This window comes from Stegodyphus dumicola, chromosome 1 (assembly GCF_044657685.1).
Source record: "Stegodyphus dumicola isolate Sdum_Otavi_A_Nest chromosome 1, ASM4465768v1".
Lineage (NCBI taxonomy): Eukaryota > Metazoa > Arthropoda > Arachnida > Araneae > Eresidae > Stegodyphus > Stegodyphus dumicola.
Window position 1 is genome coordinate 135,527,134 of NC_140768.1, and position 576,716 is coordinate 136,103,849.

A 576,716-nucleotide genomic window follows, 5' to 3' on the forward strand; every position below is an offset into this window, starting at 1 on the left:
TAGTAATTTCTTTAAAACGATTGATTACAAAGTTCGACCAATTACCAGGATTTCTGATCCACCATAATGCGACTGTGGAATCACACCATAAAGTTACATTTATATCAAAATCATTAAGAGCTTTACAAACAGAATATAATAATCGGGATCCAATGCAACAGGACATTAATTCCAATCTAGGAATCGTCAAATTCTTAATAGGAGCTACTCTAGATTTTGCTCTTAAGAGAGTAATTTTTACACTACACGAATCAACACTTCTCGCGAAAATACATCCTGCATAAGCATATTTGCAGGCATCGACAAATACATGCAATTCAACTGTTGCAAAGGTTCCAATGAATCGGGGTATTGCTACATTTTTCAACAAAAGTATATCAGATAACCACACAAAAAAATTTACTTATAAAATCATGAGGCAATACCTCGTCCCAAGAAAATTTCAACTTCCATGTTTCTTGTAACAAAAGTTTTGGAAGCAAAGTTATTAGTGCAAGTATTCCAATTGGATCAAAATTTGATTGTACAACAGACAGAGTCAGTCTCTTAGTTACCTTAGTATCACAAGATATCATATTTACATTTAATATTACACCTTAAAGTATCACTGTCTAAATTCTACAATATTCCTAAAAGAGGCGTGTCCCCAGAATGTTTTGTATTATATTTGGAAGCAACATTGCTCTCCCATCCCCGTAAATTAAATCTGCCTCTCGACATAAGAATTTTGGCCTTTTGAATTAAATCCTCTTGTGCCTCAATATTGTAAACACCCGTAATACAATTATCTACATAGAACGAATTTTTTAATTAGTCAGCCACATCTAAAAAATCAGATGAACAATTATCCAAGAGATATTTAATAGACGCACCTAGTAGATAAGGGCTGGAGGAAACTCCAAAAACTACTCTGCAGTGCCTATACACTATTTCTCCCTCATCACTTGGATAGAAAAATCGCAAGTAATCTCTATCCTTCGGAGAAATTCCTAACTGCAAGAATGCTTTCTCTATGTCTGCACTCAGACCAATAGGAAAAAATCTCATTCTGTCTAAAATATCAGGGACTAATTCTATTAAATTAGGTCCTTTCAATAAACACTGATTCAAAGATGGTTTTCCCTTTTCACAAGATGAAGCATCAAACACGGGTTTTACCTTAGTGCGTTCACTATTCATCTTAATAACCGGTCTGTGTGGTAAAAAGTGGCATTTATTGTTTAATTCCTTTTCCGGAACCTTTTCTATAATATTTAAATTTTCCCACTCTCTGAACACTTCTTGATATTCCTTCAAAGAATTATTTTCTTTTGCCCTCTTAATCATTTTTTGATGACATGTCAAAGCAATGCTTTTATTATCTGATAAATTGGTAGATTCGCATTTCCAGGGTAATTCTAATTCATATCTACCATCGAGCCGAATAGATAATTTATTCTGAAAATGAATCTCGTAGTCGCAATGAACATTTTTCGCTTTACTACTTTCCGTCGGGTCGGAAATACCCAAAACTTCAAGCTCCCATAAAGATTTCAAAGAAGCATTATTTACATGTAAGGAAAGACTTATTAGGGCATTATTCCTAACAGTATCATTTTCTTCACCCATAACCGTCCAACCCAGTTTTGTTTTGACTGCAGTTAAACCAGAGATGTAATTCTAGGTATTTGTCAGTTAACAGTTTACCAATGACATCTGCGCCTATTAATAAATCAATTTCACTTTCCTCGCAAAATGTGTCACTGACCTCAATTTTCCTGCTTTTCAATTCCTCTATACTCTGAGCATTCTTGATTGTTGGAACAAATCCACATATCTTTTTTTTCAGAAAAAGCTTCAAAACAACACCTAAAAGTGTTATCTAAACTGCTTATGTAAATAGCAAAAACAGAATGTGTTACAGGCGCAGTTTCCCTCCCCCCAAACAAACCATGAATTACTTTCTCCTGTCGAATAGGATCAGCTTTCATTCGCTTAATAATTTTCTCCCCAACGTATAATCGTTGGGATACCGAATCCAAGAGAATCCTAATTTTTCTCTCTCGATCTTTAACTTTAATTAGAACACATAAAGTTTGCAAATAAACTTTCTCGCTCTTACTATTATTAGAAAGGGAAACATTCAACTTAGAGTCATTTTGTTTTACAGAACTAACATTCTGAGGACACATAAATTTTATATGATCACAACTGCAAATGGGACATTTAATATTGGCTTTACATTGGTTTTTTAAATGACCAATTCTTAAACATGAAAAACAAACACCTTTCTTTTGTACAAGTTGCCTCTTTTCATTTAAGCTCATATTTTCAGCTTTAAAACACTTAGCACTCATATGAGGCTTACCACAAAATATACAAACATTTTGCTTACCTTTACTGGTTTCATTTGTACTTACCAGCGCGGCAGCTGTTGCTAAATCTGAATTACCTGAAATAACATTTTTATTATGACGCTTAACAGAAGGAGCAAATCCTGATTGTGCTAATCTAATCATTTACTCCGATTCTACTTCATGCTTTAAAAAACACATTAGGTTTTCAAGCGTTTTTCAGAACTCTTTTCCTGTCCCTGTTCAGAAGTTCGACTTCGCTACCAGGCACCTAGAATATTCTCAGGTAGGCACGACTCTACTAAAAGTCTCAAGAAATCAGCAAACTTTTCCTTGGTGCGTCCTAAGCTTTCCAGCGCTCGTAATTTACTTTCTATACTATCATAAAGTACTCCTAAGTCCGACGCCGTTCTGCCTGCTGTAGCATTCTTTGTAACAAGCCCAAGCAAATCTCAAACAGATCTGCACCAGAAGGTCTTCTCTACCAAATTTTTCTTTCAGCTGCTCGATAGCTTTGGGATAATTCGCGGCGGTAACAGGAAAACTGTTCAAAAGTTGAGCTGCCTTTGAGCCAGGTACTGCACTTTGCACTAAGTATAAAAATTTATCTTCCGGCACAATATCCGCATCTTTATGAATTTTGGAGAATTGGCTCCAAAAGCCTAAAAATTCTCTTGCATCTCCAGAAAATTTTTTCAGTTCAAGTTTAGGAAGTTTGAACTTCCTGTTTTTATTTTCTTTAGGATCCGAAATCGAAACTAAAGCAATATCTGTAGTAACATTCATCGAATTCAACTGTCCAATTTTATTCAATATTTAAGAAACATAATAACAGGCCAAAAATTTAAAAACAAAATTTTTTAAATACGTCCTGCGCTATAGTGCAGGATCGATCAACCAATCAATCGGCTCGACAATCGAAAATCAATTGACTTGAATGGAGCTCATCAAAATCTAAAAAGCATTTCTATTAATATGCAAGATATGAGAAACAAGTTTGAAGACATTATGAAAGAAGCCGAGTTTATTGCAAATAAAGGGGGCATAGAAACTAAATTTGAAAAATAAAATAAAAATAAAGAACCTAAAACAATGTCATTGTTAACAAATACGGAAATTATTAATAATGTTTCAAAAATACAGAAAACATATAAAGAAGACTTTGTACTGGAAGTACAACTTTTATTATTTATAAATACTTTCAGAACAGAAATCCAAAATTTGAAATCCGTTAAGGATTTAGCTAAATTAGCAATGGTAAAATACTATGACATGACAAGCAGTTATTCGGGAGTGTGCAATTCACTTATATCGTATTTATCATTACTTGTAACCACAGCCACGAGTGAGAGGTATTTTCAATACTGAAACTAATAAAAACATATTTAAGAAACACTATGACAGAAGATCGGTTGTCAAACCTATCACTATTGAGTGTTGAAGCCGAGATGGCTGAGAAAATGGGCGTCCAAGTATAGATAAATAATTTTGCAGAAATGAAGTTTAGGAAACGCAAATTTTGAAAGAAGAATTTTTGTCTTTATGATGAATTTTGGCCACCAATGTTATAATTACACTTATTGAGGGAGGAAAAAATTAGAGAAGAGCAGTACGGATTGAGGAAAATTAAAAGGAAACAGTACAAAATTTTAGCATTCATATTTTTTATAAAAATCATGTATTCAAGTAGTTTAGTGTAACAAAAGGTTTTAAAAAAAACCTTACCATACATATTTTCTACAAAAATTGTATGTTCAAATAGTTTCCTTTATGAAGTTTATGATAAATATATTTTATATTTAACAAATGTATCATGTATGCTTGGATCTTTTCTATGCGAAATTACTTGGATGTTTTATAAGATTATAAATTAGTTCAAATGCTGTACTTGGTTTTTACAAATTATCAATGCATTGTGTATTTTTACAGTTAGGCCATCCAGCAACATTCACATCGGCATTTGTGAGTAATATTTTAAAATCATTCATATTTGATTTATTATTCCTATCATTTTCATAATCGGCCTCAAAGTTAATTTTCTTCAAATGTAATTCGTGTAGTCTTTCAAAAGCACGCTGCATCATTCTTTTCTTGACACAGTATTGGATTTTAAGTTTCTTTTGCGCCAATCCAAGCAAGGCATTTTTCATGTCATCTTATTAATCACCGCATAGAAAATGTTCGCTTCAAATTCTTGCATTCTTCACAATAGAATCCTGCCTTCGACACGTGTATCCATTTTTTTCCGCCAAAAGCAAATAGTTCTTTGGAAAAATATGAAATACATTATTACAATCTTTCTCACTTCTGTGAATTGTATGACACTTTGCTACAATGTAAGAAGACATATTATATAAAGGATACTTTACAACAGTGGTCTCAGACTTAGATTATACACAGGCCAATGCATAATCAGAAAACAGCTGACAGGCAGCAATTGCAAAAAAAAAAAAAAAAAAAAAAAAAAAAAGGAGGGAGGCGGGATATATTTTATTTAACAAACAAAATTTGTTAAACTAAAAATGTTTTACTACATAAAGCATGCAAATAAAAATAATGCAAAGAAAAATATCAAATTTATACTTTGTCAGAAATCTAGAAGTTTTATGAGCAAGAAATTGCTTTGGTCACAATTTGGAGTTCAAACAGACAGCTAAATATTAAAATTTTCATACTAGCATTTAATCAACTAATAGTAATATATTGAACTATTAACTCACTTACTTACACTAAAAAGAAATATACTAAAGCTTCCCAAGAGGGACAGAACTTGAAAATAAATATTAGCTCTACTTCTAGATTTTCTCAAGAGTTGCGTTTGTTTTTGGTAATGAATATAGCGTAAAACTGGACTCCAGACCATTAAAAATCTTAAAAATTTTCTCGAAAATCTTGTCATAATAATGCTAATTAATTCACAGAAAATGTATTAGCAGGCAGCATAAAATTACTTTGAGGGTCGCCAGTTTGACTTTGATACTGCTTTACTATAAAACAATACATGCAATAAAAATTAATTTTTAAACAGGCAAAGTCTGAACAGATGCAACATAAAAGTGATGTCAGACCACTTCCGATTAAACCCCCATTTGAGGATCGCGTCAGCAACGAGTCACACAAAGGAATAAGGTAGCCCTTCTTTTTAACCCTGGGTAAAGTAGGAGCTGCTTTGATTATGTCATAAACATGAAAGCTTTTAAAAATAGGATATATGTTATGACTTTGAGAGTAAAGTCATATTCTGCTCCTCATGTGTTTAAATAAAGATAAAATTTACAAAATGTTAGTAAAACAGTAATATACTATGTGAAAAAAATTAAAACAAGTCTAAATATAATATTTGATAAAATATAATTTTATTTAACTATATTCCAAGCTCTGAAGTCACAATTCATTCAGTCCTTAAAAAATACATTTGTCAGTTATCAAACAATTATCAATTGCAGTCCAATAAATTTTTTTATAAATCATATTCTTTACACTGCTGCTATGTCAGAATTTAAACAAAGTTCAGAGAAAGTAAGTACAAGCAAAAATATTCTGCTGAATATATAATAAATAAAAAATTTAGAGTATTTTTTTCTTCATAACTCAGTTTTTTATCAGTACAAAAATCTCAGTATATGATGGCAAAGATAACAGATTAAGTTTAATCATGAAAGTAATTCACTTGACCTATGTAAATCGGATAATAAAAGAAAAAATAAATATCTGACAGAAAATTATTCATTTGAAATTACAATCCAAATGTTATCCAAATGTTATTCCAAATGTTAATTAATCTAAATGTTAGCTTTCAGCTATCTTCAGTGTCTTTAACATCACTTACAAAGAAATCAATACAATATTTACTATAATTTGCATATCAGAATTTTTTTTAATAGAATTTACAATTAACATGTATTACTGGAATAAACATGACTATTTTAAAATCAAATGTCAAAAATGTGCAGCTAGCATACATTAAACATATTTCTTGATAAATTTTAAAACATACTAATTTAGGCATTGTGAATATTTATGCACATTATGTAACATGGCCCACATCTCATTAATTTTACTTTAGAATAGCAGTTCAGTGTTCCAAAAATTGTCAACTGGAATCAAAGCAAGTTGTAAATAAATCGGTGCTTTCATTTACTGCTGTTCTATGACTCTACTTTTCTTTCACATGAATAACAGCTTAGAAAGTGAAGACAACTCTTGCTTTTGAATAAAATTAAATACGCAGTAAAAATTAAGATGAGAGAAAACTTAAACTAACCTGTAACAAATAAGTTATAAATAACCAAATTTGGAAATTTATACATAACTTATTAATCATCTAACTTACAGACTGACAGAAGACATTTTATTAATCCTTTATGAATAATTGATGCATATCAACCTCTATGCTGGTTGCTGATATGCACCAGCCATTCACAAGAAGGTCAAGACTTGCTAACATACGAAATAAAATCAAGCCAATTCCAATCTAAAAATGAAAATGCATGCCAGCCACAGACAGAAGACTGACAGAAGACATTTTATTAATCCTTTATGAATAATTGATGCATATCAACCTCTATGCTGGTAGCTGATATGCACCAGCCATTCACAAGAAGGTCAAGACTTGCTAACATACGAAATAAAATCAAGCCAATTCCAATCTAAAAATGAAAATGCATGCCAGCCACGATCACATTAGTCAAGATTAAATAACCACATATATTAAGAAAACATAACAAAATAATAAATTATCACAATTTAATTACTGAATTCCCTTTAAGCTGAGTAGCACAATGCAACACATCTAACTTTATGATTTAATTTAACACAATAAATTTGGATCTTGAATAAAAAATAATCAAATTTTTCATCTTCTCATTTGTAATAAAATTTCAAATAAAATAATTATTCATTAAAAATCAAACAATGCAAAACTTATATGTAACCTAATAAAATTTATACTAAGTATATAACAAAGCAAAATTTTGCTGAAAGTATGAAACTGTGGATAGTTTAAAAACAATCCAACAAAACAGTAACATAAATGTATGCAAGACTTTATTACCTTTAAAACTAAAATGCATTTTATTTCAGTTTAATGCTTCATGTGAACTCCTTCAAGCTTAGAATGAGCTCAGTCACTTAGAGCATACAAATTAAAATGAAATAATCCATTCATGATATGTTAAGTAACATATTTATATTGAAACTTGTTATTTCTGACAAAGGATTAAGAATTGAAGGGCTTGCAGAAAGAAGAGCCCAGTTCCACTTATGAAGATTTGTGTTCATGGGTCTTCTTTTGTTAAAAAAATCTTTCTTTGCATTGTAGTAGCCATAGAAAATCATTTTTACTGCATTTTAAATGAGGATTTTTAAATGAAATTTTACTGCATACTGCATTTAAAGTTAAAAAATGAGTTTTTGAATTTTTTTAAAAAATTTTCTGAAAATTTAAAAATGTGCAGTTGGGATCTTCTTTGCTGCAAGCCCTTCAATTTTACTTCATAAAGCTCAGCAATTATACAAATCATGCACAATTTGAGAGCAAATTATTTTTTTTTTTTTTTTTTTTTTTTTTTGTTTTACGAAGTATAAAAATGCTATTAAGTTGGGACAAAGTATCAAATTTAAAGAAATACAATAACTGCATACTTCCTCTTCAGATTATATATATATACATTTTATACAAAATTATTACATAATTATAATACATCTAAGGAATAAGGTACTTTGTCTTTGGCAATAATTTTTATTCAAAAATTTTTAACAAAAAGAAAAAATTAAGAAAAATTTTCACACTGTACACATCTATGAATGCATTTCAAACTATAACTGCGGAGTAGAAAAATTATAATACAAACAAACTCAAAGAAAATGTATTGATTTCAGAATCTGCGAACCCATCTTTGTCAACTGAAATATGGTTTGGCAACTTCCTTGGAACACTGGAAAGGAATAAAAATAAAAAAATTTATGTTTTATATATAAATACACCCAAATCACTAAAAATATAAATTACATTTAAATCATATTTCTATGATGCATATAACTTTTTATATACCCTATTCTCACATTAGGCTGTATGTGTGTATAAGCTACACCCTTAATTTTTAAAATTTCTTTAAAAAAAACAAGGATAAGCATCATGATTGAAATTGTGAAAGCAGCTAAAATAAAAACACTACCTACCACACAGAGACATTTTTATTATCAGTCAAAAGGAACATGTTTCTCTATTTAGCATCTCTTTTTCACAGTCACTGTCAGTATCCCTAGAGCAGTTGCCTGCATTTACCAGTATCTCAGAGCATTTCTTCCTCAAATTTTAAATGTTTGTCCATATTTCTAATCATTTACATGCATAAGCTGCACCCTATTTTCAATTGCTTTTTTGTGAAAAATTGTGTGGCTCACACAGGAGAGAATAGGGCACTATTAAATGAATGGAAGAAAATTTCTGCAGCAGATAATATTAAAAGTTGGTGAAAACTTTTCCCACCTTAAATTATCTAAACTATAGATAATCCTCATATTACTATACTATCATATATAATACAGCACTAATTATACATTATTTAACTGAAAATATCTGAAAAGTAGAACAAGTGCACTACTGCAGAATGAGACATATGAGGCACAAATTAATAGAATGTCAGTCCATCATCTGCATCAGTCAAATCCAGGTGGGAAAAATTTTCACCAACTTTTGATATCTGCTGCAGAAATTTCCTTCCATTCATTAATAAGAGTTACAATGAGTCTGGCCATTAAGATGGGCAGTTTGGTTTAAAATGTAATTGCATTCCAGTTCTTCCCAAAGGTGTTCAGCAGGGTTGAGACTGAGGTTCTGTTTAGGCTAGTTGAGTTTTTAACACCTATCCCTTGAAACAAGAAGCACAGACTTTGCTCTGTGGATAGAACAGTTATGCTGTTTATATAGAAGCAGTCCTTTCTCAAACTATTGCCAATAAACTGGAAATGCTGAGTGGCCAAGAATATCAAAATACATCTCAGCTGTCATTTCTCTAGCCACAAGAAAGACCCAAAGCCATACCACAAAACCAGCCCATAACTGTGATGGAACCATCAACCACAAAATTTGGCAGTTCACAGAATATAATCAAATACGAGATGTTTTCGTACCCACATGTGCATATATATAACGGTTAAAATTGTGCAACAAAATTCAATACTAAAAAGAACTTTTCACTGCTCTATGGTTCAGTGGCAGTAAGCTTTACACCACTGCAACTGACATTTGGCAATGACTGTGCTTAACTTTTTGCTGTCAGCTGCATAAATGTGGATATCTGCTTTTTAGCTCCTGATCAGTCCTGATGCTGCGGCAATGCCAGAAGCATTTCGGAACTCTCAAAGGATTGTTGCTAATTTTTTTTTTTCACTATCCTGTTCAGGGTTTACAATTATGACCACTAATTTTATGAGGTTTATCACTTCATTTTCCTGCTATTTTACAGGAATTCACATTTTAAAATGACATCTCATACCACTGATTTAGACATCCATAGCAAAGCCAATACTTCATGAACAGACAAAAAAATGATGAACCCCCATGAAAATGTCAAGTTCAAAATCACTCAGCTGTGCTAACTTTCTCATTGCTTAAACATATAGGCATGATTTCTCACATATTCTCCTATTCCTCATATATTCTCCTATGCATGATCTGCTTCTAAAAGGGTGTCTGCATATTTTTCCCAAATGGTTTACTATGTAATATTTAATACAATATGGTTAACACTTTGCAGTAGTCCTTGCATAATTTAATATTAAGATAACTTATACAGTCAAAAGTCGTTAATTCAGACACCCATAATCCGGAATGATCTATCCGGACTTCAAAAGCTACAAACTTTCTGCGCATGCGTCTCATTGACGCATGCGCGTAAGACCTTTACGTCTGCAAATATGCGTGTGCACATGCGCAAAATACATTTACGAATGCACGTTTAATGTATAACGGACGGTATAAGGTAAGAATTATTTAATTCAGTTAATGTTGCAGATAGCGTTGTTCCTTAATCTTCGAATTGGATCCGGCTTATTATTTTTTGCAGACTGTTAGAGCAATTTTATAAAAGTAAGCTTGAACTTTCGATTATGTCAAATAGAATTTCTGATATATATTTAATAATATGTAAAGGATCTACAAAGCGAAAGTATGTTTTGAAGTCCATTAAACAAACAGTGGAATTGCTGCAAAAAATGGATAAAGGCATATCCTGTGTTTATTTTAACCATTCCAAAATCTTTATCAATTTCACGCTGCTCTGCGGTGGGGAAGGGGGATGCCTTGGCGCGCGATGAATCGGAAGTTGATCTGTCAGCACTTCTTATTTCAGAGCAGATGTTTTTATTTTATTTGGCTTATAATTCCTTACTAAATGTAGTATTTCATCTCGATGTACTGTCTTTGATGTGATTTAAATCAAATTCCTCGTCATTACAATTCGCTTCTGATAGCGAAGAAAGTGACACAGATGTTATTGAAAACGAAAACATTTTGATTGACAAATTAGTCGGTATTCTCGACACATCAATTATAGGAGATGAACAGCAGAACTTTGTAACTGAACAAGAAATTATGTCTGTTTATAGAGTTAAAGAGAAAGTATTATCACATAAAAAACGAAGCAACTTAAACAATAAACATTGAAAGAAATGTTTAATAAAGTAAACAAATAAATATTAAGCTTTTCTTTTTGTAAATTTTGATACCCTTTAGATCATAATTGTTCTTTATTTCATAAATTAAGGTTTCATATTTTTAATTTTATAATTTCTGCATGCCATCTTACCAGATTTAAACTGATGATCTATAATCCGGAATCGCCGAAGTCCCGACGAGTCCGGATTAACGACTTTTGACTGTATTTTAAATTTGATTCAAGAAATTGGAATTATGAGAAATTGGTACAGTTAAATAGATGACATTTTACACAGACTACTGAAAGGGAAAGTTTAACTGGTGACTCAAGCAAATCTGGATCTTGAATCCTTTTAAAAGTGTTATTTTTAAGAAATTCACTTAATTAACATGAGGGCTGTACAACTTGAGAAATTTACAAATTCTTTTCTCAGAAAATGAAGCACTGACTTTCTAGTACTACAGACAAATGGAAATTTAATACCCTATAATGAATTTTAAAAACAATTTTAACATAACTCAATAGGCTTTTATGACAGACTTCAAAATTAAAGCAAAAATATTTGGCAAAAATGTAAAGGCTGGGGGGAGGGAAAGGGGGGAAGAGAGAGAGAGACAGAGATGGTAGAGGAAGCCGAAATAAGCAGATTTTGCAATGCAATGCATGTGCACAAATGATGCATTGAGGTGGATACGAATGTTGTTGAGCAATGCATTCTTCTAGGAAATAATTCCTCTCACGAATTTTGAGTGGTATGCGTTACTACATGAACATGGAGCATGCTGTTTTGGAAAATTTAGAAAAATTTCCAAAGGTTAATTTCCTTTTTATAATGATGCAAAACTGAATACAGGGAAACCAAAATTAACAGAAATGGACAAAAAGTTTTTGAATTGCAAAAAAATCAAAAATATTTCTTCGAAAATATATGCGGTGGTATCTGGCAAATGTAATTACACTGTGAAGCCTGCACTAAAAATGGAAAATACTTGATACTACTTGCAAGTCTATTGCTGAAGTACTATACCGGCTTAAAGACAAGATTATAGTTTTGAAATCAGAAACATCTATATTGTCTAGTATTTATACTGTTCACTCCACCTTTATAACTTTAAATAAATGCATAACTGTGAATAATCAGTTAGATCCTCAAAATTCTATAAAATATAGTAGTTCTGACATCTCCAGAAATTTTACTTCTTGAATGGAAGGCAAAAAGTAAAAGCTGCTTATTCCAGTGTAACAGTCCATAACAGTAATAACTCAGGAAGACCAGTATAATTCTTTTTAATAAAAGATAAGAAATGTAAAATTATCAGCAGAACTTTTAATAGCTGCAATCAACTAAATAATGTTGGGCTATATACGCAAAATTTTTTCATATGCATTACATTATAATTCCAGAATGCTCAGCCAAACTACATTAGTATCAAAAGTATTAATGAGAGAGTAGTTAAAGAATTGTTTTCAGTAAAAATCACTCTCAAATGAATTTCTGTTCTTATGCTAAGGGCAATTTTGACATCACTAGACCATAAAGAGGAACATGTAACCACTAACATTCACCATTCCATCCAGGAAGTAAAATTATTGATAAGCACTGTACACAACAACAGAATATCATTGCCAGCTGTCTGATCTAGCTGTTACAATAGGTTTAGTCAGGACAGAATGATATTATAAAGAGATTCTACTGAATCTGACTGTAATCTTTCTCCTTTTATGAGAAAGATCTGGAAAAGATTACAGTCAAATCCAGTAGAATCGCTTTACAAATACTGTTCTTCCCCGACGGAACCTATCATAACAGCTATTAGACAACTGGCAGCAATGTCACCACTGACATCTTATGTGACAAGAATGCTCTCAATGTGGCACAAAGGTATGCAACAATGAGAAGTGGATATATTACATCACTCCACTTATATGAATAGTGAAGAAACATTCTGTTAATTCTTAACAGTCTTGTGGAAAACATGCCAAATGGAGAAAGGATTATGTATCTGAATTCAAGATAGCCATTACTTTTCCTGATGCTACTCAACTGCCTTTCATGCAAGAAGTTTCATTTAATACGATTCCTTCATAATGCTTTGTGGAACCTCTATTTTTACTGGGCTTATCTTTGCCAAGGAATGAAATCTGCATCTTTCAATTTTCACAAATGTTTCTTCCATAACCATCTCTCCCCCTTCTTAAAAGGCCTAAGTTACAGATATTAATTATACTTTTCTTAAAAGATGCGCATACCACTAGCTATCTAACAAATATCATTTTTAATAGTATATTATGAACTATGATGATTAAACTCAGTTATGAATGAATAATTCAAATGAAATTACAAATTCATTTCAGCACTAATTACAATTGAAAAATTTATTATGACAAAGTCAGCAAAAGTTATCTGAAAAACCTTTGCTTTCTACCTCTTGGTATGGTTATTTGAACACAGAACATAGGAATCGATTATTTGAATATCAGGAAGCACACAAGGGCCATCAGCCAAATTCTACCACTGAGGAAAAACATCCTAGGATGTAGAATGTAAGGCTGTTTAGCCCTCCTCCTCAATCACAAAACTTTCAAGAAGGCTTTCATATCAATTGATGAGAGAAGACACCAAGTCTGTATCTTACTCAAAACTGTAACTCAATGCTGTGGCAGTCAGGTTTGATTAAACTAAGAGATGTGGATTCCTAAAAGGATATCAACTGATTATGTGCATGCAATGGAAAGTTACAAACCTTCAAATAAGCAGTCTGTCCTAATAGGAAATGAAGCTAGAAAGATATCGAGTACATATGAATAAACAATTTTATTTGTTTATTCATATGGGCAGTGACAGTCCAAAGCATATCTGAATTAAAGCTATTATTTAATCTTCCAGATTCTTAAAAAGCCAAAATAATTTTCTGAACAAGTTAGTCATAAATTTGCTCCTTTCTCTCTCTCAAGTTATTTATATTTATCTTGATCAAGTTTGGGAAAGGGGGAATTAGTACAGCAGTATGACATATGGACAGGAATATTTACTGTACAGTTACTGTCATTTACATTAAATAGTTCTTCATTCCATCCATCACACATATGTAGTGATGTCTAGTGGAATTAATGCACCCATCAAATGCAGGGTATGCTATTGTTAGATTTTTTCAGCTACTGTACAAAAGTTTTAAAAAGAATGAATCCCATGATAAGAAAGACAAAGAGAAAATGTCTTTGATTGTTGAAAGAGTAGACGCAAAATATGAAAGTGCTTTATAGTTTTCTGACCTGTCCTTTGATTTCTCTCGTACTGTGTGGTTGTTTACTCAGAGGTAAGCAAGCAGTCTTTCATGACATAAGCATATATAGCACAATAATATTGTATGTATCCAATTCTGTATGTTTATATTGTAGTCAAGATTAATGAAATCCTTTTCAAAATCATATTTCAAAGCTTATAAGGAATAATTTTATTTACAGCCTAAAATAATCAGATTAACTACATAGAAACAAAACAGAATAACAGAACTAAAAACTTACTTTATAATTCTGGTGAAGTTCTCATACATTTTACAATTCTGTTTCCTTTTTCACACATTTTAGACAACACAGTATTGACATGGTGCCTGCCTACTTGATTATGATTGAAGACAGACGACTCTGATTGTATGTTCACTTGACTAGATAGTTCTTTCAATACACATGACTCTTTGTGATTACAGGAATTTTCAGCACTGCACAAATGACAAGAATAGTTTATATCAGTTACCAGACTTTGAACAGGCTTCTGGAAATTTGGCAGGTTCGTATAAGGGACAGCAACTTTGCCCTCATGTTCTTTATACATTTCTGAATGAGTATTTAGTCTAATTTCACAGCAAATTTGTGAGTTAACCCCACAGCAGTAACATGAGTCATCTGAATAGCATGATGAAGGCCTTTTCCTACTACTTCCGTTAGTTTGTCCACTATCATCTATATCACTTTGTGTATCATTAAGATGTGACTCAGTACTAGTATCTGTTATCCAAGATGGCATATCCTCTTGAGTATGGTAACTTTCCAAAGATAAATCACAAGTACTATTTCGGTCACCAACACTGAAGAAGCCAGATTCTCCAGAGGAACGTCTCAGTTTGGCACACAAAGAAGGAGTCTTTGTTCGAAATGTCACAGTTCCCGGTGATTCACAGTGAGGCATTGAGATAGTATCTAAATGAATCTTATCCAGTCCTTGTAACTGATTGCAAGAATCATCTAATTTACAATCACTCATTTGTTCTTGGACGGAGTTATAGCCCGAAAATGACTCATCTGGCTCAAAAGGTGAAAGCGATGATGGTGGCGAAAATGATGGCCCTGGAGACACAGACCTTGGAGAATCTGGAACTTCAACAGTGGAAGAATTCGAATATAATGTCTGCAATTTTACCGATTTCCTTCGAAGAACAGGTGAAGTAGGCAAAGACTTTGAATGTTTTTTATCAGGTTTCTGGCAAAAAGAAATGGAAATATCTTGATCCTGAGACACTGGTGTTCCAGGAGGTGTTGGTGCACAACGAGGAGATAATAAATCAAAATTAACAGAATGAGAAAGATCAATTTCATTTAAAGATGGTTCTAAGAATTTCTTTCCTTTCCAAAATCTAGGAAGTGAAGCAAAAGGATTTTGAGAGCTGCTGTTTGGTTTATAATGAGGATCTTGCATTGACATTGCTTCTCCAACATGCTTTGGGGTGACAGGAGGTCTTCGAAAATCAGAATTTGAAACTTTAGTTGGAGTTGCACAGTTTTTAGTTTTGACTTTGTTTTGAGTGGGACTGGACCGAGTCCAACCGTGAGCAACTGCAAGCAAACACATTAAAGATTTACATAAATTAAAGCAGAAGGTTAAAATACGATACATAAGAGTCAGCCACATAATATAAAAAAAAATCACATAACATATGGATTATTCATTACTTTAAAATATAACTATGTTTATGCCAGATATTTTTAAAAACATACAATTATGTTAGAGGGGATATCTAAAAAAGATTTAATAGCTAAATATTTCTTTGAAAAGCTGATTTGTAGATCCAGGATTCTAATATAACTAATAAATCATATAAAACAAACTTCTAAGGTACTGGCGATTCTTCATTAAGAGAATAATAAAATCAAACTTTACAAAAATTTTGCTAAACCAAAACTTATAACTCTTAACATCGCTGCAAATTATTTATGTTAGTGTTCCTCTGATGCAAATGATATCAGAAATTTCAGATTTATGAGCCTACATGGTAACCAGATCCCAATTTCTTATACTTTTTACCAAAAGCTGTCATGACTTAAATTGGCATAGTTCAGAAAGTCTATTTTACAGTCATCACAATATCTGTACTACAGTTTTTTTTTTTTTTTTTTATACAGAAACCCTGCATAATTAATGCTTCTAATGCAGACTTTTTAATTAAGACCTTTCTTATGTTTTGAAACTTATACCTTTTCAACATACCAAATAATGAAAACTGAAAACACAATCTTAAAATTAGGCTTATACAGCTCTCTTGACAAGGTCTGATTAAGAAAAATCGAAAATTTGGTCTGGGTTTTCTGGAGCCTCCTACATTAACTTTCCTAGTTTTCATGATGGAGAGGGAAAAACAGATTTGTGAGAAGTTAAGCTGACTAAGTTAGATTCGATCCCCATTAAAACTGGCATCCAAGACCTACAAATTTTGAGCCTATTTAATAAGCAAGCCTTATCAGAGCTTCTGTAAATGGCCTCCCCATTTCTTCAGCTGGAGTTTAAACAGCATCCTGTTTCATCCTTTTTTGCTCTCTTTCCTCTTTCATTCATCCTCCATGCTGGATTCATCAGCAGTTACAACTGAATTATAGTTACCAACTGTATATTCATCCATGGATGAGTTATTTTATTCTTAAGAATGACTGGCCAACTATGATGTGCATGACAATTTAATTCCTGAAATGTACTTTTAAACATATAAATGAGGAATTTTACAACAGCTGATATTATCACCTTCATATTATCATACCCAATTTGTCTTGCGCATCTATGTACTTAAATTAGAATTCTTTCAGAGACATTTTCCATTTGCCAAACTATGGAGAAAGAGCATGTACTGCTCCCCCCCCCCCCGAAAGAAAAAGAGGGACACTTTAATTCATAATTTTTAAGGTAACACAGATGGTACAAACTGAACCAAAATACATAAGTGCATAATACTTAAGTTCTGCCATTGTAGAGACCATTTAAAAATTTTAGGAACAGGGAACCTGAGCAAATCAGCAATGCCCTAGCAAGGCCTCGAACTCCAGACCTTTTGATGCTAACTGGATATGCTTTCCATAAGGAGGTAAAAAAATTCCTTAAAAATTACTATTATATAATTAATAATATTAGCAAGATATACAAATTGGTCAAAGAATCAGTGCCAAACTAGCAGTAAACTGCCAATTCAAATTAGGCATTATTCAACTTTAAACTGATGCTGTTTAAAAATATTTGGATCTTGTTCAAGAAGTAAAAAATTATCTATAAAAAAAATTCAGCGACTTCTGAAAGAGAGAGACGCATGGTCCTTCTTTCTCAAAGAGAAGAAATATTCTGCAAAACATTTTACATAGATCAAAGAGCAAAAATAATCTACTTATAGAATGAAGAAAGTGGATCCTGTAGTTATCCCTGAAATGCACAGAATTTTCATATAAAATCAATCAGTTTAAATTGAGTTTTGCGCATTTTAAAATTTCATATTAACTCAAAGTGGCATGAGCTCATTTATCCAGTCAGGAGATATTTCTGTCATAAAATACTAAAATACAGGTTTCAGGTTCGTACACATTTCTGCACATGGAAATTAAGTACTTTTAAGGACTATTAATGAAAAAAATTAAGGACCTATCAGCCAATAGGAGCTAAAAAATTCAATTCAATTAGCTTATATCTGAATTTCACTTTTGTAATAACATTCTAAGAATAAAATAGATTCCTAAGTAGGATGCATTCTTATTAAACATAACTTTAAAACAAATTTGAGAATGAAATCCACATTATAAAATTTATCAAATAGCATTAAATATTTTACACGTATAATAGTTGGACATATTTGAAAGAAGTTTGGGGACATTTCATTTACATTTCATTAACAACTTTATGCTGATTTTTTCTTTTATGTCTCATTTTGCCATGTACTTACTCAGTATAGAGGTTTAGTAAATTTTATGTCAAATGGCATAGGTTAAAATGAGAAATAAATTAAATTAACCAGCATGATTTGTAACAGAAGATTAGCTGTTGCTAGTGCTACTGCTTGCCGAGAGAGAGATCTGTTGATCAGAAAAAGACCTGAAAGCCTGTCATAGGTAAGGTATTTCTCCTGCATTTCTTGGCATGTCTTCGTGGTGTGGTGGTCTGCACACTCGGCTCGTATTTGAGAGGTCCATGGTTTGATTTCTGGCGAAGGCTTTGCATATTTTTCATCTTTCCTGCTTCCAAAAACTACCTAATGTCTCTACAGAGGCGCCCGAACTAAAAGGGTGGTGGATGATGATTCTCCTCACTCAGGATTTGGCAATTGGGTTCCTAAAACCCAGTCGCCTTTTAAAAGGGGGAGTATATAAGGGATTTCTACTGCCTTCTTGGCATGCCTTCGTGGTATGGTGGTCTGCACGCTGGGCGCGTATTCCAGAGGTCTGCGGTTCAATTCTCGGTGAAGGCGCTTTTTCATTTGTTCCTGTTTAAAAAAAAAATTCTGATGTCTCTACAAGTGTTGTACCTTCATATAGTTTCTGGGATTGTAACCTGGTTAATATATTTTAAGATTCCAATAAGCCACTCATATAGCAGAGGTGATAAGTTGTTTTGTATTATTTTAAGTCTCACTAGATACAAAGAATAAGTTTACAATAGTTTTTACATTTTCGTGCCATATCTTGTGCCCACAGTAATGATTATTTAAAAGCAATAACTTGCTAGATAACTTTTAAAGATGAGCAGTTAGTTATAAATAATTAGATAGTTGAATACTCTCAGTCGTTATAGATTTACATGACCATTATTAAAATCACAATCTAATAACATTTCACAGTTTAAAATACATGATATTTATGACACTGATTCTTAAACAGTATTAGGATAATTTACACATTAAAAGTTACAAAACAAAATATTTATGAATCTTTTTAATTCGAAGTGTTCCTAGACATTTTGGCTAATTTATATCAATTTTCTTCTCTTTAAACACCTTTCTAACAATTAGAAATCTGTTTCAATACACAAACCAATGTTCCCACTAGTTTTTATAAGCTTTATCTCCTAACTTGTAGTCTCTCAACAGAGTACCTAATGAAGTTTTATGTGATCTGGTAAAAGTTAAATAATCCAAAACCTCTGATAGACATAAAGCAAATTATCATTATGTCTAAAGGTAACTACATAAAGATTTAAATATACCTCTTATTTAAAGAGATTTTGGAACATACAGGCACATTCTTATGTTATGTTGACAAAATAAACTACAGCTTTTGGTGATGCAAGTAAACAGGAACAGCCAAATTTAAACTAAAAATGTGGACTAGTATTCATAGACTATGCAATTTAAATTTAATCTAAGGTGACTCAGTAACTGTATTGTACTAACAAATTCAAATATTAGCAATGGTAATACAAAGATGAATAATTACAAATTATCAGATGTAGCAGGAACTAAGGCAACATCCAAGTGGAGGGCGAAAACTTTTTGTCTTACAATCCAAAAATCTCAGTTTAAAAACTATCTGATTTGCATTATGGTGAAGAAATGGAAAGGGAAAGCTATAGTAAACGCTAAAATTGTAAAGAACTGATTAATTTGCATATGTATTCAGTTTCTTTCAATATGTTTCCTCTTCACTTCAGAATTTTTGGAATTAAAGATTTCTGTTATTCTAAAAAAACAAAATGCATTTAGAATATAAAGGAAAAGCTGCTAATTTTATTTCTTTAGTAATATGAACATTCAGAATAAATATGAAATGATATGTGGTAAGGGCTGGTTTGAGCCGATGAGGCAGAATTTTTAGATTTTAGCAACACGCCGAGCAACAAAATCTAGAAATGGCAAAACTTTTAGAATTTACGACAGGGACTGGAAGCAGAATTGAGGAGAGCATTAAGTAGCAGAATTTGGGAAGGCACTAGGCGGCAGAATTTAGGAACTACAGAGATTTCATCAGGTGGGAAAAAGGCCCAGCACCAGCCCTGTGTATGATCCAATGAGACGTATAAGGTGAATCTTTTAAATTGTCAGTTTTCAATTTCTTTATTAATAAAAAAAAATCTTTTTTTTTTTTTTTATAAATGACTCTCCAGGCGAAAAGATTAGAAACATTTTTGGTATTTTCGATGCTTGTATCTAGTGAAAAGTTGAGAAAATACAGAGAAGATAAACAGGTTAAGAAAGAGACTTCTAGCATCAGAAGTACAACATTCAAACATTATATTTTCAGGATCTTTCCAAAAATTCTTCACAATGTATGAAATTCATCATAAAATTTTTGTAAAATACATCCATATTAATATAAATGCATATTTTTGTAAAATACATTATGTTTTAAAACAACGAAGATATTTTTTATTTTGTCACATTTTAATGGAGCCTTCTAGAATTGTGGGTCTGTAAATCTTGTCTTCAAATCTTTCTAAGTTGCAATGTCTAAAATCCTAAAGAAAAATTAGCCCTACCAATTCTGTAATATAAAAAAAGACCAGAAATAGTTTGAGAAAAAAAAAAAAAATCATTGGAAAAAAGTGTGAAATTAATTTTATAGAGAAAACTGATGCATATTCTAATAATTCTGAATATTCTGAAACAGTTACATGGGAAAACTCTTTACCATGAAAAAATTGAAACGAAGAAATTTTTAATTAATTACATAGATATTTTGCTTTTGCTATGAATTGTTTTGTAAACTGTGCTTTATAACATTTATTATCTAGTTTATTTTTCATATTCAAAATACTGTATAATATGTCGCCAAAACGGAAAGTAATGTCTCTTCATAATATGACAGCAAAAAAATATAAATGTTCTATTTTAATTTTATTTCCTAAATATAATTTCAATATATAACCATTAATTTAGTTAAATTCATCAATGTTGTATTGTTTTTTTAAAAAAAAATCGATGAAAAATTCCCAGATCTCCGAATTAAAAATTTTCTATAGAAAGTGGTATTAAAATCGACGAAATGCTGATAAGTCACCAAATTTCGAGCCATTTTATACAAGAATTCACATCCACAAAAGCGGAAAGTTGTTTAAGAGCTCTTCATTAGAAAAAAATATAATTTTGAAATGCTTATGTTTCACTTCTTAATCAGAAAATCCAAGTACCCCACCCTTTATATTTGAAATAGGAACAAATTTTAACCTATGAACTCATTCAAAGATAATCATATTCATCAGTGAATCACCAAAAATAGTCGTCCAAAATGATAATTCACACTCAAAATAGCAGCTGTAAAAACAAGACCGAAATTTCAGATTATTAAAATTAAGGACCTTCTGACGATTTTGGCTGAAATTAAGAACTTTTAAGGACCAAAAATCGATTAAAAAAATTTAAGGACTTTTAAGGACTTTTTAAGGACTGTATGAATCCTGAGGTTTTCATGAGCACTCATGCCACTTAGAGAAATTTTTTATTATATTATATTTTTTTTATTTTATTTTACAATTTCTTAACATCTAGCTTCTGGCAGATCTTGAGTAAATTAAATATAATTGTATCTTAGTGTCTAGCTACTAAAACTTAAAACTATATAATCTTTGAGGAGCATTTTAATATGTATTTTATTTCTATAACATTTTTCAACAAATGTTGTTGCATCTGAAACAGTATCTGCTTTAAAATATAATATGAATATAAGAGAATTCTAATACTTTGCATGCTTTAGGACTATGGGATATGCAAATTAGAGTCATATCTTCGGTATAGTCATATCAGAGTTTTGTTTCCTTTGCTCATATGTAATAAAACAAAAATAAACAAACCTCTTGAAAATTATTTAATAAAGATTTATTGAATAGGGAAGTTTTCCTATGAAAAATTAGAAGGGAAACTAATAAAAATACATCAAATTATTTAACAGACACACACACATATATGTGGAAGATAAAAATATGTAAATAAAAATTATAATTTAAAATGGCCTCTAACTGCTCATTTTTAATTTGGGATACTTCCTCTCTAGTAATAGCTTTCTCAAAACTACGTCATATCTTAAAAGTAATTCTGCATTATGACATCTTAAACTTCTGCATTGCCTGTAAGTTTTAGCCAATCAGATTAATCAAACATTTTACTATATATACCACTGCAATCCAACTACCCTCTCTTTCTCTGCCTATGCTTACTAGCTAAAGGACATCTCTTGCTCAGGAAACGTGGAAAAGAGCACTTGTTGAAAGGGTAATTGAGGACCGCGATCGAAAATGCATAAGATGTGTGTTGATCACAAAACGTGATACAACCAGTGCAGCTGGTCATACTTCTTGAAGTTGGCCAGGGTGGGGAGGATGTCCCAGCCTCTCAAAAGACAATGCTGATCATGATGCAAGTCATGATGTTTTGAGTTTCACTGAATTTTGGAATCTGGCAATCCAAAATTGTAAAAATATGTTTATGTTTAGAACAAATGAATATCCAACTAAGCAGTTAAGGATGTCTGAATTCTACCTAGCTTTGTTTCCAAAATACATCAGAATTAAACATCACTAAACAAAAACTAAAAGGGAACATAAATGTTTTAAGTACTAAAAAGTAGAACAACAAAAAATGGTAAACTAGTAATATACACAAATATATTAATCTCTTTTGTTTGGAGATTCAAAACAGAACTTGTCAATGGAAAAGTGTTTTGAAGCTTCAAACAAAATTGATTAACTAGAACAGCTAAAATAAGCTTCGTTCCAATTCAAATCATTTAAAATTTAGCACTTAGTGCTAATTTTGAAGTATTTTGTACTATCGTACTTTCTTTATGCAACTTCGACTACATTCCTATGTTTAGAACAGTTGTATATGTAACAAAGAAATAAAGATGCAGTAATACTAGCGACAACAATACTTTAAGATGATTGAAGACATATTTAAGGAATGCAACAGGGAGGAACAGATGTATCGTTTTGGCACTCTTGAATATACATAAATTTTAATGAAGTGTTCAGTAAGTTATGTCAAAAAGGTTGCAGTTTGAAAATTATATTTTGATGCCATTTTCTAACTTGTTTAGTTTAATGTCAATGTATTTTATAGTAACACTTAATAATAAACAAAATCTGATACTATTTTCTACATCCATATCATAATTATGATCAGGCCTTTATCACTTAGAATTTTTGCAGTTTGGTAAAGCATCTGATATACGAATTTATGATTATAAATTAAGAAAACATCTTTACTGGAGTAAAATTTGGAGGCGTCATGGCAATATAAATTTTCATAATCTCAATCCCCCCTGACCAAAATCCTGGCTTAAAAATATACACTATATCAATCATCGAAGTTGCTTTCAAAGTAATTTTTATACTTTAAAATGATAGGGAAACAGATAAATCAATACACTGCTTAAACCCAGGAAGTAATTTTTTCCAAATCTGAATTTCTATGTTGATTCTATTATTACATTCCTCGAATATGCAGTTTAATTAATAATACACTGGTAACAAGAAATACTAGAACTGAAATTTTTGATTTATTTAAAGAAAATTTCTCAGTTTTAGAGTCCTATGTGAAATTGTTTTAAGTCTTGGTTATAATAAAATACATAAACAAATGTATGGTAATGTATAATAATCTGCAACCAATCCACAGATGTGGATTACAAGCCATGTAATCTATCTAGCTTGTCACCTATATAATCCATGCTTAGTTTTAAATGTGAGCAAGTTTGTTTTTTGAAAAGGTTAGTATAAACACTTCAAAATATATATATATATATATTTTATATATTTTTTAAAATACACTAAATTTTATTTTGATTATAGAAATGGATTTTTTTTTTAAAATTCTGCATATGTGTCAGTACTGTACTTTAAATGCACATTATGAATCTCTTCAAATATTTTTGTTCAATTAAACATTACTTTTGGGCATATATTTCTTTCTTAATTAATTTTGAATTTATGTGGTTAACATCTGTAAAGAATTTATAACTTTCCAGATGTCGAGTTTCAATTTAAATTCATCATGTCATTGCTTTGTTTTCATTCTGTGGAACAAGCTTATTTACACTGGCAGCAGATAGGGAAAGATTTCTTAAAAATAACAGTTAAAGTGTGTTTTTAGGAGGGCGTCCAACAGATTCCCTTCATTAAAAATTTGGAATTAAAAATAATAGTCACTGGATATATCTAAAACTTATGAATACTCTAAAAATTGAAGTTTTCAAAATTTAAAAAGAAAAATTATAATAAATGCAAGATTAAAATTATTTCAATGAATTAACTCACATATAGCTCTAACACTGTCAATATTGTCACCATCATCCCAACAGGAAGTGTAAACAACTGGTGGATAAAACAAATGAGAGCCTCCAGACATAGAACTGATTATGTTCAATAACTTTTCTAGCTGATGTACTACATCTTTAAAACATGGACGGCTGTCTGGATTTATCTGTTAATTAAAAAAAGAGTACAAATTAGAGAAATCAATTATTCAAGGACGGAAAATGCAGATCCTGTTAAGCATCAAACTTGCCTTTTTAAAAGCATTTCACAAGTATGTAATAAAAAATAAAATACTTTAGATACATTATCATAAACACTTTTTCACCAATGAATCATAAGTAATAAAAACTAAGATAGTACGTTTATAATTGAGGAGTATTTCTGAGTCCAAAACATCTCTGTAAAGACTGCTCACCTTCCTTTTTTTTATAATTTAAGAAAGAAAATTTTTTACGATAAAGTCACTTGAATAATACAACACATCTTCTATAAGTATATATCTCATATACGAAAATGCAAAGAAAAAATATATGTGGCATGGATGCAGTCAGCTGATTATTGTTTATTAATGTTGAACAATGTTTAGCAATGTATTTAGCTGAAACAAATTGAACAAACTGAAGTTTCTGATATATTTTATGATTTATTTTTTGAACTTTTCCTGGTCATTGTCATGAAAGTCTGAGTTATGTTGCAAAATAAAACAATTAAATAATTGATCCAATTTTCTTTATAATCTCTCTGATTTTGTTTAATCTTATCCCTAGAGTCCCCATTCTCATTCCCATGCAATTTATACTGTAGCAAATTCCACATATTCACTTATTTGATTCTTTTGAGAACCAGGGGCTTTCTTGCGTATTATGTTCTTGTTAAAAAATTAAGTAATTTTTTCCAATAGTGCATAAAAAAGCATAAGACTCAAGCTAAAAAATGTAGTATTCATATTCAATGAGATGTTCAGTGCTTTTTAAACCTTACTTCATAATCCAGTACGGTAACTTTTGATGTACGTGTGAGTAACACGTGCATACGAAAATATCCCCAACATTAACTAGGAAAGTCGAAATCTTAGTTAAGATAGACATGTTACAATTAATAATCAAATTTAATAAGGAAAAGTAACAGTTGCCGGGTACATTATAACAGCTTAAGAAATTCAGAGCACAGTACAGATGCGAGTACACAAGTTCACATATCTCGGCGAAGCAGAGACGCACACATTTGTTGAAGTAGTTCCACTTGACTACCGGGGAAAATTCTCTCCCCGTCAGCCTGCAGGTTTGCCAAATGGGTTTACTGTTTCGCCAATTGGCGCTTTTCTGTACAGTTTTTAAGTCCGTATCGCCTGTTTGGCGCTGCCGCTGCATACTCCCTCCGCAGTGTCAACGAAATGTGACATACCGATGTGGGGGTCGGATTAATCGTCCAGAACGGGTGATACAATTGTCCGAAGTTTTTTTCACACTCTTGGAAGCAACTTGAGAAGAGTCCATGGTTACAAAAGCGAGTTTCAGTCTATCTATGGAGATCATTTGCTTAGTCCCTTTTATTTCGAGATCAAAATAAATCTTGTCTTTCTAGCACCTTAAATGGTCCATCATAAGGAGTTTGAAGTGGTTTTCTAACTCCGTCGTGTCGAACAAACACATATGTGGACTTGTGAAGGCGTGGATGAATGAAACATGTTCGCTGGCCGTGGCTAGAAGTCGTGGTCGGGCGGACACTGGCAAAGTGAGATTTTAAATCCTCCACAAACTGTTTGGGGGACGCATCCGGAGGTGTCGGATTGAAAAATTCTCCTGGGAGACGGATAGCCTTTCCATACACCAGTTCAGAAGTGGTTGCTCCTATGTCCTCTTTGAGGGCGACGCGGAAACCCATGAGCAGCGTTGGAAGGGCAGCCACCCAGTCACTGGTATCGTGCGCTTTTAAAGGACGGTGGAATTCCTCGATCAGTCCATTTGCCTGTGGGTGGTATGGAGACGTCCTGATCCTCTTGATTCCCAATAATTGGGAAAGGGCTCGAAATAAGCCGCTTTCAAACTGTCGCCCTTGGTCGGTAGTAATAACAGTCGAACAACCAAATCGAGTAATCCAATGGTCATAGAAAGCCTGTGCTACTGTGCGTGCTGTTATGTCTGGTATGGGTACTGCTTCGGGCCATCTAGTAAATCTATCTATCATAGTTAGACAGTAATAATTATTTTGAGAAGGAGGTAGGGGACCAACAAGGTCAAGGTGGACGTGATCAAACCTCTGTGATTGGTCTGGAAACTTCATTAACGGGGTTCTAGTATGCCTGCTTACTTTTGCTTTCTGGCATGGAATGCACTGCCGTGCCCATTTCGCCCAATCTTTGCGGATGGAAGACCAAACAAACCGTGAACATACTAACTTTGTTGATGCGCAAATGCCGGGGTGAGACAATTTGTGCAAGGTGGCAAAAACTTTCTCACAGAATGCCGGAGGAATGTAAGGATGGGTGTTACCTGTTGACACATCGCAATATATCGGTAAGCTACACTTCGGTAAGGTAACTTTGAGATGTAGAACTTTTGACTCTTTAAGCAATGTTTGTAATTCTGGGTCGATTTCTTGCATTTTAGCGATTTCCTCATAGTCGATAGGGTTAAGCATGCTTATTGCTTCTATACGCGAAAGTACGTCGGCAGCGATATTCTCCGAACCTTTTGTATGGCGAATTTCAGTGGTGAATTGTGAGATAAAGTCTAACTGCCTAGCCTGACGAGGTGAACACTTATCCAAACGCTGTCGGAATGCATACGTGAGCGGTTTGTGATCGGTGATTAAAGAAAAGTTCCGTGCTTCTAACATATGCTTAAAATGCCTAATAGCAGCATAAGTTGCCAATAGCTCTCGATCATACGCACTATAGTTCCTTTCCGCCTGCGAAAGCTTTCGTGAGAAAAATGCGAGAGGCTGTAAATTTCCATCAACTATTTGTGATAGCGTTCCACCGATCGCGAAGTCTGACGCATCAACCTGTAAAACCAACTGGGCATCTTTCTTCGGGTGTGCCAAAAGAACAGCATTAGCGATTAGCTGTTTGCACTTTTGAAATTCACTCTGCGCTTCCTCAGACAAATTCAGGATTGTCTTATCATTTTTCTTAGCCCCTTTTAAATACGAAGTTAAATGTATTTGATTCTGGGCTACGTTGGGTAAAAATTTAAAAATCTTAAAAATCTCTGCAAATCTTTTACCGTTTTAGGAAGTGGGTAGTTAAGTATCGGTTCCACTTTGTTCGTCAGAGGCTTGGTACCACCTTTATTGATTATATGGTCTAAAAAAGATATTTCCGGAACGCCGAAAGCACATTTCGAAGCGTTAATTGTCAATCCATATGAAAATCTTTCAAAAACAGTACGTAGGTGAGATTTATGCTCATCTTCCGTATCACTAAATATCAAAATATCATCTAAGTAGATGTAGGCGAATTTTAGATCTCCAAGAATTTCGTTCATAAACCTTTGAAAGGTTTGAGCTGCTCCGCACAGTCCGAAATCTAAAAACGGAAATTCGAAAAGACCAAATGGGGTGCAAACTGCAGTTTTCGGTATATGATCTGGATGGACTGGTATATGATGATATGCCCGAACGATATCAATTTTTGAAAAAATTCTCTTTCCGCTAAGCGTATTATTAAAGTCTTGTAAATGCGGGATAGGGTATCTGTCGGGTTCGGTGCACGCGTTTAGTTTTCGGTAGTCTCCTACTGGCCGTATGTCGCCCGAACTTTTAGAAACTACATGAAGAGGTGATGACCATGCTGATTTTGATGGTCTACAAATACCTTGATCTATCATAAATTGAAATTATTTTTTTTTTTACTGCTTCGTATAACTTAGGGCTTAACCTACGCGGTTTACTGTGCACAGGAGGACCGTTTGTTTCGATGTAATGAACCGTACTATGCTTTACTCTACCCGAATCGGATTTTAACTTCAGTACTTCCGGAAAGTCTTTCAAGATTCTGTGATATGGTGAATCACCAGATATTAACTTTACTGAAAAATAATTTTTAGAATCGGAAAGAGAACCAATACGAGTTAATTTCGTAGTATCATCGATAAGCCTACCTCGTTTTAAATCGATTAAAAGATCAAGATGCCTTAAAAAGTCGGCTCCTATTATAGGCACTGGTACATCGGCGATTAAAAACTTGCAAGAAAAGTTTCAACTAAGTCCTAAATTCACAGTTAACAATTTTGTTCCATACGTAGAAATTCTGGAATTATTCGCAGCAAATAATTGAAGCGAATCAGGATGCATTTTCTTAAACTTAGAAGTCGGTGTCACACATGAAACATCCGAGCCCGAATCAATCCAAAAGTTTAAATTTAATCTGTTATCGTAAACATGTAAACGACATGCATGTGCGACTGCCGATGAATTTCGATCGACAGCCGCTACTACTAGTTTTCCTGGGCCGTAGTGTTCTGAGAAAAGGAACAAGGTGCTCGACATTTTCGTGCATTATTACCGAATCGCGAATGAAAATAACAATAATTGTTCACACGCTCTCGGGAATGCCCACGCGAAAAACTACGTGCTTTGTTATGTTGATCCCGGGGGAAATTATTCCTCTTTTTTCCGCGGAAGAGTCGCTCGACTTGTTTACTTAGGGCAGAGATTTCACTCCTTAAGGCCTTAAGCTCCTCGGGGTGGAGGGCACCAGAATCGTTAGGGTTTCTGGGGGAACTCGCCGAAGCTGCCTGCACCGCGAACACGCTGTTTTTCGTTGGCGTGCGCACTTCAGCTATCTTATCAGCCATTTTTGCTAAACTGTCTAAGGATTCTGAACTTATTGATAAAATGGCACGTACCTCTGAAGGTAACTTTTGCAGCCATAATGATTTTAAAAATTCGTCAGTTATACAGTTTCCACCTAATTCTCTCATTTTTCTCAATAAATGAGATGGTTTGTCGCCCCCTAAATGCAATTCAGAAATAAGTCTGCGTATTTGCTCGCTTTCCGAACCTGAGAATTCTACTATTAACCTAGCTTTAAGGGCATCATATTTAGCCGTCGCTGGGGGATTAAATAAAATATCTGATACTGCGGAAAGAGTTTCAGGGTCTATCGAAGAAACCACGTGGTTGTATTTTGTACTATCGCTACTAATCTTCGCTAAAGCAAAGTTACTTTCAACTTGAATAAACCAAAGTTTAACATTTTTTTTCCATAAAGGGGGAATTTTAACTGCCACGTGCGAGATTTGTGGCTCCTGAACCGCCATATTCGCTTCCTCGTTGGTTTGGCCTTCCGATCCTGGCATGGTTGCCAATTATAAATATATCGTAAATCGTAAACTTAATGTTTTGCACTATACCTTATCAAAACAGTATCAATTTCAATATCTCAATAAAAGTGTGAGCACAAATATTACCCAAAGATCAATTTTAAACAATCAATAATTAAATTAAAACTATAATTTTAGAGCAAAACATATCACAAAAACATAATTAAGACCAATCACAGATAATTAAAAAAATTTGACCACATACCTGTAAATCCTCCTTAAGTGTGATAAACCACATGTAATCCGTACGATAAAATGAGGAGGAAATAAATAGGGTGCAGCCTTTATCCGTCATAAGGAAGAGCATTGGCATCAAAATAAGGCATATTTTTAGTTTTTTAACAAAGATTGAGACAGATAGTCATTAGGGATCGAAACAGAAGGAGCGAGGGACAGGGTCACCAATGATGTACGTGTGAGTAACACGTGCATACGAAAATATCCCTAACATTAACTAGGAAAGCCGAAATCTTAGTTAAGATAGACATGTTACAATTAATAATCAAATTTAATAAGGAAAAGTAACAGTTGCCGGGTACATTATAACGGCTTAAGAAATTCAGAGCACAGTACAGATGCGAGTACACAAGTTCACATATCTCGGCGAAGCAGAGACGCACACATTTGTTGAAGTAGTTCCACTTGACTGCCGGGGAAAATTCTTCTCTCCCCGTGAGCCTGCAGGTTTGCCAAACGGGTTTACCGTTTCGCCAATTGGCGCTTTTCTGTACAGTTTTTAAGTCTGTATCGCCTGTTTGGTGCTGCCGCTGCACTTTTATCAAACACAAATGCTTTTCTTTATGACACAGTTAAATTTCTTTTCTGTAAGTAACAGTTAAACTTTTTTCTTAAATTAGGCATACATTTTTTACATTAATACAAATAAATGAACAAACATCCAACAACTTACTCGACAACAGCTGAAAGCTAATTCCAGAAAATGGGGTGGACAATCAGGACACATGTCACTAAAAGTAACATAATCTACACCAAAATTCTAAAAAAAAGTAAAGTCAATTTATTCTAAATATATTTTAATTTTATTTTCTCAAAAAATACTTAGATGACACCTATATGTTTAATCACATCAAATATAAACTTATGTGCACCAAAAATAATAAATACTCTAGCTGCATAAAACTTTACATATAAAACATCAAGCAACACATCCAAAGATATACTTCTTAAAATCTTGCAATATTTCAATTTTGCTAGTTGTCATTCCAAATGGCATAAGAAAAATAATTCACCATTTAAATTCTAATAGTATATTTTTTATTGTAAACTAATTAAGTTGAAAACAAACTTTTAAAATACATGCATCCTACTGTACCACACTATTATATGTTTAAGAGTAGCATAATAACAGCAATTATAATATGCACCAAAGATTAAATGACTCAGGAGTTACAAATTTTATAACTTTCTCTCCTGAGGATTTTCTAATATTTTTATATAACTAGTGCCGACGGCCTTTAAAAATTAAATAATGAAATTCTATATTGAGTCCAATTTTTCTTTACACTTTTTTCTGTTAAAACTATAAATAAAAGGTATTCCTGTATTTTGTGCGAGACTGCTCACAGAGAAATATAACTTATTCAATGGCTGAATCTAAATGTGCTTTTTTTTTTTTTTTTTTTTTTTACAGTTAATATGATTAATAATAAAACTATTTCTAGAGACCAAAATTTTTTTTGTATTAGCCTTAATTTACATTCTTAAATTAATGATACTGTCACCAATATATGTTAAGAGTCTATTTTCATAATATTCTTAAAGGTAACACATATACTAGCATATAATTATTAATACATACTACAATTACTTGAATTTCTACAAAATTTGTTTAATTTCTTTTGCAGCAAGTGATTTAAAAATATTAGAATCATTATTTCAACAGGGTAAAGGGAGGATTAAAAATCTAAAGTTCATAGCTTATTTGCTGCACAGATTATGAATCCCTATACAAAACAAACTTCAAAATAAATATGAAGTAGCCTAAAATGCTATAATGTTCTGTTACAGAAAACTTCAACTATTCTAAGCTTATAAACTACAAAGGAAAGTTTTAAATCATTATGAAAAACAAATTACTTTTAAATTTCTTGGTATACACATTTACAACAAAATAAAATTTAAAAAATACATTGGAACAAAATATTTCCATAAGGAGGGGGGACATTAGGGAAGAAATCTATTGCATTTTCTAGACTAAATTATAACACTTCTAAATAAAACTGCTTTTATATGTCCATTTTAAAAATCTTGCCAAACATAATTACCTCAGTTCTCGGTAAAATATCTGGATCAGCTTCCACTCTTGCAATAACTTCACAAAGTATTATACCATAAGAAAATACATCAGCCTGTAAATTAAAATGTGAATTTAGTAACATTGTTTAATACTAAAAAAAAAAAGAACATATCTACAATCCATATACAGTCAAAAGTCGTTAATTCAGACACCCATAATCCGGACCTCAAAGCTACAAATTTTTTTGCGCATGCGTCGCGTTGACGTTTACGCTTGCGTGTAAGACCTTTACGGCTGCGCATATGCGTGTGCGTATGCGCATATTACGTTTACGCATGCGCGTTAAGTGTATAATGGAGGGTATAAGCTAAAATTATCTAATTATATATTTCAGTTAATTTTGCAGACTGCGTTGTTCCTTAATCTTCGAATTGGATCCGGCTTATTATTTTTTGCAGACTCTTAGAGCAATTTTATAAAAGTAAGCTTGAACTTTCGATTATGTCAAATAGAATTTCCGATGCTGGAGCTCCCAAAGGATCTACAAAGCGAAAGTATATTTCGATGTCCATCAAACAAAAAGTGGAATTGCTTCAAAAAATGAATAAAGGCACATCCTTTGTTTCTCTAACCATTCCGAAATCTGTTTATCAATTTCACGCTGCTATGCGGGGGGGGGGGGTGAATGCCGTGGCACGCAATGAATTGGAAGTTAATCTGTCAGCACTATCCTTATCTTCAGGGCAGATGTTTCTATTTTATTTGGCTTATAATTCCTTACTAAATGCAGTATTTCATCTTGATGTACTCCGTCTTTGATATGATTTAAATCAAATTCCTCGTCATTATAATTCGCTTCCGATAGTGAAGAAAGTGACACAGAGGTTATTGAAAACGAAAAAATTTCGATTGACAAATTAGTCGGAATTCTCGACACAGCAATTATAGGAATTGAACAGCGGAACTTTGTAACTGAACATGAAATTATGTCTGTTTATAGAATTAAAGAGAAAGTATTATCACATAAAACAAAGCAACTTAAACAACTTACATTGATGTTTAATAAAGTAAACAAATAAATATTAAGCTTTTTTTTTTTTGTAAATTTTGATACCCTTTAGATCATAATTGTTCTTTATTTCATAAATTACAGTTTCATATTTTTAATTTTATAATTTCTGCATGCCATCTTACCAGATTTAAACTGATGATCTATAATCCAGAATCGCTGAAGTCCCGACGAGTCCGGATTAACGACTTTTGACTGTACTAAGCAATCTTCCAGCAAAGATGTGGCATTTGTTTTACCATGATATTTTCAAATATTCTTGTGTTTATGATCATAACATGCATCATTTATACACAGCAAGCCTTTTCCTTACTTCATTTGAGACTACACTGGAAGTCTTCTCCTTTTTGAGCATATCAGCAAATGCCCAATTGTTTTTAAATACATCAAAGATACCATTTAAAGTTTTCTCCTGATGCTTGGTATGATTAAAATTGATAGCAGATTGTGTAATCAGACAATTCACATTTTAAATTTGCACCTGCCTTCTTGATACACATAATCTGATTTCAAAATAAAATTCTCATTTGGAGTTACATTTAAATAGTTTATAAAATTATTCTTAACAATATTAACTAAAAATAAAATTAACTAGTTGATGGTTATTATAAAATTTAATAGTTATAATATTGACTGCAAAATTCCATGCATAATTTATTTTTAATACTTTGATGTTTCTATTTATATTATTTTGTAAAAATACAAATGCTTTTATGTGGTAATTCTTTTCAAGTTGAGTGTTAATTTTTTAATATTAATGATTTATTTTTATGAGCTGGCAACAATATTAATTGTTAAGAGGAGAAATTTTATGTTTTTGTTTTGTTATAAATCTTTATTCAGAAAAAAATTACTATTTTTATTCAGAATTATCTGGTTATTTTGTTATAACCAAATAATAAGTGTTAACCTGTCCAATATCAATTCTTTTTGGTTTGATCTACCATCTTCTTTATATAGTAACTTATAAATGTTTCTACACTATGGGGAGATTAACACTTTCGATCATTCTTTATTACCAGAAAACCAGTTGATGATCAGTTGACTTGAAATTAATATTTGGTTAGTAGAATAACTAACTCATTGCTCTAGTAATTTTGGTTTTGTGTACAATTAAAAGAAATAAATAAAATGGAAAACAGAATTAGAGGATATGAAATATCTTCAGTGCCAGATGTTAGCATAATTAGAAGAGAATTTACAAGGGAAAGAAACAATCTTGAGATGCCTACTTTAAAATAACTATGATTATATGCAGACTATGGTAATTATTAACAACATTGTGTAATGTAAAAATGCTTACTTTCTCGTTGTACCATTCACCTTTCAGGCATTCAGGAGCCATCCAATATGGTGAGCCAACTATTGGCAAACGTTGGCTTCTGTCCCTATTTAACAATTTATATATAAAATTATTTTTACCACTGTAGTTAGTACATGTATGAAGAAAAATACAACAAACTGATTCATTGTGCAATTTACATACAAAGAAGTCTAATATTACTGGGTTGATTGATTTATTGTAGTTTCTGGCACAAAACCTTTTGAGGTTATCTGTGCCAAACAAAGAGTAAAAACAATGACTACAAAGTTTCACATCGACAATTACTATGCAATTTAGGTGAGGTAAAAACAGATTACATTTAATAATAAAAGTTAGTATCCTTTAAAAACTTGAACAATTTTTGATGATGGTTTTTCCCTATTAAGTTGTTTAAATCCAATTTTAAACATTTAAAATGTTTGAAGATAATTGAAACTATGACATTCTAATAAAATATAGCGGACTGTCAGATTTTCATTACAGTTTGTGCAATGGGGAGTCTTCTTGTCTTTCAGCAGATATTTGTAAGTCAGTCGCTAATGCCCTATTCTCAACTGGGCCAAGATAACTCAGATGGCCAGCATTCAATTGTGGGTTTAACATTTCTCAGATTGTTATTCGTTTGGTCATCCCAATGCCTCTGTCATTTATTAAAAATTTCATGTTTGATCATCGTACTGATATTTACGAGTAAAACCTTAGAATTAGATATTGTAGTAGCAGTTTTAGCTGTAATGTCCACTAGTTCATTCCCTTTTATGTCAGCATGGCCAGGAATCCAGTATAAAGAATCGGATATCCCTGACATTTTAGAGTCTGATTAAGCTTCAGAATTCTGGTAATACTGGGATGTGAATTATAACTTGGGTTCTTTGAATGATGTTAGAACACTCAAGGAATCTGTAGAGATAATGAAATTCCTGTAACGTTGCTTCAACTAAAACGTTAGAGCCTAATAAACTGCACTAAGTTCAGTGGTAAAAACAGAGCAAGCCGGGTATAATTGAAACCCTAGAATAGTTTTTTCTACTACAAAAGCTGCACCAAATATGACTGGGAATATTATTCCTTCTAGGGAAAGGGACAAATAACTTCACTGCATTTCTGTTTTATTTTTAAAAAAAGAGTGTTTGTTATAGTTTAGCAACAGCTGACAAAGTAATGCAAGAAACAGTGGACTTATATAAAGAATGTAACTGCTTTTTAAAACCCAAACCAGCTCACTTTCATCAATAGGATCTGCTTAAGTGGAGCTTCTGAGGAAATTAGCACAGAATAGTGAAAAACTTAACTGACAAGTCACAATTAATACAAAATTCCTGATAAAATATAAGGTTGGTGTATTTAATTATCGCAAAGCACACGAGGGCTATCTGCCTAAGGTGAGGGATGCCTTCGTGGAGGACTTTCTAAGGGAAACTGGCTTGTATACACGTTACACATGAGGGAAACCACGAAAACACACATGCAGCCAGCCCGTTCGCGGAATTCGAAACTCGGAAAAACTAAGCAAAACAAAACTCCAAGATTTAATTATAGCACACGAATTTTTCATTTTGGAAGGTAAATAATATTCACTTCAACAGATGGCACCACCAGCAATGATTCACCAACTTGCATAAGTTAAAGCAAATAAAATGGGATGAGAACACATGGTTAAGAAAACAATAAATCTTAGAATGACACAATGAAATATTTATTTCACCACATTCCAATTAGATCAGAATACAAAGCGTAAAACCTTCATCCATTTGTAGTATTAACAGTTGCTCTAATTTGTGAAAAACCATAGAGGGTAACCAATCTTTAACTCAAAGCAAAGCAGATGAATTCCATTTTATTACCCGGCTAACCTTAAAGAATCATATTTAAGGAGAGTAGCTGTACAAAAAAAGGTAGAAAAAATTAACAAACATTGAACAACCAGAGCAACATAGTAAGACTAACTGAGGTTGGCACAGGTGAATTATAGCTGTAATAATAAACTGGGATATTTAAGAATACTCGATTAGTTAACAAATGTTACTCCTTCGGCCTTGAAAATGGCTACTCCATGACAAAGCATGGATTCAACAAATCTGTGGAGTGTTCTAGAGATTTCATTACATACAATTCATTCATACAATTTCTCATAAATACGTTTACGAGGCTGACTACATATGATTTGCTTCCACATTTCTAAAATAAAGTGTTCAATGGGATTTCAGTTTGGGCTTCTCAGTGGTCATTTCAGTAGAGAAAATTAAGTATACAAGTAGCTAACCAGGATTTATGACAGTAGCAGTTGTCTTACTTGTGCATTCCATTTTATTTGGATGGGAAAAATGCATTACGGGATTTAAGTGATCATCCAGTAATCTACAGACTTAGAATGCAGTGAATTTTTTTGGTACAGCCACCATATTCTTATTCTACCATCACTGAGATGCAATCAGAAATGAGCCCAAATGAGTTGGTGCAAGCTACTTGTTTTCAATCTTTGATGGCCCAGCTAAGATGGTCTATAGATCATGCAGTGAGAAATGATACTTTTGTAGGTCTTCTGCTTCTGAAGTCTATGCAATGAAATGAGCACAACACAGTCCATCAACTGAGTGCTCAACTAGACCTTTAAGTCAAATGTGTGACAACTTGAGCTACGTTTTGGTGTCACTACCTGCATACAATTTCAGGCAAGTCTCTGATAATCATAATCATTCACAGTTGCTTGTCTCTTGCAGTTCACCCACTTACTATTTCTGCTATTCATATATTCTTGCCATACTCTTGATATCATGCAAAAAGAAAAACCTAGTTCTTGAACTACTTCTGAAACTGAACGATTCATGTGTTAACCACCTATTGTTTGTCCTTAATCAAAAGCACCTAAATCGCAAGTTTTAACCTTCATGTTCTTTTAAATATTGTACAACATGTTACTTTGTTTTTTATTGAGATAAATATGAAAGAGTAAATAATAAGAATGAAACTTACCTTGAATCCGGAATTTTTTCTGCTAGTCCAAAATCTCCTACAACTGCAGTCATTCCATCCGCGTTGATTTTGATAAGAACATTCTAAGAAGAGAAAGTTTCATTAAATGAAATTAAGAAAATTAAACAACCGTAATTTAGTCAACAATACGCTATCAAACTGGAATAACGTGCATGATGCAGAACAATGAAAATGATAAAATTAGACATATCAATGATTCAAAGCATAGGATGAAGAATGATTATAAATTTGGAAAATCTAAATAATCGGGCATTCAGACATGTACTGGACAAATGGAATGATTGAAAAATAAAATTGTTTTCAGTTGTAAAACATGCTATTGTTCAAAATAATCCCTTTGTACCACAATGCATCTTCTTCATTATTCTGGAAGCTGTTTGATTCCATATGATAGATGGATATATGATTTATTTTTGGAGATTATCTTTTTGTTGGGTGTTGATCCACTCTCAAAGAGATATAACAACATACTTAGGATAAAAAGTCATGGGAGGCTATATGTGATCTGAAGCAGCATGTCCCTTCTACCTATGTACACCACATATTGGCTGTGAATTCTAGTCAAACTTAACAGCTTGAGTAAAATCTTAACAATAATTCTTTTTCTCAAATTTAGGTACTTCCTGCCTAAGTATTGCAGTAATACAGAAGTAATAAGATCCAGTTGTCATTGCAGTGCAAAGTTTTCCTTACCCCCTGTGGCATGCTTTCATTGTGTAATCAGAAAGCACATCTGGCTACTATCAGAGGGTCCAGAGAGTTTGAATGCCAGCAAGGGCACATTTTATTTCTCATGTTCCCTGTTCAAAAAAACCTAATGACACTACAGTTTCACGGTCAGAAAACTTATAATCACCATGTCACAGAAATTATGACAAAAATACAACTATACAAACCACATTTGAATGTGTTAATAAACTGCAAATCAAGACATGTGACATCAAGAGTATAAATTATTATATTAGGTTGGCAACTAAGTCATTGTAGATTTTGTTGATAGATGGTCTTAGCACATTTTTTTTTTTTTTTTGCCAATGTATTCAAAAGCACTTAAACCTATATTGTCTTGTTGTTGTTTGGACATTAACCTTTAATTAGCAAGAAAGATGCACAGATTAGTTTAATAAGGTAGAACAATGTTTTGGTTTGTTAGTAAAAATGGAAGAACAAAACATATTTATTTAAACACATATTTTATTGTATTACTTCTGAAAAGGCAGAACACATCACAAGCATACAAGAAGTTAATATGCCATATATGACGAAGAAGCCTTGAAAGAAAGGCAATGCCAAAATTGGTTTGCCAAACTTTGTTCTTGTGATTTTCTATTAAAAAAAGTGCAAAATGACCTGACCATCTAGTTAAAGTTGATGAGAGCCACAGCAAGACCATTACTGATTCAGACCATCACAGTACAACAAATAAGACTGCAGAGAAGCTCAATGTATCGCACACATACATCCCCCCAAATAAATAAATAAAAATTAAAATAAAACAGCTTGGCTATGTTAAGAAACTTGATTTATGGGTTCCTAATTATTTAAAGTAAATTCATTTGACACAATGCATTAGCATCTGCGATTCGCTTCTGAAACACAACGACTGTCAATAAAAAGTGGATAGTTTATAATAATGTTAACTGAAAAATATTTTGAATTTTGCCCTTTCATCTTTTACCAAGAAATCAAACAGTAACTTCAAATGTCTACATTCAACAACTCACCAAACTGAGCAATGCAGTTCAAGAAATGTTGCCAAAATTACCAAATCCTAAGGGTATTGTTTTCTAATACATTAATGCTAAGCCTCACACATCTTTGGACACTTACTAAAAATTATTGGAGATAGTGCGAGATGTGTTGTCAAATCCACCATATAGTGCTGGCCTTGCACCTTCAAATTTCCATTTATTTAATTCCATACAGAACTCTTTAAATGGTAAAATTTTTAATGTTGCACTGAAGATGCAAAATCTCATTCAAATAATTTTTTTGCTGACAAAAATCAGAAGTTTTATGAACATGGCATTATGACACTGCCTAAATATGGCACAAGTCAGACAAAACCAGACAATGCCTAATTTATAAAGTTATATTTTAAAATAAAAATTTTGAATTTTCCTTCTTATTTGAAATCTGAAATCCTTGTCAACATAATACATTTAAAAGCTTTCAACATTCATAAACAAAAAGTTTTTGAATGAAAGAAATTATTAATGTACCATAAAATCTTTTTAACCTAAAAATAAGACTATGCCGAGTGTTGGAAACACATAATTATTATCGTCATATTACGACAAGTACTTCTGAGATTACATATGAGCATGGTCAACAGTATCATTCGTATCATGTATGCCTCTAAACACTGTCAACGAGCACTAATGCAATTTTTAGTGGCTGAAAATGTGAATGCTGGAGAAATTTATCATCACGAGCAAGACTATGCCGAGTGTTGGAAACACATAATTATTATCGTCATATTACGACAAGTACTTTTGAGATTACATATGAGCATGGTCAACAGTATCATTCGTATCATGTATGCCTCTAAACACTGTCAATGAGCACTAATGCAATTTTTAATGGCTGAAAATGTGAATGCTGGAGAAATTTATCATCACGAGCAAAATGTTTATTGTACATAGTCATGCAGATGGTGTTGCGAATTTCATAAAGGCCGAAGCAGTACAGACGGCACGGCACGACCAGGTCTAGCACATGTGATTATCACTCACTCAGGGAGCAATTGCAGTGATGGATAGTATCTTGAGAAATAATCGATGAATCACCACTCACGAGATAGTGGATGGAATGTCTATGAGTAAAAGAAGTGTTCACATAACTCTGTATGAAAGGTTGCAATACCAATAGTTTTGAATGTAGTGGGTTTCGAAACATCTGACAGAGGAGCCAAAGAGTTCTTGCATGGTTGTTTCTATAAGTAACTTTGTTTGTTACCACAAAATGGGGAAACATTTTGTTTCTCGGATTACTGCTGTTAATGAAACATAGTGTCATCACTTTGATCCGGCCATCAAACGTATAAGCATGGAATTGCAACACCCTTCATCCCTGCGGCCAAAGAAAGCTCATTCATCTATAGCACCGTTCACATGCAATAATACTCTTTCTCACAACTACCGTTATCAAGAGGAGAAAAAGGAGACATGAAAGAGTTTCGTCTTTAGGACCCGTTCAGAAGACCACCGTCTTCCTTCCCCTTTACACCTAAGCCTCTGTGAACAATCATGTCTCCGAATTGGCAGATTTTTAATACTGTTTACACATTTTTAACGTTGTTTACTATTGTTAATTTTGTAATCCGTACTTTCGCAACTGGGACCTGAACTTTCGTAATGGTTCCTGAAAAATATATGCATTTTAATTATTATTATTATTATTTTATAAGCTGTTATTTAGTTCACTCTTGGTGCTTGTCACTATGGTTAAAAGATGGTCATGGATTTTTAAACTGCTTCCCGATAAGATATAGAACTCAAACTTTGTACATACACTGCTTGTAGATGTGGTGTCACGCTTTTGATTTTTAGAAGATTAGATTTTTTCCAAATTTAAAGTTGAAACGCCTTTTTGCAAATATTAACAAATAAACTGAGAATCTCAGAATAGTATAGTTTGCACCATAACACACTGTGCAGGAAAAAAATTAAATAAAATTTTTAGCGTAATTTGTTTTTAAAAATATTTTGGGAGAATTTTTGAAAATCGTTTATATTTTTAGCCTTTTTGACCCCAATTACTTTTAAAATTTCATATTTAAAAATATATCGGTTACAAACTTCCGTCATTTTCACAGCTTATAAAACAAACTTTTCGCATTTAAAAAAATGATAAAGGAAATTAATTGGATGATTTTTTATACTTTTTTGAAAGATATGCTATGAAGCAGAATGGAAAATATTGGTTCTTCTTGGGCATCAATTCGAAACATCGGTTTCAAAGTAATAATCCCATTATACCACACTATTTTTATGACATTATTTATGCTATATAAGTTGTTATTAGTTGCCAGTTGTTAGTTCAGTGTGAGAGTAGAGATATTTCTGAGTTAACTTTCTGTTAAGATGGGTTTTGCATTCCGTTGTGCTTAACGTTCTTATTCGATTGAAGCATAACTACTGATTATACTTAGTGATATTCTAAACACTTGTACGAGTATTTTTGTGGAAAATTCCAGAACTTTGAAGTGTTTATGTTGATAAAATAAATTTAATTAAGCTATCATGGGATAAAAATTTAAATTAAAAAAAAAAATACTAGCAAAAACTTTTTTTCAGCTTAAAATTATTTTGTCTCACAAAACCATTTAATAATATTCATAAAAAGTAGATCAAAATGCTTAAATTTTTTTTTTAAAATCATTCAAAAGGTACCGAGTCCCTTGTCGTGTTGAAGCCGATATGCACTTGTCTTACCTTTAGTTTAAATTTGAATGATATTTCTGGAATACCTAGCATCAGATAACCTTGTCTCTATTTGTCTATAATTTTCGTATCTTGTACAGTTCTATCTAATTTTTGGGGGTCAGCGCGATTGTTTCGTTGACAGTCCAGCGAGCAGTAACTAAAATTAAGTGAACTGCGCAGTATAGTACGGGAAATCTCCCCATTTGCCCGGCTCCTGAGAGGTAAGGATCATTCAACCAAGTTCTACCTCCAATTCGGCGAGGCAGTTAATGCTTGTCCCATGTGAATGGGACACGTTGAAAGAACCGGTTTTCGCTACCGGTCGAATCTGCTCTTGTGAACGGGGCTTATGACAGCTGAAAAGTCATGCTTACATGCTTCTTTGACGTCAGTGGCTCATTGCTGTTGGAATTGCAGACTCAGGGCACGATTGTTAATGTGCTACTAATAACTGTGCCAAATTGTCATGCTGTCACACAAGGTAATTCACTTGCATGATAATGCTCCTCCTCATGTGGCTATTGCATGGAAAACATTGTGAACCCAATTTCGCTGGAACATACCCCCTACAGCAGCTCTGACATCTCACCTTGTGACTACAATGTCTTTGATCCACTTAAAAAAGCTCTAAAGGGACAGCAATTTGCAGACAATAATGAGGTCCCAGCTGCCATTGAAAACAGGTTCCACCTCTGAGTTTCTTCACCCATGGTATCTGTCATCTTGTAGACCTCTAGAACACATTTCAACCTCCAAAGCCTCTAGCCTGTGCCAATTTTGCTTGGGCACACACATACATGCACACACACACATATATATGAATATATAAGGTTAAAAAACTAACAAATATTTAATTAGTACAATTTTTGATAAGGCTGCATAATACACATGCATAATTTTTGCTAGTGTCATCAAAACTTTTGTATCTAATAAACAGAGGTGTTTATATTTATATCAGTATTCAAAAAAAGATTCTGATAATTAATTCTTTACAGGTTATCCACAAGCTATACTCAATAATAATACAAAGTTTTCACAAAAGGAACTCACTGAAGTTCAATAAGCAAGAATAATGCAGGGGAAAAAAAAAGACACGAGACCTTTATTACTTACTTTTGATGTGAGATCTCTGTGAAATACTCCCCGGGAGTGTAAGTAACACATGCCACGAGCAATATCCAGAGAAAGTTTGATTCTTGTTTCCCATGGTAGTTCGATATGTTTATTCTGAAGGAGTTGCTCTAGACTGCCCCCATTGATGTACTGTACAAAGAAATAATAAATAAATAAAATAAATATTTAGAAGATAGAGGGGAGGGAAATAGGTACACTTTTTATAATAGTTTAAACAATTTTGAAAATGTTAATTAGCCAACAATATATCAAATTACAGTATTTACTATTTAATACAAAATAATGAAGCAATTCCATAATTTAGAAATAATATAATCTAATTATTTTATACAAGCCTGAGAATTCAAAGCCAGTTTTAAACATCTGGTGCAATCTTATTCATGAAACATGTTATTTCACATTCAGATAACAAAATATAATTATCTCATTATTATTATTTCCTCAGAAAAAATTATAATTATTATGTCAGGAAAAGTAAAGGCATAATCTACATAAATTTGTAAATTACTTAGAATATGCTCCCCATTCTGAGAAAACAGATGTACAGATCTCCATAATGAAACTTTACTGATTAAATTTTGTTTTCTGCTTCTATGAATTATTGCACAATTTTTCTTTCCTATGGTTTGCATAGGCTTGCTTGCATGTTTATATTATGGGTATAGGATACGTTCTGCGTAATGTGATCACGGTTACGTATCATTCTGATATTGCCATCAAATTGCTGAAGTACTGCCCGTTTGTATAAGAAAACATGGAATATGCATTGGTTATAGTGATAAGCAAAGTCAGTTAATTTGATCAAAATATTAAAGAATATATTAGTTAAATTGAAATAAATTCCGTGAAATAAGAGATAAAATCATCAAATACTATCTAAGTGCCCAAAAGACAGAGAAACATCATAATGTATGGTACTAAGTTGCCAAATAGCTAGATTTTTATTTCAGTCAAGAATTCATGAAACTTGCTACCTATGTTTTAGGATGATTGACTGGATTAACCACATCATGAATTCTAGATTTACTTGCTTTTTGCACCTAAATCTTTCTTTACTATATTTTGAGCTTTAGATCTTATAAATGTTATGTTCCAGGAAACGGCTTTAAAAAAATGTTTAGTCATTTTTATCATGGCTATTAATTAATGGCATGATTATGTAAGGCAGGGGTCAGCAAACCGTGGCTTTCCAACCATTCAAGTGCGCTTCTGCCACGAATCGAGTTCAACTAAGTGCGGATGAGAGGGGGTGAGGGCTAGATTGACATCAGCTCTGAAGAAAATGCCCTAGATTTGCACAGTGAAGGCAGGCACGATGTTCAGCGTTGGAGGAGGCACACACAACTAATACACAAGTTGTGCGAGAGCGAGCCAGTCGCAACTTGTCCATCGGCGTCTAGCATGCTGAAAGATATCGGGATATTACCTTCTCAGCGCATTAAGCTACTTGTAACTGTTGGCTTTAGTTTTCCACATGCAAATTTTGATCGGAGGTAAGCTAACGTGGTTGCCGCCGATTGGCCGATGACGTCAAGATCGGCGGGTTGGCCGAGTATATATATATGTACGCCGGTATCGGCGAATGCTTCTTGTTTCTTGTTCTCTTGTGTGATTATCAATTAGCATTATGCTAGTTTGCTTTCAATCAAATGATTTTAAATGTAAAGGCTACAGTGTTAGCTCTTTTATTTTATTTACGGAATAAAGCATGAATTTTATTTAGTTTAGTCTTAGCTTTATTTAAGGAAAGCCAAATATGCTTTGCCTTTATCACCACTGCCAACAGGGTTATGGGCCCAGCGCCAACAGCTAATCAGTCATCCAGTTCAACTCAGCTTTGATGGAATGTAGGTGAAGAGGGCCGTTATCCACGAAAAGAAGCTGACCTGTCTTAGAAGTTTGTTCAAGTCGTTGTGTTCACACTTAATTGAAGATGTCATTACTACCTGAAGGTTTTGAGTTGTTAAACCATGACAACTGGGATCGATGGAAAGTCGACATGAAAATGCTGGATAGAAATTGTTGAAGCTTCATTGAAGACAAAGAAGAAGAATTAGATAAAAGTGCAACAAGGCATGAAAAGCAGGAGTTCACACTGAGGGAGAACAGAGCCTTCACTACATTATATTACGGAATTAAAGCTGAGTTCAGGCCGCTGATACAAGAATGTTCAAGTGGTAAAGAAGCGTGGGAAGTTCTACAGAAGCAATTCGAACCCAAAACAAGAGCAAGGATAATTCAGTTACTGGATGAATTTTTTAGTATTAGATATACGCCAAATGAAGAAATCGGATTATTCATCGCAAGAATAAGAATGACTGCAAAGAAGTTGGCTGAAGCTGGTCACAACTTGGCAGATCTTTTTAAAGGATTCCAGGTAATAAGGAGATTACCCCAAGAATACTCCGGCATTGTACAATTGATCTATAGGTGGAAGGACGAAGATTTTACGCTGGAAAGAATTGCTGAAGAGCTGGTAAGGGAAGAAAGCCAACTTCACCAGGTAATTGCCGATTTAGAAGACAGCAAGATAAGCGTGTTTAATACTATTAGTTTAAATGCAGGGAAAGATAAAGTTGAAAATAAAACTAAACCTAAGAAAAAAATGGGGAATATGAGAATAGGACCTTGTTTCAGATGTCATAAATTTGAGCACTTAATTGCTCAATGTAAAGAAAATGTAAGTAAAAATCAGAAGTTTAAAATAGATGATAAAAATGGACAGTTTAAAGATAAAGAATTAATGTTAGTAGAAAATTATGTAACAACTACAGATAAAGGAGGTAACGCAGATAAATTTAATTGGGTCGTAGATACTGCAGCTACAACTCATTTCTGTAATAACAGAAATTTAATGACAAATTTCGAAGAAATAAACGATATACGTATGTCTTCAGCTGTAGGAAATTGTGAAAGTAAAGTACAAGGAAAGGGTTGCAGTAAAAGTAGGCAATCGAATAAATTGGATTGAGTTAGATAATGTGTTATATAATCCAAATCTAAGAAGAAATTTATTATTCGGAGACAGGTTAGAAAAGGCTGGTGCTCATTTTGTGATTTCAAAAGGGAAGATGTGGATATACTTTAATAATTGGGATAGATTATGCTACGCTAAACGATATGACGGACTTTATCACGTAAAACCATTTAGCTATGCAACAGGTAAAATGGAAGCTGGTTACGGTACAGAAATTGGAAAGTTAAATAAAGTAGACGATGCAATGCTATGGCATCGGAGATTTAGCCACGTAAATTTTGATTATATTAAGCAAACTAGTAAGAATCAAAGCGTGAAAGGGTTACCAGAAATTGAAAAACCAATAGAAAGGTGTAAATCGTGTATTATTGCTAAATCTAGTAGAATAACTTTTAAATCTGTTCCGAAGAGATCGGATAAACCATTGCAGTTGGTTTATTTAGACGTTTGTGGCCCACTACCAGTTCCATCTAAGGGTGGGAGTAAATATTTTCTTGCTATTGTAGATGACTATAGTAGATTAGTAACAGTGTATTGTATGAAAAATAAAAACGAATCGTTCTACAACTTTAAGAATTATCATAGGCAAATGGAAAGACTGACAAATAGAAAATTAATAAGTATATGCACCGATAATGGTGGGGAATTCTGTAACAGGCAATTCGAAGGGTACTTAGCCGAAAATGGAATTAGTGTTGAACGCACGAACGCGTACACCCCAGAAGAGAGCGGTGTGTGTGAACGTTTTAACTGAATGGCATTAGACGCAGTTAAAGCTATGCTTAATGACGGTAAAATGGGAAAAGAATGGTGGGCAGAAGCTCTTGGCTGTTTCGTACATACGTGGAACAGAGTATGTCATAAAAGCCACCGAACTCCTTATGAAATGTTCCTAAATAGAAAACCCAGTGTTGTTTATTTTAAGGTATTTGGTTGTAAAGCCTATGTTGGCGTGCCAAAACAGATTAGGAATAAATTAGAAATGAGGTGCAAAGAAGGAATCATGGTAGGATATGCGAAGGAAACTAGGGGTTATAGGATATGGCTGCCAGAAGAACGCAAATTAATAGAAACCTGTAATGTGAAGTTCGATGAAAAACTGTATGCAGCAAATGGCATCCTGGAACAGAAATCAAAACCTAAATTTAAAAGACTAGAGGAATCTGAGCTATTAGATGAAGAACAGGAAATTTCTAGAGAAGAAATAAAGTTGTCGGATGACAAATCTACTCCGAAAGAAGTATCAGACTTAAACTGGCAAAGAAAAGCAATTAAAAGGCCAGATGGAACACGTACAGACATACATTATTATGTAGAGGGAACAGACACCCGTTTTAGATCCTATAATGATATTGAAAAGTATTGTGAGGCAAGAAATATTAAATACGGAAAAGATAAGTTCGATTTTAGTGGAAAAAACGAATACTCGGGGAAAGTTAATTTCGTAGAACAGGAGACTAGCTCTGTGTCTGAAGAGGCAAATTCCGTAGAAATAGTTATCCCACAAAATTTTAAAGAAGCACGAAAATCAGTAAATGCCGAAGGATGGGATAAGGCAATGAAAGAAGAAATCGACACAATAAAGAAAAGGAAGGTTTGGGAATTAGTCGAAAAGCCAGAAAATAAAACTATAATAGGAAACAAATGGGTCTATACGCTAAAAAGAAATTAAAAGAATCAAGTGGTTAGATACAAAGCCCGCTTAGTAGCACAGGGATTCAGGCAGAAAAGAGGTGAAGATTTTGATGACGTTTACAGTCCTGTAGTAAATTTTTCAATCATAAGAATATTTTTCACTATACTAGTATGTTTATATGGATGGACTAATTGTCAGTTAGATGTAAAGAATGCATATTTATATGCAAACCTAAATGAGAAAATATATATGACCCAACCAGAGGGATTTATCGAAGAGAAAAATAAAGTGTGTTTATTACACAAGGCCATTTACGGTCTACATCAAAGCGGCCATGAATGGTTTTGTGAATTTGAAAGTACTTTAGAAAATCTACATTTTAAGAAAATACAATGGTGTAATTGTGTTTATAAGGGTTCAAATGTAATTCTCTTGTTATATGTAGATGACATTGTGATTTTTAGTAAAGATCAATATAGTATAGATAAAGTAATTTCACAGCTGAGTAAGTTTTTTGATCTTAAAGTATTAGGCAACACTAAAACGTTACTTGGAATTGAATTCTTAGAGAATGAAAATGGGTTTTTTATACATCAGCAAAAATATATCGAAGAAATTTTTGAAAAATTTAAACATTTCCAGATACCAATAACTTCACTTCCCATAGCTAAGGGCACTATTCTTACAAAATTAGATTGTCCATCTACAAGTGCAGAAATTGCAGAAACGCATACATTACCCTTTAGAAATCTGTTAGGATGTTTAGTTTTTGTAGCTAACAGGACAAGGCCTGATATTACATATGCAGTGAATATCTTATCACAATTTCAAGAGAATCCTGGAATTAGGCATTGGGAAGCATTGTTGAAATTGCTTGGTTATCTCAATAGTACTAAATTATATAAGTTAAACTTATCGAAGATTAAACATCTAAATTTATATTGTTATTCAGATGCTGATTATGCAAGTAATAGAGATGACCGCATGTCCATGGGAGGATTTATATTATATTTAGATGAAGTACCGGTAATCTGGAAAACTGTTAAACAAAAATGTGTAAGTTTATCAACCATGGAAGCGGAGTATATCGCCTTATCTGAAGCAGCGAAGGAATTAATGTGGACGAAAAATATCTTACAAGATGAAATTTTAAAGTTTAATTTAAGAGAGTGTAAACTATTTTGTGATAACGAGTCTGCCATTGATTTTTCTAGATCGCCAATAGAAAATAGCCGAACTAAGCACATAGACGTAAAATATCACTTTGTTAGAAGACTAGTAAATGATGGAGTGTTTGACCTTGAATTTATCACCAGTAAATTAAATACTGCCGACTTATTTACAAAAGCAGCGACTGCTGTTAATTTAAGAAAGTTTTGTTTAGATGTTTTCAGTGTTTAAAGACAATAAGTGTTTTCTTATAATAGAATTGAACTATGAACTTCTGTGAAAGTTTTATTTTTGTCTTTGCATGGGGAAAAGAGGGCAGTTTTTTGGCTTTAGTTTTCAACATGCAAATTTTGATCGGAGGTCGAACGGCGGTAAGCTAACGTGGTTGCCGCCGATTGGCCGATGACGTCAAGATCGGCGGGTTGGCCGAGTATATATATATGTACGCCGGTATCTTCGACGTTGTACATGGAATGACTTAAAAACGCTGTTTAATAATAAGAATTTTTCTCTGCACGATTTCTATGGAGAAAACATGAAGGACGGAATCAAGATTAAAGTGAAATTGCCCACCATTTATCGGGAAATGGTAAAAGTGTTATAGAAGAAGAAGGCATCAGGTATCACTGCTATGCGCTTCCCGAATCTAAACATATAAAAGCTGTGATACGTAACCTCCCGTCTTACATGGACCCTGAGGAAATTATGATGGATCTAAAAGAACATGGACTCGACGTCGTGCGGATCAACCAACTCACTATCAGGCGTAACGGAGAAGTTATTAAGCTTCCCCTGTTTCTCGTTACTCTCACCCGCAAGGAGAAAAACAAGGAGATACACCAGTTAAAATTTGTGCTGGGAATGAAGATTAGTGTTGAGAGATACCGTGGCCGTAAGGGACCCTTGCAGTGTTATCGCTGTCAAGGGTTCCATCACGCCCAATCGCACTGCAATCACGAACCACGTTGTGTTCGTTGCGGTGAACCTTATGAATCATTTAACTGTGACAAGGATAAGGCAACTCCGCCTAAATGTGCCAATTGTCATGAGATAGGTCATACAGCTAACTACAGATTATGTGTGCGTTTTCCAAAACCAAAAACCACCTCGGCTGTGAAAACGTTCTCTGATCGGGTAGTGCATAATAAAACTTATGCACAAGCTTTAAACACCGGCCTCGCTCCTGAATTTTTAACTGAAGCAAAACAAGTTGCAGCTGAGCTACGTATGCTTGTCTCTGCTCTAAAAGAAACTGGATTACTCTGATGGCAAAATCAAACGTATCTCAAGATCATACTCCTGCAGCCCCTGTTAATGGCTAATTACATGAAAAAGTGTACTCCCGTACAAATAATGATATGGAATGCCTGCGGGCTACCCACCAAAATTACTGAACTGCACCATTTTTTAGGTGAGCACGATATTGACATTGCAATCATATCAGAGACTCATGCAAAACCATGCCAACGCCTGAGAATTGCAAATTATAATTCATACCGCTGTGATAGACTTTCACACAGAGGTGGTGGTGTGGCAATATATGTGAAACGTAATTATGCATCTTGTCTTATATCTGATTCAAGAAATTTTAATTGTGAGCAAACTACTGTGTTTGTCACTCTTCCTGTGTCTAATAACATCAATTTTTGTGCTGTGTATAACCCTCCAACGAATAGACTATGTGATAATTTTCTAAATAGCATTCTACCGGATGACATACCTACCCTTGCTGCCAGGGACTTTAATGCTAAGCATATAGACTGGAACTGTCGTCGAACAAACCTAAATGGTAAAATTCTCCATGAATATATTTTACAGCATCCGGTGGCGCTACATGCCCCACCAGAATACACGCGGCTTCATAATAGAATTGAATTTTCTGATATACTAGACATTGCAGTCACTACAACGCCTATCCCCGTTGCAATGGAAGTATTTCATGAATTGTCCTCTGACCACCTCCCCGTAATCGCAACATTAGGAGTGACAAAAACTTCTGAGTTCTCTACTAAGCGAATTACGAATTGGAATCTCTTCAGCAATATCATGAAAAATTCACCTCCTCGACTGCAAAATCTCAATACCAAACAAGGCATAAACACCATAATTAATGCCTTAAGTGAAAGCACTCAAGGTGCAATTAAGGAAGCCAGTACTGAAATTACTAATCGTGATAAGGCTTTCAGACTGCCCCTTAATATACAACAGCTTATGAGAGAGCGAAATAGACTCAGGAAATGTTATCATTTAGCGTGGGACCCGGCACTTAAACGTGAAATAAATCGTAAAAATAAGCAAATTCAGAAGGCCATTAAAACCTTCAAAGAAGAACTATGGGATGATAAAATGTTAAATCTGGATTCTAGAGAATGTACATTCTGGTCTTTAATCAAAAATTTTAAAACTTCCTTCATAAGTAATCGACCTCTCTATGACAGAGGTAATATTGCCATCTCCAATCAGGAAAAGGCAGAAATCTTCGCAGCACACCTCCAAGAACAGTTCTCGCCAAATGATTGGCCAAAAGACTCTGATTTCGAATTAAAGACCCTCCTACGAGTGAGGGATTGGCTCAACGCCCCTTCAGTCAGACTTCCGATTAAATATGCCACTCCTACTGAAACGACTAATATTATCAAACACCTGAGACAAAAGAAATCTCCAGGAATTGATGAAATCAGCAATACAGCAATTAAAAATTTGCCGCCTAACATCATCTGCAGCCTGACAAGTATTTTTAATGCTTGTCTTGCTCTTTCTTACTTTCCAACACCTTGGAAAATTGCTAAAATTATTTTACTACCTAAACCGGCTAAAGATCACACCCGACCAGACGGATATCGTCCTATTAGTCTACTGCCGGGCTGAGGCAAAATTTTTGAGAGAATTATCCTGAATAGACTGAAACCATATTTTAAGCATCTTCCGCCGGAACAATTTGGGTTCTGTGCTCACCTCTCAACAACGAAGCATCTTGTCCGAATAACCGAATTCGCTGGTGCAGCTCTGCACTGCAAACTTAATGTTGCTATACTCATGCTAGACGTGGCGAAAGCATTCGACCGCGTCTGGCATGAGGGCTTAATTGCTAAATTAATTGACCTTCAACTGGACAGAGAACTCATTCTGCTAATCCATTCTTTTATCAAGGATCGGACATTCAGAGTCTCGGTAAAATTGAATTATCCAGCACTAAAATAATGACTAGCGGTGTTCCACAGGGTTCTGTGACTGGCCCTATACTCTATCTATTCTACGTTTCAGACTTTCCGAGATTGCATTTAAATCATAATTCTATGCTAGCCTGTTATGCAGACGACACTGCCCTGGCAGTGAAGTCTGCTAACATCAATCATGCTATTCGGAAACTCCAAGACACTATTCCATCCATAGAACAATGGTGTGGATATTGGAAGATACGAATTAACGCTCACAAATCGCAGCTCCTACTCATAAGGAAAAGGAAGAAAAATGTTCCGATCAGGCAAAGTGTTTATCTTTTTAACGAGGCTGTGCCTATCGTGAAACAAGCCAAATATCTGGGCATCACCATCAACGACAAGCTCACATGGCAGCATCACATCCAACAAATCAGGAATAAAGCGATTAAAGTCATGGAATGTTTATATCCTATGATAGGGAAATATTCAAAACTTTCGTTGGACAAGAAACGACTTATTTATCTAGCCACAATCCGACCCATCATGACGTACGCTTCGCCAGCATGGACTACCGCTACGAAGGGTGAAATCCAAAAATTACAAGTTGTGCAAAACCAATTTTTAAGAATTATCACAAATGCACACCCGTATGTGAAGAACAAACGTCTCCATGAAGATTTAAAAATGGATACAATAGTGGAATATTTAAGAAGAACTAACACGGCATTTTATGACGCCGCTAAGGAGTGCCAACATATGGAGATTTTCAACCTATTTCACTATGAAATTTTACACGAGGACAGGCACCTCCGTCCATATGCCGCTTTTCTACTCAGTGGAAACCAGGATTTTCCAACATAATTTGTGTTTTTAGTATGTAGTACTCTGAAAAACTTATTTGACTTGTAAATAATGATGTTTAGAAATCTTAGCCGGATGATCATGTGACACACAAAGCCACGCCCACAAGATATTACTTATATTTTTCCTGTATATACTATTTTACTTTTTGGAATCGTATTTTATTTTCTGCATTTATGACTGCAACACACACCTTTTATGAACTGATTTAGTACTATTTTATGTATAACTATTGTAAAACTTCAGATTTACAGCGCTACGATGCTTGGATACCTCATCGCCAACCAGATGTCTTATCGCTCATCACGTGACATTCGTCACACCCCCTGCATCTGCTATCCTGTCTCCACGAGAACTACGTTGGACATTTCCTTACCTGCAGCGCTCCTAGAAGCACCAAAGTTCGATAGCCGGAACACAACCTGCGATTTCGCAGGTTAATCGCGGCAAATAAAGCAAGTTGGAGTTGGAGTTCAACGTTGTCTTTCACGCACCCGGATTCTTGGTAAGCATTTTCAAGCTTTGTTCTTAGCGATTGTTTTCTTTTGATGAAAAATGCCTTGCTTCGAGTTACGTTAAGGATCTCGTAAAGTTTAGGTTTTGTTATGGATTTAGATTTTCTTAGGAATAGGGATTTAATTCATGATATTATTGATAATAGCACTCCGGAGGATAAGTATAAGTTATGGATTAACTTAAATACGCATCGTAATCAAATTCTAAATGGAAAGGTTACTGTTGCTCCTGATATTCTTGATGAAATTTGTAAACTCACTGAAGTCCTTAACTTAGGCATGAAAATGTTCAAAAATGTTGATGAACTTAATGAAAATTTTCCCATTGATAATGAATCTTCTGTTAGTAAGCCTAGTACTAGTAAACCAACTGATTCTCAAAATATGCAAAGCATAATAATACCTCCCGATAATATTCAGAAGGCTACTGCTGATAAATAGAAAGAGGAATGGATCTATCCCAAAAAAAACCCACAAACGCAATCTTAGCGAAGATAGCAATCATTCAACCACATCTGTTAAAAATAAATATTCCGCTCTCCCTAACGAAGACGATATGGATGTTCAAGTCATCAGTTCTCAAAATTCTCAAGATAGCGGAGGATTCGTTAAACCCAGAAAAACCGCTAATAGAATACCTCCTATAATCATTTCGGACGTAAACGATTGGAAAAAACTCCGCGATGAAATTAAGAAACTAACTTCCCAAATGGAATGCAACTTTAAAGGCACTGATATACACATCAAAGTTAAAAGTTCAGATGATTACAGATTAATCACTAAATTCTTAGATGATAAAACTATCTCGTATCACACATTTCCTCTGCCAACTGAAAAACCCATACGCGCTGTGATTAAAAAACTCCCAGCACACACTAAAACAGAAGACATCTTTGAAGAGTTAACTGAAAAAGGAATCCCAGTTAAAGCTGTTAAGCAGTTCACCAAGAAAATTAATGGTGAAATTGTCAAAATACCCACCTTCTTAGTGGAAGTAAAAAGAAGCATCGAAGGGAAAAATATTTATAAAATTACACATATCCTAGATTTAGGAATTAAAGTTGTTAGCTTCAAAACTACGCCAGGTCCGACACAGTGTCACAACTGTCAAAGGTACGGACATAGTAAAATGCACTGCAAGCATAAAACGCGCTGCCTAAAATGTGGCCAAAATCATGCTACCTATACTTGTACTAAAGATAAAAATCTACCTGGTATCTGTGCCCTTTGCGGAGGTCCGCATATAAGTTCTTATCGTGGTTGTGAAATGCACCCTGATAATATAAAAGAGAAGATAGCCCAGCAGAAATCAAGAGAAGAAAATCGTAATACCAGAAGAAATAACCCACCCCCACCTCCAAGGGACTTAGAAAATTTTCCGCCGCTTCCTACTCAAAATCAAACCGAAAATGTTGAAAATAATAACAACGAAAATAATACAAGTCAAACCAATCGGAACACAGAAAGTTCAGGAGAAGCACAAAACTCCGCCCCCGGATTCATATTATGGCTAAAAAACTTATTCAACCAAGGCAAATTACTTTTCCAAAAATTTATGACAGCAAAATCACTAACTGACAAAATCCAAATCGGATTTGAAGCATTTGAACTCTTAAGCAATATTAACTATGAATTCTAATCCTTATATTAATGTTACTAGTTATCATATCACTGCCTCGAGTAGTTTAAATGTCGCATATTTTAACGCAAATGGTATAAAAATAAAAATACCGAGATACTTAATTACATTAATCGTCATGATATTGATATTTTTCTCGCTAACGAAACTCATCTCAGAGCATGTGACAAATTTAAAATACAAGGATTTAGAACTTATCTTTCTGACCGCTCTCATAATAGAGGAGGCGGGACTTTGATTCTTGTTAAAAATTATCTTCGCTCCACTCCATTTAGCCTCAGCGGCAATACCAGCATCGAACACACAACTATCATTGTGCACTCTCGTACCAACGAACCAGTGGTTTTTATCTCTGCCTACAATCCACCAAGGAACACCATCAGTGGTCACGATCTCATCAGCTTTAGCAACATCGCTTTTCCGGTTGTCATAGCCGGCGACCTTAATGCCAAACATAATTCATGGAACTCAAGAATCAGGAACACTAATGGTAACATACTCTATAATTTCGCACTAAATAACGATCTCAGAATTTATGGCCCTACTGACCCTACCCGTTACCACCATACAGGTACAGCTGATGTTCTTGACATTGTCATTACGAAAAATATTCTTCAAATTCCATATCTTAAAGTGAATAATGAAATGAGTTCAGATCACCTTCCAGTCAATTTCGCATTTTATGGATATGAAAGGTCACTCCCTCTCAAAAGCATCACTAACTGGACTAAATTTAAGGAAATCCTTGAAACACTACCTGCACATCCGGTTTTAGCTGATATTTCACACATCGAAGAACAAATCACTAAAATCAACAGAAGAATTAACACTGCTATTATCAATTCTACTACTTTTAAAGAATATCAGAAGCCCAAATTACCTGACTGCTTAATTGATAAAATTAAAGACAAAAATAGGACTGCCAAGCAATGGAGAAGGACGGCTGATCCTACTATTAAAAACGAATTAAATAGAAAAATCCGTGAAATTCAAGAAGCTATCTCTGAATATAGGTCAAATTCTTGGGATGATCTCCTTGATTCCATGGACTTTAACCCAGGAACTGTCTGGAAAATTGCAAAAACACTCCGCAAAAATCAAGACTATAATATTGGTCCTATTAACACTAATTATGGCATCGCATACTCTGAAAAAGATATTGCAGAAGCTCTTGCCGCCCATCTGGAAAATACTTTTACTAACAACAATTATTACAATGAGGAAATAGAAGAGGATGTTTATAATTTTAATATTCACCTCTCGGACCGTATTGGTAATGAGCATATTAATCCCACCTCACCTAATGAAATTTATGACATAATCAAAAATCTAAAAATCAGAAAAGCTCCGGGTTTCGACGGGATTTCAAATAAAATTCTAAAAATTCTCCCTAAAAGGTACATTGTCCTAACAACTAATATCATAAATGCGTGTCTCAGGTTAAACTATTTTCCACAGCAGTGGAAACATGCAAATATTGTTACTTTCCTTAAACCGGGGAAAAATCCAAGAGAGCTTAACTCATACCGTCCAATTAGTCTGCTTCCTGGGCTGGGCAAAGTTTTCGAAAGGGTCATACAAAGAAGACTTACAAAGCACCTTCAAGATAAAAATATCATAAATAGTGAACAATTCGGCTTCAGAACTGGACACAGTACTGTTCATCAACTGCTTAATGTAACAGAGTATATCGCTGATTCATTCGTTAAAAAGAATACAATTGCAAGTTGTTTTTTGGACTTAGAAAAAGCATTTGACAAGGTGTGGCATGATGGTTTAATTTACAAGCTACACCTTGCTCATCTGCCAATTAACTTCATTAAACTTCTAAAAAGTTATCTGAGAAACCGTACCTTTCAAGTAAAAATTAACAACACTTATTCTACGAAGAAATATATCAAAAGCGGAATTCCACAAGGAAGTGTTCTTGGACCCAGTCTTTTTTGCATTTATACAAATGACATGCCCGTCCCACTTAATTCAAAAATAGTTAAGTTTGCTGATGATACAGCGATATTGACCAGATCAATGAAACCACAACTTGCTGTTGATAAGCTTGAAATTGCAGTGAATCACGTTGTGCATTACCTTAAATCATGGAGACTCACCATTAATCCCTCTAAAAGCAACATTCTACTTTTTCGCCGACATCGAAAATTCACCCCAGTTGAAGTGAACATTAAAATTAATAATCAAGAAGTTCCTGTGGTTAACAGCACTAAATATTTAGGTATCTATTTTGATTCACAATTGCTCTTTAAAGAACATTCCGAATATGCACTCAGAAAAGCGACTGTCGCAAAAATTGCTCTTCAACCCTTGATTGGCAGAAAATCCAAGTTAAATGTGAGAATTAAAAAGAAAATATATATTACACTTATTCGTCCGATACTTCTGTACGCTATCCCTGTTTGGGCCACCGTTTATAAAACCTACAGAAGAAGACTACAAATTTTTCAAAATAAAATTCTACGCGATATCATCAGTGCGCCGTGGTTTGTCAGAAACTTACAGATTCATAAAGAATTGAAGATCCGGCCCGTTCCTGATGAGATACTCACTACAAGCCACAATTTCTTTCAAAAAATAGCTAACTCAAGATATGACCATATAAGGGAGCTAATTAATTATGATCCTACCCTGGAATGTGCTGCAAAAAGGCCCAGAAGCATCTTCCATAATGTGAAGTGGTGAATTGTAAATAGTGTATATAAAAAATTTTATTATATGAGACTGTACAATATCCCACAGCATCGGACTTTGGATTAAAGCTCACTTATTCTTCGCATTTTCAACTACCTCAGATGAACATTGCGACATCCTAATGGATAATGGCATTGCTCTCTGGTAGCTTTTTATATTTTTATGTTCAATTTGTTTTCTACTACTTATGATTGACTTTGCGACACCCAAATGGGTAATGGCTTAGCTCATAGGTATCTGCTTTTGTGTACATATTGTGTATGTAGAGAAATTCACCACTTCGCGTTTTGAGAATAACAGCTACAGAGTACAAGACTAAAACCACTGTCTGTTGGTTGATCAAGTGTTCTCTTGCTGTTTCATTGTGTATACATTTAATTTACTATGCTTTACAAGTATTGTGTGTCTTCAAGTGTGAATTCTTCATTTTCACTTTATTATTTGACTGTGCTTACCTGCAAGTACTGATTTCTTTTTCCACCGGAGTGTGAACTTTCAAGAAACATTGGCCGAGGTCAGTTTACGGGAGGGTGACTCCTGTCGTAACTGCCGCCGACCTACGACGTTTCAAGCCACACCCACTGGGTAGAACTCATTGCAATTTAGCCTGGCAAGTGCCATTTGATTTAAATTATGAAATTCAAAGTATTAGTGATTTAATTATGATTGTTCATCACTAGTTTACTACATAACTTAATATATTTTCATATTTGTTACCAGCTCTAACAGCTTTCCAGATGCATTTCTAAATTCTAAATTTCATTGTGTACTCATGTACTATTCTAGCTCCGCCTATAGAGGCGCGGCGGTTACCGCCTTATTTCTCATTTTTCCAAGCCTTAGGGCAATACCATGACAGGCAGTTAAAGCAGTGGGCTGCTAAATGCTGTCTAAATCAGATAACTGAACTGAACTGAACTCGGCGAATGCACAGTTCGATACGAAAGTTGTTTGAGTTCGTATTATTATTTTGCTCTACAAGTGTGATTCTAAAATTTAGGAAGTGAAGGAAATTTATTTATAAATAGTAAGTGTTTTTCGTTGGTCCCTTTCGAGAGGTGTACTTGGAGTAGCTCATCTGGACAAGTTCGTGAGTATATTTTTGATTTCTACGCTTTCATTATAGACATTGTCTTGTATATCGATAGGATAGCTTGACTGGGTAAATATGGATGAGATAAATGATTTAGCAGTCCTTAATAAGCGCGATATTGTTGAGAATATTCTTAAACATGGCACGATTGAGGATTGTAGGCAGATTATGGCTGAGTTTAACTTAGCGTTTAACACGCTTAGAAATGGCTTACGGAAAATCACCCCAGAAATGGAGCAATGGCTCCAAAAAACCTATGCAGAGCTTGAGAAGTGTGTAGCGATTAAACAAGCTGCAGGAGATTCAGTGCAAAATATCTGCGGTAGCATCCCGTTAGTTAATACCAGCAATGATTCGACATCTAACCAAACTACAAAGCAACCCAAACCAGTTTCAAATGTTATTCAAGAAATAAGCAAAATAAATAATTATGATGAAAAATGGATTACACCCAAAAAATACCACAAGCGCACACTTAGTGAAAGCAGTAACGCTTCAATGACGTCAACCAAAAATAAATACGCTTCACTAAAAATAGATGATAAAATGGACACTACAAATGTTAGTTCGCTAAACTCACAAGAAGGCAGTACTAATAATGAAGGTGATTTCATTACGCCCAACAAAAAGGCTAACAGAATTCCGCCGATTATCATTTCAGATGTCACGGACTGGAAAGCCCTCAGAGATAATATTAAGCAATTTACCATATCCATGGAATGTGTACAGAAAGGTGGTGATATCCACATTAAAGTAAAATCGGACACTGAGTATCGTGAAGTAACGAGATACTTAGACGAAAAGGAAATTCCTTACCATACCTTCCCTCTCCCTCAGGATAAACCGATAAGAGTTGTAATCAAAAAATTATCTGTTCACACCAAACCCGAGGACATTATGGAAGAACTAATAGATAATAACATCCCGGTTAAAACAGTAAGACAAGTTACCAAGAAAATAGACAATGGAATTGTCAAACTACCCACTTTCATGGTTGAAGTCAAACGCAGCATAGAAGGAAGAAAATATACAACATAACGCATATTCTAGATTTGGCCGTTAACATTACTCCCTTCAGACCCACTCCAGGACACAAACAGTGTCACCACTGTCAGAGGTATGGCCACAGTCGTGCTCACTGTAAGCACAAGCCCAGGTGTTTAAAATGCGGGCAAAACCATATTACTACTACATGCACAAAAGACAGAAACTTACCCGGCAAATGTTGCCTCTGCGGAGGCCCCCACATTAGTTCGTACCGTGGTTGCGAAATGCATCCGGATAACTTGAAAAGAAAAATTGCAGAAAAAGAATTCCAAAAAGAAGCGAGAAAAACTTCAAAAAATAATCCCCCTGATATCAACTTCGAAAATTTCCCCCCTCTGCCAAGAAGAAACATAACCCAAAATAGCATTGAAAATGTTAATGAGCAGAATGCTTCATCCACCAATCAGAACGCAGCTGTCGAAAGTCCGTTTCCGATTTCATAATTTGGCTGAAGAAATTATTCCTGCAAGGAAAAAATCTCTTCGAGCGGTTCTTAAAATCTAAATCAATATTGGAAAAAATCCAAGTCGGCTGGGAAGCCTTTGAACTTTTATCAAGCATCAATTATGAATTTTAACCACATTAACAGTAACTCAAGAACTCACCTCACTGCCCCCAGCAGTTTAAACCTCGCATTTTTTAACGCCAACGGTATTCGCCACAAGAACGTTGAAGTAGCAAACTTCCTTAATCACCATAATATTGATGTGTTTCTAGTGAATGAAACTTGGCTCAGACCTAATGATAAGTTCAAGATCAATGGTTACAACGCATTCAGGACGGACAGAGACCAACAGGGACGGCTGTATTATGATATTAATTAAAAGGCATCTGCACGCCAACGAGTTTAATATTCCCAATAGCAGCAGCATTGAAACCACTGCGATCGTTGTGCATTCGCGCACAAATGAGCCGATTGTCATCATCTCGGCTTATAATCCCCCCAGAAACATTCTCACCAACAAGGACTTACAAATTTTCAACAATATCACTCACCCTGTTATTATAGCAGGGGACCTGAATTCTAAACATCATAGCTGGAATTCTCAAAGAAATAACACAAATGGCAACAAACTTTATAGCTATGCTCTTACGAATGACCTTAGAATTTTTGGACCAACGGAACCTACCAGGTATCATCATACAGGCAGCTCGGATGTTCTCGACATCGTTATTACAAAAAATATCCAGCAAATCCCTTTCCTACAGGTGATTAATCAATTAACCTCTGACCATCTCCCTGTTAAATTTACTTACCATGGCTTTGAGAAGACCTTGCCTTTAAAGAAAATTATAAACTGGCAGAAATTCAATAATTCTCTGGAACAATTACCTGCACACCCGGCTCTTGCCGATATTGTAGACATTGAGTACAATATCACTAAGATCAATAGTAAAATTAAGAAAGCCCTTGATGATTCCACCAAATTCAAAGATTATAAGAAAGACAAGCTCCCCGACTACATCATTGAGAAAATAAAAACAAAAACCGCACAGCAAAACTTTGGCGAAGAACAGGCGATCCCACTGTTAAAAGAAATCTGAACAGAAAAATTAGGAACATCAAGACCCTCCTCCTAGAGTACAGATCAAATTGTTGGGAGGATTTCTTAGAATTTCTACATACTTTTATTTTTGAAATTGAGATTGATTTTTAAAAATTTAGCATATTTATTAAGCATAATTAACGTTCCAAATAATTATAAGCTATTGCATCGTTTCAGGGCTAGATATTTTTTTAGCATTTCCTATGTTGTAAGGAAATTTGTAACTATTTCCTTTAGAAAAACATATTTTAAACCTGAACTAATAGAAAATTTCAAACAAGCAATTTTCTCTTGCAATTGTTATATGCTTTTATTGATGTAAATAAGTAAAAAGTGCTAAAATATTTAAAAACGAATTTTTGAAAGTTTTGTTTAAAATTCTAAATTGTGCTGCTTTTTTTAAATTATAGATGAGTATTATAGCATAATTTCTATAAAGGAATTTTATTTCAATTATATTTCATAATACATCACAGTGATAAACACTTTTGACTCCTTAAAAGTTTTTTATACATTTAATTCTAATATTAAAATTGTATTTAACCGTACTAATTAATTTTGCTTGTATTTTATAGCGATTATTTTGTAAAATTTATTTTTAGTTCTGTATAACATTTTCTTTTTATTTACTGTTAATTTAATTTGTTAGCCCAAAACGGTGGTAGCCTAGAAAGGCTGTTAGTTTCGAAGCGGAATTTTGCGCTGTTTTACTATAAGTGTCCGTGTCTCCTTGCAAATTGTTGTTACCAAATATTATCGCCCTGTATTATATGTAAGGAAATTAAATAATGAAGAATCTGCATGAATACATGTATGTTTCTTGCACTGTGACAAAAACGACAGTATCTAGAGCCATCAAATTTTGAATAATGTAATCCTCCACCCCATGGGCATCTGGACGGCCGAATTTCGAATTTGTTTTAATCTATTTCATATTTTGTAAGACTTTAGCGAATTTTTGATTAACAAACTCAACGAGTTCAAAGCGAGCGAGCACTGTACGGAAAATAACAGTTTTATCTCCAGTGCGGAAATTCTAAAGATATGCTGTATTCAAATGTATGTGGTTTACGAAGAACATGATATTCAATAAATATAGATAACACACAAAACTTTAAAAAAAGGTTCCTTTTGGGCGTAATATAAAATTTGAGTACTTCTAGATTTTATTTTATCTTTTTCTTCCCTTCATTACGCTCAGAAAATTTTATGCTCTGAATTTTATGAATTCTTAAAGTAACTAATCCACTTTAATGTTAATAACTTAATGATCACATAATTAAATAAATATGATGTTTTTGTAATGTTATTATAGTTTGGAAACTCATTGCCTGAAAATGTTCATTAAATTAAAAAAAAAAAAAATATCAGATCTTGTTTAATTTTACCTTATTTATTTCAAAGCATCACGTACTATCAATCTTATTTAATTTTACTTTATTTTTACGCAAAATTAAGTTCATAAATTTTGTGCTTAGAATTTTTACCGTTTTACCAAAGTAAAGATGTCTGTACAAGAATTACGCGTGAAAAAAATGCGCGAAATGCAGTTAAAAAGTGCTTTAATGAGATAGATTAAATCCTATTCGGAAAAAACTGTGGCTTTCATAATCTCATCACTATACAATATATCCCATTTAATAATTAAAAAGAGTTATGTGATACAAACGCCATAGGTTTCAGTGTTAAAGTTAAACAGATCGTCCCTACTCTTTCTTGCCGACATGTCGGTGACGCGCGCTCCGCCTACTGGGTTAGTCTATCTCTTATAGGTCCATGGTTCGCGCACGCTTTTGTACAGAAAGACAAAAGGCATATAAAAAGCCGCTTGAGGACCTTACCCTAGGCACATTTGACCGCGTCTGGCATAGAGGACTTACTTTTAAGCTCATCAATTTGAATTTTCCACGGGAAATTATTCTCATCCTCAGCTCATTTTTGAACTCCGGAACTTTTTCAGTGCGGCAAGGAGATTCCAGTTCAAACCCACATCAAATTTACACTGGTGTCCCACAAGGAAGTATCCTTGGACCAATATTTTATATTTTATACGTAAATGACTTTCCAAAATTCAGTCAAGACTCTAATATTATGTTAGCATGCTACGCGGATGACACCGCCATCATCGCGAAGTCCAAGACGACCAAACCACGCCTTGGAAAAGATTCAGCAGATTATTCCTAATATTGAAGCATGGTGTCAACGATGGAAAATTCAGATCAACCCGGAGAAGTCAAAAGTTTTAGTTATCAGAAAATTCAAGACCACAGACCCCCTCACCTGTAATGTTACATTCTTCGGGAAAACAGTCCCTACTGTAAGTACGGCAAAATACCTAGGAGTCATTTTAAATCGATCGTTTACCTGGAATACACACATAAACAGTGTGTGTGGAAAAGCGTACGGCATTGTGAAAAAGCTTTACCCACTACTTTCTAAGGACTCTGGATTAAACCTTGCACGCAAAAGAAGGCTTTACACTGCAATTGTCAGGCCTGTTATCATATATGCCTCCCCGGCCTGGGCAAGTGCTAAGGCAAGTGAAATTCATCGGCTCCAAGTTCTGCAAAATAAGATCCTGAGAACTATCACTAACGCCCCATACTATATTAGTAGAAATGAAGATTTACATCGCGACCTTCATATTGATTATATCAAGGACTATATCCAAGATAAATGGAAACTTTTTCAGGAAAGCAAAGACCAACAGTACAGCTAACTTTGAGTATATTCTGAGCTACGAAATCATCCCGGACGATTTGCTCATGCGACCTTATGCTGCACACTCAATTAGGCAAGCCAATAATTAAGTGTTACTCGTCAGTACTCCATGCTGACGCTCCGTGTGCATCTTTCCACATCATCTTTTCTGACAAGGATTCCAATCTAGATTTCGACCAATCACAGTGAAGTGCCAGCAGGCTACGAGCATCTTACGGACTTTGGAGTAATTACTCTGGACTTGTTCTTGGTTGGACCAGTGTTGCAAATAGCTCGCGTCAGCTCCTGAGCCCAGGCGAAAATTGCGCCGTAACCCCCTTTTCTCCCTGTTATTTCTCCCCTCAGAGGAAACTCAATCAGATATTTTCTAATACCAGGCTCCGCATGGAACTCCTTGCATGACTGGGAAGTAGTGCTCCAGCAATAGAAACCCAGTACAATACAGTATATCGCAGTATCGCAGTACCCTAGGCACGTCAGCTGAGATGGCCGAAGTAAAGAACTGAAGTTTTATATTCAGTTATTTTCATTAAACGTTGAAAATCTTTATTAGATTTTTAATATTAAGTTGGCTTCTGGGGCTACACCCAAGGACAACTAGATATCTACAGGCCTCATCCATCGATTTGTGACGCCACAAGCGAAGGCGATCGACATATATTTATGTCACTTTTTATTTCAAACACAAAAGTCAAGTGAAATTAATTTTTACAACTTAATATTTTGAATTTTAGGAATAAATTTTAGCAATCTTTTTTAGAATTTTGGATACTGCTTGGACATCATTAAACGAAAGATATGATGCAATGAAAAATCACTGCGATAATTTTAGTTTCCTGGGTAATTTAGCAGAAATCGATAACGCAAATTTCAAAATAAAATGTGATAAATTAGAAAAATTGTTACAGTGTGATGACAATAAAGATATTAACGCAGAAGAACTCTATGACGAAATAGTAGCTTCGAAAGACATTTTTACAGCCGGTATGAATGACCCATTCGATATTTTGAACTTAATTGTGTCAAATAATTTGTGCTTCTCGAACTTGAAGATCGTACTGAGCATTCCTGTTAGTGTTGCTAGTAGCGAAAGATCATTCTCCAAATTAAAATTGATCAAGACAGATTTACGTTCAAGTATATCGCAGGAAAAACTCATAAATTTAGCTTTGATTGTCAAGAAATAGATGGAAAAGAAATTATAGAAAAATTTGTAAATATAAAATGCAGAAAAATAAATTATTCTCAATAAATTGTTAAAATCAATTTCAACAAATGCTTTCTTCAAAATTTTCTTCTCCAAAACAAAAATTTAGAAAAAAAGGGGGGCGCGACTTCAGCTATTTTGCAGGCGGGCGCCGGATAACCTTGCGCCGGCGCTGCATATTACCATTCTGAAATGCTTTAAAATGTCCTTTACAATGTTGTATTTAACAGCGGCTCCTCAGTTGCTTGCCGCAAAGTTCAGCGGTCATTTCAAAGCTGAAATTTCAGTAGTTTAAGCCTAACTGCCAATCAATATGCAAAAGAAAAACTTGGATAAAATTTACACCACTGTATGACAAATCTTGCCAAAATTTAGAGCGCATTCGGTAAAATTTTCATTGCAAAGCTTTAATTAATAATATAGCGAAGCACCGTTCATATGTTTCGTACTAGCATGTCGTTTCATTTCTCATAACTGCCAACTTTAAAATGTTAAAAACTGAGAGAAAACGGGAGGTTTTCAGGCTGCGGGGTGACACTATTTGAAAGGAACTCCAAACAGCCTTCAATTCACTTTATACAAACTATTTGTAATTCAATTCTGATATAAAATATTAATATTTAAAAGGAGATTCTAAATTTTATATTTTTTGCCTCATTAAAAGAAAATCCCATGTGAAGAAGGAACGCTTCTATTCATCAAATTACTTTTAAATACTATGAAAATAAAATTAATAATCCATGTAAGTCGTATTTGGGTGGATAAATTTAGTAAAATGTATTGAAGTAAACAAAATTAAATACAAATATTAACTGATTAAACATTGTTTGAATCTTCATACAAAAATCTAGAAATATCTACAGTTGATTAAGACAGCCTAGATCAAATGAAATTTGATAAGAAAAATGTCAACAAAATGACGTACAATTCAGATGCAATAAAAAATACAATTCAGATGAAATAAAATTTGATAAGAAAAATTATTCTGAAAATCATGAGAGATAAGGGAATGGAATTTGCCTAATTTAAGTTTCAATAAATTTTATTTATTTCTAGGAAACACTTTCCTTACTAAAGGCTAAAAATTTAAAAAAAAAAAAAAAAAAAAAAAAAAAAAAAAAAAAAAAAAAGAGAGAGAGGCAGAGAGAGAGATTCGGTGATCTATCGGAGGAAGATATGACCGGGAGAGTTGGCAGTCTTGATTTCAGTTTATTCCTATTCATGTTTACGGTAAAACATTTCATTAACAGGAAGCATAATTTGGTTATAACTTTTATTTTACAGAAATTGACGTTGCTTTTCGCAGTGTAGCATACGGAAGTTGTATACACAGCTGGCGCTAGGCACTTTGCCGCCCTGTGCAAACTCTTGGGAGTCCTAAATTTTGTTGAGCGTTGTTTCCCTAAATTCTAAAAATTTTGCCTTCCTTAAATGCTGTCACTCGGTATTTCTCTAAATTTTAATAATTTCAACGTCCTTAAATTTTGCCATCCGGTTGTACGCGCACGGGTTGCACCGGTTCTGGAGCAGACCATACGGTGAAGTACGAAGGGTTTGGGGTTTGGTTTATGTTCATTATGGCAAAACATCAAACGGCTTATCAGCCTGGAGAGAGGGATGCCTTCGTCAAGGACTTCCTAAAGTCCCAATCACATTATGTTTCGGCTACGCGGGACTTGACGTCAAAAGGGACAATTCAGAGAACCCGCACAATTCCAGGAAACCCATGTAGCTAGGTTACCATTTTCACTTACTACAAGACTTGAACGCCAAACACTAATCGATTATCGCTCAGATTAGGTTCACGTGATGCTTCAGAAGCAGAACTTTGCCTGATTGGTTGTCTCTACCCGGGACAGAGGTCCAGCCGAGGCATTTTCAGTGAGGTTTGAAAAAAAATCCTGCGTAGCCGCAACATCATTTCCGTAGCTAGGTGGGACTTCGCGTCAGGCGGAGCTCTTTTTTCTAAGAATCCTCCCGTTCAAAACCAGTGCTACCAGAATCTCGTTTCTCAGAAAAGTTCCGTCTAGCAGGAACTGTAGCTAAGTGTGATAACCTCTTAAGGAAACAGGTATACACATTACACATGAGTATACACGTTACACATTAGGAAAACTATGAAAATGGCCATGCAGCCAGCCCGTTCGCCGGGATTCGAGTCCTGGACCGAACTACCAGTGTTCAGGGCTCAATCAGTGGCGCTCGATCAGTTTACCGCTCGATCAGTGGCGGGTCGGAGTACGAAGGGAAGAACGGATAAAGCTAGACTCGACATGGTTTCAGATCCGGCTAGTGTATAAAATGGAATCACCTGCTGAAAGAAGACCAGACAATAGAGTCTGCTGACAAAATAGGTCTGTTGATGAAAAAGATTTCATTCTTGAGTCATTTGCTTTAAGCGGTTTGTTCGAGTCTCAAAAGCAAATGGGCACAACAGATGAGATTTTAAAATTTTCCTTTAGAGAAAAATTCAGACGCTAGAATAAATAAAATAAAAAAATTATACAACATTTTTCAAGAACGTTATGTTTTAAAGATGTTCAAATGAAATGTACGTACCATTCTCATTTTTATATTAAATACTAGCAGCTACGCGACCAGCCTTTGTCTGGCTTTTAAATGTACCGGAAAAATGCCTGAAGGAAACACCAAACGTTCCATTTAAAAACTGCGCAGAATTTTACTCCAGTCTCGCGTGCTGAAGATAAAAATGATTTTTCTGTACAACGTTGCCATTACTCGCTGTCGCGCCACGATCAAACTCCAAGAGAGGTAAGTTTATCTGTTACGGAATGGCAACGAGAGAGAGATTGTTGTTCAAAAAGATGGATGATCGAACTGCGTTGTAACGATCATTTTGTGGATGTTACGTATTGTAAAATGAACCTATTATGCTGTGCTAAATAGTATTAAAATGCTATATCTTAAAAGACCTTTCATCTGATCTAAATTTTAACAAACCGCTCATTATTTTCTCTTAAACTCACAATGATGTTCACGACATTTCTGGCGCCCCCGGGTGGGTGTGTTTGTTGGAAACATGTCGGATGAAAGAATAGATAGGCTAAGTTGATTATGCTTCCGTTTTGAAGTTATTGATTATTGTTTTACTGAAGTTTAAAATACTATTCTTGCCTAATTTTCATCTGAATATTTTAAACTTAAGACAAAATGGAGGTGATGAAAAGAAACAAAACTGCACAACGTTCAGCTTTTACTGAAGCATATAAAAGACTAGATGAACTTTTAAATGTTAATGTTGATTATGAAGAAGCAGAAATGTGTTTTTATTTGTTCAAGAAAAAGGCAGAAACATTAGAATTGACGCACAGTGCTTATTTGGATACTATAACCGATGATAAGGAATTCGAAACAGAATTTGAAATAACAGAGGACTATCGAGAAAAGGCTGTTAGGATACAGTTAAAATTGGAACGATTTCTCGATAATATTAAGAGTTAAGTTAAACGAAATCCAAAATACATCGTCAGAAAGTAGTCAGAAATTAGTTACTGATGAAAATACATGTAAAACTTTGTGTCAACGCGTACCGAAAGTAGAACTTAATAAGTTCGCAGGTGATTTAAAATATTGCCTTACGTTCTGGAATCAGTTTAAAAACATACATGAAAATAATAACTTAACGAATGCAGAAAAATTCCATTATTTGATACAGTCAACAAAAATTAAATCAGAAGCTAGAGATATTGTAGAATCTTTTGCTGTGCCGAACGAAATTTATCCTTTGGCTAAGTCTAGTGAAATGCATAACCAGGAAAATGATGAGAAAAAAGAGAAAACAATCGATTCTTTGCATTCGCGTGGTACGAATGAAGTTTTCCTTCAGACCCTGGTTGTAAACATAGAGGGTAAGAAAAAGAGGCGTAAAGTTAGATTAATGATTGATACGGGAAGCTCAAAAAGTTGTGTTTTAAAGTCTACCGCAGAAGAAATGGGTTTTGACTTGCAGTGGGAGGAAGAATTTAGTCACTCTTTATTTGGTGGAACGAAAACTAAAATTTATAAACATAAATGTTACAAGATTTATTTGAGTAGCTTTGATGGTAATTATTCGTGTAAATTAGATGCTGCAGACCATGATGTTATTTGTAATGATATTTCAAGCATAAGATACGGTTCTTGGATTCGCGAATTAGGAAATAAAAGAATACGCTTAACTGATACCCAAGGGAATCCAGGCCCTATTGAAGTACTGTTAGGGGTAGACGTTGCAGGGAAGTTATTTACTGGCAAACGAGAAGAACTAAAAACAGGTTTAGTGGCTATAGAAACAAAATTGGGTTGGACTTTGATGGGTAAAGTACCTCAATCCGAACATCAGCACAATGTAAATATGACTGTAGTTTCTATGTTATCTCAAGAAGACCTGCCTATTTCATCGTTGTGGGACTTAGAATTATTGGGTATCCGAGATCCTGTTGAACAAAATACTAAAGAAGAGTCGAGAAGAGCTATTATGGTTCATTTCCAAGCAACAGTTCGTCAATTAGAAAATAGTAGATACGAGGTTGATATGCCTTGGAAGATTAAGCATGCAGTCTTACCTGACAATTATGACCTATCTTTGAAAAGACTCGAATCTACTACGAAGAAGTTGGAAAAAATCAGATATCGTGAAAAGTATCATGAAGTATTTAATGAATGGCTGCAGGAAGGAGTGATTGAAGATGTTCCGCAAAGGAGTTGTCTTTAGCCGTTGCTCATTACCTCCCACATCGTTCAGTCATTAAGGAAACGTCCTCATTATCTTCCATGAAAATAAGACCCGTTTTTGATGCTTCGGCAAAGCTTCCTAATCATCCATCTCTAAATGACTGTTTAGAGACTGGAATTAATTTGATTGAAACTATTCCTTATTTTCTAACACGATTTCGCTTGCAGGAAATTGGTGTGATTTCAGACATCAGAAGAGCTTTTTTACAGATATCTCTAAATGAAAGAGATTGAGATTTTTTACGATTTCTTTGGTATGGTGATGATGGTAGAGTGAAGACATTTCGTCACATCCGTGGGGTATTTGGCATTACTTGTAGTCCATTTTTGCTGATGACGCTTATTGACCATTATTTATCCAAAGAATCGCGGAAAGAAAAATATTCTGAAGAACTTCTTAAAAAATTACAAGATAGTTTCTATGTCGATAATTGCGTAACTAGTGTACAAAATAATGCCGAACTAGAAATATTAATCGAATCTGCAACTAATGTAATGAAAGAAGGAATGTTTGATCTCAGAGAATGGGAAAGTTCTTGAATTCCTGCATTTTCAGAAAGTAAAACATCACAGGTATTAGGACTTATTTGGGACAAAGATTAAGATACCTTAGAAATAGACACCGAATCTTTGAAATTTGATGAAAGAGAAAAGGTAACCAAAAGGAAAATACTTTCACTAGTTAGTCGAGTATTTGATCCCATAGGTTTCCTTGCACCTGTTATGATTCAGCCTAAGATTTTGCTGCAGGCCGCTTGGAAGAGCAAAGAATCATGGGATGATGAAGTGAATGATGAAATAAAGAAGAAATTTTTTAAATGGGAAAAACGAGTGAAATACTTCAAAAATATAAAAATTCCAAGATGGTTAGGTGTGATGAAGGAATCCAATTTAAGTATCCATACTTTTGTCGATGCCAGTAAGACAGCTTATGCAGTATGCATTTTCTTAAGAAGTGAATCCAGTATGGGTTCAGTGACTGTTCGATTACTTCAAGCCAAATCATGATTTACTCCAACGAAGACTATAACTATACCACGTCTTGAATTAATGGCCGCTACCATAGGTGCTAGGCTGTTTAGTTCTGTGAAGCAAGCTCTGAAACTTTCCAACGTCAAACTTACTTTTGGGCAGATTCTTTCAGAGTTCTTTTGTGGATATCTCGTCGAGAACAGTGGTCGGTATTTGTTACAAACAGAATAAGTGAAATTAGAAAATTGACAACTTCGGAAGATTGGTTCCATATTTCAACTGACCAGAATCCAGCAGACATTTTATCAAGAGGTTGTGGACCTAGGTAACTTCAGAAACGCAAGTGGTGGCAAGGGCCAGCCTGGTTGAAGAATCCGAAGGAGCAGTGGTCAAAATCAGCTGTAAATCTTAACGAGAAAGAAGTTGAGATAGAGAAATGAAAGTCAGTCATTTTTGTTAGTAACACAGAGCTAGAGTCAATTCCAATACAGTTAGCCAGAAGATTCTCTACATTTTCAAAGATGATTAGGGTTATGGCTTGGATACTGTGTTTTCAACCAAAGGCCAAGGACTTAAGAAAATGTACGGAACTTAAAAATGATGAATTGTTAAATGCACAAAGAATTATTTTCTGTGTAATAAAAAAAAATTGCTACTCTAATGATGAAACACGAAAAAATTTGAAAGGTCTTCTAATATTTGAAGATGAAGGAATTTTACGATTGAAGTCCAGATTGATAAGTGAGGAAGAATCGAAAGATTTTATTTCTCCAATAATTCTACCATCGAAACACCTGGCAGTGAGAAGATTTATAGCCCAAGAACATACTGCTAACAAGCATGCTGGGACATTAACTCTACTGACTATTTTACGAGAAAGATTTTGGATAGTGAAAGGGAAAAGAACTGTCCGGAGTGTTATCAAAGAATGCTTAACATGTAAAAGGCAAAAGGTAAAACATCTTGAGGTACCTTTTCCGCCTCTTCCAAAAGACCAAACAGAACTAGCAGCAGTTTTTCAAGTATCGGGTGTAGATATAGCTGGACCTCTGTTGACTAAATCTAAACAAAAGGTGTAGATAGTACTTTTTACTTGCGCCGTATTTAGAGCCGTCCATCTTGAGCTAATACCTTCACTGAGTACCAATGACTTCATCCAAGCTATGCGTAGGTTTACAGACAGAAGAGGAAGAATTTCTGTGATGTATTCAGGTAATGGTACTAATTTTACAGGATTAAACAACGCTCTGAAACAATTAGATTGGACTACAATTGAAAGTGAATTTAGAGTCAACGAAATTCGTTGGAAGTTTAACCCACCCTCCTCTCCGTGGTGGGGAGGCTTCTGGGAACACTTGATTGGGATTTTGAAAGATCTTTTAAGAAAAAAACTTGGAAGCTCCTGTTCGTGTTATGAGGAATTTAAGACTCTTGTCTGTGAATGTGAATCTATCATGAACAGCAAACCGTTAACTTACATATCCGAGGAACAAGATCCGAAGACCTTGACCCCCTCAATGTTTTTTCGGAACATTCCATTAAATGATGTTCCTGATTTAGATCAAATTAAAAAGACTAATATTGCTTCAGATGGAGACATATTCAAAAGGTTCGTGAAAATCTAAAACGAAGGTTTAAAAGGAAGTATATCTAGGTTTCCTTCGTTCTTCAGTTAACAAAAGAGAAGATAAAATACATGATTGTGACATAGTGTTAATTGGTACAGATGATAAAAAAAAAAAAAAAAAAGACTCCATTGGCTGCTAGGGAGAGTACTGGGACTCTTTCCATGAAAAGATGGAATCATCAGACTTGTGAAACTGCGAACTGAAAAGGGAAACATATTAAGACCAATACAACGACTGTACCCTTTGGAATTGACACCAAATTACGAGCAAGTGCATCCGAACCTCAGAAGGTTCAGGAAGTGGTAGCTGAAAATACTGAGCTTAATACTGACTCTAATGAAACTGTTCGCGTGTTTCGCTCAAGACGAAAAATAAAACCAGTTAAAAGACTCGATTTATGAACTTCAAACAAACTTTTGAACTTTCTGTGTTTGAACTCTAAAATATTTATTCAGTTTGTGTCCTAATATTTTGAAATATTTCTATTATTATTATGTACGTAATTGTTCTCAAAATTGTATGTATTATCATTATGTTACTGTTTTGAGTTTGTATCCCCAAACTCAAGGTGGGGAGAATGTCGCGCCAAGATCAAACTCCAAGAGAGGGAAGTTTCTCTGGCAACGAGAGAGAGATTGTTGTTCGAAAAGATGGATGATTGAACAGCGTTGTAACGATCATTTTGTGGATGTTGCGTATTGTAAAATGAACCTATTGCACTGTACTAAATAGTATTAAAATGCTATACCTTAAAAGATCTTTCATCTGATCTAAATTTTAACAAACCGCTCATTATTTTCTCTTAAACTCACAATGATGTTCACGACACTTGCTTTGAAATCGTTGAGTCTGTTAATCAAAAATTCATTAATCCATAATACAACATTAATATTCATTAATATAAAATCCATAATACAACAAATCTCAAATTTGGGCTTCCACATGCCCATATTCGCAGCAGGATTAAGTCATTCAAAATTCGATGGCTCTATGTACCGTTGTTTTATCACAATGCGAGAAATATACATACATTTATGCAGATGTTTCCTTATTTAATTTCTTCAAATATAATCAGGTCTCTAACATTTGGTGGCAACAGTTTGAAAAGTGAAACGGACATTTATAATGAACCAATGCAAAATCGCAAAGCGAAAACAATATTCCTTCAAGAACAAAGCCCCCTTTACACTAAAAAAAAAAAAAAACCCACAAATTGTATATATAAAAAAAACAAAAAACAAAATTACAATGAAATAAGCAATATTCCTTAATACAAATATTAATTATCCTAATAAATAATTTAACTTCCCACGTCCACTATCCAATATTCCTTAATACAAATATTAATTATCCTAATAAATAATTTAACTTCCCACGTCCACTATCCAAGAGAAACATTAAATTTAAAAACTGTACAGAATGATCGCCCTCATTTTTCCAAGTGGCAACAGTTCTATTTTTAAACAGTCAGCAGTCCAGTATACAATTGAATGAAAAACTGTTGTCAAATCCATATTTCTAAAAGAATGAAACTATTCAAAATGATGAGATAAAATCGAAAAGATAAAATAAAAAAAAAAACTGATTCGAATTTTGAAAAACTCGCTTCGAGGTGCTATGGCTCTTGTCTAGATGCACCTATATACCAAATTTCGTAGCCCTGGGTCTATTAGCTTACGCGCAAAAGCACGAACGAAAGACACAGACTCTTTCTTTTATTACATGTAGAGAAGATTATATAATTTCAATTCTTATGCATCTTTCATCTGTTAAAAATGAAATAAAAATAGGTTTTAAAAAGATATTTAAAAAAATGATCTTTTGAACTTTAAAAAATGAATCAAGCTAATTCAATGCCATCTTTTTCATTTATTTTTTTTTCGAATGGCCCCTTTAAAGACGTAAAAACGGTGCTTCAGAGAAATACTGAAGTTTGACCTACTGAAGCTCCCTTCGCATAATTTCCAGAATGTCAGTTTATGAGATTTCTGTTATATCTACTACAGTAGGTGATAATGATTTAAAATATCTGTTCAAGTAAACATTTTTTATTCATAAAACAAATGACCTTCAAACATTTCACGATCTGAAAGCCTCTAATCTAGTTGATATGCTTACGCTATCTAGAAACAATTTTTATGCTAAATAAAGTTAATCTTAAAACAAATTTCACGTCAGCAATAGAAGCTGGATAAGAAAATGGCGAGAATTTTTTTTTTTTTTCTTAAATAGAAAACACCTTATCACCAAGACTCGTCTGTTTACATAGGGCACGGTCACAGTAAACAAATAAAAGAAATGGATTGCTCTTATTACCCCTTATATCATATTTAATCAAGAAACTGGAACGTTATATGTAGGTTAAATAAATTCAAGGCTGTTAAAAATAACTACAACTACATTATCGAATGCTCAAGAAGTGAAAGTTCTTATCAATTAAAGTGAAACAAAGCAGAAAAAAACCGTAAGCAAATTCCTACGAAGAAACAATGACGAATTAATCCGTTTAAGAAAAGACCAATGACCTTCATAAAAAAATTAAAAGAATTTAAATACTCGAAAGATTTAGAATAGAAAGAAAGATTAAATATTCATTTTTATTTCGATTGACATTTGTGGCCACAATTTAATTGACACTCTAATCATGCCTATTCAAGAAAAATTAGTTTTGATACTGCTGTGATATGAAGAGAGCACAGCCAAATAGCGTCATTACAGAAAGCTCGGCAGAAGCTAAAGTGCGCAATTATTCAATATGGAAGCTCACTAAGAGAAGGTCTTGATTTATAGGTTCTCGATATTTTGAGTTTAGGCTCCGAATCAGCTATGCCATCAAGCATTACGCAAGTCATGTGACACACATTAATCTAGAAATGGAAATCCAGAAAAGTTATTTTTAGAAGAAATACCAAAATTAAAAAATACGGAATTAAGTTATAAAGCTCATTTACATATTTTTTATCATACATAAATATATATATGTGTATGTGTAAGATAAAAATATGTAAATCAAAACTATAATTTAAATTAGCAATAGCCTCTTAATTCCTCACTTTTAATTTGGGTATTTCCCTACAGTATTCTAAAAATTGTAATAACTTTTTCTAGACTGCGTCGTTTCGGGATCAAACCATGTCATACGACTGGCATAACGCCGCTTATGTCAGTCGGTATAATTATAATATTACTTATCGGTACAATTATAATTTACAGTAATATAAATATATACAGTAGACTCCCGATTATCCGTGGGCGGATTATCCGCGCCTGCCGCACACAGTTTTTTTTTTTTTTTTTTTTTTACAAGCGTAAAGCAAAGAAAATAAAAATTTTCAAAAAAACTGAGCGAAACGTTAAATTTGATAACATCGTGCTTATTTATAGCAAAAATATCCCAGGCCTTCTCGGAACCTTCCCCTCCGATGAGTATGTCATTTCTTACTCCACTTCCTCCCACTCGCCATTGTTAGTTTAAGCCTGATAGTGTTTGCGAATCGGTCGGAGTTAATTTCTCATCTTTTATTGTGTTCAGTGCTTGTGCTTTTTGGGTTTGTGTTTTTCGTTACCGATTTAAAAATGTCAGGAAAACGAAAGAAGGTTGTGTTGACGATTGCGCAAAAAACTAGAATTAATTTCTAAAGTAGCAAACGGCGCTACAAGGCAGCAGATGGACTTGGATTACGGAATCGCGGAAACAACATTGCGAGACATTCTAAAGCAAAAAGACAAACTGGTGAACTTTGCATTAATGTCGGACAGTGCTTCCGCAAAGAAAACGCAAAAAACTATGAAGGGTTCTACCTTTGATGAGCTAGACACGGCATTGACAGAGTGGTTAGCTCAAGTTCGAAAAGAGGGTACTCCTGTAAATGGTCCTATCATTGCGGCGAAAGGAAGAACATTTTTTGAGTTGTTAGGCCTGAAAGGAAATTTTGATGCGCCTTCTGGCTCGTTGACTCGTTTTAAGCAGCGACATGGAATTCGAGAAATTGGACTTCATGGGGAGAAACTAAGTGGTGACCAACAAGCAGCCGACGATTTCCACCATGAATTTGAAGAATTTGTTTTAAAAGAAGAGCTATTTTTTGAACAACTTTACAATGCCGACGAATCGGGACTTTTGTGGAAATGTCTTCCCACTCGCATTATAGCATTTGAAAGTGAAAGTAAAGCGGCGGGTCATAAAAGCAGCAAGGAAAGGTTCACTATCATGTCTTGCAGTAACGCTACCGGTGGACACGAACTTAGACTTGTTGCCACTGGAATGTAAAAAACCCGAGATCTTTCAAAGGCACAAGGATAGAAAATTTGCCCGTTGATTACTTTAAACAAACAAACAAAAAAAAGGATGGATGAACCGAAACATTTTTCAAGAATGGTTCGAAAAAATCTTTGTTCTTCAAGTGCGTAGACATCTTGAATCGAAAAACCTGCCTGAAAAAGCTGTGCTATTGATCGACAACGCACCTTCTCACCCAGTAACAAGCGTGCTAAAGTCTTCTGATGGACAAATTTTTGCGAAGTTTCTCCCTCCAAACGTTACTGCACTAATCCAACCCATGGACCAAGGAGTTATTGCAACAATGAAGAGAACATACCGAACCAAGCTGCTAATGACCAAAATTAAGTAAGGTTATGATCTGAAAGGAGTTTTGGAAACACTACACAATCTTGGACAACATCTATGATATTGCATCTGCATGGGACTCAGTGAAACCGTCAACCCTCATAAAATCATGGAGAAAACTCATGCCTAATGTTGAAGCCTAACCCCTTTGGGTTGCGAAGAAGAGAATGAAGATGTAGACACGCCCTCGGCAACTCTTGCCGATATGATGAAAACAGTTCCGGGGTGGTGAGAACGTCGATGCTGAAAACATTAACGAGTGGTTGGAGTGTGACGTCAACGAACCTGGCTTCGAACGCTTGACAGAGGACGAAATTGTGAAGAAAGCAAGGGGAGAGACCGAGAATGAAGGAGAGGGAAGTGAAGGCGAAGAAGAGCCCACTGTGCAGATCATGGAGGTAGGAAAGGGAGGAGGGGCCATTCCGAGCTAGAAGTGAAGCACTGCTTTGAAGCTTGGGTCACCAGACGGGGTGTTCTTTGTTTACATTCAGAAGCTCGCTTGACAAGATTCTGATAGTATTTCGACACACGACAGTTCCATAGAAATCGAAAAAGGGTCACTCTCGCATGAAAGAAACATTCATAGTGTAATGGATAATAGCAATTTGTATAGTTTACTGACATTTACGCAAAAATCACATCTTGGTTATTTTTCGATAACTAACAACAGCGATTTTGATTATTAATTTGTTTTATAAAATTCTAAGCTGTTGCACTACAAAAGTATAGATTTTAAGAAAATTGCTAAAAGAGATCTCCCAAAATTTATTTTCTAGAAGATTTGAAAAGTTTGAAACTTGATGGCTAAATGTAAATATAAAATTATGTATGTTAAAATATTTGTAATGGACATAGGTCAGATTAAGTTTTTATTAAATAGAGTAACGCATGCAAGGGCTATCTGCCTAAAGAGAGAGATGCCATCGTGGAGGAATTTTGAAGAAAAACTTACCTTTGAGTGGGTATTAAAAATAATACTTATAATTTTCATTCAAATTATATTCATATATATTTTTTATGTAAAACTTTCGGGTGCATGCTAAATTAGTGTAAATTACTTTACACGAAAAATATAGTGAATGCACAGAAATTAAAGATTTGCACATGCCGGTGTGTGTGTGTGTGTGTGTGATTATGGCAAAGCCTCGAGGGCTATCTGCCTAAGGGGAGGGATGCCTTCGTGGAGGACTTTCTAAGGGAAACTGGCTCGTATACACGTTACACATGGGGAAAACCACGAACACGCCCATGCAGCCAGCCTGTTCGCGGGATTCGAACCTCGGACCGAACTACCAGTGCTCAGCGACTTTACCGCTCGGCCGCTGGTGGGCCCTTTGCACATGCCGGAAATGATAAATAGGAAATATCTATGGGTATTTATGCATGTGCTTGCAAAAAGCATGTATCTGCCTTTGACAAAATACTTAAATATTCATTAAATTATTTATAAATGTATTTGAAATGAAGAATTTATTCACTTATAAACAACTGTGAAAGTACTGTGAAGAAATCTAATGATTAAATGTATCTAATTTATAATGATTATAAATGTTATCTAAATATATAATAACCTTAATATTGAATTGTAAACATAAATTGAAATCCTGTTGACAAATACGTTATAAAACTATTTAAGCAAGAATTGTTCGTATTGGAAAGCAATCTCTTAAAAGGTATTGTAAAGCAAATGCTATGAGATGCGCACTTAAGAACGTAATAAAGAGTTTTGGAATATGTATTGTTGAAATGAAGGGTTTAAAAAAAAATCTGATAAGTATAATTAAAAGAATTATTCCCTTTACATTTTATAATAACTCAGTTACAAGTTTTAAATAATACTTTTAAAAAAAAAAAGAACTTATTTTATTCCCTTTCAGAAATGTTCAGAGAAAGTCAAATACTATTTAATACCTATTTAATTATTAGGAATTAGCGAAATACTTCTTTAAAGTATTTCGCTAATTCCTAATAATTCTCTAATTTAAAATGAACCGAATAGAGCATTAATTATAAATTGACTTACATTTTTCGATTTAAAAGAAGCCAAAAAATCATGTCATATTTAAGAAAGTATTTTAGGAAGAAGCTCTATAAATAGAAAAGAAATAATGCATAATTTTAATATTAATAATACAATAAACTTTGATCTTAATTTTTGTACCTTAACCGAATAGAATCAAATTACCGTAATTTTTTTTTCTAATTTAATTAACGAAAACTTGTGAAAATATTTCATTCAAATTAAACCATTCTGAGAAAACTGTCCTGTGAAAAGTATAGCATTTAGTTCCGTTCAGAATGAAATGTTGTTTAAAAATATGTTGTTTTCACATACTTAGGACTCTGAAGTGTTGTAGAAAAAGAAAATACATACATTTATATGTATATTTGCGACGTAATTACAAAATATTTACACCCGAACGCGTCAAATCTCATAGAACTCAATGGTAAATGACCCAATGTTTTGGTCACCACGTAGGGATCGCCAGTGCTTCAGAGCAGGGTACGGAGAAACTTGTTTAGGGCGACTCCTTCTTACTTCCTACCTCCATGGTGCAGATGCGGAAGACTCACGAAGCGGCTTTGTAACAAGTCGACGAACTGCTGAGCTATTTGGAAGGACAAGACGACGCAGAGGTGGCCAAGAAACTTATGCTACGAAAAAATGCAATCTCGGATCAAGAGAAAATGCTTCCAAAGCAAGAAGCAAACACAAATGATTGATTTCTTCAAAAAGGTGTAGTTTTACAGCTATGCTTTTGTAATTACCTAATACATTTCAGTATTAAAACAGTACATATATATTAATTTTTCTGTGTATCCTTGACGCCTCTCGTAAGTACAAAGCACTTTTCTGTTTTCATTAACAAAATGAATTTTAGGTTAGTTTTGAGTGATATATTAAAATATTAAGCGTTAGTTAAACATTTCCTGCTGTTTATTTTACGTTTTATTATACATAAAACGATTTTTCAAAGCTAGAATGACTGTTTTCTCTTTTGCTGTACTCGCTTTTAGCTTTTTTCGGATTATCCGCGATTTTTGTTATCCGCGGCGGCCGCGCCACCCAATTTCGCGGATAATCGGGAGTGTACTGTAGTTGAAATGTAGTTAATTCGGAAGCTAAACTCAAAATATCGAGAACCCACACTTTCTCTTGGTGAGCTTGCATACTGGATAACTGCGCAATTTTGCTTCTAGCTCTCTTGCTGTTAAGACGTTTGGCGTACTGCTTTCCTTCCTATCGCAATCGAAAATGTAAATGTTCTTGAATAGGCATAGTTAAAGCGTCAAGTGAATTGTGGCCTCAAATGTCAATTCAAATAAAGATGAATATTTAATATGCCTCGACTGCCAAGTTTGCTGTTCATTTTACGTTCTACGCCATCAATAATTGCAAAGTCTTTTTCATTACATTTATATACACGTATCTGGCATTTACAGGATTATTTGAAATTTATTACTTATGAATTTCAATCTTTGGCCTTTGTGAAAAAGAGGTTCTAAATTTCTTATTTTGTTTTTACTGATAATTTTACAGAGCTTAATACGCGAAAATACTAGGCACGATAATTTATTAATTGTTTTTGGAATTATATATATATTAAAGCGTACTGCACCTGAAAAGGGGAGTTGCAAAACTACATGTTATAGCAGTCACATAGACAAATTTTCAACGTTCTGTGGCTAATCGTTTTTGAGTTATGCGACATACATATACGTACGTACAACCATTTCTGAATCAAATTTTAAGAACTGAACACACACACACAAAAAAAAAAAAAAAAAAAAAAAAAAAAAAAAAAAAAAGAACAAAAAGTCCTTCATTTTGTCCGTACGTACAGATATCATGCAAAATCGTTCAAATGGATTGGAGAGCGGTCAAAGTGGATACTTTGAAATATGATAACTGAAATTTTTTCCGATTACCTTACTTTCCTTTACAAGGAAGTGATAATAAATTACTAAAAAGTCACGACCTTTTAAAATCACATACATATGCTCTAATTTTGAATAACATGCATGATTTTTCAAGTTATATATTTAATTTAGGCCGATATGTCGAAAAACATGAGCAATTTACTTCGCATGTTGCAATTTCTAGAGATGGCATCACAAAACAGTACATTCCAAATTAGCCGGAAAAATTCTGGTACTTGGGTGTTATCACAACCAACTTAGCAGAAATCGCCAAAGCTTTAGACTACACCAAGCTCTAGTAACCACAAGCTTAATAATTATTCAGAAAACCACGCGCATGACAAATATTCAGTTTTTAACGTAGCCATTTTCATATGCGTTCTTTTTGTTGTATTCTACGTTCCAACGGCTTTTACAGAAAAATCACGATTATTTTTTGTCTTAAACACGATTTAAAAATTTGCGCTCGTAGAAGTTTCCTATTATAGAAGAATGAGAGATTAAACATGATTTTTAAATTTGCGCTCGTAGAAATTTCCTATAATAGAAGAATGAGAGATGAAATTTCTCCGGAAATACATTATTTTGCGGCAAAATCGCTAAAAGAACATTGCTTCGAATTCGGTAACGGTTAAATCGCTAAAGAAGCAATGCTTCGAATTCGCTATAGGTAAAATGGGAAAATCGCTAAAGGAACAATACTTCGAATTCGCTAAAGAAACAATGGCAAAATTGCTAAAGGAACAATGCTTCGAATTCGCTACAGGCATAATGGTAAGTCGCTAAAGGAACAAATCTTCGAATTCGCTAAAGGCATAATGGTAAACCGCTAAAGGAACAAAAGCTTTGAAATAGCTAAAGAAACAATAGCAATATTGCTAAAGGAACAATGCTTAGAAATCGCTAAAGAAACTATAGCAAAATTGCTAACGGAACACTGCTTCGAATTCTTCCTCAAAGCGATTGCTACGAAATTTTCACAACAAAAACCCATTTGTAACGTAATTAAGTTTACTGATTGTCTTTTGGAATAAATATAGTATGTACGTAATGATAAGTGTGCATGCAATATATTTTATCATTTTTACAATAGTAATTATTTTTATTATAAAAATTAACTTTTTCTATTGCAAAGGTAAACTTTTTCTTCCTTAAAATTCGCCTAACTTTGTCGAGGCAGTTGCAATGTTATCCGTAAGTGCCAAAATTCTTATCCGGAATCCTCGAAGTCCGATTAGTGCCGGCGATAAGAAATTATACTATACTCGTGCAAAGTAATCTAATATAGTACTTGTATTACGACACTACACGTTGTCCTACTTCAGAAATCAACTTAATTAGCATTGCACATACATAAATCTAATTTATAAAAATCACATAACGTAATTACTCAAATTATTAAATCAACCTCCTGAAATATTGGTTTATTTAACGATTTCTAGATCAAAGAAACTTTGAATAAATCATAAATGCCCTGTAAATGTTTGTAACTTGATTTTGACCGAAATAAAAATTAAAAAATTCTCATTCGAGTAGTAACTGAAATATATAAATTACTACAAAAAAATCGGAAAAAATTTTCAAATTTTGTAAACGGTTAATGTAAATAATGACAGAAATTAAAAAATTAAATATATATTAAACGTAACGCTAAAATTGCTGAAAATGTACGCCGAAATTTGATAAATATGCTCATTAAGAATAAAATAGCTGCGACTGTAGAAAGATAATTATGAAATTTATTATTAATGCCATTTCGCAAATAACCAATTACATCTAAAGAGCGCATGTGCGATTCTCTGTCACTGAGCCGTATAGGATTAGTGGCGTAACCTATTGTTTGTTACTAACGTAATTAGGTTTTGTGAAGCATGTCTGGCATGCTAAGTAATTGATGATCTCACTGTATGTTATAGCGTGCTTGCTGTGTATAAGAAAAGCTGCTATGCTGCATTATTCTGCAACTCATTTCAAAACAGTCATTAACGGTGAAATGCAGGTAATTATACCGGCGGAAGCTTAAAAGTCTTTTCCTAGAACAAAGTCAGGAATTTCATTATCTCGCTTCATTAAATTATTTTGTGATTATGGCGTGCTATATTAACCTTAATATTTGAATAATTTTATCAAGGATCTTTGAAAATGAACTTTCAGCTCTTTGTACAGGTCAAGTAATTATTAACAATTAGAATATACTCGGGTCGCTAAGCTCATTTCAAACATAAACGACAATTCTCTTTCCACTGTTTATGTTTTTAGTTTTAAAGAAAAGACTAAATTAAAGACATGTTTAGCAAAAAATACATCAAGCGTTTATTTTAATATTTATCACCATATAAACATATTCGCATTTAGCCTTTCAATTCCAAATGTATTGTACTTCAGATAGCAAACTCCTACTCAATTGCCGTTCGCCCTTGAATTGCATAGACAATTTGATGATAATTGGCAATTAGCCATTATAACTAAGTTATGTTATATACACAATAATCCAATAGTAAAATAAAACTCTAAACTAAAGGTCTCTTTTTTTTTTTTTTTTGAACATATAAAAGACAAATTTTTTATTACATAAATGCAAATAAAAGGCTTGAAATCAGTGAGAAATAGAAAAAAAAAATTAGTTAATAAACATGGAGATATTGCATTTGTTGATTTTGAAACTGCCAGGGGATAATTTTCAGTAACTACATCGCAATTTCTAAAACATGACGTTCTTTAAAAACGAATCGCTACTTTTAAGGAAACTGCCAAAAATCACATATTAAAATAGTAATGATAATATTAATAAAAGAGAGAAAGAAAGGTGGAAATATACGAACTGTTTCAAAACTTTGGGTACAGAATTTATTCATGCTTAAGCACATGATGTGCGTCCAATGCGTAAGCCATTTGGAAGTTGCACGTTCTAGATTCTTCGCACTTAAACCATAAAATTAATTTCAACAGGAATATCACAAAATATTTAAAAAGAGCATTTCTTTAGAATTTCCAATACACAGTATCGCATGCTGCAGATAATTCCCCCTCCCGTACCGTGTTGCCATTGCTCGCTTTGAATCATTGAGTTTCTTAATCACAAACTAATAAATGCTTTACAAAACATGAAATAGATAATAAAACAAATTCGGGCTTCCAGATGCCCATATTCTAGTGGAGGAGGACAGCTTATTGAAAATTTGATGTCTCTAGGTATTGTTGTTTTTTCACAGCGCGAGAAACATGCATACATTCACGCAGATTCTCCATTATTTTATTTTTTTTTTAATATAATGCAGGGTTCTAATATTTGGTGGCAATAATTTGAAAAATGAACCGATATTTATAGTGAATCAACGCAAAATGCCAAAACAAAATTAATAGCCCTTTGGGCTAATCATGAGAAACGCAATCAATGAAAACTCTTATTTACCATTTACAAAGCATTTTCTTCAATGATATAAACGCATATCGAGACAGGAAATCAAATTTCTAAACATTTTTAACATTAGTTATTTTTAAAATGTGACTTTACATTTCTGCTTCCGTACAATTCCGTTATCCGGACGGTAAAAAATTGGTAAACTATTGTTGAGGCCATTGATACCAAAAGTAATTATAGTAACCGTATAGTAAGGAAGGAAGCATAACAGTAAAGAGCTATCAAAGAATATTATTTTAATTTAGAAGAAAGTCTACTTGCATATACTGCATTTTTTTTTTTAAATCCATAAAAATAAAACAGCTTTGCACAACTGAAATTAAACGGGAAGAATGAATTTAGAGTTCTCAACCCTCTTTTCATTACAAAATTCTTTCCTGTAGTACGATTTCGCTTTAAATTATCGATAAAACACAAAACATCAATTCCAGAGGTGCTGATTCAGATAAAATTGAACATCGTAAACCTTGGTGGAACTGACCTTCAATCTTACGAATAGTAGTTGATTCGTACATTATTGTGTCTCAGTAAAACTTACATGAGATTTAGCGAAAGGAACTAAAAGAGCTAATCCAATCAAACTGTTGTGGTGAATAGTAACTCCCACATTTTCCAGCTTTGTAATTGAACTATTAACTACTATTCTGTTTTATAATGCTCTAAATGTTACAAATAATTATTCTAAATTATTGCATAGTGTAAGTTATATTTTCAGGTTCATAACTTCAACTGTATATTCCTTCCAGTAATTTCGGCCCACAAGCGGCCGAGCGGTAAAGTCGTTGAACACCGATAGTTCAGTTGGTGTTCGAATTCCGCCAAACGGGTTGGCTGAAAGGGCCCCATGTGTAACGATAAAAGTTAAAAAGGTAAAAGTTTTCTCCATGTGTAACGTGTATATGATCCAATTCACCTTAAAAATTCTTAAATTAAATATATTATGAATTTCTATTCTAATAATTTCTTATTATTTAACAGTTTGTATCCCCACATATTACAAGTTCCCTTCCTATTCCATACTATACCAGAAAGCTCAAGCTTATATCATTTCGACATATATGATTCTTGAAACGCAACTGGTTACTCACGACAGTAGTTTTTGTCAGCATTAACACAGTATACGATATCAACAGCATATGCTATTTAGAGATATTTATTTCCACTCCAGTGCCGTTAATACTATATTTCATCAATGTCATACGTAATGCATACTTTGTAAGCATAACGTAATTCGCATGCATTAAAAGTTTGTCTGAAAGGTTCTGCTTAGACAAGGATTTAAAATATCCCGCAAAGAATCACTAAAAAAATCCTTCCATTAAGAACTTCTTATGCTAATTTATACAGGAAACGATTTAAGAGCAATTTAAAACAGCTATAGTATAGCTAGGTAGATTTAAATTTACATCCGTACCACAAGCGGAATATCTAATACGTTTCTGAATGACTCCAAATAGTTCCAACTGTTGAAAGAATTAAAAACTAGGATTTGGATTATCAGATCATAATACAATTTTTTCTCCAAAAAACTTATCTCTACGTACTGATTCTTACCTAACTCAGACTTTTAAAACCTATTTTCGGAAAAAACTTTCTTGCTTCTGTTGTAAATTAAAACCTCAATATTCGGATTCCTATATTTAAATCATAAAATAAAGCGTTCCGAATAAGATTGATTCAAATATAAAGATATTTTGAAAGTTAACATTATTATTCATACAAAATTGAAACTTTCAACAGAATATTATGGGAACAGTTCCTTTTCACATTCAAATTGCTGCATAAATTCCTTTTCTTTACCTCTTAACAAAAATTCACTCTGGCTTTCTCTCACGCACACTATTATTGTTTCAGAAAGTGGCATTAATATTTGAAGGTAAATTATCTTGAAAAGCACGTTTTGAGGCCTTTTTCTTCGCCGGAATACTTGTTTTTAATAATGCCTCTAGAGGCATTACTAAAGGGACAAGATCAGAGGCGCATTTCTGTATCTCTAATCCGGGGTCCATTGAGGGGCATTATTCAATTTACCTAAAATCAATTTTCTGGTTGTTTAAATAACTGAAAAAATATTCCTCACAATAGCTAGTAGATGACAAAATATCTTTATCTTGATAATGCTGTTTGATGAAATGAAAAACATTTTTTTTTTAATGCATGTATTCAAGTGAAGGGAATAATTTACAGTTCCCTGAATTCCTTACACTTTATCCAAAATAACAAACAATCTAGTCATAAAATGTTGAATGTTCGCTCAAATTACGATCAAAAACAAAATACGATTCATCATCCATTAGAAGTTTCCACTTACTTCCCGCTATAATCTTATAAATACAGCTTATAAATTTTAAGATAATGTTTTTCCTTTTGGGAGGGCTCTAATTTCTTGAACATTTTTGTATACTGGAGAAATGAATTGACATAAAATTTAGCCCAGATCTTTTTAAACGTGGAGACCAGATAATTTCGATATCGCCAGTTTTTCAGCAACTTGATAGCACAATTTCAGTTTAACCATTTTTCGTGACTTTAGTTAAACTATTTTCATGGCTTCTCTGCTTATTTTTCGGTTGCCTTTTCCAAAATTTTGATTACTACCAAACTGCCCGAGGTCTGATAACTTTTGTAATGCTTAAATAGACCAATTTTCTTTCTGTAAGCATCTCAATTACGACAACAAATGTTTCCCATTTTTAAAATTTTACAAATGGTTCTAGCATTTAACTGGAACTGCTATCGTTTTGAAGGAAATTAACGGCTTTATGCAACTGTTTATGTTATTTATTAACTGCTTAACTGCAACTTTGAAATTTTACGTATTTATCTTTATTGCCTCATACTTAACACGCTGAGTGCTACGCGAATTGATACGGAAATTCCCGTCAAGCCACGCGCGCTGCTAGGTGCGCTGGCATTGTGGTATAGCAAGCGTACTTCTAAGATTGTTAGTTAAGATTAGAAATTTGTTACGTTTATATGCATTCAGTTTTCTGTGGTTCTTGGTCCAATGCAGACAAAAATCTTTCTTTAGCCTAGAACGTGAAACTGTCAGTTAAAAAGCATGAAGAAGACAGTAGTGAAATCTTTTTTTTTTTTTTGTTAAAAAACGGCCTAAAGTGGTTGTTTCTTCGTCATCAGGAAGAGAAGGAGAATGTTGAAAAATGGCATGACCCAAAGTGATCAACCAAAGCTTATACCTTTTACTCTCCTGGGTTTATAATTGAAAATCTGAATATAAGGTCAGATGTAACAATAGAAACCTGCTATAAACTATTTGTGCCGGATCAATTGTTCCAGGAAATCGCCAAACAAACTTATATGCAGCACTGCAATTAGAATGTGGATACTCGCAGGGCAAGTGGATGTTGCCGTGTTTCAATAAATTCCATTGAAAGTGCATTTTTTTAAAGTTTTATATTGCATTTATCATTGGCAATCACCGACGACTAAAATGGCTTGAATGGAAAGTGCAATCAATGGCGATTGACCAGACAGGAACGGAAAATTTAATGGCAGTCACCGATGACTGCCGTGGCACTTAACGTAATTGGAAAAACCCTCCTTTAGTACAAGAACTGATTTTTGAAGAACCAATTAATTGCAATGAATATCTACGGTTTGTAAACTGGTGTAAAAATTTTCTTCAATGTAACCTACATGATATTAGTTAGTGACAGTACATAAAGTTCGAGATACAAGAAAATTTCTAGCATTAATGATAGTGACGATAGCGGAATGGATGAAGATCTGGAAACATCACATAACAAAGCATGTTTAGACGACTTTGGAAAAAAAATTTAAACAATTTTATTATTTCAAAACTATTAGTACTCTTAGTTCCCCTCCCTCTCTCCAGAGACTCATTCCTTAAAATTAAATCACCAGAACTCCACAGTTTAAAACGATTTCGGCTTTTGTTTACGTGGAACATTGTTTAGAGAATTTGGTTCCATAGTGTTTGTCAACATTTCCAAACATATTGCCCAGGTTTATAGGTGGTCGACATGAAAAAATTCACTCGTATTTATTATCGAATACATACGGTATTGCTGCAGTTATTCCCAGTAAGTAGAATTCAGTAAGTGAAATTTTCTAATCTTATTTTAAATGAAACAGACGTGTTTGTTACATTAATTTTAAACTGTAAGAAGGAAGTATGTACAATTTGTAGTCAAATACAATTCCAGATGACTAACTTTTATAGATATTTACTAATATATTATTTTCATTTTATTCTATGTTTAATTCTGTTAAAGAAATAAAATTTCTAGAAATATAGTTGTACGTATACAGGGGAAAATGCATCTGATAACTCTATAAAAAATAAACTAGAATAAAAAAGTACTTTCATTTTTTCTCAGCCTGTAAGTCCTCATACATTTGTACTAAGTTATTTTTTCTCAAAGGGATTTACTGTAATAAACAGTAGGTAGCATGAAGTTGCCTAAATAAACATTTAACTACCCTTTTCTCACTATAATACATGGTGTCATTTCCTATTATTTCTAGTTATAATTGTACTGGTAGAAAAATTTCAGGTAAAAAATAAGTACTTTTTTAATGCGTTTTGCACCCTAGTTGTGCTACTTTCTTAATAAAGATCTGAAATTATTCTGAAAATTTTAAATCTTACCTTAACACTAAACTCCTTATTCCTTAATATTCTAAAAATTCAGGGCATTTGATCTATTTAGATCTTTTAAACGTTTCTGCTGATTATCCTGATAAAAAATTCCAGTAAGTGTATATCAATTATACAACTTCATATTTATCATTTGCTAAAAAATTCTTAGATAAGTTACAATTAAATGATTTTCAGGAACAAAAATTTACTAGTTACAAGAAAATTATATATGTACATATTAAACAAAAGGGATGTTACAGACATTAAATGATAAGAATGAAATTTGAGAATTTTGAATTCCAAACAAGTGTAAAGTTTGTTGAATTTTTGCAATTTTCCTTTTTTGTTATTGAGAAAGATGTAATTACATATTCTTCAAAAAATAGGAATCTAATTGAAAAAGCTTAAATGTACGGAATTTTTTGCGCCTATATTGAAAATTAACACTGAATAAATACCAATATATGCTCAAAAATAGTATTTTTCATATTGCTCAAAAATAGTATTCAAATCATACTCCAGGTTTATTATGTGTTACGAAATTCAATCCTACAGTGAAGTTAAAAAAATCAAAACCGGAAAATTACTAAACAAATATGTGTAAATAGCAAATGTTGTTAAAAGCTGATATTGCAAAAATAAAACATGATTAATAAATTTAGGATTATAGGGATTTTTAGTTTTAATTCAACTGTTAACTTGTCATTATGCATTATTGTTGCCTTTTTATTAAGGAAGAGGATATTTAGTAAAATATATATTCAAAAAAAAAAAAAAAAAAAAAAAAAAAAAAAAAAAAAAAAAAAAAATAGGTACTTTTCCGTTTTGCCGGCGCAAACGATAAAGTCGCCAATAATGGTTTAACTGATGCCAGACGGAATATCTTCGCTGGTAACTTTTTACGCCTCAGTTTCAAAACAAGTTGCAGCCATTTCTTATCAGATTGTTTCTTTCAGTACTAGCATACAATAATATAGAAATTTTACACGATATTTAAATTTTATCCCCTAAGACAATTCACGGAAATTAAGTCAATTAGAACGCAATTACACCGCTCATCCGAAGGCGAAATCAAGTGTTAAATTCATCAATTGTAATGAGAATGCACTAGCGAAGTAAAGCACTGCGGTTTTACATAATTTCTGAGTAAGCTATTCGTACGAATTGAAATAATTCTTGCATTTAAACTTGTATTCCAAATTAAGATTTAACTTGAAATTAATGTAGATAATTACTGAGGGAATTAGATTTTCGTAGCGTAGTTTACGTGAGACGAGATCATTTGGGTCACGTGATATGAATCGGCGAACAGGATGTTGAACCTTGAAAGCATAGTAAATTCTTAAATTAATGTCTTTTTACAAATTTATTGTCTTTATTTATTGGCTTTTTACAAAATTTTAAACCATATTAAAATGTTTATGCCTTCAAAATAATAATAAAAAAAAATTCTTAGAATTAACATTTTTTATGTGTATACTGTATGTTGTCGCCAACAAAGTCTGCTTGGCGAGATTTGCGCCGGCGAAACGGAAAAGTACCAAAAAAAAAAAAAAAAAAAAAAAAAAAAAAAAAAAACCAGCAACAGCCAGATCTTAAACATGTATTTTATTACCACCATCTGAAGTATGTTAAATCAATTTCTGTTCTATTATCTTAAGTGTAAAATTATTTAAGAAAAGTTAAGATACGTATTTGAAATTAGGAAATGCAGTCGATGAAGGGCAAATCGGATATACATATTTATTAATTTAAAACCAAATGATATAAGTCTTTTGCAAGGGGGGGGCTACATTTCATTTTCTCTCGTCTTAAGGGAATAACAGCGATAAGTGGCTTCATGTGGCAACCATGCTGTCTGTAGATAAGGACGACTTTAGTGACGTAGTGTCAGCCGTGCCGTGGCTTTGTATGTAGGAGGTACTGGGTTATAACAACTCAGATTGTTATCTTATACCTCTCTCTGCAGGATTCACGGCTTTTTCTTTTCAATAAAACGACCTCGAAAAAGACACACACATCCTAACACAGGAACTCAAAAGGAAAACAAAAGTGAAAGTCACGTGCCGGCTGTTGGGAAACAGGTGACAAATCCTTAGTTGGCATAGATGATACCATAGTTGGAACACACAACAAACGACGCTACCATTTTCCGCCGTCATAGCATTACGCGACATGTTGCGCAACTACTGCCAAATATGAGACGATAATTGGGCATAAAATAACTGGTATATTCTCGTTCATCCGGTGGAAGTTGAGTCCAAAAGCAAAACAGTGTACATTTAGCGGAAAATTCTGAGCCCACCCCCACTTAAGCAGGTGCAAATAACAGAACACTGAAGAACTTTGGTTTAGATTTAGCACTTTTCCTCGTCTCCAAACTATCCATACGGACAAATGTCTCCGAATGTTCGATTTCCTTAAGTTTGGTACATTTGGCGATAACTTGGTAAACTTGGCTTATTAATGGGCAGCACTTATTTCTTCGATACAACAGTCGAACAACAGTTAAAGAAAATTCATATGAAGTTAATTATGTTTAAAATTAATTATAATTTAAAATTAAAATGAAAGAGAAAAGTCTTCAGTTTCGCTATACTATAAACAAAATTACCCAACAATGGTGAAATGAATTCGTGCGAATTTGAGATTAATTACAAATAAAGTTATTTAAACTTAAACCGAAAACAAAAATCTTTCACACAGATTCACTGATCCTGCATAATCTGGCTAATTATCTCATTTTATTTGAAATCGGACTAACTGAAAAACTAAATATAAATGCACATAAAAAATAAAAGGTAAAAAAATACCTTTTTGTTCCTGTTTTTCAAAAAATAAAACGCAATTTAGAAATTCAGATGTCTTTATTATGACCTTTTTTTTTCGATGCATATTTATCGCAATTCACCTTTTATTATCTAAAAATTTAAATATTGTCTGCAGATGTTTATTTGGTCGAAGACATTTTTCTGTAGCAACTAATTTTGTCGGTTATCTTTCATCCCAGGGGATCGACCGGTGGGAATTTCCGGAACCGACAATTTATGGGAGGAGACCACTGACTGGACTTGTGTCCAGTCAGCTTCAATTTGTTGGGTATATAATCAGACTTCACAGGACTAGAACCATAGGTCCATCCCAGGAGGGGCCCAAGAGCGATGCGCAGTGCAGGGAGAAAGTTATGCCACATACGCATGACGTCATGTGGGTGACAGCGTTAGTTCTTGGCGTTTGTTTACTTTCGTTGCATCAACAGTTTGATTTGATTTGTGTTGTTAATTTGCTATTATACCTAGGAGGAAGTGTCAAATTGTGCTATAGCGTTGTGTCAGAATTATACACGTTAATACGTTTCTTGGCGGAAAACACTCTTTACAACCAGATAAAATAACTATTTTTTTAATGAATTTATGTAGTTTTCATGCATAACTGTGATGTAATTTTACATTTATTTTTCATTTTACTGCTATTTTACCTTTAAATTGAAAAATTTCTCATTTTAAATAATTTTTTATCATAATCTTCATTTTGTGTATGAGACATCGTAGTGAGATATTTAAACTCAGTGTCATGTTTACTGAGTACCAATACTGAGTGTCATGTTTACTGAGTACCAATACTGAGTACCTGAATGATTAGTTAATAAATTCGAGTATCCAACTTCATTCACATGTTTTGGTTACTTTCTTTACATCCCAAACGTAATTCTATGTATTGAAGCAGCGTCTGGGTTAAGCTTTGCGAACTAAGTAAACTGATACATGCCTCACCGTGAGGAAAGAACAATTTCTCGACCACACTATGATGCAAACATCGAATGAGTGAGTGACATATTTCCTTCAGTGTTATTTAACTGATGCATACAGGTATGTGTGATGTAATTTAATTGATATAACTTACACATGCTTGAATCTGAAGGAAAACAAATCTGTGTATAATGCTAGCGAAAAAATAGCGAAAGTGTAAGTAAGATATTCTGTTCAGTGTTATTTAACTGCTGCATATGTTTTAATTTTGATTTCATATAACTTGTTTTTAATTATAAGAGAAAGAAAAATAATTCAATATTGAACACATACTTCGAGTATAACAAAAGTATTTTAAGAAACAACCTGATAAAAATACATTAGTAATTAAAAATATTTAATTTGTGTACAGGCTGAATTGAAATTAAGATGTGGTGGTGTATTTAATTATGGCAAAGCACACTAGGGCTATCTGCGCAATAGGTGTGATGCCTTCGTGGAGGACTTTCTCAGGGAAACTGGCTCGTATACACGTTACACATGAGGAAAACCACGAAAACGCCCATGCAGCCAGTCCGTTCGCAGGATTCGAACCGAACTACCAGTGTTCAGCGACTTTACCGCTCAGCCGCTGGTGGGCCGAAACTAAGATGTAGGGCAAGTTTATTATTATTATTATTGTGCGTATATGTGTAAGAAAATGTATTTTAATTGTTCCATTTTTAATGTATGGAAGGAAGAATAGGATGCCAATATCGAAGATTATTTACTATAGCAAATAATCACGTCAGGATAAATGTTATATAGAAATCTTGGGAGTGTAAGGGATTATAAGAGTACTTTTAGATTATACTGAAAATATATGCACTTCTGCTAAAATCTGAAGTGAATCAGTATGAAGTGACTTTTCGCTTTAAAAGGAATGTGATAAGTATACTATTTAAAAGTATAATGACGGATATTAAGAAATTTGTAGAATTTTATGGTATTTAAATATGAATTTGTTAAGTCAAATCTTTTTATATATATTTTTGCTTTAGATATGTAAACTTAAAATCACGATCATATATTTCTCATGGAATGTCAAAGTTCATTTGTGTTAAAAAAAGTGCATGAGCAATGAAAATAAATAGAATAATACTTTTTGATTATGTTTTTACCATGGTCTTAGCAGTTATGCCATCATGTGTTCTGTTCAACAAGATTTATTTAGTGCAAACAATACTACGAAAAAATATTGAAAAATACCTTGTTTTACAATATTTATTTCCCTTAATTAACTTAAATATCGTTTTTCATTTTCTAATGCTTTCCTTTACGAAAAGAATTTAATGTTTACAATTATTTTCACCATTCGTACGAATTCTGTGCATAAAATAAACATTTTCTTTAACAAAATACTTAATCGGAAAGTATATACCCGGTATTTCTGGTGTATCTACCACATATAAAATATGATCATTTTGCTTTAGTTTACATTTTTTCCATTACCAAAATCATGTAGCAGACGCGTCGGCCGATGCGTCTTGTCTCCCGGGTGACGTCACTACCAGCAACCAATGGCACGCTTTTTCCGTTCCTGGCCTAACCTTAGTATATTAAAGAACCTTGGGTCCATCCTATGGTAGGTGCGGGCTTGGCAGGGACCGTGCTGGTGCTGTCGTGTCCGTTGCCTTCGCTGTGGGGACGCTCTCGTGTAGATATTAAGCGCTGTGCCGGGGGGGAAGGCTCCCCGCGCAGCCCTCAGTGTGATGGATTATGGCGATGAACATGAGAAGTCCTGCGGGCTGTTCGGTGGGTTGGCGCCCCGCCGGCACAGTCGTCTGAGGGAGGCCGTATAAACATGTTAAGGCGCTCAAAGAGCTGCCAGGTAATGTAGCCCGACTTGGTGTTAATGTCGGCGAAATCTTTCGGCGAAATTTAAAGTTATGTTCAGCTTTGGAATCGTTTCCCACTACATGCTGTAAGTTTCAATGATCCCAATAAAGTTTTAAAATTGCTCTGCTCTTAATAGTGATAATAATGATAGTTATGCATTTTGGAATTATTATACTCATAATACTGTTATCAAAAAATTAAGTTAGTGATCAGTATAAACAAATATCGTAACGCGAAGATATTTTCGTTAAATTTTAATTATATGCTTCACAAATGCATCTGCTTATTGCAAAGTGAGCTGCATTTAAGGGTGAAGAGACGCATGCTGCTTTCCAGTTTGTTGGAGCAAATTTTGAAGAATTATAAAATTTCCGACCATACCGCAACAAATTATGAGTAAAAGATTAACTCGAATTTTAAGTTTCTTTAATACCTTACGGAACAACATTATCTGTCTAATAGGGAGGATGCCTTAGTGGAGGACCTTTTGAAGAAAACCTAATTGCCATTCTCTAACGATAAGGTCTCTATAGAAGACTAACGGTAATGAAGTTGATGGGAAGTTTGGGCAGCCCGGTAAAAAAATGGACTGAGCTTTAAGAATGCAAAACTGAGTTTACAAGAACATTTTATGTACCCACTTGAACTATCAATTCCACGATTGAGATGAACTCGGCTACTTTCACATTCATCACATATTGCATAATCAATGCGGCTCTGTTGAAAACAAATGGGGGCGTATACATTTACACACGGCTGACATGCTGGAATCTCCCACAATTTTACTAACAGAAAAAGCGAAACCAACCTGACCCCAAACTCTCTTTTCTGGCAGATAATAGCCGACAAACAAGGGTGTGGACGACAGCAAAACAAACCATTCGGCAATCAGATCTCCCTTTTTATCTGCTTTGTCGGGCGCATCCTGCCATCGAATGTCGAGGATCAATCACCGATGAATCTCTCTCACTCTAGAGGATGCAGGAAATGAGTCATCGGCAGCAAAGCCACCCCCCTAAACATCTGCGCACAAACCCGGCAGTAACAAACGGATTGCGCTTGTCATCCCATCCGTCTCCAAGTGACTTTTCCACCCGGGTCGCAATTTCGGATTCAACTGAAACACGGAGGAGAAAAGGCACATAATTGAACAATTTATTTACGAAATGGACGTCAGAGGAAATAAGAGAATTTTTTAGAGAAAGCTTTAAGTCTTATTTTTCTGGAATAATGATCTGAAGTTATGAAGAGAAAATACATTTCCGCAAAAGGAATAGTTTAATCTTCAATTCCGTTTTTATGAATTATTATTTGAAAATGAATTCAGATGATAAATGCAAACGAAACTCTGACTGCCCATCATTTCCATACGCTTAATTACGGAAAAAATACACTATATCACAGTAATTTTATATGTTATGTTACGTCAAAATTATGCTACATTGAAAAATGAGGCAAAAGAAACTGCATGTGCTCCCCCTTTGTCCAAGGACGCTGATGTTATATTAGCAAATGAAAATGCAACACAAAATCGATTAATCTAGTTGGTTACTTCAACAGTTACGATAAATCATTCGAGAGCTATCTGTTTTAGAAAAGATGTCTTCAAAAACTTTTTGTTTGTGTGGGTGTGTGTTTCCCCATTTTTAAGAGAAAAAGTCATGCTATATATCATAAAGCATTTCATTAAATTTCGAGGTCAAAAGCCCCCAAAAATGTCAAAACAGAATAAAATTCCGAAATTGCTAATTCTCTTCACAAGTTTAGAGAGTCTAAAACTTTTCTTAAATTTCTAAATTTGAAAAATTATAGTTTTCAAAAATCCCTAACAGCACATAAGGTCAAAAAACATTAAGGAACTTGTATTCTTTAACGAACAGAATAATAGTAGCCGATTATTTTAAACAAATACGCTTATAAAAGTAAAATAAATGTGCTGAAAATACCTACGAAAATTTACAGTTGAAAACTCCCATTATTCCGAAGAGAATATTTACATTTATTAACAGTAATACACACAAGAACAAATATTGAAAGTAAAATAAAGCATATGCTAATTCAAGTTATCTTTCTAATGGATATCCGCAAGCGGAAATTTTTATCAGAAGCAAACGATTTTAAGATAAGTTTTACTTATTTAGAAATTATAAACAGCTTCAAAAAAATTCATCTGTATACGTTAAAATTACATGTCCAGTCTTACATGTGTTACACCAGTAATAAACTAAAACAGATAAAGTTTAAGTTGTCCTTCCTCAGGCTTTAGAAATGGTAGATGACCTTAAAATTCTGTTGTGAAAACTGCATGCATCAAATATTTGCAGTCTAATACAAACGCACACATATAATTAAAAAAAAAAAAAAAAAAAAAAAAAAAGTTTATCCCTTAAGGAGTCGTGTCCATGAAACTTGCAATGCCCGAATTTGGCTATCAAACGCCAATATAATAAATAGTATGGAAGAATATCATCCGGAATAAGGTAGTTTGTATTATATTTTAAACAGAATGAAAGCATCATTCTACTATTTGATACGAGGTCAGATTTGATCAGACAGTTACCAACTCCGAGGCCAAAATGAGTACGAGGTAGGAAATGGAAAATCAAAATCGTGCTGACTATTTCCCTCGATAACTTAAGCATCATATTCGAAACATCTTGAATTTGCGCCACCGAGTTTCACAATCAATACTGTATACGGATGCAACTGCTTGAGTGTCTGAATAAGAAAAGGAGGAACTGAAGAAAAGAACTGGAGTGCCAGATGGATTCTGTATTATCATAAAGCTCTTAGGCAATACAGCCGTGTCAGTTAATAAATTCTTAGAGCAGATTTTTAGATCCTCATCATGCGCAACTTTCATTTTATCAGGTTTCTCAATCTCTAACTTCTATTCTTTTTTAAAGATAGTTCTATGGTATCGCTGTTCTCAAATTATTTAAACCAAAGGATACGACGGCCAATATACACCATATATCAAAAGGTATGCTCTCCAGCAAAAGTAAAAGCATTCGAGTGATAGTTCATATATTCGAAATTGTCAACTCTTAATGCAAGCCTCACTTTCCGAAAATCTATCAAGAGAATATGATTTTATGCAACTTCGTCACAGAATTATATTCTGTCAGCAATCGTTTAAGTATCTTAACGGAGAATTTATGATCACGAATGGCGACAGTAGACATGCAGGTATACTAAAAGAAATCTTTAAATTAACTTTACTTTTCACTGATATAGTAATGAAGCAGCGCATGGATAACATAAGTAATCACACACGGCATAAGCGATACTTCATTAGTTGGCAACTTCACGGTGTTAAAGCACAACAGAAGGTACAATATCAGTGGCATACGCAATTCAATATTCATACAGCTCTTATGTCAAGAAGCACTACGAATTTTGAAGAACCAATCAATCACAGCAAAAGTAAATGACTTCATTCTGGACTGTGAGAAATGCGAGAGTGGCTAAAGCTGCGAAACTCTGGGTATTCATACTTCACTGCGGAATAGAAGTTTCACTGCGGAAAACTTGGCTGCACGCGCATATGCACTATTATGATTTTCCTCGGATGTATCGCGAATAGAGACCAACCTTCTCTACGAAAGCAACCCTCCTCATAAGCAGAGAGACCTGATATGCTTTGCCATATTTCTATCCTTCAGGTGTGATGACAACAATTGGTTTTTATGTGAATCGGAAATGTCAAGTATTTCAATACTATGTTTTTGATTTTTATTTAAAATATAGAACTGTTATGTGCTTTGCTGCGTTAACAGTTTATTTTATCGATTTCAAGGAGCAACTGAAAATACAATTGAAATTTAGATTAGCAAGAGTGAATTTTAGAACTAGCGTGAGAAGTAAAGTACGTAGCAGATCTGCATCAGAATACATCTACTTATATTCGATTCCCGAAATTTTTCCTAGTCTAAACGCTCGTTGCGATGCCTATAATACCTAGCTATGACGTTAATGTAAACAGTGTGTAGTGATGTTGAACCTATAAACTAAAGAAGACAATCGGGCGCAATTATGTTGCCATTATTTAGCGACTTCGTATTTACACTTGATATATAAAAGTAAACAATTTAATTTCTCTAGTATCCAATCTCAGTTTCAGAAACAACTCTATATTTTTAGCTGTTCTTTTCTGAATGTGTTGAGAAAAACACAGGATCCACAACTCAAAAAATGGGATATTTATTGAATACTCTCAATATAAATTCTTTCCAGAAAACAATCTGAAAATAATAAAAATATATTGCAGTTTGCTTCAAAAGCTTCACATTGTCTCCATAATAATGTAGTAGCCCTCTGATATGAAATTACTGAAACTACATTGGCAGGGGGGGGGGAATATAGACAAGTGACAAGACAATACAGATATTTTCCTCGTTACATCACTGTGCGGCAGATGGTTCGAACAAAAATATGTCGGTAAAAAAGTGAATCCGATACTGTTTTGCTACCTATGTAACAGATGTATTTATAAACAGGTTTTACGCGGAGAAATTGTTTATGATTTTCAATATCACATACGCAATTCTTTTTCCCAGAAATACTGCAACTACTACGAAATTGCAGTTATTTTTTCTTTAAAAAGAGTGTTGATATAGCAAAATCGTAGACTGAAGAATACACATGAAACACTGACTTATATTCCGATATTTTAATTTCCTGTAATTTTTCTAAGAACTTTATTTTATAATAAAAACTAGTTACTTATCTTCTCATTTGTATAACCAGAGACCTAAATACACCGGAATTGAAAATTAGAATACAATGTAAGGAGGAGAAAAAATTAGTAATTTACTGGATGGTTTCAAATCAAACTTGGGGGGGGGGGACGCTAAGAATGAAATGCTTTACCCAATAAGAGTTAAAAAGTCACTATTTTCGGAAGAATATGTAAACTACGAATAGAGAAGTACCTTAAAACATTGATAAATTAATACATTCATTCTAGAGAACGCAGATTTTTTTACTACTGCATACGTGAGTATATCAAGAATGATGCAGAAAATGACTACGATAAATAGAAGACGGGCAGAATTATTGAAGAGGTATATAAAGCGTTACAAAGATTACGGAAAGTATTCAAGAATACAAGTAACTCAGTGCTTAAGAGAAAGTCACCCAAGGACTACAACACAGTTGGGACTACTGTTTCATGGCTCAGCAGTGAAAAAAGCACAAGCAGGTACACTACACACAGCCGAAATGGCTTCTGGACCCTGCGGTAAACCGTACTGAATTTGTTGCCACCCTAGTGAAAAGTAATAACAGTCTGGTAAACCACATCCCAGGGCCACGTTAACAGACCAAATGATAGTTATTCACACTGTACTGTATAACTATTTATATAAGCAAATTGGGATCTCGTAGATGTCAGTAGTACAGTTCATATTCGAGTGCTGTTGCATAATTTCAGAATTAATTTATACAACGGATTTCTCGCAAAGCATCTGCAGGGATGCATATTACGAAAATTACTATGTGCATCAAGTTGCATGAAAGATAGCTCTAAGCGAGAAAACGCACGCTCAGTGCTTCTCTCATTTCAACAGCAAGAAATGCATAGCTGACATCGTTGTGGCTGAAGATAAATGGAATGCGCTCAATTTCTTTCCAGCATAGAGACCAAACTATACTTGAAGTAATTTCAGATATATATTTTTCTACACAGCATTCCAGAAGGGCACCCATTTAAAAGAGAATAGGGTTTGATATGGAACAATGTCAAAAGACAGAACAGACCAACGTGTCTTTCGAAATGATTCCTGAAATGCTCAAATATAATTATAGACAGACATCTGGGATTCATGTGAAACTTTACACGTATGGATCGTGCGAAATTTCATGAGCACACAGAGGATCTGTCGACAGCAAATTCCTAATTGCAAACATTTATTGAATTCCTCTTAACTTTGTAAGCGAGTCTCATCCTTGAATATCAGGAAAGTAAGAGTAGCCACAGAATGATATGTCGATTCTTCGGATATTAATCCGATTGAAGAGAATTAGAACTATTAAATCAAAATTCCAGCCTTCGTTCAGGGAAGCGAAATGCGCGCTTCTAGAAACTGAACTTATTTCTACGAAACATTTTCAAAACTCTTCTACACAGCACGAAATCAAACACATTCATATTGTGTTTTTATCAGGATAAATCAAAATCTATCAATTTTCTCCTTTTCTTTTAGATATTTTTGGATTTACTGTTATGAAAATATAAAATGGAAAAATTTAGTACAATTTTCATGCTTAATAACGAGCACTCACAACGACTTCAATTTAATTGGAAGATAATTGGGGCTATGTGGCAAAAGTCAAATTTTACAGAAGCAACAAAAAAACTAGACAACGTTTGAAAAACGCTGAATTACATGGATTTTACCTATACCGATTGCATATTTTTTTGTTGTTAACTTCTGACATTCTTGAGAGAACAGTCCTTTTTTATATCTTCCGATTCAATTATTCTTCAATTTTCACTAACATGAAAATTGGAAAAGAAAACTACTGAAAATAAAAGTGCAAGCGCTTACTCCCAGTGAGATAAAAATCAAAAAGTTTTGGAAAACAGTGTGATTCTGATAAGCTTGTACAAGTTTCTAAGAGAAAAAGGTAGAACGAAAACAAACCAGAATTTTTTAGCAATCTCGGTCAGAAATGCCATTTTCATATATACAAGAAGTATGCCGAAATAAGAAATGAAACAGCAGCACGTAAAAAAATGTTTTTTATTACTCACAAACATCAGCGAAATGTAACGAGGTGACAGGTCGGTGTCCAAATTAGCAACTATAAATTGATATCGGTGCGTGGAATAACATAACGTACATTTCTGAAAATTTCTGGCGTGTTTCGGACTTACGAAGCAGATACACTGATGCGTGCTACAAAGTCTTAATCACTTTTAAGTGTCATATATCAATCCTTTGATGTAACCCCATGAAAAACACTCAAGACATTAAATCCGGCGATCTTCCAGGCCACTGAATGACTAATCTCATGTTTGAGTGACGATTAAAACGTGAAGATTTCCGATCTTACATTACCGTACGATGCTGATTTGTCTTTATACAAAACAGAAGTCTGTACACGCTGAGTTGTGTAATATGCATTCTATCAACTGTATATGTCTGTCACATGACAGTTGATGCCACCAGAATGTTCAACCAACTTAAGTACGACAATAAGCATAAGTACGACAATAAGCATAATATGGTCTTCACGTCTTAATGCATTCGCGACCAGCATTTCAAAGTTTAAACTATATGACTTCAGAGCTTACTATGCAACTTCAGAGCCCTAAACTATACGAAACAAGCAATCGCAGAAAGAAAATAAATTAATAAAATAAAAAATAACCTTGTTAAGCACCATTTACTCCGCGGCAGCAATCTTTTGTGGATATTTCAGTTAACTTCCCTCCTGACGAGTCGTCATAATAAAAATAATTTATATTAAGAATTTCCATAAAAAACGAAAACGGAAAAAGCTGCCATATATTTCAGGAATCTATACCGTAGTAGTAACATTCACAGATCATGGGACGTCTGACAAGAACGCGCACCATTGCATGGCAATATAATACTGTAGTGACTGGTCGGTTGGCATTTCGCAGATAAGTGTTGCCATGAAAGGTGAACTTTTTATTCCACAGATAACTCAAACCTTACCTCGTACTACTAACGAACAGTAAAGTTATGCTTACGTCTGTGAACGCCCCGTATAAGTTCGTTATGAAAATATGCATGCACATAGGATGGATACAAAATATAAAGTGTCCATACTTAGCATTATGTATTTATGCGAATTATTAAGCATACGAAAGTATTAAGTATACGAAAGCTATCTGTTTGCAAGGTACGCTCAAGTCCAACATATGGTGAAATTCTACAGAATTTATTACATGTGTAACCCTTTTCACACTACATAAATTCAGCCGATGTTACTATTCTAAAACGCGCTCACTGACGCTACGATCAATCTAATGTGAGGATTTTTTTTTCTTTCACTGCCTTCCTGGCGTAAGACTATCACAACTGCATTGGTAAAATTCCAGGTTTAACAAGTCTCGGGTTCATGAAGACAAAAGTTTCAGTTAGAAATCCTCAGCGAGCAACGAAGTACCCGGAAAACTAACGATCAAATTCCCATTCTGCTTACTTACAGAACACCGTTGAAAAGTATGAAGCTACGACACAATTTCTGATAAAATCTTGATACTAAATCATTTAGGATTTGCTACGTTTATTTGTTTCTCCCGTCGTCACTTAAAATTCTATTATTTGTAAATATTTTTGTATCCATTACACTTTAAGAAGCGGTTAATTATGATAAAGAGCACATTAGAGCTACCTGCCTTGGAGAACGCAGCCTATGAAGATGCATTTCTGAACACAAGAGGATGAGCAGACGCAAATTTTATTAGCAAACGCCACTTTATAGCCAATATCTCCATAAATTTCCAACCCAATGCCTAATATGAACAAAGGTAAGAGTTATGTATGTTACAAGTGACGGAAATAAACTAGCTTTAGTTCAAATTGTAGATTTCACATTCAACTCCCACTACTAAACGAGATCATAAGAGTATTTTACTCGACGTGTTCCGGCTGAAGGAAATAATGCCTTCACGGGCACCTAACGATAAAAAGTCCTAATGAGAGTTGCGCCAGGGGTGGGCTGGAAGGTGCAGAAGAGGATGCAACGGTTTGCCACGTGAGCGCAAAGATTTAATATATCCTAAGTAGATTAAATTATAAGCATTTATACTGCCGGCCATTAAAATTGCAACACTAGGAATGAATGATCTGACGAACGCCAAAATCACATGAAAGGAAGAAGATTGTGGCATATGCAAATGATTAGTATTTCAGCGCATTTAGACGATGCAGGAGAGAGAAATGACATCTGAAGCACTGCATAAAAGAATTATATAGTGGATTTCTTATTTGGAGAGCGCTTTTGTAAGGTTGGAGTTTGCTCAGAATATCGTGCTATGGCCTCGAATAAGAGGAGGAAATGCACACCAGCAAGTTTCGAAATGCGATAGCGGCCGGATCGTTGTCTATCGAAAGTGTAGATTACCGTTCCGAGACATCGTCGGTCGCACTGGTCGACATCCAACCACTGTCATGCGAATATGGAATCAATGGATTGCTGAGGGTCATACTGAACGGCATGTAGGATCTCAACAATCTCTGATGACTATCGCCAGAGAGAACAGACATATTGTGAGGTCAGCACTGCAATACAGTAAGACCACATCACGGGCCATTAGTCAGAAAATGGGCATGTTTGCAGCACGCCCAGTGTCAGCTCGTAAGATGCGTCGACGTTTGCAGCAGCGAGGACTATCAGCAGGGTGACCATTACTTTGGCTTCCCTTGACAATGCAGCATAGAGAGAGAGAAGGCGACTCTGGTTCGCCAAACGACAAAGCTTGCTACAAAAAGTAGCATAACGTCGCCTTTTTAATCGAGAACCGGTTCTATGTGTAGTATTTTGATGGCCGTGCTTGGTGTGTCCGAGGAGACCGTACGTCGCCTGCTTACATTAGATATCGGCATAGGGGCTCTGCGCCTGGTGTGATGGTTTGGGCAGCGTTTCGGTCCACGATACGCACATCTCTAATTCGGATCAAAGGTAATTTGGACGCAGATGGGTACATTTCTGACATCTTACGTCAAGTGGTTGTGCCCTGTCTTAGAGGCCGACAAACGCCATGTTTCAACAAGATAATGCAAGACCACGGGTTGCACGTCGTGTTCTGACCTTCCTCGACACACAGGGTATTCGATTGCTGCCCTAGCCTGGACGGTCTCCAGATCTGTCGCCCATTGAAAACATCTGGTCATGGGTTACTGAGAGACTAGCCCGCCACCTCTCCCCAGCTAATACAGTTGATGAAGTGTGGTATAGACTTGAAGCAACATGGAATGAGTTGTCCATCTCTGTCATCCAAGCCCAGTTTGACTCCATGCCTAACGGGGTAAGGGCCATTTTAGCTGCCAGGGGTGGCAGCTGTTTCTTCTAATTTCGCCCCCCTGCTGTAAACATACAAAATGCTCACAAATTTAATCATTTTTTGTCTTCATGCCATACTGTTTACGTGCAATAAATACCTTTTTTGTACTTGCTTTCCTTCAGGGTACTGCAATTTTAATGTCCAGAAGTGTATTTTGTTAGTTTACTAGTGATTACTAAACATAAGAAGAGGTTATGCGACAAATCGAAAATATGATTTTACAAACACATGATAGCTTGAAACACAAACCGAAAGCGTACAACAGAAATTTACAAGACAAGATTTACGATAAATTTTCACGGGTAAACATTCACACGGAATAAAATCGATTATAAAGGCAAATACCACTTACCTCTGTAAGCGCGTGCAGCTGACCTTCGTGGACACACACTCCCATGAACCTGAAGAAGAAATTGCAAAATCAGAACACAGCCTTATGGGTGGTACAACAATCATCACAAGTAAACAAAAAACTAGAAATTGTTGGGCAAAGAAGCATTTATTTAACATATAAGACAGCAACACCTTCAAAATTTAAATATTAGGTTCTGATAGCGTTTAACCTCTACCGACCTTCACATGTATTTCAAACGATTCTGGAAACTGCGAAATAAAAATATTTATTGAAACTGGTAGCAAATAAAAATGTGGAAACAGTAAAATGCAAGGTCACTGTGATCACTTACGAAAGGAAAGGCACCGTTGAAAGCACGAAACCAGTTGAAAAATTTTATGCACATTCTTATTTCATTTTCCCAAAGCAGAAAAGGAATTCATTAAACATGAAGCGACTCTGAATCGACTTCAGAGTCTGACGCAAATGCATATGTTTTCATCTTTAGTCTTTAAAAAATTACATCATCATTTCTTGTCTATTTCAAATAATTGGTTTCAAAGATTTTTATAACTGTTTGAAACCGGAGTTATTCGAAAAATTATTAAATTGGTAATCGGTCTCGAGAAATTAATCTTCATTTTTCGATTATCGATATATTAATGATGTTTTCATGCCTAAAATGAAGTGAATGAATGTAAATGTATATAAATATTACTAACACATATATTTTTAAAACTCGTATTTTATGTACATCGTTTTAGCCGTTTTAGCTTTCACTTTTCGAAGACTGTACAGAAAATTCACGAAAATTGATGCTGCTTCTCTCCACCTCGCCATTCTGAAATGGAGAAATGTGTTAAGCATGATCCGAGTATTCTTAGCATTCAGTATACTAATTTTGCAAGAAAAATATAACATGAATAATGAATATTTGGGGTAGGAGGCACATACTCGACCTGTAGAAAAGGTCTTAATGAAGTACCGATTTAATGCAATTTTTCGTCAAATTTAAGAAAAACAGAAACAAAGCTCGTACAGCGTTGAAGCAGATGTATGAGAGTCTATGACGCAGCAGTCAGCATCATTCATATGGGTTAAATATTTTTAAGAGGGGCGAGATAATGTGAGAGCAGAACGGCCTTCATTTGAGCCCACTGACGAAAACTTCGGTCGTGTTGTCTTGTGTAATGCCCCTCAACAACTAACTGTTAGAATGATTGCTGAAGAGTTAAAGACAGGAAAAACTCACGTTCACACGATTTTCACCTAGAAATTCCGAATGAGAAAATTATGCACGCAAGTCGTCCCAGAATGTTTTGACTTGTGGGGGGGGGAAAGCTCAAAAAAGTATTGCGTTAACTGGTCAAATCATTTTTTCCATACAGTTTCTTTGGTTTAAAAATATGATTTGATACTGAAGTCGCAGAGCAAAAGAGTAGAAGACTGCAGAATAACAACAACAAAAATATCTCACAGAAGTAGATCCAGAATCAAAATCATGTCATTAATTTTTCGACATTCAATGAACTGTTACCATAGCTGCATTTCAGAAAAAAAAAAAAAAAAAAAAAAAAAAAAAGTCAATTACGCTTACTACATAAATATGCTGGGATGCCTACAACACTGTATAACAGCAGCTGGGTGAAGAAAGTGGATGATTATGCATCATAAATCCAAATCTGTAACTGAATCGTGTTAAAACATCTTCCCACTGCTTTGATCTCGCCTTCCGTAACAATTTTCTGTTTCCAAGAATCAAAATCGAATGAAGGGGCTGCATTGGCGAAACATGACGAACACCAGGACAAGTGTGAGTAAGCAGTTAATGAACCTATCAGAAACAAACACCATCCGATAGGTTCATTAATTACTTGCAGCATCGCTTCCATGGAATAAAGGTACAGCATTTGCGAAACATGACAACCACCAGCACCAATATGACGAAGTAGACGATGAACCCATAAGGTATTTTCTCTCTCTCCTTCCAGCATTCTTTCGTGGTGTAACGGTTAGCACACTCGACGCGCATTCGAGAAGTCCAGGTTCGAGTCCTGGCAAGGGCATTGCTCCTTTTTTCATGTACTCCTGCTTCAAAATAACCTAATGACTCTACAAACCTATCGGGGGGGGGGAATTTCATATTTATAGGTTCGTTAATTACTTGCAGCATTGCTTCCACAGAATGAAAATATAACATTTTCGAAGTATGATAAACACCAGGACCAATGTGACGAAACAGTCGATCATGAACCTATCAGAAACAAGCTATGATCGATTGATTAACTATTTGCAGCATGGCTTCTATCAATACAAACTATGAGATAAAAATTAATATTGAAGAGAACTATTCTCGAAGGTGATCGACGTTGTTGCAATACCTAAATCAAAGTTTTTATGCATTACAGAATGTTACTGAAAGCATAGTACGCAATTTGGATGGTTCAGAATTCCCATCATAATCCTTCTACTTAAATGCAGAAAAATTATTTCTACATTAAATCATTTAAACTACTTTCAATGAATTTCATTAGCCCAGTAACAGAACTCAAATTCATGTGTCTCGTAAAAAATGTTGCAATGCATCTTGAAATCGGTGTCAGACGTGTGTTCTGGTGTACTTAAGATTTAAAGGAGAATTTTCAGCTTTCGAATTTTGAAGTTTTATTGTTCGCTCAAAAGTCAAAATCTAAAAAAACTAGTACAGAATACATTAGGGAGAGGACCCCTAAAAATCACATGCTAAAGCATGCATATTAAAAACATATTATTTGGAGCAATATACAAGCAATCGCACGTGTTCGGGAACTAGTTTGGGTCATTTGATAACAAAACGTGCATTTTTTTAACATCTTTCCTTGACAAGGTTCATTAAAAATTTACACGCACGCTCCGGCTTTCATATGTAAATAATGACGAGACCGACATTTGAATGACGTTCCGAAAATGACCTGCAACCCCCTCCCCTCAACTATTTTCCAAAGCAGTAATCACTTTGGCCACAAAGAAAATGCACACGTGCAACTATTTCGTAGCTCATGCAGGTTTCCAGCGAAAATAGGCCCTGAGAGTTTATTTTCTTAATTTTCTTTCTTGTTGTTGGTAAGAAAACGAAGTGACCATGGTAAGTTAGTCATCAATTTTTAGTGAAATATTGGAAGAGGTCGTAGAACATTCTATTTCTTTTCCTTTAAACGATACGCTAAAAGCCAATAGGTTCTCACCTTGTACTTATATATGAATATTTCGGAGATGAAGATTGTGGGGTTGGAAACAAGCTTCTTGGGTGGATGCCCTTTCACAAAAAATAAAGTTTATGTCAGACGGAAGGAGTGCCAAGAAAAAGAATTACATACCAATGTATTTAAACCAAAAACCAAACGCAGGGTGTTACGACCAAAGTTTGGTAACTTGGACAGCTTGGTTACTCAAGGGACTATATCAACGAACAAGAAATTTTAATTTATTTTCTGCATCAGTATCATTAAATGCATTTCTTTACCGATTTCAGATGTTGAAAATCACAATGAAACTGATAGATTAGTTAACAGTTGCAAATGTAATCTGAAATGAAGTAACCATGGACGATTTTGCAAATTTAACAAACTTTTTAATGAAAAATGATGCAATCTGGAGTCCTAAATAAAATTTACATCATTTACGGGAATAACTAGCCTTTTATGGGAAACTTTTCATTTACTACGCCAGTTTGCGTGCGCGTTGTTTATGTTACAGAAGAGTTAATTTTCAAATCAAAGTTGAAAACAAAATTGCCATGTAATAGACTGGTTCAGAGAATATCTTCGCATCTAATTTAGGACACAGCCAAAAACTGTTTCTTGCAAAATAAATATGAAATAAAAGTATACAAAATATCTACGTTTTTCACAATACAATTTAGATGAAACTAATAATGAAGAAACCATTATTAGTTCGCTTCCATGGATGCAACTTCTAACTATGGTTAAACACATTCTTATGAATCTTCAAAAACTTCAATTACTGAATAGTTTAAATTATTACATTCGCAGTGGACAAGCCAAAATTAGTATAATTTGATTGCCTTTTTTATAACCTGTTTTTGTTCGAAAAGCAACTTCATAAAATTCATTAAAAATGCTGCAAATATTTTACACAATCACTGTATAAAAACTCAAAAACTTTTACCACTGCAAATGCTCCTTATGATGCTGAAGACCATTACGATATTTAGACCATCATTATAAAGACACCATTACAAGATTGCCTGTAACAACTGTTATAGTAAACCGCATTTTTGTTTTGCGATTGCGAAAGTCTTATTCTTGGGATTTAAAGCAAACGGGAAAAGCATTTAAATCTACAACTGACACGCATCTTTCCGAATCACTTGCTTATCTGCAAATTTTTCATAAGAATTTAAAAAAAAAAAAAAAAAAAAAAAAAGATAAAAAATATTACAATATTTATCTTTACAGCTTATAATACTTTAACAAAAACACTTCTGGCGGGTCTTAAAATTGGTGAACGTAAAACTAAAATAATGTATTGTTGAATAATCCAATAACCTATACAGATGGTATAAAACTTAAAATAAAAATTTCCCGACTTACGATAAATTTTTATTGGGGCAATACCTAAACGCAAAATGGAAAAAAAATGGGAGCAAACACACAGGAACAAAGAACTATTTCCAGACAGATCATAAAGTTAGTAGCAGACGTCATAAAAAAGATAACGCTTATGAAACAATCAGTATTCGTAACTTTATGGTTTGTCTCCCGCGTAGATCTTACTTAAATTGAGAAACCGACACGAAAATGATGCAACTTCATGTAACAAAGATAGATAAGGGGATTACAAACTCTTCACAAAGCCAAGAACACAAGAACTAATCCTAAAAATACCTATATAGAAATGAAGTTTCAAGGAAAATTAAGAATTTAGATGTCCTTTCAACCTTTTAAGGAAATAGGGAAATTTCTGCTTTTGAATCAATTCTTAAGCAGAATGAAAGGATATCATGACCACTTGATATTTTTCTTGACTTTTCAACTCAAATCTTTTACCTAGATGAATCCAGCCACGTCTAGGGGAGGACAAGCGGGAATTCGCCTTACCTCCAAATCCTCTACTTAATTGAACGCCACTGCAAAAACCCTTAGGCCGTGGTGGTTCAGAGGGTGAAATACTTATCAGCAAAGACGAACGTTCTATGTTTAGTTGGTGTTGGTGTATTTAATTATGGCAAAGCACGCGAGGGCTATCTGCCTAAGAGGAGGGATGCCTCCATGGAGGACTTTTTAAGGGAAACTGGCTCGTATACACGTTACACATGGGGAAAACCACGAAAACGCCCATGCAGCCAGCCCGTTCGCGGGATTCGAACCTCGGACCGAACTACCAGTGTCCAGCGACGTTACCGCTCGGCCGCTGGTGGGCCGTTCTATGTTTAAGTTTAAGACAAGGTCTTAATTTGTTGCATTTTTAGGTTATTCTCAACATTTAAATGTAACAGCACTCGTTGGACAATGCCACAGAAACAAGAGCTTTCCACGGATGTCTGGAAGTGGAACGATTTACCCAAAGGATATGAATACAGCCATGAAGTCCCTGTCACACTTAGGAAACCTACAACGGCTAGAGAAACGTATTAGGGAACTCGCTTGATATTCTACTGCCAATAATAAATTGCTGGCTGATTCGGATGCCAGTACCTTGATACTGATCAAGTTATTACACATATTTTGTCGCTATTAACTAGTTGGTCTACATGCTACTCGCAGCTAACGGCTAGAAGGAGATATTTTCGAAGATTAAGTAAAATACTTCTCTGCGTTTTTGACTGCTTCAAAAGTTGCCGAATTTGATAAGGCTTCGAGCATTCTTCCTGTAGTTTCAGATATCTGAATATGGCAAAGCGCACGAGGTCAATTTCTTAAGAAGAGACATGCCTTCGCGGAAGACTTTCTAAGAAAAACCTTTTCTTGGGGTAAGCAAACAAAACCAACCATGCAATCAGCTCGTTCGCCTGGATTCGAATCAGAGACGGAATTTAAGAGAATTTTGAAATCTCAGAATTTAGGAGTCTAAACATTGGCCACCCCCTTGAGGCTCCACAGTTTCGGAAATCCATCTTATACAGAAACGCCTTTTTAAACGTCTTTTTCAGTTCTTGGTGAAAACTTCGTTAAATCCAAAAATACCCTTGGAAAGTTTAATGGAATGATGAATGAAATATAATGAAAAGAAGTTACGTTTTGATTCCATTTTACACAAGGAACCCCCTTTAATCACTCACGAATTTAATAACATTAAAGAGCATTAGAAAAAGGTTTTTAATTCTTAAGTGCTTACTTCTTGTCTGAAAAAGGTTTATACTATAAAAGAAGATTTTTCCTACAAGCGTCGCAGTGATGTTCCATACAACCGATTCAACGTTAAAGGAATAATCTGATCTGTTATTTCTGTACAAGGGCAAGTTTGCAGCTCTTGGAGAACTGAAAAGGAACTGATAAGAGAAGACATTTTTCAGGAATCTTCCGAAGATTTTCAATGGAAATGTTAACCAGAAAATACGTTAATGTCGGAAACGACTCCTCGGTGCCTTTTCTGTGACGAAAAGTGTTAACTTTCGTCACAGAAATGATATGATGAAAATTTGAGCCGATTGGCTAAGAAGTATCACCATGATTTCCCAAGTTCTTGATCCCATCACCTTTTCCCCTCGTCACAAAGCTTACCCACCCACACGTTCTTTGAATAAAAGCAGAATAATATGTTATACCAAAGAAAATCCATGCTTATCATACAATCATGATTAAAAGTGCAATATTCAATGATATTATCGAAATAATGCGAATTGCGTATTCTCTCCAAGCTTTATTTCTCTTATAACCTAGTGATACCACCCTTGTATAAGTCTGTTGTATTATTCTGTAAATCCTTGTATAAGTCTTATATAAGTATGTTGTTTTTATGTTCTTATATAACCTAGTGATAACACCCTTGCATGACTTTTCAAATCAAGTCGCATGTTAATGACAATTCTTTAAATGTGCCTGTCAATCTTAAGCGCTAAAAAGGACATTGACTGAAAGGCAATAGGCATAAAGTGTTTTGCTATTTAATATCTATTTGGATACTTGCAAATATACATTTTCCTGGTAGGCACAGCTGAAAATGTTGGTAAGATCGTTTGGTAATTGTGTTTGGCCAATAATTCAAGAACTGGTAGTTATCTCAGGATACTCTGGAACTGGCTTATGGCTAGCTGTCCCAAGTTTGTAACTGTTCCTATTAAAGAGCAATAGCAGAACGGTCCACATAAAGAAAACCTGATCTTGTCTCATCTGCAGCAGCTGTGTATCCTTCAAATATATTATTTGCGCCATAAGAAAGGTAATCTAATTCAAAATTTACACTTTTCGGAAAAGCTGCTTTGAAAGTGAAAGTTCTTAGGCACAAATGTGTTGCTTTGCAAAGATTTTGCATGTTCTTTCAGAAGCAAACCTGCTTTTTGGCAATCATTTGATATCTCAGTATATCAATCTAGGACACCGATAGGTTTCTCCCATAAAATCCACGGGTGCCCTCGCGTACTGTGTGCCTATCTTTGGAGATAAGTGCATTATTTAAGCCATTCGCTTAAATAACGCGCATATAAAATTGGCTGCTAAATTTGGAGAGATGTATAGACTTTAATCTTGTTAGAAAGGTATTTCATTTTTATCAATCGGAGAGACATTTATGCCAGCGTGATTTTCCATCTTTGCAGTTTATTTGCAGAACTCGTATTATTTTATTCAGCGAATTAATTATGCAAAGATACATCGATCACTTGAGTGACTGCCAGTCCGTATCGTGCGATGTAAAAAATATAATAAAATTATGGCTAGTTCCGTGCATGTAGAATTTTCATGCGGACTACTGGGGACCAGCAATGGACTATGTTTGCACGATACAATAATTACAGTGGTCTCAAACTGGCAGCCCGCATTGAGTGCCCCAGGCAATTTTATTTGCCACGCAAATACATTTCAATTATGTATTTCTTGCAAATACAATGTGGCAAATATTTCAAGACTGTCCGCATTATTTTCATTTCTATTAAAAACGAACATGAATAAAGCACCAGAAAGTTTATAGATGGAGATAATTAATTTATAATGCGATATAAATCTTATTCGAACATTTGGTTAACTTTTATTCCCACTGGTCAAGAAATAAGTAAGCTCAGTTACGAATTTTTGCACCATGAATAATCACTTTGCTTTGGAATACATTTTTTTTTCCACAGTTGAAAATTAAAAAGAAATGAACTGAATTGTCGATACGAATTTACAGTTCAGGAGGAAGATAATTTTTAGTAACTTCTTGCCAAGACTACACACTTTATAAGAATCGAAACGTGATCAAGTGAGAAACCATAGTAAGAAATAAAGAAATTTATGATTATTTAACATAGACATACGCACTTTTTTTGTTGTTGTTTGTAATTCTACGAAACATTTATTAAATACTAGGTTGTTTTTATTTACACTCAAGTTTTATCCCACTTGTAAATTTTCTCTGAAAATTTTCATAATTTCATCATTTTTAGCTTAAAGCAATTTAAACACTCATTATATATTTTAGGATTATTTGAAAGAAATGTCAGCGTAATAATTTAACATTTAGCTGTCAGTATATTTAAATTACACAGTGTAGCCAACTAAACTTTAGATTCCAGGAGGAAAATTAATAGAATCCCCCCCCCCGATATCATTTTTCATGCGTTAAATATTTAGTATGTGAAATATAAAATGTATTTAAAGAAAAATCTGGTCCATCAACTGTTTTCCGAGCGTGCATTCGACCCGCATGCAATCTGAGAATCCTGCTATAATACAGAACATGAAAGTTAAGTCAAAAAGTTAATGGGCCGCAAAGAATAAAGTTGCAGAGAAAAAGTAAAATATGAACGAGGCTATGAATACAGCAATTCAAATGCAGCCTCTCACCTTTCTTGACTTTTTTTGGAAAAATGGCTGTAAAATGCTTAGTGTATTTTTTTTTTTTTCCTTAAATGATATATTCGAACACTTTACAATAAGACCCTCTACTTTTAGCCAAAGAGGAAATAAAACAGTTATTAAAAGCACTTTTTATCATTCGGAAAATGAATACGTGACAGTCACTGTAAATATCCCAATTGTTTAATTCATAGTGAAAATATTTTTTGAAACCATATACCACATTAAACAGAAAAGTATAACGGCAACAAGAAATACAAGGAAAGCACTTTTAATTTATATCAAGAAGAAATGAATAGTGATGTAGTGACAGGAAACTTTGGTCCTCTGGTGAAAACTGCAATGAAAACAGGATCAAATACTAACTTGCGCGTGCACGTATTGTGGGAACAGGTTTTAATTTGTTAAGAAAAATGAAATCTAGCGCCAAATTGCGCAAAAAACACTAACGACGCATCAAGGCGATTGAAATACGCGGCTACCTTGAGAACGCTTTCCAGATCAGATCAATACGTTTCAGAACTAAATGCTTTTCACGGATAACAGGAAAAATGATGTCGAAACATCAACTTAATTTTTCCCTTATTATGGAAAATTTGTTAGAAAGTTTTTTTTTTTTTTTTTTTTTTTTTTTAAAGAGGGAGTTCAGGCTGATTCAAAGGCAATCTAATTCGGAGAAAAATAGGCGATGTTCCTTCTCTCTATCACTATTTCTTTTTGTTATTTATTTAGCGTGAGCGAAAAATACAAAGACGAAACTTAATTTATTCCTGAAAATTGAATCAGCAAAAATTTAATTTTGTAGTATACTTGCACGAAGAAGAGTAAACAACATAAACAGAAAATCACGAGAAAGATGCTTAGTGTTTGAATGCAAACATTTTTTAATCTCCTACCACCCTCTAAGAGCCACTCAGATCTGCTTAAAACTCTCTGAGCCACTCAGAATTTGTTGAATGCGATTTGTTACGTTTGTAGCGAGCTTACGTTTTGTAAAAGAAATACTGCCATTGCAAATGCTAATACTATAGCTTGGAACTGCTTTATATTGTTCCGTTCTAAGGGTTCGTGGATTTGGAATGATTAATGACAGCACTTGATGAAGAATCAAAACACAATTTCTTAGCCAGTATTATTCAGGGCAATTCCAGAAAGACGTTTATAGTCGTTGAAAAGCTACGACAGACACGCTGGAACAAAAGCAACACAGCAATCAGGCTTCTACAGTGAAAAAAGCTTAACGGTAAAGCACTAAAGTACAGCCCCAAACTCGGTTGAATGTTCGCAAGCTAATCTCTGAACTCAAATCACTAATATTACACTATTCAAAATACTCTGCGTACAGGCAAGATTATATATAGCTTTTGACTTGCCTTCGATTATCGGGAAAATAGGTAAGAATTCTTTCTAGAATGTTCTCGCTTCGTCTATGGCATATCGCCACTTTTTTCGCCAAATGGGCGATTTCGCATCACATCTGGCAAATCTGACTTTCCTTACCACTTTCTGGCAAACCTAAACCCGCTTTGCGGAGAAGCTATATTACCACAGCAGGGTATTTTGCAACAATATGATTATATCATGACGTGAAAACTTTGCATCTTATCCTATTCAGCAAAAATTTCGTGCAGCAAAGAACAAGGATTTTTTCCCCTTCCTCTGAAGGCATTTCTTCCACAGTGCCTTTGGTTGCTGCTTCTACAGTTGTTGTAGCTCTTTCTTGTTGCGCATTTTTATGGCCTCGTAGTACCTTTTCTTTCCTTGCTACTAACTTCATAGCTCGTCGTTTGGTCTGGGGCAGGGGTTTTCAACCTTTTTTACCCATGCACCCCTTTCACTACTGCTACAATATCATTTCACCCTCGTCTTTCCAAAGGTTGAAAAATGCATATATACATTTATTTCGATTTAGATTATTTTCTAACGTGATTTATAACTTAAACAAAAAGGATAAAAGTAAATAACGAATAGTAATTTAGTAAATAACGAAAATTTGAATAAAAATAGTTTCTTTATATTGATAAACTAAAACCAAATAGTTCACAGCTAAGTAAAAGGCTCACCGCATTTCTCCATCTCTGAAACTATGAAATCTTCCCTGGTTGAGAATTCCTGGTTTAAAGACACAATATCATGGATTAAAGAAGAAAGTCCAAAGCGCTGAAAGTGTCTTCTTGTAACCCAATCTGGTCTTAGTTTTCTTCAGGCCGAATTCATGCTTCACTGTAAGTCACTTTCTTCCAGGCATCAGCAACGGAAAATATTACAACTATGTTCCCAAATATTTCTGTGCGAGAATGTTACATTAAAACACGTATGAAAATCATATGTGGCCGAGATGAATGTTTGTAACTTGAGATACTGCTTGGCATTTGAGGTTTTTTTTCCACATAATTTGTTCGTGAACAAAAATGTGAGACGTGATCCGAGATTTCATTGCATTCAGATTAATTTTGTACAAGCAAAATTGGATGTTTTTCAGTTAACAACTGAAGATTCCGTTACGTAGTTTGTGAAACAAATCTGTATTCCAGAACAAAGATCTATCGGCCCAATCCGAAAATACAGTCTTTGATAATTCTTCTGTTAAACAAAATGATTTAGCTGCAAGTGCCGCAGTTAACAGTATGGGCGAAAATCGATCAACACGTCACTGCCAAAAGAGAAATCAGAATTACTAGTTAATCAAATTCACTGCAGAATCAACGATTTCTCATTATAAAACTCAGTTTTCTTCTTCGTGACTCAGAAATGAAGATTCCTTACGTCCTCAAGCAAAAGAAGTATTATGAATAAAAATCTTAAATTTCAATACCAAATGCTGTTCTGGACCAAGAAACTTGATGGCAATACCTTGAAAATACATTTATGTATGTTTATGATTGGCACACGTATGGTCTTGTTAATGATTGGAATATTTGCGCTAAAAGGGCATTCCTTCTCTTGGATCTGCAAAACAAGCATTCCTAAAACATATGCGGGTCTTCTGCTCACGAAACTGTCAAGAAGTCAAAAATAATTAAGAAAACAATGGCCACAAAAAAAGTAAAATATAGTTGATAACCACGACTGTTCGCTAATACAAATCGATTTCCTGTTTCTTTACATCAAACTAAGCTAAGCTTTGTTTCTGCAACGGATGTGAAAGATGTAGTTAAAAAAGTTTAATTCAATCAAAATAGACGAAAAACAACATAATATAATTTCTTTTGGACCAGATGAAATTTTATTTATGTTAATTGTTAAATACTATCGGTGATTTAGGAAGCTGAAAATTTAAGAACTTGAAATGACAGCATGTTGACTGGCATCAAAAAATGAATGTCGACTACTTTTACAGTACTATTTCCTCTAGTCATTTGCAGTTTTTTTTTTTTTTTTCCCCTTAATTTAGATGATGTAAATGACGCGCATGGTGAGAGACTTCAATAAGACATTTATGCGACTGAATCAAGATATCAAAGTTATGTCAACGTTAATGAGATGGAAGATTATATCCGATTCTTATGAAGATATTTATTTTAGCCATTTTTTATACGCGCAGAAGTACATGCTCAATATATATCACACTGCAAATGCCTAACATCCTACGAAAGATTTTATATCTTTCTTTTAACTAAATTCTAATAAATTTTTACTACACTTATTGAAAATAATTACAACATGCTTAGACTGCTCGTCATTCACCACATATGTAAGCGAACACAAGCCAGTTTCGTTAAAAAAACGAATCCTCAAAAAGGTATCCTTTATAGATAGATAGATAGCCTTCCCTGGAATGTGCTTTGTCATAATCAAATCGTGCTTTGTCATAATCTAAAAAAAATTAAAATACCTATGTTCTCTAAACCTGTAGAGAATACTAAAAATCATCTTGAAAATCAGAATACTGTTCTTTTAGATGAAATTCCTGTACAAAAGAACTAACGTAACGTAAGAATAAGAATTCTTTGAGATTTGGTATTGTTTCATTTCATAATTGTATCATGTGATGCAAAAATTATTGAATATTTAGCCTTTACCTGGTATGGTATAGGTTCCGGGAGCTCCAGTATTACATTTTACATAAGAATAATATATACCTGAGGACATGATGTAATGTGTCTTGTTCAACACACTTTCTACCTCAATAAAGCGGCCAGTTCTCTAACAGAACACTCGGATTTTACACATTAATTCTGATAGCATATTTAGAATCATCAACGGGAATTTATTCCCAGTACGCATCGAATTAGTCAAATAGCACGTAACTGCTTTACTGAAAAAGGGAAGAATTGTCTAGTATGATTTTTATTCATTTCCCAGTCGAACATTTTTGCATTTATACAAACTCACGGAAATGATTCCTCATCTATAAAGATCCTTCTCTTCTTGCACTTACAGCAAAACAACTGAATTTTACATAAACATAACGCTGACGAGATTATACTGTTTTGAATACATATAAATATGAGTATTCCGACGGCACATTGTTGCTTTTTTTGCGTAGCACACTAGATACGAAAGGCCATTACTCCCTACTGAACTTCTTTTAAATGTAACATACAAAAATTTATTTTGTATGTGAGGTAGTTAATGCCAGTAAAGGATTTTTCAAGATTAGATGATGGCAGCAAACTGTATAAATATTTAAAGATAACATTTCCAAAGGCAAGTTTGCAGAGTAAACAAGTTCTTAAAGGTAAAGAATAGAAGACATTTAATTTCAACAAACAAATTAGAAAGTGCGTTACATAATTTAATGAAATGAAAGTTAATGACGACTGGCTGCTTTACTTTCATTTAAGTATTGGTGATCAGCACCGTTGGTAAACAAATGAAGAGTGACCTCCTTAGGAGGCAGGTAGATGTTTTGCCAGACCTTTCATTTGTATGCGATTTTGAAAAAATTAACAAATTACTTTAACGTTTGAAAATACATATGAGAAATCAGCAGCGAATTAAATATAACACTCAGTACTGCTTTCCCCCTTTAAATTTCCGTAAGCAGATTTTTTACAAGCACGCATTAATTAAAATTAGTGTACTTAGTACAAAAGGAGGAAGCGTACGAAGGCTTAAGCGGGAGGGCAACTTCGTCAGGGAAATTGGTAATATTGTTACGGATTTCTATAAATGTATATAATTTTAGTGAAATTATACGTAAAATTGTATCTTTTGTATACCGTAAAGTGAAAATCTAAAGAAGGCGAAGCCTTGGGGAAAAAATAAGAATACAGAGCCAAGTCTATTTAACATTGGTTAACTGGTTATCTCGTTAAATTGGCGAGATATTGCCAAGCTGGCGACGGTTTCGCCGACATTTTCGTCCGGCCCCTGTATAATCGCATTGAGTATTATAAATGAATAAATATAATTGATCCTGTAACAGTATCCGGTATTTCGAGAAATGGAATTTACTAGTGTTGAAACTCTCAAGTGTTTCTTTTGGTAAAATAAATTTTTATCAAACTATCATCGATTCTGTGTGCATTAAATCTATTAGGAACCCGTACGCATGCAACACTTCTAATAACGAAAGCAAAAAATGCACAGTCTTAATTCCCTTATTTTGAGGTTCAAATTTTACATTAAGCGCTGATAATTATCTTGTTTCAAACCAAATGTAATAACGTTATACAGTGTCAACAGCCAATTCGGCTAACATTCGAATTTTTGTTCAATTTTACTTTTAACCCTTTCCGGCATGCTACCTTTTAAAGTCGGAGTTTTGATTTAAAAAAAAGTAGGCAGTCGAATTAGGCCTACAGGGGTACAGAGGTAAAATTTTGTGAAAATAGCACTAATCGTTTTAATTCTGTGGGTGTGCCCAAAGTGGCACACTGATTGAATAGAGCTTCGAAAAGAGTGCTGAAACGAGCATTGTTGTCAATGAAATGACCGACGAGATGCGGAGAAAAAAGAATACAGACTCTCAGTTGTCCTAGATTATCGGTGAGCCCGGTCTGGGCACACCCGTTTGATTTTAGGCAAGATTTCAAGGTAAAAATTTAAAACTAATATAGAATAAGAAGATTAGCATACAGCCAAAAAATAACATAGAAATTTTTTTTCAAACAATTCCTTTTACAGCCTAAAAAAATCTGGAAGATTTCTTTGAAAAATAAGGGTCTTAAAAAACTACATATGGCTAAAATATATGGACTGGTTTGTGTTGAGCTGCCATCTACTATAAATAAAGAAGGTTCAGAGTAACCTATAAGTAACCTATAAATCATTTTTCATTCAATGTTTCTGTGCGTACAGAAGGAAATTTTTAGGTGTGTCCAGACCGGACACACTGTGCCGCAAAGGGTTAAACGCTTGTACTGTATTTCAGTACTATGCAAAAGAAATCTCTTCTTTAACCTTCGAATGATATTAATTCTAGTAGTTTATTTTAGCAAGCATTTCCGTAACAATATTCACAGATATTCTGAAAACTCCGAAAACAAAATTTACTAAGCATCAATTAACCCCATAAACTTCAAAGTCGTCATGGTTTTCTCTTAAATTGCTTAAAAAAGAGCCGGCTCCAGAGTAACGAGCTCGTATTACCATTAAACAAACGCTCCCTGTTTGAATTTGCGCACCCTCAGTTGCTCAACGAAGCATGCAAGAACTCGCTCGATAAATGCTTACTGACGTCGGCTTTAGGAACGACTTGATCGTTTCGAAAATTTCAACTTGACACCCAATTAACCCAATTAGGAGGCCTGGTCCTTTTTAAGCATGGTGGTTGGCTTTGGGTGATAACCGTGACACGACCTTGTCGGGCGGTTTATTTAATTGAGAATGAGCTGTTGATTACGTGAGCCTTATTCGTGTAATATAACCTGATCTGATTAATTTTCATTTTTAATTGAGGGTGGTAATTCGATAGTACAACTTTGATCAACTTTGTTTATTAGTTAAAGCTGGTTCTCAATGTCTGCTGCCAAACATAAATGGCGCGTGTATAAAGAACTCGGCTTCAAATAACGCGAATAAAAGTCTATAGGATCGGCTCCTGATTTAATGATGGTAATACCAGGAACGAAGTCTACAATCACGATTAATCGAAAGGCACTAATTAAAAGGTAATGGATCAATTAACAATAAAAAATTAATGGAAAACAATTAACGGAAAATATTAACAAATTACCTTTACTATCAAGCAGTTTAGCGAGTAAGTTGAGTTGTTGACAGCTTTGTTTTACATAGATGGTTTGCAAAAATAAATTTTCGATCGTTCCGCAATACACATATTTTATACATATTGTTACGAAATTTGTACTTAGATAGGTAATTTTAGTAGAATTATAAGTAAAATTGTTGTATTTCTTTTGTAACGTGAAAAATGTAAAGAGAAAGCTATACCGGAAAAGTAAGAAAACAGGAGCAAGTGCATTTAACATTGAGTAAATGGGTATCTCGGTAATTTGGGATGATATCGTCTAGCTGACAACGGTTTTAGCGACGCTTTGGTCCGCTCCCTGTATCACCATAATATGTATTGAAATTGAATAAACGTAATTGACCAATATGTTAGCTGTAACCGTAATTCCACTCTCGTATTGCTTTCCAGTAATTTCGAGAATCAGAAAGTACTAGAAATATCTCAGCGGCCGATTTAAAACTTTTAAGGCCGAAGAGTGAGCTCTCAGTTGTTTAGTTATTGTTGTTGTTACTTCCACGTGAACTGAGATATATGAGTTAGCTTTCTCTTTGGATGCGCTTTGTATTGCATTGTGTTTACAGTTATTACTAGTTTGAAGTATAACTACGGATTGTACTGTTTGATACTGTGAACATTTGTATGAATATTTCAGTGGAAAATTCCAGAGATCTCAAATATTTCTTTTGATAATGAAATAAATTTTATTAATCAATAATCAGACCTGTGTGCATTCAATCTATTACGAACCCGTACGTACGCAACAATATTGTTACAAAATGTACAGGAGCGGTAAGATGGCTTTCCGCAAAGCAATTTCAGGGTTGCCACATTTGGCGAGAAATCGCCCATTTGGGGACAAAATTGGCCATATGCCTTGGACGGATTGAGAACCTTTGGAACGAATTCTTACCGGAACTCCAGAATTATTAACAGAATGTTCTCGAACACCAGCCAAAAGCTGTATAAACCCTGCTGGTACGTGGAGAGTAAGTTAGTATCGTGTGTGTGCCTGGTCTAGCGAGCTGATAGTCAGTCACTGAGCGAGTGTCTCGAAGTCTAGCGCCGAGTTGGTCGTCGAGTGCATCGAAGTCTCTTAGTGTATCGCGATTAGTGCATCGTCGAGAGAGCGTGTTGAGATCCGGGAACGATTGAACCGAAGAGTCGGGTAGTGTGCACTGTGTGTCGTCGAGTGCATCGTGAGTTGTAGCGTGGAGAGTCTCGAGAGTACGTGGAGTTCCGAGAGCGACCAAGCAGAGTCGAGAGCTGTACTCTAGTGCTTTGCCATGAAGCTGTCTCCCCCGTGATAGTTTGATAAACCGGAGGCTGTGTCGCTGATTGTGTCAGCATGTTTATAGTAGTTCATTGACGCCTGTAAAAACGTGTTTTGGAGCTGTCCTGACAATACTAGTCAATAAAATGTGTTTCGATACTTCATCAAGTAGTATTGTCATTATTCACTCCAAATCCTCACGAACCCCGTACGAACGTGAAGGGAGAAAATAACGTAACAACTGGTGTCAGGAAGAAAACAACGTAACAATATATTTAACAAGATCCAGTTAATCCACAGCCTGGTCGAACGGGAGTCGAATACAAAGAGTTTAGCTTCAAACAGCATATTTGACACATTCGTCCGTTCTAATAAATATGATTGTCTTAAAAATATTATCGTCATACTTAATAATTATTTATTCAAACTTAAAAATTTACTATCATATAAATGACATCGTATACAGCGAGATAAAAAAGAACACTGAAGAATTTCATTTTTCCTTGAAACTCGTGGAAATATATTATAATTACCTATCTAATAATACATATAAACTCTATACAATATACCTAATAATACATATAAACTCTCCTACTTTTCTGAAGTTTACGATTCGGCTTTCACTAAAGCTGTACAAAAATACGTACCCGCAATTTGCAGCTCGCTGTATCACACTATGACGCCATTCAATTTAAATTCCATTTGAAAAGATAATGATGAATTTTATATAGCATACTCAAGAAATAATTTTCAAAAATCATTCAAGGAAAGCTTTTCATATCAAATTAATTTTGCAACAAACAAACAATAGTTTAATATGAAAAACATTCGCTTCTGACGTCTTAAAAAGAAACATCTCCATTTGAATAAGCTTAAGCAATTATCTCCGTAAAAAATTGCTAGAATGATATAAATAGTTTTTTCAGTTGATTTTCTAAAATGGTATATTATGTAAATGAAACACAGACATTCTTGGGTAATTTTACGAGGTGCAATCAGGTAAGTGGTAATGCAAGATACAGAGATTCTACATGAATTTAACGAAATGGCCGTTCAACTTAATCGATTTAAATTAAGAAACAATAATAAACATGTATTACTTAATTGTATATAACGTTTTTATTCTTCTTCTAAAAATTCAATTAGATTTTAGGCAGTACGAAATTTGTTTCACACATTTCATTTAGTCTACTGTAAGATGATGGAACTCTTGTAACAGACTATAATTAAAATTGCCTCTAAGCTTTTCCTTTCATGAGTTACAAAGCAGACTAATTTTATAATCAGAAAGCTATGTATCATTCATTCATTATCTTTCAAAAGGAAGAAAAATCCTCATTCGAACTGCTGGTCACTGTATCACACTAATCGGCAAAAAAGACGGACGGTCTTTTATCTGCGGGAAGTAAAACAACGCCCTTTCAATTTTTGAAAGGATAAAGATCGCTCTTATTCTTTAGACACAGGTGATTTACTTTGCCTTCAACATAGAATGCATTGATGTTCCATCTCTTATTTTCAGGAAGAATCGTTTTGGAGGATCTTTCAGTTTGCTTCTCACGGCTTATTTCGTTGTCCTTCCTCTATGTGGGCGTCGTCGTATGGCAAAGTTTCTTCATTCTCTACTCACGCTTCTTTTGCATAATAAAGCGCCAGAATAGCATTATATTAATTTGTAATTGGATTTTTCTCAGAATACAAAGCAACCTTTGGCATAACGAACAAAAAAGGCTCACTCAAGAAGACAAGATAAATGATTTGTGAAAATAAAATTACGGAAGAATTTTCAAGCAGTGAACTATTACTTACTTCCTTTCTTAAGAACACATTTAAACTTTCAAATTAGTTAATATAATCATGCCCCGCTTTCAAAAAAATTTTATACCATCTCTTTGATCCGCTATTAAGAATCAGAAAATCGCAGTTCCGTTCCGTATGCTAACACTTCTAGTATACCGTACTCAAGATTTCTTAAAACACCATTTTGCAGAACAAAGCGGCATTATTTGCCACAGCAGTCTGCTACGTCTGTTAAATATTACAATGGGCACATTAAGCAAGAAAAATGGCCAAGCGTCTTTTGTCTCAATATAACAAGTGAAAAGAAATAAGCTCACGACGAACAGTTGAAAATATATCTCGGTCGAACATTACCGAAATATTACATAAATATTTCATATGTACGATATGAATGAGAATACTAAACGTAACGAATGAGAAAATAACAATGTTTAAGAGAAAATACACATCTCGTATAAACGATATTTCGGGTTATTAACATTAATAAAAAAATCTGATGTGTATACCACATGACTTCCTTGTACGGAATATTAAATTATATGAATGTACGAATACGGAATATTATTTTTCTTGCTATTTTTTTCTTTTTTACCACTCTGGTGCTAGGTTCACTTAAAAGCGTTACATTTCATTCATTTTTTAACTCAAAATGCACAAAATTCACATCATTTGCAAAATTATCTAATCGTTGCCACATATTCTATTCAAATACAGTACATTCCCGATTATCCGCGGAATTGGGCGGCGCGGCCGTCGCGGATAACAAAAATCGCGGATAATCCGAAAAAGCTAAAAACGGGTATAGCAAAAGAGAAAACAGTCATTCCAACTTTGAAAAATCAAACAGCAGGAAATATTTATTAACCCTTAATATTTTAGTATATCACTCAAAACTAACCTAAAATGCATTTTGTTAATGAAATCAGAAATGTGCTTTGTATACTTACGAGAGGCGTCAAGGATATACAGAAATATTAATACGTATGTACTGTTTTAATACTGTAATGTATTATGTAATTACAAAAGCATAACTGTAAAACTACACCTTTTTGAAGAAATCAGTCATTTGTGTTTGCTTCTTGCTTTGGAAGCATTTTCTCTTGATCCGAGATTGCATTTTTTCGTAGCATAAGCAGGGCTTTAATTTCTAAGATTTTAAGTGCCGGAGCCCTATAGAAGACCGTCAGCAGAGAGGAACAAGAGTAAATAAATAAAATGACTGTTAAACTCTTTAATAAATTTTAAATTACACAGTTAATTTATTATCAAATTAATTAATAGATATTTAATTAATGCTAATAAATTGTTATTTAATCAATAATTATTATATAATTAATTATAATTCAATTGATATTTATTAGATAATTATTATTTATTGAAATAATTAAAGATTGAAGTAATTAACTAATTAAAATTAAATAAAATGTAAAGAGGTAAATTGAAATTTAATACGCGATTTTTAATACAATTTTATTGTTAAAATAAAATTTTCGAGATAAAATTTCTACTGAAATTATTATTCAATTACATAAAAGAAGTGCCGCATCCTTCTTATTCAGGGCACCGGTGCATTCCGGATAGAATTATGATTTATTACAAAAGCTAAGAAGCACCGGAGCCGAGATCCGGCCCAATTTAAGTTCTGATCGTAGGGGGGGGGGAGTTTTTTATCATCACAAAAATTAAATATACTTAAAGTATAGCCGATGAAAATTCCAGGGCGAAACAGAATGAGGGTATGAGTGGGTGGAAACAAAAAATGAGGGAAATCTTGGTGAGAGAGAACGATCTCTTTGACCGCGGCTCTGTTGATATAATTATAGCCATCAAGCAGATGGGTGTCAGGGGTAAATGAATCGGACTGAATTGGACTCCTAAATGTTGTCCCCCCCCCCAATTAGTGGATACTGTGGGAAGACGATATTTCAAAGGACTTGCTTGAGCAGTTTATCTCAGTATTTCACTCTTATTGTACTCCCTGTCACTGAACGCACATTTAAGAACACAAATTTTCCTTCCTGCGAGGATAACTAACTGTAAGCATCGGTAACAGTACACTAGATACAATAGCGTGGCGAGAAATTTAGGCGTTCTTAAACTCCCCAAATTTATTCCATGGAGGTAGGAAGTAAGAAGGAGTCGCCCTAAACAAGTTTCTCCGTACCCTGCTCTGAAGCACCGGCGATCCCTACGTGGTGACGAAAACATTGGGTCATTTACCATTGAGTTCTATGGGATTTGACGCGTTCGGGTGTAAATATTTTGTAATTACGTCGCAAATATACATATAAATGTATATATTTTCTTTTTCTACAACACTTCAGAGTCCTAAGTATGTGAAAACAACATATTTTTAAACAACATTTCATTCTGAACGGAATTAAATGCTATACTTTTCACAGGACAGTTTTCTCAGAATGGTTTAATTTGAATGAAATATTTTCACAAGTTTTCGTTAATTAAATTAGAAAAAAAAATTACGGTAATTTGATTCTATTCGGTTAAGGTACAAAAATTAAGATCAAAGTTTATTGTATTATTAATATTAAAATTATGCATTATTTCTTTTCTATTTATAGAGCTTCTTCCTAAAATACTTTCTTAAATATGACATGATTTTTTGGCTTCTTTTAAATCGAAAAATGTAAGTCAATTTATAATTAATGCTCTATTCGGTTCATTTTAAATTAGAGAATTATTAGGAATTAGCGAAATACTTTAAAGAAGTATTTCGCTAATTCCTAATAATTAAATAGGTATTAAATAGTATTTGACTTTCTCTGAACATTTCTGAAAGGGAATAAAATAAGTTCTTTTTTTTTTTTAAAGTATTATTTAAAACTTGTAACTGAGTTATTATAAAATGTAAAGGGAATAATTCTTTTAATTATACTTATCAGATTTTTTTTAAACCCTTCATTTCAACAATACATATTCCAAAACTCTTTATTACGTTCTTAAGTGCGCATCTCATAGCATTTGCTTTACAATACCTTTTAAGAGATTGCTTTCCAATACGAACAATTCTTGCTTAAATAGTTTTATAACGTATTTGTCAACAGGATTTCAATTTATGTTTACAATTCAATATTAAGGTTATTATATATTTAGATAACATTTATAATCATTATAAATTAGATACATTTAATCATTAGATTTATTCACAGTACTTTCACAGTTGTTTATAAGTGAATAAATTCTTCATTTCAAATACATTTATAAATAATTTAATGAATATTTAAGTATTTTGTCAAAGGCAGATACATGCTTTTTGCAAGCACATGCATAAATACCCATACATATTTCCTATTTATCATTTACGGCATGTGCAAATCTTTAATTTCTGTGCATTCACTATATTTTTCTATAAACTTTCGGGTGTATGCTAAATTAGTGTAAAGTAATTTACACTAATTTAGCATACACCCGAAAGTTTTATATAAAAAATATATATGAATATAATTTGAATGAAAATTATAAGTATTATTTTTAATACCCACTCAAAGGTCAGTTTTTCTTCACAATTCCTCCACGATGGCATCTCTCTCTTTAGGCAGATAGCCCTTGCATGTGTTACTCTATTTAATAAAAACTTAATCTGACCTATGTGCCTAATTACAAATATTTTAACATACATAATTTTATATTTACATTTAGCCATCAAGTTTCAAAATTTTCAAATCTTCTAGAAAATAAATTTTGGCAGATCTCTTTTAGCAATTTTCTTAAAATCTATATTTTTGTAGTGCAACAGCTTAGAATTTTATAAAACAAATTCATAATCAAAATCGCTGTTGTTAGTTATCGAAAAATAACCAAGATTTTTGCGTAAATGTCAGTAAACTATACAAACTGCTATTATCCATCACACTATGAATGTTTTTTTCATGCGAGAGTGTCCCTTTTTCGATTTCTATGGAACTGTCGTGTGTTAGCGCGGAATGGCCCCTCCTCCCTTTCCTACCTCCATGATTTATTCCTTTTCTTAAAGGGAAAGGTTTCCGCATGTGAGTGAGGGGACTTTACTTGAACGTCTCATGTTCCATGAGTTCGTATTTCAAGGGAAATAGGGTATTGCAAAGTCTGCTTATTGTTAAACTATAACGTTACGAATTCGAAACTTTTTTCCCTTTAAATTGTAAATCAGTTTTATAAAAAGAAGTACCGGAGTTCGTCTTATTTAGGGCTCCGGTGCGCTCCGGCTAAAATTGTAATTTATCTAAAAAATTGAGAAGCGCCGGATTAAGAGCTGAGCATAAGTTTCTCGGGCAACTCCGCGTCGTCTTGTTCTTCCAAATAGCTCAGCAGTCCGTCGACTTGTTGCAAAGCCCCTTTGTGAGTCTTCCGCATCTGCACAATGTCTGACAATGTGCTCTTCTTCGCCTTCACTTCGCTGTTCTTCTTAAAGACACGCATAAGTGTCGCCATCTACATTTAATACCTCGCACTACTTAAATTATTCTCACTACCATGTCTTACAAAATATCTTTATTTTCCAACATAATAATTGTTTAGGCCATCTTATATTATCTCAGCTCATGATCCTTTTATTATCATATATATTTTGTATTTAAATCTTACAGTATTAACTTCACTTTTTTCTGAATTTACGCTAAGTTAAATTTATAATTAAACCCCTCCCTCAACTAATGCCGACTACCGACGAGCAAGAAAATGCACTCTTTCCAGGTCAACCATTGGCTCACGTGACCCAGTAGCTCCTCCCAGCTCTACATAGACCTGTTCCTCAATCTATTTCTCCTTCATTTGAGCGCCGGAAAACGAAGCAGTAGTTTCTACATTTACATCTCCAACATATGAACCTACTGAATCTTAGAACTGTACATACGCAAGGCTCATCCACTGTTTATATTTTTCATTGCCTTTCACGACATTCACTGTTCTTCACGAGGATCTTTCTCAGTTATGAACTCTGCCATGATATGTAAAAAAAAAAAAAAAGATATGTCATCTTGCACGTGCTGCACACAGGATGTGGCTTTTCCAGCCTAGGAGCCTGTTGAAGTGCCCAGCACCTGAGCCTTCGCTGTCCTTCATTCTCGGTCTCTCCCCTTGCTTTCTTCACAATTTCGTCATCTGTCAAGCGTTTAAAGCCAGGTTCGTTGACGTCACACTCCAACAACTCGTTAATATTTTCAGCATCGACGTTCTTACCACCCGGAACTGTTTTCACCATATCGGCAAGAGTTGCCGTGGGCGTGTCTACGTCTTCATTCTCTTCTTCACAACTCAAACGGGTCAGGTTGTTGTTGGCTTCAACATTAGGCATGTGTGTGATGTATGTATGTGTGTGAGAGATTATGGCAAAGCCTCGAGGGCTATCTGCCTAAGGGAAGGGATGCCTTCGTAGAGGACTTTCTAAGGGAAACTGGCTCGTATACACGTTACACATGGGAAAAAAACCCATGCAGCCAGCCCGTTTCCGGGATTCAAACCTCGGACCGAACTACCAGTGTTTACCGACTTTACCGCTCGGCCGCTGGTGTGCCCCTAACATTAGGCATGAGTTTTCTCCATGATTTTATAAGGGTTGACGGTTTCACTGAGTCCCATGCAGATGCAATATCGTAGATGCTGCCAAGATTGTGTTGTCTTTCCAAAACTCTTTCAGATCATAACCTTCTTCAATTTTCGTCATTAGCAGCTTGGTTGGGTATGTTCTCTTCATTGTTGCAATGACTCCTTGGTCCACGGGTTGGATTAGAGCAGTAACGTTTGGAGAGAGAAACTTTGCAACAATTTGTCCATCAGAAAACTTTAGCACGCCTGTTGCTTGGTGAGAAGATGCGTTTTCGATTAATAGCACAGCTTTTTCAAGCTGGTTTTTCGATTTAAGATGTTTACGCACTTGAAGAACAAAGATTTTTTCGAACCATCCTTGAAAAATGTTTCGGTTCATCCATTCTTTTTTTTTTTTCGGGGGGGGGGGTTAAAGTAATTCAACGGGCAAATTTTCTATCCTTGTGCCTTTAAAAGATCTCTTTTTTTTTAACTTTCCAATGACAACAAGTCTAAGTTTATGTCCACCGGTAGCGTTACTGCAAGACATGATAGTGATACTTTCCTTGCTGCTTTTATGACCCGCCGCTTTACTTTCACTTTCAAATGCTAAAGTGCGAGTGGGAAGACATTTCCACAAAAGTTGTGATTCGTCGGCACTGTAAATTTGTTCAAAAGATAGCTCTTCTTTTAATACAAAGTCTTCAAATTCATGGTGGAAATCGTCGGCTGCTTGTTGGTCACCAGTAAGTTTCTCCCCATGAAGTCCAATTTCTTGAATTCCATGTCGCTGCTTGAAACGAGTCAACCAGCCAGAAGACGCATCAAAATTTCCTTACTAGCCTAACAACTTAAAAAAGGTTTTTGCCTTTGCCGCAATGTGATAGGACCATTTACAGGAGTACTCTCTTTTCGAACTTGAGCTAACCACTTTGTCAATGCCGTGCCTAGCTCATCAAAGGTAGAACCCTTCATAGTTTTTCGCGTTTTCATTGCAGAAGCACTGTCCGACATTCATGCAAAGTTCACCAGTTTGTCTTTTTGCTTTAGAATGTCACACACTGTTGTTTCCAATATTCCGTAATCCAATTCCATCTGCTGCCTTGTAGCGCCGTTTCCTACTTTGGAAATTAATTCTAGTTTTTGCGCAATCGTCAACCTTCTTTCGTTTTGCTGACATTTTAAATCGGTAACGAAAAAAACAAAACCGAAAAGCACAAGCAGTGAACACAATAAAAGATAAGAAATTAACTCCGACCAGTTCGCAAACACTATCAGGCTTAAACTAAGAATGGCGAGTGGGAGGAAGTGGACGTGTCAGTAAGACGAGAGAGGGCGGTGACGCGGGCACTGCAAGGGTGAGTAAGAAATCACTTACTCATTAGAGGGAAAGGTTCCAACAAAGCCTGGGATACTTTTGCCATAAATAGGCCCGATGTTAGCAAATTGAACGTCTCACTCAGTTTTGTGAACATTTTAATTTTTTTTTGCTTTACGCTTGTAAAAAAAAAAAAAAAAAAAAAAAAAAAAAAAAAAAAATTGTGCGGCAGGCGCGGATAATCGGGAGTCTACTGTACCATAATAAATCTAAAAGGATGTATAAAAGAAATTAAGCAAACAACAACAAAAAGAAACAGTTTTTCAACTCAGACGATTCAGTATTACTCATTCAATTAATTCAGTTTTCACTTCGCGACAAGGCAAAAACACATAAAAACTCAAAATATCTATATTGAAAATTACGAAGTAAATCTTAAACACTTATTTCCTCGACTAAATTCCGGAATGGATTAAGCATGATTTAATTCGCAATAGTAAAAGAAGGCATTATCTTTGTTATTGCAAAGCTTATTTTCTTTAGATTGAAAACAAATCTACTATTCTGCTGTTTCAAATGTAAACAAGCAATGGCCGCCATCCCAAAAATAATTAGGCTTAGCTGCACTTTTAAATAGTTCATAACTCCACAAATATTGAATGCAGATTTACTAAAGGCATAGGAACCTTAACCGGAAGATAATAAGAACAACATAATTCAATCATTTTTAAAGGAAAAAAAAAACTTACAATCATATAAGAGTAAAGAAACTGAGATCACTGAGCCGATTAACAGAATAGAATTTATATATATATATATATATATACAACCAAAATACGAAGTGCACATCTACGTGTTATAGCAGTCCTATGTACAAAATTTCAACGTTCTGAGGCTACTCGTTTTTGAGCTATGCGAGATACGTACGTAGTTACGCACAGACGCCACGAAAAATTCTTTTCAGAATTCATTTTAAATCAGTTTTATATTTTTTTTTGGGGGGAAACAGTCTTTTATTCTGTCCTTACGTACGGATGTCACGCAAAAACATCGTTAAATTGCATTCGATAGCGGTCAAAATGTATATATTTATTCTCTCCGTATAGTATCCGAACGTAGTTCATATTGAAGTATAAAAACGGTACAGATCGAAACTTGCACTAAGTTTATTGATAAATTTTATTCTTCAATTTCAAAATTTATAATATATATTTTCATCGAATTGCCGGCAGTTTAATCGCGAGAAGATTTCCGAGTGCAAAAGGTTAAAAAGATTAAATAACACAAACAAAAACGCACTTCAAATTTTTTGACAAGCGTGATTTTTAAAGAGTGCAATCTATCATTGTCAAACAAGAGTTCCTGTTCTTTTAATACGTAGTCAAACTCAAAGGAAAACTTGAACAGTAACATGCTAATGAACCAATGCAAGAATGACTAGCAGATTTTAAGAATGTTCAGCTACTTAACTCATATTTCAACGTTATTAATAACATGCTAACAGCAGGTGGTTTAAAGCCAGTTACTGAAATTTGTGAACATTTCAGTAAATATATATATATATTTTAATTACAACCACTTTCAAAACATCTGTATTGCATTATGTTATAAGGATTATTATGCATAAAGCCAGAATTAAAAATACAATTTAGATTTAAAGTGAATGCAATTCCTAAATGTCCAATGACATATATGCATGCTCGTGATGCTGAAAATACGTTTATTACTAAGGTTGTAATGATTTTCTCTATTCAAAATACAAATGCAATAAAAGACTTCGCATTATGTTGAGTTCAATGCTTATACTTTTCTTATTTGAATGTTTTCATCTAAAAAAATATGCCAATACAATATACCCTCCCTCGATCAGTAACGCCCACAAAACAAACACACAACTACCATTGACCAATACTGCTCATATGTAATATTTTAAAAGAAAGCTTTTAAAATACTTTTCCCGAAAACAGAGCAAGGAACCGTTTGAAACAGGTACGTCGATGTATCAAATTTATTCGTACAAGTAAAGCGTAAACACGGAAGTTCTGAAATAAAACCAGCAGGACATGATTAGAAGCAAAGAAATCTAAGACAGATCAAAATGGCGTAGTTCTGGAGCTGCCCCAGCAAGACTACAGCCAAGAATGACTAATATGTATCTATTGTGATAGTTCAACGAACTTGTTTACATTTTCGTGGGTTACAAATACAACACAGTGTATTCATCTTAATTTCTAATCTCTACCAAAGACATGAGACGACAGGCTTGCTTTTACTTCAACAAAGCGCCCACCAGCGGCCGAGCGGTAAAGTCGCTGAACACTGGTAGTTCGGTCGGAATCCCGCGAACAGGCCGGCTGCATGGGTGTTTTCGTGGTTTTCCCCATGTGTAACGTGTATAGGAGCCAGTTTCCCTTAGAAAGTCCTCCACGAAGGCATCCCTCCCCTTAGGCAGATAGCCCTAGTGTGCTTTGCCATAATTAAATACACCACTTCAACAAAGCAGTTTTCTATTTAGGATTAATCATAATAATCACCAGAATCTTCATGGTATTAATACAACGTAATGAAAATTAACAAAATATAGCTAATGACGCTCAATTGAGAAAGAAGTATTTACATGTTTTACATATAAACAAATTCTCTATCTGTACGTCCATCGTGACACCACTCATGTCTATTTTGTAATTCAAAATGATCAACACTCATTTCAATGCTACCTAATTTACCTCAGTAAAACCTATGCCAATGTGTATTTTAGTTCCATCAAATCTCAGAGTAAGGGCGATATAAACATCTCTCGGTAATGTAGGCCCAAAGGCTATAAGTCTGAGGATTAACGCAGCTGATGCATGGTTACTGTATTACCTAGCTAAGTTCCAGTTAAGTGCAGATTATCCTTTGAAAGTAGAACGAGCTCATCTAGTTGCTAAGAGATTTAATGGAGCTGATATAATGCATTACCACGGCTTTCACTCCAATGATGAATGCAGCAAGTCTGACCCAAACTGAACCATGCGAAGTACGTTTGCTATATAAAAAGTAGCCCTTTCTAATGAGTTTAAATAGCAAAAATGTCGACCATTAGCCCTAAGTATCACAAAAATCAAAAGTTCAAACTAACAAAACCTCTGAGCACATGTTCTAAGACACAACTAATCACAAAAAGCAAATCTTGCGCATACTGAATACCCATCCAAATTTTTAGCGAAATCTAAATACCTTCGGTACTTCTTTGATAAGGCGGCTATTGCCTTAGCATTTTGCGACATTTAAAATTCGCCCGCAATACACTAGACGATTAAGATTGCTTCAGCGAATACGCGCTGTGGCTGCTTTAAACACGGAAGTACTCAAATTTCATATTTGCTTGCCCTATATATTCTGTACCAGCTACCATTAGCAGTAAAAAAAAGACACTCTAGGCACAGTAAAGCCTTAAACAGTTGTATAGTTTAACGCATAAAAAAACATTAAAATTTTTCAAGTTTCTCGTCAAATCTCCTTGCTGTAAGTAGCCAGTCTCAGTATTACATTTGCATTGGATTGTTTTGATTATGGCAAAGCATATTCGGGCTATTTGACCTAACGGGAAAAGCGACTTCACGAACACACAGAGAAAACAACAAAAACGTACACGCAACAGTTCAGCCTCGACACGCAGTCAAATTCGACGGTCTTGCAGAATGAGATGATGTATTAGCATGGTAAAGGATGAATTCCCCGATATTCACTTCTTGAAGAATTTCTGGAAGACAGTGAAGTACCCAGCTGGCTTTCACCAGCACTCTACTTTTCAAGGAAACAGCATACCTTACTTTTTCCAATTTTCGTTGTCTTGTTACCATTGTTGACTAGGGATCATTTTCAAAGACCCATATTTTACTTTCTTGATATGTTGGAACATCAAAATACGGGATGTATATTTCATTACCAGAACGATTTAAGAAATAATGCAACGGGATGTATATTTCATTACCAGTACGATTTAAGAAATAATGCAATGTTCATCATTACTAAGTTTAGTTTTAGGATTTCTCTACCGATTGCGACATGCTCCGGTTTTCGGTGTTCTGTTAATTTATGCTAGGGGGGGGACAACAACAAATTAATTTTTCTATAGGTTGTTCTTCGTGAATAATTTTTGTGTATTTGAAGATCCAATATTAAGTTGCTTTCTTCTGTATCAATTGGTAGTTACACCTATTATCCCTGATCGCATTTTTCGTGTAGTCGACACATTTTCTGGTAATACTGCTGATCAAAGACTTCTATGTTCTTCATCCAGGAAAGAATTCCGCCCTCCACGGAATTTTATAAACATATGAATATAGTAACATGAGATGGAGCTTCATTTTCGTGTGATATTGAAGTGCAGATATTGAAGGGCAGATATTTCCTGCTTCAGCCAAACGTTAAAACCGTAGAAAATCATATTGCGCTAGTCAACTTCATTTTTCTTTCTTTCAAAAAGGTACTCTACGATAGATAAATTTCACTTATTGCTACAAATTATTGTCCATGGACATACAGAATTCAAATTTACACAGTGTTGCGGGCGTACGAGTTCGTAATGGCTTGAATGCACACAGCACCCATGACAGCGGGATAAAATGCATTTTCCCAAGAGAAACAACTTACAGTTCTGGAACTTTCCACAAAAGTGTAACCGTACAGCTCTTCCTAGTATGACACAGTACGGTTAATCTTCAGATTATGGCAACTTGGCGATTTTTTGGAGAAAATTCGGCCCAACAATCTGCTAGCCGAATTACGCTTATGCTAGAACTTTTATGGAACAAAAGTGCCTAATCATGACGAAGATTAGGTGCGAAAATTTTGAGAAAGTGCTGAATCGCCCACTGCTTGCCGCGTTTTTAAGAATTACACATACACGGTATCCATGTACACGTCGACCTATTTTCACTTAAAAAAAATTCCAGAATTGCACAAAAATGGCATTGCGCACACTCTTGACTTTATCCATGTACATTGCTAAAATCCTAGCTAGTAACCTTTATCGACTTACCAAAATGCCGCCAAACTACCTGTTACCATATTCCAAAGATTATCCCACAGTACTTACCATTTCAAACTAATCAGAATGTTAAACACAACGCAATGCAAAAAGCATCTAAAGAGCGAAGGTCCCAAGAAGAACCTTTCAGTACTCTGAAGTCTACACTGAACTAAAAACTACCGAGTACTCATGCTCTTTCCGCTCTTCTATAACTTTCCTCCGGTCGCCGAGAAATTTCCAACAGCTTCTATTTCTCGAAATTACTCGAAGCATATTCGATTAAAGTTACATATAAGCGATCAATTACAGTTATTCAAGTACAGTATCAATTACAGATAACAGGGACTGGGTCAAAATGACGACAAATGGACGTCAAGTTTGGTGAATTTTCGCGGTTTCTCGCCAAATTTTGCGACAAAAATTGCTCCCCTAAACCATCATCACCTTGGCGATACATCCGTTAAATGGACTTGCCCCTGTATTTTTATTTTTTCGGTAAAGCTTGGCTTTTCTGAGCCGTTCATGTTACATTATACAAAATTCATAACAATACCTAATTGTTTAGCGCATATTGCCTGGTCCTATGTAAAAATTTCCCACTTGCCTATTTATTATTTTTATTTGCCAGACTAGCGCAATATTTCATTTTCACTCTTTGCTAAAGTGCATCTGCTACTGAACGGCAAAAAATAGCGATGATTAGCAATGATATAAGTTACTCACATTCCACTGACATCAGTTAAAAATAACGGAATAAAAACATTTAATTGGTAAAATTTTAACAATTAAAAAATAACACCCCCCCCCAAAAAAATCTGAAAGGGTTTGCATTTTAACGGTAGCTCAAAAGGGCTTGTTAAGGTTTTTTTTTTTTTTTTTTTTTTTTTTTTTTCCGCTCTTGCTGAGCTGGCAGTCCATCAGTCTGCTGCTGCACTTACTCCTGCTAACTCATTTCTTTTTGTCATTTTATCTTTATTATCAAGGATCGTTTTCTTCGCACTTATGTCATATACAATTCAACAACAAAATTGCAAAAATTTTAAAAGCAGCATATGTTTAGAATTCCCGTTGTAGCGTTAAGTGTTGGCATACAGTTTTATATTATTCTCAATATTTTCTCTGTTCATTTACCAATGTTTAAATTTTCTTAAGATGGCTCGCAAAACGTAATTTTTATTTATTTTTTTATTTATTTATTTTTATTAACAACTTTTAGTGTGTTACCTTTATTTATAAATGACATGTTTGCACTTACGCCACAAAAAATTCAATTCAACAGCGAAATCACAAATATTTAAAAACAGAATTATCTTTAGAATTTTCGATATACCATTTCGCGCACTGGAGATAGAAATGTTTCATTCCGTGCAGGGTTGCCACTGCTCGCTTTCAAACTAAGTTTGATAATAAAAAATTCATTTAAATTTTACAAGCCATGAAATAGATAATAAATTTGAAATTCAAATTGGGTCCAGGTACAAATCTTTAAGGTGGAAAACTACGTTATTCAGAACTGGATGGGTCTAGGTACCGTCATTTTTTCACAGTGCGAGAAACATACATACATTCCTGCAGATTCTTCATTATTTAATGTTTTCAAAAGCAAGGCAGGGCAATAATATTTCATGGCAACAATCTGAAAATTGATTCAGACATTTAAAGTGATACGCGGCAAAATTCCGTTTCAAAACTAATACCGTTTTTGAGCTAAAAACTGCCCAAATGATTCGTAACTTTTAACCTATGTGTTTCTTCTATCGATGGGGGGGGGGGGAGAAAACCCGCTTTTCAGGTTGATTCTACATTGCATCTAAATATATAAGGATTTTGTAACATTCTGGTTAGTGTGATTTAATACACTAAAACTGGACGGTTGACTGAATATCAGAAAACAAACCAGAACTACCAGCCTTAGATTTCCTAAGGGCCAAATAGATCGTACTTACATATGAGGGAAATTTTCTAAAACCACAAAGCAGCCAGCTCATTCGCTGAGAACCTAACACGGAACGTCCTACCAGTTTCAGAGATCTCGTATATTTAAAAGAACTTTGAAATTTCGTGTTATCAATTCCGAATCTTTCTTTAATATAACAGACATTTAAAAAAAATTTTCGTCGCTTAATCATTATAATTTCTCGATCTCTACCAGTCTACTTTGAAAGCGTCTGCAAAACTTCACTTGGTGCTCAACCAGGTCTTAATTTCTAAAAGCGTCGGAGCTTTATGGAAGATCGTCAGAAAAGAACAATGGTAAATAAATAAATAAAACGACTACCAAATTCATCAATAAATTAAATAGTTAATGGTAATCTAATTAATAATTAATATTTATTCATTATTATTTAATTGAAAATTATTGTTCAATTCATTCATAATTAACTATTATTTAATTAATAATTAAAGACTGCAGTAATTAAATAATTAAAGTTAAATAAAATGTAAAGAGATAAATAAAAATTTAATAAGCGATTTTTAATATAATTTTATTGCTAAGAATAAAATTTTTGAGATCAAATTTCCACTGAAATTGTTGTTCACTTACATAAACGAAGGGGCGGAGCCTTCTTATTTAGGGCTCCAGCGCAATTTAAACTCTGAGCTCAACAGATATTACCCACTATTTTGTTAAATGGATGGAACCGGAAATTTGCTTTACTATTCCGAGTTAAAGAGAATACGCAGGACTATTCTAACTTGAAAGGAGCAGGCAACGCTGTTTGCCTCTGAAATAGTTAGACCTTTTCATCTGAATTTTAACCACAACGAAAAATCTATCAAAGAATTCAAAATGCTGCCCTGCTTTAATATTGTTGCGTGCGTACGGGTTCGTTATGAAATGAATGCACAAGTCCGATGAAAAATGAACAAAAATTTATTATTATCACAACAAAAATGCTTAAATTTTCTCAAATTATCATGCAGTATTACAATATCTCACAGTAGTTATCTTTTAACTACTCAAATGTCCAATAGAACGTCATTCAAAACAGCTAAAGAACGCTAATCCGCGAATTCGCTACAATCAACAAGAGCAGTTTTCTAAACAACAACAAACTAAGCAACTACTACAAACTGAGATGTTTTCCTCCTTTTATAAGATTTTAAAATCACGCGCTAGAATTTTCCAGCACTTTCTCGAAATCAAAAAGAGATATTTATTTATTTAACGCACGTGCTCTTGTATTTTTAATTTTTCTGGCTTAGCTTTCTTTTAATATTCGTCACGCGCTGCACTGCGCGAGAAATAAAACCATTTAATTTCTAATTGAACTAACATTAGCTTTTTAAATACCAAATTCGTAACACTGCCCCCTTTCCAAGGACTGCACGTCCCGGGCAGTACAATCCCTGGACAGGAAGCTAAACTTACAACTGTGGCATAAATGCAACTGAGGCATAAACATTACATTACAATATCAAACAATATAAACAATAAATGCAATAACTAACTTAAACAAATCAAATGCTATCAAATACTAAATACAAAACAAATACTAAATACAAATCAAATACTAAATGCAAATCAAATACTAAATACAAATCAAATACTAAATGCAAATCAAATACTAAATACAAATCAAATACTAAATGCAAATCAAATACTAAATACAAATCAAATACTAAATGCAAATCAAATACTAAATACAAATCAAATCAAATACACATTTATAAACAAAAAGGACCATGGTCTGATACTATTTACAATTATTTACATTACGTACTATGGCCATAGTAATGAGCTAACCTGTCGTAATGAACAACTTTAGGTTTAGAGTTCGAAGACTTACGAATCCGAACCACGACGTCATTCAGCCTTTTTAGGACTGTATACGGGCCATCCCAAGGTGACTGTAATTTCGGACAAAGTCCTTTCCGTCGAGTCGGATTCCACAACCACACCTTGTCTCCTTCGTGGAACTGATGTTCAGTAGCTCGTGTCGTAGCGGGTCTTCATCTTCTCCGTCGCCAAGTTGACTCGCTCTCGTGCAAAACTGTGCATCACTTCAAACCGGGCCTGGAGATCTTGAATATATTCCTGACGATGAAGGAGCATCCGGAGGGCGGCCAAACAATAGATCACAAGGCAGACGAAGGTCACGACCGAAGAGCATCTGTGATGGAGAATAGCCGGTAGTCTCGTGGACAGCACTGCGGTAAGCCAGTAAAAAGAGTGGTAATTTCTTGTCCCAGTCCTGTTGGTTTCTGGAAACCACTAATGAGAGGTTATTAAGGATGGTTCTATTGAACCTCTCTACCATGCCGTCCGACTGGGGATGCAATGGCGTCGTTTGAGTTTTGTCAATGCCGAGTAGTTTGCATAGTTCTTTGATTACTGCCGAGGCAAAATTCCTTCCCTGATCGGAATGTAACTGAAGAGGCACTCCGAACCTGGAAATCCAGTGCTGTATCATTACCTCAGTTACTGTGACAGCCTCTTGATCAGGAATAGGATAAGCTTCAGGCCACTTGGTGAAGTAATCAATGACAACGAGTATGTATTTGTTGCCATCAGCAGTTCGTGGCAGAGGTCCCAGGATGTCAAAGGCGATACGTTCAAAAGGCGCCCCTACGTTGTAACGTTGCAGCTTGCCTCGTCTGCGTCTCCTCGGTCCTTTCCGGCCTGCACAGACATCGCAAGATCGGCACCACTTTTACACGTCATCCTTTGCATTATTTCAGTAAAAGCGCTCACGAACTCTCTGCAAGGTCTTCATTATTCCAAAGTGACCTCCAGTAGGGGTGCTATGTAACACTTTAAGGACATCAGGAATGCGGGATCTTGGAAGTATAAGTTGCCATCGGAACGTCTTCCCATCATCCGATTCGAATTTCCGGTATAAGACGCCGTTTCGAATGTGAAGTGAATCCCAGAGTGCCCAATATTGTTTGGTTGTAGGACTACAGATAGAAATGTCCTGCCAGGTAGGTTTTCTGTTTGATGACTCCATTAAATCAATTATGGGTTTAATGTCGCGGTCTTCCAGCTGGTCTTTCCTGACTTCATCATCACTCCACAATTCTCGATCAGCCGATGTTGATGTTGTAATTTGCCTTGCGACCGGAGTCAGCAGCTCGTATTTCGCTTCCACCCTGGAACAATATCGGCAGCTTTCTTGGCAAGGTCTTCTAGACAGGGCGTCGGCGTTTCCGTGTGATGATCCCTTACGATGACGGATAGTGATGTCATATTCTTGGAGTCTCTGTATCCACCTGGCTATTTGACCCTCAGGATTCTTGAAATTTAAAAGCCAGGTCAATGATGCATGATCGGTGCGGAGCAGGAATTTTCTGCCGTATAGATAGTGATGGAACTGTTCTACAGCTTTGACTATGGCGAGCAACTCTTTCCTGGTGACACAATAATTCCTCTCCGGTTTAGACAGGCACTTGCTCCAGTATGCCACTACACGTTCTTGGCAGTCTATTTCTTGGGACAAAACAGCACCAACACTTTCATTATTCGCGTCGGTGTCGAGAATAAATGATCGGTCAAGCTGAGGATACGTCAGGATTGGAGCAGATGTTAAAGCCTCCTTTAAGTTGTTAAATGCATCCTCGCATTCTTTTGTCCACAAGAACTTTTGGTTGCTCTCTGTCAGCTTGTGTAGGGGTCTTGCGATGGAAGAAAAGTCCTTCACGAATCTCCTATAGTAGGTGCAAAGCCCTAGGAAGCTTCTCAGCTGATGGACATTTTCGGGACGTTTCCAGGATTTAACGGCTGATACCTTTTCAGGATCCGTGCGCACACCTTCTGCAGAGATGACATGTCCCAGGTAAGTCACTTCCTTTCGGAACAATTTGCATTTAGCGGGACTCAGCTTCAGATTGGCTTCTTTCAGTTTCTGAAGCACCTTCCTAAGATTTTCTAAATGTTCTTCAAAACTCTTTCCGACGATGATGATGTCGTCCAGGTATATGAGGCAGGCTTCGTAGGAAAGGCCATTCAAAACAGTTTCCATAAAACGTTCGAATGTTGCCGGCGCATTACACAGTCCAAACGGCATCACCTTGAATTGCCAAAGCCCTTGTCCCGTAGTAAATGCCGTCTTTTCTCGGTCTTCAGGCTGTATTTCTACCTGCCAATACCCACTCTTTAAATCAAGTGTTGAGAACCACTTGCTACCAGAAAGAGTGTCTAGAATGTCGTCAATTCTAGGAAGAGGGTAACTGTCTTTCTTCGTAACCTCATTCAAACAGCGATAGTCGACGCAAAATCTTGTTGAGCCGTCTTTCTTTCTGACTAGGACGATGGGAGATGCCCATGGACTTACTGAAGGCTCGATGACATCGCTTTCTTCCATATCTTTTAACAGTGTTCGCACCTCTTCCTGTTTAGCAAACGGTAGACGTCTTGGATGTTGCTTGATCGGGGGATGATCGCCGGTATCTATTCTATGTTGTGTCAAACTAGTTCGACCCACGTCAGAAAACGAGCGGGAGAAAACAACTTGAAGATCGGGAGAAAACAACTTTAATGACGCGATCGGCAGCATTCCTCTCTTTATCGTTTAATTGCGCATTCTGCAATAACTCCAATGTAATTCTCTCTTAGGACACGGATTCTTGGATGTTACTCTTTCTTTCAACGGTGGTTACTGGAGTACATGCTGCAACCACTTCACCTTTCTTAATAATTCTCCCCTTCTCAGTTACATTGGCGACTCTCACCGGGATAACCGTTCTGGATAGGTCGACGAGTGTTGAGGCTACTAGTACTCCTTTTGGGCTATTACAGTTATTGGGATATTCTATGATGCCGTAGCGGAAATTTCTGTTTTCGGCTATGGATCCAGGAAGTAAAATTTCTGTTCTTGCCGGTTTGTGATATTGTCTTGTGCTATGATTTTATGGACAGATTTAACTTCATCATTGACTCCAAATAACGCTATGTCCTCAGATGTAGAATGCAATTCGTTATTTTTAAAGTCCAAGGACAAATTGTATTTCCTTAGAAAGTCCAATTCGAGTATGCAAGAATCAGTGATCTCTGCTACATATGCCGTGTGATGGTAAGCGACACTTCCAAACGTGATGTTAGCATTTACTTTTCCATCGATGTTGATCTTCTCACCGGACACAGTCTGTAGGGTAACGCAGGGCGGCGTCCAGATAAGTTTGCTTCCCAGTTGTTGAGCCAAATCTTTTCGGATGATGGTAACGTTGGCTCCTGTATCTATCGTCATATTGCAGGGAACTCCATTAATATGTCCTATTATGAAAAGTCCATTACTGCCGCCTCTCACTGCAGAAATCTGAAGCGCTTTAAACTGGGGCTTTTCATGATCTGGCAACCTCCGCCCCGCGAGATGGCCACTAATTAGTTTCCCTGCTGTTTGTTAGGAGCGGTCTTAGCATCCGTGACCTGGGGTGTTCTGCAGTTTCGTCCGATGTGTCCTTCAGCACCGCAGTTCCAGCACTTTACGGTCGGTTTCTTGTCACCAATATTCTGTCTCAAGGCGTTCAGTTGTCTAGTTAAATCGTCTAGACGAGCAGTGACTTGATCCCCTGGCTCCTGGACTTGAGCAGCTCTGACTGGATGGCGGTCTCGACGGGTGGCTTGCTGGGCTGCCTCAAATTTCATGGCATACACTAAAGCGCTTTTCAGATCTTTAACATCCGCCATTCGCAGTGCTTTCTGTATTTCAGGGTCCCGGATGCCATCGATGAAATATTGCAGGGACAGGATTTCCCTTGTTTCTGTCGGGCACTCCGAAAAGGCGTGATGTGACATCCGTGGCGAGTTCCTGAAGTGTTTCGGTGAGCTTCTGTTGACGGGATTTTAATTGGAGCCTGCTGTAGTCTTTTAAACATTTCTCCCCGAAGCGCAGCTCCGAGGCGCGGACAGAGCTTCGAAATCTAACCTTTTGTTTTCGGGAAGAGTCTGAAGGATATCCGCTGCGTCGGCTCTTAAAGAAGCGGCGAGATGACAGGCCTTAGCTTGGGAATCCCATCCATTCGCATCCGCCACGATAGAAAATTGTGTCTTATACACCTGCCAGGAGGTCTTCCCATCATATGTCGATAGCTTCAGAGAGGGACGAGCAGGCATGGGTAGAAATTTTAAACCATCCGAAGTGCTCCCTGCCGTCGCTACGAATTTCTTTAAAGTGTCAACTTCTTTGGCGACGACAGCAGAAATTCTGTCTTCGATTTGTTGTTCAATATGTCCTTGGACGGCAGAAACTCTTCTTCAATTTGTTGTTGGAAGGCCGAAACTCTTCCTTCGACTTGTCGCTCCACAGCCGACACTCTATCTTCTATTTCATCTTTGACAGAAGAAACCTTTTCTTCAATTTGCCCAACTTTATTTTCAACCACATCTATTCTACCTTCCATAGCATCGAATTTGGTTTCTATTATGCAGGCAATTTCTCTTTTCATTTCGTATTGACTTTCTTCAATCTTTACTTGTACGGCTTTTATTTCGTCTTTAAAAGTTAATTAACCAGCTTGAATGGCCTTCATCTCTTCCTTAACGGATTCTTGGCCCAATTTCATCTCGCCTTTAATTTCTTCTTTAACGGAGTTGACGGCTCCTTCCATCTTTTCTTGGAAAGCAGCAAATGCAGTCATCATTTGCCTGAATTGTTCTTCCATCGCTCTTGTTATTGGCATTCAAATCCCACTTCTGACACCAAAAATTGTTGCGTGCGTACGGGTTCGTTATGAAATGAATGCACAAGTCCGATGAAAAATGAACAAAAATTTATTATTATCACAACAAAAATGCTTAAATTTTCTCAAATTATCATGCAATATTACAATATCTCACAGTAGTTATCTTTTAACTACTCAAATGTCCAATAGAACGTCATTCAAAACAGCTAAAGAACGCTAATCCGCGAATTCGCTACAATCAACAAGAGCAGTTTTCTAAACAACAACAAACTAAGCAACTACTACAAACTGAGATGTTTTCCTCCTTTTATAAGATTTTAAAATCACGCGCTAGAATTTTCCAGCACTTTCTCGAAATCAAAAAGAAATATTTATTTATTTAACGCACGTGCTCTTGTATTTTTAATTTTTCCGGCTTAGCTTTCTTTTAATATTCGTCACGCGCTGCACTGCGCGAGAAATAAAACCATTTAATTTCTAATTGAACTAACATTAGCTTTTTAAATACCAAATTCGTAACAATATTGTTACGAAATGTACAGGCGCGGTAAGATGGCTTCCCCGCAAAGCAGTTTTAGGGTTGCCATAAAATAGCAAGGAGGTCAGGGTTGCCACATTTGATGAGAAATCGCCCATTTGGCGACCAAATCGGCGATATACCATGAACGGTTGGAGAACCTTCTGGAACGAATTCTTACCGTTTAAGGCCAGAATGTTCTCGAACACACGCCGAAAACTAGTATATAAACCCTGCTGGTTCGCAGTCTGTCTGTCATTGAGCGAGTGCCTCGAAGTCTTGGCGAGCTGGTCGTCGAGGGCATCGAGAAAGTATTTCAGTGCATCGCGAATTAGTGCATCGTCGAGTTTAGTCTTAGACTGTGCTGAGTCAAGAGCTATACTCGTGTACCGTCGAGTGCATCGCGTGGAGAGTCTCGAGAGTACGTGCAGTTCCGAGAACGACCAAACAGTCGAAAGCTGTACTCGGGTGCTCTGCAGTGAAGCTGTCTCCACCGTTATTGCCCGACAGTGTGAAGGCTGTGTCGCTGATTGTTCCAGCATGTTTATAGTAGTTTTTGAACGACTGTAAAAAGTGTTATTGGAGCTGTTCTGATTAACATTAGCTAAATAAAGTGTGTTTCGATACTTCATCAAGTGTCGTCGGTATTCACTCCAAATCTACGAACCCCGTACGAACGTGAAGGAAGAAAATAACGTAACAAGTGGTGTCAGGAAGAGAAAAACGTAACAATATGTCAAAATAACACGTCGTTTTGAACTATTAAAATACTATGACGAAACAAGCAGCAGTTATAACAAACAGATCCTTATAATAACTTTTTAAGCACGAACGGTACTCAAACCCACTGTTTTTATAATTAAATAAAGCAAGATTTTAAAAACAATGAGAAAAAGTAATACCATTACAGTTGAGTTTTCCTTTTTACAAGAAACTAATATTTACGTACCTGAGAATATTTTCGTGGGAAAGCCTGTTCATCAACTGAACCTCCCGCAACATATTGGGTCTGTTGCTGAGAGAAGTATTCATCTTCAATACCATGACTTGTCCTGTCGTACGATGGGTAACCTGTAGAGAAAGTAAAAATCGTTCAGCAAAACTATAAATGAATATAATAAAAACACCAGATATTATTTGGCAGTTATATAAGAAATGCTTAAAATTCTTCTGCATTTAATATAGGATGACTAACGGATGGACAGTTCAACAAAATATAAGTGATGCCTGAAAGTTCAGCAAATGGTTTGAAGAACACATCGTTGTGAAAGTTATAATACCTATTTCACGTAAAAATTCGAAATAATAGACTTAACATATACAACTTTTGAACAACATTAAGAAACTAACAAAAAAAAATCATATGCTTTTTCGATACCAAATCTTAATTATAATTAGATAGCATTAACAATTGACAGCTAGCTTATTTTACACAATTTAAAATTAGAAAATTAATAAAGCGCTTGAAATTAAAATTTATTTATCCATGTTATTCGAATACTAAATGTTATTACTTATTTTTACATATAAACACCTTACAAAACTTTACGCAATAAGCTGGAGGATTTTTTTAATTTCTATATTACTGACAATATGTCACTGCACAGTCACGATGCAACATCCAGATGATACATTTACTAAGTCAGCAACAAACTGAACTTCTATATATGTATTACGCCCAATTCGTATCCAAATTTAACAATGCCAAGATACTACAATAATTTCTCCAGTACCTAGATTGCTCTAAAGTACCTCTTTAATCTGAAAAAAATCTCATCGCCAATTACGTCCATTTCTAATTTCACGAACTCAATAAATACCTTAACGATCTAGGATATCACATTTACACATTTTTCTGACTCATATGTTAATGACCCTAGCAGCGAAAACCTATGACAGTTATTAAACAAAAACTTATATACTATACTTTCAGAAGTAAGCTACATTTCTTATAGAGCATATCATCTTTGATTATCTTAAGCATCTACCTCATTTAAACCCATGTAAATAACTTAATTACGTCGAAAGAATGAAATACGATGGGCTAAGAAGAAAATTAAACAAATTTATAAGTAAATAAAAATTAAATAATAAAACAATCAGACATTAAAAATATGTCACATCCGAAAAACACATTTAGCACAGTTGAACTCTCTGCAAAATGTGTTATACCACGTTGCCTTGAATGTAAAATGACCATGTATTCGGAAAGATGTTTCCCAACGAAGAAAAAAGGCTCCATAAAATAGCTTCGCAGCATGATTACTAAATTGAATATGTTCCAATGCTAGACAGAATAGAATTAAGAAAATATTTTTCATTTGAATGCTAAAGTCAAGGATTAAATCATGAAATATCTTGATACAATTTTTAAATGCCTATGCTGCAAAAGTGCAATTTTCAACAGACGGGGAAATGTCTACATGGTATAGTATACGAATATTCTTCACATCTTGATTCTAGCCCTAAATGCAATGCCAAAATTTTTCAATAGTACAAGCATTAGACGTAAGAGATTTGCTTTAAATTATTGAATTGGGCTGCTTTTCTCATTTCTGAAAATGTTTTCCTTTACTCTGCTAACCAAAGTAAAAAAATAATTTGTTACCTTTACAAATAAAAAATAATATTCTTTTGATAAGCTGTAAAATTAAGAAAATGCCCAAGAAAATACAAAAATTATGAAACGAATTTCATTTCTTTGCTTTAAGAAAATCAAAAGGCAATCAAACATAAACTTATATATATATAATAGCATATAATGATCCACTTAAAAATGTCAAATCTTCGGAAATTTAATCTAAAAACAGAACACAAATACGTGAGCTGAATTCGCTTTACTGTCTGAAACAAGCAGTTCTCCCAAATACGCAAAATCTGTTTCGGCACGCAGTGGAATGTATGCGAGATAATCGGCAGCCATTATGTCAAAAACAGACGATCAATGTCAGACGAACAATTCCAATTCGAGAGGCAAACAAATCGATCGATGAAAATCACGAGAGCTGCTTTTTTAACTCAACTTCCAGTGTAATTTTAAATGTAAGGTTCATTATTCAGGGTAGAAAAGAGGAAAATTATCTTTAATAAGAATACAACTCTTACTTTAAGATGATTCATCAGTTCATCATGAATTTGGTCAATTGAAAATACATATTCGGTTACAGCTCAAAGTTATAAATCAGAAGAACCTAAATTTAAAAAAAAGGGGGGTGAAATACAGTAGGACTACAATTATTTGAATGATTTGTTTTGTATTCCAAGACAAACATACATAAGCTTAGTGTCAACTTTTTATACTTTCTTTCTGGTTAAAGGAGTGTACAAATTAATACAAAATAATGCATATTTTTAAGAAGCTATTAGATGAATTTAGATTACAATATATGACACACAGATTAACCAACAATGTTGGACAAGCATTGTTTAATTAATTGTAACAAAACATACGAGAGTTATCTGCCTAAGACGAGGAATGCCTTTGTGGAGGATTTGAAGAAACCATCTTCTGGTCGCGTTACACACAAGTAGTGGGTAAAAGCCGATTCTGGAACAATAGAAGCTCCGCAACTCCGCAACTTCTCCACCCTCACCTCCCCCTCCCAAGCACTCCTCTTCCCCCACCCCTCCCACTCCTTTTCATCCCCCAACCCCACCCTTTCCCTTCCAAGTGCTTTGCTTCTTCCCCCTACCACCTTCCATGGAGGTCCATGCCACCTTCTACTAGGGTCAGAGGGAAAGTCTTGTCAAAGCGGTTTTGTCCGAATGTTGATGAAAGGGACATTAGTTATTATTTTACTTAACTGCAATAAATTAACTGAATTTCAACAACAAGATAGTCTTAACGAAAGTTTGCGTTATATCATTATACCGTGTTAATTAATAACTTTGCATTTTATCTTCACAGAGAAAGTTTCTTCCATTTACTTTAATAATTGTAATTTAGAGGTTTAGTAACGATATTACATATTTTTTCTGTTTAAATTTTATTTTATTTTTAAAAACCAACCTTAATCACACACACAAAAAAAAAGAAAAAAAATCAAAATATTAATTTTGGTACGATGTATTATTAGGTTATTTAAATAGGTATAATAACAGATTGTAACGTATTCGCAAAGGCACATTTTTTTAACATAAAAAAAAGGAGCATTCCCGAATATTCTCTATTTACATGCAAAGGAGTATTAATTTTATTTTTAGACACAAAATTGCATTAAAATGTATATAGATTTAAATTTTTCCCACTATCAAATTACATTTCATATCAAGAGCAAGTTATACTCTACTTTTCTGAGAAAAGTATTTGGGTGTGTATTTAATTATGGCAAAGGACACTAGGGCTATCTTCCTAAGGGGAGGGATGCCTTCGTGGAGGATTTTCTAAGGGAACTGGCTCGTATGCACGTTACACATGGGGAAAACACCCATGCAGCCAGCCCGTTCGCGGGATTCGAACCTCGGACCGAACTACCAGTGTTCAGCGACTTTATCGCTCGGCCGCTGGTGGCCCGCAAAGTATTTCGGAGTGTTCAGTAGTAAAAATGTTCAGTGAACAAGTGAGGGTATATTTTGCTTCTACCTTTACAAAACACACCTATTGTAAATATTTCCATTTTCCCGCGCTTTCTCCGTTTTGTCCCCGAAATAAACTTTGTTGCTTTTTGACTTCGGACAGTTACTTTTTACCATGCTTAGGATATATTAGATATACTGGTATTAGGGCAATAAAAAAAATTACTTAAAAATTGTGTTCTAATGAAGAGAAAAAGAACGTGAATATTCGCATTTGGTGTATAAACTTGATCAAGAAATATTACTTTTTAAATACTCCAATTTACTCTAATTTATGAGAGAAAAATGTCTATTTTATCGTAAATAAGTACGCAAATGTATTTAGTTCTTTTTTTGTGTGTGTGTCTATATGTAATGTCTCAGATTATCTATAAACATTCTCAGTGAATATCTATTAAACGCTACAGTCAGATTATCCTTCTCAAATTGAAACTGCTATTCTAATGAAGAGGGGAAAAAAATGAGTATTCGCGGTTTGTGTATGAGTTTGATCAAGAAATATTACTTTCTAAAATGTATTTGTGGGAGCAAAATGTCCATATTATTGTCATTAAGGGGCCAAATGTATATATTTTGTGTATATAATGTCTCTGGTTATGTATAACTATTTAATTGAATAGATATTGAATATCTATTAGACATAACAATTCGATTATCCCTTTCCAATTGAAATTGGTAGTGCAATGAAGGGGAAAAAATGTGTATTCGGATTTTATGCATAAGATTAGTCGATAAACATTAATTTAATAATATTTATGTGAGAAAAATGTCTATTTTACTGTCAACTAGTACACAAATATATTTATTTCCCATTTATCTTGTGTATATAATGTCTCAGGTTATCTATAAATATTTTAAATGAATAGGCATTGAATATGTATTAGATACTGGAGTCATATTATCTTTCTCAGATTGAAATTTGTTTTCTAATGAAGAAAATGAATGAATATTCATATTTTCTGTATAAATTTAATCAAAAAAATTTTACTACCTTTTAATAAATATATTTGTTTTCGATATGTTTGTATTTTTTATTTGTTAGTTAAGTATAAAACAGAATTTATGTTTATTTATTTTTCTATAAATAGACTTCTCAGAGTAAAATGATATTTATCTGATATGGAGTTTCCATATTTGAAACCACCTTTCTCAATGAAAAATAGCGGTCCGTCTATTCAGGCAATTTTTTTTTTTTTTTTTTTTTTTTTTGTTTTTTGTTAAAAAAATAACAGATGAAAAAAAATTATAAAACCATTTCCTCGTAAAGTTATTTGGTTCTATGGAGCATATCAAAATCTGTTGCATGAAATAACTGGTGTAGAATTTTATAATGGGTTGCCCTCAGATATCAATCGAATATCTGGTGCACTTATTATTATTGATGATCTTATGTCTGAATTAGGAGATGATTCTATACCATCCAAATTATTTACCAAAGGAAGCCATCACAGGAATTTGTTATTTGTATAGTACAAAATATGTTTCACAAGGGTAAAGAAATGAGAAATATTTCTCTAAACGCTTCCTTATTGCGCTGTTTCAAATATATAAGAGATAAATTACAAGTTAACTATTTACTAAGGCAAGATGTATCCAGGTGAAACGAAATTTTTTCAGGAAACTTTTTACGATGCACCTAGTTTACCTGATGGTTATCTTTTCATATATTTAAAGCCGGAAACAGATGAAAAAGTTGGCTTACATACGGTGTATTATTTTCTCTGGTGATAGAAACTTCACGCATGTTCTACGGAGATCAGTTTTGACTTGAAACATCATGATGCTTGCCGGTATTGATTTCGAAGGATTTCAACTCAGACCAGAATTTTTCATTATTAAAGAATTAGCGTTTCAAGGCACTGGTAATTCCTACTTTGGATTCCTACTGGACATTTCTGCCTCCCAAGCCATGGGAAAAGCTCAACACAAAGCAGAAAATCGTTTTTCCATGAGTGGAACGCAATATACTTGGAATGCTATGGAATTCTGTTGAATTTCTTTACGAAAACCTTCAAGCCATTCTACGTTATTTATTAGATCGCTATCATAGCGCATTTGTAAAAGGATATGAAAACTGTAAAGCTCGTGAAATTTTAAATCTGGATAACTTTTGTTGCCCTAAGGTGAATAATTTACTGGCAGATCCCTTTAAATGCAGATTTCATTCTCCAAATCACTCGTACTGTGCTTTATTCAAGGCAACTACTTTTTCAAAATTTATTTCAAATATATACCAGTGACTTAAGATACATGATATCTTTCTCCGTCAATGTGCCAACGTATGCAGATCGACATTTACATGAATTAGAGCTATTATCTAAAAGTAAAAGGAAAGCAAGTATTCTTCGAAACTATATAAATCCTGTAATTAAAGCTGTCCGTGAATACGTTTTTAATTTATTGCAAGGAAACTTTCCTTTGACTTAAAACCAGAAACAAAATCTTGCGCCTTCCAAAAAAGAACTGCGCCAGTTAGCGAAGAGAAAAATTCCATTGTACAAAAAGCGTTAACTTCTGATTCAAAGGGGCGAAGGGTTTTTAAGTTTTATTATTCCAGCAGCAATAACTGCTCTATCCTCGTTATTCAATGGAACACGCTAGAAAGCTCATCCTAGTTCCTGCAGATAAGCATTTTGAGCATGAACAACGTCTAGCAGATAATCATTTATGTGATTTGGATAAACAACTGAAATCCGCCCTCAAAAATGTCTAATTTAAACGACAGTGAAAAGGTCACTCTTTATACGCAAGCGTTTCAAAAAGTACATCGAATATCTTATACCTGAGACTTTATCGAAAGTAAATAAAACGAGTACCACAGAGAAAGGAGAAGTTTATAAGGCTGAAGGCGGTGTGGTGTGGTGTATTTAATTATGGCAAAGCACACTAGGGCTATCTGCCTAAGAGGAGGGATGCCTTTCGTGGAGGACTTTCTAAGGGAAACTGGCTCGTATACACGTTACACATGGGGAAAACCACGAATACACCCATGCAGCCAGCCCGTTCGCGGGATTCGAACCTCGGACCGAACTACCAGTGTTCAGTGACTTTACCGCTCGGCCGCTTAAGGCTGAAGGCAAAAAGGAATTAAAAGAGAAAGTTTCAGATGATAAACCTGATATTTCTTTAGCCATTTTACACTCAGTTGCCCGTTAATGAAAAAAATTTGGTTAAAGATATACTTCTCTTTCTTCAGCAGCATAGTGATAAACTCTCTTGGAATGCATAGAAAGAGTTGATAGTGCATGGAAAAGTTATAACAGGCACCAACATCGTTGAACTACTAGTTAACGACTAGCCTCGAAGTAGAAGAAAAGCTCTTTGGGGTCGTTTAGTGTTTTATGATATTTTAAAAGATATAAAATTTCCTTTGATGTATGCTCTACCTTCACAAGCCGGGTAAAATTTTGCAACCTAAGTATTGTAAAACATGTTTACATTGTAAAATTATATTTCTTGGGGGTGATTTTGGACGTTTTAAAGCAAAGGTTTATTTCTTCAAAAGAGGCTATTTTGTCCTCTAACAGTTAAACTTTTGTAATAAATTAAAAGGTCTTTTATCACTGTTCTAAGTTAGGATTTTGTACCGCATAAAGATGGTGTTTTTCGACTTATTATTTCTTTCTTTTGATATAATAAAAGTAATTTTTGAATTTTAAAGTCATTTGTCATTAAAACACAACAAAGCAAAATTAAAAATAAAAAACAAGAAGACAAGTCTTAAATTAAAATCAGTTTTAAAATGAAATCCAGTTATTCTTTCTTGCATACAATCTCGTTACATGCTTAGATTGCAAAATTTTACCCGGCTTGTGAAGGTAGAGCATACATCAAAGGAAATTTTATATCTTTTAAAATATCATAAAACACCAAACGACTCCAAAGAGCTTTTCTTCTACTTCGAGGCTAGTCGTTAACTAGTAGTTCAACGATGTTGGTGCCTGTTATAACTTTTCCATGCACTATCAACTCTTTCCATGCATTCCAAGAGAGTTTATCACTATGCTGCTGAAGAAAGTGAAGTATATCTTTAGCCAAATTTTTTTCATTAACGGGGAACTGAGTGTAAAATGTCTAAAGAAATATCAGGTTTATCATCTGAAACTTTCTCTTTTAATTCCTTTTTGCCTTCAACCTTATAAACTTCTCCTTTCTCTGTGGTACTCGTTTTATTTACTTTCGATAAAGTCTCAGGTATAAGATATTCGATGTACTTTTTGAAACGCTTGCGTATAAAGAGTGACCTTTTCACTGTCGTTTAAATTAGATACTTTTGAGGGCGGATTTCAGTTGTTTATCCAAATCACATAAATGATTATCTGCTAGACGTTGTTCATGCTCAAAATGCTTATCTGCAGGAACTAGGATGAGCTTTCTAGCGTGTTCCATTGAATAACGAGGATAGAGCAGTTATTGCTGCTGGAATAATAAAACTTAAAAATCCTTCGCCCCTTTGAATCAGAAGTTAACGCTTTTTGTACAATGGAATTTTTCTCTTCGCTAACTAGCGCAGTTCTTTTTTGGAAGGCGCAAGATTTTGTTTCTTTTTTTAAGTCAAAGGAAAGTTTCCTTGCAATAAATTAAAAATATTCACGGACAGCTTTAATTACAGGATTTATATAGTTTCAAAGAATGCTTTCCTTTTACTTTTAGATAATAGCTCTAATTCATGTAAATGTCGATCTGCATACGTTGGCACATTGACGGAGAAGGATATCATAAATATTAAGTCACTAGTATATATTTGAAATAAATTTTGAAAAAGTAGTTGTCTTGAATAAAGCACAGTACGAGTGATTTAAAGAATGAAATCTGCATTTAAAGGGATCTGCCAGTAAATTATTCACCTTAGGGCAACAAAAGTTATCCAGATTTAAAATTTCACGAGCTTTACAGTTTTCATATCCTTTTACAAATGCGCTATGATAGCGATCTAATAAATAACGTAGAATGGCTTGAAGGTTTTCGTAAAGAAATTCAACAGAATTCCATAGCATTCCAAGTATATTGCGTTCCACTCATGGAAAAACGATTTTCTGCTTTGTGTTGAGCTTTTCCCATGGCTTGGGAGGCAGAAATGTCCAGTAGGAATCCAAAGTAGGAATTACCAGTACCTTGAAACGCTAATTCTTTAATAATGAAAAATTCTGGTCTGAGTTGAAATCCTTCGAAATCAATACCGGCAAGCATCATGATGTTTCAAGTCAAAACTGATCTCCGTGGAACATGCGTGAAGTTTCTATCACCAGAGAAAATAATACACCGTATGTAAGCCAACTTTTTCATCTGTTTCTGGCTTTAAACATATGAAAAGATAACCATCAGGTAAACTAGTTGCATCGTAAAATCATCTCCTAATTCAGACATAAGATCATCAATAATAATAAGTGCACCAGATATTCGATTGATATCTGAGGGCAACCCATTATAAAATTCTACACCAGTTATTTCATGCAACAGATTTTGATATGCTCCATAGCACCAAATAACTTTACGAGGAAATGGTTTTATAATTTTTTTTCATCTGTTATTTTTTTAACAAAAAAAAAAGTTTTGCCTGAATAGACGAACCGCTATTTTTCATTGAGAAAGGTGGTTTCAAATATGGAAACTCCATATCAGATAAATATCATTTTACTCTGAGAAGTCTATTTATAGAAAAATAAATAAACATAAATTCTGTTTTATACTTAACTAACAAATAAAAAATACAAACATATCGAAAACAAATATATTTATTAAAAGGTAGTAAAATTTTTTTGATTAAATTTATACAGAAAATATGAATATTCATTCATTTTCTTCATTAGAAAACAAATTTCAATCTGAGAAAGATAATATGACTCCAGTATCTAATACATATTCAATGCCTATTCATTTAAAATATTTATAGATAACCTGAGACATTATATACACAAGATAAATGGGAAATAAATATATTTGTGTACTAGTTGACAGTAAAATAGACATTTTTCTCACATAAATATTATTAAATTAATGTTTATCGACTAATCTTATGCATAAAATCCGAATACACATTTTTTCCCCTTCATTGCACTACCAATTTCAATTGGAAAGGGATAATCGAATTGTTATGTCTAATAGATATTCAATATCTATTCAATTAAATAGTTATACATAACCAGAGACATTATATACACAAAATATATACATTTGGCCCCTTAATGACAATAATATGGACATTTTGCTCCCACAAATACATTTTAGAAAGTAATATTTCTTGATCAAACTCATACACAAACCGCGAATACTCATTTTTTTCCCCTCTTCATTAGAATAGCAGTTTCAATTTGAGAAGGATAATCTGACTGTAGCGTTTAATAGATATTCACTGAGAATGTTTATAGATAATCTGAGACATTACATATAGACACACACACAAAAAAAGAACTAAATACATTTGCGTACTTATTTACGATAAAATAGACATTTTTCTCTCATAAATTAGAGTAAATTGGAGTATTTTTTTTCTTTTTTTTTGTGTGTGTGATTAAGGTTGGTTTTTAAAAATAAAATAAAATTTAAACAGAAAAAATATGTAATATCGTTACTAAACCTCTAAATTACAATTATTAAAGTAAATGGAAGAAACTTTCTCTGTGAAGATAAAATGCAAAGTTATTAATTAACACGGTATAATGATATAACGCAAACTTTCGTTAAGACTATCTTGTTGTTGAAATTCAGTTAATTTATTGCAGTTAAGTAAAATAATAACTAATGTCCCTTTCATCAACATTCGGACAAAACCGCTTTGACAAGACTTTCCCTCTGACCCTAGTAGAAGGTGGCATGGACCTCCATGGAAGGTGGTAGGGGGAAGAAGCAAAGCACTTGGAAGGGAAAGGGTGGGGTTGGGGGATGAAAAGGAGTGGGAGGGGTGGGGGAAGAGGAGCGCTTGGGAGGGGGAGGGGAGGGTGGAGAAGTTGCGGAGCTTCTATTGTTCCAGATTCGGCCTTTACCCACTACTCACACAAGAAAACCAGGAGAAGGCTAAAACAACCGGGTCGAACTACTGGTGCTCAAATGTTTTACTCATCTGGCCAATGGCAACACCGCTTAAATAAGCATGGTAACATTTCATCCGTTGTCCACATAATGAATATTTCTGTTAGCATATGAAATGAAAATGCATGTAACATCTCGTTATTTTTAAATTAAAATGTTAAATTTAATCTATATTTTTTGTATTTTAAATTGTAGTTGTTTTTTGTTGAAATATAATATGGTGAAATATATAACGCTTTCTCTTGCGAGCAAATATACGGTCTGTAAGAAATATAATCCAGTTAGCCAGTATCCTACGCCTATCTATAGATAGCTTAAGGTATATTCATCTTTAAAAAGAAAAACTGGAACTACATTTGATTTTCATGAGAGTTACACGGATGATCACAGGAGCTGTGATCGAATCGTTGGGACCCCAGTCCAGTCCATTTTTGTAGAGAATTTTGATCAGAATTAGACGTTTATCTAGCAACAGCCTCAGAAATTGTGCGTATGTTTTTTAATGGCAGTTGATGTAATTTTCTCGCAAAGCAACTTACTGTTATTAAAATAACAGTAGAGATTTAGGAATGAGTTGCCTCTTGGAAGCACTGCACATAACGCTGGTGTGGTGCATATTATGACTGAAACCTTCGACCGCGCAGTCGCTTATGGCTTTATGTGTAGTTAGTTACCTGTTAATCATGTTGTCCATATACAAATACAAAATTTATTTACTTGCATTTCAGAAAATTATGTTTGCTATTTGTTATAACAGCATTCATAAAAAATATGATAGCTCTTTATTATTATTTTACTGAAGTAACTCTTGAACAAGCAAAGTACAGAAGGCTTTCGACTTAATTACTCCTGAAATCCTAGATAGTCTGTTATAAACGACTTATATAACCTTGTACGTTCAACACATACATGTTGTTCTTTATCAGATTATCTATGGTAAAACACTCGAGGGCCTGCCTAAGTGGAAGAATATCTTTGTGAAGTGCTTTCAAAAATAAACTAGGTACATATTCACGAACACATGAATGAAACCACGGAAATGCCCAAGGAGACAGCAGACCACATTAGAACCCGGGTCAAACTACCAGTGCTCAGCAGTCTCAACTGATGGGCCAGTGATAAGGCAGTAGAAAGAGAATACGTGCATTCTTAAATAATTCGCCAAATGACTTTTCAGCATCACATCAAATTATAAGGGTTTCTGACAATGATAAAAGGATTACATCCAATCTATTCAATGATCTAATTTATCCCTCTCTTCACAATATATTAGACCACTACTTTTGAGTTTTAAAAATTCCTTTTCATCTTTCATTCATTAACAAAAGTAATTAACCGGAAGAGAGGATCTGCATAAAAATGAGGGTTGGTTAGAAAAGGACAAGATTAGAATTTTCGCCGATTCACGATTCACTTTACGAATTCCAATCGGTCTAAAGCTAAGACAAATTTGCTAAAGCATTTTATTTCTTTGAGATTTCATGCAGACACAAGCAAATATTTAGATTCCATTTCTCTCTAGGTATGTTTAACCGACATGAATGACTAGCATAACTGCTGTTCAGCAGATAAGATTGAAGTTAGGCAAGAAATACTAGTATTCATTACTCTTACTAGTATTCTTACATCATTAAAAAAACGTGTGAAAGGCAGCAGAAGGATGTAAGCCGTAAATGCTATATTCAAATATATTTTTAATTTGCTCAAGGCAGTCGTTACATACATGTTGATTATCAAGAATAGGGTAAAAATAGCTTGGATGATTAATCTCACATGCCCTAATTTACGAAAACAGTTCTTGGACCACAAGGTCGTTCTTGATTTTAAAAGTTCTCTGAAATAATACAACATATGAATGAAACGACAACAGAGTAGTAACACTTGTTGAGAAGTTCTAAAATTGTACAAGCGTAGTCATCACTGTATGGTTTACTTCACAGATAACTAATGTGAAAACTGCATGGAAAAGAACACAACGGAATACGAGCATTCGTTAACGACTCTGATGCAGTGAGAGTTATGCCATTAAAATAATCATCCGCAACTAATGACACATGGCGTTTGCAGTAGATTATGCATGCCCAGACTAGATTCTTCACAGAAAGTTTGAATGCTAAGTGAAATTTTGCAATAAACGCAACTTTCCCATCACCTTCTAATGATGTGCCAAAGATAACGGGCAGTTCGACCGTATTCTATGAAGTGTGAAAAGTTACTATTCTCTTGAACTTGACCATCATGTTTTCTTAGATACACGCCTGATGACTGAAAAACAGCTATTGGAAAAATCACAATAAGTCGTAAAAACCTCAGTGATTATTATAAGTAACCATTAATCAGAACCAAGCTATCATTACCGAACTAAGCTATCAGTTATTTAAAGATGTTATCCATTCTCCCAAAATACTTTGGTACCAGTATAAAAAACGACGATATTCTTTGACTAAAAATACAACTCAGCTTTATATTTTTATTAATAATCTACGATTATTTTATAAAAGCAAGCTCCAGCAATAAATTTAAATGCAGCAGAAGCCCACTTAATAGAAACTGCGAAAGAAAATGGCAATGAATCTCAATGTCTAAAACAAGTCCCGCGCATTTTAGAGAACATTTCAAATTTCTCCGTAATTACTTCATCCTTTAGAAGAAAACACATACAATGAAGCATCCTTAAGACGACAACACAGAATTCCAGATCACTTATGTCTTCGATGGACATGGTTGTCTTAATATCAGTGACTATGTGTGATATTTAATACAGTTATCTAATTATATATGTTCTCTGACATAGTGATCACATTTAAAGATGGACGTCTTAAAAGTAAACACCGCGAGAGATTCGCTGTATTTTAAGACAGGAAAAAAAACATATATATATATTACATGCGAAAGAGATGAAGTCTTTAGCGAGGAGATGACTCACTCAGATCCTTCATCAAAAGGTGAAAGTTGGTCATAGACAACTTTCATCTTTTGATGAAGGATCTGGCCCAGCTGGAATTGGTCACAGACATTGCGAATAAAAGAGAATTCAAAAATGTAACTCACTATTTTAAACAATACAGATGCACCGTCATACATGCTTTTGCTTGAATGGAAGTATGTTACTGGGTACCTAATTTGGTTAATTAGTTAACTAAATAATTCTTTGCATAATGTTTTGCAAATGACTGCATAAATAGAATTCAAAGCACTTATACAATTCCTGACCAAGAACGCTCAAGATTAGAGAAAACGCTCCTACTGCATTATGTAAAAAAGGTGTAATTCAAATTACCTATTTACTATTATGTTTTGTAAATAAACACCTAATTTTGATATCGCATCACAGAAGATCCCATATAAATGCAGGCCATAATTGGATAATTTAATTCGGATATTTTGCACCAAACTGCTGAGCAATCTTTTGGTGAAAATAGCCCAGCTGGGATTTTTAGTTCCCACATGCTCAATAACATCCTTGACAAGAGTTTCTGGAATTTAGCATCAATGGTAATAAAATTCTAGAAAAGCATCACCTACAGAAAGCAGGTCCTCGTACTTCACTTCCATAGTAGATAAAGGTTTTTTTTTCGATATCTCCCGTATTTTCACTGATATAAATATCTAAAGTCCAACTCAAGTTTTTAAGTTTTTCCGTCGTTGGAAAAATTTTAAAACTCAATTTTACATTTTCACTCATGGATCCAACTGATATTTGTTTTTCTAGATAACATAGGTGTATACATTCCGCAATAATCTAGATAACTGTAACTGAAGATTATTCGTGATCCTAATGTACAGGCTCGTGTTGCCGAAAAGAATTTGATACTTGAAGGAAGCATAATATAAGTGTGGTCTTTCATATTAAACAAGAAATCAACTTAACTAGTATGAATTCCAAAGAACCAAATAAAATAAATACAATCAAATAAAATTAGACGGATATTCTTTTTTTCTCAAGGAGCAACACTATTTTTTACGATTTTATCATACTGCTTAAAACATAATTATTTAAAAAGTTTCATTAATAGAACGTATCTGGAGGAAAATAACTCTGTGTCTGTATTGTATGCATTCACGAGGTTTAAAATAAAATTCTTAGTAAGTATTCTGATATTTTCTAAACAGCTTTTAACAGCCTGAACAAAAATATTTAAAAATGAAAAAAGTTGATATTCATCAACTTGTAAAGCATGCGAAAGAACATACACCAAATTTTATGCGCGAAAATTTGCGCTTACGCACTAAAACTCCAGAAGTTTTTTTTAAACACAACAACAGTTCTTTTTAGAAACAACTATCAAATCAACATAACCATTGCAATTCACATTTCATTTGCATTAACTTTATTGTGTTATAAAAGGAATGACTTCTGTTGTTCTGTAGTACTGGACGCAGTGAATGTGCTTAATTTTATGTTTTACAAAATTTACAGAGCTCGCTGCAAATTGCTTACTACCAAGATCGCTGCAAATTGCATACTGTCAACAACAACAAAATTCTGAAAGGTTTCAGATTTTCAATTACGTCCAAAAAGGCATTTTTTTTAACATTTTGTGTGTTACTTTTATTTATTAAATATTACGTTCTTCGCACTTAAACATCAACGTAGCAAAATAATTTTAAAATGAGCATATCTTTAGAATTTCCGATACACAGTCTCACGAGCTGGAGATAAAAATGTTTCTTCTGTACAGCGTTGCCATTGCTCGCTTTGAAATCCTTAAGTTTGTTAATGAAAAATTAGTTAATGTTTTACAAAATATGAAATCGATAATCAAATAAATTCCAAATTTCAAATTTGGGCTTCGACATGCCCATATTAGCGAGGATTGCGTTATTCAAATATTGATGGCTCTAAGTACTCTTGTTTTATCTTAATGCCAGAAACTTACATATAGCCATGCAGATTCTTCATTATTTAATTTCTTTTAAATATAACACAGGGCGATAATATTTGGTGGCAACAATTTGAAAAGTGAAACAACGCTTATCGTGAATCGACGCAAAATGCCAAAATGAAATTATTAGTCCTAGGCAAATTGCCCCTTTGAACTAAAAAATTGTTTGTTATTCTTGTTATTATTTTAGTAAAATGACCAATAATCACTTCAGATTTCCCTTCTACTCTCATTTACTTACTTACAAAACAGCGATATTCAACAATCAGACATACTCCAACAGTAACTAATGGTTTCAGACTTCCCCGTCCAATGTGAAACAAAGCAATATAAATAAAATGCGCATTCAAGCATATTCATGCATAGAAGTTTTATAGCCAGTTTTTAGGTACTACTTGAACCAATTCACTGAAGTCGAAAGCAATGATCTTACAGGAATTTCAGAATACTCATTTTCTGAGTGACACGAAGTATTTATGAAACCTAATACTTAAAAATTTTAAGTCTAAAATTATTGCTCAAGCACGAACCATATTTATTAACATTTTTATCCAACCGGTTTTGATTTCCATTCGTTCATAACTTTTCTGCTACCATAGAAGTTACGTATATTTCCGTCACACTTGTAAGACCCTAAGTAAAATCAATAACGGTCGATTTCCTTCTAATAATTTTTTCACAGTTTCTGTAGTGGACTTCGAATGCTTTGGAGTTAGTTGAATGTATAGATTAGTGCACACAGTAGTGGAACTTCTAAATTTTAATAGCTCAATTACTAAGCTTCTTTAATTAAAACAAATACAAATACACTGAACTGTTTGCTCAACTGAGAACTGGGAAATAAGAGACTTGTGTTTATAGCTGTGGGATAGGAGAATTTATTATGTCCATCCAATACGTAATTTTCTCAAAATAAAATGAAAACAACATAAAAGAGTAACAAATGAAGAACACAAGACTTCCAGACGATGACTCCAGTCTTGAGACGGTGTCGTCGCAGATGCGGTCAAGAAGGGGAGAATGACGTTAATTACGAAGAAGAAAGTAAACGGGTGTCTTAGAGGTCATATGGGGTGATAAGACATTAAAAACAACTTTCTTTTTTAATATACCAATATGTCAGGAATAAAAAAGTAGAATGGAACTCTCATCCGTTCTACACTACTTAAAACAGCCGAACGTTACAGCTGCTCTGCTTTCCTTCCCCTTAACTTAGCTCCAAGCATAGATTAACTATTATGAGACTTAGATGTTTGGACTATTTTGTTGTTCTTACGGCTGAGAACTCCGCACTAGGTTGTTTCAAATGCTTTGTTTTGAAGCTGCCCGGTAGTTATGCCAAGTTCGGGCGCAATCGAGAGTCCAAGGACTAAAAAAACAAAACAGAGCTGTATACGAAAAATAAAATCACGGATTTGATAATTTGCGTACCACACAGAAACGGGAGACATCAGAGAATATATAAAAAAAAGATGGTAATTAACGGAATAGTTTTCGGTCTACAGCTCATCACCTTGTCCCCGAAATCAATATCAACCGAAGCATGGACAAGAAAAGGAGGATGGTTCAATTTCGAACAGAAAGCTGTGTGTGCGAGCATGTGGAAATTAAAGGAAAAAGAGAATGGATAATTTTGTTCCCTTCCTTGTCCTTCAGAAGGTTTATCTGCACGAATGCTGTCGAAAATTAAGGGGGTAAAGGATAATCCAGAAGACTTTAAATCACAACTCAAAAGGCAGATGATTAGGTACATTCAGAATATCTGTGTTCCAAATGTACCTAATTATTTAGCTTTACTATCGATGAAATTACAGAAAAAGCAGTAAGAATTCCAGATTTGCAGATTACAATTACTAATGAAACACTGGTACAAAGATATTACGTTTATGCTGAAAACTTTACACCTTACGTTAAGTACGAAGAGGAATAAGCAAATGACAATCACATTAAAATTGACAAATATACATATTTGAATTAAACTTAAGGTACCTATTACAATATTTTAAAAGTTCCGGCCACTATAAAAAATAAAGAAAGTTATGTAACATATAACGTAAAGCATTCGAATTTATCTGCCTCATGGAATGGTTTCGGGAAAGATTTTCTAAGGTTTACTGACTCGCACTTTCATTATACACCGAAGAATCTACAGCAATTTTGACTAAGTTCCCACACCTGAACTTGCAAAAATACCTTACTACTGTACATTTTTTATGTTTCATTGTAGTAAACTTCTTTTATTTATTTATTTTTTTAAAGTACATATTTGATTTTTTAGGTATTTTTGATTTACTGCAAATAATATTTCAAAATAAGTGATTTTTTCCCCCAATATTTTCACTGAATTTTATTAGGAATCGGGCCTGGGTATTTTTGTAATCTGCTTGAGAATCAAATTGATTTGAATAAGAATTTAATTTAGATATTCTATTCAATTGAATTTTCACTCGAGCAGGCCGAGAAGACGAAACACAATTCAGATTTCTTTAATTATTGATGATCGTATCGAAAAAAAAGTAAGTCGGCTCTTTTTTTACGGAATCGGCAATAGTTAATATTTTTTATATTGTATCTTTAACAATATCTTAAATGAGTTACAAGAGTTTGGCTACGTTAACAAATGATTGGCGACCTTAAAATTGACTATTCTAGATTTTATGTTCTCCCCCTAAATTCACTTGTACTTCCAAATTCGCTATCTTTCCACGATACATAACACTGCTCGCAAAAGGGAACTAAAATCTAAAATTAACCAATTGCAGAACGCCATATAACCAGAATATCACACCTTAGACAATCCAGCTATTCGAAAAATCCGTACATACCTCCTCCAATACATGTTACGCCACGTAATTTCGTTTCCTTCACTTTAGACAATATCATGCAACTAAATTTCCGGTAGGAAAAGAAACTGACATAACATCACCACGTTTCTTTAAACCATTTTTAGTAAAAGGGTATCTGTTAAGGCTGAGCAAAACAAGTTAATAAAAAGCAAGTCTCTAATAATAGCTTTTCCATTTATGCACACTGGTGAAATATTTGCCCAACACTAAAGACTAACTGAAGCGTCGCATACATTCATCTAAATTAATGTGAAGCTACTCAACGTAATTAAGTAAGTTATTTAAAAAGTATTACATTTATGCTTAACATGACATACATAAAAAATTCTCGTAAACTCATTTAGCCGTAACAGTGCACTTTATTTTAAAGAAAAGGCAAAGTTTGTCCAATTTCTTCTCTACTGGTCTTAACTTTTGCGCCTGGTATGCTACATTTCATTTAGTTATGTAACTCAAAATAATTCGTAGTGCTTCAATATTATTCGTGAGATAGCAATTGGGTCATTGCAAATTTTATTTTGGGACACATAATTTCATTACGCAAAACGACCAGACGTCAGCACACAGAAGGCGGCTCCAGCCTGTCTCTACAAACCCAACCACAACAGATGGTGGACGTAGCTAAAGAGACGTAAAGGGTTTGGAATGTTAAATAAACAAGAACACCAGATGGTCGTTTCGCGGTCAGATAAGATCCCCTTCCTTGCTATGGAAGTTGTAAGATCGAAGCAACAAGCGTTTTATAGGGGGCGGAATAAAATTTCAGACAAGTCATAAAACTGTAGAGGTTAAACAGCTGGCCAACTTGGTAACAGCACCATTCTAGCGCTCTTATTAGTTACGTAAGTCCCAGTTTTATTAACGGCTGGCCTTTACAGACTTAAACGCATAAAATATTACATGAGATATTTTTATGTCTCATGTACACTGGAATAATCAAATAAAGTGTTTTTTTTTTGGGGGGGGACTAACGTAAGAAAAAAAAATCTCTCCAAGCGTTCTGTCAAGGGAAAAAAAAAAAAAAAAAAAAAAAAAAACAGGATTTCAAATTTTAGTTTCCCTGATGTTCAAGTATCAAACGAAACCGTTTTGCAGCCAATCCAAGAAAATAAAGTTATTAAATTTATTACGAATGATTTAACACGTTTACTAGAAAATACAGTGCAAAAACTAAGAACATTAAAAAAAAAAAAAAAAAAAGGTATCTTGCTTCTAATTGTGAAGAAAAACGGCAGAAATATATAAAAGAAATACGCATATTAACCATTAAAAAAAAGTAGATAAGATTTTTAGAAAGAAAGGCTGGAAAAAGACTGTTTATTCTACAAAAGAAATTTATAACAGCACAACATTCATAATATTAATTTTTTCATTTAATTATGGCAAAGCACACGAGGGCTATCCGCCTAAAGGGAGGGATGCCTTCGTGGAGGACTTTCTAAGGGAAACTGGCTCGTATGCACGTTACACATGGAGAAAACCACGAAAAAGCCCATGCAGCCAGCCCGTTCGCGGGATTCGAATTTCGGACCGAACTACCAGTGTTTAGTGTCTTTACCGCTCGACCGCTGGTGAGCCCCAACATTCATAATAAAAATTCTTCCTTTGATAATTCAAAATAAAATTAAGAATATTTGTACGCTAAACAAAAGTATTTAATTTTTAAAGTTATTTATTATAATGTACAACTAGGTACACACCATGTCTGCAAAGTTCAGAGACAAAATTTCTTCCTGTCACACACCAAATACGTCAGTTGTAATTCCAATAAAAATATTTACCGGTCCTTTTCAATAGTGTTATTTGAAAATCTGTTACGCGAGCAATTTTAGTCATAACATGTATTTGACCATAATGGTTTTTCAATGGGCCGAACAATTTGCACAAAGTTGTTTTGCCATAGGAATATTTCGAAATTTGAAATTTTTCACTGTAACCGCGAAAAAACGGTTGTAGTAAAACTAACTCTAAGAGGTATATTGTTTTAAACCATCACAACCATGAGCTCAAACTTTCAAATAATATCTGAAATTTTATTTCGATTTGTTAAGCGGATTGGGCCGTTAGGGGTTCATATATCGGGGGAAGTTTTTTTACGATCACAAAGAAAATTTTCACAAAGCAGCAAGATACCTACGTAAGATAGTTAAAAATTACACATTTTGCACTGGAATTTGGTACATACCATAAATCGCACTTTTTCAGAAAGATTCCTTGAAGGAACTACAAGATTCAGAAACATGTTCTCATAATTCATAATTTACCAATTTGGCTATCAGACATTAATAGCCTGAAACAAGGTTGCTTGGCGTATAACGCCATATTTCAGAAGTTACGCGATGCATCACGAAGTGCTTGTTCTCTTCTCATCAATTTATGTTACTTCCCAATCCGAAACAGACAAGAATTCAGAACCAGTAAATGTTAGGTTAGGTAAATGATTATGATAAAAGCCTATTAGAGTTACCGTCATGGTTGACTTTCTACGAAACGCCGATTCGTATTTTCCTTACGCAACAGCAAGATAAAGAAAACCATATATCCGGAAAGTTTAGGAAAATAAGCATCGACTGCACACAGTACTTAACGTAAGCTTATTAGTGGAACATCAAAAATTTAATAAAAACAAGTGCTAAAAACGGTAAGCTTTTTTTTTTAGCTTCCCGATTTTAGCACTTGGCCTTAGCCCAGAAGTGCAGTTAGTATCAAAACGGCAAATTGCGTTGAATCACTATGTCAAAATTCTGAATCACTTGTTGCCACCAGGTATCATCGCCCTATATTATATTTAAAAAAAAATAATAAATGAAGAACCTGCATGAATGTTTCCTGCAATGTGAAAAAAGGACGGTACCTTCTTCCACCCGAACATGGCCACTTGGAAGCCCGATTTTTGAACTTCGAATTTGTTTTATTATCGCTATTTTATTTTGTAAAACTTTAATGAATTTTTGAGTAACAAACTCAACGATTTCAAAGCTAGTAATGGCAGCACTGTATGGGGGGGGAATTATCTCCAGCACGCGAGACTGTGTATCGGAAATTCGAAACCATAGCATAAAACATATGCATACATAAATTATTTTGTGATATTGCTGCTGAACTGAATTTTATGGTTTAAGTGCGAAGAACATGATATTAAACAAAGGTAATCGTTCCAACTTTAGTGTTTGTTAATTAATTTGTTAATTCTGAAATAGAACTTCTCCCTATAACATTTCATTAACAAAGGTTTTGAAAAAAAAATTTAGTTATTATTATTATACATGATATGTATATTTGTCAAACCATGCTGAAAAAATGAACCTTAACATTCAACAGTTTTACTACGTAATTCACTTTTTAAACTCAAGTTTTATTTTCATGATAAATGTAGGTGCATTTTTAAAAGGTACAATCTTAAATTAGATTTTTATTAAACGCGGATTTCAAATTTTGCTTAATATTAAAAATAGGCAAAAGTATTTTCTTGTTTTATTATTAATACTTTTATAAGAAAAATTCTAGGTAATTCATATTCGAAATACTCGAGAAAATTTAGGATTCAACCTTTATATAATTAGTTTTTGAATTTTTATTATATTTTATTTCCTTCTATACGGTTTTTATTTCCGACAAATTCATTTGAAGACGAATGAATTCACCACTTTCGGAACTTTTAATTAATTGTTTATATTAATACCAAATTTCGATAAAAATTACAGCACACAATACATGACTATCAGTGAACTTCGAATCCTAATATCTATATCAAACAAACAATTCTTTAGTTGGCAAAATTTCGCAATGAGTTACGACCGATAAAGGCTTCAAGAAAATAATTCTAATTTCAGTTCGGTTAGTGCATTTTCTATCTCCATACAAATTGGGGGAAAAAATTATAAATTAGAATTCAGGTAAAATGATGAATTCGACAAGTAGAAGAGAATTTCATAAGCATTACCTCGCAGCATAACGTGGTGCCTGTTCCAAGTCGGAAAATTTTATAGTTCTAGTTGGAAATAAGTTACTTCATAAATACTGAAGTAATACGATATCATCATGAAATACTTATTTTAGCCTTAATACAGCTTAACATATTTCTGATGGTACGATTTTGATACTGAATGCAATGAGGATAACCAGAGGTGGTATACACATTCTCCAAAGCGCAAGGTTATAAAGGTACTGACAACCGGGTAAGGGGGGTAAGAAACTCAGTTGCGAGAGGAAAGCAACTCACATCGCCGCTGCCGGGAAGCACATGTGAAGGTTTCATTTTTGGCGAACAGTCACTAACTTGCATAATGGTACAGGCACTTTCCCATCTTTTTCAAGCTGGCAGTCACTCGCCAAGACACAATGATGGTGTATGGTGTATTTAATTATGGCAAAGCACACTAGGGCTATCTGCCTAAGAGGAGGGTCGTGGAGGTCTTTCTAAGGGAAACTGGCTCGTATACACGTTACACATAAGACACAATGATGCTCTGGTATAAAGGCAAAAATGTGACGGCACTCTTTAAGAAAATCGGTTTTATGACGAAAGCAACTCTGGTTAAGAACGCTGGAGCATCTACGTAAAGATTTTGGAGCACAGTACCTGCTTGCATAAAAGTGCCAATATCTTTATAACAGTTTATGAAATCATTCGAGTGGAGAGACATGAAAATTCAGAACTTTTATGCAACGAAGTTGTGATGGCCCACGATGAGGTTAAGATATTTAATTTCATACCGTTGCCGTCTACCGTATTGAATTCATCGGGGGGGGGGAATCGAAAAGGGTGAAGTGCAATTAAATCTTTTTTCTTGCTATGACATTATTACTTTTAAAATTATGATGAATGTTTGATTTTTTTTAAATAATCGATATCAAGTTACAAAGCGTCACCGGCACTAGCTCTCCGGAAATTTTCCGAATTTCTGATAGCCCAACCGCATCCGATGATAGCACGAGTTTTAAGATTTAGACAGAGGTATAAATACTAGGAAGACAGAATATGACTTTATAAAAGAAAATTAACTTACATTCATGTCACACATATGGAAAACCAAGAAAATAACAAATTGATCACCCTATTGGCCGGGGTTCAAGCTACCTGTGTTCAGCGGTCTTGCCAATCGGGCACCGAGTAGGCGAAGAAAAAGGAAAAATGAAACTTGATTAGAATGCGGATACTGTTTAGTTCCTCTACGCTTCCTAGAATGTTTTAAATCACATCACACGTAAGTAAATAACTGACCTTTTAATTCTGATATTTTATAGGCATCATAACTTTGATTATTAACGTTACTTTTAACATATTAAAAAAATCCATTCTTTTTAACGTATACCCTTCTATAGCATATATAAAAGATACAAATCACAAAATAAATGTCAGCCGAACAAGTCGAAGCAAATAATAATTTCGCTGTCTCCAAATGGCCGTACCCTTCTTAAAATGCATCGATTTCCAACTCTTACTCATCGTCTTTGATGCAAAAAAAACAAAAAAGTTGCTGCTAGAAGAGACCAAACGAATATAACATAACCATCACTATTCTAAACAACTCCCATTTCCTAGAAACTACAGCACATATGCTAACTAGCCGGGTGGTAGGACACGCTTGGAAGACGACGAGACGATGGAGCCGGATGGCGAAGCGTTACCAAGGGCCGGAACTGCACCTTTACCAACACCGCGCCCAGTAAAGCAGCTGGAAAGCGTATTTCCGCAAATGAAAAGGAAGACCTTTCAAGTGAACAGATAACCCTTCTCTATCCCGTCGAAGGATTTCTGAAGAATACAAGAATGCCACAATGCAAAAGTCCAGAAAAATTGGTGAAGGAAACAACCTTTACGTTCACTCGCGAATGAAGCGTCTTTTGACCTTCGCCTGCACAGATTACAAGGGAAGATGCTAGTCGAGATTACAAGAAAGCGGGTGGGGAAAGATTCAAAGCTAGAGAACCCACTTTAAAAACTTTCACATACGAGGGCGTATATTGCAAATATCATCTACGTATATCTATCTCTTGTAATATTCTACAACTATATAATTACCTTAACTGCATTAGAATTAGTAAAACAGCATACCGGGCGAAAGGTATTGCACGTAAAGACTACGTGATTATCTCCAAATGGCGCAGAATAAGCGACGAGCCGTTACATCAAATAGTGTATAATAGATATGAATTGCAAAGAACGATGCGCCAAGATGACGAGCATTAGGTATCTTCCACATTTCAAAGTTAATGAAAGAACTTCTAGAAAAATGAGATCAAAATGTAGGGATTTCTAAATTGTAGAAATATGCTATGCTCAGTGTGGGAAAGAAGATAACAATGAATGGTTATACTTAAGTACAATATTACTCATTAATTCCGCATCTTGTCTGATAAATTTAATGCCACTAGTCACATGAACATTCAAAGAACACGTTGATGTTCTTTCATCGAAAACACTTATTTGAGGAAGAGAGCACTTACTTCAAATTTAGCAGAACAAGTATATCAATAGTTCCAACTATAAACTGTTAGTTTAAGATACTGCCCACCAATTGCTTCCAATTACACACTAAACTATCGCACATTATCCGCAAGCGATATTAATTACATTTTTAAATTAAGATATAGAATCATTACGATTTTTGAAGGCGAAAAGGTGAATAATGAGCAATGTCCTCGCCGGGACTCGAACCTGGAACTCTCGAATACGCGTCAAGTGTGCTACTGTTACACAACAAAGGTATGCAGAAAGGAGGCAAAAAAATTGAAAGGGCGACTGGGGATTAGGGGACCCAATCGCCAGATTCTGGTAATGAAGAATCGTCATCCACCACATTTTAGTTCGAGCGCCACTGTACAGTCATTAGGTATTTTTAAAGAAGGATACATGAAAAATGAGCAATTCCCTCGCCAGGGATCGAACCTGGACTTCTCCAATACGCGTCGAGTGTGCTACCGTTACACCACAAGGCATGCAGAAAGGAGGGAGAATACCTTATACAGATATTCATAAATATTACGCAAGCAACTTCAAGCAATAAAAGAATTATAAGCATAATTGACAAAAAGCGCAAAAGTAGAAATATTTTTGCATTTCGTGCAAGTTGTATGAAACAAATCAAAATCATTACTTTATTACGAGGATACCCTCTATCAAAATTAACTTAGGGAACTTTAGGGAAAAATAGGGATTATTAATGATTGACGTAATTTGCTGAAATAATGATTAGGGACTATAAAATCTCAGTTCAAATGCTTCGAAGGCAGTTCTTTTTAAAATGTAAAATATTATAACCTTATCAATTTCGAAAAATCCATCGAAATGCAAACTTTTTCCAGTGCACCATACTGGAAGTAGTGAAGAAATTGCCGCTCTTCCGTGTTTGCTATAGACTGGCCGTTACATCGTTCTTAGTAATTTAAATTTCCTAAAAGTGTGGAACGTTTTAAATAAAGAGAAAAGTGGAATCGGAGATGAGATATCTTCCCCCCCTTCCCTAATCGATTAGCGGGCACTTGCCTTTTCAGCATTGGCCAATCCTAGGCCAGAAGTGGTGGCCATTTTATTGTAGAGGCACCTAATAGGCGACCACCGTTACCTCCTATGAAGGGACAGGCAATTTACATACATGCCTTCTGTGGGATTCGAACCTGGGCCCTTCGGTATAGCAGTCATCTCCCCTAACCGTCTGGGAAGCAGATTTGTTTAATAATTCTAATTATACAAATCTAACTTTCGTTGATAAGAATACGACCTCACGCCGAATGGTCGAAAGAACTTTTAACTTTGTCCGTACTCTATCATGAACTAAGCTGTCTCAAGTGATATTTCTTTTATAAAAAGTACACTACCGTCATTTAGAAGAATTAGAAAACGTGCGTCCGAAAATAATTGTATTAATGTGGGGAAAGGCAACGACCGTAGTTGATAACACACATTTATTACTATTTACAAATATAGATTACATTAGGATTACAATTAATGAAAATGGTATACGCGCGATCGAGCGACGTCTGCTCCGCTCGCCAGCTACTCCTCGTCTTCTCCCGAAGGCGGGAAACACATGCTGACGCAATGCATACGTCACACAGTAGGGGATTAGGGAATATCATGACATAACATTTCCCACATTCGGCAATCATGACCGGACAGGCGACCTCGCCTGAAGCAACATAGTATATCATCAAATTAAAAAAAAATTATTATAATATAGTAACATAGGTATGAAAAAAATAATCTGTAGATACAAAGCTGAGGATACTTACACAAATGGAGCAAAAAAATAGATTAAACACACCACAGCAGTTAACTATAAATAAAAAGAACATTAGTTATGACAAAATGAATTAAAAAGTTGATATGAGGAAAAAACAATTATTAGAAAGTTCTCAGGTGTGATCTATCCAAACACAGGAGGACCTACAATGCTCACAGTTGTATAAAAATCAAGTGATAAGTTCAATATTGTTGGACCAGGGCTTCATGTATTCAGCATAAGTGGATGTTTTGTATGGTCCGTCGAAAAATGCACTTTTCCACATCATATGTGTCATTTTGTTTGAGCCTGGTGACTTTATAAAGTCCGAGAAATTTCTGTGAGTTTTAGACCAGGGCCAAACTGAGTTCGTCTGATAGCCACGAGGTCATGAAGTTGAAATTTTTGTGCCTGTTTTCGTCGCAAATTATAAATACGGTGATTTTCGTCTTGCACTTGCTGTTTTGCGTCCTTACGTCGTCACGTTGCTGAATGAATGCAGATTTGATCTCCTCGTCGATTAGAGCAGCGATATATATGTCGTTTTGCGATTTCATTTTAGTCCCAAAGAGAAGTTCAAAGGGAGTGGAATTGATGCTACGTTGAAAAGTTGAATTAATAATTTGTTGCACGGCGGGAACATGGCGGTACCATTGCTCAGGGTTGGTTATGGAGAGTTTAGAAAGGACAGCAATAATAATGGAATTCAAACGCTCAACTTGACCGTTCGATCGTGGGAGGCCAGCTGTAATAAGAACGTGCTTTATTCTCTGTGTGTCACAATAGTTTGCAAATGCAGTGGATTTGAATGCAGGGCCTCGATCAGAGATAATCCGTGAAGGATTTCCGAAGACTGATCTTTGAGATTCCAGCCGACTGATAACTTCATCTGCGTCTATAGACTTTGTCGGATAAAGCCACACGAATTTAGTAAACGAGTCTATAACTGCCAAAATATGTTTGTATTTCTTTGATGTGGTGGCAAGGGGACCTAAGTGGTCGATATGGTACGTGTGCAAGGGTGCGTCGTTTTTGTCAATGGGGTGCAGAAGTCCGTCTTGTTTGCCACGCTTTCGATTATTGAGGATGCATGGGATGCAGTTATGGATACACCGCTCAGTTTTTTCTTTCAGATATGGGATAAAATATTCGTTGTTTAAAAGTTCTTGAGTGCGGATTACGGCGAAGTGGCCTCGTTCGTGAGCTGTTTTAATGACATTTGCCTGCATATCCTCAGGCACCACAAGTAAGTCAATGCCGTTGACGTTTTTGTACAGGAGATTGTTCTTAACGAGAAAATTATCATACGAAGGCGTTGTTTAAAGGAGTGCTTTAATAGCCGTAATATGCTCGTCGGTTTCTTGTGCTTTGCGAAATTGGAGGACACTGTCTTGGATAGTCATGCAACATGGACTGCGACTGAGGGCATCCACGTGAGCCATCTTTGAGCCGGTACGGTGCTCAATTTCGTAGTCAATATCTTGGAGATATAAAACCCATCCGGCTATTCTCGAATTGAGTTTCTTTTTATTTAAAGTTTGTACAAAAGCGTTGCAGTCAGTGATAATTTTAAAATGTGAACCAAGGACGTAAATACGGAACTTTTTTAAAGCTTCAACAATTGCAAGGACTTCGAGTTCATAACTGGTGTATTTACGCTCGTTGTCCGATGTTTTCTTTGACATGTAGTAGACAGGGTGAAAGCTGTTATCGTTCATAGATTTTTGTAGTAAGACTGCCCCCAAGCCATCAATGGATGCGTCGGTATGAATTTCGATAGGACTCTTTTGATTAAAAATACTTAAAACTGGTTGTTGAGAAAGCAAATATTTTAATCTGTGAAATGCCGCTTTCTGATCAGCATGAAATTGAAAGGGGGTGTCCTTACGAAGGAGATCACTAAGGGGTTTTGCAATGCTAGAATATGAGGGGATGGATTTCCTAAAATATCCCGTGAGACCGAGAAAGCGTTGGACGTCTTTCGTACTCTTAGGTTCGGGGTAGTTAATTACAGATTTTGTTTTCGAAGGGGAAGGAAAAAGTTTACCGTCTTCAACGATATGTCCAAGAAATTCGATTTTTTTTGTGAAGAAATTGACATTTACGAAAATTAACTTCTAGACCATATTCACTAGCAACTTTGAGTACTTGATTGAGACGATGAATGGCCTCATTTTCATTTTTGGCGGGAATAACTACATCGTCCATGTAGGGTAAAACATAACCTTTGACAATTAAATCACGAAAAACATAATTTATAAAGCGCTGGAATACTGAAGGGCAATTTCAAAGACCAAATGGCATTCGAAGAAACTGGAATTGTCCGTTATGAGTTACAAAAGCTGTATGTGGTTTACTTTCGTCCGCTACTGGCACAGGAAAAAAAAAGTCGTTACGTAGGTCAAGAGTACTAAAAATTTGGGCGTCTTGCAGTTTATCCAAAATGTCATCAATAAGAGGAAGAGGAAAATGATCCTTAATTAAAAGTCGATTAAGTTTCCTATAATCGATGCAAACACCGGGTGTACCATCTTTTTTACGCACCACGAGAACTTGACTGGCATATGGAGATGAACAAGGTTCAATAATTTTAAGTTTCAACCATTCATTTATTTGTTTGTCAACAATTTCTTGTTCAACAAAAGGAAGGCGTCTAGGAGAGTGAAAAATCGGTTTATCATTGGATAGAGTGATATTAAGTTTAATATCTGTCGTCTTTGTTTTATTTGGGACATAAGAATTCAGCAAACGTTCTGCCGCAGCACGAGTTTCTTTGGAAACATTTGAACCAATATCAAAAGCAGGAACATCGTCATTTATTGCAAAAATGAAAGATTCAGGAGCAGTTTCAAAGCATTGCTCGGAAGGTTTTGAAAAATATATACCGTCTGGTGTAATAGTTGATTTAGCATTTTTAATTACGTCACATCCTACAATAAGAGAAAATTGCATAGAACGATTTGGAACAACTCTAATATTAGCCGGAAAGTCCTGGTTATCAATGTTGATAATGGTTTGAAAACAGCCAATAATAGGAATTTTCGAGAATCCGAAGCCAGTTAACACTCCAGAATTATTTGAAAGTGGTGGGGAACACCAAGTTGAATCCATGTGTTTTCGTTCAGTAATGTGACCTCACTTCCAGTGTCAATTAATCCAGAAACTGTGCTATTGAGTATAACGACTATTTTACACATATTACCATGAGAGGTTTGTACTGTATTTACTTCGGCAGGTGGAGTGGAAGTCTCATTTGATGTAGTGGGGCGGCAATCCATAGATTTATGTCCAACACGACCACAAGTTAGACACTTTGGGCCAAAAGAACGATTAGGACAGGACCGTGAGAGGTGTCCTCGACCTCATTGCAGTTAAAACAAGTTTGTGGCTTAGTTTTAGATGGACCGGCATTATTAAATTTCGTGTCGTGTTGTTGGTCTGAATTTTTTTGTCCAGTACCACGTCTGGGGCCATTATTCGTATTTTTAAAATTTGATGGATGAGAGATATTTGTATGTCTAGTCATAACTACATATTCATAAGTGCGTAGCTTTTCCTTGAATTCAGAATATGATTTTGCACCGTAGAGAATAATTTTATCGGATGGGGTACCTAGTATTCCTTGAATGGTATACTGAATGACAGAAGCCTCGTCGATAACACCGTCACCACGATTCGCAATTTCGCGCATTGCGATAAAATATTGCAAAGAGCTTTCATTCGAACGCATTTTTCTTCTTTCGAGTTGTTTATGAATTTCAATAGACGTAATTTTATCGGAGAACTCATTAAGTAATACTGTTTTAATTAAACATGTCGTATGAATTGAGATTCCGTTGTGAAAACAAAAAAGTTTTAGCAGTACTCACAACAAGTCGTTTCGCAAAAACTAATTTTTGCTGGTCGGTAAGATTTGGAAATAATTGGAAATTATCCTCTATATCGTTGAAAAAAGCACGGACTGAATAGGAATCATTGCCTGAAAAGTTTCTGCAAGTGTTTGAAAGATCGCTCAAAATAAACCATAAATCATGACTCATCTCGCGAATCTCGGTGTTCCCCGTCATATAAACACCGGAGCGACTCGAATTCAAATTTATTACTTCCGCGTCAGAAGAAATAACGCGATTTGGGCTTGGCACCGTGGAGGGAGGGGAAGGGGGAACAGAAGAACTTAGACCTACAGGCGTCGGTGCACTGTCGGTGTTTGAAATTGAATGATCGTCATCGGATAAAAAACTAACATCTAGGGAATTGTGAAAATCCGTCAGATTAGTGAGCGCATGAAAAATTTTTTCACATAAAACATCTTTATTAGTGGAAGCTTCCAAATGTAATAAATTCGCCACTGATATAAATCTGATAAAGAGAATTCTTTTAATAGAAGTTCTTTATGTTTTGCCAAATCGAAACTGTCCGGGAACGCGGCAAAATTTCGCATTCGCTTTCGCGAAGAATGATCAAAGTCGGAATATCCGAGCACGGTATGATATAATTTAATAACTCGTGTTGTGCCATATTTAAGAGAATTCGCTATCAATGGGATATCACCAAATTTTAGGGCCATAGTTCTTTAAACAGTAAAATAGGACAATATGAATATGAAATAGGGTATGTATGAATGAGAATTAAACAGTAGAAACACAGCTTAAAATCGTAATACTAATAAATTATGAACGAATCAGGGGAAAATGGGCCTACCTAACGTCGGGGCAGTCCTTATAATCCAATGTAATCCAAAATCGAATTTCGATTTAACGTCCAAAATCAGAACAACGGACAAGTAGCATGTAACATCATTCACATATGTCGTCCAGCTTGAAGAATATTAAATCGTCATAAAGGCACGTCTTCATTCACATACGTCGTCTGGCTTGAAGAAGAATATTAAATCGTCATAAAGGCACGTCTTGCCTTTGTTAGCTTTCTGAACGTCAGTGATTGCTGGTGTCTAGGGTTCGATTATAACGCATGCACAAAAGGCACGGTCGAGCCTCCAAAATGTGGGGAAAGGCAACGACCGTAGTTGATAACACACATTTATTACTATTTACAAATATAGATTACATTAGGATTACAATTAATGAAAATGGTATACGAGCGATCGAGCGACGTCTGCTCCGCTCGCCAGCTAATCCTCGTCTTCTCCCGAAGGCGGGAAACACTTGCTGACGCAATGCATACGTCACACAGTAGGGGATTAGGGAATATCATGACATAACATTTCCCACATTCGGCAATCATGACCGGACAGGCGACCTCGCCTGAAGCAACATAGTATATCATCAAATTAAAAAAAAATTATTATAATATAGTAACATAGGAGTGTTCTAGTAAACTAGGAGTGTTCAACTACGCCAAAGTGCGTGGAAACAGAGCAGCAGCAAGGCATTTCGGTCCACCACCTACCGAAAAAATGATACGTACTTGGCGACTGCAGGAAGATCAACTGAAAACTGCTAAAAAACAAAAACATAACCTTAGATGCCCAGCTCCGTCTTGGACTGAACTTGAAAATGTCGTAAAAATGTGGGTGATAGATAAGAGGAAATCTGTGATAAGTGTTTCAACTAAAATGATAATCAATGAGGCCAAAGGATTTGCAGAAAAACATGGGAATCAGAACTTTTCAGGGTCTGAGGTCTGGTGCTACAGGTTCACGAAAAGGCAAGGCTTATCAATGCGCACAAAATCAACTATTGCACAGAAAATGCCAACAGATTATGAAGAAAAAATACTAGCATTTCATAGGTTTGTGATAAATGCACGCAAGAAAACTTCTTTTGAGCTCGGCCAAATAGGAAATATGAATGAAATTCCACTCATATTTGATGTACCATTCAAGAAGACTGAGTATTAAAGGGTCTAAATCGATAACCATAAAAACAACAGGTCATGAAAAAAACCAGATACACGGTAGTTCTAACATGTTGTGCTGATGGCACAAAACTACCGCCGTTTTTCATATTCAAAAGAAAAACTCGTCCGAAAGAAAAACTTCCAACGGGTATAATAGTTCATGTTCATCCGAAAGGCTGGATGGACAAAGCTGACATGAAACTGTGGTTACAGAACGTATGGGCGAGGCGACCTGGTGGACTCTTAAGAAAACCCTCTCTTTTGGTTTTTGGATCAGTTTAGCGCCCATAGAACTGAAACCATAAAGAATAAAGCGAGAGGATTAAAAACCCAGATAGCTGTCATTCCTGGTGGACTGACTAGCCAATTGCAGCCTTTTGATGTATCGGTGAATAAGCCATTTAAGGAAAAAGTGCGAGATCGATGGAACATATAGACAGGAGAGCCACATCACGCCCTCACACCCTCAGGTAGAATGAAGCGGCTCTCTAATTCACAAGTGTGCGAGTGGGTAAAAAGATCTTGGGAGGACGTAAAGGCTGAAGTAATTGTTAAGTCCTTTAAGCGACGATTGCATTATTTGAATTTACGCGCAGCACACGAAGGTGAAAATTGGAATAGATCTTAGGCAGATAGCTTAAGCTCGAATTCACTTTTAACAGAAAGTATCTTTAAAGACTCTTTCTTCTCTTGGAACCACTTCTCGAGAGCGTTTCATCATCACCGCAGAGGGAATTAGAAGATTTCAGCAAATTACATTTTCTACACTTTTTTCGTGGCTGCGGTTACCATGGTTTGGGGGATGGCCTACGAGTTACAGAGTATAGTGAACTAAGTGAGTTCTAAAATTATAGGGTTATACTTGATCTGGTGATGTTCCATAAGTCTTATAAGTCTAATTTTCATTAAAAAATAATTTGGAACATAACGGCACGCTTTTGTGGTACAATAACCATAACTCCTAGTATTGCAAATAACAGGCACAGGAAAATGGAAGGAGCACCAGAGCTTCGTCTACGGATTTACAGGTTTTGCTCCGTCGATACTGTTCTAGCACACCCACCACCACCACGTGGCGCCCAGCCTCGTTAATCAAGCCACAAGCAAAGAATTCACTACACAGTATACAGTATTCTCACTTTCTTCCTACTGGGCGCCCCCTCCCCGTTGCTGGTCTCCGTCATGCATTCTGTGATTCTTTATATACAGTTTTATTTTATTTTGAAATACCAATTGATTTCTGATAATGCCTTGGTGTCTATAGCATTTCATAAGTGCATTGTTCATAAGTGCATTATTCGTTTCATAGAGGATCTTATTGGATTGCATGCATAACTATTTCATTTGATTAGTTTTGGCATACTTTTGTTCCGTATGTGCTATATGCTCCACTAAAATTTTCAAGATTTTCTGTCTTGATTGCCTCACATTCAGGATATATCTGGTATGACTGGTAACCTGATTTTGCAATGGTTTTCTTTTGAGACTTTTTTCGTTTCTTCACGAATTGACAGCTAAGTATATAATACTTGGAGTCGCCCTTTCCCCACATATGCATATATCTATTTCGCTAAAATAGTATGTGGGAAAACAGCTATGTCCTGTTATGAATACATTTATCGAAGAAATGTATCAGATGTGGTCGTTCGAGGGGGACTTATATATTTTATATACTCTTCTTTCTTCTTAGGCTTCATTCCACTTCTTTTTCCAGATTTCAAGTGTTCTTAATGAGCTTTCGATATGTGCTCTTGGGAGTAGTATTTCTACTGTAGGGTGCAATTCTTTCTATGACTGGACGAAAGGTATCTGGGTCTGATGGATATTTATCATATCAAGTTTTTTTAATAATATGGATTGGCCTATTTTAAAGCGTGATGGAAACATATGAAAGTTCAGACATTTGTTGTATAATTAAGACACAATAACACGCCGAATAAATACTAATTCAGAAGTCAAACAACAAAAATCAGCGTTATATTTACAAAATTTTCACAGGAATAGTTTCGATGGTTTTACCGAACCATCATCTTCAGCTGCAAAACCGGGAAAAAAAAAAACAGCGGTTTTGCAGCTGAAGATGATGGTTCGGTAAAACCATCGAAACTAGTCCTGTGAAAATTTTGTAAATATAACGCTGATTTTTGTTGTTTGACTTCTGAATTAGTATTTGTTGTATAGTTTGATAAAAATTGTTGGAACTGTGTGATGGACTATTTTAATAATTCTATTGTCAATAAAATCCAGCCCTGGTGCTTTAGTCATTTAAATTAAACATTGAGCAGTTGTCAAAGACTACACAAATAAATACTAAACTAGAAACTGGTTCATTAAATTTATAGGCGCGTCAGATTTAAAGAGCGGCAGCGAGAGAACAACAAAACCAAATACCGTATTTACGCGAATCTAATGCGCATCGTTTTCGGCTAAATGTAGTATTCAAAATTGGGGTGCGCATTAGATTCGAGTGCAGAGTTCGCCGATGACGTCAACCAAATTTCTCGACTACATTTATCGTTGACACATTATTGCACAGAGGATACAAACTACTGAGCGCGTAGTCACGAAATGGAGGGCAAACAGTGTCATGTGACGCTACTTTCAAACGTAAAGTAATTCTTTATGCTGAAAAAAAATGGCAATAGAAAGGCAGGGAGAGGAGCAATGTTCGCTTGAGGCGGCAACAGAATTGGCACTGTTTGCAACTAAAGCTAGTAGAAAGAAATTCACTGGCCCTCACAAAGGAAGACACCCTCAAATTGAAGATTGGTTTGGTTTGGTTTATTTAATTAGGCAAAGCACACTAGGGCTATCTGCCTAAGGGGAGGGGAACCTTCGTCTTATTGGATTGCATGCATAAACTTTCCAAGGGATTGCATGCATAAACTTTCCAGTTTTCCTTTCCAAGGGAAACTGGCGCGTATACACGTTTCACATGGGGAAAACCAAGAAAACGCCCATGCAGCCAGCCCGTTCGCGGGATTCGAACCTCGGACCGAACTACCAGTGTTCAGCGACTTTACCGCTCGGCCGCTGGTGGGCCCCTCAAATTGAAGAAAAGGTTTTGGAATTTGTACGTGAAAGGAGGAAGAATGGACAACCTGTGACTAATGACACCATAAGAAATAAAGCAAAAGAGGAGGCTGAAGTTCTTGGAATACCGAAACAAGAGTTTAAAGGTAGCCGTAGATGGGTGGATCGGTTTATGAAGCGGATGGGCTTATCTCTAAGACGCCGTACAACAATATGCCAAAAGCTTCCTGCAGATTTTGACGGAAAACTACTAACATTTCAGCGGTATGTCATCACACTTCGGAAGGAAAAGAATTTTTCAATGGGGCAAATTGGCAACGCTGACGAGACGCCAATTTGGTTTGATATGCCTCGTAACTACACCATTACGGAGAAGGGGACTAAGGAAGTTATCATCAAAACTTCGGGATGTGAAAAACAACACGTAACAGTGATGCTGTCAATAACAGCAGACGGGTTCAAACTTTCCCCTTTCTTAATCTTCAAGCAGAAAACATGAAACCCCTAAGAATGAAAAACTGTTCCCAGATGATGTCCTGATTCGAAACCAAGAGAAGGGGTGGATGACGGAATCATTAATGCTTGATTGGCTCCAAAATGTATGGGAACGCCGTCCCGGTGGGCTCTCCAATCCACCATCCATGCTTTGTCTGGACGCATTTCGTGGTTATCTCACCGACGACGTAAGAAAGAAGATGCACAGCCTAGGCAGTGATCTTGTTATCATTCCTGGAGGGATGACGTCTGTGTTACAACCCTTGGACGTTAGTATAAATAAACCTTTTAAAGGGTACGTTCAGGCGGAGTACGAAAAATGGTTTTGTGGGCCAAACCGTGAATTGACCCCGACAGAAAAAATTAAGCGTTCTGCACCGCGCATTGTTGCACACTGGGTTTCTGCTGCTTGGAAAAGCATCGAAGCACCAATGATTGTGAAATCTTTCAAGAAATGCTGAATTTTAAATTCATTGAATGGCAGTGAAGATGACGTGCTCTGGAACGCCGATGATGACGATGATGAGGAAAGAAGAAATGAATCTGCTTCTGACGAAGAGAGCTGCGAGGATTCCAGTCATGAAAACATTACTGAATAAAGATGTTTACTATTAATCACTGATTGTAGAAACCGTTAGCTAGATAGATAGAAATGTTACGATTTATTTCATGTTCATATTTTACGATAGGTACCGTATATATGGTAGTGGTAATTAACAATGATTGTTTCACATAACGATAGCCCACTAATAGGTTAATTCTATGTTCTGCTACTTTATGTATAAATCCATTGTTGTATAAAATATGGTATCTAAATTTTAATAAAATTATCATACCACTGATTGATAGTTTATATACAAATCCATTGTTGTATAAAATATGTATCTAAATTTTAATAAAATTATCATACCATTGATTGATAGTTTATATACAAATCCATTGTTGTATAAAATAAGATTCAATAAATTCTTCATACCATTGATGCGCATTACATTCGCCGACAAACAATTTTTTTTATTATTTAAAGTGTTCAAATGGGAATGCTCATTAGATTCGCATAAATACGGTATTTACAACTGCTAGAGCTAGAGAAAGTAACGATGTAGTGCGCAAAATGCCAGAAACACTGACTGTCTCTGTCTCAGATCCAAAAACCTCAATTTAAATACTCACAGCTAATTTGCTTTCTAGGAAGAAATACGGAAAGAAGAAGTTGCAGTAAACATTGAAATTATAATACCTAATTAATTAATATAAGATACCCTACAGAACGGTAAACAGACGACAATAAAAGTCATTTGATAAAAAGATGCTAACCGGAAATGACGGGATTATTTTGCATACAGGGAAACTTACGAAAAGAGTCATTTACGCAGAATGTTCTTGTCCAGGGCTGAATTCAAGATAAAATGTCCATCAACCCTCACCTTTAATTAAACAAGTAACCTAAAAGCTAATTAAGGTTGCTTTTAAAAAGTAATTATAAAACCTAATTATGCCGAACAATGGTGCGTTTATCAGCATATTGCATGTATGTTATATAAAGTAACATTATATAAAGTAACAACAACAGATATAAAGTAACATTTCCAGCTACTTACGAGGATCACTGAAAATAAAACTTAACGTTAAAAAATAATTACAGAAATTAAATAATTCTTGAATGATTCTTTAATATATAAATGCTCATCATGTTAACCCCTCAACACTTCCAAACGCCATTACAAAGATGTAGGTCCAATTCAAGGATCCACTACGGCGACATTGAAAACGTGCTCAGACCGTCACTAAAATCGAATTCCAAAAGAGTCTACTACAAGCACGTTAGTTTAAAATTTTAGGTAAGGCCAAATGAAACCCCAGGAAAGAACATTTTCTAAGGATTTCGCCTTGATTTGGAAATGCGAAACAAGATCGATATTGCATAGAACCGACAATCTTGCGGCCAACGGCAAGGTTGTTAAAACAGGTGGTCGATCCTATGCATATAACCTAAAAAAATAATATCCTAATCAAATCTTTTCCGTCTTGATAATTGCGCTATTACTAATTATAAACCTTGGTTATATTATGTAATGTCCATTGCAGTGCATACCTACGACGTGTTTGTACTATGCTGATGTCCATACTACAGTGTCAATCATATGCTTGTGGCAATTTTGTGAAGGTGATAAAATGCTCATTATTACACGGTTACGAAAATTTCTATTTTATCATATCGAATGTATTCCGGTCCATATATTCGGGTGTAGATCTTGTAGGACCCTATTATTCTTATATAAAATAGGATCATGTTGACCTTACGCAGTGTCGCTCCGAATATCAATGTCTATCTGCGTAGGATAGGTGTCAGTTCCTGTGGACAGGGTCATCTGACAAATGTAACACAGCCTATCACCGCTCAGAAATTTTAGTCCAGTGAGGACAAGGTGAAACCCCGTTTATACGAACATCATATTATAAAAATCTGACGTGGAAATAACACAATTTCCTTCTACGGCCTGTTAAATTATACATATTTTTCGCTGCACTCCATTTAAACTCATTTCCTCGAATTATTCTAACTTGGTCGATTCCTCAGGGTAAGTGTATAATTATATCAAAAATTGTAAATTTTGTGATTAAATATCTTGGTCAAATTTTGTCGTACGGGATTCAAACTTCTTATAATCTTCCTTTCTCATAACAGGTATGAAACTTTTCCCAAATATAAGTGTAGGAACCGGAAGACAGCATTAAAGCATTACGGCTAATCAATTTTTGAGTTAAACGAGATAAATACGTACATACTACGTACTGATGCACGAAAAAAATTCATTTTGATTCCATTTTAAATCCATTTGACAACCCGTTTTGGGAAAAGGAATCCTTTATTCTGTCCGTACTTAGGCACGTCATGCAAAAAAATCGTCTAGATGGATTAGGGAACGGTCCAAATGGATATTTCCATTGAAATATGCTGCCCGAAATTTTTCGCAATTACATTACTTCCCTTACTTCGTACAAGGAAGTATAAAACGAGAATATTTTAGAAAGAACATCTATCATATTAAAGGTAGAAAACGCAGAACAAAAAGGCCCCGACTAGTTAATATCCGCAGAGTTTAAAAAAACAGTTTAAAAGTGCAAAGTGGAAAGGATGTACGTCAGAATTAATAAGCGATATATTCGGAAGAAATAATGCACTCATAAATCACTTCGAGGTACTTAAACCACTTAGCAATGACAGAGCGAAGGGAAAAATATTGCATCGCGTAGTCAGCCAAACTGCAAAATCAATTTAAAAAAAAAGTAAAATAAGCAAAAAGAAAATATCTACTAGGAAAAGAACTGTCACCATGAAATCCAAAACTCAAAGCATTCGGCCATAATGGTGGAGATGGTACGAGAGGTTGAAAATGCAAGGTCATCCATATAATTGCATAATTTGGAAATGATCTTTGTCGAAATGATACGGAGTGGTGGAGTATGGACCACCATCGTGAGAAGAGTAGAGTTGAGAAAAATAAGAACAAATGATGACTACGCAAATGAGCTTTTCAATTTCTTCGAGTGCCTAACATCGCGTGACGATTTCAAAAGATTCTAGACGATGTTTTCAACCAGGAAAAAAGCAAGCGGCGACATCGAGAATACCTTCAGAACAGATAGACGTGATAGAGATTTATCGATACATAATCGACTATTAAAACTTAAGCACTACTCTGCCTAGCAGGGTTCAACGTTTTAATTTCAGAAGTGTCTGCGGATATGATATTCTTACATACAGCGAAAACCCGCGAATAAACTGAAAGGTCAATTAGACATAAGCTAATAAAACTGCAGCATTCCAGAAATAATGAATTGCATATAAATTTACGCAAGATGAAATAATTTCGAAAAATGACCGTCACGTCACCTTGAGATTTTATCAACGTACGAATGAAAATCGTTATCTGCCCATTCACGTTTTTGTTACAGATAAAAGAACGTGATGGCAATGGAAGATTGATTACCTTACCCTCTCTAAGTTTTAAGGCCGTTGTAAATAAAATTTCGCATAAGCTTTTCATAATTTTCTGAAATTTGCATGTTTTTATATAATGCTACGAAAAAAGTTTATTCACCTAAACTGAACAGACATATTATTAAAAATACCACATTTTCTCCTGTAAAAAGGCAAAATTTATTCACCTGAAATTTTATTGTGAAATTAAATATCGAAATTTCTGAACGAGGAAAATTGATTAAATTTTGTTGTTTAATTATTTATTTATTTATTTATTTATTCCAGAACTATAAAATCATGTCTATACGTTTCAATTTTAAATAATTTATCTGATTTTCGATATTATTTAATTATGACCGATTAATCAAAAACACGACCATCGGACTTCGAATACTGCAGTTGGCATCGCAAAACATGAACATTAAGTTCTTAAAATATATATTCAATTATCCGAAAAAAAGAATCTGCGAAGTCCCGTTGCTGCCGGTTAAAAGGGATTGTACTGTACTTTTTCAGAAAAAAGAAAATGGCTGTCAAAAAAAATTTATCCCTTTAACGAATTTTCTTGCTAAGCCTCTTTGAATAGTTATCTACAATAAATACTACTTAAAAGTCTAATTTCATTACAAAGCAACAAATCAAGACTAGAAATGAATGGCAAGAAACTTTCAGCGAAAAATATTCACAAATATGTGCTGTAAAAAATGTTATACTTTCTTGATACAGCATGTACAGACCATTAAGTATTTTAGTCAGGAGAAGGCGTAAAAATGTACAATGCCCTCGCCGGGATTTAAATTCCAAACCTTTCAATTGCTAGCAGAACATACTTCCAATTACCTCAAGAAGGTCACGCAGTAAGCAGACAAATTCCTTACAGTCTCTCTCACTTTAAAGGGTGACATGCTAGAAGGGGGATACAATCATTAAATCCAAGTTTGTATCGAATTATTACCCACCACAGTTTATATCGAGCACCACTGTAACGACCATTTGGCATTTTAATTTCGGAGCAGGAGACTTGAAAAATGTACAATGCTCTCGTCTGAATTCGAACTCCGGACTCCCGAAGGCTAGAGTTAATTGCAAGCGCCAATGAATCGTCTGTGAAAATTTGCTTGCTTTCTTGATTAGTTTAATTTCTGTTTTATATCGTTTGAGTTTTATTAATGATATTTGCATCTAATGCTCGGCAACGATTTAATAATTCATTGTGATATATTTCCTTGAGCATTCTATTTTTGTACGTAATTGCGGTTGAATGCTGACAACAGCGCTTGAGCGTCGCTATACTGAAAATAAACGAAAAGGTACGAGTGATTAAATTTATTCATAACGCGTTTTACGTGTGTGTTTATCGATGGAGTGTTTCAATTCCCACACGATAATAAATCAAACTAATGACAAAAAGCGTTACGAATCCATGAAATAAACACCCATGATATTTTCGTAATAAAAAAATTTCGAGTGATTCGTGGCAAATTTCAATTATAACTTTCCTTCCTAAGTTAATCTATTGACAACGGAAAACAACACATCCTTTAGGTCTCTGCACTCGAAGCTCAAATTGCATTAATGCGCCTATTTCCATACTACATATCTGACAGATTGACTTAAAGCGTTTAACGATCAACTGATTACCATACACCACAAAGTAGGTTTTTTTTTTTTTTTTTTTTTTTAACATGCTGATTACTGTCTGTACCTTTAATGGTTTCTTTGGTTATCAAGATGGTTCTAACTACCCGATCACGCTAACAGACCAAGAAGCAGCTTCGTAATCAGAATGAATCACCAAAGATAAACGTAATGATGGATTACATCTGTCGACAAGAAGCTTATTTTTAAGATCTTTTCTAAACAGGGAAAGTAGGCACGGAAACAGGATTCCTCCTTTTTTAATGCCCACGCGACTTTGTGTCGTAACAGACCACTTGATTTCGAAAAGCAAACAGTTGCGTGCCCGTTCGGTGATTTATTTTTGTAAAGCTTGCGGTATTCAAAAGTTACCGCTTAAAATACTATATTTAGACCTTTTTTTATTATTCAAAATAACTAATGCTTTTTTTAATAAGTTTCTGTCTTGAAGAAGCTAGATCTATTAATTATTTTCTTTCTTCACGATCGTACGGGGTTCGCAGATTTAGAGTGAATAACGACGACACTTGATGAAGTATCGAAACACACTTTATTTACCAATATTAATCAAATAGCTCCAAAATCACTTTTACAGTCGTCGAACTGTTATAAACACGCTGACACGTCCAGCGACACGCCTTCACACTGTCAGGTAATAACGGTGGAGACAGCTTCAATGCTTGCAAAGGACCCGAGTACAGCTCCCAACTCTGCTTGGTCGTTCTCGGAACTGCACGTACTCTCGATACTCTCCACGCGATGCACTCGACGATACATTAGAGTATAGCTCTCGACTCAGCACAGTCTAAGACAAAACTCGACGATGCACTAATTCGCGACGCACTAAAAGACTCTCTCGATGCTCTCGACGACCAACTCGGTGCTAGACTTCGAAACACTCGCTCAGTGACTGACTATCAGCTTGCTAGACGAGGCACACATACTCGATACTAACTAACTCGCACTCCAGACGAGAGACTCAGACTCACAATCTCGATAAAGCACACACACACTGACTGCGAACCAACAGGGTTTATATAGCTTTCGGCTTGTGTTCGAGAATATTCTGGGCTGAACCGGTAAGAATTCGTTCCAGAAGGTTCTCCATACGTCCATGGCTTATCGCCAAATACGGCAACCCTGCCTTCCCTTGACATTCTTATGGCAACCCTAAACCTGCTTTGCGGGGAAGCTATCTTACCGCGCTTGCACATTTCGTAACAATATCGTTTCTAGTTCGGAAATCCTATCAAAAAAATGTCGATGTCCACAAAACGTAGCAGTTTGGAATTTTGCGAGGGAACAAATAATGTATGAATAACATTAAAGTGGAGATGGATCGATAATGAAAAATCCCGCTTCATATGGCTTTATAATTTTTGACGAAGATTTGAAGTAAAAAATTCAGGAAGTTGAAAAGAAAAAGAATGATGATTTATAGTTATTAAAGTTATTATTATTAGTAAGCATTTGTGTTTGCTTAAAATATTATTAAGCAACACAAATGCTTACGTATTTTGTAGAAGTCGCCAAATTTTTAAAACACGCCAAACTGAAGCAGTTATACACGTAACGGTTCTTAATGTTAATAAGATCGTCACCATTTTTTATGCGCATTCTTTTTGTTGTATTTCACATTCCAAAGGTTTTTATCGACAAACTAATATTTTTTGGTCGTAAACTCAATTTTAAACTTTGCACTAATGTGTTGTCTAAAATGTAAAAATTTCCAGTAAACGCTCCGCGGGAATACATAATTTTGTTGCAAAATCACTTGAAGAATAAAGTATCTTTAAATCTAACTTCCAAGCGTTCCTTACGAAATTTCCAGCAAAAACCTCATTTGTAAGTAGCTTCATTATAGCTGATATTTCGTTATAAAAAAACACTTAAACGTAAGAAGATACATAAGTAATTCTTTGTGAATATAAATCATCACACATTTCCTTCTGCAAAAAAATCACCAAACTGCGCCAAGATGGTTGAGTTAACACGTAAATACCAAACATATTATTACAGCTATTTTAGGTTTTAATTAGTTTGCTTTCGCCTTTATGAAAATTTCGTGGCGACTGCTTTACAGACTGAAGCAAATGTCCAGAAAAATACTGTATTTCCGCAGAAATTTTACCGCAGTTTCTTCCACTGCAGCAAGCATATGCTTTAAAATTGATTTTAAGGCAATATATATTACGATTTGTCTATAAACATCGTAGGAACTCGAAATACAATACAAATAATACATATATGAAAATGGCGACGTTGTTTGTTAATACCGAAAGATTGTTATAAACATGATTTGGCGTTATTCGGCGCGTTCTGAAAACTTCGAAACTTATAATGACTCATTCTGAAAATTCCGTGAATTTTACTGATATGGTTGCCATGACTCATATTCCAAGCAAGAATAACTTACTTTGTTGTAAATTAATTATTTCTACGTCCCGAATTAGTTATTTTATTTTATTTTACTTTTTTAGGAGGTTATCTGCCTGATTTTGAGAATCTTTACAATTACAGTTCCTAATTTAAATTTCTGAAGTCCTAAAGCACACCAAGTCAGCATTATACCCATGTGGCTTCAAGAAATAGTGACATTTCATTCCTTAAGGAATTTCAATTTGTCTCTAGAGATAAAGTCTCTCACAGCAGACACTATAAAAGTAGACTTTGAAACGCTCTCAAGAGTAAATAATTTGGGTTTGGTTTATTGAATTATGGTTAACACTCGAGGGCTATCTGTCTAACGGAACGGTTGCCTTCGTGGAGGACTTCCTAAGAGAAACTGGCTCGTATAAACATAACGCAAGTGGAAAAGAAATACAGACAGCCCGTTCGCCGCGAATCGAACCCCGGACAGAACTACCAACGTTCACCGACTTTACCGCTTGGCCGCTAGTGGGCCCTAAATAATTTGGCGGTCATCCAGTAAGGTCCATTTGCTTCGACAACACATACATAATAAATTTTTACGTATGAAAACGTCAACATCAACGTGACTAAAATTCGGAAAGTTACTTAATCTTGAAAAAGTCAATTTCTTAAACCCTGCTATTTACTGCTCATGCATGAAATCCTTTAAAAAATATTTACAGTTTAACAATATTTTGATTATTTTGTATTCGATTCTTTAAAAGAGATTTGAGCCCAAGGAATTCTGCTTGTGCAGACTGCCAGGATGCTATTAAAATTGGCAACCATTCTGATATCATTTCTATTTAACCTTTAAAACACAGAGGTGGGGTCTGTATTAACGCAATAATATTTTAGAACTGCGAAACTGCTTATAAGTTATATAGTTATTCTCCTTTTCAGTACTTTCAAGTTGACATAAAATATAACTTTCTAAATTTTTATTAAACTCTATGCATTAGTATTTAAAAAAAAAAAAAAATTAACTAGGCCGCGGTCATATGGACCTCACTTCTGCGTTTACGTTACTTTTTCTCCCATGAAGGGGAGATGGCTTTATTACTACTTTAGTGCCGAGCTTGTACAAGAACTTAACTCTAGAGTTTTGACATATGTCGGCACTATGAAAAAAATATAAGAGAAATACCAGTGGAATCTTTGACAAATAAAACGAAAAGTGAAGAAACTTACCTTTATGCATTCACAGATAGAATGACTCTCCTTTCATATGTATCTCAAAAATTCAAAAATGTTATTCTCATTTCTTCAATGCATCATTCGAAATCAGAAGACCTTCAAATTGGGAAACCGGAAATACACTGGTGCGCAAAACTTAAGTAACAGGTGTTCTCTTTGCCATAACTCCACGAGAAATCTTCTGAGAGACATTAAATTCAGAAATGTGAGACAGCAGTTTGTATTTAAACGATGACGAAACCATGGGTGCACAAAAATGAATACAATGCAAACAGTATGGAATTCAAACAAAAAAGGCTTTAATAAACTCACAGTATCGTTACACATGACTGTCTGTACAAGAGGAAGAACAACAAGCAGATATTCCTTAGCACGGGATATGCTCTCCCATTACTGCAATGGTTGCTTCGCACCGTCTCTCCATACTCAGCACCAGACTGTCCAACAGATCTTGAGGTAAGAGTGTCCATTCCTCAATCACCATCTGTTTCAGTTGTTCGGTGTTCCAGGAGAATGTAATCTTGCCGCAAGCCATCTCCCCAAAGCATTCCACGCATGTTCTATTGGATTTAAATCAGGGGAGTACGCTGGCCAATCCTTTCGAGTGATATCTCCACTTTTCGGTAGCTTCTGAACAGCAGGAGTCCGGTGTAGCCGTGCATTGTCATCCATAAAATCGGTCTGCTCCAATGGCACCACAGAACTGACGCGTAAAGGAAAGGATCACCTCCTGACAATAGCGATCTCCGGTTACAGAAACTCTGTCGTAAATAGGGAGCTCTGTGCGCCCGTTCAGCATAATGCCTCCCCAGACGAAATCTCCAGAACCACCGTAACGGTCTCTTTCCGTGATGTTACTGGAATGAAACTATCCTGGAATGAAACCATTACTGGGATGAAACCGGCCTATCTCCAAATCAGCTGGCGTTGAGAATCGCTTGTGACACTCATCCATAAAGAGGCACTACTCCATTGATGAGATGCGCAGTTTTCGTGCTCCTTGCACCATTCTAAACGGTATCGTCGATGGCCAACTTTCAAAGGGATGCAACATAAAGGATGGCGGGCGAATAGGCTACCTTTGTGAAGGCGTCTGGACACAATAAACCGCGACACTTGTCGCCCCGTTGCTGCATACAGTTGTTGAGCTATGGCGTTTGTTGACTGGTTTCGGGCTCTTTTTACCTGCAGGACAATATACCGGTCATCCACTGCAGTTGTTTTCCTGGGACGGCCACCAACAACCTTTCTAACAGCTGTACTTACGGTTTGGAAGGATTTTCAAGCGCGCGAAACGACACTTTTGTCCATCCCAAACTCTTCAGCTACACTGGTCACACCACGCCCCACCTCCAGCTTTTCCATCATTCTTCCCGGTGTGAAGTCCTCCAGGTGATTGATTTCTTCTAGCCATATTTCACGAAAGAACTCACTTGCAATGAATGTCTTTAATTGCGTCTACGTCCTTCCTTTTTTTGTAGACTTGAGTTGAGCCCGCCGACCGCACGTGTTTTATGTACGCTCACGTCGCCTGTGATGTTTTGTTCCCGACATTTGCATACGTATGAACTTTCTACTAAATTGCGTGTTCAGTGTACTCATCCCAAGAACCTCTTTTCTGCAATTTCATGGCTATCTGATTAAAATTTATATTGTTGCTTAAGTTTTGCACACCAGTGTTATAACGTTTCACAGTTTGACTAAGATGTAGATGCATTGGATGAAAAATGTTCTAAACATTCTACAAGTCGAAGAAGAAGGTGATAGTCAATGGCCACATTCGTTAGGTTACGTGATGTAAGTGGAATTAATGCACATGTAATACATCAATCATTAAAAGATAGTGCCAGATTGGAAAAAAACTGATTTTCTTGATGGATCATCAGAATTAGTGAAACCACATATGGAACGAGGCTTCGAAAGCCAACCGTGAAGTGAGAAATAAAAATGTGCATTCAGAGAGTGCTAGGAGTTTCCAGCGGAATATATTCTAGCTCAGATGTAACGCCTACCCTTAAAAAGCATAAAACATGCTGTCTTTGTCCTCCTAGACTGAGAAGAAAAACTGCCTATCTATGTTTCAGCTGCAAGAATCCGATATGTAATGAATCTGCCAAGAGAATTTGCAAAAATTGTATTGAAAGTGCTTAAAATAATGTGCTGCAGTTTCTTAATATTCTTTATATATTATCCTTTTTTTGCATTATTTTATATAATCCAGATTCTGTAGATGGAAAATTTATTAAATAGTTTGTACGCATTTGTAAGTAAGTAGTGTTTATTTTTTTACTTGATTATGTGTTCTGTACTTTTTCATGTGATTTAAAAATTAATTTTAATGCATTAATTTTAGAGTTTTAAAAAGAAGTAATTACTTCAATATAACAAGCAATGTGTATTAATGCTTATATAATAACAATAGTACATTATTTTAAAATATTCTATTTTTAAAATGCACAAAATAAAGCGCGGTATGAAAGACACCTCCTCTGTGTTTACGTAACAGAAAATGAACGTCTGTACTTAAGAGTTAAAGTGACAATCTTAGGCTCTACCGTTTTAAAACCCTTGAAAATAAGTGAGCAAAGGGCTCCGAAATGAGAGAAGTTTAAACCATTATAGTGAGTCCTTAATTTGGCCAGGACGCAGCATCCTCCACAAAGAGTTTTCACTAAAAACACCAAATAATGTGAACTCACACATTATACGTAATAAAAGTTAATACCATTAAATCGTTTTTACGACGCAAATGAAATTTCTAAAATGTTTGCAGTTCCTAAGTTATTAAGGCGTAAGAGTTACTTAGAAAACTTAAAAACCTGAATTGCGTCTACGTTATTCAGTAAAAAAACCCTGGATAAAGAGGCAGTCAAAGCTCAGATTTAAAGCAATTCGAAATAAAAAGGCATTGAACAACTCCAGGCCGTTTCCCGGCAAGCGAGAAAGCGCCCTGTTGCTAATCGCATTTCCCCGCTCCTTTTCCATGAATAGGGCATTAACGTCGAAAGATATATTGCCAATAAAATCCCTTAACAGCTTTGCTAAAACGTTGGAACGCGGATAGCAGGGATAAACATCACATCTTTTTCGGATCTTCACCCTGCCGTAGAGTAATGCCGCTCCGGTCTACGTTGAAGGTCAAAGTGAGCCTCCCGAACCCTTCCTTCCAACACTACCTTTTCACTCTTCATTACGTGCGCGGTAAATTTTTTTTTTTTTTTTTGCTATATATCACTTGTTGACCACTCCTACAACATTCCCGCTAGGGTTCCAAGTTTTGAGCAATTAACCATACTCTCACACTCTTCACAAGTTGTCTTTCCGGAAATTTTCCAGGGTTGTCTATCGTCCGCGCAGACAAATCAAGTGAAAGATGAGTTATATGCCATTATAAGGAACTGAAACTATAGGTAATTAATGAGAAACTCATGTAGCAAAGTTCATTGTGCTCGACTCCTTCAACATTGCTGCATTTCTTTTCACAGTGAAGAGAATTTGAGTTGTTTTCCGTAAGCAAAAGAAATACGATGTATTGCGGTTTGATATATTTATGTTAAAAAATGCAAAGCAAAATAATAAGCGAGATTCTTTTTCAACCGGTTACCAGTGGTGAAGTTCTAAACCCCTACAGATTGTATATCCGGAACATTTCGCTGATGTCTATTATCCGTTTGAAGATCCACTGTAGTAGCCAAAGAGGTACGTCAAGTTCGCAACTCGCTGTAAGTTAGAAATTAATGCGGATATTCTAAAATTTCTGCAGTTCTTTGATCTCCGGGAGGAAATAAAAGTTCACTGCACTTAACGTCGGTTTTTTTTTTTTTTTTTTGGTTTGGTTTTATTAGATTACGGCAAAGCACTCGAGGGCTATCTGCCTTGCACTTTAACGTCGGACTATGGTGTATAGAAATAATTTTCAGGCACAATTCTTTTCCAGGAACAGATCAAAGAAAAGAAACAAATATCGCATTTCGTGGGTTTGGTATGCCTCGAACCAAGCAATGGAATACAAAAGCGAATCGATTATAGAAATGTGAAGGCATTTTATTTTTCTTCGAAGGGCATAGTAAGTTAGTTCGATTTCGCTATAAACTACTGCTCGAACGCGAACTAGCAGGTTGGAAAAAAAAAAAAAAAAAAAAGTTTAAAGCTATTGCGTTTTAACTCTAATAACAAACATTTTGACTGCTTTTAAGACTAACTTAACGCATTAAAGGCGGGGGATCTTGACGAAAGTATGCTAGGTAACGCGGCAACCGCTTTGCCTCGTTTTTCGTCCTAGAGCGGGCGATATTTTGTGTAATCATAAAAAAATTTAGACTTAAAAAAGTTTATTTAAACTCTTAAAACTACAAGAAATATTAAAAAGAACTAAACACTAATTACAAAAAAATTTTTAAAGTACATATTTATGAGAAGAATCTAGTATTTTTTTATGAGTGTGATAATGCTGATAACGCTCACCGCGGTGAAGAGGTGCATTGCAAAACTCGCATTTGAAACAAGTCAACTTTCTTTTTTTATGTGCCGCACAAACTACGCAGTTTCGTTGGGCATATAGCTTTTGGCCTTTATTTTCTATCCGAATTAATTTGTGCTTTTTGATGTCTAGCGAAAGACGTCCAGGCGGATCAATTTTATATCGTGGAGCCCTTGGTGCCGAGTTCGATGTACCAGGTTGTGGCTCTTCAATGTCCATCAAATCGTCTGCATATATATCTTCATTTTCACGTGAAAACATATTGAAGGATTTCAAAATTTACTGTAAGTAGAATTTGAACAACCGAACAACTTCAAACAAACCATACTGCGCAATCCATGCACTAGCTACAGTCGAGATAAATACGCAAGCAACGTATTACTACGATTCCCGCCTTGAAGCCACAGTCGAGATAGATCGTATTACTACGACTCCCGCCCGCCTTTAATGTGTTAATGGATTTTCGGTAGCTTTAAAACAAATATTGGGTTGTTCCAGGGATAAATAGAAGGGCTAGGTCATTCCTTTGTTCGACTCCTCGCCGACGCGAGCCTCATGGAGGGGGTTAACTGGAAGTAATCTGACGTGTCTGTGTTGCACCTGCTCTGACTTCGCGCGTTTAAAACTGTAATCTCATTCAGTTGCGAGACGATTTTCTGGAGGTCGCATATCCCAAATTAATTTTAATCACACATATTTGTTTTCTAATAATGCAAATACTATTTAATACGTTATGTATATATATATATAGTTTTAGTCAGTTTTCCTTTTAAATTCTATGTTTAAAGTATCCTTTATGCAATATGGTTTCTTGTGCTGTAGCAACGTGCCGTAACACTTATAGAAAGGAAGAGATATTGTATTTCATGCTTTCCCAAAGGACAGTTTGCTTTTGTCGAAAGAATGGATACATAAATGTAAAGACAGGATTCTATTAATGTGAAAAACGCAACATTTTCTGTGCAATGATTATGAAGATGACATGAGAAATCGCTTCCTTGGATTGCCGCAAAAGAAACCGTTGAAATGCAATACTGTTACGGAAGTAAATTTATCATGTGCAGTAAACGAAATAACAGCAAGAAATCGGAGACATTAAAAAAAAAAAAAAAAAAAAAAAAAAAAAAAAACTAATGTAGAGTGCTTTTGAGAGACTACACGAATTAAGCCCAAAGAAAATTTATTTTGAGGCCGATAACGAAATTGAAGCCGACAATAATAAATCAAATGTGAATGATTTTGAAATAAAACTCACAAATGACAATTCCCTAAGTGACAATATCCCTGAATGGCCTAAGTGTAAAGATAAACAAGAACGTATTGATAATTTGACAAAATAATATCCTTAGAAAATTGTAATAAAATATTGAAAAATAGAGAAAAGAAAAATTTTAGAATGTTTGCTCAGCGACAAAGAAGGTGGACGACATCTAGAAAGAAATTTGAATCGGAAATTCAGAAATTAAAATCCCAAACAGCGAAATTTAGGAAAAAACAGCACAGATCGGTGAATTTGGAAAAACGTCTAAAGCATATTTTTACAAAGACGCAGATTAACGCATTGCTAGAAAAGATGGAAAAAATCAGGTGGCCTAGTGAAGATATTTCACGTTCTTAAGTAGAAATGCATATGTTTTTTTCTCAAAGTAAAGCAACCCAAAAGGCAAAAAAGTGGATTGCCTCGAATGTGGTAGCCAATAAATAATATTTCAACAACTTGTAGTTGCATTGTGACTGTACAAGTAAGCATATATAATATGTTTTGATTTGAAATATTTCTAGATGACATTTTAGAAATTAACAGCGTAAAGCATATTTCAAATGAGGACTAATTTTGTTAAGTTATTGTTAAAGTTATTTTTATTGTATCCTGTGTTATTATTGATTCGATTTTGTGCTAGCTTAGCATTCTAGATAAAATATAATAGTAAAACATTAAAGTAAGTGGCATAAGAAAACCTGCCTCCTTAACCCCTCCTCTTGAAAACTTAAATAATTTTTTTAGATACTGTGAGTAAAGTTGTTTTGTCTAAATTAAGATAACAATCTTACACGCATTTATTTTAATGTAATATTGATGTAAGCCTAAGTTACAAAATTATTTAAAAAATATATATTATTATATTGAATCGGGAGAAAAATATACCAATGGCTAAAACTTATCTGTTACTTTAAAATTGAGTAAGTACTATTAAATTTTTTAATGTTCAGTGTAAAATGCATACAACAGTAACATTGTCTCTTCTAAATTATAGCCATCTTTCACACACAACTCATTTTAAACGCTGGTTCTTCAGATTTAAAACGCTAATTTCTATGTTGTCAATTGCATCTCCGCGCTCAGAGTCATCATGGCTACGTCATCACTCCCCACTGCTTGTTTCAAGGGGAAAAGCTCTATGAGCTAGCCCTTCTCTTTTAAGTCCTGGGGTTGTTCGGAAAGTAATTTCGTTTCCCCCCCCCCCCAACAAAGGGCTTAATTGTATTTTTTTACAACCAACTTCACGCTTAAGCCGCACAGTCATTATATATTTTGGCAGCTGATATATTAAGGCTTGTTTGTGAAAAAGTTCGATTGATAGTTTTTGGTTGGTGATCTTTCAACTAATGAAAATGCAAAGCAGCATTTTCGGCATATTTTACTTTTTTTACTATCGAAAAGGTTAAAATGCTGTTCAAGCAAGAAGCAAATTATCCGATGTGTATGGAGAAGATGCATTGGCAGAACACCAGTGCCAAAACTGGTTTGCAAAATTTCGATCTTGAAGATTGAGAGCTGATGGAAAGCTTAAAAACACGAGGAAGCCATATGTCGAGCTTCGAGATTAAACCTAGGCATTTCAAATGACCATGAATGATTGAATTCGATAAATTTAAATTCTCAGCGTTCTCACGAGTTGATATTTGCTTGTTTGCCTAAATTAATGCCTTTATCAGCTTCAACTGGCCTTCCAGAACATTGGTAAAGGTAATTATTATGGCGCACAACCTGGACAGGTTATTAGCACCAGACACATGGTAGTTAGAGAAAAACAAGTTGCAGTCACATATAAATTCAACGCAATCACAAGTTTAATACAAAAGCAGGCTTATAAGATGAAAAGAGGTAATAAAAATGGTGAAAGTTAAAATGAAGTAATTCATAAATTGGGTAATGATATAATTATAAAATGGATGCGATGCATGTATGAAATCATAAAACATGATGTAGAATAAAATTAATAGCACTAAAATCCAAATATTCATCAAAAGAAAGTCAAATTAAATAACAAAACCCACTCTCCTTGAGGTACTGAAATAAATTAGAATTGGCCTCTTTCCCGATTTTACGGTCAAGAGGTAAGTCAGAAATGTTAAAATACTTGAGTCTAAGAGAGTTAAAATATGGACATTCAGTTAAAATATGACGTACTGTAAGAAAACTATCACAGTAGGAACAAACAAGTTCACTTTCAGCCTCCAAAAGGTAACTATTCGTTACACGAGTGTGACCAATACGAAGACGAGTTAGAATAACATCCTCCCTTCGGTTTCCTATTGAGTCCCAGTATTCAACTAGAGGTTTTACGGTTTTAAGCTTATTGTTAACCTGAGCATCCCACAACAGTTGCCACTTCTTTAGGTTTTTTCCCTTGATAAGATTTTTAATGTCCATCAGAGGAACATGCTGGCTGCACAGACCAACAGCAGACTTAGCTATGATATCTGCGAGCTCATTTCCCTTGATCCCTACATGTCCAGGAACCCAGCAATACAGAACCTGATATCCAAGCAACTGTAAGCTTAGATTTAATTTTAAAACTTCAACAACAACAGAATTGCGAGTATTCGAAAAGGTTTCTAAGGCTTTCAATGCACTGTGTGAGTCTGTATAAATTATGAACTTTTTCTGGCGTAGCTTTGATATGTAAATAAGCGCATAATATATGGCAGTAAGCTCAGATGTCAAAACTCAGCAAGCGTAGTGCAAGCGTCTGCCCTCCGTGGTCATCCATAACAAATCCTGCTCCAACACGGCAAGCTGTTTTTGATCCACATGATATATACTGCCACATGACTGCTATATTCATATCTGTGGTTTAAGAAGAGTTGTTGATATACGATCTCGCAAGTGTTCTGCTTATTATAGCGCTGGAAAACATCAAGGACCTTGATTTCCGTATCCTCCCACGGTGGGATTTCAAGATGATGTACTGCTTGGGTGGACGTATGAGATATGGAATATTCCTCAATACAACGAACGAGCTCTTAAGGAAAAGGAAGGAATACAAGATGGTCATGCTTGAAACAGAAGGTCACACATGTCATTAAGCAAACATAGCTTATTAGGATGGTCAGGTTGAGACAATATATTAAAATATTGTAGAAGAGACAGCTGCTCACGCCGCAAATGGAGGGCTGGTTCATAACAATTAACATACAGGCTCTGGACTGGAGATGTCCTGTACGCCCCAGAATAGATCCGCAGTGCCTGATGATGAACAGGGTCTAGCTTCAGCAAAACTGATGGCCACGCAGATCCATAAACAACTGAGCCATAATCTAGTCTAGAGCGGATAAGTGCTCTGTAAACGCGAAGTAAAGAGCAACACTCTGCGCCCCAGGAAGTGTTCGCCAAGGCCTTTAGAAGATTCAATATTCTGGTAAACTTCTTCCTCAGATGTAACACATGAGGGAGAAAGGTAAGCTTTCGATCGAAAAATCACTCCCAAAACCTTCACCTCATGCTCTACTGGAATCACAGATCCATTAAGCTGCAACTCAGGTTCGGGATGGAGACCTCGCTTCCTGCAGAAGTGCACACAAACAGTCTTATGCTTCGAAAACAAGAAACCTTGTTTGTCTGACCATTCCTGAATCCGGTTTAAAGTAATTTGCAGTTGTCGTTCTACATGCCTCATATCTGCCCCATGACAGCTGATCTGCAGATCATCAACATATAACGATCCTGAAACAGTGGGAGGAAGTTGCTTTAAGACAGAGTTGATTTTTAATGTGAACAAAGTAACGCTGAGCACAGAGCCTTGAGGCACACCCTCTTCTTGTACAAAGACGTTTGATAAGACAGCACCAATCTTGACTTGAAAAGTCCTTGCCCTTAAAGTGTTTAATGAAAATAGGCAGGTTGTCACGCAAGCCACAGTCGTGAACCGCAGCAAATGTTTCAGTATACCATATTTCCATGCCTTATCATAAGCTTTCTCAATGTCAAAAAAGACAGAGACAAGATTGTTTCTTCTCACAAAGGCTTTACGAATGGATGTTTCCAAAAGGAGCATGTTATCCATGGTCATTCTTCCTTTTCGAAAACCGCTCTGATAAGGAGATATGATATGGTTCTTTTCCAAGAAATAGACTAGGCGGCTATTTACCAGTTTTTCAAACACCTTACACATGCAACTGGTAAGTGCAATGGGCCGGTAGTTGGAGAGGTCCTTTGAGTCTTTTCCCGGTTTAGGTATAGGAATAACAATAGCTCTCTTCCAACATTGGGGAAACTATGCTCCTTCCACACGCGGTTATAGAGCACAAGAAGGGCAGTCAATGACTTATAGGAGAGATGCTTCAGCATTTCGTAAGTAATAGCATCCAGACCGGGACTAGACCAACGTGTCTGAGATAAAACTCTTTTCAGTTGGTGCATTGTAAACACGCTATTATAAGGCTCGGAGTTGGAAGAGTTAAATGCAATGGGAATTTTTTCAGAATGTAGCTTAACAGAAAGGAATGCTGGTGGATAATTATCGCTGGAAGAAACCGCAGCAAATGTTTCACCAATAGTGTTTGCAATTTCTTCTACGGACCTTATCACTCGGCCATCTTTTTCCAGAATGGAAAGTGAGTGGTCATTATATATTCCACATGCTTTTCTAACTCTTTCCCAGACTCGTTCAGATGGTGTTGATGATGTTATCCCAGACACATAAGATATCCACGAATCTCTTTGGCTCTTACGTCTTACTTTCCTTGCATTTGCTTTGGCTCTTTTGAATGCTATGAAGTTTGACAGAGTTGGGTACCTACGGAGAGTACGCCAAGCTTTTCTTTGCTGTCTCAGAGTTTCCTGGCACTCACGGTTCCACCATGGCTTTGGATATTTCCTTACTTTTCCTGATGTCATAGGTATAGAAACTGTAGCTGCCTGTATAATAATATCAGTAGCCGATCACTGCTTCATCGATAGGCACATCTGTAACCATCTCTTCCGTCAACTCTGAAATAAATGAGAAAAGTTCCCAGTCAGCCCTGTCATATATGAAGCGAGGGGTTCTAAACATGGGATTTACTCCTTCTTTTGAGAGGGTAACAAAAATGGGAAGATGATCACTTTTATATGGCTCATTCCCTACATTGAACGAAGCAAAAGGCAAAAGAGATGGCGAGCAGATGGCAAGATCAATAGCATGAAAGGTTCTAGTAGGCTCGTGGAAATAGGTATTTTGTCCATTGTTGAGAAGACAGAGGCAGTGATCTTCAATCATTTGCTCAATCTGTCTACCTCGAGAATTTAAATCCTTACTTCCCCAGAGCGGGCTATGGGCATTAAAGTCACCTATTATAATAAAAGGTTCAGGCAGCTGTTCTATTAAATTATCTAAATCTCGTTGATCGATGTGTTGGCTTGGAGGCAAGTAGAGGCAGTAAATTGAAACTAAATTTTGGATATTGACTGTCATAGCTACAGCTTGGAGGCCTGTATGCAAAGAGATATAGCTGGAGGGGTAGTCTAGTGACGCTAGAATTCCTAGGCCTCCACAGACACGATTGTCATCAGGATTATCTTTCCTGTTTTAACTGTACCTCCGTAGCTTAACCTGATGTTCTGGTTTCAACAGAGTTTCCTGAACTGCCAAGCACACAGGATGATAGACATCAATCAGATGTTTGATATGAACGAGATTTTAGTGGAAACCACGACAGTTCCATGATATGAGATTGGCCATTTATGAATGATGTTTAGTCTTTCTGTGCTGCGTTTTGGTTTTGCGTGGAAGTAGATGTTTGGGAATTTCTAACCCTGGCTCTACTTCCATGTTATCTGAATCAAAGGAGACGGAAATCATTTCATCAAATGAACTATTACTTGCACTTGTTTCTTTGTTTGCTGCTTTTTTAGTGAGGTTTTTTTAATTTGTTTGTGATTACTGTTTCAGTTTTCTGCATTTCGTGTGTTGGTTTGTCTATTTTTGGCTTGCTTATTGTGGGTTGAATTTTTGGTGCTGGTGTTTGTGTGCTTACTGAAGTTTGGGTACCAACAGATCGCTTTGATTTTGATCGCTTTGATGATCAGATCGCTTTGATGATCAGATCAACAGATCGCTTTGATGAAGTTTGAGTACCAACAGATCGCTTTGATTTTGCAGCACTAGCGAAAGACATCCCTGCTCGTGGTTGAGTGCCTTCGACTATCCTTCTGGCTTCTGCATATGATATATTTCTCCTATGTTTGACAGCCTGGATTTCCCTCTCTGCTTTCCATTTGGGACATGAACGTGAGAAATCTGCATGTTCACCCTTGCAGTTTATGCACAGTGGGGCAGCAGTACACGTGTCACTATCGTGGCCAGCCACGGAGCAACGTGCACACGTGAGTTTACCACGGCAGGAGATCTTAGTGAGGCCAAAACGCTGGCACTGGAAGCATCGCATCGGGTTTGGGATATACGGGCGTACAGGACAATTGAGATAGCCAGCCTTAATATTCTTAGGCAGATCAGGCGACTTGAAGGTCAGGATCACATGTTTTGTGTCTATCAACTGACTTTCCTTACGCATCTTGATCCGCCTGGCAGCACACAACTTCTGATTGGCAAGCTCGGAAACTTTTCTTCGGAAACAGACAAAAGATCAAATTCCGAAATTACACCTCTACAAAAGTTTAGTGTTTTATGTGCAGATACAGTGACATTAATTTCCCCGAGCTTGGTTAGTCGAAGAAGGGAGGCAGACTGTATGGCCGTAGCTGCGTCAATCAGCAAGTCTCCACACCGAAGACGTTTTATGTTTCTTGGTTCACCTATGGAAGATTAAATATGCTTGCTAATTACGAATGGAGATAACTTTTGCATTTCGCCAGAAGGGCTTCATACTACAAGGAAACGTGGACTAATGTTAGGATTGTTTACATCGGGATCAGTACGTATATTTTTAACAGTTGACTGTTCAGAAGAATTAGTCTTTGGAGCTACTTGACTGACTTCAAAGTCTTTAATTAAAAATATTTGAGAATTTGCCATATTTGAGAGAGAAAAGATTCGGGTCCGACGGCCCCGCCCACCACGGAGCCCAACAAGGGAACACAGATTTCTGTGTTAGGGCTAGACGGACCTATACGCAAACTGAAGCCCCACAGTCGGCTTTCCCGAAAGCAGGTACTCCCGAGAGCTTATCCCCAAGCCACTGACACAAGGACTAGTGACCAGCCGATTGACACCCGTGAGGACAACTAAGGTGCCTCCCATTTAGCTGAAGCAGAGGCCAAAGTAGTGTGTTGGGGACAGTACCTCGCCCCTCAACTACCAGGATCCTCCTTTTCAGCGACACGGGTCTCCACGCACGGCAAACACGTGGGCAGTTTTCTGGCCACTCGAAAACTAGAGACAAGGGCTGTTCCAGCCTCTTGTGACGAGCCCCAAACTCCGAAGAGAGAAACCACAAGGGAGAAGGGAAGGGAAAAAGTTCCAGCCAAGAGGAGAGGAGACGGAAAACAGGATAGATCACTGGGGCTCCAAGATCGTGACACCCGTCTCACCAAGATGATTCCCTGAAGGGCTGGGTACCTCGGGATTGCCACACCCGTACTCACAAACGTGAGCCCCCTGAGGGGCCTTCCAGAACCTTATGCATCTTCAAGACCGCCGGATCGAAATTTTGCAAACCAGTTTTGGCACTGCCGTTCTGTTAATACATTTTCATACACATGGGATAATTTTTTCCCTTGCTTGAACAGCATTTTAACCTTTTCGGGAATAAAAAAGTAAAATATGCCGAAAATTCTGCTTTTTACTTTCAATATTTGGAAGAGCACCAACCAAAAACCAGTGCGTAGAGTCAATCGAACTTTTTCACAGAGAGCCTCGCTATATCAGCTGTCAAAATATATTATTATTATGCTGCTTAGTGTGAAGTTGACTGTGCAAAAATACAATTAAGCCCTCTGTTGGGAAAAAACGAAATTTTTCTCCGAACAACCTAATACATAATATACCGCTTTTTTAACTTTATCATATGAATTTTTAGAAAGAAAAGTTATGTAAATAATTACATAATTTATTTTTCAAAGGACGCGGTTACAGCCCATCGGAACTAAAATCATAACAAATTAATATTCATGGATAAACTACCGGTAACTCTCACAATATTATTTATTTTAAAAAAAACTATATTCAAATAAGAATACACAGTAATATATCTTCATTTCTTCTTCCCTTTATCTTAAATCTCTTCCGCATTGTCGTCCGTAACTACACCCTAGGCCTCAAATCAAACGTGCTGCTGGAATTGTGTCGTCTGCTGTAGCTTGCAAGTTGTCGCCATCATCACCGTTGTCATAGTCTTCGTCGCAGTTCAGTCTGTCTTACCTCGTGCAATACCCCGGGCAGTCGCTTACGGTACTGGCCGGGATATGTACTCTGATATGTACAGAGATATGTACTCTGATAGTGTCCATGCTCAGATATCTCCCTACTCGACAACGGGGGATAAAAATGCTAACCTGGCAGTTCCCTGTTGCATATGGGGGAAGGGCTTCATCCCAACGTTCTGCAGTTCAAAGTGGGGTAAATCGCCAATTTGGTGGTACCAGTAGCGGTACGTAGAGCCGTTAGATCCGTATTGTGGTGTAAATCGCCAGTGTGGCGTAGTACTCGTAGGTAGCAAACCATGACCACGCATATAGTAGCTGAACCCCGCCGTGGTCTCTGACCACAAGATTGTCCCACCACCCCGTAGATACATGAGTTAAGTCTAGCTAAGTCTTTTAAGTTATAAATTAAGTCTTTGAGATGCCTTTCTTAAAAACAATATTACTAAAAAACTGCTTTAAGACCAACTTGTTCACGATAAACTCTCAACCCTAGAAGTAACTACAGGCAAAGTTTAAACCTGAGTATTCTTCTTAACAATCTAAAGATACTAAATCAAGCAACATTTTTTAATTTTTGAAACTTAGGTCTAGAAGTACACAAAAGCCCATATAAGCTAACAAGAATTAACCCTTTGCACACGAAAACTGACTTTCGGTCACGACTTGATTTCATGGGATAACTCGAGAGGCGACTCCCGGTCACTACTTCAATTTGATGCAGTATTTAGATTTCATTAGGGCAATATCCCTTCATGAGGGTATTCGATAACGACGCGTATAATTCGACTGCCAATTGATAATCTTAAGTACTTTTTTAGATTTACTGTTATATATGTGTCTTCGATGAACAGTCGTGACAACAGGAATATTATTTTCAAAGTTATGGAGCCCAATAAGCATGGAATACGACGAAGGAATCAGTTTCAGGGAAGATGAGTTCGCTTTTCTGATGAACAAAATTACATATCTGCATAGACTACTAGATGAGAGAGAGGATGAAAGCAGTGACGAAGATAGCGATGAAATAAATATTAAGAAGGCGAAAAATCAGGATAATAGATAGTGAATGTGAAAGCGACAGTGGTTGCGCAGAAGAGACAGAAAATTCAAAATGTATAACGTGAACAGAATCCGAAGAAATACCGCTGAGAATACCGTTTGTATCCATCGGAAGAACCAACCGCAAGACCTCAAGTACCTTCAGACATAAAAGAACCATTAGATTTTTGCGAAATCATTTTACGTTAGTTGAAAGAAATTTCACCAAATCTGTGGAAAATCATCTCCCGTTTGCTTGTTCGCCCCAGCGAAAAGGCCTCGAGTGCAAAGGGTTAAACTAACATTTTCAACTTGCATACACCATAGTGCAATCTGTAATCATCTGAAATAATCTACCATAGTTTACATTCTATGCAACTGCATAGCAATAAGTAATTGCTCTTACACTTTAACTATAAGTTTAACATTCCACCACTGGCCAACACAACTTAGGATAGCGACACTTACTTAGGTTACTGACAGACAAATATATTTTCCTGGTAGTTGTTGTTACTACCAAAAACCGATTGAAATTTCCAAAACGTCATTACCGCTTTACCCCAAAGGAATAAATGCGAGAAAGAAACTCTGATTCTTGCGAATAAAAAATGAATTTGAATACGGCAATTCAGGTCATGCATCTTCAAGCACGTGTTGGTACTGCATGATTTTTTTTCCGCCGAGAGATATCAAGAGATAGGAGAGAGTTGGGTGTGGCAGGAGAAATCAACAGTAACACTTTCTAATGTGTCGCTAGGGAGGGAGGAGGTAATGGCGATGAATAAAAAGAACTGCAGGAAAAGTTTCCGCGATAAAAGAAATATCTGTGTCAGGTTTGATGGAATTTTAAATGCTTTGCCTTCGCTGAAATGAAAAGTTTTGTAATAGCACATTTGGAAAGGTTGTTTCAATATTTCTTAAATGATGACACAAAAGAAAACGGGCGGAAATGAAATTACGCACACAATATAATCACGCAAGCATACCAAGTCTTCGCATTATACTTGAATCATAAAAAGTACGGTCGTCATTAATCGCGTTACAACGCATAATTATCACATAAGACTTAAAAATCAGATCATTTTTACAATGATAAATCGCAGCAGAATCCCTATGCGATGTGCAACATCATATCACTGTGTTTTTTTCGCGGGGGGGAGGCGCCAAAAAAGGTATTTTGCCCAGGCGCCAGTTATGCTCGCTACTCCACTGGCGATGTGTTTCTATTTCAGATGCATGACAATACAGCTGTGAGCTTTCCAAAAGTGTAAAGAAAGCATAGAAAAGCTAACATTTTCGTAAAAGTTTAAAATGCTCAAATATTATGCCACTTTTTTAACTTTTAAACCTGTAAAATAAACTATTCGCTGTTTTAAAAAAATACAGCGGAGGTATGCCTTCGTGGAAGACTTCCTAAGGGAAACTGTACACTTTTTTAACTGTGGTATATTTAAAATGACATTCCACAAATATTAGAGTAAACGTGTATTTTTCTCTTTTTTCTTAATAACGTTTAATTCATCAAAGCATTCTGTAAACTGTATCATAAATTTTTAATTTGAGATGGCCACCGTTAGAATCATTTTTAATATCTGTGCGGAACGAAATTTGAACTGCGCGGTATAAGATCATGGCTATCATAAGACATATGCATTTTCTGGATTATAGTTAACATTCCATGTTAAATGCAGGAAATAAAGATACTTGAGCAACTTCGCAAAAGTCAGCGCGCAATTTCGCAAGCATCCGACTTGCAGAAAAATTAAACTTCCACTTTAAAGATTCTGGCACCTTCATGAAGATTAAACCTGCACAGTAATTTTTACAAAGATACAAGAATTATGGAAGCATGCTCTGCCTTGACGAATACTGGCCAACCTGCGCAAAAGAACAGGGATATTTATCGTTGAGCACCGCTATGAAAACGCGCCCCAAAAGAATAAACAGCAAAGTTCATAACGGTGCCAGCACATTATGCTGTGGCACGCTTTAAAATAGGATTTTTGTTTGCTTTATTTCATCAGAGTAATACACCGAATCTTTCTTGCGTATCGCCGCTGGTATTTTTATACACGCAGCTTTTGTAAAGCTTAAAAAACTTACCTCTGTAAGCTGTTGAAACTTACGTTAGGATAACTTTAACTAAAGTTTCTAGTTTGGAAATGCTTTCATAGCAGTGCTCGGTCATTAATGTGTCGGTACCTTTATGAAGGGTGACTACGTTAGAGCATCACTGTAAAGCAGAAATCTGAACAATTGTGCCTTCCTCTAAAGGTGTCCGCTTCGCTAAGGCTGGATATCATTATTCAAGGATTTTACACTGCTATATCGATTAATAAAGCAAACGAAAATAATGCTTCCATAAACAGGGCCAAACCTTAAGAAAGAAGTCCGTTTTAAAAATGAAAACTAATTTTAATGCCAACATCTCTATACCATAACCATAGCGATCGTAAACGCTGAGAACACAGATACATGCATATTCATAACTGGTCACCATTATGCAACAATTTGGCTGTTTTGAAGTTAGAAACTATCCTTTATGACAGTGGATCGCTATGAAGATGTACTTGAAGTCCTTATAAAACGCTGGGAACATAAAATCATTCACTTATTTTTCAGCTTCTAATTCGGTGAAAAATATTTTCAGACATTCTTTTTCTGCAAAGTTTAAATGAACTGCAATGTTGTTAGAACCCCAGAATCTCGAATATTATGGGCAAAATGAAACACAAACAAAAGTCAGTAGCTGAAACTAAATATTTTTCATTGACCAAAAACAAAAGATAACGTTATACATATTTATGTACGAGCGTTTAGTGAGAATTATAATACAAAGTCATGATGATATGATTCAAAGACAGCCCTGCATGTACAATTTAAAGCTTCCTACTCAGCAACAATACCCCATGATATTGGAATTCATGAAACTCTGATTTATGTCGCAAAAGTTCAACAGCCAAGGAGGAAATCAGACTTCTAGGAAAAGGAACAATACGAAATCGCGAGTAGTGGTTCTCAGAAAAATACTCTCTGAATTGACATATTTTTAGAAGCACTATATTAAAGAGTAAAGAGCTTGCGATGTAACCTCAGGGGAAAAATTGATACTTCAACGATTTTTGCGAACACGCGAATCTAACAGCGCCGCTAGTCAAAGGTACAACTGCATGTCGAACATTTTAGGAAGGAGAAGATTCCCTTTCCTCCCCTCTCCCTTAAATTTTCTCTGAAAAATTCGTATTACAAAAGCTCATTTCCACAAAAATCACGTATGTGACAGGAAATGCACAACGGCGTCACATTTAGTTCGTCACGATTATGCAATACTAGTCGTGATGCCCTTCTACGCCCGCATTTTCGAAGAGATGTATGTGGGGCAGGGTCAGTTTATCTGTTTTGAGTCAATTTTGAAAGGGTGTCTCTGAAAAATAAATGTACTGTTCATAAAAAAAGGTCACTGATAAGAACATCCATTGTTCATGCGCTTCTTAAATGCAGAGGAGCATTACAAGAGCGGTATTACGCGATTTCTATGAGATGGATCTCAAATTTTCCAACTTCAAAAACCGCAGGAATTACATTTCTTACGGCCCATGTTTCTACGAGTCTGTTCGTCAACACGCAACTCAGGACCAGATTAAGACTTTTAGAGACCCTACGGATTTAAAAGATTTTAATCGTCACATTAAATTATGCGGGTTTGTTTTCATTCCTTGTCTCTCCTTTTCATTTATCTGTATCGAACATTCCATGATAAACTGGGAAATGGAAATTTTTTGCCTTCCTCTTAGTTATTCTATTTTAACCAGGCACTATTATTAACGTTCTGTTCCGAGAGACAACAGAATCGAATCTTCTGAATCTGCAAATAATTGCCTAGATCAGGGGTCGCCAAACTTTTTTGATCATCGGCTCCTATATAATTTTTCGAAATCTCCATTGACCCCCACAAAGGTAATTTTCAGGTAATTAAAATAAAACTATATATTAGCCTAAATATTTAATAAATCAGAAACAGTAAGTAAAGTAGCTACAGAGTTTTTACTTCTTAATGAGATGAGTGTGCCTGGTGTTTCTTGGCAAGGTTCGCTATATTGGGTTCGAAATTAGTCAATTTTAACCGTAAATCCCCTCGAAGCTCCACATTTAATTTATTTCTGTTTTAAGTTAAAATTGAATTAAGGTGACTGAAATCGGCTTCAACCATATACGAACTTGGAAACGCCAGCATAAATGGCTGAGCCATTTCGTAAAGTTTCACATATTTTTGCTTTATATTTATATTAGTCCAAAATTTATGTATTGTCAAATTTTTAATAAGCGTTTTTGCTTCAAGATCGGACAATAGTTCAGCAAGCTCATCTTGTATGTTGATGTCGACGTTATCAATTTGCGCCGAAAATGGCGCAATAATCCAATCAGGGATGTCGATGTTTTCCAAATCAACAAAACGTAGTTTAAAATCGTCGCTTAATTTTTGAAGATGATTTGTATATATTTCCAAGTCTTCTTCTTTTATTTTTAATTGTTGCAGATTTGAAAAATACTTATAATCCTTACGTAGCAATGAAGATCTAAATAAATGAAATTTTACTTGGAAGCCTAACAGTATTGTCCGAGCTTGGATAATTGTTACATCTTTTCCTTGCAGTTTTGTTTGAACGTCATTAAGTTTTCCAAATAAGTCTGCTAAATAAAAAAATATGGTTCTTATTGTTTTGGAGTTCATTGCTTAGAACAGGATTTATTTCGTTCAGAAATTCTGTCGTGGAGTCAAATAAATTTACGAGCCGTTGCAAGCATACACCACTAGACAACCATCTAACCTCGGTGTGCAAAGTAATTAGTTAAATAACTCATTGTTTTCCTCACAAAGTTTGGCAAATAATCTTGATTTAAGAGGTTGGGCTTTAATTTGGTTAATAGATTTAATACAAAACTGTAAAGCTTCATGTAACTCTGAACTCGGATATTTTGCTACTAAGTTGTGTCTATGCAACACACAATGAATAGTACGAATACCGGGCACTTTTTCTTTGAGGCATGTAGCAAAACCTCGGTAACGCCCTACCATACAAGGTGCGCCATCTGTGGCTGCTGCTATTATATTTTCAAGCGGAATGTCATATTTATTTAAATATTCTTGTAAACATCTAAAAATTGTCACTCCCTTCCCATCGGTTTCAAGATATTTAGCAAATAAAAATTCATCAATGACTTCTCCTTTAATTTTACTGAAATATCTAATATACGCCATAAGAATAGCAGAAACGCCAAAAACAGATTCATCAAGTTGTATAGAAAACTTGCAATTTTTTAGCTCCAAAACTACTGTGTTTTCTATTTCTTCGGCCATTTCGTCAGTACGCCGTTTTACAGAATTTGCACTTAATGCAAAGACTTTAAAACATTAGTAGAGTCTTTTTTCATCACATTCTCAATGACGTCTTTAATTCCAGGTACTACAATTTCTTCTGCGATTGTGTGGGGTTTTCCCCTCTTTGCTATATTAAGCGAAATCTTGTACGAAGCAATTAATCCTCCTTCATTTTCAGTTTCAGTAGACTGTTTCATAAAACTTTTTAGAGTTGGTCGACATGTGAATATTTCTTTGAGTTTTTTGAAAAATTCTAATTCTTCATTTTTTTTTTTTTTATCTGAATGAAGCCTTTCAAGATGATCTTTCATTTTTGACGGGTTCATGTATTCATTTCCAAAAGTATTTTCGCATATAAGACACATAGGAATAGTTTCATTTGTCGGTGAACAAATAAATCCAAATTTTAAGTAATCCAATGAATAATACCGACATTTCTTTTTAGATACTGAAGCTGTCAATTTTAAATTAGGGTTCTGTAAATAAGTTAAAATTAAGTTGACACTAATCCACATTATTAAAGCTTACCTTTTCACAAGTAACAATAATTAAAACTGATATCAAAACTAAACGAATAGTTTTATAGAAACAATAACTCATTATCCAATGGTAGATATAATAGTAGTAATAATGACACTACAAGCATTTAATACTGTTCACAGTTCACAAAGATAGCTGAAAATACATATGATATTTGCGTTTGTAGCATCCAGTGTAGAATTGGACAAGCGCACATATGCAAGGCTCGTATGGTTTGCGATGGAGACAAAGGGCGAACCAACGACACGATGCGTAACTGCCGTATAAAAAAGAAAAGAACTAAAACAACACACATAGGAAGAAAGAAAACGGAGTACTGAAGATTCCCTTCGCGCTTAATGCACAGAAAGCCAACGGCAGTGTCGTCACAAGCGTCTACGGAGAGAAGGCAACTTTTGGGATCATGAATCTGATCCTCCCGTCTTACGCGCATCTCAGTTTGCGCATCATGTGACGTTAACAGATACGTCAAAAATGTGTCTGTTTACATTTTGCATTTGACTTCGTGCGTTTTATGCTTCGTAGTATGTGAATTTTGCTTTCACATATTTATAATGAACTGAAGAATCTCTCAATAAAAGACCCTTCTCACGGCCAAATACTTAGGAATATTGTGAGGATTCTGCTTCAGAATATTAGAATATATAGCACCAATTTAAATGAGCTGGGTGGTGATATCAATGATCATTCAAGACAATAGATCTGAAATTCACATTTCCGCTTTGATTACGATTGGTAACATCTTTCAGAAAACTGTAATTTCAAAATCTTACAACTGTTCTATTTGCAAAAAGTGTTTTTCAAATGCCAGCAATTTATAGCATCATTTGAAGAACATACATTCCAATAAAAAGCATATTTCTACTGCTGAAATATTTAATTCCAATTCAGATCATGCATTTTATAAAGTCGTCAATGGTAATTCGATTTCATATACTTTTGCTTCAAAATCCAGTATAACTTCAAAAAAGTTTTAGCTGCCCTGATTCCAAAAAAATGTTTCTCAAGTAACAGCAATCTAAAATGTCACTGCATGAAATTGCATATATCACAACAAACAACATTACTCAAAGCAAGTAAAAATAAAGTTTTCCAATTTAAATGCAGTTTATATAGTCGTCAGTTCAACAATAATAAAAATTTATTATTTTCACAATCAGATAGTGCATTTACTGCCCTTGAGTGTTCATCATTAAAAAATTATATAAATGCACATTATGTGATGAAGGTTTTCCAAAGGAAAACTTTTCATTACATTTGCAAATGGAACATGAAATAGTCATTTAAAAAGAAGAGAGAGATTTCTCTGTGTTTAATGATTTCATGTTGTGAAAGGAGAATTTTGAAATGGAAACATAATCTAAATTTTTTTAACTTACAGAGAAACATGACCCATTACATGTAAAAGATATTTATTTTGTATGCCATTATTCAGGACATTATTTTATATCTAAAGTGCAAGGCATGGGACATTTAAAAATACAAGGGAGTAACAAAATTAATGCTTATTGCCCAGTAAGCCAGTTTAATAATGGAAAATGTACTGCTTATATAGAAAAACCCATTGTAAGTCATAGAAAGGGTATAGGGCATCTGTCTCTTACAAAATTAGAACGGCAGTTATACCATTCTAATGTTAATTTATGTAACTTAAATTGCTGGAAAAGTATCTTTTGATGAAATTTTAGATAAAATTCAAGATTCTGTATATGATACTGCATCTTTTGACAAAGAATGATTTATGGAATATTGAAAATTCGGTACTCTTCCGTTATCAGAACCAGAATCAGAAATGTATGCATGTATGGCTGGATGGATGTGTTCATGTATGCATATATATGTGTACATATGAATGTATACATTTCTGAATCTGGTCCCAGTAACAGAAGTGTACCGAAAATTCTTATAATCCACAATCAAATGCTGTAAGGCATAAAAATGATTGTATAAATGTTAATGAAATGCCTGGGGTTAATGAAATTACTAGTGAGGATAACAACTCTTATTTTATAAGCCTTAAAATAAAATTTTAGAAAGTTATCCTGAATTTTGAAATGATGATTTCACATTAATGAAAATGAATGACTCCCAGAGGCACTTTCTTCAGAAGTTGGGATCAGACTATATATGTATAAATGGTACACATAGGTTGAACGGTTACAGAATTGAATTAATCACACTGCTTTTACTTGATGCTTTGCTTCACGGCTTTCCCTGTGCATTTATTATTACAAACAGAACTGAGCAGGAAGTTTTGTCTGTTTTCTTTGCACATCTGAAAGATAAATATGTCAGTTAACACCCGAAATATTTATGAATATGAATACAAGCTAGTTTTGGCTCACCAGGGGCCGAACGGTAAAGTCACTGAACGCTGGTAGTTTGGTCCGAGGTTCAAGTCCCTCAAATGGGCTGTCTGCATGGGCATTTCCATGTTTTCCCCATGTGTAATGTGTATACGAGCCAGTTTCTCTTAGAATGTCCTCCACAAAGGCATCCCTCCCCTTAGGCAGATGGCCATCAAGTGCTTTGCCATAATAAAATAAACCAAACCAACAAACTAGTTTTGATTAAAAAGTCTTCCATGAAGGTATTTCTTCCCCCACATGATCTTTCCCATATTCCAGTTCCAACAATCAAATCAACACATTGTTATTTAACTACTTAATTTGAAGATTTTTGGGCCCACCAGCGGCCGAGCGAGCGATAAAGTCGCTGAACACTAGTAGTTCGGTCTGAAGTTCGAATCCCGTGAACGGGCTGGCTGCATGGGCGTTTTCGTGGTTTTCCCATGTGTAACGTGTATAGGAGCCAGTTTTCCATAGAAAGTCCTCCACGAAGGCATCCCTCCTCTTAGGCAGATAGCCCTCGAGGCTTTGCCATAATCACATGCACACATTTTGAAGATTTTATAGCAGATTATGAAATATACAATATTATATTGATGCAAAAATATATTTTTTACTCAATTCTGGAGGAGGGGGAAAGTGTTCATTTTCCCGTTTCCTGCAGATTCCTACAGTCTAGCATTTTCAAACCTAAAACATGATAACCCTAAGTAACATATCACCATCATTGGTACGCATTAGAGCAAACAGATCACTAGAATTTGCATATCTTCTATGTCTATTTGCTTCAATATTAAATCAAAGTCTGTAATAGTTAATGTGAAAGGCTTGAAATAAAGCAGTATGCATGATTGTTTAGAGCTCATATTAGCAATATCATTATTGTTTAGAGCCTGTTCTCTGGAAGTAATTTACAGACTTGCTGGGAATTTTATTAAAAATGATATACTTTTCTGTAGTTGCTGCATAAAAAGTAAAAGCCGTGTGTTGGCCATGCCTGGTGTAGGACGGTAAGGATAAAAATTGCCTTTCTCTCGACATGTTGCAATGCAGTGAATATAACTGAGCTTTAACTTCAAATATCTTGAGTTATACTTTGTGCAGCAAATGAATGACATATGTGTTATCCCTGTTTCATTCTTACTTTTAAGCAATTCTACTGCAGAACGTAGCTTGAGAGTTATACACCAGAAATATGAAATACTTGTCAGCTGGACTAACACCACAGATTTACACCAGTGGACAGGGCCGTCTTTAGGCCATTGGCTGCCTGTGTACTTTCCTAAGAATACAGTGCCCAAATTAAAAAAAAAAAAAAATTCTTAATGATTAGTTGAATTTTTATTTCATACTCACTAAGTACTTATATGTGACAAATTGTATAAAAAGTATTTACATGTGACAAGTACAATGAATTAAAAATATTTAGTTGTGGTATCGCGAGTGTTCAGTTGTTGCATAATTTTACAGCTGCACCGCGCTAGGAACGGCCCCGACAGTGGAAGATAACCATATTCAAATCATGACAAAATTACTTTGGCAACAACACAATCAACTGGCTATTAAATTGCTGGTGAAGGTTACTTATCAAGTTCCTATAATTAATAAATATCCTTATTCAGGACTTAATTTCTAAACTTAGAAGTGCCAGAACCCTATGCTAAACTGTCAGCAAAGGGGAAGAAAAGTAAATAAATAAATAAAATGATTGTTACAATCATTAATAATTTAAAAATTAAATAGTTAATTAATACCAAATTAATTCATTATTATTTAATTAATATTAATAAGTATCGATTATTTTTAATTAATGATTGTTATTTAATTAAATAAATTATTAAAGTAATTAAAATTAAGTAAAATGTAAAGAGATAAATTAAAATTTAATAAGCGATTTGTAATACAGTTTTACTGCAAAAAATTAAATGTTTGAGATCAAATTTTTGTTCGGTTGCATAAAAGAAGTGCCGGAGCCTTCTTATTTAGGGCTCCGGCTATATTTATGATTTATTCCAAAAACTAAGAAGTACCGGAGCCAGGCTCCGGTGCAATTTAAGCTCTGTCTCTATTAACTTTTTAATAAACTTACACATTTAGTCATTATGAATATCTTAAACTTCCATTAAGTTATAAGGTTATTCTTGGTCTAATAATGGAATTTTAGTCTTATAACCCTAATATAATTATCACTTGAGATATTATGACAAAGCTTTATGAAAGATTTTAAAACAACCTTTTTATTTAAACTGAACTTTTAACAAAACAGAGCATGGCCTGAACTTAGAGCATAACCACGGCTAGTGGCGATGCAAATAAATGCGAACAATCAAATAAATGAAAAATGCTGATCAGTAGTCTAAGACTACATAGTTAATTATTAAGCTAGCCACTAATTTACTGGCACATCAGATTAAAGTATCGGTGGCATGAGAACACAAAGCTGATACTTTTAATTATACTAGAGCTGGAAGAATCTGACCATCCAACACAGATGCCAGAAACACTCTCTAAAGATCCAAAATCCTCAATTTAAATAATGGAGGTAGAAATAAGAGGAGAGGTCTTAACTGGTTTTCCTCGTGTACTGCCCTGAAGCAGTAGTGCACCTCTCGTGGAAACCAAACTATTCAGTGACTATCCATTAAGATCAATAGGTTTTAACATAATCGGCGGTAAACATTTTGTAATTACATCGTAAATATACATATAAATATATATATTTTCTTTTTCCGTAATACTTCAAAGTCATAAGTATGTAAAAAGAAAATAATTAAAACAATGTTTTATTCTGAGCGGAATTAAATGCTATACTTTCCCAGAAAAGTTTAATTTGAATGAAATATTTTCACACGTTCTTGTTAATTACATTACAAAAAAATTTTAAGTTAATTTGATTTTATTTGGTTAATAATTACAAAAATTAAGATCAAAGTTTATTATAATACTAAAATCAAAATTATGCATTATTTCTTTCCTATTTACAGAGCTTCTTCCTGAAATACCTTCTCAAATGCAGAATGATTTTTTAGCTTCTGAGGCATCCTTTAAAAATCAGAGTTACTTTATAATTAATGCTCAGTTCAGTTAATTTCAAATTAGAGCAGCTGTTATTTCCATAGTAAAATACGTTAAATATTGCTACTGATTTCCATGTACTTAACTTTCTATGAGTATTTTTGAAACGGATTAAAAAAGTTTATTTTTAATATTGTTTAAAACTTGTAACTGATTTATTACAAAATGTAAGGAAAGAATTCTTTTGATACTTACAGTCAAAAGTCTTTAATCTGGACGTCCATAATCCGGACCTCAAAGCTACAAACTTTCTGCGCATGCGTCAACACAGAAATTATGGTTTCATATTTTTAATTGTATAATTTCTGCATGCCATCTTACCAGATTTAAATTTATGATCTATAATCTGGAAAAACCCCTAATCTGGAATCACTGAAGTCCCGACGAGTCCAGATTAAAGACTTTTAACTGTATTATATTTTTTTATATCCTTAATTTCAACAATGCATATTCTAAAAATTATTTTTTACTAATTCCTTAAGTACACATCTGTCTACCTCACTTTTATGTACTTTGTGTGTTTCTGGACAAGTCATGGACACTGCTCATCTGGACATGTGCTCTGCACTTTAATGGTCAATAGCCAGGCATTTGATAGATAAAATTAAGTACACATGTTGTAGACTGTGCTTTACAGCACTTTTTAACAGATTGCTTTCCAGTATGAATAATTCTTGCTGAAATAGCAAATAAAAAATTCCTGCTAAAAATTTTCAATTTACAATTAAATTTGTTTACAATTAAATGTTAAGGTTATTATATATTTAAATAATATTTATAATCATTATAAATTTAGATATATTTAATAACTAGATTTCTTCACAATAACGTTAACAGGGGTTTATGAAAGAATAAATCCTTCATTTCCAAATACATTTATAATAATTTAATAAATATTTATGTATTTTATGCTTTTCACAAGGATAATGTATACTCATATATTTAATATTTTTTGAAATGTGCAAATCTTAAATTTCTGTGTATTTACTATATTTTTCAAGTCAAGTAATTAACAGTAATGTAGCATATATCAGAATTTTTTACATATGAAATATGTATAAATTGAATGAAAATTAGATGTATTATTTTTTAATATGCACTCAAACGTCAGTTTTGCCTTGAAATTCCTCCATGAAGGCATATTTTCCTTTAGGCATATAGCTCTTGCATTCCTTACCTTATTTAAAAAGATTAACCTGACCTATGTGCCTAATTACAAAGTATTTAAACATCCATAATTTTATATTTACACTCAGCCATCAAGTTTCAAACTTTTGACTCAAAACATGTGTTTGGATACATTCATTATGAAATTCAAATTTTTTAGTAAACATATTTTCACGTAGCATTCAATACCTTCCTTGGCGATTATGCCCAGTTTAATAATTCTCTGATAATATAATAAATAACAACTTTCCATTTCATATTTAAACATTAATCTCATTGTCATCAGATCACAATCTTGATTTCCTTACTCTGCATAATATTGCTTCATTTTTTAAAACAGTTAAAACAACTAATTGATCTGAATTCACAAGTGCATACATTATACAAGTAATTAAAAATATATAAATTATACAAATTTTCACACTTAATACTATTTAGATGTAAGGAAACTGAGGTTTAAAGAGTGTTATATTTTTCCGAAATTTTGACATTTTAAATGTATCTTAAGGTATTTTTCATTTTTTACGCATAACATGAACATTTTGCTAAAATCTATATTTTTGTTATCCAGTAGCTTAGAATTTCCTAAAACAAATTTATAATCAAAATCACTGTTGCAAGTTATTGAAAAATAACCAACACATAATTTTTACATAAATGCCACCAAACTGTACAAAGTACTATTATCCATCCAACAATTGAATGTTTCTTTTATGTAGAAGTGTCCCCCGTTTTCGATTTGTGTTGAACTGTCATGTGTGGAAAAAACACTATCAAAGAGCTCTGGATGTAAAAACAAAAAATAATGCCTCTGGAGACAGTAAGTGAAAATACATGCAAGATCGAAGTACTGTAGGCAGTTCAGGTAGAATGTTATAGCTAACATTCAACCTGAAATGGTCTTTACTAATATCTCAACTATGAACTAGCAATAAAAATGTTGCAAATTTACTAACTGTAGTCTACTACTATACTGTTATGTTACATAATCCTTAGCCATTGAAAGGCTCCTCAATGATAAAATCACAAATATCTGAACTATTAAGTAAACTGCAGCTATGGCTCTTACAGTTATTTTAAAATTAGATACTTCTATTTAAGCTTCATGTCTATTAATTTCATTTTAAAATCCAGGTTGATGTATGTTTTTTAAGACAAAACACAGAGCATCAATGATAATTCTGAGCACCTTGTTCTCCAGCTGTTACACAGACAGTCGATTCATTGGCAGCAACCATCCAGTAAGATAATGTACATAAAAACACGTTATTCATGGATTGATAAACCTCTTTATTTTAGTACTGAGTAGTGAATCATGTTTAGTTACAGAAAGAATTCTTATACTTTCTTTGTCAACCTTGTCCTTGACATATAATATACCTCTTTTAAAATGATAAATTATCACAAATAATACTTAGGTATTATTAGCTTGACATTGTAAATATATTGAGAATAACATGATGAATATGAATGTCTAAAGTATTTATTTTTTCCAAAAAGTAACAGTTTTTTCAAAGAAATTGACTTTAATTTTCTTGTTTTCACACTATTGTAATAACAATTTAATGCATTTGTCTCACATGCACGACTTAATGATATAATTAAAATCTCTTGTACAGATGATGAAATGTCAATAGTTTAATTCATAGTTGAAATGCCAGTTGTAACACCAACTTATCACATAGCTGATGCAACAGAATGTGCTCATATGTGTCGTAAATAAGCTTTTTAATACACTTTAACGCATAAGCTTAGTATAAGCAATAAAGAAATTTCAGGAACAAATAATAGACACTCTCTATCATGGTCCTGTGATTACCTGCTAAGAAATAAACTAGCATAACATATATTTCCTCATTATTTGCACATGTTTTAGCAATAATTTACAGAAGATAGGCATGCTTAATTAACAACAATCATAGGTAATATTTCATTATTTTTTAATGTATAATTAATTTAATGTTTAATGTATAAAAAGAAATGAACTTTTTTAATGAAAAGTGCACTACTTAATAACTTTCATTAGCAAAAATTTTATTTTTTTATCTCCAAGCATAAATTAATTTTTTTAACAAACACCAATTTATTAATTGAACTGTATTTCACTGTAGATCAAATACAGATGTAATACAATTTCATCCATTCTCAATACATAACGCAAATTTCAAAACCACAAAGTACTTCACGTAAATAAACAAAATTTCACGAAGTGCACGGCAGCATATGCGCAAATTGAGATGCGCACAGGAGGATCAGATCACGATCCCAAAAGTTGCCTTCTCTCCGTAGACGCTAGTCAGTGTCGTCGCTCGCCAAGTCTGCGCCAAAGGCTCCTAATTGGTTGATGGATTCGCCAGCAAGAGACACGGATAAGCCTCAATCGCTCTTCTGGCTACATACTATGATCAGTCGTGCAAATTACAAACTGGTCACAAGGTCAAGTTGTGACGTCACGGTATACATACGAAAACCCATAAGGAAAAAAGGGGCAGATTGTTTTCTGATTTATTATTTTATTTTCTATAAAGAATATAATATTAAGTCAATTATAAAAATATTTTAAATTTTTACGTACGCAGTTAGATATGTGTGATTTGCGTATTAAGAACTGTTTTTCCTTCGAGTCCCAATAGATCCCCATTCGACCCCTTGGGTCAGATAGACCCCCTACTGTTGTTAAATAGACCCCTAGGGGTCTATATAGACCATTATTCATACAACTATTTCATCTTCTTCATATTATTTCCTACGTCCGGATATCTTCACAAGTTAAAAATAGTGGTCTTCGATTTCTTAAAGTTTTATTATTTCTGTGTTAAATCTGAAGAAATTTGGAAATAATATAAGCAAAACAAATAACTCAACAAAAAGATTTCGCGCACAATCTTAAACGATATCTCTCCAAAACAGGTTCTACTTTTCTGAAGATATACTTCATATGGAAATAAATCTTCTTCGAAAGATTCTTCAAGAAGTGAATCATCAAACCAATCGATTACACCACGAAAATCTCCCAACATACAAGATACTCAGACTTATTACAGAAGATTAAAAAATATATTTTTTCGATTTTTTTTGCAGTAATTAATCTTAAATCTTTTCTGGAAAGCTGAATTGTTGGATATCGATTAAAAATACGTATATAATGACAGGTTGATTGGTAAAATCTTTAGGACAGAGCAGTGAATGGCTATAAATCTTAGTCGGGATGCTTATGAGAAAGATTATTCCCACAAAAACTGAATTGCTTTCACCTTACAATGGGGAAAACAGTTGTAACAGAGATATTTCTGTAAGTTCAAAGCACTGACTTAACTTTCTTAATTTATGAAAAGAAATGTAAAAATGAAAAATGTGATAAAAATGAGATGAGGGAATAATTTCACATCGGGCTAAGTTGGGAATAAAAAAATTAAGAATTTTTCTCTACAGAATCGGTACTAAGCAGAGGCGATTAATCATTACTCATTCCGCTACTAGTATGTACTTGGGTGATCTGCAGTCTGGCTTAAATACAATTTCTTCGCAACTTAGCGTAAAGATTTCGCTATCCCCCCCCCCGTTTAGAAAGAGCTGGTTAGGTTAGGTTATTTGATAACGGCAAAGCCCACGAGAACATTCTGTGTAAAGAGGCATGCCCTCGAAGAGAACTTTTTGGAAAGACGAAGAGGACTTCTTAAGAAAGACTACAGAACGTGTTCACATTATACTTAAGAAAACCACGAGAAGCAACTAACCCACCGTTCGCCTGGTTTCGAGTCTGGGTTGAACTACCAGTATTAAGCGGTCTTATTATGGTCAGCATGATCTGGAACGATCAAAGAATACATCTGAATATGGCAAAGGACACAAAAGCTATCTGCTTAAGGAAAACAGTACCTTCGGAGAAAACATTTTTAGGGGAACTGCAGAAAAAAAAAATCACAAACAACAATGAAGCCAGTTTTACTAGTGTTCAGCGGTCTTACACCAATCATTTTGACGAACAAACAATGTTCAGGGAGTTGAACTACTCGGTCACTGATAATTCTTTAACATTGGTGGGCAACAGAAACTTGAGATGATTAAATTATTACACGAAGTTTACTGAAAAAAAAAATACATACTGTTTTATTATAATCGTTAGATTTCATTGTTAGTAGAGAATGGTAATAAAGTTCACAAAACTCCTCTCCTAGTTGGTATCTGTGAGTGTTCCCTCAGTGCCAAATCGGACTTTAAAAATCAAATCGAGCTCCTCTCCGGCTTTCTTCCGATCAAGAGCCATTTCCGTTGACAAATATACTCTTCAGCGAAAATATTTCAGTTTCTCCAGCTGATACTGATTTTACCGTATGTGACAACAAGGAAGAAGCTGTGTCCCTAATGTATGATGAAGGTATTAATTAGGACTACACACGTACAGCCTGCTTTGATCAAGACAAAGCGGCTTTTTTCAAATTGGAAAATTCCAGATGCACAGCTCAGTTATTATAAGGATTTACGGTAAGTGTGAAATTTAGACGCCATCGACCACCCTAACTGCTACCTACTTAAAACACACACAAACCTCTTTCCTAAGTTTCCTAATTCTCACCTCTGATTAGTTCATTACGCAGAAGGGAATGGATTTTAATACTTCAAGCGAGTTGAATGTTAATCAATATGAAAAATAACCTAAGATTAACTCGACCTAAATCAGTGTGTATTTAATTTAAATTCTCTAGTATTTAATTTAATTTACGGAGATAATTTCACATTTATCTTAGACGATAGCTTTTTCTCGGTAAAAGGTGTACCACTTAAGTTCGAAAATGTTTTGATACATTTAAGTAGCATAATTTCAAGTTTAAAAAAAAAAGGGGGAGATAGTTTGGTTTTTCGGCAAGTCATTTTAGCAGGTTTTTACTTTACTGTATTACGACCGGCGTCCTGTCTTGCAAAACGAATAATTACTGATTTATTGAATTGGGCTGATGGCGGGGGGGGGGGAACAGGGAAAAAGAAAATTTTCCCTAATGAATAGTGATAATTTCAGTAAATGTGAAGTAGTGCACTCGGAATTTCATCACAAACGAAAAAAACTTCCTTTTTCCGCCCTTTAAATACCGCGACGGAAGACTGTCACCATTGTAGGCTCACTGCCAATCTAGTTTTGTCGCCCTCCAGTTTTGAAGGTCTTTATTTGTTACAAAAGAATACAAGACAAGGACGCACTTTCATCTACATGTGCTTCCCGTTATTTTGGACAATTTCGTTTTTTCTTTTAATTCCTTTTTATTATTCTGTGGGAAAACTGACACGTGTGTGAATAGGGAACAGCAAGCTAGATGACGGGGGAAAAAATTTTGGCCCGCCATGTTTCTATCTTGAATGAAGTTTTAAAATTGCTGATTAAATTACCTCGAGCGATTTAAGAAAGTTACGCAAGTTACGTACTTAAAAAGTATGACATGTTTCTGTAGCATAAGTTGCGAAATCTGTAAAGCGCCAAGCACTAGTCGTTCGACTAGGGTCCGAATCCTGACGAATCGGCCGATTTCAGTAGCATTTCCATTATTTTTTCCATGTGAGACCAATTTAGGCTGAATTTTAAAAGTTTTCCAAGAAGGCATTCCTTCTCTTAGAAAAAGTGCATTCACGGTGCTTTGCTTTAATTAAATAAAGAACAGTTGTTCATACCTAGTAAAAGAATTTAGTTACTGGTAAGACCGGCCTAACGCTGTAGGGCGCTGAGAGCGCCATTGAGTGTGTGCTGAGTCTCGATGGAAGGTGTGACGCAGTGATGATGTGCGATTTCTGAGATTGAGATATTATATTTAATTAAATCAATTTATATTTTATTGATTGGTGATTATTGATTTGATTTATTGATATGAGATGTGATATTGAGTGTTTTGCTCAACCACCACACTTTCGACAAACTTGGATTACCACTGAATCTCAAACCCACCGATGCGCATTTGGTCCATCGACCGAGAATCGAACCCGGGCCGCCCGCGTGGCAGGCGAGCATTCTACCACTGAACCACCGAGATAGGAATAATGAGTGAATTTGAATCTCGAAATACATATCAAAATAAGCGATACAAAGTGAAATTGCCCTGGAAACCAAATATGAAGACATTATTAGAAAATAACCAGCAGATAGCAATGAAAAGATTTTTGAGATTGAAATCATCTTTTAAAAATGACCCGTCCTTATTTTGTGAATATAACACTGTTCTAAAGAATTATCTTTCGGAGAATATTATTGAACCTGTCCCAGATGATGAAGTAAATTTACGCTAAAATACATTTTATCTACCTCATCGAGCTGTAATACGTACGGATAAGATTACAAGCAAATTACGCATTGTGTTTGATGCTTCGGCGCATGCAAAAGATCAATTATTCTTTGAACGATTGCTTATACACGGGACTTAATTTTATGACTAACCTATTTCTTCTTTTGATCAGATTTAGAACGAATCCGATAGCATTTGTTGCAGATATTAAGATGGCTTTTCTCCAGATTGAAATAGATGAAAATGAACGAAATTACATCAGATTCTTCTGGGATGAAGATCCATGAACTGATGGTAAAAACAAGAAATTGGAAATTTTTCGGACGACAAGTGTGTTATTTGGGGTGAGATCTAGCCCGTTCCTCCTTGCAGCCACAATCAAACATCACATCACTTGAAAAGGTACGTAGATATATTTCCTCTGACTTCAAAGCATCTTAATGAATCATTGTACGTCGACGATTTTATTGTGGGCAAATCACTGTTCAACAGGCTCTAAAGACTTGTAAAGAGAGTGTAGACATTCTAACAGAGGCAAGCATGGACCTTCGAAAGTGGAGAACCAATTCTCCTGAGCTAAGTAAAGAATTAAAGAATTTAAACTTCAATGTAGATCAGGGTGAAGAGTCTTTAGATACAAAATTGATAGCTTCAAAAGTATTGGGAATTAGTTGGGATGAACAAACTGACAAGTTTTATTTCGATACCAGAAATCTGGAAACATTTCTTTTAAAAAGAACTAACAAAAAAGACACTTACTACGAGCAGTAAGTCGACTTTTCGATCAAGTAGGTTTTATAGGACCACATAACTATTAGAGCTAAGTACTTGATGCAAGAAATTTGGTGTTTAGGATTAGACTGGAATGAAAAATTGCCCAAACAGTTAGAAATTGCTTGGAATAAATGGTGCGATGAGATCCACGATGTAAAGGAAATAATTATTCCCGATATTATTTTCAAAGTTCTTTGCCCAGTCATGCAATCACTATTCAATTACACTGTTTTTCAGATATCTTAGAAAGCTTGTGGTACTGTTACGTACTTACGCATAGAATTAAAGAGTGAAAATATCATTTCTAGGTTTGTAGCATCAAAGAGCAGGGTAGCTCTGTTAAAAACCCTTTCGATTCCCAGATTGGAACTCATGGGTGCACTTTTGTCTTCAAGATTGAGCAATAAAATTGTAACTGCACTCAGTTTTCCAGTTACTCGATATTTTGGGACGGATTCCTCAATAGCTTATTACTGGATTAAAGGTGATCCAAATAGACATAAGGTGTTCGTTAAGAATAGAATAAAAGAAATACAAATATACAGCAATCCAGAAGAATGGCATCATTGTATAGGAAAGAATAATCCCGCCGATTTGATTTCTAGGGGTTTATCCTTAAGCGAGCTCAAGAATAATCAGCTCTGGTGGCATGGACCCTGTTGGTTGACAATGAATAATACAACATGGCCATCCTCCTTAGAATCAATGGAAGAAAGCGAAGTAGATGTCGATAAGTTAGAGTTTAAGAAGTCACTTGTAAATGCAACTGTTGAAAATAGCCAAAATGAAAACGATTTGATCACAAGATACTCCTCATTCAGTAAATTAATTAGGATAACTGCTTTATGTTTGAGATTTATAAATAACTGTAAAGCAAACCCAGAGTTGAGAACAGACTTCATATGCGCTTCTGAGTTAAGACATGCTACTGAAGTTTTAGTAAAACTCGTACAGTCAACTGAATTTCAAAGGGAAATAAAGTGCTTGAAAAACGGACAATCTATTCCAAAAATAGTAAAATATCATCTCTGAACGTATTTCTTGACAAAAATGAGGTACTGAGAGTAGGAGGAAGACTGGAGTATTCTGAGTTTTCTGAATTTCAGAAACATCAGATACACTTCCCAAAGGCTCATCATTTCACTAATTTAGTTATTGAATATTATCATAGAAAATCCTTACATTCTGGCATACAGACTACATTATCTTTAATAAAGACAGTCTTATTGAATACCGTCTGGTCAAGATCGAGTTAGAAGAGTAATAAATAAGTACATGACTTGCTTTAGAACACAAAATCAAACGGTAAGCCAGATGATGGGTAATCTACCTAGGGACAGAGTCGTGCCTTCTAGACCTTTCGAGAAGGTCAGATTAGATTTCGCAGGACCTATAATCACGAAACCGGATTTGAAAAGGTCAAAGGAGACTTTAAAGTCTTATATTGCATTATTTATCTGTTTTTGCACTAAAACAGTGCATTTAGAAGTCGTTTCTGAGTTAACAACAGAAGCTTTTCTAGCCTGTTTACGACGATTTATTGCCAGAAGATCCAAACCAGCCGTTATCTGGGGCGATAACGCCACGAATTTCAAAGGTGCGAGAAATATTCTTAACGCATATAATGATATTTGCAAATCTAACCCAATTGAAGGATTTAGTGCAGAAGAAGGCATCCAATGGAAATTTATCCCACCAGCTTCTCCTCACTTTGGCGGACTGTGGGATGCAATCATAAAATCAGTGAAACGGATTTTGTTAAGGGTAACAAAATCGGCTATCATGAATTTTGAAAAGTGAACTACTTTAGTTACTCAGATAGAAGCAGTTCTGAATTCCCGTCCATTATCAGCTTTCTTCCGATCCGAATGACTTACAGCCTTTAACTCCGGACATTTTTTAACAGGAAGTGCTATGTTGTCCTTTCCTGAACCACATACTGCTTCGGATTCTCTCTCTCTCTCTCTCTCTCTCTCTTTTTTTTTTTTTTTTTTTTTTTTTCTTCCCCAATTCCATGTGGGAACTAGTTCAGAGACTCCAAGCTACAGTATCTAAGTCAACTACAGAATCGTGCCAAATGGAGCAGTTCGCAGCAAAACATGCAGATTGGTCAACTAGTACTGCTGAAGGACTCCAACCCCAATCCTTTGCATTGGCCATTGGGTCGCATCCAACAAGTGTATCCTGGTGCTGATGGTCTGGTCAGAGTAGTTGAAGTTAAAACCTCTACACGTGTTCTTCGGCGAGCCATCAACAAAATTATTCCTCTACCATTTAAAGACTGAATGAACTTGAAAAACTTTTATATTTAATAGTTTACCAATTTAATATTTAGTTTAGTGTAATTTTAGTGACTTTAAATTTATTTGAATATCTGGAAATTGAAATTTAAACTCCATGGGAGTTTAAGCGGGGAGAATGGTAAGACCCGCCTAACGCTAGAGGGCGCTGAGAGCGCCATTGAGTGTGTGCGGAGTCTCGATGGAAGGTGTGACGCAGTGATGACGTGCGATTTCTGAGATTGAGATATTATTATATTTAATTAAATAAATTTATATTTTATTGATTGGTGATTATTGATTTGATTTATTGATACGAGATGTGATATTGAGTGTTTTGCTGAACCACCACACTTTCGACAAACTTGGATTACCACTGAATCTCAAAATCACCGATGCGCAGTTACTAATAATTTGATATGCTGACAGAAATGTTACTGCACCAACAGCAGGAAAAACCTCCCTCCATTGCGTTTAATTTCAATCTTATATTTGGATATAGTTAACTTTTCGGTTATTTTGTATCTTTCTCAACATAAAATTTCACTGACAATTGCGTTTTCAGATAATAACCCTTCAAAATATTTCCATTTGTATGCTAAGCTTTCCCCCCCCTCATGTGTTTGCATTTTACGATATTTTCAAAAGGCGATCCATATAAAATTATTCAGATGATTTAATTTCATTGCCTATTTTCGGAGCGCGAAACGCAGCTGAAATAAAAATCATTAAAATTCGCCCTGAAATATAAATCGAGAAAACAATATTTGATTATTGAACATACTTCCGATTCCACAAAAATATTTTCACGACAGTAAGCTTAGAACGTGTGTGTGATTATAGCAAAGCCTCGAGGGCTATCTGCCTAATGGAAAGGATGCCTTCGTTAAGGGCTTTTTAAGGGAACTGGATCGTATACACGTTACACATGGGGAAAACCACGAAAACGCCCATGCAGCCAGCCCGCTCGCGGTGCGACGGGTTCTACCAGTGTTTAGCGGCACTAACCACCAGCGGCCGAGTGGGCTAAACTTAGAACGAATAAAATTTATGTAAACTCTATTTACAAATTGCGGCACGTTTACCAAGATTATTTATGGTACAATAACCACAATACGTACATGTGGAAGCTGCCCAGACGCAGAATCTGAACATACCAATCTCAGCTTTGAACTGCCAGCTGTCAAAACTGAAAAGATATATCATACTTTACATAATAATATATTTTTAAAATTTCTCTTAAATATGCCTTAATGGATAAATGTATGCACTTACACCCATTACCATGTTAGAGACTAGCCTCTTTAATTCTTGCGGAAGAAATTAGCAAAATCATACCAGAAGTACAGAACAGAAATTCAAAAACATATGAAATACGAATCGTATACTGTTCAACTACAAAAATATTACTTCGGAAAATGGAAAAGTATACGGTGGCACAAATATTATAGATACGTATCCACTTACCGTTCCATTAAATAAAATAAGGTCGTAAGGAAGCAAAATATCGAAAATATTTATTTAACACATCTGCGTTAAAAAACACCAGAAATCATAACAATCAACACTGATAACCTAAAAAAGAATCATGATAATTCTCGTTCTTGAAACGTCAGTTGAAGTTATTTTCATCTCAACGAGCCCATTCGTGACAACTAACTATATTCATGCTGTTTTAACTACGCATTAACACTGTAAAAACAAAGTTGTGCGTGCTTCAAAAAGTTAAATTTTAATTTCGAAGAACGATTAATTCACGAAAAATACCGAAGTTCAATAAACGATCCAGATATCAATCACTAAATGCGAAGTCAAACCTTTGGATACCCTGCTGCGATGGAACCCATTTTCAATCATTTTAGCTTGCATAATGAGTTTATTGGCCTCGGCCGGTGAGGCGCATAGAAGGGCACAGAATCAAGGGAACTAACTGCGTGCTCAAAAGCAAAGTGCTTTGCCTTTATTTTTTTCTTGTAACCTCGAAACTTCGAAAATTAAATAGGTTGTTAAAGTTAGGCCCGATGCAAGTTTGTAAATCTTTCTTGAAAACATTACTTTAAACCTGCTTGCTCCATCCGAGACGTCAAGGGCTAGGGATAGTTACTTTTTGATGATGCTTTAGCGCAAGGGCAAGCAAGGAACATCCACGGCTAAAGAGGTTATCACTTCTAGGGACGCACGCGGCTATGCGGGACAGTTGCGAAAAACGCGATTCTAGTAGCACAGCTTTAAGCGGGATGCTTTCGAGAAATGTTTCGTCTAGCTGGGAGAAGCATATCCCGACTATGAGCAACATTTTGAAACTTTCCCGAAAATGTTCTGTATGGAGACGTGTTCCTCGTACGTTCAACCAATCAGACGAATGTTCTGCTTCTGAAGGATCACGGGTAACTTTCAATATGGCGATGGCTCTCAATGTGAAGTCATGGACGGTGAAATAGAGGCCTATTTAATTATTGCTGTTTTGTTGTAATACAACTGAGTCATTTAAAAATGTTTATATATTCATTAAATATATAATCGTGGAAATTTCAGACTTGACAGTATTTTACGACGTTCTTGCAGTTCGGATTTGTTTACAAATTGTTCGTCGCCAAAAGTTCGCCAATCTTGTCGTATTTCGTGCCGATCGTGTATTATCACTGTTATGTAATAGAATTTTATTCCTTAAATTTAAGTTGAATAATTTGTTAAAATCGTTTGTATATGCGCGGCTTTTCTCCTAATTACTTATCTTTGAAATTGTTAATTGCATAATCAGTGACACATTTTAAACATAAAAGATGCATAAAGAAAGAAAAGCATAGTTTATGTAATAATGAGAGTACTCATTAAATTTGTCTATTATTTTCATGTTATTAATGAAATACTTTTTGCATTATAAATACATTAGAAACTACACTTTTATTGTAAATGCTACATATTGAAACATTGGAAATTTATGGATTTATTATTACGGATGATGAAAAACATTTGTACATACATTCATTAATATAAATCTTATTCATTACATTAATACTAATAAATATATATCAGCAACTTCTAAACCATCTCATTTCTCTATCTGTATGTAAATATATGATTTATTAGATGTGTGGAATATTATAGAATATTAGAATATATGTATGTATAAATACAAAAATGAACATTGCCAAAAAGGTTTATTTCTAATTCATATAACGATCATGTAATTGGCAGCAACTGTAGTCATCAGTTCTTTGCAAATTATTATGAATATGTAATAATCAGTTGAAAAATAATTGATTAGCATTTGAGTACTAAAGAGTGTACACATTTTGTTTTTGGGTTAATTCATAATTATATCATATGTATGATATACGTAATATAAACATGACTAATAAATAATAAGAAATGTAACAGCTATGCATTATATTATTTGATTACTTAAAACAGTGCGCAACTGATTATAACCTTCATGTGTGTTTACATAAAGAATTGTACATTCCAATTATGTGCACGGGCCTACTAGTGGCCGAAGCGTCGTTGAACACTGGTAGTTCTGTCTAAGGTTAGAATGCCGCGAACGGGCTGGTTATATGGGCGTTTTCTTGGTTTTCCCCATTTGTAACTAATATACGAGCCAGTTTAAAAAAATATTCTACAAAGTGATCTCTCCTGTTAGGCAGATATTCCTCGAGGCTTTGCGTAATCATATAAAACAAACTCATGATTTCTAGAGTTGGTATAATTAATGTGTTTTAGATACATTACCGATTGTTCTATGGGACAGAAAACAACTCGCGCATGTTTGATTGCTCATGTATTCATATGCTTTATTGAATCTTCATTTTGCTAAATAGTATCTGCTGGCTGTGAGGATGTAAATATCAGCTATATAGATTTTTGTCATAGTTTTTTTTTTTTTTTTTTTTTTCCCTGTATGTTTATACTTATGGTCAGAACAGTAATTATGAGCCTTATAAAGTTAGTCAAGAAAATGCTTTCACCAGGTCACAAATTTTCCAGTGAGCCATCAAATTTTCATTGGAATGCAGACATCAGAAAATACACATAAGTAATGTCTGATAAACAGACTTATCCAGCACAAGTTTTAAACTAGTCTTAGTGTATACAGAATTTGGCTATTACTGATGTAATTGATTGCTATAACCAGAAGTGTGTTTATCTGTTACTTGAAATGCCAGAATGGAGATCAAAGTGATTAACTTGATAGCAATCACCTTTCTATTATCTTCCATAACTAACAATAAAGTTTAAAAAGAAAAGAGTGTGAGCGATACAAAACAACACGAAGAAGCAAACGTCACTTGAAAGGAAACGTCACTTTCGCCAATCTGAGCGATAACTGATTCTTGTTTGGATTTCAGCCTGTTTACCAAGTGAAGATGGTAACCCGATTTCGCGGAAAAGCGATTCTCAGAACTGTTCCTTCAAACGTTTTGTTCCGGCAACAAATATCGTATGTGATAACGCTTTAAGGTTCCAAAAAATCTTTTTATACTATCTTCTATTCAACAAGACACAGAAATGCTACGATTTGTTCCGCTTATAGAATGGTGAGACTATCTTGAGATAAAGACCAGGTAATCATTGCATCGGATTGCATCCTAATGCTCACTGGATATCTTAATTATTTACAACACAAAATCCCGCATTGTAAAAAAGTGGTAATTCCTTACATTCCTCCCTATTTAAACAGTGACTGGGGAAAAGCGCGAGATCGAATCGATCATATCTAAATGAAGAACTCCACTACGTTTTTAATTCGAGTGCCACTATATGAAGTGCGAAAAAACAAGGACGCTCTAGCAAATATTCGAAAGAAGAGTCTTCCTATTATTACAGCGCGCTAGCTCCTGACATTAAAAGAAATTGTGACAGGATACGGTAATTTCTAAAGTTACAATCTCGATGTAGTTTAGATGCATATAGCACACAACGACTATCTACAGAAGTATCTAGAATTTATATTAAACGTGCCAAGAAAATCCATTTGCTGAGTTACTGCAAGTGATTGGTACCGGGCAATAACCATAATAAAGCTTTAATGCGTGGTTCGGACAGCCTACGTCAGGAGCTTACTAAGAGTGGCATATGTTTCATATCTAAATCTGTTCAATAATTCAGTACTGCTGAGTAAGTTTAGAAGGCAGGTCAGAATTTCAGATTAAAAATACGAATTTTATGCCTGATGGGACAACCCACATAGGAAGCTTGCCAAGAGTAAGTAGCATCTGTGTTGTTTTTAAGTATGCTTAATAATTCAGTATTGATGATTCAGTCGTCTGATAATGCGTTAAGATACCAGAAACCAGGTTAGAAATTCAGATCAGTATAAGAATTTTAGGTAGTCGTCTGATATCGGGGCCGGATTCAGAAATGTACTATGTATGTGCATATATGCGTCTGTGCAAGCATACACACAAGTACGTACATAAGCCCTGATTTCAAAATTAAATATCTCTACAACAAAGATCGATAGAATTATGCGGTAAACTGTACGTTCATTAGCAAAACTGCAAAAATGGTGTACAAAAGTTTAGAAAATTTAGTTTCGAAAATCGTTAACAGATCACGCTCTGCGCTGAAAACTTTTCCTGAAAAGAGTAAAAATAAATAAATAAATAAATAAAGTGAAGCAGCCTTTGCAATCAGAATACAATTTTTTCAAAATGGTCACCGTTCGAAACAATGAGGTGGCGTAAACGAACAATGAAATTTGAAATCACGTCTTGCAATGTCTCAACGGAAATGGAATCGCATGCAACACCAATCAACGATTCAAGCTCGTCTAGAGTAGCGGGATTGTTTTGATAGACAGTGTCTTTTAATGCGCCCCACAGAAAGTCACAGGGACTCAGATCGGGAGAATATGGAGGTCAAGCTATTCCTGTGTCAGTAAATTGCGGATAATCTAATGCAATTACTCTATTCCCAAAGTATTCATGAAGAAAGCGAAAAACTTTATCTGTTTGACGTGGTCGAGCCCCATCTTGCATGAACCAGTCGATACCTGGTCGATCCTCCAACGCTAGTTGAGTGCTGACAAATTGTTCCAAAATTGTAACGTAACGTTCAGTAGCTATCGTTTCTCGTACGAAAAAGGGTCCGATAATGCCTCTGGAACCCATGCAGGGACCGCAGCCCATGCAGTAACTTAGGCGAATGCAGTGCTTTTTCTTCACACGAATGAGGATTTTCGGAACCCCAACATCTCCAGTTTTTTTTATTAACGATTCCACTCAAATGAAAATGTGCCTCATCTGTGAACCATATGCAGCTCACATGAAATCTGTCGTTGTCGACCATTGATGGAATCTGATTCGCAAAGTCAACCCTTTGTTGCACAGCTTTCATGGGTATGGCCTGATGAATTTGGATATTGTATGGAAACAGCCGTAGGCTATTTTTTAATATTTTTTGCGTGCTCGTGTACTTCAAACCTATCTAGTATTACTGATTCAGTTTTCTAATAGAAGCGTTAAGGTCTACTTTAAACCATTCACACTAAAATATAAGATTTTTGTGCTTTACTTCTAATTTGAACTTATAAACCAGCTTCAAACAGATACTGCTCTAACCTCAGTAATATTTTAACGTTATTCTACGGCAAATTAATCACATCTTCCATTATCACATGTACACAGAAATATTTAATAATATTAATAATAAAACTTATTTTCATCAAAAAAAATTAGTTCAAGCCTTGAAGGAAACTCCGGTTCATTTACATTATGAAATTATTCTTAAAACTAATACGCCAATAAGCATGAACAACCAAATTAATATGAGTATACAAGATACAACGCAAGTTATACTTATTCTTTATCTTCTTAATTTTTTAAAAACTATCTTAGCTTTAGTCACGACTGATTTTATTTGAATTCACTGCGTTTGCTTGCACTCTGTTTCATACCTGAAATATTCCATAACAAAACTCTAAATTTAAAAAACAAATTCGAAATCTGATTTACCCCCATATCACTGCATACCTCGAACAGGCGCAGTGAATATTCAGAAATAAATTACCTGAATCGCGATTATCTTCATACACGGAGCATTACAGTTTTCCAAAGTCAAGATTATTGGTTTCATTTCTTAACTTATTAATTAACGCCAATACCAAATATTTTACATACATTTAATTCACATTAGTAAATTGTTTTCTTAAGTATCAAACTTTCATTCGATAAAGCAATTATAAGTGCAGTACATATCGCTGAATTCTGGATAATTCTTTTTCATGTCCACGTCGGTAAAATGTAACATAGTATAATCTTTTTTTCCCTAACATGAATTCCTAACTTGTCTATTTTAGTTTTAGCATTCTCTGAAACTTAATATTACGCCACTGTTTATTAAAATTAATAACACATCTGCATCACCATGAACGCTTTTTGCAGAGGTAAAACTTTGTAGTCTATGTAGGAGGAAGTAAAAGCCACTAGATAACTCTACGGAAACTAGTGACTAAATGCACACAGAGAACATTTACTGGTTCCATTAAATGTCTTGAAATATGCAATTCAGCCCTTCAATTATTTAAATCATATCTAAATGATATCTTCGTAAAGAAACTTATGTTAATGATATCTTTATTTCTAATTCGTTATGGTATAAATCCTAGCTTTTGAATTACCCGCTATGTTGCCATGATGTTAGGGGTGCCGGCTGCCAGTATTACATTGAGTGAAGAAAGAGAGGCTACGAAACCTCCGGATCCGAGAATTAAAAAAAGACGAGGCTCAATACCGACGTGCACAAACGCCAGGGATTTACAGGTAGACAGGCCACCCCATACTCGACACAGAAGCTCTTGAAATAAATAAATTTATGTCTCATTGTAACCAAGCTCTACTAACAGCTTTAGTATAACCGGTAACCTTCAATTTAATTTCTCTATGCGCTTCTTTCCAAAAGGGATACATTAATGAATAATTCCTTTTGATGACGCCCGACTACTCCAAAACGAATTACTCAAAAGGAAAGTAAACGAGGCATCTTAATCTCAGAAGAAATTAGACAGTAACAATCTCCGAAAATGGCTCATATTAATAGCAGGTATCAAATAAATCCCATTATTACCCATTTTAGCTCTTCAGGATACGCCTATTTACAAGACTGCTTTTATTGCCAGGAAACTTGACTGCAACGGATTCTTCTTCCCTATATTACCCCCTACAGATATGGCATCCTATGATTCATCTCGCAGCAAGCACAAATCAAGAGAGGAATGAACGTCGTGGGAACGGTCCACCCACTGCAACCGTCATTCCAACCACTCCTCAAGAGGGTTTCGCTTTCAGATCTGGATACACCACAGAGTAAGGTACCTCTGATATGTGGAGTATGACGTGGCCCACCTTCAAGGAAATAAATGATCACGCTGTGCGCAGCGGTGGTCAACGACTATATTGCAGTGATCGAAACGGTAAGTAGCAGTTATGAGAAAGGGGGTAGTCTAAAATAACTTCTGCATATAAGATTTTTTAAAAAAATGTTATGAAGAAAATTAGCTTTGCAATCATTTCGGAAGTTTTAATGCGCTTTATTTTTCAACAGTTAGCACGTAAAGAACCTGCAGAAATAAGACAAGTTACTTGCGTTAAGACATGCTTCGTATAAAGCAATCTTCTTTAGCTAGTTTAATTGTAATATAATATTCCGAAATAACACATAATTGTTTCACCCATATTCTTTTAATAAACATTTATGGAAATGTCGCATAAAATTGTGATTTTTTTAAGTTAATGTTTTCGCGGTTCCTTTAACTGAGGATAACTGATTATGGTAATCCTAATTTACCACTTAACGACTTGACCACTAAATTACCACTTGATACTAAGTTACCATTTAACGGCTATCTGCCTCGAAAAGAATGACTTCATGGAGAACTTTCTATAAATAATTACCTATATATGTTATGCATGCACATGGAAAATAAGGATATCGCCACGCTAATAGCCCATTCAGCGATCACAAAAATAATCCCAGAATAAAACAATGATGCAGAGTGTTACGTTGCCGATGAATAAACCAGGATTACATTTCTAGAAAAAATTTTATAATGCAAAGAAATATATATATAACTGAATTTATTAAGGAAATAATTAATGGCATATTAAGTCGCGACGGAGTGGAAAAACCTAGCGTCTGTTCTCACTACTCCAAATTTTTCGATAACTGCCTCTTTTGTGCTACTGATGACAGGAATCTTTGCACCATGCCAGACAGTGTGAAACAAACCGGCACAAAGTTGTCATCGAATAGACATATTTAAGATTAAACAGCTGGAAAAAAACGTTCATTGCAATTTACTGCGGAGAAGTTCTCCTTCTTTCCAACAGCACTCCTTGACAAAGAAGTTATAATTGCTTTAACTACTCGGTTAATGCTTACGGAAATTTGCTATCAAGGGTGAACAAATCTACTACACAGTTATGTCTTTATTAGAAACCTTCATATCAAATTTTCTCGAATAATCAATGCTCCGTGTGGTTTGGGTACAAAATGACACCCGAGAAACCAAACTCTGCTGTAACACAGGAAAAACTTCATTATTAGCGTGACACAAGTAAAACTGACTGATCACTGTGACACAAATAAAATTTACAGCAACGAGCAAAATCTGAATGAAACTCTAAAATGAATGAAATGGGAATTAAAAGAGAAAGATAAACATTTGGTACTTATTTTGTGATGGGGGCAGGCAGTCAAATGTTTTTGTGATGGTATTTTTTTCGTGATAACGCACACAAATGCTTTTCATAAAAAGGATCGTCCGAAGTATCCAAGGAACTCTTTTAATGATATAAGAATGCAACGTTTGTTTGCTAAGACGAAAAATTTCTTTAACATGAAGAAAACCATCGAATACAAACGAAGTTAACAGGACAGGAAGTTAACACTGGTGTGCAAAAATTAAGGACGAGACGGGTCCCCCCTCCTCACACACAATATAACGTTACGCAAAAGCTTTCCACAACAAAAATAATACCCTAAGATAGCCAAAATTTAAGAACATAGGAAATGTACGCAAAACTTCCCAGAAAAAAAATCAAAATAATAGAAACTTTATTCAAAAAGCAGCAGAGCACAATGTAACAGAAGGCCGAAACATCCATGTGACAGGTGTCCAGCAATAAACATCCAGCCTTTAGTACGGGATATCATCTCTTTTGATTTACTGTGCAGGTTTCATATCATTTGCCCATGCTGAATATGAGGTTGCCAATAAGCTGTTGAGGCACTGCTGGCCCATTCTACTTGCAGCATCAATCGCAGATCCGGTATCGTCACTAGCGATAAGTTACGTGCTGCCACACGTCTCCCTAAAAGGTCCCATACATGCTCAACGGAATTTAGATCCAGAGACCTTGCCGATCAGACCATGTGTTCAGTATTCTCACTCTCCATCAGCTCTTCGACAGCAACTATGCTATGAGGTGGAGTATTGTTGTCCATGAAGAGGACAATATGGACCTCTTCTTAGAGGCGCTATTGAGGACCCAAAGCGCCTCTATAAAGAAGGAAAACTTCGTTACAATACCAGTCCCCGGCGACTGAACCTCCTTCGAAGATGTGAAGGTCGGTACGGCTACTAAGTATGTCTTCCCAAATGAGAACTCCGCGGCGTCCAAACCCGTCCCTTTTGATGATGTTGAAGGGGTTATTGCGTGTTCCCCTCTCTCTCCAGACTTTTATGGATCTAAATTAGCAACTCAGACTAAATCTGCTCTCATCCGTAAACAATACTCCATAAATTATCTATCCAATTCTGATGTTCCCTGCACCACAGAAAACGCCTTCTCAAATGAGCAGGCGTCAATGGTATACACTGTACAGGTCGTCGTGCAAACAGACCACCATTGTGCAAGCTCCTGCCCATGGTACAACGAAATATCGGTCATCCAAACATCTTGTGTCTTGAGGTTTCTTCCACTGTTTGCTGACCGTTTCTTCTTGCCTATAGGGAATATACCGGTCGTCCGCTGCTGTGGTTGCTCGTGGTCGATCACTGCTGGATCGTCAGACAGCTGTTCCTGTAGTTTCAAATGCTCTCCAAATTCGCGAAACAATGCTGTGAGCAATACCAAACTCCACAGCCATACTTGTCACACTTCGACCTCCCTCAGACTTTTCAATGATTCGACCTCGGGTAAAAGCATTCAGATGTCGTCTAACAGATTTATTCTTCGGCATTTCACACTGATGCAGCAACTCGACGTCATTTAAACTGATATGTGGCGTGCAATAACTTCCCCAAAATGCTGCGCTCGCACCTCCAGTGATCTTTACACACCTTCAACAGTCCCCTCCATTACGTCTAACTGCATATATGCACATATGCTAATGTACCTGACCCTAGTCGATCTTCTGATTAGACTTTGAATCCGCTCTGCCTCTTCGTTCTTCTGTTAAGTTAATTTTTCAACTTCGTCCTCAATTTTTGTACACCAGTGTATAAGTCAATACACTTAAGGAAAAGAAATAGAAGAATCAAGATGAAGGTTTGAACCTACTGGGTAACCGGCTACTACAAACTGGTAACTAAATAACTGGCCTAAATCTAATATTCCAATTTAAAAATTCTGCACAAATATTATTATTATGCATATTAACGAATATGAAGATACTATGTGCAAAGATAAAAACAACAAAAACCCACATGGAAAAGAACAAAATCAGCCTCGAAGCTATTTGAGAGAAATCCATTTTAAAACAGGCACTTCATTCGAAGCAATAAAATGCACTGGTCAACAATAACTATTAAGGAAGATAAGCTTCAAATTTCAATTGTTGAGAAGGTGTTCAATGATGGGATTATTATTTGTTGTACAGAGTTTTGAGAAGTTTAGTGTGAAATCTTTCGTATTATTCAAAATGTAAAACGCCTATTAAATTACCGTCATTGCCTTAAGTTATATTTCAGCTTAGTACGTAGTAGCTTGCATAATATTTAAGAAAAAAAAAAAAAAATCTGAAAGGATTCAAATTTTAACGACCGCCTAAAAAGAGTTTGTAAAAGTTTTTACCCTATCGCTGAACCAACATCGCCTCGAAAATATCTAAAAGTGTTGACTGGACTCGCAGTATACCAGTCAGCCGTAGCGCCCTCCTACTACCCCTCCCCTTTTGAGCTTTATCATTAGTCATCGTGTTCTTCACATTTACACCATTTACTATTCAACAGCAAAACCACAAAAATTTTAAAAACAGTATAATCAGCATATGTTATGTTAAGAATTCCCGTCTTTTCTTGGTTTACAATATCAATGTTCAGTTTTCTTAGTACGAATGCTAACAAAACTCTTTTTTTTCTCTTTTATTATTAACCTTACGTCTGTTAACTTCATTTATTAAATAAACTTACGGCGCTTAATAATATAATTTACGCCACAAATTTCGATTCAACGGGGGGAAAAAAATCACAAAACATTTAAAAACAGTACATGTTTAGAAATTCCGATAAACAGATTGGCACGCTGAAGATAAAAATGTTTTATTCCGTACAGTGTTGCCACTACTCGCTTTCCAATCGTTCAGTTTGACGTTCAAAACGTTACACATATTCTTTGCTACAGACACCTTTCGCGGACAAAAGGTTAAATAATCTCCGCTATGCAAGGGGGAAAAGTAAAACGACTATACCCAAACGTTGCCACATTAATACTACGGAAGGAATTTTAAAATTAACTTCCATCATCACTTTCCAAGTGCAGATGTGCCAGATTCCCAAGTAAGTTATAAATGGCTTATAGAATATCTTAAAGAAGTCTTTATCTTAATTAGATCTTTAATTCGATATATAGGATGAGTATTATCTCAGATGGGTGATGCTTCATCGTTCGCAAAACAGGTTCCGTTTTCTTAACGACATGTTATCTAAGCAACAATTAAATGCTCATTCTGAAGAATTATAAAATAGTCCTCATATTCTAGATATTGCTACAGATTAAGGTAATATTTCAGTATTATTTTTATCTTCGCTTAAATTCGGCAAGCAAATACTTTAACGGGTTGAGACAAAGATGATTAATGAAATACTTATGATTTCCATCTCTTCCCACACATTCGCGCACATAGGTTTTAATACGATGTTCGTTCCGAACCGATGTATTTAATAAATAAGGTATACAACTAGGCCTGCTTCATTACGCACGATTTTATTGATCTATTTCTCTCTAATGCAGTAGCTGAATAACTAAAATATAAACTAGTCGACAACAATCCCGTAAAAGACTACAATAATAATGCCGCAATGCATCTCGTTAAATCAATTAGTAAATACCCCTTCCTCAATCTCCAGAAGAGTGCTTTACCGAGAACCTTTAGATTTAAAAACTGGATTCTGGAATAATTTGGTTATTTGAAATTCGTAAGACATTTCTATTTCGGTTATATTTAGGATTAGGTTTTCAGCTTCATAAAGAATTTCTATTATTCTATCTTCTATTTAGGATGTCTTGCAAAAGGCTGTCTAACAAAACCTGGTACAATACGGATAATGATTACTTAGACTATGGCTAAACTCTCGACGGCTATTTGCTTAAGACGACTTTCTGACGCGAGCTACCTCATACACTCATTACATACTTTGAAAAACCCGAAAAATCTCCTATGCAACCAGGCCATTCGCCATTGAATTTTATCACTCGACGCTGGTAAGCCAGAGGAAAAGTAACCTTTTTCAACCACTGGCACAAATTAAGAGGCGGACTACCGGTGTTCCTCAGCTTGGTGTCGTCACATATGCGTTCAAGAAGAGGTATGGTATGGTATGGTATATTTAATTATGGCAAAGCACACTAGGGCTATCTGCCTAAGGGGAGGGATGCCTTTCGTGGAGGACTTTCTAAGGGAAACTGGCTCGTATATACGTTACACATGGGGAAAACCACGAAAACACCCATGCAGCCAGCCCGTTCGCGGGATTCGAACCTCGGACCGAACTACCAGTGTTCAGCGACTTTACCGCTCGGCCGCTGGTGGGCTCAAGAAGAGGAGAATGACGTTAATGACTAAGAGAAAAGTAAGAGGTCATGACTAAAAGAAAGCTGTTTTTTTGGTCTCGTTCAATATCAATATGTCAGGAATAAAAACTAGAATGGAACTACTGACAGAGCTCTCATCTGTTCTTTACTGTAAGTCAGTGGTTACCAAAATGTGTACACGGTACCAACATGCAGATAAATTATATATGCTTTTTCCTTTACGTATTATTAAGCAATTTAATAATATCAGTATGCACATTTTTGGCTACTTAATAACATATATCTACTTCTAATAGTGAATTCAAGTCACTCGACCGACCATTAATTGGGCCCTAAATAAGGTTACATGTTTCGGTAAGGTTTCGAGATAATTGGTTAAACTTTCAAATTTCAAACAGGGATACACTGGAAACTCGTTGCCCGTCACTCACTGACAGTTTCTATGATCCATCAGTCACCGATAGTCTCATAACCAGAGCGAAACCACCGAAAACAAAAGTAAGTACCAAAAAATCGTAAAATCCACAATATTGTGCAATAAAATGTGATAGTTTCGTCACTAAATTTAGAATACAAAGTTAAAATACTGTTCCAAAAAAACATATCAATGATTAAAATTGACTTCTTGCACAATAAGAAGTGATAGTTTTGGCACTCCATTTAGAACAAAAAGTTAAAATATTGTTCCACAAATAGCAGATTAAAAGTGACTATATTGTGCAACAAGTAGCGATAGTTTTGTCACTACATTTAGAATAATAAGTTAAAATATAATTTCAAAAAACTATAGATTAAAATTGACCATATTGCGCAATAAGAAATGACAGTTTCGTCACCATTAGAATAAAAATGTTAAAATAATGTTCCAAAAAATTGTACATTAAATTTGATTATATTGTGCAATATAGGAATAGGCATGGAAATATAAGAATATTCCTACATAGCACATTTCGTTGCGTATAAAAAAAATCGGCTATTTTGTTAAATTTATTCACTAAAATTTAAAGGAAACACAGATATGAATTAGAGCAATAAATCAATACCAAATATTCCGAAGCTGAAAAGGACAAAGTTCAAGACTACGTGGTTTTGTACTTCGTACTTTTGGGCAAACTACAGCGCTTTACCGAAAACGTGACTTAACTATTCTTTGCTAATTATGACAAAGCACTTGAGATCCCATCTGGATAAGGAAGATCCTCTCTTCTCATTTCTTAGAAATCCTCTTTTGTGCCATTTTAGGAAATGGAGATAGCGCAGGACTTTCTAAAGAAAACTGTCACGCATTTATGATAAATAAAGGGTAATCACGCAAACGTCCATGCAGCTATCTTTTACGCCGCCGCGTTACCAAGCCAGGACAAAGCTGTCGATGTTTCACGACCTTCGGATTTGGACATTAGTGAATTTCAATTATTGAATGCCATACTGATGCAAATGAACGATAATAAATGCCCTATTGATGCAAATGAAAGATAAACAATCATAATTCTTCAAGCTTAAAATACTGTTCACTTTGTTTTTTATACGGAAAAGCATACAGTTTGCACACTATTTGCTATTTCAAACGTCTGGCTATACAGAAGCCTAATTCATTTTACAGATTCTAGCTTTATTAATTATTCCAAGAATACAATCAAATTTTTGAAAAAAATTGGATTTCCACATTTTAGTATCCAAAGAATCCTAATGTATTGCTGTAATAGCAAAGCCATCTCGAAGGCAAAATTCAAATCAATAATTATGTACGAATTATGTAGGAAAGAATTATTTAAGTACGTCTACACCCATCTCCTCCAATTTCCAAAATCTTTGATTCTAATTGCCTGATATATCTAAATACTCCGCTTTACAAAACGGTTATTTTATCCGTTTTGTAATGACTACGATCAACGATTGCGAAAACAAAGGCCACGCATGGACGTTTAAGCCGCGTAAAGGGAGTCAGTATATAATGTATGTATACACGTTTGGTAACGCCGATTGCAATAAAAAGGTGTTGATGTATTTAATTATGGCAAAGCACACTAGGGCTATCTGCCTAAGAGGAGGAATGCCTTCGTGGAGGACTTTCTAAGGGAAACTGGCTCGTATACACGTTACACATGGGGAAAACCACGAAAACACCCATGCTGCCAGCCCGTTCGCGAGATTCGAACCTCGAACCGAAATACCAGTGTTCAGCGACTTTACCGCTCGGCCGCTGGTGGCCCGGATTGCAATAAAAAAGGGAAGTAAATAATTCAATGTTATAGCAGTCCCATTTACAAAATTTCAACGTTCAACTGCTAATCGCTTTCAGTTCGGAATATATTTTCCGACATCTAGAGAAATCTAACTTTTAACGCGGTCTCTCGGTTTCTATATTTACATCTGTGAAACAGATGTAAATATAGAAACCGAGTATTATTTTTATTGATCTTATAATTTTATTGTTTCATAATATGTATTATGAAACAATAAAATTATAAGAAGTCCGATTCCCGTATTCGGATAAAAAAAAAATGGACTGGGGAATTTAATTTCAAAACTTGCGATTTTACATACATTATATACCTACAGACGTCACAAAAACGTCCCTTTTGAATCCATTTTACAATCCGTTTTGGAGAAAAGAGTCTTTTACGCTGCCCGTACGTGCAAAATGGATATTTCCGTAGAAATACCATAACCGCAATCTTTCGAGATTACAATACTTCGTACAAGGAAGTAAAAAGCACCCTCGTGGAGCGACATTTTTTGGCTTGGAATCGCCGCAATCGGACAAAGTTAATGAAAAGCAATATTGAAGATGTAAATCTTTCACTGAAGCTAATTCAAAGGCTGCCAGTTCATTCCCAAACATCGAGATATGCCTAGAAGACGGATGTTTTGATCGATCAGGTAGAGAAAATAGGAATTAATCTGCCTTCACCACTAACTGTTCCTTCAACTTTCCAATTCAACAATTTGCCAATTCCCCACTTCAAGGCCAAAACGTTTCAGGTAAGAAAATATTGCGTTAGGCCGAATCCGTACCTGGCTGCAGAATCTCAAATAATAATAATAATAATAATAAAACCAAGGCCTGAGAACTACTTTCCTTCCGCCTCATTCCCATGGTAGAAGGGAAGTTCACAACAGTGTCGCCTGCCCGACGAGCCACCAGTCCACAATCCGGCATTCAGGTAATCCTCGCGTGCCCCCTGTCAACAAATCCTCATCGTAATAAATCATATCAGATTTCATCCACGCCTGCTACATCCCCACCACCTACCTTTCTTCCAACCATGGAGGTAGGAAAGGGAGGAGGGGCCATTCCGAGCTAGAAGTGAAGCACTGCTTTGAAGCTTGGGTCACCAGACGGGGTGTTCTTTGTTTACATTCAGAAGCTCGCTTGATAAGATTCTGATAGTATTTCGACACACGACAGTTCCATAGAAATCGAAAAAGGGACACTCTCGCATGAAAGAAACATTCATAGTGTAATGGATAATAGCAATTTGTATAGTTTACTGACATTTATGCAAAAATCACATCCTTGGTTATTTTTCGATAACTAACAAAAGCGATTTTGATTATTAATTTGTTTTATAAAATTCTAAGCTGTTGCACTACAAAAGTATAGATTTTAAGAAAATTGCTAAAAGAGATCTCCCAAAATTTATTTTCTAGAAGATTTGAAAAGTTTGAAACTTGATGGCTAAATGTAAATATAAAATTATGTATGTTAAAATATTTGTAATTAGGGACATAGGTCAGATTAAGTTTTTATTAAATAGAGTAACACATGCAAGGGCTATCTGCCTAAAGAGAGAGATGCCATCGTGGAGGAATTGTGAAGAAAAACTGACCTTTGAGTGGGTATTAAAAATAATACTTATAATTTTCATTCAAATTATATTCATATATATTTTTTATGTAAAACTTTCGGGTGTATGCTAAATTAGTGTAAATTACTTTACACGAAAAATATAGTGAATGCACAGAAATTAAAGATTTGCACATGCCGGAAATGATAAATAGGAAAGATGTATGGGTATTTATGCATGTGCTTGCAAAAAGCATGTATCTGCCTTTGACAAAATACTTAAATATTCATTAAATTATTTATAAATGTATTTGAAATCAAGAATTTATTCACTTATAAACAACTGTGAAAGTACTGTGAAGAAATCTAATGATTAAATGTATCTAATTTATAATGATTATAAATGTTATCTAAATATATAATAACCTTAATATTGAATTGTAAACATAAATTGAAATCCTGTTGACAAATACGTTATAAAAATATTTAAGCAAAAATTGTTCGTATTGGAAAGCAATCTGTTAAAAGGTATTGTAAAGCAAATGCTAGGAGATGTGCACTTAAGAACGTAATAAAGATTTTTGGAATATGTATTGTTGAAATGAAGGGTAAAAAAAAAAAAAATCTGATAAGTATAATTAAAAGAATTATTCCCTTTACATTTTATAATAACTCAGTTACAAGTTTTAAATAATACTTTAAAAAAAAAAAAGAACTTATTTTATTCCCTTTCAGAAATGTTCAGAGAAAGTCAAATACTATTTAATACCTATTTAATTATTAGGAATTAGCGAAATACTTCTTTAAAGTATTTCGCTAATTCCTAATAATTCTCTAATTTAAAATGAACCGAATAGAGCATTAATTATAAATTGACTTACATTTTTCGATTTAAAAGAAGCCAAAAAATCATGTCATATTTAAGAAAGTATTTTAGGAAGAAGCTCTATAAATAGAAAAGAAATAATGCATAATTTTAATATTAATAATACAATAAACTTTGATCTTAATTTTTGTACCTTAACCGAATAGAATCAAATTACCGTAATTTTTTTTTCTAATTTAATTAACGAAAACTTGTGAAAATATTTCATTCAAATTAAACCATTCTGAGAAAACTGTCCTGTGAAAAGTATAGCATTTAGTTCCGTTCAGAATGAAATGTTGTTTAAAAATATGTTGTTTTCACATACTTAGGACTCTGAAGTGTTGTAGAAAAAGAAAATACATACATTTATATGTATATTTGCGACGTAATTACAAAATATTTACACCCGAACGCGTCAAATCTCATAGAACTCAATGGTAAATGACCCAATGTTTTGGTCACCACGTAGGGATCGCCAGTGCTTCAGAGCAGGGTACGGAGAAACTTGTTTAGGGCGACTCCATCTTACTTCCTACCTCCATGCTTCCAACCCCTACTTTCCACAGAATTTTTTGGACCGATGCCTGATAAGGAGTGAGTGTATCATCCCATGTTGTGGTGGTGTGAGAACGAATATAAAATGAAAGTGGGGGTGCATCGAACTAGACGGAAAATAAAATTATTTATACTTTGGAGAACGAACGCGATGCGTGAAGGTCTAATGAAGGCGAAGGCGAAAGTTTCAGAAGAAAAATATTTGATGAGACATCTTTTGGTGTCCCAAGAACGCGAAAGTAAGATGTGACTAAAAATTGGATTCAACCACTTAGGTAAATGAATACTTGAGATTCCGTATCCCCTAAATAAGATTTTTCCGATAAATTTCAAATTATAATTAGACGTTTTAAGAAATGTATTTATTAAATACTAATAAATTATTTTAAATTTTAAATGGAGCATTTCACGCTGTTTTTTTATTTCAATATAAAATCTCATAAACTATATTAACTTTTTCATATTTAAATATTTTTTAGAATATTTAGCACATATGTATTTGCAAAATGAAAATTTATTGAGTAAACTACAGTTAACAAAAATAACCGATTGTGCAGAAGCAATCTCCTGTAAATTTTGATTAAGAATACTAACGTTTTCATAAATACACAAAACTGCTGCTATACAGATGCTACACCTCAAACTCTTGCCAAAAATAAGCAGAAATACTATTATCGAAACTTACACGTATTTAACCCTATTACTACGAATTTGAAAAAAAAAAGTCTTTTTTTTTTTTTTTTTTTTTTTTTTTTTTCCAAACCGAAGGCTCGGACACACATGCCCCAAGCGTAGCTAACGGTGGGATACATATGTCCCACACATAGCGATCGACTTAACTACAAGCACACCTATTCTTCTGGAAAATTTTACTATATGAAATAGATTTACATCGTAGGGTAAAAAGCATTCTTTGCATAACCCAATATTACAATTGGGCAACTCACTGGGTTCTTTCCTTTGTGTACAATGAGCACAGCGGCGTCTTGATTTTCCAACTATTGGAAGATGATTCCCACTATTCAGGAAATTCGAAGTACTTTTTAACCCAGCAGTAATTTTTTAACTTTTAGTAGGACACTGTCCCGTTAGTAGTAAAATGGTTAGGGTACAATCCCTAATGCGTAAATAAAAACTGCTAAATACAGAGTTGTCGTTAAAACCTTCACAGATTCATTGGTATATGAGCCCCTAGCGACATATCCGCTCAACCAGTCGAAATGAAGTTACAGATATTGTTATTTGAAGGTAGGAACTCGAGACTGTGATGATTAAAAGAATACAACTCTCACGGTTACGGTGACAGTGAAAAAATTTCGAAATTTTCGAATGGCAAGACCCAATTTTTTCCAGCGCAAATGGATCAGAGCACAGAACAGCATTAGAACGCATAAACACCATTTGAACGATACATGTATGACGAAAACTACCAACATAAAACATCTTCAAAGAACAGCATTGTACTTTACAATGATAGACCAATGAGAACAAAGAAGAACTGAAGGAAAAATCTTTTATTGGAATTACAAGTTTTCAAAGCGCCCAACTTCGTACACGATAATACGGGAAACTGTTGACAATGACAAACCTAACACCATAGCAAGAATCTGTATAACTTCACGTTTTATGGCGCCTTCCAAATTTTGACAAAATCTCGTGTATCTGATTGCGTGCAACTTAGATTTCAGATAATCCCGAATCAGAAATCTATCGGAGTGCTCTCGGGGTTTCGCGGTGGCCACGAAACTGGTAAGTTAAGCGCAATGATTCTATTTTGAAACATTATGCACACTGAAAGCTTGCAATTCCATTAAAAGTCCTTCCAACCACTCCTGTGCTGTCATTGGTCCTTTACAATGCTCTTCTTCGCAAATGTTCTTCAATATGCGTATCGTTCCAACGCTATTTATGGTTTTTCAACGCCCTGATCTATTTGCTAGTGGATGTTGCAATTGGAAAATTCCGAAATCTATTCACTGTAACCGTGAGAGTTGTATTGTCTTAAATCATCATAATCCCTAGCGCATATCTTCAAATAATAACACTACAATTTCATTTCGATTGGCTGAGTGGATAAATCCGCCAGAGGTTCATATATCGAAATCTTTTCACTGTAACCGTGAAAGCTGAACTGATTTAAATAACAGTCTCTAGTGCTTACCTTTGGAGGGCCATCTACTTAAAAAAAAGGAATGTGTTCATGGAGTAGTTTCTAAAGAAACTCGAGGAAAACGTTCACGCATGCGGCCCCTTCGACATCGGATCCAATGATTACAGTTTAGCAGTCTCATTTTTCGACCACTCTTAGACCTTCCAGTTTTCTGCATGAAATACGAAATTTACATCTTTCGCTTCATCATCATCAGGTGGTTGGTGCAACGAAAGATCGTAATCCGGGTGGGGTATGTGCATAGAATAAGACAAACTTTTAAAGATGATATTATGTAATTCATTTAATTTCCTACGCTCAAACGAACACATACACCCGATCTCAAAATAACAGAACACAAAAACTGAAAAAACACTGTGAGGTATCAAACCTGCTGTCTAATTTGTATACAGTTCTCTGCAGTATGAGAATTTCATAAGCCGAAGCTCTACTCTGACAATTGATATAAAAAAAAAAAAAAAAAAAAAAAGAGAGAGAGTTATAAAAATTATCCACAGCATCTTGTCTACAATTAAATTCTGGATAAAAAGTCTTGACGAGTAACCAAATTCAAACGCTTTTAATCTAAAAGGCAGAACAATGTCTCGCAGACAAGACGGACATTTACAAGACAAATATTGGCAACGAGTATTTTAAATTTTCCTTCATTGTCTGGAACTATGGGGCCACTACACGTCAAAGGCCCATTATAAAAGGTGCCGGTATATCATAGCAAGGTGAACCGTCACTTTTGTGCTTTGCTAGTCGAGTGTTCGTTTGCTCTGCTGTTTACTTAACATGAAAATTTTATTTGCATAATTAAAAGAAATATTATGTGGACACCACATGATTTCCATGTACGACCTAATAAATTATACACATATTTTGCTGCATTTCATTTAAACTTATTTCCTAGAATTATTCTAACATGAATAAACGATCTTTCAAAGCAAATTGAAAATGACATCAAAAATAGCAAACTTTTGAAATTAAGTATCCCAGTCGATTTTTGTTGTACGACAGTCAAAGAAACTTCTTATAATTTTATTCTGTCATAACGAGTATAAAATTTTCCTAAATATAAGTATAGGAACTGGAAGACCGAATTAAAAGTTGAATATCCCTGTCAATTTTTTTTTTTTTTTAATTTGATAGTCGCCAAAACATTAATACTTCGTCATTTAAGTTGAAATCAATAACTGCGACCGATGATTGCGAAAACTAAGGCTGGGTAAGGGGGGGGGGTATATATCTGTATGTTTGGTACTGTCGACTGCAATAAAAAACGGATTTGAACAACTAGGTGTTATAGTAGACCCACATACAAAATTTCAACGTTCTACGGCGAATCTTTTTTAGCTATGCGAGATATGTAGGTACATACAGACGTCATGAAAAATGCTTTTGAATCCGTTTTGTAAAAATGTGTCCTTTATTCTGGTACAGATGTCAAGCAAAAAAACTGTCTAAATGGATTCGGAAACGGTCAAAATGGATATTTCCGCTGAAATAGGACATCCGAAATTTTTCTCGATTATAATACTCCTTTTACTTCGTACAAGGAAGTTAAAAAACATTAACACACCTTTATGAAAATCTACTGCATCTTTATGAAAATCACTTTCTTCAAATTAAAAGCTGATTTTCGTAAATGATGTATGTAATTTCATTATGCATTTTTCTGCAGAGTGCCTCCACAGGTTTGTGAAAGTTTGTCTTATCGAACAGTGGTCAAACTGCATATGAAAGCACCGACACCCTTATGGCTGGGCACTAGGCAAAGGAAGCTTCCTTCACTTAGCCGAGACCATAAATTCTAATCGATTTTTCTCCTTCTTTCTTGGTAAAAGCATTTAATGCTAATGAAATGCAAATCTGTTCATTTTTTCTTGTATGCTTCGACAGTATATTATAATGCTGAATACATTTGACAGTCAGTAATTTTTCAAATTATACCTGTTTTGAGTGTGAAGTGATTATTACAATTCACACAAACGAGCAATATGAAAACTAATGCATAAACACTCGTAATATATATTACGTATATGTATTCGCCCTTCCGCTCACAAATTTTTTGCGAGAACATGTGAGCAAAATAACTTAAATTTCATAAAATATTATTCCTTATATTAATCAAGTTTGATGACTTACACATTCCATTGTTTATCATCCAGGCAAGCAAAAGTACAGAATATTAAGCAGCGGAAACACTTCTGAAAAAAGTGCTCATTAAAACTCGGGAAAAAGTTTTTCAAGTTTGCAGTTCTCGTTTGAACTCCGCTAAGGAGCAAAACAGCAATTAACAGAGCACAAATGAATGATAGCAAAAGACTTCATTCAACTTGAGACTGATAATCGCTATAACAGGCTTGAAATACCTGAAAATTAGTGATGAAATTTAAAATACTTAATATTCTCTAAAACCAATTATTCAAAACGTCTGGAATATTTGAAAATTCAACTAAAGCGGCGAATACGATACCGCAGATTTAGCGATGGCTAGAGCTTCTCTGCTTTACGGAAGCACAGCGTTCTTTTGAAGTCTTCCATAAGCCAAAATGGCGCAACATCGAAAGTAGTTACCATTCATTTGCACTGAAAAGATTTCTTGACCATTCCTACACCTTCAAGAAAAAAGTTTCAAATGATATCGTAATTAAACTATGAACTTCCCGATACACACGGATACTCCAAAATGTCTAAAGTCTTTCTATAGCTGAAATTTGCCAGGTATGGATATTATACACAACGTATATTCTCCACAAATCCCAGTTTTATAGAATATCCACGCAGGTAATGCATCACATTTTCATGATTTATTTATTATTTTTTTAATTGACAGTTCCCTGTCAAAATAGTAAGTATTATTACAAAGACAGAGATGCTGAGAACTTAAGAATTAATGGCATTGACAACCAAATCTGAAAAGATTAAGGGATACAAATACCACGCCACGATTAGAGTAAAATTTGTCTTTTTCTGTGACTGCTAAATTTTCTTCAGCAGTAACTAACTCAAGTCCACGGTTCCGTATTTCCGGTCCGAAACAATAAATATTTGACGCATTTTCCGTCCACTCCGTCATTCCCCCAGCAAATAAACCAAAACATCCAATGAGTTAAGTTTCACCTAAATACGAATGATGAATGATGGCAGTGAAAGTTTCTTAGCTGGTGAGAAAGGAAACTTCAGCGACGCTGCCACCTCTGGGGCTCCGCAACAACAAACAACGCATTAATTGTGATGAATGGTCATGGCAGTTGTAAGGCGTCAATTGCCGCAAATGGGTCAGCGTGAGATAGATACAGAGTTTTAATGACGGTATCCGAGTCATGATGGTAGTCCGGCACCAAACATAAAAGCAAAAACTTTTTTTTAATTGGAAATGAAACCGCAGGACACACATCATAAAAAAAATTAATGCATGTTTTATCGCAGTAATATTGTGAATTACGCTTTCCGCATATGTAATATTTTATAAAACAATACGTGCACACGGAGAATATTAAATGCGTAAGAACATTCACACTTACACTGCTTCACCTGCTCACATCTGCTTGATACTGATTGTTATTACAAAGCCTAAAAATAAATAATCTAAAGGGTTTGAGATTTACGGTCGCCCAAAAGGGTTTAGGCATTTTACACTCTCGCTGAGTCAATGAGTCTCCTGTTACACTCATTGTTACTTAAAAAAAAACTCCCGAATATTTTGATTAAGAAGAAGCTGGATTAGATATTTAATTTAATGTGACGGCTATTCTCATAGACGCATTTCAGTTTTGAGATACTAGTAACATAAGACCGGTAATCTATTGGTATCTAAACGCTGCACACATACAAAATCTATCTATATATACAAAAAATTTTACTTTTTGACAAAACAAGAAACTTCTATTTCAATACTAACAAATTAATAAATTGGAATTCCAACATATCCAAAAAGTAATTAACAATACAATAATAAAACAAATACAATGCATTAAAAATATCTTCCTTATTAAAATTCTCAAAAATAATCTAATACCTAATCAATTTATTAAACATTGCCTCAAAAGAGCAGGCGTTAAATACTCACTCTAAATCATTTAACTGATAGGGATATGATAATTTGTTCCTAAACCTGAGAAGGCGGTATAAGTTGGATGACTATCAGTTGAAGGATTTGTACATAGCGTAAATACAAAGCTGTATACACTGGTGTGCAAAAATTAAAGACGAAGTCGAAAAATTAGCATATCAGCTGAACGAAGAGGCAGAGCGGACAGAAAGACCAATCAGGAAATTAAGTAAGGTGATGTACGGTAGCACATGCGCAGATATGCAGGTAGATGTAATGGGGGAGTGTCTGAGTAGTATATAAAGCATGTTGTCGATGTACGATCAGTATTTCTGGCAAAGACATTGCACGCCGTATAGCAGTTAAAATCACACCGAGTTGCTGCCTCAGCGAGAAATGGAGAATAATCAATCTGTTAGACGACATCTGGATGCTTTTACCCGAGGTCGAATCATTGGGAAGTTGGAGGAAGGCCGCAGTGTGGCTGCAGAGTTCGGAATTGCTGACAGCATCGTTTCACGACTTTGGAGACAATTTCAAACTACAGGAACAGCTATCCGGGGGTTTAGTAGTGGTCGTCCACGAGGAACCACACCCGCAGATGACCGGTATATTGCCTTACAGGCCAGAAGAAACAGACGGCAGACAGCGGGAGAAATCACTAGACACACGACACAGGCGACTGGACGACCGATATCGCGTTTTACCGTGGCCAGAAGACTGCACGGTGGTGGTCTGTTTGCACGACGCCCTGTACGGTGTGTACCTCTAACGCCTGCCCATCGGAGAAGGCGTTCTCTGTGGTGCCGGGAACACCGGAATTGGAGAGACAATGAATGGGAACGAGTACTCTTTACAGATGAGAGCAGATTCAGTCTGAGTAGCGATTCTCATCGCATACTCATCTGGAGAGAGCGGGAAAGCCGCAATCATCCCTCGAACATCATTGAAAGAGACAGGTATGGAGGTGGCGGTGTTCTCGTTTGGGGAGGCATCTTGGTAGTCGTACAGACCTTCACATCTTCGACGCAGGTTCAGTCAACGGGACCCGTTATTGTAACGAGATTCTTCTTCCATATGTGCGTCTTTTTAGAGGCGCTATGGGTCCGCAGTTCCTTTTCATGGACGACAATGCACCATGTCATCGCACAGTAGCTGCCGAACAGCTCTTAGAGAGTGAGGATATTGAACGTATGGATTGGCCGGCACGATCTCCGGATCTCAATTCCATCGAGCATGTATGGGATTTTCTAGGCAGACGCTTGGCAGCTCGTACCTTACCACCAGTAATGATTCCGGAGCTTCGATTGGCGCTGCAAGACGAATGGGCAGCAATGCCTCAACAACTCATTGACACCCTCATTCTCAGCATGGGCAGACGCTTTGAAACCTGCCTAGCAGTCAGGGGAGATCATATCCCCCTATTAAAGAACGGATGTTCTTGCTGGACACCCATCACAGGGATGTTTCGGCCTTCAGTCGCATTGCGCTCCATGCTACTTTTTCAATAAAGCTTCTTTTTATCCCTCTGATTTCTCTTTTAGTAAGTGTTGCTTACATTACTCATGTCTTTACGTATTGGGGATCTTACGGTATTAAATGTGTTGATTTGGAAAGCTTTTGTACAAAGTTATATTGAAAAAACCGTCTCGTCCTTATTTTTGGCACACCAGTGTATAATGTAAAAAGCTAAATGTCTTCAGACTTATGCTGTTACTAAAAAATGGGCATATTTCATAATCTTTAGTCTGTCAAATAGCTCTTTGACAGTAAAAATTTTTTTTTTTTTAATTTCTTCCTCGTTATGACACGACAATTAGCCATAAATTAATTAATTTCCATTCACTAGTATTTTCAAAAAATTTTAACAGACGGTTTCACTCAAATAAGAACTCCACAACATACGTCCCTCAAGAATTCCTAGTCACTCCCACTCCCATAAATTACTTCACACTAGACTCAACGACTGATATAATTCAAAGCCCCCGCTGCCGATAAATAATTTCGGAAACACAACCCTTCTGAGTCAGACGCGAACAAAACACTTTGCCCACTTTCCACTAGAAAGAACGTAAGTTAATTAATGCTTTTTCTGGCCTTTTATATTTTCATGTACATTCCCTTTTCTTACTATATATATTTAAAATTTCAATTTTTATTTTTTATTTTTTGATTTGTTTTTGCAAAGATCGCATTAGAATTCTTATATTTCGTAATTTTCTAATGTTTATTTCAATTACTTTGAGTTCTATTTCATAATGCCAATTTCCAATGTTTAATTTTAACAAATAGTTTTGAATTAAAATGCATAAACACGAAGGTGTCGGGGGACAATTACTCGAGTAATTTATCAATTTTACTGCTGAAATTGCGTTTCAAATTGAATTAGCAAAAATGCTTAATCGGAATGAATTCTTTGGTGCTCTGCATTGGTTCTTGATCCCTTCTATTCACGGAAATATTTGACCTAGCTTGAATTGCCGGTTTGGCATCGCCTTATTACTTAAGTAAAGGACGAAACACCTTCGTATTTATTTCTTAATTAATGTTCATTGAACGGGAGTCGGTTTGTTCTCCTTGAAAAGTCAACTAATTTTCGATCAATAAATAGCAATGATTACTTTAATTTAATTACTTGCTTTTAATTTATTTCTTTTTACAATTGAAATTTTGTTATTCATGATTTAATTCAAGTCCCCGTTAAACATTTTTAACAATTTACATTCAAGTTACTTTAAAACAATTTTCGGAATTGAACTTACCAAGTATGGATTCACTCTTTTAAGATAATTCTACTAAAATTAATCTTAGGAGATAATACAATCAACATTTCTTTAGTAAATAAATTATTATTAACTTATTTTGCAGCAATTCCGCAAGTAGTAGAATAATATTCATGATTTAATTCAAGTCCCCGTTAAACATTTTTAACAATTTACATTCAAGTTACTTTAAAACATTTTTCGAAATTGAACTTACTAAGTATGGATTCACTCTTTTAAGATAATTCGACTAAAATTAATATTAGGAGATAATATAATCAATATTCTTTAGTAAATAAATTAACTTACTTTGCAGCAATTGGGCAAGTAGTAGAATAACTCGATTTCGCACTAAGTGAATTTAAGATCATACAACATATATATATATATATTGTTACGAAATGTACATGCACGGTAAGATAGCTTCCCCGCAAAGCAGTTTCAGGGTTGCCATAAATTGGCAAAGGAAGGTAGGGTTACCACATTTGGCGAAAAATCGCCCATTTCGCGACAAAATTTGCGGTATTCTATGGACGGTTGGAGAACCTTCTCGAACAAATTCTTACCAGTTTATCCCAGAATGTGCTCGAACACAAGCCGAAAGCTATATAAACCCTGCTGGCCCGCAGTTAGTCAGTTTGCCTAGTCTAGGGAGCTAATAGTCGGTCATTCAGCGAGTGTCTCGAAGTCTAGCGCCGAGTTGGTCGTCGAGTGCATCGAAGAGTCTCTTAGTGTATAGTGCATCGTCGCAAGTTAGTGCACAGTTAGTGCATCGTCGAAAGAGTGTGTTGAGCTCCAGGAACGACTGAACCGAAGAGTCGGGAGCTGTGTGTCGTCGAGTGCATCGCGAGTTTCAGCGTGGTGAGTCTCGAGAGAACGTGGAGTTTTGAGAACGACCGAGCAGAGTCGGGAGCTGTACTCTGATGCTGAAGCTGTCTCCAACGTTATTGCCTGACAGTGTGAAGGCTGTGTCGCTGAATGTTCCAGCGTGTTTATTGTAGATCTTCGACGACAGTAAAACTGTTTTGGAGCTCTCCTGATTAATATTGGTAAATAAAGTGTGTTTCGATACTTCATCAAGTGTCATCGTTATTCACTCCAAATCCACACGAACCCCGTACGAACGTGAAGGAAGGAAATAACGTAACAATATGCATATAAAGAAGAAAGTCTGCGAGTTTGTCCTCTAATAACTCAGTCACTACTATAGCTATTATCATCAAACTTTCTAGAAATCTTTTCTGGGTCCTGGAAAAGATCGACGTCCACTTTTCTCAAAAAAAAAAAAAAAAAAAAAAAAAAAAAAAAAGTAGCTAAAATTAAAGCTATTAATTAAAAACTCTGAAAAAAGATTATTTTCGCCCTCATTTTTCCGCGTGGCAACAGTCTCGCAAGCTGAAGATGAAAGTCTGCTTTATTTCGAAAGCTGTTGGCCACTGCTCGCTTTTAAATCCTAGAGTTTGTTAATAAAAAATTTCTAAAATATACAACGAAATAAAAATAGCATTGCCAAACATTAATACATTATTCACGATTCAAAAAATTCGTGGGAAGCCATTTCGACTATTCCCATCTTCGTATGACTTTAATCAGGCGAAACACTAATTAAAAACGCTGAAAGTGCTAATTTTCGCACTCATTTTTCCCAGTGGCAACAGTCTCGCACGTTGGAGATAAAAATGCTTTATTTCGAAATGTGTTACTCCTGCTCGCTTTCAAATCGCAGAGCTTGTTAATAAAAAATTTGCAAGTTTTACAAAATCTATACATATAAAGAATGTCAGTTTGTGTGTTTGCGTTATTGATTTCTGATCAATTATGATAAGTTTTTTTGCTACATTTAATCGACTAAAAACTGAATATAGGTGAAATATTGGATGGAACTTGAGCTTTATGACCATTTGATTAGAAAGACGAGAATCATTAAAAACTGCCTGCCATTGTTGCCGATATAATGAGACAGAGTTAGTTTCTTTTTCTATCGAAATTTTTTATGTGGGTTCCATATCGCATCAGACTGAAAAATGCATGACTATGAATCGTACTTTTTTTGCGTCGTAATTTACGCAAAAGGATTACAGCGGTATCGTTCTCTCTGTTGTTAGATGCATTACTCTCAATCTAACCTAACTGGCATCGGGTAATTCCGCTAGTACGAAAATAAATATATGAAATAAGGTAAGTTAGTTTTAGGCGTATCCATAGCCTTTACTTACTTTACTCACTTTACTCAGAACAAGACTCCACCACTATATAAATAGAAATTATCCCGAAATTCCCTTCGCGAATTCCATAGCGCAGTTTTAATAGGGAAAATTCTACATTAAAATCCTTATTTTTCAGCGCATTATCAGCAGTTTTGCGGGCACGCAATTTCAAGTGTGTTTGGCAAAAACCTACAAACCATTTTATCGAAAAGCCTAAAATTAGATATTCAAATAACTCAACATGCATATTTTTTAAGCGGATTTATTTAACATTGTTTGAAAATAACAAGTCTTTTTTTTTATAGTAATTTGCAATCTAAACTTAGTTAACTGTACTTACATTGGTATTTTCACGCAAAAGAACAGTTATGCACCATTCTCTACGTCAAAACTGCAGAATTTTAATATTTCAAGCAACAGAAAGCACAAAATTTCTTACCTGAAAAAGAAAAAAGAAATAAATTTTATATTTGATACGAAATTAAACACTACTATGCAAATTTATGAAAATGCCGCATAATCTCAAATATACAAAATCTATAAAAATAAATCACAATAATACACTGGTGTATTATTGTGATGGTGGTAACTTAAGCAACAGCAACTTAAGCAACTGGTGGTAACTTAAGCAACAGCAGGGTTTTTTGCCATAACTCCACGAGAAATCAACTGAGAGACGTGAAATGCAGAAATGAAGGAGAGTATTATGTACGTAAAGGATGACGAAAGCATCGGAGCTGAAAAAGGAATACAATGCATACGGTATGGAATCAAACAAATACAAGCTTTATTGAACGCATAGTATCGTGACTCATGATTGTCTATCCAAGAGGAAGAACAACAAGCAGATGTTCCTTAATATGGGATATGCCCTTTCCTCACTGCAATAGTTGCTTTGCACCGTCTCCGCATACTCAGAACCAGCTAGTGGAACATTTCTTGCGGTAGGAGTGCCCATTCCTCAATCAGCATCTGTGAGTTGTTGGGTCTTCTCCGGAGGATGTAAGCGTGCTGCAATGCATCTTCCCAAAGCATCCCACACATGTTCGATGGGATTTAAATCTAGGGAGTACGCTGGCCAATCCACTCGAGTGATATCTTCACTTTCCAGTAGCTCCTCAACAACAAGAGTCCGATGTGGCCGTGCATTGTCATCCATCAAAATTAAGTCTGGGCCAATGACACCTTGGAACAGACGCACATGGGGAAGGAGTACCTCCTCACAATACTGATCCCAGGTTACAGACCTTCTGTCGAAAACGTGGAGCTCAGTTCGCCCGTTCAGCATAATGCCTTCCTAGACAAGAACTCCAGGACCACCGTTACGGTGACTTTCCTTGATGTTACCGGGATAAAACAGAGTCCCGACCTCTCTCCAAATCAAAACGCGTTGAGAATCGCTTCTGGTACTGAACTGACTCTCATCCGTAAAGAGGAAACGACTCCATTGATAAGTTGTCCAGTTTTTGTGCTCTCTGCACCACTGTAAACGGTGGCGTCCGTGGCGAACTTTCAACGGGAGGCAGCGTTCAGGACGGCGGGCAAATAGGCCCCCTTTGTGAAGACGTCTGGCCACAGCAAACCGCGACACTTGTCGCCCCGTTGATGTACAGAGTTGCTGAGCAATGGCGCTTGCTGACTGCTGTCGGCCTCTTTTCGCCTGCAGGACGATATATAGGTCATCCCCTGCAGTTGTCGTCCTCGGGCGGCCACCACCAACCTTTCTAACAGCTGTACCAGTGGTTTGGAACGCTTTCCAAGAGCGCGAAACGACACTTTTGTTGATTCCAAACTCTGCAGCTACACATGTGACAGCACGCCCCTCCTCCAGCTTTCCGATCATTCTTCCACGTGTGAAGTCGTCCAGGTGATTTCTTCTAGCCATATTTCACAAACTGACTCACTGGCACTTGCAGCGAATATGTTGAATTGCGTCTCCGTCCTTTCTTTTACTCTACTGTTGAGCTGCGCGCGCCGAAATCACGCGTTTTGTGTACGCTCACGTCGCCTCTGACGTTTCGCTCCTGATATTTGCATACGCATCACGTTTCTATTGACTTACGTGTTCATTGTACTGATCTCCAGACCTCCTTTTCTCCAATTTCATGGCTATCTGCTAAATTTTTACATTGTTGCTTAAGTTTTGCACACCAGTTTAATTTTCTTATGAATTTTTAAGGCACAGAATGAATTGTGTGCCAGAAAAAAATAACATCAATTTCAAACAATTATTTCTGAAGCAACAGTTTCTAAAAAGCAGAAAACTGCTCCAGGGTTAAAGCCTCAATCGATATCCTGAACTACTGAACCAACTTTAAATTCTTACCTGAAATACGATTTTAATGATTTTTTATCTTTGACAGCAATTTCTCCACGCAGACTTTTTATAGTATTAGAAATTATATATATATATATATAAATAATTTTAGTGAAATTACTCGTAAATTGTAGTATCTCTTGTATAATATAACATGAAAGGCGTCAAAGACTGCGAAGTTTCGCTAGGGCAAAGTCCATTTCGCACTGAGGTCGCCAGCTAATTTTTGTCGCCAATTTTGGCGAGAAATCTTCAAAAGTTGATAAATTTAGTCAAATCCCTGTCTAACTAACTGTATCAGGCCTTACGTAATTGTATTTGTAAATGCTTTCCAATAATTTCGAGGAATCGAAGGTACAGTAAATTTCTCGGCTAACGCAGGAAAGCTATCAAACCCGTACGCACGTAACAGTGCAATATAATGCACTGGCATTATAATACATCTACTTCATATTTAGTGAAAAACACATTTTCAACCTAAAATTTAGAGATAAAATAATTCTCTTAATCTTTTATTAACGCCATATCAAAGTTCGAGGGTTATCTGCCTAAGGAGAGGGGTGGGTTCGTGGAGGACTTTCTAAGGAAAACTGGGCTAGTATCCACGTTACACATGGGATTGGGATTATTCAATTATGACAAAGCACACAACGGCTATCTGCCTAAAGGGAAGGGTGCCTCTTCGTGGAGGGCTTTGTAAGGGAAACTGGCTCGTATACACGTTACACATGGGAAAAAAAACTCGAAAACGCACATGCAGCCAGCCCGTTCGCGGGATTCGAACTTCGGACCGAACTACCAGTGTTCAGCGTCTTTACCGCTCGGCCGCTGGTGGGCCGTTACACATGGGAAACACAGAGCAGCCAGCCCATTCGCCTGATATCGAATGCAGATCGATATACCAGTATTCAGCGATTTTTTCGCTCGGCCGCTGGTCATCATTTTTAATACGGAATTCTGCATAGTTTTAAAATTGATGTCTTCTCACCGATCCGTTATAAAATATATATCCAGATCCCCCGCCTTCGTATTTAAGTTTAGTTTTGTTTGTGGCAATGGCAAAGCACGCAAATGCCATCTGCCTCAGCGGAGAGATCCCTTCGAAGAAACTGTTTTAAGAAAATAACTTGGATTCACTTAAAACAGAAAAAAACCACGAAAACACTCATGAAAGCAGGTTGTTCGTCGGGATATGAACCTGGGTTGTAGTATCTGTGTTTAAACGATTTAACGCAGGGATTCCCAACACTTTTCTTGCATAGATTTACCGGCAAAAACAGTCGTAAGTTTTGTCAAAAACAGTCGTAAGTTTTGTCAAAAACAGTCTTTTATTCTGTCTGTGCGCATACAGATGTCACGCGAAAAAAAAAGTTGAAATGGATTTGAGAGCGGTCAATATGGATATTTTCATTGAAATTCGACACCCGAAATTTTTCGCGATTACAGTACTTCATTGTACAAAGCACAGGAAGTATTGTAATCTCGAAAAATTCTCGGTATCATATTTCAGTATATATTGCGGTAAAATATTGCGGCTTGTCAACTGATTTCATGTGGTGGTTCGGCCCGCGTGAGTTTGAGACCACTGCTGAAACTACTCTGGTTTTGTAGCGACAGTCCTAACGAGTACTGGAGATTTGGCTACACTTTCTATTGATTGGCCATTTGATTGTCTAAAACCTTTCCTTCGTAAAAATCTTAAGCTTCATTTAGAAACCTAGAAATAAAGTACTTGGAATAAAATAAGAATTCGTTAAAAAACTGTTTGGTAGAATGACCATTACGAGGTATGAATAAAACTAAATTTTTCACTGTCCTGCTGTCTCGAATACAAGGGGGGCCCATATGGGGCTCGAAGCATGACTACCTAGATTGAAGTCCTTTAATCATGACTCACACATCCCCTCAAATAACACCCATGAGGGGAGCTAAAGTGAGGTGGGTATGCACGGAAGCGTAAACGAAGTCAATCGCGTTTGATAATATTAACTCTCAGAACAGTTACTGCATAGTAGAATGTCACAGACCTTATCAAATTCTCAATTCGGCACCAAAACTGTTATCTGCCACTTTCTTCCGAGCACACTCATCTAAATTCATATGACGTTTCATCTGCTGGATCATTTATTCTGTTGAAGACTTAGGAAGTGGTTATTTCCTCTTTATGGACTAAGAGCTTCAACAAACTGCTCGTGCATACGGAAATTTGGAATAATTATTACCTAACAGTTAATAGTGAAAACTAGAAATCGGTAGGATGGACGCTGCCATACTATGCATTAATTTTTGGAAGTTAAAATATTTAATTATCAGCAAAAGTCCCAAACAACCGTTAAGAAGAATCTGCCATTCGCTAACCTGAGCATTGCATTAGGGAAATGAAGACAATAACAGCTAAAAAAAAAAAAAAAAAAAAAAAAAAAAAAAAAAAAAAAAAAAAAAAAAGACTTGCAAGTGTTGCCTTTAATTTCATGACGGAAAAATCTGTTTTTCGAATCTGCAAATGCTCAGAAAAGTGAACTGAAATCGGGAAAGAAGTGCAAAAGGGACACATTTATTAGAACAAGTATTCCAAACCTTTAATAACCACATATCAAAAATAGATCCCTTTCGTAGAAGAGATTTATTTCTGTTCATATTTCATCCTCATCGAACAACTACAGGTTTTTGACCGTTATTCGCGATAACCTCGCTCACGGTGTAATTGGTTTCGATGTTCGGCGAAGCCTGAAAATACAACTTAAACAACGGATTTTTCTAAACCCGTACAGCAGCATCAGCGATGCCGTCGACTTTTCTAATGGATGCATTGAGAAATCAAAAATGTATCGTAAAATAAGTTGGTTCAATGTATTAATGCATTACTAGCATTTTACAGCCAAACCTCATTAATTCCTTACGGAAAGAAGCTGGAAAGCATTAAACCGAATCGTTTCTTCCCTGAGGAGTATAGAAGAGTTATTCAGAAGAATCAAATGCACTTTTAAACTAACAAAGGAATTAAATCGTTTTTGATCGGATTCAGTAAAAATGAATATGATTAAAAATATTCCTCTAGATTCAATTAATGTTGATGGGTTTTCCCTTAAGATACTTCAATAAGCGCAAGTATTAATCCTAAAGCATTAACTCTTGGGGGTAAATAATACCATGAAAGATGATTTTACATTTTTCGAACGACAACAAGATGAATAAAACAAATTAGACAAGACTTTTTATTCCTTGATTTGGCTTCTTTCAAACCAAAGTAAGATGGCATGAAAGATATTAGAATAAACTTCCATTTGGTATCATTCACAAATTTTAAACATATTCGCCACGAAATACCAAAATAATATCCTATTTACACTTAACTCAAACTCAGCCTTTTCATATCTCCCTCCGCCCTGTCTTCCAGCATTAAAAAAGAAGGGGGAGAGACGAAGAGGACATTAAATGGAGGTAACACACGCCGAATATATTTCAGTAACCAAACGGAGAAAATGAATTTGCATTTGCGTTTTTTAAATCCTTGGATTCCTTTCCTTGATTCTAATTCAGATTCGATTCTTCTTGGATGTCGACCTTATTGATTCAACTCTCCTTAACAACGCTGTCGTAAAATGTCTGAATTTTAATCCTTTCCACGTTTTTTATAGAATCCGTTACTGTTTGTACCACAAGGTTAAAAGAAATTGAAAAAAAAGGGGGGATCGGCTTTAAAAATCGCAGAAAACCTTGGAATATTTCATGGCGAAATATTTTCCATCAATTCCACACACAAAAAAAAAAAAAAAAAAAAAAAAAAAAATGACGAAAAAAACTCTTCATTAAATTCAAGCTTTTACAAGTTTATTTGATATGATCTTTGTTAAAGAAAAGATTTTTTTTAGCTATAACAAAAGATTTAATCTCTATTCTTCCACGATGCAAAACTCTTACCCAGAGCATTGCAGTTTCCAAACTTTTTTTAATTAGAAAAGCAACGAATAGCAAAATTTAGTAATGACGAATGTTTTACAATTTATGGGAGGTGTCGGACAGCAGAATTTAGGAATCGCACAGACAGCAGCGAGCAACGGACTTTAGAACAGGCAGAGATTGCACCAGGCGACAAAATGCCAAGCGCCAGCCCTATCCTTACCTCTATGTTAGACAGCGTGCAAGCCAATAAACAATGATTTATTAGATGTGAAGAATATTATCACTACACTCAGAGTTTCTTCAAGAAAAGAAATGTTTATTATTATATTATTAACGGTTTATAGAGTTTCTGTGAATAGCTATCGTTTAGACTTCCTTAGACTTATTTACCAAACGTAAAGTATGTATGTATTGATGACATAGATAAAACTATGGTTCACGAGGCACGTGACTTTAATCACTACTGCATCGAGCCATCCAGCGTATTTTCGAGGCCCAAACATGATTTCTAGACAAATTTTTACTCCGTAGCCTCCATGTCGGATAGGATTGGATCAAAATGGCTGAGATATATGCACAATATAATTTCCAGCTCTAGTATCGTTTTGTGTAACTCCCAGAGAATAAACACAGCATTCCAATATTTTTGTAAAGTTGGCCATTCTCGATGAATGCTTGATCCCGTATACGTGATCTCGATGAACGCTCAATTCGGCTTCCAGGGGTGGATTTTTGTTAACAAAAGGAATACAAATAGAGAACTTTGTATAAATCTAGACAACTGATGACTTCTGTCATTAGTATGTGTGCAAGGAGTTGAAGAATTTTAAACTCTTAAACAAATATTTCTTCCAATTTCGATTTTAAATTTATTATTCAGAAAGAATGCAGATTTCTGGTGCTAAAATTAAGATGCCTCACAGAATAAATATTAGAATTACTTTTCTACAGCTACTGCAGTAGTAAAGTTAATGTATTTTCAAATATCTTCACAGTAAGAGATAAAATTCATAAAACTTCATGTATTTATCGAATTTCTTACATGCACAAATTTGGCTAGCAAAACACTTTAAACACTAGATTATGCCTTCAGTCTACAAGCTTACAATTCATCCAAGAAACAGATCATTATCCATTTAATTTTTCATTAAATATCTGTGTATGATAGCAAAGCGATATTAATCTACAGGTCAATATTTAAGGCAGCTCAGGAATGAAGATAAATATATCCTGAGACTGATAACATTTATGTAACGATAACTCCAGTGGACTGGATAATTCAGGCAAGATATCATACAAGAAGTCTAGTTGTCTATGTTCCATCTCGTTTTCAACCAGTAGCATCCCAGAGATGGAATTCGAGGAGATACACCTTTTTTCCTAAACTTATCTTTCGAAAAACTTTTGGATCGCAATTTTAAATGCCTCTCTTCGTGCAGGAACGTGCAGGAAGGACTATTATACGTCTTAAATGCCCATATCTTAAATGGAATTCAAAGGAAAGCTCAACAGCGTACAAACAACTTCCGTTAAGTACCAATATCATCCGAGCCGACAATGATATATTGAAATAGCGATTTTATGATATCTCAAGACTGATAATTATTTTTTGAATTAGTTATTAAATTTTTCTTCAGTTCAGTACAAGATCACAAAGCAATATTAAGATACAGATCAATATTTGAGGTATCTCGAGGTTGATGGTAAATATATCTATTAGAGGAATGCCGTTTCGGTAATTCGAGTGGACTGGAATACTTAATATACAAGAAATTGCTAAACAGCAACGTCAAAGGTCTGCTCCATATCAATTTCACCTGATAGGCCCTCATGAAATGAATGTCAACAGGACCAAACTCCCAAAAGACTTAAGAAGGCGATTTTAGATGCCTACATGTAGAAAAGGCTTGATGAGGACTCAACGAAGGGCCCAAAGGTGTGTGAAGTCAGCCTCTCTAATTACCATTACTGTCTGAAACCGCAATGACAGCCCTTGAGATTGACAGCAATCTTGTAATGGCATCTCGAAACTGACGGTTATTTGTTAACAGCATCTTAAAATTAATGGCAATCTTGCTATTTTCAACGACTAAAATATTGAATATTAAGAGTGCCAAATTAAATTCCATACTTACACTAGGAAAAATCAGCTTCCACCTAATTAGTTTCCTTGCATGTGTAAGTAGAGGAATCTAATGAAAATGCAACGGAAAACAACCTGTTGAAGCACCGCTTCATTCAGGTGACATCTTTGAAGGCCACTCGATTTCGGGAATTTGGCAAAAAAAAAAAAAAAGTGCTGGTTCGGAATCAACTTTCTAAGAACTGGCGACAGCACAAAAAGAATTGTGTTTGAGGAAAAAATCTCAAGTCATTTTGTATTCGAAAACAACTTCGAAAGTATAGTTGAGAAAAGAAATGAGTACCCAAACAGAGCAGAATGACAAAACAAAAAACGAGTATTAGATTACAGTGGCACGTTTTCTCTCCAAAAGTCGAAACGGGATGCATCTTCCTCTTGGCTGGCTTCCCAACTGGCTCACGGAGAACAGGGGAGAAGGTGACATTCAGAGTAAAAAAGAATCTAAAACTTTGAACAGTTCGCGATGCACCATTCATCCTGCACCTTTCGCACACCATAGCTCTGTTCAGACTCAGCCGATTCGTCATCAGAGGTTTTACGAATCGCATTAAGGAGGAGGGGGATGACACTCTGTTGGATGGGGGAAGAACAGGTCTGCTGTTAGATAAATATCGCTACTCAGTTACGCGATTGGTATGAAGATCACGCTTTCGGATGATGAGTTTTTCTCTGATTCAGGTCGGTATTTGCTCCTTCCCTCATAAACATCTATCCTTCCGCAAGTCATGATTTCACAACACAGTCTACTTATTCTCTTTATTTTAAAGGCTAAAGAATCTCTTCAGTTTTCCAAGCTAGGAAAACACGAGCATAATTACAGAACTGAAAAATTCATTAGATAATAAAAAGAGTCATATGTGAAATTATGACTTGCCAGTTAATCAACAGTTTGGTTATTTTATCATGCCATCATTCAGTTGTCATTAGCCAAATTATAACTAAAAAAATAATTTCCCATAAACTTTATAATTTGGGATTTCTGTCTATATAATTTCAGAATAAATTAAATAAAACAAGAATTCAAAATTAAAGGAAAACGAGATAACAGCTCGTTATCATATGGCCAAATAATTGTCTACTTGGAGATAAATATTTTGAAGCACGCATTCGTCAATTTCTAAGTATCTAGAACCGTAGTCTCTTGATGCCATAAAGCGTATCCAATACTGTCTACTGAATTCGAAACTTTGCAATTCCAACTAACGAGATTTTAAAGCAATCCCAAAATACCTCAAAAACTCTGAGTAAATTTACACTGAAATGATCACTTACAAAGCAAGTACACTGAAATGATCTTATCTTGATACTAGGAACTCTCAAAGCTAGCACCAGTTCTTATACCGTTTGGTTAGTTAATTCTGGCAAAGCGGAAAGGGCTGTTAGAGGAGATGCTTTTGTGAAGCAGTCTACAGGAAACATCTTTTATTTAAACTAGGAAAAGAAACAAACTATAAAATCTGTGTGCAGCTACGAAAGCGAAGCAGGACGAGCTATCGAGGTTCAAAAATATTATTTACTCGATCGCTGGGATGCATCAGAATTTCAATAAAAGAGGCTACAACAATCCATAAGAAAAATGAAAATCTACATGTGCAAAATGAAGCGTCTTTTCAGAGCCAGTCACCTCCACCAATGATTAAGGATGAAAGGATTATCTTTAGAATGAATGGAATCTTGATGGATTATCTTTAGAATCACCCTGGGGCTTCATTTGTTCTCAAAAGAATTTCAGAATTTTTTTAAATTGCAATTCTTTGCTTTTTGATCTAAAAAGGTTGCTTCCAGGTGCTGAGCTGCATACAGTTCCAATAATTAAAATTGAAGATAAGTTAAAAGACCACAGGAACATGTTTATAATAATTTGGTCAGTTGCTCTTAAGTGAGCTTTCTATAACATTCAAAGAATGTCATAACGAACACCGTACTCTCCCGTTTTGTATACGAACTTCACATTTGCACTATTTTATAACAATTTTTAATATTGTGATGATTTTTACCGTAAGATCAAATGTTTACTTCCCCAACACTAAGTATTACAATTATGGTTTCTCAATGAAGAAAATAGCAACAGGAAACCAATTAAAAAATTTAAAGATGATTTAAATAGAGTTTTGATTATTCTAGTTTGACAATAATTGCGGCGATTTGGAAAAAATCCAGTTTAATTAATATAATTCAGATATAACAATTAATATGCAAGATTCGTAAAGCACATATCCGTAATGCCACAATTTAAACAGCACATAAGCATTTTCGATGCACTAACTATTGAAAAGTTTAAAAATAGCCATCTGTTTCATACAGTACACAACTGTTGAAAAATCGCATTCGAAAGCGAAACAAATCATTTAGAGAAAATAATTTGTGCTTTTTAAATTCATTATTTATATTTGAGAAGACTAAGACAGTCTTTTCATTTGAAAAATTAAACAGCTAAAATTTCATAATAATAATAATAATAATAATAAAAGACTAAACCAATGATGATTTTGGATCAGTCCCATCAAATTCGAGAACCACGAACCTTTCAGTTCAAATAAACAAAACAAAAAAAAAAAAAAAAAAAAAAAAATGTCAAACATTTAGAACACAGTTGCAACATTCTGACTATGTGGAAAAGGAGCACAGTGAAGATGATTTATTATCGGGATAAAAAAGCAGACGCTCTAACACAACAAAAGAAAACATTTTCAAATGGCTTTAAAGGGAAAGACTGTGAATATAGAAACCAAAATATCATTCAAGGCTTAATTACAATAATTTAACGTCCTGCTTGGCTAATGGTTAAAGTTAAGGGTATAAATAAAAAAACGCATAAAGTTAAGCGTAATAATTACGAAAGATAATGCGCCAAAGATGGAAGTTCAAAAATCTGATTAATTGGATTATGGCAAACGACAAGATTGTCAAAACCATCTTGTTCTTAAATTCATAAAAATCGAGATCAAGAACGTTACGAATAATGCATCCAATCTCGGAAGATTTTCAATCAAATGCGTTACGTATATACGAACCTGTTTCCCTTAGAAAGGTCTGCACGAAGGCATCCCTCCTTTTAGGCAGATTACCTCTCGAGTGCTTTGCCATAATTAAATAAACCAAGCCAAGAAATTCAACTGATTTTATTGAAATGGGTTGAATTCATCTAATGGGGAGAGGACTCGTACTATTTCTATAAAATTTTACGGAACTTTTGAATCTGTTAGGGAATTTCTGAAGTTCAGGAACTAACTTGGCAAGATGAAAGATGCGCGATAAAATCACTATGTTAACAAACATGAAATTTAAAATCCAGATTGACACTAGCTTCTGAAAAGTGTGAATACAGTTCATGAACATACAAATCTGCCGCGGAATACTCTGTGTGATGGCTTATGTTAGTAATGCTGAGGCAAGAAGATAGCTCTTCGTGTACTCTTAAATTTTTAAATAAAAATTACACCTGAACCTTTTTTCATGACGTTGTGAAAATCTTTGTAGAACTATTTGCTGGCCAAAAAATGCTGTAAAGACTTCCCCGTATCTTACGAAATTATAGAAGGTTATACCGGATGATATTTATCCCTCAAATTTAATCATCCGAGATGACATCGATGACTTGGATCGGAAATCTTTATTGCGACTTGAGTGTCAATAAAATTTATCTTCCCCCTTTCTTTCTATTAAAGACTGACTTCAAATCGAAATTTTAATCAGGCACACAAAAAAATTTTGAAATAACATGAGGATTATATTAAGGAATCCTGCTTATGCAATCAAAAAACGTTACTAATACAATTAAACTACACAAATTTACGCCGATAAGACAATAATTAAATATTCAGACATTTTCACAGAGACATTCAACTTCGCATACACTAGATGTAACAGAATTTAGACGGTTATTATGCTACCACTATGAGAGGAATCTAACACTATTTGCACTAAACAGAGTGGTCCGACACGATGTTGTCAGACTGTCTTTAAAATGTGATAAGTGCCAAAAGAAACGTTCAGGTTTTGGATATGATGGTTGCCAGAAGTGTACGTGAATCTCAGGTATTGCGTACTATAAAATTGTCGCTCAAGACAACAGAAGCCAAAATCCTATCGACAAATTTTCTTTCTAAAGTGATGGGTGCCAGAGGAAACATCAGCATTTCGGACTCAGTAGTTGTCAGAATGAACGTGATTCTCAGAGACTCAGTATCAACTTCAGAACACCGTCGCTTCGATACAATAGATTCCAAAACATTAAGAGATATAACGAAACGTCACAAAATTAGAAAAACGCAGAGGTGTGCGTGAGAAACTTATTTTAGGGCAGAATGATGCAAGTCAAGGATATGTACACACACACATATGTATAAAATATAGATACATATATATATATATATATATATATATATATAAAGTCAGAGAAATTTATCGCTAATAATGAGAGAACATATACTGAAATTTTTAGATAGGACTCGATAAGATATACCAGGTCCTGAATATGTCATGGAAAAAAAAAGGAGGGTCGCTTCGATTCAAAATTACACATTATGCAAGTCAATTTATTTGATGTTGTGAAGATTATTTTATGCAACTATTGCGGTAAATGCATTTTAAAAACGATCTAGGTGAAAATAACGATAAAACTGGAAGACCAATTACAGGTCTCAAATTAAGTTCCGCAAAACTTCATTCTGACATCAAAAGTTGGTTGCAAATGATTCTTATGAATGCCTTTATTATTAATATTTTGATATGCTGCAAAGTATCTCATAAAATTAAGCCTCTTCCTCCCTCCCCCCCCAAAAAAAATCAATATCTGCAACAAGCAAGATCGTTACATCAGTCTTTGATAAATTAGCCTGTACAACTGATAAGTACATATTCATGATTATTTTATCCAATACGAATAAAAACTCACTGTTTTTATATATAATAAATACTATTTAGGTGTTAAGTCCAGCGAAATAAATGCTTTTTCAATGCAAAAAGTGCAGCTCCTTTCCTAACGCGATTAAATACATCCGAGTTTGAAATTACATAACTTAGTGATTTGAGTAAAGATTACGTACTGTTACGAATTTTGTATACATGTAAATAAGTTTGGAAAATTATATTTAAATTTGCAGTACCCCTTGTATATAACGTAACATGAAAGGCCTCAAGAGCGTAAAGTCATGAAGGAAAGTAAGGTTACAAGGGCACTAAAGACATTTGATTGCACTGAAGACTATTAAACACTATTATTACATTAGTAAATGGCTGCCAAGCTGGCGATGACTTTGTTGGCTATTTTTTCCACCAAATTTGGCGATAAGTCGGGAAAACGTCCCAAGCTTGGCAACCATTTGGGAACATTCTGGTCCGGTCACTATATGTAAGTGTATCCAGCGCAATGTAACTACACTGGTTATCATAAATTAAGGAAAAATCACAAAAATAGCGATAACTCCCCAAAAAATAAGCCAAACCGTGTAAAACTTGAATATGTTGCCAAGTAAGAGTAGCTGAGTAAAACTGCAATATGCAAATTAGTGGCGCTGCACTCGGAATACGTCATCTGCGAGGAGAATAAAAGTACATGTTTGAGAGCAAGCCCTCATATTTCACGGTGATAGTGACATCAGAAATCTGAGATAGCCAATTCGTAACAATGACTTCCAGGCATCATTTGCCTGCAGAACTACGATGGAGAGCCATTCGGAGACTAGAGGCAGGACAAAGTGGCCAGATGGTTAAATGCGAGTCCTTCTGTGGTTCATAGACTTTGGAGGCGATTTCAAACCACAGATTCAGCCTCTAAGGAGGTTCAGCCAAGGACAGCCAACTGCTACGACGAGCGCTGATGACCGATATTTGACATTATGTGCACGCAGGAACAGAACCGCTACTCCGACTCTTCTTAGATCCTCCCTTGCTGCAGCCACCGGAAGGTTGGTGTCAACGTCAGCTGCGCGTAGAAGGCTTCACTAAGGTGGTCTGTATGCGAGACGACTAGCCATTTGCGTGCCGCTCACGTCACGCCATAGCAGGGACCGTTTGCAGTAGGCACGACAACATGTTAACTGGACGCTTGATCAGTATAGGGCTGTTCTCTTTATGGACGAGTCCAGGTTTACTCTAGAAAGCGATAGTAGGCGTTATTTGATATGGAGAGAACCTGGAACCCGTTACCATCCATAAAACATCCGTTAAAGAGATGCATACGGAGGAGGCAGTGTCTGTGTTTGGGGTGGCATCTCTTTAGGTGGACGCACAGACCTCCATGTCTTTCCAACGGAAACCATGAATGCTCGAGTTTATAGAGATGACATCCTTGTTGCTTATGTGCGCCCATGTGCCGGGGCAATAGGTGATACTTTCCTGTTGCAGGACGATAACTCAAGACCACACAAGGCCTGTTGCAGGACGATAACTCAAGACCACACAGGGCTCGCATCGTAGATGATTATCTTCAACAGGAAACAATTATGCGCATGGAGTGGCCAGCTCGATCCCCGGACTTGAATCCTATCGAGCACGTTTGGGATGATTTAGAGAGACGTGTAGCTGCTCTCATTCTGCCCCCTTAGACCCTTGCCACGCTTGCAACAGCTTTGCAAGAGCAATGGCTCTCGCTTCCTATGGAACTGATAGACCGCATCACTGTATGTGCTGTATTGCTTCTAGAGGCGACCATATTTCCTATTGAAGGTACTTTTCCTACAGCAAACTGACACCTTCGATTTGTTCATTTTATACATGTGCTAATTTCTATACTACCATAATTGTCTGGCAATTTATTTTTATGTTATTTGATACCTTACTGTGTGTTGTATATTGTGGGTAAGTTTTATTAAATTCTACACGTAACTTTTTCAGTAATCGTGATTTTTGTGATTTTTCCTTAATTTATGATAACCAGCGTAACTGTATATGCCTTCAAGCAATTTCAAGAAATCGATGGTACTGGAAATTTCTCGGCGGGCAAGGGAAAACTAGATAAAACTAGACAGAGAGCATTAGTTCTCAGTTTAGTTCAAGTTTGAGTTAAGAGTACTCAGAGTGCTGAGGGATCACACTGCGACTTTACGCACTGAGGCTTTGTATATTATCTTCTGTTTAATGTTCTTAGAGGTTTGAACTGGTAAGTACGTACTATCTGTGCAGTGGTACTGAGAAGAGCTGCACGAGTACTTTTGTGAAACGTTCCAGAACTGTAAAGTGTTTCTTTTGGGAGAATAAATTTTATCAATATATCATCGGCTGTGTATGCATTCAATACATTACTAACGCGTACCTACGTAACAAAATAAACAATCTCTCAGATGTCCACCGAGATGAATAACCAGTTTTAGAAACATTATTAGTAACTTAAATACGTGCTAGGTTCTGAAAATCCTGTCCACTCCGATGGACATGACATCTGACCAATGCCGTGCGGTAAGTTTTCATGCAGGGTGTGCAGAGAACAACAACAACAACAATAATAATAATAATAATAATAATACCATAAAATGTACATTAAACACTTCTTTAACTTTTTATTATTCATTTGTACACAAAATCCATACGTCTATCCGTATTACTGACAAAATCATCAATTACATGATCATAAACCTCTGGTTTTGACTGTAATAAGTGTAACATTTCTTTTTCTATTGTTATTAGAGATAAATTGCTTAATCTATCCTCGCTCATTGTATTGCGTGCATAATTTTTTACTCTTTCCAATGCTGAAAATGATCTCTCCACCGAAGCAGTTGAAAATGGAATTGTACAAATTAAATGTGCCAATTTATTTACTTCGCTTAGGGCATCTGTCAAATCATTCAGCATTATATGCTAAATAAATTTCGATAAATTCATTTCGAGGTATGACTCACTACGATAAAGAACGCATAATTTATTGGTTAGCTTTACAAAATCGAAATGTTTTGCATAAGCGTTCTTTAACGAATTAAGGCATTTATCCGGAAATTTACTTAATATTTCTTAAAAAACTGAAATAGTTCAAAAAATTTGAGCGAATTTAATTTTTTAAAACGGACATCTAACTGACAATAAATAGTGTCCATTATTTCATAATATAAATTTTTAAAGTGTTGGTCTTGGTCTACACTTCAGTTTTGTAAATTTACACGACGTTTTTTTAAATTTGGGGGAACCCCATCTCAAATAGTCTCTTCATAAACTTCATCAAATGCTACAGAAGTTCGCATATTTTGAATTGCATCTTTTACTTCCTCTACTTTTTGACTAGAATATGCTATATCTAATTTAGATTTTTTGTAAAATATCAAATAGAACATCAGTATAACTAAACACTTTGGCAAAAATATTTAGGAGAAAATTACCGCTAAATTCTTCAAAAAACATGTGATAAGTCTTTGCAATATTAATTGTATCGTTATCCCAGCCTTCTGGATTCTCAATAATATTTTCAAATAAAACAGATCGGCCTTGCCTTTCGCTTTTTATGGTATTTACCAAACGACATGAATAGTTCCAACGTGTTGTAGCTAATTTTGGAAATTTTCTTTTAATAATTTCTTTTAAAACATGATTTCTTTTTGTAGACACCGAAAAAAATGAGGCTATGCCAAAATTGTTGCAAAAAATAATTTGCAATCTTTTATAAACAATACAGATTGCGACAGAACTAAATTAAGTACATGTGCGCAACAATGCAGAAACATAGATTCTGGGAAAATGTCTTACTTTTTTCTGCGTCCCATTCAATGCTCCTGCCATAACTGCCGCCCCATCGTACGTTTGAGCAGTCAGTTTATTCTCACACCCCCAACTCAAAATCGTTTCTTGCACAACATTACACAAAGCTTCCGCTGAACGATCACCACTAACATCTTCAAAAAAAACAAAAATCTTTTCACTGGTACACTACAATTATTAACATACCGTAGCACAACCTATAATTGAGATTTGTGATATGTCAGATGTTTCATCCAGCATAATAGCAACGAATGGCGTTTATTTTACCTCATTTCTAATTTCTGAAATTACAATAATTTTTATCGATGCAATAATATTTTGTTCTATTAAAGGTTCCAGAAAATACAGTTGCAGTTCTTAGATGGGTTGCTAAAAGGTTATATTTACTGATTAAAGTCATTAATTCTATATAATTTCCTCTATCAAGGGAATTTATATTCTCATTGTGTCCACAAAAAGCATCTTGTTTTGCTAAGTAACAAGCTACATCTATTAATCTCTTGAGAATATTTCTATTTCTTGTTACTTTTTCATTGTGTTGAACAATCAATGAAGCCTTTTGCTGATCTAACATTAAATCTATCCTGGCGGTACCAAATGTTTTTAATAGTATTACGGCATTTATGTGAGATTGCGTTTTTTACTGTTTCTTTGCAGCTTCGTGGAGATGATTTAAATCACTGCTACCTTGTTTTGTCCAAATATTCTTGTCCTTTTCAATTACAACAAAAAGTAAACATGGCCAACAGTACAACTTATTCAATTCACTACAACCGGTTAACCATTTAAATATTTCATACATAGATTTTTGAAAATATCGTCCTTTAATCTTCACGTTTTGCGGTAGAGTAATATCCGGTATCGATCTACTTAATTTAACTATTTCATTTTTAGTAATGTCTCGTCTCGAAAATGGATTTTCCAATAAATCTTTAATTATTGAGACATCCGAGTTCTTCATTCTGAAATGGGTTATTTATTATGAATATAAATTTAAAGAATACAATAAATAAAATACTATGAGTAGTCGAGGTATAACTATAAAAACAGCTAAAATTTACGAGAATTCTACTAGCACTGAAGCAAAAATCATGTCTTGTGTTGTATGCTGTCATATCGGTGACGAAAAAGCAACGCTTCGGGCTTTCACGATAAAAACTTGTATTTTCACAAAACGTAGCACCACACGGCACCCGGAGTCATCAGGATGCTCATTGGTGCCGACAAACCTAACGTCTATTCCACGTGCAGAGGATTTCACTGCACGCTGGCACAACAGAACGAACTGTTTCTTGTTCGGTCAGTGGATTAAATTATATTTATTAATTGTTTTTAACATTTGGAAATCATATATTCTGCAAAAAACATCTTGACAATTTTTAAAAACAAAACCAGGAATATGGTGTTAGACAGATAATAACTTATACACTGTCTGTAAGACACAATGAATGGTAAAATTTGGACTGTTCTGTTAAAATTAGTTTCTTTTTTGTCTAACAAAATAAAATTGTTTTTCGGCGAATTATTTCTATAAATATAATACATCACCGAAATTACTTTACCCCACTAAAACATTTCCCTTTATATTGATGAAATACTTCTTTTATAGTTCCATAAAAACAAAATCTTACAATATATAAATTTAAACATTAACCGTCTGCAAAATCGTATGACCAGTTAATCAGTTAAAAAACCAAAATCGCTTCAGCACGTCAGTCCCCGCTCTAATACAACGCTTAATAAACCGTACCTTCGGATGATTCTGAATGCCAAGTGCAGGAAAAATAGCTGCACTTGCCTCAGTGCTAGTATGCTGTGCTTCTCGAGTAACCCATACATATAAAGCGTGATTTTCTACGAGTATTAGTGCGCAGTGCGTACACATCAAAACTTCCTATGTTCGTTTGCTTTTGAACGCGCTACGTAGTGCAACACCTAGTACCGCACGCACTGCCGGGAATACAAGCAAGCAAATCAACATAATATTTGAATATATTATAAATAATATTTATTATATACCATATAAAGATAGGTGGAGAAAATTATTCTCTCTCATAATTTTGCCAGGGTGTGCACACACCCTGCACATATGGATCGCACGCCACAACATCTGACAAGGATAAACTGCTGAGAATAATACTGTTACTCTCTTCAGTTTTGGTACCAACCCTAAGAAGGTACCGTAAATTTTCTTCGCTACTGTTTATTCCAGTACACTTGGTGTAATGTCTTATTTCTGCAGAGCAAAAGAAAATAGTCAAAGTATTCCCGAATTGGAAGGGAGGATTGACAAAATTATAAATATATTTTGATACTTTTAATAAAAATCACAAAATAAAAATGTATTGCGGAACAAAAAATTAAGCGGGTATCGACCATTGCAACCAGTAATAAAAAAACCAAGGGAGCGGGAATACAAATCCAACTCAAAGGCCAGTTTTAGGGAAAGTGCGTGCCATTTACCAAGGCCAAAACCTACCTGACCCTATTTTAGAGTCACATGGCACGCAATGTTTATTCCTTTTTATCATGGGGATGGACAGCTGCCATAACGAAGCCTTTGGGACACGAATGAAAAAGCTTTCATTTTAAGAGCGTTATAAGCAGACTACAATTCAGAAGAATTCACCGATTTCAAATGGAATGAAATAGGTAAATTCTGGCAGCGGTATACTTATCACTGGGAAGGAGTTCACCATGTTTAAAAGAAACCCTCATTTTCACTTAGTATTTTAAATCTTAACTTATAACTATTCACAACATTTTGGACTATGTTAATTCCTCTTCAGATTTTAGTACCAATATTAGGACTTACAAGTATGCGAAGCCGTATTCAACACCAGGAAAACTTTTGGGCCATTAGCAATGGCGTTTCAATAATAAATTCAAAACTTTCTCCAAGAACTTCTGTGAATTATATTTCAATAAGAGATGTCCCACGTTATATTTTTAAATAAAAATAAAAGACAAAACATACACACACAAAAATATTGTAATACATATTAATACTTTAAAATGCGACAGTTCTTTGTTTTACAACGACTCTTCTTTACCTCGAAGTTCCCAGTCGTATTCGCAAAATGGACAGGTGTGCTTCCCTGCTATTCGACATGTAAAAGTGTTGGTTGTTTCAATGACATTTATAGGGTCTGTATGAGAAATCTCATGTAGATTTTCTGCACTTTCTATGCATTTTGGGAAGAATAAAATATAGATCCGCGTCGAATAACGCAGAACTTCAGGTAACCGAGCTTTTTAGTGATTAATTACAAAAGCAACTCACTAAGCCTCTGAATCATTCATCCATTTTTGGTATTTTAATATAAGCCCCAAAAAACTTGCACTTATTTTTAATTTGTACAAACCTGCAGCTTAAGTTCTTAACTGGGGTCAAACATTTAACCAACCGTTAAGAACACTTAATATAGAGGTTTAATTTTTAATACGTATATTACAAAATCTGAAATAAATAAATAAATAAAAATAAAATGCCCTACTGGTAACCGAGTGGTTTAAGACTGCTCAATCACATAATTCATTCCGGGTTCGAACCTAGACGAATGACTTGGCGGCGTGACTGATTTTCGCCATGTATAAAACATGAATATGAGCCAATTTTCCTTAGAAAGTCCTCCAGGAAGGCATTTCTACCTTTAAGCAGACTTGACTTTAACCCTAAAAATAAAACTGAATTCTAATCAAAGTTGCAGAACCCACGGTAATTATGTTTTCTTAATCAGTTCACTTGATTACGGCAAAGAGCACAAGGGCCATTTGCCTAAGCGTGTGAATGGCTCCGCGAAAGACTGTTAAATGAAAACCAGTTCGTATTTACGCTACACACAGGGGAAAAAAAAAAAAAAAAAAAAAAAAAAAAAAAAAAACCGAGATCATCTATGCCGCAGACCATTCGCTGAAACTTCAACTCAAATCGAGCTACTAGTATTCAGAGGTCTTAACTGCTCGGAGCTACTGGTGAACTTTCATTCCTAAACAACTAAAAGTCAAACTGCTTTTCACGAATTTAAAAATTTCCCATTAAATTAATATTTTTTAATAAGAATGGTTTATGATTCTTCGCTGCCCGAAATGTCTAGGGTAAGCTATCGCCTAATATTTGTATACGCAATGTACACGCCTCTTATACAAGTTAGACAAGTTCTGTTTGTTTGAATTCACAAAAATAATATTAATTCTCCCCCCCCCCCAGTCAACAGTTTTTATGTAACTGAAAAACGTCCATCTTATCCCTCATTTTTCTTCCATAAGTTTCTCTTCACTTCTTTTACAAAAATAGAATGATAAAAGGCATCTTAAATCAATGTCTTCAGGTCGCAATGACCAGAATAAAATCAAAATTAAAGCTTTAAGCGAAGAAATCTAGCTATGCAAAACGTATTTTATTTTTAAAAGCAAGGCCAATTTCTAAATACATTCATGTGATAAATGAAGAGAATTTGCATATTATGTCGATTTTCTGAAAAACTAACGGGCAGATTATAATGAAATTCGCTATGGATATACATTTATAACAGAGAAGGAGGCATACCATTCGAAAGTAATTTTATGTACGCATGGTTATCAGTAGAGCTCATAATGCAGGGATGTCTAAAATTCATGTTGTAACATTCAACTGAAAATGAGTCTAATATGGGGTATGGTCACCTCCTCAGAGCCAGTCATGTCACTCAGCATGAGGGCATACTGAACAGGAAGCTGTTGAGAGTCTATGACAGTCGATCCTACTGTTGCAGCAAAGCGGTTTTCAACTATGAGATGGTTCTCGGAGTGGCATGGCGAGATAAAATTACACTTAAAGAGCGTCCCAAACATGCTCTATAGGATTAAGTTCAGGAGGTCTGGCTGGCCAATCCATTCGGCGAATATCTTCACCTTCCAGCTAATCCCCGACCAGCTGAGCCCTAAGCGGACTAGCGTAGTCGTTAATTTACAGGAACCAGGACCAATGCGTCCCTGCGAACATAGGGCTCTAAGTTCTCCTCTCGACACCTCATAACAGCCACTGAGCCTTTGTCATACATATGCATGGGTGTGCGGCCGTCCAACACAATTCCTGCTGAAACCGTTATGTTACGTCAACCACCGTAACTGTCCTTTACCCAGATGAGGGAGGGTATCTTCTAGGTTCTTTCCAAATACAGATACGTTCAGAGTAAGTGTCCAAGATGAATCTCGACTCACCTGTAAAAAGCACGGTGCTCCTTAGAAGTCTAGTCCAAGGTGCATGTTGTGTGCACCATGCTAAACGCGCTTTCTTGTATGCTAGAGTGAGCGGGCCGCAAACAGCGGGTCTTCTGGCATATAGCCCTATCTCATAAGGCCTTCGGAAAACTGTAAACCGTAAAATTCGAATTCCAGCGGCTGCATATAGCTCACGTTAGAATCGTGAAGCCATAGCAATCGAGTGTCGCCGCGCTGAAACCATAGCAGTCCTGTTCCGCCGCCGGCAAATAACGATCCTCGTTCATCGTTGTGGATCTTGATCGACTTTGTCCAGGTCTTCTCGATTTGGATCCAGTGTTCTAAATTTTTTCACGACCTGCAAATGACAATGGGCGCTAAATTGAACTCGCTAGCCACTTTAACTTGTGACTGTCCAATTTACTGATTATTCTCCATCTCATTCTGTAATTAACACGTTCGTGGCTACTCGTTTTATGTGATAACCTTAAAAAATTTACCCGACTGCGAGACACACGCCGAATGTCGTGAAGGAGCGAGCACTCAACTCTTTCCCAATCACAGCTCCGCAGACACGCACGCGTACGCTTATGTATTCGACTAGGAATATTTGCATAATCTTTTTGGCCCCATAGTTGATTAAATACTTTTCGTAAAAATACACATAATTTTCAAATTCTCTTCATTTTGCATATAAGTGTACATTACAATTAGCAATTGCTGTAAAAAACTGCTTTCAAGCCATTGGTCATTCACATGTGATTAGAAAAGTATCCGCTTTAATTCGATTTGGACGGATCTTTCAACATTACAACCACTTTCATTTCCAACCAGAAGTGAAAAAATAAACAAGGTGAATCAAGTACGGTAATCTTTGATTGAATATTTTTTAAAAAATGCATATATTTCGTACCTTACTGTTACTAATCTTATTTTACTATAGGCGCCTTAATGAAAAGTGATGAGTTGTGAATAATCCTTTGTACGGACAATAAATTAGAGATAGTGCGGACAATAAAAATATATCCTTGTGCGGACAATAAAAAATAAACAGAAAATAAGTAACTAGAATTTTTGTTTGATTCTTAAGTTTCAATAACGAACATACATTTCTATTTTTGTATAACGTAATTGTAAAATTTAATTTTTTAAACGTAATTTTTGTAAAACGTTACTATAATAAATAACTAAATAAGAATAAATAAGTAACTAAATAATAAGAGAAAATAAGTAACTAAATAATAAGAGAAAATAAGTAACTAAAATTTTGATACACATAGATAATTTTACTCTTGATAAAAAGAGTAAAATTATCTACGCGTATCAATATTTTGATGCTACTGGTTGAAATGCGCTGATTAAAATATTGGCTGCTCTTTGATCCTCATTGTCTTTCAAAAGAAATGAGGTTGGGATCTTTTACACTGAACACTTTTACAGTACACTGAAACAATACGGCAAGTTACGAAATTTCAATCATGCATTAAGCACCATCACACAGCGATGCTAAAAGCACCTTCCAGGAAGCTAAACAAATCCGTTAAACGATGCCCGAGTCGGTTTTAAACGATTCTAAATTAAGACCAACCAGGCAGAGAGAAAGAACAAAAACCCACCCGTAACTGCCTCGTAACCGAACTTAAGCGACCCCAATCAACGGAACAGGACTATAACGGGTACAACTCGACCGACAAAGTGATATAAAATTTATCGCCTTCGATAAGTAACACGATGTAAAAAGGCCGCTTATCGAAGGTTAGTCGGCCTTGTGAGGAATCTAAGGAAAGCTGGGAAAACAAGTTTAATTGAGAAGGGAAACAAAAACACAAAACTGATAAAGGGCAGGATAAAACCTGCGGGAATAAAAGCCCGAAATTGGGTTGCGAAATAATTAACCGGCGAGGGAAATGGTTAGAAATTACCAGTTAAAAAATTGTCTGGCGCAGAGCGGCGCGTAAACGACAGCTATGAGTAATTACAACATAGCAGTAGTGGATATCTCATTTGTGTTCATCAATATCCTTGAATTTTATACCAATGAAAGTCAATTTTTCAAAAGGGCATTACCCATTAAGCGTCATCGTTAACTACTATTAGAGATAAATGAATACGTGGATAAATATATCTGCATGAGCAGAATATTTCTTAAAACTTTTTTTTCTTTTCCTGAGAAATAAGAAATGCATATTTTTTTAAACACTTATTACATGAAAATCGGTAAAGTCTGAAATTCTGTGAATTCAATCGTTGACAATAAAGACACCGAACAGTAAAACTACTCACAAATGTCACTTTTTCCCCATTTACACATCAATAAGACCAAATTACTGAAATGCCAAAAGTTGGATTTCCTAGAGTTGCAGACAGGTCTTTCTTGGTGAATACTAAGACAAACTGAGAACATAATTACAATACGCTTTAAACTTTTAACATAAAAATTATATTTCTGATTATTATAATAAAAACAAATATAACTGAAGGAACTTTATTTTCGATAACAATTGCTTCCCTGATGTTGAACTTATGACGTCTGTTTAGTCAAGTCTGGCTTATACGTTAGTCGTCTTAAGACCGAATACAAGCATGAATTTTGGATAGTTACGCTGGTCCTGTTCTTATTCAAAATAAATTTTATGTGAGAAAATATTTGCTCGGATTTAGAAGTTAAACCAAATGCGGACAAAATGCAAAGTCAATTTTTTGAAATTATGGATAGGCGTTGCCCTCCTTGAAATTACGTTACAACGTATTACGATAGTTAACGTTTTACAAAAATTACGTTTAAAAATTTAATTTTATTACGTTATACAAAAATAAAAATGTATGTTCGTTACTGAAACTTTGGAATCAAACAATATTTTTTGGTTACTTATTTTCTATTTATTTTTTATGCATTCTTCAACTGCTCGTTTCATATTTAGGTTTTATAGTCTATTTTTATAGATAATACTTTATTTTCGGAACTCAAGTGGGTCAGTTGAAATTATGAAATGGGTCCCTCGGTGACCCGCGTGTCATACGCTGCCGAAAACTTCTCTATGACCTCTCTACAGGGGCTGTATTCATCTGATCTTGCTCTAGCACACTCTTATTCCCGCACCCAAAACAGACCTAAAATGAGAAAGCGCTTCGGAATAGTCCAGACATTCAAAGCCATGTGACGAGGGTTCTCCGTGCGATGACTTTTCGCAAATTTTACGCACTGGATAGTCGTTGACAAAAGTTCATTTCAAATGACGGATAAAGGAATATAAAACGCTTTTCCTGATTTAGATGGCAAACTTTTTTTTATAAACACATTTCCCGAATTTTAAAATTAAGTACTTAATATGTAATACGTAATAAATCAAGTACATTATTGCAATATACTAATAAATTAAACACTTAAATACTTTAAAAGTAAGAAAAACTACAGTCGTCTACGTTTGAAACGTTTTATTAATGAAGAGTTGTTGTTATAAAGGTGCAATTTGCCCAGAAAGACTATTAATTTCGTTTTGGTATCACTATAAATCTCGGTTCACTTTTCAAATTGTTGCCACCAAATAATATAGCCCTGTATTATATTAAAAGAAATTAAATAATGAAGAATCTTCATAAATGTATGTATGTTTCTCGCACTGTGATAAAACAACGGTTACCTAGAGCCATCAAATTTTAAATAATGTAATCTTCCACCGAGCCGTCACATTTTGAATATTGAACGTTTCCACCCGAATATGGGCATCTGGAAACCCAAATTTCGAAAATTTTTTTATCATCTATTTCATATTTTGTAAAACTTTAAGGAATTTTTGATTAACAAACTCAACAATTTCAAAGCGAGCAATGGCAACACTGTACGGAAGAAGGAGGGGGAAAAAAAGTTTTATCTCCAGCGAGCGAGATTGTGTATCGGAAATTCTAATGATATGCTAATTTTAAAATTATTTTGTGATATTGCTGTTGAATTTAATATTATGTTTTAAGTGCGACGAACATGATATTTAATAAATAAAAGTAGCACACAAAAAGTTAAACGCCCCTTTGGGCGTAATGTAAAATCTGAAAAGTTGTCAGATTTATTTAGTTATTTATTTTTAAAGGGTTATATTTTTGATGCAGATAAAAATACATAGGTAAATTTCAGAAATTCTGTAACCGAAGTACAAAATATTTGACGTCGAAAACGCTTCTTAGTAATTATACTAATGTTATAAATGTTAATAAACCTTGTCATCGAAAATTATCGGAACATAAAGTATACGTTCTATTTTCAAACGATTAACTTTTTTACATTGATACGCAAAGTATTACGATTATGAAAGATAAACGAAAGGTGTTATATGCACGATTATTAGCAATGGCATTATTCTAATGTGATCGATCGCGATTAGCATAACGAAAATAATAACAATTTTCTTTTTAAATGTTATTAATCAACTTAGGTAACACCAATTTCTATGTTAATCACAAATCACACACTCCTTTCCGAGTATTACCACAGGAAGTGTTTCAATCTCTAAGGATCACGTACAGTTCATCAAGAAGCAATTTAAAATTGAGGTTGAAGAGAACCGAAATCTAAAATAATTGGCAGATACACCGCCGAGCAAGAAGAGTGGGTGATGAAGCCCGGAGCGCCTCACAGCCTAAATAAGGCAAATAGCAAACAATAGATACTCCAGAAGCATACAGGATGGATGCAAGACATCATACGGATGCTCCACTGATCACTAATGTTCATCGATTGTGGTGAAAGAAGAGTTCTTCGGTTACGGTGATAGAAGCAAAACGGAACTGCCTGCGCCCTATTTTAGAGAAACGTTTAAGGTTCACGCATACAATTATTGGAGAAGTTAGCTTGACCGAATGCTCTTGTTTTGGCAAATTGGCCGCAATAGCTGCTTAACGCACACATGCATTCCTGAAAGAAAACTTGAAATTATCTATGAAAGCAATACCTAACTTTTAAAACCTCTAGGCATGGGTTACGAAAGCATATTGATCCCATTATGATTATTTAAAATTCAGGTCCATTAGAATAAAGTTAATAAATATTTGAATATTGAGTAGGGATTAAAAATAAAAATATCGTTCGGCTACACGAAGATGAATTTCAATTCGATAAGTTTTCCATATATAACAATTGGTATTTTTACGAACCCATTTAATGAAGTACCCATCTTCAGAAGACTAAACTTTTCGGGACCAGTATCAATTGGTCCTGAAAAGTTTAGACTATTTTTAAATGCATCCCCATTTAAGAATTTTTGGTTTGCAAATTCATCTCCCTTTCTCTGTATATGTTGAAAACAAATCGAAAATCCGTTACATACAGAACTTCGGTAAGTTATTTACAAAAATGTGCAAGTCTAACTTTTGATCACATCCCGGCAAATGAGCTAGCTGACGAGGAGTTGAAGACTTTTCCGATAAGTAACGTGAATATCAGCCAGTTTGCCTTAGAAAGTCCTCTCAAAAGCATCCCTCTCCTAAGGTAAATAGCCTTCTCGTACTTCTCTATAGTCTGATCCAATCTAATTTTTGATTACTCGATATTTTTTCCTGATACTTTCAGCTTTGACTTGTTAGAAGTTCGATTGTATTACATTATCGAGAGAGGAGAGAAAATACAATCTGAAAATTTGAGATTAGAATTTGAAACCTCGTAGAGTTCGTCGTTAAAGTTTCACAAACTTTAAAAATTTTGCTATCTAATCTTCGTACTCTGTTTCAACGCCTAAAATAATTTTAAGCTGAACAGTCACAATTAGTGAACTAGTTTGAGAATTAACCCCTTAAAAGTTTTAAGATTTAGACTATGCAATCGCATATTTAAGATGAACTGTTAAAAATAACAATCCCAAATAACTGCGGGAAGGTTTAAACGCCAATTTAATTAAAAAAAAAAAAAAAAATACGGTAAGCTCTCTACTCCAAACGGCCGCTGGGTTTTAATGGAGAAACTTATTATTCCTTTCATGATTCGGAATTCACCCCCCCCCCAAAAAAATTGTTACATAATGTAAATAATATTTATTTATGTTTCATCACAATTTCTACTCTATGCAATGTAGATGATATTCTACACAACTATTTTATGCAATATGTATTGACGATACGAGAAATTCAAAAACTGTGCAGTAGTATTTCGTGTAAATGTAAGATCTATAAACAAGTTGCCAAATGTACTAGGATATTTCGAAGATACCATTTCAGATTGAAGTGTTGTTTTAAGGAATCGAAAGCCTTATTATATTAAAATATTACTACATTAAAATTACTACAGTACCTTATTTACTACATTAAAATCTCTTATCATAATAATCGGTACGTCTATATCTATATCAAATGTTTCGTCAATAAGCAAACAATGCGAAATTGAGGTTTCTTTATTGATATGAATGTAGTCAATAATGTTGAATTTCTTTCGCGTTTTCTATTCATAGTAGAGTTGTGCTCGTTCTCTGGGCAACTTATTTGCTTTCTTTTCTTTCAGCTGTTTTCTCTCTTCTCCGCTTCAACAAGTTTTTTCGTTGTCTCATTTTTAAATTTTATTAACTTCAAACTTCAGAGAAACAACATTCACGACCGCATCCAGCAAGCAACTGAGCCGGAGTCGCCGGCCAGAGGAAAGTGAACCGGAGACGAACGTGAAGATGCACGGCCACTCCCTGTGCAAGCAGGCGCACAGCATGGACCTTATAAGACCTTCTTATAAAGGTCCATGGCGAACAGCGTATGACGTCATCAAAATTCCCGTTATTTTCGTTAAATTTGTCACTGGTTGCTGAACCGTAATTACAAATTCTTTTTGTATTTTGTAGTGCATACCTTCCTATATCAAACGAAACATAAACCAACTGCATGTTTCGTAGCTGCGAAAATCTAATGTCATTTTTGCTTCCCACACACCACCATCGGTAAGCAAAAGTCTACGTTAAAATTATTCATGAAAATCATTATTTATATTCTTACATTATATTAAGTTGACAAAAACTAGGCTTCAGAAGGCTGGTAAACAATAACCAACTGGTTCAGCTCCAAACCTGTAAACTTCTTTCTAAAGAAACCCCTGCTTCAAACAGTTAACACCATAATTAACAGTGGAATCCTCGTTCGTCGACTGACGAATCGATCATTGGAACTAATTACGGAATATAAAATGCCATAAACCATCAGTTGTTAAAAAATTAATTGTTACCCTTTTTTCCAGACACTGCGCACACTTCACCATGTCCAAAAACGTGACTTTCGCAAGGATGAGATAAAGAAAACCGACAAAAAAGGCTTCAAAAATTTCAATGGAACAGTGGACTAATTTCGCAAATCCACGACGAGTAACAAATCTAGCCTTGAATTTAGGGAACAATTCCGTTCGAGGGATCGTATCCATACCGAGTTTACCAAAAGAATGCAAGATTACCAATTAATGCAGATATTATTAAGAAATACATATTTAACTCAGTTTGTTATTGTAAATGGCTCAGTTTGTCATATTGCACTGAACAATGACCAAAACAATTTTGTACAGACGAGTGAACGATCGTCTATCGTTTGGAACGGAAGTCTTCCTTTGGATAACACCATGGTAATTTTCAATGGAAACAGCCTCGTATTCGTGTTACCACATGAAAGACAACCCGAAAACCCAATGCAGCCGCAGCCCATACACCGATGATCGATTCCGGGAAGAGCTCTTATTCATTTGGCGCTAGTAGATCTCAGCAATTGTCATCAAGCGTCAATGCTTGCAGTTACCACAGTGATACTTTTCTATATACTTACAAATCTTTGAATGCTTTCCTTAGAAATGAAATTTATCTCAATCCAACAAGAAATCCAACGGAGAAAACAGCAAGTATAAAAGTGATAAAAAAACGAGTAGATTAAATATTCGACTCATTCGCCAAATTTATCTACAAAATTTTGTATAATTTTTGCTACTATTTTAAATGAACCTTTTTATTTTAACACTGAACGGCAAAAAAGCAATTCATCTGCAAATCATGGACCACCCCTGAAAATACCAACAGCCTCAAAAAGGTCAATCATGCGCGATGAATGATAATTAAGCAAGGATTTCTTCCTACAGCGAAAGAAATTAGCGGAGACGGCGTTGACCCAGCTTTACATGCGACGGAAAAGAAGATTTAAAAGCGTAAGATGTTTCTCGTTCAACTTTCAAAGAAGCGGTGAAAATAGCACCGCCTTTTGCACGTTCTAACAAAAGCATAGAACATGGAAAGTGCGCATGACCTGTAAGGATTTGCAAGGGAAAAGACTTAAGCAAAGAATAAGAATACACGCTCCGAGTTAAAGAGTGGAATCGGCCTCTAAAGATACGCATGGCCAAGGTTTCGGTACAATGCTTTTGCAACGCAGGAAATGACAAACGAAGATCTACCGTCATATTTGTTATCCTGTCACTGTATCATCAAAAGCGATTTAATATTATCTGATCATGTTGAGGTGGATCTGAAACAAAATGGCGAAACAAAGTACTTCAGTATTAACACACAAGTGAATATAATAACTTAAAATTACTTTCTACAAAGTGGTTAACTTTTAAATAAGGAACAGCTAGTGTTCCTTAATCAAAAGTTTAAAATGTGTTAGCATGTTGGCATCCAGAAAAATCAACTTAAATGCAATACGATACCTATATTTACTAATAATTAGCCGTTAGTCTTTAGATAACCATTCTTTTCAAATGAAAAAATGGCCACACTGCATTTTAATTAATTCCTGTCACTGATTTTGAGGACCCATCCAATTATCAAGTGATTAAGATAGCTGAATGACAGCATTCCAACCCGGGCGAACATGCACCGGTGTTTTTATTCATGTATGTAAACATGAGGTAGTTTCCCTCAAAAAGTTCTCCCAAAGGCTTCTCTCCCCATAAGCAGATAATCCTGGTGAGTTTTGTCATGATTAAAACGCTAATTTTAATGATTGAAAGAACTGAAATTTAATGAACAAAAGAAAGCAATGTGTAGCCATCGTATGACACAGAATGTTCATACTTGATATTATTCAAATAATAAATATAATGAAAAATTATTAGACAAAAATAAAATTATGATTTTAAGGAAATTTATTTGCTGCAGTAATGCATGATTTCACACCCTACTTGATGCGTATGTTATAAAACCTTGCACACTACATATAAGACAGAAACTGTCCAAAATTTGTCCAGCCTTTCTTGATTTGCATTAAAAACTTTGGTCTGGGTTCCACACAGCTCTCTAAATTCCGGCTTGATAATACTATAAATACCGATTGATACTACAAATATTACGGAACTTATCGCCAAATGCATCGATCTACACTCATGTCCATAAATTAAGGATAATTCGGAGTCCAGTGGAAATCGAACTCTAAAATAAATATATCACCTGTAAAATCACTACACACATTTTCAAGAATGATATGCAAATTTCAGGAAGTAACCAGATGACACCGATGTTACGTCACAATGACGAGAGTGTAAGAGAGTGATATACAAGGAATACAGGCAAAGAAGTAAAATTGTTCGCAGGCGCTTTATAAGCATTTCAGTCCAATAACCGAATAGTTATGACACAAAGGACGCATTTGGATGATTTTTTACGTGGTAGAATTATCGGCCGTCTGGAATGAGGGCATACCCAACTGGAAGTATCAGACGAACTTGGAATTGCCCAGAGTGTCACCTCCAGGCTTTGGCAACGATTCCAAGATGATGGTAATGTGAGTAGAGGTTACAGCACAGATCGCCTCAGAATTACAACGCGGAATGAGGACCGCTATTTGGCAGTTACTGCCAAAACAAACAAGCGGAGCACAGCCTCAGACCTGTCTCGTCAGCTCTCTTCAGCCACTGGTACGACAATTTCAAGGCAGACCGTGTACAGACGCTTAGGGCAGATTGGTCTATATGCTCGTAGACCTGACAGATGCGTTCCACTTATTACAACTCACTGTCGCCTGCGGTTAGCCTGGAGTAGAGAGCATGCATTGTGGACACCGCAACAGTGGGCTTGTGTGATGTTTTCCGACGAGTCCAGGTTTAGCTTGCAGTCTGATTCTCGCCGGACTTTCATATGGAGAGCTCCAGGTACCCGTTACCACCAAGAAAACATCACTGAACGACACCGTTACGGTGGTGCAGGAGTGCTCATTTGGAGTGGAATTATTCTGGGTTCCAGAACTGACCTGCATGTTCAAATTGGAACCATGACAAGCCAAAACTATCGGGACGTCATTCTGGAACAACATATACGTTTGTTTCGGGACGCCATGGGCGCACAATTTGTGTCTATGGATGGTCTACAACGCCCGTCCTCACCGTGCAAACATCGTAAGCGAATGCCTTCAATCGGAGGATATCACCCGTATGGACTGGCCAGCATTCTCACCGGACTTGAATCCAGTAGAGCACGTGTGGAACATGCTTGACCGAAGAGTTGCAGCCCGTCAACCTCTTCCTACATGTCTACCGGAACTTCGCAGATCAATAATTTGATACTCAGCATGCCTAGGCGTTGTACGGACTTTATTGCATCATCTGGGAGACATACAATGTATTAATCAAACCAACCATGTAATTTTTTTTTTTTTTTTTTTTGTAATCTGCTCCAGGGAGAAAAAATCGCTAATTTTTTTAATATCAAACATATAGCATCTTTTTTTGCTCTTTACCTTTTGTTTAATAAATAAGTCAAATTTGTTTTGCTTCTAACACTTTCTTTGCCTGATTTTGCATTATCCTTAATTTATGGACATGAGTGTAATTGCATTGATTTAAAATGCATCCTATTCTCAATATGGATGATAATACGAAAAAATATCTAGTAATGCCACAAAGATCTTATTTTTAACAGACTCGCAGACGATTTTTCCAGTGATAGAAAATCATTTAATTCATTTCCGCTTTCAAATACGTTCTGCATTTAAATGGAAAAAGGAATTCGTGACACTGGGACATTAAAACTTTTACTTCAAAACCGCACTTTTGCACACAAGGTCACATAACAAACTCCTATCCCTGATAATATCTAAATTTAAATGAAAAATACCGCAAATTTATTACTGTTGCTAAATTTGCTAAATCCTAGTGAAGCAATGTTTTATCTTCCCCATGAATCAGTGGTAATAAATTTGGCAGCACGCCTGCATAACAACTAGAATTCAAATTATAGTTCTCCTTGATTAATTCAAGGTAAAACTCCGATACTAATCTATGCCTTTTGTTTAAAATGTAATTTACTGTTGCGAACATTTATGGTCAGATAGAATCTTCATGTTTCTTAACTGCATTCGTAAAACACGATTGCACAAGGAGCAATAATTTCTATGAAGTAATATTTCTAAAATTTACCAGTTTATATCACCGTTCAAAAGAAAAACTACGGTATACCTACTAATGACTTTTTCACCACTGTACACCAAAGAAAACAAAAAATTTGATGCGGACACCACGACTTCTTTGTACGGCCTATTAAATTATACACATATTTCCTTCATTTCATTTAAACTTATTTACTCGAATTTCAATACAAATATAATTCTCATACAACCAATTCAGTTCTTATTTCGCGGCAAGGCAAAAATACTCAAAATATCTTCATTGAAAAATCATAAAACACAGGAAAACATATATACAGTCAAAAATAGTTAAAAAATTAATGCAATATTACCATTAAAATGTGACTAAGATATCAAGTTATTAAGATAGCTGAAAGACAACAATCTCCCGGGCGAACGTGCACCGGTGGTTTTCTTCATGTATGTAAAAGCAAAGTTTCTACGCAAAAACAAGCAATTCGGCCAGCGGGCAAGAAGAAAAATTTTTCGGTGAAAGTTTACTTTTGGTTCCACTCAGCAAAAGGACACTGACATTGCTGCACAAACTGATTTAATTCCCTATTCTACTAAGAGATTCAACTATAAACAAATGGCGGCCTCATTAGGCTTAGTACTCCTTAAACTTTCAAACTCTTGACAATTCTACAACTATTGCATGCAGATTAACTAAAGACGTAAAACTCTTAACCGGAACATAAAAACAACATAATTCAATCATTTTTAGAGCAAAATATGCACAATTCACTGTGTCCACCGACTCGGATGGGCACAGTATTTTTGTTATAGCCGAATAGGGTAGAAATATAAATATAGGTATATATAGTTTGGTGCGACCGATTGCAACGAAAAAAGGAGGTGCTCAGTTTGAATGTTTTTATAAACAAAATTTCAATGTTCTACGGCTACTCGCTTTTCTAGTTATGCGAGATACATAAGTATAGACATTAAAAAAAAAAAATAATAATAATAATAATAATTCTAAATCAATTTTAAATGCACTTTACAACGCGTTTTGGGAAACGTCCTTTAAATCAAAATGGATATTTTTTTTTTTTTTTTTTTTTTTTTGAAATATGATACCCTAAATTTCTCGCGATTACGATACTTCCTTTATTTTGCACAAGGAAGCAAAAAATTTCAATGGTTTTTAAATTTATTACAGTGAATTTATGCAAGCAATATGAGGAACACATTACATTTTCTCATACGAACACACAAGCTGAATAACTTAGCTTTGCCACTCTACAAGACTGATTGTTGAACGAACTATCTAAAACCCGATTTTACAATAAATAAATTAACACTGCATATAATTAATTATCTCTAATATTATATAAATGTTTCAAAATTTGCTTCCCCATCATCTTAGAGAAAGCCGACGAGTTCTAACTAACCGCATCCATGGCTTCTTTGCAGGTCGGAATGAGGAAACTCCTCAGTTATGTTCTTTATCAGATGTCTCTGTACATTCAGGATGCCATACTGTTCTTAAAATTTCTTCCTTTTTTTATTACCCCAGACGCAAGATAATTAACAACTGTCAGACGATGTTCATACTCTGAAAACTTCATTCTGTAAATTAACATCGACCAAATAACATGTCAAATTTTTGACATCGACATTTAATCGTAACCTTTAATTCTGTAAATTAACATTTCCTCTCGCTGGTAAGAAAGATTTAAAGGTACACAAATTTATGTTGAGTTATATTAAACAGAAAATCATTTTGCGATGCCAAGTTAATGCGCTTTTCTCCGCAGCCCAATACATTACAATAACAAAAAATGTTAATCACGATTTATCCGATATTCGACACAGCAAGCTGGTTTGCAACATCTGACAAGCACATTGCGGAAATATAACCAGATAATGATGCAGTAAATACTATCAAACTATTCCATAAAGAGAGTAACTATAACTAATTATTACAACAAAATATTTTACTATGTGAAAGACTTTATACATACACAAAAAACTTCAAAAAGCCCAAAAACCCTATTAAAAAAAAAGCGACAAAAGCCATTTTCCCACCACAATACCAGGCGTTATGAGGCTGTGAAAACCAGCGCAGGCACTTTTTTCATCGCAATGGTTTATTGTCCGCAGAGGATATGACGTACACTCATTCAATGATTTGGTATACTCGGTTACTGTGTTCAAGGCCCCTGCATGTTCATTTTTTTTTTTTTTCCCCCTCTCTCTCTCTCTCTCTCCAAGAATCGTCTAATTTCAAGCGAAGGACGATTATGTTTCCATTGGATGCGATCAAGAACCTCAGAACAATCTGTTGGGATTTTTTTCAGTTCTTCATCGCATAATGATTTAAAATTTGTGCCATGAAACGATATAATGAAACATGGCTATGTATTCTGTGTAAAACTGGAATACAAACCGACTGTATTAATGTTTGAGAAGAGAAGCTCTCAAAGCAAAGGTTTTATTTTATGGTATTTAACAACACAAACTTTTTTGAAGTTTATACGCTTGTTTACGATCGACTTAGTAGATGAAGTTCGTACATCTACAGTTAAGTGAATTTTGATTCAATACTCGTCTTGACACTAAATTAGTAGCCTTTTAAAATCCAGTCAAAACGAAATAATTACTAAATCATTCTCAGAACCTTCAATACATGTCCAATTGTCATCGCTGTGATTATCAACAGCAATGTTTACTTCGAATTCAACATTATTTATCCTACCATTTCAGTATTAGACCATTAATGCTTTTTTTTATAATACTAACTTTTTCTCCTTTACCAATTACACATACATCTTTAAAGAAATTGGAAGAAACAATAACAACGCTATACGCAACAAAACGATGACTTTCGCAAAGATCTTAGTTTCTAAATTTCTGCACAAATCTGCTCACATGGGCATATGTCAACAAGTGAGAAATCAGCCATTAAAATCCTCTGACTGACAAGGCCGTATATATACGGCCTAGAGTATTTTTGGTGATGTCTGTAAGAACGTATACATACGTGCATCTTAAGATATGTCCAAAAAAGTAAGACAATATATTAAAAATACATAAATCCAGGTATAAAGCAGGAGGAACATTTTGACAGTAAAATCAAGAAAATAATTCTTTTCCATGGTAGTATTGGGAAATTTGTCCTTTCGTAGCGAAAACCAGGGCTGAGAAGAGGGTTAAAAGATGCTCCACATAACAGAAAAAATCTGATGTGTACACCACATGACTTCCTTCTACGGAATATTAAATTTTACGCATTTTTTCTTGCATTTCATTTAAACTAATTGGATTGAATTAAATCTACTTCGCCGACAGCGCATAAACCACAATAGAATCAATGCATTCTTTAAAATTCACTCTTTGTTTACCATAGCGACACTCTGGCGCTAGGCTCACTTAACATTATTATATTTCGTTCATATTAGAACTCAGAATGCACAAAATTTATCATTTAAAGAATTATCTAATCGTTGCCACATGTTCTATTCAAATACTATAATAAAGCCAGAACGATGTATAAAAGAAATTACGCAAACAAAAAAAGAAACAGTTTTTCACAGACGATTGAGTATTTCTCGTTCAATTAATTCACTTCTAACTTCCCGACAATGCAAAAATACATAAAAACTCAAAATATCTGTATTAAAAATTTCGAAGTAAATCTTAAACACTTATTTGATCGAAAAAATTATAGAAAGGATTAAGCATGATTTAATTCGCAATAATAAATGAAGGCGTTATCTTTGTTGTTGCGAAGATAAGTTTCTCAAGATTCGCAACAAATCCACTATTCTGTTGTTTCAAATGTAAACAAGCAATGGAGGCCATCAAAAAAATTATTAGACTTTAAATTATTAGACTTTTTAGCGGCACCTAAACAACTTTAAAATTGTTCATAATTCTAAAAATATTGCATACAGATTTACTAAAGGCATAAAAACCTTAACCGGATGATAAGAACAACATAATTCAATCATTTTTAAAGCAAAAAATGTACAATTTACAAACATATAAGAGTAAAGAAACTGAAATCACCGAGCCGGATAAGAGTCGTATACTTTTGGTGCGGTCGATTGCAACTAAAATACGAGGTGCACATCTACATGTTATAGCAGTCCTATATACAAAATTTGAACGTTCTGAGGCTACTCGTTTTTGAGTTATGCGAGATACGTTCGTACAGACGCCACGAAAAATTCTCTTCAGAATTCATTTTAAAGCAGTTTTATAATTTTTTTGGAGGAAAAGAGTCTTTTATTTTGTCCTTACGTAAAGATATCAAGTAAAAACGTTAAATTGCATTCGATAGCGGTCAAAATGGATATTTTCATTGAAATATGCTGCCTGAAACTTTTCGCGATTACAATACTTCCTTTTTACTTCGTACAAGGAAGTAAAAAGGCCTCCCGTCACTAAATCGCTTCAGTTGTATGAATTATTAACTATATATCGCGCCATACCTACGTTTCAAGGAACAATCTGAGAGCCCTAGGCAAAGCATTCTTTTAGTGAACCCTCCATCCCAGAGCCCATCCTTTTTACTTCCTTGTACGAAGCAAGGTGCTTGTAGCGAATAGTTTATCCAACAGATGGCAGTATCTGCCAAGCTCCTTTGGTAATTGTCATTGCGCATGCGCAAGCGGAGTGTAAAAAGAAGTATGTTATTAGGAGAATGAGCTTTCGTTAATAATGTTGCTGCGCGTTTTCGCTGTGTAAATAAAAGTATATTTTTATATCATAGATGTTCTTTACTCTCTAATGCGAAGCACTAGGTTAGTGCACGAATCTCTTCTGATTCAGAAACCATTTTCAAACCGTGGATCACCACAATAAAAAGTGGCGTCCGTCTAACAGGACGCATTAGTTGGGTAAAGGACACTTTTGATGGTTTAACAGCAGAAATGGAAGCCTTGAAAGTAAGAAGAATACCACTGCGTGCAGCCTTCACGAAAGCATATAATAGCCTACATGGACATTTGAATGAGTCAGAATTGAACAGTGATGTTCTATTATCGTCCCTGGAAATCCTGGAAGATAAAGGAATTCGACTACAACAGTTGGATGAAGAAATATTGGATCTCCTATCAAAATCGAAAGAAGTCTCGCAAGAAGAATATACTAAAGAATTTGAGTCATGTGAGACTTACAAGGAGAAATTAATAGCAGCCAGGATGAAAGTGAAGCAAATCACTGTGAAACTAGAGAAAAATTTGCTGACTCATGCATCGGTAAATGAAACCAGAACTGTTGATTCAAGAACAACGGCAACGAATTTGAAGCTTCCGAAAATAAATTTGATTGAATTTACAGGTGATCCACGACAATGGTTGAATTTCTGGAATACCTTTAGTAAGATACACGAAGATCCAGTGCTAGATGATCATTTGAAATTCGTATATCTGATCCAGGCTACTGCTGCCAAATCGAAAGCACGGGAAATAGTGCAGAGTTTCTCGACAACTAAAGAAAATTATCCGAAAGTCATCGAACATTTAAAGAATCGTTTTGGACGTGAAGATATTCTTATACAAGTGTACGTTCGGGATTTAATGAATCTTGTGTTGATAAATAATAATGCAACCAAAAAGGACTTTGCGCTATCATCGTTGTACGACAGTTTAGAAACAAAATTGCGTGCTCTGGAATCTCTCGGTGTGACTGAAGATAAATACGCTAGTGTTATTTTTCCGTTAGTTGAATCTTGCCTGCCCCCTGACATCTTACGCGTGTGGGAGAGGGAACGGGAGAGCTCGTCACAACAAGGTAAGAGCGACCTTGAATCTATTCTTCTGTTTTTGAAAAATGAAGTGATATCTGAAGAGAGAATTAAATTAGCGCGTTTTTCTTTTGATAAAAGTAGAAAATCTAAAAGTTACATTAATGATGAGTCTAATATTCCTACTTGTAATGATTTGTATACAGGAGACAAATTTAAAGAAAATGCTCCTATTAAGAAAGTTGAGGAATCGTGTTTATTTTGTGATAAGCCACATTTAACAGAAAAATGTTTTAAAGCTAGTACGCTTACATATCAGGATAAAAAAGATTTAATATTTAAGAAGGGTTTATGTCTATTATGCTTGAAGAAAAACCATATTTCTCGTAACTGTAAGTCCAAGGTTAAGTGTTTAATTTGCCAGAAAAGGCATTTGGCAGTAATGTGTCAACAAGTTCCTTCTCAATTGAAAGAGACTAAACAAGTAGAGCCTGTGGCGAAAAATGAGGTCAATGTTTTGGCTAGCAGATCCGCGAGCTCCGATGTGTTACTACAAACATTAATCGTAAGGGTAAAAAATGGCAACAGGGAAAGGTTAGTCAGAGGGATTATAGATACGGGTTGCGAGAGAAGTTATTTAACGAAAGATATTACAGATTCTTTGAAATGTAACAGTGTTGGTGAAGTGAAATTAGTTCATAAATTATTCGGAGGTGTAGAAACAAAAGAAAAATTGCATTCTAAATATATAGTTAATTTGAGTAGCCTTGATAATAAATATGTATGTAGTGTGCATTGTTTAAGTGAATCTGTTATCTGTTCTGATGTTAAGAAAATACCTAAAGGTCCTTGGTTGAAAGAACTTCGTAAATTAAATATTCAAGTGTCAGATGTAGAGGGTAATGCTCCCGAAAACGAAAGTGACATTAAATTGTTGATAGGTTCTGATATTGCTGGAAAATTATTCACCGGAAATATTAAATGTTTACAAAGTGGTCCGGTCGCGATGGAAACAAGGTTGGGATGGATTTTAATGGGTAAAATTCCAGCGAAGGAATCTTCAGGTATAAATGATTCTCTTGCATGTGTTTCTTTATTGCTAAACGAAAGATCAGCAGAAAACTTGTGGAAGTTAGACGTTATTGGTATAAATGACCCAGTTGAGTCTAAAAAGAAAGCTGAAATTTATGAGGAGACCATGCAATATTTTGAGGAAAATTTGAATTTGGATTCAGACGGGAGATATGAAACTGCATTACCTTGGGTACTGGACCCCTCTCGCTTGTCTAATAATAAAACGTTAGCAGAAAAACGCCTGACTAATACGCGAAGGAAATTATTAGATTCGAATCAAATTAAAGTTTATCAGGAAGTATTTAAAACTTGGTTGAAGGAACGAATTATTGAAGAGGTAAATGAAGGCGAAGTAGATAGAGAGCACTATTTGCCTCATAGGCCGGTTTTTAAAGAATCTAGTGAAACTACGCGAGTAAGGCCAGTTTTTGATGCTTCGGCACACGCCAAAGGAGAACTTTCCTTAAATGATTGTCTTGAGAAAGGTCCCAACCTAATAGAAATAATTCCAACATTGTTGAATCGTTTTCGGAAATATCCTCTTGCAGTAATTTCAGACATTGAGAAAGCCTTCTTGCAGATTGGTATAAGAGAGAAGGATAGAGATTATTTGCGTTTCTTTTGGAATGCAAAAGAAGAGAATACTAAAATTTACAGACATTGTCGCGTGGTTTTTGGGCTTAACTGTAGTCCATTTTTGTTAGCCGCTACGTTGAACTATCATTTAAATCGTGCCCCAGATCAGTTTGCAGTTACAGCCAACATTTTGAAGGAGTCCTTCTATGTTGATAATTGCCTGACTAGTTTTAAGAATGTTGAAGAATTGAATAGATTTGTACTAGAATCGAGAATGTTATTGTCACTGGGAAAGTTTAATCTTAGAGGATGGCAGTCGAATTGTGAAACCGAAATAATTCCCAACTCTAAATTAGATACATTCGTTTGCGTTTTAGGGTTAAACTGGGATTTGAAGGATGATACTCTTTCCTGTAAAATTGAGTCACTAAAGAAAGAGGAGATTGTCGCGAGTAAACGAACACTCCTTTCTTGCGCGCATAAGTTATTTGACCCAGTAGGCTTCCTTTCTCCCGTTACCCTGTTCCCAAAGGTGATATTGCAAGAGTGTTGGAAATTACGATTAAATTGGGATCAAAAATTGCCAGAACATTTAGAAAAGAAGTCCATACAATGGGTAAAGGAAATGAAACTGCTGTCTGATGTCAAAATTCCTAGATGGCTTAATATTGACAGATCGGTTAACGAAGATGTAAGTCTTCATGTTTTCAGCGATGCCAGCAAGCATGCCTATGCTACCTGCATTTTCTTAAGAGTGAAGACCGAAAATAAGGTTTGTTTAAATTTTGTGCAAGCACGCACTAGAATTAAGCCTTTAAAGAGTATATCCATTCCTCGTTTGGAATTATTATCCTGCTTAATCGGAGCACGCTTGGGACGTATGGTCTTTTCAGATTTGAACATGCCAAATTTAAGAACATTCTTCTGGACTGACTCAACAACCGCTTTGTGCTGGATCCAGCGAGACGTACGGTGGGGAACTTTCGTTTGGAATCGTGTCCAAGAAATCAGAACACTTACAAAAATAGAAGATTGGCATTACATCCCTTCGGAGCTGAATGCCGCCGATCTCCTTTCTAGAGGCTGTTCAGTTAAACAGTTTTTGCTGTCGAAATGGTGGGAGGGCCCATCATGGCTGTTAGAACCAGAATCGTCATGGTCAAGAGGCACCGATTTGCCGGACGAAGAGATCATAAATTCAGAAAGGCGTAAATCAGTATTGACAACTCTTAACAAAGATTCTAAACCTGACAATTGGTATTACAGGTACTTTTCATCCATAAAGAAAATTGTACGCATGTTAGGTTGGATTCTTAGGTTTTACTTTAAATTACGAAGAATTACAAACGAAACCTCCAAAATTTTGTCAGTTTCGGAAATTGAAAGAGCTGAGATAACTCTTATGTTATTGGTTCAAAGAGAATCATTTAAGAGTGTGAACGATGATAAAATTAAAGACCTCAGACCTATAGTTGATCGTGATGGTTTGATCAGAGCTAAAACCAATATTTCTTATCGCGACGATACTGATGACTTTAAGTTTCCTGTCATTTTGCCATCTGATCATGCAGTAGTAAACTTACTAATAATGAATGCACATAATGAGCTGCTGCATGCTGGTACTTCTATGGTGATGTCTCATTTGCGGGAAAAGTATTGGATCCTCAAAACTCGTAAGACAGTACGAAACTGCCTTAGAAAATGTGTTAAATGTCAAAGATTTAAATCCAAAAGTTGTGATGTAACTCCAGGAATTTTGCCGAAAGATAGAGTACGTGATGCAAATGTTTTTGAGATAGTGGGTGTCGATCTGGCAGGACCCCTCTACCTTAAAGATGGTCGAAAAGCTTATATTGTTCTTTACACATGTGCGGTCTATAGGGCCATTCATCTGGAGTCAGTAACATCCTTGACAACTGAAGCTTTTTTCCAGTCATTGAGACGTTTCATTTCTCGTCGCGGAAGACCATCTATAATATACTCAGACAATGGCAGTAATTTTAAAGGAGCGGAGAGCCTTCTGCATACAATTGATTGGGAGAGTCTGCGATCAAAAGCCGCTGAGCAAAGAATTCAGTGGAAATTTATTCCTCCTTCCGCACCTTGGTGGGGCGGTTGGTGGGAACGTTTAGTTCAAATGGTGAAACAGATTCTGAGAAAAGTTCTAGGTCGTGCTGCCCTGGATTACGAGGAGTTGCTTACAGTACTATGCGACTGTGAGAGAGTAAACAATACTAGGCCACTTACCTACGTGTCGGAAGACGTTGAAGATTCATCCCCATTAACTCCAGAAATGTTCTTGCGGGAGATTTCCAAATCAGGAGTACCTGATATCGATACAGTGGATAAGGAAAAACTGAGTAAACGAGCTAAGTATCTACAAAAGGTGAGAGAACAACTTAGAGCAAGATTCCGTGTGGAATATCTAGGACAGTTACGTCAGCAGTCCATTAAAAACTCTATAGCTAAACCTCTCCAGGTGGGTGAAATTGTTCTACTTGAAGATAACAACAAAAAACGTGGTTTTTGGAACCTGGCGCGTGTCATAAAGCTGCTACCTGGTCGTGATGGACAAATAAGACTTGCTGTCATAAAAACAGAGACTTCTGAGTTTCTGAGACCAGTGCAAAGACTGTACAGACTTGAGCTGGATAACCCAGTCCAAAAGGATATGACTGAAAATATTCCTATGACTACCAGCAGTGGTAGAACTGTGAAACCAGTGATACGTCTGTGAAATGTTTTGTACTTGTTTGAATACTTTGTAATAATTTGATTTATTTTTATTTTTCTAGGTTTAGTATTATCTGTTAATATGTCTAGAAAATTATGGAATGCTGCATCTCCAGGTAAATTTGTATTTCAATTTAATTAGAACATCTTGGTAGGCATAATTTTATACTTCAATATTGTATACTGTACTGTTATGCATATATTATACTTAACAGATGTGTGAATTTACCTCCCAGTAAATTCAGGTGGGAGGAATATGTAGCGAATAGTTTATCCAACAGATGGCAGTATCTGCCAAGCTCCTTTGGTAATTGTCATTGCGCATGCGCAAGCGGAGTGTAAAAAGAAGTATGTTATTAGGAGAATGAGCTTTCGTTAATAATGTTGCTGCGCGTTTTCGCTGTGTAAATAAAAGTATATTTTTATATCATAGATGTTCTTTACTCTCTAATGCGAAGCACTAGTTTAGTGCACGAATCTCTTCTGATTCAGAAACCATTTTCAAACCGTGGATCACCACAGTGCTACTTTGGTAGACAGTTGCACGAATTTTTGGCGATTTACGTTGGTGCAGTTTTTACAATCGTCAGCCATCTTGAAAAACGCTGTTTTTACGCATATAGTATAAAGTATTTGAAACTGATATTCGAAAAGTACGAAAAAAATAAATATCGTTAAAAGTAATGGACTAATTTTTTGTTGAAAATGTCGTTTTTTAAGATGGCAGGCAAGTGTAAATAAATACATTTACTATGAGTATAAAATTCAGGGTTCATACACATTTCTGCACACGGAAAGTACTTTTAAGGACCATTAATAAAAAAAATTTAAGGACCTGTGAGCAAATGGGAACTGACTAAATTCAATTAAAAATATTATAGCTATGTCTTAACTTCGCTTTTTAATACCCTCCTAAATATAAAAGAGATCCATAAGTAGGATGCATTATTTTTAAACATAGCTTAATTAACATAATTATTAATGCGTTTGAGAATAAAATATCAAATTTATCAAGTATCATTAAATATTTTACACTTATAAATAACTAGACATATTTTGACATTTTAGTTACGTTTTACTAACAGCTTTTTTATTTTTAATGTCTCATTTTGTCACATACTTGCTCAATCTAGAGGTTTAGTCAATACTAAGTAGGTTTTATGTCACGCAGCATATGTTAAAATGAGCATTAAAATCATATTCAGCATGGTTCATAACAAAAGACTGGCTGTTGTCACCGCTCCTGCTTGCCTAGAGAGAGACCTGCTAATCAGAACAAATCTGAAAGGCCAGATGTAAGCACAGTTAGTAAGTTTTGAAAGTTAGCTGAGCTCTGTCTGACGCAGTTAGTGTCGTAGCTTCGTGTAGAGTTCCAGGGATTGTAACTCAGTTAATATACTTTAAGGTGCTATTAAGCCACTAAAGCACTAGAGGTGATAAGCTATTTTTCATTATTTTAAGTTTCACTAGATGCGAAGAATAAGTTTTACATGAATTTTTATATTTTTGTGTTTTACCTTGCGAGTACTGTAAAGGTTAAAGAAAATCAATAACTAACTTTAATATGCAAAGATAATTTTTAAGGGTAACTTAGTTATAAGTAATTAAATTAGGTATTAGATAACCTTAGTCATATGGACTTACATTGACACTATCAAATTAAATTTATTTTTTAATAATATTTGTTAAAAAACCCTATTAATATCATATTCTAATAAAATTTCACAGTTTAAAATACATGCAATTTACGACATTGAATTTTAAACAATGTTAGGATAATTACACATTAAACATTTATATTTTGTAGCAACAAAACAAAATAATTATGAACCTTTTTAATTTGAAGCCCTACCCAGACATTTTGGCTGATTTATATCGGTTTCCTTCTCCTTAAGCATCTTTTCTAACAATTAGAAATTTATCTCAATACGCAAAACAATGTTCTCATTAGTTTCTGCCTGTTTTATCTCCTAACTGTCAACCTCTCCACAATGTACTACCTATGAGGGTTTACTTCATCTTGTAAAAGTTAAATAGTCCACCCTCCTCGACAGACGTGAAACAAATTATCGCTATGTCTGTAACTATAAATTAGAGGTTTAAATAAGCTTCTTATTTAAAAAGAACTTAGAACATAAAGGCATGTTCTTATGCTAACAAAATCAATTACAGCTCGTGGTGATGTAATTAAACAAGAAGAGTCAAATTCACACTAAAAATATGGACTAGGGGTCAAAGACAAGTGGTCAATTTAATTTCAATTTAACCTGGTTCAATAACTCATATATCGTCATAATAAACTCAAATGTCAGCAGCGGCAATGGAAATTATCAGAGCTGATAGGAACTAATACAAGGAGCAAGCAGAGATCAGAAATACACTCTTGTCTTATACTCCAAAAACTTGCTTAAAACTGTTTCGTAAATTGTGCTTTATAGCATTATACCTTGCTTATTTTTCAGATTCGAAACATTGCATAATATGTGGCCAAAATGGAACTTTATAATATGACAGTGAAAAATAAAAATGCTTTATTTTAATGTTATTTCTTAAATATAATTCCAATACATTGCCATTATTTTAATGAAATTTATCAGTGTTACAATGTTCTAAAAAAGTCGCCAAAAATTTCCCAGAGTTCGGAATTAAAAATTTTTTATAGAAACCGATCTTAAAATTGCCAAAATGTTGATAAGTCACCAAATTTAGAACCATTTAATAAAAGAATTCACATCCACAAAAGCGAAAAGTTGTTTGAGAGCTCTTCATTACAAAAAATGAAATAATTTCAAAATTCTTGTGTTTCACTTCTTGCTCAGAAACTCGAGTATCCCACCAGTTATATTACAAATAGGAACAAATTATAATCCATGAACCCATTCAAAAAATAACCATATTTGATGGTGAATCACCAAAAATATTGCTGCAAAATGCTAATTCACACTTAGAATGGCAGTCGTAAAAACAGACAGAAATTTCAGATTATTAAAATTAAGGAACTTCTGCCGATTTTCGCCGAAATTAAGGACTTTTAAGGACCAAAAATCGATTCCAAAAAGCTTAAGGACTCATAAGGACCGTACGAACCCTGAAAATACTAAAGTAAGGTTATTATTACTTTCATATAGCAAAGAAGAAAATAAAAACACTGCTATAAAATCATTGTGCCAACGTTTAATTAGATTAAAATAATACTTAAATTGAATATCGAATTAAAAACCTTATACCAACATTTAAAAGAATTAAAATCGAATGGAACAGCTATCGAATGGAATTTCTTTTTTTGCGTTACATCTATATGTAAGGACAGGATAAAGGACTCTTTTTCCCCAAAACAATTGTAAAACTAATTTAAAATGAATTCTAAAGAGAATTTTTAGTGGGGTCTGTACGTACGTATCTCGCATAATTCAAAAACGAGTAGCATCAGAACGTTAACATTTTGTATATAGGACTGCTATAACAAGAAGATGTGCACCTCGTATTTTGGTTGCACCATATAAATATATGTATATATATATATATAATGTTGTATGAACTTAAATCCATTTAGTGCGAATACAAGTTATTATTACTTGCGCAATTAATGGAAAACCTACCTAAAATGCACACTTTTTCATAACTACATCAAGTTTCAAAATCAACTTTTTAAACAAGTCAGAGGATTGCCAATGGGCTTACATTCCAGCACCTCGATCTGTAATATCTTTTTATTTGTCAAAGAATTTAACTTCCAAAAAAATCTACAACCACAAGAGTTAAATTACTACAAACACACCTACAGATTTATTGATGACCTTATTACAATTAATAATTTTGGTAAAATTGAAAACTCCGACATTTATCCGAATTGTCTTAAACTTAATAAAACTAATAATTCACAAAATAGCATAGACTTTCTAGATCTTCAAATCATTAACTACAAAAAAATTTTACTTTTTAACAAAACAAGAAACTTCAATTTCAATACTAACAAATTAATAAATTGGAACTCCAACATATCCAAAAAAGTAATTAACAATACTATAATTAATCAAATACAACGAATTAAAACTATATGCACAGATACAATAGATTTACAACGCGAAATTTTGATCCTTATCAAAATTCTCAAAAATAATCTAATTCCCTTTCAATTTATCAACCATTGCCTTAAAAGAGCAGGCGTTAAATACTCACTCTAAATCATTTAACTGATAGGGATATGATAATTTATTCCTAAACCTGAGAAGGCGGTATAAGTTGGATGACTGTCAGTTGAAAGATTTGTATATAGTGTAATTACTCAATTGTATATATTGTAAAAAGCTAATTGTCTTCAGACATATACTGTTACTATACTGTTACTAAAAAAAATGGGCCTATTTCCTGCCTTTAGACTGTCTACTAGCTCTTGGATAGCGAAAATGCCTTTTTCCTTTCTTAAATTCTTAATCATTGCGACACGACAATTAGCCAGAAATTAATTAATTTCCATTCACTAGTACTTTTAAAAAAATCTTAACAGACGGTCTCTCTCAGATAAGAACTCCACAAAATACATCCCTCAAGAATTCCAAGTCCCACCCACTACCATAAATTTCTTCACCCAAGTCTTGCCGACTGATATAATTCAAAGCCCCAACTGCCGCTAAGAATTTTCGGACACCCTACACTTCTGAGTCAGACACGAAGAGAACACACTGCCAACTCCCCCACTAGAAAGAATGTAAGTTACTTAATACCTTTCTGGCCTTTATATCTTCATGTACATTCACTGATCTTATTTATATTATTTTCTATTTTATTTTTATATTATTTTTATGTTCTCTTTGATTTGTTTTTGCAAAGTTTGCATTATTTATCTTTTTTATAATCTTCTATGTTTATTTCAACTTTACTTTGATTTCGATTTCATAATGACAATTTCCAATGTTTAATTTCTACAAATAATATAGTACTCAAATACATAAAGATGATAGTGTCGGGGACGATTACTCGAGTTTTACAAGATTTCTCTACAGTAATTGATTTTTACTCCAAATTGAATTGACTAAAATGCTTCATGAGAATCAGTTCTTTGAGTAACAACTATTCGCGGAAATATTTGGCCTGACTAGAATTGCCGGTTTGGCTTTAATTTATAACTCGAGTAAAGACGAAACACTTTCATATTTACGTATTTCTATCAATTATTGATCATTGAACGGGAGTTGGTTTGTTCCCCTTGAAAAGTCAACTAATTTCCGATCAATGACAATAATTACATGTTTTAATTTTTACTTTTACAATTGTAATATTATTCTTCGTGATGATTTAACTCCAGTCCCCGTTAAAACATTATTAACATTTTGCTTTCAAATTACTTCAAAACATCTTTCAAAATATAACTTACCAGTATGGATGCACACTTTTAAAATAATTCTACTTTAATTAAACTTAGGAGATAATATAATCAATTAATCAATACGGTTTAGGAAATAAATTATATATACAGGGTGATTATAATTAAAGTTTAAGTTTCAAAACGCTATAAAAAAAGAACCACTGATGAAAATGATGTGAAATTTGAAAGGAATGTTATTGAAGAAGGCGGAAAGCGTATGGCAGAAGAAAAAATTTAGTTTCAAAAGTTAGCAACAGATGGCGCTGTAAGCGGCAAAATCACGACGAGAAACGAGAAGCGATTCGTAAAACAATGGCTAAGGTGGAAGTTACACATTAAAATGCATTGACAAATTAGATTTGTTGAATAATTTTATTTGCATGACTGTACATATCACATCGAAAGGGACAAATCGGTTTCAAGAGTTTTGCGGCGACATACCGCATAAGAACCATTCATCAAAGAAGTTCGGAACTGTCGCGAGACTGGCACAAAACATGTTCAATATGGTGTTGTGTGCAACAAGTTGAAAGCGACAAACAGCATGTTCCACAACGGATCGCAGTGTCTCCGGGGTGATGTTCAGAATGTGTTGCGAAATGCGTGCCTTTAATTCCGCTAAATTTGCAATTGGAGCACGGAACACAACATCCTTCAGATATCCCCACAGCCAGAAATCACACGGAGTAAGATCAGGCGATCGGGACGGCCAAGCTGTAGGGAAATGACGGCTGATAATTCGAGCATTTCCGAAATGGCGCCTCAGCAGCTGCTTCACGGGATGTGCAATGTGCGGAGGAGCGCCATCTTGCATAAAAATGATTTCATCCACACATCCACGCTGTTGCAGAGCTGGAATCACGTGGTTGCGCAAAAGAGACGCATACCTCTGACCAGTGACGGTTGCAGTAACAGGACCGGAAGCACCCGTCTGTTCGAAAAAATATGGTTTTAGGATGAATGATGCCGTAAAGCCACACCATACCGTGACCTTTTCAGGATGAAGTGGTACGGGGTGCGTTGCCAGTGGATTTTCTGTTGCCCATATTCGACAATTCTGGGTATTCACGTATCCTGTCAGATGGAAATGGGCTTCATCTCTCCACAAAATTTTCCACGGCCATTCATTATCCACTTCCATGCGAGCCAGGAATTCTAACGCAAACGTCTCCCTAGCTGTCAGTTCAGGCGGAAGCAACTCCTGCACATGGCCAATTTTGTACGGATAGCATTGCAGGATGTTTCGTACAATTTTCAGCACCGTGCTCGTAGGCCTGTCCAATGTTCGGGCAATTCCTCGTGCACTGCACGGTTGCACACCACCGGCCGACCCCTCCTGTAATGCTGTGGCCACTTCTTCAACTACCGTCGAATGCACTCGTTTTCTCCCTCTACCAGATTGCACATCAAACGAACCTGTCGTTTCGAATTTTTGCATCATTTTCTTTAGACCTACGACACTCATTGGACCAACGCCTTCTTTTATACCCTTCAGTGTCCTGAATTTTTGCAGAGCTACTCTTGCACAATCATCATTCTTGTAATACAGCTTTACCAGCAGAGCGCGGTCCTGCAGTGAAACACCCATGGCGAACGTCTGAGACGCGAAATGAGGAACAGCCTGGTACCTGGCGGCTTTATAACACTGAAATTTAACTAACATTTTAATTTGCCTTCTTCCGCTTGCAGCGCCATCTGTTGCTAACTTTTGAAACTAAATTTTTTCTTCTGCCATACGCTTTCCGCCTTCTTCAATAACATTCCTTTCAAATTTGGCGTCATTTTCATGAGTGGTTCTTTTTCTATAGCGTTTTGAAACTTAAACTTTAATTATAATCACCCTGTATATATATATATATATATCCACTCTGTTACTCAGCTCAGTGATCTGAGTTTCTTTATTCTTATATGTTTGTAAACTGTGCATTTTTTGCTTTAAAAATTATTGAATTATGTTGTTCTTATCTTCCAGTTAAGGCTTTTATGCCTTTAGTAACTTTGCCTGCGATACTTTTAGAATTATCAACAAATTAAAAGTTGTTTAAGTGCCGCTAAGCCTAATAATATTTTCCATGGCGGCCATTGCTTGTTTACATTTGAAACAGCAGAATAGTAGATTTGCTGCCAATCTAGAGAAAGCAAGCATCCTAATAACAAAGATAACACCTTCTTTTATTATTTCGAATTAAATCCTGCTTAATCCAGTCTGGAATTTATTCGAGGAAATAAGTGTTTAAAATATACTTCATAATTTTCAGTACAGACATCTTGAGTTTTAATGTATTTTTGGTTTGTGGCGAAGTGAGAATTGAAATACTGAATCGTCTGTGAAAATCTGTTTCTTTTTGTTTTGTTTGCTTAATTTCTTTTGTACATTGTTTTAGATTTATTATAGTATTTGAAAAGAACATGTAGCAATGATTAGATAATTCTTCAAATGATATAAATTTTGTACATTCTGAGTTATAATATGGACGAAATATAACGGTGTGAAGTGAAACTAGCGCCAGAGTGTCGCTATGGTAAACAAATAAAGTGAATTTTAAAGAGTGCATTTATTCTATTGTGGTTTATGCGATATCGACAAAGTAGATTTACTTCAATCCAATAAGTTTAAAGGAAATGCACGAAAAAATGGGTATAATTTAATATTCTGTACATGGAAGTCATGTGGTGCACACATCAGATTTTTTTAACGAAAGAAAGCAGAATTATGGATATTTACAAAATGATTTGGGGAATTCTAAAATTTACGGTCCTAACTGGTAATCAGGCTCTATTCACGCCTAGCCTCGTGAGCCTGACCGATAACCAGGTTAGTAATCCATAACTCCGATAACCAGGTTATTACGCCTAGCTTTGTCAGCCTAGCACGTAATGAAGCTCTGGTGGCGCAAATGATGGCTCAAGAATTAGAGAAAACTCATACTGCCATATCAGCGACGATTCTACAATGCAACGACCTCTTGCTCTTCAGTGCACAAAATACAAAGAATCTTCAATTATAAGAACACCTTTTTATGCACGAAAATTCTTTTATTCCCCAGTTGCCAAAATATGCCTGCACTCCTGATGTAAATAGTCTTTTTTTTTTTTTTTTTCCTTAAATATTTAATCACACTCCAGGTGGCTACTAAGAAAATTCCAAGCAATGATTTCTTCTGCTTTAGCAAAAATACAAAAGCAAAATTTGAACGAAGATTCTTCGAAATTCTGAAAACACCAATTAAAATTATCAGGCCAACCTTCGGGCGGAACCGTGACCATTATTTCATAAGACGCTTGAATGGCCAAGAAGCCGAAGTCGGTTAGTCGTCGCAAGGTCCTGCAGTGAAAACAGCTGCAACCAACTTCCTTTCTCTGCAATCAAATTCACAGAAAGCCGCGGGAAAAATGAAAGAACATGCGATAACGGGCACATAGCATTTACAGCTGTTCAAACAAAGCTGCATACGCACTGACAAGCATGGATTTGTATCATGAATGAATGTATCACTTCCCAAGAAATGATAAAGCAGAATCGTGACACGCTATAAGCTGCTAAAAGGAACTTCAAGCAGAATAAATGAGCCCTTAGGAACATTTGCATTATTTGACGGGAACTTTATTTCTTCCACTGTTACAGTGCATTCCACTTTTTACGTGGAACTCGGTAGTTACCTGTAAGAGACAAGAACCGATACTATTAATTTTGCCCTTTTTGAAAGGAAATATTACATTGGTTTAAGAAAAGGCAATGAGCACTTTTGTGTCATATTTCCTTCTTGGCCCATTTCTAAATTTCTTAGAGTAGAAAAATTACCCGAGATAAATTATTTTTCCTAGTAAGCTATTTTACAAATCAGAGGAAATGATTTATTACATAAAACGAAATGAGATGCTTAAAATTTATTTTAGCGATAAGATGATTTTTAGAAAATGAAAATAATTGGACATACAATTAATTTACACACATTTACTATATAAAGTTCACAACTTACATTTACTATATCATTCTAATACAATATTAAAATACTTTTACTGTATAGTTTTACCGTAAACAAATATGTTGTACAAAATTTTGCAACTGTATTAATGAGCGGCAAATATCAAATACTTTTACTGTATAGTTTTAGCATAAACAAAATTTACGTACAAAAGTTCGCAGCTGTAATAATTAATTAGCAGCAGAAATAAAATACATTTACTGTGTAATTTTAGCTTAAACAAAAATTTTGTACAAAAGTTCGCAGCTGTGTTTTTAATATTTTTGTTTTTAACTGTAACATTTTTTCCCCTCTCTCTTTAATGGAGTTTCCCATAATCGATTCTTTTTTTAAAATAAAAGATCTCATATTAAGAGATAAAAAAATTGTATATTTGCACAGATGCTCAAATTTGTAGAGACATTAGGTTAACTGGAAGCAGGAGAGATGAAAAATGAGCAGCCTCCTCGCCGGGGATCGAACCACGGACCTCTGGAATACGCGCCCAGCGTGCTGACCTACTACGAAGGCATGCTAAGAAAGGAGAAATTCCTTATATACCCCCCTTTTAAAGGGTGACTGGGGTTTTTAGAGGACCCAATCGACAAATCCTGGGTGTGGAGAATCCTCATCTACCACCCTTTTAGTTCGGGCGCCACTGCAGAGACATTAGGTATTTTTGAAGATGATATGAAAAATGATCAATGACCTCACCGGGACTCGAACCACGGACCTCTCGAATACGCGTCGAGCGTGCTGACAACTACACTACAAACGCATGCTAAGATGGCGGGAGAAATACCTTATATACTACTTCTTTTAAGGCGCAACTGGGGATTAGGAGACCCAGTCGCCAAATCCTCATGGTGAAGAATCCTCATTCACCCCCTTTTTAGTTCGGGCGCCACTGTAGAGACATTAGGTTAATTGGAAGCAAGAGAGATGAAAACGAGCAACGCCCTCACCAGGAATCGAACCACCGACCTCTGGAATACGCGCCCAGTGTGCTGACGACTGCACTACGAAGGCGGGAGAAATACCTTATAAAGTATCCTGCGGGTGCACAGAGATGGCTTAATACGCTATAGTAATTTCACAATATCTCTTGAATCAATTCGGAAAATAAATATTTCAGACATTTTTAAGCGAAAATGAATTCTTTTAGTGTAATGGTCGTTCAATTAATATATACATGGAAGGCTACTGTAGACAAAGAATAACATTATGCAATAATAATTGTAAGAAAAATTACGAACACGCGTTATAACGCAAAGAAAAAAAGGGCGTGGTATCATTTGATTGAATGAAATACAGAAACTATTTCCTTTGTCCGACTTAAGAAATAAATTCATCAAATGAGCAATAGTAAGCTGCAATGCAGTTTTTGACGACTAAAAAAAAAGATGGTACCGAAATCCACAGAAGAGCGATAGTGGTATTTTCACCATCAAAAGTCTCTACATTCTTTTTTGCCATTCTTCCTGTAATAAGTCCACTTCTCATATCCCGTATGCACTAAAGGCTGGGCGCCTGTCATTTCAGAAATCTTCTTGTAGCATTACACGGACTTCTCCTTTTCCTATGACTAACTACACCTCCCAAATAGCGTTACTGCCTGTTCCATGGAGGATTTCTCACTCTAGTCCTCCTCACATTTTTTATTGACTGTTGATTATATTTCACGCCTTTTGATTTTTCTTCAACTGACATTCTTGTAAATAATCTGCAATGTAATTTTTTTTTTTTTTCCAACAACTCTTTCCAAAGCCAACCAGCGACCGAGCGGTAAAAGCCGCTGAACACTGGTAGTTCGGTCCGGGGTTCGAGTCCCGGCGAACAGGTTGACTGCATGGGCGTTTTCGTGGTTTTCCCCATATGTAACTTGGATAAGAGCCAGTTTCTCTTAAAATGACCTCCACGGGGCATCCCTCCCTTTCCGTGTATTGCCTAAGGGCAGAGCACGTAATAAGCAAAAAAAAAAATTCCAAATCTGCTAAAAAAACAGAAAGATTACTTCGTAAGGAGATAATAGAATTACAGATAATTAATGTTTCATCAGCACATCATGTAGTGGAACGAAGGACTTAATTCGATGTGCAGGGTGAAAGCAGAAGCGGCCTGCAGCAACTCTAGAAAATCAATTATACGAAGAACACGTCCGATGGCATTCCAACATACGTTGCAGACTACCGTTTAGCTCACGGACATGGAAGTATTAGAAGGAAACACTTGCGCCAAAACCCTCCCGGGTATATTTTGAAGATCCAACACACACATCGGAATCAGCTTACGGAGTCGAAAACAATTTGTAAGTTGAACGCACCAATACAGAGAAAAGCATTTTTTCTTGACCTTCAACTATGACGCGTTTTCCCCAGCAAAATCTTCATTCGACTTCCAGAAATGAAAACATGACCTAATCCACAACACTTTGCGGCGCTACGATAATTTTATCCCTTTTTACTTCCGAAATATGCTTCATCGTTTCAAAAATTTTACTTTTTTTTTTTACTCCGAAATAAGCTTCAGAGGAAAATTATCAGTGTGTCGCAAAATGTAAAACAATTCATCAAGTAATGATGTGAATATTATTAGGATTACACTCCAAAAAATAAAAAATACTCCCCAAGCAACAGATGAAGTACCACTTGTAAGTAATAATCATTCCTTCGATAATATGTCATCCAAATGATTGCTATGTTTTGTTAGGGATTTTGTATTTAGTTAGCTATTTTCAGTAGAATTGTAATTAAAATTGTTTTATTTCCCCGTGGAATGGAGCGCGTGACGAGTTTTAAGAGAAAGCTACGCCGAAAACGTAAAAATAAATGGAGTACGCGCATTTAATAAATAGATATCTCGTAATTTATATTTAAATTGAATTTTTGCAATTGTGTGTTAGCTGTAACTGTAATTCTACTCTTTTGCTTTCCAGAAAATAGAAAATTACCAAAATGTTCTCGCGCACGATTAAAACGATTTAAGAAGCCGGAGAAAACCATTTCAGTTCAGTTGTTTAGATAACCGTTGTTGTTGACTGTAGCAAATTCGCGGTGAGATCGGATTAGTTTTCTCTGCGCTTTAACGTTAGAAAACTTAAAACGTTAAATAGAACACATAACGTTTTAAGTAGTTTAAAATACAACTACTGTGTGATATTGTGGTATTGAATGAATATCTGAGAGAAAGAACTTCAGCATTTTGTTTTATTTCTTGTGATAAGAACAAATTTTATTAACTTTTCATCAGACTTGTGCATTCAATCTATTACGAACCCGCACGCACTCAACAGTATAATTCGAAATTAATATTACAACAGAATACTTAATTCACAAATATGATGTGGAAACCACAGAATACTTAATTCACAAATATGATGTGGAAAACACGAGTTCCTTGTACAGACTTGTAAATTATACACATTTTTGGATGCATTTCATTTAAACATATTTCCCCGAATTATTCTAATTAGCTGATTTCTCAAGACAAGTTGAAAATGAAATAAAAAATTACTAATTCTGAGAGTAATAAGCCGCTCATTTTTTGTCGTACTGAAAAGTCAAACTTTTTACAATTTTCTTTTTCCATAACGAGTATAAAGCTTTAACAAATATAGGTACAGGAAGCGGGAGATCGCATTAAAAGTTAGATTTTCATTATTTGTCCAAAATTAATTCTTTCACGCATTCGAAATCGCCAAAACATCGCTCGCGCACATACGCTCACACACTTTCGGTACTGCATATAGCAATAAAAAAGGGAGGTGCACAACTAGATGTTAAGAATTCCCACATACAAAATTTCAAAGTTCTACGGATAATCGTTTTTGAGTTATGCGAGATAAATACGTACGTATTTACGTACTGACGTCACGGAAAAAGTTCATTCTGAATCTATTTTACAATCCTTTTGGAAAGAGATGTCACTCAAAGAAAATAGTCAAAATGAATGTGGTAACGGTCAAAATGGATATTTCTGTTAAAATATGATACCTGAAGTTTTTCACGATTACAATACTTCGTACAAGGAAGTAACAATGAACTGGCACTATTGGGGGAGGGGGATTTTACAAGTATCATGCCGGAAAATACAGACCAGGGGTTCTCAACCCTTTTTTTTTGTCTCATGCACCTCTTTCGCCAATGCTGGAAGATTATTTCCCCTGCCCCCCCCATTCCAAAATTTAAAAATACATATAAACATTTATTTAGATTATTTTCTAATGTGTTTTATAAATTAAACAACAAAAATCACAGAAAATGTTGGTAAATACGAAAACTTGACTAAAAGAAGTAGTTTTTAAACCTCAACAGGACATTAGGTTTGACGTTATTTTAACCCTTTGTTTCATCATGTCCACTCTAGTAAACAAAGTTTAAATTTGTTTATTCTTCTGTAAATGCCTTAACAGATTCCATTCCTGTGTTTATTCATTCTATATTATTAGAACTTTGAACTGTCGATCATAGATGACTGTATAACATCACTAAGTAAAGCGGTACTTCTATTTTCAAGTTAGTACAATTTCTCATAGTAAACATTATATAATATTGCTTACATTTTCTTATACTGCCATTTTTTATTCATAATTAGTAATCTTAGACTTTTTTTTTTTTTAATGTCAGTTTGAGAAAATTGTGGAGTGGGTAGATAAAGATCTACCGAAAAGAGTGAATTGAAACCCAAATGTACCGCTTATCAAGCCAAAACACCACTGGAAATGTTTATGTTTGGCAAGGAATTTCTAGAACATTTGAAATTTGAAGTAGCAAAATGAATTCAATCATAATCGACGAAATGAAGGTACTTTGGGGGATCCGTATATACATGTCAGTTGTAGATTCACCATTTAGAAGATGGGAATGATCACTGCAAACAAGGCCGGAAATAATTTTAAATGCAATGACCGTAAACCGTTGGGAAGATATTTGTATGCATGCAAGTATATGCATGCTGTCAACTGTAGTGAACAAACTGTAGCAATTATTTAAAACGAAATTTGAATAAAATAATTTTATTATTATTATTATTATTATTATTATTATTAAGGTTATTTAAAGTAGAAAAAATACTAAAATTTTCGTTTAACTTCTCTAGATTATTTGTATGCAACAAAAGGTTAAGTGCTCCCTCCCTAAGACACTATATACTTTCACCACATGCATACCTTCTCCGGGATTAGAACCGGGCACAAAGATGGGGCAACCGGCTTCCCTATCCCACGCCAAGAGGGCAGAGGCAAAGTTTTGAATTAAAGTATTCCGTAATTATGTAAACTCCCAAACTTACTGACTCACATATAACATACAAAAGAGGATACATGTATCAAACGGTCTTCATAAAATAAAAAAGCATTAATAGTTTTTAAAAGAAAGTTACTTAAAAAAACTTGCTTTCGACTGCAGTCTTGGGGCAAGATCATACTACAGTAAGAAAATTGCGATATCAGCTTATATTTCTATTTCACCTTGACAAATTAATGCATCACGGAAAATAATTGCAGAAAATCTTAATAAACTCGAGGCAAAACGTCAAAATATTGCGCAATTTGAGATGACTAATAGAATAGGAAGAGCACTAGAAATTAGAACGTTCATTACGATCCACAAAAACGATTGCTAAATTCTTCAACCAGACAATTGAGGAACTTTTGAAACAACTTTTTTCCTGAAAGGTCGATTCCAATTTATTTCCCTGAAATCCTTTGAGAAGACGCTAAGAAGAACTAAACGTAATAATTTCCTGTAAAACTCGATAGGTCATCAAGAAAATAAAAGCAAGTGTGCTTTTTGCGAAAACAATGGAACCTCAACTCAATTAACAATAATCAAAGCAATCTTTCCGTAAAAGCAAATAAAAAAGAAGATCCATATACATTATGCATTTCTTAGAGCATCATAATAGCCTTAAAAAAGGAATTCCGCACGTGTACAGAACATGCTTCATCTATATTTAACAAATTCGATATTTCTATACAGCCTTTTAGAAGTTCCCAATGTGGTTTTTGGGTATTTATAAGCTTTGCGAAAAACAAATATACCGGAACAATTTTAAGTTCTTTAAAAAATTGGCGACCTCCAACTCTTCTCTGATGTGTCAGCATGTCTTGGCAACTTCCTAAACCCAATTTTGGGAGCTACCTCTGACAAATGGCCAAACGCAGTTTAACTGTTTCAGGGTATTTGTTGTCTCAGCCAGTCACGACGAGAATCGCAAACAAACATGGAGTTAAGAATATTTATCAAATAAATGGTCTTTGGAAATAAAGGCCTCTTTTTTTGTATATGTTTGTTTCTTTATTTTACACGTTTTCAAAAAGCAAAGAATTAGTAGTTTATCCGGTGTTGTAACCTTATTAAATTCGGTTTAGCTCGGTTTATGCCATTACGGAAAAGTCTTAAGGGCTATCTGGCTAAGGAGAGGAATGCCTTCATGAAGGATTTTCTAAGGGAAACTGGCTCGTATATACGTTACACATTAGGAAAACCACGAAAACGGCCATGCAGCCAGCCTGTTCACGGGATTCGAACCCAGCTGCCAATGTTCAGCGACTTTACCGCTCGGCCGCAACCTTATTAAATAGACTCGGGGAAATTGAGTTTTTTAAATCTTTCAGACGTTTCTAAATCGCCAGGATACCGAAAGCAATGTAGCACCTTCCATGGCTCGTTCTTACTTCAACAATATTCCAAAGTGCGTGCTTCCGATGATAAACGAACAGAATAACTTCTCATCAATACCATGTAGAAAATCAAAGGCCGTCCAACTGGGATAGGGGTTAGTGACTCTGACTACCTAACCGAAGAGCCTGGGTCCGGTCGAAACCCAAAGAAAACATGGAGGCACTCTAAATACGAGTTGAATCGAAATCCCTCTCGAGAGGTTGATGATAGGAGGGAAAAGGGGTGGGGAGATCCTCGGACCCGTTTCCCTCCTGGTGTGTTTTCCATCAAAATTGGGAAGGTGGTGGAACTGAACAAAGTTAGGGAAAGTTCAAGATCATTTAGTTTAACTTTTAAAAACTAACCAATTCTCACTTGTTTAACAAACAACTATTTAAAAGGTATAAACACACATTTTAATAATTTATGTTTCATTTTTAATAAATGTAACTTAATACCTTCATCTCATATCTAATTCATCATTTTTAGCAATATTTCAAGTATTTTAACAAATAATGTTCCTAACTGATGCACAGAGCACTTCTAAATAAAACTTTTAACCAACATACTAAAAGTTTTTACGCTTTCATTTTTGCTAGTTTATTTCTACCGTAAAATAATCAAATGGAGCCATCAGTAGCCAAAAATAAAGCGCCTACATAACGGTGCCTTTATGCAAATAAGCACTGTTCAAAAACAAATTCTCACCATGTTACGAATATACTCCGCCGGAAGAATAATATTACAGAGGGAAGTCTATTTAAATTTAGGATACATGGCTGTCAAGCTGGAAATGGTTTTGGAACTAATTTTTGTCACCAAATTTGACAAGAAATCGTGGTGACCATTTGGCGACATTTTGGTTTGATTCCTGTGTAACTATAACTATTCCTATGATTATGTAACTGTAACCATAACCGGCCCTATGCAATTGCTCCAATTCCAAGAAATTTCGAGAATCCAAGTTACTGGAAAATTCTTGGCGGCCGGGAAAACGTAAGACAGAAGACAGCCTCAGTTCATATTTTGTATTTTCTGTTTGATTTACAGTATTGATTTGCTTTGTTCATTTGATTGTTTATTTTGTATTTTAAATTTGACTTTATTATATGGTTACTTCCATGTTTTGGATTCGTGGGAAGCAGGCATTCTTTAATGATTTCTTTGGATTTGTTCACGAGACGTTGGTCTCCCCCTTTTAATAACTACTCCTGCTCTCCCCTTTGGGGATTTTCACTTGCAATGCTATGGGCCTCTTTGAGGAAAAATTATTGAGCTTTACATGGCCGATTTATTTGGCCATATATATATATATGCCAAATAAATATGCAGTAAGCATATGAATATAGAAAGTTCTCAGTTTATAGTTTCCAGTTGACTTCGGAGTATTGAGAGATCTCCGTGCGAGCTTCGCTCTTTAGTTGCGCTTTGCACTGCGTTGAGCTTGATATTCTTAGTAGTTTCAAGTGGTAACTACTGATTGTGTTCCACAATACTGAGAACAGTTGCACGATTACTTTTGCGGAAAGTTCCAGAGCTGTAAAGTGTTTCTTTCAGGAAAATAAAATTTTATCAAGCTATCATCGGTTCTGTGTACATTCAATCCGTTACAAACCCAAGCAACAATAGGAATGCTTGCATTATTATGCCGTAGTAAAATAATGAAGATTGTCCGTCTTTCCCTACAAGAGCCAGCTTGCATAAAAATGCCGATGTCTTCCTAAGGGTGAATCGTCATGTAGCTGTCCCAGCAAAAACATCATCTTTCTTCAGCACCCTAGAATCAAAGTTTTCTTCTGCACATAATATAAGGAAAAGGAAAACCAAATCACAGTTTTAAATTCTGATCCCTACTTTTTAAACCCACATTCCCAACCTCCAAATTACACCCTCATCCATCCAGCTTTGCATTTTCTACGTACATCCCCAGCAAAATAACTATTCAAGCATGAAGATGAAACCGTTCCTAGATGGTTGGTTATACGCCAGCACACGTATATTTTAAGCGTGTGGAACAAGGATTATAGGAAGCGATAAATCCGTTATCCCTTAGTAAGCATAGATAATTTCTGATTCAATTTATACTTCTTGCAGATACAGCACAGACATTATATCATCAGATAACAAAAGGTTAACTCATTAGATTTAAAAGCTTTTCGCAAGTTTCAGGTCAAAGACTGCTAGTGAAAGTGCTAGGTGTAACAGGTTTTGAAAGGAAGATATGAAAATTATTGCATACGCATTAGTAGTTACAATAAAAATAAGAACAGCGCAGTTGATGATAAAACGTGTATTCATTTAATTCATTGTTTTGATGAAAAAATTTTAATCAAGAAAAAAAGTTTCGAATTGATTAACTTTCCGATGTAAGAACAAAAAGTGAATTCCAATGATAAAATTAAATTTTTATATTTCTAGTGCTTCAAAGAATTTTTAAAAATGTTGCTAGGAACTGACGCAGAATATTATGGAAATATTCTCGAAAATATTACTAAATAAACTTCAAGTAAATGTTATCGGAAAAATTTCTTGCTCTTTCCACGGAAAGGGGAAAATAAAAAAATTTCAAATATTTACAAGGTTTCTTTTATTATTTCAATGGAATTCTTTTTAATAGAAAGCGGTATTAAATATTATACACAGTTTTAATTATCCAGTTTAATCATAAGCAGCATGACTAATGCATTGAACTTTTGAAATTTTGTAACTTATCAGTTCTAAATCAAACACTAATTTCCGGTTTAGATACACTCGTGTACAAAATTAACAGAATTTGCAGATTATGTCTAGTTTTACGAAAAGTACTAATTATGAGTACTAATTTTACTAATAAGCACCAATTATTTACTATACATTGTTGCAACCCCCTTGTATTGCGCTGTGGCGCGATTTATTCTCACCAAGTATTTAATGTAACCTGTAGAGATATTAGGCATCTTTTTAAATCAGGAAACTGAAGAAATGAGCATTGCCCTCGCAGGGACTCGAACCTCGGACTTCTCGAATACGCGCCAAGTGTGCTGGCTATTACATGAAGGAAGGAGAGAAATACCTTATATACTCCTCCTTTTGAAGAGCTGTCCTTTGGGGTTTAGGGGAACGAATCGCCAAATCCTGGTGGTGAAGAATCATCATCGACCACCTTTTAGTTCGGGCACCACTGTAGAGACATTAGGTTATTTCTAAATTAGGTTTATATTAAACATTAGGTTTTTAAGTAGGAAAATACGAGAAATAAACAATGCCCTCGCGTAGACTCGAACCGCCGAGTGTGCTCACCACTACACCACGAAGGCATGCTAAGAAGGCAGGACAATTACCTTATATACTCAGCTTTTTAAAGGGCAACTGGGGATAAGGGGACCCAATCGACAAATCGTGGTGGTGGAGAATTATCATCCACCTTTTTTTAGTTCGAGCGTCACTGTAGAGACATTTCGTATTTTTTTAAACCAGGAAACTGAAGAAATATGCAATGCCCTCGCCGGGACTCGGACTTCTCGAACACGCGCCGAGTGTGCTTGCCATTACACCATGAAGGCATGCTAATAAGACGGGAAGAATGCTTTATAAACCTTATGTATTTTTTCTTTATGTAGTATTAGATTAGATAAGAGCTGGAAGCAAGTCTCCAGTGCTATATCCGGATTTGAACAGAGATTAAATCCTCGATAATAATAATGATGATTTAGAATTTAGTTGGTTAATGAAATTCTTTATTTTTATTCCGAACAAGAATGATGAGACCTTACGCATCTTCATTTTGTGGCGGCCTGCGGATTGGATTGTTCCGATTTTGAGGCAAGCTGTTTCTTCATTTCTTTGACAATTTATTGATTGATTGATTAAGTTAAGTTGTTAACTCAAAACGACGACGGCTTCGCCGAAGAATTATGCAAATATTCGGGAACCGGAATATTCGGGTACGCGAAACCATACGCGTACACGTTCGTATCTGCGGGAGCTCTGATTGTGCAGTAACTGAGCGCTCGCACTTCTTCACGAGACGTTTCTCGCAAGAGCTGGGTAAATTTTATAAGGCATCAGGTAAAATGAGTACCAACGAACGTATGGATAACGGAATGAGGTGGAGAATTGTCGGCACATTGGAGGCAAGCCAATCATAAGCGCAGGTGGTTGCGGAGCTCAGTGTAACGCCCAGTGTCGTCTGCAATTTATGAAAGCAATTTCAGGACACTGGATCCGTACAGAGCAGACCTCGACAAGGTCCACCAAAATCCACAACAACGAACGACAACAGTTATTTGGCACTTTCAGCGCGTCGACACAGGACTGCTACAACTGCACAGCTCTCATGTCAGCTGTATGTTGCCACTGGAAGCAGAGTTTGATGGTCCACAGTCACCCGACTGCTTCATGAGATACAACTGTATGCCAGAAGACGCACTGTGTGCCCCGAGCACAGCAGCAAGAAAAGCGCACAAGGAGCACACAAGAAAGCGCGTTTAGCATGGTGCAGACTACATGCACTGTATAAAACTTGTACGTTATGATCACGATTCTATTTTTCACGAGTTGGGAGAGCATCAGATTAGTCAAGAATATACTACGTAGTATAATCAAGAGTCAATATAACCATTTTCACGTAAAAGACTCAACTTGAAAATAAGAACTTCCAGTTGAAACACAGAAATATTTAATGAAGAGCTTATGTACATTATTTACATTATTGAAAGCACAAAATATACATATAATATAAATTTTCCCATCATAGGGCCAAGATTAGTTTATCAAGAACAATTATTATAATTGTTGATTACCGCTATGCGACCAAGAACAGATCATTTCAAACGTCGCACTCAAACTTAACTAAAAGAGTTATTACATTCTTTCTCTGCCGCCAGTCACGTGACCTAGTCGGTGACAGCCGATAAATAATAAAAGACAAATTGGCTCCATCGGAGGGAAAAGAAATAATTTCAACAACCCCCTCCCCCGATGAACAATAGGTTCATCACAAATTTAAATAACCTCTACAATATTACTATAAATATAAGGAACAAATAAAAATTACTTACATATACAGGTCACATTATATCAATAATTTCTTAATACCAAGAAAACTTTTTTCTGAAACTATAGAGAAAACAAAACATTTAAATTACCATTTCTCATGATCACCACAAATCATTAAACCAAGGAAAATAATAAAATGAATAAATGAAAACATTAGGAAAGAATATTTTGTTTTGTCTATCATCAGTCATTCAGTCTATTTTTTGACCAGTCACTGATTATTGCAATTACTGATATCATCAATTTCTAAATTGTACAATAGCTGCACTGGACGTTTGATTACCGAATTACCAGTTTTCACTTCACACGATCTTATCATTCCATCTCTACCAATAAAGGTTTTGGTTATTCTTCTTAATTTCCACCAGCTTCTAGGTAAGCTTTCATCATGAACAAGCACTATATCATTTACGTTAAATGCAGATGGTTTCTTCTGACCGGTATAATGAGCAGATCTCAAGCACAGGAGATATTCTTTTTTCCATCTGTTCCAAAAGTGATTTATTAGATTTTCCGTTCTCGTGTACGGAAACGTTTTAACATTACTTCTCTGGAACCTGGTAAATTCAAGTCATTCCTCCTTACAGCTGACAAACTCAAGAGTCGTTTACCAATCAACAGGTGGGCTGGAGTAGGTGCGGAGGGCTGTTCAAGATCAGAAAAGACATATGTTAATGGACGCGAGTTTATCATCGCTTCTATTTCAGGGCAAAAGCATTTCTAATTCACTTTGAGTCAAAGATGATTTCCCAATGTTCTTTCTTAAACTAGTTTTTACACTGCGAACTAAGCGTTCATAAAAACCGTCCCACCAGGCAGCACGTTCTACAATGTATTTCCATGCGATTCCATGCGAAGCATAAAATTTTTTAACTTCAGGATGGTTAATCACTTTCCACATTTGCTTTAATTCAAGTTCGGCTCTTTTAAATGTTCTAGCATTGTCCGAGTACACAGTGGAACAAATCCTCTTCGGGATACGAACCTGCGGAACGCAAGTAAAAATTCTTCAGTGCTCATGCCTTTTACGAGCTCCAGGTGAATAGCTCTTGTAGTAGCGCAAGTAAACAATAAAATGTAGTATTTGTTGTCATTTTCTTTTACATACAAAGGACCTGAAAAATCAAGTCCACAAATTGCGAAAGACGGAGATTCATTAACCCTATCCGCTGGAAGAGGTGCAGTGACTTGTTGTCCAGGACGTACATTATATTTTTTGCATATTATGCATTTACTCAGGATTGATTTGAAATATTGTTTTCCTCTTAAGAGCCAGAATTTTTCACGTATATGCACTAGACTATCAGATACTCCCGCATGATAAACCTTTTTATGAGCGTCTCGTACTACTAATTCACTTAATTTATGTTTTGAAGGGATTACTATTGGATGTTTGTTGTTAAATAATAGGTGTGACTTTTGTAACCGACCTTCATCTGATAATATGGGATTTAATTCAAACAATTTTGAATCCTTTGGAATATGCTTGTTTTCTCTTAGGGCCTCTATAACTTCAGGGAAACTATCTTCTTGAGCTTGTTTTAACCAAAATCTTTCAGATTTACTGATTTCTTCGGCTGAAATTTCCGCAAAATTTCTGCTTCCCCTTTTTGCTTTTAAATTTGATATAAATCTGAAAATCCAAGCAGTCACACGATAAAGTTTTTTCAAGGAACTAAATTTTGTCAAATTCATTAGTGGAACTTTTTCAGTTTTGTCTGTTTTGATCAAACACGTTAGGATAGCTTCCGATTTTCGAGATTCTTCTGATACATCATGTAATTTTGACGTTGATAGTTTGGGTTTTGGCCTTTGACTTTCAGGTAACGAAAGAAATGCAGGGCCAAGCCACCATTTCGAAGAATTTTTCAGTTCTTTTTCAGAACAACCTTTAGTTATTAGATCTGCAGGGTTGAGTTTTCCTTCGCAATGTCTCCATGAACAAGGATCTGAAATTTCATGTATTTCTGAAATTCTATTAGCAATGAAAGGTTTCCATCTTTTAGCTGTACTTTTAATCCAATGTAGAACTATTTCCGAATCTGACCATAAAATGACATTTGAAATATGTAGAATATTTTTCAGGTAGTTGGCAACCCTATCACCCACCAGTGCTCCCATCAATTCAAGGCGGGGAAGCGTTAATTTCTTTAATGGTGCAACACGTGATTTTGCCAAAACAAATGTAGTTTCAAATTTATCTTCATCAGTTCTGTATCTCAAGTATGCGACTGAGCCATACGCATTCGGATTAGCGTCACTAAAAATGTGTAACTGAACAGTGTCCCTGTCTAAATTTCGTACATGAAAATAATATCTGGGAATTTTCAACATTTTAAGTTCTTTTATTTCAGAGAGCCATATTTTCCAGTCATTTTCAAGTTCTCCAGAAAAGACCTCATCCCAAGGTACCCCTTGAAGCCATAGCTGTTGCAATAAACATTTAATTCGAATTACAAAGGGTGCGATAAATCCAGATGGGTCAAAAATTTTGGCTGCTATTTTTAATACATTACGTTTGGTATAGTCAGTGTTTATATAGGACAGTAAGGGTGTTAATTCTAGTCCTAAGACATCTTCATCATTATTCCATATTAAACCTAGTACATTTAAGGATGTACATGGAGTGTCACTATTGAGAGAGATTAACTTTTCCTCAAGCCATTTCTGCTTAAGCTCTAGGGAATTGGTGTCGAATTTTCTCAGATTTAGACCTCCTTCAGCAAGAATTTTAACAGATTCATTTGATAGATTAAGCGCTTCTTCAACAGTTGTCGCTCCAGAAAATAGGTCATCCACGTAAAGATTTGAGCTAAGCATTTCAAAAGTCTTAAAGTTAGAATTCTTGTACTTATCAATGTGATGTTTTATTGTGCAGGCAAGGATGAAAGGACTACAAGTTACACCAAAGGTTGCTCTTGTCATTCTGTAAGAAATTACACTCTCTTTTCTATCAAGGTTTTTAAAATAAAGAAATCTCAGATAATCTCTTCTTCTGCGATTGATATTTGAAGGAATGCCTTTTCGATATCTGCCGAAAAGGCGATCCTATTTTCGCGGAATTTCAAAATCACGTCCAAAACATTTGGATTTAGATTTGGCCCTGGGTGAAGACAGTCATTGATAGAAAGAGCATTATTTGATTTTGAAGAAGCATCGTAAACGATACGTACCTTTGTTGTTGTTTTGTCGTCTCTAATTACAGGATGGTGAGGCATATAATAAGAATTAAGTGTTGAGCTGTTTTCATCGCATACCTCTACAATTCCTAAATGTGCTTGTTCCCTGAGAATATTGTTGTATTCCTCAAATAACATTTCATTACACTTAAATTTATTTTCTAGACCAGCGAATCTTCTTTCAGCCACTTCAAGATTGTTTCCCAATAAATCGCGAGATTTGTTCCATAGTAAGTCTCATAACGACCATTTTTGAATTTCAAATTATTTTGAAAGTCATTTATAATTTCTAAATCAGTAGAATTCTTTTCGTTATTCTCAACAATACCCATGACTTCTAAATCCCAAAATTTCTTCAGTTCATTATTTTCACTCTCAACTGATCCAGTACAACAATTTATTTTTCTATTTTTTTTATTCTATCTGCCCCTGAATAGTATGTCCGAAAATAGTTTCTGCAATGTATAAATGCTTTCCAATTTTTCCTACAATACCTAACTGAATTTGCCACAAAAAGTCTGACCCTAGTAAAATAGTTATTTCCCGTTCATGCCCTGTATCAGCAGGATTAAATCCTCTCATTTTCAAGCGTTGAATCAAACCTTTGTCTGGAATTTTGACTGTAGTGCCAGTTAAAATACCAAGGCTTCAATATTTATGGCATTGCTTGATTGCGAAACATTTTGTAATTCAAGAAAAACTACGTCAAATGATGATTCTTGTGGTTTTCGTCCGCCAAATGAATATACTAATAAATTTTCTTTTCTAACGGACTTTAAATTCAGTTTTCTTACTAAATTTTCTTTTATAAAGCATTTTTCTGAACCACTATCACACAAAACCCTTGCATGGATTCTGTTTTCACCACCAGAGACACATACAATACAAGTTCGGAGTAATGTAGAAATAGTTTTATTTTTCTGTTCAGAAACGCAAGATACTAAGGTTGTGGATTTATCTGTGTTAATATTTTCAGGACTTTCATGTTTTTCTGATTTGTTACAGAACAGCTCATTGTGAAATTTATTACCACATTTCGAACATGGGGTTAATTTACTTAATGGGGTTAATTACTAATTACAGTTAGAAGACAGGTGTGATTTTAAGACACACTTGTAACAGCGTCCTCCCTTGTTTAATTTAAAACGTTTCTCTTGGTCTGTATACCTTTTACAACCCAAGCTTGTATGATCTGAAGAATCACAAAATACACAATACATTTTTATAGAAGTGTTCAAGGCAGCAGCAGAAGGAACACTTTTCTTAGAAGAAACGTTCTGATTATATTTTTGTTTGGAATTAAAATTAGTGTAAGTGTCATGTATTTTATTATAAGAAGAATTATTTACTAATAATGTGGCCTCACGGGCACGTAAATCTTCTCTTATAAATTCCAACAGGTCATTGATCTTATACTCATTTTCTGTATTCTTTTTATGAAATTCTAGAACCATGTTTTCTGGTAACAATTTTAACAGTATAGGCAAAAGTAGATGACCGTATGAACCTGTCGTTACCCCCATTGACTTGAGATTTCTGATATGTATTTCACATTTATCATACAGATTTTTAAGTCCCCTTATATTATTTGATGATTTTACTGGCTCTAAGTTCAAAATTTTATTTATATGACAGTTTATGATTGTATCCCGCCTACCATATCTTTCGTTTAACAATTTTAGGCATTCATCATAATTTTCATCAGTGAGATCAAACCCCGATACAACATTATATGCAGTACCTGTCAAAAGAGATTTCAGGTATTGAAGTTTACTTATTTTTGACAAAGAATCATTGTTATCCACAGCATTCTTGAAACAGTTAGTAAATTCTAAATAAGTGCTGGGATCACCAGAAACCTTTTCAATATTTAATTTCGGCAACTTACCTGCCGCAACAAATTTATTTTTGATTACAGGAGTTACAGGTACATTTTGAACTACGTTAATTTCAGTATCTGCTTTACATTTTATTAACCTATTCTTAATTTTGGATTTCATACTCAAAATTTTATGAGAGTATTCTTCAACCGATTTTAATTCTTTTTCATATTCAGCTTTATCTTCAATCAATTTATCCATCTCTTTATCAATTTCATTTAAAGAATTTTCTTTTTCTGACAAAATATCCTGACACTCTAACAAGGAATATGTGTCAGTTTTTCAATCGCTGCTACCAGCAAATCTTCTGCCTTATTTATTTGTTTAGTGATTGCAGATCTGATAGCAGATCATTTCGACTTTAATTTGTCTATATTTTCCATATTTCAAGTAATGGAATATAACCTTATAAAATTCAACAAGTAATTGTAATAAAAATTAAAGTACAGTATTTCAATATTTAAAGCACTTCCTTTAAAAACAATATATTTATAGTCCACAAATTTCCTTCGATTAAGACCAATTATTTTTTCAAGCATCAATGAAGTATTATTCTTTTAAGTAATATTTCAATAAATCAACATAAATATTCAATACTTTTATTTAACTCAATCATTATTTTTCAAGGTTGAATACTTCAAGAATGAAAGAATATGGCTTACCTGATATTTTCAGGTATCCTTCCATTATTCCAGCATAAGACGAATCAAGAATTATATTCACTTTCGATTTGGTAATATCTAAAGGTCCGGGAATTTCGGCACCAAAAAATGTATAAAACTTGTACGTTATGATCACGAATTTACGATTCTATTTTTCACGAGTTGGGAGAGCATCAAATTAGTCAAGAATATACTAGTATAATCAAGAGTCAATATACCATTTTCACGTAAAAGACTCAACTTGAAAATAAGAACTTCCAGTTGAAACACAGAAATATTTAATAAAGAGCTTATGTACATTATTGAAAGCACAAAATATACATATAATATAAATTTTCCCATCATAGGGCCAAGATTAGTTTATCAAGAACAATTATTATAATTGTTGATTACCGCTATGCGACCAAGAACAGATCATTTCAAACGTCGCACTCAAACTTAACTAAAAGAGTTATTACATTCTTTCTCTGCCGCCAGCCACGTGACCTAGTCGGCGACAGACGATAAATAATAAAAGACAAATTGGCTCCATCGGATGGAAAAGAAATAATTTCAACACGCACCTTGGACTAGGCTTCAGAGTAGCACCGTGCTTTTTACAGACGAGTCGAGATTCAGCTTAGACACGGGACCTGGGCGTATCTGTATTTGAAGAGAACCCTGGAACACGATACCCTCTCACATCTGGGTAATGGACATTGCGGTGGTGGAGGTGTAACGGTTTCGGCAGAAATTATGTTGGACACCGCACACACCTTCATATGTTTGACAAAGGCTCCCTGAATGCTATAAGGTATAGAAAGGAGATCCTAGAGTCCTATATTCGAATTTCCAGAGGAGCGCATTTCTTCCTGGGTTCCTGTTTAATGGAGGAAAACGCTCATCCACATAGGGTTCGGCTGGTCAATTATTACCTACAAAGTAAGGATACTGTTCCCATGGATTGGCTAGACTGATCTCCTGATACTAACACATTAATAAGCGTGTTCTGGGATAGTCTTAGGAGGGCAATTTCATCTTGCCATACCTATCCTACACCCATCCACAGTTGATAACTGCCTTATTGCAGAAGTTGTGTCAATTGCCACACGGACTCCTAACTGCCTCCTGTCCAGTACGCCGTCACACTGCACGACTTGTCTAACTGTGAGGGAAGCGGACTATAACCCATATTAGACTCATTTTCAGCTAGATACCACAACGTGGATTTTGAGCATTTAGCATGACAGAATCTTTTCCAAATAAAAAATTTTTACAAGACTCCCTTTCACCAATTCATTATAAATAGTTACTATAAATGTTAAATCATACATTTTCTTGAAGCATGACTTCCACAGTTGCCAAGCTGTTACCGTTGCCTCCTACGCGGTAACAGCTCTGAGCTTTCATTCTCCTCCAAAAGTGATAATGTGGTTAAAGCTTTAGGCATTACATGGAATTCTCAGAAGGATGAATTCAGCTTTAAAGTCTCAATCAAGGAGTTCAAAAACTGAGTTGGGATAAACCACTTTTTGCAACTATTGCTCACGAATGGCAACACATAGTTTCAAATTTAAAGACTGTGGAAAACATAAAAATTAATCGTTGCATTCTCTCCAATCATCCAAGCAAGATTTCACTCATTGGATATGCAGATGCTTCGGAAGCCGCTTATGGTGCAGTTGTCTACTTGATTTGTGTCGATGAAGATCACGGCTCGTCATCTCATCTACTAGCCAGCAAATCTCGTGTGGCTCCATTGAAAACTTTATATCTATTCCAAGATTGGAACTTTGTGCATGTTTGTTATTGGCTCATCTGATTTCGAAAATTAGAAATTCATTTAAGATGCATTTAGATGACATCATTCTGTGCACTGATTCAACGATAGCACTGTCATGGTTGAAGATTTCTCATCTTTTGAAGAATTTTGTTGCAAATAGAGTCTCCAAAATCCAAAGACTAGTAGAACCGCGACACTAGAAGCACGTATCATCAGCAAATAATCCGGCAAATCTGATTTCTCGTGGTGCTTAACCTCATGAACTTGTGACATCTTCCTTGTGGTGGAATGGTCCTGAACAGAACGAACTTAGTAATGCATCTTTATTTGAACTTGACAAGACTCTCATAGATTCTCCTGCTTATCAGGATGAACTTAAAAAACCTTTAGACGTTAATTTGAACTGCAATTTAAACTTGTTTTGGAATACCTTTTTTGAATTAACAAATAATTATGTTAAATTAATTAGAATTTTAAGTCTTATTTTCAGGTTTCTGTCCAATCTGAAAGGTCCAGTGAAGAAAACAGGCCTCATTAGTAGCACGGAATATCAAGATGCGGAAATGCACTTGATAAAAATGGTTCAGGTAATAGAATTTGCAGAGGAGATTAAATCACTTCAAGATCAGAGAGTAATCAAAAGTCAGGTAAAAACTTTAAATCCATTTTTAGATGGAAAAGATATTTTACGTGTGGGCGGTTGCTTAACTCATGCCACAATTAATTATGATTCTAAACATCAAACTTTATTGCCAAAAAATCATAAGCTTACCAAGCTAATATTTATTCATTATCATTTGAAACATTTTCATGCTGGTCCTCAAGCATTATTACATTTTGTTAGAGAAAGGTTTTGGCCCATTGGTGGCAAGGACTTAGCTAGAAAAACAGTTCATGAATGCTTAATTTGTTTTCGTCATAAACCTATCATTTCAGATCAATTAATGGACGATTTATCTCCTGAACGTGTAAATCCAAATCTAACCTTTCATAAAACAGGGATAGATTTTGCAGGCCCTTTTCTAATCAAATATAGAAATCAAAGGAAAGGTAGTCTACATAAAGTTTATATAGCAATCTTTGTTTGCTTAGTTACAAAAGCGATTCATTTAGAAATAGTATTTGACTTAACATGTGAAGTCTTTATTGCATGTTTAAAACGATTTTTTTCGCGTAGAGGTAAAAGCTCATGTCTGTTTAGTGACAATGCAACTAATTTTGTAGGAGCTCACAATGAGTTAAAGAAACTTGCTTCTTTAGTTACTGTCCCTGATAAAGTTTTGGGTAAGTATTTGGGATCTGAAAATATCTCTTGGAAATTTATTCCTCCTCGTGCCCCCAATTTTGGTGGAATTTGGGAGGCCGGAATCAAGTCTTTCAAATTTCATCTTAAAAGAACTATTTCCGATGCAAAACTAACATATGAAGAATTTTTAACCGTAATTGATCAAACTGAAGGAATACTCAATTCGAGACCTCTTTCTCCTTTATCGTCTGAACCTTCAGATTACGAACCCTTGACGCCAGGTCCCTTTTTACTAGGTAGACCCATAAGCTCAATTGTAGAACCTCAAATTTTAGACTTGTCAGAAAGTAGATTGTCAAGATGGCAAAAATTAACTAAAATGATACAGATTATATGGAAACGATGCATAACTGACTTTCTTAATCACTTGCAACAACGAAAGAAATGGTATTTTTTAAAGGACAATATAAAGAAAAATACAATGTTTATTATTAAAGATGATCAGTTACCTCCATTTAAATGGTTACTAGGAAGAATTAATTGATCAGACAATTCCTGGTAAAGATGGTAAGATACGAGTAGCAGTCATTAACACAAAGTTTGGTGCAATTAAAAGGCCAATATCAAAAATTTGTTTATTGTCTATTGAGGATAACTTCAAGGATTAAGTTTCATTGTTAATAAAATATACATTGTTCTTTATTATACTTATAGTTTGGTAAATTTGATGAAAAATGTGAATTTTTTTTACTGTTTGAAATGTTAATATACTTACCATAATTATTGAAAAAAATTTGCAAATGTTCAAACTTTATGGAATTTTCTGAATTGTTTATTTCATTCTGTAAATGATTTACTAACTTTAAGTCTTTTGCTAATGTTTAAAAAACTGAATAGCTGAATTGTTAGCATTTGATATTGAATTGTATACTTAGATTTAGTTTGCATATCATAGATATTGCAACGTGGGGGGGGGGGTATGTTGCCTCCTACGCGGCAATATAAGTTATGTACAGCGCATTGTTTCTGCGCAACTTCAAAGTTATGTACAGCGCATTTTTTCTGCGCAATTTTAGTTAGTTAAGATTCGAACTCCTAGCGTAGCATACATGTTTTGATCCCGTATGGTCGGGAATTTATCATTTTCGATTTAGATTTTTTAGTTATAATACAGTCCACGAAATAAAATTGTTGTTGTTGTAAATTTGTCTTTAGTATACAGTCTAACCAGCGACCTCAAAACAGTTACTATATAACAAAATTCTCTCCCAAAAAATCAAGTTTCTTATCGCACATATGTTTACAAGGCGCATCTTAAGATTTCAAAGATTATGAATGAAGGATAACTGTATGACGACTCACAACAAAGAAAAATACATTAATCTTAAAGTTCATTAACCTAAAATAAACCTTAAGTCCACAGAAAAAAGATTTTGTTAAAATCATCACGTGATGATTCAAAATTCCTACAGTGAACATTTCATACCACAGCCCGCAATGCTCGTATGGATCATATATGTCCATTTTGTCAAATTAATACTAGTTTATTTTGTATTTCTTAGTTTATTTGTTTGAAACTCCTAGATTTTCGACTTAAGCCCTCTTTTATATAGTAGTATGCGGTACAATTTCTATTGTCAATATATTCTACGCCCATGTGGATTATGTCTTGGCCTCAACTGCAAAAGTTTCCAATTCCTGGATCTGAGTTCCCCCCCTCCCAATTGGGCATCGAAATGACAACCATAGTTATGATTATGTGACCAAACTAAATTCTCATGCTTTTCCCAATAAACATAACAGTAATTCAGAGTAATTCGTGCTATTTTTAAACCAATCGACATAGATCATTCGTAATATTGCGCGAATAATTATCAAAGCAAACTAAAAGTAATTTTTGATTTCATTATTACTACTGCTTTTTAATTTTTGACGCATGGGGGAAAACTGGTTTTATAGTATGACAACAATTACATAACAGCCATGTAAACCTCTGTAATTAACTATGATGGAGCAACAGCAGGGGCTTTTAATTTCGTAACTCAAGAAAACAATGTACTTCCTCAAAAACTGAAAAATTAAATGCAATTCTAACAACGTAAGCGACTAGGAGAAAGTACCAAGTAAATGTCTGAAGACAGTTGATCTTAACGTTCCCCAGCGTGGCCTTCTGCATGAAACAGTTCTTCTGCACGATTGGCAGCCTTCAGCTGAAAGATACCCAAAACAAAACCTCCGAACATGATCCCTTTCGAAAAGAAAAAAGGACAAAGCGCTCTTCTGTTCCGCTTGATGAACTGCAGGATTTGTTTATTGTGCTTGAATCACAGCCGCTAGCTAACAACGTACGCCAAATCGACCGACCTGAGGCAGATGTACTAGAGAATTATGACAGTGCAAGGTAATAACTGCGCTTGCTTGGATTCGTTTCACCTAGTATTTTACAAGTTTCTCAGAATTTATAAGTCTTGGATTTCTTTCCGTCTGTAATCTAAAAAAACCTACCAGTGGATAAAAATGAATTTAATATATTTACCGCATTTATTATCAAAACACGGAAATTCCCAAACGCAGACGCATAACTACTCCCAACTTACATATTCATCGTTCTTTCTCAAAATCTTGAAATATAATTCGAAAAACTAGAAGAAGCAAGGGCCATTCATATTAGTTTTGCAGAGGCCTTAGATGCAATATCCCATTACAACAGTTCTGAGGGTTTACACATGGCATCCAACATTAATTTTCATTGATTTTCAAGAGCTAAAAACGTGATTATTAGGAATTATCGGGTGATTTGAGGCCCGCTAAAATCTTAGGCCTAGGCGATAACCAGGCTCTACTTAACTACTTCACATAATATTGCAGATGAAACACAGCATCGTTTCCAAACAAGAATTCAACTGAATTATATAATTACGGCAAAGCACAGAAGAGGTACCTGCCTATGGAAAGAATGCCTTCGCTGAAGATTCTATAAGGCAGATAGCTCTAATTCAAGACACTCATGAGGAAAGCCACGCAAACGTTCATGTAGCAATCTAGTAGCCGGACATTGAATCTGCGTCGAATTAATAATATTTAGTAGTATTCGCAACTCGGCCACTAGTGAGCTTTAAGCATGCCCTGATCATGTGTTGTTGAATGCCTGAGATAAGGCCACAACAGAAAGGAATGATCGGTCGCTGTTCTAACATGAAAAAATAAAAGATAATATAGGAGATTGTAGCTAGTTCCAGATTTCTGCGCATCTGAAGAGAAACTATCCCTAAGGAAAATAAATTTTAGGTTTCATACAGGTAATTTTATTTCGAACTGGCAAATTCATAACCGACATTCTGTTTAGGTCATTTCAAAGAAGGGACCGATTCAAATGGTCTTTGAGAAGTTCTTCTAACCAACTTCAATTTGGCCTCGAATCTCAGTAAGAAGTAATACCATCCAGCAAATACTTCAAGAAAAAAGTTCAGAGGGAATAGATCTTCATCATAGACTTAAAGCACAATATCTACACATACTTGCTTGTTTCCAAAAAATCTGAAAGATAAACCACAGTGCTTGACCTCATGCTAAGAGTTTTCTTACTGCGAAGATACTACATCGTGTTGCACAGAGAAAAAATCTTTAAGGTAAGCAACTCACGATTCCTCAAAGCGCATCAAGCTGTTTTATAAAACGAATAATATTTCAGTTCCATTTTTTCGAATTTTAAAACTATCATCATCGTAGATGATATTTTCGGGTATTTCTATGTTCTTCAAAACCCATTTCCACCAGAACTCCACAAGAACGAGAGTAACGGCTGAAATAAATTTGCTTAGATTACACATAATGTACTTCTATAATTTACACGAAAGAAAAGTTCTGAAAAAAACCAAACGATTCTGTAATCCAGGTATATAAGGCAAAATATCAGAAACAGTTTTATTATTTATCATAATGCAGTAAATGTTTATAAAAATTATCAGTTGGGCGTACTCAAACTAAATTTATTTTAAATTATATAAATTAGCCAATTTATAAACATACAATATAAATGTAAATTATTAAAACATCGTCAGCTGCCTTTAAATAGCTCAGTTTCTTTAATAAACACAGTCTAATTAAATTCTAAAGAAAAACGTTTTACGCTTTGCCAAACAGTCTTACGCTTTGCACAATGCATTGCAACAGATGCATTGCCCAGATGATCAATGTAATAGTTAAAATTTTTTTTTAAATTCCAATAAAAATGTTTTGAATGTCCTAACATTTATTCCCCTTCCCTAAATATTATTATAACCTTGAAAGCTATCAAAATAAAAAAAAAAAAATCACATTAAAATGATAGCAAAGCAAAAATATACTAGATAAACTGATAACATTATGACCATCACAGAATACTGTAAAAAATTAAATGGGGTCAGCCAATACGTTTTTCAAATCTACAACAAAGTTAATACGGCAGGAAACTCCACTGATAGCGGCTTAAAGTGCTAAATACAAATACGACAATCTTGAAATTATTCTGTCTGGAGCACAAACAATGTCGCCGTTTCTCGAGAACACTGTGGAAAAATTCAAACATGCAATCATTGATGATGATGATGATGATGATGATGATGATAATAATAATAATAATAATAATAATAATAAATAAAAAACAGACTCCAGATATTGTTTCTAAAAACAGCTTTCATTCATTACCACCTGGACGAAGCAACTCAACGAAGTACATGTCACAGGAGAACAATAACGTCTTGCTGTTCCTATTAAATGGTGGGAGATTCCGTGTGGAATGTTAATCACCAATTTTCTTTTAACAACAGAATCGTGTCGTGCTTTTAAGATTCATTTTCTAAGGCTGCCTAAGGTTCTTTCTTCAGACAATGGTAATTTTTTAATGGCAGATATAAATGGCTTTGAATAAATTCTCGTTGCTGAAACTTCACAAGTATCAACGATATTAATGCTTATGTATTGGCACTAGAAAATCGAAAACGAGGAAACGATATGCAAACCGCATAGTCACGATTCGTAAACTAGTTTCATATAATGTAAACAAGTTTCGGGAAAGAAAAAGATTTCTGTTTGAATGAAAGCTTCGACGAGCAGTTCCCAGACAACTATTATATCGGCTTTTTCTACCAGGCATCGCTACAGGTTGATATATATACCGTCCTAAATCAAACCTTAGGAAACTTTATTCAGCTTTAATATATGTAACTAAACATCCACCTCAGTTTTTGATCTATACAATGACAGGCGTGAAAGTCTGTATTTCTGTATTTATAATTCATGAAGATGAGATTAAAGAGGGGAAGAGGGGGAATGCACTTCGATAAAATTTGCTAATCGCGCTAAATCGTCCCTTTCTCGGTTATTTATTAAAAAACAGCAAAATTCTTTATATTGCTGCGGGCGAACGGATTCGTAATAGACTGAATGCACACAGAACCGATGATAGATTGATAAAATTCATTTTACCAAACGAAGCAATTCACGAGTCTGGAACTTTCCACAAAAATACTTGCACAGCTTTTCTCAGTATGACAGAGCACAAGCAATAATTACCACTTCAAACTACTAAGAACGTTAAACACAACGCAGTACATAGAGCAGCAAAGCAGCAAAGCTCGCACGGAGATCTCAATACTCCGAAGTCAACTCTGAACTTACAAAAATAAGAGCCGATGCTCTCTTCGGTCTTGCATAGATTTCCTCCAGCCGCCGAGAAATCTGGTACCCCCCCCCATTTCTCGAAATTACAAGGTATATACGGTTACAGTTATATATAGGGATCAATTAGATCACTTAGTTATACAGGAAAATATCGCGAAATGGTCAGTAAATTTGGAGACTATTGGCGATTTCTCGCCAAATTTGGTGACAAAAAACAAGTTGCCAAAACTGTCTCCAGCTTGGCGATATCTCGCAAATTTAGCGAGATAGCCATGATGTTTAAACAGACTTGCTCCTGTAGTCGGTATTTTTCCTACAAAGCTTCGATTCTTCAGATTTTCATATTACATTTCAAACATAACTTCACTAAAATTATTTAAATATATATAAAATTTCGTAACGATATTTTGTATTCCTGCTGAAAACTAGCTCCAAACATTTTGCTCAATATGACTGAAGTGCTCCTGTTCTTTACAAAAATAATTTATGCCCTTCCTACAAAATGTGTTGATACATACACATTACAGTCAGAAGACTATTATATTTTGCGTCTGAAATTCTATAATAAAGGTAAAAGAAGCCTACTCTTAAAACTGAAAGCTTATGCATGAAACTTGATCTCAAATGGCATTATAAATATGCCACTTCCATAGCAAATATCAATGCAGAAACCTTAGAAACCTTAGTGCAGAAACTTTAGAATCCGATTATAATTAAAAATCACAGCCACATTTAAATTACACCATTTTTATATACACTGTAGAACAATCAAACGAGAGAAAATGCATCTCAATCAATTTTAATTGCTTTACTTTATGCATAAAACACAAACTTAAATCAATAGGAAATTATAACAGTTATTGCCATATAAATGCATTTTGCAGAATACAACAGCATCCCCAGAACACAACAGCTGCTATATGTGCACGGGTAGATTGTTCAGACAGAGTGTTACACGAACTGAAATATTTCTAAGATGAACGCTGTTAATACCGAACGTTATTTATAACGACGATATTCGTAAAACACAAATATATACAATGAAGATTAAATTGAGCACAGTACATTAAAAATCACAAAAATGATACATCATCAATAAGCTGCCTCTCTGGAGAAGATTTATAGTTTTAACAACTAAATCAAAATATACGTTATCTACCTTCATTCAGGAGATAAATGTCTTCGTGGAGAACTTTCATATAGAAAGATGGTACATTGTCCTCAAGCGAGATGAAAATACACACATACATGAAACTAGCTCATAACTTGAATACACGAACATGAAGCCGATGACAAAAATATGCATGAAGCCAGTCCATAATTCCAACTAGGGTTGGATTCATAAAACTTTCCCTAAGTCTAACCTGGGTCAAATTAATAACGTTTAGGAGTCCTTCAGCGTTTGAGCAATGGGAATCCACTCGGCAAACATGAACTACGCTCTGACTGGGAGGTTTATTCCTCGAAGATGATACCGCAATGAAACATATTCCACTCGTATTTCATATAAAGTACAGTTTCAAGAGATCGGAGAACAAATTCCTACTTTCCATCACAGCACTGCATATGCAATGAATATCAATTTTAATTACGAATGCATATTCCTATTGTTAGTCACGTATAAAGAACTGGGACTGGAACTATTTGGATACAATACTTCACTATGTTATAACACAATCTCTCTCTAAGTGTGTTGACTCACCAGTGGCAAAGTAGTGAAGACCTCTAAATACTGAAAGTTCGACCTGGGCTCGATCCCAGACAAACCAGCTGACTACATGGTCGATTTTCCTGATGAGTAACGTGAATACGAGCCAGCTTCCCTTACAAAGTTTCCCCATGAAGGCATTCTTTTTCCTAATATGCTAGTTCAAATAAGTTATCCTAACCCTAAGCGTGTATTTTGAAACTTATGAAATGTCCGATTAGGCCACTATGGAACATGATGGTATTTAATGGTCTATAATTTAAATTCAAAAGAATCACATACGGTTTAAATTAAGTGAAAAATTTTAATGCACGGATCAGCAAAAGCTTTTCTAACAATTATGAAATAACAATCTACGAAAATTCCCAAAGAAGTTGCAGTTTCGAACTTACAAGTTAAAATGCTTATATATAATCAAATATAAAAGAAAATAGATAAAAGCATACATGCTAAATATGATTTATTGATATTTATCTGCTACCTAAATCCCGTTAAAACGATGGATAAAATGCGCTTGTTAGTGAAGCGCCAAATGACTTTCGAAACAGACTTGGAGTTCTGAAAAGAAAGGAGGTACTTTCTTATTACGTAAGATAAATTAAAATTTTGCGAATTCATATCCTCAGGAAAGCATATCAAAGTAAGCACACATTTGAAAAAGTCAGTCTTTTAAGAAATAACGTATTTACACAAGATGCTAATTATAACTGCCATTTAATGATGCAGGTTTTTTTTTTTTTTTTTTTTTTTTTTTTACCGATTCATTACAAACAGCTATTCTGCAACTATACGAAACCCTTGCTTTGTCATTTACTTCGTTATATCGCCATATATACCTATGACCTTCGAGCTAGATTTACTGAAGTTTATTTTGTATGAAAAACAAAGTTTCTTCTTCTTAAATTTTAGATAATAGTTCAAATTCATCACATGCCGATGCTGTTGTTCTCATCTCCGTAAAAAAACGATCCAACAAGCAATTTATTGCAATGATTTTGAAAAAATACTGTTAAGAACTAGAAATGAGACATTCAAATAATGAATACCCGCGAATCTGAAAATTAGAATTTTCGGTCCCTGCCCCCGTCATTTGAATCCTTGCCTAAAACACCAATAAACTTATTAACACAAAACTCTGAGAATATTAATTTTAACATCTGAAAATTTACCATTTACAGATTGGAATTAACGAACAGAATCAACTCATTAAATTTAACAATTATTTAATCTGAAAATTTACCATTTACAGATTGGAATTAACGAACAGAATCAACTCATTAAATTTAACAAGATTAAAAGATTAAAACTGTTTACTTGACATTTTGCGATTATTAATAGAGGTTAAAAATAATGTATTAATGGAAGTTACGTAACTCCTATCCAACGCAATGTCCCTAAAATTCTTCTTGCTAGTACACAGTTCTCGCGAATTCCACTAAGCCAAAACGTTAACCAACTTTTGCATGATCAAGTATATCTACCTATTTTTCATCCATATTTCATTTGTGTTAAAATATATCCTAGAAAGCTTGTTAACGTATACTTAACACGAATTGCCCGATAAGTCCATTGTCGCCACTTTTTTTTTTTTTTTTTTTTTTTTCGTTCAACTTCCAAAAAGCCTCAATTTCGTGCAAATAAGTTCTTACGAACTTTATTCAACATAAAATCATCAACTACGTTAATTCATTTCAAACATCTGACACAGCAAAGCATTGAAATCTAAATACTGATTAAGGAAAACAATGAGGCCCTACAGTTGACTGCTGGGGCTGCACTTTTAACAAGGCTGGCCTTTTCGAATAAAAAAACATACACTAACGAAAATATCTCCTCATCTTTCTTGGGAGAAAGTACTGTCGCCTTCCCAAAAATGAAACCAAGACCTTATCGCAACTGGTATTCAGTCACTCAGTATGACAAATTATTTGGAGAGCTTTACAAGAATTGGACTTTAATTTCACACGCCGCATATCATCTGCCGCGGCTTCAAAATCAAAGCCGCAGAATCCTTCTGTCTGCTACATTACGTGAAAAATAAATCGCCTAAAAATAGAAATCTCCCTACAATGAAAAACTCAACCTTTCGCCAATTTTGTCTTGTTACCACGATACAAATAAATACAAAACGTTACAGACGCATAAACAATAGAGGTTGTAGAGGATGAGGGACATACTAGGCCACCAGACCGTAAAGTTGACCACGAAAAGAACACAGAAGGGGAAATGCCCTGTCATCAGGCCAAAAGATCACTCACCGCTATTGCCAGCCCGTAGCTGATGGAAATAACAGTTCGGCATAAGTACTTACCGATAACAAGGCCCAACCAGACGCCCCCCTTTGCCAGTTAGAAACAAAAGATCTATTGGGAGAAAAGTTCTGTCACGAAAGCTGTGGCAGGTTGTCATAATGTAATAAGGGAAGTCCGTTGCGGGTGGCATGCAATACCACAACGTGGAAAAGAAGTTCGATATCCAATAATGGAAGTAATGTTTTCACTTTCGGCCACCAAAGAGTTCCAGGCTATATGTGACGTGATCAGTTTTGCTAGCCGATATGAAATATTTTCCTTCTATCACTATGATATGCAGCGCTATTTCGATATAACGCAGAGTGGTGATGCATACAATCACACGGACGTTAAAGTAGAGTTCTCATAAAAAATTCAAGCATCTACAGATAAGAAGCAAATGATATGCTGGTCCTTAGAACTGTAAGATATTTTCGGGAAGTCCATCCGTTAGAAAAAATACACTGTAAAATAATAATTAAAATAGATCGGTATAGTATACGACTTTATGTAAAGAAACGTATTATATTTTATGCAAAGTAAATTTTAGCATAAAATTAATGTAATTTGCTTATTATTAACAAGATTAACTCGGGCTCTAGATAGCGCCTATCTTTGCGTTACATTTAGTGACTAGGGTGTGCTCGCGTTTTTTTAGAGAAGCTTTCGAAATCTGGGTCTATTGATGTTCTCTATTGATAATCTGGCTCTATGTTATCTGCAAACGCCTTTCATATTCTACATTTAATTTGTTCCCATATTTTGTTTTTGTTAACATATACGTTGAGAAATAATTTTCACTTAAATATATTGTTGCAAATGGCGTTAAAATGTTTATACAGACACAGTTGTGTCAAGACTGAATTAATCACTAAATAACATTAGCACGTGCTTAGGTTATCAAAGAAAGGGGGTATCAAAAAATTTCCCTTTGCCGGTTTTAAAATGGAATACATAATGCGGCTAATCAAAACCGAGAAAGAGAGATTGGTTTGGGGTTTATGTGATTATGGCAAAGCCTCGAGGCCATCTGCCTAGGAGGAGGGATGGATGCAGGATTTTCCAAGCAAAACTGCCTCGTATACACGTTACACATGGCGATAACCAAAAAACGCCCATGCAAGCAGCCCGTTCGCCGGGATATGAAAAACTACTTGTGTTCAACAACTTTATTGCTAAGGTCGCTGGTGGACCTAATAATGAGCCAGGTGTATTTACGTAGTAATACAGCCACCTTGACGCAGTTCAGCGACTTTTTACATTACTTATCGGTTGCAAGTTGGTTATCTTCACAATTTTTATTTAATTATGGGCATCTGGAAGCAAGAATTCGGAATGAGTTTTATTATCTACTTCATATTTTGTAAAGCATTTATCATTTTTTGATTAAGAAATTCAACGATTTCAAAGCGAGCAACGGCAGCAGTGCAAGTAAAAAAAATTTATTATTTTTAAATATTCTGTGATATTGTTGTTGAATTGAATTTGATGGTTTAAGTGCGAAGAACATATTTAATAAATAATGGTAACACGCAAAACGCTAAAAAAAGGCCTCTTTGAGCGTAATATAAAATCTGGAAGCTTTCAGATTCCCCCCCCCTTAGTGTTTTGGTCACCGTAAAATTTAAGTCCCACCACTTATTAACAAAAAAGCCGTGCATTTTTCCTTCTTACTTGAATTTTGAATCAATTAAAAGTATGGCTTTTCTACACTGAAAATGTTTCATTATCTGCGTAGCTTTAACTATGCAGAATTAAAAAACACTAATTTTCGTAAACTTTCGTAAAATTGTTTAAAGCTCGATCCACGTTGATGCTTATTTTTATCTTCATCTTTCTTGCAAACGCAGACTGAAAACTTAACCTTGAAACTCCCGAAAACTAACAGGAATAAACTAATCAAAATAAACTGATTGCAAGCTACAAACGAAATAACATTCTGAAACGCAGTTAATAAACGAGGATGCGAAGCTGAAGAGTCATGACTGTAGCAACAAATTTATAGTCCAAAAGAGAAAGAAATAAAACCGTGCGTTGCTTTACATTTTTTTCCCAAAAAAATATTTTCAATGGAAGAATATAAAAAATGCTGCGCCAAGAACAGAATTTGCAAACGATTAATGCGGTGAAATAATAGTTGGGCAAAAGGGGAAGGGGAATGCTCTGTTATCAAATAATGAAGAATTAATTATTCCAATAACATCCGGTGGCAACAATTTGAAAAATGCTTCGGACACAAAAATTGATACGGGGAAAAAAAGTGAATAGAACCTCTGGTGCTAATAAGAGTTTTATAAAATAATAATTTGTGTGGTTTCTCATATAACAGAACATTTTAAATAATCCCGCATATTAAAAAGTTACAAACGGTATCAGATACAATGCATTTCAACAGACTTGCATAAGATGGCCAGTATGTGAAACAAAAGAAGCAAACTAGTTGGCTAAGATAAAACAATAGCTTTCAATGCTTCTAAAAACTCCAAAATAACAATGAGGATCAAAATATGTCACTACCATTCAGGGAAACTTTTCGTAACAGCTTGCTCGAAGTGCTCAATTTGAAGAATAAAAACTGACGTAATCCCCGAATACAAACTTGCGAGAATTCAGCTAATCAAATAATTTGAAAATGTGTCACTGACAAAAATATGAAAAAAATTAATTTTTAACTTAAAGTTATCATAAGTGAATCATTAACGAAATAAGAAAAATCTGATGGTGACACCACATGACTTGCTCAGTCTCTGCCCTTCATTTAAACTTATTTCCTTGAATTACTCTAACTTAATCGATTCATTTATGAAGTTAAAAATGATGTTTAAAAGTTGAGAGTTTTAAACATGTCTGTCAATTTTTTTGTCGCACGAGAGTCAAACTTCTTGTATTTTTATTTTTTTATAACGAGCATAAAACTTTACCAAATATAAGTACAGAAATCGGAAGACCGCATTCAAAGCTATTTCGTTATTTGACCAAAATATTTTTTTTTTTTTTTAAGATTTGAAACTGCCACAACATGAATATTTTCATCATCTGAAACGCTTTCGTAACTAGAAATATACTATGACAACGACCGATGATTGCGAAAATTAAGACCAGGCAAGTACTTCTAAGCCAGGTAAATGGGTGGTATACACACACACTTTTGCCAACTGGTATTGAAAAGGGAGGTGCACAACTAGATGTACAGCAGTACCATATGCAAAATTTTAACTAATACGGCTATTCGTTTTTGAGCTACGCGAGATACATACGTACATATGTACTGACATCCCGAATAAATCCCTTTTGAATCCATTTTAAATTCACTCTGACTTTTTTTTTTAACACTGTTAAGCAAAGTCACATCTAGATAGGGAATACAAAGGACTACCTTGAATACATATGACATTCTTGATGGCATAGATTAAAAAAAAATACTTAGAAGTACAAAGCTGCATTGATACAAAACTGGTAAGGAGAAAACAAAAACAGTAAAATTTAAGACTATCAATGGAATTTCAAGCCTGCAGTTATACATCACACTGACTTCCTATTATACACTTACTATAGTTCCGCACATTACTAAAAAAAAAACATATTATGCAATATATTATTATAATACTGAACAACACACTAACATAGTAAAACTGATACTACAAATAAAACACACCATATACACTGCTCGTATAAGAAAAGTACACACTGACATAGTAAAGCTGATACTACAAATAAAACACAACATATACAGTGCTTGTATCAGAAAAGTAGACTATTCTGTACATGATGCTGTACTGTAACGCTAAAACTAATCAAAAGAACACTAGACAATAACCTTTGGAAACAGTCACACTGATAATTAGGAAGATAATATCAGAGTTAGAATACGAGTCATTTCAAAACATTAAATCCAGCAAAACTTTTCAATACATATTTACAAAGTTCTACAACCAAGAAAGTCTGGTTCAATACTACTGTTATACATCACACTTACTTATCATTATACAACCCTGAACTATTATACTCCACATTAATAGAAAATAAATTATACAAGATACATAATGGAATACTGTATATACACTGAAATGAAATGGCGAATACTACAAAATAACAATCAATATACAATGTGGTTCTGCGGCCACGAATATTTGTGAGAAACTGTTACATTTTGCACAATACTAGAAACTGTAACAAAACATTTGCACACAATATTTCATGGTACTAGCCGAAAGCTCTATATATGTATTTACTATTATACCGTAAACGTAATTTGAAAACATAACACAACCCACTTACTACTTAACAGGTCAATACACTAAGACAATATGTAAATTGAAATACACAGAATACAATACAAAAATTAAGTAAACACAATAAAATTAAAGATTAATTTAGAGAAGCGAAATTTGCGCATGCGTGGAATGTGGCTATAGCTTTCCCCTCTGTTTTCCCATTCAGATTTCTCGCGTTTGCTCTGACTGGTGGACGCTTATTGCAAGTCGGCATAAAGTTGAAAACTTCGAACTTTATGCCAAAGAGCCCTAAACCAGATTTTGTGACGTAGCGCAGACTGGTTACCTGGCAGCGCCCAGCTCGGCATAAACCACTTACGTCCTTTATACCATCGTCTGATCGCAGCTTTATTCTATCCCTGCGTACAGACATCATGAAAAAAAAAAAAAATGTTCAAATGGATTGTGGAACTAACTGTCAAAATGGATATTCCTGTTCCGAAATTTTTCGCAGTTACAATACTTCTTTTACTTCGGACAAGGAAAAAAAAAAAAAAAAAATAATAATAATAATAATAATAATAATAATAAAAACTTACCATATAGTTTCATGGAAACAGGATATCAATTCTCTTTACAAAATTCGTCTCAATTTTTATCACGTTTTTCATATAAAAGCGTGGGCTTCTAAATAACCAAATAGAATAACCGAAAGGTATTTGTCACCATGCTTGTCATTTATCATGGGCGCCCCATGCTTTTATTATTCGTGATATGTAATAAGTACGTGAATTTTGTAAACAGAATAATTAAATCTTTTACTCCCATTAAATTAACTACATTACATTTTTTTAGTTCATTATTTTCCCGAGTTTTAAACAAACGCTTATTTTATATGAATTTTATTTATTCAAAGCTTTTGACTTCAAAATTTATAATGATGATATATAAGCGGAAGTTATTAGTTTTCGCGATATTTAAACGTATCTCAACAGAATGATTGCTGTGCAGGATTTAGTTCTTCTAGGTTCTAGGTGCAGGATTAACTTGATATTTGTTTTTACACATTAAAAATTTTTGTACATTAAGGTACGAATTAAACCGTAATACTGGTGAATTCCTTGTTAATCTGGGATGCCAGGAGAATGGGGCAGTTGTTTCACTCACGCGCCTTTGTAAACGTTTCCCTCCCCTGGGAAATTGGTTTTATGTTACGCATGGGGGGGATCACAAAAATGCTCATACTAACACTCGTCAGGATTTGAATTTAAGTTGAACTATCAATGTTCAGAAACTGGCCACCTACCAATTCGCAAAACCAAAAATCTGCTATGTAATTAATTAAATATTAACATGACAACAATTAATAAATGCATTCAAGGCCGCAAATTTTGAAATTCGTCACAAATGTAAAAAATCTCTAAGAATGACTCCGCTCTTTACTAATATAATTCGTTTTGTTGCGGGATTATGCATCTACGAAAAGGATGTCACCCCTGAATTCCTAAAAGTTAATAATAAGTTTGACATAAAATCTTTCATAACACAACTTATGATTTCAGGAATTCTGCAGACCGCAGTAACAAATTCATAAAGTCATAATAATGCGGCATAGGAATTCGTAAGCTTTTCAAAACCAGCGTCACGTTTAAAGATTCGCTGTTATAATAGTTTCGAAGCAGGTTGATAACTTTCGCGGATAGAAGCCATAAGAGCAACTGTTTATTTAATTTATGTGCTTTTTCAGATGAGGACGATGTCTGCTGAAGATGTATAACCATAAAGTCACTTCTCGTTGCATATTCATAAATACAGAGAGAATAAATGCTAGGTTAGAGTTGAGGTCAACGTATGGAAACGCTCATCAAGGAGAGAAAAATCAGGCCAAGAAAAAGTAAGAATTCATTCAATATTAGGATTATAAAAAATAACTTTTAAATATTTTGTTTAATGTTTACAATATGTGTCTAAACCAAATTTAATAATTAAAATCTGAACTGCTGCAAAATTTTGGTTATAATAAAAGTTTTAGTTAAGCTGTTAAATAAAAACTTAAAAGTTCAGCAGGCTTGCTATGAATGTTTTATTACTTACCACGATAGGTATTTTAACTTCATGATCGGAGACCTTTCACAATCTAAGTACTCGACTGCCTCCTATCCTAAACATTTAAGCTTTCTCTCTCTCCCATAGAATTGACACAAATCTTCAAGCCGAATTACAAAATGAAAAGCAAATTTATTTCATTAGCAACACAAAAACCTTATATGAACCAAATTCAGGGTTTATCAGACGGATGATGGCCGTAAAAGTCTTGAACATAAAACTCAATCCACATTACTTTCCCACAAACCTTGTGGTACCGGTCGGAAACCTTCCTACACTTGCCCAACTGTTCAAGTCATACTCCTTGTTCCCGTCATAAAATATTGCTGAAACAAACAGATTTCAAGAAGGAAGTACGTCCTTGATTTAAGTAATCAAAGTCACCCAAAGCAGGATTAGTCATGAAAAAAAAAACAGAAACAAGCTGGTTATTGATCATCTACACATGCTCTTACACAGACCTTACCAATGATTAAATTAATATCCAGATACTTTCGGATTTAATTCATTATTTCGGTTATTATTACTAACTAGTTGACCTAAGTTCTTTTCAAATTTAAAACAGGGCTTAATTTGAAGTTGTTGGTCAGGAAGTAAGTGTTGATATTTTTTAAAAATGCTTGGAATTTTTAACTGATCGTAAGAAGGGTGCTTGAACTGAATAGTACAAAAAAGTTTTTTGTGAAAAAAATTACTATTCTTTAGTTTAAAATTGCAAAAGTCAATTATCAGATCTTTAACTATTTGGAAACATTGAGAGTGTTGATCAATTATTTTAATTAGATTCCATAAGGTAGTATTCTTAAAGGTATGAAGAAGTTTTATGGCATTTTAAGCAAATTCTTTATGTTCAAGGTAGGAATTAAGATTTTTAACAATTAATTTCAGATCGAGAATGAATATGCGAATCTTTTAAAAACAGTGACATAAGAAATACGATGAAAAATTGTTGCCAAACCCATATTTCTAAAAGAATGAAACTATTCAAAATGACGCTGTTTCATCAAAAATCTATCAACAACAATAAGACAGGAAAATTGTTGCCAAAACCACATTTTTAAAGATGTGAGAAGTGTACTCGGAAGCTTCATTTAAAATATTGTTTAAAAATACAAAATATTATCATTTTTCCAAAATTCTTTTTGCAAAAGCAGTCGCAAGGATGAAAGTTTAACGTGTCCAAAAATGAAAGAAAAATAAACTGCACATTTTTAGAAATAAACTTTTTTAGAAAAAATCCCGCTGAAAAGGTGTTAAGCTCCTTTTGTTAAATAAATTCGTATTTAATCGATTTATTAAAACACGAAATTTATTTTAAGTTCGTAAAATAGCTAAGTGTCTACGTTTCATGACGATGTGAAAATGGAGTGTGTAGAGTAAAATCTCGCTTTTCTATAGCCTATAATGTCTCAAAATGACGCGATTTCGTCACAAAACATAAAATTAAAAAAATTCTAATTCGAAATTCGAAAAAAAAAAACGTTTCGAGGTGCACTGGCTCTTGTCTAGATGCACCTATGTACCAAATTTCGTAGCCGTGGGTCTATTAGCTTACGCGCAGCGCGAACGAAAGACACACACACACACACACAGAGACTCTTTGTTTTATTATATGTAAAGATAATATTAAAACAGCTGTTACTTTTTAATAATTCGTGAAATTAACAATCGGTTTCAAAGCGTTTCTATACAAAAAAACAAAAAAAAAAAAAAAAAAAAAAAAAAAAAAAAAAAACCTACCAGTAACAAATTTTAAGAAAACATCAACACTGAATTCTCTATTGCTGCTGCTAACGTTAGCAATGTCCTTCAACTTTCGAAGCATGCTGATACTGAAATAAAACTAGCCTAGTGATTACCTGATTCAGTACGGATGCAGTGCTAGTAGGTCCAACAATATAAGAATTTATTTCATTGTCAAGACAATAGATATGTAGCAAAGGAAAAGTTGGTGATCCATATGAAACGCAGATATAGTTGGACATTTACTCATTAAGTAAATTTAAATTCTTGGTTTACTCCGAGAAAACTGTAGCACTCGGAAGAAAAGACCGATTACATTTGTTGTCAAACTGATCCTACAAGTTATCGAAAGTGTTAAGGGATAGCTTCGACTGAAGACGCTTGATGGAAGTAATATTAAAAGGTTGTCTTAAATTTTCGAGGACACTGAAGTAATGAGACATCTCGTGCAGTTCCCATTTTCCACCATAACAAACCAAATAAATATGCATTAATAAGTTTTATAGAGATATTTTAAATAATTTATATATTTAGAGCAAGTATGTTCATTTGACTTTCTAAATTTTTAACAGATGTAACGCAATTTAGAAAATTATTACTGTAAGTTATGTTACGAAACCATTACTTTCACGAAAAAACAACTGTCGACATTTAACTGCAAAAATTCAACACTATTACTTATTAAAAATTATTTTATCCTCTCTTCGGATCAGTTAAAAAATAAAATATTCCTATCAAAAATAATATTCCTATCAAAATAAAATATTCCTAGCAAAACCGACAATTTTGCTATTACTCTAGAAATTAATTGCTTAATAGCTAAAAATACGATACATTCTTATCAGGAGACACGCGAACTACAAACAAAACACGTCATGAAACAAATGTAACTGGACCGATCCGACTGCTTACTGATAACCACCATGCATATCAGAAGCTGATGAAATAAATGAAGTAGCAGGTAACCAGACTATAACGTGGCGAGAGAGTCGGCCAAACACGAGCACGCTAGCCAAGCAGGCTGTCAGATCAGAAATAACTGTCCTGTGACACCTTTCGCCCAGACAGGAGGAAGGAGAAAGAGAAAAAGAAAAGAAAAATGACCAGCACCAACTAGATTCAGGGCAAAACCACCTGATGGAAATTCGCCCACACTCACCGCGGTAGAGAGCCTCATAAAGGTCAGTGGCCTAAGGTCCAGTCGTGTGCACCCAGACATGAGTGGAATCGCTGCATAGTAAAGTTACTTCTTCGGAAGTACACCGACATGAAGCCCAGCAAGTATACTAGATAAATACCTTTCAGATCTTTAATACGTCCAATCAAATCGGTTTATAACAATTCCTTATAACAACAGAATTTATTCACTACAATCTTTATCATATCAGTCACTGCACAATTGCGTTAAATTACAATTAAAATTAATTTCGCAGACGATAAAGAAAATAAAGATCGCGATGCAGTAATAAAGAAAACAGTTATGCTTTGCCGGAATGGCAATTTCAGAAGAATATTATAAGGATTTGATAAAAAAAATGTACTTTTTAAAGTTTTATAATGTTTAAGATTAAGTAGTTGTACGTTTATACTTTCAAAAGTCTAAATTTATTAGTGTTACCGAAGACTGATTTTTATTAAGAAGGATCTACTTCTTATTTTATTTAAGCGCGAGAAGATGGATTTCATTTCTGTACAGAAAGAAAGAAAAGGAACAAGAAATCTTAAAAGTTAAATTTAACTGCCATCTTTTTTAGCAGAAGTTGTTCTTATTTCAGACGCAAATCGCATCAGATATTAAGAAACTCCTGCCAATTGGCTTAAATACTCATTTGCCTTCCACGCTGATTTTTCGCGGTTTTATCAATGGTACAAAGAGAGTTTTTTAAAAAAAGATATGTACAATAGCGTAAGAACTCTTCATACCTGGATTCAGATTACAAACTATTCAAATATTCGAAAAATTCAGATATCATTTCAGATTCAAAACATTTTGTTTTAACAAATATTATACTGTGAAAAACTACAGTGGATGGACAAAAATATGGAAACACCTTGTGAAATGCATGTCTGAAAAGAAAGATTGATTTTAATGAAATATGTAGGTGGCGCTGGCGTTTTTGACTACTGACGCCACCTATACAACTTCGTAAATGTGCTAAACAGTTCAGTTGTTGTCGGAGTACTGTTATGTGAGGTTGTCATTGCATTATGTCAGAGTTAACAGACTTCGAACGTGGGCAAATTGTTGGAACACGTATAGTAGGTGCTTCCGTAAGCAAGGTAGCCGAGGTGTTTAGTGTTTCAAGAGGTACTGTATCGAAGATTTATTCCGCATATTTGAAAAGCGGAAAAACATCATCTGCTAAATCACAGTGCGGACGAAAGTGTGTCCTGAGTGATCGTGACAGACGATCATTAAGGGCAATTGTGACGAAAAATAAGAAGAGCACAGCTGCAAAAGTTACTGCTGAAATGAATGTTGTGTTACCGAACCCTGTGAGTACCAAAACAATTAGAAGGGAGCTTCATAAACAGGGAATTGCTGGCCTTGCTGCAATTGAGAAGCCACTCATCAGTGATGCTAATGCCCGTAACAGGAAAAGGTTTTGTTTAAGTCATAAAGCCTGGACTATAGAGCAGTGGAAGCGAGTAATATGGTCTGACGAGTCTTCTTTCACATTGTTTCCCACTTCTGGCCGAGTTTACGTCTGGAGAACTCCATCTCAAGCCTATAATACAGACTGCTTGTTGCCAAGTGTGAAACATGGCGGGGGTTCTGTTATGGTTTGGGCAGCCATATCGTGGTTCTCTGCTAGCCCCATGATAACTGTGTCAGGGCACATGACTGCCAAGACTTATGTGAACATTCTGGCCGATCAAGTTCATCCCATGGTACAAACTTTGTCCCCCGATGGTGATGGTGTCTTCCAAGACGACAAAGCCCCTGTTCACACAGCTCACATTGTCCAGGACTGGTTTTCTGAGCACGAGGATGAGTTGTCCCATCTCCCCTGGCCACCACAGTCACCAGACCTGAATATTATCGAACCTTTGTTTTTTGAACATTGGAACGAAAAGTGCGTTCTCGTTATCCACCGCCAACATCGTTATCTGAACTTGCCACCGTTTTGCAGGAAGAATGGTATAATATTCCCTTGGCAAACACACAGGAACTGTATTTATTCATTCCGAGAAGACTGCAAGCTGTTTTGGATGCCAACGGGTTTCCTACACCATATTAAGCAAAGAAACATGTTTTTTTAAAGGTGTTTCCACATTTTTGTCCAACCCCTGTATTTCTGTACACCTAAATACAAAACACTTATCCATAGATTCAAACAATGAAAATAATTTGAACTAAACAAAATCCTCATTTTTATTTACCTGAATTCAAATACTAACCTTTTTTTCATTAAATCCTAACGCTAATCTCTCCCCTTCCCACGAATAGATGACCTCTTGCTTCTTTCTCAAAAGTTTGAATGAGGGACGCAGGCTTGTATACAAGTTACATAGAGAGAGAAAGAAAAAAAAATACTACAGCCCCAGATAATTACCTCAGCTTCCTCGGTTTATATATATAGCTAGACATTATATAGGTAGCTCGGTTCATTTCTCTAACTGCTCTAAAATTTAACACCTTAAATTCATTTTCTTAACTTGTGTACAACGAAATATCTATTCAAATAGCTATTTAAATAAAATTATATTAAAGCATTATCTTTTATAATACACTTATACAACTGCTTTTAAGTTAATGCTTTTGAAGAGGGCCTGATTACCGCTTACGCACACAAGGCCCAAGTCTATCCCTTTCCAGACCATTCTATTATTCTTTAGAATCCTCCTTTTTTCTAATAAAATAATAAGGAGTATGGTCTTCAAAACGATTCAAATCACTAAATCTCAATTGAGGTTTGCTAATGGGCTAAAATGGGTATTACATATTGTACGCCAATGCTGTATACACTTACTTAAATTAATGCCAAATAGTTAAAGATAGCCACCGTATTATATTATATTTTTATGATATTTAAATCAAGGAAAAATTATAGAAATATTTAAATAAATTAACAAGTTTAATTCATTTATAAAGAAGCAATTCGGTTAATTAAGAGTTTCTGAAGTTCAGATAAACGAAATTTCGCTTACCTCAATAATATTTTATTTTTTAATGGTGAGAAGATTAATAGGATATTTCCCATTTAACAAACGGATTCTTGCCCTAACTGTATTCTTTGAACACATTTTGCATCAATACGCAACCTAGTTCTGAAATTCTAAATTTGATCTTTTCTTTTTATTTTTTTTTTCCGGGAGTGGGTGCTGTAAGTCGTCCTTAGTTTTACTCGCCGGATATTTCGAAAATAATGCTGAAGCATAAAACACAATCATGATGTTTACTGAATAATTTCCGCATGCCAAAATATGCTGCGAAATTCAATAAAATCTCACTGACATGCAAACTTCTTCCACTCATTGTGTTTTTTTCTGGAACTAAACGCGTAACAAAAAAATTAATAGAAACTGAACTGCAGCACTCGGATTGTAGCAAATGAGAGATGAAATCAGAAAATTAAATAAAATCCAAAAGTCTCATTTTAACACAATTCTATCCCATTTTATTTTGTTTATAAATTTGAATATATTTGAATAACTTACTATGGTTTTACGTATATAACCATTTGGCGCTTATTAATAATTCTGTGAAAAGTATGACGTCGGATTTCGAGTAGACACACGAAATTCGGTAAAGGAAGCAAACGGATGATGAAAATAATCAAATAATCAAATAATCAAAAAAATTTGATTATTTGAAAAATTCAACTTAGTTAGCATTAGTTTTGAGTTCTGTATTTAAAACAATTTAAAGAACTTTTACCACATTTTGAACTTGCTGACAACTGGAAATCGTATGGGCAAAATAAGCCAGCTCTGACAAACTTCTAGTACCATCTCGAATCTTGACGGAGCAGGAAATTATAAAATATCGCCCTGTTTGTGACTAACTCTCTACAAAAAAGAAAGTTCAGTATCCTTACTTCGTTCACTAAATTCAGTAAAAACTACTTCCAACTTTAGTGCTATTTCTGGCTTTCGATTTTGACAACTCTGAATGTCCGTTCCCAAATGTTTTTTATTTCATTTTCAGAAACTTTTTAGGAACTAATATTTATTCTTTTTTTTTTTTTTTTTTTTTTTTTTTTTTTTTTTTTTCCAGGGGGGAGGGTTAAAATCTGCATTGCACTGGAATTATTATCTTTTTTCTACCTGTTTAGGGGTGTACTCCAACTGCGCAAATGAAAATCCCTCCCGGGTCGAGCTATAGTCCAACTGCGCCAATCAAAACTTCTTCCCCCTGCTGCCTACAGGGTTACAAGTTAACTTTTCGAAACCAATTGTAGCCAAGAGGAAAATAAAAATAAATAAAATTACATATCACAAGAACAAGTAAAAAATATCTAACAAGCAGGCTAATTACTTGAATAACAGTAATAAATGCGAGAGCTAATAAAGAAAATAAAAGGTATTGGTAAACATGCATATTAGCATTACAAACATCTTTCATTTATGATAATATCATAAATTAAATAATTATAAAGCATACAAATTATACTTTTAATAAATTACATCAATTATAGTCAAGATGTCTGAACTAGACTGGAAAATTTAATAAGTGCAAAAAATTATTCCACATCAAATTGTGTTAAAGTGTGCTAGAAATATTTTTCGTTCATTAAAGCAATCACGTAAATGTTTGCAGAAATTAATAGTTAAATTTAAAAAAAAAAGCTTAGCATGAAATCTATTATAACAACATTACTATGCGTTTGGATCACTGACGTATAATTTGTAAATAAATTTAAATTATTATGCTAAGAAGTTTTTCTAAAATTTATCTAGAAGAAAAGAATTAGATAAACAGTACTGCAAATTAATATAATCAATCAGGCCTCTCAATAAATAAAAGCTTATTTTTTTAACCAAAAACTAAAAATTAGGATGCAAAAGTTTGTGTAATATACTTGGAAATATCTGAACATATAATTAGTTAGAAACATACAATTAAATTAATAACAAGCTAATTAACAGTAACATTAAGCTTAATTTCATTCAATCTAAAACAAGCAATCGATCAGAAGCTTCGCATAACTGAAGTTTTAATGCTATTTTACGTAGATTTGCGTATAAAATAAAAGTTATAATATGAAAAATGAATAATAAAGAATAATGTACTGATAGTCAACAGGAATTTAAAATACAGTGGTTAAAAATATAACTACTTGTCAGAAGGTATGCAAAGTTGCCATGGCTAGAGAAATTGAATGATTATAGAAAACTCATAAAGTTAAGCACTACAGTGTGAAAAGAAAATTCTGGAATAAACATGTTAAGAAAATTAGATGGAGAAATAATCCTTATCTATTCATATCCGTATAAACTCTATGCTTTTGGAAAAATGTTACATATAATTTGCACCGAGGTATGAATCACCGAAACCGAGTTAATTTCTTTCCTTATTTTTTCTTATTAGAGGGATTTGTAAAAAGATATGCTAAGGTTAAGGTGAAAATTTTTGCAATATTTTTAAAGAATAAATTAAAAAAGTATTTTTACTTCATGAACTGAAATTTTTACGCTACATTTTTATACAGTAAATAAGTACAAAAAAAAAAAAAAAAAAAAAAAAAAAAGGAAAAGAAAAGAAAAGAAAGAACTGGGAAATCACTGGGACTAGAAACTCGGGTCGAACTACCAATGTTTTGTGACTTCTGATTTTAAAATTAGGCTGAACAATATATTAAAGAAAATAGAAGATACAGCATACGTAAGAACAAAAGTGGGGTGAATTAGAGATTTACATGTTTGGTGAATGAGTTAAACTTACCTGTATGCCATTATGAAATATTAGGATTGTAGCATACAAGCATGAGTGAAGAAGGCAATGGCAATCTAAATGTATATCATTATCAGTATCTGCTATTAATTTCAATACTGCTGAAAAATTACAAATGAATTATATTATAAATCACATGAACTCGTTGCATTATAAATTACAACAGTTAGAAATATTATTAGCGTGATTTAGCGACCATCTTTGTTAACAAATAATTTCAAGTAATTAATTTTACAAATAATTCAGCCTGAAGCTAGGTTGGAAAATAAGCTACATGCTGAAGATTAAGCTTTGCCAAGGTGTTAGAAACATCTTCTGTTAACTAGAGTTGTGATGCAAGAATTTGTAAAAATTATCATTTAAATATATATTGGCATAAATACAATACAAAGTATATAAATTCTACATACATGAAAACTTGAGTACAGTGCAACAATATGTGAAAAAGGAATGAATTAAAAGGGAACTGAAAATCCCAGGATATAAATATAAGGGAGTTTTTTTTTTTTTTTTTTTTTTTTTTTTTGTTTTGTTTTGTTTTGTTTTGTTAATTATGAAAATTCTGCTGACGCTCATAATTATTAATTGAATGTGTATTAGAAATTAAATGTATGCCAAAGTACATCAGGTGGAACACAGAATAAATATTTAAACGTTTCTAGTATTAAAATATGGAATTTGTAACAAAGTTAAATAACCTTAAAATAACTTCAATGATTAAAAATGGAAAGCTTAATACGGGAATATATTGCAATAATATTAGTGTGAATTTAGAACAACTTAAGAAGTCCAATTTTTAGATTTAATAAAGATAATTTTTATAATTAAATTAGAACTGTTTACCTAAAGTGGTAAATCTGAAAGTTAAAACCATTCTGTTATCTAAGAAGATTTGTTAATATTTATCTAGACAAGAAACTTATTTAAGGTGAGCTACAAATCCGATATTTGATACGTTGATTATGTATCAGTTTAGTGTATGTCATTAATCTATCAATTTTACTATTCATAGCTGATATATATATATCAGCGACTAATATCTACAACTTGGAAAGTTTTTAATTCTTACAAAGAATAAAAAAGATCTGGCTCATCATTCCTTTAAGCATCATAAAACTTTAAAATGAGTGTAAAAGAAATTTATTTTTTAGCCCACGCCAAACTTTAAATTAATATTTGTTTTACATGCACAATTTTTACAATATTGATAAACGAAAATAAAGGCTTGCAGTCTCAATAGAATGTCCCATTAATGGCGATAAACGACTTTCTAACTTTCTAACAACCAATCTTCTTGGAAAGAAATGGGGGACAGGAAACGTCGCGCAGTTCGTGGATTAGAAAAGAGGGGGAAGGGGATTTTCGATCAAATTTGGCGCAGTTCGTACCCTACCCTGTTTAGATATTATACAAATACTAAAAATTTTTTTCAAAAGATTAAATTGAATAAATACATTGAATAAATATCAATTTAATTAATTCTTTGCGCCACTGCTGCAAGGAATGAAATTTAAATTTTAACAAACATGAATATACGTAAAAAAAGAAAATTTAAAGTTAAAATAATTAAAAAATGTGCAAACATATAAAAGATTTAATTTTCGAACTAATCTACAATATCATTTAAATTCAGATAGCATAAGTAAATCAAGTGCAAAACCATGAAAATAAATTCACCAATTTAGCAAATTAAAATTAATCTAAATTTTTTTTAAAAATGCTTAAGTGAATGACTGTTGAGCAGGCAGGAGACAGACTTATCAAGGGGAAGTTGCCTCCAAACCTAACTCTTCAATCATTCAATTCGTGTTTCTTCATTCATGCAGGCAAGGGTAAAAGTCAAAACTAAAAGTAAATACACAGTGAAGAATGTCCAAAAAGAAATACCAACAAAGTGTTACCTTGAGTAATTAGCAATTAAAAATTAAAGGTCTAAAAGGAAAATACCAATAATGAAGTATTTTGAGAAATAAGCAATGTTAAGTCTAGTATTAAATTAATTATTTTTAAATTAAATTTTCCAGAAAAATTAATTTAGAAACCAATGCATTTTAGAAACCCTTCTCTACAGAAACCTCCCCGACACAAATATGCATATTAATTAAAAAGAAACTAAAAAAACTAAAAAGGAACTAGACAAAATTAATATAAACCATAAGAAACTAAAAAGAACTAATTCATAATTTATAAAAAAAACAAAATATACTTAAAAATATAATTACATATTTAGAAAATACTTAAATACTACATAAAAAATACTTAAAAGCAAGTAAATAGTAAGTTTTAATTCTAACTTACCTACCATATAAGCATTGGGGTCTGCAAAAGTATTTCCTAAGTGATGTGTGTTTTGCAAATTATATAGATGGCGCTAATGTAAATAAAGTTGAGTGCCAAGCTGCAATCTTTGTTTTATTAAAAATTTTGTAAACTTTAATATTAAAATATTTAAATAATATAAATCTAGAAAAAAAATCAAAGAATATCCTAAAAGTATGCAACTCAAGATTTAATTTTAACTGACCAACTATTTATGGTAGGGAGTTTAGTAGCTGAGGCAATCAAGTGGTTATTGTGAATTAATTTTAAGTATTTTCAAGTAGTTTTTAATTAATTTTTTAAGTATTTTTATGTAGTATTTAAGTATTTTCTAGATATGTAATTATATTTTAAGTATATTTTGTTTATATATTATGAATTAGTTCTTTTTAGTTTCTTATTGGTTTATATTAATTTTGTCCAGTTCCTTTTTAGTTTCTTTTTAATTAATATGCATATTCGTGTCGGGGAGATTTCTGTAGACAGGGGTGTCTAAAATGCATTGATTTCTAAATTAATTTTTTAAGAAATTTAATACTAGACTTAACATTGCTTATTTCTCAAAATACTTCATTACTGGTATTTTCCTTTTAGACGTTTAATTTTTAATTGCTAACACTTTGTTGGTATTTCTTTTTGGACATTCTTCACTGTGTATTTACTTTTGGTTTTGACTTTTACCCTTGCCTGCATGAATGTTGAAACACAAATGATTGAAGAGTTAGGTTTGGAGGCAACTTCCCTTTGATAAGTCTGTCTCCTGCCTGCTCAACAGTCATTCATTATGCATTTTAAAAAATATTTTTTAATTAATTTTAATTTGCTAAATTGCTGAATTTATTTTCATGGTTTGGTTTTGCACTTGATTTACTTATGCTATCTGAATTTAAATGATATTGCAGATTAGTTCGAAAATTAAATCTTTTATATGTTTGCACATTTTTTTAAATTATTTTAACTTTAAATTTGCTTTTTTACGTATATTCATGTTTGTTAAAATACTTCAAAATTTTAGTATTTTAGTTTATATCTTCATACCAATAAAGAAATAACGCATCACAGAATATGATAATTTTTCAAGATACGCGTACGGTTTCATATTCTAAAAAAAACTTAAACAGCTATAATGAAACTTCACTTTCCTTGCAACACACATAAAGAACGCTTTTTTGACGCTGATAGCAAAATAATAAAAATGTGACACAGATTCGCAACTGCCCGAACATGCTGCCTTTAAACTTACTCCGCTACATTTAAAAAGAACTATTATTAACCGCAACCCAGTGAGTTAAATGGCTTATTAACTCTTTACGCAACACTTGCATGATGATATGTCACGATCAATTATAACGCACATTCAACCGCTCATCCATAACATTCTAGCAGAGAAATCCGTAATCTCCAACCATCATTAAACACGATTACTCCAACAGGAATTACATCTTAATGACGACGACTGTCCTCCAAAAATACAATGAATATATTCTACGACGACACTAAAATATGAGTACATATTTTGTATAGAGGATGAGACAAATATAGCCATACCTTTATTCGCCGAATACGAACTAGGCGACAGACACTGTCAAAGATTAACTCTACACCGGTTTCGAATTCAACCAGCGACAGTTCTAATCAAACCCAACAGACTCATCAGTGGACAATAAACAGATAAAGGGATCAGGAACAGGTATTGTTCAAATGTATAACAAACAATGTCGAACCTTTTTTACTTCCTTGTACGAAGTAAAAAGGAAGTATTGTAATCGCAAAAAGCTTCAAGCAGCATATTTCAACGAAAATATCCACTTTGACCGCTTTTGAATGCAATTTAACGATGTTTTTGCGCGATATCTATACGTAAGGACAGAATAAAAGATTGTTTTCCGCCAAAAAAACTGCTTTAAAATGAATTCTGAAGAGAATTTTTCGTGGCGTCTGTACGAACGTACGTTCGTGCATATCTCTCATAACTCAAAAACGAGTAGCCTCAGAACGTTGAAATTTTGTATATAAGACTACTATAACATGTACATGTGCACCTCGTATTTTGGTTTCAATCGGACGCGCCAAACGTATATAAATATATTTATAAATATATCCACTCTGTTACCCGGCTGAGTGATCTCATTTTCTTTACTCTTATATGTTTGTAAATTGTACATTTTTTGCTTTAAAAATGATTGAATTATGTTGTTTTTAATCTTCCGGTTAAAGTTTTTATGCCTTTCGTAATTCTGGAAGCAATATGTGTACAATTATCAACAATTTAAAAGCTGTTTAAGTGCGGTTAAGTTTTAAATAACATGGCGGACATATTTGTTTACATTTGAAACAGCAGAATTGTAGATTTGTTGCCAATCTAGAGAGACTAAGCTTCGCAACACAAAAATAATGCCTTCATTTATTATTGCGAATTAAATCATGCTTAATCCTTTCTGGAATTTTTTCGAGGAAATAAGTATTTAAGATTTACTTCGTAATTTTTAATACATATATTTTGAGTTTTCATGTATTTTTGCCTTGTCGCGAAGTGAGAACTGAATTAATTGAATGAAAAATACTCAATCGTCTGTGAAAAACTGTTTCTTTTTTATTTTGTTTGCTTAATTTCTTTTATACATAGTTCTAGCTTTATTATAGTATTTGAATAGAACATGTGGCAACGATTAGATAATTCTTTAAATGATATAAATTGTGTGCATTCAGAGTTATAATGTGGGGAGGGTGACCCCCAACTGACTACCACTGTCTAATCTGTGTTTTACAGCAAGGATGAATTTGAATATTTTGTTTAGCTAATCTGTTGCACTTAGTTGTGCCATTTGTCTTCATTTAGATCGCGATATTAGTTTAATTATTCCAATCTGGATAACCTGTTTCAAAACTTGATAATTATTAATATATCCAATATTTCTCATTGCACGCGGAAGCTGCTTTGCTCGGAGTCTGAACTTGGGTGAGTGACCACCCACGTGACAGGCTCCTGCCAATCATCTCCCTCCACTCCACCTACATTTCATAAAATTTGACAAGTTTTGCCTAGTTGGCGCGGCGTAAATCGCCTTAATTAAAAACTTAAGTACCAACGCCTTAGGGCAATTTACCAACAGGAGACGGTTAAAATAGCTGTTGACTACTAATTGCCGCCTAGGCATTGACTCGATTTCGTTATAATGTGAACGAAATATAATACTGTTAAGTAAACCTAGCGCCAGAGTGTCGCTATGGTAAACAAAGTGAATTTTAAAGAATGCATTTATTCTATTGTGGTTTATGCGCTGTCGGCGAAGTAGGTTTAATTCAATTCAATAAGTTTAAATAAAATGCAAGAAAAAATGCATATAATTTAATATTCCGTACAAGGAAGTCATGTGGTGTACACATCAGATTTTTTTTATTTTGAATGGCTACTATTTATTCTTCGAAATAGCTAACAACACAATAAAATATTATAAAGATTAACTCTCCTTGCTTATTAAAACACAAAGATAAATGACACAAGGGTATAAAAGCGTACTTATATTTTTGGGCTTCATCGTTAGCTTCCAGTTAATCGATGAAAAATGTTACAGAATAAGAAGATCATAAGATGTCTAAACTGTATCAGGCTATTCAAAGAGAAACGCTTTTCAGTTGTTGGCGAAACGTTCCTAAATTTCAAAACAGACTCGTGATAATTCATAATAAATAATCTATGTACTTCATTATTAACAGAGCAGAATATCAAAAAATAACACACAACGTGGCGAAAAATATACATTCGTGTTTTTAGCACAACGTCTATAGCACATTTAATTAAAATATAAATAAATAATGCATTATATTTTAATTGTATTAAAAACCACAAAATCCTAGTATAGGCAGCCTATCCCTATCATAATTTTCATTATAGGAAAAATAAGTGCAATTTGTAAAATTAGAGGGGAAAAAAAATCGAATACTAAATGATGATTCGACAGAGAATTTTTGCGAATTAGAACGTTTCAGAACTTGTTAAATAAAGGCACTGTTAGTATTCAAATTCAATAGCGGATTTATTTTCTGAAGAATCACCAACACTCATAATTACCAGAATTTGTACAAAATAAAGTCGTCACAAAGATAATTTTGATTGAGCAATATTTTAAAAAGTGATCTGAAGAAAAGTTAGGATGCTGCAAAACTCTTTGAAAAATAGACCACTTAAAAATCGATATAGGAGCATTTGATAACAGTCAGAAAGATGGTAAGGATAACGTATAATTCTATCCCTCTGAGATACCAATAATCTTTCAAAGAGTTTTCTTCGAGGGCTGATTATCAAACAAAAGTGTTTCTTGAGTGCACAACATTCGCTTACGACTACAATACTGAAATTTCTTGCTTCAACATTGTATCGTAGAAGAATGGTCGCATTTTGAAACAAATTCCTTATCGCTTATTTGTGATTGAAGATCCGATGATCTAGAATTCATTTCCACCATTTTCGCTTCATTTCAGGTGAATAATCAGCTAGAAAAATTTCTGAAACACAGAATGTTACCCTAGACGTTTAAAGAAAAGTTAAATATCCTGAATATATCACACTTAATCAACGGCATGTATTTTAAAAATACAAACATTCTAAAGTTTTCTACATGTCTAATACAATTAAGTATGAAATTCAGTGGCATCACGATGAAGGTCCAATTGATTTAGAAACTGCATAAAAGAAATCAACATGGCATCATTACAATGTGGTTTCACAAATACTTTCCAATTCACGCTGCAAAGCAACTGTACTGTTAGGTTAAAACTGCAGCACAGATTCTGTTGCATAAAATCACGCATCGACTGATCTGCAAAGAACGCTTACGACAGTCTCTAACATGCATTCTACAAGGCTTACCGATCATCTCTCAAACCATCTTAAATGATGATCCAAGATATGACGGCATCAATGCCACACAGAATGAGTTATTACCCATCTTGTTAAAGTATTCCTTCTGACAGGTAGGGATTGATGCATTACCGTAATATAATCGTTATTTTAGTCCATTTTTATGAAATAAAAGGAATCACCGCCCCCAATCATTGTTTCTTAAATTTTAAGATCTAATTTAAGATGCTTATGACCGGACGTGGAAAATTTATAAATTCCACAGTTGCCCTTTATACCGGGGCATAGATTTCGTCATGAGAAATAAATGTCGCGTGTTATAAACTTCTTTAATATGAGCTTGCGCGACCAGCCGCTTTAAATAATTACTGTAAAAAAAAAATAATGATTTTAATGAGCCCAGCAAGTATATTTCACGGATCCAGCTTGCAAATATGTAAGTATAATAAAAGAAAGAGTCTGTGTGTCTTTCGTAGGGCTACGAAATTGGTTTAACCCTTTGCGGCACAGTGTGTCCGGTGTGGACACACCTAAAAATTTTCTTCTGTACGCACAGAAAAATTGAATGAAGAAGGATTTATAGGTTACTTTGAACCTTCTTTATTTATAGTAAATGGCAGCTCAACAGAACCAGTCCATATATTTCAGCCATGTTTAGCTTTCTAAGACCTTTATTTTTCAAAGAAATCTTCCAGATTTTTTTAGAGTAAAAAAGGAATTGTTTGAAAAAAAATTTCTACGTTATTTTCTTGGCTGCATGCTAACCTCCTTATTCTATATTAGTTTTAAATGTTTACCTTGAAATCTTGCCTAAAATCAAACGGCGAACCCTAAATGTGCCCAGACCGGGCTCACCGATAATCTAGGACTACTGAGAGTCTGTATTCTTCGTTTCTCCGCTTCTCAAAGGTCAGTTCATTGACAACAATGCTCCTTTCAGCACTCTTTTCGAAGCTCTATTCAATCAGTATGCCACTTTGGAACATCCACAGAATTAAAACGATAAGTTGCTACCTTCACAAAGTTTTACTTGTGTACTCCTCTAGGCCCAGACTGCCTACCTTTTTTTTTTTTTTTTAATCAAAACTCTGACTTTAAAAGGTAGCGTGCCGGAAAGGGATATAGGTGGATCTAGACAAGAGCTAGTGCACCTCGAAGCGATTTTTTCAAAATTCGAATCAGATTTTTTAATTTTGTCTTTTCGATTTTATCGCATCATTTTGAATAATTTCATTCTTTTAGAAACGTGGTTTTGGCAGCAGTTTTTCATTCAATTGTATACTGGACTGCTGACTGTTGAAAATCAGCACTGTTGCCACTTGGAAAAATGAGGGCGATCATTCTGTGCAGTTTTTAAATTTAATGTTTCTTTTGAATATTGGATATTAGTTGAGAGAAGGCAACAGGAAGTTGGTTAATTTATTTATTAGGATAATTAACACTTGTATTAAGGGATATTGCTTATTTCATTGTAATTTTGTTATATGTGATAAATTTTTAAGTTGTTCTGCAGAGTAAAATTCTACGCAGTTTAAATTTAACGTCTGGTGTTCCCTTCAGGCATTTTTCCGATACATTTAAAAGCCGGACGAAGGCTAGCAGCGTAGCAGCTAGTCAATAATAAATTAAAAGAAAAATATTTTACGCTTTGCCCAATGGCAACATTAGAATATTAAAATATTTAATTTCGGGTACATTTCTTTTAATCTGACAACTTCGTTCATTAAATGTGGGGGGGGGAACTTTTAAATATACACTAGTCTTACACTTTAAATAATGGCAGCCCATTTCTTTTAAATTGTTGAGTTTTCCGGTTAAATTCGACAATTTTAAAGACTGCCACTCTTAAAGTGCGAGTTCACGAGTTTTCTGATTAAATTAAAACTATCTTAAACTTTGCTGAGCGAGTGCACGCTGTTGCTTTTAAATTACCGATTTATTCATCAGAATTCCGCTAATCCAAATTTGGACTTCGATTGGAGGACTAAGTGTATTGAAAATATGATGGCTCCACGTGCCACCGTTTGCAGCGAATGCCAGGAAAAAAATATACATAGATTCTTCATTATTTAATGGTTGAGATTATATCGGTACGCGGAACCCTTGTATAAAATATTGTTCTTTATTTATTTATTCACAAGGAATTGCTCATTAATTTAAAATATAGCATTATAAAATATATTTCGCTAAAGCTCGTAACAAACAAGTTATTTTTACACAATCATCTGCAAAATCTCTCTATTGGCAAGGAAAAATAAAGCTTAGAAAGAAAAAAAGCCGTTTAAGAATTATTATATTATTTTTTGGCTATATAAATATTATTCTTGCACCAGTTTGCAGGATTTTAACCCAACAGCAATTTCCCCTCTCACCAACAACTTATTTTTACTTACAGTCCAATATTTTAAACAATGTCACTGCACTAATAAGTGATGAATGACTAAACCAAAATACAATTGAGATGGGAGATAATCAGCATTTACAGTACAATTTATTACATTCACACAAAAATGCCTTAGCTATAAAATAAGGAAAGAAATCAGAAACCTTCTTAACATTGTTAACGTTCTAAAATATTACATTTAACATTAAATAAGGTTTTTAACATTAACTAACGTTTAAATATCTTATCATCACGGGCTGGATCCAGGAGCACGAATTTCATTTACAGCAGCCTTTTTGCACTTTGGACCTGTTTTCTCTAATTACAGACTTCATTATCTAATAAAACCCGTTCTATAGCGAGTTAGATTTGCCCTGGAAATTGGCTAATTCCACTTTATGAGGTTTCTCCCCGTCTGTAACCATACAAGCATTAAAACGACCTGGAAAAACGTGAGATTTAAATTTCGTTCTTCTTAATCTGAAGCTATAAGCACACGGGTTCAAACAAAAAGCCCCTTTATTACATTCTCCAGGCCTAATGAGCTTCGAGAATGACAATTTTTCGACATTCTGACGAGTTTCGACAGAAATCGTCTGAAAAATTACTTCGCAATGAAAGTGAAAAGGCGTTTCTCTAAAGGTATAGAAGTGGATCAGGTCACTAACGACCCATCTTTAACTCGAAATGAATAGAATTTTTTCCATTCTTTGTTTCTAATGAACAGCTGCAGACGAGGGAGGGAGAATTTGGTTCCGCGTACAGATAAGAATTCGATATTACACAAACCGAACAACGGGAAGAATATAATGCAAGATTTCAACAGGAAGCAATGGTTTCATGACATTCCACGAAAAACATTTTTCCGCATCAGTTTTAATCATTTCAATTAACAAAATCCCCAAACAGGTACTCCCAAAATTTAGGTAACAGGGACATTGATATTAAGAAAATACTTAAGCATACTATTATAAGGTATTTCTGTCGCCTTCTTAGCATGCCTTTGTGGTGTAGTGGTCAGCAAATTCGGCAAATATTTGAGAGGTCCGAGGTTCGAGTCCCAGCTTGGGGCATTGCTCATTTTTCACGATTTATGCTTCCAAAAAAATCTTTGTCTCTACAGTGGCGCCTGAACTAAAAAAGGTGGTGGATGATGATTCTCCACCACCAGGATTTGTCGATTGGGTCCCCTAATCCCAAGTCGCCTTTTAAATGGGGGATATAAGGTATTTCTCCCGCCTTCATGGTGTAGTGGGCGGTCAGCACACACAGCTCGTATTCGAGAGTTCCGAGATTCGAGACCCGGCGAGGCATTGCTCACAATTCAACAACCAAAGTAACTTGAGTTTCATGTTTTGCTGGAAAGCGGGACGAATTTTCCATGTGGCCATCCTTCAGAAACAAACACTTCTTGGGTTAGATAAAATATTAAGCATCGTGGTATGTAAGGAGCAGTCTTATTTACCGGTTAGAAAACCCCTGCAAAAGCAAGAAGAGACCTTATGGTGAAATACATCAAAACAAAGTATCCTCTCTTTCCACTTCAGACCTGGCTTTATAAGAATAACCTCACCACACTTAAATCTACAGTTCCAACTCAATTTTGGCGAAGAACATATTTGAGGACGATTCCAATGGCATCCCATTCCTTTACCCATACCATCAAACTCTGATTTTCGGATCGCCAATTTTAACCCCTTCAACTTGAGACTATTTTCGCATACTGGACGAATTTCTTACAGCTAAAATAATTTCTCATAAATCTAATAGTTTCAAAATTTTTGTCTATTAGCGCAAATTGCGATCGAATAATTGTGAAAAATTTCAAAAAGTACGGTCTGAAAATAATAATAAATAAATTTTAAAAAATCTAAAAGTTTTCAGATCTTAAATTATGTGTATTATTTTTTAAAGTATTGTGTGTTACCTTTATTTATTAAATATCACGTTCTTTGCACTTAAACCATAAAATTCAGTTCAATAGCTATGTCGCAAAATAATTTTAAAATGAGCATTTCTAGAATTTCCGATACACAGTTCCGCGCAAGGAGGTTAGAATAGACAACCTCCTTGCTTCCGCGCGCTGAAGACAAAAAGGTTTTTTTTTTTTTTTTTCCCCGCCGTAGACTGTTGCCATTGCTCGCTTTTTAATCGTTGAGTTTGTTAATCAAAAATTCGTTAAAGTTTTACAAAATAGGAAATCGATAATAAAACAAATTCCAAATTGGGTCTTCTACATGCTGATTCGTAGGAGAATTACGTCATTCAAAATTCGATGGCTCTATGTACCGTTGTTTTATCACAATGCGAGAAATACACATACATTTATGCAGATTCTTCATTATTTTTAATTTCTTCAAATATAATGCAGGACTCTAACATTTAGTAGCAACAGTTTGAAAAGTGATTCGCCGTTTATTTAACGCAAAATCGCAAAACGAAAACAATAGTCCTTCAGGGACAACCAAAGACCAATTAAGGGTTCTATTACGGGGCTCTTAGGCATGTAGCCTTTATCCCCACATCGTCAAAGAATTATCTTTATCGCCAAAAAGAGGGTTCCGCAAAGAGGTAAATTTAGTGCCAAAATGTTAATTTAACAAAAAGAGTGAAAAAAGGTACACACAGTGAAAAAAGGTAAAAACACTGAAGGACTTAATTTAGTAATTTTGGTGTCGAATAAGGGCCAGAATCAATTTGGAGGGGTTACATCATGAATTTTGAAAAGCATCTGTTTCCTTGATCAATGGTCATGTGGTGTTAACAACACAAGAGCGGAAACACTCGCGAAAAGCTTCATGTCGCAAGTGCTTCGGGTCTGGGGGAGGGGAAAAGCGGGAACTCGTTAGGCGAGTTTGAATTAAAGAGACACGGCCAGCAATGCGTCTGAGGAGAAACTTTTAAAAATATAATAAGATTGCATTAACTTTAAGTATTATGATAACTAATGAAAAAGTATTAAGTTCTCTTACAGAGATTAAATTTAAATTAAGTAATCCTTGCACTAGAGAGAACCCTTTTAAAAAGGTTTGGTTTATTTAATTAAGGCAAAGCACACTATGGCTATCTGCCTAAGGGGAGGGATGCCTTCGTGGAGGACTTTCTAAGGGAAACTGGCTCGTATATATGTTACACATAGGGAAAACCACGAAAACGCACATGCAGTCAGCCCGTTCGCGGGATTCGAACCTCGGACTGAACTACCAGTGTTCAGCGACTTTACCGCTCAGCCGCTGGTGGGCTAGACGTGCTTAGAGCCTAATAACAACCTCTTACGGTTGAAAGAAGTAAGATTGCTCGATTATGGGACAAAGAGAGAATGACCCTGAGGGAAGCTGAAAGATCAGCGAATTCACTCAGGCGGGTTGGGAGAAGCGAACGAGCGTATTGAAACCTTCGAGGCGCCTCGGCTCCATAGCAAAGCCTCTTGGAAGAAAGGAAGCGCATTATACAAAGAATATGTATTGTTAAGAAGGAAAGCTTCGCAGTAGCAGGAGTGGCTCCCTCCGAACGAAAGGGACACAACTGCGCATGCGTGAAATATATGTCGCCAAAAAGCGCCAAAGCTCGAAGCTGATGTCGAAGTCCGAACAGGTTCGACGGTCACGTTTATCAAGAGTTTAAAGCTGTGTGACTCCATTTTGTTTTCCTACATATTGACAGATATAAAATCAGACATCAAACTGCGGTATGGATAATAGAAGTTCAACTAGTAAAGCAAAAAAGCACGAAAATTCGAGTTTAAATTATCGCGAAAAGTCAAAGAACCATTCATCTTACACGTGTTCCTCAATTTCCTGTACACGTGGCGAAGGTGGAAAAATCTCGGCCAAGTACATCACAAAGGGGGAAATTCTCGCCAACAGGTTCCGTTGCCAAATCCCTTGGCGATTTGTCCCTTTTCTTTCTAGCGGCGTAAAAGACAAACTGGTTTACATTACGTCTATGGAGCCTTTCCTTCTCTACATAGACTTTCTTTGCATTATATGCATTCTCCAGAATAGCTCTGGGTCTCTTTTTTGCCGATGCAATTCCCGGATGATAAACAGGGAGGCTGTGGAGTACGGGGTTTCCGATCGAAGGAATCTTTTGGAAAAAATTAGCCGAAAGTCGCTGTATAAAGCGATTTATGGGAAGAATTTTGGCTGAATTATGAATGTCCTCGCTCGTAACAAACCAAGGAGCTTTATAAATTTGCCGTAGCATAATGGTCTGAAAAATGCAGATAAGTTTCTTGTTAGTAATTACTGCTGCGCCCCAAACCGGGCTAGCATATGTCAGAATTGGCCTTATCATTGATTTAAAGAGCAAAATCCTATTTTTCGTGGACAGGTCGCTATGTCTAGCGAAAAAAAGGCAGTAATTGGGTTTTGACAACCTTCTCATTGGAAATTGTTTTTTGAATGTGAGGTTGCCAAGTTAATTTTGAATCAAGTATCACTCCTATATACTTATAGGTAGGAACCCAAAGAATTGGTTCTCCGAAGAACTGCAAATTAGGTAAATTTGGGTAAGTACTTCGGATAAATAAAGTGGCCTTCAGGGACAAAGCCCCTTTGGAGTACAAAAAAAAAAAAAAATTAATTTCATGTTTGATCGAAACTGAGAAAGTAAATAAAACCATGTAAAACTAACTATAGCTGTATCATACAATATATTTTTAAAGATACATTTCCCTCATAAGTCGTTTATACTTCCATTCTGATGTACAGCTTTCTTAGACGAACACTCCTGCTGGAAACCCTATTTTCTAATCTGCATTTTCATAAACTACAACTACAGCATCAAGAACACAAAAACTTAAAATACGTCAAATAATCTACGGACAACATCAAGATCTTAGCACTAAAAATCATTTTCTTGGGCAACTGCCAGAATTAGTGACAGCACAAAAAGACCTGTGCACTCTTCAGCTGAGGAAAACTTGATTTTCCAAGCAATAAATTCAGGAAATGATCGAAAAATTACCTGCAACCTTATAATGCGCGATTCTGGACAAATCTAGTTTAGCATAGTCGTAAACTTATTCAGAAGTCAAAAAACAAAAAACAGCGTATATTTTCAAATTTTCACAGGAACCATTTGCGCTTTTGCAGCTGAGGATGGTGGTTCGGTAAACGCATCGAAACTAGTCCTATGAAAATTTGAAAATATAATGCTGATTTTTGTTGTTCGACTTCTAAATTAGTATTTGTTCGGCGTGTTATTGTGTCTTAGTCGTAAACAGATTTTAGATGGATTAAAGCTTTTATTTTTTCAGTAAAAATTAGATAATTTCTATTATTCAGTAATGTTTATATTTTGTACCTATGTTCCTTGTACTGTGAAAAAATGGCACGATATGGAGCCACTAAATTCTGAACGCGCAGTCCTCCACCAGAACATTATGCAGCTTGAAGCCGAATTTTGAATTTATTTACTTCACATTTTCTGCAAATTTAATGCATTTTTGACGAACAAATTCAGCAATTTGAAAACAACGTCTCACCACTCGCCAAGATACTTTTGATTCCAGTTTATCACGTTGAGCGCAAAGCGTATTTCTTAGGCAATCCCGTTCAGGCCACGCGCGCCGCTTAAAAGCGTTGGTATTATAGGGCCAGCGAATCTTATCGCAGTAGAAGATAGTTTACGTTTGGAACGTGATTCCTACAGGCATTCATTCAACACGTTACGCGCAAAGTCTGTTTTGTAAATTGTTACATTCTATAAAAAGATATTACGAAGCAGAAAATTAGCATTACTGAAGTCCGGAAAGAATTAGCGCTATCCCTTACAAGTTGTGAAAAAGAAGATATTCCATCGAACAGAAATGTAAGAATATCTAAAAAAAACGACAGCATAAACTCCAAAGAAAACCGGGAAAAGCCTCTGAGGTACGGAAATATTATAAATTATGTTATGATAAAAATGCAACTGAAGCTGGCATAGTAATGGCCAGAAAAAAGACTAAGGCAGTTGTCACAATTTGTAATAGTTGTAATGGAGAAACGTTTTTATGCTTACTGTGTTTCAATGAAATCCATTAGTCCTGTAATGAATCAAAATTAAGTAAATTTTAAATAATTTTTCTGTAATTCCATAAAGCAGGGTAAATTGTATAGTTATATATCATGTTACACGCTGTCAGCCAGCAGAAGTTGACGCGGCCTAAACGGAAAATCTAGTGTCAGCCACAGATGGCTGACGCGGCCTAAACGGAAAGTCTAGCGCCAGCCACAGATGGCTGCCGCGGATGGCTAAACGGAAAATAAACAGCCGTTAGCCATTCTGTTTAGACATCTGTGGCTTTACCACAGATGGCTTAACGGAAAATCTAGTGTCAGCCACAGATGGCTGACATGACGTTCAACGTTTTAATCAGAAAACTTGGCAATTTGCACTTTGGCAGATGAGATTGATGGTTCGGTAAAACCATCGAAACTAGTCCTGCGAAAATTTGCAAATATAATGCTGATTTTTGTTGTTTAACTTTTAAAGTAATACTTTTTCGGAGTGTTATTTTAGCTTTATGCGCAATATGTTTGTTTTCAAATTTAATCAACAAAAATCAGCGACTAAAAAATGTGTTACCACTGCCCTAAATAAAGCATTACTATCTTCCACGTGCTAGGGTGTCGCCATCCAAAAAAATGAAAGAAATTGAATTTCCTTTCAAATTTAATCCGCCTGTTAATGAAAAAAACTAATCACACACACACATTATATATATATATATACACAAGGAGGTTTAAATTAAAACACCCCTAGCTCTATACATCGAATTACTCAGTGTAAAGGCCCCACAATTGTTGAACATACTATTCAAGACATGTGGAAACGGATTACGTGCAAAAAAAAAAAAAATAAAGTTCTAGAAACACCGATAGGTGGCGCTGTGCAACGAAAATATGCTTAAAAGACACAAATAATCACCCCCCCCCAAAAAAAACGGGACGCATGAGGTATGGAAATATTGCTTTTTAATTTCTATTGCTGATATGAAGGGAAAAAAACAAAAAAAGTTAAGAAATTTAAAATTTTATTGTAACTGCAATCTCTGGCCATCTCGTTCTTCAGATCTTAATCCATGTGATTTTCGGCTGTGGGGTTACTTAAAAAAAATCTTGTTTATCGACGACGTCTGGTAACTTTGGCAGATTTGAAAGACAGCATCACTCTGCATGTGAGAAGCATCTCAATCGACCAATTACGATCCGCAGTTGAACAAGCTGTCCACAGACTACAGATCTTACATCTTGACGAAGGAAACCATATTGAGCAGGTTCCCTTGCATCGATAAGGTCTTTGTGACATGAAATATTTGGTACGTTCAAATAAAATGTGTTAAAGTGTATTTTGTATTTTTTCAGCATATGCTCTGTTGTACAGCGCCACCTATCTGTGTTTCTGGAACTAATTTTTTTTCCGCATGTAATCTGTTTCCCCGTGTCTCGAATAGTATGTTCAACTATTTTGGGGCCTTTATACGCAGTAGTTCGATGTATAGAGAGCTCAGAGTAGGGGTGTTTTAATTTTAACCACCTTGTATACAACAAGCCATTTTTTATTCTGTAATATCTATCGTTCTTACATTATATGATAAAATATACGATTTCATAACTCCTTCACGATTTTAGAAAGTCTTTCAAAAATATAATCGATTTAGATTAAATTAGTTTGCATATATATTGATGAGGCAGGATCCTTGTGACAAAGATTTAAGAATAAATTCTAATCAAGCGACCTTTCCCACCTACCCTCTTACTAATTAGGAAGAACAGGTCGGGTTTTTAACGAGCTCAAGAAGTAATTTTTTCCTCAAAAATCACTGGATTCAAAAAATAGTTTAAACATGAAAATAATCCAATAAGTACGATAAAAAAAAAAGAAAGAAAGGAAAGAAAGAAATGAAATTCGTGGATTTATCTGACCACAGAACTTCTTGATACTCAGCCTCCATAATTTCTAGACTCAGTCTCCTAAAATTCGCGAAAATAATTCTGGAAATTTTCGGCATGACAAAAGTTACTCTTCTATCTCACAGCTTACGCAAATAGACCTCGTGTATTCTGGCATTACCTAAGTAATCCAATCCTAGTTAACAGCCCGCTACACGGAAGTATTTCGTTTTAAATATATATGGCATTTCCACGCCAGCCTAAAAAACTAACACCTACAGAACGACAAACATTAACCCTCATAATTACAAAGGGGGAAAAAAAAAAAAAAAAAAAAGGTAATTTCCGCAAAGCTTTTCCTTACACTTCATCAGGAAATGATGACATTTTTGAACTTAAACGTGCGACTTCAAAGAATGAGCGCCGAAATGTTGAATCAGTTACAATACTTCATGCAGAAACACAATGAAGATAATTCACTTTCTGCATTTAGATTTCAGAGCTGATTTTCTTCAGTCACAGCTAATTAAATCGCATGACACAGTACTTTGCAAAGATACTTTCAGCAGATCAGTTTACTTAACAATGTGCATGTTTGCTACGTAATTGCTCACACATAAGCATTCTCTCAAAACATTTCTTGGGCAACAAAAGAAACAGATCTTATGTACAAGAAAGAGAAAAGCAACATACAAACTAAAACTATGATTATTACTAAATACACATTTAATTCTTCGTTATGCATTCTTTGATTTATGTACAGCTTCATAAAACATTGGTTTCACACAGATTTTTTTAATTTTAGAAATGAAGCTTCAGGTAAGTTCGCATAAGTTTTTTAAATATTTTATTCCCGATATGTTCCACAAATAACTGAATTAAGTAGAATAGTGTCGCGATATCCAGAAAGTGTAATAGTAGACCGTACATTCAGTTAGCAATATTTAAAAAAAATTACTTACTGCGCATGTTCAGTGGAAAATCTAGGCGCAGCAAAAAATATTGGCGGTGAGAACTGTTTTGACTATGTAAAACGACACGCGTTACCAAATACGATATTCTCTTAACTACGATAAAGTAATTAAGTTATATGCAGTAAAAGCCGCCCAGACGGTATAGTGGTTAGGGAAGCCTGACTGCGATACCGAACGGCCCGGGAAGACATGGATCTCGGAGAAGACATGGATGTAAAATTGTCTGTCCCTTCATAGGAGGTAACGGTGGACACCTATTAGGTGTCTCCACAATGAAATGGCCACCGCTTCTAGCTTAGGAGTGGCCAATGCCGTTATAGGTAAGTGCCCGCCATTGGAAAAACAGGAGTGCAGTAAAACATAAGCAATATTAAAGTAATAATAAAATGGTACTTAACGTATTATCACGTCGACCGGCCAAGCAAAGCGATTTAGCGCCAATTATGAATAAATAGTTCCTTTAGAATTCCGCAATAACGATTGGTGAATTGCAACCGTTGCCGACGGTCGACAGGAGAACACGAAAATACAAATAAAATCACTGCATGCTTATACACAACGGTATACTATTGCTGTACAATTCCTCAGTACTTAAAAAAGTGATTTACATTTTAGCGCAATAGTCCAAAGACGACAGAAGAATGACAAAATGTTGCACATGTAATCAGACTCTGCTTCAGCATTTAAGACGCCCTAGGTAATCAATACGGTTAGCGTTTCGTATAAATTCAATTTAAAATCAAATTTATTTAATTTTTGCGCATGTGAACAACTTAACCGAAGAGTGTCCTAGGCGGCTGCCTACATCGCCTATGCCTGGTACTCGCCCTGCCTGTAACTAATAGCAAATACAAATCCAAATCCAAAGGGACCCATTTTCTTCTGAAGCACGTTTCATATTTCACACAATTTTATCTCTATTTATTCAAAAACTTTTGAAGCAGGTACAGGTAGAAGTGGGCGGGACACCGAACTTCATCATTGTTCGTACAGTCCGGCAGCAATGTGTCATTACTCCCCAATTTTGAGGGAGAATACCCTGGGGCGATCTGAGGGTCTCCAACTCCTCTTCCCCTACCACAAACCTCTCGAGAGGTCTTTCGGCTCGTGCATTTTGAGTGTCCGCTTGCCGCACAGAAATTACACTCTTACAAACATCCATGTCTTCTCCGGGATTCGAAAAAGGGCCCATCAGTAACAGCAATCAACGTCACTAACAACTATACCGGCTAAGATGAACAGAATAATCAGCACCGCGAAAAATACAATCATCTTCCCCTTCTTTTTTTGGCCTACTTTAAACAAGATTTTACAAATCAGGAAAATTTTGAAAATCATTAATTTATGTCACTCAGGATTTCAAATAAAGCAATTTCTCCTTACTCAATGTGTGATAAAAGAATGTAGTGCTTTAGCGTATAATTCAAGCAAAGTTCATAAATTGCTAAATTAAGTATATGCAATAATCCTTGGTTCTAATCAACTTTCTATACGAGCTGCAGCAACTGTAAAAATCTAAATTTAAGGCGAACTCAAAATCTGGTCCATTTTATACAAATATTTTAAAAATATTTACTGAAATCTGAAAAGAATACACTACGTTGAATTAGAATAAATTTTACGCCCGGCACTTCCCTTTCGCCATAAATCGTTCGTAATTCTATAAACATGCTGAATTTGTTTATGTTTCTATGATCAATACATACATTTTATACTAGATAAATCTGTAATTCTTTGCATTTCCCTCCCATGCAAATTGTAATCAAAATAATTCATTTAATTCGTTAGAGAATAACTGAAAAGAAAAAGGTTTAGAAAACAAAAGGCGTTTCTTTAACAAACTGTTTGAAAGAGTAGGCGTCAAATAGTGATAATACAGCAACGTTATCAGTTTTCAAATAATAGCAAGATAATCGAATTTTAAAACGCACTTGCAAATAATTCTTGTGTAAGTGTAACGAAAAAAATAGTTCTATTATTCTTTAGATTAGCAAGAAATTCCTTAGAAATCCAGCAGGAAATATTTAAGTAATAAAACATATTTCCGAAGCAAAAAAGTTAAAAACATACGCAAGTAAATTAAGGTTCCATATTCGTAGTGAATACGGTTTAACATACATCCTCGTTTATGTGAAACTGCTTGTAACAAACGTGATAAAGTAGCTTCAAAAAACTGGGTAGTCGTCATTTTCTTACACATTATGAATTTTGAAGTATATGTAAATAATTTGGGTGAAATTATATATGAAACTGCAGAATCTTTTGTTTAGTGTAACATGAAATGTCTGAAGAGAATGTGCAGAGTCTAGGATTTCTTTTTTCCTTTGAAGCAAGAGAGACTGAAAAATTAGCAAACGCCTTCGCCGGGCACGGACATCTGGAATACCAGCCCAGCGTGCAGAACCACTACACCACGAAGGCAGGCTAGGAAGGCGGGAGAAATACCTTATAAATGAAGCTATTGCCGAAAAAATGTTACAGGGTCATTAACATTGAGGAAAATAGCCAACCTTGGCGAGAAGTCGTCAAATATGGCGATTATTTGACGACATTAGGGTTTGGTCTTTGTATACCTTATTGGTACAGTAAATTAATAACTGAAATTGTTCCTATATGTAAATGTAATCATATCTGGCCTTAAATGTAACGTTAATCTTATATGCCTTCCAGCAATTTCGAAAAATTGGAAGGTCCTGGAAATTTTTCAGCGAGCGGGGTAAAACTATTTAAACTCGGAGTTCAGTTCATCAGTTCTGTTTTTAATGTTAAGTTCTGTTTGGAGCATTGAGAGATATCCGTGCGAGTGTCGCTCTTTAGACGCGCTTTTCACTGCGTTAGTTTGAAGTGCAACTACTGATTGTGCTCTTATTCTGAGAACAGCTGTACAAGTACTTTTCTAAGGTACTTGTAATCTTTTCACTAGAGATGCAGAACTGTAGAGTGTTGCTTTTGGGAATGAGAAAATAAATTTTACCAAGAGATTATCCGTTCAGTGTGCATTCAATCCGTAACGAACACGTACGGTACGCAACAATATTTATTTAGATATGCACTTATCGCTAAAAATCCTTCGAAAAAATGTAAGAAATTTTAAGAAAACTGAATATGGTGGAAGAAGAATTCTGTAAATAAAATATGGTTTTCATAATATAAAAGGTCCAAATATCTATACGTATATAAAGAAGAAAGTCTGTGTGTTTGGTTGTCCTCTAATAACTCAGTTTCTACTATAGCTATCGTCTCCAAACTTTCTACAATTCTTTTCTGGGTCCTAGAGAAGGTCGACGTCCACTTCTTCAAAAAAAAAAAAAAAAAAAGCTAAATCAAAGATATTAATTAAAAACGGAGAAAAGCGATAATTTTCGCCCTCATTTTTCAGAGTGGCAACAGTCTCGCAAGCTGGAGATGAAAACCTGCTTTATTTCGAAAGTTGTTGCCACTGCTCGCTTTCAAATCCTAGAGTTTGTTAATAAAAAATTTTAAGATTTCTAATGAAATAAAAATAGCATTGCCAAACATTAAATACGTTATTCCCAATTAGAAAAATTCTTGAGAAGCCATTGCGACTATTCCCACGTTCGCACGACTTTAATCAGCCGAAATACTAATTAAAAACTATGAAAGCGCTAATTTTCGCATTCATTTTTTCGAGAGGCAACTGTCTCGGGCGTTGGAGAAAAAAATGCTTTATTTCGAAAAGTATTGCTACTGCTCGCTTTCAAATAGTAGAGATTGTTAATCAAAAATTTGTAAATTTTACAAAATCTATACATAGAAAGAAGAATGTGTGTTTGTTCGCGTTATTGATTTCTGATCTATAATGATACATTTTTTGCCACATTTAATCGACTAAAATTGAATACAGGTGAAATACTGGATGGAACTTGAGCTTTTACGACCATTTGATTAGAAGGACGAAAATCATAAAAAACTGCATGCCATTGTTGCTGATATAAAGAGAGAATTAGCTTATTTTTTCTATCGACATTTTTTATATCGGGTTCCATATCGCATCAAACTGAAAAATGTATGACCATGAATCGTATTTTTTGCATTGTTATTAGAGAAGTATTACAGCGGTATCGCTCTCTGTTGTTAGATGCATTACTCTCAATCTAACTTAACTGGCATCAGGTACTTCCGCTAGTGTTATCTCTACATATAATAACAGAAAGAGTCTGTCTGTGTGTGTGTGCGTGTCTTTCGTTCGCGCTTTGCGCGTAAGCTAATAGACCCAAGGCTACGAAATTTGGTACATACAGTGGTGGCCAAAATTGTGGACACTTTTGGAAATTTTTATGTTTTTGAACTTTGTATGCTTATAGAAAACGTTACGTTTCACAAAATGCAAACTTGTACATATCATTTTAAAGAGAATTTATAACTGAATTCAATACAAAACACAAAATTCAATTATTTGCAATACAAAAAAAGTTAAACGATAATAGTTATCGATATACATTAGATAGTGATGATTGCAGTGAGTTATCAGTACTTAGTAGGGTACCCTTTATTTTTTATTACAGCTTCACATCGACGTTTCATTGAGCTGACAAGACTTTTAAGCTCTTCTTTCGTTATTACATGATGCCAGGAAACAATTATAGCCTCAATTAGTTGCCTTTTATTTGATGGACGCCACATTCGGACAAGAGTTTTCAAACGGTGCCACAAATTTTCGATAGGATTGAGGTCAGGACTGTTTCCTGGCCATGACAACAATTTAATGCTCTTTGTATGAAACCACTCTTTTGATATTTTGGCCGTGTGGCAAGGAGCAGAATCCTGCTGAAAAATAAACGAAGCATTGTTGGGAAAGAGATCTCTGATGGAAGGTAGAAGTTTTGGTTCTAGAATAGTGTCAATGTATTTTCTGGCATTCAGTGTTCCATCGATGACATGAAGACGACCAATACCATCTGCTGACATGCATGACCAAATTATAACACTAACTGGGTTCTTCACAGTTGCTTGAATGCAGCCAGGATGTAGCTCTTCTCCTATTCAACGTCTTACATATTTCCGCCCATCACTACCGAATAACGATATCTTAGTTTCATCACCCCATATAACTTGCGACCACTGACCATCTGTCCAATTAATGTGTTCCTTTGCCCACTGTAGTCTTTTTTTTCGTTGCTGAAAATTAAGATAAGGCTTTTTTCGTCTGTTAATCTTCTCCTGATTGTTCTTGAACTGACAGAAACACCAGCATCATTCAGATCACTTCTGATGGCCGCTGATGACATTTTTCTATCTTGGAGACATAGTCTTTTTATTCTTCTGTCATCAATAGATGTGGTGCAATTTTTTTCGGCCTTTTCCTTCTTTGCTTTTTATTGAATTTGTCTCCTGATATCGTAAACAAAACTTTCGGACTCCAGATGTAGTCACTGAACCACCCACCTGTCTTGCAATTTCAGCATAGGAAAGTCCACTTTCTCGTAACACAATAATATTACATCTCTTTCTACGTGTCCAATCTACTCTTTTATTTGATGTCATTGCTTCTTGACTAAATATTAAAAATTGTTACAAAAATTCCTACTTGTAATTGCAAAACAAGAAACAGGTCCTCCTTCTACAGAACAAAGCAAAATAATGAATTGTTTCAAGTGTAAACTGATGTCAGCTTCTACTGGCAGTTACTAACATTTGATTGATTCTCAGAACAAGAACAGTGATTGGCCAGGAAAGCTAGACATTACAAACCACTTCATAACTGTGTTTTTTATTTATATGAAAGTACATATAACTTTTTTGTATTGCAAATAATTGAATTTTGTGTTTTGTATTGAATTCAGTAATAAATGCCTTTTAAAATGATATATACAAGTTTGCATTTTGCGAAACTTAACATTTTCTATAAGCATACAAAGTTCAAAAACATAAAAATTTCCAAAAGTGTCCACAATTTTGGCCACCACTGTAGGTGCATCTAGACAAGAGCCAGTGCACCTCGAAGCGATTTTTTCGAAATTCGAATTCGAATTTTTTTTTTTTTTTTTTTTTTTTTTTTTTTGTGACGAAATCGACGAAATGTTGAGACATATTAGGCTATAAGAAAGCGAGATTTTACTCTACACACTCCATTTTCACATCGTCATGAAACGTAGGCACTTAGCTATTTTACGAACTTAAATTTCGTGTTTCAATAAATCGATTAAATACGAATTTATTTAACAAAGGGAGTTTAACACCTTTACAACGGGATTTTTTCTAAAACAGTTTATTTTTTTAAATGTACAGTTTATTTTTCTTTGATTTTGGGGACACGTAAACTTTCATCCTTGCGACTGCTTTTACAAAAAGAATTTTAGAAAAATGATATTTTGTATTTTTAAAAATTTTTTAAATAAAGCTTCCGAGTACACTTCTCACATCTTCAAAAATGTGGTTTTGGCAAAAATTTTTCTGTCTTATTGTTGTTGATAGATTTTTGATGAAATCGCATCATTTTGAATAGTTTCATTCTTTTAGAAATATGGATTTGGTAACAATTTTTCATCGTATTTCTTATGTCACTGTTTTTAACAGATTGGCATATTTCATTGTCATTTTTTATATATATAATACATTTTTATTATTTATTTATTTTTTATTGATTGATTGATTGATTGATTTGTGTGTGTGTGTGTGTGTGTGTGTGTGATAAAGTTGTTCTGCAGAATAAAATTCTGCGCGGAATTTTATGTTTTTTGAGTTGCTGTTATTTTTTGCTTATTTCCCTGTTTGTAAGATATTGAAAAGTTTTGCATGATTTTTTTTTTTTTTCTTCAACGGAAAGTTGGTTAATTTGGTACTTTTCCGTTTTGCCGGCGCAAGCGATAAAGTCGCCAATAATGGTACAACTAATGCCAAACGGAATATTCTCGCTGGTAACCTTTTACGCCTCATTTTCAAAACAAGTCGCAACCATTTCTTACCAGATTGATTGTTTCTTTCAATACTGGCATATAATTACATAGAATTTTTATCAGATAGTTCAGTTTTATGTCTAAGGCCATTTTCGGTTATTAAGTCAATTAGGATGCAATCACAGCTCTTACCCGAAGCCGAAAATATAGAAAAGGAAATTCAAGGGTTAAATTCATCAATTCTAATGAGAATGCATTAGTGAAGTAAAGCACTGCAGTTTTACATAATTTCTGAGTAAGCTATTCGTACGCATTGAAATATTTCTTGCATTTAAACTTGTGTTCCAAATTAAGATTTAACTTGAAATTAATGTAAATAATTACTGAGAGCATTAGATTTTTGTAGAGTAGTTTACGTGAGATGAGATCGCTTGGGGTCACGTGATATGAACCGGCGAATCAGGATGTTGAACCATGAAAGCATAGTAAATTCTTAAATTAATATCTTTTTACAAATTTATTGTCTTTATTTATTGGCTTTTTTTAAAGTTTTAAGCGATATTAAAATGTTTATACCTTCAAAAAAAGAGAATTCTTAGAACTAAAATTTTTTATGTGTATACTGTATGTTGTCGCCAAGTCTGCTTGGCGAGATTTGCGCCGGCGAAACGGAAAAGTACCGTTAATTTTTTTATTAGGATAATTAATATTTGTATTAAGGGATATAGCTTATTTCATTGTAATTTTTTCTCATGAAAATATAAGATAAAATATCATTAATTATACTTTGCTTTTCAGAATTTTTTGTTTTTTGTATTCTTTTATGCTATTTATTGCTCATTTCACTGTTTTTCAGATACTGAAAAGTTTTGAGTGATTTTTTTAGGAAACAAAGTTCTTGACCTCCTTTACACTATTTGAGTTCTTAAGATTTTGCAAAGGGAAGTTGGTTAATTTATTTATTAGGATAATTAATATTTGTATTAAGGGATATTGCTTAATTCATTGTAATTTTGTTATACGTAATAACTTTTTTTTATGACGTTGTTCTGCACAGTAAAATTCTACGCAGTTTTTAAATTTAACGTTTGCTGTTCCCTTCAGCCATTTTTCCGGTACATTTAAAAGCTAGACGAAGGCTGGCAGCGAAGCTGCTAGTGATAAAATAAATGCAAAAATCCCTACTCATCTACGCGCGAAATTTCCGGGGGGGGGAGAAAATTATTAAATTTTAACTAACTTGTGGCACTTTTCAATACACACTGAATGGATCTAAATATTTTCCGTGTTAAGGTACACCATGAATGATCAGAACTTACAATTTTAGTTTTGTAATTCCTTTCTAAATACTATCTTTCAGAATCTTACCGAAATTGCTTAAAGACGTTAAAAAATAATGTAATTCAGTAAAATTCGACTTCGAATATCTCCGAGATTTTTGTATTAAGTGAACGCACAACGAATATTTTATTAAATGGAATTTTTCGATCAACGGAAACTGTATAAAAAAAAATGTAAAATTTTAATTCACATACACACAGAAAAAACACTTCTTCAAAAATTTTTATATATTCCTTAAAATCAATTTAATTAAAATAATTAAATTTTTCCTTGTGTCTTTCCGACTTTTTTATTTCACAAAGAAAACCATTTTCGATTTTCTTTTCATTCCAAGGATTTCGTGTTCTCGCAAAATGTGCCACTTTGTAAGACATTTTTAGGGCAAGCTTCTTGCACCAGCAATCCAATGAAATTAATGCACAACAACGTTTCAATTTCAACAATTTATGAAGACTTTTCTTTAATAAACAAATGATTACTTACTTGCACATGGCATTAATTTATGATGAAATAATATAACAATCATATTTTTCTTATCATTTTGTTTCTTTGTGATAGTTAATTTCAAAAGTAATATTTTATGTTCGATATCTTGAAACACTAATTCTCAATTATACGCGTACATAACTGCATAGCTGAAAACTGTTAATGGCGGAAAACTGAAAAGATCAGATTGCAATTTCTTTTTAGGTTATGATTATTTTTTTAACTTCTTGAAACTTGAATGATAAACTAGGAAATAACTGTAATTCGAAGTTTTCGAGGTGGTACAATTATGCTGATATTCGTCTAATAGAGCTCTGATTCTCAACTTTTTTTATCCCATGCGCTCCTTTCAACCAATTGCCAGATAATTCTCCCCACCCTTTTAAAACTAAAAAAAAATGCATATACATTTATTTAAATTTAAAATTATTTTTTGTACTTAGGTGTTATTCCATCGATGGTGAAACTGTCGCCAAGCAGCGCAATTTGGATAAGCATGACATAACAATACACTTATAGCATGTTATTTCGTTTGAAGTAACCCCTACTGATTTCCGATCGGGAACTTTTTTTTTTTAAATAAAGGATATAGATTAGCTATTTTGGCCATTTTTTCGGGGGCGGCGGTATGGGGACCTGCTTTCTACAGAACAGCAAGCAGGGAATTATTATTAGTTATGGGATTCTACCATAAAAAAAGTGTATTTAATGGAGACGATATGGCCGACAAAACATTAATAGATTTGAATAATTAACTGCGGGAAGTAAAGATTCCGAGAATATTACTATTTTAGAATCACTATTACTTAGAATATTACTTACTGTTTTAGAATTATTATTCCTTAGAATATTATTTACTACTTTACAATTATTATTCCTTAGAATATTACATACTATTTTAGAATTACTATTACTTAGAATATTACTATTTAGAATACTACTTCGAATATCAGTATTTTGTTAGACCTTCCGATTATCCGAAGACCTAACAAAATAGTAAGTCTACGAAAGCCTTTATACGAAGCGGGTCAAATACTGAATGTTTATTCAACAAAAACATGCAAGTTATTCAAGTTTGAAGGACTGTCTTAATAGAACTATTAGATGCATCTGATATTTTTGCTGGAAAAAGTAAGGTCGCAAATATACGCAAAAAGCTCTCATTCCTTGCAGCTTGCACTTCAAATTGCACATGCTCATAAACATAACGAATATCAAAATAAATTCGGGAATATTCTGGCCTTCACTGGATTTTTCAGAAAAAGGAATATCTGAACTCGGATACAAAGATTAACTGAATTGCTGTTAATTACGGAACTAAAATTCTCAGCAATTCCAATTTAAAAAAAAAAAGTACATAAAAAAAAAACTGCCTTTGCACCAAGATAAAATAGATAACGAAGAAGGGAATACCAAGCGATTTTCTAAACTTATCGCCATGGGGGGGACAAACTCCCCAAAAACCCGCCGAGATGAAAACAAAATATACGCAAAAACGAAATTCGAAAGAAAACGAAGAATAATAAACAGAACGTGAACTCGAAGCAAAGAGATACCTAAAAATAACCCTAAGCGTCGAATGAGTCTAACATACCAGGTGTGGGGCGCCGAAGGCCCAAAATTAACCGCTTTTTTACTTTACACGTAATGTGTTCGCGCTTCCTCTTCCACTTCTGTAAAACACTCATCACACTTATCTACTCAAATGCATTCGCACTTCACACACGATATACAAAGGCAATGAGATCTCAAGCACTTCAAGAATTAGATAACTACAATAACCGTTTAACCTGACCCGGTCAATTTCCTGGTCGCGGAAGACGGCTGAAAAAATAAAAATAACTTTCATGTGTAAAACAAAACTGTTACTTTTACCAATAAAATTAAACTATAAATTACATTATGAAATACCATTTTCCTATATCAACCATTTATGCATCCAAATTTATACAATTTAAAAAGTTACACTTCCAGGTATCATTTATATATATATATATATATATATATATACTCAAGGAGAAAAAAAATTAGCTCTCAGCTCTTTTGGACAGTTTTCATATACGGTAGGAAAATCCGTAATCCGGACTCGTTGGGATTTCGGCGATTCCGGATTAGGAGTTTTTCCGGATCATAGATCAATTTAAAATCTGGTAAGATGGCATGCTGAAATTATACAATTAAAAATATGAAACCGTAATTTATGAAATAAAGAGCAATTATGATCTAAAGGGTATCAAAATTTACAAAAAAAAGCTTAATATTTATTTGTTTACTTTATTAAATAACATTTCTTTCAATGTAAGTTGTTTAAGTTGCTTCGTTTTTTGTGCTAATACTTTCTCTGTAATTCTCTCTTCTATAAACAGACATAATTTCTTGTTCAGTTACAAAGTTTCACTGTTCAAATCCTGTAATTGCTGTGTCGAGAATACTGACTAACTTGTCAATCGAACTTTTTTCGTTTTCAATAATAAACTCTGTCACTTTCTTCAGTATCGGAAGCACGCAAGTGTAAAAGCTTTACTGGCTTTACCGGCTTTATGCGCATGTGTAGCGGACGCGTGCATCAAACACGCATGCGTAAGTTTGTGACTTTGAGGTCCGGATTATGGACTTATTAGAGAATTATATTATGCATGGAAAATACAATGAAATAATTTTTAACAGATGTAAGGTACTTTCCTACAGATGCTAATGAAGTTATTAAATAAACTCTTCATATTTATTCATTAAATTTTCACCTCTGGAAATACAACTGCATTTTATATATATTTTTATTATTTTTTTAATTCATTTTATTATGATTCACCATATATTTATGAGAAGTATAATTTACTAAGGAAGAAATGGAAAATTTAACATTTTTCAAATATGCATACAAGTATGTATATTCTTTTGCTAATGAATTTATTTGTAATGCATATATATTATAAACCTAATGTATAAAATCTCATTATAAGTATCTAGGAAGTAATTCTTTTAAATTGTCAAGAATTCAATAGAAGCAAAAACAATTGTTCACAATTTCTAATGAATTGGATATTTTTGGGTTGAAGCAAGTTATTTAAAAATGAATTCCACTTTTGAAAGAAGCAAATTATTTTTGAAAAGTATATAAAATATAATTTAAATAACTTTTTACTTCCTTCTATGAAGTAAAGGAAGTACTGTAACCACGAAAAATTCCGGGTTTCATATTTCAAAGAAAATATCCATTTTGACGGCTATCAAATGTAATTTAACGATATTTTCACATGACATCTATACATAAGGCCAGAATACAGAACTCTTCTTCACCAAATGGATTATAAAATTGATTTAAAATGGATTCAGAAGAGACTTTTTTGTGATGTACGTTTTACCTATACATTTTTGTTTACCATAGTAGCCATATTTTTTTTACATTTGTAATTTAGCAGAATAGTGAACTTAGCACCTTCAACTTTTTTTGCTGAGTGGGACCAAAAGTAAACTTTCAGTTTTGTGCATCGAAAAATCTGCCTTGTTGTCTGCTGGCTGAATTGCTTGTTTTGGGGTGAAAACTCCAATTTTAAATTAAAAAGTTGGTTTTTTAATTATTTTAACTGCATTTCTATACATTTTTCAATTTTTAATTAAGATATTTTGGGGCTTTATGCATTTTAACCTTACTGCGAAGAAGGAAGTCATGTGGTGTACCCATGAGGTTTCTTTTTTTTTTTTTTTTTTAATGTTTCAAACTGGAAATATTAGAAAGAATATTATTAGATCTTGATATATTTCAAAATTAAAACAAACTATTCTGTTTACACTATTATATTTATTAAACTATTATATATAATGGCAGAAATTACCTAATATTAAGTACAAAAACAGAACTGCTGAAAATCTCCAGGAGCCAAACGAAATGTTACTTAGCTTGTCTAATTTTACGGCAAATATCAAAAATTGACCAATTTCAATATGTAAAGCTGCAATCAAGAAATATAAATATAAGTATTTAAGGATGACTTATAACCTTATTTCATTACATAAGTGCTCAAGATGTTGATAATAAACAAAAATTTCAACTTTGGCCTTTTGTTAATTTTTTTTCATTAATTCCTATATAAAAGATTTTATCGATTTTTAAAATTTAGTAATTTATAACATGCTTTTCTTTGTAGCCACATAAGCAAAGAAAAATAATTAAAAAAACAAAAGATGTTCATTTTTCCACATTTTTAATAACCCTTTTTACTCAAATCAGCATTATTGAAGATAAATTTATTACTTTAAAAAAGCTCCCTTCTGCTATTATTATACAATTTATAAGCAAGATAATAACATATTTTTAAAAAATTTATTCAATTCAATTTTATTTTGTGATTTATGAAGCCTTTTCCTAGAACAATTTATCTTACATACCAGAAATTTTTTCAGATTTCTACAAAATGGCAATTTTAGTTTTTTAACAGCATTTAAAGTATTTTTAAAACCAGAACTATCATCCTGTCAAAACGATGGGAATCTTTCCCTTATTTTTTATTATCATGAGTAGATATAGCATTAGCCTAAGAGTTATATATGCATTACTAAAAAAACTCAAATACATCTGAACAGATTAACGCTTTAAAAAGTTTATATTTACACAATTTCTTAACTTCTTCAAAATAACGATACTTCTCTTACACAGCAACTTTTTTCTTTCAACGCAATAATGTGATGCCTTACATCACATTTAAAAACCTTTACAGTTAAAAACTTTTAACCTTACCTTTGTAAAGCTGTTTTAAAAATGTATATGTTTGAAGCCTTTACAAAGGCTATTTGCAGCTGGAGATTTTTATCCTTGCGTGCTTTAAACTAAATTGAATTCACAGTATTTAATACCCTTCTCAATGCCATGGAATATAAATTAAAATATTTTAAGGCAATCATTTTTCTATCATTAAGTATGTGAGCAGAAATATCTTAAAATGATAATAAAGTTCTTTGAAAAAGCATATTTACTTCTGTAAGTTCTAGTTTGATAACAAGCAAACACTGTTTAAGAAACATTTAAATTTGAACAATTTTCCAGCATACATATTACTCATGTGCATGTTGCATATTTCTGATAACTTCACATGCATATTGCAAATGAATGTAGAAAAAGATATTTAGTTTCCCCATTCTCCTCCTTCTGATACATATTGCCCAGTTCATTTGATAGAATGGTCGAAAATGTAAAAATCTTTTCTATCTACCCAAAATGAACATGAAATTAAAAAATTTTCTATTTTGTATAAGTACAAAATCTTCAGTTTTAAGCCTTAAGTTCATTTAGCAAATGTTTTTGGATTTACATAAACTAACTACAGTCTGACACGAATTTAAAAAAAAAAAAAAAAAAAAAAAAGATTTAATGTACTTTACTTATTGCAGGCTTAATAAATAATGCTGAATTGCAGAGAGTTGTGCTACAGGTACCAGCATCATATAGAAATTTAAGAAATTAAGGAATTCTTGGAAGAAAATATTAACAGCAATAAGTATAAAGCAGGGCCCGTGCAACCTACAGTTGCACCAGACAGTAAAATTTAGGGATGGCAAATCTTTTGGAATTTATGAAGAAAACGGGCATCAGAATTTAATGCTGCAAAGTTGCAGAGTTTACATCAAGCAGCAAAAAGACTAGCACTGGTTCTGCTAATAAGTAAATTATGTTAGAATGTAATCGTGTTTAAAAAACCAGATTATTATTATTCAATGCAATAAAATTGATAGGAGATCAAATATTACACATTAACTGTTTGAAAATGCATCAAATTAAAATTAATGCTTCTTTTAGTTGCTCAATTTTTTTTTAACCTGAATTATCTAAAAAATATCTGCTCTTTTTACTTCAAATATGTACACTGTACAATAAATAACCTGTCACCCTCTCAAATTTCACCAATAGAAAGTTGTTTAAAACAATCCAAAAATACTAAAGAAAAAAATAAAAGGATTAACATTTGAAAAGTTCATATTAAGTCAGCTTTTACTTTCTTTTTTCAGTAAGAAATGTAAAAATCTCACTTTTAAGGAATTTGTTAAATTTCTAAAAAATGTTCAAATTCTTAATTTATCTTAATTACATGCCGCCGACTAAAAAAACGGTGAAAGTTTATACCTTCATTAAGGAAGGGAATACTGACTAACAAATAACAATGACATACAATGCTTAAAATATTAAGCCTGTAAATAACATTTTGAAACAGATACAAACAATTCATAAAAAATAAAAATGTACCTTGAAAACTTCGGAGAAAAATCCAGCGCCAATTTTTTCACAATTAAAATCATCCAAACGATTTAATGCAGCTACAGCATATCGCAGTGCCTCATACGAGGAACTTGGAACACAAGCTGATATAGATCTTGAAGGTTTACACTTTTTAACACTATTATTAACATGTTTCAATCCTCCATTGTGCACAGACACTATATGTGGATATGTCGAAGTAGTCTCTGGACGATCCAGGACGCGACAGTTATAAATCAATGCTTCTCCTCCAACAGACATAATGGATATTTCAAGTGATAAAAGGAAATAATGTAGGTGTAAGCCAAATATTTTGGCCCATGCTAACTCCACAAAACAATTTCCTAGGGAAAAAAAATAAACTTTACTTAAAATATATACACATAATAATACTAAAATAAGACATAACTATGATCATGAATTAATGAAAATAAAAAATTATTTTGAAAATACAATAATTATGAATTTAAAATGTTTAACACACAATATTTTAAATAAAATAGCAGCAGTCGTCCAGTCAATCATCATTTCAAATGCATATTAGTCCAGTCAATCATATTAGTATAATTTCATATTAGTCCAGTCAATCATGATTTCAAATGCAGGGCATGATTACAATAGTATCCCCAAAGAATATTTTGATATTTATTGAAAATATAACAGTAAAAGTTTTTATTACAAAAACATTGTTCCTTACCATTAATTACTTTAAAATTTTGAGGCAAAAAACTGAATTTACAATAAAGAAATCGAAGTTGGTTAAATTAAGAACTGATGTCACTGTTAAATGAATGATACCAGAATATAATGGCCCAAGTTAAATTAGAGTAGTGCAGACTTAAAAATATTAAAACATGGAATTCAATGATGTACAAAGATACTATTCTAAAAGATTTAACTTTTTAACATATAAAAAGTCCGATAAAAGTTTACGATTGGATGCCCCTTGTTTTTTGGAGATTCTTTTTTTGATGCCAAGATCGGCACCAGGAAGGTACAATTTCTTCATAGTCACTACACAAAACCAAAATAAGAGGTCAAAGAATTGCACAAACTCTGTGTCCATGTACACATCGATCTGTTTTCACTTAAAAAACATCCTACAATTGCACAAACTAGGCATTGCGCACTGCTTTAAATTTGTCCATGTACACATAAATTTATTTTCATTTAAATAAAATCAGGAAGCTAAAACAGAGTTAAAACTATCATGGTAACCAGAAGTGAAGTTTCATCACCAAAATTTAAAAAAAAATTGTCGCTAATCGAAGGGGCACCGAATTCTACACTAGAGCCAAAAGTCCTATTAAATTGCTGAAATTAAGCTCTATAATAACAAAGATACACACATTTTTATTTAGATAGAGAAAAACTGTAAAAAAATTATTCTTAATGCATACATAACTTAAAAGATAATAAACAACTATGTGTTCATTACGGGTAGAGTAGACTTAAAGGTACTCCTTGTATTATGGCGAAGTTGTTTGATTTATCGCCAAGTTGTTTCATTTATGGTAGCCTGAGTAGTTGAATGTTATGGAAACCCTATTGTGACGTAATCGGGTGCACGATTCTGGGAAATTTTGAATCATGGGATGTTTTGTAAGCGTTTTTGTGGTGTGTGTTAAAACTGTTTAGATGGATTTGAATGGGTTTGTAGGAAGAAAGGTTCAGATGGTCACTATGTGAAGCATTCGTTCAGAAAGAGTACCTGGTTTGAAAAAAAGTCATTTGAGTATGATTGATATTTTGACTTTTACATGGCTCTGGGTGTACGAAGCGAACTCGAAAATCATGGTAAGTGAATATTTGCTTTTGGTAGTGCTTAAATGTATAACATGTTTTTTTCTTTTTGTTATTGTTTGCTTTAAAATGTATTTTATTAAGATTATGTATTTTTTGTTTGCCTATATTGTAGACTTTGGTGCTCCTTTGACTTTTTAAGTGAAAATATATCGATGTATACATGGACAAAGTAAAGGGAGTGCACAATGCAAGTTTGTGCAATTCTGAGATTTTTTTTAAAGTGAAAATAGGTTGACGTGTATATGGATAAAGTTAAAAGAGTGCGCAATGCCATTTTTGTGCAATTTGGGTTTTTTTTTTTTAAGTGAAAATAAGTCAATGTGTACATGGATAGCGAGTTTGTGCAATTATTTGTCTTGTTATTTTGGCTTTGTGTAGCGACGATTTTTGGCGCAAAAATCACCTTTTCGCAAGCCAAAATAACGAGTCAAAGTATTGCACAAAATCGGTATCCATGTACCGCCAAAAATTGCCAAGAGGTACCCTAAACTATACTTTTACCGTTCATTACATTAACTAATCAACAGAATTTAATAAAGATTGTATCACAGGAGTTCTCAACTAGAAGGTAGTTTCATAATTTCAAACTAGGGGGGAAAAGCAGACAGCCTTTTGTTTAGTTATTAAGTATTTGATACTGATGTGTTTACACAGAGTTTTTACTACATATGGCAGTACTACTATGTCAGGTCCATCTAACCAGACATATTTCCACAATGGGCCTTGTTTTGAGATTTTTCCTAATTGGATCTTTGAAGTAAGAAGCCTTCACAAGCAATCCCCTATTCCTGCCTTGGGAGTTAAAAAGAATACGCTAATAGGCTAAGTCTGGTTGTTAAGCATTTAGTTTTTGTTCATGAATATACAATACTATTTTTATCCAAGTTTTAGTAGTTGTAAAAATTTTTCATACTTTTTGCTGTTTGATTTATAAAACATGTTAAAAAATCTAAATGCAAATAAATGTACATATGCATATTTTTAATTTTAGAAAGGAAAGGATCTAATAATGGTGAAAGGGATACATGGAACAAAACAGAACGAGAGTGGCAAATATATCAATTTAATATATTATATTTCAAGTATTTAAAAGCAAGATTCCTTTTATTTCTCATCATTTGAAAAATACAGTCAAAAGTCGTTAATCCGGACACCCATAATCCGGACCTCAAAGCTACAAACTTTCTGCGCATGCGCATTTAATGTATAACGGACGCTATAAGCTAAGCTAAAATTATCTAATTATCTATTTCAATTAATGTTGCAGATTGCGTTGTTCCATAATCTTCGAATCGGATCCGGCTTATTATTTTTTGCAGACTGTTAGAGCAATTTTATAAAAGTAAGTCGGAACTTTCGATTATGTCAAATAGAATTTCTGATGCTGGATCTACAAAGAGAAAGCATGTTTGTTATGATTTATCAATTTCACGCTGCTGTGCGCGCGGGGAGGGGGGGCGTCGCGGTGTGCAATGAACTGGAAGTTGATCTGTCAGCACTGTCCTTATCTTCAGGGCAGATGTTTTTATTTTATTCGGCTTATAATTCCTTACTAAATGTAGTATTTCATCTTGATGTGGTCCTTCTTGATATGATTTAAATCAAATTCCTCGTCATTATAAATATCACGAATACAAATGAAATAGTTTTCTGGTTACAATTTTCTAATTTCGACTATGCGTAATGTATGCTTTATGCATGCGCGCGTTGAAAGAAATGTTTAATAAAGTAAATAAATAAATATTAAGCTTTTATTGTAAATTTTGATACCCTTTAGATCATAACTGCTCTTTATTTCATAAATTACGGTTTCATATTTTTAATTTTATAATTTATGCATGCCATCTTACCAGATTTAAACTGATGATCTATAATCCGGAATCGCAGAAGTTCCAACGAGTCCGGATTAAAGACTTTTGACTGTAGTCATAAAACAATTTTTCCATCATTTGCTAATCACTGAACATTTGATTTTATGCTAATGAAAGTTTGGATGAGAAACACACCAAACCAATACTGAAACCAACTCTAATTATGGCTTACAGTTTATACCGAGGTAGAAAGCTATGGCTAAATTCACAGTACTGTTAGCTTTCAATGAATATTTTGTAAGGAAAATATATTTCCAATATGCACGGCGGTAATTATAAACCATACAGTCATGCAAACTTCATTCAGCTACCTCTTTCCATACTTGGCCATCAAGCATGGAACAAACCTATCAATGATTTTTTTTTACTTTAAAGGACTTCTAATAAGTTACAACTGACAGTAAAACTGTAATATTACATGCTCAGTACATTTATAAACTGTCAAATGAAAAATTTTATTCATATTTACATTTTTTAACAAGAATGTCAGCATTATATATTTGTCAACGGCAATTAAGGAAATTCAATCTATTTGAAAATGATTTTATGTCAAAATCATAAATGTAATGTAAAACCCCAAAACAAACTGACAGTTTTAAAATTTGCTACATACTACATCAACTTTATTACACTTATGAAAACTGACTGCCAGAGAAAATTTACTCATCCACCTTAGACTGAGTGACTCATAATTAGCATGAAAAGGTTTCAAGAGGAAGTATACATTAAATTACTAGCCAAGTCGGCATCAAATAATAGAAATCTATAAATATATTCATTAATTTTCCTTGTATGCTCATGAAAGTATTAGTTTACATTTATCCTCACAAATATATGAAGACAACGAATATAATGTCACATCTTTCAATTTTTCTATATAAAAGACATTTTGCCGTCATTTTTAATTTTCCCAAGCACCATTAACTATTATAAAAAAATATGTTCAGTTTGTTTCTATAGAAACAAATAATAAAATGCAATCAACATTCATATAAATAATTATGGAAATTTGTGAAATATTATAAATAAACCTACATCTTTACTTAAACCCTAAGCAAACATAAACTTGGCTCTTGTCAACAGGAATTAGTAATATAATATAAAATAACTGTAATTGACGAAGTTCATAAGGGCAGTGCAATTAATTATAATTATTATTATTTTATGCTGTCAGCACAGAAAAAATTACTTAAACTGTCTCGCTCATTTTCTACACCAAATTTTTAAAATGACTTTAACACAACAGTCAAACTTGCACTATAATCTCACATATTTTAAAAAAAGAAAATATATATGATATATATATATATAAATATATTTAAAATGCGTGAAGGATAGTCTTTAAACAATGCTGCAGTGCACATACTTAAATGAAAACATTCCAAGTTAGTTCAAGCCGTCTACAAACAGACAACAAACATAAATTAAAGATTGACTGTAATGATAAAAATAAAACACCGCGTACCTGCACACTAAAAACGTAGTTCCAACACTAAACAGTCTCAGACAGTGCTAAACTATTACCTAATAACGCTTGCCTTCACCGGCAGCGGCACACTACACTAACTCTGGGACCTTACGAGCTTAACATTAAAACATCATCTGTCATTTGACTGAGCTAAACAGCATCTATCAGAAAGTATGTTTCATATAGCTAGCACTAGAGGGCGCCCGAAATTGCAATGTTATCTTCAAAAATATTATTTCACACACACACACAGAGAGTATGTTATTCATTATTATTTCAAAATATAAAATAAATTTTTTATTCAGTCTACAAAATACAGATCTCAACTTCTCAAAGTAGTTAAAATTATGTTATATGAAAGAAAAGTCTCTGTCTAATTTTATTTTAACTGATTCCATTAGTTACTGAATTCATACCAAATTATTAAAATTCCCAAGATTTTTAAATTGCAATTAACTTTTTACTTTTAAATGAAATAAATACATTTTTAAAATTATAGATACCATAAGATTGGCATATTCCTCTTCAGTGGAAAATCCCAAATTATCATGGTGGCGTAGGTACTATAGTTACTCCAGAAAAGACATTAGAAATGATCAATATTAAAAAAAAAATTACTAAATAACACTGGGATTAATGAAGTTTTATAACTTATGTATATAAAGAACTCAGTTTGAGTTTTCGCGATTCCAGCGCTCTCATGCGCTATCTAGTGGCTAAAGGTGGAAACCTTATTCATTAGCATTGTCAAACGTAAATCGGTATTTACGTTTGACAATGCTACGTAGTTTGTGAAGCGTGTTGTGATCAAAAAGTAATGAAACGTTTCATTTTTTATTGTTGTGGACATTATGTATAACTCAGAAAGAAGTACAGACCACACGTTTTGTTGTGTACACCAGTGTAAATCACGAGCTTGCAAGGAATCTGAGTTATGCTTCCATCGCATTCTTGGTTCGAAAAATATCGAACGAGATAGCAAAACGAAGAAGGGAGTGGATTCGCGTATTTCGAATTGGAAAGAAAGTTGAACGTTATATGAACGTGCGTTCTAAGTATTTAAAAAAAACTGATTACATTTTTTCTCGTAAGATTTCTCGTAAGTTTTCTTTATATATGCAAAATTTCTTTCTCGTGTATTATGTATATAAATGTGTATGTGTGTTCTTCGAAAGTAAACATGCATATCTGTGTACAGAAGTATAAATCATTATAGCTCATCAATCTCTTACATACACTGAACTGCGGTGCTTAACCACCAGGGTGCCTGGGCGCCATAGCCCTACCCCTCATCGAATAACATGATAAAAGTTTCGAATTATGAAAAATATAACTGAACGTGCTAAATAATTAAACGAGTAAGAGTTTAAATTCATACTTGCTAATAGTTAAATACATATTTTTTTCCTTAAGTACCTAATTACTAATCCATTCATAATTAACTATTTTTTTAACAACTATTTCACAGAAGAATACATGTACACACAAGAGAAACAAAATACGAAGTGCGACGCCTTAGTGCCACTAGTAAAAACTGCGATGAGGAAAAAAGAACAATATACAATAAAGAATCTGAGCAACAATTTGCATAACACATATACAAAATTACATATTATTAACATTTAGGATCGCCCTTGGGCGTTTACTGAAATTGGGGTCCCTAGTATCATAACAATAGTTAACAACCACAGGATTGTCCAGAAGTTCCTGTTTGTCATAAAATGCCCTGGATAGGCGGCAATAAAAATCACAAAGATCCTCTATTCTTAACTCTTTAGGAATTTGGCTATTCCGAATGTACCAGGGGGCATTACATATCATACGCAATACCCCGTTTTGGGCAGCTTGTAACTGCCTTCTCAAACTTTTGCACGAGTATGCCCAGACGGGGCATGCATAACTAAGAATTGAACGCAACATGGTTTTGTAAATGAGCAACTTATTATCAATAGATAGAACACTGTTTCGAGCAATTAAGGGGAAGAGTGAAGCTTTACTAGCTCGAAACTTCCTGAGAATATGTGTAACGTGTGGGTTCCATGTAAGAGATTTACTGAGGATCACCCCAAGATAAGGGACCTGCTTGACCCAGGGAATGTCCACACCATACATTTGTAGGTGAGTCGGGAAATTCTTCTTAGTAGTAAACAGTATGGCATGTGTCTTGTCGAAATTCACTTTGACTTTCCATTTGGTCAGCCAAGTCTCTAGCGAGTGGATGTGGTGTTGTAGCTGTTGTATTGCTGAACTAACAAATGCACTTTGCGTAAGGATCGCTGTGTCGTCTGCATACATGGCTAGTGTTGTGTTGTGTGTAGTGGGGATGTCGTTCACGTAAATATTATCACGTAAATAGGGTAGGGCCCAGAAGGGATCCCTGTGGAATACCAGCCCGTATAGGCCGGTTTGTGGATAATGAACCAGAAACATGAACGGCAAAGTGTCTACCGGTTAGGTAGGATTTAATTATGTTTGTGATGTAGCCTGGGAGTCCCAGGTTGTGTAATTTATATATGAGAGCATCCAGCCATACTCTATGGAAGGCCTTGGCGACATCTAAGAAAAGTCCACCAGTGACACGATGTTGTTGCATCCCACTGCTTATTAACTCAACAACTCTGTAGAGTTGATGCGTTGTCGAGTGCTTCCACCTGAACCCAAACTGATAGGGTATGAGGATCTGCTTATCCAGGAAGATGTTTAGTCTATGGAGAATAACTGCTTCCACGATTTTGCTAATTGAGCTTAGCAAACTGATTGGTCGGTAACTCTCAGGAGCAGTCGCAGGCTTGTTGGGCTTTAGCAGAGGGACAATCTTGGCAGTTTTCCAACAGGTTGGGAAGTATTGCCATCGTAGTATAATATTCACTAACTTGGTGAAGTAGAGTATTATCTTGACAGGGGAGTGCTTGATCATCTCATTTGTGACCCCGTCTACTCCCGGGCTCTTCCTTTTTGCAATTCGCATGATATAGACACAGACCTCCGATGGCATGGCTGAGATAATGTTGCCTGTGCATGGCTGTGTTGTAAAATTGGAATGGAAGTCAGCAATAAGCTGTTCAGTGTCTGAGTCTGAAATGTTGTTAATGCAGAACTGAGATTCCAGATGCTGAGCTAAAAGTTCTGCTTTCTCAGTTCCGGTGTAATGGATCCGTTGAGGGCCGTGAAGGGGCGGAATGGCGTTATAGCATTTTTTGTACCTCTTCACTGCTTTCCACAAGGAGTTATCCTCTGCAGAAAGAGATCTGAGGAAGTTAGTCCAGCGATCTTGTGAGAGTTTATTTGTAAGAAATTTGACCGCTTCGCACAGGCGATTGAAGTTCCTTTTATTATCACGGTGTCTGGTACGTTGATACGCTCGTCTTGCAGCATTTCTCTCTTTAATCAATAATCTGAGCTCTTGAGGCTTGTGTTTCATACCAGGTTTAACTTCAACTTGTGCTTTCTCATAAGCATTTTGTATATTTTCAGTGAGGTCCTTGACCAGACTATCAATGTCACTCCCCCTGTGTATCGTGGGTAAAGTGTACTGTGTGTTGGAGAGGGCTTTGGCAAAGACCTGCCAGTCTGTACGAAAGGCCCTGGTGTCTGATGTAGTATATCTGCTGAGGTCCAGAATAATCCTACTAGGATTGTGATCACTTGAAAGTTCGTCCAGTGCGGAAATATCCAGTGGAGAACTGGTGTTCCGCAACAGAAAAAATCAATAATTGCGGTGGACCCAGCAGCATACCGTGTTGGGGTACTTGGAACTGCCAATTTAAACCGTGCCGACGCGGCCAAGGAATAAATCAGTCTACCTGTTGCATTAGAAGTGTAGCAGTTCCATGCGCGGTGTCTTGCGTTCAAGTCTCCACCAATAATAACATGTGTACCAAGTGTGAGTAGAATTTCAAGGTCTGCCTGAACGACAGCCACAGGTCTCATGGGAGGAATGTAGGTGGAGACAAAAGTGTATGGAATGTTAGTGTCTGTTGTGATGCAGGTAGCTGTGGCCTCTACGGCTGAAAGCTGTGGAATATTTACGTGATAATGGGGAATGCAGCGTTTGACAAGAAGTGCAGTGCCACCTCCACGTGGGCGAGGAGCAGTAGTACTTCTGTGCGACTTGTAGGTATAGTAATTTGCCACACACAATGAAATTTTAGGGTCAAGCTTGTGTTCTTGTAGGAAAAATAAGTCGGGACTGTGCTCACTTGCAAAATCCCGCAATTCATTAATCTTACGGAACAAAACATTTGCGTTCCAAGTAATAATACTTAAGTACCTATTGTTTACACTATACATAATTATTCAACATTGGAAAAAACACTGTCAAAAACATTAAATAATATAAACAACTTATCGATTGAATGCTCCGCAGCCCGCAATTCAGGCATGGCTGCCGAGATTTTTTGAAAAACATTCATAACTGTGGTGCCTTTAAAAACATCACACACCTCTTTGATTATTTTGAGAAAGTCCATAAACATACCCGAACCAACAGTAGCACTAGCAGCACCACCACTGCTGACAGTCTGTTTATGCATATCAACATTAAAATTATTAACAGTATTTACAGATCTTCCTTACGTCACCCTTGGCTACACTAGCATAACTGCGCCCGGAGGCAACAGCAGGATAACTCAAATTTGCATTAGAAGTACTAGGCATTTTAACACCATTATTTACATTTTCCGAGTTTGCACTCTTATTCACAGTTTTATTTCCGACAATGCGTCGGGGGAATTTCGGACATCCGCGATAATTGGCGGTGTGTCCTTCTTGCAGGCAATTACAACAAATAGGAGAGTCTAATTTTTTAACATTACATTTATCAGTACGATGTGCACTTGCACATTTCACACATCTTGGTTGTAGTTTGCAATTTTCACTACTGTGGTGAAAGTGTTGGCAGTTGTGACACTGCACAACATTTCCACGCACTTTATAAGGATGTATTTCAACAAAAAAACATAGCAGTTTTTTAACATCATAAATAGATTGCACCCCTGGTACATTCTCTAAATGAACCTGAAACAAAGGCATAGGAGCCTTAGATTTGGTTCTGTGCATTTGGGTAACTTTTCGAGGTTTATACTTTAAATTAACCAGCTCTTCAAAAATGTCATCTGAGGGGCAATCGATAGGTAAACCTCTTATAACTATTTTGATGGGCCTGTCCATCTTTCTGGTAATTAAATAATGATCTACACATTTTTCATCCAAATATTTTGTTATCTGACGGTGATCATTTTCCGTTTTCGGAAAGACTTTTAAAAACTCGCCAGTAACTTTAGCTGCAAAGTCTAAATTAGTTTCAGCCCTAAATTTTTTAGAGAAATCCGAAAATTTAATTGGAGGCCTCACCATTATCGGTTTCACCTTCGGTTGTTGCATTTCAATAACCTCAATCTCTTCACTAACTTCCATATCATTATTAGTGGCAGTATTATCTGCATTAGCATTTTCACCTAGCTTATCAAATTTATTGCTAACATTAATTTCTGCATTAGCTTTGACTAATTTAGCAGGCCGAGCCGTATTACGCGGCTGTGTAAAGCCTTATGAATCCTGAATTTCGCTCACACATCTTTTTCCTATTTTCGAAGGCCGTTTAAGAAAAATTTTTGTTTTTCTCCGTTAGGAGTTTGTGCAATTACACCAGATATATCACTAACATTTTTTACACTTGATACAGTATCATTACAGTTAACAGAATTAACAGTAGATATAACCTGCATCTTAGGGACATGCTTAACAACATTCACATTCAACTTATCACATGATAAATTTACAATACTAGGATTTTGTGCACTAAAAACGTCGCACTTACCCTGAAATAACAAAGCCAGTCTTTTGGCTATTCCACTCCTTTTTTGGTGTATATCCAGACGTTTTTGCTTATCCTCCTCACTGGATAATGCATTGAGATCATCTTCCGTTAACTGCTCATCTACATGAACTGCAACATTCAGAAGCAGAATTTGCTGAAGCGCGAGTTGATAATCCTCCGCATCGTAACAATCCTTGTTTAATAGCTGACTCCAACCTTTTCCTAACACATATCTCCTCGGGTAAACCAGAAAGATTTTCTTTAATAACGTTCACAACCTCGGGCGGAGGAAGCGGCGGGTAATCCTTCGGATCCATTGCTGACACTAGCACGTGTTAGGCTTAACACCCACAACGCACACCATAGCACAAAACACGGTCAAAAACGTATTAATCCACAGTAATTAAGACCAGAATTACAACTTAAACACACTCAATAATACCAAACACTAATCGGAGCCCGAATAATCCACTCTTCATAAGAAAAAAACAAGCTGAACACGGGAGCGCGTGAAAACACGACCAAACGTAATTCTAACCATGAGCTCAGATTCCATCAATGTCTTAGATATTATTAATACAATCCATATACAACTATGCTTACATGCATATTTTACCTGCAGAAATTTGTGTTTCAGTTTATGTGTATGTGTGTTCTTCGAAAGTAAACATGCATATTTCTGTATTGAAGTATAAATCATTATAGCTCATTAATCTCTGAAATTTTGTTAATACACATACATATACAATTATGCTTTCATGCATATTTTACCTGCAGAAATTTGTGTTTCAGTTTATGTGTATGTGTGTCTTCGAAAGTAAACATGCATATTTCTGTATTGAAGTATAAATCATTATAGCTCATTAATCTCTTAAATATTATTAATACACACACATATACAATTATGCTTTTATGCATATTTTACCTGCAGAAATTTGTGTTTCAGTTTATGTTGGCAATGATTTAAATGAAAATTTATAAAATGACACATATAAAAATAAAAGTTAATTATTTTAATGTTAATGATAAACTTTGAATTTCATATTCTAGTAATGTTGAAATTTCTGGGTGTGAATCATTTCCTGTTAAACTATTTAGAACTGTTTACAGTGGCTGAGGATAGTTAGAATAAAAAATTTCAAGTTCGGAAAATAGCTATGATGATCTGAGTAATAGTATAAAAAGTATTACAGATATCAAATCTTTTCCACTATGGAATAGCATGCACCAAACAATTTCTTATAGAATGATATACATACCATTGTTACTCGCTGAGCACAGTTAAATGTTTTTTTCTTATCTTTTACAGCAGTGTTCGTTTCGAAGTAAGTATTAGTAATACAATTTTTTAAAGTAGTTTAGAAAAATTTCTCCATGGTGAAAATTAGCTAATGATGAAAGTAATTTTTCTCACTTGAAGTATTAAACGAGCACATATATCTTTTTAGAGAAAATTTGTTGTTCTGTAATGTAAAACACCCAAGTATTTGTTCAGTGATAAATATTGATAGGGGAGAGACGTTTAGGTAATTTCATTTCTCAGCCATTATTCAAAATATGATTGCATATAACTAAATAACTTTGGAGTAAATGAAACAGCGTGCACAGACATGTGTATGCAGATATACAGGTTAGTAAATAAAGGCAAGGACAGTGGATTTGGATCAGTTCAGTAATTTATTAGATTGTTTATGTATTCCTATTTTATTTATAACAAGCTTTTATTTAGTAGAATAAGAACATGTAGAACATTTAGTAGAATAAGAATAATACATGAATACACAGCCTTTTAATTTCAAGAAATAAGATTTTGCAGTGTTCATACCTGTGAATATAAGCCTCATCAAAAATATATGCATATTGGATGCCTCATCAGTGCTAAGAAGATTTAGCGTTTTTTTTTTTTTTTTTTTTTTTTTTTTTTTTTTTTTTTTTTGCTGGCACAATCTCAAAACTTTCATTGCCAGTATGTAATTGTTTGCATACAGCACTTTTACTAAGAAAATTATAGTTCATATAAAAAAATGCCAAGGATAATAAAACCTTTGGTAACACCAGATATACATATTGATTTGATATTATCTGATAAACATTGTAAATGAATGAATAAATTTGTCATTAAAATATTTCGGAGGAGCAAAAATACATTAAATCATTAAATGAAGAGGTTAGATGAAATATTCAAATTGTCCAGCTTCTACATTTAGCCCACATAGCACAAAAACATCCTTGGGATATCCCGAGGATGTTGCTCGCGGGATATGCGCACATCCTCAGGACATCCCGGAATATCCCGCGAATCTCCTAAACACCTCCTCCCGAGTGCTTAATGTCACATCCCGGGATATCCTCAGGACATCCTAACTAAGTCCCATTGACAGCGTGCGGGATGTTATTAGGATATGAACTCCTGCTTACTACATCCTCAGGACATCCCGGGATATCCCACTAACCTCCTAAACACATCCCATTATATCCTAAAAACGTCCTATCTATGTCCCATCGACAGCGTATGGGATGTTATTAGGATTTAAAGTCTTACTTACTACATCCTCAGGACATCCCGTAATAACCCAGTTTCCTCCTAAACTCATCCTCCCTAGTGCTTAATGTCACATCCCAGTATATCCTTAGGACATCCTATCTAGATCCCACCGACAGCGTATGGGATGTTATCAGGATTTGAAATACTAGTTACAATATCCCTTTAACCTCTTAAATACATACTCTCAACTGCTTAATGTTACATCCCAGTATATCCCCAGAAATCTTCTTTATATTCCAGTGAAAGTGTGTGAAGGTGTTGTGATAACCTGAAACTTGCTTATTTTCCACAGACAGTCTCAGGTCCTTCATCTGTGGTTACTATGGAAAAATAAGAAATGTTAAGAATATTTATACAATTTATTTTCTAATTTGAATTTCAATTTATTTAATAATTTGTAAATATATATAAAACTGAGCAAGAGACTTGAAATGAATTATTAATACAAAATATTATAAGAGAAAATTTTGCTTTAAAGTATTAAAAATCTTTCGATCATTTTTAACCATTCAATAGCCCAAAACTGAATTCTTCGATATATTCATAATTAAATTATTCTACAAATTCAGTTCTGACTTCAGTTAATTTGTATTCAAAATTCAATAATAAAATTAAGCATTTAATAACCTTTAAGTAGCGGACCAGATGTGTGTAAATTTTGAAATTCTGAACTTAAGTCGGTTATGTTGATTGAATCATTATTCATGGCTACAATATGATTAAACAGTTCATGAGTTCGTCTTGCTATTTGCTGTAATGGAGCGGAAGATTTTCTAATCAATTTTTTAATAGAAGATATATAGCTTTCAAATTTAAATGCACTGTAATTATCTAACGGCCCAAACATTTTTACATCTTCGCAAATATGCAGTAGGCCGTGAACATTATGAGCAAATACTGTTTTTCATAATAAAGCCCAAAATTTACTACGAAGAGTTTTAATAGAGACTGTGCGTATTCATCAATTGCCGTCTGATTCTGTATTTTACATAGGAGTCTAATCGAAATATGAAGTAGTAAAAAATGATCATGTAGCTTTTTGTTAAATTAAAAAAAAAAAAATAAATAAATAAATAAGTGGGCTAGTGTACAGTAAAAATTGACGGTATTCTGTAGCTTTCCAGTGTTTCAATTCTTTTAGAGTTAGTTCCTTGGTTTTCTTGCAAATTCAATTGGTACATAAGGCTTTAAAAACTGGTCATTAAAAAAAAAAAAAAAAAAAAAAAATTAGTTCAACATTTTTTATGTGGTAATCGTGCTTGTAAGGTGCCTCCGCCTATCCTAATAGTAATCATTTTTTGTACTACTCCTAAGCACAGAAGGGACATAAAGTCTAACGGAATATTTATTAGTCCTATATTTGGAATATTCCTTAAAATGGGATAATCGTTTTGGTAATCGTCGTCAGTCAGTTCTTCTTGAGACATAAAAGTTCATATTTCGAATCACAGTTTGAAATGGAACTTAAAGAATATTTGCTAGCGCGAAAATTCGACACAGTCCTTTTTCATAATTAAATACTACTTCATCTTCTGACGAATCCGATAATATACGTTGATTTATTCTGCTGTAAATCCGTCTTTTAAATATCTGAGATAATTTTTTTTAGTTCTGATCATTTTTGTAGAATAAAGGAAACATTTAGAAACTTACTTTTCACACTCTGTCAATGTAACGCTTGCAAGCGTCAGCAAGTCAGTTCGTAACTGAAAGAGAATTTGGAACGACGGCTATTAACGTTTAGCAGAATAGCTGAATTCTGGAAATCAGAAAGTAAGTACGTATACTTTCCACTTTGTGGGGTTCTTCAAGGATATCACTATTACGAAACAATTAAAACCGTTGGGGGCGTTTTGCGACTTTGTTGTGAAGGGGGAAGGGGTGTGAAGGGATGTTTTCCTCTTAGGGGGATACAAAAGAAGGGAAGGTCTGACACATAAATCTGCCACGTTAACAAAAGAGAAATCTTCTTGGGGCATCGGCTACAGAAAAAGTGCTCAGAGGTGTTACATTCTGAGCGGAGCTCGGTTTCTCAAAAGAAAAGAAAATTTGAGAAGCAGTTTTACGACCAATGATAATGATGATCAAAACTTAAAGATTTTCAACTTCAATTGTTATTTATAGTATAAAATAAAGTAATAAAACTGTTGAGTTTAAAGAACGCGTTTAATTTAAAATTAAATCATTTTAATTTAAAGTTTGAACATCTATTTAATCCGTTATCTAATTTTGAGTTTTCATAACAACATTTAACTTTGTGTTATATACCTTGAAGAAACGTGTTTACTGCATTTTCTTACAAATAAATTAATAAAGCAGCAATTATTGTTAAATTATGAGGAGTCATGTAGCATTGTCGGCATAACGTATAAGACTGCAGAGCGCTGGATATATATTTTTCGCTCTTTGTTTAGCAAAGACCGAATATTTGTATGGTTAAAGAGGTAGCAAAGTGAGGTTTGAGGAGAGTAAGAACTTAATGTTAGTTCTTCCCGTTCTCAAACCTTATTTTCCTATTACAGAGAGGTAAAAAATAAGTTACTTCTTACATTAGTCGCTTTGAAAAACTAATTCTCATTATTAAAGAACTTACCAGAAAATGAACGAAGAAACTGCAATGAAATTTTTAGCCCAATAAAATTATTCTTCTGTTTATAAATTCAAATTAAAGCAAGTTAAACCTCGTACAGACTAGTTTTTAACTGCGTCTGTAAACTAAAATTTCGTTTGTTTAAAAAAAAAATATTGTTACTTATTACTGCACAGCACTAAACATCATTCATTACTAATATAATAGTGTAACAGATCAAAAAGTATTTTTTTTTCTTTTGCAGTTTCAAAGTATAGTTATTTCTATGCTAAGAACTATCGATGAATTTAATAGAATACTTTTATAACTTGATATTTCTGATTAGTGCCTCAGAGACGGGTAAGTGATTATATTGACCGATTGCCGTGCAGAAGGGCTCAAGTTCGAATGCCATATAAGACATGGATGCACATCATGCCCATCTGTTCATAGGATAAATGTCTTCGTAAAAGATTTTCTGAGTTAACCTGTAATGTACATAATATTTGTGTTCAAAGATATTAGAAAAGTATCTAAAATAATGTTTACAAAATATATTATGTAGCAATTAGAATTTAATCGTAAACACATTTTCAATATGAAACTCAAAAACTGATGAAAACACGTGCCTATAACTTGTAAGAAAGTTCTCTGATCAACTGTGAAACAACAACAAAAATTTGAAAATATTATTACTTAATATTTACAGCCAACATATACAAGACGAAATCCAGTGTAAGAATAACAATTAAATTTTCATATGCAGAATAGGTAATCCATAGAGTAAGATTTCGATTCTTATAACATGACTTGCGTGTGATACAAGGTTACTTTAATATTTTCAGATATGAGCTTCCATAAAAAGTAAGTACTGAAGATATCTGAGAAACAACATTCTCAGGAGATCTTCATATATCCCGGGACATTACGACTTGAACAGGACATCCTTAAGATGTTGATTTACGATGTCCTCAGGATATCTGAAAATCAACATCCTGAGGAAATCTTCATATATCCCGGGACATTGAGACTTGAATAGGATATCCTCAGGATGTTGACTTAAGAAGTCCTCAGGATATCTGAGAATAAACATCCTCAGGATATCCTAACTGCTTCCCGGGAGATTGCGACTTAAATAGGATATCCTGAGGATGTCTTGTGTTATGGGGGAGTGCGACAGTAAAAAGTCTGAAAATAATATTAATTCTTTGGTAAAAATATCTTTATTTATACCAAGTGTTGCAAACCAATCTTATTTATTATATCATTTTATATATTTCTCAGAATGATATATAAGAATCTGCATGTGTATCGTGTATGCAGTGTCTTCTGGATGCATATGCGAATAAAGCTGGCGCAGCCTGCGCAAAACCGATGAACACTGGTAGTTCGGTCCAACTTTCGATCCCGGCGAACGGGCTGATTACATGGGTGTTTTCTTGATTTTACACATGTGTATCGTTTGTGCACTATCTTCTGCATACATACGTGAATAAAGCGCTGAAAACTGGTAGTTCGGTCCAATTTCTGAATCCCGGCAAGCGGGCTGACTGAATGGGTGTTTCGCGATTTTTCGCATGTGTAATGTGTTGGGAGTATCTTGTGGATGCATACGTCAATAAAGCGGGCGCAGCCGGGGTAAAATCGCTGAATACTGGTAGTTCGGTCCAACTTTCGAATCCCGGCGGACTGTCCAGAAGTTGTGGATGCATGTGTGAATACAGCGGGGGCAGCCCGGGAAAAAAATCACTGAATGCTGGTAGTTCGCTCCAAATTTCGAATCCCGTCAGACGTAAGCGGGCTTCACTGGTAGTTCGGTCCAACTTTCGAATAGAGGCCAACGAAAGCGAGTTTCAGCCCGCTCAGCTGGCGGGCTTGCCCGATTTTCCGCATGTGTATAAAGCGGGCGCAGCGCGCTTAATTGGCAGGCTTACCTGCTAGCAATCATGCAAGCTAACGTACATCTTGTGAATGCATACGTAAATCAAGTGACCTAACGTGAATAAAGCGGGTGCTCCACGAAGGCATCCCTACCCTCATGTAGCGGGCTTGCCCGCTAGTGATATATAAAAACTGTCCCTCTCTAGCTACATCCCTGAAAGTAAGCATTAATTCAAGTATTTAACAAATAGATTTGATCGTATTTTATGCATCATGCAGACTATATTTCCAGCTCTTTCATTTAAGTGCAATTTATTTCCAATTTATGAACATGAATACTGTACAAACTTGGTCACTTATTCGTAATTTAATTCAGTTTTCATATAAGAATTAAAATTTACCAGGCAATTGCTTTCTTAACATCTATTAAACTTAAAAAAAAATAGTTTAATATATGTTGCTAAAATTTAACACTTTTGATTTTAATGTTTTCAGAAATTTACTAAATCAAGTTTATCTTTGTGTGACCTTGCATCAAAGGCACAGTTAATAAATTTGTTTTGGCATAAACTTTTAAAATTTTTAAGGAAAAACTTATTATTGATCTAAAAGAAGGAACAAATTATATTTATCTTGGTAATATGTCTTATGATATGCTTATTTATGGTGTCATGATATTGCAGTAACTTAAAGGGCATTTCATATAACTTGTTTCTTAAGTTGCATAACCTGTTTTCGTAACTTTTTGTTATCAAATATATATAAACGGTAAATTTCTAATCAAATATTCTTCCTTTCACAGGAGTGTTATTTACCGTGATATAACGTGTGTTCGCAATTATTATACAGTTATGGTGATTATTCATTAAAGAGTTTTTTATATATTTGTTATATAAGTCGGTCACAAAAGTATTCGAACACCGATACCCTATCAGAAAATGACAAGATGGCGTTTTTTTTCTCTCTTTCTCTCGTGTTATTCCATCCTAGATGTTTCTTCTTTCCCCGTCTTGGAGAACGGACATGACCACTCACCCCGCCTCTCACTCTGTTTGAATGGGGACGCCATTTTGAGAAAAGTGGACGACCCCATCTTCGAACAACGGGAAATTATAGCTTAGCACGCCTCTCACTCCCTCTCTCCCTTTGAAACGGGAATCCATTTTTGGGGACTTTGGAAGTCTGCACCCCGCTGTTTCTGAATTCGGAAAGCCATTTTGGGAAAAACGGACCCCCTGATCTTGGAGAACTGGGAAATGAACGCTCTACACGATATATCTCTCTCTTTGAATTTAGAAGGTATTTAGGGACCTTCTAACCTTGGAGAATGGAAATGAACATTCAATATACCCTCTCTCTCTCTCTCTTTGAATTGGGTAGCCATTTTGAGACTCCCTAACCTTGGAAAACTGGAAATGAACGCTCTACGCAATCTCTCTCTCTCTCTTTGAAATGGGTCACCATTTTGAGACTCCCAAACTTTGGAAAAAAATGAAATGAACACTCTACACAATTTCTCTTTGAAATGGGTCATCATTTTGCGACTTCTTTCCCCCCAAACTTGGGGAAAAAAACTGAAATGAACGCTCTACACAATCTCTCTTTTGAAATGGGTAAGCCATTTTTGGATCCTTACTCTTCTAACCTTGGAGAATGGAAATGAACGCTCCATACCCTTTTTCTTTGAATTGGGTAACCATTTTGAGACTCTCCCATCTTGGAAAACTGAAAATGAACGCTCTACACCCTCTCTCTTTGAATCGGGTAGTCATTTTGGGATCCTTCTATCTTGGAAAATGGAAAACGAACGCTTTACACCTTCTCTCTCTGAATTGGGAAGTCACCAAGATTGGTATATATATATAATTTTTTTTATTGTTATCATGACCCTCTTACAATTTGTTACAAAAAAATTTTACAACATTTCCGATGTTATTTCAGAAATGCAATCCCATAACAGTTCAATTTCATCCGAGGATAATTGATCTAAACAATCTTTGACCCACCCATCCGTATTAGTTTCTTCTTCAGGATCCATCAAACGTTGTAAGTACATATAATAATTCCATACGGGAAAGGCTGGAGCCTTACCAGATTGTCTTGAAACTCTTGGAGTCTCTTTCGGATGAGTTGGGGGATCCACGATGTCTGAACCCGGCTGAGATTCTATCTCAATGACCTCTGGAGACGTTGGAACTTCTGGACCCGGCTGGGATACTATATCTATGATCTTTGGACATGTTGGTACTTCTGGGCCCGGCTGAAGAAGAAGAGGATTCCAGGTTCTTGAATGAATCTTCTCCGCCAGGCAAGTTGCGATAAGTCGACCGTTTTTTAATCGGTAATTTTTTATCTTCTTTTCCTTCCTCCTCCTCCTCATTTTGAATGGTGATGACTTCGATTTCTTTCCGTTGACTCGTTTCTGGGCCAGGATGGTTTGATCCATCTCCACTTATCATCTAAAAAAGGGATGGGGGAAAGTGGCCGTGGGTTCTTCTCCTCTCGAAACGTCATCGGCGTTTGAAAAGGAATCTTCTTATCTATTTGTTTCCAAAGTGTCCACGGGCATCGATCCACGAGAAAGAGGCTCTTCTGGATCGTGAGGATGAGGTAGCACGTTTTCGGAGGGATGACGAAGTTTTGGAAACGGTCTTAGAATATCTTTCTTAAATCTCGTCCTGTCGGCGATGTTCAAAGTTCTTTCCTGGAGATGGGGCGACGTGGATTCGTAATAGACGATGGAGGAGGCGGTGGTCTGAACAATATGCACTTCGTCCAAAGCCGTCGTTCTCACTCCAAACGTAAAGTATCTTTTCGTGAGAAAAATATTCCTCCATCGAAAACTCATGCGCGGATCCGTATATCTCCGATCTGTTTGAATAGGCCGTCTCAAAGCTCGATCCAACCTTTTCCAAGAGATGGGAGATTCCTCTTTCGTTTGTTGAGATTCGAATAAATTCCTATACAGGTTCTGAACGAGCAGGTCGGAGGATTCGACATCCTGCTTGAAAGAGAGGATGGCTCAATAAGTTGGTAAATGTGGAATAAATTTCGCACAATGACACGCCAGAAAGATTTTGAGGTTTGTGATTTGCATGAGCGACTTAAAATCCTCTAAACCCGAAATCGGTTGAGTCGGAAAAACATCGAACAGCGACATGGCTCCTAATGGAATAATGTCGCTCAGTGCTCTCACCTTTTTATATACAAACAGAATCTCTATGACGTCATAGTTTCATTAATTTTTTTGTTTATATATATCTATCTTTTCCGAGAAAATTTTATCGCCCTGACCTTATTTTTTTGAGTGGGTTGGAATGCGGAAGTGAAAGTCATCATGAACCAACCATGAACTTCCCATTTTTTTCAGTTACCCTTTCTATCCCAAGGACGTCCAGAGATATAGACAGGAAGAAGGGGGAATTCTCTCTCTATATATATAAAATAGAAAAAGAGAGCCAAACAGTCGTATTGTTCAAGGGAAAAGTCGATCATCATGAGCAATCCCCAGCTCACCACACATATCACTATCAAATATAAAAATTTTGAACTTTCCTTTTATACCATCCAAGGAGTCATTTACTTGAAAACCTCCGATTTTTCAAAATGTGCAGGGTATCATATCGTGGGGAGCTACCACAAGATGCGGGACCACTTTCTGGCCGACGAAACAGTTTTCACGGCTCGTGAAATTTCGACTTTGAATTCACAAATTTTGTCGATGAAAGGAGCCAAATATCATTACACATCTACCTTTCTAACCTTCCCGCAAATGAACCATATCATGAATCGTCTTGAGAAGAAAAAGGGGATTCTCGTTCATTTTAGCGATTGGTTGCTCAAATTTCTGCACGAAACTCTCTCGATCGTGAGGACTGGGAAGAATCCATATTATATTCTCGAGGACAATCACCTGAACGAGACGACGACTTTTCAAAAAATTATTGAGCAAGAAAAGATAGAATGGTTGAAATGTTACCCCATCTCTCTCACCGATGATGATGAGGAAGATGAGGCTGTGCAGAAGAAGAAAAAGTCTTTCCGAAAAAAGTGTATCCTCATTAATGAGGACGAGGAGACGAAGGAGTCTGTTCCGATTCATCTCCTCCCTTTGTCAAAATCCCTCGAGGATGAAAAACCTCTTCATTTATCTAGACTCCTCGAGAATGAGGAAGGACCTGCCCTCCCTTTGTCAAGACCTCTCGAAGAGGAAGAACCTCTCGATTTGTAAAGACTCTCCGAGGGTAAGGGAACCGAAACTTCTCTCCCTTTGTCAAGACCGACAGCTCAATTTCTCAAAACAGGATTCTCTTATGTCTCTTGAGGATCCGAGAGAAACCATTCCTACTGAAAAACAATGTAGGGACGATCCTCAGAAAAGACCCTCTGATGAGACTAGGCTTCTTTTCAAAAAACGACTCTGTAATATGACATCCTCTCCTTCTCAACAGGATCCTAGAGAATTTGCAGATAAATGCATTCAAACCAATCCCTTTATAGTAAGCCTTTTGATTGGAGAACCTCTGTATTAGCTTCGGGAAAAAAATGAGATTCCACAATGTTTCTATGACAGTTTAGGAAAAAGGGAGGAGATGGGGAGTAAAAAACTTCTGTAAGTCAATGGGTATATCTGGTTCAGAATGAAAAAAAAAATAAATAATAAATAACCGAAAGACTGTTCTTAAAAAAATGGCGCTGTCTTGTCAATCGAAAATCGAGTCGGCTGGGGAACATTTCTGAGAGCTGGAAAAAATTTTCTCTGGCTCAGATTAAAAAAAAAATAATTTTTGTTAGACATTATAAGAATTAACTCTACCACCCTTTTTTCTCTGGGAATGATGCCTCATCCTTTCTAAAAAGAGATTTCTAAGAATGGAATGAGTCATCTCTTTCTTGGAAATCTGATTTACAAACATGTTGAAACGTGTTGAGGTCTGATTCGAATTCTTAGACCTCATAAAAATGAATTGTACCCTCGTTTTTTTTGAAAGAGGTCTCAACCTGTTGTCATGTTTCTAAAAATAGATTTTCAAGAAAGGAATGTTTGATTTTTGAGAAACATCACGGCATATTGGAACATATTTGCAACGAAAAGGAGGGTTGTCGTTAATTTTATAATGTCTAAAGATATTATAAAAATTAACAAAAAGTTTTTTTTTAATCTGAGCCATAGAATGATTTTTTTCCAGCTCTCAGAAATGTTTCCCAACCGGCTCGATTTTTGATTGACAAGACAGCACAATTTATTTTTAAGAATGGACTCTTCCTGATCTATTTAAAAGTTCCAAGTTTCGCTTCCAAACCATCCATGTTGTTGAAGAGGTCATGTTATATTTTTCTAGGAGTTCTGTCAAAATTGAATTGTGCAGGATCCATCTTGCGAATTTCTTCTCTGTGTCTTTAAATAATAATGATACCGAATCGCTTTAAAAAGCCTTTTGTGTGGTTAGGGCAATTCATGCGTTCGATCCCATTCTATTTGAGAATCTCTTGCGTCAATCCCGAAATGCGACAAATGGATCTTTGCAACCATTTCTCTAGAAACCGCCGTTTCGTTTCTCCTCGCACCCAAATTACGGAAAAGGGTTCCGTCAACATCGTTAACACCCATGGAAAATAACTGTACGGAATTTCTCCTTCATACTACGACAAGCCGTGATAATAATCACTCGCCCACACAGCGGTTCGTTTTTCTTTTCCAGTGAGAATTTTCCATGGAAACGGGGGTTTAAAAGCAAATACCCCTCGAGAAGTGCCGTCCAACGTGAGGTAAGCCAATTCTTTCACAATAAAGGATCCTTGAGAATCGTAGAAACCTTCAAAGTCGAGGACGAGTTCCATATTATCCTTTTCTTTCCAAGGTGTCCTTTATTATTTATTTATTTGTTGAAATGCTATTATAGTATATTAAAAAATGTGACCTTTTCCCAGAATTCATATGACCTGTCACGTGCTCCCTTGCATAGCTCTCTCTATAAAAGAGGAGATCGCAGAGAGAGTGCTATCCTTTTTTCTTCAGGTCAGAGAGAGAGAGAGAGAATTTTCTTTTGTTCCATTGTTCCATTGAATATGGAAAACCTGAGTGCCAATTCTCTCAAATGTTCCTACATTGTTTTGAATATGGAGTCCTTTCTCTGCCATGATCCAAGGACTGGACATATATGTTTCATCTTGAAAGAGCTGGGCTACATCACCTATGATTTAACTTTATGCGGATCTATGATTTTTCTCCCTCCTGTCCATTACGATGACTTATCGTCCCGCGATCGAGCTGCCATCAACCAGACCAAGCGGAACCGATACGCCCTGCAATGGAACGAAGGTCGTTTTTCCTACGAACATCGTCATACGATCCTGAAAATGCTAACGGAAAATGTGGAGGCAATCTACGTCAATGGATACGATATAGCCAAATTCTTCAGCCAGCTCTGCCAGCGGCCCGTTTACGAGTTTTACGTCACGGGAAAAACCGAGTGGCGATACAAGACGAAATGCACGTGACACCAATTGTTCCCCAAGCAGCAGTTGATTCATTGCGCCCAGAACAAGGTGAAGAACTTTCGAACTTATTTGAAGGAGGGCAGTTACGTTCTCCGGAAAGTACACTCTTACCCCCCAGAGAGCAAAACCGTCGAAAAGGGAGAAGAGGAGGCGGAGCCGGCGGTGGAGGAGGAAGAAGTGTACGAGGTCGAGGCTCCCCAGGACAATCCATGTGATGACGAGGAGGAGGAGGATGAACTTTCTACGAAATGTTTAAATTGGGACGCTTTAGAAACCCAAGAATATTGGTCTCAACCTCTATCCCACCTAGACGTGAAAGAGAATCCACAAGAGTACTCTTTGTGATCCTCTTCTAAAATTTTGTCTTGGAAAGATCCCCTGAATGTTCATTAATGGAAGAGTAAGGGCGTTTTTTTATTTTATATATATGTGCATCTCTAGAAAATAATAAAAAAAGAGTTCCTTTTTCGTTATGTGTTGATTTCTTTTTCAATAACTCCACCAAAGTCTATACGAGAAGAAGAAGAAAAAAAATCTTCCAAGTTACACAGAACATATATATAGAGAGAGAGAAAAGATTTCACAACGATTCATGAATCCCAGTCTCTCACACTGTTCTCTAGCTAATCCCTTTTCCCTAAACTAAGAGAGACGATGAGTACCGAAGAAACCTTAGCAGAACAAGTGGAAAGGCCTTTCAAAGAGATTAGAGGAATTAAGACGGGACTGGTTGAAAATTCCGCCGGCTAAAGAGGAAACTGTCATCGATTTCAACAAACCGCTGTTCTTTGACCCTCTACCCCAAAGAACGAGACAAGTGGACTCGCCATGGAAGAGTTCCAATGAAAAACAGAATGCAACTCATTTGAGTAGTTCATTTCAACACATGAATATTTCATAAGTATTTTTTTTTTCTCTAAAATGGAGGGAAATGGGATCAGTCTTTTTTCTCCCTTTCCATCGTCGGAGAAGAATGGAAAGCGATCTCTCTGAGCTATTTCAGAAAAAAATTCAATAACCTATTAACAAAACGCTCGACAATGTTCACACAAGGGGCGAGAGAGAAAACCTATCTGAACGGTCAACACAACATGTAGATTCCTAAAAATATTTCTATCCCAAGTGACAGGATATTTCTTCTACAACGGCGTATACTCATCTAAAGCCAAACTGACAATGTTTAAATAGATAAGGGAAAAGCTATTCTTGAAAAAAAATGGCGCCGTCTTGTCAATCGAAAATTGAGTCGGCTGGGAAAAAATTACTGAGCTGGGAAAAACATTTTCTGGCTCAGATTTAAAAAAAAAAAAAAAAAAAAAAAAAAAAAACTTTTTGTTAATTTTTATAATGTCTTTAGACATTATAAAAAATTATATTATTAATTTATTATTATTATATTATTAATTATATATTATTAATTTTTATAATGTCTTTAGACATTATAAAAATTAACTACATATCCTTTTTGTCTGGGAATAAGGTCTCTCCCCTTTCTAAAAATAGACCATGACTTATTCTTTCTAAGAATATAATTCCAAGAATAGGCTCATGATCTATTTTTAGAAAGAGGGAGACTTCATTCCCAGAAAAAAGGAGGAAGATACTTAATTAAGTCCTTAGAATTATATTCCTAGAAATTGGAATGATTCCAATGGGTCATGGAATGATTCCAAGAATGGATCATAGTCTAGTTTTAGAAAAGGGAGACTTTCTTCCCAGCGAAAAGAGGGGAATAGAGTTAATTAAGTTCTTATAATTCTATTCTTAGAAATTGGAATGCTTCCAGGAATGGGTCATATCATTATTTTTTCCCTTTCCATCATCGGAGATGAATGGAAATCTGTATAAATTAGTAAATAATGGGAGGTATAAATAAGTAAATAAGCAAATAGGGGGAATAATAAATAAAAAGCAAATAAGGGAAGGTAGAGTTATTTTTTATAATGTCTAAAAACATTATAAAAATTAACAATTTTTTTTTGTTTTTTTGTTCAATCTGAGCCAGAGAAATTTTTTTCTCGGCTCTCAGTAATTTTTCCCAGCCGACTCGATCGACAAGACGTCACCATTAAAAAAAAAAAAAAAAAAAAAAAAAAAAAAAAAAAGAGAAGAACTCTTCCTGATTTTTTTCAGTATTCATAGTTTCGCTTCAGTTCAATCTGTGCTAAATACAAACTACTACATTGTGTATGGAAACAGATTTTATCCATCGATCCCCATTTCATGAAGAGTGGATTTTCTGTTAACGCATTTTTCGCTGTAGAACCCATTTCTCTCTATTGCTTTTCATGAAAGATATATATCCATTGACTTCTCATAACCATCCTCTCATAGCCAAGATTGGATTCAAGAGGTTATCGAAAAAAACTGGGTTGAGTAAAGGAAAAAGTACATTGGATAAGACCATTTTTTTTCTTTTCCAATGTATCATTTCCTTCACTCAACGCGGTTTTTTTCGCCTCCTCCCTGACAGAAAGGGAAAAAAACGAATAGGAAGAGGTCCGTATATCATCCAAAATTACCATCCCTTTTATATAGATCGCGTGATGCCACCTCTTTTCATCATGATTTCTTTTTTAGGGAAAGGGAGGGGAGCTCGATGATGAAACTCCAATACAGAGGAGTTCATGATGGGCTTAAAAAAACGTTTTTTTTTCCGGTGTAGAAAATAGTTCTACTCCAAAGAATTTCAAATAAGAATATAAAAAAGGGAAAAACGGGGAAACGAATGCGTCCTTTTCAATATTTCTCTCTTTTTGGAAATATTCCAAGCCGACCCGTTCTTTCGAAAAGTCCAACCAGATTAGGATTTTGTTCCCCTCCGAGGTGACCTTTAGAGGACAATCCCTTCGGGGTCCATTAATCATCTGATGTAAATCGGTGAACCTGTCGAAATCGAGATAAACCAGTCCTGTGAGTTGTTTTGTGACTTTAACGCGATCCAAGAAAGATTTTTTATATTTTTTGTTATAGGGGGGAGGATCATGAGGGAGTTAAAAAAACACAATACGTTCTCACGACCCTTCCATATCATATCATTTTCATAAACATATTTTTTATATCAAAGTGTTTCTTTCATCACGATCCTTTTAAGAAAACGTTTGGAATGATCCTGACATTTGGATGGGATCGCGATCACGATAGATGTCGCGCGAGTATAAAAGTATGGGTCCTCCGCGAGATTTCTTCAGAACAGAAGAAGACGTGAACTGAGCTGGTAAGTCCATTTTGTCCTATACATATGTATATATAAAATCGATTTCATTCTTTTCAGACGATCATCAAAATTTATTTAAAGATTGATACGACTTGAAAAAGGTTTTATTCTTTTTTTTCCAGATCTTCCCTGTTATTTTTTTGAGATTCTTTTCTTGTTTGTGGAAGAAATAACCGTATTCATTTTTTTTTCATCGCCATGGAGTGTCCAAATAACTTACTCGTGCTCGATCTAGAGGGTTTCCAATCCTACAACTGTAAGGATCTTAAGTTTTACTAACGTTTATTTTATTTTAAATCTTTACTATCACTTCTTATTTTCTACTTCCGGCCAGAATTAAAAGCTTTAACTTATTTATGCAAATTTGTCTGGCGAACGCCAAGTACTTAAGTTGTGGCTTTTTGCCAAGCAAGCGGAGAAGAAGGAGTTAGTAGAAGCAGGCGGCTTGCCTTAGCAGTTTTACTCGGTTGCTGGTTGCCTTCCAGGCCAGAGGTTTAATCCTCTTAATAATTTTAAACGTATTGTAGTGTTAACAGTTCTCTGTACTACATACGGCTTCCGGTTAATATACGGCCAATCTTCCACGTAGACCCTTGTTTATTATTCCAAAGTTAAGTTAGAGTTTAGTTAATATTTTTATATTCTTACGTTCAGACCACAAGTGGTTGGTCTCTGTATTCCGAAGTCCAGAAATCTTTGTAAAGAGAGAAAAAATAAAGGGTTTCGTATATCCTTCCTGTGTGTCTTGTCTACTTCCCACATTTATTGAACATAGCTTTAGTAAGCTCCGTGTTCCGAGTCAGGTTCTTGAATGTTCCCCTAGCAAGTAAGGCGGAACACTGAACCTGATAGTGGCGCCCGACGAAGAAGAATAACCATGGCCGAGTTTCAAGAAGAACCTGTGCTGCCTGCAGAAGCGGCTCAGAATCCAGAAATGCCAGCTGCCGCCCTGGAAGGATTTGCTTACATCGTCCAGACCATGCGCGCTTCGATGAAACCAGAAGGAACATTTAATGGAAACTCACCGGTAAGCAGTTTTTTGGAAAAATTGGAGGACCACTTCATGATGTATCCCGTGCACGAGTTCCAAAAAGTCACCTTAGCCACCAGCGCTTTGAGGGGCCAAGCGCCTAATTGGTTCAAATGAATAGGCAGAAGTCTCTTGGGTCAAGCAGGAAGTCCCACCTATACTTACGAAAATTTGAAAACTGCCCTAGTAAAAGCCTTCCCTGTCGTAAGGGATCGTGCGAAATTAGAAACGGAACTTTTCAGCATATATCAGCAAAGAATCGAAAATCTTTCCACCTTTATTTTAAGAAAAATTCACGTTTTCAAGCTCTTGTATGGAAACCGTCCGGATCCTGAAATAATTCAAGTGATTTTGCCGAGGTTACTTCCCCAAGTACAAGACTTTATTGAATTAAGGAATCCGACTACACTGGAAAAGTTATTTGAGCTAGCAATCCAGTTTGAAAGTAGAAGAACGGCGGACATTGAAAGAAGACGCCAATATCAACAACGAAACCAATTTGGTGAGCCAAGACCACAGCAAAGTCAAGCACACGGCTACGGAAGCAAAGCGAATCAGTGGGCAAGGAAACCCGAGCATCCAAAAACAGCCGGCGAACGTCGACAGTTCAATAGCAATCCAGGAAAAAAGTCTGAAGGCCAGTGGAAAAAGAAGGAAAGCATGGAAAGAAAAAAATATTTTAACTAAAACGGATTCCTGCTGATGGGAGGGTGCGGAAATCCGAAGGCCAAGAAAACCCCTCTTCCTTCAAGTTAAATACAGTAATGGTGAAAAATTTGACTCTTCCGAAGATTGAAGTGTTGATGAATAATATCCCAACCACCGCACTCCTGGATACAGGCGCGCAGTGTTCCTGTGTGGCAGAAGATTTTTTAGGAAGTATTTTCGTAAATATCGCATATATAATTCGGATAATACGACAGTGTTAGCTGCGCAAGGAGAGAGATGTAAGTGCATAGGTAAATTACCGCTATACATTCGTATCAAGGACGAACAAGTAAAGGTTATGTTTTTTATAGTAAAGAATCTGCAAGCACATATTATCTTAGGGATAGATTTTCTTTCAGAGGCAGAAGCAACGCTGTATTTTAATGAAGCGTCCCTTAAGCTGACGATGAAACCAGTTCGAGAAGAAAAAACGGAACCGCCAATGTTAAATCTTGACCACCTGCCTAAGGAAGAGCAACAAAGAATCCGACAAGTGGTAAGTGAATTTGCTTCGTTATTTTGTGATATTCCAGGATTTACTCAAGTTACTAACCATAGTATTGACACCGGAGATTCAATGTCAGTTCGCCACAAAGCATACCGGTATGATAAGAATAAGGAAAAAATTATAGAATGGCATATCACCGATATGCTACGTAAAAAGATCATAACGCCCATCTCAAGTAGTTATGCTAGCCCGGTGGTTTTATGTAAGAAAAACAATGACTATCCATTGACACATCCAAAAATGTGGCGTTTCGCGATTGACTATCGTAAATTAAACTCCATAACTAAATATCCGGTATATCCGTTACCTATTATTGAAGAAATTCTAAGGAACATAACGTCTACCAAATATATGACGACTTTAGACTTAACGACTGGTTATTTTCAAATAGGGGTTAGACCGGAGGACGTGCCTAAGACTGCTTTTATAACCACGTCTGGCACTTATGCATTCCTGCGTATGCCGTTTGGCCATTCAGGGTCACCGGCAACATTTCAGCGATGTATGGACATGGTGCTAAGGCCTGTTCTTGGAAAGTCCACATTTATCTATTTAGACGATATGATTATTACTAGTGATAATCTGGACCAACATGTACAGGATTTAAGACAGGTGTTTTCATTATTAAATGAGGCCGGTCTAAAAGTTAATGTCGAAAAGTGCAAATTTGCAGCCCCTGAATTAAAATAGGTTATAAAATATCTCAGAAAGGAATAGAGACAGACGAATCAAAAATAATCGCTGTGCAAAAGTATCCGCCGCCAAATACGGCGAAGAAGCTCCCTTCTTTTCTAGGACTTTGTTCATATTATAGGTCCTTTATAAAAGATTTTGCAGCTATTGCTGAACCATTGTTAAAATTAAAAAGGAAAAAGGCAAGATTCTCGTGGACGGCCGAAGCCAATAGTGCTTTCGAAAAATTAAAGCAAGCATTAACGCAAGCCCCTGTGTTGAAATTTCCTGAAAAGGATGAGAATTTAGAAATTTCAGCGGATGCTTCGGATTATGCGGTAGGAGCGGTACTTTCGCAAAATCAGCAGCCCGTGGCATTTTTTAGTCGAACTTTAAATCAAACACAAAGAAATTATTCCGTGACCGAGAGAGAGGCACTTGCAGTTCTGTTAGCAGTGCAAAAGTTCCGAGTCTATTTTGGAAGAGCGCCAATAAGTGTATTCTGATCATGCGGCGGTAACTAGATTGTATTCAGGGAAAAACTTATCCTTAAGGTTAATAAGATGGGCACTCAAGCTACAAGAATATAATCTGGTAATCAAGCATACCCCCGGAAAGGAAAATATCGTAGCAGATGCCCTATCCAGAATAAAAATAGATGAAGAAGGTAATACTGTAAAGGTGGCAATGCTCACAGCATGTACAATAAATCCCCAAGAAACTGTAATAACCGAACTGGGTAAGGATCCTGAGTTTGGAAACATTTATGAGTATTTGAAGGATCCTGAAAATTTTAGCCACCAAGATATTGTGGCGATAAGAAATAGGGCGGCCCATTACGAACTAATAGATGGTCTATTATTTTATACAAAAATTACAAATTCCAACAACGAATTTCGACATGTTATCCCAGCTAGTCTTATATTAAATATCCTGCAGAAATTACATGACAGCCCTTTAGCTTCTCATGCTGGTATTCGAAAAACTATCCAACGCGTACGCGAGGCAGTCTATTTTCCTGAACTGCAAAAGTTAACAAGGGCGTATGTCCAGTCCTGCCCAACATGTCAAGCAGTTAATTATATTAATTTCCGCCCGGCCGGGTTTCTAAATAGTATTAAATCCGAATTTCCAAATGAAATAATTGGCATCGATTTATTGGGCCCTTTCCCAAAAAGTCAGTTAAATAAAAGTCGGTATCTCCTTGTTATGATTGATCATTTTAGTAAGTGGACCGAAATTGTTCCCTTAAAACCAGCCTCCGCGAAATTAGTTACTGATTCTATTTTAAGTAAATATATTTCAAAATACGGGGCGGCCCTAAAAGTTATATCGGATAATGGTCCTCAATTTGTAAGTAATATATTTGAAGACATGTGCCAAAAACTGGGCATACGTCATTTAAAAATGGTCCCGTATAGGCTGCAACCAAATATAGCGGAACGCGTCAATAGAAATACAGTGAAAATTATCCGTAGTTATGTTAAAAAATTTCATAAAAGCTCGGATAACTATGTCAATGAATTTGCTTTCGCCCTTAGGACCGCAAAACATGATACAACGGGCAAAACTCCTGCTGAGTTATTTTTAGGCAGAAAGATTATAACGCCGTTAGATAAATTATTTTATGTGCAACAAAGAGCCCCAGAATTTAAAATGGGTGATATCGAAAAACTAATTAAGGAAGCAAAGAAGAATACGGAAGTAGCACAAAGAAAACAGAAGCTCTATTATGATTTGAAACGACGGGGAGTAACTTATAAAGTAGGAGATGAAGTATTAAAAATTAAGCATTCACTTTCTTCAGCACCAGAAGATAAAACCGTCAAATTTTTTCCACGATTTGACGGATCATATGTCATAGAAAAAATAACTCAGGCTGTAGTGGTGTTAAAAGCCAGGAATGGGGAAACATGCTCCGCAAACATTGACGAGATAAAACCTTACTATGACCGTAATAAAATGCAAATATTTAAAGATCTTTTGCAAGATCCGGCACGGCAGGCACAAGCTCCAGAGGTGGAACAACGACAAGTACAAGGGCAAGCCATTAGGAGGCAGGAGCAATTGAAAAGAAAGTTTCCCCGTTGGAAAATTGAAGGTAACAGGAAAAAGAAGCCGTTCCACCGACCAGAAAAAAGAGCGCACGACCACCCCAGAATGAAGAAGGCAGAAGTACGACGAATGCAAAGAGAGCCAGGAGAAATAACGGCAACTATAACCCGGCTCCCAAACGGAAGATCTACTCATCGGACTCTACGCAGCAAATGTCGCCGAATTGCGGAAGGACCACCAGCGGCGGAGGAAAAGATACAAGGAAAATTTGAACGGCCAGCAACGAGATCCAAGCAGGAACGAGAGAGGTGTCCCGGTTCCGCCAAGACCAGCGGCCATCAAACGGCCAAGACCACAGGCAGAGGCAAAAAAGAAGGTATTCAAGGGTGACCGAACTGGAGGGAAAAGAAAGCTCCTAGAGGAAGGCACTGAAGGGCGAGCCCGCACAAGAAGGAGGATAAATCAAACACGAATCTTTGCTACCTTCCAGGACTGGGCAGAGAAAAGAATGTCCGAATATCACAAAGATAAGTAAAACTTTATGTTACTTTGCAAACTTAAGTTAATCTTTCATTCTTACTGCAAGTGGCAGATTTCAAGACGTTTTACCTCATGTGAGGTCTACCTTTATCACCAAAAAGGCGAGAAATGAGTTGCTACCTATTTTGGTACTATGTTTTTCAATTACTCGCGAGTAAAACTAAAGTTGATGTATAATAGGAATGTGTAAATACTTGAATATTGTAAAAGTTATTGTATAAATTTTATTTAAAACATTCTGGCAAGAAAGAAGTTTTAGTCTGAAAGACTTTTGAAATGTAGTATTTCAATGTAGAAAAATTGGCACTTGCTTGGAAAAGAATAGAAGTTAACAATGTACTACTAATGTATGTTTTAAATTGCGTAAAATTAACGGCATGTTAATATGTTCAATACAGTGTGAACTGTTATTTTAAATGTTAAGAAATACTGTGATATGCTAAAAGTGAAAGTAATGCCAAAAATTTTATAAACTTATTCGTGTGACTGAAAAAAAGAGAAAAGTATTGTGAATATGTGTTAAAGGTTGAATGAATGTAGTTAGGCTCTCTGACGCTACTTTCAGAATAGTACCTCAGGGTTTAGAGTTGAAGATAAGGTGTGTTACGAGGTCTTGTTATGTTGAATTTTAACACGTTAGTGTTTTGATTGTAGGCGGCAGTGTTGAACACGTATACATAAACACATTCGTGTTTGGTGTTTTCTTTTACAACACATGTCAGAGAGCACGGGGAGAGATAATTAAATAAAAGTCATGAATGAAATATAATGTTAGGAGAAATATAAATATTCATGTGACTTGTCACATTTAATTGTGTAACATTTCATTAATTTCCTTCCAGATCTCTGGAAGGAACCAGATTTCAACTAAAAGCTCCTGTTTAGATGTAGTACAGATGAAAAGTAATTGTCCATGGAGCTGATAATGTAAAAACAAATTTTTTTTTTTTTTAATTTCTAGTTTCTAGTGAGGAATGTTTGTAAAAGATTGGCCTCGCGTTAGATTCTAGAGCTAAAAGTTTTCAACAAGGTCGTTTTAGACCTCAGTTTCAAACTAATTAACTCTGGGGGGGGGAAGTATGTAAGGATCTTAAGTTTTACTAACGTTTATTTTATTTTAAATCTTTACTATCACTTCTTATTTTCTACTTCCGGCCAGAATTAAAAGCTCTAACTTATTTATGCAAATTTGTCTGGCGAACGCCAAGTACTTAAGTTGTGGCTTTTTGCCAAGCAAGCGGAGAGAAAGGAGTTAGTAGAAGCAGGCCGCTTGCCTTAGCAGTTTTACTCGGTTGCTGGTTGCCTTCCAAGCCAGAGGTTTAATCCTCTTAATAATTTTAAACGTATTGTAGTGTTAACAGTTCTCTGTACTACATACGGCTTCCTGTTAACATACGGCCAATCTTCCACGTAGACCCTTGTTTATTATTCCAAAGTTAAGTTAGAGTTTAGTTAATATTTTTATATTCTTACGTTCAGACCACAAGTGGTTGGTCCCTGTGTTCCGAAGTCCGGAAATCTTTGTAAAGAGAGAAAAAATAAAGGGTTTCGTATACCCTTCCTGTGTGTCTTGTCTTCTTCCCACATTTATTGAACATAGCTTTAGTAAGCTCCCTGTTCCGAGTCAGGTTCTTGAATGTTCCCCAAGCAAGTAAGGCGGAACACTGAACCTGATACAACCACAACACGAGCAAATATACTTACATTTAAAAAGAATTGGGTTATGCGACGAAAGATCTTTTGACCGTGGAATCGTTGACGTTCGGAACTCCTCAACCCTTCAACCAACTGAGTGCCAAAAACTAAAAGACGAATGCCTGGCTGACCAGAAACCGACACGAACTTCTTTGGAGTGCGGGCCATATTCCCTACAACCATTTATCGCCGATTTTCCAATCGCTCACTCACACCTTCTCCACGATTTATGTTATAGGATGCCAGAAAGCCAAATTTTTCGCTAAAATCTTGGACTATCAGAAACCCGTGACGGAAATTTATGTGCCAGGTGGAATTATTTGGAGGTACCGATTAAAATGTGCCCGACATCATCGAATGCGGAGATCGTTGCACTGAGCCGAAAGCAAAGTGCGCAATTATCGGTGGCACATTATGGAAGGGGATTTCTATATCAATCACATCTATCAAGACGGAACAGAGGAGGAAGAAGAGAAGAAGCCCGAAGAGGAGGAAGATTTTCTGCAAGCTTTTGATAAGGCTTACGATGAGTTGGAGAAGAATCCGTCTCCGAAAACGTACAACAACCTCCTCCAGAAATGGGAAATTCTGACAGGTTCCCAAGAGCCTCCGGATGAGCCGACGCTTTTCCACTTGATGAATGCTCCTTCGTGTTCTTCATCTTCTTCTCTCCCTATCTCTACCGAGACGGAGGGTTGGGAAGACCTACCTGAAAATATTCCTCATTACGATACAGCAGCCTGTTGCGACGACGAAACCCCCAAAGGATATGCTGAGACTTTAAAATTATCTTTAGAGGATTCAAAAGCTACGCAAGCCAAGGGTCCGACCTCCACCGAGACTTGTCAGAGTGTTGGGATAACGAACGGACAACAAATGCTCCAAAATCCACTGCGACTCTATCAGAGTGTTGGGATGACGATATAGAAGAGACGACCCAATCCAATGGCCCGATATCTACTGAGACTCTATCAGAGTGTTGGGATAATGAAATAGAAGAGACGACAGAGAATTGGGATGACCGTTCTAAAAATATTTGAATTCGTAAACTCAGAAAAAAAAGAAGTAGGAGAAGGTTCCCCGCTTTCCCTATTGGATGGAATGCGGTCGCGGACACTTAGCCGACAGGACACTTAACCGACAAGAGTTAGCCGACAAGATATTTAGCCGACAGGGACATTTAGCCGACAGGGACATTTAGCCGACATGTACACTTAGCAGACAGGACATTTTGACGACAGGACATTTAACCGACACGGACACTTAGCCGACACGGACACTTAGCCGACACGGACACTTAGCAGACAAGACACTTAGCCGACAAGACACTTAGCCGACAAGGACACTTAGCCGACAGGAGATTTAGCCGACACGGACAGTTAGCCGACAAGACATTTGGCCGACACAGAGAGTTAGCCGTCAGGGCATTTAGAGCTACGGGACACTTACCTGTCAAGACATTTAGTCAACAGGTTACTAAGCCGACAGTGACGTTTAACTGACACGTACCCAAAAATTATTTAAACTATGAATTACAAAATTTCTTGACTTCTCCATAAGTTCAATATTTAAGTTATTTTTTCACTATCAGTAAAATTAATTTTTCGATTCTTAAAGATCTCATGTATATTTTTAATTTATTGTGTTAATGTAGCATTGTTTGATATGTATCCATGGACCTTATAAGAATCAGACCAACCCAAATGGGTTTTCTCCCTTGTCTTGGCGTATTGTCGGCTGTCACCTTGCCCACATCCGGAGGAGTATGCAGCGAGTATAATTTTCAAGAAAAAGCTGGTGATAGCATCTCATTTCACAAATTAGAATTTTTAGATATTTTTATTTTTGAAACTGAGATTGATTTTTAAAAATTTAGCATGTTTATCAGGCATAATTAATGTTCTAAATAATTATAAAGGTGTTGCACGCTTTCATTTCTGGATATGTGTTTAGTTTTTCCTATGCTGTAAGGAAATTTGTATCTCCTTCTCTTAAAAAATAATATTTTAAATCTGAACTAATAGAAAAATTCAAACAAACAATTTTGTCTTACAATTTTTATGCTTTTTTATTGGTATAAATAAGTAAAAAATACTAAAATTGAAAAAATGAACTTTTGAAAGTTTTTGTTTAAAATTCGTATTTGTACTGCTTTTTTAAAATTATATCTGAATATTATAGCATAATATTCTACAAAGAAGTTTTATTTCAATAATATTTCATAATACATCATAGTGATTAAGACTTTTAACACTTTAATAATTTTGATACATTTATTCTAACTTTAAAAATTGTATTTAACTGTAATAAATAATTGTGCTAGTATTTTATAGTGATTATTTTTTCAAATTTATGTCTAGTTCTGCATAAGTTTTTGAAGAAATAAATGGGCCTAAATAGATTGTAATATCAATGAACATTTTTTAATGACAGAGATTAACTTAAACATAGTTGCGTACAGCAGAGAAAAAAAGGGCGAAGAAGTAAGAATGGTTTACATATACATACATACGTAATAAACAGTTACGTCATCATCACCGCGCGGATAAACGCGAACGGCGCTTGCGTCAGGAGAAGCTCTCATAAGCTAAACGTTGTATTATAATTTATGATACAACAATCCCCCTTTCGACGTTTGGCGGCTGAAAAAAAAACTAAACATTAATCATTTACAGTTATTCCAATTAATTTACAGCACTTAGAATGTTTCGAAGCAGTCAATGTTTTTGTCAGTACATCAGCAGGCATTTTCTCTGTTGGCACATATTTAACGTCTATTTCATTTCTTTCATAAATTTCACGAATGAAATGATGTCTAATATCTATGTGTTTAGTGCGTGAGTGATAAACAGCGTTTTTCATAAACTTCTGTGCACCTTGATTATCACAATATATAATGGTTGCATAATCAGCAGTAAAATTTAATTCTTTAAGGAAACGACGTAAATAAACTGCTTCTTTGGCACTTTCTGAAAGACTGATGTACTCTGCTTCAGTACTTGATAATGCAACAGTTTGTTGCTTTCGTGATTCCCATGTTATTGGATTTCCAGCAAACTTGAATAGGTAACCTGTATACAATTTTCTAGTATTAACATCAGACGCCCATTCGGCATCGGTATATCCAATAAGTGCTTTTCCAGTCTTTCGAAATTTTAAACAATAATTTTTAGTTCCTTTTAAGTATCGAAGAACGCGCCTTGCAGCCAACCAGTGTAGTTTTCCAGGATTGTTATTAAATTGGCTCAGGTGACTGACGGCATATGTAATATCCGGCCTAGTAAACACAGAAAGATACATAAGCGAACCAATTAGACGGCGATAAGGTACATTGTTCATTTCTTCCTTTTCAGTTTCAGAAGGACACATTTCTTTACTTAATTTTACACTAGGATCTAAAGGAGTTGTTACTGGTTTTGCATCTTGCATATTAAACCTTCGTAGAATATTATCAACATATTTCTACTGAGATAAACTAATAGAATTATTATTTACATCTTGATTAAATTCTATTCCAAGACAATAATGAAGTTTGACTAAATCTTTAACATGAAATTCTTTAGAAAGATAGCCTTAAAGTTCAGCATATAAATCGCAGCTATTTGTTGCTACTATTAAGTCATCCACATAAAAAATTAGAATTAACTCACCTTGAGATATTTTCATCCTGTATACACACTTATCTGATTGTAATGGTTGTAATCCAAAGGTTTTGAGTTTTTTGTCTAATTTTTCATACCACTGTCGTCCACTTTGTTTCAAACCATAAAAAGACTTTTGCAAAGCATAAACATAATCAGGATTATTTGGGTCTTCAAAACCTTTAGCTTGTTCCATGAAAATTTCTTCTTTTAAATCTCCGTTAACATAAGCCATAACAAAAGGATTGGGGAAGATTACTTTGTAGCAACAAACATCTGGCCATTTCAGTTAAAGTGCGGTTCATGCGTTCAGCTCTCGAATTCTGTTGAGGAGTCATTGATGCAGAGAATTCTCGTTTAATCTCGCATTCTTGAATATATTTATTAAATTCTTCTCCGCGATATTCGAGACCGTTATCAGTCCGAAGGATTTTTATTTTCTTTTCTAGACGATTTTCGACCGCAGCTTTGTATTTAATGAATGCATTTTTCACTTCATCTTTAGTTTTAAGAAAACTGACTTCGACATAACGCGATTTGTCGTCTATGAAAGTAACAAAATAACGCGAACTAGCATGGCATGGGACTCTCATAGGTCCACACAAATCTGAGTGAATCGAGTTCAGTAATTCATCACTTTTGAAATTTTAATTCTTTTTGAAAAGGTTGCACAGTTTGTTTACCTCTGATACAGACTTTGCAGTCTTTTAGAGATTCAGTGTTATTAAAATTTAAATTTCTAACTATCTTATCAGACTTAAGTCTTTTCAAATCAGACTCATTTAAATGACCTAATTTAAGATGCCACTTTACAAAATCACTTACTTGTGCTATTGCAGCTGTTTCAGTGCTTGGATGTATATAATAAAGATCACCATGACGAATAGCCTGCACTAGTATAGATCCATTTGGTTCTATTATTCTAGCATGTCGTTCTGTAAAAATCACTGAACGATTATTTGCAGTAGCTTTAGATGTTGACAGAAAATTACATTTTAATTCCGGAACACACAACACATTTTTGAGCGTAAGTTTAATTGTCTTTCCGTTAGGTACTGTTATAAGGACAGTTCCAATTCCTGTAATTTTTGCTGTTTTGTCAACTGCTAACTTTATGGTTGAATTCGTTCGAGGGTGAAATTCTAAAAATAACCTTCTGTCATTGCACATGTGAGATGTACAGCCACTATCTAATCACCATGAGGAGGTCTTCTGATAAGCATTGTTTACAGCTAAACTAATCTGCTCTTTATAATTAGAAGCCATCATAGAACCTTGATTTCCCTTATTTGATTGCGCATATTTTCTATCAGCTATTTTCTTTCTGCATTCAGATGCCTTGTGCCCAATTTTCGAGCAGTAATTACACTTCAAGTTTCGAAAATTTCTTTCAGCAGGAAAATTTTTGTTTGAATTTATCTTCCATTTTTCATTTTTCTTCTGTTCTTGATTTCGTCTTTTATAATCAGTATAGTATGCATTCTGTGAATTTTGAGACGATTTCCCTTTTCTTGCTTCCCATTCTTCTAACATTTTGATTTTCAAAGATTCGGAACTAGGTAACTGATCTCTTGATTCGATGGCGCATCTAAAATTTTCAAAGTTTTCTGGAATACTATAGAGCAGAAGAATCGATAATAAATCATCATCTATGTCGATTTCCATTTGTTTAAGCTTATCAACTATTTCGAAGAAATTATTCAAATGTTCAGACATCGTTTCGCTTTCCACCATTTTTCTAAATAAAAGCTGTTTTAATAATGTAGCCTTCTTCGCAGGTCCTTTCGATTCATATACGGCTTTGAGTTTATTCCACACAGCATTTGATGTCACACAATGCTTTATATGACACAGTTCACTAGGATTAATAGCAAGAATTATATCTGCGCGAGCTTTTTGATCAGCTTGGAGCCATATCTTTTCGTCTTCGGTTCCTTCAGCAGGTTTTAGCGCTTTACGGGTCACATAATCACAATGGTCGTTTTTAATCAATACTGCTTCTATTTGTAATTTCCAACTGTCAAAATTATCTTTTCCGAGCTTTTCTATAGTAGTCAAATGCGACATAATGTAATACAGTCTCTCACAGCCAAAAAAAAAACAAGATTGAGCGCTATAAAAATAGGCTTAACTGAACGCTGATCAGTTCTTACCATTGATTAGACGTAACAGTTCTTGCACTGAATTAGGCTTAAGAGTTCAATGCTCGAAAACTTCAAAATGTTCATTTTAAAATAAGTATTTTGCTAATTAGGCGCAGTTGAAACGTTCCTGGGCCCATAACCATTGAAGAAATAAATGGGCCTAAATAGATTGTAATATCAATGAACATTTTTTAATGACAGAGATTAACTTAAACATAGTTGCGTACAGCAGAGAAAAAAAGAGCGAAGAAGTAAGAATGGTTTACATATACATACATACGTAATAAACAGTTACGTCATCATCACCGCGCGGATAAACGCGAACGGCGCTTGCGTCAGCAGAAGCTCTCTTAAGCTAAACGTCGTATTATAATTTATGATACAACAGTTTTCTTATTTATTGTTAATTTGTTTTATTAGCCCAAAGGGGCGGCAGCTCAGAAAAGCTATTAGTTTCGAAACGGCATTTTGCTTTGTTTCACAATAAATGTCCGCTTCACTTTGCAAACTGTTGGCACCAAATATTATTGCCCTGTATTATATTTAAAGAAATTAAATAATGAAGAAATCTGCATGAATGTATGTATGTATCTCTCGCAGTGTGAAAAAAAACAACAGACTTTAGAACCATAAAATTTTGAATAACGTAATCCTCCACCCGAACATGGGCACCTGCACGGCCTAATTTCGAATTTGTTTTAATCCATTTCATATTTTGTAACTTTAACGAAGTTTTGATTAACAAACTCAACGAGTTCAAAGCAAGCAATGGCAACCCTGTACAGAAAATAACATTTTTATCTCCAACGCTGAAATTCTAAAGATATGCCATTTTTAAATATTTCGTGATATTGTTCTTGAATCGAATTTTATGTGGTTTACTTGCGAAGAACATGATGTTTAATAAATAAAGGTAACACGCAAAACGTTACAAAAACGCTCTTTTGGGCGTAATATAAAATTATATTGCTGAGTGCTTCCAGAGTTTATCTTTTTTTCCCCTCATTACACTCAAAAAAGTTTATGCTCCGAATTTTATGAATTACTAAAATAAATAATCATCTTGTAATGTTAATAATTAATGCTCATACGTATAATCAAATAAATGATCGTTATGTTATAATAATTTTAAAAACTACAGCCTGAAAATACTCATAAAATCAAAGAAAATTATCAGATCTTGTTTAATTTTACCTTATTTGTTTCAAAGCATCATATGCTATCAGTATTATTTAATTTTACTTTATTTGTACACAAAAATAAGTTCATAAGTTTAGCGTTTAGAATTTTTACCGTTTTACTAAAGTAAAGAAATTTATACAAGAATTACGCTTGAAAAAGTGCTTTTATGAGATATATTAAATCTTGTTAGCAAAAACTGCGACTTTCATCACTTATGCATTGTATCACATTTAATAATTAAAAACAGTTATGTGATACAAACGCCGTAGGTTTTCGTAAGCCAGATCGTCCCTACTCTTTCTTGCGGACATGTGGGCGACGCACGCTCCTCCCGCTGGGTTAGTCATTCGCTATAAGATCTATGTATGCATGCATCGTGCTGTTTGGTGTATATTGGCGAAATTGATAAAGCGCTGAAATTTCTCGTCAGGGAATATGAATGAAATTTCGAAAGAAAAAAAGAATTTTTTCAGCTAAGTACGGCGGTCACTAAATTACATTTTAATGTGAGATATTTAAAAAGTATCCATAAAGCTTATTCATTGAATCAACTGGGTTCTTTTGAACACTTTCACATCATTAATAATTTTTCTTGTTTACTTAAGGTATCTGCCTACGTTCGGAGCACTTTTTTTAAAAAACATAGAATTCTGATGAAATATATATTTATTTAGTAAAAATATGATATCAAATCATGAAAATAGGTAAATTTTTAGGAATATTTTTATAAATTTTTGATATATATGCAATTTTATGCAAATTTTTAGGAGAATTTAACACTTACGTTAAATGCCGTATATTTTTTCTCACAGCATATATTTCAATTTTTTTTATACTGTATACTACTACAACACTTATCTGTGTTATGAACTAAAATGTATATGATATTTCTAAAATTTACTAAAATATGTGTAATTACATGAAAAAACACAGTTTTTTGTAAAATATTTCTTATTGTTTTATATAGAAATATTTATAAAACAATCAAATTAATAAATATTACTTAGATTGTAGCTTAAAACCTAATAAATAATATAGAAAACATTTTAGTGAAATTTAATAGAGATATCTTTAGAACATTTTGAGTAATTACATTTCTTGTATGTAAAAACACTAGAAAAATTAGTTTTTCAGAAAACGCATTTAAAGATTTCACATTAACAGAAAAACTGTTCTGTTGTATTTACACACTTAAAATTCTCCACATTTGTACATCACACCCTCCATATCTTTATACTTAAGTAATTTTGATTTCCTATTTGATTTTAATTTTTTTCAGGCTATTTTTGAAATGAGCGACGAATGAATTTTCGAGTTCTTTATTCTTTCGTTATCAATTCCAAAGTAATTTTTAATCATTTCTTGTTCAATTGATATGCCTAAATGTTCAAACACAGGAAGTAATCCAAGATACCCTGAATTAAAAATTAAAACGGCTATATATGCACCCAGCAACATAGTCTTTATACCTAATCGCAATGTTGCCAAACCCAGTTAAAAAAATCGCAATGTTGCCAGTCCCAGTTCAAAGAATTAAGGCAAATAATTATTGCCAGAAACAAAAAAAAGTACCCAGAATTAAAATGAAATGTTTTAGCACAATTTTACACACAAACAGTTAAAAAAAAACACGGATAACAACATTGTTTACCTTTTAGTTACCATTGTTTACCATTGTTTACCTTTGAGCCTTTTAAATGGCACTTCCGGTCTTTCTGCTTTCACTTCCAGTGCAGTTAATTGGCTATACCTTCTCCTCTAATTATCGCAAACGTAAAAATGAACCATTTTCGGAATCCTACAAAATTGACCTTTCAAATTGGGCAATAAAAAAAAATCGAATTTTTTCGCCGAAATCGTTTTTTTAACGTAGATACCTTAATGATATTAATTTTCCAATCTTGCTCTTCCAAATGCTTTCAAAATTTAATATCTTTACGTTTAATTAGTATTTTACGCATCACATCATGTTACATTCTTCCCTTGCAAAATCGTTTGGCTTCCACTAATGAAATTTCCTTTCCCTGCCATGAAAAATCTGAATAATGCAATAAAAATTATTGTTATTCTTGAATTATACTTTTTATGGAAACATATAGTGGTGAGGGTTAGTTTAGCAAATGTATTTTATTTTGTTATTAAAAACAATTAAAAAAAGTGAATTATTAAGAAAAACAAAGGTATAAATTATTTATGACCTCTATAATTTGCAGTTCATGCCACCATTCTTGAGATAAAAATTCTGTAACATTTTTTTGACCACTCATCATGCTTAAAATACTTACTTAGGTAAATGTTTATAGCCCTAAACTAGTGCATAATGTTTAATTTAGAAGTAAAATATTCTTTAAGGTCTTGTTTTATTCATTTTCGAGAAACTTCATATCTTTTTTTTTTTTTTTTTTTCAATTTGGCCAATGTACAAAAAACAGCCCGATACATATAAAAAAATGCTAAATTAGCACAATAATTAATAGCACATATGAGATCTTTAAGAATCGAAAAAGGAATTTTACTGATAGGTGAAAAAATGACATTGAACTTATGGAATAGTCGAGAAATTTTGTAATTCATAGTTTAAATAATTTTTGGGTACGTGTCAGTTAAACGTCACTGTCGGCTTAGTAACCTGTTGACTAAATATCTTGACAGGTAAGTGTCCCGTAGCTCTAAATGTCCTGACGGCTAACTCTCTGTGTCGGCCAAATGTCCTGTTGGCTAACTGTCCGTGTCGGCTAACTGTCCGCGTCGGCTAAATGTCTTGTCGGCTAAGTGTCCGCGTCGGCTAAATGTCCTGTCGGCTAAATGTCCTGTTGGCTAATTGTTCGTGTCGGCTAAATATCCTGTCGGCTAAGTGTCCGCGTCGGCTAAATGTCTTATCGGCTAACTGTTCGTTTCGGCTAAATGACCTGTTGGTTAAGTGTCCGTGTCGGCTAAATGTCCTGTCGGCTAACTGGTGTCGGTTAAGTGTCCCGTCGGTAAAGTGGTTTTCGGCTAAGTGTCACGGACCCGATGGAATGGACTAAGAGAGACGAATCAGGAGACCAAAAAAATGAGTCTTGGAAGGAATGAGTGCCAATGCATTCTATTCCTTCCGAGACCCATTTTTTGGGGGCCCCTCTCTCATCCAATCTTGGAAAAAGAACTTTGTCATATTTTTTCTCCCCTCTATAGATCCATCCAAAAAGAATGAATCATCTAATCTATTTAAAAAAAAAGATGACTCACCTCTTGATGAGTCCAAAATTGGGGGGAAATCTTGAAAATATCCTCCACTTTAGACAAATTCAAGTCCCTCTCCAGAAAATCTTGTATGCGGATCTGCATTCTTGAACAGCTCGCAGTCATCTGATGCGAAACTGGGAATGTTGAAAAAGATAAAGAAAAGTCCATTCTTAAAGCAAAATGGTACTGTCTTGCCAATCGAAAATCGAGTCGGCTGGGAAACATTTCTGACAGCCGGGAAAAAAAATTCTCTGGCTTAAAAAAATAAAAAAAAAAAAAAAAAACTTTTTGTTAATTTTTATATTGTCTATAATGTTTTTAGACATTATAAAAATTAACTACCTTCTCCCGTTTCTCTGGGAATCATACTCATCCTTTCTAAAAATAGATTTCTGAGAGAAGAATGAGTCATTTCTTGGAAATCTGCTTTAGAAGCATGTTGAAACATGTTAAGACCAGATTCGAACCCAAATAGGGGGCGTAAAGTTAATTTTTATTATGTCTAAAAACATTAAAAAATTAACAAAAAGTTTTTTTTCCCCTTTTTTTAAAGCCAGAGAAATTTTTTTCCTGGCTCTCAGAAATTTTCGCGGCCGACTCGATTCATCAGACGAGACATGATTCAATTCTGTCTAGAATGAGCTTTCACCTACCTATTTAAACCATTCAAGTTTCGCTTCAAATCATTCTGTGTTGTGGAAACAGTTGGTAAGTTATCCATTTCGCAAGTCATTCCCCCCTCCCTCTTTAACTCTTTATGGGGGTTTATCTAAAGGATTCTGTGTAGGAAATGTTATCGCTTTAAAATTCGGCTAGAAAACATGATTGTTTTTATAAAATCCAGTCTTGAGAGAAATGGACGCAAAATATATTGTGTTCATCTTCCAAGATTGGCTTAAAGAAGTGATAAAAAAATGGGTCTGGAAGAAAAAGTGTGCATTGGGAAAAAAAGATAATATTTTTTCTCAATGCACCCGTTTCCTTCCAGACCCATTTTTTTTCCCCTCTTCAAAACACTCTTTCTTTTCTCCTCCCTCTCTTGAGAGGGATTGAAGAAAGAGGCTAGATGTTAAAAGTTCCTTTTTTTTCCATGGAAAAAAAATTTGGAGGAGGAACAATTTTTTTTTTTCTGTTGTTGTTGTGGATGCTTTAGAGGGTGATGACTTTCGAGATATTCAATGACACCACCAAGGGATCCACTTCAGTCTCGGCGACCTTATCTTCACGAGGGTCTGTTTGCGAGTGAGTCGTTGCATATTCTTTAGAATAAGCAGAAGGTTCCGTCATGCCTGGATGCGGCGGTATATAGCGAACTCCCAGGTTCCACAAGGTAATGAAGGGAAAATTCTTCCCGGCATAGAGCAGTCGATAGACGGGCAGGTTCGGAACGACTCGAATCAGCGGCTGAGTCAACACACTGTACAACAAGGCCAGAAGATGATTGTTCTTAGGATTCTTTTCCGCTAGGTAAAGCATCTCTTCGCTGGAGAGGACATCTCCGTCTTGAGAACTGCCAAGACTTTCGAGATCTTCGATTTTTCGGAAGACATGTTGCTCATCAAAAAACACGGAGAGAATGTCCCAGGTTCTTTTGCTAGAAGTATGAATGAGCGGCAAAATGTGCGTCGCGTTCCAAAACAATCTTCCATCATCCACATAACAGGGAACACACACAAACTCATTATATAAGACACGGATCATCATCTTGAATAGAGAAATACGGATAATAGCTACGCACAGCAGTCTCTCTCTCTGGGAAATAGAGTATGAAGCGCTGTGTTCCACTCGCCTCTATATATACGAGAAAACCACGTGATGTGGGACGTGACTGTTGACTTCTAGAAAAAAAATTATCAACTTTGTCTGCGTCTCTCTATGACCTTCTAATTTTTTTTCTAAATGACTCCCTTTTCAAAGGTCATGAAATAAAGATTGAGAGGAACGAAAAAACAACCATCCTTTTTTTACATATGACCTTCTCCTAAGGAACCCTGTCATCTACTCGAAAGCTACGCGATAACTGTTTTTTTTTTTTTTTGTTGTTGTTCTAGTGTTTATGAACTTTGTAGACACTTGACCCCCTGTCACCTTCTCAAAGGCCATGTCGTATGGAATGTGACCCTTTTGATTTTCTTTTTAAGAAAATAAACTTAAAAAAAAAAAAAATGATATTCACCTCTCTGTGACCTTCACAAATACTCATGTTTTTTATATAATTCTATTTTAGGATCCATCAACCTTGTTCTTCTCCTGTTCTACGCTCCGCCCACTCTCTCTCTGAGGAGTCTATATAAACGTTGGGAGTCTATATTTTGGGACATATTTCCAAAGAAAAGGGTTTGTCGTTAATTTTTATAATGTTAACTTTTTTTTTTTTTTTTTTTTTTTTTTTTTTAACTTTGAGCCAGAGAAATTTTTTTTCCAGCTCTCGTGAATTTTTTCCACCCGACTCGATCGACAAGACATGACTCGTTTTTCAAGAATGGATTTTCTATTATTTATTTCAGCATTTTCCGTAGTCTGACCCCCACCCGGATCCTGCTTCTGGAAAGGGTTTTTACGTTTCATTTCATAGCTGTCACTATGAATGGACTCACCTACCGTGGGAAAAGTAGAGAGGGAATGAAGCTTGTTCCTCATGTTAAGTCTATGGGCGAACAACGGGTCGCGAAACAAACAGAATGAAAACCCGTTGTTCTACCCTAGGAAAAGGTGAGAGAAAATGAAGATCGCTTCCCAAGTTAAGTAAGTCTATGGGCGAACAACGGGTCGCGAACACAACAAAATGAAAACCCGTTGTTCGCCCATGGAAAAAGCATAGAAAGAAGGAATATCACTACCTGTATGGCCGAACAACGGATTGACATGGTATTCAGTGAATGATCTGTTGTTTTACCCTAGAAAAAAACAGAGAGAGAAGGAAGATCGCTTCCCATGTTAAGTCTATTTGCGAACAACGGGTTGCGAACACAACAGAAATGAAAACCCGTTGTTCGCCCATCGGGAAAGCATAGAGGGAAAGAAAATCACTCCCAATGCTTTGTCGATGGGCGAACAACGGGTCGTGAATTGAATACAGCGACAACCCGTTGTTCGACCCTAGGAAACGGATCGAGAAACAAATAATTCATCTCCATGTTAAGTCTATGGGCGAACAGCGGGTCGCGAAAGGAATAGAATGAAAACCCGTTGTTTGCCCATAGGAAAAAGCATAGAACGAAGATCACTACCCGTATTTGGTCTTTTAGACCTTATAAAAATGAATTGTACCCTCTCTGTTTTTGTTCGAAGGAGGTCTCAACCTGTTGTCATGTTTCTAAAAATAGATTTTCAAGAAAGGAATATTTGATTTCTTAGAAACATCACGGCATGTTGGCATATATTTCCAACGGAAAGGGGGGGGGTTGTCGTTAATTTTTATAATGTCTAAAGACATTATAAAAATTAACAAATTTTTTTTTTTTAAAAAAAGCCAGAGAAATTTTTTTCCCAGCTGTCAGAAATGTTTCCCAGCCGACTCGATTTTCGATTGGCAAGACAGCGCCATTTTGTTTTAAGAATGGAATCTTTGTCTTTTTCAACATTCCCAGTTTCGCATCAGATGACTGCGAGCTGTTCAAGAATGCAGATCCACATACAAGATTTTCTGGAGAGAGACTTGATTTTTTTTAAAATCTGAGCCGGAGAAATTTTTTTCCAGCTCTCAGGAATTTTTCCTAGCCGACTCGATCGACGAGACATCACTCGCGTTTTTAAGAATGGAATTTCTGTTATCCATTTCATCATTTCCCGTGGTGCGACCCCACCTGCGCACAAGTATTGTCCTTCTGGAAAGGGTCCACTCTTTTTTGCGTTTCATTCCATACCTGTCATGATGAATTGACCCTATTTATTTTAAACCATACCTCTGACGTGGGAGAAAAGTGCTGAGCTTTCATGTTTTTCTCTATGGGCGAACAACGGGTCGCGAACAGAACAGAATGAAAAACCCGTTGTTCGCCCGTAAGAAAAAAAGCACAGAGAGCATCCATATCGTGACTCATGTTTTTTGTTTAAGAGAAGAACGATGAGTTACCATGATATTCAGTGGACAACCCGTTGTTCTACAGTAGGAAAAAAAGAAAAGAGAGAAGGAAGATCGCTTCCCATGTTAAGTCTATGGGCGAACAACGGGTTGCAAACACAACAGAATGAAAAACCCGTTGTTCACCCGTAAGAAAAAGCACAGATAGCATCCATATCGTTAACTATGTTTTGTCTAAGAGAAGAATAATGAATGGCCATGATATTCAGTGGACAACCCGTTATTCTACCCTAGGAAAAAAAAGCAAAGGGGAGGAAGCAAATCGCTTCCCATATTAAGTCTGTGGGCGAACAACGAGTCGCGAAAGGAACAGAATGAAACTTCAAGTCATCAATCATTTTAAAATAGAGTCCATCCTCCTCATACAGGTTTGTAGTTGCACGAAGAACAGAAAGGTTTTCCCCATGATCCAGAGAAAAGGCGTGTTGCTTCCATTAGAGTTAGTATGCATTTAAAATGAAACTTCGAATGTTTAAATAGATAACGATGAGTGTCTTCTAGGAAGAATTTGAAATGTCTTGCCTTGGAAATCGAGAGGGCTGGGAAAAATTCTCAGAGCTTGGAAAAAATTTTTCTGGCTCAGAGTTAAAAAAAAAAAAAAAAAAAAAAAAACTTTTTGTTAATTTTTATAATGTCTTCTACCACCCTTTTTCTCTCGGAATGACACCTCATCCTTTCTAAAAATAGATTTCTAAGAATAGAATGAGTCATATCTTTCTTGAAAATCTAATTTATAAACATGTTGAAACGTGTTGAGACCCGATTCCAACCAAATAAAGGGAGGTAGAAAAGTTTTTTTTTTTTTTTTTTCTGAGCCAGAGAAATTTTTTTCCCCGGCTGTCAGAAATGGTTTCCAGCCGACTCGATTTTCGATTGGCAAGACAGTACCATTTTGCTTTAAGAATGGACTTTTCTTTATCTTTTTCAACATTCCCAGTTTCGCATCAGATGACTGCGAGCTGTTCAAGAATGCAGATCCGCGTACAAGATTTTCTGGAGAGGGACTTGAATTTGTTTAAAGTGGAGGACATTTTCAAGATTTCCCACCAACTTTGGATTCATCAAGAGGTGAGTTTAGATTAGGTTATTCATTCTTTTTGGATGGATCTATAGAGGGGAAAAATATGACAAAGTTCTTTTCCAAGATTGAATGAGAGAGTGACCCAAAAAAATGGGTCTCGGAAGGAATAGAATGCATTGGCACTCATTGGTATTGAAATATACTGAAAACGGGTGTTTGAGTCAGTTTCTAGATTATATCTATACAAATTCCACCGTATAAAGTGACGTCATCGTTGAGTCCAAACAGAGTCCTCCCCGGACAGAGTTGTCACCGGACTGCATCTTGAGTTTTATTTCCATTGAATCTATGCTGTGAACCCCCTGAAAACGGGCGTTCAGGTCGGTTTATAGAATATTTCTATAGAAATGGAGCTCAATCCAAGAAAAAGGATATCTTTTTTTTTTATTTTCTGGACAGCCAATGGGTATTGGAATATACTGAAAACAGGCGTTTGAGTCAGTTTCTAGACTATTTCTATACAAATTCCACCGTGTAAAATGACGTCATCGTTGAGTCCGAATAGAGTCAACCCCGGACAGAGTCGTCTCCGGACAATCTTTACAACCGAATTTGTATATATAGAAAATGAACTGAAAATAATCTTGAGGGTTGGTTTCTAGACTATTTCTATACAAATTCACCCGCATATAGAAACAAAAAATATAGAATGTCTTTTTGGATGGACAAGATATAAAGTTCTCTCTCTCCCAAGATTGGATGAGAGAGGGGCCCAAAAAAAATGGGTCTTGGAAGGAATCATTGAATGGAATGAAATGCATCTTGACATGCACTCCTTCCTTCCAAGACCCATTTTTTGGTCTCCCGATTCAACTCTCCAGCCTATTCAATAGGGAAAGCGAAGAACCTTTCCCTTTCACCCATACACTGGAGAATAGAGCGCATCATCATCATCATCATTATCCTCGTACCTTTCCACCAAGGCTCGTTGCCTCTGGATGATTTTGGGGAGGTGATGGACCCCGAATCGAGTGAGGAAGAAGAGAGGGCACTTTTTTCTTTCTTCTTGTCTTGCACCGTGTCTCGGAGGGTGATGTAAGTTTCCCCGTCCTCCACGATTTTCGTCAGAGGTCCCATGAAAATCTTACACGTCCAAGGGAAGAGCAGCTTGTTATGCAGGGATCTAGAGGCGACGTAGGCCGCTTCATCCGAGGTCAGGACAATCTGGTTCGTATGACCCCATTCTTTGGAGTAATTGCCCAATATTCGCCTAGTCGAAGAAAATGGTCTCGATAGGGGAAAAAGACTTGGAGAATACTCGTCGTATGCGAGCCGTTCGTAGGCAAGAGAGTCAAAATATCTTTGGCACTCCAGTACAAGAATCCCAGATCCACATACACATGCACGTAATAGTCATCGTTATACTCCAGTTTGATCAGCATGGCTTTCTTATTCTCGTTCTCAAGACGAAAAAAACTCGTCTGATATGAACAAGAGTTCGCTGGCGACCCGTTTATATAGACTCCTCAGAGAGAGAGTGGGCGGAGCGTAGAACAAGGGAAGAGCAAGGTTGATGAATCCTAAAATAGAATTATATAAAAAAAAACATGAGTATTTGTGAAGGTCATAGGGAGGTGAATATGAAATTGTTTTTTTTAAATTTTTTTCCCTAAATAGAAAATCAAAAGGGTCACATTCCATACGACATGGTCTTTGAGAAGGTGACAGGGGGTCAAGTGCCTACAAAGTTGATAAACTCTAGAACAACAACAACAACAAAAAAAAAAAAACAGTTATCGCGTAGCTTTCGAGTAGATGACAGGGGTCCCTAGGAGAAGGTCATATGTATAGAAAGGATGGTTGTTTTTTCGTTCCTCTCAATCGTTATTTCATGACCTTTGAAAAGGGAGTCATTTAGAAAAAAAATTAGAAGGTCATAGAGAGACGCAGACAAAGTTGATAAATTTTTTTCTAGAAGTCAACAGTCACGTCCCACATCACGTGGTTTTCTCGTATATAGAGAGGCGAGTGGAACACAGCGCTTCATACTCTATTTCCCAGAGAGAGAAAGACTGCTGTGAGTAGCTATTATCCGTATTTCTCTATTCAAGATGATGATCCGTGTCTTATATAATGAGTTTGTGTGTGTTCCCTGTTATGTGGATGATGGAAGATTGTTTTGGAACGCGACGGACATTTTGCCGCTCATTCATACTTCTAGCAAAAGAACGTGGGACATTTTCTCCCTGTTTTTTGATGAGCAACATGTCTTCCGAAAAATCGAAGATCTCAAAAGTCTTGGCAGTTCTCAAGACGGAGATGTCCTCTCCAGCGAAGAGATGCTTTACCTAGCGGAAAAGAATCCTAAGAACAATCATCTTCTGGCCTTGTTGTACAGTGTGTTGACTCAGCCGCTGATTCGAGTCGTTCCGAACCTGCCCGTCTATCGACTGCTCTATCCCGAGAAGAATTTTCCCTTCATTACCTTGTGGAACCTGGGTGTTCGCTATATACCGCCCCATCTAGGCATGACGGAACCTTCTGCTTATTCCAAAGAATATGCAACGACTCACTCGCAAACAGACCCTCGTGAAGAAAAGGTCGCCGAGAATGAAACGGATCCCTTGGTGGTCTCATTGAATATTTCGAAAGTCATCACCTTCTAAAGCATCCACAACAACAACAACAACAAAATTTGTTCTCCTCCAAATTTTTTTTACAGAAAAAAAAGAACTTTTAACATCTAGCCTCTTTCTTCAATCCCTCTCAAGAGAGGGAGGAGAAAAGAAAGAGTGTTTTGAGGAGGCAAAAAAAAAAAAAAAAAAAAAAAAAAAAAAAAAATTGGGTCTGGAAGAAAACTGTTGCATTGAGAAAAAAGAACATGCTTTTTCCCAATGCACTCTTCTCCTTCCAGACCCATTTTTTTTGTCACTTCTTTAAGCCAATCTTGGAAGATGAACACGATATATTTTGCGTAAAGTCCATTTCTCTCAAGACTGGATTTTATAAAAAAAAAAAAAAAAAAAAAAAAAAAAAAAAAAAAAAAAAAATGTTTTCTAGCCGAATTTTAAAGCGATAACATTTCTTACACAGAATCCTTTAGATAAACCCCAGTAGTAAGCCGGGATGCGTATTTCCAAACCCTACCCCACTTTTCGAAATTTTGACGTCATGGACAAATCGCCTAGTTTCGCCTGGATGGTAATTCTTGAGCATGCGCTGAAGGGCGAGAAGTAACATAAACAGAACTTGTGGCTTGCACTTGTATATTGTCTGAAAGTGCATTCGTTTATGTAATGGCATAATTTCACTGTTTCTGTAATAAGAAAACTTCATTCATATAAAATTTATTTCAATATTATTATTATCTGGTTATAGGATTATACGATATGCTGAATACTCTAGGTACTATCGTAATCTTCGCAAAACCTTTCACACTGGAGTTTGCCTTATCATTGTAAAATATATTGTATTATAAAGATTAAAGCAATCCAAATTACTGTTAGAGATGTGAATGTTCTAACTGAATTTTCTTTTTACAACTTATTATTTATTTTCGCTTGAAAACACATTCATATTTGACAAATAATTATCTCCGCAGAAAATTTTTTGATTGTTTAAAAACTATATTAGTCAATAATGCAATAAAAACTCACTAATCTAGTGCTTCATAGATCAATATGACAACGAATTCAAAATGTTTTAAAAACAGTTCTTTAATCTTTAGTTTGTAGAAGTTGCAACTAATGTCACAGAGAAAAAAATATTTCAATAAAAAAGTTCTCCATGTTGATTGAGTAGAAAAATTATTTCTAATTCAGTGAGAAAACCACTTTCAATGCTTATATAACCGAAAGATGTAATATAAGCATTTTAGAAGTTTTATGTAAAAAACGTAATAATTTACTTTCATTCCTTTTAAATCGGCATATTCGTTTCCAGTAGATAGCTAAAATTTTTGGCAAGTTAGAGACTTAACTTGAACACACACTATTCTGTCACTTAAAATATCAATTAATTGTTCTTTTTCATTTAGATATACATGGAATTGAAAATACCAAAGGCAAAATGGGTCACAGATCCAACCTAATTTCTTTATTTGGAAATTTTTTTGTCAGTTTTATCATATGTTGTTTTCAACAAGAAATCTGTATTATTTTCTTTAGTAAATTCTGAAGAACATGTTTCTGTCGTTTTTGTTCAATTCTCCTTGCCAAAGTATTAGCTTAACCCTTGATTTTGCCTTTTCTATATTTTCGCCTTTGAGTGAGTGGTGTGATTGCATTCTAATTGACTTAATTACCATGAATGGTCTTAGGGCATAAAATTTAACTTCTTGTAAAAATTCTATGTAATTGTATGCCAGTATTGAAAGAAACAATCAATCTGATAAGAAATGGCTGCGACATGTTTTGAAAATGAGGCGGAAAAGGTTGCCAGCGAAGATATTCCATTTGGCATTAGTTGTACCATTGTTGGCGACTTTATCGTTTGCGCTTGCAAAACGGAAAAGTACCGTTTCTAAATGTGTTTTTAATTTTGCAGGTTTCATGCTTTCCATATGCCAAGTTTTTACTGCATTTAACACACAATGGCTATTCATTTTTCATTACTAATGCAACATGTAAAACAGTATAAAATAAACTCTTCTTGATATTTACTCAATTTTTTTAGAAGCAGAAAGAGAACCAGTGGATTCATTTTTGTTTGCATTTTCATTAATAGTTTTTCTCTAAGTTTATTTGATGTTGGTACATCCATCCCGTTTCTCTTGTGAACATTGGGTATCTATTTTGGGCCATTTAACCACCAGGAACAAAATTGAAACTAAAACGAAATTGTTTTCATTATCCTTAGACACTACTGAATTTTCCAATACTTAGGAAATGTTAAGTGCTTACTTCACAACAAATTTGATTAGAAATAAGAAACATAGTTTATAAATGATGCATATTACAATTACAAATTGCATGCAAGACACTACTAAGATAGTCGAAAAAAACTACATCTTAGCTGCGCGTATGCAATTGCTTTGAAATTTGATTCGAGCTGTTTGGAAATCATCAAGCTTAACACACAAATTAAGTGGAAAGCAATAAAATCAAAATTAAAATATGGAAATGTTAAAAAAACATCAAAAATTCTCTTCAAATTCTGTATATCTTTTATTGTCAAATAAATTTCTTTGAATTTGGTGACCCCCACAAATTTGTTCATGACTCCCAGGTTTAAATTTTGTAAAAAAAAAAAAAAAAAAAAAAAAAAAAACAATACAAGTTATCAATTGCATTTTGAAAAGAAAAAAAAAAAAAAAAAAAAAACATTGGCTATTCAATGTGAAAAGTGAATTATGGTTTAATATGTTATGCCCATAGTTGTGTATTTTGATTATCTAATTAAATACAGAATGATCAGTTCCTTCAAACTTCTGCTGGAATAACTGCTAGAAAATCTATCCGATTTCAGATGAACAGAAAGCAAGTGTTGTATTCTTATTCAACAATTAAAGTACTCTCTCATAATTTTTACAAGGAACAAGTTAGGTTATTTAACTAAAGTGCAATCAATTTTATTCCTTATTTGCATGAATGACATATTACACAATGCTGTGTAGGCTGGTGACCTAGCGATGATGACTCAAAATGCATCTCCGCATTCAGGCATACACTCCTTACAAGAATATTACTATGCACTGGAGTCCTAGCTTCAGCAGGTACATTTCGTTGTGCTATGCAATCTCTGTGGGTCCTAAATTCTAAAAACTTTTTCACTTTTTTTTTTAATTTCAAAAATTTTGCTACTTGATATTTCTGTGAATGCCAAAATTTTGCACACCTGCCATAACCACACTGGCTGTGGCCTCAGTTATCCAATGTTCTAGCAAGATCAAATATTGTAACATTATTTTAGACCAGACTTTCTTAAACTGTAGATCGCAACCCCCATCTACAGCAGGGGTTTGCAAAAATATTTAGTAGTTTTGTTATTTTTTAAACTAAATATAATAATTTTCAATTACCCAATATGTTTACACAATGTATCTGAAAATAGATAAAGATAAGACAATACAGACAAAAATGTTTCAATGCATTCCTTTTATAATATAAATGTTCATTTTACTTGCTTTGCACGTGACGCTGTCATTTCATCTGTTACTTAATTAAAATTTTAACATTGTCTTAAAATGAGAAATTAAAGATAATGACCTAAAACTGCAATACTATCTTACAGTACAAGTGAAAAAATTGACAGTTTCACTCGCGTGTTTCAGATTTTGCAATGCTTATGGGGTCCCACAAAATTTTCCTAAATATTTTGGAGTCATGAAAAAAATATGTGATAAAAAAGGGTCACGACTAAAAAAAAGTTTTAAGAAGCCCTGTTTCAGACCAGTTTCCTGACGGTAACCCATTTTTGGCCTGTTTTGTTTCTCAGCCGAATTATGTTTCTGTGGGAATTTTTCTATATTTTTACTGTTTCAGCTGAATGGAAAAACACGCTAAAATGTTTGAAATGACTATAAGGGAAAGAGGATCAAATACCTCACATTATTATCATCTCTATTAATCTCCTGTTTTGGTTGAGTTGAATTATGTTTCTTGATAGAATTTTTCCATATTACATATTTCAGTTAACAAAAAATCAACTTTTAAAATATTGAGGAAAAGCATGTACTAAAATGTTTCAAAATGAAAATGTGGGATAAATAAATATATGAATTAGTTTTTTCTAGGAGTTCTTATATATATATATGTATAAAGAAATTTAGAATCAACTTTTCACAAAGACTAAAAAATTGAAGTTCAAATGATCTTCATAAAATTCTATTTAATTGTAGAATAAGAATACTTTAAAATGTAAAAATTAATACGTTGACTGCCGCGTGCATTTTACGTGATTTGCCCATGATGCCAACTTGAAATTTTTTATGCGATATATATTATGTTGAAATATTAGCTATAGAACGTAATGTTATATATAATCGTGCTTAATGCATTTTTCATGCTGAGGGTCACCGGCGACCCCCAAACATATGTAGACCATTTTTGTGATTTATAATTTAAACTTTTACGATTTATTATTCTTCAAACCATTATAGTAACAATGGTAGTATTTAAAAATTTATCAGTATCAGTATTTATTCTAAGTTTGTATTTTACTATTGGTCGCATTGCCGGTGGCACCTGAGGCGCTGTAGCCAAATCGAGTGCTGGTCACCGGTGATCCCCACAGCAGTCAACATGTTAAAATAAACCATCACAAGAAAACCAAAAAAGAAGTATAAAAGAACAAGAAAGGCGAGGAATGCAACCACCTTCAACATAATATCGTCAAGAGGAGGTATGTCGAATTTAATTACATTTCCTCTTCTAAAGCAAAATGCTTGCTTTTCTGTATCCAGAATCAGCTGATGAACCATTTCAATATATTTTTTATCTTAATAGTTCACCTGAAAATTCTAGTCCTCTTCAAAGCGAAGGAAAATCATTAGAAATAATCTTCCAATTTAAAAATATTTTTTTAATCTAAAAAGAATCTTCAAAAAAAAAAAAAAGAAAGAAAAAGAAAACATGCCCTTAAAAATGTAGAAAAAATTATAATCCTGCAGTGGAAAGGCTTTGAAAGTTCAAAATAATCTTAACACAAAGCTTTACTAGAACCTCTTATCAAACAGCAGTAGCAAAGGAAAATAAGGGGGAAAAGAAAGTAAAATCATTAAAAAATATCTTTCAAAAAGATTTTACTAGTCTAAAAAGAATATTTGATATTCTACATTTACAGGATTTTATCAAGTTAATTTGAATTTCAATTTTTATTCTTTCTGAAAAATTGGTTCTAAATTTCTTTCTTTGTATATTTACTGATCAATTTTTAGCAGCATAATGCAAGAAAATTTTTGGAAGGATTATAAATTTTCCTTTAAAAAAATATTTGTATATACATAATCCAAACACATCTGTATACAGTGGAATACGTTTAATGTGAAAACGCTTAAGGCGAAATATTGGTTAACACGAAATAATGCAACGGTCCCGACAAACTACTATATATTTTCATGCATTTTGTTTCAACAAAAATTACAACAAAAATTGCTTAACATGAAAAGGTATCCTTTCTGGAAATGAACAAAATACAGAAAACACTGGCATCGCAGAAGAGATTTAAGCGGGGTGTGAATTGAAAGAGAGGTGGTTTCACGTTTCCTTAGAAAAGAGGCTAATTTGGCTTTGAAATACCCTCGAAATAGCCTGTGATACAAGCCAGTTTTGTTTATCTATGCTACTTTTGCCTTCCACCTCTACAAACATCTCATCTCTCATCAGTTAGCTTTGGAATTTGGTGACGAGTACATGATAGTGTGAGTAAAAATTAATGAGTTTGGTGCATATGATGCATTGCATGGAATTCAGTGATTCTAAGGATGAATGAAAATTATTTTCATTATACACGATTCTCAAAAGTATCATTCTTTGACGCCAAAAGAAATGGAGAAGTAGGATATTGAAACTGAGCTGACACTTAATGAAATGTTTGAGAAAGTTTCTGTATTAATGAACTGTCTTACTGTCTATCGGAAGAATTCGTTGCAGTAGTTTACGATAATGTGTGTACAGCCCCAATTATGGCAGACAAAGTTATTTTAGAGTTTGTTCAAAGGTAAAAAAATATCATTGATGCAGATTCTGATGACGAAAATAAATGAATAATGCAGTTTCTGTTCCCACATCATCTTAAATGAGGAACATCATAAAAAGTACGGACAATTATATAGACGCACATTCCAATGGTGAAATGAATAACAAAATGTTCACTCAATAAATGTTTTGTTTTTCAAAAAACTTGAAAATTTTGTATTAAATTCCATTAAGTTCTTGTGGATGTTTCTGTTTCATTGATTTTTATTAAAAATATGCATATATACATATCTATGTAAATAATATGTACTCTAATAAGCTTAATTTTGTTGAATATATTTTTTTTCTCAATATTCTTTAACACGAAAAAATATTTCCGTCCCCTCTGTTTAGTGTTAAATGATTTTTACTGTATATCTATTGCACATAAATCCCTTTCTTACATAAAATATAAATGTACATATAAAATAACTAAATAAATTGTAAAGGAAGTTTAATTAGGGAAAATGAAATCTTAAAAAAGTAGTATGAAATTTATAATGGCAAATATTAAAATAGATGAAAGTAAATAAAATTTAAATTATAGAATTTACTTTATAAAATTAAAAACAAGTGGTTAAAATATGTATTTTAATTGCTTAAAACATGGAAGTTATTTGGCAGAGATTGTTGGATATAAAATTACAACTTCATATTTTCAGATTACTATTGTTCATATTTAAAGTCTTAACAACCATTGTAAAAATAACCTGTTATTATATTCCAAAAATCAGCAGCATACATTTTTTTCAAAATCGTGCATAATATTAACTATTGGCTTTTGATAGTCAAGTTGATACAAATAAGATGAACTGTTTTTATGATTTTAGACTAGTAGTTTATTCTTCCATTCCCTTATTACAGTATTTCATGTTTTATATGCTCGACTATCCAAAATTTCAAGAGCTTTCTGGATATTGTTTAGTTGAATTTTTACTGTACACACATTTCAGTATTTATATCGTCAAAATTGCACAGACACACACTTGAACTGAATTTACTTTTACAGCTAAACACAAGAACTGGAAAACAAAAAAGTACGTATTCGGAGATTGTATTTCTTTTTCGTTCATGAAAATCAAAGTTCATTACACAAACATGCAATCACACTGCACAAGCATGTATGGAAATTCTTAACACATCTAGTAATCCTGATAATGGATTACACATTTAGTAAATAAAACAGAAAATATTTTAATGTATAACAAATGAATAAAGTTATAAAACAGAGCATAATACTACAGTTACGAAGATACTTAATGTTATAAAAGTTAAGTAATTTTAGTTTTTCACCAAAGCAATGAAATATTTTGATAATTATGAAGTTCCTTGTATATCTTTATAAATGAACTTTATTGCTGTTTTAAACAATTAAACAACTGTCGAAGTTATTTTAATACTTTTGAAATATATACACTAAAAGAAACATAAAAATTTATTAATCTATTTGTCAACCTTGATTTTGGTATAAAAGTCTGCAGAATGCTTCTTAGTTTTTAAGCACACAGAGGCACTGCAATTCTTTCTTATTCCTTGATCTAAATTTTTTTTTAAAATTTATTTATTTATTAAAATATCTGGGTTGGCACACATACAATTTTTGTATAGTGACTTCAGATGTGGATAAGTTTTGCGAACACTCGTTTGTTTTACTGCCTTCGCTGAATTTTGCGATGAATGCATCACATTTATTGCCGAGTCTTCCAAATTTTTCATACTGTTAATGCATCAGCAGTGAATTATTCTCCTCTTTCCTCAAGTACACTACAGCGATAAACAATAACCATTCACTAAAGATTTTGCTTAAATTTCCACTCATAATAATTTAAATTGCGAAAATCTCACAATTAGCACCCAAACACCCTAATCAACACCACAATTCTTTCGAAAACGCGCCGTAGTAATCAAAAGTGGGGTACGCCGTCTTGCCAGGTTAAACTAGTCGATATTTCCGTGACGTCAAAAATTCGAAAATTAGGGTAGGGTTTGGAAATACGCAGCCGGGATACTCGGTAGGCGGAAGTGACGTCACAGAAAAGGGGCGTGGTCGCCGCCATCTTGAATCACGTGACAAACGGAAGTGACGTAGATGGAAGGAATGATGTAGACGGAATGACATCATCAAAGTTTCGTTTTGATTCTGTGGCAACGATTTTATGTTTCAAAGTTTTTGTTTTTTGTGACAACGAACAATTTTTATGTTTATGGCAACAGTATCTTGAACGACGTGCATGACGACGTGAATGACATCACTTTTAATTTATTATTTTTAATTATTTGACATGTGATTAATTATTTTTAACTATTTAGTATGTCATTAATTTTAATTATTTACTTTTTTTAATAAGTATTTTAATTATTTACTACGTTATTATTTTAATTATTACCTTTAATTAAATTTATTGAATTTTAAAAATAGCTCCACGAGCGGGATTCGAACTCGCATACTCTAGTTTGGAAGGCGATTTCGAAAACCACTACGTCAGCGAGATCTTACAAGCTAAGTCACATTATCGCGTTGAGTACAAAATCACCATGACGTCAATAGGCTGGGGGGGGAACAGGCAAACGTCATCTCTTTCACGTTGCAGCATGCCGAAATCCCTTCACGCTTTCTACATCTGCCCTGGCGAACGTATACAATCTTGACAACCAATCAGCATTTCGCTAACAATATCTATCTTATTTCAGCCAATGTTTTCATTTTTCATCTTATTCTTACTATTTTTTTAAGTTATTAGTTAATTTATTAATTTTTGATTTAATATGTCTTTCCTTTTACAAACATAAATTTTATTTTTAACTTTCGCAAATTGACGTTTACTTCCACAAAAGTGAATTTAAATTTTCTTTTTACTTTTTATCTTGCAATGTTTATTTTTTTATATTTAATTTTCTTTTTGGTTTTACAAAAGTAATATTTATTTTTACGAATTGAATTTTCCTTTTCATTTTTTATTTTCCAAAAGTTTTTCCTTTTCGTATTTTTACTTTATTTAAATTTTTTGTTTAACTTTCTCTTTGGTTTTACAAAAGTAATATTTTTATTTACGAATTGAATTTTCATTTTCACTTTTTTATTTTGCAAAATTTTTTTTTTTTTTCCAATTTTTTTTTCCTTTTCGTATTTTTACTTTATTTTAATTTTTTGTTTAAAGTTTTTTTGGTTTTACAAAAGTAATATTTATTTTTACAAATTTAAATTTTCCTTTCCGCTTTTTATTTTAAAAAAAGGTGTTACTATATTTTTAACTTTATTTTTTACAAAACTAATATTTAGTTTCATAAGTTTAATTTTTTTTTTTTTTTTTTTTTTTTGAGTTTTTTTGTTTACACAAATGCAGTTTCTTGTTTTTTCCCTTATGAACTTTACTACCAAAGTAAATTTTATTTTTTTTTCCTTTCCTTTAAAATTTTTTTGTTACATTTTTATTTTACACTTAACTTTTTCCCTTGTTTTAAATACAACATGATGTTACATTTCCATTTCTTGAAAAGTAAACTTACCTAAATTTTTCTGTCTTTGAAATTTTAAGCTGGAATTTACATGCATATAACTTCACTAGATAATATTTTCTGTAACTTTGGACCAATATACACGATGCTCATTCTATATAGTTTAACTGGAATACTAGATTTCTTACTTTTTTACTACTAAGTTAGGAGATACTCAGAACTTTTCCTTCTCATGTATTGTAGTAACTATTAATGACTGCATTAACTTTTTGGCCAACTATACAAAACTTCGCTGATTCCCTTTTACACGTCTTACTTTTATTCAAAGGATTCACCAAACTATGTAATTATGTCTGACAAATGTAATTTTTACACTTTCCATTTACACATTTACCCTTATATTTAACTTATAAAACATATTGATGCTGTATTTCTGATTCCTTTTCCCCATAATAAATACAGACTTACACATGTTTCGTTATTCTCAGACCTACTGACTTTATACAAAATCCTATAAGGAGCAATAAATTTTCATGGTATGAAGTCCACTCAAACCAATGCATAGGGCATTTCTACCCAGTTAACTTTAGATACATACCAATAGTACTTCATTTCTTCTTATTTTACTCTACAGACATTTATACATATATATTCAGAACACTCCCTTTTATTCAATAAGATTCATTTATACTACTGACACAAATTTTGCTAACTCTTTGAAATATTTTACAAAAATATCTTGTATTTTCATGCTCACATCCTACTTAAATCACCAAACATACATTGAACCTTGATTTTTCCTTCATGTGAAAACGTCACTCGGATTCTTAATATGATTCCACCATTTACAGCAGAACATTAGAAACACTACTCTATTTGAATTTATAAACAGCCTTACTCTCTTAACAAGGTACAGAAGATTGAATTATATTTTAACTACAGAGAAGAATATCCACATTGTAACGTGTAATTTTAAATTTTAATTATAGTCACATTTTGTGAAGAAGAACTTAAAGTCACATGGGACACACGGAATTAATATTCATATACACATGGAATTAATATTCATATACACATGGAATTAATATTCATATACACATGGAATTAATATTCATATACACATTGAATTAATATTTAGCCATGGAAATGAAACTTTATCGCCTTTTTCCCAACTTAAAATACAAAAATTTGTTAACTTGGAATATTTTTAACGTATTCAATGTAACTTAACTGAAAAATACCCATATTTCACATTGTCAATAATTTATTCAGCACTGAACTCTTACAGCCTTTGGAGAACGAAATTTAATTTATCATACGTGACAAATAACTCCTGCATAGTTATGATACATTACACGAAATATTGAGCAGAGTTCTAAATAATGATCCAACATAGTAATTAACTTAAAAGACCTAACACAAATAATTTTAAGATAGAAATTTCTAACTGACATTGCTTAATAATGAACTTCTACAGCTTTTTTGACATTTAACTTCTCATAGATAGTAAATAAATTTACACACAAATAATTATAGAAAATAGGTAATAATGACAGAAACTCCATATAATGATCTACTATAGTCAGCAATTTAAAAAATTTTAACGCATTTTAATATGTTATAAGAAAGATCACACTTTCAAAAAGCATTATTTTAATTAAACATAGGAGCCACACAGTCCTGCGCACATGTATAACATTTTTTTATTTATCATGAGCATGACACATAATAAGTAAATAAAATTTTCACAAAGTACGAAACGCATTTTCTCTTGTAACTGATTGTACTCTTAAGAAAAATGCAGTATGGAATACTTAGAACACTCAGTGCCACAGTTCCTCATTTCCCCACGCATTGATCAAAATATACATGTACTTTAAAATCAGTTAAACAAATTCAAATGTTAGTATTCAAACAGGAGTACTTCACAAATTAGATAAAAGAGAGGTACACAATGAACTTGAGTGATAAATACAGAAAATCATGTAAGAACCGTGAAAAAGATGTATTCATGGAGAAAATTTTAAGATAAACTTGCTCTATTTTTGCTTATGGGTTACATTTTGCATTTCAGATTAAAGAAACATTCAAGATAATTCCTCTATAACTAGGGATTTTATTCACACTTGTTAGTAATGTAATTTTTTAGAACAGTCGCAGATATATAGGACAAGTATGTCATTTCCACGGAAAACAATTTTCCCAAGCCAGACTTAACAGTGAAATATAAAATGGAATAAGAAAACGCCATATTTCCAACAAAATTAGTATCTGAGTATGCAAAAACATGAAGAAGAAACGAATATTTTTTTCTGAAAATGTTCCGAATGGAATAAGTCAGGACTAGTTTCATGAACAGTGCATGAAAAATAATGATGAATTTTTAATTTTATTTTGTCTGTAGTACATTTACTTGAGCTAAAATTTTCCATTTGGTTGACTGTACATTTAGACGCAAGTTGATAAATCAAAGTGATTTTGTGTTTCAAAGCTTCAGATTCAGAAATTTTACAACTTCAGAAATAATACAACTCAAAAGCAAAAAGATTAAAACGACAAGAGAGAATATACTGCAAGCAAGCGAGCGTGGTAAATGACATTTTTGGGCTGATTTTCATGAATTCATAGATCGGGTGCAAAATTTTAATGCACTGTATATGAACTATTATTCAAATGTATTACGATCACTGTTTTCCAACTTTACATAGACGTTAAGGAAACATTTCATGTTAATTTACCATTTTTCCTGAGATTTATCTACGTATTTACTAAATTTTTGCATTTTTTTTTTATAAATATAATACCAAAAGGACATAAGAGAACATTTGTTTCTTGAAAATGTCCATAATTTTACCGAACTGGTATTTCTTTCATATCTTTGAAGTAACCTATTAAACACGTAGTTATCTTGTATTGACCAGACAGCCGTTGGTCTTGCCAATGTCTGAGGGAAGTCACAAAGCTAGAGAATTTAAGTAATATTTTACCAGTACGGAGAACTTCTAACGGCGTTTTTGATGAAAATTGACCGAATTTAGTAGTTCATTACTAACCTAGGAGCCTTTAACTATTTTTTTTATTCAAAAAGAAAAAAAAAAAAAAAAAAGAAAACACACACACACAGAAATTATCATCAAGATTTTCCATACAGATATATTGTACTACTTTTCATTCCATTACATTTCCAATGAAATTTGATTCATTGTCAGATAGTTAAATGTTTGTTATTTTTTCACATACGAATGCATTTCGTGTCTCACATACGCTATTATACAAAATTAGTTATAAAGCAGGTTTTCGTAAAAAGTGATTCCAGCGTAGGAAACACGCCGGCAGTCTCCTTCACTGGAATCACTTTTTACGAAAACCTGTTTTATGACTAATTTTGTATAATTACCGTCCTGATTTTGAAGAGTACTTGATCTTCATTATATCTCCTTTTATTAAATTTACATTTTATATTCTATGTAATTCAAAAAATAAGCTTCGAATAGGACGAATATTTGCACATTCTACTGAATTGTTTATATCTGGAGAATTTCTTTTACTTCCAAATTTTTTACCTTATATCTGCATAACCTGCATGTATTCCATTCGTCTTCCTATTACTGATGCGAAAAATTACATTTACGTGAGATATTTGGAATACTGAAGTTCATATGAATGTTGAATATAGAGGACTAATCCGGCATTCTGTCATAATTGACTAATACTCTGAATAATAAAATTTTAAGAAAACATCAGCTTAATTCACGTGAGTAAAATAAATACATTCTCAAAAACAAACGTCCAAAAAAATCTATCACAAGTGTCAACATAAACGATCTACAAATATATATTTAAGTATTTAAATAACTCATAAGTTGAAGGTAAACCAAGAGTAAACTATATTCATTGACATATATCAACAGCAAAGATAAAATAGTTTCCAATAGCAAAGAGAAAACAGTTTCAAAATGTCTAAAAGACTACCGAGAGCACACTCTCAAAACTTTTGCGAAAAAAAGATGACATCACAAATACAAAAATTTTACGGAACATAACATTAGTTAAAAATTTTCGTTCGAAATTTTAGTTCTGATATAGGAAAATACACATTAAATAATTAAATGTGGGTATTCGTGTAAAAGTTTGTAAAAAAAAACAAATATATAAATTTTTAGGAAAATTTTGCATGTTTTCTATTTTGGTAATGATACTGGTAAGTTGGGAAAATTTTCTGTACTGAACATATGTGTCTACGAAATTCTTTGGAAAAAGCGGAATGTAAATAATCATTTCGGTACTTCACTAGAAATCAAGTGTTATAGTTGAACAACGATTTAAAAATTAACCAAGAGCCCAACGAAGTACATATATAAATTATTTTGCTAATCGGTTATGAACTTTTAAGTAGGATATACCCAGAATCTTCAAAATTAGTAATGAAACGTTCAATTTAACGCGTGAAATTTTACTAAAGAAGTCTCTGTAATAGTAAAATGTTGGTTAAAATTGTGCCAACAGAAGGAAAAAATATGCTTTTTTTAAAATATTCGCATGATATGTAATAAAAATGAAAGCATGGCCCCGGTTCAGTAATGCAATAATACAAGGTTTTAATACAATTTTCATTCCTTTCCGGAGCTTCTTGCGTGTAGGCTGCTTTTTGGCAAAGCTCCGGCGTTTTTGCTGTTTGTAAGTATTCTTGTACGTTTTTTCAATACTTTCTTGCTGATTATTTTCTTGTATTAGTGACTTATCTGCTAATATTATGTATGGCTTTAGTTACAGGTGAGGCACCCGACCACGTGGTAGACGTTCCGCCACGTGCTACGAAGAGAACGTTGGATCAAAAAGTGCCCCCGAACGGACAACGGGCTTGGCTTATTGTGTTCATAGTCTATCTTTTGTCCGTAGTGGTTTCGGGCCTAACTTCATCTAGATGACAATCCTTCATAATTGCAGCCAATAACAACCACCCACAAATAACTTCCGTCACAAATGAAAATTTTATACTCAAAATTTACATTGAATTCAGGAAAAGAAACATTAGGGGTTTCAAAATGAAAATTCTCATGTAAACTTTCCGGGATGAAATGTACAGTATTTCAGGAAATATTTATTTAACTTCCAACTTGTTTGCAATTTTGTTAAATCATATGTAATGAGCGTATGTGAGACATGAAATACATTCGTATGTGAAAAAATAACAAACATTTAACTATCTGACAATGAATCAAATTTCATTGGAAATGTAATTTCTGTTTTTTTTTTTTTTTTTTTTTTTGAATAAAAAAAAATAGTTAAAGGCTCCTAGGTTAGTAATGAACTACTAAATTCGGTCAATTTTCATCAAAAACGCCGTTAGAAGTTCTCCGTACTGGTAAAATAGTACTTAAATTCTCTAGCTTTGTGACTTCCTTCAGACATTGGCAAGACCAACGGCTGTCTGGTCAATACAAGATAACTATGTGTTTAATAGGTTACTTCAAAGATATGAAAGAAATACCAGTTCGGTAAAATTATGGACATTTTCAAGAAACAAATGTTCTCTTATGTCCTTTTGGTATTATATTTATAAAAAAAAAAATGCAAAAATTTAGTAAATACGTAGATAAATCTCAGGAAAAATGGTAAATTAACATGAAATGTTTCCTTAACGTCTATGTAAAGTTAGAAAACAGTGATCGTAATACATTTGAATAATAGTTCATATACAGTGCATTAAAATTTTGCACCCGATCTATGAATTCATGAAAATCAGCCCAAAAATGTCATTTACCACGCTCGCTTGCTTGTAGTATACTCTCTCTTGTCGTTTTAATCTTTTTGCTTTTGAGTTGTATTATTTCTGAAGATGTAAAATTTCTGAATCTGAAGCTTTGAAACACAAAATCTCTTTGATTTATCAACTAGCGTCTAAATGTACAGTCAACCAAATGGAAGATTTTAGCTCAAGTAAATGTACTACAGACAAAATAAAATTAAAAATTCATCATTATTTTTCATGCTCTGTTCATGAAACTAGTCCTGACTTATTCCATTCGGAACATTTTCAGAAAAAAATATTCGTTTCTTCTTCATGTTTTTGCATACTCAGATACTAATTTTGTTGGAAATATGGCGTTTTCTTATTCCATTTGTAACGAAAGTTCTAGATCAAAGTCGAATCACTCATAATCCAAAAATGAGATGCATGGCCTGGAGGGTTTTCCATAAATTTTAATTAAACTTAATATTTACATATATACAATGTAGGCTAAAATGCCTGAATCGAATATTTAATGCTCAAAAGGCAAGAACTGAATAGTTCCAACTAAAATCTAAATCGAATTCTATTGCGTAGTGCATCGAAATTCTACCGTCAAGAAGTAGTATATTTTTTCAAGTCACGTGTTCAGAAAGGGAAAGGTTAAGTAAGCCAATAGATGGACTCCTAACGCCATCTCTTGGCGATATCAAAGAATATTCCTTAACACACTCCCCACCTGAACTCTGACAAGAGTTCATCTAACTCAGTTATACATACAATCAAGTACATAAATCACTATTCTATAAAAATATTAAAAAATACTAATTAGTCAAACACTTCAATTCCAATACAGGTATCAAATAATAAATGTTATAACTAATAAATGAACTAAATTTTAAAATATTTTCCACTTAACTGAAGAAACTTAACTAAGGATATTCAATTTAATCATTAATAGACAAAAAAAGAAAAAAGCATAACTAAATCGTTAAAGTTCAAAATATCTAAAGTTCAAGAGGATATAGATGTTGAACAGTACGTTTTAAAGTGCCATTACCAGTTTTTAATTCGAATGATCGGACTTTATCATCACGTCCAGGAATAATTTTTATGATTCTACCAAGTTTCCATAAGAGTTTGTTTTTATTATCTCCTTCGACTAAAACAACATCTCCTACTTTTAGTTCTGGTTGAAGTTGCAGATTCTTCAAGAAATGGGCAGTTCTAAGATCTCATAAATATTGTTGCTTCCATTTCCACCACAACTGTTTTAACAGCAATTCTTGATAACGCTTTCTTTTTAACAGCGTTTCTCTTGTCGTTTCGCTACCGATGATTCTAGCAAAGGTCAAAAAATACTTCAAATCAGTTTGTCCAATGTTTAAGAAGTGCATTGGAGTCAACGGTTGCGGCTCGTCATTGTCGTTGTAAACGTAACTTAGAGGTCGTGAATTAAGAACTGACTCCACTTCGACAAGTAGTGTAGACATTTCTTCGAAAGTCAACAATGCTTTTCCTACGATTTTTCTTAAACATTCTTTAACAGATCTAACAAGTCTCTCATAAAACCCTCCCCACCATGGGGCTCGTTCGATTATAAATTTCCAATGGATTCTTTCTTTGGCAATGAAATTCTTGAATTTGTCATCTTTTAAAACTTTTGAAAAATTCTCAAGTTCTTTCTTTGTCCTCTTAAAGGTCTTGGCGTTGTCAGAGTAGATGATTACGCAGTTTCCTCTTCTGCTCAAAAATCTGCGAAATGCAAGTAAAAAGGATTCTGTTGACATATCTGATACAAGTTCTAAGTGTACAGCTCGGGTTACTGCACAAACGAACAAAACAATATAGGATTTTCGAATGTCTTTAAAATTCTTTACGTAAACTGGTCCGGCGAAATCAATTCCACAGACTGCAAATGGAGGCGATTCTTGGATTCTATCCTTTGGTAAGGGTGCTGTCATCTGGTCTGCTGGTTTAGCTAAATATTTTTGGCAAATTATACAACCTTTTAATGCTTTTTTGACTAACTGTCGTCCTTTAGGAATCCAGAAGCGTGATCTGACTTTAGCTAAAGTTGCAGCAATTCCTCCATGCATTATCTTCTCATGTTCTTTGCTTACAATTAGAATCATTAGTCGAGAATTTTTAGGTAAGATTATTGGATGTTTATTATCTAGTGAGAAGTCAGAAAATTCCAGTCTTCCTCTCAACCTCATGATTTCCTTTTCATCAATGTAAGGAAGAAAATTATACAAAGGAGAATTTTTTCCAACCGAATTACCTTCTTTGAGGGATTCATATTCTTCGGCAAAAAACTTCTTTTGCTCTGATCTTATCCAGAAATTTTCTGCTTCTTGTAACTCTTCAGCTGTGAGAGTTCCTTGAATGTCGCTAGTTTTTCTTAATTTTTTAATGAAACGTGTTGTGCAAGCAGTGACTCTTAACACCTTCTCTAATTCTTCTAACACTATATTTTGATATGTCGAAAAGATCATCTGCACTTTTTTCGATTGTACATTCAAGTTGATGTATATCACCGGATCCCTTTCGGTATTCTAATTTGTTTTCATCTATTGTTTCTTTAATATCTAATCTTGGCCAAAGTTCGTGAGGGAGTTGAAGCCATTGGGGACCTTGCGTCCAAATGGTCTCATTTATTAACTTGGAAATCTTCGTTCCCCGAGATAAGAGATCTGCAGGGTTGTCGACACCTGGGCAATAATGCCAATCTTGAGGTGAACTCAATTTTTGTATTTCTTCGACACGATTCCTGACAAAGGGTTTGAAGGCTTCAGGTTGTTTCTGGATCCAAAAATAAGTAATTGTTGAGTCTGTCCAAAAATAGCACGGAATTCTCAATTTCAGTGCTTTCAGAGTATTGCTGACTAACTTAACTGATAACAATGCCCCCATTAATTCTAACCTCGGTAAAGTAAGGAATTTTAGTGGGGCTACCCTATTTTTAGAAGAGACAAAGGCCGTTTTGATTTCTTTATTTTCTGTCGTGAAACGTAAATATGCGACTGTACCATAGGCTTTGACACTTGCATCTGAAAAGCAATGTAGTTCGAGATTTTTGACATTAATGTTCGAGTGCATGAAAAGGTAACGAGAGAGGGAGAATTCAGCCATTTGAGGTAGCTCTTCACACCACTTTCTCCATTCAGAGGACAAATCTTTAGGTAACGGTTCATCCCAATCTATTTGTGACAACCAAATCTTCTGCATTAAGCACTTTATTCTAACAGTGAAAGGTCCTAAAATTCCAATCGGATCGAATATCCGACCCAACACTTGTAGAAGAAATCGTTTTGTTTCTATTGGTTTAGATGTGAAAGACAATAAGTTCCGAACATCAAAATACAGTAAGTCTTTTGAATTATCCCATGCCATACCTAAGACTTTAAATGGGAAATTTTCTCTATTAAAATCTTCAGGATTTTCATCTGGAACGATACCCTTTTTTACCCACAATTCGTGTAATTGTCTCGAGTTACTATGCCATTTGTGAAGCTGAATGCTTGCTTCCTTAAATATTTGGACCGATTCTAGACTCGTAGTTAATGCTTCATTGATCGTTGGTTGGCTTCCAATCACATCATCTACATATACGTTCTCATTCAAAAAGTTAACCGTTGTAGGATAAAGTTTATTATAATTTTTCAGATGATGTTTAATGGTAGCGGCTAATAGAAATGGACTACTATTTATTCCGAATAAAACTCTAGTGAACCTATATATGTCAGGAGAAATGGTTTCATCATTAGGGAAATCGGAAAACAGAAACCTGGTTGCGTCTCGATCTTTTTCATGTATGAGAATCTGTAAAAAGGCTTGTTTTATATCTGCGGTGAAGGCTATTAGATTATACCGAAATCTTAACAATATTTCGAATATTTCAGGGTATAAATTTGGCCCAACATGTAGACAGTCATTTAAAGAAATGGATCCTGGGGCATGCGATGATGCATCATAAACAATACGTAATTTACTTGTAGGTCGATCCTCGCGTATAACTTCCCTATGTGGCAAGTAAAACACGACATCCTCTTCAATTGAAATTTCTGAAACTGGTTCGATAATATTTTGTTTTAACTGATGTCTTAATACGTTCCTGTATTCGTAAAATAGATTAGGATCTTTTTTAAATCGTTTTCTAAGTCGATGAAATCTTTGTTCTGCGATTTCCCTATTATTATTTAGATTTGATGTGTCATGTTTCCAAGGCAATCTAACTTTATAGCGAGAATTTTCATATGTTATATTTGATTCGAAATATTCGACGACTTCATTTTCAGTTGAATCGAAGTTTTCCCTCTTATCAATAAGTCCTGAGTTTTCCAAGTCCCAAAATTTTGTTATTTGTTTGGAAATCAAATCTTCCCCTACAACTACATTGAAAGCTAAAGAGACATCATCATCACCTTTTCGTCCATGTAGGCACCAGCCGAAAATAGTTTCCACTGCAACAAGATTTTTGCTTAAGCATTTAACGTGTCTCAGTACTATGTTGTAATAATAATCTGCACCAATTAGAATGGCAATGGGTTTTTTACAATCGGGAAAATCTGCGAGCATCAAATTTTTTAACTGTCTGTTTTGCTTAATTTCTTCTGATTTAGGAGGAGGAATATCTGTACCTGATATATGATCAGTTACTAATAATTCAACTTCTATTCTAGAATCGGGAGAACTTCTATGTCCTAAAGTTAATTTAACTACGTCATAATTTTTTTGGATTGGAGAAGTATTCCCAAAAGTGTAGACAGTCAATTTTTCTTTTCTTATCACTTCGAGGTTTAATCTGTCCGCTAACTCGCGAGCACAAATCTTTTCATACTTCCACTATCCAAGAGAAGTCTGGCAAACACCTTTTCTTTAGCTGTTTTAACTTTTATCGTGCAAGTCTGTAAAAGAATTGTATTATTTGAAATATATGAAACGGCCGAAACGAAACAATTTCTTCTTTTTGTTCCTTAGTTTGTGTATCATGTTTCGAAATTAATATACTATCCTTTTTATCACTTGGTGTATTTTTAACTATCGAACTGGATTAAAACATATGGCTTCTGAATGTTTACCTTTGCAAATTTTACAAACTTTAGTTTGGCGTTGTCGGCACTGTGAGATTTTGTGTTTAGGGGCCAAACAAAGAAAACAACGCGCTTGATTTTTCAAAATATCTCTCTTCTCATTAACTGTAAGGCATAAACAGGACTCTGAGTCATGGTTTTGAAAACAAAAAATGCAGTTTCCATTTGATGACGCGGCTGCCATAAATTCATGTGTGGTGACAGTTTGTTTATGTTTCGGCGTCGGTGGATATCTGTTAATACCTTTCATTTCCGGGTTTGACTTGCGTGGAAAGGATAACGAATTAATCTTTTCTCGCGATTCTATTTCTAATCGGAGAAAGTCTAGAAATTTGCTTAAATCATAGGTTGAAGGATTTTCAGTATTTGTACGATGAAATTCTAAAGTTATATCGTTCGGGACAATTTTCATCAAAATTGGAATAAACATGTTGCAATATGTTTCTGGTTTCACACCGAATACTAAAAGGCTTCTGACTTGAACGTTAATTGTATCATAAAGTTTCCGCAATTTTGCCACTTGAACTTTGAACGGGATTTAAATTTAAGAGATTAGAAATGTGTGTATTGATAATAAGGTCACTTTGACCGAATCTATTTTTAAGAATGTCTATAGCAGAGTCATAATTAGCCTCTGAGATTGAGAGACCTTCTATGGCTGATGCTGTGTTTCCACATAAATAAGTTCTCAAATAATTAAATTTTTCGATCTTCGAAAGTGTAACATTGTCATGAATAGTGACCTTGAATGAATTCCAAAAATTCATCCAATCGTTATAATCTCCGGAAAATTTGTGAATTAACAGTTTGGGCAATTTCACATTGCCTTCAATCTGGCTTTTGATTTCAACTTCTGTAGATGAATTATTTAAATTCGTGTTGATATTTTGAGTATTGTATTTCCTTAAATAACGGTTGATTTTAGACTTCGCTATTATTATTTTATCGTTGTATTCCATATAAGCGTTAATATCTGAATCTAATTTTGATTCATCTTCAATCAAATTTTGTATTTTTTCATTTAAATCATGTAGTTCCGTTTCTTTACTATTTAACAATTCCAAACAATTTTCAAACTCTTCTTGATTTTCTTCTTTTAAATACTCATCTACATTTTTAATAATCTGAGTTACAGAAGCACGTATATGTGCTCGGTTCTTAATTAGTGTCTTCTGTTCCATTTTAATAAATTATCAAAGGAGACTTACCGTGAGAAGTCTTCGCTTACAAAGCTAATCCAAAAGGCGAAAAACACAAATTTTCAAATTAATCAGATTCTTTCCCGGCCGATGCACCATTATGTAACGAAAGTTCTAGATCAAAGTCGAATCACTCATAATCCAAAAATGAGATGCATGGCCTGGAGGGTTTTCCATAAATTTTAATTAAACTTAATATTTACATATATACAATGTAGGCTAAAATGCCTCAATCGAATATTTAATGCTCAAAAGGCAAGAACTGAATAGTTCCAGCTAAAATCTAAATCGAATTCTATTGCGTAGTGCATCGAAATTCTACCGTCAAGAAAAAGTATATTTTTTCAAGTCACGTGTTCAGAAAGGGAAAGGTTAAGTAAGACAATAGATGGACTCCTAACGCCATCTCTTGGCGATATCAAAGAATATTCCTTAACATCATTTTATATTTCACTATTAAGTCTGGCTTGGGAAAATTGTTTTCCGTGGAAATGACATACTTGTCCTATATATCTGCGAATGTTCTAAAAAATTACATTACTAACAAGTGTGAATAAAATCCCTAGTTATAGAGGAATTATCTTGAATGTTTCTTTAATCTGAAATGCAAAATGTAACCCATGTGCAAAAATAGAGCAAGTTTATCTTAAAATTTTCTCCATGAATACATCTTTTTCACGGTTCTTACATGATTTTCTGTATTTATCACTCAAGTTCATTGTGTACCTCTCTTTTATCTAATTTGTGAAGTACTCCTGTTTGAATACTAACATTTGAATTTGTTTAACTGATTTTAAAGTACATGTATATTTTGATCAATGCGTGGGGAAATGAGGAACTGTGGCACTGAGTGTTCTAAGTATTCCATACTGCATTTTTCTTAAGAGTACAATCAGTTAAAAGAGAAAATGCGTTTCATACTTTGTGAAAATTTTATTTACTTATTATGTGTCATGCTCATGATAAATAAAAAATGTTATACATGTGCGCAGGACTGTGTGGCTCCTATGTTTAATTAAAATAATGCTTTTTGAAAGTGTGATCTTTCTTATAACATATTAAAATGCGTTAAAAATTTTTAAATTGCTGACTATAGTAGATCATTATATGGAGTTTCTGTCATTATTACCTATTTTCTATAATTATTTGTGTGTAAATTTATTTACTATCTATGAGAAGTTAAATGTCAAAAAAGCTGTAGAAGTTCATTATTAAGCAATGTCAGTTAGAAATTTCTATCTTAAAATTATTTGTGTTAGGTCTTTTAAGTTAATTACTATGTTGGATCATTATTTAGAACTCTGCTCAATATTTCGTGTAATGTATCATAACTATGCAGGAGTTATTTGTCACGTATGATAAATTAAATTTCGTTCTCCAAAGGCTGTAAGAGTTCAGTGCTGAATAAATTATTGACAATGTGAAATATGGGTATTTTTCAGTTAAGTTACATTGAATACGTTAAAAATATTCCAAGTTAACAAATTTTTGTATTTTAAGTTGGGAAAAAGGCGATAAAGTTTCATTTCCATGGCTAAATATTAATTCAATGTGTATATGAATATTAATTCCATGTGTATATGAATATTAATTCCATGTGTATATGAATATTAATTCCATGTGTATATGAATATTAATTCCGTGTGTCCCATGTGACTTTAAGTTCTTCTTCACAAAATGTGACTATAATTAAAATTTAAAATTACACGTTACAATGTGGATATTCTTCTCTGTAGTTAAAATATAATTCAATCTTCTGTACCTTGTTAAGAGAGTAAGGCTGTTTATAAATTCAAATAGAGTAGTGTTTATAATATTCTGCGGTAAATGGTGGAATCATATTAAGAATCCGAGCGAGGTTTTCACATGAAGGAAAAATCAAGGTTCAGTGTATGTTTGGTGATTTAAGTAGGATGTGAGCAAGAAAATACAAGATATTTTTGTAAAATATTTCAAAGAGTTAGCAAAATTTGTGTCAGTAGTATAAATGAATCTTATTGAATAAAAGGGAGTGTTCTGAATATATATGTATAAATGTCTGTAGAGTAAAATAAGAAGAAATGAAGTACTATTGGTATATATCTAAAGTTAACTGGGTAGAAATGCCCTATGCATTGGTTTGAGTGGACTTCATACCATGAAAATTTATTGCTCCTTATAGGATTTTGTATAAAGTCAGTAGGTCTGAGAATAACGAAACATGTGTAAGTCTGTATTTATTATGGGGAAAAGGAATCAGAAATACAGCATCAATATGTTTTATAAGTTAAATATAAGGGTAAATGTGTAAATGGAAAGTGTAAAAATTACATTTGTCAGACATAGTTTGGTGAATCCTTTGAATAAAAGTAAGACGTGTAAAAGGGAATCAGCGAAGTTTTGTATAGTTGGCCAAAAAGTTAATACAGTCATTAATAGTTACTACAATACATGAGAAGGAAAAGTTCTGAGTATCTCCTAACTTAGTAGTAAAAAAGTAAGAAATGTAGTATTCCAGTTAAACTATATAGAATGAGCATTGTGTATGTTGGTGCAAAGTTACAGAAAATATTATCTAGTGAAGTTACATGCATGTAAATTCCAGCTTAAAATTTCAAAGGCAGAGAAATGTAGGTAAGTTTACTTTTCAAGAAATGGAAATGTAACATCATGTTGTATTTAAAACAAGGAAAAAAGTTAAGGGTAAAATAAAAATGTAACAAAAACATTCTAAAGGAAAAGGAAAAAAATAAAATTTACTTTGGAAGTCAAATGCATAAGGGAAAAAACAAGAAACTGCATTAGTGTAAACAAAAAAAACTCAAAAAAAAATTAAACTTACGAAATTAAATATTAGTTTTGTAAAAAATAAAGTTAAAAATGTAGTAACACCTTTTTTAAAATAAAAAGCGGAAAAGAAAATTTAAATTTGTAGAAATAAATATTACTTTTGTAAAACCAAAAAAACTTTAAACAAAAAATTAAAATAAAGTAAAGTAAAAATACGAAAAGGAAAAAAAAATTGGAAAAAAAAAACTTTTGCAAAATAAAAAAGTGAAAATGAAAAACTCAATTCGTAAATAAAAATATTACTTTTGTAAAACCAAAAAGAAAGTTAAACAAAAAATTTAAATAAAGTAAAAATACGAAAAGGAAAAACTTTTGGAAAATAAAAAATGAAAAGGAAAATTCAATTCGTAAAAATAAATATTACTTTTGTAAAACCAAAAAGAAAATTAAATATAAAAAAATAAACATTGCAAGATAAAAAGTAAAAAGAAAATTTAAATTCACTTTTGTGGAAGTAAACGTCAATTTGCGAAAGTTAAAAATAAAATTTATGTTTGTAAAAGGAAAGACATATTAAATCAAAAATTAATAAATTAACTAATAACTTAAAAAAATAGTAAGAATAAGATGAAATGTGAAAACATTGGCTGAAATAAGATAGATATTGTTAGCGAAATGCTGATTGGTTGTCAAGATTGTATACGTTCGCCAGGGCAGATGTGGAAAGCGTGAAGGGATTTCGGCATGCTGCAACGTGAAAGAGATGACGTTTGCCTGTTCCCTCCCAGCCTATTGACGTCATGGTGATTTTCTACTCAACGCGATAATGTGACTTAGCTTGTAAGATCTCGCTGACGTAGTGGTTTGGGAAATCGCCTTCCAAACTAGAGTATGCGAGTTCGAATCCCGCTCGTGGAGCTATTTTTAAAATTCAATAAATTTAATTAAAGGTAATTAAAATAATAACGTAGTAAATAATTAAAATACTTATTAAAAAGAGTAAATAATTAAAATTAATGACATACTAAATAGTTAAAAATAATTAATCACATGTCAAATAATTAAAAATAATAAATTAAAAGTGATGTCATTCACGTCGTCATGCACGTCGTTCAAGATACTGTTGCCATAAACATAAAAATTGTTCGTAGCCACAAAAAATAAAAATTTTGAAACATAAAATCGTTGCCACAGAATCAAAACGAAACTTTGATGATGTCATTCCGTCTACATCATTCCTTCCATCTACGTCACTTCCGTTTGTCACGTGATTCAAGACGGCGGCGACCACGCCCCTTTTCTGTGACGTCACTTCCGCCTACCGAGTACTCCGGCTTACTACTAACCCCCATGAAGGGTTAAAGAGGGAGGGGGGTAATGACTTGCGAAATGGATAACTTACCAACTGTTTCCACAACACAGAATGAATGGTTTAAATAGGTAGGGGAAAGCTCATTCTAGACAGAATTGAATCATGTCGCGTCTGGTGAATCGAGTTGGCTGAGAAAATTTTGGAGACCCGGGAAAAAACTTCTCTGGCTTTAAAAAAAAAACACTTTTTGTTAATTTTTATTATTTTTTTTAGACATAATAAAAATAAACATTACATCCCCTATTTTGGTTCGAATCAGGTCTTGTTTTTTTTTTTTTTTTTTTTTTTTTTTTTTTTTTTTTTTTCTGAGTTTACGAATTCAAATATTTTTGAGAACGGTCATCCCAATTCTCTGTCGTCTCTTCTATTTCATCATCACAACACTTTGACAGAGTCTCAGTAGATAACAGGCCATTGGGTTGTGTCGTCTCTTCTATTTCGTCATCCCAATACTCTGACAGAGCCGCAGTGGATTTTGGAGCATTTGTTGTCCGTTCGTCATCCCAACACTCTGACAAAGTCTCGGTGGAGGTCGGACCCTTGGCTTGCGTAGCTTTTGGATCCTCTAAAGATAATTTTAAAGTCTCAGGAGATCCTTTGGGAGGTTCGTCGTCCCAACAGGCTGCTGGATCATAATGAGGAATATTTTCAGGTAGGTCTCCCCAACCCTCCGTCTCGGTAGGGATAGGGGAAGAAGAAGATGAAGAACACGAAGGAGCGTTCATTAAGTGGAAAGGCGTAGACTCATCCGGAGGCTCTTGGGAACCTGTCAGATTTTCCCATTTCTGGAGGAGGTTGTTGTACGTTTCCGGAGACGGATTCTTCCCCAACTCATCGTAAGCCTTATCAAAAGCTTGCAGAGGATCTTCCTCCTCTTCGGGCTCCTTCTCTTCTTCCTCCTCTGTTCCGTCTGGATAGATGTGATTGATATAGAAATCCCCTTCCATAATGTGCCACCGATAATTGCGCACTTGGTTTTCGGCACAGTGCAACGATCTCCGCATTCGATTATGTCGGGCACATTTTCCTCGGTACCTCCAAATAATTCCACCTGGCACATAAATTTCCGTCACGGGTTTCTGATAGTCCAAGACTTTAGCGAAAATGTGGCTTTCTGGCATCCTACCACATAAATCGTGGAGAAGGTGTGAGTGAGCGATTGGATAATCGGCGCTAAATGGTTGTAGGGATTGTGGCCCTCGCTCCAACGAAGTCCGTGTCGGTTTCTGGTCAGCCAGTCATTGGTGTTTTGGCTTTTGGCACTCAGTTGGTTGAAGGGTTGAGGAGTTCCGAACGTCAACGATTCCACGGTTAAAAGATCTTTCGTCGCATAACCCAATTCTTTTAAAATGTACGTATATTTGCCCGTCTTGTGGTTGTAGGACTGGAAACCTTCTAGTTCGAGCACGATAAAGTTATTGGACACTCCATGGCAATGAAAAAAAAATAATACGTTATTTCTTCCACAAACAGGAAAAGAATCTCAAAAGAATAACAGGGAAGATCTGGAAAGAAAAAAAAATAAAACTTTTTTTAAGTCATATCATTCTTTAAATGAATTTTGATGATCATCTAAAAAGAATAAAATCGATTTTATATATACATATGTATAGGACAAAATGGACCTACCAGCTCAGTTCACGTCTTCTTCTGTTCTGAAGAAATCTCGCGGAAGACACACACTTTTATACTCGCGCCAGATCTATGGTGATCGCGATCCCATCCAAATGTCAGGGTCATTCCAACCTTTTTCTTAAAAGGATCGTGATGAAAGAAACACTTTGATATAAAAAATATGTTTATGAAAATAATATGATATGTAAGGGTCATGAGAACGTTTTGTGTTTTTTTAACTCCCTCATGATCCTCCCCTGCATTCCAAAAAATATAAAAAATCTTTCTTGGATCGCGTTAAAGTCACAAAACAACTCACAGGACTAGTTTATCTCGATTTCGACAGGTTCACCGTTTTCACATCAGATGATTAATGGACCCCGAAGGGATTGTCCCCTAAAGGTCACCTCGGAGGGGGAACAAAATCCTAATCTGGTTGGACTTTTCGAAAGAACGGGTCGGCTTGGAATATTTCCAAAACGAGAGAAATATTGAAAAGGACTCATTTGTTCCCCCCCCTTTTCCCTTTTTTTATATTCTTATTTGGAGTTCTTTGGAGTAGAACTATTTTCTACACCGGAAAAAAAACTTTTTTTAAGCCCTTCATGAACTCTCCCGTGTATTGGAGTTTCATCATCGAGCTCCCCTCCCTTCCCCTAAAAAAGAAATCATGATGAAAAGAGGTGGCATCACGCGATCTATATAAAAGGGATGGTAATTTTGGATGATATACGGACCTCTTCCTATTCGTTTTTTTCCCTTTCTGTCAGGGAGGATGCGAAAAAAACCGCGTTGAGTGAAGGAAATGATACATTGGAAAAGAAAAAAAAATGGTCTTATCCAATGTACTTTTTCCTTTACTCAACCCAGTTTTTTTCGATAACCTCTTGAATCCAATCTTGGCTATGAGAGGATGGTTATGAGAAGTCAATGGATATATATCTTTCATGAAAAGCAATAGAGAGAAATGGGTTCTACAGCGAAAAATGCGTTAACAGAAAATCCACTCTTCATGAAATGGGGATCGATGGATAAAATCTGTTTCCATACACAATGTAGTAGTTTGTATCTAGCACAGATTGAACTGAAGCGAAACTATGAATACTGAAAAAAATCAGGAAGAGTTCTTCTCTCTCTTTTTTTTTTTTTTTTTTTTTTTTTTTTTTATGGTGACGTCTTGTCGATCGAGTCGGCTGGGAAAAATTACTGAGAGCCGAGAAAAAAATTTAACAACTTTTTTATTAATTTTTATAATGTTTTTAGACATTATAAAAATTAACTCTACCTCCCCTTATTTGCTTTTTATTTATTATTCCCCCTATTTGCTTATTTACTTATTTATACCTCCCATTATTTGCTTATTTATACAGATTTCCATTCATCTCCGATGATGGAAAGGGAAAAAATACTGATATGACCCATTCTTGGAATCATTCCAATTTCTAAGAATAGAATTCCAAGAACTTAATTAACTCTATTCCCCTCTTTTCTCTGGGAATGAAGTCTCCCTTTTCTAAAACTAGACTATGATCCATTCTTGGAATCATTCCATGACCCATTGGAATCATTCCAATTTCTAAGAATATAATTCTAAGGACTTAATTAACTATCTTCCTCCTTTTTTCTGGGAATGAAGTCTCCCTCTTTCTAAAAATAGATCATGATCCTATTCTTGGAATTATATTCTTAGAAAGAATAAGTCATGGTCTATTTTTAGAAAGGGGAGAGACCTTATTCCCAGACAAAAAGGATATGTAGTTAATTTTTATAATGTCTAAGACATTATAAAAATTAACAAAAGTTTTTTTTTTTTTTTTTTTTTTTTTTTTTTAAATCTGAGGCAGAAAATTTTTTTTTTCCCAGCTCAGAAATTTTTTCCCAGCCGACTCAATTTTCGATTGACAAGACGGCGACATTTTTTTTCAAGAATAGCTTTTCCTTTATCTATTTAAACATTGTCAGTTTGGCTTTAGATGAGTATACGCCGTTGTAGAAGAAACATCCTGTCACTTGAGATAGAAATGTTTATAGGAATCTACATGTTATGTTGACCGTTCAGATAGGTTTTCTCTCTCGCGCTTTGTGTGGACATTGTCGAGCGTTTTGTTAATAGGTTATTGAATTTTTTTCTGAAATAGCTCAGAGAGATTGCTTTCCATTCTTCTCCGACGATGGAAAGGGAGAAAAAAGACTGATCCCATTTCCCTATACTTTAGAGAAAAAAAATACTTATGAAATATTCATGTGTTGAAATGAACTACTCAAATGAGTTGCATTCTGTTTTTCATTGGAACTCTTCCATGGCGAGTCCACTTGTCTCGTTCTTTGGGGTAGGGGTGAAAGAACAGCGGTTTGTTGAAATCGATGACAGTTTCCTCTTTAGCCGGCGGAATTGTCAACCAGTCCCGTCTTAATTTCTCTAATCTCTTTGAAAGGCCTTTCCACTTGTTCTGCTAAGGTTTCTTCGGTACTTACGTCTCTCTTAGTTTAAGGAAAAGGGATTAGCTAGAGAACAGTGTGAGAGACTGGGATTCATGAATCGTTGTGAAATCTTTTCTCTCTCTATATATATATGTTCTGTGTAACTTGGAAGATTTTTTTTCTTCTTCTTCTCGTATAGACTTTGGTGGAGTTATTGAAAAAGAAATCAACACATAACGAAAAAGGAACTCTTTTTTATTATTTTCTAGAGATTCACATATATATAAAATAAAAAAACGCCCTTACTCTTCCATTAATGAACATTCAGGGGATCTTTCCAAGACAAAATTTTAGAAGAGGATCACAAAGAGTACTCTTGTGGATTCTCTTTCACGTCTAGGTGGGATAGAGGTTGAGACCAATATTCTTGGGTTTCTAAAGCGTCCCAATTTAAACATTTCGTAGAAAGTTCATCCTCCTCCTCCTCGTCATCACATGGATTCTCCTGGGGAGCCTCGACCTCGTACACTTCTTCCTCCTCCACCGCAGGCTCCTCCTCCTCTTCTTCTTTTTCGACGGTTCTGCTCTCTGGGGGGTAAGAGTGTAGTTTCCGTAGAACGTAACTGCCCTCCTTCAAATTGGTTCGAAAGGTCTTCAAGCAGTTGATTCATTGTGTTCTCGGCACAATGAATCAACTGCTGCTTGGGGAAGCGTATTTCCAAACCCTACCCCACTTTTCGAATTTTTGACGTCACGGAAATATCGACTAGTTTCACCTGGCAAGACGGCGTACCCCACTTTTGACTACTACGGCGCGTTTTCGAAAGAATTGTGGTGTTGATTAGTGTGTTTGGGTGCTAATTGTGAGATTTTCGCAATTTAAATTATTATGAGTGGAAATTTAAGCAAAATCTTTAGTGAATGGTTATTGTTTATCGCCGTAATGTACTTGAGGAAAGAGGAGAATAATTCACTGCTGATGCATTAACAGTATGAAAAATTTGGAAGACTCGGCAATAAATGTGATGCATTCATCGCAAAATTCAGCGAAGGCAGTAAAACAAACGAGTGTTCGCAAAACTTATCCACATCTGAAGTCACTATACAAAAATTGTATGTGTGCCAACCCAGATATTTTAATAAATAAATAAATTTTAAAAAAAAATTTAGATCAAGGAATAAGAAAGAATTGCAGTGCCTCTGTGTGCTTAAAAACTAAGAAGCATTCTGCAGACTTTTATACCAAAATCAAGGTTGACAAATAGATTAATAAATTTTAATATTTCTTTTAGAGTATATATTTCAAAAGTATTAAAATAACTTCGACAGTTGTTTAATTGTTTAAAACAGTAATAAACTTCATTTATAAAGATATACAAGGAACTTCATAATTATCAAAATATTTCATTGCTTTGGTGAAAAACTAAAATTACCTAACATTTATAACATTAAGTATCTTCGTAACTGTAGTATTATGCTCTGTTTTATAACTTTATTCATTTGTTATACATTAAAACATTTTCTGTTTTATTTACTAAATGTGTAATCCATTATCAGGATTACTAAATGTGTTAAGAATTTCCATACATGCTTGTGCAGTGTGATTGCATGTTTGTGTAATGAACTTTGATTTTCATGAACGAAACAGAAAGTTCAAGCGTGTGTCTGTGCAATTTTGACGATATAAATACTGAAATGTGTGTACAGTAAAAATATCCGGAAAGCTCTTGAAATTTTGGATAGTCGAGCATATAAAACATGAAATACTGTAATAAGTGAATGGAAGAATAAACTACTAGTCTAAAATCATAAAAACAGTTCATCTTATTTATATCAACTTGACTATCAAAAGCCAATATTTAATATTATGCACGATTTTGAAAAAAATGTATGCTGCTGATCTTTGGAATATGATAACCGGTTATTATTACAATGGTTGTTAAGACTGCAAATTGAGACTTTAAATATGAACAATAGTAATCTGAAAATTTGAAGTTGTAATTTTATATCCAAACATCTCTGCCAAATAACTTCCATGTTTTAAGCAATTAAAATACATATTTTAACCACTTGTTTTTAATTTTATAAAGTAAATTCTATAATTTAAATTTTATTTACTTTCATCTATTTTAATGTTTGCCATTATAAATTTCATACTACTTTTTTAAGATTTCATTTTCCCTAATTAAACTTCCTTTACAATTTATTTAGTTATTTTATATGTACATTTATATTTTATGTAAGAAAGGGATTTATGTGCAATAGATATACAGTAAAAATCATTTAACACTAAACAGAGGGGACGGAAATATTTTTTCGTGTTAAAGAATATTGAGAAAAAAAATATATTCAACAAAATTAAGCTTATTAGAGTACATATTATTTACATAGATATGTATATATGCATATTTTTAATAAAAATCAATGAAACAAAAACATCCACAAGAACTTAATGGAATTTAATACAAAATTTTCAAGTTTTTTGAAAAACAAAACATTTATTGAGTGAACATTTTGTTATTCATTTCACCATTGGAATGTGCGTCTATATAATTGTCCGTACTTTTTATGATGTTCCTCATTTAAGATGATGTGGGAACAGAAACTGCATTATTCATTTATTTTCGTCATCAGAATCTGCATCAATGATATTTTTTTACCTTTGAACAAACTCTAAAATAACTTTGTCTGCCATAATTGGGGCTGTACACACATTATCGTAAACTACTGCAACGAATTCTTCCGATAGACAGTAAGACAGTTCATTAATACAGAAACTTTCTCAAACATTTCATTAAGTGTCAGCTCAGTTTCAATATCCTACTTCTCCATTTCTTTTGGCGTCAAAGAATGATACTTTTGAGAATCGTGTATAATGAAAATAATTTTCATTCATCCTTAGAATCACTGAATTCCATGCAATGCATCATATGCACCAAACTCATTAATTTTTACTCACACTACCATGTACTCGTCACCAAATTCCAAAGCTAACTGATGAGAGATGAGATGTTTGTAGAGGTGGAAGGCAAAAGTAGCATAGATAAACAAAACTGGCTTGTATCACAGGCTATTTCGAGGGTATTTCAAAGCCAAATTAGTCTCTTTTCTAAGGAAACGTGAAACCACCTCTCTTTCATTTCACACTCCGCTTAAATCTCCCCTGCGATGCCAGTAATTTCTGTATTTTGTTCATTTCCAGAAAGGATACATTTTCATGTTAAACAATTTTTGTTGTAAGAGAAACAAAATGCATGAAAGTACATAGTAGTTCGTCGGGACCGTTGCATTATTTCGTGTTCACCAATATTTTGCCTTAAGTGTTTTCACGTTAAACGTATTCCACTGTATACAGATGTGTTTGGACTATGTATATACAAATATTTTTTTAAAGGAGAATTTATAATCCTTCCAAAAATTTTCTTGCATTATGCTGCTAAAAATTGATCAGTAAATATACAAAGAAAGAAATTTATAACCAATTTTTCAGAAAGAATAAAAATTGAAATTCAAATTAACTTGATAAAATCCTGTAAATGTAGAATATCAAATATTCTTTTTAGACTAATAAAATCTTTTTAAAAGATATTTTAATGATTTTACTTTCTCCCCCCCCTTATTTTCCTTTGCTACTGCTGTTTGATAAGAGGTTCTAGTAAAGTTTTGTGTTAAGATTATTTTGAACTTTCAAAGATTTTCCACTGCAGGATTTTATTTTTTTCTACATTTTTAAGGGCATGTTTTCTTTCTTTCTTTCTTTCTTTTTTTTTTTTTTCTTTTTTTTTTTTTTTTTTTTTTTAGATTAGAAAAATATTTTTAAATCGGAAGATATTTTCAATGATTCTCCTTCGCTTTGAGGAGGACTAGAATTTTTTGGTGAAGTATTAAGATAAAAAATATATTGAAATGGTTCATCAGCTGATTCTGGATACAGAGAAGCAAGGATTTTGTTTTAAAAGGGGAAATGTAATTGAATTCGACATACCTCCTCTTGACGATATTATGTTAAAGTTGGTTGGATTCCTCACCTTTCTTGTTCTGTTATACTTCTTTTTTGTTTTTCTTGTGATGGTTTATTTTAACATGTTGACTGCTGTGGGGATCACCGGTGACCAGCACTCGATTTAGCTACAGCGACCCAGGTGCCACCGGCAATGCGACCAACAGTAAAATACAAACTTAGAATATTGATACTGATAAATTTTTAAATAGTACCATTGTTACTATAATGGTTTGAAGAATAATAAATTGTAAAAGTTTAAATTATAAATCACAAAAATGGTCTACATATGTTTGGGGGCGCCGGTGACCCCCAGCATGAAAAACGCATTAAGCACGATTATATATAACATTATGTTCTGTAGCTAATATTTCAACATAATATATATCGCATGATAAAAATTTCAAGTTGGCATCATGGGCAAATCACGTAAAATGCGCGCGGCAGTCAACGCATTAATTTTTACATTTTAAAGTATTCTTATTCTACAATTAGATAGGATTTTATGAAGATCATTTGAACTTCAGTTTTTTAGTCTTTGTGAAAAGTTGGTTCTAAATTTCTTTATACATATATATCTCTAAGAACTCCTAGAAAAAACTACTTCATATATTTATTTATCCCACATTTTCATTTTGAAACATTTTAGTACATGCTTTTCCTCAATATTTTAATATTTAAAGTTTATTTTTTGTTAACTGAAATATGTAATATGGAAAAATTCTATCAAAAAACATAATTCAACTCAACCGAAACAGGAGATAAATAGAGATGATAATAATGTGAGGTATTTGATCCTCTTTCCCTTATAGTCATTTCAAACATTTTAGCGTGTTTTTCCATTCAGCTGAAACAGTAAAAATATAGAAAAATTCCCACAGAAACATAATTCGGCTGAGAAACAAAACAGGCCAAAAATGGTTTGCCGTCAGGAAACTGGTCTAAAACAGGGCTTCTTAAAACTTTTTTTTAGTCGTGACCCTTTTTTATCACAGATTTTTTTCATGATTCCAAAATATTTACGAAAATTTTGTGGGACCCCATAAGCATTGCAAAAATCCGAAACACGCGAGTGAAACTGTCAATTTTTCATTTGTACTGTAAGATAGTATTGCAGTTTTAGGTCATTATCTTTAATTTCTCATTTTAAGACAATGTTAAAATTTTAATTAAGTAACAGATGAAATGACAGCGTCATGTGCAAAGCAAGTAAAATGAACATTTATATTATAAAAGGAAGGCATTGAAACATTTTTGTCTGTATTGTCTTATCTTTATCTATTTTCAGATACATTGTGTAAACATATTGGGTAATTGAAAATTATTATATTGTGTTTAAGAAATAACAAAACTACTAAAAATTTTTGCAACCCCCTGCTGTAGATGGGGGTTGCGATCTACAGTTTAAGAAAGTCTGGTCTAAAATAATGTTACAATATTTGATCTTGCTAGAACATTGGATAACTGAGGCCACAGCCAGTGTGGTTATGGCAGGTGTGCAAAATTTTGGCATTCACAGAAATATCAAGTAGCAAAATTTTTGAAATTAAAAAAAAAAAAACGTGAAAAAGTTTTTAGAATTTAGGACCCACAGAGATTGCATAGCACAACAAAATGTACCTGCTGAAGCTAGGACTCCAGTGCATAGTAATATTCTTGTAAGGAGTGTATGCCTGAATGCGGAGATGCATTTTGAGTCATCATCGCTAGGTCACCAGCCTACACAGCATTGTGTGATATGTCATTCATGCAAATAAGGAATAAAATTGATTGCGCTTTAGTTAAATAACCTAACTTGTTCCTTGTAAGTATTATGCGAGAGTCCTTTAATTGTTGAATAAGAATACAACACTTGCTTTCTGTTCATCTGAAATCGGATAGATTTTCTAGCAGTTATTCCAGCAGAAGTTTGAAGGAACTGATCAATCTGTATTTAATTAGAAAATCAAAATACACAACTATGGACATAACATATTAAACCATAATTCACTTTTCACATTGGATAGCCAATGTTTTTTTTTTTTTTTTTTTTTTTTTTTTTTTTTTTTTTTTCTTTTCAAAATGCAATTGATAACTTGTATTGTTTTTTTTTTTTTTTTTTTTTTTTTTTTACAAAATTTAAATCTGGGAGTCATGAACAAATTTGTGGGGGTCACCAAATTCAAAGAAATTTATTTGACAATAAAAGATATACAGAATTTGAAGAGAATTTTTGATGTTTTTTTAACATTTCCATATTTTAATTTTGATTTTATTGCTTTCCACTTAATTTGTGTGTTAAGCTTGATGATTTCCAAACAGCTCGAATCAAATTTCAAAGCAATTGCATACGCGCAGCTAAGATGTAGTTTTTTTCGACTATCTTAGTAGTGTCTTGCATGCAATTTGTAATTGTAATACACATCATTTATAAACTGTTTCTTATTTCTAATCAAATTTGTTGTGAAGTAAGCACTTAACATTTCCTAAGTATTGGAAAATTCAGTAGTGTCTAAGGATAATGAAAACAATTTCGTTTTAGTTTCAATTTTGTTCCTGGTGGTTAAATGGCCCAAAATAGATACCCAATGTTCACAAGAGAAACGGGATGGATGTACCAACATCAAATAAACTTAGAGAAAAACTATTGATGAAAATGCAAACAAAAATGAATCCACTGGTTCTCTTTCTGCTTCTAAAAAAATTGAGTAAATATCAAGAAGAGTTTATTTTATACTGTTTTACATGTTGCATTAGTAATGAAAAATGAATAGCCATTGTGTGTTAAATGCAGTAAAAACTTGGCATATGGAAAGCATGAAACCTGCAAAATTAAAAACACATTTAGAAACGGTACTTTTCCGTTTTGCAAGCGCAAACGATAAAGTCGCCAACAATGGTACAACTAATGCCAAATGGAATATCTTCGCTGGCAACCTTTTCCGCCTCATTTTCAAAACATGTCGCAGCCATTTCTTATCAGATTGATTGTTTCTTTCAATACTGGCATACAATTACATAGAATTTTTACAAGAAGTTAAATTTTATGCCCTAAGACCATTCATGGTAATTAAGTCAATTAGAATGCAATCACACCACTCACTCAAAGGCGAAAATATAGAAAAGGCAAAATCAAGGGTTAAGCTAATACTTTGGCAAGGAGAATTGAACAAAAACGACAGAAACATGTTCTTCAGAATTTACTAAAGAAAATAATACAGATTTCTTGTTGAAAACAACATATGATAAAACTGACAAAAAAATTTCCAAATAAGGAATTAGGTTGGATCTGTGACCCATTTTGCCTTTGGTATTTTCAATTCCATGTATATCTAAATGAAAAAGAACAATTAATTGATATTTTAAGTGACAGAATAGTGTGTGTTCAAGTTAAGTCTCTAACTTGCCAAAAATTTTAGCTATCTACTGGAAACGAATATGCCGATTTAAAAGGAATGAAAGTAAATTATTACGTTTTTTACATAAAACTTCTAAAATGCTTATATTACATCTTTCGGTTATATAAGCATTGAAAGTGGTTTTCTGACTGAAATAGAAATAATTTTTCTACTGAATCAACATGGAGAACTTTTTTATTGAAATATTTTTTTCTCTGTGACATTAGTTGCATCTACTACAAACTAAAGATTAAAGAACTGTTTTTAAAACATTTTGAATTCGTTGTCATATTGATCTATGAAGCACTAGTTTAGTGAGTTTTTATTGCATTATTGACAAATATAGTTTTTAAACAATCAAAAAATTTTCTGCGGAGATAATTACTTGTCAAATATGAATGTGTTTTCAAGCGGAAATAAATAACGAGTTGTAAAAAGAAAATTCAGTTAGAACATTCACATCTCTAACAGTAATTTGGGCTTAATCCTAGTATACAGTGCACATAAGAGTTGGCGAAATTTGGGTTTAAGAGACTAATAAGCGCGCCAGTTGTGGTAACCAAGCCGATTTTGAATGCTCTGGAGGAAAGTGCATTTGGGAGCATTTTCGCGCATGCTCATTAAATATATTAAATTGAGAAGTTTTGATTGGTGCAGTTGGAAGAGAAGAATTATTTCAAACCATTGTTTGAAGTTCCGTTAATCTTCTGTCTTCGGCTGAACTGAATGAGAAAGGATAACGTATGTTCAGGTAAAATTTATTTATCTTTTATTTTTTGTATTTTTTAAAATAACGGTAGTGGTTCCGCCGAGTTTGTGATTGGTTAATATTTTTTAATTAATCGATTTTTGGTCAGATACTGAATATGATTTTAGTTTGATATCGTCTTTTATTCTACAGTTCGAGTTGCTAACGGGTCCATCGTCCTCGTACGTGTAGGTTGCGTGCCATGAGCGCTCCGACGGAAACGAGTACCCCAGCCGAAAATGGCGCACGGATGGATACTAGTGATTCATCAGCGGCGACTACCACTACGAAGAGCTGCGTTGGTCTTCCCTCGCATACTCAGATCGATGAAACGAATATGGAATACTACCGTGAAAAATTAATGGATTTGGAAAAAGAAATAGATGGAATTAAGACAGCGATGAAAGCGTGCCAACGTCTTCGACCAGTCTCGGATCCTGACACCATCACGGATATTATGAAGAAGAATCTGCTAACTCTTCAAGCACAAGCGGCGGATATTAGAAGTAAGTGCGATTTTTCTTGTTTTTCAGGCATTGTTCCCCCTGTTAACCCTAATCTTAAACGGAAAAATTTTGAAAACAAAAGGAACAATAATAGTAACTCTGCTTTAATTGATAGTGATGGCTTTAAAATTCCCAGTAAAATTTCTAAGCAGCAAAAACTTGAAAAAATTCCTGTTGTTATGGAAAACGTGAATAGATTTAATGTTCTTAATGATAATGCTGAGATTGATAATGTAAACATTATTGCTACCCCAGATGAGCAGGCAGTGCAGCAGCAGCCGACTAATAATCATAACCAAACTATCCCCCCCAATTATGGTTAACCCAGGGAAATTAACTCACGAGGCTTTTCTAAAAGAATTATCTTTAAAAACGGAGGCAAAATTCTTAGGAAAAGTTGTAAGGATCTTAAGTTTTACTAACGTTTATTTTATTTTAAATCTTTACTATCACTTCTTATTTTCTACTTCCGGCCAGAATTATAAGCGTTAAGGTTTTTATGCAAAGTTTGTCTGGCGAACGCCAAGTATTTAAGTTGTGGCTTTTGCCAAGCGAGAGAGAGGAAGCAGTGAGTTCGAAGCAGGCCGCTTACCTTAGAAGTTACGCAGTTGCTGTTTGCCTTCCAGGCCAGAGGTTTTAATCCTCTTGATAAATTTTAAACGTATTGTAGTATTCACAGTTCTCTGTACTACATACGCTTCCTGTTAATATAAGGCCAATCTTCCACGTTTCTTATTCTAAAGTTAAATTAGAGTTTAGTTTTATTTTTATACTTTTACGTTTTGACCCCAAGTAGCGGGCCGGTGTATTCCGAAGTACGGAAGTGATTGTAAATAGAGAAAAATAAAGGGTTTTGTATACCCTTCTTGTGTATCCTGTTTACTTCCCACAGTTTTGAACATAGCTTTAGTAAGCTCTCTGTTCCGAGTCAGGTCCTTGTATGTTCCCGAAGAAGGTGAGAAGGAACATTGACCCTGATAGTGGCGCCCAACGAAGAATAACCATGGCCGAGTTTCAAGAAGAACCTGTGCTGCCTGCAGAAACGGCTCAGAATCCAGAAATGCCAGCTGCCGCCCTGGAAGGATTTGGTTACATCGTCCAGACCATGCGCGCTTCGATGAAACCAGAAGCAACATTTAATGGAAACTCACCGGTAACCAGTTTTTTGGAAAAATTGGATGACCACTTCATGTTCTACCCCGTGCACGAGTTTCAAAAAGTTACCTTAGCTACCAGCGCTTTGAGGGGCCAAGCGCTTAACTGGTTCAAATGTATAGGCAGAAGTCTCTTGGGTCAAGCAGGAAGTCCCACCTATACTTACGAAAATTTCAAGACTGCCCTACTAAAAGCCTTCCCTGTTCTAAGGGATCGTGCGAAATTAGAAACGGAACTTTTCAGTATATATCAACAAAGAATCGAAAACCTCTCGAGCTTTATTTTAAGAAAAATTCACGTTTTCAAGCTCTTGTATGGAAACCGTCCGGATCCTGAAATAATTCAAGTGATTTTGCCGAGGTTACTACCCCAAGTGCAAGACTTTATTGAATTGAGAAATCCGACTACACTGGAAAAGTTATTTGAGCTAGCAATCCAGTTTGAAAGTAGAAGAACGGCGGACGTCGAAAGAAGACGCCAATATCAACAGCGAAACGAATTTGGTACGCCAAGACTACAGCAAACTGAAGCACACGGCTACAGAGAAAAAGCGAATCAGTGGGCAAGGAAACCCGAGCATTCAAAAACAGCCGGCGAAAGTCGACAGTTCAATAGCAACCCAGGAAAAAAGTCTCAAGGCCAGTGGAAAAAGAAGGAAAGCACGGAAAGGAAAAATAATTTAAACTAAAACGGATTTCTGCTGACGGAAGGGTGCGGAAATCCGAAGGCCAAGAAAACCCCTCTTCCTACAAGTTAAATACAGTAATGGTGAAAAATCTGACTCTTCCGAAGATTGAAGTCTTGGTGAATAATATCCCAGCCACCACACTCCTGAATACAGGCGCGCAGTGTTCCTGTGTGGCAGAAGATTTTTTTAGGAAGTATTTTCGCAAATACCGCATATATAATTCGGATAATACGACAGTGTTAGCGGCGCAAGGAGAAAAATGTAAGTGCGTAGGTAAAGTACCGTTGTATATCCGTATCAAGGACGAACAAGTAAAGGTGATGTTTTTTATAGTAAAGAATCTGCAAGCACATATAATTTTAGGAATAGATTTTCTTTCAGAAGCACAAGCTACGCTGGATTTTAATGAAGCGTCCCTTAAGCTGACAATGAAACCAGTTCGTACAGAAAACGCTGAACCGCCGATGTTAAAACTTGACCACCTCTCTAATGACGAGCAAGGAAGAATCCGACAAGTGGTAAGTGAATTTGCTTCGTTATTTAGTGATATTCCAGGATTTACTCAGGTTACTAACCATAGTATTGACACCGGAGATGCAATGCCAGTTCGTCAAAAACCATACCGGTATGATAAGAATAAGGAAAAAATTATAGAATGGCATATTACCGATATGCTACGTAAAAAGATCATAACGCCCATCTCAAGTAGTTATGCTAGCCCGGTGGTTTTATGTAAGAAAAATAATGACTATCCTTTGACGCATCCAAAAAGGTGGAGATTCGCTATTGATTACCGTAAATTAAACTCCATAACTAAATATCCGGTATATCCGTTACCGATCATTGAAGAAATTCTAAGGAACATAAAATCAACCAAATTTATGACGACTTTAGACTTAACGACTGGTTATTTTCAAATAGGGGTTAGGCCTGAGGACGTGCCTAAGACTGCTTTTATAACCAAGTCTGGCACTTATGCATTTTTGCGTTTGGCCTTTCAGGGGCCCCGGCAACATTTCAGCGATGCATGGACATTGTGTTAAGACCTGTTCTTGGAAAGTCCACATTTATCTATTTAGACGATATCATTATTACTAGTGATAATTTCGACCAACATGTACAGGATTTAAGACAGGTGTTTTCTTTATTAAATGAGGCCGGTCTAAAAGTTAATGTCGAAAAGTGCAAATTTGCAGCTCCTGAATTAAAATATTTAGGTTACAAAATATCTCAAAAAGGAATCGAGACAGACGAATTAAAAAATAATTGCTGTACAAAAGTATCCGACTCCAACCACGGCGAAGAAGCTCTCTTCTTTTCTAGGACTTTGTTCATATTATAGGTCCTTTATAAAAAATTTTGCAGCTATTGCTGAACCATTGTTAAAATTAAAAAGGAAAAAGGCAAGATTCTCGTGGACGGCCGAAGCCAATAGTGCTTTCGAAAAATTAAAACAAGCATTAACGCAAGCCCCTGTGTTGAAATTTCCTGAAAAGGATGAGAATTTAGAAATTTCAGCGGATGCTTCGGATTATGCGGTAGGAGCGGTACTTTCGCAAAATCAGCAGCCCGTGGCATTTTTTAGCCGAACTTTAAATCAAACACAAAGAAATTATTCCGCGACCGAGAGAGAGGCACTTGCAGTTCTGTTAGCAGTGCAAAAGTTCCGAGTCTATTTTGGAAAGGCGCCGATAACAGTGTACTCTGATCATGCGGCGGTAACTAGATTGTACTCAGGGAAAAATTTATCCTTAAGGTTAATAAGATGGGCACTCAAGCTGCAAGAATATAATCTGGTAATCAAGCATACCCCCGGAAAGGAAAATATCGTAGCAGATGCCCTATCAAGAATTAAAATAGACGAACAAGGTAATACCGTAAAGGTGGCAATGCTTACAGCATGTACAATAAATTCCCGAGAAACTGTAATAACCGAACTGGGTAAGGATCCTGAGTTTGGAAGTATTTATGAGTATTTAAAGGATCCTGAAAATTTTAGCCACCAAGATATTGTGGCGATAAGAAATAGGGCGGCCCATTACGAACTAATAGATGGTCTATTATTCTATACAAAAACTACGAATTCCAACAACGAATTTCGACCTGTTATCCCAGCTAGTCTTAGATTAAATATCCTGCAGGAGCTCCATGACAGCCCTTTAGCTTCTCATGCTGGTATTCGAAAAACTATCCAACGCGTACGCGAGGCAGTCTACTTTCCTGAACTGCAAAAGTTAACAAAGGCGTATGTCCAGTCCTGCCCAACATGTCAAGCAGTTAATTATATTAATTTCCGCCCGGCCGGGTTTCTAAATAGTATTAAATCCGAATTTCCAAATGAAATAATTGGCATCGATTTATTGGGCCCTTTCCCAAAAAGTCAGTTAAATAAAAGTCGCTATCTCCTTGTTATGGTTGATCATTTTGGTAAATGGACCGAAATTGTTCCCTTAAAACGAGCCTCCGCGAAATTAGTTACTGATTCTATTTTAAGTAAATATATTTTAAAATAAAGTTTAAAATAAAGCCCCTAAAAGTTATATCGGATAATGGTCCTCAATTTGTAAGTAATATATTTGAAGACATGTGCCAAAAACTGGGCATACGTCATTTAAAAATGGTCCCGTATCGGCCGCAATCAAATATAGCGGAACGGGTCAATAGAGATATAGTGAAAATTATCCGTAGTTATGTTAAAAATTTTCATAAAAGCTGGGATAACTATGTCAATGAATTTGCTTTCGCCCTTGGGACCGCAAAACGTGATACAACGGCAAAACTCCTGCTGAGTTATTTTTAGGCAGAAAGATTATAACGCCGTTAGATAAATTATTTTATGTGCAACAAAGAGCCCCAGAATTTAAAATGGGTGATATCGAAAAACTAATTAAGGAAGCAAAGAAGAATACGGAAGTAGCACAAAGAAAACAGAAGCTCTATTATGATTTGAAACGACGGGGAGTAACTTATAAAGTAGGGGATGAAGTTTTAAAAATTAAGCATTCACTTTCTTCAGCACCAGAAGATAAAACTGCCAAATTTTTTCCACGATTTGAAGGACCATATGTTATAGAAAAAATAACTCACGCTGTAGTAGTGTTAAAAACCAGAAATGGTGAAACCTGCTCCGCAAACATTGATCAAATCAAATCCTACTTCGATCGTAATAAAATGCAAATATTTTCAGATCTTTTGCAGGATCCGGCACGGCAGACACCGCAGGCACAAGCTCCAGAGGTGGAAAAACGACAAGTACAAGGGCAAGCCAGTAAGAGGCAGGAGCAAGTGAAAAGAAAATTTCCCCGCGGAAAAATTGAAGGGAGCAAGAAAAAGAAGCCGTTTCACCGTCCAGAAAAGAGAGTTCACCAACACTCCCAGAATGAAGAAGGGAGAAGGACGACGTATGTGAAGAGAACCAGGAGAAATGACGGCAACTATAACCCGGCTCTAAAACGGAAGATCTACTCATCCGATAGGACTCTCCGCAGTAAATGTAGCCGAACTGCGGAAGGGCCATCAGCGGCGGAGGAAAAGTTACAAGGAAAATTTGAACGGCCAGCAACGAGGTCCAAGCAGGAACACGACAGAAGTTTCCCGGTTCCGCCAAGACCAGCTGCCATCAAATGGCCAAGACCACAAGCAGAGGAGAAAAAGAAGGTATTCAAGGGTGACCGAACTGGTGAAAAAAGGAAGCTTCCAGAGGAAGGCACTGAAGGGCGAGCCCGTACAAGAAGGAGGATAAATCACACAACTATCTGCAATACCTTTAAAGACTGGGCCCAGAAAAGGATGTCCGAATATCACAAAGATAAGTAAAATTTTATGTTACTTTGCAAACTTAAGTTAATCTTTCATTCTTACTGCAAGTGGCAGATTTCAAGAAGTTTTACCTCATGCGAGGTCTACCTTTATCGCCAAAAGGGCGAGAAATGAGTTGTTACCGATTTTGGTAGTATGTTTTTCAATTACTCTCGCGTAAAACTAAAGTTGATGTATAATAGTGTTGTGTAAAGACTTAAATATTGTAAAAAGTTATTGTATAAATTTTATTTAAAACATTCTAGCAAGAAAGAAGTTTTAGTCTGAAAGACTTTTTGAAATGTAGTATTTCAATGTAGAAAGAATTGGCACTTGCTTTGAAAAGAATAGAAGTTAACAATGTACTACTAATGCATGTTTTCAAATGTTTAAAATTAACGGCATGTTGATATGTTCTTATATACAATGTGAACTGTTATTTTAAATGTTAAGAAATACCGTGATATGGTAAAAGTGAATGTTGAAATTTTTTTAGTTGTGTGACTGCAAAAAGACTAAATCATGGAGAATCAGTGTTAAAGGTTGAATGATGTAGTTAGGCTCTCTGACGCTACACTTTAGAGTTAGACACTTTCAGAATAGTACCTCAGGGTTTAGAGTTGAAATTAGGGTGTGTTAAGAGGTCTTGTTATGTTGAATTTTAACACGTTAGTGTTTTGATTGTAGGAGGAAGTGTGGAACACGTAGACAGAAACACATTCGTGTTTGGTGTTCTGTTACAACACATGTCAGAGAGCACGGGGAGAGATAATTAAAATACTCATGAATGAAATAAGAATGTTAAGAGAAGTATAATTATATATGTTACTTGCCATTTCATTGTGTAACATTTCATTAAACTAGTTTTCCTTCCAGATCTCTGGAAGGAACCAGAATTGAATAAAAGTTCCTGTTTAGATGCAGTACAGATGAAAAAAAAAGTCTGTATCCTGGAAGCTGCTATTGTAAAAAAAAAAAAAAAAAAAAAAAAAAAAAAATCTTTCTTTTAAATTTCTAGTTTCTAGCGAAAAATATTCGTAAAAGATTGGCCTCGCGTTAGATTCTAGAGCTAAAAGTTTTCAACAAGGTCGTTTTAGACCTCAGTTTCAAACTAATTAACTCTGGCGGGAAGTATGTAAGGATCTTAAGTTTTACTAACGTTTATTTTATTTTAAATCTTTACTATCACTTCTTATTTTCTACTTCCGGCCAGAATTATAAGCGTTAAGGTTTTTATGCAAAGTTTGTCTGGCGAACGCCAAGTATTTAAGTTGTGGCTTTTTGCCAAGCGAGAGAGAGGAAGCAGTGAGTTCGAAGCAGGCCGCTTACCTTAGAAGTTACGCAGTTGCTGTTTGCCTTCCAGGCCAGAGGTTTTAATCCTCTTGATAAATTTTAAACGTATTGTAGTATTCACAGTTCTCTGTACTACATACGCTTCCTGTTAATATAAGGCCAATCTTCCACGTTTCTTATTCTAAAGTTAAATTAGAGTTTAGTTTTATTTTTATACTTTTACGTTTTGACCCCAAGTAGCGGGCCGGTGTATTCCGAAGTACGGAAGTGATTGTAAATAGAGAAAAATAAAGGGTTTTGTATACCCTTCTTGTGTATCCTGTTTACTTCCCACAGTTTTGAACATAGCTTTAGTAAGCTCTCTGTTCCGAGTCAGGTCCTTGTATGTTCCCGAAGAAGGTGAGAAGGAACATTGACCCTGATAAAGTGAACGGAGAACTTTTAAAAGTTCTACCCAGGACAGCTGACGACCATCGGATGCTGACAGCATTATTTCTGGAAAAGAAAGTGGAGCATTATATTATAAATGCAAACTACGCTAGACCCATAAAAGTGGTTATTAGGGGTTTATCCATAACCACAAATACAGATGATATTGCCGGTGCCCTTACTGCCAAAGGATTTGGAATTAGCAAAGTAATCCAGCTTACGCGACGACGAACTAAAGCCCCAATGCCTCTCTTTTTGGTACAGGTTATTAAAAATGAAATTGCAGAGGAAATATATAATGTTAGTGATTTATTATTTTTCGCGCTCACGGTGGAAAAATACATCTCAAAAAATCAGGTGCCACAATGTTATAATTGTCAAAAATGGCACCACTCATCAGATAATTGTCATTTTGCTCCACGTTGTGTGAAATGTTCAGAAGAGCATAAAACGATGGACTGCCCAACGAAAGGAAAAATGGAGGAACCGAAATGTGCCAACTGCCTAAAAATCACGTGGCTTCCTACCGTGGCTGCGAAAAGTTTCCCAAACATAAAATCAATCCACCAAGAAAGGATAATACTGTAAAAAAAGGAATCTCTTTCGCAGACATGCTGAAAAACCAGGCGAATTTGTTCAAAGAAAATCCGGCTATGTCAGTCCCAAAATCGGCTTCTGCTGCACATAGTAAAAACAGTGAAAACATTAAGCTAACTGATCTTAGTAACGCATTAAAAAATTTAAACATGTCTAATGTAAACAAATCTAGTGAAAATGTCTCAATTGATAATCAAGAGAAGCCACAAGGCTCCGAGGTTTTGTGTTTCATGAAAAATATTTCCAAATTTAATATTATTTTAGGAATTAACAATATCTAATTAATGAACAATGTGTTCAAAACTTATTTACCAAAGTTAAAAGAATTAAGTGACCCTGTTGATAAATTATTCATGTTTTATGAAATAGTAAATGAAATTAACAATAATGTATCAGCACAACCATAATACGCATTTAACTTGTGTTACTTGGAACGCAAATGGATTGCTCCCAAAAGCTTACGAGCTTAAGGAGTTTTTACATGAAGTTTCTCCTGATATTTTATTCCTACAAGAACACATGCTTGGCCCCCAAAACTACTTCAGAGCTTGAAACTACGTGACGCATCGTTGGGACAGACCTACAGAAGGCAGATATGCTCCAAGAGGCAACGCAAGAGGAGTGCTGCTTATTTTAATAAAGCGCTCCATCCCTCATTATGTTACAACATTACCACAGCTCTTAGCAGTTGAAGCCCTAGCTATCACACTCACGCCAAACACTTCACGACCAATCACAGTCATCTCCACCTATTTCCCTATACACTCACCTACAAATTCTGTCAAGACAGATTTGCAAACCTTATTAAACACAAACAATCGAGTTATTATAGGTGGAGATTTTAACGCACACCACCGCGAGTGGAACTGCTGGGATTTTAACCAACACGGAAAAGTCATTCACACCATTGCCCAAGCGGCCAATATTCACCTCGCAGTTCCTGAAAAACCAACACACTATGGGATAGTAGACCGTCAGTCATGGATTTCTTCATCCTGAAAAATATCAACCCACCTAGTTATGTGGAAAGTCTGACAGAATTATCATCAGATCATAACCCTGTGATGATGGAAATTACTACCGACTCCTATAGTACACCACACAAACGAGCCCTTATTACAAACTGGGCAGGATATGCCAAAGCTCTCAACAACACTCAGTACCCTATCCACACGATACAGTCGAGGGATGAGTTAGACGCCTTCACGGAAGAATTCACAGAGGAACTTCATGATGCTTTGCTGAAAAACAGTAAAACTATGAGAGCAGACAAACGTTACAAGAATAAGATCCTCAGAGAAATTATCAGACGAAGGAACCACATCCGTAAGCAGTGGCAGAAATTCAGATGCCCTACGGACAAAGCCCTATTAAATCAACTTAACCAGCAAGTCAGGACTCTACTCAAAAAACATGCACAACTTGACTGGGCCAAACATTTGGAATCACTTTCCACGGATGATAATTCGCTGTGGAACGCTGTTTCTAAATTTAAAAGACGCAACACTAATATTCCGCCCATTAATGGCCCCAACGGGATCGCATACACTGATTTTGAGAAAGCTGAATCTATTGCAGATCACTACGCTTTTCAATTTCGCACTCACAACATTTCTAACCCCCAAACAGAACTCGCAGTGGCATCACTCATCACACAATTCCAAACAAAAACACACACAAACAACACCCCCTAATCATGCCATCAGAGGTTATTAGTTATATCGAGAAGAGAAAAAATCGAAAAAGCCCTGGACTGGATAAAATTAGTAATAAAATGCTTAAAGAGATGGGAGTGAAAATGATATGTAAATTCACAAAACTTCTGAATGCCATGCTCCGCCTCCAGTATTTTCCGACCAATTGGAAAACAGCCATCATATCTCCAATTCTAAAACCAGGAAAAGATCCTACCCTGGCTACCTCATACAGGCCGATTAGCTTGCTATCAACTCTCAGCAAAATTGCAGAAGCAGTTATCCTAAAAAGAATAGAAGACTTCTTAACAGATAACAACGTCCTCATCCCACAGCAATATGGATTCAGAAGGAAGCACTCAACGACGCACCAACTCTACCGAGTTACTGAAATGATTGCTGACGGCTTCCAGAGGAGGCAAATCACAGGAGCTCTCTTCCTCGATATCTCGAAAGCCTTTGACTGTGTATGGTTACAGGGCCTCACTTACAAATTACTCACCCTGGGATTCCCAGACTACATCATAAACATCATTAATTCCTATCTATACGATAGACACTTTGTCGTTCGATATAACAATACGCACTCCACACGGAAAGTAACTCTCGCGGGTTTACCTCAAGGAAGTTTACTTTCGCCCACATTATTTTCAATTTATACGAACGACATCCCACACCACCCCAACACTACACTCGCACTTTATGCAGACGATACTGCGATCCTATACCAAGATGCGTCCATGGCCGCAGTCGTACATACACTACAAGAACACATCCATGCATTAGAGTCCTGGATGCTAAAATGGAAAATTAAAACGAACGTGGAAAAATCCGAAGCTGTTTACTTCACTAAAAAAAGAATCATCGATCTGAATATCACCCTCCGGATGTATGAAGTCAACATCCCCTGGGCCAAGCAAGTCAAATACCTTAATGTCATTTTGGACCAAAAACTCACATGGGCCCCACACATCACACATATCCTGAATAAGTTTCGGGGAACTAAAGCATTACTCAACCCCTTAATTGCCCGAAACTCTGTTTTATCTATTCATAACAAAATTCATGTATTCAGATCCATGCTGCGACCAATTGTTACTTACGCCTGTCCCGTCTGGGGTTATGTTTGTAAAACACACATGCAAAAAATCCAGCAATGCCAGAATATTTCTTTAAGAAGAATCACTAACAGTCCCTGGTATTTCAGAAACGAAGCCATCCACAACGAACTGAATATCGATAGCATAAGTATTTGTATTGCTAAAATAGCAAAAAAATTTTTCAACAATATTGAAAAAGTTAACAATAGCTCTATTCCCAGGCTTACCTACGACTATACGATCGAAGAAAATAAAAAGAGACCAGGAGCTGTTCTCCGGCATTTATTGTAGTTTTTAAAACTTCTCACACAATATTTCATAAAACTCAATTGTATTGTAATACTTCTTCTATGAATTTTTAGGACACGCATAAGTGTCGCCATCTATATGCACTCACACGAATTTCAATTTATATTTTTCCACTATTACGACCATATACAATAGTTATTTAGGCCACATATTATCTCAGCACATGGTCCTTTCACTTTATTGCATTCTACATATTTTTAGTCTTATATTTTTATTCTAATTATTTTTTATCCTGATATCTTATTCCTAGTTCTGACTTTAAATCATACCCTCAATAAGTTTCAACTTTAGCTTAGCCCCTCCCCCCAACCAATGCCTGACAAGCAAGATTGTGCACTTTCTTTACAGATCAACCATTGGCGCACGTGACCAGTAGCTCCTCCCTTCACCTCCTCGACCATCTCTATGCCACTCCATCGACATTTGAGCGGATTCGACTGCTTGCTCCTGAGCGTGAAGGTGCTCGTCCCCTCGCTCTGCGTTTTTTGCTGTTCTGCAGTATTAACCTCTCGTTTTTCTGAGTTTAACTATTGTGACTGAGAAACTGCTGTGCTTTCTCGATTGTGCATTCAGGTCAGCATGCAAACCACTATGTTTAGTATGCTGTAAAACGACCTACTTTTACTCTGTGCTTTTTAAGCATAGACTTTCTGCATTTCACTACTTCATAAACCGACATCATGGAACGTTTCCTGGACTTCATTGCAGCTGAGATTACTCAGCTGGAACTCCGTCAAGAAGACAAAGGTTTCCTTACCCCTGAAGAAACAAGAGACCTGAATTTGTTCAAAAAATTCCGAGCTCTTGCTGACCAGGAATTTGTGAACTCCAGAACACAGGTCGACCGTGCTAAGACCAAAACTGATGACAACCCTGGCTTCCCGTCTCTCTCTCCCAAAGATCAACCCTCGACGTGCTGAGAGTCCCGCGAGGTCGGATGCGGACTTTACAAAATACAAGGCTTTAGATGTCAGCTCTGACTCCGATGGAGAACCCAAAGGAGACAGAACCAGACGCACCAGAAAACCTGCGAAAAAAGCTGTTGCACCCCTGGCTGCTGCAACTGCTCCTGAAATTCCAAAGACTCACCCTGTTGCTGATCTCACTCCGCAACAGAATATGGACACAGACCCCACCCCAGTGCAGACACCTCCAACCAATCAGAACGCTTCGATCAACAGTGCGAGAAAACTACCGCCGATTATAATCAAAGACAGCAGATTCACATGGAATGACTTAAAAACGCTGTTTAATAATAATTTTTCTCTGCACGATTTCTATGGAGAAAACATGAAGGACGGAATCAAGATTAAAGTGAAATTGCCCACCATTTATCGGGAAATGGTAAAAGTGGTAGAAGAAGAAGGCATCAGGTATCACTGCTATGCGCTTCCCGAATCTAAACATATAAAAGCTGTGATATGTAACCTCCCGTCTTACATGGACCCTGAGGAAATTATGATGGATCTAAAAGAACATGGACTCGACGTCGTGCGGGTCAACCAACTCACTATCAGGCGTAACGGAGAAGTTATTAAGCTTCCCCTGTTTCTCGTTACTCTCACCCGCAAGGAGAAAAACAAGGAGATACACCAGTTAAAATTTGTGCTGGGAATGAAGATTAGTGTTGAGAGATACCGTGGCCGTAAAGGACCCTTGCAGTGTTATCGCTGTCAAGGGTTCCATCACGCCCAATCGCACTGCAATCACGAACCACGTTGTGTTCGTTGCGGTGAACCTCATGAATCATTTAACTGTGACAAGGATAAGGCAACTCCGCCTAAATGTGCCAATTGTCATGAGATAGGTCATACAGCTAACTACAGATTATGTGTGCGTTTTCCAAAACCAAAAACCACCTCGGCTGTGAAAACGTTCTCTGATCGGGTAGTGCATAATAAAACTTATGCACAAGCTTTAAACACCGGCCTCGCTCCTGAATTTCTAACTGAAGCAAAACAAGTTGCAGCTGAGCTACGTATGCTTGTCTCTGCTCTAAAAGAAACTGGATTTACTCTGATGGCAAAATCAAACGTATCTCAAGATCATACTCCTGCAGCCCCTGTTAATGGCTAATTACATGAAAAAGTGTACTCCCGTACAAATAATGATATGGAATGCCTGCGGGCTACCCACCAAAATTACTGAACTGCACCATTTTTTAAGTGAGCATGATATTGACATTGCAATCATATCAGAGACTCATGCAAAACCATGCCAACGCTTGAGAATTGCAAATTATAATTCATACCGCTGTGATAGACTTTCACACAGAGGTGGTGGTGTGGCAATATATGTGAAACGTAATTATGCATCTTGTCTTATATCTGATTCAAGAAATTTTAATTGTGAGCAAACTACTGTGTGTGTCACTCTTCCTGTGTTTAATAACATCAATTTTTGTGCTGTGTATAACCCTCCAACGAATAGAGTATGTGATAATTTTCTAAATAGCATTCTACCGGATGACATACCTACCCTTGCTGCCGGGGACTTTAATGCTAAGCATATAGACTGGAACTGTCGTCGAACAAACCTAAATGGTAAAATTCTCCATGAATATATTTTACAGCATCCGGTGGCGCTACATGCCCCACCAGAATACACGCGGCTTCATAATAGAATTGAATTTTCTGTTATACTAGACACTGCAGTCACTACAACGACTATCCCCGTTGCACTGGAAGTATTTCATGAATTGTCCTCTGACCACCTCCCCGTAATCGCAACATTAGGAGTGACAAAAACTTCTGAGCTCTCTACTAAGCGAATTACGAATTGGAATCTCTTCAGCAATATCATGAAAAATTCACCTCCTCGACTGCAAAATCTCAATACCAAACAAGGCATAAACACCGTAATTAATGCCTTAAGTGAAAGCATTCAAGGTGCAATTAAGGAAGCCAGTACTGAAATTACTAATCGTGATAAGGCTTTCAGACTGCCCCTTAATATACGACAGCTTATGAGAGAGCGAAATAGACTCAGGAAATGTTATCATTTAACGTGGGACCCGGCACTTAAACGTGAAATAAATCGTAAAAATAAGCAAATTCAGAAGGTCATTAAAACCTTCAAAGAAGAACTATGGGATGATAAAATATTAAATCTGGATTCTAGAGAAGGTACATTCTGGTCTTTAATCAAAAATTTTAAAACTTCCTTCACAAGTAATCGACCCCTCTATGACAGAGGTAATATTGCCATCTCCAATCAGGAAAAAGCAGAAATCTTCGCAGCACACCTCCAAGAACAGTTCACGCCAAATGATTGGCGAAATGACTCTGATTTCGAATTAAAGACCCTCCTACGAGTGAGGGATTGGCTCAACGCCCCTTCAGTCATACTTCCGATTAAATATGCCACTCCTACTGAAACGACTAATATTATCAAACACCTGAGACAAAAGAAATCTCCAGGAATTGATGAAATCAGCAATACAGCAATTAAAAATTTGCCGCCTAACATCATCTCCAGCCTGACAAGTATTTTTAATGCTTGTCTTGCTCTTTCTTACTTTCCAACACCTTGGAAAATTGCTAAAATTATTTTACTACCTAAACCGGCTAAAGATCACACCCGACCAGACGGATATCGTCCTATTAGTCTACTGCCGGGCTGAGGCAAAATTTTTGATAGAATTATCCTGAATAGACTGAAACCATATTTTCAGCATCTTCCGCCGGAACAATTTGGGTTCCGCGCTCACCTCTCAACAACGAAGCAACTTGTCCGAATAACCAAATTCGCTGGTGCAGCTTTGCACTGCAAACTTAATGTTGCTATACTCATGCTAGACGTGGCGAAAGCATTCGACCGCGTTTGGCATGAAGGCTTAATTGCTAAATTAATTGACCTTCAACTGGACAGAGAACTCATTCTGCTAATCCATTCTTTTATCAGGGATCGGACATTCAGAATCTCGGTAAAAAATGAATTATCCAGCACTAAAATAATGACTAGCGGTGTTCCACAGGGTTCTGTGACTGGCCCTATACTCTATCTATTCTACGTTTGAGACTTTCCGAGATTGCATTTAAATCATAATTCTATGCTAGCCTGTTATGCAGACGACACTGCCCTGGCAGTGAAGTCTGCTAACATCAATCATGCTATTCGGAAACTCCAAGACACTATTCCCTCCATAGAACAATGGTGTGGATATTGGAAGATACGAATTAACGCTCAAAAATCGCAGCTCCTACTCATAAGGAAAAGGAAGAAAAATGTTCCGATCAGGCAAAGTGTTTATCTTTTTAACGAGGCTGTGCCTATCGTGAAACAAGACAAATATCTGGGCATCACCATCAACGACAAGCTCACATGACAGCATCACATCCAACAAATCAGGGATAAAGCGATTAAAGTCATGAAATGTTTATATCCTATGATAGGGAAATATTCAAAACTTTCGTTGGACAAGAAACGACTTATTTATCTAGCCACAATCCGACCCATCATGACGTACGCTTCGCCAGCATGGACTACCGCTACGAAGGGTGAAATCCAAAAATTACAAGTTGTGCAAAACCAATTTTTAAGAATTATCACAAATGCACACCCGTATGTGAAGAACAAACGTCTCCATGAAGATTTAAAAACGGATACAATAGTGGAATATTTAAGAAGAACTAACACGGCATTTTATGACGCCGCTAAGGAGTGCCAACATATGGACATTTTCAACCTATTTCACTATGAAATTTTATACGAGGACAGGCACTTCCGTCCATATGCCGCTTTTCTACTCAGTGGAAACCAAGATTTTCCAACAAAATTTGTGTTTTTAAGTATGTAGTACTCTAAAAAACTTATTTGACTTGTAAATAATGATGTTTAGAAATCTTAGCCGGATGATCATGTGACACACACAGCCATGCCCACAAGATATTACTTATATTTTTCCTGTATATACTATTTTTCTTTTTGGAATCGTATTTTATTTTCTGCATTTATGACTGCAACACACACCTTTTATGAACTGATTTAGTACTATTTTATGTATAAGTATTGTAAAACTTCAGATTTACAGCGCTACGATGCCTGGATACCTCATCGCCAACCAGATGTCTTATCGCTCATCACGTGACATTCGTCACACCCCCTGCATCTGCTATCCTGTCTCCACGAGAACTACGTTGGGCATTTCCTTACCTGCAGCGCCCCTAGAAGCACCAAAGTTCGATAGCCGGAACACAACCTGCGATTTCGCAGGTTAATCGCGGCAAATAAAGCAAGTTGGAGTTGGAGTTGGACATTTGAGCGCCGGACACCGTAGAAGTAGCATCACTTAGGCCTTACTCGCAGCTCCTGCCATGAACGCGACTAACTGCCCGTGCCGTTTATGCGAAAGGCTCATCCATTGACCATCACGCCCACTTCTTATCACGATCAACTCTCCTCTCCTAAGTAATTTGCCATGATATGCCAGAAAAAGATATGCCAACTTACACGGGATAAACACAGGATACGGCTTTCCAGCCGAGGAGCCTGAAGAAGTGCCCAGCACCTGAGCCTTCGAGTTGCTAACGTATTTTGTTCTACAGTTCTCTTTGCTAACGTATTTTGTTGTACAGTTGGATAACGTTACTTTTCGATTATGATGTGCAGTGCTATGAATTGCGAATATTTAAACACGAAATTTTTTTGGAAGTTAGAACTGGAAGGAAAGCTTGCTGTAATTCAATGGGCAGTAGATGCCGGATTGCTGCCCAATTTTAAAAATCGCGCCATGGCCGCACCGTGTACTAGGATTTGGAAGGAACGTGGAGTGCTGTTAAGCGTGGGATGAAGGGGACGAAAAAGGTAAGCGAAGAGTTTGACTTTTATTTGGTGGAATGTATGTGGCGGCGCCTGAAAAATAATAAATCGTCATCCGAAAAAATGAAAGACTTTATATTTGCAATAAAATCAATATATCCGCCACCCGAGTTTGAGGGCTATGGCATTTGAGTTATGATATTGACCCTAAAACATATGTGACACTGAGCCATGGTATTTAATTTATTATATTTGATATGTGAATGTTTTGTATTTGTTGCGATGCATGTTGAAAATTATATTTTTATTTTTTATAAAGGTCTGTTAAAAATTATTTTCAATTTCTAAATGCTTGCTTTTTTCCTTGTGTCTCACCGTATGCTTAGAATTTATTATCTTATGATTATCATTTTGTTTACTTTTTTTGCCAACTCAAACTTGTGGTGACGCTTTACTTTGAGGTTGCCAAAATTTGGCGACAAACGTAAACGCATCATTTTGGTTTTGGCGACAATTTTAAAAATCGCGCCAAGACCGCACCGTATACTAGGATTTTACCGTAATTTGGATTGATTTAATCTTTATAATACAGTATATTTTACAATGATAAGGCAAACTCCAATGTGAAAGATTATGCGAAGATTACGATAGTACCTAGATTATTCAGCATATCGTATAATCCTATAACCAGATAATAATAATATTAAAATTAATTTTATCTGAATGAAGTTTTCTTATTACAGAAACAGTAAAATTATGCCATTATATAAACGAATGCACTTTCAGACAATATACTTCATATAGTTCACGAGGGCAAGCCACAAGTTCTGTTTATGTTACTTCTCGCCCTTCAGCGCATGCTCAAGAATTACCATCCAGGCGAAACTAGTCGATTTGTCCATGACGTCAAAAATTCGAAATGTGGGGTAGGGTTTGGAAATACGCGCTTGGGGAACAATTGGTGTCGCGTGCATTTCGTCTTGTATCGCCACTCGGTTTTCCCCGGGACTTAAATTCGTAAACGGGTCGCTGGCAGAGCTTGCTGAAGAATTCGGCTTTATCTTATCCATTGACGTAGATTGCCTCCACATTTTCGGTCAGCATTTTCAGTATCGTAGGAAGATGCTCGTAGGAAAGACGACCCTCATTCCATTGCATGGCGTGTCGGTTCCGCTTGGTCTGGTTGACGGCAGCTCGATTGCGGGACGATAAGTCATCGTAATGGACAGGAGGGAGAAAAATCATAGATCCGCATAAAGTTAAATCATAGGTGATGTAGCCCAGCTCTTTCAAGATGAAACATATATCTACAGTCTTTGGATCATGGCAGAGAAAGGACTCCATATCCAAAACAATGTAGGAACATTTGAGAGAATTGGCACTCAGGTTTTCCACATTCAATGGAACAAAAGAAAATTCTCTCTCTCTCTCTCTCTGACCTGAAGAAAAAAGGATAGCACTCTCTCTGCGATCTCCTCTTTTATAGAGAGAGCTAGGCAAGGGAGCACGTGACAGGTCGTATGAATTCTGGGAAAAGGTCACATTTTTTAATATTCTATAATAGCATTTCAACAAATAAATAAATAATAAAGGTCACCTTGGAAAGAAAAGGATAATATGGAACTCGTCCTCGACTTTGAAGGTTTCTACGATTCTCAAGGATCCTTTATTGTGAAAGAATTGGCTTACCTCACGTTGGACGGCACTTCTCGAGAGGTATTTGTTTTTAAACCCCCGTTTCCATGGAAAATGTTCCCCGAAAAAGAAAAACGAACCGCTGTGTGGGCGAGTGATTATTATCACGGCTTGTCGTAGTATGAAGGAGAAATTCCGTACAGTTATTTTCCATGGGTGTTAACGATGTTGACGGAACCCTTTTCCGTGCTTTGGGTGCGAGGAGAAACGAAACGGAGGTTTCTAGAGAAATGGTCTCAAAGATCCATTTCTCGCATTTCGGGATCGACGCAAGAGATTCTCAAATACAATGGGATCGAACGCATGAACTGTCCTAACCACACAAAAGGTTTTTTCCATTGCGCTCTACAAAAATCGGTTCGGTATAATTATTATTTAAAGACACAGAGAAGAAATTCGCAAGATGGATCCTGCACAATACAATTTTGACAGAAATCCTAAAAAATATAAAATGACCTCTTCAACAGCATGGATTGTTCGGAAGCGAAACGTGGAATTTTTAAATAGATCAGGAAGAGTCCATTCTTAAAAAAAATGGCGCTGTCTTGTGAATCAAAAATCGAGTCGGTTGGGAAACATTTCTGAGAGCTGAAAAAAAATTTCTCTGGCTCAGATAAAAAAAAAAAAAAAACTTTTTGTTATAATGTTTTTAGACATTATAAAAATTAACGACAACACTCCTTTTCGTTGGAAATATGTTCCAATATGCCGTGATGTTTCTCAAAAATCAAACATTCCTTTCTTGATAATCTATTTTTAGAGACATGACAACAGGTTGAGACCTCCTTTCGAACAACCCCTTATTTGGTTCGAATCAGATCTCAACGCGTTTCAACATGTCTGCAAATCATATTTCGAAGAAAGAGATGATGCATTCTATTCTTAGAAATCTGTTTTTAGAAAGGATGAGGCATCATTCCCAGAGAAAAAGGGTGGTAGAGTTAATTTTTATAATGTCTTAAGACATTATAAAAATTAACAAAAAGTTTTTTTTTGTTTGTTTTTTAAATCTGAGCCAGAGAAAATTTTTTCCAGCTCTCAGAAATGTTTCCCAGCCGACTCGATTTTCGATTGACAAGACAGCGCCATTTTTTTAAGAACAGTCTTTCGGTTATTTATTATTTATTTTTTTTTTCATTCTGAGCCAGACATACCCATTGACTTTCAGAAGTTTTTTTACACCCCATCTCTTCCCTTTTTCCTAAACTGTCATAGAAACATTGTGGAATCTCATTTTTTTCCGAAGCTAATGCAGAGTTTCTCCAATCAAAAGGGTTACTATAAAGAGATTGGTTTGAATGCATTTATCTGCAAATTCTCTAGGATCCTGTTGAGAAGGAGAGGATGTCATATTACAGAGTCGTTTTTTGAAAAGAAGCCTAGTCTCATCAGAGGGTCTTTTCTGAGGATCGTCCCTACATTGTTTTTCAGTAGGAATGGTTTCTCTCGGATCCTCAAGAGACATAAGAGAATCCTGTTTTGAGAAATTGAGCGGTCGGTCTTGACAAAGGGAGAGAAGTTTCGGTTCCCTTACCCTCGGAGAGTCTTTACAAATCGAGAGGTTCTTCCTCTTCGAGAGGTCTTGACAAAGGGAGGACAGGTCCTTCCTCATTCTCGAGGGGTCTAGATAAATGAAGAGGTTTTTCATTCTTGAGAGGTTTTGACAAAGGGAATGATTTTTCGTTCTCGAGGGGTTTTGACAAAGGGAGGAGATGAATCCGAACAGACTCCTTAGTCTCCTCGTCCTCATGAATGAGGATTAGACTTTTTTCGGAAAGACTTTTTCTTCTTCTGAACAGGCTCCTCCTCCTCATCATCATCGGTGAGAGAGATGGGGTAACTTTTCAACCATTCTATCTTTTCTTGCTCAATAATTTTTTGAAAAGTCGTGGTCTCATTCAGATGATTGTCCTCAATAATGTAATATGGATTCTTTCCCGTCCTCACGATCGAGAGAGTTTCGTGCAGAAATTTGAGCGACCAATCGCTAAAATGAACGAGAATCCCCTTTTTCTTCTCAAGACGATTCATGATATGGCTCATTTGCGGGAGGGTTAGAAAGGTAGATGTGTAATGATATTTGGCTCCTTTCATCGACAAAATTTGTGAATCCAAAGTCGAAATTTCACGAGCCGTGAAAACCTTTTCGTCGGCCAGAAAGTGGTCCCGCATCTTGTGGTAGCTCCCCACGATATGATACCCCACACATTTTGAAAAATCGGATGTTTTCAAGTAAATGACTCCTTGGATGATATAAAAGGAAAGTTCAAAATTTTTATATTTGAAAGGGATATGTGTGGTGAGCTGGGGATTCCTCATGATGATCGACTTCTCCTTTTAACAATACGACTGTTTAGCTCTCTTTTTCTATTTTATATATATAGAGAGAGAGTTCCCCCTTCTTCCTCTCTATATCTCTGGACGTCCTTGGGATAGAAAGGGTAACTGAAAAAAAATGGGAAGTTCAAGGTTAGTTCATGATGACTTTCACTTCCGCATTCCAACCCACTCAAAAAAAAATAAGGTCAGGGCGATAAGATTTTCTTGGAAAAGATAGATATATATAAACAAAAAAATGAATGAAACTATGACGTCATAGAGCTTCTGCGTGTATATAAAAAGGCGAGAGCACTTAGAGAGATTATTCCATTAGGAGCCATGTCGCTGTTCGATGTTTTTCCGACTCAACCGATTTCGGGTGTAGAGGATTTGAAGTCGCTCACGCAAATCACAAACCTGAAAATCTTTCTGGCATGTCATTGTGCGAAATTTATTCCACATTTACCAACTTATCGAGCCATTGTCTCTTTCAAGCAGGATGTCGAATCCTCCAACCTGCTTGTTCAGAACCTGTATAGGAATTTATTCGAATCTCAACAAACGAAAGAGGAATCTCCCATCTCTTGGAAAAGGTTGGATCGAGCTTTGAGACGGCCTATTCAAACAGATCGGAGATATACGGATCCGCGCATGAGTTTTCGATGGAGGAATATTTTTCTCACGAAAAGATACTTTACGTTTTGAGTGAGAACGACGGCTTTGGACGAAGTGCATATTGTTCAGACCACAGCCTTCCCTGTCGTCTGTTACGAATCCTCGTCGCCCCATCTCCAGGAAAGAAGTTTGAACATCGCCGACAGGACGAGATTTAAGAAAGATATTCTAAGACCTTTCCAAAACTACGTCATCCCTCTGAAAACGTGCTACCTCATCCTCACGATCCAGAAGAGACTCTTTCTCGTGGATCGATGCCCGTGGACGCTTTAGAAACAAATAGAAAAGGAGATTCCTTTTCAAACGCCGATGACGTTTCGAGAGGAGAAGAACCCACGGCCACTTTCTTCCATCCCTTCTTTAGATGATAAGTGGAGATGGATCAAACCGTCCTGGCCGGCCCGGAACGAGTCAACAGAAAGAAATCATCACCAAAAAGTCATCACCATTGAAGATGAGAAGGAGGAGGAAGAGGAGGAAGAAGAGAAAAAAATTACCGATTAAAAAACGGTCGACTTACTTTCTGGCGGGGAAGATTCATTCAAGAACCTGGAATCCTCTTCTCCTTCTTCGCAGTCGGGTTCCGACAAGCAGCCTCTTTCGGACTTCTCTCAGACGTGTCCAGAACCTCTTCCAACATCCTCTTCTTCTTCTCTAACGTGTCCAGAGATCATGGAGATCGTAAAACTTCAGCCGGGTCCAGAAGTTCCAACATGTCCAAAGATCATGGAGATAGAATCTCAGACGGGTCCAGAAGTTCCAACTTGTCCAGAGGTCATGGAGATAGATCTCAGCCGGGTCCAGACATCGTGGATCCCCCCCACTCATCCGAAAGAGACTCCAAGAGTTTCAAGATTATCTGGGGAGGATCCAGCCTTTCCCGTATGGAAGGATTATATGGACTTACAAATTTTGATCGATCCTGAAGAAGAAAATAATACGTATGGGTGGGTCAAAGATTATTTAGATAAATTATCCTCGGATGAAATTGAACTGTTATGGGATTGCATTTCTGAAATAACATCGGAAACGTTGTAAAAAAAAAAAAGAATTTTTTGTAACTAATTGTAAGAGGGTCATGATAACAATAAAAAAATATTATATATATATACCAATCTTGGTGGCTTCCCAATTCAGAGAAAGAAGGTGTAAAGCGTTCATTTTCCATTTTCCAAGATAGAAGGATCCCAAAATGACTACCCAGTTCAAAGAGAGAGGGTGTAGAGCGTTCATTTTCAGTTTTCCAAGATGGGAGAGTCTCAAAATGGTTACCCAATTCAAAGAAAAAGGGTGTGGAGCGTTCATTTCCATTCTCCAAGGTTAGAAGAGGGAGGATCCTAAAATGGCTTACCCATTTCAAAAGAGAGATTGTGTGGAGCGTTCATTTCAGTTTTTTCCCCCAAGTTTGGGAGGGAAGGAGTCGCAAAATGATGACCCATTTCAAAGAGAAATTGTGTAGAGCGTTCATTTCCAGTTTTCCAAGGTTAGGGAGTCTCAAAATGGCTACCCAATTCAAAGAGAGAGAGAGGGTATATAGAGTGTTCATTTACATTCTCCAAGGTTAGGAGGTCCCGAAATACCTTCTAAATTCAAAGAGAGAGAGAAATCGTGTAGAGCGTTCATTTCCCAATTCTCCAAGATCAGAGGGTCCGTTTTTTCAAAAATGGCTTTCCGAATTCAGAAACAGCGGGGTGCAGACTTCCAAAGTCCCCAGAAATGGATTCCCGTTTCAAAGAGAGAGAGAGAGTGAGAGGCGTGCTAAGCGGTAATTTCCCGTTCTTCCAAGATAGGGTTGTCCGCTTTTTTCCAAAATGGCGTCCCCATTCAAACAGAGTGAAAGGCGGGGTGAGTGGTCATGTCCGTTCTCCAAGACGGGGAAAGAAGAAACACCTAGGATGGAATAACACGAGAGAAAGAGAGAAAAAAACGCCATCTTGACATTTTCTGATAGGGTATCGGTGTTCGAATACTTTTGTGACCGACTGTACATGTAACTTATATCATTATGTATCATATGATTTTGCTTTTAGAATATATCGACTCACCAGCGGCCAAGCGGTAAAGTCGCTGAACACTGGTAGTTCGGTCCAAGGTTCGAATCCCGCGAACGGACTGGCTGTATGGGTGTTTTCATGGTTTTCCCCATGTGTAACGTGTATACGAGCCAGTTTCCATTAGAAAGTCCTCTACGAAGGCATCCCTCCCCTTAGACAGATAGCCCTCGAAACTTTGCCATAATTAAATAGCCTAGCCTATCTTTTAGAATATATCGCAATGTATATTTCGAGTTGCTAATAGAACTACAGTGGCTTCCAAAAGTGTTCGTACACTTCTGATTTTCATTGAAATAGGGCTCTATCCATTAATTAAAAGTAAACTTTCTGAATGAGACTTTAATAATAAGATCTATAATCTATTCGTAACAAAATTATATAAAATATTTTTTAAATGTAGCGAAACTTTAGTTTTAAGAAATTAATAATCAAAAAATGACAAACATTTTATCTCCTAAAAGTCTTCGTACACTTAAATATTTTTGAATAAAATCAAAATTAGAATTATTGTTTGTGCTTTTTTTAGTTTTTGAATTGTGGTGGCATTTAAAAAAAATCGTTTGCTTTAATCTTTTATTGTTTACTTCATAATATTATATTTATTTTTGAAAAATGGGTCGCAGTCATAAAGAAATTACAAACAATATTCGAAAATTGATAATTTTTCACCATAGTAGTGGTAAATCAATTCGAAATATAGCTAAATTAGTTAATTTATCCCATTCTACAGTTCAGTATGTGATAAAACGCTTTAAAGAGAAAAAATCAGATTGAAAACTAGGTAAGAAAAGGTAGACCGATAAAGTTAAATAAACGTGATGAGAGATTTATTATTAGAAAATTTGTGAAAAACCCACGTTTGAGTGCTATAAAAGTTTCTACAGAATTTAATGCAAAGTTTTGTACTTCAATTTCACCTGAAAGTGTTCGACGAGTTCTCAGAGAAGCTGGATTACATGGGCGTTCTGTCCGTAAAAAACTTTTTGTCAGTGAGAAAAACAGCTTTTATTGCAAAATCAAGGATAAATACACCCAAAACGTACTGGAATAGTATTTGCTGGTGAAAGCAAATTTAACATTTTTGGTTCCGATGGTTGAATAACTAACTATAGAGAAGAAAAATGAGGAACTTCATTCTAAGAACATAGTTGAAACAGCTAAGCATGGAGGTGTTTTTGTGTGGGGGTGCATGGCAGGACATCAGGACTATGTAATTTGGCATTTATTGAGGGCATAATAAATCATTCTCTTTATTTAAATATTTTAAGAGACAATTTAAAATTATCAGCCCAAAATTTGGGTATTGGAAACAGCTTTATTTTTTATCAGGATAACAATCCTAAGCATACGGCTCTTAATGTTCGCTTGTGGTGTCTCTGTATAATTCTCCACAGGTTTTGGAAACACGACATCAAAACGAAAAGCAAACTCAAAACAGTCATGATGGATGAACATTGATACAGAAATTACAAAAAAACTAGTAAAATCTATTCCCAGACGTTTAAAAACTATTGTGGATGCTAAAGGATATCCTACTAAATATTAATTTAACGAAAAATGAAAATATTTACTAATATATCAAGATTTTTTTTAAGTGTACGAAGACTTTTGTGAGAAAAATGTTTGCCCTTTTTTTATTATTAATTTCTTAAAAATAAAGTTTCGCTATATTAAAAAAAAATTATTTCATGTAATTTTGTTACGAATAGATTATAGATCTTATTATTAAATTAATCAGAAAGTTTACATTTTATTAATTAATGGATAGAGCGCTATTTCAATGAAAATCATAAGTGTATGAACACTTTTGGGAGCCACTGTATAGTGTACAGTTTTCTTTTCTTTAAAACATCTTTGAATATTCTTTTTTTTTTTTTTTTTTTTTTTTTCTTTTCTTTTCTTTCGGTATGCCTATGAAACTTACTTGAGCTATGTTTTTCATATGTTAATGAGATCTGTGTGTCTTAAAGGAATTAAAATAAAATGATACCCTTTTAATGTAATTCACATTTTACCATAAAAAAGAGAATTTTTGAAAGTCTCATTTTGATAACAATATTAAAAATGTTGATAGAAACTTTAAAATTATTCCTATTTTTATTGGCAAGTATTAAATATTCTTCACAAAATTCCATTTCTCAGCGTACACCTTCACAATTAATTTATTCAATTTCCAAATAAAAATGAAATTCAGTATGTCACAGAGTAAATACTAAAAATAGAATCACACGAAACACACGTGAACAATTCTTAACTGTTACTAATTTAATAAAAGAAAATACAACTATAATGTTCTATGAATAAATATATATTATAAATATAAATTATTAAAATTATTAAAATATATATTACATCTTAATTCTATATAATTATTCTTTTGTTTTTCACTTGCACTTTACATTAGTTGATGGCAACTAATGCAAGTCAGAAGTATTGTTCTTTATAAAAAAATAAACACATAAATGTTATGTTTTATATATAGAAAAATCTATGTACTCTTCTATTATCGGGACTGGATTTGGAAATGTATGTATGTGTGTATGCACTTTTATATGTGTGTTTATACACAAACATACATGCCATACGTACATATATACGTGCACACGTGAACGCATTCATCCATACACACATTTCTGAATTTGGTCCTGATAACAGAAGTGTACCAAACTTTGCCACATTTGTTAAATGAATAGTGTAAGGTAGAATGTTTCTGGTTTAATGCCTGCTCAGGCTATCTACCTTGGGGTATAGATGATGTCCTTGTGTAGTACTTTCCATTGAAAACTGGCATATATTCATATTACATGTGTATAATCAGCTATGAAATATGCACGAAACTGAAATTGTCAACAGTAATTTAATATACTTTATTTTGTGTTACATTCGAATGGTACATTGTTTTTGAACAAAGCTTTATGAAGCATACACAATCAGTCTCATTCAAATACTAAATATTTAAGTATTCTCTGATTATCCAACCCGTAGTTTCAGCATTTTATAAAAGTGGCAGGTTTTTCTTTTTAATGCATTTTGGGAACAAATGCGACCAAAGGCAGCGTGTACAAATGGATTTACATATTTTATAGTTAAACGTCATTTCACTGACAAATACTTTTTTTATCATAATGAATTACAATAGAATTCTGGAGTCGCTGTACTTATAGGAAAGAAAGCGTTGGATTTCTTTACAAATACAATGTTATCCCTAAGAACAAAGAATAAAAAATTTGGGTACTTTTCCATTTTTCCGGCGCAGGCGATAAAGTCGCCAGTAATGGTGCAACCAATGCCAAACGGGAATATCCTCGCTGGTAACCATTTACATCTCATTTTCAAAAGAAGTCGCAGCCATTTCTTATCAGATTGATTGTTCCTTTCAATACTGGCATACAATTACATAAAATTTTTACCAGATAGTTAAATTTTATGGCCTAAGGTCATTCGCGAGCGTTTGATGGTTTATTAGATTACGGCAAAGCACTCGAGGGCTATCTGCCTTAAGGAAGGGATTCCTTCGTTGAGGACTTTTTAAGGGAAACTGGCTTGTATACACGTTACACAAGGGGAAAACACCCATGCAGCCAGCCCGTTCGTGGGATTTGAACTTCGGACCGAACTACCAGTGTTCAGCGACGTTACCGCTCGGCCGCTGGTGGCGTTCGCGGGAGATAATTATGTGAATTATGATGCTATCACACCGCTCACCCGATGGCAAAAATATAGAAAAGGCAAAGTCAAAGGTTAAATTCATTAATTCTAATCAGAATGAACTAGCAAAGTAAAGCACTGTGGTTTTACATAATTTCTGATTAAGCTATTGAAATAGTACAAACTGAAATAATTCTTGCATTTAAACTTGTATTCCAAATTCAGATTTAACTTGAAATTAATGTAGATAATTACTGAGAGAATTAAATTGTTGTAGTGTACTTTACGTGAAATGAGATCACTTGGGGTCACGTGATGTGAACCGGAGAATAAGGATGTTTTACCATGAAAGCATAGTAAATTCTTAAATTAATGTCTTTTTGCAAATGTATTGGCTTTTTTACAAAATTTTAAATGACATTTAAATGTTTATACATTTAAAATAAAAAATTCTTAGAAGTAACATTTGTCTATATTTTTTATGTGTATACTGTGGCGACAACCGCCAATAAAGTCCACTTGGCAAGATTTGCGCCGGCGAAACGGAAAAGTACCATAATTTACATTCTATGAAATTGTACTTTTTAAATGATAAAATTTTAAAATCTACAATCTGAATATTAGAATATGGTCGGAAAATTACCATAAAATTTCTTGTTTCTACCAAAACACTTTTAATATTCTGCGATGGAATGGGATAGCTCTTATGTGTGTGTGATTATGGCAAAGCCTCGAGGGCTATCTGCCTAAGGGGAGGGATGCCTTCGTGGAGGGATTTCTAAGGGTAACTGGCTCGTATGCACGTTGCACATGGGGAAAACCACGAAAACACCCATACAGCCAGCCCGTTCGCGGGATTCGAACCTCGGACCGAACTACCAATGTTCAGCGACTTTACCGCTGGTGGGTGGATAGCTCTTATGAAAATTATATTATGGTACTTGAAATGGCTTCTTCTTTGCTTAAGAATTATAACCAGATAGTGAAGCTCTTACAACAAATTTTATCTGATTAATATAATTTATGCCTTTTTTTTAATGAAATGGCTGTTGTATATAATGATTGTAGTTGTTTAAGAGATATGTTATATTTTCTCATGAAACCATTATGGCATACTAAAATTCATTTGAAAAGTTTAATTTATTTTTGGTTGTTGGGTATTATATTTCTATGCAAATACATTATGGTATATTGATGATTATCTTTAAACTCCTTATGTTTTTACTCTACTTTCGACCATTTTTGGCTAACAAAAACTGATAACAATGTACGTTAGTCCCAATAATGGATAAGCATAATATCAAAACATACTCATAAATTCTCAGTGGTTTCATATAACACTGCGAAATCATTAACCACTTTTATCTGTTGATTATCTAACCAAATAAATAGCATCTGTTCCTCCCAAATTTCCACAAATAATTTTTCAATGTTTTTTATATGCTATACCTCTATAGTTTCTGTTGATCATGTAACTTAAAAAGAAATATCTGTTAGAATAATTTTTGAAAGGACAATATTTCCATCAATTTTCTTGACTGACATGAAAATATGTAGATAATGTGTGGAGTTATTATAACATAGGGAAAGACATGACACCAATTTTACAACAAATCTGAAATTTTGTTTTGTGTGTCTTTGGTTAAACTAAATGCTATAATTTATTTAGGATGAAATAATTCTTTGGCATAATGTAATTCATATAATCTATGTTGCTACAATTCTGTTCCAATGCAAGACCATCATATCAGTGTAAGATTTCCTATCTGGAGACTTGGTTTCTAATCTTTGTGTAATATAATACGGAGAAGCTCGTACTGTGAATTTTGATAAGTATAATTTATTCTTCTATTAGATTGGAATGGACTCGGTGTTTTCATATAGGATGTTTCATATTTAAAGATTTTGAAGTTCATACAATGTAATTAATTAATAGACTTATCACACAGACCTTTTTAATAGACTTATTCTTGAATTTTTAACTCAGATATAAAGTTAATAATTAAAAAACAGCATTAGAAAAGCAAAACTGATTAAAAGAACACTTCAGTTGTTTTTAAAATTGATATATTTAAATGCTTTTGTTCATATAAAAACAACATTAAACACATTTCTAAATAATAAGATTATTAAGAAAATTTGGAACATTTATAAAGGTTTGCAAGGACAACATGATCGATTTTGTTATAAATCACATGGTTTTGAGTATGCTCCTGTCAGACTGGTAGAAGCCTGGTGATCCTGTTATGAACAAATCTTAACAGATAAAGATATAACATGTGAATAAAGAATCTAAAGGAAAGGTAAGGTTAGATTAGGGTATTTGAATATGGCTAAGGACATTGATTATCAGCCTGAAGAAGAATGCCTTTATGAAAAACTTTATAGGGGAAACTGGTTTATATTCACAAAACACATGAAAAAAAAAATAATAAAAACTGCACAGCCAGCTTGTTCACCAGGATTTGAGCTGAGATTAAACTACCAGTATTGAGTCGTTTAAACCACTCGTAGGACAAATCTAAAGAAAATGCGTGTCATATAATCAAAAGTTAACTACATGTTATATGACAGGATTGCTTTCTCAAGTACTGAGGTGCGTAATACTTAATCTGCTATTTTTTTTTTTTTTTTTTTTTTTGAAATGTTTGGTCATGGTATTATTTATTGCATGTATTTTCTATAATACATACAGAATATTAATAGTTCTATAACAAGTGTCTTTTTTTCATTTTTAAGTGCTTTGCTTGTTGATATTCTCAAAATTGCATCTGATAATTAGTGCTATCATGTGTATAATAAATACAATAAATGCATATAATAGATCAATATATTTTTAGTATACATATAATGATTAAATATCATTTTTATGGGGAAAAAATAGACACTTTTGACGACAGAGATTTTCTGGAAATCCCAAGTAAAACACATATGAAATCATTTGTTTACAATCAGTGAACGTTAAAATCAGCTACATGTCACAATACAATAAAACAGCGACACAATTTCCTACAACAGCCAGCAGTTCCTCCTTTACATGAACAAGATTTTTTTTTTTTTTTAATTTTTATTTGTCTTTTTTGAACAATGAAATGTCCTTCGATTTCATGCGATCAGGACGCTATAGAACTTATCCTTAAATAGAAAGCCAAAACTTGTACATTGGATTTCAAGTAAAATGCCTTGCATTACCAAATGATCAGCTTTTTAAAACTCTCTCTGCTTCAGTAATACAGTCAGAATTTATACCTCCTTGAACAAAATCAAACATTTCAGAAGATCTAAGCAACTCCATTTTTGAATGTACGAAGTCAGATCACAAATCAAAATACCGAATTTATCCGACATACGGTATTTTCTAAAAAGTTAGTATTATTTCTAATTCGTACAATAAATACTAAAAATATTAAATGTGCTATAAACTAAATATCAAACTGAGGCTACAAATGTCCCAGAACAAATATACTGCAACTATGTTTAGTCTGAGAACTTAGGTCTGTTTAAGCCAGATATTTCTAGCAACTGTGAAGTAAAACTGCCACTCTATAGGCAAAGGTACAACTCTCATAAACGCCCTAATTTCAACAAATGTGGCAATATGGGTTTTGCGCTGGTTTTCGGCGCGATTGCGTGTTGTATGGCAACCATGTCGACGTTGAAAAATCTTTTGGTGGAGTAGTTTAATAATTGCTAGTTGGTTTGTGTCGCGTGTGTTTTTGAAATGGCCTATGTTGCGATGAAAGATGTGGTGGGAAGGTTTCAGCCGCGTATTTTAGATTGTGTGCAGAGTAAATTTAGTATGAAAAGGTACGATGTTGGAGTTGTTAACGAGTCTTTTGTTCTCGGATGTATTTATGGGAATCGTAGTGTATTTTTGGAATTTCTGTGGGAGTCGGGACTTTTAAAACGGAGTTTGACGTGTCCGAAATGCAGAGCTGATATGAGAACTCGGACGAAAAATGGTGTTTCTGATAGACTTGTGTGGATTTGCAGTAAAATTGTTGCTAATAAAGTATGTGGGTGTCAGCGGAGTTTAAGGTTTGGATCTTGGTTTTCGTGTAGCAAGTTAACGTTGGAGAAAGTTTTTATTGTTACTTTCGAAATTTTGAATCGTAGGAAGGCATGTGATATAGCAAAATCGTGGAAATTTTCTTCACAGGCGTTGTGTGACTGGCGAAATTTTATTAACGAATGTATTTTGGACTTTGTATGCTCTGTATCTGAGAAGATGGGGGGGGGGGAATATTTCTGCTTTTAAAAGAAGTTATCATTATGGTAAGTGCATTTTATTTTGTAGAATGTTATATTCATTGTTTTTTGTATGAATTTCCGTTTTTATTGTTGTTTTTTGAATTGTCTGAAATTTATTTTAGTTTATTTTCTTGATTTGATTTTAGTGTAGATTGTGCAATTCGTAGATGTTTTTTAAAGTTGAAACAGAACGCTGTGTACATGGTATTCTTTGAAATTTATTGTTGTTATGTTAATTTATTAAAGCGAGGTGTGCGTAGTTCGTAGATTCGTTCGTTGCCTACAGTGTGCCATTCGTAGATGTTTTTTTAAGTTAAACCATGTCGCTGTGTACATGGATTCTTGTCAAATATTTTTGGTTAGAAACTTTACGTTTTTGCTATCTAAATTTTTTGTTTTTGTTTCAGATTTTTAGCTTAAATTGTATGTTCAAAACGTAGTTTTTGCATGTGCGAAAATCGTGTTTTTGGAGACATTTTAGGCTTAAAGTTCGAAATGTAGACAAAAAATTTAGATAGTAATATGGCAGCGTAAAGTTTCTCGACAAAAATATTTGGCGACTTGAGGTCGCATATCAGAGTAGTTCCTAGGCAAATTTAAAGGGTACTTAGGTATTAACGCAACCAGGCCAAAATTCGCATAAATCGCCAAATTCGTAGATTCGTTCGTTGCCTACATTGTGCCATTCCTAGATGTTTTTTTAAGTTAAAACATGTCGCTGTGTACATGGATTCTTGCCTATATTTCGAACTTTAAGCCTAAAATGTCTCCAAAAACGCGGTTTTCGCACATGCAAAAACTACGTTTTGAACACACAATTTAAGCTAAAAGTCCGAAACAAAAACAAAAAATTTAGATAGCAAAAACGTAAAGTTTCTAACCAAAAATATTTGACAAGAATCCATGTACTCCGCGACATGTTTTAACTTAAAAAAACATCTACGAATGGCACAATGTAGGCAACGAACGAATCTACGAACTACGCACACCTCGCTTTAATAAATTAACATAAGGTTGCCGTAAGTAGGGTAAACAAAATAATATAAAAAACTGTATTAAAAATTATCTGTAATTAATAAATGTACATTTTCTTTCTATTCATACTTTTTTACTCAAACTTACAAATCGCGCCAACCTGGTTGCGATAATACGTAAGTACCATTTAAAGTTGCTCTGAATTCAGATTACTATGCATAACTATGAATATGATATGAAAGCACACATTGACTTATTTTATTGCACTACGATATGAAAGCACACATTGAGACACACACAAGAAAGAAAGTACAAGAAAATGTTTATAGATTACTTGCAATCAATGCACATAAAATAAATACTAAAAAGCTATAGAATAAGGGGCGAATTCAAGTGCAACGCTCTGATAAATTGCAAATGTTAGCTCGCAAGAGGCGTTCCTGCTATCGTCTGCTAAAGTCGAATTCAAGTGCAACGCTTTACCGCTCTGGTAACTGATGATGTCAAAATTGCAATGGGGAGCTGGTTTGCTCTCTTGCCAGGAGAGCTTGTCCGATAAACTACATCAATATCCAATGAGACTGCGTGTCGATGTAAACAAAAAACATCAGTTCCCATAATTTCTCTGAGCTTATGGTTAAGTGCTTACTGCGTTGTAACGAATTGTTCCAGTCCTGAAAACGAAAGAAATATACAGACATGTATATTTCTTTTAATGTGTACAACTTTATCCTATAGAAAATTCCCTCCAAAGTAATCTAGAGCAACAGGTGTGTGTAAAATATATTTTACTTTCAGACAAAAATCCTTGCTTTTTCAAATATAAACCACATTTTTTTCCCATTTTCAAATTACAGCATTTGGTTTTAATTCTTCTAATAGTAAGTTTAATTTAAAATTCAAATTTGTATTATATTTTTATTGTTTAATACAGATGCATGATTCTTCGGTGACAGTAGGCATGTTTACCATATGAAAATTAACTAGTTCTTGAATTATATAGTAATTAATAAGCCCATCTATCTACAAGCAGATAAGCCTGCTGAACACCACTATCCCAGTCTCTCTTTAAATCCAGGTGAAAAAGCTGGTTGCATGAGTGTTTTCTTCATTTTTTCAATGTATAACATGAATACTAAGTTTTCCTTAGTCTTCCACGCAGGCATTCCTTCCCTTAGACATTCATTATGTGATGAAACAGTTAAGAGCAATTTTTAGATTTATATTGTACATCGTTGGGAAAATATAAAAATGAAATTAAAGGTATTTCAATGTAATACAATAAATAAAAAATTATATGAAACCCTGATAATTCTAATGAGATATTAATGTAATATATACATTCAGAGTAAAGGTTAATTTATAAATTATGCTTTGTGTTCTGCTCATTATGTTGTGCATTTACAGTACACTTTCTGCTTCTTAAGTGAAAGTTTGGACCCATTCTCATTTGATATCAGTTATGTTCAGATTTATTTATTTCATAAAATTTCAAAAAACAATTTTTGGCTATTAAAAGCTACAAGTGCAGAAACAAAAGCTTAATTTCTTTACTGTAACAGTGTCATGCTTCTCTGCTGATAATGAAAGTCGTCTTTTAATAAGATTTCTTTCATTCCATATATTAATTATATCTTTTACCATACTGGTTGCCATCTTTCATTGTGCATTCTTCAATATTTTTTGGTACTTATGTATTAACACAAACACCTGGATCAGTTTGGTAGTCTTTAAAAATGAAAAGAGAAAAATACTTATCAGGAGAAGTACGTTGTTTTTGCAGCTTGCTTTTAGCATAACCAAACTATCAATATTTATCTAAGTTGGCAAAATGTTATCAACATATCAAAGGAAAAAACATTTAACAAATTTTAAAATACTAATTTGAATTATTAAATAAAAATTATATGATAGTTTAAAAAAAATACATTTTCCACAAATTTTTTGTCTAATTTTTTAGCACTTGGGCCAAGTGATCTGTTTTCACTTAAAAAAAAAATCAGAAAATTACATAAACTTGATACTGCATGCCTTGTCTATGTACCAAATTCATCTCATAGTTGTTTCCATTAGAAATTTTTGTACTAAAATGTTCTATTCCTGCAGAACTTTTAACACAGCTTTGTCTTTTGATGGTAAGCTCCACAAGCAGTATTTTAAATCTGAAATTAATCTAAAACAACTATTCGTATCTAAAATCCATTGGAACTTGAAATACAACATAAGAAACACATATGAAAATGGTGACATTGTTTGAATGAAAAATTGTTATGAGCATATTACCTGAAAAATTTTGATACATAATCATTGCCAGAGTTTGGCACATTTTTGAAAATTTGGTAACTTTTATTAAGGTGGTTTCAATAATATGCAAATATCTTTTATTCTTATGATTGCTTCATTGTATACTTTTTCCCTTTCCCTAGAGTGCAACACAATGCCACAAGTTTTCCAGCCAAATGCGGTATGCATTTCAAGTTTCTATACATTTATATAAATTTTAAGAGAGTAAAATATTGACAAAACTGCATTAAGTTTTCAACTCTTGTTTTGTTTTTCATTAAAAATTTGCTACCATTATGTATAATTCATTTATTTTAACGTAAATGTTTTTAAGTATTTGTAGGATAAAGGCAAATTACACTTGTTCATTCTTTCTTTGATATAATACATGTAGCTCTTTACCTGAAATCAATGTTTGTCAAATTATTATGCATAAATTAGAAGTATGCATGTTTCTCTTAGGTCAGTTATGTTTCAGGAACTATCTTCAATGAATTGTATAGAAAATTGTGGACGAGGTGTTAGGTGTACAGGAACGTGGTATATTATAAACATGTATAGTATCTCATAGTATATAAACTCATAACTTTGATTATGCAGTATGCTTTGTATATTATTTCTGAAAGCATGTATATTTCAATCAAGATTGTTGAGTAAACTTTTCTTGCTTTATGCTATCTCTGAAAGCATGTATATTTCAGTCAAGATTGTTGAGTAAATTGTGCTTATTTTATGCTTTTTTACATTAGAAAATTCCACACCTTTATCACGAGGAAATCTGCAATGGCATTTAGGAATGACAAGTTTGTATCTATTACATAAAATGTAATGTTTTCTGGATTCTTCTTTTCCTTTTCCTCCCAACAGAAAAACTTTAATGGTATAAATCAGTGGTTTTCAACCTTTTGACTGTAGTGTACCATCTAAGCAAAAACTGAAAAACATTAATACTACCACTAATTTTACAATGATTATTTTTCAATTCCTCAATAGAAATATTAAAAACATATATATATATATATATTGCCATTTGCACACTCTTTGTATTAAATATGTACACATAAAAAACTATTAGATTAAAAACTGATGATTACTTAATTATCAAAATTAAATTTAATTAAATTAATTATTCACTTGATTATCAAAATTTCAGTTATAATACTTTAATATTTAATGTCTTTATGTCTGCTCTTATTTCATTTAATGGTAAATTAGGATCCACTTTTTATTTTGATGAGTATTTATATTTCAAATTTAACATGGAAAAAATCATTTTTCACACAAACAGGTTGTGCGAAAAGACAATACAAATTTGATAGCTTTATTTGAAATGCCTTTAAATTCTTTGGTACTTTTCCGTTTCGCCGGCGCAAGCCTCGCCATTTCCCTTTCTCCGGCGCAAATCTCGCCAAGCAGACTTTATTGGCGACAACACACAGTGTACACATAAAAAAATGTTAACAAATGTTAATTCTAAGAATTTTTTTATTTTTTTTATTTTGGAAGCATAAATATTTTAATATCGTTTAGAATTTTTTCAAATGGGTCTTTTATGTCCTTTCGCCACATAAATTCAGCGAGGTAACTTTCCAGATGATGCCGAGCAGTTCCTCTGTGATTCTTATTCTGCCATTTTGCGCTTCCCCATAATCTTTCAATTTTTGGGCTTGTGCGTTCTAGTTTCCGGATCTACAAAATTGTATTTATGGTTGGTTCACTTTGAAATGTTCGAAACTTTCCTCTTCCAGTTTTTCAGTGCAATATGATTTCCATGAATCGGAATATATTGTAGTTCCTTTTTCGATGTTTTCATTTATTGCCTCTAATATAATACTCATGGATCGGTTTGGCACCATCACAGGGAAACATTCGTTTGTTTCACGACAAACTCCACCAAAGATCCAGTGTTGTGGTAAAATCCGTCCCGCGTTGTTTTTGCGCTTCGTGAACATACTTTCATCCACTTCAACGATCATACTAGGTCCTCCTATTTTGCGTTTTTGACGTTTAAGTAAAGAATCCACGCAAACCTCTCGCATGTAGTTATTCCAATCCGCAACTGTTCCGTGACTGATTTCCAACTGCTTTTCACACCATTAACTGAAGTTAATTCTTCACTCCAACCATAAATGAATCTTAAACACTTCAAGAAACTCAATCTCGATGATTCAAACCATGTGCCTTTCCGTATACTTCTTTTACTGCGGCAAGTTGAAAGGTTGCAACGCCATTGAATTTCGTCTCCGAAATATAATTTCATTTCATGATTATTTTCACAAATAGCAATGTTACGAAAAACGCCTTTCGCTTGAAAAAATCTGACGGATTCTTCCTCTGTCCTGAGCAAATCCCAAATTTTCATTGGTTTTTCATCCATTTTTGACATATTTGTAAAAGACGTTAATTTAAGAATTTAAAGACGTTAAATTAAAGATTTACTATGCTTTCATGGTATAACCTCTTGATTCGCCGGTTAATACCACGTGATCCCAAACGATCTCATCTCACGTAAAATACGCTACAAAAATCTGATTCTCTCAGGAATTACATTAATTTCATTAATTACTACATTAATTTCAAGTTAAATCTCAGTATGGAATACGAGTTTAAATGCAAGAATTATTTCAATATTATAATTAAAAAAAAATCTGTGTAACTGTATGCCAATATTGAAAAAAAAAAAAAAAAGGTAAATCTGATAATAAATCTCAGCGACTTGTTTTGAAAAAGTGCCGTGAAAGGTTATCAGCGAAGATATTCGCTTTGGCATCAGTTCTACCATTTTCGGCGACTTTATCGCTTGCGCCGGCGAAATGGGAAATTGCGCCGGCCAAACGGAAAAGTACCAATTCTTTTTTTCGGTTCAGCCGAAAGTTAACAAGTGTGTCATTTTCCAAATCTTCAAGTCAATTTCGATCAAAGGAAATTTCTATTAACTATTCTTTTCTTTATGAGATTTTTGAATTTCGTAGTTAAAAATATTTTGTTTCTTTGCATACCACCGGCTGAGAACCGCTGGTATAAATTAATTATAATAGATGTAAATTAATATTTCTCATACAAAAAAGTTATTTCAATTCTTTATTGCGAACATTATATACAGAGTATGTCTTTTATTAACAACAAGATTTTAAGAATTTAAAATAATAATCATTAAATCCTCTTGATCTATAAACAGTCTTAAAAATTATAAAGGGAAAAAAATTGAAAGTTAAAGAAATCAATATTATGAATTGTTCCTTTTTAGAGAAGTTTCATTGTTTAATTAATTATAAAAAGTGTTTTACATTATGAAATATAAAAATTAAGAACATTTGAATTTGAATGAATATTTTAAAATTTTCCCTCAGATAGAAGCTCAACTATTCGAAGCAGGAGACCGAAGAGAAAAAAGGAAGAGAGATGATATTACAGCTGCAGAAAAGGGAATAATTGAAACGCAGAAGAATATATTAATGTACTGTGTGAAATATGTGACTTGTATAAGCAATCAGTTGCAAATCAGTCTGCTGTCATAGAAAATCAAAATCTAATTATTAATTTATTAAAAAAATAAATCATGCATTTCAAATATTACTGTGTTTTCATTCTTGTATGTATTTCTGAAGTGTGGGATTCATATTTTAATTGTAAAATTTACTACTTTCTTAATTTTATAAAATTTTGTGATTATAAAAATTATTTAAAAGAAATTCACAGATCCATTATATGACATAAACATTATAATAATTCTAATACCACTATTATAAGTCTCGTGAAAATATTTATGCATTTTACACAGCAATTATCTTTTTCCTGGAGGAAAATGGGAATAAGACCTGTAAGAATCTTTAGTCAATGTATTACAAATTTTAATTTTCAAATATAACACGAAATGAATTAAATTGTTTTTCAATTATGTTAATAAGTTATATGAATGAGATGTGGTATTAAAAATTTCATTTCTTTTTATCATTGAAGAAATAACATTCGATATCCTACAGCTCCATAACAATGGCAGATAAAATTGACATTCTAATTTCGAAGTTCTAAAAATACAGAGATGACAACTGTTAAAGTATGGCTAATGTCTAGTTTACAATAACAATGTTGAGTCGCCTACTAAAAATTAAGTGAATCAAACTGTATTTATTTTCCCCCTTCTCTTTTTTTGGCTGAAAAACAATTTATTATACACTCATGATTTTACTTAAATGTATTTCTTTTAATGGCAAACCCACTGAGGTAAGTATGCAGTAAGTTATTATAGTGAATGCATAATGATGATATAAATCTAAATTCAGTAAATAATCTTTCCCTTACTTTAATGTTTTAAAATCTAGAATTAAAAGAAAAATGTATGTTCTTTAAATAATACAAGAGTATATGGAGGCATAAATCATAGGCTGTTTATTCTTTACATATTATGCTAATCAGGAATTGGAGCAAAACCCTGCTTAATCGAAGAATACGCTCACAGGAATGGTGGAGGAAAATTAACTGTCCAATATTTGTTTTGCCCACCCCCAAGAAGACATAAACAATATAGAGTAAACATAATACATAAACAGTATAGAGTGAAATAATTGTTTTTAGGAAATACATTTAAATATCTTTGACAGAATATGTCAGTTTTAATTTATACTATAATAAATAAGCATGAAGTTCTTATGCTATTAAATGTGTATTGTCACATGGAAATTTTCTGTCTTGTCCCACGGAAGGGGACGAAAGGGAAACATTTGACTTTTTGGAAGAAACTGAATTTCGGTGCAGTAAATCTTATTGCTAAGTTTAAGATAAATTAAGTCCAATGCTAATTTATAGTGACTTACTATTGTAAATCATGACTGGCATACCAACACTAAAATATATATATATCGAGCCTATTAAGTTATTTCTGGTAGTCAAGAGTTTTTAAACATAAATGATGGAAACAAGAAATTCAGAGGGAAGAACAATAATGATAAAGGTTGTCAGTATGCATTTGAAACCAGGACTAATAAAATTATTTAGGATTATTATTATCAATTAAAATCATTTAGGGTTGTGCATTTAGTTACAGGTTTAAATATAAACCATGGCTTGTGGGTCCCCAAGAATATATTATGAAAATAATTTTTTTCATAATATATTCTTTATTTTCCATGAAGGGGGTTTCACCTTTGCCAGAGGTTCATTGTTGCCCACTTTGGGTTTTTATTATCGAGTTTCAAAATTTAAAGATAATTTATTGTGCAATGCAATTTCAACATGCACTGACTGAAAACTTTCTAAAGGTACCAACTCATCATCTTCAAACACATCAATCTCAGGATTTTCAACACAATACCTTAAGCATATATTATGTAAAATGGCCACCAGATATGACCATTTTACATATTTTGCTTTGCGAATACAATAGTGTTCCACCTGTATCGTGCAGTACCCTAAATCTTGATTTGATCTCTATAGCTGCACGAACTTTTCTGTGCTTCTCATTATAGAGATATTCCCGTGATAAAATGGGAATATAATCCACTATCTCCCAAAGATATGCACGATGCAACAAAATACTATCTAGATTTTGTTTCAGTCCACTCCATATAAATGCATCATGAGTATTGCCTGGCCATTGTCCTATAGCATAGAGAACCCTCAGACCAGCAATCCATACCTAGAAAAACATAAATCCTAAGTCAAAAGAAAGTTTCATCTGAAATTTTAATACACAGATTTTTAGCATTAAATATAGTTGATATATTAATAAATCAGTCTTTTTAAGGAGTTTACTTTCCATTTTTAACAAAAATATGTCATTGTTTTTTCATTATTAAAAAATATGCAATAAAACGTTAAAACAAACACACACACACAAAAAAATAAAATAAAATAAAATAAAAATTACAGCTACCCTTTTTTCATTAAATTGTAGTAATTATAGTAAATAGGTGGTTCTAAAATTTATTTAATATTTTGTATTATTTAATATCTATACTTCACTATAATTATACATAGCTTTTTGTTATTATTATTCGAATAATAATGAAACATTCTTGCAGTAATTTGAAATGACTATAATATTACACTTATTATCATACGGTCAAAAGTCGTTAATTCGGACACCCGTAATCCAGAATGATCTATAATCCGGACCTCAACGCAAAAAACTTTCTGCGCATGCGCCGCGTTCACACGCGTGCGCGTAAGGCCTTTTACCACTGTGCATATGCGTGTGCACATGCGCAGAATATGTTTTTGTGTGCACGTTTTATGTATAACCGACGGTATAAGCTAAAATTATCTAATTATCTATTTCAGTTAATGTTGATGAATGCGTTGTTCCTTAATCTTCGAATTGGATCCGAATTATTATTTTTTGCAGACTGTAAGAGCAATTTTATAAAAGTAAACTTGAACTTTCGATTATGTCAAATAGAATTTCCGATTCTGGAGCTCCCAAAGGATCGTACAAAACGAAAGTATGTTTCGATGTCCATCAAACAAAAAGTGAAATTACTGCAAAAAATGGATAAAGACATGAAGAATGTGACAGAGAGGATAGTGAAAACGAAAAAATTTCGATTGACAAGTTAGTCGGTATTCTCGACACAACAATTAACGGGACTTGAACAGCGGAACTTTGTAACTGAACAAGAAATTGTGTCTGTTTATAGAATTAAAGAGAAAGTATTATTACATAAAACGAAGCAACTTAAAACAACTTACATTGAAAGAAATGTTTAATAAAGTAAACAAATAAATATTAAGCTTTTTTTTTTTTTGTAAATTTTGATACCCTTTAGATTATAATTGTTCTTTATTTCATAAATTAAGGTTTCATATTTTTAATTTTAGAATTCCTGCATGCCATCTTTTGAGATTTAAACTGATGATCTATAATCCGGAAAAATCGATAATCCGGAATCGCCGAAGTCCCGACGAGTCCGGATTAACGACTTTGGACTGTATATTTCTTACCTTTTCACCATTAATGGAAAATTTATTTTTTCCGGTTAATGAAGACAAAACAAAAATTAATATCACCACACTCGCAACATCTGCGGTTTCATTTGTATGTAACCCAAAATAATTCTTGGTAAGCTAGGTAGAATCACACTTGTGATTGCACTCCAGTTCTTTTACAGCTGGTCGAAAGAATTAACATCTACTGTATGTGGAAATAGCGAACAAAACAGTAAGAAATTGGAACAATTACCTGTGGACAACTTGTATTCATAGCATTCTAAAATGAGCTTTTGGTAAAATTTGACCGCAAATAAAACAGTAGTACTGAATGAATGTTTTTTCACAAAGTGGGTCCAATACTTTCACAGCAGGGTTATTTCATGTATTCTGCAGACAGACTGATGTATGGTTTGTTGCAACTGCTGTATACAAATGTCTGGCTCAGAATTCCACAACAGTAATTAGCACAACTTTCATGGTTGATGGTATAATATGGAGGTACCAAAAATTAGTATTATCACAGTAACTGCAAGATGGCTTATATTTCTAAAACTCAGTTAACACATCTCATGCAGAAAGAAAATATTATCCAGTTTCATACTTAAATCAAGGTCACTGAAATGTGGTAAAAGCAATCTGCTTAAGAAAACAGATGCCTCTGTAGAGGACTTTCTATGGAAAACTGGCTTTCATTACCATTATACATGGGCAAAACCAATATCATGTAATATAATAATCTATTAGTACAGTAAATACATTTAATTTCTTTGTATTTATTTATGTCATGCTGCTTTTCGTGTAATTTAGTATGATAACCTTATAAGTTTATTTAATTCTGGTCATGGTCTACGGAAGTAAGGAAAGTCACCTGTTATCGAGAATATCAAGTTATTAATAGTTATGTGAAAGTCTGCAATAACTTTTCATATCATAAGAGATTTACGAATGTGTATATAACTTACATGTGTATATTATCAATATTTTATATTTTATTCAATTATGCAAGATCTATAGAAAGTATCCAAAATTACCATGACATTAATCACACTGTACGAACAGGCAAGACATTATACATTAGGAGAAAATTAACTAATATTTTGGGGGATGAAATACTATTTTACACACGGGAACTGTTTAAACAGCTGAGAAAAATTCATGCTTTTCCCCCCTAAGTTACAGAATATATATATATATTGTTTCATAAGAATAAAAAGTAAAGTTAAATTTAAATAATTCTCATGCGCCATTGCTGCAAAGAATGAAATTTGAATTTAACAAATATTCTCTATTCATATAAAGTTAATTTAAATTATGAAATTTTAATTGCATACATATCAAAGATTAATTATTGCTGCAAACTAATTTACTATATCACTGAAATTCTAGCATATGTAAATTAAATGCACGTATCTAAAACCATGAAAAAATATATAATATTCCAAAAAACTAATCCCAAATATATACATATATATATATATCTCAAAGACAGGCATATGCATAATTTCTGTTAGAAAAACAATTTCTCCGAGATTACGTTTTAGAGTAATTAAAACAATAAATTAATGGTGATATTATTACTGCATTCCAAAATTCGAAGTAATTAACGATTTCGATCATTACTACGAAAAAAAAAAAAAACGGGATGAAAAAGAAAGAATCCTATTACAATAACATTAAAAATTTGTGTGTTTACGTATAAAAATATATAATATTCTCAAATAGGTCATTTAAGCATAGTCTTTGATTCGGAAACATTTCCAGAAGTATTTCAGTTTTCATAATCTGAAGTAAAAACAAACCTGCTTTTGCAGAGAATATCCACTGGCAGTTGCCTTCAGAAAAGGTTTCAATTCATTGAAGCAAACCGATTTAATCTGAATCAACTGATGAATTCACGCTCCGACATTTCAAAAGCATTACGTCTGTCTCTTAAATGCAAGGAATTCGATCAGCATTTCTCCGATTTCTTAAACGTCTGAGCAAAATCACTTCAGCCATCTTGTTTACAGTCGCTGTTAAGAGTTTGCGGCAGGTCAGGAGTAGCCGCAAAATTCCTCTATGGTAGTGACGTATTTTCAGTAGGCGTGTCCGAAAAGCGTTGCACTTGAATTCGGTTTTGCAATGCAAGTCCGATTACCATGACAAGCGTTGCTATTGAATTCGCCTTTAAACCATGTTTGAACATCGATGAGTACAGAGAAGCATAACAAAGCAAATAAAAACAGAAAATAAAGCATTAAATAAATATTTACGGGTGAAAGACACTTATTTTTACATATATTATCAATATTTTATATTTTATTCAATTATGTGCTATTTCTAATTTAATACTCTTTGCTTGATAAGCAAACATAATAATATTTTCCGAATACATATCCCGATCTGCTGCTACGGATAATCCCTTAGCAGGGAAAAAGTATCACGCTGTCCTCATAAAAGAAGTACGTCATCGGATGACAACCATAACTTTAATATAATAAGCTGTTTCTCCTCGTTTTGGCGTTAAGGCTGTTCTCCGAACCTTATCCCGACAGCGTAATGGCAGACCGCACATTGAGTTGAACAGTGTTAAGCGAATTTCGCTTACTGCGCATGCTTGATGGTGTCACTTTGGCGCGGGAAGAAATATTGGCGACTAAAAGCAACCCTACGCTGACTTATTCGTGATCTCCATGGCTGTCGAGTGTGGTCGAATGATGTGTACCACTGCAATGTTGTGGAACTTTGTTTATTAGTCCAAAGGGGCTTTGTCCCTGAAGGACTATTGTTTTCGTTTTGCGATTTTGCGTCGGACTCATAAACGTCGGTTCACTTTTCAAACTGTTGCCACAAAATGTTAGAGTCCTGCATTATATTTGAAGAAATTAAATAATGAAAAATCTGCATAAATGATTGTCTATTTCTCGCATTGTGATAAAACAATGGTAGATAAAGCCATCGAATTTTGAATGGCGAAATCCTACTGCGAATATGGGCATCTGAAATCCCAAATTTGGAATTTGTTTTATTATAGATTTTATATTTTGTAAAACTTTAACGAATTTTTGATTTACAAACTCAATGCTTTAAAAGCGAGAAATGGCAACGTTATATATAAAAAAAAAAAATACTTTTATCTCCAGCTCGCGAGACTGTGTATATCGGAAATTCTAAAGATATGCTTAATTTAACATTATTTTACGATATTGCTCTTGAACTGAATTTTATGGTTTAAGTGCAAAAAACATGATATTTAATAAATAAAGGTAACACTCAAAACGTTAAAAAAACGCCCCTTTGGACGTAATTTAAAATCTGAAACATTTCAGATTTTTTTTAGTTATTTTAACGTTCATACCGATTGCACTTGCTTATTTTTCTAATATATGTTTCATTTTAATTTGTGTAACAGTGCATTTAATAATTGTTACCATATATTGTGCTTAATAATTCGTTATTTAGATGTAATTTGTTTACATGTTATAATTCTCAGTAATGTAAACTGGATTTTCCCGCTTAGTTTGTTAACGTATATTCGCGCTTTTATTTCTTATTTAAAAGAATTAAATAAACAGCATTTTTGAATTGTAAAATTTCTTCAATGTTATTTGCAAACACATGCTATATTTTTTACGTATGTCCGTGTTTCTTTACGTATGTACGAATGGAACGTATGGTAAATTCTGAGTTGTTTTTATTCCTTAAAAGTATAATGAATAAATTTTCAACTAATATATCCTAAATTTCAGTCATTTTCTGAGCGAAAATTCGTACAGTTCCAAAGTAAAGTGCAGAATTTCATAAGTATAACATATTACATTTTGAATACAAGCACTGCTTCACATTATTTCGTAATAATTATTTACATCTCCTCCATCTATGCCTGTATAAATTTTTTCATTGGGTTATTTGTCAATATATCCTGGTAGAATTAGAAATTTATTATTAGAAAAGGTTTTTCCTGTATCATCTGCAAGGAACAGAAATTTAAAGCGATGAATTATTGGAATGAATTTTAGTCAGCATTTGAAGTTATTTAGAATTCCACTGCAGTGGAAAATATGTTATTTAGATTTTGCATTAAAAATTATTTAAAAGCTGCATAGAAATATTATTTTGAAATGCAAACATTTTAAGTACCAAAATTAAAAGTATTTAAAAGGTAGCTATTGTCATTGATGATAGATTAATTGACTTGTCAAGGGAAACAAACCAAGTCTTCAGTACATTATCAATATATTTTTTATTCTGGGGGGGTGAACATTGTTATTAATGGTGATATACTCAAATAAATAACAAAGAATCTGCAAGTGAAACGTATTTTACCATTTCTTTGAATGTAGATATTTTTCCGAATATTCCAAGCATTTAAAAGAAATATATTTCACAATATTTTACATATTTTGTAACTGTGAATGTATTCGTAGTTCCGGAAGTTCTGAATATTTGCAGAAACACATATTTCGGTCTATGATTTAGCTGGCTTAGTAAGTTAAGAAATAAATTTTTCTTTAATATTAACATATGACTTTATATTAATAAGAAATTGGTACATTTGTAATTCCCGCCCCCCCCCTAAAAAAAATTCTTTAAGACTGGCAAATACGTACATAAATTTGATTCCCCCCAGTATGTGTGACGAGTACGTTCCATTAGACTTCGTGATTATTTTGTAATACCTCTACTTATTGCCAAAATTGGGTCTTTATGCATATATATATATAATGCATACAACATACATGCAAAGTTATGATAGCTGTTAATATATCATAATTGACTAGACATTACGAATACTGTTTCTCTTTCAAGACATGTACTTTCAAATGTTTTCATAACAACTTCTGTATATATTTAGAATTACCATGAATTTCGGTCTTGACGAGTCTTCAACCCGAGGGTCTTTACTACTATATTATTTCTCCTACTGAGGCAGTCTTGGTACGAATAAATTTTCCTTAAAAAAGGAGCATGTTAACATCTTCAAGAACAGGAGGAAGGCGAGCGTGTCACCATCTATTGACGGTGGAAGTAATAAGCGTCTTGGAGTTTAATAAGCAGGACGAACGTAGTAGAGGTTACCGCAATTTTAAGTATGAAAGTGAAATTATTGCATAAGGGAAAATGAGTATATCAAGTGTGGTGAACGTAGCGAAGTGGTGAGGAGAGTAGTATTAGCCATATGGTCACTGGAGGTGAAAGTAAAATTTTTTGCAGGTCACGTGATGCGATATATAGAAGTCCTTTGCAGTTTAAGGTTCTGCTGAGGATCGAACCCTGAATGCTACGAGTAGCGAAGTAGTGAGGGGTGACCGCTCGGCTATGAAGCCCTTATTTATTTAGAAAAAATTCTACTGATAAAATACTACACACAGAAATATTTTTAAAATGGTGTTTAAGAATGCTGTTGATTTTTCAGAGACACAGTAACAATTTAACTGGTTATAACCTTAACAGAGCAGAGATGTCAAACAGAAAAAGAAATGCCATTAGAAATGCTCAAATGCCAAATTAAAATATTTGATCATAAAACAAATGTAATTACAGTTAACTTATTTTCGAACTTGAAGATTGATTATCGAGTATAAATTAATGTTTAATAAAAGAATTTCATGAAAACAACCTAAATTGGAAGTACAATGAAAATAGTAGATTTTATTATACCAAAATAGCTTAGTACAATGATTTTGTCAATGTATTCTTTATGTTTATTTATGGGAAATTAACAGAATGTAACCTATGTTATGAATATAAAGGTAATGTTTATCTCTCGCTAATTAAATATAAAACATTTACAAAAGTTTGAATATTTGGTGTAAAATTCGATTTTTCATTATTAAGATTAAATGCCCTTTCCACCGATTACTTTTCTTGATTTAATAAATCTCCTTTTGGTCTTTCTTACACCTTATACGAGTTTCACCCACTTTGGTAATGTATACTGTGTGAGAACTCTGGAAAACTTAAGCGACTTCTCATTATGTTTTGGAAATTACAACAGAGGTTTGGAATATATGTAAAAAAAACCTTTTATAGACTCGGACAAATTAACAGAGTGCACAGCTTGTTCATACAGAATCAGCCAGCATTTATGGCGTAAATCAAAAGTAACGAAATGAATTCAACTAAGTAAATTTTAGTTAGTCCGAAGGCTACACAGAAAGAAACTGCACAAATTATCTCAGACCTTATATTGTAGTATGATATTCAAATAGATTCTACCATCTAAAACCTCTTCCTTTCAATACTACTGCTTTCTACCTCATTCGAATACACTCAAAATTAGCATTCTGGCAGGAAAATGGAAAGGAAGAAAGAAAAGCTAATTATCATAAAATAGCTGGTTAATAAAAATAAATGAGAACTCTACAACCTCAATTCACTATTTTAATTTATCCATTTTCATTTTTATGCAGCCTTTATATCGAAGTATGCATTTGTTTTGGTGTCAATAAACTTAATTCTTTCATTTTTTACCCGATTACATAACATCACATGCGACAGCTGTAATGTGAAAAACACATGCATATACCCAGCAGCATGTTAATTTCTTTTGAATATATGGTGTCTGTCATCTACAAAAGAAAACTCTAAATTCAAAATATAAGATGTAAACATAGGTCTCCTGTTGGATAATATAAGAAAGTCACACTTTCTGGTATTACTATTATTTTTTATTAAGGTCCTACAAATAATAAAAAATAACAAAAATTAAACACTGTGTAGAGAGTAATAAGCATAACGCAGAAACTTGTTGAAAAATTAACATGTATATCACTTTGCCCGAGTATTATAGTCAGAATCCCATTCTGTATAATAATATATGCATTTGACATTATTAGGTATTGCTAATTAAATTAACATTTAAATACTTCAATGAAATATTAAGAAAATGAGAAAAATCATGAATACTACTTACTATATGATATGAATTTTTTAAAAGTGAGCTAATTAATAAACAAAGAGCAAAATATATAGTTCCATATTCTTTACGCTGAAGTCTACTTCATGCTTATTATATCATCATTAGTTATAAGGGCAGAATATTTGTGGTCTTCACCTTGCAAAATCATGAGGAACATTTTGATAATATAGGAAAATTTCATATAATGGCCAGTAGCTGAACTGAATGAAATGAGTATTTTAAATTCACTAGAAATTTAGGGTCCTGTAATGTTTAAATATTTCAAGCTTTGGAAGAAACTATTTAAAATGTCTTCTTTTTTGGGGATGGGTTGCTTTGCTTTTGGGCTACAGATTTCAGCCATATAATCTCATAAATAGCATTTAAAGATTAATTTTTTAACCCAGGCAGATCATATTTCCTCATATGAAATTATTGTTCGAAATTTATTCACTGCCTTACTTATTCATTACACACAATATATTCATATACTAATTAATCATGTATTAATACAATATTCAAATACTAATAATTAAATCCTTAAAAATGTTCCTCTATCGAAAGGAAAAACATTTTAAAATGTCCAATTGAGCAGTATGTGTTTTACCTCAAAATATGTCACTATTGTATTATTTTTCAAATTCGTTATTAATACATGAATTAAGTAAACTCAAGTATTATTTAGAATCGAGGATTAGTGTTATGGGATGTTTAGAATGTTCAGGGTTTTATGGAAAAGTACTACTGAATGGTAAAAAGGTTTATTAAAATTCAAATACAGTGATTCAATGATGTAATATATGCACATATAATTAATATGCACAACAAACGATTATTGTATGAAATGCATGACAGAGCAAGAATGAAAACATACATGAATTTACAATAACATAAGCTGCAAAATAAACAGAATACAAGAAAACTCACATAAATTTACAATAATAGGAAACAATTAAGTAATAATATTAGTCAGATTTTTCCTTAGAGTTAAATCTTCATTTTCATTGCTCTTTTAATATCTTGTGTTGGTGGTTGGCCTGCACGCATTCTTTAAGGGATAATCTCTGTGGCATTTCATCAAACCCTAAATTGTTGAAACAAACATTACCAAATGCTAACTTGTAATGACATTAATACATGCATCATAACAAATACATAATAAATATTAAGAAAATGTTAATGTACCAATATTTCTTGTTTCAGTAGTATCAATTCTTGAAATATCATAAAAGAGGAATTAGACATTTTTGATTAAACATTCAATTATACATCTATCAATTTCAGTGTTATAGTGTGGCACCAGGGTAACTATGCGAGACACACTAATCCCCTCAAAAATTTCTGATTTACAAAATAATTTTGGCAGTAACTTGTAAAGGCTAAAAAAATTTTATCAAAAAGATACAATTCTTAAGTAATTACGTATATTTTGCAGATATACTTCGGAACTGTTTGAGCTGGTATTCGTGAGAATCCTTGAGTAATTTTTTGAATGCAGAATAGTTTAACTGAGAAACAACAGAATGCAGCCAAATGATATCCCTAAGTATTATTTCACTTCACTTTCTAATGCATGCATAATAGCATTAATTAAGAATTTAATAAAAACATTAAAAATAATTACACGAAGCAAGATCTCTAAAATTTCAAAATTGTATATAATTAAAATCTAGTTTAATATCTGCAATACATTTTTAACTCATCATATTTTCATAAATTTAACTTTACAATCTAAGACTAATTACAATAAAGCGTACTTTATGACACAAGAATATGAACTTCCAGATAATGTGTATCATTTAGTATGAGATTAAAAACTATGCTAGGAAACATTCTGGAAAAACACATTTAATATGTTTCAAACTATTTTACTTTCCTAGATAATCTCATTAAAATTATTAAATATTCATCAATCTTTTCGTCAATTTCTGTTACCTGCCAGCGAGGTAGAATGTATTCACCAAGACACAAAGCATATGTATTACATACATGTAAAATATAGAAAATACAGTGGCTTTGCTCTGTGCGAGCATGCAACCTATAATTAACTTATTGCAGTTTCAGGATCTTATCCTAGACCAGTACTTTCGAGAACATTCTGGCATGTTATATAACCGCTAGTACACATACTGAATACGTGCCATTTTTTGTCAGACTGCTTTCCTCTACCGCTGCTACAAGACCTTGCAGCTGCTCCTCCCAACTTGTTCTTTCTTTTGTTAAAGCAGATATGACATAAAGTCTAAATTTAATCTTACTTAGATTAAATCAATATTGAATATATAATTTTTAGAATTTCATCTAAAGGCAAAATGATCTGCTGGGAGAATTGAATAAAGATGTGGGATCTAAAAAGCTAAATCCTTCTTTGTCGTCATTTTGCAACCTTCTATTCAGCCATAACAATGCCCGGCCTATGATGTAGTTATATTGTCGAGCTTTGGTCATTCCTGTGCCTGCCAAAATATTACATATACACGCATGAAAATTACAGTCAAAAGTCTTTAACTCGGACGTCCATAATCCGGACCTCAAAGCTACAAACTTCCTGCGCATGCGTAAACGCATACCTTTACGAATGCGCATATGCGTTTACTCACGCGCATAATACGTTTACGCATGCGCATATGCGTTTACTCGCGCGCATAATATGTTTACGCATGCGCGTTTAATGTATAACGGACGGTATAAGCTAAGCTAAAATTATCTAAGTATCTATTTCAGTTAATGTTGCGGATTGCGTTGTTTTTTAATCTTCTAATTGGATCCGGCTTATTATTTTTTGAAGACTGTTAGAGCAATTTTATAAAAGTAAGCTCGAACTTTTGATTATGTCAAAAAGAATTTCCGATTCTGGAGCCGCCAAAGGATCTACAAAGCGAAAGCATGTTTCGATGTCCATCAAACAAAAAGTGGAATTGCTGCAAAAAATGGATAAAGGCATATCCTTTGTGTCTCTAAACGTTCCGAAATCTTTTTATCAATTTCACGCTGCTCTGCGGGAGAAGGGAACATCACGGCGGCAATGAACTGGAAGTTGACCTGTCAGCACTATCCTTAGCTTCAGGGCAGATGTTTTTATTTTATTCGGCTTATAATTCCTTACTAAATGTAATATTTCATCTTGATGTACTCCGTCTTTGATATGATTTAAATCAAATTCATCGTCGTTATAAATATCACGAATACACATCAAATAGTTTTCTGGTTGCAATTTTCTAATTTCGACTATGCGTAATGTATGTTTTATGCATGCGCGCATTGAAAGAAATGTTTAATAAAGTAAACAAATAAATATTAAGGTTTTTTCTGTAAGTTTTGATACCTTTTAGATCATAATTGCTCTTTATTTCATAAATTACTGTTTCATATTTTTAATTTCATAATTTCTGCATGCCATCTTACCAGATTTAAATTGATGATCTATAATCCAGAAAAACCGATAATCCGGAATCGCCGAAGTCCCGACGAGTCAAAATTAAAGACTTTTGACTGTACTAATATAAGCTACATAATGTAATATACTACGATTGATTTGTCACAGTAATTAGAATAAAAGTCTGAAATATTGCCGTGTCTTGCAGAATATTAACTAAATCTGTACACAAGATACGAAATATCAACTAAATCTATACACAAGAATTTTCCATTAAAAATTTCTGTGCAGACCTGATAATCATTATATATAGCAGTGCTCCGCAACCTTTTCTCACCTGCGACACACAAAAAATCTTGTATTTGATTGCAACACACCTATAACCTACTCATGGCACACCGGTTGCGAAGCACTGATATATACTGCTCTTTGTATAAGTGCTCCGCAACCTTTTCTCACCTGCGACACACAAAAAATCTTGTATTTGATTGCAACACACCTATAACCTACTCATGGCACACCGGTTGCGAAGCACTGATATATACTGCTCTTTGTATAATGTACTGAACTCTAAAGCTCCAGGTATACAAAACATTTCAAGACACTCGATATTTATTCTGTTGCAGAAGCAGACTGTTTATTTTCAATATATATAATAATAAGCGAAGATGATAGGTGACAAATCTTTCAGTTCTATAATTTTTATATCTAATATTCAGTGCACTATTATGCTAATAAGCAATCTTTATTCTCAAATCCTTGCATTATATGTTGGTGATTATGGGTGGTCTATTATTCAACTGTTTTCTTATCCGTCATGGCGACTACACTAAGTCTGTTAATCAAAGCTCAAATGTATGCCTGTCTCCTGTAATTTTAAAGAAATGTTTGAAGGAAAGATAGGTTAAATTACATAATAATTATACATACAGTCAAAAGTCGTTAATTCGGGCACCCATAATCCGGAATGATCTATAATCTGGACCTCAAAGCTACAAACTTTCTGCGCATGCGTCGCGTTCACGCATGCGCACAGGCGTTTACGAGAGCGCGTAAGACCCTTACGGCTTCGAATATGTTTGTGCGCATGCGCGTTTAATGTGTAACGGAGTTATACGCTAAGCTAAAGTTATCTAATTCAGTTAATGTTGCAGATTGCGTTGTTCCTTAATCTTCGAATTGGATCCGGCTTATTATTTTTTGCAGACTGTTAGAGCAATTTTATAAAAGTAAGCTTGAACTTTCGATTATGTCAAATAGAATTTCCGATATATATTTACTACAAAGCGAAAGTATGTTTTGAAATCCGAAATCTGTTTATCAATTTCACGCTGCTCTGCGGCAGAGGGGGGGCAGAAACGTCATTATTAGATTATGATAGATTAGAAAGATTACGTCAAATAGAATTTCCAATATTATATTTACTAATATGTAATTTGTATCTACAAAGCGAAAGTATGTTTTGAAATCCGAAATCTGTTTATCAATTTCACGCCGCGGATTGGAAGTTGATCTGTCAACACTATCCTTATCTTCAGAGCAGATGTTTTTATTTTATTTGGATTATAATTCCGTACTAAGTTTAGTATTTCATCTCGATGTACTCCGTCTTTGATATGATTTAAATCAAGTTCCTCGTCATTATAATTCGCTTCCGATAATGAAGAAAGTGACCCAGAGGTTATTGAAAACGAAAACATTTCGATTGACTAATTAGTCGGTATTCTCAACACAGCAATTATAGGACTTGAACAGCGGAACTTTGTAACTAAACAAGAAATTATGTCTGTTTAATAGAATTAAAGAGAAAGTATTATCACATGAAACGAAGCAACTTACATTGAAGGAAATGTTTAATAAAGTCAACAAATAAATATTAAGTTTTTTCTTTTTGTAAATTTTGATACCCTTTAGATCATAATTGTTTTTTATTTCATAAATTAGGTTTCATATTTTTAAATTTGTAATTTTTGCATGCCATCTTACCAGATTTAAACTGATGATCTATAATCCGGAAAAATCGATAATCCGGAATCGCCGAAGTCCCGACGAGTCCGGATTATCGACTTTTGACTGTACTTTGCCTGTGTGTTTACAGTCAGACATAATATTCAACAACTAATATGCTTGAAAATGTCCAAGTGGGATTTGAATGGCTTCAGTAACATATACTGGAAAATTAAATAAAAGTATTATAAAAATATTGCGCCCATTTGGATGGCTTAAATAATAGTTGTGTAATAAAAGAACATTTTAGGTATGACATTAACTAATTAATTTTTTTAATTTTATCTCTTTGACCTTTAAAATAAAGAGGTAATGTTTCTAGTTGATATTATGTGAAAACCTGAAAAGCAAAAAAAAACTACACTAATTCTAAAAATGTTTCCAAAGTTCACACATCTGCAAGAAACTAATAAGGTCAACAATGCCTGATTAACTGAATTTGTTGGCAGATGATGATTCAAATCTGAATATAAAAGACATGTAAACAGTATAAAAGCATACCAAATTTATATCAGTGTATGAGTCATCATATGTGTGAATGAGTGCTTACTATAAATTAAGTACAAGTCTTACTCTGAACTACTTAGTATGCTTATACACTAATTTTTGCATTTTCTTAATTCATATTTTTAATTAGCATTATTACAAAATTAAATAATATCTGTAATAATTGTAACTGAAACAACTGCATTTGAAATTTCACCTCTTTCATAATAACCACAATTGCCTAGTACATATTCATTAGCAAATCATACAATTAAGTGTTTCACAGTATTATTAACAGTAAGAATGCTATCACACGTCGGTTTGTTTCAGAAGAACAACTGTTTGGAACAATTTTTCTGCTTTGTCACAACAGCCAATTATCATAGATCACTTTGGGGTTAACATGGGAAACTGGTTCCCCATTACAAACAAGCTGATAGCTGATTGATTGGAAACGAACAATTTGCAATTTTTTTAGAAAGGAAGGAAAAAGTCGCATGTCTTTCTTTCAATAGTAAACCAGGCAGAAAAATTGTCCAAAACAAGTTGTTCATGTGAAACAAATGCCGTGTGATAAGGGTCTCAGACATCATTACTTACATCTAACATTTCACTTCCAGAAACAAGGGTCAAAATTTTTCAGCTGCCATTCATTGTGCCAATGCCTGAAATTAAAAAAAAAATCATTTTATAAAAATCTTTAAAAGGATGATTCAGGTATTGAAAAATCTTAGATCATAACTTGGTCATATGCACAAAATATATTATTTTTTATACCAATAAAATAATATGTTGTTCAGTGCTGAATGAATTATTTAACAATAGGAGAGGTTCAATGGTTGTGAAATCACATCATAATAATAAGAGAATTTATAAAAAAATGAAATAAGGGGTTTTATTTAAATTTTACTATTAAGTTAAGAATAATTATCCTAGTAACCTTAATTCATATATTCAACTCTGAAACACACTTTCTACAACTTATCTTTGGCTACTATAGTCTGTGTAGTCAGCTTGACAGATACAGTCAGCAAATGATGATTGACAGTCATAATTGTTATCTTGTCTTCCTGGTAAATGTGCAGTACACGTACATGTTTTCCTACAACTTGCATGATCGCATACATACTTTTTCACTGCAGAAATATACAATTTTATGAAGAACTAATTTGCAATAATACAGTCAAAAGTCGTTAATTCGGACACCCATAATTCGAAATAATCTATAATCCGGACCTCAAAACTAAAAACTTTCTGCGCATGCGCTGCGTTGACACATGCGCGTAAGACCTTTTACGACTGCGCATATGAGTGTGCGCAAGTGCAGAATACGTTTTCGCGTGCGCGTTTTATGTATAATGGACGTATAAGCTAAAATTATCTAATTATCTATTTCAGTTAATGTTGATGATTGCGTTGTTCCTTAATTTTCGAATTGGATCCGGCTTATTATTTTTTGCAGACTGTAAGAGCAATTTTATAAAAGTAAGCTTAAACTTTCGATTATATCAAACAGAATTTCCGATATATATTTGTTAATATGTAAAGGATCTAAAGCGAAAGTATGTTTTGAAATCCGAAATCTGTTTATCAATTTCACGCTGGTCGGCGTTCCGCCGCAGCGGGCGCGTAATGAATTGGAAGTTGATCTGTCAGCACTATCCTTATCTTCAGGGCAGATGTTTTTATTTTATTTGGCTTATAATTCCTTACCAAATTAGTATTTCATCTCAATGTGCTCCGTCTTTAATATGATTTAAAACAAGTTCCTCGTCATTATAATTCGCTTTCGATAGCGAAGAAAGTGACAGAGGTTAGTGAAAACGAAAACATATCGATTGACTAGACACAGCAATTATAGGACTTGAATAGCGGAACTTTGTAACTGAACAAGAAATTATGTCTGTTTAATAGAATTAAAGAGAAAGTATTATCACATGAAACGAAGCAAAACTTAAACAACTTACATTGAAAGAAATGTTTAATAAAGTAAACAAATAAATATTAAGCTTTTTCTTTTTGCAAATTTTGATACCCTTTAGATCATAATTGTTCTTTATTTCATAAATTACGGTTTCATATTTTTAATTTTAGAATTTCTGCATGCCATCTTACGAGATTTAAACTGATGATCTATAATCCGGAAAAATCGATAATCCGGAATCGCCGAAGTCACGACGAGTCCGGATTAACGAATTTTCACTGTATATAGCACACATGAAAACAAGCCAAGCATACTTTACATTAAAGTGCAATGTTATGTAATCATTGATGAAAATTACATACATCAAAATATACTTTATTGTTGACTTTACTATTACTTTAGGATTATTAAAAATCATCATCAATTCCTACATGCTGTACAATCATCTGCCTTTTAAAAATAGAACATGTTACATTTAATATTTCAACAGGTTTTTCTATTCAATAGATATTTGATAATATAAGAAGTTAAGTAAATGTGAACTAATTATATTTTATTTTTACCAATTCTTTACAGTTATACCACAATTCATTACATTACGAGCTCATTACATTATTTTATATTATATTAACTTCAACCAAAACATTTCAACACATTTGGAAATAAAAGACTCAAGTACCTTGCATCAGTTTTAGCTGTAATAAAATTACGCTGTACATACTAATAACTTTCTTCTTGAAGTTTCTCGAAAATGATGTTTCTTTTCGAAAAAATTAAAACAGTAAGGAAACAAATTATTTCTTAAAACATCTTTCTTAATGCTACATTATATAGAAATTTAGGAAATGTTAATGAACTGTATATGTGTTAAAATACAATATATCACATATTGCACATATAACATATCAAATTTACTGAAATGGGAAAATATATACATACCTGAAAGTAATCTTGCAATAGCATTTGGTTTGAAGCTCGCGCTATCCACTGGAGCATCTGCATTTACGCTAATTTCCTTTACCCATTTTTTGCACTCTTCAATCGAACTTAAACTTGATCGTATTGTTCAACTTTCCAGTTGTTGGAGCAGTACAGGAAAAAAAATCTAATTTTACAGAGTAATTACTTTACATTGCACATATACTCTACGAAGACTTAAATGCCGGATTTGTTTACAATCAGATAGCGGTACATCTACCACATACCGTATTTATCCTCTTTTCAAATCGCGCCAACATAATAATTACCCCAAATTTGTTTCTGGGCATGCGCAGTATGCGACATTCGTTTAACACTGTTCAACTCAATGTGCGGTCTGCCATTACGCATCCCAACCAAGGAGGTTAGAATAGAAGGAGGGAGGGTTCGCAGTTTCCTCCACTATCAGGGAATGAAACTTCACCGAACAAGCGGCGTCCATATTTGTAACTTCAAAATATTGCATTACGGCAGTGAAACGTACGTGTTTTTAAGCTGTTCCGTGCATGTATTTTCCACTAAAAATATGTAAAATTTATAATGAAATGCTTCGCTATTGTTAGTTTTTTGTTTTAAAGTTATAAAGATGATATCCGTAATTTACTACGTACAGAACATCATTAAGAAATACTTCGAAATCTAAATGCATGTGCATAACATTAAAGCCTTTAAAAATAATGTTTCTGCATATTTCAAGAATTTGTTTAGGTTTTATTAGCAACCTGTTGGGTGTACTTTCCAATTTTTCCTTTAAGAAGTGATATTTCTGATTTATTCACAATATTGTAATTTATTAAAGAATCGTTTAAAATAATTTTAACCTGAAATTAATAGCAGATAATTTTCTAAAAAAATAGTCACAAGTTGCATTTTTTTTAAATGAAAGTTTAAATAGCTTCTTTTCACAACCAACAACCTTATAACAACAAGAGGTACTGTTCGGTTTCGAGGGCCGTAAAAAAATTGCAGCGAAAATGTATGCGCAAAAGCGCCAAATCTACCGTACGCGCTGATTTCAGATTGCGTAAGTTTATATAGTTCTATATTTCTTAAGACGCCATTGAAATACTAGTTTAATTTTTAAATCCCTTTTTTTTTTATTTTAAATCCTTTTTTGATATTCTATGGATTTAACAATTTGGGAATTGCCCTGACGAAAAGTCGGCAATAAAATTTTGGGTAAAGTGCAGAATCACCCACTGCTTGACGCGTTTTTAAGAATTGCACATACTCGGTATTCATGTACACATCGACCTATTTTCACTTAAAAAGTAAAAGAAAATTAACAAAAATCCAATTGTTTTTACCCTTCTAAAAAGCGGCATACAAATAAGTGAGCGATTCTGCACTTTACCGAGAATATTTTCAAAGAAAAGGCATCATTCAGTATAGAAATTTACGTTAGAACAACCAACGAGATGAAATTATGCTTTAGCGATGAGTCGGTAGCGAAATAGCGATGAAGGCATCCATTCAGTTATGTTTAGCAATTTTTATGTAAATTATAATAATGATCTGAAATAGTTATTTACTATTATACTTCCATTCAGTCATGTTTAGCCTTTTTCATATAAAATTAACCTTTATATGAAATTAACCTTTCATCTAAATTAAAACATCAATCTTAAATAGTTATTTACTATTATACTTCCTTTCTTGCCGCAATTATTAGGGTTGCCGCAATTATTTTTGGCAGCATTGGCATCAACAATAGTTTGGCGATTTTTTACGGCCCTCGAAACCGAATAGTACCCAACAAGAAAATAAATATTAATAAAATGAAACAGATTTATGTGAATTCAGTGATTTCAGTTTATGCGCGTTTCATATTTATGAATCTCAAAGAAATTGCCTTTAATTAAGCTGAATTACAGAAATATACCTATACCTATATTTTTGGATACATCTTTCCCACATGTTCAGTTGTGTAAATATTTTACTTACTTTTATCGCTATACTTCCCACAAATTTGTAAATTTATGCAAAAACCATTTTTTTAACAACAGAAAAGTTAGTTTATCTTGATCAAATGCACAAATTATATTCCTAACAGTTCACAAAACTTAAAAATTAATAATAATTAATACATAAAGAAAAGCATTACTTTGTTTAACACCTTTACAATTCATAAAAATAGTAACAATTGGTGTCTTACTTTTCATGAAAATTATCAAATGAATTACCTAAAACGTTCAAATTACACAGTTTAAATTCTAGCATACATCATTGTATGTTAAGGAACAAAGATGCCAGCTATAAACAGAAACATTAAAATGTATTTAACATATTTTGATTATTATTAAGTCCTTTTTTCACATCTGGAAAGAAAACAACATGACATTGTGATATTTTTTACCTAACTTATCAAATTACATTAAAAAAAAAGAAAATCAATACTTACGCGGGAAAAGTAATCTCAGGAATCTTTTTCGAAAATCTGTTTGTGCATTCATACACAACACAAGCTGACATGCTTCAAAAAGAAAAGAAGAAAAAATATTGTAATTACGGACTTCCTTGCACAAGTCACAGCGATAACAATAACATGGCCGCTAAGCTTCACCTTTTGAGTTGAACCTTCCCTCCTTCTATTCTAACCTCCTTGATCCCGACCACGGAGTATAATGAAGGAGGTGAAACTGCCTAGTAGAAAAACGGTCCTAAAATGTCGCGTTCACTAGATGGCGCTGTTGTTCCATCTTAGTAGTTCCAAATGTAAACATTCAAGGTTCTTTAATATACCCGCGTGGCTTATCGAGTAGCCACGCGGCGAAGCTTACTACCGAATGAAAAATGTTTATGTTTTTAATGTCATGGATTGCGTTATTATCAACGTTATAATATTCTGCTCACTAATGATTGTATTTTATTCCTCAAATTATAAAATTAATTTACAGCTTTCATGCTGTAAGGCCTTGTAGTACTTTTTATGAATGATTAATTTAATGATTATTTTTCAGTCCCTCCCCCTCAGAAAAATAATCATGTTACTAGTAATAATACTTGCTGTATATATGTTAAATTTAATTAGAATAGTTTCTTCGCGTCTCTCATTTTGTAAAATGCTTAGATACACAGCTTGATATAAAGTGTGGCAAAATTTTAATGAAGCTTATAGAATTTTTTGCTTCAGTCAGTAAGTTTTCTGTACTATCATAATAAGTTATTCTTTTTTATGAATCAGTTAATTTTTTATGTCAGTTTTGATTTTGATATTTTTATCATTTTCTGTTAAAAATGACCATATCTTTGTTATTTGAGAAGTATGTTTCAAACTGATTTCAAAAGATTTTAAAATAGAATTCGGATTTGAATTCAGTTAAGTATTCTGAACGCTTGGTTATGCTGAACTATATTATTCATAATTAAATATAAAGAGTAAAAAATATTGACTAATTCAATATATCTTTAATTTTGTCCTGCTTGAACTAACTTCTAACCAATAAATGCAGTATTTTAACTAAAAATATAATGCAGATCTTTTTTATTTTAAAAGTACATGTCCACTTTTCTTTCCAAAGGAGGAAAATTCCATCCCATTCAATAGCCTAAAAGATGAATTTCTTATGTTCAGAAAAATTTTATCACAGTTATAATGTTATGATATTTTCTCGCTGTTAAGTTTCAGATTGGTACATGTAGCTTTTTTGAAAAAAATGCTTTGCATGTGTTATGTTTTACTGCCCCTATTTTTTATTTTCATTTTTTGAACTGATCATTTACTAATAGAGTCTAATTACATTTGTTGCAAAACTACCAGTTTAATATCAGAATACCTAATGTATGTTTGCTGCAGTATTTAAAAAATATCATTAACTATATAAAACTAAAGTCTGTTTTCTCTTGCAGTAATTATTTACTTTTTTTATTCTCAATTTAATATATCTTTTTCAACGATTAATGACTCGCAGTGAAAGAAACAAGTTCAATTAAATAACAAAAATTTTTTAAAAATTTAATAGTAATGATATAATCCCAAAACAATTTTAGCAGTATTGTTTTACATTGTTACACAATGGTGAGCTATAGGAGGCTAGAGTGATTCGTTAAATTTGTGTTCAATTTGCAAGCACCTTGTTCTTTCCCACCAGCAGTTGAGCAGCAAAAGTCACCAAATACTGCTAGTTTGGTGCTGGGTTCGAATCCCGCCAAGAGGCTAGCTGCATGGGCATTTTCCTGGTCTTTCACGTGAAACATAAAAAAGTACATGTGCTCTTTTCCTTCAAAGGATCTGTATGAAGACATTGAACTGTTGGCCATGGTTAAATTATATATTACTCTCGTTACCTACAATAGTGTTCCCTCTCCCTGAAATTAAGTGTAGTTAATAAGTTTTCAAAGTCATTCTATCCCATTCAGTAGCCTAAAAGATGAATTTCTTATGTTCAGAAACATTTTATCACAGTTATAATGATATGATATTTTCTCGCTGTTAAGTTTCAAATTGGTACATGTAGCTTTTTTGAAAAAAATATTTTCCATGTGTTATGTTTTACTGGAAAAGATCCCATATTTTTTATTTTCATTTGTTGAACTGATCATTTACTAATAGAGTCTAATTACATTTATTGCAAAACTACCAGTTTAATATCAGAATACCTAATGTATGCTTGCTGCGGTATTTAAAAAACATCATTAACTATACAAAACTAAAGTCTGTTTTCTCTTGCAGTAATTATTTACTTTTTTTATTCTCAATTTAATATCTCTTTTTCAACGATTAAAGACTCGCAATGAAAGAAACAAGTTCAATTAAATAACAAAAATTTAATAAAAATGTAACAGTAATTATATAAATAATCCCGAAACAATCTTAGCAGTATTGTTTTATATTGTTACACACAAGGGTGAGCTATAGTGTTAAGAGAATACTTCAGTAGTACAGTGGCTTACACAAGGTAGGATCATGGTATTTGCCATGTCATGGTGAGCTGTCCAATAAAAGAAAAAGAAGAGTCCTGGATACATTTTCAAAGATCGTTTATTTATCGATTCTTATCAGACTTTGCTCCATATTGATTGCATGAAGTCCGCCACAGTAGAATCCCTCCTGGCACGTAAAAAATTTGTATTTCTCTGCACTGAGTATAGTTTCACAGCCTTCGTTAACAACATTCAACATTTCTCATACGGTAAGTGGAGACAAAAAGTCAAACATACTTCAGAAAGAAAAGTATAAGGGCTGTCTCTCAAATTCGGAAAATAACGGCAGCTGTCATCACTTTTTTTGGGGGGGTACATAAAACATCTCCAGTACTAATACCATAATGTAGTAAGGCTTATTCTGCTAACTGCAAAAGAGGGCGAAGAAATGCCAACTACAACATATTTGAAACAAGAAGAGTACACACAGCAGAAATCCAGAGGGAAGCGAAAAAACAATGAATAGACTAAGAGATTCACTAATTCCCACTATTTATAAGCTAGCACAGTTACACATTTCAACCAATGAAAATATCAAGGATCAAGAAATTTTAATTTATGGAGCACTTAGCACGAAGCCTTTATCTCCACATCATCAAAGATTAAAAATTTATCATCATCAAAAGAGGGGTTCAGCTAATAGGATAAAAACTTGGAAAGCCAAAACAAAAAGCTTTAAACGAATAAAGTCTTCACATGAGAAAAAAGGTAAAAACACTTAAGAAGGACTTTTTAATTAAATTTTGCATCAATACATTAAGGACCAGAATGAATTTAGAAAGGGCACTCGTATCATAATTTAGAATAGTGAAATAAAAAAAAGGAATTCTTGATAAAATTAAAAGTACAGACATTGCAGAAGATAAGAAACAAAATGAAAATATTCCACAGCGAGAACAACCAATCATAATATTTCTTTCACTTTGCAAACAAACTGAACTGAAATTAGTTGTCTGATGACATAGCTTGGTCATGTTATAACAAACCTGTTGGCAAAAATATTGTCGCCACATGAAATCCCTTATCTGGTTCTAGATGGCTGTAATAATTCCAAGGACATAAATTTAATGTGACCTCATCGGATATTCACCCCTTTTTGAGGGAAGGAGGAAAAATTAATTATGTGCATAATAAAAATTCCGGTATCATGGTGCCAGCCTCATATAAAATCATGACAATCACTATGGAGCTAACAGTCTGAAATACATATTACATAGATTACATTTTAAATAAAAAGATTTTTTCATTTAGGTATCAACAAAACCATGCCATCTACACAAAAACAAAATTTTTAACATTAAAACATAGAACCACTTATTTAAATATTCCATAATTCAATACAAGCAACTTTTTATGCAAAATACATATAAGTGCATGATATAAATATGGTACATAAAATTTTCGAATATACCATATTGCAAGTACACAGTACAGAATTGTAAATGAAGTATTTCTATGATAAAGCAAAATGCAATTTTTGTACATCCCCAGTTACACTTAATTAGATAAATTACAAACAGGATGAAAAACAATACAAACCATTATAATCACATCATACCAGGAAATTTTGAAATCAAACACTTATGCACTTATATATTAGGCACAATGTCGTTGAATCTCGAAATGATATTTAAGGGTTATCAAGCCTTAAACTCTAATGATTATGCTCACACAATCAAGAAATCAACAAAAGACACATAAAATTAAATTTCGAACAATTTAACATATTGCATAACTTGTAATAATGTTCTATGATAGTATAAGAAATGAGTGAAAAAAAAAGAATTAAGTGCACTGAAGTGTGGGAGAATCTTTTAGGAGCCAAACGAAGGCAACTGATGTGAATTCTATAAATGGCTGAGAAAAAATCATTGTCAAGTGCACAAATAACATAATTTACATCATTTACTTTAGAAGAAAAAGTTTTCGAAAACCTATGCTGGAATGTAACCTTAGATTTCACATACACTATATCATTAACATTGAATGATCTTAATATGGCATTTTTCAAGTATTCAGTTCTATTTGTTTTATTCCAACATCTCATAGGCATGCTCATAACTTAGTTTTAGTTGTGTTAAAAGATCACACAAATAATATGATTTTTCCACCTGAATGGCCTTGGATCAGGATTAAACATATTAAAAGGTAATGATAATTTTCTTCCAAAATGCAGAATATTAGGAGAATAACCAGTTGAAGGATGAACAGTACCATTATAAATATTTTGATGGATAAGCAATGCATTTTCAAATGGAATACCTTTTTCATGAAGTATAAGCAAAGAGCTCTTGATGCAGGTATTAACATGTTCATTATACTCAGGTCTCTAAGGAATACAGTGAGATAATTTAATATCCAAGCATTTGGTAATCGATTCAAACACCAGTGAAGGATATTGTGTCTAAATCAAGATCATTTCTGGTCTTCCAGGTACATATATTGTAATAAATGTGCTGTAATAGTTTCAGCAGTGAGATTTTTGAGAGGTCTTAAAAAACAAGATGTTTAGAAAAATGATCTAGAATAATGAGATCATGTCCACAATTTCGTACAGGACAACCAATCTACACGGAAAAAAGTCATTTGGATATTTAGGTATTCTGATAGCTTTAAATGGAGCCTGTTTAGGAGTGAAAGATTTGTATTTGTTACATAAATGATACGGGAGAACAAAATTCTTTGTGTCATTATACATACCCTTCTAAAAGAATCTTTCAATAAGATTTCATACGTTTTCTGAACTCCAAGATGGGATATATGAGAAATTTCTCATTTTCACAGGATTTCAGTGCTAGTGGGACAACAACTAATTCAGCATTAGGCTCTAGTGTAGAATTGGGTGCCCCTTCGATTGGTGACATTTTTTAAAAAAGTTTGGTGATGAAACCTCACTTCTAGTTACCATGATAGTTTTAACTTTGTTTTAGCTTCCCGATTTTATTTAAATGAAAATAGATTGATGTGTACATGGACATATTTAAAGCAGTGTGCCTTGCCTAGGTTGTGCAATTCTAGGATGTTTTTTTAAGTAAAAACAGATGGGATTTTTAAGTAAAACATGGACACAGATCTTGTGCAATTCTTTGACTTCTTATTTTGATTTTGTGTAGCGGCCATCTTGAAATTGTGCCTTCCTGGCGCCGATCTTGGCGTCAAAAAAGAATCGCCAATAAGCAAGGGGCACCCAATTGTAAACTTTTACCTAGCATTATTTCATTTATTCAAAACAAACATAAGAAGCTTATTGAATCATTTATGAAGAAATTATGTACTTTTGCAGAATTAAGCAAGGCAGGATTTTTCAAAATGTTGGTAATTTCTGAACTACATGGATCAGAAATTTGCTGAGCAAGATTGCTGATTCACCTGGATCTAAAGTGAATTTGTGTTTCAAACAAGCATTGCAATCTAATGATATAGTATAACAATTAGCATTTGCATAACATTAGCCATATTAATTAAAGGTACATAAAAATTATTAAATTCAGCTATTGCATCTTTAGTACATATTAACACATCATGTTTGGATAAAAACAAACAAAACAGCAAGACAAACAATATACACTGGCTGAAAAATTAAAATTAGACCAGTTAGCACCCAATTATTTAGACATGGGAACAAAATACCATTATTAAATCAAAACAATGAGAAAGCAAGAAATATTATCTATAAAATAATATACAATTAATATCATTGCTTATAAGGTATTACACACACTGACCAATGAATTAGAAATGCAAGATCAATATTTTATTGGATCACAGTGCATATTACCCTAGGAAGAAATTGACAGATGCATATTACCTTACGAGGAAATTGACAGATGCATATTATTACCCTACGAGGAGAAAATTTTTAATAGCGATTTAATCAATGGATCTTGGCCATTACACTTAACTTTATGTCGAAACAGGTATTCAGTAGGTGATTAGCTAATTCTACTTTTCAAGACCACAATTTTGTACTCATAATTTCAGAGGCAGCAGGATTTTATAGACTAAGTGCATCAGTTGCAACTTAACAAAATTTGCGAGATAATTAACAATCTTATGCACATAATACCCATGCCTGCCTATGGAATATGCCTGCCATTTGTAAGTCATAATAATTGGTTCCTCTGCCATGTGCTTCTTAACCAGACACTTGTTGGTTTCTTTCCTAAGGCATGAAACCAATGACAATGAAATATGCCTAATCCATTTCCATCGAGACATAATTTCATGTTATGTCTCTCAGAACATGTTTTTGATTGAAAAATAATCCTTCTAAGACACTACAGACAGGTATCATCTCTGACAATTTCCTCAATTAAAAAAAAATAAAAATCCATCTATTCATAGCTCAAAAATTCAGAAAAGATAACGTAGAAATCTGAAAAAAATAACAATAAATAAGTGAAGAATAAATTACACATGAAAAAAAAAAAAAAGCAATGAATGTGTAACACAATAGTACCAAGTGCAGTTTGACGTGCAATACTGAAATTATAAAAATGTCAAAACAAAACTAACCTTTACAGTCATATCTTTATCAATTATAACCCTTTTTTCACACATGTAATTAGTTGCCCATCGAGCACATACAATGAATTCAACTACGGAATTTACAGTCCACAAACAATGCGGTTTGGAAATCTTCTGCAGACTTTCAGTCAACAGTGGAAATGTAAAATCCTTTTTAGTAGCGGCAACATTATCTGCAACCAATGGAGCATTCTTTTCACAGGCACATTTCTTGCAGCATATGCTTTTCTTTGACATGACGGTTTGGATAAATATAAAGGCAGATTTGGAAAGATTGAGGGTATTGCTCCTTCTTGGAGTCTAGGGCGGCCCATTTCCAACTTGAATATTATCCCATCGAACAATTTCATCTCGTAAAATTGTTTTATATCACTTTCTGCAAAATGATGCTCGCATACAACATCCTTCTCTGAAAGTATTTGGTCGGCCCGAGGAATTGCATGTGTCCATTTGTCTAGCAGCACAGGATCCTGTAAAATATATTTCAACAAGTACGTATAAATATCAGAATTCAGAAATATCAGAAAACGCTTGAATAGTTTTACACATTCAAATTTAAAATCCTTGTGCATAATGGTTCTCACTGTGCAGTATATCAAGATTTAAATCTTAATTTTTAACAGCCATTCAGTTATGTGGCATGATTTTATAATCTTCATAACTTATTTAATATGCTGAATTTATCTCATGGAAAATCAATTTTTCATTACACTTATCTGCTGTTATGTTTTCACACAAGTGAAGTTAATTTTAAGCAGCATAGTGTTCATTTCCATTTATTATAAAAACCTACTTCAAACGGAAAAGAAGGGGAAATGAGATAATCTTCTTTTTTGTAAATGAAATAAAGAGGCAAATATTCCATCATTCTTGCATAATTCCAGAAATTTATTTAACTTTAAAAATCTCAGGATTGCCTGCTTTCATGCACGAAATGCAAATGCACATAAGTTATGTGAAATATTAAACTAATTTCCAATTTAAAGTTCTGTGAAATATTTAACTAATTTCCAGTCTATTACTTTTTAAATACCCTCTTATTTACTAGCAATCCAGACGTTCTGTAAAGTTATATAAATTCGTCTGACTGTGATCAGGCATGATATAAATGTTGCTCACCTTTGGAGCTCTAAATATACTTGGATTCTTGATTTCCAAGCTTTTCTTCTTCTGCCTAACAGATGTATAACCACTGTTGTATCCGGGGGCGAAGCAGGTTGCATTACAAGAATTACTCATACTGGAAATTGATATCAAATCAATATTTTCTGTATTGCTGCCTATGGCAAATCCTACGAAAAGTAGAACAGCTAACGATTGCAGCGCCCTCTATAAATAATGCGACAAAAGTGGACCATTTTTGTAAAAAGTTGTAATACCAGTTTCCCCTCCTTGTTTATACTCCGTGATCCCGACATACTAATGTCAAACAGACAGACAAAGTAGATAGATGCTGTTTTGCACCCGCTAAGTCCTTCTGCCCCGATGGCCGAAAAATCGAGCATAGGTGCGAAGGAAAGGTATATAGAAAGAGGGGCAATTTCGTGTTTGAGGAGAGTAAAAAGGAACTTCGTACATCTTGTACGAGTTCAAAAGGCCAGGAAGAAAAGATGGGACAAAATAAAATTTAAAATAAATGGTCCAAAAATAATAGAGGGAAAAAAAAGGGCCTATAGAAAGAAAAGGAAAAGAAGTAGAAAATATCCTAAAATACGATTGTGTCCATGAGTGTAGTTAAAAGGAGAAGAATCTGTCTTCATTTACAATAAATAGTGTCTCACAGGTGTGTGTGTAGTGAGTGTGTTTGGTAATGGTGAATAGATGTGTTACTGGGGAAAAAACAAATATTGACGGTGTTAAAATGCTTCATATCAAGGTATTTAGCATGAAATATAAAGTAATACGTATGCTTGCATTCTGAGATATCAACAAAAGTCATCAAACAAAAGTATATATTAATTTAACCAAAGTAACTTATGCTATTTTCATTCCCAACATTTTCATACATATTTCAAAAAACAGCAGCAGACTGACAACATAGAACCATATACAATACAAGACCACAACCGCACACACCAATCAAATAATAATAATAATAATAAAAAACATAATATATATATATATATATATATATATATATTATATATATGTGTGTGTGTGTAAATTACTGAGTTTATGTATTAAAAACACAAATTAAACAATATTTATTAATTTAACTATCATAATTTATTACAAGATTAATTATAAAAAAGTATTTCTTAAAAATACATAAACTAAAAAGGTATTTCTAAAAATAAAGAGAAAAACGAATAGCAGAGCAAAAATACGATGCTTTTATTGGAATTACAAACTATAGCTTTTTTTTGAACGACAGTATCGCGAAGCACGATCTCCTGATGACGACAACACTCACTGTTGCCAGAACTTATCTAAACTATATATTATATTATTATTATTTTTATTAACATACTTTAATACTTCTCCTTGTAAAAAAAATAATAGTAAATTAAAGAAAAAAGTCACATCTTAAGTCCCATCTTATCACAAAGAATTAACAGTCTCGGTTTAAATAAAGGTTTACTCATTATGTCAGCAACTTGCGCCTCTGTAGGTACCTGCTGCACAATGATTTCCTTTTCTAGAACTTTCTCTCGTATGAAAAAGTGCTTGATATCAATGTGTTCTGTGCGTCGATGAAACTCCGGGTTTTGTGACAGTCTCACTGCAGCGGCGTTGTCTACTTGAATTACTGGAGTTTCACGTAACTTGGTTACATCACTAAATAGTCGCTTTAACCAAATTACTTCTCTAGAACATTCACTAGCTGCAATTACTTCTGCTTCAGTCGCCGTAGTTGCAACAACTGTTTGCCTTTGGCTAATCCATGATATAGTTCCACCACTATATAATATCAATACTCCACTCTATCTCTTTTCTTCTAGAGAGAAACTTTTTTTTTTAAATTGATGTACTCTTCGAGAGCAACATTTTGGCTATCTCGGATTTTTAATATTCTCGAATGGAGTTTCTGCAGGGAATTTCCGTTCGATTTTTGGCCTATTCTTTAAACCTTCAAAAATTCGCCATAAAAAAACTATGGTAGCTAGGACCACGAAATTTGGAGGGTTTGTAGGAAAAAATAGGGAGCCCTTTCACACAAAAATTTGCGACATTCTATCGAACCGTTTCGGAGATATTCGCGAGTTTTTGTTTTAGCATTACGGCGAAAAGGGTCGGACCCCCCATGGTGAGCGGCGACTGCGGAACATGGGGAGGAAGGCCGAAACCCTGTTAGGCCACGTTTCAAATTTCAAGTCGATCGGACAATTAGGGCCCGAGATATGGGGGGTCAAAGTTTGGCCCATTTCCGTGACCCCCATCGAAATTTCGGTCGCTGGCGCCGGGGTCAAAAATTGAGCTACGAGAAAACGCTTGCGGGGGATTGTTCATGTGTCCGAATGGGAAGTGCTGTGTGAGCGGTTTGAAATTCGGTGACTTTCTTGGATTCCGGTGTGCTTCTATTTAATTACGATTTCGAAACTCTGTTTAAATATATTGCACAGCCCCATACCATCGACTTATGGGTTGATCGCCAATGACTCTCAGCTTGTAGGTTACAAGTGACCAAAAACATGACGGGCATTAATGATCAACATCCTTGAGGGACGCAAATGTGTTTCGGTTTAACTGTTTATCAAAATTTACTCTATTACCTGACACTGGCGATTAGTTTGGTTGATTTAATTATGACCAAGCACTCGAGAGCTATCTGCCTAAATGGAAGGATACCTTTGTGGAAAGGTTTCTTAGGAAATCGGCTCAACAGCCAGCAGTTCCTCCTTTACATGAACAAGAATTTTTTAAAAAAATTTTTATTTGTCCTTTTTGAACAATGAAATGTCCTTCGATTTCATGCGATCAGGACGCTATAGAACTTATCCTTAAATAGAAAGCCAAAACTTGTACATTGGATTTCAAGTAAAATTCCGAGCATTACCAAATGATAAGCTTTTTAAAATGGTCTCTGCTTCAGTAATACAGCGAGAATTTACGCCTCCTTGAACAAAATCAAACATTTCGGAAGAGCTAAGTAACTCCATTTTTGAATGTACGAAGCCAGATCACAAATCAAAATACCGAGTTTTATCCGCCATACTAATTAAGGCTCCTATATACCAGGCTGAATCATCAGGCATTCGCTCTCCCAAGTGGGAGATTTAATGGCGGCTGTGTAGTTACGGTGCGACAATTTTTTGTGTTTTTTTGTGTAAAATGGGCGGATGTGCAGCTATTAATTGTTCAAATCATTCACGGAAAGGTCATACATTGGTAAAATTTCCTAAAAATGAAGAAAGAAGAAAAATATGGGTAAATAATTGCCGAAGAGACAATTGGAAACCTGGTCCAGGCGCTGAACTTTGCTTAGTAAGTATAATGTTAATTACGCCTTCATTTAGAGTTTATATCTTCTCTGATGTTTATAATGTGCAAGTAAAGTGAAATTCTTGTGTACAATAACCTGAGTATCTGCTAATTTCTGTAATAATAGCTATAATTAAATTAGTCTAGGGTTAATGTACCCGTCGCCAAACATCGCCAATGTGGATGTTTTGAATGTGGAAAAGAAATTTCTCTTCTAATATAAAGCGCAGATTTTGTTTTCCTGTACTAATTGTGGAATTTATACTAATGTAACATGAAAATCATTAGCATATTGAAATTTATTAAAAAATAAATAATAATTTGGAAAGTCAAGATAAAATATGAATGTTTGCTAAAGATATATGTAACATTATACTATAGTTGCAATATCGTTGGAATGATATATAATTTTTTTCTTTATTTTATAATCACTGTTGTTAAAAAGTTAGATGAGTTGCTTATGCACGGTGCCCACTACTGTTTCTTGGTTAAAATAACTTCCAGAATTTTGACATTGACATCTGAAGTCAATAGAATAAATTGAATAGTATGAGACAAAATATATATAATCTGACTTCAATAATTGCAAGTACCATATATTTATAATCACAGTATTATACAATTTGGCAATTTTAAAAAGATAATAAGAGTAAAGATTTAGAAATGAATGCAGAACATTCAAATAAGCACAGAAAACTTGTGAAACTGCATGTGTACTTTTCAAAAATAATTGTAGTGTTTTTAATGCATGTGTAGTGTTTAATGCATGCATAACAATCAAATAAATCTGCCTGTAATGATGAATTTCAAAGGCCAAGCCAAAATTCTTTCATGAATTTGATACTTCTAAAGAATGTGATCTCCTCAAATTAAATCCTCATGACATTGATAAACAGTTATTACTGATCTGTGTTACAAAACAGATTTTTATACATGATAAATAATATTTTCTGAAGCGTTATTTTGTGTTGTCATCTCTAAATAAAAAATTGCCTACAAATTCAGAAAGCTACTGAACTACGTTCTAGAGTTTTTAATAACTTTAATTGGATATGCCTGTGCCAATGTAATTTAAAAAATAGTCATTTAAACTGGGCTTGATGCTTTTTAAAATGCATGTTGGCACTGTGCTCCGAAATTAGGGCTATGTTTTGAATGATTAGAGAATTAAAAATTAAATATTTCAGTTAGAGCAATAAACATTACTACAATTATAACAAGAATCATAGTCTGCTCTAATTATAAATGTATTTATCGGCCTAGTATCTTAAAAGTTGGGTGTAGTGAACTCTTATTTTCTTATCTATTGTAAGAGCACTATAGCAAGAAATATAAAGTTTTATTTTAGTTGTTTTTAATGTTATAGCAAAACACTACTTCATTTAATTTTTGGATAATGTTCTAAAGAACACCTTAAATTATAGGCAAAAAATAAATATTGGATAATTAAATTCTGTCCAAGCTTACAAGATGCTGCTGCTGATATGTTAGACATGGTTTGTTTATTGTTTCACTTTTTTATAATACTGGGCCTAATTTAATTACCTGCATATTTATTTATTGCCTATACTTACTTACAGTTCATGCTTGCTGCCTTTGGCACAACCTCACTGTGTGGTTTGTTTTTTCGTACTTTTATTTATTTTGTGTACTTTTTTTTTATTACTTTATGTATTTACAGGATCATTTTGAGGAATCTCAATTTGAGTCACTATGCAAAGATAGAAAAAAACTAAGAAAAACTGCAGTACCAACACTCTTTAGCATTCCAAATCCACCACCATCTGTAACTGACAAGAGGATAAGAGAAGTAAGATGTCCTAAGCCAAATACTGAAGTGGTAAATTATTTAATATTCTCCAAAAAAATTGTTGAAAAAAATCATTGTTATTACAAATATATTAATTCATCCAACCATTGTTTAAAAAAATAATCACAGCATAACATGTTTACTATTTCTTTTTGAATTTAGGAAACTCTACCTGCTTCAAATGAAGAGTTGTTAAAAAAAATAGAATTCCTTGAGCAACAGCTTCAAGAAAAAGATGCAAAATTGACATCATTTTTGTCCGATGAGCAAGTAGGAGCCCTTGCTGTGCAGTCAAAAAGGAACTGGTCAGAAAAGTCCATTATAAAAGGACTGAAGATGCGATTTGCTTTGGGCAAACATGGATATAATTACCTCAGAAGTACTGGATATCCAGCACCATCGTACAGTACCTCGAACAGGAGGATTAGGGAAATAAAAATAAATTTCGGCATTTTAGAAAATTTGTTTTTTTTTCCTCAAGACAAAAGTTCATTCATTGGATGCTCTTGATAGGAACTGCTGCCTTTTAGTTGACGAAATGGAAATAGCTTCATATCAAGATTTTGATACATCGTCTAAGTCATTCATTGGAAATGTTACGTTAGGAAAACCTGCAGTTGCTAAGCATTACACTATTGTAATGCTTAGAGGCCTTAAAACATCATGGAAACAGATTGTTGCCAATGAATTAACAGGGCCTTCAACATCAGGTTCTGACATGAAAGATCTAATTCATAGAACTGTAGTAGCAGCTACAGAAATAGGTTTAACTGTAAGAGCCTCTGTTTCAGATATGGGAAGCAATAACAGAGCAATGTGGTCGTCATTGATGTATCTGTCTCTAGGACAGATAGGAAGACAAATTACAATATTGGAGGACCTGATGTTTTCATTCACAGTATTGCAGATGTACCACATCTCATTAAAAACATGAGAAATGCATTTCTTTCAAGTATTATGATATTACCAGAGGAATTTCGCCAGCAGCATGCCTTGCCTTCGAGGATAGTATCTTCAGTGTATGTGAAACGACTCTGGTCAAGTGAGATAGAATCAGATGCTGCCCTGAGATCTCTACATCACTTGAACAGAGTTCATCTCTTCCCAACACACTTTTCCTCGATGAATGTGGCATCTGCTGTGCAATTGTTTTCTGTAAAAACAGCTGCTGCTATTGAAAAAGCAGTTATTTTACACCAAGTTGCAAAAGAAGCATTAACTTCTGCATGGTGGCTGAGACTTGTAGCAGAATGGTTTACAATTATGACTGCAAGGCATCCAAAAAAAGGCATCACTATCAAAAATCAAGATGAGAAATTTAATATTTTATTGAAATTCATTCATGTGACTGAAACTGTTCAGTTTGGAAAAGCATGGAAGCCATTTCAAACTGGCATTATTATGAGCACATTGAGTGTTGTGAAACTCTCAAAAGAATTATTTTCCGAGGGGTTTACATTTTTCTTACCAGGCAGGTTGACACAAGATGCGCTGGAAAATGCCTTTTCACAGATTAGACGAAAGTCGGGTGCAAAGCCTACTGCTTTGCAAGCCAAGAGAGCACTGAAATTAGTGTGCCTATCACAGTTCATTTCGGATATCAATAATCCAAATTATTGTTCTGAAAGTGACCACAGCCTCTTTGATGCTTCTGAATTAGAGGTTGCTATCAGAAAGGAGGTCTTGCATCCTATCTCCAATTCTGTAGTGCCATCTACCTCTTCTGCAGTGGCAGTGAAACGTCGCTTGCCCCCAGCTGTGGAAGAAAATGATATACATTACATCGCAGGAGCCATATATAATAAGTTGTTGAAAAAAAAAAGCATATGTGAAAATTGTAAAACAGCTATGACCATTTCAGAGGACATGCTGGAACCTGACATACCCGAGCATCGCACAATTCTTACAAAACACAGCAATAAAGGTGGACTGAAGGTCATCTCTTCAGGAATGTATCGAATATGTAGGGAAGCTGAACGAGAATTTCAAAAATGTAAAGATGTACTCCTTCGTTTACAAACAGCCATCACAAAAGAATTAGTTGAAAGAATAATTGATAAATGTACACATGTGGCCATGCCAGAATGCTGTAATCTTAAGAAAGTAATTATTGATAATTTTTTTATTACTAGATGCAAAGGCCTTACACAGCATCTTATCAACAAAAGAGCCCATAACGTTTCATATTCATCAGCATCGGCCAATAAGAAACAAAAAGTAAAATAATTTTAGAAGGTATGTATGTTTTATATTAAATAATTTATGTGTTTTATGTAATATGTATTACTTTTTCCTAGGCTACGAGTATATAAATTTCTGTGTTTGATGTTATATATGTTACTTTCTGCTAGGCTATGAGTATATTATTATGGTATTATTTTCTTGTTTCTAATATATAGAAATATAGCATATTTTCCAGTATAAAATTTCAGTTCAGTTTTACTTAAAAGTATGGGAAAGCAGATTTGTTTCATGCATGATCTTTATAATACTGGTATGAAATGAATGAATTTTAATCTGTAAACAATTTTTTGTTAATATTGAAATGTGTTTCCTTGGGTACATTTTTAGGCACTTGTGGATCATGTCAGACAACATGCAATAGAAAAAAGATGTCCATGTGCATAAATTTTTCATTGTGTTACTTCATTTTATCTAAATTTCAAGGATAATTCTTTTCATTTTTATATGGCATGTTATTAGTATAAAGGCTAGTGAAAATAAATTGGTATGTGTATCTGTTTTTGAAGTGTAATGCTTAAATAAAAAGATGGTGTGTGTTTCTTCATTTAAATAAAATTTCAAAGATAGTATTTTTCAGCGTTGTACTGTTTGTTATTTCTCAATGTAAAGGGTAACAAGGGGAAAAAAACTGGTATGGTACATCTGTTTTTTAAGCATGATAATTTTATTTATTTCTTTAGTGATGCATATATAGAGAGAGAAGGTATTTGGTCCAACTGAAGTTATAATAAATCTAATTTTACTAGATCTCTTTCTCCCGTCAGGTGTAGAAAATTTTCAAATGCAGAAAATTTGTTTGCAGAATTAATTCATTTCTGATAAACTTATTATCATTAATTTTTTATATAACATGTTATTAAGTTACGCATTTGACTACTGTGTAATAAACTTGTATTTAGGGCAAAAAATTAACTATTTTGCAGCTGGTGACTAATATCATATGCTTCTAAGAATATTACTTTTAACTTTTTTCATAATTTTTGTATTTCAGGAACATGAAACTGTTATTTTGATATACTTAAATAATAAAAGTGTGTATCTGAATCAATTAATGGATACAAATATTTTACAGTTATTTTTAGAAGATATTTGCCATATCGCTTCTAATAATTCATAAAGTATGTTAAAATATAGGTAAATAATTTGGTGCAGAATTCAAATTTAGGGTTTGAAATATAGTGAATCATGAGACTAAATGATTTTTATTGTCATGATTTGCCTGGGCTTAAGAATGTACTTTTCGCCCGGTGGAAATTGTCATCAAACTGTCCTGAACAGGCTTTTTGTTGATAATAACTTCCAGGCTTATCAGTACCTCCATTTGAGTGGAGGGTATACAAATATAGTACCCAATTTAAATTACATTGTGATTATAATAATATTGTGGTATTAAATAAGTGATTATAATTACAATTTAGATAATTGCATTGTAATTATATTACATTGTATCTGTGAACTCTTAATTTCATTACTTTATGCAATTATGTTGTAAGTGCATAATGTAATTGCAATAATATAATCTATTCACAATTACAAAATAATTATAAATGCAGTTACATCTTAAATAGAGGCCATTTTAATACTTTTAAATTTTTGCAAGATAACTTCCCATTAAGGTTCATTTGGAGGAAACTATGCAAATACTAAAAAAGAAATTATGCTAAATTTACATATTTTGTACAGTAGTTTCTTGTTATAATGCTGTTCAATATATCTTCAATACTTTTGTAAATTTAACGACATTCATTGCAATCACTGTGGTGCTTTAAAAAGAAGTTTCTTAGTTATGCTTTCTAATAAGAATGTGTTAAAAATTAAGTATTATGTATAATAAGTAGCAATTAAAAAACCTTGACTGCATGAAAATGCTGTTGCTGTGTAAAATAGAAAATAAGCTTATGAAAGATAGAAATAAGCTATTTTATGACTATTAGAAATTTTGAATATTAGAAAATAAGCTATTTTATGCTTTGAAATGAATTACGTGGGGTTAAGTCGTCCTTTTACAACTTAAGAATGTGGTTAACACACATTCTTAAATTGGACAGGTTTTATCTAAATTATTAGTATAAAATATATAAACTATGAATTATTTTGTAACATAACTCAAATTACAAAATTCATTCTATATACGTTCAAATTTATTATCTTTTATGGAATAACTGTTTTTTTTAATTTAGGTAAAAATTGGATTTTTAGAAGTATTACAAATACAATGCAACACAAAGGTGATCTGATTGGAGAGGAAGGACTTTTTATTACGGTTTCTAGTTCGTATTTATATTACATTTGGTGAAAATCATCCAAAACACAGAATGCTGTACTTTCTTCTTCCATATATGTTATGAAATATTTCACACATTTAAAAGAAAGTGTTTCTTCAGAGTCTTGCACAATTATTTCCATATACCTCAGACTAAAATGACAACATATTCTTACGTTATTTTTTTAGTATGAATTTAGTGTTTTTATGGAAATTTTTGTTAAAATGTCATTAATATAAATTTATTTGCACACTCTACGCTTTAACTATTTCCCCATTTGACACTATTGAAAGTTTTTATTCATATCTTATTTATTTTAGTCTGCTAACAAAACTGAAACATCTAAAGAATAAGTTATTTTGAATATGTTTACAAAATATACGCGAAATTTTTATTCAAGTGAAAACGTCTATATACTATTCGAGAATTAATAAATTATCCGAAAAGTTTATGTGCGCTGAATGCCGCGCGTCTATAAAATAAATCTTTAAAAAAACAGCAGACATTCAGCCAGCGTGTGCGATAAACGCGCCAAAATTGGTAGCGCGGTCCCTCCCTCGCCAAGAGAGAAAAGTTAGTGATTCAGCCTGGTTTAGAGGAGCCTTAATACTAATGTGTGAAAGCGCCATCTATAGGTGAATTGAATCGCGGATTAATCGTAAACTCTTTCCTATCTGCTTTGAGGTTTGCAGATATATGCGACGACAAACGCTGAGAGTTTACAGAAGTTAGCAGGTCTCACGTGACTGATGGCAACACTAAGAGGTTACCGTAATTTGCGCCAAAATTGAAAAATGAAGCCAAATGTAATTTTTGGAAGTAAGCAATACAGGTTCTCGCCATTTTGCTTGCTCGTGCTGCTGTTGTAGCAAGGTACGTCGTATTAGCGCTGATATTTTGAGTTTTAATTATCTTATTTTAGTTATGTGTTTAAGTAATCTGAAATCTAGTCTAAGCAATCTGAAAAGATGAAAATACTCATAATCGGGAATTCTATAATTAAATATTTACAAGAATATTTGTCTGCGAATTTACCTGATTACGAAGTTGATTTTCGTTGCTTTCCAGGAGCTAGGATTGAAAGGTTGACACGTGAGATCGCCTTTATGAACAACCATTTTCATTTAGTTTTCGTCCACGTTGGTACCAATAATTCAAGTGACGATTTAGATGAAATTCATCGTAAATATGGTTGTCTATATAAGGGAATTGAACGATTAAACCCGGAGGTCATTCTGTTTTCAGGTGTTCTCCCATGATGCCGGGATTTATATCGAGATTGTAACACGTATCACCTACAAGAACTTAATAGGAAGATACTAAAAATAAATTCAAGATTTCTCGCAACATACGAAGGTAAAGATGGGTTTTTCTTTTGCAGCTCTTTTGATTATTCTTGGAGTACTTGTTTATCCAGAGACGGTTTACACCTTAATCGGAGAGGTAATCATCAGCTGGGGAAAATTTTTGCTAAAAGATATCAGGAGAAGTTTGACTGTTGCAGAGGTAAGTGCACCATTTTGTTCTACATCCCTTAGCAGTTTCCCAGCATTAACCAGTATTCCTTCTGTTCTGAGTACTCATTTGGGTAGTAGTCTTGGTGCTTCTGTTTCCAAACCACTCTTTTCAGATGTTGTGAAACGTTCTTTAGTTTCCAGTGTTCGGGTTTGTAATTCTAGAAATTTTTTGTGTCATGTTTCTTCTTCTAAATTGCTTTATTCAGATGTTTTAAAGCATGATTGTTTTACTAGCTCTGTTTAATCCCAGTATTCCGAGTTTATCAGATTTTCCACTTCTTGAATATTCACTTGGCACTAGTGTAAATTTTTTGGATCCACCTCTTAAGCCACTTTACTCAGATGTTTTAAAACATGGATTTTCTAGTACGATTTTGGATAGCAGTTTTAGTGTTTTGATGTATTGGATTATCCAGCTCTCGAATGTACTGTCCACACTACATCAGGTGTTTTAAATTCTACTGGATCTCAACTTGCTGATACTGCAGCTATTTCTGAACTTCCTGGAAATTCAGTGTCTAATTCTCAACCTGCAGGCTCTTCGGATTCCAATTCATCATCATCTCATCTTGGTATCAGTTTCAATTCTTGTACTTCCATGTCGAATTTTCCAGTTTTTAAGGGTTCATTTGTTTGCTCTGATTCAGATTTGCAGAATGCTACTACGTCTGTATCTAAATTTTCTTTTATGTCGTTAGTCACTTCTCAGCCTGCTGGCTTTTGCGGCTCTGTTTCATCTATTCAGCTTGTCACCAATTCCAATACTTGCCCATCAGTTGTTGGTTCTTGTGCAAATTTTAATTCTTACCATCCATGTTTTCATTTTAACAAGTTTTCTATTCTTAAAAATTATTCAGAATGTTCTAACATTAAGTTTGGGGGTGCAAATGATTCTAATCAGGGTGAAAGTAATGTACAGAAATCTGAAAATGGGTATGTTGAAGAAAACTGCAAAGTTATTACCTCTGTTAACCCAAATATAAAGACTATAATTTGTCCATGTTGTAAGAAAGATTTCTCTTGTAAAGAAACTTTATCAAGATACAAACGTAACTGTAAAATTTTAAATAAGGATAATTTATGTACTACCATAAAGAATGATGAAATAGAAAATAAATATCCAAGAACGTGCGAGGTATGCATGAAGTCATATGCTTCAAGACAGTCATTTTTTAATCATAAAAAAAAGTGTAAATCTGTGTCTTCTGAAATTGATTCAAAATCATATATTTGTGACAACTGTGAGATAGACTGTAAAACCCGCAGTAACCTTTTTCATCATAAGAAGTTTTGCTGTTCTAAAAATAATTTAAATATTCGTAAACCGTGTATTTTTCCTGATTGCAAGGCATCCTTCCGGTTTATTAGTGATCATAATAAACATTTGGCTGAATTTCACAATTGTGAGATGGGTGTGAAGGAGCTTACATTTTCATCAATGGTGGAGTTTCAGCTGTGGTTAGAATGTCATTCTAAGGAAACATTCAGTTCTTTTAAGAAGTGTTCTAGGAGTAAACATAAAGTTAATAAAGCATACCATTATTATTGTTGTCACTTCAATGTAACACAAAAAAACCAGTGCCAATTTCAAGTAGAAAAAATCTTAAAGGTTCTTTACCATTAGGCTTCAGATGTCCATCCAGAATTTTAGTTTCTGAGGAACAAGATCTTGTGACAGCTATTTTTTATTCAGGTCACAATCATGAGCTGTCGTTTGAAAATACCAAATTTCAACAGCTTAGTCAGAATTGTCGTGATCAAATCAAAACTTATGCTCAGTTAGGTGTTTCCACCGATCAAATTCAGGAATTTATCCGAGATGGAAGTGGATCACGTGATAATAGAGAGAGCTTAAGTATTAAAGATAATTTTGTAACACGTAGGACTATAAATTACTATGTAAAGCGTGTAATGATTTCTTCTCTTAGTGATGATTCACTTTCTGTTGCTGCCATGGTTGAGAAACTTAGGCAGGAATCGTATGACCCTATTCTTATTTACAAATCTCGAGGAAAACCAACATTGTATGGTCCGAAAGGCCTTGACACACTGTCTTTTCCAAATAAGTCTTTTGCACTAGGATTGCAGACAAAGGAGCAAAAAGAAATGATGATTAAAGGTTGTGGCAGGATTTTATGTATAGATTCTACTCACAAAACAAATCAGTATGATTTTTATTTGCTAAATTTAATTGTCCCAGATGAATTTGGTAGTGGTTACCCCGTAGCACATTTTATTTCAAATCAGTTGGATCAGGATACGATGTACAATTTATTTCTTAGTATCAAATGTGTAATACCTGAGCTTAATATTAATTGTTTAATGACAGATGATGATAAAACTACACATCCTGCATTTGAAAACGCATTTGGTCCAGGTATTAAACATATACTATGTAAATAGCATGTACATCGTGCATGGCAACGTAGTTTATTTCGAATGGTTTGAAGTCAAAAACTTAGGAATGGAATTTATTTTAATTTAGTTATATTGCTTGAAGAAACTAATTCTTATTTATTTATTTCTATGATGGATAATTTCCTTCAAAAGTTTCGAGCTGTTGCACGATCGTTTGTAAATTATTTTGAGGAGTATTATTTTTGTCGAGCAAGTCTGTGGTCAATGGCATACAGAAACTTCCCTCATGCATTCACAGATACTAACATGTATTGCAAGTCAATTCACAATAAATTGAAAACCATGTACTTTATAATTTACTTTATAATTCAATAAATTGAAAACCATGTAAATTTAACAGACGCCTTGATAATTTAATTAATGTGCTTTTAAAAATTGAAGAAGATATTTACATGGCTTATAAGTATAAAGTTGAAATTAACTGTAAAGAGAGCATCTACCCGCCAACTTATAATAAACGACATGAATCTGGAATGAAAATACCTGATAGTGATGTAACAGAAACACATCCTTGTTTGTGGTCTATAAAATCACAGACACGTAAAAATATTCAATATACAGTTAAGCGGTTGCATGAACTATGTTCAGAAACAGATCAGTGTTATTCAAAGTGTATTAACCTCTCCTGTCTAAATCTGTGTCATCATTTATATAATTGTAATTGTCCAGACTTCAGCACACTATGTAAACACGTACATAAAATACATTCAATTACATGCAGGCAACCAAGTCCTTCTGTAATTGTGACAGATATCCTTAAAGCAGAAAACTACTCCCCTCTAGAATTGATTAAAAAATCTAATGCTATTTCAGATACTGTTGTGTGTAACACTGAACCTAAATTAACACTTGTAAGACTTTAATGTCTGAATTATTAGTTATGTTGCCGCATCCGACAATCCAAAAGATATTAATACCTAGTATAACAAAGAATTTAAAAGATATAGTTTCTTATTGTAAAGGTGCAATAAAATCAAACCATTTGAAAGATTTTTCTGATAAAATGCCATTTACTCAGGTTGCTCCAAATTTAAAATTATCACGTCAAACTCTGTTTCGTACAACATCTATGAAAGGTATAAAACGTAAAATTCTAGATTATCCCGATACTTACAATAAAAAAAAATGTCAAGGAAGGTTTGTTAGGGTTATCAAATAATATTAATGTGAATGATCATAAATCATCACAGGATACCACAATTAAGGTTAAGGGTAGCAATTTACTTAAATATAATTCTTTTACCCCTGAGCTTAATGTATCCGATATTTCAAAATGTGTTCTGCGAGCTGAGGAAACACATCTAACATTTCTCGATATAAAATCTCTTGATCCTTATATTTCAAATGAAGAAATTTAGCCCTGAAGGCTGTAAGTAATAATTTTCAGCTTGGCTGGCTTAGTGACAATATTATTGATGCTTTTTTTTTTTTACCATTCTTCATAATACTTCTTCCATAGCTGCCAAATGTTACCATACACCATTTTTTCAGTCAGGTAATAAAACTCCAAATGTATGGAAAAAAGCTGATTTTGCATGTGTTGATTTCTTTTTTATTCCAGCTCTTATCAATAATAATCATTGGGTTTTACTTGTTGCAAAGATTAAAGATAGAATGTTTCAGTTTTATGATCCACTTGGTTTTAATGCCATTCAAAATTCTGTGTATTCATTAATTCATTTGTGGCAAAGTATCCTTAATAATGTTTTAGATATATGTGATAATTGGTATTGTTCGTTTCCCAATCACACTATTCAGAATGATGGCATGAGTTGTGGAGTATTCATTTGTTATTATGCCTATCAGATTAGCAGAAATTTAGATGTTAAACAGGCTTTCAATTCATATGAATTTAGGAAGTTTATTTTTACACAATTAGGTGGAGAGATTGTGAAAATATAGATGTTAAATATATAATTCATTTGTTTTAAATATTATTTAATTTTTGTTTTCTGACCTATTGATATAGCATTAAACTCACATAGGTAGTATTTTATCTTGTGTTTCCTGTGCCCTAAGCTTTTTTTATATATTTTACTGTCGTAACTTGTAAATTCAAAGACTGCATTTAGTATGAATTTTCTTTCTTCTTGCTTTAAACCTTGAATTGAATGTTTGTGAAATTTAATTCCGAAATGTATTTCCCGTATTAAATTGGTCTTGTCTTGTTATTTTTAGTAACACTTGATGGTACTTAGCTTCAAAATTGGCTGTTTAAAGCCTTGTAACATAGTTTTTATATAGGCCTTAAATTATCATTTTTCTTTCAACTGGCTGATATAATTTTCTTTGAATGTTCAGAATTGACGTTACCAAAAGAGCAGCTATGTAAAAATGTTAGTTTAGGGAAACCAGCATGGTAACGAGCTTGCACAGTACCTCTTGGATGGCATGGAAACCTGTGTATTTTTATATTGTCTCAATGGATTTGAAAAAAAGAATTTTTAAGTATTCTTTATAGTTAATGCTTAAGTTAGATTTTCACAATGTGTTATGTGTTAAAATACTGTTTTTATGCTTTTCTAGTACTATAACCTTTTAACAGTGACAGGAGGATAAAAGCACCAAAAATAAACCCACTATGGTTATTGCCTATGCGACAAAAGTAAATTCTTCTAGCTATTGCCTATGATCTAAAGTGATACTTCGGTTCCTTTGCAAAGTAGTATAAACACAAGTAAAGATCCAATTGTAATTCAAAAAGTAAAAACTCAAAATATATGAAATACTAATTAAGAAAGTTAGAAAATGGTGAAAGCTTAACTTGATTCAAAGTTAAAAGTTTATATGTATGTAGAATAAAGTTTAAGCGATCTCAAAACATATTAGAAAAAATACTACAAAAAAAATGTTAAAAAACAAAAACTACTAAGCAAAGCAGCGGTTAATGGGGAAATGCAAGGCGACGCTGCTCAGCTGTAGTTTTTTTTTTTTGGGGGGGGGGTAGTATTTTTTCTAATGTGTTTTGAAATAGCTTCAACTTTATTCTACATATTAACTTTTAAGTTTAAATCAAGTTAAGCTTTCTAATTTTCTTAACTATTATTTCATATATTTTATGTTTTTACTTTTTGAATTACAATTGAATCTTTACTTTGTGTTCATACTACTTAGCAAAGGAACCAAAGTATCACTTTAGCTCATAGGCAATAGCTAGAAGAATTTATTTTTTAAATTTTATTTACATAAATATATTTAAAGTACATGTAAAATTTCTTTTTCATACATTCTTAATGTTGAATTTTCATTTTTGTCTTATGAGAATATGTTTTTGTACACTTGTTTTTACAAAGTTTGCATTGTTTTTAAATAATCAAAGGCAGAAGTGTCATGAAGCAATTTTTTCAGGTAAGAAAATAAAACTTGCTCTTATAAGAATTATATATTCTGATTTAAAGATTGCATTTCAAGTTTGATAGGATGACCAGTTTCTGTTTTTTTATGAGCAATTTGAATAATTTTACTAAACAGCTTTTTAACCTGCGAGCACACACGGCGGGTATATCATAACCATGTGCATTTTTCTTTTTGTATATTTCTCGCCCATTATTTCATAAAAGGACGAAGCTTGGTGTAGCTGAGTTCAAGATCACATACTTAAATGGGGGAAATTCCTGAGATGGCAAGTGCAACGGTTTTTTAGGAACAGCATTGTTCGGGCATGTCATACCCGTGCGTGTACTCGTGTTTCTCAGTGAGTCAATTCTCACTTCTTGTTTTCAAGCTTTAGTATAGGTTTTTCTTGAGTTGTAAGCATGGCGCCGTATATTCCTTACGATAAAGAGATGAAAAGATTGAGAAATCTCCCTGAAACAGTTTCTTCTGATGAGGATTCATTTAGTTAAGAAGAGGAAGATGTTGATGACGAAGAATATAATAGTAATCATGATTCATCCATAGAGAGTAGTGATTCAGATACAGAAACAGAAAATGAAACTCTAGAATGTAGCAGAGTTTTTATGTTGGAAAAAATGGAACAAAAATAAATTTCCAAAAATATTATAACTAAACTCCCTGGAAATACAAAGTATTCTAAAAAATTCTCAACACCTTTAGATTCCTTGTCATTGCTTATTGATGAAGATATGTTAAAACATGTAGTTGACAATAAAAATATTTATATTTATTCAATACGAGAAAATTTCACTCGTGAACGGGATGAGTACTTTTCTCAAAGCCTTAGGGATGCAGCTAATAGAAAAATGTTCAAAATGAATGACGGCGAGCATCTGTGGTTCCTGATTCTGGACAAACACTGACCACCGATGAACATGTTAACAATGAACTGTCCCCTAAAATGACTTACAAGAGGTGTACAGAGTGTCCCAAGAAAAAGGATAGAAAGACTACTTCACAACTTCATTTGTGAAAATAGTAGCAAAAATATATGTATGGAACATATGACCTCATTTTGTAAACAATGTTCAAAAAATTGTATGTAAGTCGCCTTATTGTTTCCTATTTTGTCTAAAATGAAGTATTAACTTGGTTTTACATTTAATTTCTTTTAAAAAACGATTAATTTTTGTTGACAAATTTTTAATTACAATTTTTTTATTCGGGTATGACATACCCGGCGCGTGTTCTCGTGTTCGTCGGATCGGTGCATGTGCTCGCAGGTTAAATCTTGATTCTTACTGGAGAAAAAGACGAAACTCTTTCGCATCTATTAATTATAAAAGTCAACTAATTTCTGGTCAGGACAATAATTACTTGGTTTGTTGATTGCACTTCGCTTTTAATTCCATTTTAAATATGTTAATGAGTAAATTCATTCCTTTTCTAACTATTTTTATTTTTCAAAGAAGAAAATGTATTCAATAATCCCCCTGAGAAAATTCATAATATCTCAATTTAATTTTTATTATTACTAATATTGGGAGAGTCAACGGTGGTCCTAAACTGACTGAGTAGTCTTAATTTTTCACTTGTCAGATATACTTTCTTTACTCATTAGCAGATGTTATTTCGTTGACATTTTAAAATTAAGACAAGTTGTTAATCAAATCTATTATTTCTAGTTATATATCAGAAGTGCATATACTAGTTTCAAATTTTCTGTGTTTTTTTTAAATGAACCATTAAAACCCAGCAGGTAATCGAATATATGTTTATCAGTAGCTATCTATAGAGTGAAACAGTAACTGGCAGCAGTGTGAAGCTAAAACACAACTTTTAAATGTTTTAATTTTAATAAAATACAATAAGGTATTCGTATTTGCATAGAGTTCGGGATTATCATTAAGATAAAAAATTTGTCAATTAGGGCATTAATGTTTTAGAGCTTAGGATAGAAATGCAGATTTGAAATAGTTAATTTCCATGGTGTTCCAAATGGAGGAAATGTAGATTGTATTTATAAAACTACCTTTTAATACATTTTTGAATTGCCACAAGAAGGCATGCAGCTTCTCTTAAAAGATCACAAGATAAACTATTTCGTATTTCAGAATTTCACAAAGGACATTATATGACCTCTAATGCAAAAGGATATTATCTGATTTTGACTTAGCAAGAAAGGAAGGTAAGAAAACAGTTATAAAGCAATTAAAGAAAGGGCCAGCTTACCAAAAATTTTAGTTCAAGGAATTCAACTTTCAAAAAGGATGACTCTTAGTTTGTAATAAGTACTGTTTTCACAATAAAAACTTCTTAATATTCAGTTAATTGATTAAAAAAAAAGCATACGACTGCTGTCACAAACATCCTGAGGGTAGTTGACCCTATCAGTTTCACCTGTGGCTAAGTGAATAAAACAGCTCTAAACTTTTATCACTTAACAAAGGTTTGAATGCTGGCAAAGAGGCTAGTTTCACACTGCTTTTATAGCTTTGCTCATACTGTGTATGTAAATATGAGCCAGTCTTTATGAAGTCCTCCATGCTGTGACGAATTCAGAAGGCAAGAGGTAGTGTAAATAAATTTATTGGGGTTCTTTCTAGGCTATATGCAAAAATAAATAAACTCACTGTAGGGTGAGGGGGGAACTATAACAACCAGACATTGTGAATAAAGTTTCCATTTAGCACTGATTCTAGATAAAAGCTCTTGTTTCAAAATAATTCAAGATGAGGCTGTTTAGAATTAATTGTCTCTCCAAGTTAGTGGTTCCCGGACTGAGTTGGATGCTGTCTGGTAAGGTAACGCGAGGCTACCTCACTGTAAACTCTTGGCAGAGATATTAATGTCACTCTACGCAGAGCGAAATAAAATTTGCGCATGGCCAAGCTGGAAAAACCAAGAGAAGGTTTCTCTCTTCACTTACTGTAACTCACTCTCACTCCTTCTCTAAAACTGCGTTCCATGATTTTGTTCAAGTTGTCCTGGGCATGTTGAAAAAATATTGAGGATCCTCATTTGTTCGTAATTTTAAAAGTGCCTCTTGAGTGGCAAGAGAACCTTGATTAAAAATCGGATATAATGAAGACAGCCTTGGGAACTCAAACCAGGTGGTCTGAGACAACGCACCTATAAACTGATGAAAGGGAACAGAACAATGTCTCCCTTCGGACAACTATAAGAGGAACAAAAACTTGAGTTTGTTTTGTGGCTGCTGGTCACTTTCTTTCTGAGAATTCGTTAAGAAATGCTCTGTCCGTGGGAACTTTCAAAGCCGCCATTCTTTTTTTCAGAATGTTGTGGTGGAAAATGTTTCAGAATGAATAGCTTAACCCATTATAATGCCCTGTTCTGTTAGTCAATTAAACGTTAACTTTTGCAAAGTTCGAACATAGATAGAATTTTTTTTAACAGATCAGTGCATATTTTGCTGATTGGAGATTTTTCTCTCTGGGAGCTATAGAAAAAGTTATTTTTTTAATCAATCCTCAATGTCTTGGAGTCAGTCTTCATCTTATTTTGAAAAATTCCATAAGTGGAAGAATGTATATTGGATCAGTTTTTAAGCTAATAAATCAGTTCATGTATACATAGGGTATGAAGAAATATGCTCTGTGTAAGTAAACTGAAAGCATTTTCCAAAATAACTTTAAAATAAGAATCGCAAAAAAAACGCTTCTTGAAGTGTTACATAGCAATAGGTAATAAAGAAGAAATATTAAGAATTATTTCCTTCAAGACTGAGCCAACTTGAATAAAATGTAAAATTATTTACTTCCAGGCATTCTTCCTTTTAAAATAAATCTTAGCATGTAACTTAAGTGAAGATTGAAATATAAAAAAATTCAGTACATAAATGAAATAAAATTTGTATATTCAGTAAGCATCAGGGATGCAATTTTTAAGCTTTCTCTTTTATGTAGGCAACAACAAAAATCTATCCCTAACTAAAGGAATATGTGAAAATGATAATAAAATTTCAATGAAATGGTAGAAGTCGGTTTAACTGCAGTAATTAAGTTTCTATGATTTTATTGCTATTTCATTAACACATTTACTACTATAATAATACATATTTTGACTCTCACATATATTACACGGTAAGAGATGGACTATGAAATGCTTGGGATATGCAAATTCTTGATAAATAAAATTTCCGGATAATAATATATAAAATGGTGTGGTGTTGGTGTATTTAATTACGGCAAAGCACACTAGGGCTATCTGCCAAAGAGGAGGGAAACTGGCTCGTATACACATTACACATGAGGAAAACCACGAAAACACCCATGCAGCCAGCCCGTTCGCGGGATTAGAACCTCGGACCGAACTACCAGTGTTCAGCAACTTTACCGCTCGGACCGAACTCCCAGTGTTCAGTGACTTTACCGCTCGGCCGCTGTTGGGCATATATAAAATGCAATTGGCTGAAAAGTCCTGTTAATGGAGAAAGAAATTTCAGGTCTAATACTATAAAAACTGTCTTCTTATTTGTTATCAGCTTCTAATCAAAAGCCTACAATTGATTATGTAACGTTTAAAAAAAACTTCACAAATAAATTTGTATGTATTTGCTAGGCTTTTGGCATATAAAATTAAAATATCTTCTTATTAAATGTCATCATGAAAATTAAAGGAGATGTTGCCAAATTTGCACCATTCATTCCAGTAGGAGCTTAAAGAAAATGGCCAATTTTTATTTAATATCATGATTCAAGTTAAGGATATAGCATATCAAAAACTTAAATTTTGTATGATAATTTTGCACTTTGTATCACCATTGTTCATTCATTTTTTTCTAGTTTAATGTCATAAATTATAATTAATCCGAAGCTAAAGTCATTCATTAAATTTTGCTTGTTTTCACCTTTTTCAAAACTTAATTATTTTGTTTTTTATATGTTGAAGAATCTTCCATTTTTGCAGTCAAGTTCTGGCAAAGATTTTCAGTCAGTAGATGGATAATTATTCAAAATAGATACAATATTAATTTCCTGTCACAATAAAAGATGTTTAGAAATTGTTACCTATAGCCTATTCAACTTGAGGACCAATTTAATGAAAAATCTGTTAGTAAAACAGGTGAAAACAATTTCTGATAGAGTGATTCAAGTGCACTTCCAAATTTCCACTCTATGCAGTGACCTTGGTCCTGTTTGCTCACCACAAGAAATCTATGTTCCCCTCTAGTAGTAATATGGTGATTTTCGGTTATGTTTTACCACCAATCCTCGAATTCCATATCACAGATTATGTTCTTACTGCATTAATATAAATATTAACAAGTGCATAACATAGTGCACAATAAAAATTAAGCTTTATTTCGGAACTTCGCGCACACTGCCCGACAGCCTGCCTGTTTCGCTCTGCTCGCTACTCGTAAGAAATTTCTCCTCTAGGGTTGCCACACTTATCGGAGGGCGCAAGGCGCGCTCCTTATCGCCATCACCACAGAGTTTCCCCCCAGTTCCTTTAATGGCTATTCAAAGGAACGACATAGGTTATGAAATTATCTCAGAGTATCCGTGCTGTCGGGTATTTTTACATGATTACAAAATTAGAATATAAAATTAGAAAAGATCAAAATGAAATTCAATATATAACAAGGTATTGACACATATAATAAACATGAAATAACAAGAAATATGTTAAGATATGAATTTAAAAAAAATGTTTTAAATTGTTATGTAAGAAGCAAGTTTCTTAGGGAAGTGAACATGTCTTCCCGATCTGGTGACAGTTTGTGTCTTAGAGAGTTCGTTTGCAGATTTATTCTGCTGAACTGTCTTTAAGTCTTTATTTGTTTTCAGTTCAGGCAAATTAGAGTCCGAAAGCAAATAGGCTGGTTTCACACGGTCTATAGACACAGTAGATTTCAGACCGTTAACATCAATTGTGAAAGTTTTGTCCGTTCTAGAAAGGACTTTATGCGGACCTGTGTATGGTTGGCACAGAGGTGGCTTTACTCGATCGACACGTAAGTATACATGCGTACACGACTTTAAGGTAGCACTTACGTAACATTTTTCTTGGCAATGTGCAGATGTTGCTATTGGATTCAATTGTTGCATTCTATGCCTAAGATTCGTGATAAATTGTGTGTCATACGGAGATATCTTAGATGACGTTATCATATCACTAGGCAGCTTGAGAGTTGTGCCGTACACCAGTTCAGCACAAGATGACTGTAGATCTTCCTTTACGGCTGTCCGAATACCAAGCATAACAACTGGTAGTGTTTCAGTCCAGTTATTGGTCTCGTGAGCCTTGAGAGAAGATTTTAAATGTCGATGAAATCGTTCAACAATGCCGTTTGACATTGGATGATAGGCTGTTGTTGTGATTCTGTTCGTACCCAAAATGCGCGTGAATTCTGCAAAAAGTGCGGATCTCATTTGAGAACCTTGGTCTGTTGTTATGATCGATGGGCAGCCAAAACGAGATATCCAACAGTTGAAGATGGCTCTGCAAATGGTTTCCGTTTTCATATCCGGGATGGGAATGGCTTCAGGCCATCTGGAGAATCTATCTATTAGAGTCAAAAGGTACACATTGCCTTCTGATGGAGGTAACGGTCCGACGATATCCATATGGATTTCTGAAAAACGTGCATCAGGAAGAGAGAATGTGCCCAGTGGTGCTTTAGTATGCCTAGTAATTTTCGATTTTTGGCAAGATTCACAGGATTTCACCCAATTTTTGATATGACGTTTCATATCGGGCCATACATAACGAGAACAAATAAGCTTCGTAGTAGCTGCAATTCCTGGATGTGACAGATTATGCAGATGATTAAAGATGAGTCTACGAAAGGAATTCGGAACAAATGGACGAGGAATGTCTGTTGATATGTCACACAGAATATTACCATCAGAATATTGGCACGGTTTAAATTCCAGTTTCAAAGATGATGTGTTGTTTTTGAGAAGGTCTTGTACCTCCGGATCATGCCGTTGAGCTTCCGAAAATTTTTTAAAATCCAAAAATGGAGATTTTGTTATGGAATCAATTTCGATTCTTGAAAGAGCGTCAGCAACGACGTTTTTTGAACCTTGCACATGCCTAATATCAGTAGAGTACTGAGAAATAAAATTTAAATGGCGCAATTGTCGAGGTGAACATTTATGAGGGTTCTGTTTAAAAGCGTATATTAACGGTTTTTGATCCGTATAAATTATAAAATTTAGCCCTCTAACATGTGTCGGAATTTCTTAATTGCAGAATAAATAGAAAATAATTCCCTATCGTACGCGGACCATTTCTGTTGACTTTTACTGAGTTTCATAGAGAAAAATGCTATAGGTTCCCATGTTTGTTGAGACAACTGCATAAGTGTGCCGCCGATTGCGACGTCTGAGGCATCTACCCAGATGCTTAGCTGGGCTCCGGGAATAGGGTGTCTCAAAAGGGTAGCCTGAGCAATGGCATTTTTGGCAGCAATAAAGGCTTGTTCAGCATTCTCGTTCCAATTTAATTGTGGGGATGAATCCTGAACACGAGAACGAGATTTCTTTTTATTAATATAGCCTTCTAACAATTTTATTAAAGGAGAAAGAATATGTGCTGCTTTAGGTATGAAACATCTATAAAAGTTAAACATGCCTAAAAATCGGCGAAGCTGAGTGAGAGTGGTAGGTTGAGGAAATTCTAAAATACATTTGACTTTGTCAGGAAGAGATTCAATTCCGTTTTCACTAAGGTGAAAACCTAAGAAATCAATAGATGTTTGACCAAAGGTGCATTTTGAAACATTTATGCAAAGTCCATATTCCTGAAGTTTGGAAAATAAAGCTTTCAAATGCCTGCAATGTTCCTCAGAATCTTTAGAGGCTATGAGCAAGTCATCGACAAAAGCGTAAACGCCTTCTAAATCCCGCGTGACTTCATCTATAAAACGTTGAAAAGTCGCAGATGCATTGCATAAGCCGAATTGCATACGGGTACTTTCGAATAAACCGAATGGTGTGCATATGGCGGTTTTGTGGATGTCGGCTGGGTTAATTGGTATTTGATGGTATGCCTTAATCAGGTCGACATGACTAAAAATTTTAGTACCGTGCAATGCAGCAGTAAAATCGGCTAAACATGGAATAGGGTATTTGTCTTTTATTGTTTGAGCGTTCAATGCTCGATAATCTCCTACAGGTCTCCATTCCAGACTTCCCTTTTTTGGAACCATGTGAAGTGGGGATGCATAATTGCTGCTCGAAGGTCTCATATGCCCCAATTGCATCATAGTTTGAAATTCTTGTTTTGCTATTTTTAAGCGATCTGGAGCTAACCGACGAGGTTTTGCAACCACAGGTGGACCTTTAGTTATGATATAATGAACGGTGTTATGTTTAACAGGTTGGTTAGGATCTGGTAATCTAGTAACTGAAGGAAATTCTTTTAAAATTTTGTGATATGGTGTATCACTAAATACAGTTTTTACTGAATAAATGCTTGCATTTTTCACGCAACCGACGGTTTTAAAATGCGTTTTTAAATCTTTGAGACATTTGTTTCTGAGATCAGGCACCAATTCAAAGAAATGGAGAAAATCTGCTCCAAGAATGGGTGTACTAACATTTGCTATAAGAAAAGTCCATGTAAACTGTCGTCTTAATTTGAAATCCAAAGAAAGTGTTTTTTGACCATAAACATGAATAGTAGAAGAATTAGCAGCGAAAAGTGTTTGTTGGGACGAATTCCGTTTTTGAGAATTATTTGCTGGAAGTAAGGACACGTCAGAGCCGGTATCGACCAAGAATGAAAGGTTTGTTCTACGGTCACGAACGAACAGGCGACGTGAAACTTGAGGCAAAGAATAAGTCGCCTCTATTCTTTGCTGGTTTCGTTTCCCTGCCATGAACAAGGTTTTGTACATTTGTCATCTCTACACTTTTTCCCAAAACGTCTATGATACCAGCAAACAGAATAATCTCTCCTTTTGGAATTGCTTCTTTCCTTATTGCGATCTCCGCGATTTGGCGAGCGACCACGAGAAAGAGAAATGCGATCAATACATTTGTTTAATTTTTCTATTTGTTTAAATAATTTATCCTCAAGAGACTGATCGACTGTGCGAGAAACGGCACAAGTCCCTGGGGTTGGATTTACTTCTAAAATTCTGTCGGCAATTTCTGCAGCTTTATCTACAGTTAAATTGGAAACCGCTGCCAAAATAGACTGAACAGTCGAAGGCAAACGTTGAAGGAATAATTCTAACATTAAGTTATCAGGAACATTTAAAGATTCTGCTCGAGGTTTCATATTTCTAAGCAAATCGGAAGGTTTTCGAGAACCTAATTCTTCTCCAGATAATAATTGGCGAATTTCTTGCTGAGAAGATTCTCCTGAACGATTTATTAACTCAGTTTTAAGCTTTGCATATGGATCAATAGGGTCTGGTTTCATAAGTAAATCCCGTACTAGTGATGCGATATCTGGAGGAAGATGAGAAACTACATAATTATATTTAGTAATGGATTCTGTGATAGGTTTGGGGGTGGCAAGAGCAAAGGTAGTTTCACACATAATAAACCATAAAGATGGGTCTGATCGGTTATAAACCGGAATTTGGACGGCATGAACATCAGACATTGTGCAAGGTTTTTAAGCCAAAATAAAAGCAAAAATTTTAACTAAAGAAAATGAAATTAAATGATAAGTAGAAAACAGAATTATAAAATGATCTATAATTACTACTCATCTGTGATCCGGAGGACGAAAACCGATGTAATCCATTACTTCTGGTTTGGAGATCTTGAGTGATGGCTTGTAGTCAAAACCGAAAGTGCTTGAGAACTGTTCATACGATTTAACACAGTCCAGGTTACCATTATGGTGATTTCCGGTTATGTTTTACCACCAATCCTCGAATTCCATATCACAGATTATGTTCTTACTGCATTAATATAAATATTAACAAGACATAGTGCACAATAAAAATTAAGCTTTATTTCGGAACTTCGCGCACACTGCCCGACAGCTTGCCTGTTTCGCTCTGCTCGCTACTCGTAAGAAATTTCTCCTCTAGGGTTGCCACACTTATCGGAGGGCGCAAGGCGCGCTCCTTATCGCCATCACCACAGTAACAAAGGACTTCTAATGGGAACTGAAATGTGTAACTTCTCACAACTGGTGAGAAGAATCTGAGCCAACAATAAGGACTATTATAGTTACTGTTAGCCTTGGGTGAGGCCTATTCTCTGGAGGAATTCTTAGAACAGTATGATGGATATAGCAGTGGGGAAGAGGGAATGTAAGAAAGGTGTGTAAATGTAAATCTGTTCACAATTTAGAAGTTATCAGCAGGGTTTCTGGAGGCCTGTCCCTGCTTTATATGTCACTTAAATTTTCTGAAATTAAAAATTTTCCAGTTAGTTGATAGTCCAGCTTTTACTGTATTTTAACATTTAAATATTATGGATATATAATACTGCTGTATTTAATAATTATTTAAGTAAATTATATTCATAAGTGTGTCACTGGCTGCTATCCACATAGGTATTTGTTGCACCGGCAATTATCACA

General features: G+C 34.5%; 4 protein-coding genes and 1 long non-coding RNA gene across 8 annotated transcripts; 3 read left to right on the forward strand and 2 right to left on the reverse strand.

The window, feature by feature from the left end:
* Window positions 1-5,667: 5,667 nt before the first annotated feature.
* Window positions 5,668-395,585, reverse strand: cdi (serine/threonine kinase). Of its 2 annotated transcripts, XM_085821086.1 has the most exons (12): window positions 395,431-395,585; window positions 390,277-390,632; window positions 146,363-146,484; window positions 105,237-105,285; window positions 42,991-43,140; window positions 37,430-37,512; window positions 34,436-34,520; window positions 32,092-32,175; window positions 30,717-30,803; window positions 24,480-24,645; window positions 14,519-15,823; window positions 5,668-8,269 (listed from the first exon to the last, which is right to left on the reverse strand). In XM_085821086.1, exons 2-11 carry the CDS (start codon window positions 390,547-390,549, stop codon window positions 14,520-14,522), a joined length of 2,403 nt encoding a protein of 800 aa, XP_085677212.1. In that variant the 5' UTR covers window positions 390,550-390,632; window positions 395,431-395,585; the 3' UTR covers window positions 5,668-8,269; window position 14,519. The 2 variants fall into 2 exon arrangements, with proteins under 2 accessions (XP_085677212.1, XP_085677217.1); XM_085821091.1 differs by lacking the exons at window positions 390,277-390,632; window positions 395,431-395,585 and adding an exon at window positions 259,237-259,335.
* A 118,934-nt stretch (window positions 395,586-514,519) lies between these two features.
* LOC146999259 (uncharacterized) lies at window positions 514,520-519,729 on the forward strand. Its single transcript, XR_015039582.1, has 3 exons — window positions 514,520-514,643; window positions 516,300-516,337; window positions 519,507-519,729. It is a non-coding gene; the product is annotated as an uncharacterized LOC146999259 (long non-coding RNA).
* A 23,752-nt stretch (window positions 519,730-543,481) lies between these two features.
* On the reverse strand, window positions 543,482-549,788 carry LOC118204544 (uncharacterized). 3 transcript variants are annotated; one of them, XR_015042250.1, is made up of 3 exons: window positions 549,304-549,780; window positions 547,499-548,654; window positions 543,482-547,465 (listed from the first exon to the last, which is right to left on the reverse strand). XR_015042250.1 is itself a non-coding variant. In XM_085821106.1 (3 exons), exons 2-3 carry the CDS (start codon window positions 548,419-548,421, stop codon window positions 548,003-548,005), a joined length of 279 nt encoding a protein of 92 aa, XP_085677232.1. In that variant the 5' UTR covers window positions 548,422-548,654; window positions 549,304-549,788; the 3' UTR covers window positions 543,482-548,002. The 3 variants fall into 3 exon arrangements, 2 of the variants coding, with proteins under 2 accessions (XP_085677232.1, XP_085677219.1); XM_085821106.1 differs by having other exon boundaries at window positions 543,482-548,032; window positions 548,173-548,654; window positions 549,304-549,788; XM_085821093.1 differs by having other exon boundaries at window positions 543,482-548,654.
* Window positions 549,789-552,415: 2,627 nt separating this feature from the next.
* Window positions 552,416-555,405, forward strand: LOC146999260 (52 kDa repressor of the inhibitor of the protein kinase-like). Its single transcript, XM_085821123.1, has 3 exons — window positions 552,416-552,609; window positions 554,288-554,446; window positions 554,579-555,405. Exons 1-3 carry the CDS (start codon window positions 552,457-552,459, stop codon window positions 554,924-554,926), a joined length of 660 nt encoding a protein of 219 aa, XP_085677249.1. The 5' UTR covers window positions 552,416-552,456; the 3' UTR covers window positions 554,927-555,405.
* On the forward strand, window positions 555,340-557,909 carry LOC146999261 (uncharacterized). Its single transcript, XM_085821116.1, has 2 exons — window positions 555,340-556,651; window positions 556,988-557,909. The coding sequence occupies exon 1, from the start codon at window positions 555,347-555,349 to the stop codon at window positions 556,640-556,642; it is 1,296 nt and encodes a 431-aa protein (XP_085677242.1). The 5' UTR covers window positions 555,340-555,346; the 3' UTR covers window positions 556,643-556,651; window positions 556,988-557,909.
* The last annotated feature ends 18,807 nt before the right edge of the window (window positions 557,910-576,716 follow it).

Excerpts from the sequence above, each read along its gene's own strand:
- cdi (XM_085821086.1), bottom strand. The coding sequence starts at position 390,549 with ATGTCTGTTGGAGGAGAAGCATTGATTTATAACTGTCGCGTCCTGGAT. Across the intron at positions 34,521-37,429 it reads GAAAAAATTCCGGATTCAAG|GGACAGAAGCCAACGTTTGC; the intron begins GTAAGTTTCATT and ends ATTGTTAAATAG. Across the intron at positions 32,176-34,435 it reads GTGAATGGTACAACGAGAAA|GCTGATGTATTTTCTTATGG; the intron begins GTAAGCATTTTT and ends TTTAATTTACAG.
- LOC118204544 (XM_085821093.1), bottom strand. The coding sequence starts at position 549,423 with ATGAGTAATTCTTGTAATGCAACCTGCTTCGCCCCCGGATACAACAGT. Across the intron at positions 548,655-549,303 it reads GTATATTTAGAGCTCCAAAG|GATCCTGTGCTGCTAGACAA; the intron begins GTGAGCAACATT and ends TATATTTTACAG.
- LOC146999260 (XM_085821123.1), top strand. The coding sequence starts at position 552,457 with ATGGGCGGATGTGCAGCTATTAATTGTTCAAATCATTCACGGAAAGGT. Across the intron at positions 552,610-554,287 it reads CAGGCGCTGAACTTTGCTTA|GATCATTTTGAGGAATCTCA; the intron begins GTAAGTATAATG and ends ATGTATTTACAG. Across the intron at positions 554,447-554,578 it reads CTAAGCCAAATACTGAAGTG|GAAACTCTACCTGCTTCAAA; the intron begins GTAAATTATTTA and ends TTTTGAATTTAG.
- LOC146999261 (XM_085821116.1), top strand. The coding sequence starts at position 555,347 with ATGAGAAATGCATTTCTTTCAAGTATTATGATATTACCAGAGGAATTT.